Consider the following 576,716-nt stretch of genomic DNA (forward strand, 5'->3'; position numbering starts at 1 on the left):
ATTATAACTTTCGTGAGACACTAAATTAATTATTATGATATCGGCTTACTCACGTCGCTGTTTGACGAGGAACTCGACTAGTTTCAAGTCATGCTAGAGGCTCATTCATGAGCAGCATGGCGCGATACACGATTGTGGCGCTGCTACTACCAGTACCAAGAGTTAGTAATTAGCTCTTAGCTAGTGGTATTAACTGGTATTCTTTAGGTGATCCACAAATTGTTGTTCCAAGATTGGGTGTGAAGTATAACTACAATATAAGAGAATCCTGGTGTAGGCAATGTTTTACACTAAAAATACACTACAATACTTTTCCCATCCAAAGATTTCCCTTACAAAATCTGTATATCAGAGTATCAACGCAACAGTGATAAATTAAATAGAAAAAAAACCTTAATGCAACCATAAACAGAACGGAACATAAAACAGCCACCTGCCCCAAACCATTAGGAAGGCGACGCCATTAAAAATGGATTTGTTCTTATATCTGTCGTTTCGGCGGGAAATCGGAATGTTTTCAATTACCAATAAATCGGGCTGTTCTCTCATTCCCTCTGTCTCCATTGGCCTATATTCTGTGGTCGCTCGACAATTATTTCAATTAACTGAGCCTCTGTTGTGGTTATGAATTTAAATAGGTTGTTTATTTGTTCATTTATTTTTGTACTAGCTGTGCTGGCAAACTTCGTACCGCCTCAAACATTTTTTTCTCATTCTCACACATTGGACTTCAACAAATAATTCAAAACCAAAGCTCGATTGTTTTTGAGTAAACCTCGACTGTTTTCGAGTAAAAATCGATTGTTTTTGAATAATTCTCGATGGTTTTCAACGCGACGTGAGGCTTTTAGGTTCAAATGTTCGACTTTTTACAGCGCCAGCTGACGGTAAGAAATTACCCACACATGTATATTATGATATATATATTGTATATGATGATTATGTCGATGTGTAGCCTGCTAACTGCAAGTGTTGTTGAGTGTACAGAATTAACACTTCTACAGTTTTATTATATGCATAGATGGCGCCGTAATCTTATAAAGCTTGTGCTGTGACCTGATTAAAACCACAATTGGAATTAACCAAGATTTAAAACACTATTCGTTTAAAACCTTGGTCAGATAGACTTACTTTTGTGTGGTATAGCTATTCGTTAGCTACATAATTATAGACTTTACTTTTAATGTATTTAGTTACATAATTCAATGGTAACCGTTCGACGCTTTTCAAAGCCAATCTAAAACAAATGGATTTTTATTAATACCACTGTCGCCCGGTATTTTATCAGGAACATCTTTATGGGAGAAATTTCCGTGAGAATTCTAATTAAATTTCTTGAAAGCAAGTCCCCGAGAATGGGACCCGAGGTGCCTAAACTGCTGTGCTACGTTGTAAGGAAAGAGCGGCGGAGACTTAATAAAAGGCCCGCGTCTTTTGCAGAGATTTACACATTGGTTATTAAATTAATTTTTATACAAATATTCTTTTTTATGTTATAAGCCAGTAAATGATCTGACGGATCACCTGATTGCCGCCACCTATGCACACCCGAAACACCAGAGGCGTTACAAATGCGTTGCTGGCCTTGTGTGGGTTAGGAATTTAAGGGTTTCGGGAAATCCGGGATTGGGTAGGAGCGTAATTGGACCTCCGGTAACCTCATTAACACAACGCAAGCGTGGTTTCACGTCGATTTTTTGTGAGGCTGTGGTATCACTGCAGTCGAGTCCATGGCATTCCTTCACTTACATATGTTGTAGTTGAAGCTTAGAAGGTTAATCATAATCATCGTCCGTTGAAATGCGTTCTCACCTAAATAAAGGCTCTCTCTAGAAAAGGTTTGGTATAATCAAGCAACCAGGGGATCACATTCACAGTCCAATCAAAAAGACATAGGTACCTTTAATTAGGTACACACGCCGGTCATAGTTTTAGGACCACCTGGATTCATACTAAACAGTTAATAAGTATAAGTTTTTAAACTGACATGGTCACTAACACTGGTACTTGAACCGGGATATTTACCATGTTTTTCTATTTCTAGGAGTAGTTAATAAGTAGTTAAGTCTTACCGTTTATAACTTGGACTACAAAGTCGTTGTGTCTAATTTGTTGAGCGCACGATTTACGGAAGTCCACCTGCGAGGTAGCGGCAGTCTGCGGTAGCGGTCCACTTAATTTGACAGTATTCATTCCTTAAGATCTTTCTTGTATACAAGCCATATTTATGAGCAAGCTTACAATCCTATTTCTATGATGCTAGTTTATTAGGTATTAGAGTTTATATTATATTCATTTCAATTAAGTATAAAGGTTATATCATTTATTTATACTTTAGGGGTTGGTTCATATCTGACATAAAATACGTCGAGCGTATCATCGGTTGAGTGTGAACGGACAATTGTTTTCCTATATATTTGTCTGTTCTGGCGTTATGCGACCGATAATTCGCGACGCATGTTCCGTTAGATATGAACCGACCCTAATACACCAGACAAAACAAAATCATTCGTCAAGTAAATACTTGAAGCTCAACATGAACTCAACCTAGATAAGCGCGACTGTCGAGCATAAGGTTTTGGATAATATGATTCCCGAATTCGGAAAGGGATTTCTTTAGATTTGTTCCTGGAAATGGATTCAGAAATTGTCTTTTGAAACATGCGGTTTACCAAGTTCTACTGATAGATCCGTCTTTGTAGACCCCTTCATAAATAAGTCTAGAGTACCTACGTATAAGTATACAAACAGACTTATACGAAACAATCTTTAATTTCTCCTCTGGCAACTCTAAGAACCGCTAATGCACCAGCAGGTACTTACTGTAAAAGCAGTAATTACCGCTCGACCTTTCCCCGGCTGCCGATGACAGTAAACTTTTAGAGCCACTAAAAATAATGGCCGGCCAAGTGAATCGATACCTGTCTACCTACTGCAAGACTCATCTTTCTACAAATCTTTCTACGACTTACGAGAAACCGACAGAAATAGTTGCTCATTTCTAAACTTTTCAATATCAGTATTGTTATTTTTTCTTTCAATACTGATTTTTTAACATAATAGTATTAATGCGATTTATTGATAGACACTTCATTCGTATTTATTAGGATCAGGTTTTTTTATGGTATAAGCCAGTAAACGAGCATACGGATCACCTGATGGTAAGCAATCGCCGCTGCCCATGGACATCCGAAGTACCAGAGGCGTTATAAGTGCGTTGCGGGTCTTTTAGGGTTGAATGCATGACTCTCCCACACTTACTGGTCAATAATGAGGTAAATGACACTCCTTAGGGTAAGTCTTTGGACAAAACCATGATCGAAAACTACTAAAATTATTCGAAAACACACAAATAAATACACTGAAATAATTTATTATAGATTTTATTAAAGTAAAATAACAAAAGGAAATTGCTGCCTGCAGAAGCCTCATCCGTTGTGATTCCACTGGTTGAGATAAATAAGTTTCTTCGCGCAAAACTTGATTTAGTGCGGAGAGCTACCAGACTCGAGACTCGGCCAGTCGCTCCGCAGTTAACTCGATTCCGTTTTATTGCACATTTACTGCTGCCTCGGTTACTTGTACCTTTTATAATGTTAGAGTAATAATCTCTACGGATACTTCAGTTGTAGATACTTATGTAGTTCGTTTATGTTTAGGTGTTGTAAATATGTTTCATATAAAAAAATCTGTTGAAAATGTATACTGCACTTATTTATCTAGACGAAGATTTGAGCCTTAATGCAAGAATTAGACTATGTAAAAACAAACAAAAAAAATACAAGAATAACTTCACATTTAATTGCTAATAAAAATTAATAAACTTATTTCAAAACACATCATTGCATGCATCACCTAACTACATTAAAAAAACCATTAAATAATGACTTCGTTACGACATTAATTAATTTAAAGAAAATTACCTTTGCGTAGTTTAATAAGAAAGAGCTCTTTTGAAGTTTATTTCTTTTTAATATTTAAATAAAGCCAAAAGCCTGATACTCAATACACACAAACAATCCTAATCACCTGACGCATGACGGAATGTCAGTCGACTAGCGACGTCATTAGTGTCATTGCGACATCACACGTAAAAGGGAAATCCGTAAACCATAATAATTTGTGCGAAACAGTTGTTTAAACTCCATAAAGTAATAAAATACGGTAATAAAAACCTAAAAAAATGGCTTCAATACCACTAATGTATGCTCAGGAAGATTGTGAGTTAGGTGGAAAGGAATCCATCGAGGTAAAGTAGAGTTATTTATCTTTTTTATAATGTGAATTGTCGTTCCGAATGTTTGTCCTTCGACATAGTAGGCTAAAATGTTAAACAAGTCACTTGTATAAACACGTTTGTGTCTAGAATATACCTATTCATTTGCTAATTCTTTTATTCCTTTTGAAGCGTAAATATTTTTCCTGTAGTTGGCTTAATAAAAATATTCGTCTCGCTAAACTCGTTGATTGTTTTAAGATAGTACAATGCTAAGGCCATTGATAAGATAAAGCCTTAAATACGAACATAATAAGTTCCTCCATTAAGTTACCATTCGTTGTGAAAGTTTGTATGTGCCACATTCATTAATATACTTCATATAAAGAGCTAATGCTTTACATTAGCATATTGATCTGAACCTCCATTTTGTGTGGTCAGCTGGTATTTACCTACAATAAACAAATCAAGACTTCCATAAGGTAATACTTATTTCAACATTTGTCATAGGATCTAATAGACAAAAATGTTTTAGATAAAATAGTGAAATTGTTTACTTTTCTGATATTAATTAATTTTTATTGATTTAAACAATTTATTCTACAACTACATATTTAAGTTAATCAGTGATTTTTAGTGTAGAATATGCATTAGATATCATAAAATTATTTTGTTTAAACCTATTAACTAATTGATTGACTTTATATTTTTTACAGGATGATTTCGCCTACCGCAACAATGTGGCTAACGCAGATAAAGAAATCCGTCTGGGTTTTGTCCGCAAAGTGTATGGTCTACTCTCCGTGCAACTGTTGGCTACGGTTGCCATTGCTGGAACATTCCATCTTGTTGAGCCTGTCAAACTCTTCATACACCAAAAGTAAGGCCTTTTCCATAAGTACAGATTTAACTGTTTTATTCTAATAATGAATAACACTTTTTTTCATACTTTTAACTGCATCACATACCATAAGTGGCGTAGCATGTCTTGGCCCCATATAAAAATTTGTTAAGGGGCCCCTGTTTTTTCTTTGGGATTGATTATTTGAATTTGTAAAACAAAAAATTGGGATTTTTTTTTTATTTGTTTACGCATGTTGGGGGGACGTATAATTGATACGGTAGATACGGCGCCAGCTACCACGTAATGTTAATATATTTTAATCCCAAAAAAAATTGCACTGATCATAAAAGTCTCCATAATAAGTATTTCAATCAAATGCAATAATTAGCTACAGTAAGTAATGATCATAATTGAAAGAGTTAAAATTTAATCTAATTTCTAGGTATTTCGTGACAATATAAATGCGTCATCGCTAAAAATAAATATATAAAAAGTGCTGATATCGAGGAATAACTTCATCAAAAATATTTTTATATGCTTTTGCTTCTTTTACCATATTTCTGTCTTTGTCTAGTTGTCTAAATGACATTTAAAGTGTATGAGGAAAAACATTATATCCTTGAATTCGAAATGAAATATCGTCACTACTTACTCATTTTTCCCCTTTTGATGTTGACTAATAGTAACATTTCCAAACTAACAGGTACTTATATGTATACCCTTTTATGTTAATACCTTTTTAAGTTATTGACGCAATACGTTTTATATTTAACATTAACAATCAAATCCATACCTACTTTATCTTAACTTATAAATAAAATTGAAGAGTTTGGTCATTTAAATTTGATACCTTCGAAAATTACTTGTCCGATTTGAAACATTCTTTTTATATTGGATAGCACATTTATGTAGAAAGGTTATAGGCTAATAAAACATCACGCTACAATCAAAAGCAGCCGAGCAGAGCGGATAAAATTGCGCGGAATTGGCTAATCGTAGATAGTTTTGGTCATGTGAAAACAGCAATATTATAGAATTTAGATGGCAAAGGTTGCTTAAGATGTGCTTAGGAACCCAAACTGAAATAGACAATTTAATGTAAATATGATTTAGCCCAGCCCCAATTATAGTTTTCTGTCCTCAATATCCGTTTTCGAGGCAATACTAGCTAACAGTATCTCGTATATTAGGCAGAAAGCGGGTTGGTGACCAAACGTAAACTTACTAACCCTAAAAAAAAAATCTCTTTATAATCCAGAACATTTTAATGGTTTCTTTTTATAATACAATCTGTTTGTTCCAGTGACTGGATGGTGATAATAGCGTTTATACTGAGCATGGTCACGCTATTCGCACTCATCGCCAAAAGAAGGGACTCGCCCGCTAACCTCTACCTGCTAGCAGCTTTTGTAAGTATACTATTTTACTTAACTTTCCAAATACAAAGATACAAGTTAGAGTGAGAAGTGCAATAGACATCTGAGTTTGGCTTGTGGGTTTACTGGTGTTACAGGAAAGAGACAGAACATTTTCTGAACAGTTCATCATAATCAGAGTGATTAACAATTTAATATATTCGTCTGGGTATGCCCCAAATAGTCGCGACTCAGCCCCTAAGAGAGGAGCAGCAGTTCTTATACTTCCAATACTTTATGAATGCCTCCTGATACTGCATTATCCTCAAGTTTACTTATCCAGCGTGAGGATTAGCAAATTAGAGGATTATCATAATCATACCTTTAAGAAAATAAAGTTTTATGAGTACAGTAAAATGGGGTGAATAGAATTCAAAGGGTATAGACACAGGAATGCTCTTCTGCATCTATGGAACCCCGTTCCGGAGTCTGTAATTTCCAGGACATTATGACCCAAAGAAACTGATTATCCAATTTAATTTGGTCATATTTATAACACATCCACCGTAGGCCGCATCCCTCTGTACTTGTTAGAGGTAAACCTTTGCAAAGCAGTGCTCAATTGTTCATATTCCGGATGATAACGACCTAACTATAACATATTTCCTTCCAGACGGTGGTACAAGCGTACTCAGTGGGCGTGGTGGTGTCGTACTACAACACGGCCGTGGTCCTGCAAGCCCTGACTCTCACCTTCGCAGTGGTCTTCTCTCTCACGGTCTTCACACTCAACACTAAGACTGACTTCTCTTTCATCGGTTATGGGTGAGTTTTCTAATAATTACATGCATTTTTAATGGTATGGGGTCAACTGATGGTAAGCAATCGGCGCCGGCCATAGACTCCCGAAACATTAAAGTTTTAAGTTGCCTGCTTGGCAACGCGGACGCAATATTTAATTATTGGTCGCAAGTGCGACTCGGGACAAGAGATCTCGGCTTCGATTCCCGGGTTGGGCAAAGGAGTACTGGGCTTTTATTCGCTTTTTAAAAAAAACTCAGTATCTAGCACGGAGTCTGAAATTGTGCCCAGTAAATAGCAATAGGCTCACCTCCCTATTACATGCCGTAATGTGCACCTCTGCCTACCCATTCGGATAAAAAGGCGTGTCGTTGCACAAGGTAAATACAAGATATCTAACCATGCTTATATTTTTCAGTTTATTCGCGGGTCTCTCGGTGCTCATCATAGGCGGTATCCTGCAACTGTTCATCCAGAGCTCAGGGTTCGAAATCGCCCTGTCCTTCGTCGGCGCCATCTTGTTCAGCCTCTTCCTCATCTTCGACACGCAGATGATGATGACCACCTTGTCCCCTGAGGAGTACATCCTCGCCACCATCAACCTGTACCTCGACATCATCAATCTCTTCCTCTACATACTCCGAATCCTTAACGAGTTGAACAGGAATTAAATTCCAATACCTCCGTAGCATTTTCTTTTATATATTTAGAGCATTTTATTGCACGTTGTATTCTTGATGTCTTGTGAACGGCTGTGAATATAAAATTTATATATTTTTTATTTGTTTTCTATTAATTTGCAGTATTTTAATTTAGTTTTCTGGCTTTACTTATCTACCAGGGTGGTCGGAATTTATAATTCACTGGCTTAGAAATAAAATAATAGTCTCTGGACTTGTTACATGTAAAATTATGACGACGGTAATAAGTCAACAAAGACATCGGAACGATGCAATAATAATCTTAAAACTTACAGTATTAAATACTGACGAAATATATACTTTTTACCATAAATATTTATTTGGTTGGTTAAACTCGTGTGCTACGTTAAAAAAATGTTAATTATTGTCTATGTCTTGTGATAGTAAATGTAGGTGTGTGGACACGGCACTAATTTTGACTTTATCGACATCTAACATCGTGGAGCACAACTGTTGAAACATAAATTATATTATTATTAAAATTGATTTTAATTATGTATTCCATTTCTTTTATTTTGTTATCGATTCCTTTATGATTATACAGTAGAAGCTCTTTATTCGCGGGGATACTCTCTCTCATCTGATCCAGGTCCAGAGAAGTCATTAAATGATCGTATATCCTCAAAAAAAAAAAGATAACTGAGATGCAGGATTTATTTTATCAAGTTACACAGGTAACTATTTGTTTGATTAAAAAAAAATATGCCGCGAATACAGAAACCGTGAATATGGATATACGTTATATATTATATCCGTTCCGTATTATATACTTTCCTAGATGACGAAATCAGGAAGCAAATTGTAGATAAAAAAATATTTAATTGAACTTTCTGATCGTACAGATTGATGAATTACATAATATTGTCATCAAGTTTAGGTCACACTAGGTTTAGGCAGAAGTTACAATCTAGACGTAGTTGTAATGAGGCTATTTTATTTTTTTATCCTTCTACTGACGCGTTGACAAAGGATAGCGAATGTATTTTTTAGGTACATGCACGCACCGATATTTCGATTCGATCCGCGAATAAAGAAATCTTGACCGCGAATATAGGAATTGGGTCGCATTTTTTCAATCCGCGAATAATGAAAACGCGAATGAAGGAAGCGCGAATAAGGAGCTTCTACTGTAGTTTTAAGGTGATTGAGAAAATCCGGAACTACGGATAAGCTAAGGCGTTACCGGGACTCAGACTAACCTTCCTGTTCCTTCTCCTGCTTTTCGAAACCTTCGCTGGGAACGGTGTGGTTTTTAGTCAATTTAGAGTACTTATATACACTCTCTCTTTTCATCCAAGGCGAGAGAACAAATCGAATGATTCTGCCTCCTTCAAAGAAAAAAAAAGATAATTGAGATGCAGAATTATCTTTTTCAAGTAACACAGGTTACTATTTTTATTTGATTAACAAACGCCCGTCTTATAAGAATTTCAGATTGCTTTCGTCTGATATCTGTGACTCGTGATACAAGAAGTACAAAATATCATAAAAATGAAACAAATATCAATATTTTGCGAAATGCAACAATATATTTTACAGGAAACATTATTCATACATCACATAACTTTTAAAGTTTCACAAAATATTTACATTGGAACCGAGTGTGACAAGATGTACATACTTATCTCAAGGAGAATGAACAATGACTATACAGTGTACACTTGTACAGGGTATAACAGAAACAATGGTTTCTTAATAAATGTACAAACGACAGATTTGAACCATGACCCATTTCCATTATAAATTGTTATGAAACGTCCAGTTTCAAAGCTACGTGGCAACGAGCGATACAGTCATTAGATTTGCACCCTTAGTAGTTGTTTGCGTAGTTTGCTTTACGTTTAACGAAATCGAAACGAAAGCACATTCGGTGCGTTCCGATTGGCCGGCTCGAATTAACCAACCAATCAGGGCGCCATCCACGCGCTCTCGGTTCGATCTTGTTAAACGAAAAACAAACTCGTACTAAAGCCTCTGAACACACTTATTACATCGCCTCAATTTCTGTAAGAAAATTAGCTCATGGCGGGCCATCATTCCAATTTGTCGATTGTACAAGCAAATCATTATAATAAATAAATCAGTGCATAGTTAATTGCATAGTCGAAATTAGGCCAAGTATATTATAGGTTACTTGTAAAACGCGGCAAATAGAGACAGTTTGCAAATACGAATTATATTGACTTATATTTTATACAGCTCTTACAGTGATGAATTTAGAAATACATTATAAATCGACCAATAACAATAAATGATACCTATGTAATCATATTTATTGCCTTTTATTTATTTGGAGAAATTTAAATCAATGCTTTATACAATTTCTCTCTATTCACCTCTTTTTCTCTACTTTCTTATAATAATGACTTCATATCAGAGTAAAAAAGTTTAAATATAATTATAATAATGACAAGTATCATATGGTATCGCAAACAATAAATGTGATTAAAATGTTGTTCGGATATTAAATTAAAATATTAAGGTCACATCGTGACTTGCTGCTTTATACATCAGAACTTGAGATTGGGACGACTTGCTTAGATAATGTTAAAGATTTTATTGTAAGAACAGTTTTGATCTGTAAAGAATTAATCGGTTGTCTAGCGAGCGAATCAATCGCACGGATAAATATTGCGACATATTCCGCAGAATCAACAATTCGAAAACCTAACTACCTATTTATTTGAATGAATCCGAAAATTACTTTAAAGCCTGAATCATTGAACTGGTTCTGGCACAGAGATAAACCAGTACCCTTAGTACGAGTTTGCTTTACGTTGAACGAAAACGAATGGAAACGGCGTTCGGCGGTCTGATTGGCCGGTACGAGTCAATCAACTTATCAGTGCGCCTAACGCGCTCTTGTTTCGATCTCGTTAAACGTAAAACAAAGTTGTATTAAGCCCCTCTGAGATATTAGACGAATTTTCGATAATACGTGCAGCTGGATCACCTGATGATAAGCAATCAGCACCGCCCATGGACTCTCACAACATCAAAGGCAAATGCGTTACTTGCATTTTGGGGAAGAGATTGAACCTTTTAAAGGCAGAGGTGTGATACTCCAATAGGATCGACGTTTCACAACCTTCTTACACACCATATTCTTGATTAAACAACATATTTTGCTCGTTAAAAAGTTAGTAATGATAATGAACCACTGCTAGACTTCAATCACAGAATTTTATATCATCAGTAATCACTCAATTCATCTGCAGCTGAACTAAAGGAATTTAGGCCACCAACAACATTGAAAGATTTTAAATACAATCAATAGGTGGGTCACAAATGTGATTAGTTCATAGTACTTGCATCATAGTAAGTTAAATCTTACCGACAATTTGAGATGGGCAATGTCTAAGTACAATCATCATTTTCCATAGTTCCTACAGGTATATCAACATCATTCACTGCTGGTTCAGTCTCTTTATTGGCCGAATGTATTTCTAAATGGAGTTTCATATTGTCCGAGTCTTCATCAACTTTGCTTTTAACATCTAATATTACACAACTTTCACTATGATTGATATTTTTATCACTGTCTACATTGACATCACTTGCGTCGTTCACATGACCTACTATTTCACTTAGCTCAGATTCTCTTAAGTCTTCAACTTGACTTTTTGGTTCACTATCTTCTTGTATTTTTTCATTAGATACTTCTGTATTGCTATCCAAGTCCTTCATTTCAACATCTTCATTTATTGCTTCTGGTTGTTCTTCTGTGTCCTGTTCATTTTGTCCTTCTGTTAATTTGTCCTGTCCTTCTGTTAATTTGTCCTGTCCTACTTCTGTATTTTCTAGTGAGGTGTCTATTGTGTTGTTTTGTTCTTGTGAGTTCTCTTGGCTTTCTGTGGATAATGGTGGGTCTACTTCAGCTTCTAGTTCATCTATCGTCTCTGCGTCATCAAAGTCTTTCAATATGTCTTCTACTGCTGGTCTAAAATGTTTAGAATTATAACCATTAATATCAAATTGTTCATATTTGAGGTTTCTTATGTTGATGATGTTTGGCCACTAACTTGTTTGGTGGAAAGCGATAATGTTGCTGACAATGGAGTATTCTACTATTAGTTGTTAAAATATACAAGCAAATTAACTTTCTTAATCTGGAATTTCGACTAATTCTCCTTCTACAATAAATGTTTCAATACAAAAATCCACTAAAACTCACCTTTTAACATCTTCTAAAGTTTTAAGCTTCTGTACAGAGTTGGAGACGGTAGCTTTACACCGCTTGCGATGGCGAGTAAGCAGTGGGAACGAGTCGAACTTCCTCGAGCAGGCGTAACATGCGTACTTATTGTGGCAGGTCTCATGTACCATCAGATCTGTAGAAGTTGAGAAACCTGCAACATAAAAAATAAAATAAGTAGAAATTCTTCAAGAAATATTTTAATATTATAAATGGAATGGAAGTGTGTTTGTTTGTTTATTACTTTAGTAAAAAAGGGTAATTTTTCATGGGATATTCACGAGCACGAAACAGCGAGACAAGGCCAGTGATACAAAATAAATTGTGCAGTGGATAACAATATAGATGATGAATAGACAATATTGAAACTAACCTGTATGACAAATGCCACATCTGTATTTATCAAACCGTTTCTTCTCCGGCGAGACACTGCCATCCGATTTCCTTTTCACAGACTTGTAGGAATGATGGGCTATCACGTGCGCCTGGAACAAAATACGAATGATTTTATACATTTTTTACATTAGAATCTAGTAAAATTCTCATTAGAATGAATCAACTGTGGAGGCGCCATGCTTCGGCACGAATGGGCCAGCTCGAACGGAGTGATACTACGGCCTCACAGAAAACCGACGCTTTCGTTGTGTGAGTGAAGTTACCGGAGGCCCACGCACAATACGGTTTATTCAAAAAAAAACTTCAGTACCAAACTTAGAGGTTTCAAAAACAATTAAAAATCAATATAAATCTATATTTGTTCTATCACTAAACACACCTTTGTAAATAAATAAATGTTCCTTACCTTAAGTCCACTGACACTGTGGAATGGCTTGGCGCAGAGCATGCACTCGAGCGGCAAGTCCGGCGGCAGCTCAAACTCTTGCTCGCCTTCACTAGCCGGCTCCTGTTTCACTGGCATTTCTATAAACTGGTAACAAAGTTAAAGTCAAAATATATATTACAATTAAACTATAATTAGGTGTTTTTGTAATGTCAATTAAATAATGAATTAATTAAAATAATAATTATAGTTATGTTGTCTTCCAGTGGTCAAGGTTTCTCGAACAAAAGTAAAACATAAGAAAGAAAATAAAGTAATCAATAAAATCAGGCATTATTTTGTGAAAATCTACACTCAAAATATGTATGTAATACAAGCGAAATAAACACGAATGCATGGATTTCCGCAAAGTAACGCCTAACTCTATTTTATAGATTTATAGATGTTAGATACTTACTTGAGTTGATTCCTGTGCTAATTGTGTTCCATTAATAAGTTCCCTGTTCTCAGAATTTAAAGGATCTAGTGATATTGTGCCTAAAACAAAATAGTTTAAATAATGAGATTTCATTCCTCGTGAATTCAAACAAATTGCGCCTATTGCAAGTGTATCATTTATTATAAACAAATAGTGGATGTTTGACAACTGATTTGTTTAGGCCTACCCTAGTTATAACCATTATATGGTGGCTAGACACAACTGTAAAGTAATCAAAACAAGAGCCACTCTCATTGGTTGATTTATTCAAGCCGGCAAATTGGAGAACCGATTGTGCTCTCGTTTCCGTTTATAAATGTAAAGCAAACACATACCATTGTAGAAACCTATTTTGAAATGACAAAAACATTTGTGAGATAAGACTTTATGATTTCTTAATTTCTTAGTGGAAAGCATTAATATTAAATTAAGGTAACTACCTAGATATAGTTAGTGAAACCACAAACTTACCATTTATAGTGATATTCAGAGGCGGAGGTTCCACAAACTCTTCGGGTTCAATTTTAATATCCAAATTGGCTAGTTCAGTCTCAACGTACGGGTTCTCTGGTCCGTTAGCAGGATACTCATCATCGGTAACAACTTCCTGCTTTATTTCAACATTCATTGGATCGGTATATACAGAACCATTGAGGTTTTTATCTACTTGAATGGGCTTTGGCCAAACCCTTTCCATGTCTATCTCAGCTGTGAACCGCATTCTGAGTACCAGGTCACAGTTCCTCACTGCGGAGGCAAATGTTGCTGCATCCCGTAACTTCTGATAACACGGTTCACATAGGACTTTTGTGTGTCTGTCTGTCTGTGATACCTGTAATATAGTTTATGATTAGTCTATAAGTTGTTGTCGCATATTTATATCCTATTCTTATAACACTTTATTTGGTTTGTTCAAAACATACAAATTAGACACAATAGAAATTTTAAACTTGTATAAAATCATTTAATTATCTTATTAAGTTTACTTGACAAACTATAACTTAAAGATACCCACTAATCAAAGTTTTAATTAATAGAAAGTTTTTAAACCTTAAAATCTTATATACTCAACGACAAAATAACATTTACTCCACGTACTAACCTCAATGTTGGCTAATTTTGCCAAATCCTCAGCTATGGTGGGCTCCATACCCTTCCAGGGCAGAGCCCACGGCTGGAATATGTTGCAAACACTTTGTTTATCATTTAACTTCTTCAAGCAAGCCCGACATTCCTGTAACACTTTCTCTTCTTTCTCCTCCGGTGGATCTTCGTCGCTTGCATTATTATTCATTATCTGCCTAACATAGCACAAATAAACAAATTAGTTTTCACTTCACACAATAAAAATGTAAACAACAAAGTAATGAGATCGCGTGAGCCCTAATTGTCAATTTTTAATGACAGTTCTGACGTATAGTTTTTGCCATTGCAATAGATTACAAAAAATCACACATCCAAGTATTATTCCGGGTATTTTCTTCACTATTCCTTATTAATTACGTCACAAATGTTTATTGGTAATCTTCAACTAGAATCACTTACGTTTTTTCCATCCGATGACTCAATAAAATATATTTCTTGCCTAAAATACGGATTAAACATAAAACCAACACTCGGCTCTTCACGAAAGAGAACTGCTTTTCCTCCCAAGTCTATATTGCCTATGGTGGAATGGTCGTGTCATGAACGATGACAGATGACAGTAGTGTTATGTCAATAATGTGAACTATGGAGGCTCATCTGTGTTGCAAGACTAAATAATACCATCAGTTGTATTTCAAGGCAGAGATTCCTGCTCAATAAAAAATAGCGCCAATTTAAAAAAATCTGGATTTTTATCGTTGGCTACACAGCTCAAACATACATTGTAGTTTTCACAAAGTACTTGTTGAAATGATATCCGTTTTAATAATTATATTACATATCAGGGTGAACAGCTCTTAATTTTGAAATTAGCGCTATTTTCTATGGACAGCTCTCGTCACAGGCCAGACTATGCGACATACGATAAAATTAGTATGTCGGAGCGTGTCGTGGCGCGCCAGGAGCATATCTTTTAAGCTTTCCTGTAATTCTGATAATGTAATATAATGTAACTCTAGCCATATGTATATGTTGTACACTAATACTTACTTTTGAAAATTACTTTTCTTAACTGAGCTCGGGACATACTTCTTCACACAGTTACTTTTTAAATCTGTGTCTTTTTTAGGTAGATTACGGGAGGGCACTGCATTGTGTTTCAATACACGCTCAGAATTTTCTGAAACAACTCTGAACATTAGGCATAGTGCTATTTTACGCATATATGGGATGAAAAATTTAGGTACAATATAACATACTTGACTGAATAAAATCCAGCTTGGTGAAGTGTTGACTGCACGCAACCAAGGTTTTGACATAAGAGTACCTAACGTTGAAAGCTTCGGCCCATTCATTTCTCACGGCTGGGTTATTGGGGCAGAGATGTAAAGATATTTCACTAGATACTTCTCCATTACACTGAGGTACTGTACATTTTGACCGTTTCGCCCTGAAAATTAATTACACATTAGTATGAAAATTGTATTGAGTTCCGTTTTAAAAAAAATGTTTTTTTCTATTGGTATTTTATAAATACAGTAGAACTCCAATTATCCGAACTCCGACTATCCGAATCGCCGATTATCCGAATCACAAAAATTGTCCAAAAAAAGTCTAAGTGCGCTATTATTCCCCCCCCCCGCCCGCGAAGCTAGTGTTTGCGCGTCAAGACTTGTCTTAACTTGCCGTTGTGCCTACACTGACTTCCCCCCGCAATTTAATTCAATAAAAAAATAGTGCAATATCAAAACGCAGCTTTTATTCTCTTCAATGCCATTTTTTTTTTTTATCCGATTATCCAAATATTTGATTATCCGAATGGGTCTCGGTCCCCATTAATTCGGATAATTGGAGTTCTACTGTATTAAATATCTTTTGTACTCACAAGAAAGCTTTTTTGTTCTTTAACCTCTGCGATTTGTCTCGAAACGATGTGTTTCCTTCTTGAGATTCATTCTCTGGTTGGACTGGTTGTGGCGTGTTTTCAACTACATCCTTTGTTTCTTCCTTTACCTTCATTTCTTCTTTCACCTTCGTTTCAGTTCCTAAAAATTAATTTTAGTCATAAAGTATGATGTAACAACTCACAACTGCTTTACTCATAATGTAAGTTGTGGAAATATATATGAAATAATAAGACCAACAAATTTTATAAGTTTTTATTGAAACAACATATAAACTGTGTATAAATAACAATTAACAACTTCTAGATAATTTATCACATAACAGTAATTGTAACATATTCATAACGGATTTATGCCATAAGCTTTCTACAAATTGCACAAACAATGTTGACTACATTTTCCTACATCATGTATTTATAGTTTCAATTTTAAATTATATTGGAATACTAAGATTAGAGACAGACAAAACAAAAAAATACAATTTATACAGTTAGAATTACAATAAAAATCACTATTGGCTAGTGTGATACTAATCAGACAAATCAATCTCTTCAGTGAATCACTTTAAAGTATCTACTCAAAACATTGTATTGTACTCTTACCAAGATCCACTTCAGACACAAGAGATTTACGGTTACTACTACAGTCACTATTTTGCGAACAAGGCATTGGTACAGCTTTTCCAATCAACTTGCATCTCTCAAACCCTTCCTTAAAGTCATTCGGTTGAAAATGCATCATGCAGATATATCTGTTCCTTAGTAACTGCTTCGGTAACGATTTTAGGATTGCATTCCCTGGAAATAAATTTAATTCAGAATTATTCGTCAATTACAAGATTTATTAAGGCAAAACCATGGCAAAACTCACAACAAAACCTAACATAAAATGAGCATATACATAAGTTTTATGGCACACAAACCATGTATTTATTACAATATATGAATTAAAACTTACCTGAATTTAGAATCCACTTTTGTAATCGATCTGGATCATCCACCGACGCTGGCCATGATGGTGATGATGGTATGGCATACCATCATCACTAGTGTTTGGCACATATAATAGTTACACTTCCGCTTTCGCGGCATTTTATAAGTAAACACCAAGAACGATATTCACTGATTAAACGTTATTTAAGTCACAAATGCACGGAATTTCAGTTTGGCCATGTTATATCAACTATTATTTAGATAAACAAATCTAATATAAATAAACAAACTGATATGGGATGACAATGACAATCATTTGACAAGTGACATAACACCCATGACACAAAATACAGATATTGCCATACGTATTATTACCCTGTTATTCATTCATTTTCGTGGCCATGGCGCATTTTTTATTCTACTTGTTATTTTTTGTGTTATGGTGTAAAGCAATTTAAATAAAATAATTAAGCAGTATTCATTATTATAATAGATCATAACAAAAAAACCGGTCTGAATTTTAGATAAGACCTAACTCAATCTATTAATACTCTGTGGTAGAGAGTCTAGCTTACGGTCTCCCGGTTTGCTGCAGGGTCGCTGCGATCGAGGGCATGAATCACGCATGTGTGTTTATTCCCCCTCTTTCTTCATTCCCACGAAGTGCCAAAATACAACGAAATCATGTCATAATATCATTTATCCTCTTTTACTCGACTGTATTATGAATGTTCGGATTTATCTAAATATGACGGGAGAAAAGAAAAATTTTGCCCTCAGCGTCAAACCGTGATAAAGTGGAAATGAGTCTTATTTGGCCCCATTTTTAATTTCATGCATTTGATATCATCACTCAATCAATCATGAAAGTATATTTTATACATTTCTAGCCGCTTTGGTTATAAAAACTATTAAATTGCATGAATTTAAACACAATAAAGATCAACTAAACATACAATAGATATATCTAGATATTATTAAGAAGTTGCTGTAAATAGGGTAACAAGCTTGAACAGGAATAACGACTTCGATATTTACATGACAATGAAAAGGATTTCTCACCAGGCGTAACTAAGAAAAGAACGATCCGTATTGAACGTAACATAAAAGCGTATTGTAAAATACGTTTTTTTTTTCATTGGGCCCTAACCTTGATCTCTCAAAAACATTGGTATTAGTATTCGGCAATGTGTCCTAATATCATTATTTATAGTGGGACACATTGTAAAAAATGTAAGAATAATATTAACATTTATGATGATGCCTTTACAAACTGTAAGACCTAAATTTAAAATCGTTTAACTCACTTGCAATGTCAGGCTCAGTTTTGCACTTAATTCTTCTTCTGAGTCTCTTATTACTTTTATGTTGAAAAACTGATGGAACAGCTGTTTTCTTCAAACATCTGTGGTAAGGTGGCGCCCCTAGAAATTAATAAATTGACATTAAGACTGATGCCCTAAATTCCTGATTACATTGTAACAAGTCTGATTTGGAATTCATAAACGTCATAATATTTGGAAATGAAATCAGTTCTTACCTGTGGTTGAACATACTTCAACATAATCACTCGGCTTAAAATGTTCAGCACATAACCTTGAATGTTTCGAAGCTATGAAGTTGTCTTTTCCCGTAGCTGTCTCCCACAATTTTCGTAACTTAGGGTCTTTAGGGAACGAATGTGACCCCATGTTACGGCATCCTGCCGCTGAACATCGAGGCATGATTAACAAACAAGTATTTTTCAAAGAATGTAATAATTTTTTACTTTTCGGGCTCAAGCGTATACAACGCTACCAAGCGGCAGAAACACAACTTGACAGACGGGCCACATAAAAATAAGAAGTCGTTTGATGGACACATAGAGGGCAGCACTAAATGGAGAGAATAAAGCACCTTATGTCCGACTACGAGGCTATAAAAAAGGGAAATTGTGATATTTTTTTCAATTTTATTGTGGAACTCCATTATCTCTTATTGACATCATCAAGAAGTAGTTTTTTTCTCTCAATCGTCCCTATTGTTTGTCTATTACATGGTGTCAAACTGTATGATCTGTCAATGTCAATATAACGAAAATGTGCATGAGCATGTGCACCACATTGTTTTGAAGTTGTGGCCAGCGGGTTGGGGTTGTGTTGTGTGTGATCTTACAAGTTATAACTAAATATAATGGAAGAAACTACACCTACAGTCAGTTTAATATCATGTATGCACTTTGTGCGTCGCGGAGTGGCGAAAGCAGTGCCGGAAAAAGTAAAATATTTTTTAGTCAGAAGTTTTTATCAGTTCGTGGTCTTTTAAGCAAGGTTTTAAGTTTTACGTATTTTATTCCAGATAGAATTAACGGAGAAAGAATTGGAGAAAATTATCAAACAAACAGCTGATGATTTGAGGTATGTATTGTTCTTTGAATCTTCATAATTATAATAGTATGAAGCTATGTGTAAAGATTTAATGTTGTGAAATCATTTGTAATATTTACTCAGTTCTTATTCGCAGTGCCGTGTTTGTATAACATGTCGTATTCTAACCTATTAATTGTTAAGAACCTGTAGTAAAGTTTATAGTTTTAAGTTTACTTAAATCAAGTATACTGCTTTTCAACCTTTTTAAACAAATTCTTGCAGGATAGCTGAAGCTGGTGATGATGAGAGTGATGAAGAAGGAGAAGCAAGCGCTGCCCCGAGAGACCCTCCAGCAGATCCTAATGACGAGTTCAACTTTGAAAAGTATGACGAGGAAGATAATAGTGAGTATCTGTCATCAAATTCTTTTTTAATGTGTTTCTTAACATGGCAATTTTAAATGCATCTCTGCACATAAATTATCATAGGATATAAAACATTATGGTATAGTTATGTGAAGTATTATATAAAGCTCTTTAATTAAATTTAATGTTATTTTTCCCTTGTTCCAGTTAACCCAGTCGGTATTGGTACCGTAGCTACATTACCAAATTTGGGTGACTTAAGTGAAGGGGTACAGATTAGGGTAAGTTGTCATACAATGGTCTCTAGTAAGTCTTTCCTTACCTTGGTTAAAAGCCAATTGTATGGGGCAAGCTTATAGCCATATATTTGTTGATATAATTTCAGACTCCTGTACCCTTAGTATATGTTTGCGTTACTCTTAAAGTAACATAATTTGTTCTTGTTATTTACAGACAGAAGGGCCAGACAGTGATGAAGAGGATGACATCATCAAACCGAATGATAATCTCCTTTTAGTCGGACATGTTGAGAGCGACGCCAGCGTCTTAGAAGTATACAGTGAGTACTTACATAGATAAGTTAATAAATACATTCTTTTATCAGAAAATAATCTTTCAAATAACAAATGTATGTATATTTTTATTTCCATATAATATCTTTTAATAATAATATTCTGCATGAACTGGTACTTAAGTCGATGGAGTATAAAAAAAGTTCATAGTTTTCACAACGAAGACGTGAGCGTCGACGCCCGACGTACAGTTCCATTTCCTTATATTAGTAGTTATTGGTACCTACATGCACATATTCATACGGTTCGTTCAAGCCTTAAAAGTGAGATTTAGGAACTTTTACTGCTGTACCATAAAAAAAAAATCGTAATAATAAAAAGTTGTTACCGAAAGTATATTATAAAGGTACCGAAAGTATATTATAAAGGATGGAACGGCTGACATTTGTCGGGCATGTCATCGCCCAGGGGAATCCATTCGACATATAATTTCGGGTTGTTCTCATTTAGCTAACGGAGAGTACTTGCACAGACACAATCTTGTAGCCAGGATTATTCATCAACAACTTGCTTTAAAATACAAACTTGTTGAATCTGAAGTGCCGTATTATAAGTATCTGCCTGACCCAGTTCTTGAAAATGGAGATGTCACACTGTATTGGGATCGAACTATCATCACAGACAGGACAATTGTTGCTAACAAACCTGACATTGTGGTGATAGATCGATCATGCCGTCGCACAATGATAATTGATATAACAATCCCACATGACGAGAATCTTGTGAAAGCTGAAAAAGATAAAGCCAGTAAATATCTTGATTTAGCTCATGAGGTTGTCGACATGTGGGATGTAGATTCAGCAATCATTGTGCCGATAGTCGTATCTGCCAATGGCCTTATAGCCAAAAGCCTCGACCAACACCTGAGTAGGCTAACGTTAGATGGTTGGATCAAGAGCCTGATGCAGAAGGCGGTACTTCTGGACACGGCGCGTATTGTCCGGAAATTCCTCTCTCTTGAGCCCTGACCACCGGTAGCTTGGATTTATCCCGTTACTGGTGGGCTACTGCTTTTTATATTTTTAAATGTTTTATTTTTTCTTTTTAATTTAATATTTAAAAATGTAATAAACAAGTAAAAGAAATAAATGAAAAAAAAAAAACTTGTTATACTTTTCAGTTTACAACAAGGAAGAGGATTCATTCTACGTGCACCATGATATCATTCTCCCGTGGTTCCCGCTGTGTATTGAGTGGCTCAGCCATGACCCCTCGGATCCCAATCCTGGTAAGTCTGTTAAATTATATAATTAATTCCTAATTAAGTATAGTTTAATTTAGTAATGATATTTGTGTTCAGCAAACGGACAATCAGTCATAATTTATTTGACTTGTTGGTCTTATACGTCTTCAAAACGGAGCGGGTGCGCGTGGCAAATACGTTGTCTCGAGCGTAACAAGTATTGTTGAGACTTTGCAACGAATTCCCTGTGCAGCCGTGGCGTGTCCGCTGTGCTCCTATAATGGTTATCGTTGCGCGCCCGCTCCGCTTTGAAGAAGCTCGCAATCTGCAAATATGATGGGGCCCTAATAATGTTCAGAAACATGTTGTCAAGTATATGATGGAAACTAAAGTATTACGTCAAGAGCTGCGGACTATCTAACGGGTTCTATGTAATATCTCCGTATCTCCACGGCCCTACCACATTGAATAAATAAGTGAGTTTATTTATATATGTATGTTTGTATTCTAGGCAACCTCTGTGCCCTCGGTGGTATGGACCCGGTTATCCAAGTGTGGGACTTGGACATCGAGAACTGTCTGGAGCCAGCCTTCAAGTTGGGTAAAAAACCTAATAAAAAGAAGAAAACTAAACGGGTCGGACACAAGGATGCTGTTCTAGATCTATCGTGGAACAGGAACTTTACGTGAGTATAAAAAGATATGTGATTGCTCTAATTTTTGTGCTGATATCATCATGGTTTCAAAATCAGCTATCACTGTATTATAAAATTTACCATAGCTTGTTTCTCAATGCGGCTAAAGAATTTAAATGTAAGTGTACCTAAAACTCATCTGAAGCTGAAGGTGCATGTTTTCAAAAAACAAGATTAATTTTAATTATCAGTACATTTATGTCCTGTGGGCTTGCTTCTGAAGTAGTCATGTTAATAACTTATCAATAGTACCTTCATAACAGTTCTCATTATTGTTGTATTTCCAGACACGTGCTAGCGAGTGGATCAGCTGACAACACAGTGTTATTATGGGACCTGGATCAAGGCACGCCACACACCAAAATCGACTGCTTCCAGGATAAGGTACTTAATTTTTATTGCTATCAAATACTTTTAAAAATATAATAATGGTATGTTTACAAACATACAATTTCACATTACACTCAGACCTCGAACAACAACTTGTAAATCACGCAGAGTTGTTCTGTGCGGGAATCGAACCCATGACACGTTGCCTGTACTTTACCTCCGCTTGGTTTGGATGTATCCACATACACTTATACTTTTATCCACATCCAAATACTCAGTATTGAATTATTCATAAATTTTTAATACCTATTTTTCTCAAATAATAATGAAATTAACATTATATAACATTAAATTAAAGGGTGAATAATAATCTATACTATATATATATATATATATATTTATATTATAAAGTTGAAGAGTTTGTTTGTTTCTTTGTTTGAACGCGCTAATCTTCGGAACTACTGGTCCGATTTAAATAATTATTTTGAGTTGGATAGTGCATTTACTGAGGAAGGCTATAAAACATCACGCTACGACCAAAAGGAGCCAAGCAGAGAGGGTGAAACCGCGCGGACGTACGTGTAGTAAATAATAAGTTTGGTATAGGGAAAACGAGAGACCTATGTTCAGCAATGTCACATGACTCATAACTGATATTATGATGATATATTCGCAGGTACAATCCCTAGCATTCCACCCCCTGGAAGCGCAGACGTTGGTGAGTGGTTCGTGCGACGGGTTCGCTCGCGTGTCGGACTGCCGCGCGCCCGACGCGCACCGCGCATGGAACCTCGGGCCCGAGATAGAGCGGGTCGTCTGGAACTCACAGAACCCATTCTGTTTTGCTGTAAGTACATTTTTATAAAATGCGAAATGCTCTTTACGTGTAGTCAGTTTCAGTTTCTGAAACGCAGTTTTCTGTGCCTTACGGGGCAAAATTACTGTTAGTTAATCTCTCTAAAACTTGAGAACGGCTGGACTGATTTGGCAAATTTTGGTCCTGAATTATTTGTGGAAGTCCAGGGATAGTTTAAAAGGTGAGAAAATAATGTTTGAGGCGGTAGGAAATTTGCCGGGTCACCTTGCACTCAATTTTTTTTTAAACCCCGACGCAAAAAGAGGGGTGTTATAAGTTTGACGTGTCTGTCTGTCTGTCTGTCTGTCTGTCTGTCTGTCTGTCTGTCTGTCTGTCTGTCTGTCTGTCTGTCTGTCTGTCTGTCTGTCTGTCTGTGGCATCATAACTCCCGAACGGATGCAGTGATTTCAATTTAGTTTTTTTCGTATGAAAGGGGACTTATGTGCGAGTGTTGTTAGACATGTTTGATGAAAATCGGTTGAGCCGTTTTAAAGTTATGGGCGGTGAAAGTAACGTAAGCGGGAGATTAACCGAAGGTCTGTAAATATACTGGGATGGGGTCTCAAATTAAACCGCACTGAAAGAATATATTGAAAGATATATTTTTTTCGTATAAACAAAAATAAATAAAAAATAAAAAATTAAATAACAAAAATATAAAATTTTTAATTTAACGTTTTATTATAAACAAAAAATCTGGCACCAATGTAATCTTTAGCCTACTTATAGAAACAAAAACTAGTAATTAATAAGTAAAAAAAAAAATTAAAGCGAACAAGCTTGACCTTAGATGTAATCTTTACCTTAACAAGAATCGAAATTATAGTAAGTATATGTAATATACTAAGCCTAACTTAACCTAACCTACCTATAAAAAGTATAAAATAAAAAATTAAATTAAAAATTTAAAAAACCCCCGACACTAAAACTTAATTTCCCTTTAAAAAGTAAAAAATAATAAAAGAAACTTAATCTTAAAGTACCTAAGAATGTACTAATAATTCTAAAAAAAAATACGTCTCGTTGGGGGACCGCATGAATACGGACTTCACACCGCCGCCCGCGCCGCTATATTTCTATTTTCTTTTTTACTTTAATGTTAACACCAAGCATGTGATACTTATGAAAAAATCGTAGATAAGTAAGAAATAATTAGGTGCGGTCCCCCAACGCGACGTATTTTTTTTTAGAATTATTAGTACATTCTTAGGTACTTTAAGATTAAGTTTCTTTTATTATTTTTTACTTTTTAAAGGGAAATTAAGTTTTAGTGTCGGGGGTTTTTTAAATTTTTAATTTAATTTTGCGACCCTCAATCGATTTCGAAACATCAACGATTCATTTGTATTGTAGCAACATACCTTTCATTCTTCAACTTGACACATTGCAGAAATTAAAACACGTTGTATTCTAATTAATATTTGTTATCCAACAGATGAGTAACAACCAAGGCAAGGTAGCGTACGTGGACTGCCGGAACGACGCGCCGCTGTGGACGGTCGACGCGCACGAGAAGGAGGTCACCGGACTCATACTCAGCGACCGAGTGCCCGGCCTCATGGTCACCGTCAGCACCGACGAGAAACTCAAGACTTGGGACATTTCTGGGTAAGATTATTAATTATATTTCTTTTTTTTTTAATACTTGTTTGTCTCCGCTTCTACTCTTCCAGCGGTTATCCTACTCTCATCCTGCACATGGACAGAGACCAAGCAGTTGTCTCCATTTACCTACCTGAATCGTTTATACTGTGATCTCCGATTCCGTTTGTCATGAGATTATGGTGTGTTGTTATACATAGTCCATCAATGAAGGGTCCGTGTCACAGGTTGCTGACTGATTACCGTAGTGTATAAGTTAGTGTAGTAGTAGTGTAGTAGTAGTTAGTGTATAAGCGGTCCTAGGGCTAATTTTATAGAATAATTTTATAGAATAATATTTCGTTTAGTAAACTGAATGATTTTTTCTACAGCAACGTCCCGTAAGTGATAAAGATAGAATTCGAGGGGTGTATAGATATTGGGAAATTGTTCTAGTATATATTTGCCCCTTCAATTCCACTTTCCCCCTTTAACAGTTATTGTATCGACTTTCTTAAGGGGGAATATCATCCCTCTCTGGGTGAGATGAGAGAGTGTCAGTTTCTTACTGTCTAAAAACTACCCCGTTCCTACACGGAAACCTGTAAAGCATTCCGCGGCTTCGGATTATTGTATTAACTTGTATAATAATAAAATATAATTTATTTCAGTGGATCACCGCAACAAGTAAGCGAGCGCACATGTCGCGTGGGCCAGGCCCTGTGCGCCGCGCTGTGTCCGGACGCGGCGTACAGCGTCGCCGTCGGGGGCGACAACAAACAGAACTACATCGAACTTGTTGACCTCTCCATTAGTGAACAATGTGAGTATAATGTACTTTATATTGACTAGGTTATAGCCTCGGCTATGCCTACATGACTGGTTGAATGGATAGTGTAAAGTCACAAACATAAAACTCAATCAATTGTTAAATATCTCGTTTAGACCAATTTGCGTTGCTATTTGAACTTACCAATACTAGTAACTTCCAATCAACTCATAGTACCCTTACGTTCTTCTATTTTCTTATAGTTCGAAATGAAATTATTGAAATGACAATGATGTTGATACCTCCATTATTTTGATCCAACCCAAATATTATCTAATAGTATTTTAATAGGATTTCTTGCGTAGTAATCTAGTTCTATTAGTTAATCGACCAAACGCCGACCCAGTACCAATAAAAAAGGTGCGAAATGTTGTATAATAATATTAATTTGTTACAGTTGAAAGTCGGTTCGCATCGCGACCCCTGCTCATACCACCCACTGCGCCCAGTGAAGCTGCTATGGAGACATAGAAATGTATATATTTATATAAATAAATAAACTATAAAATGTTATTTTTGGAGTTTTTATTGTGTACCACCTTTGTTCATAGAGCACTACACCTCTTCTCTGGGATGTCGTCAGCGCTGAAGGTCTAAACACACGCCGTAGTGCTCTCTGGTAAACCTATACCCTTTGAACTGCGATCTCCAACTTGATTGCCAAGCACTAGTAAAGAAAGTCCATCAATTTTGTTATGAGTAAAGTGTAGATAGGTTACCTAAATAACGTTCCATTTTCAATAACTGTACATTAATGCACATATGAATACGTTGACAGTGCAATGCAACTCTGAGGTAAAATTATGCTAAATAGCTACATTTTACGCTACATAGCTACATACCTCTTTCTAAGCACTTATAACGTATTAACACTTTTTTAACTTATAATATCATCAGAATTGGACTTTCATGGGTATGTATAATGCGCATGGAGTAGATTAAATTTAGAATTCAACCATAGTCGTCCAACTGCAGGGCAAAGGCCTCCCATACCCTCCCTTCCACTCCTCTCTGTTTAAAGAGAAGATGCACGATAAAAACATTCACAACAAAAACAAAAAAAGTTATTCTCCCATTCCCAAAGAGAAATTAGAAAAAGAAAATAGTGACGGTCTGTGTTGCTATCAAAGGTATTTTATTTACAATATATAATTATAAACATAAAATTTGAATGTATGTCCGTCCCATCACCCGTATAACAACACATACCGTGGCATCGGCGATCCCCTACAATTTGGAGCGAGCATCACTGAAAAGAAATCACCACATGTAACTAAAATACAGGAAAAATTAAATAAAACAATATTATAACAACTGAGATTATGTATTTGCAACATATTCTAGAATAATCCTAGATAAAAAATCGTAAAAGCAATGAATATAATATGTAATGTAACTAAAAGCACGTAATACTGCGATTCTGGTTTTGATTTTAAAAGCTAGTAGTGGCCCAAATGTTAACATAATAATATATCTAACAAGATTTGCACTTCATATTAAAACATTGTATATTAAAAAATCCATAATTTTCAAAATAATTTCCAAATTTTTAATCACAGCCAAATAAATTGGTAATGACATTTAGAAAAAATGCGTCTTATAAAAATATGTCTTTCGTGTGGCAACACACGTTTTTTATTATTGCTGCAGTTTTAAATTCGGAAAATTTTGCTTATAGAATTGCCAGTGTTGCGATTGAGAAAACTCTGTATCTGGCAACTCTGAAATTTGAGCAATAATTTGGTAGGTACCCAATAATAAATGTATTTTCAACAGCGAATAAAATTATTTCCTTATTTTATTATTTAAATTACTAGTAACAAAAAATGCATGATCGATCGTTATTTGAAAAAAAAAACAAAACTATAAAATAATGAAATGCAAAATTAAATAACATATTTTGTATTAAAAGTATAATTTTTTTGTATAATTTGTTCTAGTCTATGCTCTGGTTTGATGTACTCGTAATAATGAATCTATGCCTATTCGTTGTATACATACAAATAAAGTAAATAAGGCAGTTACCTATATACTTTATTGTTTTACCTATGTAAGCATTTTTATGAGTTCTATTAGCCTATTAGGAGTTCCACGGAAGGCTACGTTCACAGGCCATATTATCCAACTTGCGGCAAATTTTTTTTTTCAATAAATATGTTTTATACGTCGTTTAAAATCACCTGATAGTTTTTGTAATAAATAAGAACTATCGAAGCGAAGTACGACTTGAAACTTCTTACTAAAAATTGTTTAACAATACAAAACCGATTTCAAGTGTGTTTAGTTCTTTCGAGCTTTGATATCGAAATGGTGTCTTAAAGAATGTGTGAACATGGACTTAACGTTTACGGTCGTATGCTCAAATGGTCACTTTGAATATATCTTGTATTCTCATGAATTACTGTAGCGACCTTTAAATATTGTTTGAGTAATCGGCTGTTATTAAAAACCTACGCCATTGGTTCCTCTTGCGTTCATTTCCGAATTTAAATTCTTGAAAATCATTTCAATAACGCGCTCTTTCAAGCACAATATGATCTGTAAATATATTTTATTTTTAATTAATTATATTTTATACGTTTATGTATGTGTTTTATATATAAAAATATAAAGTTCAAAATTGTATGTGTAGATAAATATTACAATATAATATAAATACATAATTAATTGAATATTTCTTCCACAAGATGTAACCAACAATTTGGTTTTAATTATACCTAATGCGCTCTAAGAAGGTGCGGCTGACAGATGCCAGTATGACGTTGACGTCTCTCTTTAGGGATGGACATTAGAAAAATCTTTTTTTATCGCTATCGATACTCGCAGCATACATTTAATTCTCTTGAATTTTTTTATTAAATGTGTGTGTTATTTAGTTGTGCAGTCTAACTACGTGTATATACTTGTCAAAATAAATATTTTATGACCGAGCCCTGAGGTGTTTCAGAGTTTCAGTTTTACAGAACCGTGAAGAAAACAAGGATATATTAGTTTGTATATGTTAGATTAAGTACCACCACGCATTATCAATGGCGCCGGAAATGTCTAGAAAAATGCCTACTACATATTTCTGCTTAGATAATGTCACTGTGGTTTGGGCAGAGAGAGCCGCGTCTACAGTGGATTTACCCACATAATTAAAGGTTTTTTAAGAATGATAATTGAACGACGCACGATTTTCGTTTTTTATTCTAAAAAAACATCGACTACCTATCCATCGTAGCCGTACATCCCATCACTAAACACGACTATGGCTTTACGTTATACGCATAACACTTTACTTTATTTTTCATTTCATTAGATTTTAATTGAATACTAGAACATTCCGGTTGGTTTTAATTTAATTAACTACGCATCCGAATGATTTAACATAATACGAATGTGATACAGCTAAAATATTAAGGCATAATTTTTAAATCGCAGCAACTTTCAAGAGTGATACGAAACGTTACTGAATCTGTCAGCCGCACCTTCTTAGAGCGCATTAGGTATAAAATTGACACGTGTGCGTACAACAATAAGGTTTAAAATAATCTCAATTCACAAGTAATGTCACGTGGAAGAGTAGTCGATAAGCGATACTTGAATCTCATACAAATCCATTCCCTTTCTTCACTTCTAAGGCTCCGTACAATATTACCATTCGTCAAATACACGCTGCGTTAACGCGACTGTCACGCAACAGCAACGCATATTTTCTACGTACTATGCACCACCATTTAATAAACCAATAATATCTTTCCGTTTGCCTTTCCTGAATTCATTTTATAAATTCTTTGATATAGAATATATAATGTAATCCTTTATATATAAATTAATATAAATATTAATTGTACTCTAAATATAAAATAATATAGTTTAGGGACGTCCAATATTCACGTGAGACTCAATTGGGGGAGGGGGGTTCGACAAAATATCCCGTCCCCCCTTTGGGGGCTTTATAAAATATCACGTGTATTTATTTTTTCGTCAAATGCGGGATATTTAAACCTTAAAACAGGGTGTAGTGTGAGTTTATCCATACCCAATTTAGATGAAATTTTTTAGATACTTGTATTACCTACAAAATGATAACCCACCATATTTTCAGCATTAAAAAAGATGGATGTTGGTTGGGGGTGCGGGGAATAATCTAAAATCTCACCACATATCATGAAGGGGGAAAGGGGATTAAAAAATCGTTAAAAACCCCTCACGTGATTAACGGACGGCCCCTTTAAATATGTTAAACTTTATAACAAATACTTGTATATTTGAGTTGGTATTCACAAACAACATTTATTATTTTGTCTTGGTAAGACTGGTTATTTTTATCGGTCTCTAGACCTTACCTTGAAGTTTGTGAATACGGCTGTAAAAACGTACGTTTTAACAATAAATTACTTATCAACGTGAATTATTTATATACGCTATAGCTGTGCAAATTGTCTAATTAAATATAAACTTTCGATTAATGATCTTAAACTCTTTGTGGTAAGGTTGAGAATTGTGTGAGCGGGTGTATCTTTAAATAAATGGTGTAGTTCTTGATTTTGACGTTAGAGGCGCTGGTGTGTATTAAAGTCTCTTGACTTATTGACAATACAAGTCTAAAGGGTTAATAGTTCGGATTGACTTATGAGGAGTTTGCTATCACATACGAGGAGCAATTACAGATTCGTGTGCTATTACCGAAAACCCGATATTACTTTGCTCCGTTTAGGATACGAAGCTGAATCCCCTTGTCTTGTCACATTTAAATAAGTGAATGTAGCGTGGTATAAAACATGTTATAACAATGTTTTAGTTTGAACAACCAATCACCAACGCTCACAAAACCTTGAACCTTCACGTATGGTACGCACTTATAATAATAATTGAGTAAATTGACAAAATATAACATTCAAGCAAAATTTAACTTTCTTTTCATAATATGTAAGGTTCTTTTCTTAAAATCTTAATATCCTATAATTATGAGGTCTATAAAATAAAATAAACAAAAATTATCCTTACTGATACGTTTATAAAATACGATTATAAAATTGATTTTCATATACAAACACATTGACACTGATCTCTACCGAGACCAGCTACAATACAAAAAAATTAAATTACAAAAACAGACCTTACTGCATTTAAATAAGGTTTAAATTAAGTTTTTGACTGCCAATAGAAAACTGTTGAAGGCAAATCCTCCGCTAAAGTCGGTCACCGGTGACCACCACGGCGTTCAATGTGTTAATAACTGTCACTTAGATAAGTTTCTTTGTCAAATTACTCAATTATACATATAAGGCGTACCATAAATGAGATATAAGAAATAAATGAATTACTCGTCAGCTGGGAATTTGGTGATGGCGTCATGCATGGCTCTGGCCATGTACTGGACATTGGATGGGTTCAACCCACATACGTTAATACGGCCAGACTTCAACAGATATATGTGGTACTCTTGAATCAGGTATTCCACCTGTCTTTGAGTCAAACCAGTGTAGGAGAAGAGACCGATCTGTTTGACAATGTGGTCCCAATTGCCTGGTGTGCCGAGTCTGGAAAAAAAAGGAAATTAATAAATGTTTGATGTTGTTTACCTGGTGTTGTTTGTTGGTGACATTTATGAGCTCCAATGTGGCTTGAAACTAGTTGAGAAATGGCGAAGAGTTTACGAATGGCATATATTCTTATTAACCAACTTCAAAGAAAAAGAGATTGTCAATTTGATCTGTATATATTTATTTACATATTATTATTTTTGAGAGAGACTGCCTCGTTGGTCGAGTGGTCGCAAGTGCGATTGCCGAACAAGGGGTCTCGGGTTCGATTCCCGGGTCGGGCAAAGTATTACTGGACTTTTTTCGGATTTTCGAAAATTTCTCAGTAGTAGCATGGAGTCTAGAATTGTGTCCAGTATATGGCAATAGGCTCACCCCCTATTACATGGGACTTATAACAAAAATGGTGAAAAGTGGGTGTACATTGTATAGCGGCGTTACGTGCCGTAATGTACACCTCTGCCTACCCCTTCGGGGGTAAAAGACGTGAATTGTGTGTGTGTGATATTATTATTTTTGTGCGCGATCTTGCGATTGGCTGAACCGACTTTGATGCGGATTTCAGCATAGAATTTTTCAGACTTAGGAGAAGGTTTGAGGATGACTTTACCTGTCTTAAAAAATATGGAAGCGGTAAAGAAAATTTAAGGCGGTTGCCGTTTTTTTATTAAACTTATTTTAATGAATAAATAAAGGACTTACTTGATAAGTTCGGCCCTCAAAGCTTCCCTCATTTCCGTCACCCTAGACGACATAGCTTTGATGTGGTCCTTCCTGTAAAAAATTAGAATTCTTATAATATAGACGCAGATAAAGTACTGCATTTAAATTGAACCAAAAATCGTTTCTAACTGATGCTTATGGTGACGACGTTTTCCATGACCGTTTTGCCCTTACATGTAAAACTGTGCATGTAAACCCTAGCGTGTATGAGGGAAAACTGTGCATTTGTCAGTACAATATAACTCAGTTATATTGTACTGACAAATGCACACAATGCCAGTTCAGTTTTGCATGTAGGAGCAAACCTGTCGTGCAAAATCGAACGTTTATGGCCCCATTACATTCATAGAAATACATAGATTGCGAGTTAAATAAAAGATTGAAAACAATGACAGTTTCTAGTATGGAAAAGTTGGACAAATATTTAAAATGATGTGTAGGCGTTGTTGTTTTTATCGGGGCTCCGGCTCGACAGGCAGAAGTAGGAACAGGGTAGTTTTTAGTCAGTAAGAGTCTGACACTCCCTCTCGCCTCGCCCAAGGCGGGAGAAGTCTATGGATGATTTTCCCCCTCAAAAAAAGGCGTAATTGTTTGTCGTTGGATAAATGAGCCCTTGAATAGTTAACGAGTGCGTAGGAGTATGTAGAGTACTGACCACTCGTCGAAGAGCTGCTTGTTGGCGAGTACGTTGGTAACGACGCGCGCGCCGTGCGCCGGCGGGTTGGAGTACATGCCGCGCACGATCCACGTCAGCTGCGACTTCAGCGCCTGCACCACCGACGCGTCCGACACCACGATGGCCAGGTTGCCCACTCGCTCGTCTGGGGAATAATAATAATAAAGTAGTATGGTCTTAGAAGATATTCATTATTAACAATCGACAAATAAAAAACACAAAGAGCCGACGTTCGCTACCAGCATGGTACGGCAAATTGTGACGCGGTGTGGTCGTAGCATTGTGCAGTGTTCCGTGGCATTCTGCTAAACTCCCAGCCACACCACAAAATAAAATTAATTGAAATAAAAGTCTTCAAAATTGATTAGTAATAATCCTTTGCCATGTCATTTCGTACCGTGTCACCAGTAAGCACCAGCCTTAACAAACAAAGGTCGCTGTTTGATATATTTGTCTGTCTCACCTACCATGAAATGGTGTGTAATGGCCGTAACCTAATAAAAGTCACATTTTTCATTTTAACATAAATAGTTTTAAACGATAGCTGCAGGATACGTACTGTATAACCCGAAGTTCTTAGCGTAGGACTGTGCGCAGATGAGCTCGAACCCTCTCTGGACGAAGTAGCGCACGGCCCAGGCGTCCTGGTCTAGGTCGCCTGATGCGAAGCCCTGGTATGCGCTGTCGAAGAATGGGAACAACTTGCGCTCCTGGGGAAAGAGGATATTTTACGATTAGATTGGATTAAAATTAATGTATATGAGACAAGGCTATGTATAGTTTTGAATAAGACTAAAGAGTATTTTAGATTAATCAAAATTTGTACAGAGTATTTTTCAGATTAAAGTCATTTAAAAATCGAATCTTTCGTCATGCAAGCAGTGAAAATGTCGTTTACGATTTTTCTCATTAAACACATTCCCTTACTTCTTCAACAACTAAAAAAACCTAAAAGCCCAAAGACGGATTAACACTTGAAAACTTTGTCTTTACAAAAACCAACACATTCCCTTAATTTATCAAAAACTAAAAAAGAATCCAAAAGCCCAGAGACGTATTAAAGTTAGAGGGCGCCAGACAAGCACCTTTTATATTCTTTTGGCGTCGCTGCCACTTTTTAGGCAGTTGGGGCACGCGTGTGCGCGTTACGGCGCCCGTCTGTAACCTGGCGCCCTAGGCACTTGCCTTAGGGATAATAGCGGCTCTGTACACTAATACACCCTTTTTATATGTAGGATAGCGTTTGGCCACCATCTCGCCTGGTGGTAAGCGACGATGTTGGACGACGATGGAGCACGCCTACCTATGACCTGTTCACTCGGGACTTAAAGACTTACCTCCATGACATCGGCAATTTTCTCCCACTGTTCATGACTAGGGTCGCAGCCAGTGGGGTTGTGGGCGCACGCGTGGAGTAAGATCACTGAGTTCTCAGGGGCGTTGCGAAGATCTTCGATGAGGCCGTCGAAATCAATCGCTCGGGCCTTCGCGTCCCAGTAGCGGTAGGTGCGGGGATTCGTGAAACCAGAGTTTACGAATACGAGGTGGTGGTTTTCTGTAAAAGAGAAAGTATGGTATAGACTTGTTGTAGGTAATAAATACATATGTATTCGCATTGTTCAGTCATCGTTCAATCATCAGATAAGTATGTTTTTTTTTTTCGGAAAACTGCAATAATACTTTCTCGTACCTATCGAGATCCACCCTTATTCAGAAGTGGTACCTCTTAACCTAAATACTACAAGTATTTTTGAAACTAAATAAATTGCCTATTCTCTCCTGGGTCACCTTCTATTTGTTCCCAATTTTTATGCCCATTTTCGTAAATAAAATCTGTCCTCTAAAAACATATCGCAGCACTTCAGCACAAACATCCACCAATTAGTACAATCATTGATATCTTAATTAAGCAACCACTTACTCTATGTATTATCTCACGCACTTTACTTTTATCTCTAGATAAAGTAAGCCGAATCTATTGAACACTTCAGTTAAGTGTTTAAATACTACGACATACCCTAATTAGAATAAATTGCAGTTTTCCAAATGTCACTATGTCAAGAGGCAGACTCTCAGTTTTCAAAAGTTATAAGTACCATATGAAAGTGAATCTATTTCAGTAAATAATATTCAAAATCAAGGCTATGTCACGACCATTGGCCGTACTATTCCTAGGCAAATGCGTAGGGCGCCACGTTATTGTGGGACGCGCGCTACTGCTCCTAGAATAGGCGACGGCGCCAAAATCAAATCAGGGGTGCCTGTCACGTGCTTGCATGGGCCGCTCTTTAGGTTTGGTAAGCCTCTGTCACCAGAGGTTAGCCAAATGCCTAGAGCGCCAGCTTACGGGGCGCAGCGAAACTTGCGTGCCCAACTGTTCATAGTGGTGAAGGCGCCAGAAGAAATTAGGGGCGCCTATGAGGTGCTTGTATAGGGCGCCCTTTAGATTTAATCCGTCCTTGTCACCAGACGTTTAAAATGACTAGTTAATAACATATCACTAAGCGCATCTTTAGAATTCAAATCATGATAATTCAATTCAATTCGTTTAATTCAATATAATACAAACTCAATTAGCCATTTGTGCAACTCCGGATATGAATCTCCATTTATTTAAAAAAATTGTGTTAATCTAATGCTAAATTGGTAAATAATGTATTTTAAGGATTAAGTTATTTGTTATTATCTACCATGCGTGTGGCGGATGATAAAACTTTTGAATTTCAATATCTTTATGTTGCTATGATATGATATATTGATAAAAAGATACGATTTCACTGCTTGGCTGGTCGCAAGAGTAAAGTAATATTGGGATTTTAACTGTGACAGTTCTTATTAATGACTAACGACCCACTCCAGCTTCGCATGGGTACAATGGTGATATATTATGCATGTATTATACATAGAAACCTTCCTCTTGAATCACTCTATCTATTAAAAAACCCCGCATCAAAATCCGTTGCGTAGTTTTAAAGATTTAAGCATACAAAGTGAAATAGTGACAGAAAAAGCGACTTTGTTTTGTACTATGTAATGATTTGTACGGAATTAGGAATGGAAGTCAGTACATACCCCAGGTAGGCACGGAGTAGTAGAAGTTGGTGTAGTTGAGTTGCTTGTTCAGCAGCTCAGCGCCGACGCGCAGACTACCTGTACCAGACAGGGTCTGGACTCCGAACGCCTGGAACCAACACATGGGTATTTTATAGACAAACAACTTTAAGAAAAAGACTTTTATTTCTGTTAATAGAAGAACTTATGACCATTTTCGTCAATCACCCTTAAACAGTTATTTAACTAAAAGTCACTTAGCGTGACGTAGCACCTAAACTAACCCCTTACTTGTACTTTTAGATGTCGCTTAGAGGTGTGTGAAAATAAAAATGTCATTAAACGTAAACTAACTTAACTTATGGGTTGTTTAAAATTTAGGAGGATGTAGGGATAACTTGAAATTGAGAATAGGTTGGTCAAAACGGGCATTATTTTAATAATCCTTATTGCTTGAAAATGTGTCGATTTTGGTTTTATCATATGTACGTAGTAGTTATATGAGCTAATTATAAAAGCTTCAGCATGCTATTAAACAACATATGCTTGACGACACATGTGCGCCCATAGCCCATAATACAATTAAAACTACATTTTATAAATATACCTACCCATTACGCAAAACTGTAATATAATTGTGCAATATACAAATTCCAGAATAGAATTAATTGAAGCCAACGTACCCGGATGTCATAATTTGTCGCTAACCAACTAACGAGCCTAACAATCGTATTGTTGCATCAGATAAAGTACTAAACTTTTCTATTTTACTATCGAGGCAAAGTTGCATCATATTAAATGTAATGGCGACATTCGCAATACTAAATTATTTAATAAACACTTCCAGACTTGAATAATTTGTCAGGCACAGGAATGGGGGCTATTTCCTACATTAATGTTAATGTCCGTCAGGTAGATTAAAATTATATTTCTATCAGAATTAAATATTTTCGAGGTAATGTTGATTTTAAATATCGTGTAACATCACAATTTACTACATATTATAGGGAGTGGTGTCGCAACGCCCCATTCTTCAGGAGTTTATCCATTTAAAAATACGTATCTATATTTTTCTTGAATCAAACTGTCGAACTATTAATTTTTTTTTATTTTTTGTACATTGTCATCAAACCCATTGACGTCATCGTCCGTCAGTTAGGTTTGAGTGCGACTGCTTGACCAACGAAGCAAGGAAAGAAGATACTTGGTACACTCAAGTACAAGTACCATGACATTTGTATCTATTAAACAAGAGCTATATACTTACACGTCCTGCAGCGAGGGCGGGGCTATCTTCTCCCAGCAGCATGGCGGTAGACGCCGCGGAGAACTGTTCCATACCTGCAACAACGTATATAGTTTTACTTCTAGAACAGCGATTCATTAAAACAACATTATCTTACTTAATTTTATAAATGTGAAAGTGTTTCTGGTTGTTTATTCTTCTTTTACGGCAATACGGAGTAATGCTTGATGTGTTTTCAAGGAATGGGGGGTGACATAGGATATAAAAAATCACGCTACGATTAATAGACGCCGCAGCGGATGAAACCGCGCGGAAGTAATTAATTTTTATTAATATTCCTACACAAACACAGTTGGACATAATGCCGTAGGCATTTCTTCGAGTTTGCTTTGGTCGGTATAGTCATATAGAAAAGGAACATGTCAGGTGCAATAGCTATATCAGGGTTCGTTTCCCAAGATGATAGCGAAATTATAATCTATGTACTAATAATATTATAATAGTCCCAGAAGTGAAGACCTAAAGTGTACCAATAAATAATAGACTTACGTAAAAGGGGCATGCCCATTATATAGTCAATAATAATATTTACTACGTCTGACGGGCTACACATTATGTAAACAAACATGACGTCAAGTAATATGATGAAACTGTAATAAGTTACAACTCTTGTCAGTAGTCTGGAAGGAACGTAAGAAAGAGACAAACAACAATAATATCGATTTGTAAGTGGACCATTTATTTCATCATTGGCTAGGCTCTTGCTTAAAGCGCTAGGTTACAGAGGTGCCGAGAGACGCGCGTGCCAATCAGCTATAGAGGAGCGACCCGCGGCGCCTTAAAATATTAGAGGCGCCTATGACGTGCTTGTCTAGTGCGCTCTCTAGGTTTAATCCGCCTCTGCCTTCGACACTTGACATATGTCCATTTTATTCCCCAGAAGAAAAAGTCAAGCACATATTAAATGCAATGTCTCCTTTTAGTTAGACTAAAATGGTACTTTTAAATCCCCAAGAGATTGGTCAATATTATCATTGTGTTTATTAATAGTTATTTAAATTTATGGTATCTTATTTATCAGTCACGTGAATGAACTGGTTTTAACAGCATAAATGTCTTATAATTAGCATGGCATACCTACAGTTTCTTTTTTATTATGCTTATATTTCTCTTTAATTAAGATGAAGCCTACTTGGTCGAACAGAAACAAGTGCGATTGCCGAACAAGGTGTATCGGTTCTCAGATTGGGTCACGCATTATTTGTTTGTTAGTCTAGAGGCCTATAATTATTAAATTAGACTCACAAAAAACCAGCAGAAAGAAGTTACATACATATTTGGAACTCTTCAGAAAGAGAAGTGTTAGATAGTGTGTACGTTAGAATTATTAAAATAATGTTTCTATCCGAATAATAACATCGATTATATCATTTTGCACGCTATAATATGATAAGGAGTGCGCACGGTTATAAAGAGCACGTAACACGTATCTGTAATTTCGTTGTTTATGACGATAAATAGAACATTATCACTTATGTACAGTTTTACTGATAAACGCAGTAACTACTTGATGTATTCAAATATACCGAATTAAACATCGAAATGCTTCCTCATTCAAACATTGATCCAACTTATTAAGTTTGAATATTTTTTGAGTACATTTTGTAGTCAGAGGCGGATTAAATCTAGAGAGTGCCCTAGGCAAGCACATCATAGGCGGATCTATTTATTTTTGTGGCGCCGCCCCTCTATGGGCACTGGGCAGATGGACCTGGCGCCCTAGACGCATACCAAGATACGGCTCTGCCTATACTGCTAAATTTTAAAAAACATTAAAATTTTGGAAGAATTGCTCAAAAAGAAACAGCTCTTTTCGCCATTTATCGATCGAGAGAAACAATTAAACATACCACAGTTGATTATTCTGAAATAATCGGTTTCATAATCACTCACATAACTTGATTAATGCATAATTGCTAACAGTTTTATTACTTTGTTACTTATTTATGTCATTTTATAGGTTTTGAAAGATGTTTTGTGTGGATTGAAATACAATATATTATAACTAATGCTTGAACGTTTTTTTTATGGTATAAGCCGGTAAACGAGCGCACAGATCACGTGATTGTAAGCAATCACCGCCGCCTATGGACACCCAAAACAATAAAGGCGATACAAGTGAGTTGCCGGCCTTTTGAGGGTTTCTACAACTTCAAAAAAGGAGGCAAACCTGAATTTGACCTTACTTTTTTTTAAATGTTCTAGTTTCATTGCAAGACGAAGGTCAAACCTTAACAAGAGAAACTCTGGTACTGATATTCAATTAAAAACTTATGTTGCAGTTATTCATCTTAACAAATAGCATGACGAAAATTGATTAAAATTTCTGGAGTGTATTACGAGTATGTTAATATATGCATACATATGTTGCCATATTAATTTGTTATTTGTTATAAGGCATAAACACCTGATTGATAAGAAGTTAAATAACAGTTTAAAGTGTTGCGATACTGTTTGACTGAAAAACTAGCCATTTCATATTAGTGTTATGCATTATTTAACATGTTTATGGTCAAAGTTGTTTAGTAGCTATTGAACTTTATTTATTTGATTCATCTGTCTATCTGATAAATGAATATTCTATTTGCTATATTACAATATTATTAATTCAGTACCCTTAGTATGAGTTTGTTTTACGACAAACAACAACGAAACGAGAACGCGTTCGGCGCTTTGATTGGCCGCCGTGAATGAAGCGCTGAACACACTCTTGTTTTGATTTGGTTAAACGAAAAATAAACTAGTACCAAGCCCCCTGTACTATAGTAGGCAAGTCTACTGTCATACTTTAATGGTTGTTTTCATAGCGTATGATACATAAACACTGATGATTTCAAAATATATCTCTTAGCCTTTGCAACTAGAGGTCAAAGAAGCCAAATAAACTATCTTTAGAATTTATTATTTTTGATAGGTACACAATTTTTATAACAACATTTATACATTTAATCAGTAATAATAAAAATTATAGATTATTATCACAGATACCGAAAATGAGTTGCAAATTATTCGTTGTCACTGATCAAAAAATATCTAACATATAATATCAGATAATTTAAAATAGTATTTCCCCGCTGTTGGACCAAGAAACACAAAAATAGTCTATAAAATAAAATAAAAAAAAACATAAAAACAACTTATAAGACAGAGTTATATTAATATTACTAACTAATTTTAATACATAAGTAACCATTTTTATGAGTGAACAAGAAAATCAGAGTGTAGGACCACATGATAAGAGTGATAGTAAAAGTTGTCCTTTAACAAGAAAATATTGGAAAGTTAGGAACCCCTGATTAAAAGATTAAAGCCTAATCTATCAAAACAGATCCTGTAAATACATTTATCAAAAAAACTGAAGAAATAAAGGTACTGGTAGAAAGTTGAGTTAATTTAGTATGCTGTTTAGATATATCTGACTGACTGTCTAACTGATTGATATCAGTGGTACAAGGTTTTAAAATATTGAAATGTAAAGACTTGTTACATACCAAGAACAGGGAGGTATTCGTGCAGGAGTGTCTCATCATTAGCCATCTGTTTCTCCATCTTCCTGACCACCGGTAGAACCCATGGCTGGCCCTTCTCATCTCGGTATGCTGCAATAAAAACAAATATTATAACTTCTTCTTAACAGAAGAATACTAAAAAATATTACAAATACACAACAATTAAAAAACAAAAACATTAGAAATAAACTGAAGCTTTTAATTATTATTGTTTACCATACAATATTCAAATAATAAGATAAAGTTTACTCTTACAAAAGTTCACTAAATTAATATTGAAGTAAAACAAAAATGATAAAATAATAGAAGACTTTTAAACTTATCTACCTACGTACAAAATTACGTTTAATAAATAAACTGGAGAATTTAGTGTTTACAATACCAAAAGTATGCATTTAAAATTATATAATTAAGGTTAAAGGAGACATATTGCTGGAACTGCTGGAAAACCAAAAACATAAGTTTTTCGTGACCGAGAATTTGTAAAATAGAAACAAAACTCACCGCCAATGCTCAAATTGATTTTAGACTGGTGCGGGTCTTCCATAAACATACGATTTAATTGGAAAACCTCGATCGGAGGACCTTGTTGGACAGTTTGGAAGCGGGAACCCATTTTAATTTATTTTTCCAACCTATTAGACTGAAACTCACGCACAAAATGCGTTGTTTGTGACTCGCGTTGTGCTATACAATGAATACGTTAAAGATAATACAATCGGTTTTACTGAATCGCTAATAATTCGAATAGCAAGGGGCCGGTTTAATCTTTTTCCCTATTGACCTTTATCAATGACAGAAATGTCAATGTCATTTTTTTGTTTATGACGTTGACATTAATTCTCGCGTTTTGTTATTACGATGCAAAGTAGTCAAACCAAAACAACGTACAACCAGCCCACTGCTTGGTCATGCTCAGTCATATGGTGATATTTTATAGCCTACCTCGATAAATACAATATCCAACACATAAAGAGTAATTCAAATCGGACCAGTAGTTCCGGAGATTAGCGCATTCAAACAAACAAACTTTTCAGCTTAATATATTAGTACTAGCTACTTCCGCGCGGTTTCACCCGCTCTGCTCGGTTCCTATTAATCGTAGCGTGATGTTTTATAGCCTATAACTCCTCGATAAATGCGCTATTCAACAAAAAAGAATTATTTAAATCGGACCAGTAGTTCCTAAGATTAGCGCGTTCAAACAAACAAACTCTTCAGCTTTATAATATTAGTATAGATATAGGCTCTATAGTCTATATTATAAAGTAGGTATAGAAGGCGTTACTCTTGCATGCAAAATAAAACAAACTTTCAATATAATTTATTTTAATCAAGGAATTAAATAATGAATTCAGTCAAAGACAAGTATATTCGGTGTATACCGGGTTTTTCAATTTACAAGCACGTGGATCACCCGATCTCACAACGTAATATACACTTTTGAATTCTCTATTCTCACCTCCCATTTCTATATATTTTAGAACACCATATGTAGCCATTCCTGCTCCAAGCAATGACATGAAATGTGCGGCCATAACTTCTGGTATCTCCCACCATCCTCGTTGGAATAATCCAACTAATCCCTTATTAAATTTAACCACGTGACCAATTGGTTGTGCTGCTTGATTCATTTTCTATGGAATGGCGTTTTATAAATTATATTAGCAATGATAGTGATAGCTGTGTAAAATTAATTAACACAGTGGGAAACTGACGAAGCAATAACAAATTTATCAAGATAAAAGTAATTTGACGTAGAATAAATTTAAAAAATGTTGTTTATATTATGCCAGTACGTACAGTACAGTACAGTAATACTTATTATACTCTTTCAGTACGCCTGTGACTCCGCTGGTGTTGCGTGTGTCCATGGGCGGCGCTGATCGTTGCAATAGTACCATCTTACCACTGTTCTCTTTGATGTGGTGTCCGTATGGTTTTGCCCATAGTTGTACTATGACTTCTTACATACGTTTGTGCACCTTACACACAAATCATAATGTAACGTAACGTTGTGTAGGCTACACTCCTTAATTTTTAACTTTACAGCCTACATAATTATGTTTTGCGATCTTTCAGTTTTTCAAGTGTAGATCACTATAAATACTAGTCAAAGATTATACAATTGGTAAATTATAACATAATTTTCATAAGGAACAACAACAACAACAAGATTTTTTAACAGAACAGAATTTTTGTCACTGGTATCAAATATCCAAGGGTGGTATCCTCCAGTCTAGAGTCTCTGCAACACTTTTCTAGTGAAACGTCAGTGTCACTGTCACGCTTGACACTTCTGTCTGAATCTGAGGTTCCATCGAAATTACGAAGAGCTGTTGATAGAATTTTATTCGTAAATTACATAAAATTTACGATAAATTACAATGGCTTCAGCATCGAGACGTAGCCTGGGTCAATTAATCCAACAAGGATGGCACGAAATCCCTGAAGTTTTGGCTACGACGGGTTTGGCGCTCGTTGGTATTGGCATGGCCACAGTAGGATGTTATAATTATGTGAAAATGGACGGAGACAACAGGAGGTATAAGAGCACCTACGTTGTAATGAGGCCCGATGACCCTAAAGCCAAACTAATTCGCAAAGAATAACTCTAGTTCGTGTAAGTCAGATTCTGTAAATGTGAAATATTAGCTTCAATTTATTATGTAATAAAGATCAGTGTTATTATGTTGTTGTTTATTTCTTGTTGTTTTTCCTTGAAACGTTATGTGGTGGAGGTTTAGTACACTGTTTAGGACACAGGAGACCCCTAATAACACTTACTAACTGCTTAATGTTCGAACTGGATAAATTATTATTGATATAACCAAATAATGTTTTACTTACTCATGAAGATAGAATGTAGAGTAAAATTATATATGTAGAAACTAGAAATATATATGTAGACACTAAATCAAATCAATAACCACTAACACAGTGAGAATACAGAAACAATGTGAATGTGTGAGTTATTAAAGTCAAGTAGGTACTAAATGAAAAAGAAAATTAAAAAAGTTAACTTTAATCAACATAAAACCATTTAACAAATTTGTTCAGACATGAGACTTGTAGACATTACATTGAGATAAACAACATTTAATTTTATTTGAGACATTAACACATATGTATGCGACAACATATTTTCTATTGTATCTCTAATACTGGCAGACAAAAAGTTATTTGAATATTTGTACAGTTTATGCTATATGTGAATTCTTTTTTTTTAAGTAATATAACAACTTATGATAGTTGGAAGTATCGAAACAGTACTGAATCCTTAGGACGAGTTTGTTTAACATTAACGAAAATTAAACAAGAGTGTGTTCAGGGCTCTGATTAGCCGACTTAAATGAACCAACAAATCAATCACAGCGCCAAACACACTCTCATTTCAATCTCGTTAAATGTAAAACAAGCTTGTACTATGGGTACAAAACAAAGAATAAAATATTCCCTTCATCCAACCTGAATATTTAGTGAAATTGTTGGAAGAATTTATTTTAGAACAAGAAGGAACATCAATTATTAATAATCATTCATCATCAATTACACATTAGGTTATAACAATAGTTTCATTTCATACATACATAAATCCACACCTGTTTCCCATGGGGGGTAGGCAGAGACAATGGAACACCAATTGCTACAAAATATGGCAGTTATTGGTCAACTAAAATGTAAGTAAATAAAGTGATTAGTCAAATGTAGATTACATACATAATTTGGCAGTAGATAAAATTTACAGAGATATAATTTATACTACACATGGCATGATATAAAGATCCTTAAACATTATGATATTATCATATTTAATAGGATTAAAGGACATAATTTCAAAAGGATATTTGGTATAATTTAGTTTCCAACACAATTATAGTAACAATTGAGATAGAAATGTGGAAAAATTAGGCCATGGTTTCATAGTATCTTTATGAGTAAAACTACACTATACATTTAAAACCTTCCTTTTAGGACTAATATTATAATTATTTGGAATACATAATTACGTTATGACGATTTTACATGGAAGTCCTTACCTATATTCACAACAATTTCTTTTGAACCTATAATAGTTGTAGTGTTTTGTTCAATGACTAGTAAAAAAAAATAGTTTTGAACTCTCAACTGGCATTATTTGTGACAGTATACATACACTCGGGAACAAGAATCAGAGTCACTGGTCTGTATTATTTTTTAAATATTTTCTGATTAAGTATTTTATTAATTGGTAACATAAGTCATATAAAAGGCAACTTAATTACCTTTAGTATTTGGTTTTAAAACACATAATATTTTTAGTCAAAGAGGATATAAGTTTTTAAACTGACATGGTCACTAACAATATCATTAGAACTTGAAACAGGATATCGGAAACTCACAGAATGAATAAACATGGTAAACATTTCGTTATAACCACTCTAACGTCCATGGATAGCACGGTATCCAAAAAAAGGAGCGTCATACGTCCATGGATACTATAGTATCCAAAGCGACTAGTTCTGTTTAACTCCCTCTAGTTTAAAATACGGTCTTGTTTGGTGAGTTTTGACTGATTATCTATACAGCTGAATAAATTGTTCGACGAAAAAATAAGACATGGCGTTGTAATATGCTTTGACAAACAAAATATAAATTTTTAAAGTTAGTTGACTCGTTTTTGAAGTGTTTTTGTGAGTTCCAACAATTATGTCGTAAATACTACAGTTTTGTTTAATTTATCTTGCAAGTGTTATACATCAAAATAAACTAGAAGATTTGTGCTTTACGATGATGTATAAATATCACAGTTTTAGCTGATAAATCTAGTCTAATTTTAACTTCAAACGATTGTTTCGAAAAAAATGGCCGGTCGTATGGTGTTGGCCACTTTTAGTTTTGTTTATACATATTTTACATACTTTGCATTACAATAGTATATAAAATATCAAAATAAATTTCGTAATAAGCAAAATAATACATTTTTCAAAGAGAAATATACTAAATTCATTGAAGATTCCATAATAATGTCAATGTGTTCCTCAGGTTTTTTGATGTGTAAAATTACGAGTAGTGTTTTCTTTCGATTTAATTACAATACTTAGAGTTAACCGAATATAATCATATATACATCAAAAGAAAGGGTAATGAGTCTAGTTTGTTGTAAAAATATTTTATTGATAATGTATATGCAATAGTTGTGCCGTATATTCTAAAAAGGTAGAAATAATTCTGTTTTTTTTTCTGTGTTTCATGTTTAACCCGTTTTATTGTATTTTAAAGATTAACTAAAGATTTAAAAAAATCGTTAAGATTGTAGAGTATTTTTCTATCTTTTTTTTGGTATTCTTTTCTTTATTCTAGGCATTACGGTTCAGTAGCTATATAGGTTTTTTGTTACGACGAACTTGCGAGTCGCGCGCGGTTCGGATGCCGTGCGCGGCTGGACGTTAGAGAGATAAACGGTCGCGCGGGCCGGACGTTAGAGTGGTTAAGTTAAAGAGGGTTCTTTAAAATGAGAAAAAGAAAAAACAGGCTATTGGCTCCATTACTTTGCTCCCAATTGTGTATCCCTTAGATCTGCGCTCTGTCACTACAAGTAATACAAGTTTAATTTTAAACTGGAATGATTACTAGCTCTATCATCAGAAGTTAGAAAACCTTATTTTATTACATTACATGTTATATATGGATTATGAACCAACTTATTATGAAATGTACCATTTAATACTATGTATTTAAACTTATGTTAGACACTATAGTTCACTGGCCACAAACTACCACTACTATCACTTTTATATCGTATCACGCAAGTAGCGTCCAGTCTCACTAGATACGCCTAAACATTTAATTTTATTTTGCATTTAAAAGTACTTAATGTGTAGATCTAATAATGTATCAATGTATGTCCTTCACTTACACTTTCATAGGCACAGTTAGTGACAATTTAGGAAATATTTCGATGAAAAAAATAACTGGAGAAATGTGACCCTGACTTTTATCATTTTATTACATTTTCTTGTGAAAAGAAAATTTTAGTATAAAATTCAAAAGCCAATACTATTTATTCATTTCTGTACTTTAATAACGTCTAATACATACGCAACCTCACGCCTGTCTCCCATTGGGGTAGGCAGAGACAATGGAGCACCAATTGTTACGATTCTTACATACCTCTTTCGCTTCATCAACAGTCATCCGTCAATGCCTAATATTGGCGAATTTATTTCTCTCAAACTCAACCTAATATATTTTATCAGTTAAACCAATCTAAAAGCTTTGATTATAAAATAAACGAATATATTGAGTTTCATATTCCCATATTGTCACTCACTTACTATAAAATATCTAAACTGCAACAACCACTGGTAATCGAGGCTTGTTTTTCACAATTTTTCAGCAGTCTTTCTATATGCAATTAAAACAGTATGTACGAATGTCTGTATGTTTATCACAAATCACTGCACTACGGTACAAAAGAGATCCGATGGTCCATCAAGTCACATTATCTGAACAAGAAGGCCATCACAGAACGCCGATGCTATTTCTCTTTTTTCTTTTTACTCGTCGACGCTTTGGATGTAGACGCCTTGCCTTTGCTTGTCGTTGGTTTTTCTGTATCCTTGCTTTTCTTTTTCTGTGAAAAATTAAAATGAATGTTTTAATCATATTAATTGCCTATAAGTGGCCACTGCTGACCATAGGCCTCTTCTCCCACGCAGAAGGTTGGAACATTAATCACCACGCATGCTCAATGCGGGTTGGCGATTTTAAGCTTATAATTAGAAATTGGTCCTGGTCCTGACCTGAACTACCTGGTCTTAACCAGGTTACCTCTGACTTAGAAAGTCAAACATGGAGATAATGTTAAACTAAGGGGCCTTTGTTCAGCATTATGTCATGACCAAATAAGTTGTACGGAACCAAAATAGAATGGCAGTAGCGCCGATTACCGCGCTACTACTCGGCGAACGCCACGTTCAGTGTATGCTCATGAATATGAGCATACACTGAACAAGCATGGCTTGAAACTAGTCGAGTTCCTCGTCAAACAGTTACGTGATTAAGCCGATAACATAATAATTAACTTAGTATGCCTCACGAAAGTTTTAAGAAAAATATATTATAGATATGTTGTAGAATAAAGTTACCTTAATTAATGCATCATTTTCAGGGTCACTGTCATTGTTTTCCTCCTCCTCCTCTTGGTCGTCGTCTCCGAAGTCATCGTCAGCTTTGGCTCTGCCTTTCTTGACGGCGCCCGGCGCGTACGGCAGAGCGGTGGCTTTCTTGTTGTAAGATCGAGTCATCGCCGCTTTCACCTGATTGAAGAATAATTTAGAATAAAGAAAATAAATATTTATTATAACTTTATATCTTGACTTTTACAAATCAAATCATTTATTTGCATAAAACATGGTAGGTATCAAGATGTTAAAATAAAATATGTGTACTGTGTTGTACACATATTTTATTGTTTCGCCATGACACACGACGTGCAAAAATAAAGTACAGAAAATTCATATCAATTCCAAACCAATCCAATTAAAAACATAAAAAAAACAGTTTACAGCCTCTTTGTTTCATTTGTTTTTTATAAGTGTGATTCAATTTCAAAACTCAATAACGAAAGCCTACTTAATAATAAAATGTCTATAGGTATGTACATGCATAACTTCGAAACTTCTTGACCAAAATAGATGAACTTATTTACCCAACTACCTATTCATTCAAAGGAGAATTAATTGTCGTGCTAATTATATTATAGTTAAAATAGGACAGAGTATTTATAAAAAAAAAAACACCCGACAGTTTCACCGGGTACATTAGAAAACAGGCCCTTACCCTTGGTTCCACCAAGTCAGCAGGATTCGTCTGTCCTGGCCAGAGAGACAGTTCTACTAAAGAGTCCAGATCTTCCCTCAACAGATGGTAAGACTCCAGTACTTCCAAGGACTTGTCAACGCCATCCAACTTGTCCTTTACCAAAGGACTGAGGATCGCGTTACGAAGATGCGTACTGTAGTCCAGGTAGATAGACGATTTCGAACCAGATGTACTGTGGAATAGAGTTGGGTTTAGATTGTGGTTGCGAGCGTAGTTATTATAAAAGAGTGACCAATAAAATTCTTGAGTAGGTATCTAGTTTTGAAGTATTGAAATTGAAAAAATGTTTTTTTTAAAGGTCACTTTTTAGGCTATTATATGGTATACATTTTATGATTATCGCTTTAAGAGGAAGAACATTTTGCTTTCGTGCGGAAAGTGTATGTATCTTTCGATGTATAAAAACTGAAGAAGTACCTTTAATATCTATAGTTGTGATCTGATGTGAAATAATAACAAGCGAGTATTAAGAACGAAATATTAATGGCGTGTACTCCATTAAATTAATATTCCAATCAAAGCTTCACATACCTGAGTCGAGTATGCGCGTGAATCTCCTGACAGAGGCGTTTCATCTTGGTACCGCGGGAGTTCTTCCCGAGCCAGCCAGGGAACTGGATCTGGCCGGTCATGTGGCCAGACATGCGGTTACCTGGGATCACTGAACTGTACATCGCCTGGGAATAAGAAACGTTAAAGTACAGGTATAAAACAATAATTTATGAAAAAATATAGGATGGTACTATAATCCCAAGAATGGATTTTAGTAAGTTTCCTTTCAACCTAAAACGTTCGGATTTCACTATGACAAGTACAATGGGAGACCGATCCGCCTGATCACCAACAAGTTAATGTCTGCACCTGATATGAGCCACTGTCTAGCCCCGCCCCATTGACTTCGAATTATTTCCCACTGTACATAATTATGAATATCTGTAATTCGGCGGAATATTGCCATTTTGTCTGTTAAGATTCCAAGCTCCAAAAAGGTTTTGATTATAAATATTTAATAAAATATATGATAATTATCAGCTAAATGACGTATATTTCATAAAGATCATTATGCATTTATGGAAAAACCTGTAATGAATGTTTGTTTACCTGCATTGGCAATAGACTCCACGCCTGATTGCGGCGTATCCGCGCGTCTACCAGATCGCCCAAACTAATACTGTCCGCTGCCTCGCTTATCCTTTGCAGTACTTCATTTCTGAATCAAATAACCAACATTTTAATGTTAAGACATCAATTATGCAATCAGGTAAGGTGAAAGGAAAATGTCTAAAACCACCAAAATAAATTTAGGGATTAAGTTCCTTTAAATTCATATTTATATTCTCAAGTGGAAGCCGGCACTACTGGGCCGAGCTCGACCGGAGTGATACCACTGCCTCACAGAAACATGTTGTATCGTCGTGCGAATGAGGCCTAATCACCCGCCTGAATCGCCAGTAACGCACTTATAACTTCTTTGGTGTTGTGAGAATCGATGAGCGCTTATCATCAGGTGATCTAGGGCCTTAGTACGAGTTTAAACGAAAATGCAACGAAAGCGCGTTTGGCGCTTTGATTGGCCGGCTCGAATGAACCAACCAACCAACGATCTCATTGAACGAAAGCAAACTCGTATTAAGGGTACTGTACGTATGCTCGTTCGCTGTCCTATCTCATAAATAGGACTTACTTGGGACAGTGTGGGGCGACGTGTAGATAGTTCTCCTGCACGAAGAGTGGCGCGAGGCTGTAGTCGTAGAAGAACAGGTCGCTCTTGTCGTTGATGCTCATCGTCTTGTGGTCTTCCGCTGAAAACACCTTGCGGATCGCCTCGAATGGACCCTGAGGAGACGGATTAAGATGGATTATTTTAGTTTTTAAACTGACATGGTCACTAACACTAACATTAGAACTTAGATAGGATATTTACCATGTTTATCCATTTTATAATGGATAAACATGAAAAAAATATCCTATCTATCCTATCTATATATATCCTATTTATAGTTTCCGATATTCCACTGCACTGTTGCAAGCGCCATGATCAAGGACGATCATTTCAGTTTTAATGTTAGTGGATTTTTTAAATTTCAAGATCGATCAACTAGTCGCTGACCGGTTGGAAGCGTTGAGCGATTTTTACGAGCGAGTATTACGTTTAATTTTGTACGCATGTAAGTCTCCATTACCATACAAATTTAAGCTTGAAGAAATATAATATGTAGTTTATTATTTTTGTAGGTATTATAAATGCGTGTCGGGCTATGTAGCTCATGACTATGAGCCCCGAACGTGGCTTGAAATTGGTCAAAGCCGTAATGCATAATCATACAACTTCAAGAAAAATCCTTATACTTTAAGTCAGGGTTTCTCAAACTATGGGTCGCGACCCATTGGTGGGTCGCAAGCGAATTTTTAGTGGGCCTTGTCTGTAGAAAGACACACTAACCAACAGTTCTGTATATTATTTTTCATATTGGTAACGGTTTATTTCCCTGAAGGTGGGTCTTAAGTTTAGGAACTACATTTAGATGTGTCGTAGTCTAGACAACTTTGGGAACCACTGGTTTAAGTTAAAGAGTTACTCACCAGCTTAATATCCTTCTTGGTGGTCTGAGCATCCTTCCTGAGACTGTCCGGATCAGCTCGACTGGGGTCTATAGCCCACATGGACAACAAGTTCAGGGTCTGTCTGACATCTTGGTTGGCGGACACTATCAACTGGCTGAGCACGTCAGGCGGGATCTTTATACCTTCTTTGAAGCATATTGAGAGCATCGCTGACTGTGAAAATGAAGAGAAATATTATGTTGATGATATAAGGAGCTGAATATTGCTGAATGTTAGATTAGTTACAAATGTAACTAATCTAACATCTAATCTAACTAATCTAAAGTGTGGGAGAGCCATGCTTCGGCACGAATGGGCCGGCTCGACCGGAGTGATGCCACGGCCTCACAGAAAACCGACGTGAAACAAAGCTTGCGTTGTGTTTCGTTGTGTGAGTGAGGTTACCGGAGGCCCAATTCCCCCCTTCCCAATCCCCGATTCCCGAACAACAACCCTTAAATTCCTAAACCCCAAAAAGCCGGCAACGCACTTTTAACGCCTCTGGTGTTTCAAGTGTCCATGAGCGGCGGCGATTGCTTACCATCAGGTAATACGTCTGCTCGATAACCGGCGTGTTTCATAAAAATAAAAATCGCGACTGCAAGGGCTCTAGATTACGAGTCCTAAATCAAACCAATTTTTATTTGAATTTCGAGCTCTAGTAGCTCAGAGCTTTTTACATGAGACGTATCTTACCCCTTATGATACTTATTTAAACATAGTACATACCTTAATCTGGTCGACTCTTGGCCTATTGAACCTCAGATCGTAGCAGTAGTTGACCAGAGACCTCATCTTCTGACTCTGTCTGTCATTACACATGCATATTATTGGCACCGACGACGATTTTATTAGACCTATTAATTCTTGGAGACCGCCTGCAAAGAAATGTTTAGGAATAAAGTGACATGGTAATTGCAACTTAGTGATAGTACTGTTAAGAATTAAGTTTGAATAACAAAAATAGCAATATTTGTTTAGTTGAAAATGACTTCACGGTTGGCAAAGGCAATCAGCTGCTGTATAAGGTAAGCGTCCACAGGTCCGTTTCGCACGTATTTTAGTTTGTCTTGTATAGAAACTCATACAACTGCGTCCACTGATCCGCATCGTACGCACCGCATCATCAGCAATGCCTACATGCGATGCGTGCTTATGACGTCATACGGAATGCGTACGATGCGGACCTTTGGACGTTTGCCTGTATAAGGTATTGCATAAAGGATTAGAAGTAAATAATATAACATGAAAGTTTATTCAAAAGTTTGTTATTTTATTATATTACTTTTACTTGTTTATTCGAGCCGGCCAATTAGAGCGCCAAATGCGCTCTCGTTTCGAAGGGTACTAAAATACATTCATTGAATCATGTACATACCTCTATCCTCATTGCCGGCCATGCCGTCGACTTCATCCATGACCAGCACGTGTTTCTTAGTCACTGCTTGTTTACCAGTCACACCTAAATACAGGATTTTTATATGACAATCATTCCTCAAATATTTCCACAATAAACAACATCAATCGACGAACATGTATGTAGATAGTGAGAAACATAAAATTTATGGAAACCTAGACCTAATAATACTTAATATCACATATATAGTTCGTAAAATCTGTAGGCTGAAGTGGCATTGGGTAGGCCATATCACTCAAAGGATTGGAAGACGAAGCGTGGGCAACCTTTTTCCGCCGGTAAACGAGCAGACGTATCACCTGATGGGTAATCAGGGATTGGGAAGATTGGGAAGGGGGAAATCTGTTGGGCCTCCGGTAACCTCACTCACACAACCTCTAAGTAGATGGACCGCTGACATTGCCAGAGTCGCGGGGAGCCATTGGAAGCAAATGGCTGGCTATCATTCAGCGTGGAGGACTAAGTGGGGAGCCTTTTGTCCAGCAGTGGACGTCTTCCGGCTGATGATGATGATGATGATGAGGCAGAATATGTACTAACCATTAGCAAACCCAGATAGTGAATTAGTAGTGAGCAGCTGTCCGATCTGTTCCTTGATGAGGGTCTTGTTCCTCGTGTCCGACGCATTAAACTCCACCATGTCGAAACCGAGCTCCTTGCACACTAACGCCACCGATGTTGTTTTACCTGTATAACACAAAATAAAATTATCTTTATAATAACTAGCTATTATAACTATAATCCAACACAAAAAGAATGTTTCAAATCGGACCAATAGTTCCAGAGATTAGCGCGTTTAAATAAACAAACAAACTCTTCAGCTTTATATATTAGTTGTAGATTGCCAGCGACTTCACATATACCTAAACCTGCCTCTGGAGTCTTAGTATATTATCTATCCGTGAAAACCATTCCAAATTCCTAAAGGTAATTTTTGCATTAACAAAAAAAAAAAAAATATAGTAGCTGAAGGTAACACCATCAGTGTCAATAATACTTCTTTGTAGAAGTATTTTGCATCGGGATGTCATGACTAGACTAACGTCGCGTGCCCTTTAGCTAGATAGAGCGACGACATCTGCAAAGTGGCTCGCTGAAGCAAAAAGGTGATTGAATTTAGAGTTACGCCTTCAAAAATAAATGTACAGTAAGTACTATTTATTCCGAAAATGCTAATATTAATAATTGTGTAATTACTTACCGACGCCCGGCGGACCAGACAGTAACGCCGCCTTGTAATAACCTCCGTCATCATTCTTAGCCCAGGGACTGGGCTTCGGTAGCTTAGCCTTTCTGTTCACATACCATTTCGTCAACCAATTCATTAACCTGAAAACAACCTCATTTTAGACACGATAGAGACTAATATTGATTAGCCATATCTACATAGGAACACACTACATCTGTTGAGTGTTGACAATTCGATTTTAACCCTTAACTACTTATAAATAAGAGTCATACGTACTTTTTAACATTGCTAGCATCACCGTGTTGTCCAATAATTTGTTTTATATTCTGTGGCTTGTATTTTTCCACCCACATATTCGAATTCTCTGCTATGGGAGTCACTTCCTTTTTTACATCTGTGAAAGGGACAACAACTTATATAATGTATGTAAAAAAAAAACAATCAACGAAATATATGTATGTGGATAACTCCCAAAATGTATGTACGAGCATAACTCCTCAACTATTCCATCAAATTGGATAATTCCTTTATGAAGTGTTCGTTTATTATTAGGACAAGAAATGTATGATAGAAAATACTACAAATTCTCCAGAAAAAATAAGAAACCTGAGTAAACCTAAGTAAGTAAAAACATCTCACATTTTTTACTAGAAACTACAGAGTAAACGTTTTTAGTCGTAGTGACCACACTACGACTAAAAAAGTTTACTAGTTAATCGAGGACGGCTATATATTATAAAACATTTTCAGATTAAATGGACAGATCGATGAATCCACCACAAAAATAATGATTCAATTCGAACCAGTACTTCCGGAGATTAGCGCGTTCTATCTGTATACTATATTAGTATCTAATCTAATAAAAAATACCTAAGTGAGAGCTTAAAGTCTGATAGTGACGCGAATGCGACTGTGGACAAGTTTCGACTTGTAACTCACAAGTAGTAACAAAACAAGAGTATTATTATTGATTGGAGGGTCCCGAAACAATGCACGGGCACGTCGCGGCGTGGCGTCGTGTAGAAACATGTTGGAGAGACACTTCGAAAATAATATCTTATTAACATTATAAATAATATAAATAAGAACGTTTGAGTATGTTACTCAATTTCTTTAAAACGACTGAGGGGAATGTGATGAAATTTCGAAAAGTGGTAGATTGTGATTTGGAACATATAGGCTTCTTTTTATAACACGGGAATGCGGACAGAAGCTAATTAGATACAGAAGCTAAATAGAATATAATTTTCATCACAAAAAAAAAGAACCACGAATAAACATGTTCAACCATGAAAACATAAGTCTTTTTTTACGATGCGACGCCGCGTCGCAGTGTTTTGACCTCGCCCTTAGACTATGTTAATATCTATTAACATTTTTAAGTAGGTACTTACTATTTACTTGATTCTTGATTGTACTTGTAGAGCTAGAGCTTGCTTCAACTTTTTCTTCCTTGATTTTCTTTGGACTAGATTTGTCACGATGTTTACTATCACTACTTTTATCCCTGACTTTTGAATCTGACTTACTTCTCTCCGGACTTTTTAATTTGTCCTCTTTTTTATCTTTCGGACTTTTAGATTTTGGTTTACTAGGAGACTTTTCTTGTTTGATTTCTTTTTTAATTTCTGGTTTACTAGTCTTGTTATCCTGTGATCGTTCTACAATCATTTTCAGGAATTGATCTTCGTTTATAATTTTAATTCCTAGTTCTTGAGCCTTTGCCATTTTCGCTGGGCCAGCGTCCTCGCCTGCAATCACGTGTGTAACCTGTGCAAGGAGAAAGTCATTATAAGTTAGACAACATTTACAAATATACAAATGGAGTGGTTTAAAGTTTGGTGTCTTACGCCCGAATACTTAAATGCTACTCAATTTTAAGTTGTACTTAAATATCGTGCTATCTCTGTTTTGACTGCATCAACATAGAAATAGTTTTGAATGCGTCTTAAAATTGATTGGCGTTTGAGTATTTGAACAGTAGTAACGTATCGATAAATTAATGGATGCTGTTTCCCACCCTTCGTTAGATGATCCAGGTGCTCGATACATCGTAATCTGGTTACGATGTATCGAGCTCGGAATTACATTATGTAATTCAATACAAAACCACACAAAAGTATTATTTGAACTTCTGATGTGTGAAACAAATAATTTTATCAAATAATACTGACTTTTTTAGAGACTCCAGACTTGACACTTCCTCCATACTTTGTAATGGCTGCAGCTACTTCATCCTTCTCAAACGAGTCCAGCACCCCAGTCAACAAGAATGCACAATCCTTCAAACAATCTGGTTTTCCCTGAAATAGTAATAAACTCACATTAGTTGTTAATCTCACTGGTTATTTAGAATACAAATTAGAATGTTTCTTCTGTCAAAGAAGTCTTATTAGATTAATTTTTATTCTGTAAGTAGTGAATCAATAAATGAATTACCTATATTATAGCTTATGACACAGGGCTTAGTACAAGTTTGTTTAACATTTAACGAGATCAAAACGAGAGCGCGTTCGGCGCTCTGATTGGTTGGATCATTCGCGCCGGCTATTTTAAACGTAAAGCAAACTCGTACTAATGCTCGTTTCAATCTCGTTATTCTTTAAGTAGCGACGCGTGGTCTAGACACTTTAATACTTACACAATTCTAGTTAGTTAGTTAGCTTATATGTAAAACAAACTGGTAATAAGGGTACAGATAGATAATTGTTTCTATAATGTCCGAATACTCAAACGCTACTCAATTTTAAGACACTCTCAAAACGAGTTATGTCCCTATCAATTCTTTATAAAATGACAGAGATGGTACGATATTTAAGTACAACTTAAAATTGAGTAACATTTCAGTATTCGGGCGTAAGTCAGTTATTTTAGTTGATATTTCATTAGACTGACGGTAAGTTACCTCAGGGATTTCTTTAGCTCCTAAATTCTTTGGTCCAGATCTGTTCAAATAGTTTTTATATAAAGCGGCTGAGTACCTTCGCCTTTCATGTCTTTCTTCATCTGTTAGAGCTGAAATTAGAAAAAATAGTAGTAAAGGTAAATGGGACTTATGTTACAACATAAATTGAGAAAAGTGGGTGTACATTGTACATTGGCATACATGCCATAAGTTTGCCTAAAGCATACCGCTTCGCGGATTAAAGGCGTAACGATATATAAAAAAAAAAGTAGTAACGGTATGTAAATCAAACAGATAAAATTTAGGAATAAAAATTAATATTGATCATGAAAGTTGTGGGTAAAACTATAATAGATAAAGGTAGGCGATGAAAAATAACATATTAAAATGTAAGTGTGGTATATAAAGTTTACCTGATTCATTCAAACTCTTATTCATCTTCTTTTTCTTACCAGCATCCATACTTTCATCCATAGCGGAAGAATCTCCATCATATTTATGTTTACTCTCTTTCTCTTGTTCATCCACCTTTTTCTTCTTACTGCCATGATCACTAGTATCATCATCTATAAACTCGGCAAACTTCCTCTTACTATTTTCAATTTTAGATTTTTTAGATTCTCCATCATTTGAGTGTGATGTAGATTGATTTGGTTTCTTGTCTTCCTTTGTATGTTTTTTGGCTTTATTGTCGTCAGTTTTGTGTCTACTTTCTTTGCTTTCATCCGATTTGTGCTTACTTTCTTTGCCTTCATCTGATTTATGCTTACTTTCTTTGCTTTCGTCTGATTTATGTTTACTGTCTTTGCTTTCGTCCGATTTATGCTTCCTTTCTTTGCCTTCGTCTGATTTGTTCTTAGTTTCTTTGCCTTCGTCCAATTTATGCTTACTCTCTTGGCTTTCGTCAGGTTTTCCTTTGTCACCCTTGCTTGACTTATGTTCATCTTTCTTTGGTTCTGCAGGGCTTTTGTGTTTCTTTTCATGTGATGATTTACTTTCTTTATGTGATTCTTCTGTTGATTTCGATGGTGTCACCTTGTCATTGTTAGATTTTGGTTTCTCATCATTAGGGACTTCATCATTATTTTTTCCTTCCAACTCCGCATTGTCAATTTCAAGTAAACTTTTTTCAAATTCTTCATCAGAATGGATGCCTAGTTCAGTTTTTTTCTTTTTCTTAACTAAGGGCTCTGTGCGCTTAATAGGATCTTTTCCAAACATGTCAATCACTTTGACCTCCTTGAGTGCAGGTTTGGGTGATTTACCTTTATTCTTACTTGATGTTTGACCTGCTTTTTCAGAACTAGCCTCATTATTATTCTTTTTTTTAGACGAAAATATCTCTTCGTCAGAATCATCGTCTATCACACGCCTTTTCTTTGATTCTTTCTTCTATAGAAACAAAAATTTGTCAATTAATTAGTTATATGTTTTAAGTTAACACAAGGTTTTGCACTTTACTGTTTTTAACCTATATTATACTTACTTTATTTTTAACTATTTGTACATCCGGAGACTCTGGAATAACATCGTCATCATCATCAACAGTGACGGCAGGTTTCGCCGGCTTTTTAACTTGAAAAAACGATCTTATATCCTGAAAACGGTGCCTTATTAGAAGTGCATTTGTTATCGTAATGCGATAAATATTATCGAAATGGAAAAGTATGTTTGATTTTTAAACTTATTAGATAATTTTATATGATACTGAGAACTGTAAACAACACATTATGTATTTTAAGATACCCAATTGTTTGCCATACAAGGTTTCTAATACATAATATAGTAGTTTAATTGTTAGAACTAAAATAGATAATCTACAAATACATACGACTGGCCATTGTAATGTTAAAATATACAAGAAATACAATGTGAGATATTAAAAATATGTCAAATATGAAGCGCAATATTTCACCAATATGGAAATTATATATTATTAATGTATTTGTACTCACTCTGGACATGTTGAACTAATTATAATGGAATTAAGATAAAGACACTGTTATCATGATTTGCCGAAAATATCAGACAATTTTTGCGCGAAGTATACGAGATTTGTAAGAAAATTTAACGAACGAACACTTCGCCGCGAAATGCACCGTTTGTCAATCAGATTCAACAACTGACATTGACGTAAGCCTACGGAGTTGCCAACTGGAAAAAACTCATAAGTGAAAACTCATAAATACAGTATTGTACATTCATTTCTAGACACACGGCAGTGTGTCCGCCAAGTTCGAGCAAAAAACCGACACACCGGCCGTGGGTTATATTACACGAACCATTTCGGGCCAAGTTCGACCCACCTATAACTCAAAATCTATTTTATTTACGCATATGAAATTTCTAGTATCTGTCGAGATCTACTTACTTATCTAAAATACAAAATTTCATTAATGTACCTATTGTAGGTCTTGAGATATTGACGTCAGAAAATGGCTATTTTTACTATACACTCACTGACTGACTCACTCATCAAAAACTAGACCACTTCCAATGGTCGTATTGATGAAATTTGCATGGAGGTAGGTCCTTTTAGGTCAAGGTAAAGGAAAAAATCTGAAAATGGCCAAGTGTGAGTCGGTTTTAAAAATAATGAAGGTGTAAATTCATACCCCTAAGGAACTAAAACAAAAAAATTATCTATATCTTCCAATGGTCGTACCGACCTAAAATTCGTTACGAAGGTTTGTATTTAGTCAAAGTAAAGTAAAATAAGAAAAAAAGAAAATAAACCTTACAAAAATAAATGAAATCCCACCCAAAACATAAATGTGAAAGGCTGCCAAGTTCGATAATATTGGAATGCTTCGCCTATAAAAGAAGTGAGATCTAAATCTACCAAGTTCCATACACAGACCTCGTTAAAAATGATATAACTTGGCAAGTTTTAATAGAAAACTTGGTTATACTTGACTCAGTGCGTTTAGTAGGTTTATAACAAAGTGTGTGAAAACTTGCCAACGTTATATCATTTTTAACTGAGGACTGTGTATGGAACTTGGTACTTATTTAGATCTCACTTCTTTTATAGGCGAAGCATTCCAATATTATCGAACTTGGCAGCCTCACATTTATGTTTTGGGTGGGATATAGAAATTCTACCTGTGATTATACTGTACTTTTTACTTGAACTGTGCTTTATTGGTAGAGTTTGACGCGCCATGTTTGATTTATTGGTCAGGCAAAGTATTATTGCGTGTTTTCAGTTTTTATTTTATTATAGTAGGGAATATGTAACATACGCAGTCTGGAATTCTTCCTGCTCCTCGGTAAATAGCAACATAACGTTTTAATATAACAAACTCCGAGGGACCTAGTGGCCTCTTTAGATACCCTCATAATAATGTTACTGGTACAAACAGAGTCTTACAAATTATTATGAACATGTGCACTGTGTACGGGTGCTCCTTTTTGGATATAGGTAATTGGGTTACGAAATATAGAAAATGACGAAAATAAAAGACAATGGACCTGTTACAATATAATCTTATTAAAACCTCATATACATCTTAAATATCCAACAGTCTTATATAATAATACTAACTAAACATCCTATTAAATAAATACCTATCAACGTAAATTATGTCACAAGGAATTGCTACCGCCGGGGCGGAGGTGCTGTGAAAGAGTTTCCATCCAACTCTGTTCCAGTGGTGGACTGCATCATATCTCTGCGAGAGTGCCTAGATATAACGTGCCGGGCCCACGCTAAATCTCGGGAACTTCTCGATCTTGCACTTCGAGACTTAGAACTAGTTGAACTAACAGTTTTCCCAGAGGTGCTACTGCTGGTTGCAGACCAGCCAGTGTCACTTAGCAGTTTCTCTGGACAGTAGGTAACATCCGAACGTGTTAACGTACTAGTGGAATACATCGGTGCTGCAGACTTTTTATCCGTTGCGTTTGATTTTTCAATCGTCAACTGTGCAACAGACGTTTCTAGTTTAGGTGGACTTTTTGGTCTATCATCTGTATTCTTGGTCACATCAGCGATTGCCAAACGTTTGTCTTCAAGATGTTCTTCCTCACTTCCCATTTTGGATGGCGATGACCGTGGCTCTTCAGTTTCTTCATTGTCACTCATTATTACGGCCATGAGTTTCTCTGTATTCTCATTTAAATCGTACACTTTCTGTGTACGCAAAGATCCTACAGAAGACGATTTGCTCCTGGCAGTCAAACGTTTCGTGCGTTTTTTCTCACTAAAATAGATAGCGCTTTGACGTGGTAGCACGGATGGGAAGTTACTCTCTACATTTGTATACGCAATATCTTTTGGAACCCATTTTTTAGATTTTGATTTGCAGCCACACGCGTTCGGCTCTCCAAACAAGTAATTATACAAAATTTGTAAAAGGCATATTGTCAATGCAGTCAAAAATACCAATAAAATATATAGTTTAGGGGTCCAGTCTGCGTTTACATAGATGTATGACTGTGTGAGTGTTTTCCATGGGTTCCAGTGAGTTACACCTGCATCTTGGTATTCAAAAAGATTACGTCTTGACAAACCTTTTCCGTAGTTTTGTACAGCGGCTGCTATTCTAAGAACCCCGCCGTATGCCGCGTACAACTTCTCGTCCACTAGATGTGGTGCCACGTCCCGCTTCATCCAGTGCCAGAGCTCACTATTCAAATTAACAAAGTCAGAGTGCCGACAGTTTGCTGGTGAGCTGTGTAGTATACACCTCGACGCAGTCGTATAGTATTTCAAAAGAATATTCTCCGAAGTGGGAGACGTCAAGCTGACCAGTCCATCGGATCTGAAAGGTAGGGCGATAGCTGATGGTTGATTATCGTCATCCAACTTGGGAGCTGGTAAATGAATACAATTATTTGAGTCTCTTCTCGTTACCAAACAGGAACAAGGGTCTAAGAGTTTCCCAGATCCGATAAGAATTTTAGCCACGGTCAGATTCGACCACTGGGGTACTCGTTCGGGCCGTCGCCAGCCCAAGCCCTGGGTATTCATCTTAACTTTGATGTTATCATAAAAATCGTGAATTTCCCGAGCATTTTTGTAAGGGATGTAGCCGGCGTAGTAACTGAATCTGACAGTGGGTAGGATTTCACTCTTGAGATGTGCACCGATAGTGTCAGATAAAGCTTCTTTCAGTATTGAGGCAGTTTTATAATCCCCTTCATTTTGCACCGTGTGCAGTGCAGTTCTGAAGTACTTCAGAAGACGTTTGATGTATTGACTGTCGACCCTGTCCGGGCTCAGCTGTGGTGGGATCAGCTCTTCGAAATGTTGCCGTGCCTTCAGCTTGGCTATATCATCTTGGGTCCAACAGTTTGATCGAGTTCTTCCAGTACTAAACAATGCAGTCCCCGCATTTTTATTGCTAACGTAAGCTATGTTACAAAATATAACAACCATAAGAAATAACATTGAATTTAAAATGTGTTAATAAAAATCTTCATGTTCATTAGTGCAAGTTAATGATGTCAGTATTATGTCAAAATTGACATCACGCAAAGAAAAGGTGAAATCAGTCATGGCCGAGCCCTGTGGTTGGCTTTTTCTTATTAAAACTTCTTTGCGAAACATCTGGTTGTTTTCGTCGCACCATAAAGCCAAAACCACACTTATGGAATAATGTCTCACGACATATTGTATCCACACAGGCGACTTATATCCACATATTTAAAAAAATATTAATGACGATAGATTCAGAGCCTTTGAGTCAAATACATAGTAAAAGGAACTGAATAACTTGTGACGACCAAAGCCAGCCATCCAACGTCTCTGGGGACACGTGTCGCTGAACATTTATTGTCCGCTAGTGTATGTTGACCTTAGTATCTTTCTATACTATCTTTATTTGAATCAGTCGATTGTAAACACTGATTTAGAAGGATATATCACAATAACAAACACTCAATTTGTCATATAAAATATTTAATTTTCAGAACAATATTCCTATGATTAACATACTGCTATAGCGCACCAACGCTTAACAATACTTACATCTATACAATAATATATCTTTAACCAATAAATACTATATATAATTATCACATTTAACACAATTTGTACCTTGTTCGAAAGTATGTGATAAAGAGAACCATTAGCGAAAAAATATTATGTAATGGACTACGATACTGGCTGGATACAAGCCGACCCATTTTTTAGTAGCGCCTAAAATAACATAAGATTTCAAATAATTAGCAGCCAAAACGAAAATAAACGGATAAAATTTAAAATCTAAAACAATACTGCCTATATAATTTTTGTCTTGTAAAGACGAGATCCAATTAGGGTTTCAGCGCTAATAAGTATAAGGTAGAATTATTTTCATAATTTACTAGATTCTGCAAAGCCAGTTTGTGATAACTGATTCAAAAAAAGCACAGATAAAAATATTTTCCCGCCAATGGAAACGTCAAATAAATAACTATGGTCTATGGAATTGCGACTATACTTTTATCTAGCTCATAAACATTATTCAATCACAGCGTTCTTATTGAAAACGAAATAGTATAAAGAAATATTTTATAACAAAAATAAATTATATTATTTAAACAAAATTATAAATCAGAAACAAAAACGTTGATAAAAAGTTTTTTTCAAGAAATTTAAAAGAAAGTAATATTCTATAGTCGAAATTAAAATATGGTTAATTTGTGAGTCGAGTTTAAATTGACCAATATTAATTTTTATTTTGATATAAAAACTAATATTTTGTGATAAGGTAGTCGTTTAATAAGAGAGAACGCGACTCAAATAATAACGCTTTAAATTCACCCTTGTCCACATAGAAATAAGAACACTTTTACGGCTGAAATTAATAACTGATATTAACCCAAAATCTCTGCATCAATTCTGGTTTTAGACAGAAATTCTATAGATCTAGGGGGTTTACTTTTGAATCCAATGGGGGCTAATCCAATTTTTGCTCAACAGATGGCGCTATTATAAACTTCTTGTTCTTTGTTCAATAAGGAATTAGCTAGTGTCACACCATTGAATGTTCAATATTTAACAGCTGCAGTGATTGGACAACTAAACCTCTTGTTATATAATATGCGCCATTTGGTGGGCAAAAAATGGTAGCCCCGTCGACCAACATTTATTGAGATTATATTGGATTGAATCGAAATTGATATTTACTAAAGATTACTTGTCAAGAAATCGATTTTAAAAGATTTTAGATTGACTTATCAGTTTTTAAGTTTATACCTATATGAAAGAACATACGTACACAACTTCTGAATCAGTTTTCTTGTTAAATTACCTAGCGTTATATTGTCATATAGAGTCTAATATTATTATATACTGTCTGTCTGTCCATCTATTTGTATTATTATTATATATTTTTGTGTTTACACAGCCCTGGGTGTAATTGGAACTATTCTAAAACTAAAGTCAACACAAAATTTTACAGTTGGTATATTTGTGCATTTAGCTACGGAACATGGTGAAGTCACCTTTATTTGTTTGCAGTTTAAGTTGATTTTTCATTGACGACTATAACAATGTTATGTACCTAGCTATAAATCCATGGTAAAGTCGTATTTATTTGTCTACAATTGAAGTAAATTTTTAATTGACATGTTTTATTAGTTTTACACCATTTATAAGGAATTTTATTGCACAGGTTCCCAACTACGAGTAATGAGAGCTACCTCTTCTAATAATCGTGATTGTGTTAAAGAAAAACACACTTTATGTTGTTTAAAATAAACCATAAAATGCTGTATCAAATCGAGACATAAGAACCAACTGTAAAATTAATTTGACCTGTCTTTACCTTACCTTAGTAAATTAGTAATACATATGACTTACGAGTATAGTATATAATTAATATATAAACTATTTCCTTACATAATCACTTGTTATATAATAATCCAATACTTAATTGATCCTATCTAACCTATTAGTAGTGTCCAGTGAAATATTATTACATAGATAGCAGCCACGATACGGATAAAACAAAAGTTTAAAAACATTTATTTTTCATAGAAAGTCGAATACTTTTTTTGCTCGATCGATGAATGAAACTCAAGACCCTTACGTTAGATACGAACAGCGTGTTATTCAGATTTTTCTACATACATACATATAATATGAATTAGAAATATGTAATTGGACGTTATCTATAGAATAATATATCAATAGCTAATCAAAAATTGGTACAATCGAAAAAGACAGAAGTAACCACTATTCTAGATGTAAATAAGATTCAGTTTTCCGTGCATTAGAAAGAGAAACTTGCTGACTATAACTAGAAAGGTGATTAATTGTTGAAGATTTCTTTTATTTAAGTAAGGATATTAGAATTGATTAACCGTGTATCGTGATTAAAGTTATTTTCTTAAAAAAATACGATAAAAAATATTTTATACATACATAAAACGAATAAAAAATGGTTGATTATAATAACAATAGAAAAATAAACAAAAATACATAATATTAAACCTTTTGGAGAACGAGAAACAAAAAAGAATTGTAGTGTCATTTTGTTTGTGGTGGCTAAAGGTAAGCGTCTACAGACCCGCATCGTACGCATCGCACGCAACGGATTTTAGTTAGTACTTGTATAGAAACTCATACAACTGCGTCCACTGATCCGCATCGTACGGACTGCATCATCGGTAATGCTTACATGCGATGCGTGCTGATGACGTCATATCAATGCGTACGATGCGGGCCTGTGGACGCTTACCTTAAAAAGTGAGTGTTTAATTTGATATAGTCTATAATCTACGGCCTTAGTCTAACAAGGTAACGACAGAATCTCTAGAATATGAGAGAGTATATTCAATAGCTTACAGTAATAACGAATACTAGAATTATAATCATAGATTGGTTAGACCATAGATTGTGATAAGTGAGTAAGATGGTTGGACATACCCATCATACATATACAAGTAATTTTTTTTTTTATATTACACAGTTTTATTAAGTTGTCTTTCACCAATATAGTTAGTTAAATAATCATGGAATTTGATTATATTTTATGGTCACCAAAATTCAGAGTGTTTTAAAAAACAGAGCAAAGTTCCCTAAAAAAAGGAGGATCCTCAACCTCAAGTGGTCGTGTCTGGCGGGTTTTATGTCCAACTGTTGTTCGTTGGGATTTTTTATCCATGTTTATTTGCATGTAAACTTTATAAATAGGATTGTTTATCGATCATTTATGTGCGACGGCTGTCATCTGTCACTTATCATGACATGACGCCGACGACACATTATGTCGCCACAATATTGTATCAAAAAAAAAGATATTACTAAATTTAAACAAATGGGGCAAGCTAAACAAAACCGTTTAGTAATAAAAATAAAAACGTAAGATTTAGACACATTGATTTAAAACATCGTATGACGTCACTTTTACTTTTCTACCCACACGGTCTAACCAAAAAACCTAACATTATAAATAATTACCATATGTGCAACAAGACCTTATGATAAACGTGAATCACATTGTAATATGAACCTAGACTACTTACTAATAAAGATCATTTTCTTATGTTTTTGTACTGGCGGTCGCTCCACTTTCTATGCATGTGTTTGACTATGTAGAGGGGTAGGCAGGACACTAGGGTTATTACAATTACTTTCCACCAGAACTCCCAGTGCCGAATGAAGTCGCCGTCTGTTGAAGAATGTATAACCATTATAAAACCAATTAATCATATTATTATGAGGATCAATTAGGGGGAGGGGGGGGGGGCAAAATACCTCACGTGATTAATGGACAGTCCGGTTGTTAGTTACCAGAAAACTGATTCAATACGTTAAATGCGATTGAGGACAATATATAACTTCATTGGAGAAAGATATACCTTCTTTTAATTTTTATATTTATTTAGCAACTAATTTAACTAAATTGTTAATTTCTAAATTAAATTTTAAAAACTTTGACGATTTGCTTAATTTTGAAACTTACAAACTCGTATAGTTTTTAAATGAACAGTTTGAGACAAAGAAGTATGATTATGAAATTCAAATTTTTCGATAAAAAGAAAAAGTAATAAGCCAACAACACGTTCCCAAATTACTGCTATGATAACCGTCAACATTAAGACATTATTGGCAAAATAAAAACTTAAAAAAAAGAAAAAGGGGACCCATAAAAACTTCAAACGTACATACAAGACAAACTGAGATTATCCTTTTTTTTAAGCCGGTTAACAAAACTAAAGAAACAAATCACTTACCGAAATACGTAGTAAATATAAGCAGCGTGGCAATATACATGAGCAGACTGACCAGCTCAGCCCCCACCATGAGCCAGTGCCACGTGACCACGGTCAGCGCCACCATGATCAGCTCAGTCAGGATCAGCGCCGTGTAGCTGATCTCCACTATATGGATCAATTGGTCCTCGAATAATACTAGAGCGCCGTACATTATTACTCCTCCTGTAGATTTGGGAGAAAAGGGATTTGGTATATTATACATTTACAATAGGTAACTATGCATTGTATCATAAATCTTCTAAGACATATTAAATGAATTCTTTTTACATTTCTCTCACATACCTGTTTGACGAGGTAGCTCGACCAATTTCAAGCCAGACTGGGAGCTCATAATTAGTTGACTGAGCAACTCGCTGTGCCATTCGTCACATAATGCTACTCAAGATTATAAGCTCTGCGTGTGGCTTGAACCTAGTCGAGTTACCTCGTAAACATAGTTAATTAATGTAGAAAAGAAACAATTCTGTTCAATTCTATATTTTCTTTAGATGATGAATGAATGATGATAAATGGAAATGACTTTATAGTCCTGTGATTGTAATGTAATTTCCATTCATCTGATCCTATAAGGATAAATCTAATAAATAGAAGTACCTTGATAAATAGATATGCCAGTCCATATGTAGAAGGACTTGTAAGACAGCTGCCGTCCTTTGGAGAGTTGCTTGTACAGTTGCGGGTATCTAAGCGCCGTTATACTCGGTATGTCTTTGTCAAGTACCTGAGGAAGTTACATTAAGTTACAGTAGGTTGACAAGCAGTCTTCTTTATATTAAAACGTTTTTTAGGTTATTTATTAGTACTTTACTTGATGATAGGTCTTGAATGATTGTCCAGAGACTATGTATGGTGACTGGTAATTAGTGAACGATATTTAAACACGTGATTGTACTCATGATTACAAACAACTTTCCCAAAGAAACTTTTTTTGTATCTAGTTTTATTTTTATCACAATAACAAAACAACAGAATTGAGTACAGGTACATACTCATACTAATACTCACCAACGAAAACACAGGAAGCATAGTGAAGACCGTTCCGTAGCCAACCATTAGGAATCCAGGGTATAGAGACACAGAGGAGAAGTAGAACACGACTGAGAATACCGCCTGAAAAAAATAACCATTTTTTTCTTATAAAATGACACGACTTTTATTCTCTCCGTAGACTACCTTAAGTAGTTATAAGTGCTGCTTCCGCGCTTGAGGTCTTGGGTTTCATTCGGGACAGGAATATTATAAGTATGTTGTGTAGTTTTTTCTTTTGATAATAAGAGTTTGGAATGACTGTCCGGTGTATGTAGGCTCATTCTCTAACATAACTGGAAATAGCAGTTGTTACACACCTAAATTTCACTCACAAGCAAGTGGTGTTTCTGGACGGTTATCTGGGCAATAATTGCACTATGGTCAAGCCAGCCCATTCCGTAAAATTTTCCCTTGCCATATATTTACTCATACACAACATGAACCAAGTGTTAGTATATGTACATAATTACTAGCTGCTTCCGCGCGGTTTCACCCGCTCTGCTCGGCTCCTATTGACCATAGCGTGATGTTATATAGCCTATAACCTTCCTCGATAAATGCGCTATCCAACACAAAAAGAATTATCCAAATCGGACCAGTAGTTCCGGAGATTAGCGCGTTCAAACAAACAAACAAACAAACAAACTCTTCAGCTTTATAATATTAATAAGTATATAAGTATAGATACACAACATGAACCAAGTGTTGGTATATGTAATTATGTACCTGCATAGTGGACACAATGAGCCCCCGGTGCACGATGAAGAGCGAGAGTGCGGCGGAGCGCATGGCGGAGCGCCGGCCGTGCACTAGTAACAGCCGCGCCAGGCACGAGAACTGCCGGATACTCACGTCGCCCGCCAGCGACGCCGCGCGACCCTCTGCGCCCTCTATACCCACTCCTGGGGAACGTACACACGAGTAGATTTAGTAACAACGGTAGATTTAATCCACTAATACGTAAGCTATGTTTTTTTAAATGATAAATGATATTTATTTCTGTAATTATTCACGTTAATATTTCAAATAGCTATATAGATGAGGCCAGCATTTCCTATCCGACTACTCTGAGAAGAAATGCCGAAACAAACTCATATTCTCTTTTAAAGTCCAGTCAATGAAATAGAGGATGATGTAAGAGAACCGTGCAAGTTGATTCCGTAGTGGTCTTTTGAGGAAAGAACCACAACAGTATGAGCGGACCTGTTCAGATGGCAGTACGCATGTGTCAGTTTACATTCAGCTCAGCTAACTTTTGTTCTCCAAACCACATGCATACTTTATTTCAAGGAAACCGTGGAATAGATAAAACGTAACGAGGTATTTAATTAATAAACTTATTATCGCATAATATATAATAGAAGTTAAGATGTTACATTGATGACATAAAACTAATTTTAGAAGGACTGGAAGTATTAATTAATGAATATAAGTATACTGACCGATATCGGCCTCCTGTATCATGGCGACGTCGTTCCCCCCGTCCCCCACGGCGGCCACGACGTGTCGCCGCGCCCGCAGTAGGCGCGCCACCCGCGCCTTCTGCGTGGGGGAACATCGCGCCACCACCACTCCCCCGCAACCACATAGCACTTCCACGAATTCCTCTTCGTACGATTGTAGACATACCTGATGAATTCATGCTCAAAGTTAGCTAAGAAGCTAAGTCACTCTAAAGTTGTATAAATGTTTTTCTATATAAATATTTTTCTCTGTGTCGTGTATGCGATAATGCACACCCAGACCCAAAGCAAACAATTTGTGAATCATAGAAAAACTTTCGGTGAAGGAGTCACAGTCGCCCCATCCCGTGTTGCACAGCAACCACGCTAACCATGCAAGTTTTGTTTAAAAATAGACCTAGAAGTCAATCAAGAACATTTTCATGAATCCAAAAACATTACCACTCTACAGTAGTAGCTCCTCTAGTGTTGCATACATTCGTAAGCAGCACTGACTGCCCTCAATTATCTGCTCCCCTTCCCTCCTTTTTCTATAAAAAAAATCTTACCTCAAGCGTCTCTCCTTCAATAATAAGGTCCACAGTATCTCCCGCGGCCCGTAGCGCCTGTAACAACGCGTGTGCGTCCCCCCTCCCCCTACAGGTGCGTGCGGAGTGCCACGTCACCCCTCCCCCCAGTTGTAGGGAGCGAGCGATACACAGCGCTGTCTCTAACTTGTCGCCTGTTAACATCCAGATCTGGAAGGGAGAAAAGGGTTTTATTGTGTGGGTGGTAGAGTTGGTTTTTATTTGGTAAGGTCGTTAACTTACCTGAGTACAGTGAGATTGATAGTGGCTGTGGATTAATATTATTTCGTTTGTGACAAATTATAATATTAATATTGACAGTATCTAATACATATTCTACCTTAACCTCAACTGTAATCTAAAGGAAGACCTTTCATTTTTTCCAGGTGGGGGTTAGGTATGGAAAACCCATTTAAGAGGAAGGTTTTTGTTCAATTGTGGACATATTCAAGCTGTTTATAATAGAGATTGTATTATATTACCTTGATCCCAGCAGCTCTGAGCATGGCGAGCGTCCTGGGCACGTCGTCAGCCAGTCTGTCCTCCACGCCAGTGAGGGCGAGTAGCGTCATGCCTCGTTGTATCTTGCCCAGTACCGATGACGTGTGCTCGCTGCGGTTCGCGTTCAAACGAGCCTCTTTGTACTCGCTCTGGTGACGTAATATTGAATCTATATATTAATACGTGATGCAAAATCTTTGGACCGCTTTTTACGAAAATTGCGCGGACGTAGGAGCATAAAATTTGGTACACTTATAGTTTATGTGTAGGAGAAGTGCAGGACGCTAATATTTTTTAAAAATAATGCTTATAAAGTACATTAAATTAATAAATAAAACATTACACACACATGCATAGTATCTGATCGTATTTGACAAAACGTCAAAATCGATAGACATTGCGATGATATTGACCTCATATGAATAGAGTTTTATAAAAGAGTTTGTTTGAGTTTGAGTTAAATAAAAATTATCCTTGAACGTATGTTAAGTGATATTGTAAATTAAATCGTATATGGTTGAATTTCAACCACTAGGCGACCACTAGTGTGTATAATTGTATAATTTATGATCGAGTAAAATTCATTTTTCATCCCGACTCTTACCACTGATGTTTGTGAGAGACGAGTAAGGGATTGATTAGATTGCACAAATTTCTGATAACTTTACGAAAACAAAATATTATGTATTTAACTTTATAAAGCGATTTTTTTTTCTTTTATTAGGTATTTTTATTCAAAAGACAATTAGTAGTATTATGGTCTCTATTCTAAAGGAAATAAGGGACAAAATTAAACATCAGGCAACTCTCACCTCAAACTGCAGGTACTCCTCCTTGGTAAGAGTCCGTTTCGCCATGACGAGGGTCCGGAGTCCGTCGGCGGCCAACTTCTTGCACTCGGAGCTCAGCCACTGCGAGTCCAGCAACTTGGATAATGCTACGTCTGCACCCTTCACGTAGTATGTTATTTCGCCCGTGTTTTCTTCCTACGAACAATTGTATAGAAAATAGGTATGATGATGGGGTATGAAAATTCATTTAGTTTGAAATCTATTTAGTCCGTCAGTTAGGTAATGAAAAAATATTAGACGCGTATTTTTTTATTTTGTCATAACAATACTTACATAAAATGAATTAAAGGGGGAGCAAATACGTCATTTCTACGTATAAAATGTACCTAGAAGTGACGTCACGCGATATTTTAAAGCGATATGTCATCGAACGTATTTGGTTTCGTAAGATAATGAAAAATACGTGTCTAATATTTTAAAACAATCTACAAGACAGACATTAAAATAAAAATAAAATTGTCATCTACCCCATTGAACCTGGAACATCATGACTAACGTACCTGCACAATGATGCCCATCATCTTGCTCTCGCTGGTGAAAGGGAAGATCTGCAGAATTGTGTACTGAATGATCTCATTAGCGGCGCGCAGTTTCAAGGAGATATTGTGTATGTCGCGACGGTATAAAGACACACCCATCTGTAATTATTAATCAAACATGTCAGTATGGAAATATAATCAACCTGTATACACTTTCATTTCTGGACAATTGTCTCGTTTTGTATGGAAAAGAAATCAGCATTGATTTAAAGTTCTCACTCATGTCATTTACTTTGACGGAAGATGGGCTTTCATTATGACATAATAGAATGTTAAATGACATTTTATTAGACGGGCGAGATGATTTAATGTTATTGATAGGCCATGACGGTCCACAGCTGGACTATGGGCCCCCTCTATCTAAAGAAATGCCTTAACCCGTTGTATGTCAGCAGAACGCAGATCTACGTAAGACAATGTGTTATCTATTGTGTCTCATAAACCGACAGACAAGTAAAGTAGCTCTTGGCTGGCGGATTGGAAATTACAGTCAGTAGATTCGAATGATGAGAAATACATTTGTGTTATGATACGTACCATATCAGTCCACTTGACCAGCGCCACCTCGTCGGGGCTGGAAGCCTGGTAGTCGCACAGCTGTTGTTGGGGGACCGCGCCCCCACAACTCTCCGACATCACAGAGCTGCCCATGTCTGGAATACATTAAAGTAGTCACGGCTTATGAATAAAATACATTTTATGTTCGGCTTTTATGTAAAACCCTTGAGTTGATAAACATTATCGGCCGTTACCTTTAGTGCTGTTCAGCGCTCTCATTCATTGGTTTATTCGAACCGACCAATCGGAGCAGCGACCGCGATCTCGTTTCTAATACTTTATACGTAAAGCAGACTCATTCTAAGACTACCGATTTCATAGGGTCCATTTATTCGATATTAACAAATATTCGATATTCACGAGGAACAGCCACGTTTCGGCACGAATAGACCGATTCGACGGGGGGTAATACCACGGTCTTAAAAAACGCTTGAATAGTGTTTGTCTTATAAGTGAGCTTACCGGACACCCCAAAAGCTGGCAACGTATTTATCACTCCTCTACTGTTGTCGATATTATTGGGCAGCGCTGCTTGCTTAAGATTAGCTGAATCGTCTGGTCGTATACCGACTTATATCATAAAAATGCATTCAATGGTGAAGACCTAAACATTGTGTACCTATGTGATCTGTAACACAGGTTTCACCTACAACAGACTGGTGTCTCAAGTTTATTGTATCCTATTTGTTTGCTCTATGTTGTTAAGTGATAGTGAAAGAAATAAACGAATATATAATTTTATATTATTACTAGCTACTTCCGCGCGGTTTCACCTGCTCTGCTTGGCTCCTATAGGTCATAGCGTGATATTTTATAGCCTATAGCCTTCCTCGATAAATGCACTATTCAACACAAAAAGAATTATTCAAATCGGACCAGTAGTTCCGGAGATTAGCGCGTTCAAACAAACAAACAAACAAACAAACAAACAATCAAACAAACAAACTTTTCAGCTTTATAATATTAGTATAGATATAGATATTAGTATAGATTATTCAATTTACATACCTGATTGAGCCTCATCAGCCTGCGTATCACTAGGCACATCGTAGACGGGCGTGACGTTATGGCACAACGCTATAGCGAGCACAGTCTCCCACACCTGCTTGGGGGACGCGGCCAGTCCGTCCCCTATTATGGACGTCGTGGGGGACGTGGGGAGGGAGGGGGCGTCGTTTGTCACGTACTGTGTTAGGAGGGCTTCCACCTGTTGGAGGAAAGACGTTGTTAGTCATATTTAGAGTAAACCAAGTTTTATTGTAACTTTCGTGAGACATACTAAATTAATTATTATGTTATCGGCTTACTCATGTATTTGTTTGACGAGGAACTCGACTAGTTTCAAGCCATGCTAGAGGCTCATATTCATGAGCAGCATTCCGCGACACACGAATGTGGCCGCACACAGCGCGACACATGAATATGAGCTTTTAGCATGGCTTGAAACTAGTGTAGTTCCTCGTCATACAAATACGCGAGTAAGCCGATAACATAATGATTAATTTAGTAAACCAAGTTATTTGGTACTAAAATATAGACAAAACTCACCTCATAAAAGTTATTCTTATCAAAGAGCGCATTGCCCAAATGTAGTTTCTGGAAGACCATTTCATTCTTGGTGAGGGTCCCTGTTTTGTCAGCCAACACGTATTGGATCCTGCCTAGTTCTTCAGGTATGGTGGTGGATCTCATTACGGTGCCTTCTATCTTCTTGTCTCGTTGTATCGTCCAGGAGTAGAACGCTTTGCCCATGTCCAGGTTTACTCTTAAGCTGTGGGGGTGATATTGATTTTATTTAAAATGTATTTAAGTGACAACTGTTAATGTTGATTATTGCGTATGGATTCCACGTTAAAGCATTAAGTGCCGAAAGAAAACTGTTAAAGGAAAATCCTCGGCTAAGCGTTTGTCACGTAATCCCTTAAGGTATTAAGGGAATTAGTAAGATCTATAAAGGCAAGGCTTTGCCAAGAGATTTTGCTAGTATCATTTTCATTCAGATTTGTAGATATTGTAGTTAGTCATTGGACAAACAGGACCGATAGTCCTCATTGATTAAAAAACATTCATTTGGAAGTAGAACAAGAAGACCAAAACAATGTCACTGTAAAATTAACCTTATCATACAAAACATAAAGTCTACTTTCGCCTAAACCTTAAAAAAATAGAAAAATAGGTACTCGTACTTACCTAATAGGTATAATATAGGAGAAAAGCAGAACGAATCTGAAGAGGAACCCGTACCAGGGTCCAGCGAATCCCTTGAGAATGATGAGCAGCATTGATATGACTATAGTAGCCACGAACAGGAGCTTTGTAAGGTCGTTCACCTGCAGGTCTAAACGACCAACCTTGGACCGTGGGGTAGCGTTGTTCATTACACTGCGAGTTTCACTACCTGTGGGAGAGGGGGGGGGATATGTGTTGTTAGATATAGATAGATGAGTTACTTCTTTATATTCTATGGTTTGTTTCTCTAATTATCGAGGACGTTACTCGATTAAATTCGAGCTACAACAAGAGCACATAATCACGAGCAGCATGTGTGAGCGGCATCGCGCAGTCGTGTACAAACAACGTAGATGAATGACACGTAACCATCTTCATATATAAGTATGTTCTCTTTTAACTCTTATGCCTTTAATTATAAGATTGACAATTAATTAACGGTAAGACCACCCTCTATTCACACAATATACACTTCATTAAGTATCTTAGTACACACAAAATAAGGTTCAAAATCATACCAGTATAAATGACAAGACCAGTAGCCTGTCCAGAGGCGACGACACAGCCACTCCACAGAGTGTTCTCAATGTGTAAAGAATCGGTTTCTCCTTCATCCAGCCTCGTGCAGGTTCCGATGAAGGAATGGATGTCTTTCTCTGGTTTCTCAACGAAGATCTGAGCGTTAATGTCGAGTAGATGAGCGTCTGTTGGCAGTTTTTGTGTTGAACGTAGTGGTATTCTGGAACAAAGTAGTATTGTATGATTTAAAATGTTTTTATTGCGTACTAAATAGTCTTTTAATCACTATCAGTCTTGGTGGCAAGAGATAATGTAATTTTGGGTTATTAGTTAACAATAAAACTTGTGAACTTATTCATCCTTTACAAAGAATCTGTAGGACCAGACAAGAAGTGGGACGTCGATTGTAGAAAGATTTGTTATAATCATTACGCTTTGCAGGGACCTTTTTTAATGGGACATGCCCACCTCAACCTACCAAAGCCGGTGCAACTCTTGTAAGCCAGGATCTACAGTAGATACAATTATGAAAACAGCGGAACACTGAAGTTCGGCGCGCAACGTAATAAATCAGAAGAAATAATAATTATAGAAGAAAAAAAGCAGGCTGCAGGTTGCTTGTAAATAATAGTTAGATCGCACAAACTAGATTTGGCTTTGTCCGTCGGTGGTTGGTTGCAGTCTCAAGACCACCAGGTGCAAGAGTGACGGAGCTATGTAGGTTGTATAGCTCCGTCCCTCTCGCACTGCTCAGTGATGGACCATTCTGACACAATTGTAATAGCAGACTAAGGCCCCAGGTTGCTTGCACTTTTACCTTGGTCAGAAATGGCATTCACGAAAGGTAAAAATACTACGTAATTTCCTTACTTAATCATAATTATTTATGATGATACATAATTAATTGTGTGTGAACATTTGTATCAGCAGTTTGCAGAGTGCAGTGAGGAAGCTGTCTCGAGTCTCGAGTCACGAGGTGCGTGAGTAATGCCAATGACACGAGGGAGATAAGAGCGGTTTATTGAAAGATTACGTTTATTTGTAGAATTTTAATATTCAATGCATGTTTGTGAACAGTTGTATGTACCAACTTGCTAGACTGTCCCGTTTCTCAAGTACTCGTATATTTAGGTCGGGTATTTAAAGAAACTTAATACAAGAAATTTAGGTTTTTAACAGTGAGTGAAGTTTCCGTAGGCCCAATTCTGATGCTTCGGGTGTCCATGGGTGGCGGCGATTGATTCCCGATCCGTCTGCTTGTTCACCGGTTTATATCATAAAAACCTCTGCCTAACGTATTCGGGAATAAAAGGCGTAAAGTTATTTGTTGATAGGTACACTTGGACATGTTTATCTTTAGAATTATATTATAACAACGTGTTTTAATACGGTTTGATAATAATCCATTTAAACAGCTGTGTATCTGTATGTTTATTTATTCTATTGTCCCACATTCACAGCTTAACCTCTGTCGTTGTGTAAATAATTGGATAAGGTCTGGTAAATATGGCAATTAGTTCGAAATAAATGGTAAAACGAGCAAATAGAACTGATTTTTATTGTACTGTCAATTAAGTCTTTGACTGCCAAACTGTTGAAGGCAAATCCTCCGCTAACGTCGGCCACCGGTGACCACCGCGGCGTTCAATGTGTTAAATACATACATAACCTCACGCCTGTCTTCCATAGGGGTAGGCAGAGACAATGGAACGCCAATTGTTACGATTCTTACACACATCTTTTTGTGTTTTTTTTGTGGACCAGATGGTATACCAGCGATTGTTCTTAAGGTTTGTGCGCCCGAGTTGTCCCCTGTATTGACTCGCTTGTATCGCCTCTCATTTAGGACTGGTATAGTGCCCAAGTCCTGGAAGCTTGCCAACGTGCAACCCGTGCCCAAAAAGGGCAGTCGTGCCGATCCCACCAACTATCGGCCGATTTCGATAACCTCCATACTCTGCAAGATTATGGAGCGTGTGTTGAACTCGCGCCTCATGGCATATCTGGAAGGTAACGATCTCCTCAGTGACCGACAATACGGATTTCGCGGCAATCGGTCTACTGGGGACCTACTAGTTTATGTCACCCATTTATGGGGCGAGGCCCTCGAGAAGAATGGGGAAGCGATCGCCGTCTCCTTGGACGTCTCGAAGGCCTTCGACAGGGTATGGCACGATAGCCTTTTGAGTAAGCTTCCAGCGTACGGCATTTCTCCTAGTCTGACTAACTGGGTAAAAGACTTCCTGAGTGATCGATCTCTCCGAGTTGTGGTCGATGGATGCTCATCAGAGCCCATGACGACTAATGCCGGAGTTCCTCAGGGGTCTGTTCTCTCTGCAACTCTATTTCTGCTGCACATTAACGATCTGCTAGTGCCCGGTATCTATGGGTATGCAGATGATAGCACAGTTGTAGAGAGATATCTGCCAGGTGCTCGGGCTAGTAAGGAGTTAATCCAGTCTGAGAGAGAGGCAATGGTAGAGCGTACGAATGTCTCACTTCAGGCAGTGTCCAAATGGGGCGAAGCCAATCTGGTGGGATTCAACGCCGCCAAAACACAAGCGTGTCTATTCACTGCTAAAAGGAGCCCATTCACCTTGGCTCCTACTTTTCGAGATGTATCCCTGGAGTGCACCGACCGCCTTCAGCTCTTGGGAGTTGAAATCTCCTCAGATCTTAACTTCGGGCGGTTCATCGAGTCCAAGGCCAGGGTGGCTGCTAAGAAACTCGGCATCCTTGCTAAGGTCCGGCGGTACTTCACACCGGGACAGCTTTTAATGCTATACAAAGCACAGGTCCGATCTTGTATGGAGTATTGCGGCCACATATGGGCAGGTGCTGCAAAGTGTCACCTGGCAACTTTGGACTCGGTGGAAAGGCGTGCGAAAAGGCTAACTGGTGATCCAGATTTGGTTAAGTCCAACCTTCAAAGCCTTGAGCACCGGCGTAGAGTGTCCAGCCTTTCGGTGTTTTACAGGTTGCTTTTCGGAGAGTGTGCGCAGGAATTACACGACCTAATTCCACCATCCCATTTCTTTCATCGGACAAGCCGTCGTACGGCGGGTATCCATCCCTACGTTGTCGAAACTTTTACGGTTCGGACTAAGCGTTTTGCTTCGTCGTTTATTCCGCGTACATCGAGGGACTGGAACAATCTGCCTGCTGCGGTTTTTCCATCGGACTACAATGTGGGTGTCTTCAAGTCTAGAGTGAATAGGCTCTTAAGAAACTAGTGCGCCTCACCATCAACGATTACATCACTACTTACCATCAGGTGGGATGTAGTCAAGCATTAGTAAAAACATCTTTCGCTTTATCAACAGTCATCAGTCTGCTGTTAATTCCATTGTATAAATATTCAGCTCAATCTAAACAGCTATTTAATTTCATTAAGTTTATCGACCTGCGCTACGGCTAATATCCGTATCGCCTGCGACTACTTGCTTGTTTTTATTCATTCAATGCTTGCACTAATAGTACCTACTATGATATTACGTCGGTACTTCTGCATTCCATGAATGATTGATAAAATTTATATCTTAATAAAATTGATATCAGTGTCTTTCTTGACTGAATTTCGATATCAATTTTGAGTGTGTCTACTAAGCGTTGTGGATGCCAGTAAGACTAGTAACCACGAGGGTATTAGATGTAAATTAACGATTTTTTAAATTTGGGATTAGGGATAGTAAATCTGGTGCAGGGGGCTTACTACCATCTTTACGAAAACATTCTTATTATAAGGAAGTTTTACTTCAAGCATACAGTATTATTACTTTGATTCGTACGCTGATCGTCAATTCGCAATGAAAATGTATTCCTGCTAAGTGATGTGAAAGAACGAATGAAATATAAAAGTTTGTCTATTCCCTGCTCCAACCTTAGAAAGAGACAACGCTATATAAATGGTCGTAAATTGTATAGCACTGTCTCACACATATTTTTGTTCCGAAACTTAAGTTTAAGTTCAAATGTTTAATTAAAACACGATTTAGATGGATGTTTTTGTGAAATAAATATTTAATGTAGGTGTTTTTGTTTGAATCTACAAAAATTGTGAATTATTTAATTGTCAAAAATATAAAATTCAAGCTTATAAATAAAATGAAATATTTACATACATCATGCTTCGGAATCTATTTGGAGATTCGGACCACTGAATTGTCGCGCTGCGCTGTCAAACTGACGTTGTTTAGTAGTGGGATATTTGAAACTTTGTTGCTTGTGATTTAATTAAATTTTACAAATTAAATAATAAAGATGGAAACAAGGTAAGTCTGAAGTATATGTAAATCAATTTCTTTAAACACAAATATCCTATATGTATACGTAAAGTAAGAAATGTTTCACAGTAATGATATTGTCCCTATTCGATGACGCGGTTTGAAACAATTTTAAGTGGTTGTTTTTTTTTGTTGTAATCCTTATCTACTTTCAGCGGACGTGCTCGTCGAGTTTCGGGGCGTCAGCTCGACATTCTCTGGGAGTTTTTAATACATAATAAAGACATCGCTTCGGCATATAATAGATCTCTGCATGCGAAAGAATACTCCCGGAGAAAATGGACTGAGATAGCGGCTACATTAAATGCAGAGGGTGATGGAGCGCATAAGGACTGGAAAGGCTGGTCTAAGGTAACTATGAGGTTTTATTCAGAAAATGTGTCAAAAAAAATAGTGTAAAATTAAGATATTAAGTATGTATGTAGTAACTTATTATTAAGTTGTACATAGTAAGTACATAATTATGATGATATTATTTTCAGTATTGGGTGGACTATAAGGCCAAAATTAAAAGCAAAGTTGCAGCCTTACGTTCATCCCAAACTAGGACTGGAGGTGGACCATCCACAGAAAGGTGCCTGACTGACATAGAGAAAAGATTTCTTCAAATTCTTGGAGAGGATTTTGGTCACGGCATCTCAGGTGTTCGTGTGGAACCATTTCTAGAGGTAAAAATTATTGTAACTGATGTTATAGCTATTACTACATATTAATAACTCATCTAATTATTCTAATTATTTCTTTGTAGCCTCTGGAGAGCGATGAAGCTACTGAAACTGTCGACAGTCAGGATTCCCCAGCCTCCCAATCCATTTTAACCATGACCATACCTTCATTACAAATACATCCCCTTGTTCAAGATTCACCAGTTGCCCCAGATCCACCTTCTATTGAAATACTTCCGACTCTCACACTATCACGACTGCCACACCCTGACACACCTCCACTTCCACCTCCACATCCTGACACACCACCTCCACATCCTGACACACCACTTCCACATCCTGACACACCAGCAGCAGCAGCACGCTCTCCACGGCGCCGTCGCCTAAGACGCGAAGCGCCGATGTCACAAGCGACCGCCAGACGCGCTATTGTCCGCGCGGTAGAGCGCCATACAAACGCATTAGAGCAGCTAGTACAAATAGGGCTTAGGGTAGAAAGGTAAATAATAAATTCATAATTATAAACAACATAAATTTATAATTATAAACAACAAATCACAAAGAATGGATCTTTTACTTTCATTCATAATATAATATTTTTATTGACAGTTGAATATTAAAAAATAAACCACTTTTGGCATGGCATACACACATACAGCAGTCATTTAGAACATTGAAAATACCAAATATAAAAATGAATTTCATTATTTAGGAATACAATAATAATATAATATTTATCCACTACATCTATACATATAATAAAATATTAGAATATATTACACTTATATTTATAACCATATATATTTTTTTAGGATCTTGGGTGACGCGTTTCCCAGAGCCGTTGGACGAGAGAACTTCGCGTAATATGGCCCAGCTGCAAAGCTAGATTATTACCGCGTGGCTGTTCTCTCCCATCATGTTCCTGCTGTTGCGATTGGTTCTCTTGAACCATATCTTCATTGCTTAGTTGTGGCACAGGTACATTAGCACTATTGCAAATGTTGTGTAATATAACACAAGCATTTACTATACGCCCTGCTACATCTGGTGCATAGTGCAGTACTCTGTGAACAAGTAAGCAACGAAAACGTGCCTTGAGAAGCCCAATCGTACGTTCCACTATATTTCTTGCATGAACATGCAAATCAGTGTAAAATGCTTCGGGTGTGCCAGGTGCAGCATCCAATATAGGTGTCATCATTGTCTTCCTTAGCGGGTATCCAGAATCACCTAATAAAAATTAATAGTTTAATAGTAGTAGTCAATGCTATAATATTATCATATAAGATGCTTAGTATAAATTTTGTAATAAATATTGTGTAAAATAAGAGTTGGTATATAAGTTTTTTAAACTGTTATGGTCACTAACATTAGAACTTATAATGACACAAAAACAAATACAAAACATTCAAAATACATGGTAAATATCCTATTATAAGTTCTAAGATAAGAGTTACCTACTAACTCTGTCATGTAACATTTAATTTTGCCAAAGATTTTATAGAAAAGCAGGATGATAAAATTATACACACCAAGAAACCAAATATTTTCTCTGTTGCTTAGTTCTTCTAAGTGTGCTTTTAGTGGATGACTAGCCCATATAAAGGAATCATGAGTTGCACCACCATGACTTGCATCTACACTCAATATTTGCATGTCTGCATCACAAACCTGAAAATGATTTATTAACATTAGTCATAAGTTTATTGTACATAGTCCTAGAACTAGTAAATAAAAAGTAATATGATTAAAGTGCCTTTATTTATTTACTATTATTCTGCCAAATAAACTATCTATATTAGTTTCTTTGTGTGCATATGCAACAGCATTATTTACTTAAATGTATTAAATGTCTACTTACTATTTGGACATTCAAAGAATGATACTGCTTGCGGCAATAATAGCGCTCCTCATGAATAATGGGACGTATTATTGCAACTTGAGTGCAATCTATACATCCCAAGACACCTGGGATTTTAAACTTCTTGTAAAACCTGTAAAAAATAGTGTATATTTATTTACTAACTACACATTTTCACATTAATTTAGGCATCTAAACTATGGATGATTTCTAGAGTTAATAATATTGGGTACATACTCGGTTTTAATCCTATTGCGTTCTTCAGTGGTTCTAGGAAATTTTATAAACTTCTGTCTCATTTGGGTTGTGTTCAGACAGGCAGTAACCTGAGCAATAACTTTAGAGACAGTTTGTTGAGCCACAAAATGTCCCTCACTACTGCCTGTAGGGCGTTGGTATGATCCTGTGGCATAAAATGCTAATGCAATCAATACCTGGAAAAAAGTATATTTAAACATGAGTCAAGGTACCTATTGACTTTGAGCAGTAACTGTAACTGTTGACCATAAGACTGAACCATAAAACATACCTTTGTTTCAACTGATAAGTCTGTGGATTTTTTTGGAGTTTTCATCAAAGGCCTCAAATCATCACACAGATTATATGTCAGTTGTTTTGTGAGACGGTACCTTTTAACAAACTCCGTATCGTCCAAATCAAAAGGATTACATTCAGCACGTAGCTCCATACGACGCCGCTTTCTTAAAATATTAGATTCCGTATTGTCGGATTCTAAAAATTCGAACAATGCGTATTCCATTTTCTTTCTTGTGTGTGGAGAAAGAACTAGTTCACTTTAGTCAAATGTTGACGTTATAATATGCACGCACGACACTTAAGGTGTGTCGTCGTCGAACTGCACTTAAATAATGGGTCTTGAGCAGTGCCGGTGTAAGGGCCACCGATACCCCGGGCGAAAATATTGTGGCACCCACTTGACTCAAGTGGACACAAACCCTCAAAAAATCCATCTAAGATAAATCTCAATAAAATATATGCATATGCACAGAGCGTAGAGCATAGTTCTGAGGGTTTGCACCAGGAGAGGCAAGAAACTCCAACTTCAGACCTTGGCGCTACCCAGAATTTGTCGCCCTGGGCCATCACCCCATCACGCCTGGTCTTGAGCCTTTTTTCCATGACAAAATCAAACAATAGCCTTTAATGTATCCCGGACTCGTACTTTCCTTACTTTTTATGTTATAAATTTGGTTTTTTGTACAATATAATTCTTACACAGTTTTATTTACGTCGATAGCGATTAACTTTTTTAAGACTGCTAGAATTGACATATAAGCAATAATGTTTAGTGTCAAAAGCAGCTTGGTGGTACGAACTGAATGAACTATATTGAATGACGTCACCAAAACTGCTATTCCAACAGTCTTATTTGTATGATAGTTATAAGCTTACTTTAAGGACATCGTAGTATGAAAAATGAAAGTAAGCTTAAAATAGTATTGCTATAAGAGATGGTAGTAAGGCCCCAGACGTCAAGATACACGATTTTCAATTCTATTACAAGACTAAAAGGCTGAATTTTTAATAAAGAGCAGACTTTGTCTCATATATGTGGAGTTTAGTTTCAATTCTATTATAAAACTAATAAAGCTGAATTTTAATCAAAGGTGTGTACTTTCCTTCAAAATGGGAGAATGATTTCAAAATGTAGTAAATAGAACACTAGGTCTAAATTTAATTAGTCAGGTCATTACCCCGATAAATTATTAACACATTCGTGTGGTTACCAAGACGACGCTATGATAATAAAGATAAGAAGTTTGTGTTCAAATTAATTTGTTTTGTTTGTTGATAAGTATAAACAAAGTTGTGTTAGTTACAGCGTTTATTTATAACTGTTTAAAACGGTCGGCCCCATTATCACGATCGATCTTACATTTATTGGATTCGTGTTTGCCCCGATTAGACTACCGAATATAGATTTCGAAAAAGTTTTTAAAGTTATTAGAGACGAAATTTAGTTTGTTGTTGATATTTTTTAGAGACGAAACTAAGATAATTTTCTTGGTAGGTTATTTTATGTCACATATACAACCAAATCAGCTGCTAATAAATTTTAAGGGTACTTAAAATTTACCCATTTTATCCTAATTATTTGTAAATAAGGATCAGAGTATTAAATCGCTTACCATTAAACACTTTAACCCTGTAAGTTTTTTTATATACCTACATTTTTTATGGAGTAGGGGACAAACGAGCAGAAGGGTCACCTGATGGTAAGCGATGAACGCCACCTATGGACACCCGCAACACTAGAGGAGTCACAGGTGCGTTGCCGGCCTTTTAAAAAGGAATACGCTATTTTCTTGAAGGTTTGAAGGTTTTAACTTTAACTCACCTCAACTTCCAATCGATCTCTCCGTCCAATTGATCAGTTCTTATGAACACAGTGCCCATAGTTTCGTTAGTCCTCAGCAGGATCATGTCGGCAGGCACCCTCTGTCCTTTGTGGAGCATCACTATGTCTCCCACTCGAAGTTCAGAGGACGCCACTTGTTCCGTGATGAAGGGCCGGTAATCTGAAGCGGAGTTGTCTAGAACTATTCGTTCGTAGCGCTGTCTGTTTACTTCTCTGTCTCGTCTGAAAGGTTTTTTATGTGTATTAGGAATAAGAAACTTATTCTAATTGAGGCTTTCGGTTTAGGTAAATCCTCAACACGGTATTTAGAATGCCATTTTTTGAGGAGGCGAGTATTATTCAATGACTGTTCCCGCATTGGTTGACGCGAGAGGGGTGTCAGACTTTTAATGACTAAAGGGCACCCTGTTTCTTTCTACTCCTGCTTCGAGTCTGTGTCTCACATATAAACACAAAGAAATTCTATGTTTGATAGAAATCTTTGGTTGATACAATCAAATCAACAAGGCTAAATTGGAACATACCATAATGACACTTGCCTGGCGCTTTGGGAATTGTAGTACCTATGAGGAGTAAGGCAACGCCTTTTTCAAATATTAACCGATTTCTTATTCGATCGGATTCTGACCCGATTCACCTCGATCTCTCCTATCGTATTTCATGAAACAGCTTTAATGTTTGAGCTAACTATTAAGTACTAATTAGATTTTGTTAGGCTGATTAGGAACTATTACACAAGTGTTAAGTGATTACGACTATAAGAAATGATGTTAGGAATAAAACTTCTTTGACAAAGAAGAATGGATTTTATGATAGAGAATTTAAAATTCAATTTTCCAACTCACCGGTATCTTCGGAAATCATCAACAGCTTCCCTGAAGAGTGTGACGGCTAAGACGAAGCATAGAGGCCCCCAGTATGTATAAAGATAGCCAATTCGGATGCTAGGTATGAACTGACTGACGGCCATCACCAAGAAGTACAGGTTGAGGAAGAAACGGAACTGCTCGAACAGCACCAGAGGTAGGAATGTGAGGATGTTGTATTTCTGGAAGAAAGTGGTATTGTTAGATAAAGATTCTGGCTACTATGTGTAAATGTTACTGGTAATCTGTGAAATTCTGTATTTAGTACCTACAAAAATTAAAACGATTCACATTATGCTTTGGAATGACTGTACTGCAGGGTTTAAACTTTGAGATTTGGTAACTATCGTCCCATTCGTTTCGAATGACCGAAAAAAATTGGAACCGTGCGGAATTTTGCCTTCAGAAATCATAGAATGGACTCCAGTTTTCTACAATATTTTTTTATAAAAGACAGACAATTAGCACGATATTTAAGTACGACTTAAAATTAAGTAGCATTACAGTATTCTGGCGTAAGCTTGAGATAAATAACCATATGCCAAGTTATCGGCTATGACAATTCATCTACATCTATCTCTCAGCATTTAATACAGTTTACGACTAACAAATACAATACAATAATAGTTGGAGATCACAGACAAGCTATGCGTTATTCTGATTGGATAATACCGCCGAGCGAATACAATGGTCGGTCATTGTGGCAAGGGCGAGTCGGGCAGACGTTGGCGAATTATTTCTAATGACGTAACGCCGGCAGATACTGATTGTAGAACGATAGAAAGATGTGTTGTTTTGTAAAGATGTATGAAGGACCCTGTTTTATTACAGTGAGATAATTTAACATCTGTTATTTTAAAGAGAGATATAATCTTTGTTTTACATCTTCGTAGTAACTCTGAATTATACATGTCATGTATAATTAATTGTTTCCCCAACCCAGGTATTCACTTCCAACATCTTGACCAATGAGGCAGGTCAAAATGTATAACATTTTTTAACGTTGCCCCACTCTAGGATTTTCTCTTGTGTCATGGGTACGTGCGTGGTTATGCGTTTACAAACATATAAGTCACATGAACATAACAAGCAGACCCGAAACATTTGTAGATGACAAAAAGAGTTACTCCGTGTGGGAATCGAATCCCTTACACGTTACGCAGTTACTCAGCCAGATTAAGTCGTCCTCACGCCCTCAGTGCATAATAATTGTCCATTCACATACCAGAATTAGCAATAAAAAATGGTTTTGATAGCAAAATTCCGCACATAATCTAATAGTTCTAATAGTATTATACTATAATATACGCGAACATAGTAAATTGATATGTCTGTATTTAGTATTACGATAACCATGTTTATGTAATAGACGACTCATTGTTACTGCCATTTATTTAAATATACGAGTAAAACTGCTCATTGTAAATTGTGATGAATGATATCTTTGTTAGATTGTTAGTTGACTCACCATTTGTGATAAAAAAACTATAAATTGTATAATTTAAATAAAGTTATTAATGATACAAGTGCGTTGCCGTCCTTTTGGAGATTAGGAATTTAAGGGTTGTTAGGAAATCGGGGATTGAGAAGGGAGGTAATTGGGCCACAGCGCATACGTTGTTTCACGTCAGTTTTCTACGAGGCCGGGCGAGCCTAAAATGGAGAGATTAATGATAAAAATAAATAATTGAAAGAGACAGCTTTTCATTACGAAAAAATAAGTTTTTTAAATGTCGAGATGAATTTAATGTAAATATAACTATTTCACATTTAGATTTAAAGTGTAATACTAAACTCTAAATAAAAACTCTTTGCAGTTTCATAACATAACAAAAACACAGTGCAAAACTTTTACTGTAAGTGACCTCCTTGTTCACTCTCAGTTCAATGCAGTCACTTTCTAATGGAAAGATCTTTGCTGTAGTCAATAACTATTGTATATTATAATATTGTATATTGTATGCTATTATAATAGGCAAAACTATTACTTATTATCATTGAATAAAGATGTTAGTTGACTGATTCATGGTAATAAAATTGTTAATTGTAATAAAATTAACTATTTAATGAACATGATCCTTGGTATTATGTTAAAGAATGTTTTTGTCTCTTTCTTTCACATCTTAATGTAGGATTTTTGCCAATCCGCATTAAGTGTGATGATTAATGCTCAAACCTTCTGTGTGAGAAGAGGCTCTGCTCAGCAGTGGCCATTAATAGGCTGTTGATGATAGTTAGGGGGACAAGACATTGGTATGGGGTATTATTTTATGGTACGGCTTTTACATCAGGAGATAGTTAGGGGGACAAGACAGTGACATAGCTACTATTTTAACTTTGTTTACAAAAAATAACCCTGATAACTAGCTAGTATTTTGTATTTTTTATGAAGGTAAATAATAGATTTCTCTATATCAGAAACTCTACTATACTCTTTGTGAATACCAATAAATTATATTACAGGTTTTTCTTACATAAAAAAAAACAATATTTATCACCTTATCTACCAGGCTATGTTTATCATAATAAATAAATAAATTGCTCATAGTTAACAACGTCAGACAGTTATAATAATTTACTATTATTGACCTAAATGTCTAGTTATTGTTTGTAAATCATCTAAAGACTTTTATCTGACCTTATTTGAACTTTGTACCAATTAGGTAGTTATCCTTTGAAACTAACCACTATAACTGATCCTTATTCACAAAATTTCCTTATTAGAATAACATATAGAGGTGTAAATTACCATAACATACTATAAATGTCAGGAAACTAAAACCAAACTGTCTTAAATTAGAACTGTGCATTGATTAGAACAAAAATGCGTCATTGTGGATTCTCCATCTAATATGATAAACAGCTAATTAGTTTGCATTAGATTAATAAACCTCTGTTTAAGCATTCGTAATGAGAATATTTACTAGTTGGCGCAATGTTTAGAAAATGCGTCTATGGTATTTCTATGGTGTTCAATAGTGTATGTACACCGTCACTGACCTGATTGCACACATAGTTCGGCGGAAATTCTTCATCAGGCAGCTGCCCCAAATAAATAGCTCTCGAACTCAACTTCTTCTTACGGAACCTCCAAAATTGTAACCTAAAATCATCAATTATAACGTGATTTTCATCCAATTATTAAGCCAAACAAAGAGCATTAATGAAAAAAACATTTACCTTGACCATAAGGATTTCTTTTTAGGTCTCGTCAGCAACGGTGTGGTCTCCATTTTCACAACAGATTATAAAATAACTTGAATTATGTCTCTTCACATTATATTCTAACTATATGGAATTATGAATAATTAATTAAACTTGTTTTTGTAAGGCACAATAAAAATAATTGCCTCGGACAAGTATACAAACACAAACCTTCGCTGTGACAGCAAAGCATGAACTGTCATTAGTTACGTCAATGTCATTGTCAAATATAGAGATGTTCCTTTACTTTACGGTTAATTGTTGAAAAAACCGATTATTTTTCTGTTTCTATTTTCTTTATGCACATGTAGCGAAGTTTTATGATTTTTGTTAACTTATATTTCATTACAAAGTAATTCAAAACAATGTACCTTTTGCGGCAACAGAAAAATATTATTAAAATGTATTTTTACTACCAAATGGTATATTTCTAGAACTAGACTACAACACTGGATAGGTAAATAAATATGGCGACGTAATAGTGTCGACCGTCGGGGTGTGTTTAAAGTTTTCAGCTTCTGTTTATTCACTAAAAACTATAAACAGTCAAATTTATTAATCAAAAGATTATTGTAGTGTCCTATCAGTGTTCTAGAGTGCGAAGTAATGTGTGTGTAAGTTATGACCAAATAGATCAATGACTTGGATGGTGGTGTACGGTGGTTGACATGTAGGGGAGTCGGGGCTTCGCTGCGTCGCGGTCGGTTCTCTCTTTCATCTGCGCTTGTTAGAAAGTAAGACAAGATGTGTTTATAGTAATGTTTATTTGTACGTAGTTAGTAAAATTGCGGGCTCTCGTTAATTATTCCACGATTCTTGAGTTTAGTGCGAAATTTTGTAATACCAAGTTGATAGTAATTAAGTTTGCACGGGTTCTTATTAGATTGTGATGCGCCGCGATCGTCGGAGGCAGTGCGTCTGTTGTCTCTGTCGCGGCGGCCGGGCACACCTCCGTTGACCTATTTTCTGGTTATTGCATTCATCTAACTATTTATGTCTTGGGGTGTAAAGTGGGCCGCCGGTTTTGCATCGCGTATGCAATAATTCATTTCGGCCCTTGTCAGCCACTGGTACAGCATGTAAATCCTGTTTAATTTGCATTTAAATAATGTATTAAATTGTTTAAAGTGTAGAAAGTGATGAGACATTAAAATAAGTAGATAAGTGTGCAAAGAGTATGGGAACTGATTGAGATGTTTTATTGGCACAGATTTTGAACCAAGAGGACAGTAGTGAAAAGTGTGTAGTGTAGTAAGGATGGCATGGTATGTGCCGGCCAGGGGTTTGGGTTTGACAGAGGGGGACAACACTGCAATATGATGGACTCGGACCTGCCACCTGGTAGTTGCAACTCAACTGGACATCTGTCCACAATCGGATATCATACTCTGCCAGGTGAGTGAACAGAATATTTAACACTAGATTTAATTTTATGTAAATTTAAAATATTAGTTATTTTTAAAAGAATCTATCATGAGGAACCTCTTCATTCAATATTTAATTTTATTTTGAACTTTATTCCTTTTGGCATTTTGGCATTCTTTAATTAAATTTTAAAACTATCTATTCCTTAATAAAATTTCCCATTCAGCAAACTTGTAATTATAGCTAAAATATTCCTAGTTGAACATACCAATTCATGCAAATAATGATTCACATTATTAGTACAATTTACCTAACTAGTTATTTGTAAGTGAAATTTTTCCAGTGAGTTATATTGTAACTATGTGTGATATTACACTGTCAACAGCAAGACAGACAGTTCTTACATTAATAGTTTGTATTCTGATAAGTCTCTGATAAGATAGCAGATCTTAACTTTGTATGATTTTCTGACACCTAGTGTGATAGGTTTATAAATATTGTGATAATTATTTATCTGTGGCAATTAATTGCTATGCCAGATTTTTTTTTGTAATTTTTTATCAGCCTCGATTTGTTTGTGGCCAGTTTTAAATACATTTGCCTCTGTATCTTTTTTTTTATTTCATTTAAGTTCTGTTTCTTATTGTAAAAGGTTTATTTCATAATTAACTATTGTAATTTTCAATTAACTAATTCAGAAAGTAAGGGGCAGTTTATAATACTGCTATTCTCTTATTCATTTTTCCCACATATCTATTTATAGCAGCTCTCATAAAACATCAGTTTTTTTACTAAACAGCTTCTACCATGATTATCAAAAAGTTTACATATGGTTTGCCCTCTTGTTACAGTTATAATCTTTTGAAACTTTGTCCATAATGGCCCATAAATATTGTTGCTACTGATAAAACTTCAAGACATTCTGTTATCTCTTCTTTCATAACCATTTAATTCATTGACAGTTTTAATTTAAAGTTCCTAATGTGGTTTTAAATTGATGAACATATAATTGTACACAGAAATGTGTATGCTCACATACAAATAATTTATATCCTATAAGTGTTGTACAAAATGGCATATGTAAATAATTACTGTTGTTTTATTTAAAAACATATTATGGTGTATTTAATTTAAGTATTTATTTGACATAAATAAATATAGATACTTAAATACTGTTTTAGGTACACCTAAAATGAAATCTCATTCAAGTTTTAATCCCTTATTGTGAAGATTGAGGAATTTTTGGTCAAATCAGGTAACTCCTACCTACCTCCTACATGTCTCAGCTCTAAGGAAAAATCTAATTGGATTCCAATTTATGGTTACAAAACTATCTTATGATAACTATCTTAATATAACATTTGAGCACATTTTATTTATGTAATATGTGTGCAACAAATAAATAAATAAATCAATGTAGTTAGTTGATTGAGCTGTACAATAATTATTGTGTAATGTACTTATTAAATATAATAATTAATAAGTTATAATTAATTACTGCTTATATAGTGTACAGGAAGGAAGAACCTAATAATATTTCAAAACAATTTGCTTAGGTAGTCATTTACAATATTGCTAATGAGCATGGCATACCAACTTAAATTACAGAGATGAGATGTTATGTTGAATTAAATAATTGTGCTTGTACTGATATTCGTAAGCGCAACTGCCGAGCTTGAGCTATCGAGACCAATTTCCTAGACAAACAAATCGCATAGTGCACGAAATAGGTACCAATTTTTTGGCAAATGTTTTAAAATTTTCTTTATGGTGTAAGCCAGTAAACGGGTAGACGGATCACCTGATGGTAAACAATTTCCGCCACCCATGGACCCATGGATAACTTCCACAATAAACCTTAAATTCTTTACGCCCAAAAGGACGGCAACGCACTTGTAACGCCTCTGGTGTTTCGGGTGTGCATGCGCGGCGGCGATTGCTTACCATCATGTGATTCATCTATTCGTCTGTTCGTCGACAATTTGAAATTAATTTGATTTTTCTTCGCGTTCGGAATACCAACATAGTTATATGAAAATGATGTCAAAGTTCTTCGTTGGCGTCTGTGACTTCGATAATTCCGCAATGAACCACAAAATAAATATTATTATGAATAATAATGAATTAAAAATTACCTATGGCATAAGTAGTGATTACTTAGTGATATCATCTTCAACAAACAAAACAGGTACCTACTTTAGAAGTTTGACCACACAAATAACATGTTTTCATGAAAACATTAGTTAGCACATTGGTGTTTAGTGGTTTTTCGTTGTAAGTCCCATAGTGAGTAACATGATGCGAAGTTATTGGTAAAATTCTAGAACAGCTGATCTGAATTAAAAAAAAAAAATAGGTACTTGGTCTAGGTGCTTAGGTAAACCTACATTTAGATATCCCAAATCCCACTGACATGGTCACTTGTAATATCATTAGAACTTAAAACGGGATATTTGCCATTTTTATTAGTTTTTGTGAGTTTCCGATATTTCGGCACTGTTACAAGCGCCATGATCACGGATGAACTGGAACTCACAATAACTAATAACAAGGTAATAATCCCATTTAAGTTCTTATGATGGTAACTATGAAGTTTGAATAGACAGTTAATGTGTAAAAACTCAAATTGTGTACAATGTTTTACATTTCTCGTTTAAAATGGCACTTCAGGTTATGACTCGCACTTTAAGTATGTTTATCATGTAGAACTATTCAATATTGAGTGGCAATTTGCATAGCAGACTCTTGAGAATGTTTCTACCTCAATACGTGGCTATACATTCGTACCTAGTTATGATACAAATAAATAGTTATGTACCTACTATCTATGTACGATGTACCTACTATGTATAGGTATTTGATTTCGAATAGATCCATAATTTTACGGTCTCAACACTACTAGTAACTATATTATTTGGCGAAGATTTTATGAACACATACCGCTTTATACCTAATGTCTAATGAGCATTAGCTAACTTGTAAGTCATTCAATATAATCTGTTGGTTACGGGACAGGACAAAAAACTACTTAAGCGACGTAATTTTGTATTGACCCAATGACTAGGATGATCTCATTGCTGTGTGCTCCTTAATTAACTAAATGTTGTCATAGCAAAAACATTCTAATAAACATTAGACCTAAGAACCAATTTTAAACTAACCTATTGAATGAATACTTATTAATATCACCTAATAAAGTTCAATGTTTAATTAAATCCCCCACAATCATGTATAAATAACGACAATTTGCCAACTTATTGCTCTTGCATAGATTACCGTCATAAACATAAGAATTTACGACAAATAAAATAGTACCATGGCCGGCGAAGGCGTGATTCGTGTTTTAGCGTAACATTTTACTATTAACAACGCTGCCTTATCAACTAGAACGTTAATAAAGTACACAATCTTTTAACGTTAGTAAAACCCCGATCTAGTTTTCTACATCCGCGTTTTATTACCGAGTTCTTCCTATCTTCGTATCGCGGATCTCATTTTAAAGAAAGTCAACGAACTGATCTCTCCGTTTCTTGGATAAAGTTCAAATTCCGTGAACTAAGTTAAATCATTTTGACCGTCGTTTTGAACGTGGTCCAGTGCCTTTTATAACGTTCTTTGTACCGTACAAGAAGGATACACTTGATACGAGTGTGGTTAGTACTCGCGTATGCTTTCAGAGTTTTCAAAAGGATATTACGACTATACATTGTATATCTCCATCTCCCCAGTCGAGAACGTTGAACTTACGATACAACAGTCAGTATTTAATACAATGAATGTTGCTAAATGCTTGTCTAATTCAATTTCTGTAGACAATACCGTTCTTGTTCAATGTCAAATAGATGAAACATCGCTAGTATTGTTACGTACTACACTGCTACATATTTAGTTACTATTTACAAAGTTAATTTAATTTGAAATTGCGATGGTTTAGTCCATACATTGGGTAAACGTAATATTTTTGGTGGCGAACGGCAAAGATTGATCGAAGAAAAGGGTTTGAAAGAAGTGGGTATAGATAACGGGTGATAGGAGTAAAGAAAAAGGTGCATTGACTATAAATAAATTGAGGACGAAAAGGTCCTACCTAAACTATCGTAAACAAAATAAAACGGAGATATTCTTCAGAACAATATAAAGTTTGTCGTTTGTCCATCTCCTGGAGAACTGATAAAGTATTTTCTGTTATTTCCTTCAAAAAACATATACCCGTTTATTTAACAAATCATGTATCCACCCGGTCTGAAGGATAGTCATCTGGTTACTCTTAAATTCATCCTATGAAAAAAGTATTTGAATTAGTTATTGGAAGCTGTAGAATTGAATAGTTATGATAATAAGAAGATTTGAGTTTCCCATTCTTTCATAGTATAGAAGTTTTTCTAAAAATAATGTTCTAGTAAGTGCAGTTTAAATTTATGTTTCTTCTGTTTTAACGTGCAATTTTGTCCAGGACGCATGCACCACTCCGCCAGCACACCGGCGGGGGTGGACGGCGCCGGCGGTGGCTCCCGTACGCCCCCCGCCACCCCCAAGAAGGGCGGCAAGATGCTCGCCGTCAGGGTACAGATGTTGGACGACTCCATATCCATGTTCCAGATTCAGGTAAGATTAGAGCCTAATAATCATGGCTTCTAAATGGGCCATATAAATACACGGTCGGTAACACTGTACACTCAACCGTGCAATATTGCATCCATTTCAGGTTAGACTCTGGTCTTTTAACCACACCGTTTTAGTACGCCCGGTACGGTACGGTAGTTGTAGCACGGCCTATAGCCCCAGGCATAACATGATCCGTTTTAAAGAATGTAGTTAAAGAATAAGCATTGTTTTGATCGATTCTTTTTTGTTGAAAGATATTGTAAAGGTGTATTATTGAATTATCCGATATGAAATCTATTTTATACCCCGAAGTTTAAAGCAAAATAGCGTTTTTATTCAACCTCGTTCATTATTAGAATCAAAACCAATAAATGTAGTGTAAACTGCAAATTAATTTTTATTGCTGTAATTTCATTTCGTAATATTACGGAACGAGAAAATATCTTCTAAAGCAAAGCTTGGACGTTATTGGTCATAGCGGTATTTGATACTCGCGGCATGCCGGCGCTTTTGAACGCCTAGATTAATGTACAAAGCCCTTTCTCGCTTTTAGTAAAAGCCTGGCTGCAAACCACAGAGGAGGGGCTTAACCTGCCACGCCGTGGCAGAAATATTTTGCCCGGAAAAATATGTAAATTGTGAAACTATCATGCTTTTTGACCCGTTGCTTGCTATTGTATACCTTTAAAACTGACCGTAACTGTTTTTAATAAGGAACAAAGAATAAAATCACAAAACCCTTCAAACTCATTAAAATGAGATTAAGATCAAAAGTCAGCATTTTTTAATAAGATTGTAAAGACGAAAATCCGCAACAGCTGTCAATCAGAATGGACACCCCAATTAAAAATGGATAGTCCTTAAAGCAAAACACAAGTAGCAACCATTGCATGATAAAGCTACTTCCATAGCTACACAATAACCCCGCAACAGATTTTATTGAATACCCTTACGCTCCAAAAATAAGGGCAAAAATTAGACCCTTTTATTCGCAATTTTATTTTTAGATGATGAGATTGCTTGTTGAGGAGACCCGTTGGTAATGAAATTTTTATCAGCCGGCCTGTAGGTGATTAAGCGGAACTTCCTCTTGATTACTTGCTTCGGCGATGAGTTATTAATACTCTGCGTAATGAGACGACATGTCACATGAATTTTTGATGGCATTACAACCTTGCAGCCTTGTAACGTGTGGTGGTTTAGTTTAGTAGCATTTGCGGAAATATTAATAGTCGATATCAGCTATTAGCAACATAGAATGTGGACTTACAAATATCGGTTAGCAATACATTGTAACAATACACAATAGAAACAGGAATCCGACAAATTACGTGTAGTGGATGGGGAACATGAACTATTGTACAAACACTGTAACTACTACTAGTATAATTTCAAGAAAAAGGTCAGAAGAAAATTGGAAACATTAATGGAACTCAATATCGATAAATTCAATAACGTAAAGTGACGTCCTAACGGTGCACTCAGGATATAAAAACGAAAATGTGAAAGAAAAACTAATTACGCAAGTCCTGTGACCTCTATTACCAAGTCATTAGTGTACTAACAATTCAATATTACTGTATAAACGATGTCAACCCATTAAATAACGTTTGGGAAAGCCATTAGGCGAACCATTAACGTATTGAGAATATTTTCGTATGACTGAGCGTGGCTCTGCAAATTCAGCCAATAAACCGACCATTTGTTTAATGAGCGGTGCGAAGTGCTCACATCCCTGTTGGTTTGGTAATTATTCGGTCGCGCGAAATGATGTGCTGATGCATAATACAGGTGTGAGAATATTCTCTGTACGTTGTCCTGCTAATTTTTGTTGGCAACTATTTTGAATTTGAAATGAGCTTTCCTTGTACGGCGTGGCCTCTGTCAAGCCTTCGTGCATAATGTGACCACAGCCCGCAAACCCTGCCTTTCCGCTATCTCCCAAAGGACATGCTACGTAGAATTTATAGTTAACTGTTTGTGCTATTCAGTTCATGTTTTAGTGTAATATATTGTCGTTGTTTCTAAGTAAAACTCTCTTTAATTATATTATAATTTAGTTACATTGTAATTTACTTTAAAAACTTTGTAATTTATTAACTGCAAAATTGCGATTAGACATAAATGCCGTCTGTTGTCATCCAAGTACCTATGTAGTACTGAATAAACACATCCATTAGAATGCAGTTGACATTTGGACGTGTTTGTAACAAAATAACTCGAATATTCCGGTGTGCGACAACCGCTAATGACGTTTATTACCGGCAATCAGTGCGTGGCCGACATATTGTCATGAGTAATTTGCTATGAAACAACTATTCATCATCAGTATTGGTCTCCCCGCAGACAGATATAATGAATGCCACTAGTAATTGTACCGCACTGTAAACGAGTATTGTGCACACATTTTGTGCCACTTGATTTATAACATTCGTCCCTGTTTCCATTATTTCTCCAACTACAAATCCCTTTATAATGTCACCAAGTTTTTCTATATTATGTAGAGCATTAATTACGTCCTAGCCGCCTATTCACGTGATGTAATTAATCCGTTAGTCGTCTATTACGACGCCTATCTCCTGATATTATCTCTTAATTGCCAATTACGACACCCATGAGAAGCGATGAGGTTGATTTATTTACTTAGTCTAAACATAATTTTGTAGGTACTGTACGAAGTAAGCGGTTGTTTCAATAGATAGCGTGAAAGATAACAGATGGTCAAAGTTTCTTTGTTTTGGCAGCGAATTTCGTAACAAAATGCTTATTTATCGCCATTATTAAAATGTTTCGGTCATCGATTTGATACGGTCGACTGAGTATTATCAATAAAGATCTCGATTTTGCAGTATTGCCCGTCTGATGCAGCAATTTTTATCGGATGGGTCGGTTGCTTCCCATTCCTCCGGCTACCTCAAATGTCCCCGACGATTTGGAGGAATGGGGTCCCTAGTTACGAAAGCTAGGATTACGTTTAGTGCGGAATGGTATTTACTGAGAGCATGCCTAATACCCTGTATATACGATTTGTGGATAGTTCGGCCGAATGTATCCCGAATTCCGACCTCTCGCTAATCAGAAGTTATGGTTGAGCTTTGAAACTAGGAACACGTAGCAACACCTTGTAATGGCACTAACTAACACATTGAGATACTATGCAGATATAGAATAATAGACGAGGAAATATTGCTTGTCTAGTTGGATATTATAATCATAATGCATCACACGATTAGTTACGGCTACACCATAATAATTCTAATGATGCTTTGTTCATGGACATTGGACAATGATATTATAGATCAAACGTACTAGACTAGTACCTACATGTAGCAACATAGTTTATTAAAAATACATGATCAACGTTGAATTTAATCTTTGGATTAATTAATATAGCTTTCCATCCATTCTGAATTTATCCGATTACGATACCAATGTATCGTACAGATTGAAATATTAAAGTAACCAAATAAATTTTAGATGAATATGTGAGAACCGCTGGACAAGTGGTCGCAAGTGAGCTCGAATAACAGTCTGCCATTCCAGCAAATTTTGGCCAGAAATGATATTTATTGAATTTGACGACATTTGTTATTATTACTTTTATTGCTACAATTCACAACAACTCTGTACTGTTTTGTACAAAAAATAACTATAAAAGTAAATCAATCAAGCAACAATGCACACAAATAACAAAACGATTCACTTCATCAGGCGAACTATTCACACGAATCTGTTCTGAAACAATCGGCTTGGACGCGGCTCGATGCCATTTTTCAATTATCTAGTGTAGGCCACTCCAACTTTGGCTCCCGCCATTCGATCGTTATTCCTCCACTCACCGAGTTTGACGACTCTTATCCTCGAATTTTTAGCAGCATTCGAGATGTGGCTGCCTCTGACGCAGAATTTATCTTGAATTACAAACATTCCAAGATTTTTCATTCGTTCTCGAATTGGATCTGTAGCTTTGCTAGAGTTTGTTTATCCATTTTGTCGGGCTCTTTCAGTATGTATATTTTTCTGTATGGTAATATGACTAAATAGTTTGTTTCATCACAAAATTTTAGCAACTCAACTCGAAAACAATTTGTTATCTTCTAGGTCATTGACTGTTCTTAGAGAATGTCTTTCATTGCACATGCGGGGCACATCATTAATAGGTACAAAATAAAAAAAGCTTAGAAGATAACGAATTTTCTGAAAAACTTGCATAGAAAAAAGTTTGTTGACCCAAGACTTTAAGATCAAAGTATTTGCACAGATCCCAGGGTTAATCAAGATTAGGTGTCAATGCCTTTTTCCAATTATTTTCTAAAAAAATGCACGCTGTCAAAATTTTCTTTTGAGATAACTTAGAAAATAAAATTTTTCAAGAGTGAAAAGTTTGTTCACTTAGAAGGTTGAATGTACTTTATTTATTTAAAAGCCAGCCCAGTAGACTGAGAAAAATCTTTTTTGGAGAAAACTGCACTTTGATAAATGAATCGCATCACGGGGGGATTACAGCGGTTCAAAGGGCCGTTATTGATTTGTGCAAAGTAATATTTTCTTCGACAAATAGAATCGCTTTTGAGCTTAAATGTTCTAAGTAGTTGGAGCCCGAGGGCTTCGTTCTTATGGTGTTCAGTTATTATGGGTCCCCAATATTACTTCGTTCTTTTGTAAAGGCATTTTGTTTTGAAAGCACCATGATTTGTCTGTATAAATAAAAGAGACGTAAGTTGTTTATGGAGACTCTTCCAAGTTTGTCTAGCTTTAGTTGTTTTATTCCATGTAAGTAGAATGTGCTCGTACAAATACTTTGGTCAGCTTATTAAATTAGCTTTATATCTACGACCCAGGTGCGGTTTCAGCACAAGACTATTTCTCCAGGGAGCCAGTTTTCTACATTACGTAAGCTTACTTAGACATTCGGTGCACCATCGGCTTTGCTGCTTGAAGTACTTTTAAAATATTGCAAGTAGCGTGCCGTTACAGTCCTTTTATGTATGAAATTTTTACGAAATTAAACGAAGGCGAAAAAAGTCCCAAATTAGCACATCTCAGATCCGCTCACGCATTTCCTTCTCACCAATCGGAGACTAAGTGCATTGTTGCGTTTTAGCTAATTCAATTAACGTTTGCAATCCTAATTACTTATTATTTCTTGCCACATTACTTGGAAGTCTATTAGTAACTGACATCGTGAAAAAGTGGTTTTTAAAAGGCTATCAATATTTTCCGCTTTTTGCACTCGCTTTAGTAATTATGTTTGTTTATCGGACGTTGAAGTTTTATTTCAGTTTATTGCAACTGACTGATAAGTATCCTATATCGAACTTCCAAGTTTAATTGAAACTTACTTATGGTCGTGATTTGTGATGCCAAAAGTAAATTTCTGCAGCATCCCTCATTCTCTTTACAAATTAGATCATTTCTTCACCCTTAGAAGTGAATTCACTTCGACCTGCCTGTATTATATGAAAATTTATACCGTCATCCACAAACTGGGTGTCGGTATACACACAGCTAATTAATTATCATGAATGCGGAGCAGTTCTGACATAACTTTCAGATGCAAAACAAACCGTGTCTAATGACAGCGCAATAATTAACAACAGTTTGCATTATTTATGTTGAATGATGTCACGTCTCTTAGAGGTCACCGTTTAAATGGTCGGAAACCCGCTAATTGATGATGAAGGGCCAACGCTAATTACCAGTCAGGCCACTAAACATCACCCTTGATGACCTGTCACACCGCTTTGGATTAGCATTCACGATACATTAGGCACGGTCTAGCTAATTCTACACTCTGTCACCCAAGCATAGGCGTTGTGCGTCACAGGCTAAGTCGAACTGCCTAATGTAGTTAGGGATGTGTCCATGGTTAGCACGTCTGATTTGGTGCTTCCGACTGATTACAATTTGTAATATTCACTGCAATAATATGCATGCCTACTCTAATATACGTTAATATTAATTCCGATAGGAAGAGCTGTGTAGATTGAGCGTAGTAGCGTGGTATTGGAGTGGCTTATATGTCTATGTCCACTACTGGAAGGATCCGAGTTAGTGATGGTAATTTGGTTTGGATATTGGAGTTGTTTGCAATCGGTTGCATAGTAGGCACATTACGCTTTCAATCGTCTTCTATCGTTAAGATTTTGTTTTCTGTGTTAACATGATGTGTGTTTGAAAAAAACCTATAAATGCACAAAATATTTTGTGATTTTACATTATTTGGTTGCTCTTTATATCAAAGAACTCACTTTTTGATATATTTCCTCACGAAGGTCGCTCAATGATTATTTGATTTGAGTATGATACATGTTTGCTTAGTCTTGTTTGTTTGTACTCTGGGTATAGTATAGTCGTGTATAGGGTAGTGTGTGACGTACAGATGATGATTGTTTAGGAGATCACATCTGAAAATGTCAAAAGTATGTGAAAAGCTAGTCTACATTCTAACATAATCCGTATTTGCAATTTCAGATACATACTAATATGGAATATGGGTTTGCTTTCAAACTAATATGGGAACTAAAAAGGAATTGAGATATACGCTTTGTATCCTTTAAGCATTGAACGCCTAAGTATTAAGTAATGAAATTGCCCTGATATTGAAGTTAAATAGACATTAATGTGTACTGAATTTACTCAACACTTGGATACGACGTTCAGTGGCTAAGATAATGGTTTAACGACGCTTTCATTGTCACATGACATCCTTTGTGCGTCACTTGCGTCATGTCACGCTATTGGAGTCCACCCTAGCATATGGGTGCGTATTGTAGTGTGTGTCGGTGAACTCGGAAGTTCCATCCTAATCTAAGGCTTAGGTCACACACTGCAGTTTTTTTGCCGAGGGTGACTCTGAACGAAAATCGCTCGATGCGAGACACTACGGTTATAAAGAACGTAACAAAAACCTCATCGGTTTAATTGTAGTGTGGCCTGCCCCTAACGGAGATGATACTGCAGTATTGGAAGTTGGGGCTCTGTACACATCATAATCTATTGGTCTAATTGAAGCTTCCATTGATTAGTATTCTGTGTGCGTGAGCTTAGTTCGTTAATTACTCGATTTCGGATTGTTTTCTGATCCCAATGTTTTGTTTGGATAGTTTCGCTTGTGTTTTTCGACTATTATTAAAGGTTATCTGGCGATAGTGTATTTGGTGATTATTATTGCAATGAGGATATAAGATACTGAATATTTTATCAAGGGTTATAACTATGACATAACGTTGAGCGTATTTATCATGGCAATTTACATCAAAATCGATATGTAATCTGATTAGTATGAATTTAAACCCTAACCATATTAGTTTAAGGTTTAAGTTAAAGCTTATTGGCCACGTTGTGTCCCAGGACGTCGACCCACCTCGGCCACTACTGCGAGAGTGTCGAGTGGCCCATTTATGAAATGTGTATGCACCAGGCTTATTGCAGAGTAAGCGAATTGCAGTAACACTCGAGTGATTTTAATCGTCTGGAAAATTCTGGCTTATTGCCACCATGAGAAGTGGCAACGAATTTTAAACAGTTTTATCGTATTGTGCCGGAACTGTTAGGCCGTATTTTTACTAGGCCTTAATATTTTGTTCAATAGTAGGGAGTAAAAACGTTTTGGTTAGTTTAGTTCTAAAATTTTATAAGTTCCAAAAATGCTATGCGTTTTGTTCAGATTACCAAAATATGTGTTAAAGTAAAGTTTAAGAACCAATCAATCAAAAAATTATTCACGGTTTGGCACTCATTTACAGAAAACGTAAGAATTTTTGCTAACGCACTATTTCAATTATAAACCCATATCGGTGCTTAACATTAAAATATTCATTTACAAAACAAAAGACAAGCGAGTTAGAGACAAAAGGATTCCAAAATGGCGTCCAGTCCAAATCCTCGGGATGTTGCCCGCCGGCATAAACATTAGTGTTTACTACACAACCGCTCAAAATATTAGCATGGCCGTGCCATTCGCATCTAGGTCTTACTAAAGTATATATTTACAAGGGACGGTTACACCCCGAACGATACCGCCCTCTAATTTATATGTAAGCACTAAAGCGTAAGGACCTTTCACGACATTTTTATTCATAGCAACTAAATGTACTTTACGATAATCTATAAATGTATGAGTATGTTTGCGCAAACAAGAAAACACACGGAGATCTCCATTGATATTGATTATTTCTTCAGCAAGTTCTTAGGAATAAATGAAATGGATAGCTGCGAAAATATATTTATTGGTGTATGAGAAAATATCATTTTGCATTTCAAAGTAGCGAATCGCCTGTATTTGGCAACGTGAACCATTGCTCATCTTTAGAGGCGACACCTGTGTGACATCACGGTTGCCTCGCGTAGGTAGCAAGTAGTAGCTATTTATTTGTACTTACATAACCGCTACACAATAGTGTATGTTCACGATGACTGTACAATCTTTATTTAGAGGCAATTCCAACTCTATCATGGATAGGTTTGCCCTCAAAATGATTGAATTTATTTCTATCTTTTCCATATTTGCGTAACGGTGTGGGAAATGGTAACATTCAATATATAGTTATATCAGCTGTTTATGTTCCCGCGCCATTCGTAATCTTTGAATGTGGGGATAACGATAGGATGCTTGAAAGGACTGCAGCTTAGAGGTTCGAGTATGATCAACTTCGAAGGGAAGTGGTTCCAAATGGGACGGCTGAATTTTAGTATGAATACGTTTATTTATATCCCGTGCGGATCAAAAGGTCAAGAAAAATATGAGTAATTTTCGTGTTTCAGAACATATTTTATGAAATACAGAGAGGTCTTGGCTATATTCTGATGTACAACTTCTCAGAATTGTTAAAGAAGTACCTTTGCAATGTCACGTCAATAGTTATTATGATAATACCTACTTCAGAATAAGTCATCGCGTGCAGTGATACAATGCAACCGATATACGCAGTGACGAAGGTAAAGCAATTTGTGCCACTATACAAGCGAGTGTTTTCTTCACAACCCCATTACAATATTAATATCCTGTTTGAAGACCTAGTAAGACTAAAGACTCATGGTAGAAGAGATATATTTTTGATGCATACGAGAGACTGCCAAGCTTCGTGACGGGACAGACTAGAATTTTAATGCGCGGTTTTGCGGCATCCTTTGCTTATTTAAGCTGCAGAATTCTGTCTTCTACAAGTCTAAAATATTGTCCTAGAGCCAGCATAAAACCTTAAAAACTTTAAAGTACTTTATTCTAAAGTCTGTTTCTTTTTTATTTTAAGATCCAAAATATATTATCAGTCTCGAAATTCAATAGCAGATTAGATAGTCAGTTCGAATTCAAACCTTATTGAAAAAAGTATTCATGCTAAAATTAGTTTCGACAACACGTCCTCTTTATTTAACAGAATATTAAAAAGTAAAACTCAATTTAAATATTCATTATGTCGAATTAAATGCTCCATATTCACGTTGGCCTGCCCTTAAATACCTATCGGGATTCCAGTCAGGTACCGGATCGTTGTAAAAGACAGCAAGCGTTTATATACAAAGTTAGAATTTTACAGGGCATGCCCCGTTTGAGGCGGCACGAACTGTATTATGTAGACGAGACGGGTCGTCGCCAACTCGTGTGCATCGTTCACGATTCTTTACAATGTACACAACCCTGCGAAACACAGATCAAATATTGAAAACAAAATAAAATATGTACACAAACTTGTTTCGGATATTCACAATACTATATTATTCATCGCTGTTGTTTCAGTCTGTTGAACAGTAATTGACTCATTTAGGGCAGAGTTATCCGCTACGTTTTACGTATTAAGAATTCAAGACCATTTTGTTCAAGTGTTTTCAAAACCTTGAAAGAAAAATGCTTGTGACATAACATGTTCGCCATTAAGTCATTGATTCTATAGGTACTTCCTATTCTACTGAGCTCCCGTTTTGTCGCTGACAGCCAAACACTTGGGTCGATCGTCAGCCCATGCTCTTAGCTGCGGCTTTGAACGTAAGTGGTTATCTCCTCCCTTTATGGCCACGTTATGCCCCTATGTCACAGTATTCATATCGAAAAAAAAAAAACAGTGAAACGATGTAAATTTTAGGGTTCATTGGCTTCATAAGTTTGACTTTCGTTGAAAGGGCAAATGCAAGGATTTTTCTTTAAACATTAATGTGTTGCATTTCAATTCAAATTGAAGTTGTTTTGTATTACGCATGACCTAAACGTTAAATGGAGGTAGGAATATCTAAAACATCATATCTGTTTTCGACAGGAAAATTGTAATATCGCATTATTTTGCTCCGTCTCTCTGATATTGTTTTCTGGTTACACAATTCGGGTTACGTGTTCCAGGCGAGACGTTTTATGTTCTAGTCCGTTTGGATATTGATAGTTGGATGTGCAGACAGACGTACGGAGAGAATATCTTTCTTATACATACCTATGTACGTATTTTAGTTTTTATTTTACGTATAACGCTACAAATCGGTATACTTCGTAAGTTCTAAACTAATGTTTCAAGTGTCGATGTTCGTCGTGTCTGCTTCGACTAGAAAACTTCGTTTTGAAAATCTGTCTACTTTTAAATCGAACTGGAACATTGGAAATATTGGGAAATTTCTCCCATAAACTTATATCAAATTCAACTTTCCAAACGCGAACGAAATGTTACAAAAGTATTTCGGTTCGAAGAAAAGTTTGTCAAGTCTAAGTATAGTATACATTTTTACTTTTGATGGTTTACTGGCATTTAAAATCGGATATAAGATAATTCCAATTGGCAATGCTGAATATCCGTCTGTACAATAAAAATTGAAGGATTGATGTGTAGGTAGTATATTATGCTTAGCAATAGAACAAAATCTCATCCTATTGGTGATTAATACTAATCAGTGTTAGTAATCCTTAAGAAGAAACGAAACGTGCCTAACTTAATAATATAGAGTCCCAAATATGAAACTAAATATTGTAGTCACGCTAAAGCCAAGATGTAATTAATATAAACTGTCAGCTGTCATCAAGGCTTAGTTCGGGTTAAGGGACATTTGTTTGTTCATCCTCATTGTTATATCGTATCTTACTTGACCCTACCACGGCATATGTATCTAATAACATAACTATTAATCTTCTTGCCATGCTTGATAAAAAAACGTGCAGCGGTCGTCGTGTTTAATCTATGTTTGTGTCAACCCTTATCTGTGGACCGGTTGGCTTTACGCCAGAAATTTATCGTGGAGCCCCTGAGCCAGGCAGTTTTGATTGCCTCAATGAGTCTATTGTTCTCTTGCCGTCTCCGCTTCAGGCAATTTAGTGCAGCATTAGGAGGGCAACGAATTTATGCTAATTTCTCCAAATTGTAATTTAGATACAAATTGTTTCACCTCGGCTTGGTTTATAATTAAATGTAAAATCATTATCAACAGTATAATTCACGTTGCCGGGTGATCATATTTTTCGTGGGCGAGAAAATGTAGGTGACCTAAATACATTGAGGTATAGAGGCTGTTGCTTCGGCAATAATCAACGCCATGGCTGCTGGTGATTAATTGTTCCGCCAATTAGCGGCCCATTACGCCGGTTCGGCTAATCAGGCTTTCAAATTGCTGCGACGGTCAGGGGAAAGAATATGAAAATAATAAAACGATTAGCCTGGCTTTTTCGTAATGAAATCTTCCTGTTTTATTGAAATTAATGGTTTTATAGTTACATGCGCGCCAGAAATAACTCGCTGTAAGAATTAAAACGAACTGTTTGCGTAACGCAAACTCTGGCCTTTTCAACGTAATAACCAAACAGAGTCCCTCTTTTCATTGCATAGGGAGGTGTATTCTATGTATAATAAAAATTGGCAAAAATATCATTCCCCTTCCACCAAAGATGAGATGTTTTTCGTGTGATATTCCGGAACGTGGTCGTGAAAGTGTCGCACCTTGACACGGGTCCCGGATTTCTTTACACACTTGACACGCTACGATGCTGCTCATGCTTTATTCTTTTGAATGACTTTAATATATGGGCTATGTTATTTTCTCACCTGAACTTGCCGACCTAAGGTCACTTCCGTGCTCCGTGCTCTCTGTTTCCAATTTGAAAAGTTATATTACAAAAGTATGGAAGTGAGCGAGTGACGTAGCTTGGCACCAACTTTGATAAAAAATTCTAACGCAGTGAATTTATGTAACCCTGATTGGATTCGGGATAGTAAGTACAACTTCGGAAACTCAGAGCATTGTTTTGTAGGTGTATACCTATTTCTCTTGATGTTACGTAGCTAATTGTAAAACAGAAAATCACAGAACCTAGTTAACGTTAACGATATTTATAAAGTATATTGTGGACAGTATAAAATAATAATATTATTTTCTTCTCTACTAAACTTCAACGAATGAGCTTTATAACTCAAGGAATAAGGTATCAATTTCAACAGTGTCCTTTGACGTCATAGCCAGAGCCTTACCAGTCCGTAAATAAACAGAAACGAAAATAAAACGGGTTGCCCTAATTGTTTACTTTAAGACTAGGGCGCGTTTTTATGGGCATGATATACAGAGAACTGCAACGTGAACAGTTTGTTAATTATACGCCTTTGATTACGTTGCGGATGTTTTACTTCTAAGAAAACGTATTTATGAAACTGGAGAACAGTATTCGAAAAACTTACATTATTCGCTGATGTTAAACTAGACTATAAATGTCTAGCCATAAAAACATTTATGTATGTGCTTGCATGAGAGCAATAACGATAACGATGAGATATAGTACTTTCATAATGAATTCAAAAGTTGATATGAGCGCTTGTGTGATCACATCATGAAATATTGGAGTATGTATGTTGGCCAAACGTTTGCCAAGTACTACCATCATGCCAAGACAAACGATCGCTTTGGATTGAGCTGAACTAAGTTGTCATCGACTTGAAGTATTAAATACTTCCACATTGGTAAAGTTCTTTGACGAATTTAATTGTGCCATAAATGATCCTAAATTCCCTTTCGCATTGGATTTCCTCATTTTTATGATGTCCACAAACTATGTTGAAAGGTTTGGCACTTTCTTTTATAAGTTTATTGCGATATCGACAACTGGCGGAAAGTTTGCGGTGATTTTGGTCAGTGGCTTAATGTGTTGCCTTCTATTTTGGTTTGTTTCTATTTCAGTACTAATGTTTGCTGCTACGCTGATTTTAGTATATTGCTACACTGATTATAATATTTGGTATGGTTATCTAAAGTGTTACTGGTTAAAGATTACGACATTTGCTCGGCCAAAATTAATTTCTTACGAACCTTTTTTGGGTTTTTATCGTATAAGCCGGTAAACGAGCAGACGGATGACCTGATAGTAAGCAGTCGTCGTCTACCATGGACACCTGAAACACTAGAGCCGGCCTTTTAGAGTTTTGGTATTTCAGGGTTGTTGGGGAATCGGGGATTGGGTAGGGCATAATTGGGTCCGAATTGTTACAGAGATAGTAAGTGGAAGACTTCAGCAATACTTTTATAATGCCAATGAAATACTAAGCGCATTGTGGACATTACCCCTATTTAAAGTGTTCTTGCTAGTCTAGTGCGTACACGATATATGTGAAACTAGAAACAAATTCAAGCTAGCAGCCAAAACAAAACTTGTTCAGTACAATATCCCAGTGTATTACGAAAAAGCTTGTTCCATATAGCTAAAGAAATATGGCCTGCAGTATCTGTCTAGGAAAGTAGATCGTACATTCTGGTCATGTATACTGACATAAAAGTTTCAATTCTTTGGTAGGCACGTCTCTGACCCAACATACACATTCTATCCTGAATTATAGGAAATAGAATTCGAGGTAAAAAAAGGTATTTTGGCTTTATTCTTGCACCAATAAGAAATTGTGTGAGATTTCTTTTGGTAATATCTCTTGTATGTTTCCTAGGTTTTTGGTCAGTTTTTGGAAGTTACTTTTTCTTATAAACTTACCTTAGCTTTAATAATTACATAGAATAACCTATGTGTTACTAATCGATAAACATTAGCGGCTACTCTGATCTTGTATTGAACTGCTATTATAAACAGTAATTGAGTTTGATATAATAACTGCCTAGAGTTTAATTCGAACTTCAGATTGCAAATCTAATGTCGATTTGAATTCCAGATAATTATTAATCTGTTATTATGATACATGGAAATTCTTGCTTTATGCACTGTGACTTCTACGTAAATACCGTTGGAAATTACTAGAAAAAAACCAAATGTTTGATGGTCAATGTTTTCGTTTAAAATTAAAAAAGTGACGTAACTCATCTACAAACTAATCAAATCAATCCATATACGGATAAGTCGGCACATACGATACGATGATGACGTGCTCCTAATTTGTAGTTCGCGATTTCATTAGTCATGCTGTTAAACAATCTTGACCAAAACAGTAGAGTCCAATGTTTTGTTGTCTTCCTACGCTACTAAACGTATAGTTCAACTAATAATGGACATGGCCTGATGACTTTAATGTTTAGCGAGGTGTCTATTTTTAGATGTATTGTCCGTTACACTTCAGAGTTGATGAGGTTGCTTTAAAAGTAAAGGAGTGATGATTAATGGGTAGTGTAAAGTTATGAATTGTTGAGGCCTAGTTGTTTAAACGGGCATAAGTTTTCTTTTTGATCTTGTTTCAGAATGTTTTTAGTTGTTCTGGCGTTGTAAAAGTAATTTATTTAGGTCCATCCTTACCATTGTTTACACGTTATTTCTAGATATAGGTAAATCTCACTTTAGCATGCAACATGTGCTCAATACCAGGTGCTAATCAGTTTTAGCAGTCACCTTTTGCATCATGCATAAGGTAGTCTATTTTATTGTAGACCATACGACACTACATTGTAGTCAAAATGCATACTAAATTGTTCTAGCACTTAAAACGAGTACTGTCGTGCCGTTTTGGGGCTGTTCACGGTCATTACTTCCTTCCGCACAACTAAATAAGATTATGTTATAGAGATTTATTAGGCCAAACAATAGTTATTATGCCAGTCTCGTTGCGCCCAACTAATGTATCGTTGCCATATTATGGGGGTAAACGGTGGAGAGATTTAGGAAAGTTAATCCGAAAGTTAATATGGTGCCATTACTTCTGTTGCTGTTTTGATTAGACAGTGATTTGCTTTTCTTTTTCAACCCGTCTTCCTCGAGTTGTGTTCATAGATGTTAATAGACTTTTAGAAAAAGTATATTGGCTATCGAACAACGCAGTGACATGGAAAAGAAAAACGAGTAGCATTGAAACTACTTGATCAATGCCATTTTTATTGTCCCCAAAGACGATATAAAAACATTTGTCGAAGATACAAGCTATAATTCTTCTCGAACTTTCCTCGAGAAAAACCCTTCGTGCATTATCTTAATGGTGTTATTACAAATACCTTACGGTAATGCGATCTCCACCGTCTTAGGTCATAATTCTGCAATACAATATTTATATTTCATTTCATTCCTGACGTTGTCGTCCTTACTCAAGTGTCTTACATCTAAAATTCTGTTTCGAGCGGCTCCATTACGCTGATCTTCCTGTGGATTATAAGTAATTAAGGCGTGGCATGAGCTTCAAGGAAAACGAAATCGTTTTTGTTGGAATGTATTTCGAATAAAACAGGTCACTTGGCAAATATGTTACATGCCTATCTGATCCCGTAAACCTGATAAATTTATGCTACAGTAATTCTCTACTTTTACAAACGTTCTACCTCCTATACATTTCTCTTCGGATGACTCGTAGATATCGCCCAAGGCGTTATTAAGTCCGCCTTTGCACAAAGTTAATACCCGCCCAACTTCTCCATTTCTGGAATCGGCTTACAATAATTTTATAACTTCGATATTGGCTTCGGGTGACTTAAAGTTTCTAGTTCTTTAGTTGTCGCAGTTTTTTTATTTATTAATTTAATTTGAATCTTTAACTTTCGAATAGAAATAGCTAGCAAGGTAGATGGGTACTCTAAACTTTTAATAATATTGTCATCAATTTATCGTGTCCAAATACTATAGAAATCAGAACAAACTGCCGCTGCGTATTTGATGACAACCCACATCCTTTAAATGATAAATCTCAATAATGGGCACGTTGGGATGATGAGTGATCCAATGTCAGCGTATCACCCATACTGGCCATACACAACTATTAATAACGTGGTACTCCCCTCGCACACGGACCGATGCCCCAGCTCGTTAACGGAGTCATGCCCGAGGTCGCCGGTTTGATACCTATAAAGGAGATTATTCTATGAATTGTCTACAAAGTTGTATAGTTGCAGATTACCTTTAGGATCAGGCTGGAGGTAATCTGTTTAAGAATTAATCCTGCGGATTTAATCGACACGAATCATACTACTGTTAGTATTTCAGTGCCGTGAATGAATAAACCGACAATGTCTTTTATATTGTACTGGCTTGTGCCAGTGACTTCGCCCGCGTTGCCTTGCGATAAAGAATGGATAAAGACGCGAGCGGATAGGGCTATCGCTCCAGTCAGCTCATCCCTGTCTGTATACCAAATATCATCAATATCCGTTAAGTAGTTTCAGCGTGATTTACGAATAAACATCCAAACAAACCAATTTATAATATTAGTGTGATGCTGTAAAAACATTATCCTCTTGAAAATCGGTTTTACAGTACGTGTAAATATTAAATTAACTAAATTCGGAGTGAAGTGTCGATAATAAGTAAGTCATTAGTTATTCCTAACAAAATTACCTTTTTGCATTAGTTATGTTGTGCTTGTGTGGAGGGCTTTATTACGTAAAGGTGGGGACGCCCACGCGGCTTCCAGCTTCCCTACCATCGTTTGTATTAGGAAATGTACTACGTTTTCCCATGTTGTCCTTGAGTAAAATCCGCTTTTATTGTCAAGGGTCACCATGACCTTTTCTCAAACATTTTGTAGAACCGTTTGGTGGAAAATTTACATTTCTCTTCAATGCTAAAACATAGTCCACAATCCATTCTGTAAATGTTGTTAGCACTAGATATAAAGAACAAACTCCAAAGCATTATCTGGAATTAGGTCTCAGTTTTAAAAGCATTCTTGGAATAAGTAAAGAAACGAATAGTTCAGTATCTCTGTAGGATTTTTTCGATAAACTTTGTCTCGGTTTTTCGTGGAAAACGAAACCCTCCGCGAGTTCCTTCCATTTAATTGATTTATTTGAGGGAACTTGGTCACTGAGCTGATATTAACAGTCATATGGACGAACTGATTTAATGTCTGATGGATGACACAGATTCCAGGAAGGAAAATGGTAATAAAATAGCCACAGATCTATATTTAAGAAAAAGGTCGCCGTTTTTCGATGACACTGAACGATTAGATAGGCTAAATGATCCACGAGAATAAAATTGCAGACGTTTTAATTTTTTCGACAAAATGAACAGAAATTCAAGTAAATGTTGAACATAATCTCGCAAGCTCACTCGTGATGGAGCACTCAAGTCTCATTTACGAAATGTCAGAGTAATAACAAAGACGTCTGATTATTTTAACTTGCTTACTGTTTAACTTGGGCTACGGTTGTTTGTCAACACAGGGTAACTTTATACATCAAGTTTAAGTTACGAGCTGAGGAATACGAAACGCGATAGGCGTATAACGTTACGAATATTGATTTACCCGTTTATGGTGTAGTCACTGATGTTATTATTTCGAACCGGTAATGTGTTTGGAGAATGTTGGGGCATGATTTACGAGATGTAGTGTGTTGAACTCTATTAGAAAAGATCGAAGTAAGACGATATATCAAAGGTCCCTTCAGTAGTGGAATAGCTCCAATAGCTCCATATGTTACTGCTAAGTTCAGTACTATTATTGTTCATACATACCTGTTAAGATCAGAAAGAAAAAGTGAAAATAAACTAGGAATGCCCAGCACAAAGAGCCACGTTCCGTTTGAACTACTACACGTGGAACAGACGTCTGTTTATGTTTTCTTATGTTCATTCAAAAGAATAACAATATTTGTGCTGGATTGGTTTGTTTATCAACATGTTACTAGATATGGGTACTTCTCCACTTCTATCCTTCCTCTATTTGTTTACTCGCCTTTGTGTCTAGAATTTTTACTGTGATTTGTATTCATCAGTTTTTCAACATTCCTGATTAAATTAGGTTCTTAGTAAGCAACTTGAATAGTAATCACAATAAATATACGAGATTACATCTCCATCCCCCTTGGGAACAACAAAACCTGCATTCAACCCTCGATGTCTCAAAAGGTTTCTTAAAATGGTCCCTTAACTTGAAAACAAGTTGCAGGAAAAAGGGTTATTCCCTCACTTGGCATTGATGACGCAAAGCCTGAAAGCCATTTTCCCCCGTTTATTTTCGAATATGTTCCGTGGCAAACCGTACAAGCGGAAAAGGAAGCCGCAATAAAAAAAGACGGAATTTCTGAATACTTCAACCTACGCGAACTTCGTTCGGTTACACTGTTTTTTTAGGGAATCTGCGTGTAAAGTTTTTATGTAGCCTTTAATTTTGTGAATGGTTTCGTATTACTTACTCGTCTACCAAAGCTTCAGCAACAACAGTTTCAAGTTTTTCGCTTCATCTTTATAGAATTTTGTTAAGTAATTTATTTTGTTCTGTATAAAGTCCATATTTTAGATTGTAGGTTCTCATTTTCGACTGTTGTACGTAAAGTAGCATATGCCCCGACATTCATCGTATGTAATATACAGAAGTGTAAATAAATAAATAAAAATATATGCCATTATTTTATATGACAGGTTCTTCACACGTCTTCTAAACTTGACTCAAGATTTGCTATAAACCGCAGCTCTCCTTGAAACCTAAAATGGCCTGAACGCCAATAAATACGCACCTAGGTACTACACTAATTGTATCTTGTAACTGTAAGACCTTTTATATGTCAGGCTTCAGAGTTAGACAGTTACACGTGATTGATGTCCTTCCGATCATTATCATTAACCTCTTTGGGTTGGCGTCCGTTTTCATTCCTCCGAGGAAAGATGGTTCCAGAACTTTCCCAAGTTAAAAAAGTGTGGAAGGAAATTCAGAATACGTGAAACTTTTTAAAGATTAATTACGTGCTGTTCTTTGTGAAAAGATTAGCTTTATATTTACGTGAACATTCTTTTTTTTTCTGCTAACCGAAATTATTTTGCTAAATAACGTTGGAGTTGTTACCAAATACTTGTTTTCTGTATGAGAAGCAGTATTTGCAATATAGGGAGACAAACTAAACAGTGTTATTATAACAAACCTCAATGTGGAATATCTGTGGAATGCGGCATTTCATCTATTTTGGTAACACAGGCATGTTTCATCTTCGGTTCATATGAAGTTGTTTTTATGAGCTTGTAGCAGGAATCCATGAATGTACCAACTTACGTCTCGACATCCGTGACATTAATAATTGATGTACGAAACGCCCTGTCTTTGGAAGGGTTTTACTCACCATTTTTGTTCTCTTACACTAAGATTTTCTCCTGTAAAACGAATGTTTAAGAACATTCACGAACATATCACAATCGGGCTAAAAACTAAGTTCTGTCGCAGAATTTTACTACTATATGGATAGACTATATGGGTGTTTCTTTTAAAAAACTAACTTTTATTTAACAAATCATTATTCTCCCACGTTATTAAGGATCGTGGTGGCTTATTTATCATCCTTATTTTTATTTTATTGGATTGTTTGAGAGCAGTGTCACAGCTAATTTATTGAAACTAAATTTTGTGTTTTAATCGGCAGAATTGTTAACTTTTGGGTGAGGATAATGACGCTGTTAACTGTTTGTGATTTTTCTTGAACGTAATGTAACGTAACTATACGTTACGCATCATCTCAACCACTGCACCAAAGCAACAGTGCTTTATTAATTTAACTTGATGCGAAAAATGGCAAACTTGACGTCATACACTGGCATTTAGTTCCAAACTGATTAGCTTATACTGATCCTTAGCATACAAAGGTCAAGTTTCTTTAAAGTCTTCTTTCTGTTCTCTGATCTGTTTTTAAACTCCTGTTTTATTTGTTACAGTCGAAGGCACTAGGCAGAGTGCTGTTTGACCAGGTATGTCGGCAGCTACACCTGCTGGAGGCAGACTACTTTGGCTTGGAGTACCTCGACGCCAACGGTACGAAGGTATGGGTACGTTATCATCTTTTTTATTATTTTCTTTTACATTTTTTTTTTAATTGACCTGGAATGATGTTTTAATGATTTTATGGTATCTGTGACTGTTGAGCTTGGGATTGTTGGTTCGGTTTTCAAAATGAAGTGTTGAAATCATGTTATAGTTGTTTCTACACTAAGTTAGATCATTCAAAAGCACCAGCTACTGAACCCAATTGATCTCATCAACCAAACGGAATAATAAAACAAAAAACAAACAGCAGCTGCAACAGACTAAATTGATTGATTGAACATCAAGTTCCTGTATACATTACGTACATGCTCATACAACATTTCCTTAGATGTCACATAAATATCATCTTGAAAGTGACACCGCTTATTTTCAATTGAACTTCCAACCGCTAGAGATTAGACTTGACATTGAGTGACATAGCACACTCAAGTTTGAACTCTTCCTCACTCGAATTACATGTTTAAATCATGTAGCAGAATTACATTTTAGAGGACTCTTTTAGAGTAATGCAAGGCAACCGGTAATTGCGAGGATTTATGGAGTGAACGAGAGTGCATGTGTCGTTTGTCCCTGGGGACTAAGTTTGATATGCTTTTAAAAGGTCATTCGTAGTCTTATAGTCCTTAAGGACTTGGATAAAAAGTTAAATGTAAAGTAAAATACGTAAAAATATTAACAACAGCATCATATTTATAAAGAACTAAAGGGTCTTCGGGATTCTTACAACAATACGCAAACGGAACTGAACTTAATTGGCATCGCAAAACAGAGAGAAGTTACTCCTTTACTTCTTTGCAAAAGCAATAGGTTGTCAATAAAGTTGAGATTCCTTTGTCGTCTTAACATTAGCTATACTGATCTAGTTAGGTTACTATATTGGCGTTCCAGTTACGCTGTGCACTGAACCGTTAGTACTCTGGAAACCCTACTCGTATGACAATTGAGTGCAGCGTTAATTGGATAGCGCAAATTGTGATGCCTCTGTTGTGAACGAAGTAGGGATATGGATGTGATTTGTTGAGATTTTTTGAGGTTTCTGATATTAAACCTAATTAATAACTGCAGAGGGTTGACTATTCAGTCTTGCTTTAAACATAACAACTCTGAATACTTTAATCTAACGGTTCTGTGACTTTTGAAATGCTTGTATTTCGGTGATTATAATAATGAAAATGTGTCCGTTTGGGCTCCGATTTCACCCGACGTGATCCGAAGGGGTGTGATTACAGAAGACTTATAATAAACCCCGTTTTCGCAAGTTATTTATTGGTAGGGCGCGAGATAATTTTCCATTCCCCGAGCAGTTTCAAGCTTCGTGCTAGTGATTTCAGTTTCCACAAATTTAGCGACTCGTGCTTCGATGCATTTCGAAAGAATGAAAGGTAATGATAAGATAAAAAATAATGTAAATTATACACTAATGAAATGTAGTTTTTACAAATAAAATTCCTAAACAAAACATTTTACTTGGCAACATAAGATAGTTGCTATTGTATTGTAGGATGATTCGACTACACAAGCACTGAATATAACAGTTGCGTGAATATAATACAAATAATAAAAAGTACACAATGTAAGAGACTGCGCTGGCTTCCACAGTTGTTGTGCGACAACAATGCATTGTAAATAATATTTATATACTACATGTATTGTACTGTAAGGATTGTAAATACTAGTGGCTACATTGTCTAAATGTGTTACTAAGTGCACCTACTATTGAGAAGTATGCTATATTGTTAAACTTCTTCGCATCTGAGGATCAGATGTGCTATGTTACGTTGTTGTGGATGCGTTTGGCTTCAACCCCTCGTATTTGTTGTTTGTGTCTCGTATTTGATGTTTTTTATATGAAATGATGAATAGATGGATGTGTGCTACGGATGGTTTTCCTACTATCGATACATCGCATATTTGAGCTGCGCATCGTCCTCGCACTGCTACATAGCTTAGTGGAAAGGGTCACATCGTTTCACAGGTTAGCTATTACATCTACGTAGCACAGTTAGATAGCACATCTCTGGTAAAAAATAACCTTTAAAGTCGTTTGCCAAACGTTACTTCAAACTCCCTCCTTAAAGGGAACTCTTTGTTAAGTAGTGGATGTATACAGGTCGATGGGATTATGTTTCTTATATTATTTAACGTATACGTCAAGTCTATTCGTTTGCTGCACGAGGATAGTTAAGCGTACGCTGATACAATATAGTTATTAAGCTAATGTGGTTTATGACACAACCACAGAGTTCATAATAATATGTATGGCTTGTTTGCGGTCAGTATTGTGGATTCTATACATGTACGTACCTGTATGTATATGTAGACCAATTGTTTTGCTTACCACAATGTTTCCTACCTGCCGCCCTAGGGACTGCATCGCTGCTCTCTGCTCGTAACTAGTTTCCCAGTAACTCCGTAGTTATGAGTTGTATGTGTTCGTATAATTACATAAGTGCACTTTATGAGACTGTGGTGTTGTTGTTTATTGTGAAATGCAGGCAACAACCTCTTTTGACCATTTGTGTAATAGGAAACGAATCTTTTGTTGTGCCTTTCTCGTTAAAGAGAAACTACAAATTAGTGAATTAATTATTACGTTATCGGCTTAATCATGTAACTGTTTGACGAGGAACTCGACTAGTTTCAAGCCATGCTAGAGGCTCATATTCACGAGCAACATTCGACACACGCCGTGTCGTGTGTGTAAGCGATAATATAATTAATTTAGTATGTTTCACTAAAGTTATAATAAAAATTTGTGCAATATACTTGGCTCAATACAAATTTAACTAAAGCCTTTGCTCTCAACGCGTAATCCCTTGCTCTGCAGTTGCATTTATGACCTCTAAACGAACGATCACGCATGTAACTGCGTATTAATTCAACATTTATCGTTTCGCAGTACTGGCTGGACTCGGAAAAGCCGATGTGTCGGCAAGTAGGCCTTTCGATGCTGGAGCCGACTTTACGATTCTGCGTGAAGTTCTACACGTCAGACCCTGCTAGGTTGGAGGAAGAGTTCACGCGGTACCTGTTCTGTCTCCAAGTGAAGAAAGACCTGGCGACAGGGTGCATACAGTGCAATGAGAACACTGCGGCGCTTATGGCCAGTTATATTGTTCAAGGTAAGGGAATTGTGTGTTTAACTGTCGCACTCTGAGCATTTAATGCTTACTTAATTCTTTAGTAAGTATCGAAAATAATTGCTAAGGACTACGTTAAGTAAGCGTTAAATGACTCTGAGTACGGCGGTAAATGTTGTATGTTGGGTTTCGGGTTTTTATTCATACCATAGAAATATGTCGTTTTATCGTGTTATTTAGTATTTGTTTCGGTATAAAAGGTGTATTGTAAAGTTAGTCGATAGTAAAGGAAATTTCAGGCTGTTCTAATAAGTGTATGTTTATCTTTGTTTGCTTTGTACACTAGGTGTTAACCCAAAAGACTCGTATTAGTAACAATTAACGGAATTTCCTTCACGTTTTATTCGATGTCTTCCCCAGACAATTTAACGATATTATATGATGAGCATCATTGAATGCAATTTATTTGTTTAATGATTCATCCTTTTGCGAGAAAAGCGCTTACGTATTAATTTAGTGATCAATCTTTAACAAACTAACGAATAACAAATTTACCTTTACTTTTGAATATTTAAAACGTAATTTTAGCAAATTATCGTCGTCTCTAAAGTATGTGTAAACACACTACATACAATATGTGTGGCCTTAAAACTTGTATTGAGCTTACAAAGTTTGCCAGGCAGGCGCAGCTTCAATTACGTTGTTTGACCTAAATCATCAACAATTCCATATTAATAACGAAGCAGCCTGCTACTACATTAACGTCCAGTTTATATTCGTGACATAGTACTGGTACATATACATATGTACTTAGTATACCTAGTCTAGATGGTAGATAGATAAACTAAAGTTTTGGTGGTTGGGAAAGGATCCTAGACTGATTTTTTTCTTTTTGTTTATTGCCGGATTTGGCAATAAGTAGTCTAGTACGAACACTAATAGGGTTCAAAATAAAACAACTGTTGTGCTCTGATCTGCTGGTTCGAAAAATACGATATATTTTGTAGTCTATTATCACTAACAAACTGTAACGGAACCATTTCGATCCTAACGCCATCTATCGAGCTAAGGGTAACACTTTAAAACAAATTGATTGCTATGGTTTTTTAATCTATATATATAAAACTCTTCCGTTACTGAGTGACTGACTGACTGACTGACAGACAACGCACAGTCGAAACTACTGGTCGTAGACAGCTGAAATTTGGAATGTAGGTTCCTTGGGATATGTAGGGGAGCACTAAGAAAGGATTTTTGGAAATTCAACCCCCAAGGGGGGAAAAGGGGTAAAACCGTTTCTATGAAAAATCTTATTCCTTGGGTTTATAAACTTGAAACTTGGCATGAATACGTACATAGGCAAGTAAATATGTTTGACATTATAAGTTTTTTCAAACTACCCTCCAATCGTGATTTAGGGGTGCGATTGGGTGACTGATTTATTAACGCACAGCCGAAACCGCTCGGTATAGGAGTCTGAAATTTTGAACAGAGGTTCCTTTAGTAACATAAGTGAGCACTAAGAAGGGATTTTTGAAATGTCAACCCCCAAGGGGGAAACGGGATAAACTGAGCCGGGGCTGCGGGAAAGTTCTAACGAGATACCGTGGCCCCGGAACGCAAAGGGCAACTGAAGGAACGAGGTGGGTTTTAGTCAGTAAAAGTCTGACACTCCCTTCCGTTCCACCCAGAGCGGGAGAGGTCATTTGATGATTTCCCATCCTTAAAAAAAAAGACTTTGTATGACAACTTTCAGTCGTCTCTTTAACATACATAATAACATACATAATTATGTACAATACATGCATAACATTAATAACATCACGCCTTTAAATCCCTGAGTAACACAGGCTATATTTAATTCCAGTTGTAACAAGATTTCAGCCTGTGGAAGAAAAAGCCCTGTCGAGATCATTAAAAAACGCTATATATAACCGAATTACACGTGGGCGAAGCCGCGGGCGGAAAGCTAGTTTACATATAAAATAAGTTGGTTAAAATTTTAATCATACTGTAACCTTAGCAACGTACGAATGTACTGTAGATTATATCCAATACATTTTCGACTATATCACAAAATAATAAAGTTGTAAATCTACTTGAATGATGAAAGTCGATTCCTGGCTGCTTACTAAGTATTTTTTCACGAAGGTCCGCATTAATTAGCTGTCGAGACTAATACATTTACTTACTATATTAGTTTATTGATTGATTGGGCGTCTCACATTTAAGATAGACATAATTCTGATATAGAAATAAAATATGTTTATATTTACAGCGGAATGTGGCGATTTCGTGCCAGAAGACTATCCGGACCACACCTACCTCAGCGGGTATAAGTTCTTCCCTGGGCAAGACTCGGAATCCGAGAGGCGGATCATGGAAAACCATAAAAAGCATATGTAGGTGACACGTTTATTCATTTATTTATCATTTTATACACTCACATGTTACACGTTAACATAAAGGACAACAGATAATATAGTTGATGTACATATAACAGTCTGGGTGTCATGTGTATGTGAACTTGTATGTTTGTAAACGCACCAATGACACATGAGAAAAGCCTAGTGTGGGGGTAAAGTTTTCAAAAAGAAAAAAAAATATAACACTTATATAATTTACGTAAGAGGTACTACATATTCCAATTGGAATTTCTTCCTGTACGCCAGTGGTAGGAAAAGTAATTAAGTCATACGACATAGTGTGTAATAAAAATAAACAACAGGCAATTTACATAGAAAGGAGACTAACACTAAACAGATTAAAAAATAACTGATGCATATCACTTAGATTAAGATTAGATTTCAACCATTTCATCTAATTGCAGGATATCACTTTTTTACCAAAAATAGAATAAATAAATATACTACATATCTATAAGAAATTAAATATTATATTGTAATGTAATGTAAAAATAAAGTAGATTCAACGTTTGTTTCGTATTTTAGCCGCGTACTACGTTTACTTACAGATTTCAAATCAATAACTTATCACAGAACACACAGGTTAATTATTTCACCTTGACATTAACATTCAAATAAATCTATACAACTTTCCAGACGTTTTTCTGTTCGACCGAAAATAGTTAGCTATTCTCTTAATACGTTGAAACTCAACTTTGTAACTAGCAACAATAGTTGTGTAAACAAAAACAAAAGTCGGTTGTTACGGATACAGCCTTTCTAGTCAAGTTCAGTATCGATAAATTAAATAATCGCTATCATTTTAAAAAGTGAATAAATATTTGTATTTATGTATGGAGATTTTTATGGTCATCGATACGTCGTGTGACGCTTGCATAGTTTATTGCCAAGTGAGTGAGGTTACCGGAGGCCTAATTCCTTCCCTTCCTAATCTTCCCATCCCCAATACCCCAAATCACCAATCCCAAAGGGCCGGCAACGCACTTGTAACTCCTCTGATGTTGCGGGTGTTCGTGGGCTGCGCTTGATTGCCTACCATCAGGTGATCCGACTGCTTGTTTAACGCTCTATAAAACAACCGTGGTCAATGAATGAATTCCATTCATTTCTATATTAATAACGATTATCGATACTGAACTTGGCTAAAGACAGTCTCTAGAAGCTATAACTCCGATAATTGTACCAATCAAGGCAGGCGTAGTGATTGTTTTGTTTTGTGTCTTGCAGAGGCCAGAGTCCCGCCGAAGCCGACCTAAACTTGTTAGAAACGGCGCGGAGATGCGAACTTTATGGTGAGTGATAAGTTTACTTTGTTGTTGCTCACGTTTTTCTATTTAGTATTTGTTCTGTACCCTTAGTTCGAGTTCGGTACTCTGATTGGCCGGTTCAAATCAACCAAACAATCAGAGCGCAAGTGCGCATTGTTGCGATTAGTACGTAGTCGTAGGGTACTGGATGCTTTATAGCAATGTTTGTCGTATAGACTACATAAGAATAAATTAGCTACCCCTAGTCTTCCGGTGGTTATCATAACTGTCGACTAAGGGGCTATACATATGACGGATCGCGTTGCAGAGCTTTCTTATAAACCTGAACCTTTTAAACTGCGATCTTCCAACCGCTTTGCTAAGCGTGAAGACAAAATTCTTGTGTAGAGGAGACATTTAGTCCAGCAGTGGACTATCACGGTCTGTTGATGTGTTATTATTTCTCGGCAGAAGTATCATAAGTATATGAGGCATTTTTAATAATATATTTTTTCTAATAATGTTTTTCAATTGTTACAGGTATAAAAATGCACCCGGCGAAGGATCACGAAGGAGTTCCCCTGAACCTCGCCGTGGCACACTTGGGTATAATAGTGTTCCAGAACTACACGAAGATCAACACGTTCAGCTGGGCCAAGATTAGGAAGATATCGTTCAAGAGGAAAAAGTTCCTTATCAAACTGCATCCTGAAGGATACGTTAGTGTGAGTATCTGATAAGATTATGCTTTTAATTCTATTTTCTTTTTGTTATTGGAATGTGGATAGATAATTTCAGCTGTTTTGTAAGTCAATGGAAACGATAGTTTTTATTTCTGAAGAAAAACTGCCTATATTTTTTAGAGGAAAAGGTTAGGTAGTGTGGGATTCTTACCTCACTAAAACCACCCGGATGACCACCTTCAGCATTTGTAAGGGGCACCAGTTCTCTAATAGACCTTACTGCGGAACCCTCACGTTTGCAACGCCTAATAGGGCAGATCTCTAGAAAGGCCTACGTCTCCCTAGTCAGCAGTGGATGTCTTGTGGTTATTGAGGATGATTCTTTACTTAAGGCTTTCTTTAGCCTTAGGTTAATTTTTTTATACCACGACTGGCAAGAACGGTCCACCTGATGGTAAGTTGTTACCGTGGCCTATGAACGCTTGCAACACTTGAGGCATTACATGCGCCTTGCAGACCATTTAAGAAACCTAGGTTAAAGCTGTTGACAAAATAATAGTACTTGTTCGGCCTTTATCTCAAAAACAATTATTTATTTTTTGCCAGGGTTACTACCGCGACGTAGTGGAGTTCTTCTTTGACGGTCGCAACGAGTGCAAGAACTTTTGGAAGAAGTGTGTCGAGAACCATGGATTCTTCCGCTGCTCCAGTGTGCAGCGGCAACCCAGGCAGAAGACCAGGGTCATCTCTAGAGGATCCTCGTTTAGGTGAGTCCTTGAAGAAGTTATAGAGAAATTAGTAACTTTGGGGTAGTGTAGACACACCCTATATTTATTGTCTAGAATGTGTAAAACTGCTAAAGTCCTCTATTGGGGTAAAATAAATAATAATATATAATGTTTTCCTACTATTGACACAGGTATAGCGGTAAAACCCAGAAACAAATCGTTGAGTACGTGCGGGATAACTATGTGAAGCGTCAAACATTCCAAAGGTAAGACTATAATAATCATTATAATACTGTTATACATAAGCTTAGCTATTATGCCAATATGTACTCTATATACTCTATGTAGAATCTAAATTTGACACGAGGTAAAATTGACATTAAAGCTGAATAGTCAATTCTGCGCCGTGTAAACATTGCATGTATAAAATAATACATAAGCTTAAGCCGCTATAGTTGATATAAATAGCTTTCTTACTGTAACTTGTCTTTAATGCAGCTAGGCGTAGCTAGACAACGCTTATAGATGTACTATAGTGTGGTACAATACCCAACGAACCAGCATAGGTAGGTCGTACGCGTAACTTAAGTTAATACTAAGTGTACGAAAGGTGAGTGGTTAGCATGGGCTGGGAGACACTAGCTTTTGGTTTTGTCTTGTGGGCGTTTGTGTGACAAGAGAAGCGAGTCGTAACGAACAGATGCATGATGTAACAAGTCCCTCGAACAATCGAATTGGTTAGCGCGAGGCTTCGATAGTTTTGTATGAATCGATGGTGATTAGCATATATTCGAGCATGCGCTGTATCCGTTGAAATTTCCGCTTCTTCCAAATAAACGAGTACGGTGTAGTGGCGAGTGCGTTGCGTTGCGACGGCACTGACAATCGGTCGGAGGATGGTGTTGTCGTATTCGTATCTCGTAGGGTCTGTCTCGGATGGGTCTGCGCTCTCATTACATTCGCGTCGCGGTCTCACTTCTGAACTTATCGGTACTAGATATAAGAGAAACACTAGAACTTAGTTGGTCACGCTTGCTTGACGCACGAGGACCGCAGGCCTGTCGCGGCGCGACGCGTATCGTAAAGGCACAGATTACATACTGTACGGGTGCTTGACTTCCTATATTTTAATTTTTTGCGCATACACCATACTTGAGTGGGTATTTATGGGTTAAAATGCAGTCTACTATTTACTGACGCACAATGTGTACCAATTTATGTCGATTCAGATTAAGAGTAGTAGTTGACGGCAGTCAGTGATGTCAACAGTTTACACCTCACACAAATGAGGCACTTCTCTTAGGGATACGTGATTACCGAGCGCTTGAAACTGAATACAGGAAGTCGAGTATTACGTACGTTGGAAATATCTGTGCGCTTTTCTCAGTCGCGTTAAGAAGCCAATCTGCCCCACTAGACAAATGGCACAAATGTTAGTCGAATAAAATATTATTGAAAAGTCAACGTACTGACATAAGCTTGCGACAATATCAATGTCAATGTCATACATCAAGATCGAAGCGTGGTTTTGACACAGTCAATGGTTGACTTAATATGTCAAGGTCAGGCTTACCACAAACTATGTCGATGTCAATCCCGTACATTGACTTTTCTATTTAATTTTTTTCGACTAGCTGTTATGGTATTATCTAGTGGGGCTATAAGTATAGAGCGGATAAATCGGGCGTTAGAGCAGAAGTAGGGGGGATGAAGAAGTGCACAGATATTTCCGGGTAGTATGTGCTCGGTGCGGGGCCACACACAAACCAAAAGCTGGTGCCAGCGGTCACCATCCTCTGCCCGACTGTCGCAGGTCGGGCTCGTTCCGCGCGTCGCGCTCCGTGGGCGGCTCGCGCGGCAACGTGGCGCCGCCGCCCGCGCCGCTCAACCAGAGCCTCTCCGCGCACCCGCTGCTGCCGCTGCCGCCCGGCTCCGACGGTACGTACACTCCGCCTCTCCCGCCGACTTATTACTCCCCTGTCTTAACTCAATTCTGCACCAGTTTGCTCATTTAATGTTCCATTTTACAATTAAATGTTGACTGTCCCCCATCGACGTCCCGCTCGTTAGTTCGTCACGTGGATCCCCACTCAGTCGAGCAGTGTAAGTAAGCGTGGTGATGTTTGCAGCGATTTCCCTGGAGTGGGACAAGCAACCTCACTACCTGGAGGCTTCTCTGATGATGAAGGGCTACAGTGCGGAGGAAGCGCGCGCGGCGGCGCAGCGGGCGCGCCGGCCCGTGGCCGGGACTCGCCCGCCGCTCGCAGCTACCGCGTATGTCACCACGAGGGACAAGGTAAACTACACCACATACACACTGACATACATACACACCGACACACTGATATACTGCTTTAGTGTACCATTGATATTACAACTAGTGGATAGTACTCTGAATTTATTCAAGTCATCTTTAGACACACACATCTTTTACAAAAACGAATGTAATTCTTAACTTAGACGAGTAGTTTTGTTGCCATAACATGGAATGTCCTTCTACTATTATAGCCTTTTTCTGGATAACTAAATAACTGCTGTAAGACTGGCTGGAGAATGGCGGACGAAATCATTGTTTGTGCACCGCTTTTAATGACGCTTAGTCTGTCAAAATGACAAAAATACTTCCCCTTGACGATACGAAGAGAAAAGAAAAGAAATGACTAATTGCTGAAGCACAAGATGTTTAGAAGTAGATAGTATATAAAATGATATAAAAATAAGGCTTTTCTTTGGAAACTATAGTTATTGTCATTTACCCGTTGCTATTTGAAGCAATGAATAAAAAAGTGATTTCCCAACTGTTTCTATGAGAAAAGGACCTTATTATTATACCATGAAAGTACATAATTATATCTCCATTAGTACTAGTACACAGCCGAAATGAAAATCTTATATCTCCGAAGCTTTGTTTCAACTTCACATAGATTTGTATTTGTTTCTTTCAGCTTTCAAAACTGTACTGCAATCAAATCGTAAGGGCCCAATATAAATTGGCTTGTATTATACTCGTATTACAATGTTTCTAAACTCGCTGGATCATATCTAACTGTTCTTCGTCATTATATCTAGGTCTGGTTTGGTTACATTCAAATAACGATCTTATTTATTAGCTGTTAAGTCTGAAATCGATATCTGTGTTTGAATATACCCTTGTGAACTTTTTAGGGATAAAGACAAACGTAAGGAATATTCGTGTTCACATATATGTGTATTCAGTACTTAATTATCTGGTTTGAAAAGTTCATATTGATTATGTAACCAAATTAGACGAAGGCATGGTTCAGAAGTCATGGGTCTTTTCTTTATTCATATTCTACTGATCAAACTGTATGCAAGTCACATTTTACTCATGTATTATATTTTTAAATTTTCAGTCTTATGATTTTTAGTAGCCATAACAGACCGAGTTAGCAAACAAAATAATTTAGTCATTTAATGATAATATGTTTGCGTAAAGTAATACAAAGTTTCTACCGCTGACTCGATGCTGATACGCGCTAATATTAACTTTAACATGGATATGGTCTCAATTTAAACTTTTTTGTACCATTTCTTATTGTTGTGGGTGAAGGGAATTGACTGCAACCGTTAAAGCACACATCCTGCCATCTCGCACATTTTCCGTAACGCACTTACGGCACGGGGTCCATCTGTATGTAACCAGGCGACTTAGGTTGCCAGTCACTTGAATAACCGGCTCATATCGTTCCACAGGCTCCCGAGCTAGTGACCCATGCCGAGGTCAATCATCATCCTACGGAGGATTCGCCTCTGCCTCATCGGACGACGACACCATTGGTTAGTACAGCTTTTTATTAATGATTTTGTTACAGCGAAAATTCAAAATATAATTCGTATTGTTGTGCATTGGTCAGGTTTCTCCGGAGAGTACATGGAGCCAGGCGAGTTTGGGGCGTGCGAGTGGGGTCGGCCGCGCGCCCACTCCGCCGCCGCGTGCGCGCCCAGGTCAGAGCCCCCCCGCCTCGCCCCCCTCCCCGCTCACCGCGCGACTTGCACCGCTCCCCGCCGCCGAGCCCCCCTCTAGCGGTTACCCGGACTTCGTGCTCGCGAAGCATTCCTCGAGCTTTAAGAAGTCGTCCGAGCGGCTCGAGTACGAGCTGTCGCAGAGCAACATCTACTCGGCGTGCCCGTCCACGCGCTCGAGCCGCTCGGGCGGGTCGCTGCACGTGGACGACGAGGACGAGGACGACGCGGCCGGCCGCGCGCGCGTCACGTGGCGCCGCAGCGCGTCGTGCCGCAACCTGCGCGACTACAGCTTCGACTCGGCCGGCCGCGCCAAGCGCCGCCGCGACGCGCGCTCGCTGCTGGCCGACCTGGACGCGCTGGCGCGCCTGGACTCGCCCGTGACGCGCTACGACGAGGCCCGCACGCGCGCCTTCGTGTTCGGCGAGCGCGGCTCCGCGGAGTCGGCCGCCATGTTGTTGGGCCGCGCCTATTCCTCTTCGTTTCCAGGTGCCATCGGCGAGCCGCGCCTCGACATGCCGTTCGCGCGCACGGGGTCGCAAGACGACTTGTCGCATGATAGTTACGAAGTTATCGAGCGCTCCGACGACGAGTCGGAGACGCGCCGCTACGCGCGCATCCAGGCGGTGGGGCGCCGCAGCGTGGTACACACGCGCTCGTGCTCGTTGGACTCAGGTAACGACCTCCCCTCCGACGACGACCGCTCGTTGTCGCACCTCTCGGAGAGCGACGACCACGAGGGAGCCCCCGACGAAGTCGTCTGCCACTACCGTAGTAGCAATGACATCCCACTCGATCCGTTCCTTGTGGATGACCCGCGAGTCCTGCCTCGGGAAAAGCTCTCAGTACGTTCTGATGGCAATTTCTACAAAGAAATTAAACGAGCGCTTGGCTCGCGAACGTCTAGCCAAGAGTCGAAGAGTGATATTTACGATTCCAAAATATCTAAAAGTAGCGCCGAATCGAGCAAAAAGTCGCGGGACAGCGTTTATCACACGGACAGTAAGAAATCTAGGGAGACTCTTAAAAGCAAAAGCTCTGATAGGTCAGGATCTCGAACTTCTAGTCAAGACTCAAAGTCAGATTATTACGATTGTAAAAAGAATTTGTATGAACCTGATGAAATTAGTATGAGGCGACGTAGTATTACTAGTATACAGAACGCTTACATAGACCCATTCGAACCCATATCTCCATCGTCTAGTCCAGATTCCACAAAAGATTTCTTTGATACCCAAGCGACTTTCATAAGTATGGAAAAGCCGGAGTATCGGGAGAAAACGCTATTCGACAAGTCTCATGAAGACTTGATCGCCAATCTAGCTAATTCTCCTAATTATTATCTGTCTACTCCGTACTCCACTTTTCCAAGCAATAGTAAACACGTTAAAGAGCCTAGCCCAATGCATTCTGCTAGCTTACAACATGTAGAATTAGATCAATATTCTGGTCAGTTCGAATCAGATTCGAGTCCTCCTAAAAAGATAGATGAGTTGTCCACTGAGGAAGAAGATATCCACCCTCAAACCACGCACATTTGGCCTGAAAAGATTGTTGGTCTTGATACAGAAATTGATACTAGAGCTGCTAAAATACACAGCTATCAGCGCCGTCGTTCCTCTGATACTGTTTTCAGTTTCGATAAAGAAAAAATAGAATCTTTAACGAGATCAATCAGTAAAGAGAACGCTGCGACACATCTCGTAAAAGAGTCGTCGAATGAATCTGATGTGAATGTGAGAGTGTTGCCGGCAATGGACAGCATCGAATATGCAAAAAATAAAGCCAAACAAGCCGCTATCCAGTCAGGAACGGTTTCCATTTTGCAGTCAGAATTCGATAAGCGTGGCGGCAAGGTTCACACTCATATTGTCAGAAAAGAGAATTTGAAGGAAGAATTAATGGCAAAGACTCACTTTGACGAATATAACCCTAAATTAATTTTGGAAACAAGCTCTAGTAGCCGGTTGGCTGATAATACGGTTCCTTATACTCACCCAACTGTTGAACGCACTAAGAGTGATCCAAATAGTTTGGCGAATAGACCTCGCTTTAGCAGCGTCAATTCTCGCAGACATGTCTTAATGCACCAAAAATCCATTGACTTAACACCAGCGGAGTCTAGTGACGAGGATTATATATTCCGGCAAATACCAAGTGCTCCACCAATCGCAACCAAGCGTTCGCACTTTGAATTACCATCACGGTTGCCCGAACATATACGTCCTCCCTTTGACTTGCCTAAAAACTATTTCAAAGAGTTTGATGCGTTTAAAGCTGGATTTAAGGATAACAAGAAAGTGGTCGATGATGGTTACGACATCCCATACGTGTTGCATAAACGACATGTAATGAATGGCACTGCGCCATCTCCTCACGAAGATCAACGGCCTCCACCGGATATAGTTATGCTTCCGCCTCAAAACGGTCGTCACGTTGTCAGTGCACACCCTAGGTGTAAGTATCACGACCATCCCAAATCGCCACGTTCGCCTAAATCTCCAAAATCGCCGAAATCACCGAAATCTCCCAAATCTCCCAAGTCACCGAAATCACCGAAATCGCCTAAGTCTCCAAAGTCACCACGAAATAGTATACAAGTGGAGCACACTTCCAAGTTCCTGGAAGTTGAAAATCGTGACTTCTTATTCACTCAAAATATTGATCTTTCTAAGGTAGACCCAGTGACGTTAGAAGTGGATAAGAGTGGCCAATTACAACATTTGCCGAGTCCTAAGAGGGACATTACCAAAAACTTGGATCCTGTTCTGCTCGAGACACTTAACTCTAAGCTCAGTCAGATAGAGAGTGATTCAGCAACGAGCTCTAAGACTGACAGCATTAGACAGGAGCCTATGTATCCTTGTGATATAAAGTTTACTATCAACGGCCGCAACGTCTCGCAACCGCCTATTTGTAAGGATCCAAAGCCTTTGACAGCAGCTGAAAAATTACGAGCAGATATTAAATCAAAGTCGGAAAAGCTACCACCGAAACGTGGTCAAAAGGCCCGAGGTACCGGGAAGAAAGGACCAGGAAGTAAGATAAAAGGGAAAAGCAATAATAAAATCAGAATCACTTCGTTTTCATCTGATGATGAAAGTGTCGATTCTGACGATGTATTTGGTACGACTGAGGCTGCCCCTAAACTCGAATTCTCACCACCACAATCTCGCAAAGATTTGGAACCTATTCTACAATTAGAATATGACAAAATTACTTCTGGAGCTTGGCACAGAGGTCAGACCATGAGCTCAACGGAGATTGAAGGTTCGCCTCCTCAATGCAGGAAATTGGCAGAGTTGGAAGCGAAATATAACCCTCAGGTTCTTGATAGCATGAGTGGTAACGCTACAGAATTACGTAGGATTTCCGAACGCTCTATTTCGATTCCGAGCTCAGAAGATGATGTTGCTATAAAATTTACAGAGGTGAAACAGTCGAGTAAGGAGAGCTCACCGTGGGAGTACAATGAAAATATTCCATCGCCCATATTAGAAAGTACTGAATTTCTCAAATCGGATGATGAACACTTAGCTGACATGGAAATTCAGAAAGTGACAGGAATTCAGTCCGATGATAATAAACCTGACCTTAAAGAAGACAAAAAAGATTCTAATAAGTTAGATGTGAAGAAAAGTCTAAGAGATGAATTGATATCACCGATGCTACGTAAACCTGGTGGGACTCCAATATTGTTTGCTCATGCTCGTTTAAATCTGTCTGAAGGGTCGGTATTTTCTCTTCAGCGACAAAAAGCGACACAAGATTCACCAACAGCGAGCCGCAGAGCTAAAAGTTTGGACACACCGGTTATTCAGTTACACAGACTGCCGCCAATGAATGCGTTCTCATCAAAAGATGATACGGTTGAAGACATAAATGAAGAAGGGGAAATACTGGAGGAAAAACCTTTAATTGATGATAAAGGGAAACAGATAGCTGTCAAGAAGGATACTATAGATAAAATCGAAGAGGTTGAGGAAGATCAACCTGCAGAACATGAAGAACTTAAGTCTGTTGTTATCGATAACGAAGAATTGCAGTTGTTAGAGGACTTAGTTGAACAACGACGCCCACGCTCGTTCAAACGCAGATACGATTTGTCGAAAATAAAGTCTCAAGCAGCACGCTCCCCGATAAGCAGATCGCCACTGTCGCGTTCACCGATTTCAAAGTCTCCATCACGATCGCCCACCTCGTCCTTGAATTCACCTAGAGGCAGTATCAGGAAGTTGTCAGACTTGAGTGAGGATCAAATAGTTCCAGATATTGAGAGAATTAAACGTAAGGAGAAAAAGAAGTTAACACTGAAGCCGAAACCTGATGAGAAACAGAAGATAAGTAATAAACTAAACAAAGGAGGCTCTCTAGACACGAATGCTACTAAAGTGAAAGCGCTACAAACACAAAAATCTTTGCCGTCTTCTCTAAAAGAACGTCCAGATTTCTTAACTGTACCACCACTTGATATGGCTCGAGCAAAGAGCCAGGAATTAGAACAAACGGCTAAGAAAATAGCTAAGGAAAAATCTAAGTCTTTAGAGAAGATGGATATTAAACGAGGTAATAGCAAAGAAAGAACCAAGTCTCAAGAAGACAGTGATACAGAAATCGCTAAACGTAAAGAGAAACAGCAGATGTTGTTTGAAGCTGCCTTGAAACAAACTAAGACTTTGATTAGTCCAGTCAAAGACACCATGCCGCCATTCCCACCGCCAGAAGACAAGATCGTTGTCAAAACCGAGGGCGACAAAATAATCATTGAGACTAAGATCAACAGCAAGGCCGAAGATCATGTATTTATAGCTAAATCACCGAAGAAATTAGATAACAAATTAACCGGGAAAATAAGTCGTAGTTTTGAAGATCAGAAATCTATGAAAACACCGAGCAAAATGAATAAGAGCATGGATGATAAATCTAGTCCATCTTTAGAAGACAAGTTTGACGATCTTGCTGCTTTACAGAAGTCTCCGAAGACATTGTCTAAAAAACAGGAAATAAAGCAACAGATTGAAGGCAAAGTTGTGTACCAAAAAATAAGTCCTGGAGCTAAGTCTAAGAGTTTGGACAGAAAGGTGGAAGCTCATTTGGATTCTCAAGCGAAATCCAAGAGTTTAGATCGGAATTACGTAACACCTGCATCAATGTTGCCAGAGAATGAAAAGCATTTCAAGCAAGAAGTCGTGAAAGTAGACGTTCACCCGACAGTTGTAGAAGAACCAGAAGTATTGCCAAAAGAGGTGGAAGTGAAAGAGATGAAAGAAACATCACCATCTAACAGTTATAAAGAAAAGACAGAAGACGATTCTTCAATGGAATGGATGACGAGCTCGCAACACACGATCATTGAGAACGACACACAAACAGTTATCATGGAACGTCGCAAGATGGATATTTATAACAAACAGAGGCAGACTGAATTACAAGAAAGTAGAAGTAATCAAGATGTTCATTCATTAGTAACTGCAGAGCGTAAAGCAGAAGTTACGCGTTTGACTAGCGAAGAAGAATCTCTTACAGAAGTTAGCGATTTGAAGGTATCTGATGAGAGTCACATGCTTGGCATATCTTTACCGTACATTGATGCTGATAGTTCGTCAGACCAAGATCAGAAGAAAGCTAAACTTCCTCGCGGTATGAGTGATGATTCTGGATCTTGGATTACAGTCGACTACGAAGAAACGACTTTAGATACAGAGTTACCTCTTTCTGATGCTAGTAGTAAAACTCGTGGCAAAAGGACCTTAGATCCACAAGGTACGTTTGACGAATCGTCAGCTAGCTTGATGGAGTTCTTAAAACAGGAATCCATGTCACAAGTTATGTCAGACAGTGAAACAGAACGAGGTGGTAAGATGGGTCGCGAGCCACCCAAAACTATAGACTTGTCAATGAAATGGAAAAATAAGAATAAGATAATCGTGACACCTCCACAAGAAAACAGTCCTACAATTGAGAATATACCATTTATTGATTCCAGTACTTCTAAATCAAACAAATCTGAAGGTGAACACACCGGTAGTTCTGGCAGTGATAAGTCTCCTACAGAACTGAAACCTGATCAACGAACATTGTTGACAGCAAAGTCGAGACGTAGCGAATTATTGAAGTTAAGTGCAGAACGTTCTCGAAGTTCCGAGTCTACTTCTTGGACCAGCATTGAGAAAGACGTCAGTCCATCAAGTCATATTAAGGGCAGCTCTATTGACGATGAGTCTAGTGTCAGCTGTTCCATAGCAAGGCCTCTGGGAATCTCGCAAGATATTGAGAAGCTGAACAAAAAAGATAGAGAGTGTTTGGAAGAGCTAAAACAGGCGATGGAATATGGAGAGGAACATTTGTTGTCCCAACATACGCTATCCAGCGACCACTCCAAATCTAATTCTAAATCGCCTTCACCAATTCCGGAAATTACTCGTATTGAGAGTCCTAGGAGTCCATCAAAGTACGGTACAAGAAAGTCACCTACTCCGACTTTAGAAAAACAAGGTCAAGTGGACTCTCAGAAAGCACCTACAGACTCTGATTCAAGCTCAGAAAGTATTGACAGAACTGTTGAACAGCTGTCACGTCCAAATATTAAAAAGAGTGGACTCGATAAAATAGGCAAAGCTGTAATAGAAGAATCCGAATCTAGCCAATCCGCTGCTTCTAAAACTTCTGATGCAGCTAAAGAGTTACAAAAGACTGTTAAGAAGACCAAAATCGCCATTACTATTTCACAAGAAGACCAAAACACAACTATTGATTTTGATGACGATGGAAATGTTATAACATCGTCGTTCGAAAGAGGAGATATCATGAAAAAGAGAGCTCTTAAAGACCACGATCAAAAGAGTTCATCTAAATCGAGCGTTGATACCACGACAACCACTACTCCTTCAAAGGGATCACTCAGTGTCGATGACTCCTCGTCTAGAAGAAAGGGCCGTCTTCTTGATGACCAGAAAAGTTCTTCTAAATCTAGCATGGATTCTCGAGGTTCTCTTAGTGTTGAATCACGTGGGTCATTTGAAACAACGGAATCAACTTCTGGGTCTCTCGGTGAAGCTTATCGTCGAGGTGAAGAACTGAAACCCACGTGGAGACCCTTCTTTGGTGCTTCGGGCAGTGAAAATAGCACAAGCATTGAAGAAGCTTGGATTCCTCAAGATCATGAGGGATATGAGAATTTGGCTATTAATAAGGATGTTTTCGAGTATAACAATCAAAGGATGTTAGATGACTTCCAAACGTTCTCTAAAAATCCACCTCTGTCTGCTAATACATCCAAAGATTCTACCGATGCTGACTTTACAGATGATTTAAACGATTTCCCAGTCAATTTCTTGTATCCTGCTACTTCGTCTAGTAATACTTCTGATGTCGTTATAGGCTATGGACAGACATTTGGTCGTACTTTGTCCCGCATATCAGAACGCAGCACGGCGTCTGAAAAAACTAGTGCGGATGAAGATTCTACCAAGGCTTGTTCTCGATCGGAAAGTATAAACGAAGAATCTCTTAATTCTAGTGATCACCAGGCTAGCCTTAGCTCAGATCCGCCTAGCAATGCAAATGTTGCCTACATATCTGACGCAGACAGGCGTACGTCGGCAGAGATGCCTGACATACCGATAGATCAAACTAAAATAAGCGAAATGTACGAATCGAAGCGAGATGTTGAGAAAGCCAGTCGGGCTTTTGACGCGTTGGAATCAAAGAGGTCCAATGGTAGTCCGTGTAAGCCGGGATCGCTTACTCCTAGGGCACCATCAAAAGCTTCTTCTGCCAGTGAGAGCCAAGAGTCCGAAGATTGGCCTTTGCCAGAGTTGCCACCACAAGCAGCTAGCAGACCGGCTCACTTGGACGAAGTTGGCAGAAAAGAATCAAGTGACTTTGACCAGTGGCCTTCTCTCCCGTCAAGCTTATTAGAGACACCTATTATAGAGAAAGTTCACATCTACTACATGAGTAACGAGCCAGAACAGCCGACCAAAGTCACATTACAATCGGAGAGTTCAAAAGATCAGTTAGCGGGATCAGACGATGATAGCGATACTTTGAATAATGACGAAGATTTGGAAAAAGATATTCCCGAGTCAAAATCAGAGAAATCTACAGAAATAAGTGAAGATATTTCGCCTAAAAACATCAAACCAATTCCTTACGAACAGTCAGGGTATATGGTAGAACCTTTAGAAAAGAATGATGAATATACTTGTCACAAAAGCGTGGTGCCTAAGTACGATAAATCGTGTCTTAGCGGAACAATTAGTAAGGCAACTTGTCTTATGGGCGATGTGGGATCTTGTTGTTCACGCGCTGAACATAAATCTTTCAACATAAAAAGCAATTTGGAAGAAAAAGTTATAATAAGCCAACCACAGAAGTCGCCTACTAATCACAGTCCGATCTTCGAAGACGATCACTTGTATGCTGATGATGTTTTCGGTGGAGACAGTAAATCTCTATCTCCAGACTTCGATAAAGGATTTTCTCAGTTGGGCACACAAAAATATTCGTTCGGTTCGAATAATTCTGATACGTCTATCGATGATCTCTTGTCACAGACTAATGCTGAAGACACTGTCCGCGCTGTGACGAAATTAAGTACTGGAAGTGCTGGTACTTGTAAGAGGTGTAGTCATAGTAGCCATTCAGAAGAAGAAACCAGTTCATTTGGAACCGACTTAGATGGTACGGTTAAAATAGGACTGCCTCAAAAGAAATGCACGCACAGCTCGCATTCGGAGGACACTTCCATCTGTCTTAGTATTTCTGAATGGTCTACTGGTACTAACACAGTTCGTCAGTATGCAAATCTATCGGCTTCTGAAAGTATTTCAGCCGTTTCAGTGCCTAAGAGCGACAAGTCTGATAAAGCTTCTAAAGTTTACTCGTCTTCGCATGGGAGTAAGAAAAGCGAACAGAAATTGAAACTGGGTTCTCAGGCAGAGATGAGTTCAAAAAGCAGCAGTTTAGATAAAAGCTCTGACAACATTAAATACGATAAACTATGTAGTTCAGACACAACTATCTCTAGAAAAGGTATGGACAGTAGCTCTGGTACCAAGAGTGACAGTACTCTGACGCTAGCTCAGTCAATATCAGACTGGTCTGCTAGTACTAGTCACACACTTGTGGCTACAGCTCGAGATGATCAAGCTGATGCAGACAATACAAAATCTGATGACACCATTGTCAGAGATCCTGGCAATGCTGAAGAAAAACCTGATACAGAAATAATAATAACCAAAGTATTGTCTCCTACAAAGGAGATCGAAGAAGCTAAAGAACCAGTACTAAGACTGACTGCATCATATGGTAAAACTGATAAATCATCTTCAATAAGCTACAGCGATAAATCTGACAAATCTAGCTCCAGTTCTCTCAGTAGTCTGCAGAAACATGCCAATGGAGTCATGAGATTTGATCACCGACAAGGTTTTCCTGTGCATGATGAAACGCACGAGCGCTACCCAAAGGTACCGTCAAAAAGCATGAGCTACGAGGAACAGACGCATAGGTATTCGAAGCCTACAACAAGATGCCAGAGTGAAGATAGTGGCTTCAAACCTTACTTTGTAAGTGAACAGCCTGAGCTTGACATAGATATGCCGTCTCAACTGTACAGCCAAGAAGAAAAACATAGCGAACGTTACCAGAGTCAAGAGTTCTCTAACATAATTCGTGAAGAAGGGACCAGCAGTAAATTCATACGGTCAGACTACAAACCGTTGGCTAAACATGCGAGTTATGATGATAAGACATTGTCAAAGAATCAGATTAAGGAATACAAAACGTCTCAACAATATCGTAGTAAGCCCAAGAGCTGGTCGTTCCATGAACATTATCTTGCTTCCTCTGAACTACCGATCATCGCAGTCCCTGAAATACCTTCCGTGCACAGGGAACTTTCAGAGAAGAGATCCGCTGAACGGTCAGGGAAAACTCCTTTGTCTCGCTGCTCGCCTTATTACTCTAGCAGTCTGAGCTCAGAATCTCCCCCTATCCAGCCATTAAAAGCGCCTGTCAAAAAGTCACTTCTCGTTCGCAATATTTCTTTGAAGAGTCCTCCAAGTGGCAACGACACGGATAGCTCTCTGGACGTGATACGTGATCCACGGGAGCGAATGAAGACTTTCCGCCGCAAGAAGCAAGTCACAAGTGCACGTAAGAGGCAAGAAAGGATACAAGATGTGTTAGAGGAAGATTCTACCAAGAGTCAATATTCCTCAGAGAGCGACATGCTTGGCGGAAAGTATTTGGCCGTGGAAGAGTCTCTACGTCGCATGGAGAGCTCGGAGTGCTCTGACAGCTATGTGCCTGAAGTAGAATCTGGTTCCTCAGAAATGTCTAAAGGGGATTCTAAGCATTACGACGTTCAGGAAGCCAGTTACTCTGAGGATGAGGGTCAAGACGAATACGAAAAGTATAAGAGTGCTAATTATGAAGCACAACAATTTCCAATAAATATTGCTCCGATGCAATTCCAAGGCTTTGGATCTTCGGCCGACGAAGATGAAATGGGATTCCCGCGATTTGATAGACTTGGTCGTTTGCGGCACCCATATCTTGATTCTCAGGAGCCTCCTTATGTATCAGAGGACAGTCCTCCTAGAGTTTCGTACTCTAACAAGAGTAGTCGCCAATCCTCGTTGAAGAAATCAAAGTCTACGACAGTCTACCGCCAGGCTGATGATCCATCTATGGGGGAGCCATCTGGTCAACATCAGCAAATGGTGTTCTACGATGAACAAAGTGACCGAGATGACTCTGACGACTACGCTTACCCAATTGATACTATAAAACGCGCTCCCAAAATGGCAAAATCTGGCAGTTACCTATTTGAGCGCGGGGAGTCGGTAGCCTACTCCGACACGGAGCTGCCTCATGATAAGGACGAATATGAGGAGTACAGAGGCAGCCCGTATCCGGAACATTACGAAGAAGTCGTAATGTTCCAGACGCAGGAATGTTACCCGCAGTACGAGCATGATCTCGACGAGAGTAGGGATACCAACCAGGAACATTACGCTCGAGATCTCGACCAACGTTTCAGTCTGAATAATGTAGAGAGGTTCTATTCTAGTCACTACGTCGACTCACAAGCTTCTAGCGACAGTCCTGAGCAAAAGTTCGACGTCTCCACGTTGCCCCCGCCTCTTTGCTCTGATGACGAAAATGACTAAACTAAATCGTAGTTTGCAGTGTAATTTCGTATTATATTTAGTTTGGTCGTTGTCACCCCTCGCCTCGTCGGCTGAACGTTCTCTCTTTGGAATGCGAGCGTGCCGGCCGGTTAGCGTTTCGAAATTTAAATTCAAATTAATGCAATTATTGTTATTAGGGTACTCATTATATTGAATATTTACATTGTCACTTTGAATATTTAGCAAAATAATGAATTAAAAATATCTAGTGCCGATTCCTGGATAGCGCGACCCTTTTGACTATCGTGTGAACGCGAACTCATACCTATAGCTTGTTAAGTATTTAGGTGTAGTTATATGTGTATTGATCTAAACTATACATTTTCAGACGTCTCACTTACGGAATCTGATGAATATAACGTAAACTTGAATATGTAACTGTCCCCTATACGCGTGACTATAGTTTGTTTAGTCCCTAGAGCTAAAGCTTCGAGGAAATGCAATACAGGTATAAGAACGTAGTGCCAACGTCTTCTAGTCGTATATTTTAGTCTTTTCAACCTTTATAAAAGTTATATTCGTTGATAAAAATATCCTGAAAATAGTATTATTGTAAAGGCTGTGATTTACTTTGTGTGGTGATGAGATCCAAGATCTGAGTTCTGTACTCTTAGTACGAGTTTGCTTTACGTTTGACGAGATCGAAACCAGAGCGCATTCGGCTCTGTGATTGGTTGGTTCATTCGCGCCGGCCAATTAGCTCCGAACGTACTTTCTTCGTTTTATTTTCGTTCAACGAAAAGCAAACTCGTACTAAGGGTGCTGTTTAGGCGTTTACTGCTCAAACGATCAAAGTATTATTTATTGCACTTAGCACGTTATTTAGTTGTATAGTTGTTTTATCTTTGTCCATGACACTACACTAGTTGTTACAACACGGGATCTGCATTCGTGCCAAATATGCTCAATTTTTTCCAACACTTTTTTATTATGCATAATTTTATTGTGAACTTTTTTAATAATGAATTTTGGGAATATTAAAAAGTTATAGTTGAAATAAATATGTGGCTATGAAAACGTGTCGTGTGTATTGTTAGCGCTGTTTTATTGACTATCATCGAAGTTAGTGACTGCGTTTTTTTTTAATTTAAATAATTTATATAGAGATGTTTAGTCCTCATCGACTATGACACTCATAGTTATCGAAGTAATAATAAATAAAAATTCTAACCACTACATTAATAAATAGAAAATCTTTTCAAAAATTTAACTTAATAGACTCGAACAAATATCATTTCGTAATTAATTTCTATTGCTAAACCATACTAAAGGAATTTCATTGATGGAAATGAAAGGAAAAGTTATTTGGCCATGTATTCCTAAGACTTCCTCTATATTGTTCCTGTAAAAACAATTCAATATATTGATAGTGATTTCTTATATTTTAAAGCTCACAGCTTAAGCAAGTTCAATATTATTTTTTTAACCCAAATTATTATCTTTAATTGTGCAATTATTATTCCCTCATATTAAGACAAACGCGCAATTCAATTAATTTTTAAATTAAATTAGCAATACAAAATTCTCCTGTTTTGCCAAACTGAATGCTATCCCCTACAGAGAACCTAGTGCGGGTTTGTTTTACGTTAACGCGAACGACATTTTTATGGCGCAAATGTAGTAAGAGGACTTATAGTCCAATCACTGCAGCTGTCAAATATTGAACATCCAATAGTGTGACACAGGCTAATTCCCTATTGGCGGAATAACGAAAGGTTCACACTAACGCCATCTAGTGGATAAAAATCAGCAGCTGCCATTGGACGATTAAACTTTGTAACATTTCGATCACGTTAAGGTACAAATAACTCGCACTTAGTACTTACCCAGTTTACTCATAATATAATTAGATAGGAATAAATTATGATCGAAAAAAATAGACGAATTGTGTGTCAGTGTAGTTGTGAGATTTTCTTTTGAGAATGTAGAGTTAGTTAAGGCTGTCGTGTAAAGTGGACTACGTATAATGATGATTATATATTATATTATTATTACTATATCATAGTAACTCATCTCTTGTCAGGTTCCATATTGAATGTGGTAGATTTGTTTTATATATCGACGTACAAATTATCTTCTTTGTTAATAATGTGCGGGTGTTGAAATTAAGAAGGTTTGTAAGACTCATGTGAACCCTAAAAATAATCCTATAGTATAATTGAAGTGTCGATGGTATTCTATGCTGTCTTTGATACAATAGGCATTGTGTTATAGTGTGCGCGGAACTAGGCCCCTCCGTAAGTGGCGAACAGGGGTAAGGGTCGGTTTGCCTACTGCTTGCAACGCGTATGAGATTAGACGGTAATTAATGACCAATCTTGAGATATCGTGAATAACAATTGTTCAATTATTGAAACAAAACACAAATTAACTTTTAGAAGTTTATCGCGTACAGTAATCTTGTTTGTGAGCACTATATAAGCGCGGAAATCTTCAATATCATGAATAACATGTCTTTTGCCAAGCGGACTTAATTTCAATACCCTGTCTATTTTGTTGTTTCGTAGTAAAATATTTTACATAAATAATGCTGATGTTTTAAACAAATATATTTTACGTTATACACTGGGGAAGCCAGTGTATTGTAGAAAGTATTATATTTATTTGCAAAATATACCTATACTTATGAAGATTTTAGCTATATCGAACCCTTTTCAGTGTTTACAATGTGTTTCACCAACTTTACTGATACGCGAGTAATGTTATAGGGAGTAATGTTGGAGCTTTTTCGAATATTTTTATTATTGAACGATTTTATTTGACTCAATGACTGAAATTTCAAGTATGGACATGATAGAGAAATGTAGCGTACAATTGAATTAGTTGCGTATCAGTAAAGAGGTTATATTCAAACTATTATCCTATAAACCCTGTGCTACATAGTGTTCAATTATAATTGAATTAAAAGATTAAATGGTCGTGTGTGCACGAAGCAATTTTAGTCTACTAGCGTAAAGAGGTCGCACGGACCTCCCTAGTTAGCGCAATAACTGTACGTTACGGTATAAAAATCTTAGCGTTTAAGTATTTCGACTTTTCGATTAAAATTGTACAATCCGAATAGACTGTAATGTTACAATTCCATTAAATTGTTTAAGTTTGGGCGGACGCTTCGAATGAGTATTGTCAACGATTAATGAGCATTGATTTGAGACGGACTACATAACACCACACGAAAATTCAAGTTCTAAAATGATGCACATAACACTAGCATTTAAAAAAATATTGTCATTGCAGATTATTTTAAATCGTATTCTACTTTTGGTCTGATTTAAATTTTCATGGCTAAAAGTTACTCATTCTTAGTATGTTGATGGGGGTACGTGCGCACACAAATTGTCACGCGTGTTGGCATTACAATCATTCAGTGTTTAGTGTTCTAAGGATTAAGTACTCTTGGTAGGACGTGTGAAACATCCACATCTAATATCGAATGAAGTAAAACTCAAGTAGTAAATGCGAACAGGGGTAAAGATTTTGATAGGTGTGTCGAAAGTCTAAGGTTGCGATCGACCATGCGGGTTACCGGGACTCCTGGACTAGTAACGGTGGTTGTATGTAGAATATCAATAATTATTATCATTTCAATGTCTCGTCCCACTGTTATATTAATTTTAAAAGTACTTATAAGTTCCCGTTAATTCTCACTAGCAAATGTTCTATCCTTTAAAAATCCCGTTCACAGTACAATTCGAAGCGTAAGCAAAATTAAGTCATGTAATTAAAAAATATTGTTTCGATTATTGAAACGTTACTTCGTTTTTGAATTTATATGTGAGTGTGAGTGTACTGTGTCCTGCAATACACAGCACTGCCCCGCCTCGACGGGGATAGTTAAACAATAAATAAAAATAAAATTACAAATATCCTTTTTTATTGTTATCTATGTGGCGTCTGTTCCATTTTCGTTTTTATACCTTTGTTGTAAGCTGCCAGGATTTTTTATGTAAGTTTTTAATATTGTAAAGTGGGTATTCTGTGATTGGTGGGATATTGTATGTTAACATTTTTTTAAGCAAATCAAGTATATCTTTATGAGGTTTTAATGGTTAACGGTATGACAAATTTTCCCACACGCCATGGAATACTCTAATAGTCATATTTGTTAATTGAGTTTCGACAAATGTAATGATATTCATGTTATATTATTAGAATTGCATAAAAGTGTAATTTATTTGGTACATGACCGTGAAACGCTATTTTATTTTTTGTGCTTTTGTCGAAGCTCAATGGCCTAGACCTTGTTTATTTATTTTTTTATTATATAAGTATGGTTTGTTTTTGATTTTGTTTGTTTCAGTTATACCTAATTATTGTTTCTTTTTATGTTAATTGTAATTTTTCCAGGGTTTTTCTTTTGTTCACAGATTTGCTTTTTCCTTGCATGCTATACTCCCATTATTGTTTAAGATATTTTTTATTTGAATTTTACATATTTTTTATACATAATTAATTTTGCCCCCTTTACTTTTTAAATTGAATGATTGATATTTTATGTTCTCTCTTTAGATACAAAATGTGAAACAGAATCAGAATGGAAGGTGTCTTTGAGTAGTATGGTGTAAAGTCAACAGTAGAACATTACATAGCCTATTATTATAATATTGGGCATTTGAAATAACTATCTTGCTTTAACAATTACTACAAAAATCGAACAGCTGTTAACGAAAACATAAAACTTAACTACACCTTCTATTCTGACGTCACAATTCAAATATTAAACCTTTTTTCACCTCAACAGACGAAACATCGCCCGAGGAGGATAACACGGTGTCTTCAGCTAGTCTGTGTATGTCTCCAACATCAGTTACTGACCATAGTATAACGGGTGTGCCGATATTCGCGTCGACGCCGCTCGTGGCCAAACAGTTGACGAACGGACACGATGTAGTCGATAACAAGAGGATTAGTGAAAATAATAACGATACTGTCAATGGGAATGTTAATGGTGAGGTTTTTTAGTTACCTGTTTGTGTATTTTAAGGCTTTTCTTCTTCTTCTTGCTACCTATTTTTGCAATGGGTAATATCTTACTCATGGATGGATTCCAGCAAATCCATCCATCTCGATCAATATATTTTTATTTTGATTGAGTTTCTATTTAAAAATTGATAGATCGAAAAAGTTTGAACTAAGATCGGTTATTACTTTATCCTAACGATGATCTATTATATTGCAAAATATAGCAATGTGAAATAAACCGCCGTACTCAGAGTCATTTAATGGTTACTTAACCTAGTCCTTAGCAATTGTTTTCGGAACAAAATCGTTACCAAGGAATAGTTTAAGTTATCATTAAATGTCTCTGAGTGCGGAGTTAAAGTAATTATTATCATTTGTAATGTGGTATTAATTGTGGTATTGCTTAATATTGATAAATAAATATATTATAGCGATTCATTGTTTTATTGTCCGCAGTGACTATAGTTTCGGAGTCCGTGAACAGTATGGACGTGCTCAGCGGCGGAGAGAGTGACGCCGGGGATACTCTTTCGAGGCGGAATAATAATAGGTAAGTTTATTTATATTTCACCGACTGCCTCGTTGGTCGAGTAGTCGCAAGTGCGACTGCCGGACAAGGGGTCTCGGGTTCGATTCCCGGGTCGGGCAAAGTATTACTGGGCTTTTTTCGGTTTTTCGAAAATTTCTCAATAGTAGCACGGAGTCTGGAATTGTGCCCAATATATGGCAATAGGCTCATGTAATAGGGGTTATCCCCTATTGCAAATATTATTATTATAGGTCATTATTATAGGACATTATTATAGGTAAATTAATTGGGTATTCTTCAAAACACTCTTAAGTTTATTGTAGCACTCAATGGATTCTAAGCTCATTGTTTTTGATATCATAATTGGGCTATAATATGAGTAATCATTATTATAATATGACGGGAATTTTCGTCTCATATTGTCACCATTTTTTAAATAGAACTTTCACTATCCATAATAACAATCCAATCCATTCAATCCTAGTCCATTTATAGAGTCAATGAATATTGTTTTCTTTAATAATGTTATGTTTTTACGATGGAGTTTCTTGCTCGTTCTTCTCCATTCGAAGCTACACTTTGGAACGAGCACTTAGCTTCACTGACAGACAGACTGACGGACAATTCAATTTGACGTTTCAAAAGTGCCTTATTTAGGATTAATTGAAATAAATGCTTTGACTTTGCCATCGCAGTATATCGTCCGGCATGTTGGGCACGCTGCGCGAGGTGGGCGACGCGCCCAGGAAGCGCAACAACGACATCACGTACTTCGTGGCCAAGGAGCTACTCATGACCGAGAGGACTTACAAGAGGGACCTCGAACTTGTTACTGTTGTAAGTGTTGTTATTTGTCTCGTACAATTTTTTTCACACACATTTTTTTTTACTATTCATTCTGCTCTGATTATCTTTATTTTACTTTCATACACTACCGGCAAAAAGTTTGGAAGCAGCAGTAATTTTCGATCTAAAGTATTGCAAATTGATAAAATCTATATTAATTGATGTCGTAATACAATAAAATATAATTTTAAATCATTTTACTGTAATATAAATAATCATGGTGTCCAAACCTGAAACATTTACGTAAAAATCACAAAAACGCAATTTTTGCTGTTACTTTGTTCAATTTGCAGAGTACCCTCAAACTGACTTTTTAATGTTACAGTTTATAATGTTCGACAGTATGTATTGAGAACTGTGTTAAGAATACAGATTAATTAAATTTTGTGCAATTAAATAAGAGTTTTGCTTCTTTGACTTCGTATTTTTAAAAATACTAATAATTTTAATATTTTGAGTCTAAGATGGGAAAAGGAAAACAGTTAACAGTTGAAACACGATCGGCTATTATTGTTCTAAATAATGAAGGTTATTCTGAAAGAGATATTGCGAAAAACCTCGATATATTGAGTAAGGGTGTTCATTCTACACTTGTGACACTTCGGGAAACCGGCAGTTTGTTCGATACAGGGACAGACGAATCGAAATATTATTTTTTGGGTCTAATAGAATACTCCTTGTCCGCCGCAGATCCCATGAAAGAGTATCTGAAGACTGTTTAGTATCATCGGTAAATCACGGCGGTAGTAATGTTTTAGTCTGGGGTTGTTTTGCTGGAACTGCTTTCGGAGATCTTGTTAAAATAGACGGAATCATGAGGAAGGAGCAATATTTGCAAATATTAAAGAATCATGCTTTGCCTTCATGATTACGTATTGTTGGTGAATCATTTGTGTTTCAACAAAATAATGATCCTAAACACTCAGCAAGAATATGCAAAACCTTTTTAGAAGAACAGGAATCGAGCTGTGTCCTTGAATTGATGGTATGGCCCCCACAATCACTAGACTTATCGCCTATTGAAAAATTATGGAATGAATAAGATCGAAAAGCCAGAGAACGTTTACCACAGAGCACTAGGGAACTCTGACAATATCTACAGCAAGCTTGGAAAGAAATTAGCGCTGATTACTAGAATAAATGACTGAAGAGAATGCCTAGAATCTGCCAAGCTGTTATAAAGGCATATAGATGAAAATCAATTATAAATTAATTTTGTGCTTAATACATAATTTTTGTTTTCTATTTTATAGTTTAATTGTTGTCTTAATTAAATACCTAACAATTTTTAATTAAATAATACTGTAACTCATGTTATTTCTAAAATAATTAACATTAAAGAAGTGCTTCCAAACTTTTTGTCGGTAGTGTATATTCATTGATGATTGAGAGCACTTATTACATGTTTTGGACAGTTATAAGCTTAGTTTTTAGTTATAGAGGTTTTTATAACAGCTCATTAAAATATTCAGTGACTTCTGAAAACCATATATTATTATTTATTTATTATCATCAGCCATGATTGTCCCACTGCAGGGCAAAGGTCTCCCTATCCTCCTAATTGAGACCTTATCGAAACATAATGATGAAAAAATATTTAGGGTTTTACTTAGATCAGCAGATAGTAATTTAAGTCCTTGGGCATATTTTGTATGGGGTGTTTTAATGAATTTTACAATAAAGTCAAAGAGGCATTAAATAATAGAATATAACATCTATACTAATATTATAAAGCTGCAGAGTTTGTTTGTTTGATTGTTTGTTTGTTTGTTTGAACGCGCTAATCTTTGAAACTACTGGTCCGAATTGAATAATTCTTCTGGTGTTGGATAGCGCATTTATCAAGGAAGGCTATAGGCTATAAAACATCACGCTATGACTAATAGGAGCCGAGCAGAGCGGGTGAAACCGCGCGGAGGTAGCTAGTGTTTAATAAACTCTTTAACAAATGAATGATACGTAAGGTTTATTATAAAAGTAAAACCTTTTACTTATGTATAGAAATGGAGTAGCAGTGTGTCGGAGCTGGCGGCGGGCGGCGCGGAGGCGGGCGCGGCCCTGGCGCGCGCCTGTCTCGCACTCGAGCCGCTCGCGCTCAGCAACGGGAAGCTACTCGCAAGGCTCGACCGACTGTTGGCTAGTGCGCCGCGACCTGACGCTAATGGTGATCACTCTTGTTTATTAGATTAAAGAAAAGTATATAGTTAGTATCTAAATACTAACTATATACTTTTCTTTAACTCCTAAAAGAATGCGGCCATTATTCGAGGGCCACCACCCTTAACCGTCGCCATTTATACGTTTATTATTTAAAATAATATATTCTTAAACAAATAGTGTTTTATGGGGTCCATTCTTGTTTTTTTTTAGTATAAAATAAATAATTCTGAATATTTTCTTCACAGATACCGAGGAGCCTGAGTATAAGAAAATCGGCGATGTCTTATACGAACATTTATTAAGTACAATGGACGTAAGTGTTCGAGCATACTTACTTTTTAATAAACTTGTGCAATCATAATGATAATCCATTGCGTAAAAAATATGCCAATTTTAAGTATTTAAAACCATCTTTATTACTTTATATGAACGTTTGCGCTAGATTTTAAATTATCCATAATAATCTTAACAATTTATCTTAGTTTGCGCAAAACATCCTTCATAACTCTCCGTTGCGCAAACTAATTTGCGCAACGCTTATGATCTATGTTAAATACTAATTATGTTCTTTGGTGTGTTTAGGCGTACCTATGGTACAGTTCCCGCGCGGGTTCCCTGGTGGGTGTGGTGGAGAGTGTCCGGCGGCGAGGGAACGACGCGGGCCGCGCCGCCGCGCTGTTCGACTCCAAGGCGCCGCTGCCGCTGGCCGCGCTGCTGCTGCGACCGCTGCATAGGGCGCTGCATTACCATCGACTTGCTGATGGTATGTAGTTACAGACAGACTGACAGACTATTTATTTCTATCTTTGTTGACGTTTCAAAAGTGCAATACATGTATGTATGTATGTGTATCGGTTTGTTTTGCTGATTATTGAAATATATCAGTTATAAAATTGTTTGTTTATTGCGTGGCCGTGTGAAGGTGGGATAAGTAAGGATAAGTGGACGGGTTTGTGTATTAGTTTTATTTATTCGTTGAATTGTGTATCCGTGATTATGAAATTTGTTACAGTGCTGAATTATTGGAAAGAAACGTTTTGAATGTCTTGTATTTAGTATTATTGAGCGTCATTAATCATGTTAGTGTAAAAAATACGCTATGTTTCATTAGTAATTGGATAAATTATTTTTATAAATAAGTTATTTTGTCTATTCCAGAGCTATACAACAGCTGCCCGGGCCCGGGCGCGGCGGGCGCGCTGGAGCTGAGCGCGCGCGTGGCGGGCGCGGCCAGGCTACAGCTGCAGCACGGGGAGAACCACGCCGCGCTCTGTCAGCTGCAGCGGGACATCGCCGGTAAGGACACCTTTATTTATTACTAGCTACTTCCGCGCGGTTTCACCCGCTCTGCTTAGTTCCTATTGGTCGTAGCGTGATGTTTTATAGCCTATAGCCTTCCTCGATAAATGCACTATTCAACACAAAAAGAATTATTCAAATCGGACCAGTAGTTCCGGAGATTAGCGCGTTCAAACAAACAAACAAACAAACTCTTCAGCTTTATAATATTATATTAGTATAGATTGTTGCCCCACATTAGGATTTTCTTCTGTGTCATGAGTCATGAGTGCGTTTACAAACATACAATTTAACATGCACATGATACCCAGACCCGAAACAACATTTTGTGGATCACACAAAGAGTTGCTCCGTGCGGGAATCGAACCCGCTTCATGTTGCACGGCAGCCAGTTGCCCAGCCACCGCGCCAACCGTGCAGTCTATATATACCTTACTTTCATCGTCATCTTCAGACGTAACACTTTCATTATTTAATAAATGTATGTTTGTATGTCACTTGTGGTTTAAATGCACACACAATACGGGAGAAAATCTTAGTGTGGGGCAACTATAAAAAAAAAAAAAAAAAAAAAACGAAAGAAAGTTAGTATGTCTTCTTCAGAAAAAGTTCGCCACAATCTACACGGTCGTGGCTTAGGGGTCGCATTGGTATTTGAAATATTAGTGCTTGCCGAAAATCTTTACATACCTATTTTTAGAACTAAGGAGTAGAAAATCATCTTCATATTTCAAAAGTATGTCTAAAATGTTTTAATATTGTTACAGGTTACGACAAGTTATTGGTGGCGGAGCGTGAATTTATACGAATGGGTTGCGTGTACAAGCATTCTTCTAGAGGATTACAACAAAGGATGCTGTTCTTGGTGAGTTTGTTTATATTTCGCGTTGACACTTCAATATTTTCCTTTAAAAAGTATGTTTCATCTGGTCAACATTATTTCCCAAATTCTTAGCAGTTTCGGTCCCATTTAAAAGTCGGACAAGTTTATTAGCTGTCCTCTAAGTAGTAAAATAATTCAGTGATATGCATACAATCTTAAATTTACCCGACGTGTGATAATACATTCAGCCCAAATTACATGAATTGGTTTAACATAGTTATGTACACATTAAAGGCATTACTTACATTGTTGTGATCGAAAGTAATAAAATAACTATTGATTTACTTCCAGTTCAGCGACGTATTAGTGGTGACATCAAAGGCAGGCAGTACACAGTTCCGCGCGCACTCCGCTCTGCCACTGCATGCCCTCGAACTCAAATCTTCTGAACTACCACATTCGTTTTCGCTAACCGGTAAGGATTATTTACTTCTTTAAATCATGATCAACCTATACGTGGTTGCTGTGGTTGAGCATTAATCGCCACGCTTGCTCAATGCGGGTTGGCATTCACAAACTTATAATTAGAAATTATCAGCCCAGGTTTCCTCGCGATCCTTCACCGTTTGTAAGTTGTGTCTAAATAATCTTACAAAGTACTTTAACTTACTTGGAAAAAGTCACATTGGTACTTGCCGTTCCCTATTTTAATATTCATAATTGTTTTGCCCTTACAGGTGAAGACATAAACCTACTTCTGAGTGCGACGAACGACAGTGAATACACAGGCTGGTACAACGCTCTGTTGAACGCGATAGAGAACGCGCGCGACAAGTTCACTGACGTCGACACTGAACTCACGCCGTATGAACAAGAGACTGGTAGGTTTCTTTACATCTCATTTTTTTTATTTGATACTTAACAGATTGACTATGATTAGAACATGTTACACAATGTCTGGATAGCCGCTATGTATTAGATAACTTTGAACTAAGAACGTAATTTGTATGCACTATTTATCACGTAAGTTTATCGGGCACTTATATAAAGGTGATGAAATACTCGCTTAGTGATATAGTCTTTAGTATCAGGAGAACCAACAGTTTATTTGCTGGCCCATAAAAATAATGCTTGGTTTACTTAGTAGAAGAATTTGTCTTTAACCGTATTCTGTATAAATGTAGATATTCAAGGAGTTTCAAATATATTTTCTTGGGCATTTGAATTCTATATTGCAGTTTACACTATTGTTATAACAAAAAACTGAAAGAAGTTTCAGTTAGCACTTTTTTAATTCGAGATATATTTGTGTTGTACAGAGTCCCCCAGCTCGGCGAGTACGGCGGGCGGCGGGCTGGCCCACGTGTGTTGGCACCGGTTCACGTCGCTCGATACTGTACATCTACATCTCGCCATGCGGGTAAGATACTGCTTTTATTCTCACACACTTACCGTTGCATTTGGTTTTCCAATCAATCATGGAACCTTTAGTTTTGTTTAGATCGAAATCGACAACCTCTCTTTGAGTCTAAGCCTCCAAAAGGAAGCTTAAACTGATGTACACTTTTAAAAGAACTTTTTATTATGATCATAATCAATTCTTGAAGTGTACTTTATGATCCTCATCATGTTTGTACGAAATTAATTTGCGCATTTATTGCGCTTATCTAGACCTCAAAACTAGGAAATCAAGATGATAAAATTGTCGATGTGGTAATTAAAAAAGTTACTGTAGTACTTACTATTTTAAATCTAGACGCAACTATCCGGCTACTTACTGCGCAAGTTCAAGAAGTCCCCGGGCTGGCAGAAGCTGTGGGTGGTGTTCGCTATATCCACGCTGTTCTTCTACAAGTCCTGGCAGGATGAGACACCGCTCGCGTCGCTACCCTTGTTGGGGTAAGTTTCATTAAGCTATACCGTTTTATTATCACTTTTAAGAAAAGGTAATTGAGTTTTTCACAACCAGAAAGTATGGTATGTAGATTGGATTTAAATTTTGTACGGTTATCTTTTAGTGAACACAGAGGAAATTTCCCTAAAAAAGGAGGATCCCCTGACTAGGCAAGGTGATCGTGCCTGGCGGGCTTTCTGTCCAACTTTTGTTCGTTGGGATATTCTATTCATGTTTATTCGCTTTTTTGTTTATAGATACAGCGTGGGCGCGCCGGCATCAGAAGACAACATCGACAAGGACTTCGTGTTCAAACTGCAGTTCAAGAACCACGTGTACTTCTTCCGGGCAGACAGCCAGTACACATTTAACAGGTAACATATTTATCTACAAAAATTTTGTGAGACATACTAATTAATTATTATGTTATCGGCCTACTTCCGTAACTGTTTGATGAAGAACTCGATTACGACACGATAAACACACGACGCGGCGATTGTCGCGCTGCTACGTGTCGTGAAATGCTGCTCATGAATATGAGCCTCTAGCATGGCTTGAAACTAATCGAGTTCCTCGTCAAACTGTTACGCGAGTATCCGATAGCATAATAATTATTTCCTAAATATTTACGAATAAAAAAAAAAACATGAAAACGTGAAACTACAACTTACGATATATTTCCAGATGGACGGAGGTTCTACAAACAGCGACGATGCGACCCGAACATAATTAACAATAAATATAATAAATTAGATAAATTAATAATACTAAAGTGTAATGAAATCACGAATCGATACATTGGTGCCATATGTATGGCCACAAATATTTTTATATGAACTTTTAGAAGTGAATCTTGCCTGTATTTATTGTGTGAGTCGCTTTAGTATTAGACCAAGACTGACGGATCAAAGACGTTAATGCATTGTAGTCATAATATTAGGTGGCTAATGTTATATTCATGTGAAAGACCGTACATAGTAAGGTCTAAATAAATAAGCGAATAGACTAATTCGGTTTGCTAGATATTAGAACGTTTTAGTAATTCTCATACTTTGTGACTAATCTCATACTTTTGAGATGCGCAACAGTTTGCGCTAATTTTTGCGCACTTTGCGCAAGTTCTTTCACAATCGTGCCTTTTAATCACAAATGTTAATATATCCTCTCGGATCATATTTAAATGTAATATTTATTTAATATTTTGTGATATTCATACATTGATTTTTGCAAGACCCGTCACACATTAGCTTGTAAGTTGAAACTTGATTGTAAAGGAAAGTCTTGATATTTTAGATAGAGAAGGATTGTGAAATAATTATGGCTTAAAAGGAAATGATTGTAAAATAAATAGGAAATGATGGTTTAAATAGTACACTATAATATTAAGAAAATAAACTAATTATAAAAAATGAACCTTTCAAAGTATATAGGCCTATTCTATCATCGTTAAAACGACTTTAATATAATATATTATGCAATAAATAATTATTTAATACATCGAGCGTAGAGGGTCCAAAACTAGAGCTTTGTAAGTAAAGAAAAGTACTTTTTTTATATTACTATGTAAAATCATTTCCAAAATGTTTGTCGGCTGTGTAGTTATAGGAGAATATAAGATATTAATGAGTTCACTTTTAAGGTCAGTGCTTGACTATAAGCAATAAAACATCACAGGTATAATAGTAGTTTGTTAGTGTGTATGTGAGTGTTGCATGTATGTGCCGTCGCCAGTACATGATGCTGCTATTTTTAACTTTATCCGTCAAATAATAAGGTTGAAAATTCTATTGACTATAAGCTAAAGCCGGGGATATACTAAGGGGTAATTGTCTCAGGATATTTATGCCCGTAAGTGTGTCCCCGGTTTTATGTGCTGGTGTCTGCACTTGTGAATTGTATAATAAGAGCGATTGATGTCATTGTCAAACGTAGTAAACGGTACAAATGATACAATGAATGAACGAACTGTACGATTTAAACGAATGAGAAGCGAATGAAACGAATGATACAAATCTGTATTGAAATCTCATTGTTCTCCCGTTTTTTGAAACATTTTTGTTAATATTTTTTGGAATTCCAAAGTGTTGTATGTAAATTACATTAGGATGTTAATCGATTCATATTTCGAGTGCTATTTACGTGTGAATATTCCCAAAGCTTTTTATTTATAGATGTATTTATTAAGCAAACAGTTTATGAAATTATATAATATATTTTTGAATAAATTCACTTTTGAATCATGTTTCCTACATAATAAAATTATTTAGAGCAGACGCGTATTCAAAATTTTATATATTAGTGGAATAAATAAATAAATCATCAAAGTTCATTCGACGTTTTATTTCATATGTCATAGAGTCCATTTTAAAATATTTGTTCGAAATTACTTACATTTAGTTTGGCTTTGGCAACATCGAAGTTTCTAGACAGTAAATCTACTAATACACGTAGTCAGATCTTAAAATGTAAAAATACGTTAAAATGTCTACTTAGTAAGCTTTACTAAAATGCTGTTGAGATCATGCAGATTCTTTGGCATTGTCTGTTCTACTGTAAAACGGTGGCACATTCAATCCTATACATATTCGAATTAAAGTAAAATGCTGTTCAATATCCTTACAAACAAAATCTAGAAAGCAGTCATAACTGATGGACTCTCGCCTTACAATCGGAAAAAGTATTCCAGAAAATTCTACAATAAATATGTTGTAAGGCGTCCCGCCTCCTTGAAACTCCTTGCACAAATCTCCGAGCCAATCGGTTTGGTCCCAGTCTTCGAGTCCAATAGTTCTGACCGTCTATACAAAAACTATCTTACAATATTTACATGAAACGCTTAGCGCTCATAAAACAACTCTCATAATAAAATAGGTATACAATACATTTTGTGCTTTACGCAATAAATAATAAAGTCTATTACAGATTATAATGTCACGAGTAAAACGTATAGATTAACAATAAATAATGTCATTTGTAGTATAAATATAAGTATTAAATAAATAGTATCTAAAGGGTTATGTACAAAAACGGGTAATTCTAATACTTATCTACAAATAGATGCAACTTTAAAAAAACAATCTGAATTTTTCAAATGTTTTGCGCATAATTTGTGACAGCCTCTAGCCAGCTCTCATTGTACGGTATAGCTGCGTATCAGTCATGTAAGGTGCAATCTTAATGAACAGTTCATAACATAATTATTAGAAGGAAGACTATAAACTTCATCGACCATTTTCAAAGATCCATTGATAGTACAGTAGGCTGCGTGACGTCACCGCGTCTGCGCACGGTACTCATGATTAAAAGTCCCACTGTGACTCGAAACTAGTAGAGCTTTTCTCCAATAATTAACGCGAGTAAACCGCGATTTTAAGTTAATCTATTGACAGTTCAAATTATGGCCGTTGATAGGACATTTTAACAAAAAGGAACCTTAATAAATTCTGTTGAAAATCTAACAGAATAAAACATGTTGGCTGCATTAAGCCTCAAGATTAAGAGTCATCACAATATAGTTACATCCTAGTCGAGACAGCGTCTCCGTTCTCCTTGCTTTCCCCATCTAGTTGCTCTTTGCTGCGTTTCTCCTTGTTTCTGCTCTTGAATATGGAGGCGTTGGTGATAGACCTGATGCGGAAGGAGCCAGGCGTGCCGTTGCCGATGGACGCGCCTGATCCCTCGTGCGGTTGTTCTCGAATGTTCGGCGATCTATCCCTCGGTCTGGTTCTCGATGAGAAGCTTGCTGCTTTTAGTCGAGCTCCTGTAAGAAGGAAAGTGGTAAGTAAGATTGTAATGTTATTAAAATGTATTCATTAAGGACACATGTTTTGGCTGCGAAAGTCTAAGGTCATTTCCACTCTGTTCTTTAATCAGCATATATGCCTTTACAGGGGGTGCAACATTGACAGTTCCAGAAAACTGTCAATGTGGGTCAAATTTTGAATTATAACATTAAGGCTTTGACCGCCAACAAATATCTGTTGAAGCCAAATCCTCCACTAGAGCCGGTCATTTTTGCCCCCCATAGCGTTTAATGTGTTAAAATGGAATTTAAATTTAAGTTTCTTGTAAAACCACGTACCTAATCCCAGTTTAGTCTGTTTGTCCCGCGGCGGCAGTGAGTGCGGCGTGTGTGCGTCGTGCGGCGCGTGCGGGTGCGCGGCGCCCGTGGGCGTGTGCGGCGCCGACAGCGACGCGGGCGCGGCGACCGACATGTCCACGCGACGCACCACCAGGCTGCTCGAGTGGGGCCGGATCGCGCCCAGCTCTAGCTCGTTGCCGGTTCTGCGGAGAAGGTGAGAGAAATCGTGAAAATGGATGTTGCTATATAAAATGACGATTTGGTTCCTAATATTTCAAGCATCTTATTACTGTTTATTAAGGATACGGAAATAGTTTTAAAGACTTTAGGACCGCTACTTTAACAATAAGTCTTTTCTGGTAAAGGTATGTGTATATCATATAGTGTAAAATGTTAATAGATAGATACTCACGATCTGGCGTGTCGCGTCCGTGCCCGCCGTAGCTCCGACCGTCTGCCTGATCCTCCGGGCGCAGTGTCTGCCCGACTTGTGCGTACACTACCGCCGCGTTTAGCTGTAATCAAAGTGGAAATAGTTAATTAGAAGATTAGAAGAATTTGATATTGTTTCTCCTGACCTTTTCTCAACCAGTTTTTGGATCAGTACAGTCTTTGCTAAATGTAGCTAAATGTCAATATTTGCCAGGAATTTAAAGTATATTGCTACATGCATACATGCAGATCAGATCACGGGCTAGAACTTCTGATGCCTTCGACAAAACTGTTCTAATTAAAGGAACCGCACGATGAAATCTTGTATCCTACACGAGACCCTTCGTAAACTTCCGACATCGATTTGGAAAAAGGAAAAGTAATGATTCTACTTACACATGGCAGCAGTATCAAGTGGATGCGTGTATATCCTCTTCCTAGCCTGCAGCATGGTATACACGAGTGCTGCCAGCGAGCGCGGCGGCGCGGGCGCGGCGGGGGCGGGGCGCGGCGGGCCGGGCGCGCCGCGGGTCCGCGTCACCCACCACGTCTCCATGCGACCCTTGCCCTTTACCTCCACTGCTCCACGACGCTCCAGGGCGTAGCCGCGGAGTTCTAATAGCTGAAAATCAAAATAAGTCAAATAAGTACGAAATCGGACCAATGAGGATTTTTGCAGTGTTGGAGGTGCTTGTACGCCCTAAGGTGTGTTAAAGGAAATATAGAAAGTTTTTTAATACAATGATACTGATGATGTTATCATCATAACATCATCAGTATCATTGTAGTATCATCATACTGATAATGATACTAATGATGACTTGACATCAAAATGATCAAATGTGTCTTCAATAATCATGACACGCAAAATTAAATGGTTTACTGGTCCTTAATTTCTTATAGTGCTAAAGAGTACTTTGTCATGTGTATGTCGCAGATGGAAACGATTAAAATGACTATTTATTCCGCTTACCTGCTTAGTATATTTGGTAACTTGTATCTTGTCCATGGCGCCTGTGGTCTCCATCCTCGACGCCTCATTGACGGTGTTGCCCCAGATGTCATATACCGGCTTCCGAGCGCCTATCACTCCGCCCACCAGGGGACCGCAACTTATGCCTGGTATAAAATAACAGCCCATTAGTATTTTGTCATTCTATAGGATATTTGATACTTTGACAAACACTTTAACAGTAGAGCAACAGTTTTGAAGTAAAAAGAACTTCAAGATATTAGTTAGACTACTAAATAAAGAATAACACAAGTATGTTTGATACTTGATTCCTCCTAATCCTTTCCATCATCGAACCACAAGACAATCGGCGAGGCGTCACCGCTTCATGGTGGATATCCCACCCACTCGCACGAAGCGCTTCGCTTAAAGCTTCCTTGTGTGAATTGCTATGGAGTGGAACTCCTTGCCGGAGTCTGTGTTTCCAGAAGAGTATAACCTGGGTGTCTTCAAAGCCCGGGTGAATAGGTTGCTTATGGGCAGACGTGCTCCATCGTAGGCCGCATCGTCACTTACCATCAGGCGAGATAGCGGCCAAAAGTCTCGCCCATTTAACATAAAAAAAATGTTTGTCTCACCAACTCTTAGCCGGAACTTGTAGAAGCTGTGTTTGCTGATGTCTTCTAGAGCTTCCCTTAGAGCGAAAGCATAGTCGACCAGCGCACACAGGTGTTCACAGTTGTCCTCACCGGTCTACAAAGGAGAAGAAATATAATATTTTTTAGATGCTACTCCTAAAATACCTACCTACTACCTCTACAATAAAATCTTTCTTCAGTATGGACAAGATATTAAATACATTATTATTTATTACATTCAATGTTAAAACAGTTAAAGGAAAGTCAACCTTACCTTATTATGATTAGGGTTGAGTCCAGAAGCAGCCATGTACGTAGCTGCGATAGTCTTGATCTTCTCAATACTTTTGAAACGTTGCTGCATCAGTAACTTGTCAAAGTCGACTGAAAATAATAAGGAATCTCGTTAGGCATACGTAAAGGCTATGCAATGTCAGCAGAGACGACCAATATATTTGTATAACTATAAATTATATTAAAATAAAATCAAGAAAGGAAATATGGAGTTTCTGAGAAAAAAGCTAAGTAAAAAGAGTTACAAGTTAGGTAATTATGTATGTCAGTATAAGAAATATCTCATATCGCACCCTTGCAATGAAAGTGACCGAACCCAAAAACTGCAAGTTGTGAGAAATGAGCCAGAAAGTCTCAGAAAATTATAGTATTGAATACATTTTCGTATCTCTTACGTATTCCATGACATACCTACGATTGATTTTTACTAGATTTATGGATTAGTTCTTTGATTGTAGAGTATATTTTATAACGCCAGTTTATGATAAAATCGAAGGCTACAGAAATTTTGAGTTAAGTCACTTTCATTCTAAGGGTGCGACATAGAAGTCATTGGCACAATGAGGTTGCTATAAAGTTAATCTGCAAATTCTGAAGTAGGAATAGAAATGTGTTCGGTTGGTACATTACAAATGATCTCGTTGAGCACCCGCATGCACTCCACCGCCTTCTCCTCAGAATAGAACTCGTCAAAGTTGGGGATGCCAGCGAACATGACCCCCACTTCATCGCGCCACTGGGAGTATAGCTCCTGGAAATGTTTAGAAGTAACAAATAAGCACCCTATGGAGCTAAAACAAGTCGAAATATTCTCTCGAAGCTTTGGAACGAGCTTAAAAAGGAAATCATGAAGGTTGTCGGTTCCGTAGCTTTTTATGGAGTAAGAGAAAGATTTTTTTAGGTAATATTTAAACGACCTTTAGATATTTTTTTAACAAGTCGTTGCCTCACACTAGGATTTTCTTTTGGGTCATGGGTGCGTTTAAAACACCCAATATCACATACACACGGCACCCAGATCCGGAACAACTATCTGTGGATCACACAAAGAGTTGTACAGTGCGAGAATCGAACCGACTACATCTTGCAATAAAAAAATTGGTATGTGAAAGTTCTACCGCAAAACCCAAAAATATCTGTCTTCGTCACTTGACACTGGCAATATAGTCATTGTCAGAGATTCAGTTGCCATTTAAGAAAAAATATACAACTCCCAAAAGTCGATTACTAATTAAATGCAACTTACATCAGGACACCAATCTCTACTCAAGAAGTGTACAACGACGTGGTCCGGCAGGATATGTTTCAGGAGATGTCTGTTGGTCTTCTGTGTGTCCTCCATCTCGTCCAGGTCGGTCTCCGCCTGCAGCTTCCAGATGAAGTCCAGGCGTGACGTCACCTCTACCAGCCGCCCGTGGTATATCACCACTACGAGGAACACTGCCATCAAGATCAGCATTTGCACGTAGGCTGGTAATGTTCTGAAAGAAGAAAAATAAACGATGCAGACCTTATCAAGAATTTTGTCTGCCTCAAGTTTTTGTTAAAGAGGACAATTTATTATCCATGCAGTATCGTAGTAGTTTCATCATCAGGATTGACTGCACCAAAAATGTAAGGGTGGATTTTTGTTGCAGAATCATTCCATTTTTTCCTGAATCGGTCATGTTGTAATAATCAAATACGCATCTATGTGTTTGAAAATTTCCATCTTTAAGAATTTTGACAAATGTAAATCAGACAGAGTGTGGGAAAGCCACGCTTCGGCACGAATGGGCCCGTTCGACCGGAGTGATCGGCTTCGCAGAAAACCGACTTGAAACAATGCGTTGTGTTTCGTTGTGCGAGGAAGGTTACCGGAGGACCAATTACCCCTATTCCCAACCCCTGATTTTCCAACAACCTTCAAACTCCTATCCCACAAAAGGTCGGCAACGTACTTGTAACGTCTCTAATATTTCGGGTATCCATGGACGGCGGCGATTGCTTACCATCAGGTAATCCGTCTGCTCTTTTACCGGTTTATACCATAAAAAAGACCCTAAGCCAAAAACCTGCAAATTTGGAACTACAGGTAAAAAATAAATAAAATACTCACGTGTGCGTACTTTGATTATAGTTCTTATAGTTGTAGAACCGGAGCAGGAGGATGCAGTACATCAATACGTTCACAGTGGCCAGCAGCGTCTTGATCAGGTAGTACAGCTTCAGCACCGACGTCAGCGCCACCAGGCACAGCACCCACGTGAACACCACGTACTCCGGTCGGTAGCACTCGTCTGTGGAGAATATCATTATTTGCTGACTGACAAGACACTATCTTCTATATTACAATCGATTAATTTCTGCTAATCAAGGATTATTGTATAATTCTGTGTCTTTGTTCTTCTTTAATTGTGCATTATCTTAGGTCAAGAATAGTTTGATATTTAATTTAATAAATTAAGTTAATAATATAATATAATTTAATACTATTAAGTTTCGTAAAGAGTTCTCTTTTGCGGATGTGTTATTTAAGATAAGCGTCTACAGGCCCGCATCGCACGCATCGTACGTATTCCGTATGACGTCATCAGTACGCATCGCATGTAGGCATTGCTGATGATGCGGTGCGTACGATGCGGATTAGTGGACGCAGTTGTATGAGTTTCTATACAAGACAAACTAAAATCCGTTGCGTGCGGTGCGTACGATGCGGATCAGTGAACGCAGTTGTATGAGTTTCTGTACAAGACAAACTAAAATCCGTTGCGTGCGGTGCGTACGATGCGGGCCTCTGGACGTGTACCTTTAGATGAAAGTTTTGAATATGGATGAAGAAAATCATCTGAATTCTGACCTGGATCATTCAGCTCGGAGGCAATGATGTCAGTTATGTTGCACGATACATTCGAGGATGTTGCGTTGATTACTGACTCGGGAACAAATGATGGTGGGCACACGTACAGTTTTATTGTGCTGTAAGAAATAAACATCTATTATGGAGCAACGTTGGTTTGATTCGATTTATCTTTTAAGGAAACGTAGATTTCAGCCATCGACGTCTTGCGTTTTATAAGACAAGGAAAGACGTCGGTGGCTCCAACCAATTTGAATTTAAGTTGGATTATAATTAAGGATATTGTTTAATGAATTGTTACCGTATTAAGTTGAGGGATGTAGAGTCAGGCATAAAAGTCGCTTCTTTTCATAATATTTTGGCCTATGTTAAGACATTTTATCAAACACCGATTTCTATACTGAATTATTGGCGGAGAAAGTACCTGGACAAAGACATGGCAGTGATGAAGCAGCATATGTGGATATTCTTGATAGTCCGCGTGGAGCTGAGGTAGGCCGAGACCTTGGAGAGACGAGGCAGGACGCCAGGGAACTCTTCCAGCATCACCAGCACGAAGGAGAGGGTGAAGGGAACCGTCATGGCCGCTAGAATTATCACCAGGTAGTGACAGCTGGAAGTAAATTAAATTCAAAATTAATTGCTAAGCTATCTAGGACGTGACTAAGCACATATGCAACTATTATTTTAGGAATCTGTGCAATTTTTTTTCTTTTGGTTTCGTTTCTGATTAGAAGTATGGGCATCATTAATTGAAGGATTATTTTAAGATTCTCCAAATAGGTACATGCGCCACGCGATATGATTATAAGAAACTTTAACTAATTAAAGTTGATAAAACAAATGTGTGCTTTAAATAAATTTCTGGAAAATAGAGTGAAATGGCAGAAAGTTTGAGAGTTCTTTTTTAATCACTTAGTACGAAACGAGAGTGCGTTCGGCGCTCTGATTGGTTGGTTCATTCGCGCCGGTCAATCAGAACGCCGAACGCGCTCTCGTTGCGTTTACGTTCAACGTAAACCAAACATCATACTAAGGCTATAGAAAGGGTGCAAAATATGTCAGAGTTCTTTTTAAAGGTATCTTTATTACCCCCAAAATCACTCTAATAACAAATAGAAACTCAGGAACGTGTACGAGTTATTTTTAAATTAATCTTTATGAGCCCATGACAATCACTCGGATAACAAATAAAAACTCACTTGTAATGCACCAAACTCTGCACAGCGACTATGAACAGCCACAACACCAGACAGCACATGACGTTAGACTTGAATGTCTTTTCGTCCACCTGACCGAACTTCTCCTCCAATGACGGACGCCTGAACTTGAGCGACCAGCCGTGCATGTTGCTCACACGCATGCGACGGTTCGACTTCACTTCTATAGAGTGGTTTATTATGTCGTCTTCCTGAAAGTAAGTCAGTACTACCAATTTGTATGTATTTCTTGGTATGGGTATGTATAGGACTGCTTCGTTGGTCGAATGGTCGTGAGTGCGATTGCCGAGGCAGGGGCCTTGGGTATTAAGTGTCTTTTTTCGTTTCGAAAATTTCTCAGTAATGGCGCAAAGTATGGTGTTGTGTCCAGTATATGACAATAGGCTTACCCCTATTACCATGGGACTTATAACACAGATGTTAATAAGTGGTTGTACATTGTACAGTGGCATTACATGCCTTAATGTGCAGGTGCACCTCTACCTACTCCTTTGGGGATAAAAGGCGTGACGTACTTAAGTCGTAAAAACATGTTCCTTACACTTACAGAAACAAATTTAAAACTTTTGGGCACTTAACATCGGTGTGCTGCGTTTTAGCGTTATTAAAAGAAATCTCATCAACATTATGTGATTTGAGCGTATTTAGTTGATAAACCTATACACCCAATCATATTTCCTTCATTTGGAAATCGACGTTGGCAATCATAAGCAATTCATTCAACTCATTTCGTCACCAATATTCTTAATTTCCTTTCGTAAATTGAGAGAAATAGGGATTTGACTACGTTATGTAAGTAGGATATTACTTTATATTCCGAGTGTCTAATGCGAGTTGGTTTTACGTTAAAGTGATCGACACGAGTATGTCGTTCGGCGTTGTGTACCCTTAAAGTAATCAAAACGACAGCTTATTCGGTACTCTGATTGGTTGGTTTATTCGAGCCAGCCAATCACAGCACCTCGCGTTTCGATTACTTTAAAAACAAACTCGTACTAAGGTTACTCATTGGCTAACTCCAGGTTAACCAATCAATCAGAGCTAAATGTGGTAACGTTTCGAAAAAAGGTTTATATCTTACTTCGACATCAGCGAGTGGAGGCACGTCATCAATTTCCGGATCTTGTTTATTATCGTCATGGTTCCTGTTGAAGGCTCTCGCCACTCTAGCTGCACTGCTCACGTAATACTGGAAAGAAAGGCTTTTTAATAGTTTCAATGTCACACTTTATTAGTATTCTGTAGTGGATGAAGTTTTTTATTTAGTGGCCACTAGGGAATGGGGTTAATGGAGTGAAACTACTTACAATTGATAGGAATTAAGAAAGTTATGAGGATGAAGTAGGTACCTACTTTTGTCACAGATAGGAACAATAATTGTCACAATTAATGCCAAAAGTATATAAAGCGTTCACGTATATATAAGATTAATCAAAAGTTGTGAGATCTTTATATTTGATGATTTCTTAATTTATTAGAACTTGCAACGGGATATTTACCATGTTTATTAATTTCTTTGCGTTTCCGATATTTCGGCAATGTTGCAAGCGCCATGATCATGAATGTACTGATCATTTCACAGTACATCCGAAATGAATAAACATGGTAAATATCCCGTTGCAAGTTCTAATGAGTTAGTAACCATGTCAGTTTATGCACTCATATTTATATAACCTATATTATTACTTAAAATTATACGAATCATAATAAGTTTCAGATAGTCTATCTTACATTTTGGAAGGGCATTTCAGGAGTCCAGTCAGCTGTCATCTCTTCATCGATGGAGCTGCTCGGCCGTCGCGGTGTGGACTCCCAGTTGGTCTGAGGTTGTTGTGGTACACTGCGAATGGGATGGGATTTAGAAAGTTTCATTTAATTTCCTTCACAATTACCAGCTTTTTCTTTGAGAAAGCGACATACATACTGAGAGATCTACAAGCGTAACTAATAAATCTAACCCTGAATAAAGCCAATTTCATAGAAATTATCTTAGAACTAAAGCATATATTTTTTTATTGATTTAGCAAGAGTAAGAAGTCTTTCAATTTAACAAATCATGCGTCGGAGTTTTGTAGTGTGTGTGACACCTCGCCCCTATAAATAGAGTAAGATATGCCCGATTACTCAAACGCTATTCGCGTAGGCCTTAAGAGCCTTAAGACGCTCTCAATTGTAGTTCTGTCACTATCAATTCTTTATAAAATGACAGAGATAGCACGATATTTAAGTAGAACTTAAAATTGAGTAGTGTTTGAGTATTCGGACGTTAGTCGTATAAGTTAGTTAATTAAAGGTAAGATCACACGTCTCCTTACTTCGCTCCCGAAGCCTCTTTACTGCAGTTTCATTCATTTAGGTACACAATATAGCTTACCTAGTCCTAGACCGATGCCGCATCCGCCTAGGCTGCTCTGTGCTCTTAATGAGGTAGGTGACAGGGTTGTGTTCCCGCAGGTACGGGTCCCGACTGCCGCCGTCGCCTGGCTCCACCTCGAACGCGCCGTTCAGGCACTCCAGGGTAGACGATGATATGTGTACGCGGCTGTTGAAGTTCAATATTGAACATAAATATTATAATCAGATGTCCAAAATTTAAGAAATAGTAACATTTTTTATGGATTAGGCCAGCAAACGATCAAATCGATCATGTTGAACAATCGGTGCCACCGTATATAAACCCGAAATGCTAGAGGAGCTAGTTAGCTAGTAACTTCATCTAATGCAGTGTCATCGCCCAATCCTCCTTCCTTAATCCATAAGGACTTGAGGATTGGGGAGATGGGAAACATACTGCAAGCGTTATTTCTGCGAGGTATTGGTATCACTTCAATCGAGCGGGTCCATTCGCACCGTAGCATGACTCTTCCACATTTGAAGTACCAAGGTTATAAGCTTTTTTGAGTATCTGTGTGTAAATATTTTAAAAGGATAAGTTCTTACCCCGGCAGGCCGCCACTCTCCATGTGGTTAGCTAAGGTGACGTCATGTGACCACAAGTCAAACTGCCACTTCAGTAACCCCAGCACTCCACACAGGACTTTACCGCTGTGGATCCCGATGCGCATGTCCAAGTCCACCTAAAGAAAGAGTTAGTTTGATTTTGGATTCTATAATTAACATCTTAAAGATGAAATTGCTTAGTATTTTTTGATTGTCAAAGTAATCACAGCCCGTGACAAAACATTGTTGTACTAAAGACGGGAAGAAGTTGGTCTTCATTTTAAATACTAGTGCTAGCTCAGTCTCACCAAGCTGGTTTAAGTTGGTGTCCAGTCAGACGTATCCACCCCATATAGGGGCGGTTATCAGCGGTAACGATTATAAATCAGGTTTTCAGTACCGAACAAATAAGAAAAACACAAAAAATCTCGATATTGGGAAATGAATACCATAGCAATGATCTACATTACTGAGTATCTTTCTAACCTGTGCATTATACCGAACGTCGCGGATAGCTCGTATCATGTGCAGTCCCATGTTGACGCAGCAGTGGGCGTGGTCCTCGCGTCTGTCCGGCAGCCCACTCACACAGAAGTAGCAGTCGCCTAGCAGCTTTATACGGAGGCAGTGGTTCTCCTGAACAAGAGAGGGAAGTAATTATTGAAACTATTTAACGTCACACCTTTTATCCTCAAAGGGATAGACATAGGTGCACATTACGGCACATAATGCCGCTATATAATGATCACCCACATTTTACCACTTGCGTTATTTGTCCCATGTAATATGGGGTGAGCTTATTGCCATATGGGTACAGTTCTAGATTCCGTTGTAGTACTGTGAATTTTTTGAAAAAAGCCCATCAATACTTTGCCCGACCCAGAAATCGAATGTGAGTCCTTGTCCGGCAGTCGTCGAATTAGGTAGGCAAGATTCTTAACAATTCAATCCAAATAAATAAGTAAAAACCTCACCGATGCCAACCTGTCGAAGCGTGCGAACAGTTCATTTAGTAGTTTCACCAATTCCTGCGCACTGCATTTACTCGATAGTTCTAAAAACAAACAAAATTATCTACATATCACATGCCTTTAAGTGTGGGAGAGCCATGCTTCGGCACGAATGGACCGGTTCGACCGGAGTGATACCACGGCATCACAGAAAACCGACGTGAAACAACGCTTGCGTTGTGTTTCGTTGTGTGAGTGAAGTTACCGGAGGCCCAATTCCTCCCTTCCTAATCTTCCCAATCCCCGATTTCCCAACAACCCTTAAATTCTTTAACCCCAAAAGGCCGGCAACGCACTTGTAACGCCTCTGGTGTTTTAAGTGTCCATAGACAACGGCGATTGCTTACCATCAGGTGATACGTCTGCTCGTTCACGTTAGGTGTTCCATGTAAAAAAACCTATAGCTCCCACACTGTTGCTAACTGTTCTGTGGACTCTACGACACTAGACTTAGAATCCATTCTTGCTTACCAGTAAATCCCTTGATGTCAGCGTACAATATGGACACGTCATGATGCTGCTGTATGTAAAGGTTATTGAACTGCTGCTCTTGGAACTCCCCCTTCACCTTGTTCACGTGGCCGTAGATCTCCTTCGCCAGGAAGTCCGGTATTACTGTTTAAAAGTACAAAACAATGTAATCTCTTTGCTTTAGTGTTTAAGGACTAGAATTAAATATCAGAATTTGTTGACATATTGTCTCAGTCATTTCTGCAATCAGCCTGTTTCTGGATACACCTGGATAGAGGTTTTCCCAATCTTTTCGGTTCCCGATTTCCCAAGGACCCTTAAATGTCTAACCCCTAAAAAGCCGGCAACACACTTGTATCATCTCTGGTGTTTTGGGTGTCCATGGGCGGCGGCGATTGCTTACCACCAGGGGATCAGTCTGCTCAAATGTGCAGCGTTTTATATGGTATAGGCCGGTATTTGCCGGCCTTTCCGGTATATTATTTCATATCTACGATTCATAATTATACACCAATAACAATAAAGTCTTCGCACTTTACTTAAAACACAACTGCGGTGTGCAGATCTAAATTAAAATGGCTCCTCACCACTCTGAAACAGTTTCCACTGCCGGTCACTCTCCCTCTTCGTCCTCTCTCTCGTCACCATCGACCTCCTGGTCTCCAGGAACGCTTTCCTCTGTCCCCAGTCTGCCAGGGACTTGGCATACATACCAGCGAAGTTGACAGCTATGTATAACAGTGCGTTACCGATAATAAGGCGGAGACTGCACGTGTACGACTGTGGAGGTAAATGTTTCATGATATCATCATGGTGGATGCTAGGAAAATGGTAATAATAATTATGTGTCTCCTGAATAGGATAGCGTTAGATGGTTGGGTCAAGGGCCTGATGCAGTAAGCAGTACTTCTGGACACGGCGCATATTCTGTGGAAATTCCCCTCTCTTGAGTCCTGTCGGTAGCTTAGATTTCTCCCGTTACTGGTGGGCTACTGCTTTTTATATTTTTAAATGTCTTTTTCATAATGAAATATTTAAAAATGTATTGTACAAGTATGGTAAATAAATAAATGTAATAATAATTATGTGTCTTAAGAAAATAGTGAGCTATCTTTATAGGTAAAATATTTGGCTAGTCAGGACTCATGTTGTTGTGTATTGTGTCACAGTTTTAAGGTACGCGTCCACAGGCCCGCATCGTACGCATCGCACGCAACGGATTTTAGTTTGTCTTGTATAGAAACTCATACAACTGCGTCCACTGATCCGCATCATCGGCAATGCCTACATGCGATGCGTACTGATGACGTCATACGGAATGCGTACGATGCGGGCCTGTGGACGCTTACCTTTAATCTCCCGAAACAAACTTTTGTGTAATCGACAAATCGTTTTAACAAGTCTGACTGTGAATTATTTTATAATTTGAAATACTTTAAATATTTTTTAAAATTTGGTGGTATACAATAATGAATGCTCACCGTTTTCTTTATGTGAATATGCTAGACTACATAGAATATTTTCAAAGGACAATATTTCAAAGATCCTAGGATGAAACGTATGCTAATTTGTTCAGAAAAGTTCTAGTCTAGCTCGCTTCAAAGATTTAATGAAGAAAATGAGCCTAAATCTATCTACTTCTAATAAGGTAATCAATAATTCTACATAGGTCCAGAAAAATCTTGGTATTTTAAAATTGCTTTTCTAAGAGAATGTAAAAGAATTACTCGAAAATACTAAGGCTCCGAAAAAGCGTAATTTATAAGAAGCTTCGTGAGAGTGATATTACTTCTACTCGTAATACTAATAAATTACGTAATTAAAAGCCTCTAGCAGCCATACTCAGAGATATTAAATTGTTACTTAAACTATTCCTTAGTAACATTTTTTTTATCGAAAACAGTTGCTAAGGACTGGGTTAAGTAACCATTAAATTACTCTGAGTACGGCGGTTAAACTCTAAAAGCAGTTTATAATAGATCATGTGATTATGAAGCTGAAAAACTCACACACTTATCAGAAAACTGTAAGAACGAAATAGATATTAATGTATTTTTATTGTTGACTTGTTCATATCTCTATATCACATTTGGTATTGTATATGAAACACACTCCATGGAAATTCTATTGCCAAATTTTAGGCTAAATTAACTAAAACAAATGTGATCGATCTAGGATTCGAACCCAAAACTTCAGCATTGCAACTTTCGCAGTTGCGGCTGCGAATAAATACGTTATATTAAAGACACTTACCGCCGTGCTCAGAGTCATTTAATGTTTACTTAAACCAGTCTTTAGCAATTGTTTTCGATACAAAGTCGTTACTAAGGAATAGTTTTAAGTAACCATTAAATAACATTGAGTGCGGCATTTAGAATTTCTAAAATTTTTATTTAATTCAGGTTTGTATTTCTAGCTACACATATATAATTTTGCCTTTTTTATTACTTAACATGTAACTTACATTAATACTGCAATTAACAGCTTTCCTAGTATCATCCATGCGTTCCTTGATGACCAGCGATGTCGCGAGGATATGTGACAGGAAGGACAGGGTCCCAATGACTATGCACCAGATCAGAGAGAGAGGCAGCATGGCGTACGGTACAAACACTATGAACAGCATGTACCATACTTGGTTCTCCGAGTCTTGGAAACCGATGCCTTGCCCACTTATACCTGAATGAAAGTAACTTAAGTATTATAAAGAAAATATAAACATCACACAGAATTCCTCAATATAATAACATAGTGAATAAAAGGAGAGACTAACGGAAGTCGGTTTAAAATATATAAATAACTTTTTTTATAATATCTATCGTGAGAAGTACTATAATTTAGTATGAGGAAAGCTCTACTAGTTTCAAGTCTTCATCATGGGCAGCGTACGCATCTAGAGCTTTTGTCAATATGTGTACGTGAGTAAACCGTTCGTTTTAGTTAGTATATTATATAAGTAGGTATCGTACTTGATATTTTTCCAAAAAAAACATGTTTCATGTTACTAAAACTACTTGAATATTTGGGATTAACCGAAGAAATTACTCATGAGCATGAGCATACAATAACAATAACTATATCAACAAAACCCGAGCAAAAGCAAGTCAATTACCAATATCTGTTACCTTGAGCGATGAGTAGTATCCAGGTGGCTGCGGCCGCCCAGTGCAGGTAGTTGTTGGCGAAGCAGCGCCACCAGCCCAGCAGGCACACCCCCACGTTCAGCCAGGAGAAAGCCACCGTCCACGCGATCTGGTACGGGCTCGGTGATGCTACTGAAGGAGAAACGGAGGTGCTTATAATATAGATAGACAATGGTTATGATGAATGATATTTTTATGTTTTTTGTAAAAAAACTGCTAAAATATCCGGGGTTGTTGACTAAAACTTGTTTACTCGTTGATTGAATGTACTAACAAACTTAATAAACTATTGACTTATAGTTAAGATTATTTTTCAGATATTAAATAATGGTAAGTTCCCTAGCTGTGGAAAACGTAACAGGTTACCGGGGCTCTAGCTCAAAGGAGAGGTAGGAACGGGGTGGTTTTTAGACGGTAAGAGTCTGACACTCTCTCTCGCTCCTCACCTAAGGTGGGAGAAGTCATTGGCTCATTTTCCCCCCTTAAAAAAGGAATGTTTAGTTACATAAGGTGTACAATAAAGCATGTAGACATACCTACATGCTTCTATCTATCTATTTAAATAAATTTTAGACCCAAAGTTTTAGACATGAGCGAATTAAATTAGCACTACATTAATTGAAGAGCTGAAAACACATTTGAGATTAATGAAATGTTGCAAATAATTACATTGTATTCAAATTGAATTGTAATTTAATGTAAAGTATTAGTGACTCACCTTCTAAGTTTGTGACTGTGTATATTATTGCTAGACAAATCTGAAAATTGAATAATGCATTAGGAGAAAATTAAATTATAATAACGATTTTATTGTTCTGCTTTGAAAGGGGTTTTCTTAGAATATAAAGGGGGTAGGTAGAATCAGTTCTTATAGTAAAGACGCTGTTGATACGTTTTAAATAATAATTTTTATGAACGTTTTTTTTTGTAAACATTGCCCCACTTTGATTTTTCCTTTGTCGTGGCAACTCTTTGTGTGATCCACAAAATGATGTTTCGGGTCTAGGTGTCATGTGCACGTGAACTTGTATGTTTGTAAATGCGCCCACGATACAGAAGACAAGGCAATCCTAGTGTGGGGCAACGTTATAATTAAATATAATAAAAAAGTACAATTGCAAGTTTTTTGCTCACCTTAAGAGCTAAATCGACAACGTTCACCATAATAAGTGACTTCTGTCGCTGCCTCCGCGAATATCTTTGGTACGATAACTCTACTGCTTTATTCTGCAACAAAATTTAACCATATGAAAACCAAGCAGAATTTTGACCGGAGCTGCGGACTACCTAGCGGGTTTACCGGGGCTCCAGCTCAAAAAGCAGGAGAAGGAACGGGGTGGTTTTTAGCTAGTAAGCTTCTGACACTCCCTCTCGTCTCATTCAAGGCGGGAGAAGTCATTGGAAGGTTGTCCTTTCTGTTCTGCTTTTTTGAGGGGTCAAAAAAGCAGAATTTTGAAGTAAAACTATTGTGCTTACCTTAAAACTATTTGTGATTGAGGGACAGTAGATCCCGCGGTAGTAGCGAGGTGCTCTGAGCATGCCTTCTGTTTCCACTGCGAACATAACAAGTTAACACATCACATATGTACGTAAAGAAACATAATTGTAGTTAGACAACAAACATATACGTAAACGTGCACTTTGAGTGTGGGAGTGACGTCACGGACGCCAAGTTAGCCTATGCTTGTTGCTATTGTTTACTATCAAATAAATTAAAAAACGTATACAATAAGAAGAAGTGTATTATGAAAAGTTAAAGCTTAACCTAGTACATCACATAAAACGTTATTAGTGTTCTAGTGCAGTGTATTATATAAAAAACTTAAAACTATTTACAACTAAACTTAAAACTATTTTATATCTACCCTAAACATAAAAATATAAACATTTATCGGTGCACATTCTCCTAAACAAACTGCTGAAGTGATACCAAAGTGCGCATAATACTCTGTTTACCCCAGTGTCGATACATGGTGTTAGTCAACCGTAAGACTCCCATCTAACCATAACCGCACACAAAGTTGTGAAAAGCGCCATCTTTCGATACTCCACGGAATTTGTATCGATTGCTTCCTGCATTAAGACACATTAACATCATGCCTGCATCTAAGTGTGGTGGTTGCGAGAAATACATGTCGCCGATAGATGCCGCTACATGCAGCAAGTGCGGTCGCTTACACCATCGAGCTTGCGTCGGTCTGCCTGCACAGGGTTGTATTGCGCCAGCTTGGTGTTGTCCGGATTGCCGGAGGAACCAGGTTAGGGACAATGGGGCGGAGACGCCCGTTAGAGGTATGGGAAATTCTGTCCTTCCAAAGCAGCAGAGCCCTGAGGAGTTGATGGACACCAGCCAGTTAAATTGTACCACGCTGGATGCCACTATAAACTTCTCCCCGGACTTGGCTGATGAGCTTCGGCTGTTCAAGGAGGAACTTCGTGCAGAGTTTCGCCTCATGCACAAGGAATTCCTTAAATTGCGAACAGAAATGGCGCAGCTGAAAGACGCCCTAAATACCTCATGTGAGCGTATGGACACGATTGAGGCGCGAGTAGAAGCTCTCGAGATAAAACACGAGCAGAAAATCTTGCCGACACACAACGACCACGTCGATAACACTATCGCTGAATTGAAGTGCCAGCTTAACGAGCGTGATCAGGAGTTGTTGCTCAACGATATTGAGATCACAGGTATCCCCGAGTGTAAAGACGAGAGCACCCTTCACCTCGTAAAAGTTATAGGTGTAAAACTCGGCATCGCATTAGACGAGAGGGACCTCGTCCATGCCGAGCGAGTGGGAGCTACGCACCGCAACCGGGTTGCTGCCTCGGATACCACTAATCCTGCTGACCCCGCTACGCAACGGCCGCGGAGTATATCGGTGCGCCTGGCAAGGCGCGCAACCCGCGACTCGCTACTGCGTGCGGCCCGAGTGCGCCGTGGCCTGAGTACAGATGCACTTGATATGCCTGGGCCGCCGCACCGTGTTTACATCAACGAACGCCTCACGCGGGCCAATCGCCAGCTATTCTATCGCGCCCGCCAGGCAGGGAGCTTGCATAACTGGAAGCACGTGTGGACAAGGGACGGAAAAATTTTAGCTCGTAAGGATGATGGTTTGAGGGTGGAACGTATTAGACGTGAAGAAGATGTTGCCAAAATTTTTGGCTAAAGAACAGTTTGCGGCTTAAAGTGTGCTCAACTCATACAACAATTCCTACTGTCTTTTTATTATTGTTATATTTGTCTTCGTGTTTATTTGTATTACTCAATTCTATTCGTCTTTTGCATTCTTGTCTTTCAAGCTTGTCTTACCGCTTAATAACTATTGAGAACGAATGGTGCGCATTTCCTGCACTAACGAATGGGAGTCCTCTTGGTTGTGTTGTTATACACCTGATTTTGTTTTGCTCTCAGCAACACTGGTCTGGATTTGGATTTGTGAGCAGGGAATATTACTGGTGCATCTATAGCTTACACGCATCACACACACACAAAAATGCAGTTATGGTTTCCTACCCATCATTATACATTAAACAAACTTACTTATATAACTATATACTTCTTATTTATATGAAAACTATTTACCCTTTTACTACAATAAGTAACACAAATGATTTTAAACTCACAAATGAAATGATTTTCAAATTCATAATATTTACATTATTCGTAATTTCCTATTTTTACAATTTTATTTTACTCAAATTCGCATATTATTATTATTTATTCGTTTTAATTTTATTCCTAAGGAAATATTATTTATTTAAATTTATTGTTATTTACAGCACCCGTTTACAATTGTTACGTAGGATTAAGGTTTATATTATCATTTTGTTGGTCCCTATTGACTGTAAAGGCGTTGATCTATTTTGTCGGCATCGGAGTTTTGTTTTTGCAATTATAAAACATTATATTATGTATGCCCGATAAATATTTAAAAATTGGTTTGTTAAACGTGGGTTCCCTCGGTACGAAGCACGATGATTTTGTAGCATCAGTGGTAAGTCACTCATTTGATATAGTCGCAGTCAATGAGACCTGGTTACGGCCGGGGGAGGAGGGTCGCGCGCCCACCGTGCCGGGCTACCGTCTGCGTCACACGCCGCGACCTTTGACTGTGCGTGGAGGTCGTGGCGGTGGTGTGGGTTTTTACCTCAAGCGCGGTCTGACTGTGCGCGCCTGTTCTACACCAACTGACCCTAGATACGAGTCTATCGAACAAATGTGGATTACCCTTTCTTTGAATGGAGTCAAACTCGCTATAGGCACAGCGTATCGTCCCCCTCGCTCCGGTCTGGACCTCTTCCTAGATGCCATTACCGACACCATCAGTTCACTAGCTAAATGTGACCACTACGTACTACTTGGCGATTTTAATGTTGATATGTTGAACACTGGTTGCCAAGCTCGGAGAGTATGTCAATTTTTAAATAGTCTGAGCCTTAAGCAATTAGTTGACACCCCCACCCATTTCACGGATCATAGTCAAACGCTGATCGACCTTGTTTGCACTAACATCAACAACACATCTGTCTGTGTTGAACCGTTCGGTGTAATACATGGTCACTCACTAGTGATATGCAAACTTAACATAAAACGTATTAAGTACAAACCTCACACGGTGGCCTACAGACCAATTAAAAAAATAAATAGGGAATTTTTTTATGACGATCTGGCGCATTTAGACTGGCAAATTGTTCGTGATTTGCCAAATGTAAATGACATGGTTGACGCACTGAACCGGAATATTGTGTCTGTCTTCGATAAGCATGCCCCAGTCAAGACTTGCTTGATTAAAGATCACTCATGGCCATGGATAACAGATACAATAAAGTACATGATGCGTTTGCGTAATGAGGCCCTCGCCAAGTATCGTACAACAAAGTCGGAATCAAAGAAGGTATATTATAAACAATTAAAATCACTTGTGTCCAGTTCCTTATTTTATGAAAAAGTTGCATATTTTAAATTAAACATAAATAACAAAATTAACGAACCTAAAACATTATGGAAAAATTTGAAAAGTACCGTATTACCACCTAAACCATTTAATGACCTTCCAAGTCACTTTAGAGACCCCGATCAAATAAATTCTAATTTTTTGAATGTTCCTGGTAATCCAAATTCTAACGTAACCGTATGTACCTTTTTTGAATCTCACCGCTTTAGTGATGCGAGTTTCTCACTGCATCCGGTGACTACCGATCAAGTTTTGCGATCATTTGTTCAATTGAAATCGAATGCAGAAGGTTGTGACGGGATAACACTTGACATGCTTACATTGACATTTCCACATACAATAGAAGTCATCACAGATATTATTAATGCGTCGATTGTCTCTGCAACGTTCCCAGACATCTGGAAAATTGCAAGTGTTAGACCCCTCCCAAAAATAGCCAACCCTACTGAACTCAAAGATCTCAGGCCCATAAGCATATTACCATGTTTATCCAAAATTGCTGAAAAAGCAATCTGTCAGCAGTTGTCGCGGTATTTGGAGGAAAACAATATACTTCCGGAGCTGCAGTCAGGATTCCGCAAGCAACGTGGTACTTCGACCGCTTTGCTGGATGTGACGGATAACATCTTGTCTGCGCAGGACAGGGGCATGTGCACAATTCTGGTTTTGCTAGATTTTTCACGTGCTTTTGACTGCATAAATATTGAGTTGCTTCTCTGTAAGCTTAAGTATTACGGATGTGACGACAATGCTATAAAATGGTTTCGGAGCTATCTGAGCAATCGGCAGCAACGTGTTGAGGTACGACTGAGCAATGGGTCAACCTTGACCTCATCACTAACCCCCGTCAATAGAGGAGTTCCGCAGGGCTCAATACTGGGCCCCCTGATCTTCATTTTATATTGTGCTGACATCATAAACTCGCTAAAACGATGTAGGTATCACATTTATGCTGATGATGTGCAAGTTTATATCTCGTTTGATCCTAGTGAACATCTAAACGCTCTGAGAGACCTGAACGAAGATCTTAACAGGATAGCAAATTGGGCAGAGGACAACGGCTTGGTACTTAACCCTACTAAAACTAAATACATGTTATTTGGAACAAAATGTCAAATAAGTGTCTTGCCGTCAACATTAAACGTTGTCCTGATGGGTGAGTCGGTTGACCGAGTTAATGAAGCACGTAATTTGGGTCTGACCATGGATGCAGAGTTGAGGTATGAGGCGCATGTGGCGGGGTCGGTGCGCACGTGTTTCTACCGGCTTAAGGTCCTTTATAAAATAAGGCCTTATTTGTCGGAGGAACTGCGTGTGCGGCTGGTTGAGTCACTTGTGCTTTCTAATCTTAGCTATGCTGATACAGTTTATGGTCCACGATTGCTAGCACGAACGGAACGCCTGATCCAGAGAGTGCAAAACGCCTGCGCCAGATTCTGCTTCAAAATACCACCAAGAAGTCACGTCACTCCCTTTATCAACCAACACTCCATCCTTAAGATGAAATCACGCCGCAAGTTGCACTTGGCTTGCCTACTCTTCGGAGTTATAAAGTACAAAGAACCGTCCTACTTGTACAATAAACTCAGCTGGATTGGTAGTAACAGACAACGCTCAGTAAGACAATGCTCACAGCAACTTTCCACGGAACCGCACAGTACTGCGGCCTTCAGAGGCAGTTTTAGGTACGCAGCTACTAAATGTTGGAACAATATTCCCCCGCCAATAAGAAATATCAAAACTCTTGGTACTTTTAGAATACACCTTCGAAAATTCCTAATTGATTCACAAAAAGAACTTGGTATGACGATCTCAAACACGTCCATAATATAGGGATAACAGGTACCTGCCGTGATGGTGGTTTCATCGCCGAATTCCGGTTCACTTGTAGTCGGGGTCTGAAAGGAAAAAAAAATATATGTAAGTGGTGTAACAACACATTGTTAATCACCCTAAATAGTTGATATTTAAACATAACACACACAGAACACAAAACACTTTTCATTAACACTTACCTTATTTCACCACACACAGCACTAATTACGCCTAGATAATATTCACTGTTCGGTCTGCTCGACGTCCGTACGTCATCGCAGGGATCCAGCAGAATACCAGCGTCAGGTATCATACCTGACACATGCTGAGCTGGACTCCCATTCGGTGCAAACTGAGAGACACACTGAACCGCGCCGTTAATTTTTTATTTTTTTCTCCTTTTCCTTTGTGTTGCTCCTACCGTACTGTAAATTGTATTGTGTACCCACTTATTTTTTATTATATATTTTTTTTGTGTCTGTCAATTTCTTTGTGTCTGTTAATGTTTGTACTGAATAAATGTTTTATCTATCTATCTCATATATAGGTAATTTACAGGTTAGCGCTTAGCGTTCATCCAAACATCATTTAAGTGACCCAAGTTGCATCGCTTTAGGAACAAGACACTAATGAACCATTATCAGTAAATAAACTATTAACTATCAATATCTAAAAGCTACTATGTTATCTACAAAATCATACATGTAAACATCAATTTACAAACTCCTCGTAGCAAGTCTACGGCGTAGCAGTTTCGTAGCCGCGTAGACTGCTACGGATAACAATGTTTGGTGTAGCGGCACAATTAGTTCTGTCCACGACTCGAATCCGATTAGTCTCAAACAATTGCGGGTCCCGTAAAGTTTAATAACACAATTATTATGAAGTTTGAAGCTAGGGAGTTAGTTCTTGTACTTGTTATGGGAATCAAATTAGCCTGTTATAGTTCTGTGATTGTTGTTCAACAGATTTTCATTTAGATAGTGGACTGGAATCTTAAACTTTAAGTTCTAGTTCTTTTTGCTAAAATAGCGGGTAGACCTAATTCTTCCCGATATTTTAGAATAGAACTTAATGTTCTAACATAAACTTCATTTAAGAAAAAGAATTCGTTTTTCGTTTCGTGACATGCATGGGGCTTGTCAAGATCTGAGTGATTGATTCTTTGGGCCCAAAAACTAACTTTTTTTAAATAACACTCAAGTAGCGCACAAACTTTAAATTATTATTATATAATACCCACATACTACCATTGTCAATCCAAAAAGAATACTAGTAGATCCAAAAGGAAACTAGTAGCTTAATTTATATCAGGTTTAGACTTAAACAAAAATAAAGTGAATTGAAAGAGAAAAAGAGAGAAAGACCCAGTAATAAATAAAAGGTCACTCACCCGGGTCCTCCTGGAATGGATTAATGCTGTGCGTGGAAGCTCCGTCATCGCTGATACGGCGCTGTCACAGATAATGGATTATTGAATATTTCGTATTATTATGAACAACACAACACGAGCTACAACTAGGGGTTATAATAAAACAACGTAATTTAGTTTTAACACGTGTTATGTTCATTAGTTATAATCACAACTTTGTATTAGTCACTATCTGCAGTATTTTTTTAATTTTCTTTAGCATGCGGTCGTAGTTCCAAAATATTTACTAGTCTTCCGATAACGCTGGCGCGGGCGCCTCGCTGCTAACAGCTGATCATGCAAAGGCACGCGTGTGCGAAATTTTGTTGTTTTGTTATTGTGATAAAAATAAAACAAATGTGTTTACAAAAAAAAAATCCTTGAATAATTTATATAATTTATTTAGGAAAGTTATTTGTAATCATGAGTACAATCAAATTTAAAGATTTATTTTTTTCTCTTCTAAGCACAAAACCCTAAATTAAGATATATTAATAGAGGTTGAATTATACAGAAAGTACATAACACAGGTAGGAGTATACCTGGTCATCAGGAGCGGAGCAGCTAGCCCCATCGCCCGGCAGCCGCTCCCCCTCAGGCCCCGGTGTGCTGGACAGCTCGGCAGGCCGCACATGGTCCACGCAGCTTAGGCACTGGAACAACATTACTTTTATAGGTTTTTTGAACAAAAATAAAGATTAATTATTATGTTATCGGCTTATTCACGTAGTGTTTTGACGAGGAACTCAACTAGTCTATATATACAATCGCCGCGTCGTGTGTCGCGAAATGCTGTTCATGAATATGAGCCTCTAGCATGGCTTGAAACTAGTCGAGTTCCTCGTCAAAACAGTACGTAAGCCGATAACATAATAATTAATTTGGTATGTCTCACGTAAGTTACAATAAAAAATAAAGATTACGTCTGCGCACGCTGCTCATGATAAAAGTCCCTCTATGACTCGAAAATAGCAGAGTTTTGCTCCTTTAATGTACGTGAGTAAACGGTGATTTTAAGTTGATTTAGTATGTCTCACGATAGTTATAATAACAATAAAGATGTTTAGCAACGTGTATCATAGTGTGGCGCATCGTTTTTTTTTAAGAAAAGTAGAGTATGCTGACTTTAACGTAATATATGCAAAAGTCATCTTACCGAGTCAACGAAACCAGTTCATATATTATTTGTTATTTACAAAATCTCGAGACACTTATATTTTTTGCCGAGGTATACTCGTAAACAATCTTCACCTGTTTTTGTAGAATTTTCGTCATATTATTGTATACAATACGTTTATAGACATAAGAAATGTATTATTATAAGTGTTATCTGCCACTAAGCTGTCGTAATACCACCTTTGTACCTTAAGTCTTATATTTAGTTATTGTGTATTTGTATTATATGTCTGGTGTCGTGCCCACGTGTGATAAGGGACATCAGGGTAGTATTTTTATTTTTTATGAAATAGGGGGCATAGGGCCACACGGGTCACCTTTTTAGTTCCCTTCATCTTTTCGAAACGAGTCTTTCTGTAAGATTTTTTACACATAATGTCAAAAAACTTAAGTGGAATTTAGCTGCCTCAAAGAGCCATCAGACCACCATAGATAGGCTCCAGTATGGCTGAAGCTGCGAATCCGGAGCTGCGGACTACCTAGCGGGTTTACCAGGAGGCTCGAAAACCTGGAGTAGGAACGGGGTGGTTTTTAGTCAGTAAGAGTCTGACACTCCCTCTCCCCTCGATCAAAACAGGAGAAGTGATTGGAAAAAATAAATAGTAACTTTTAGTTGAGAAATGGTTGCTGAAGGTGGTGGTGGCCAAGAGTCTACTACGCACGCAGAACAATCGTAACATACGTAAATAAAACACAGCAAACTATCATATCGACTTATAGACAAATGCGTAGTTCATACCAATTGTCCACCCGTCAAAACAACGTCGCGATGACTTCAAACGCTCCCACTAATGGCTTCCATGTGTAAACGCATTAGTGTTGTCGAAGGCTTATCACCCACCTGATACATTGTTATCTAAGTAACGTAGGTACTGCGATTTTTATGGTATACACCCCCCCCCCCACTAATAAATGAAATGTGCGGGGGAATTTTTATGAGTCATATTTTTTGTGGTATAGCTTCAGATGGTGACATGGCATGTAATATGGAAATGCCTTAGACGTGCTTACCTCCAATTTCGTACGTAAGGCCATGCACGGATTGAAGGTTATGTTAAGCGAAACATAGTCTTCATTCTTTGTGTGTTATTGGTTTTTCAGATTCTTTTTATTAAAGTGATATCTTATACTTTCTATTTTGACATTCGTACATTGACATGTAAATTGTTCCGTTGACTACATAGATCTATGCAACATCACGCCTTTTATTCTCGAAGGGCTGTGTTAAGTCTCATGTAATAGGGGGTGAGCCTATTGCCATATACACAATTCCAGACTCCGTGATACTACTGAGAAATTTTCGAAAAACTGAAAAATGCCCAGTAATACTTTGCCCGACGCGGGAATCGTACCCGAGACATCGAACAATTATGACCAACGAGGTAATCTAGAATAGCAGTCTGGAAAAAGGAGCAACTATCTGTAAAAGCTACAACAGCAATCTTATTCAAATATTTAAAAAAAGGAAAGAACTGTTTTTGCAATCAAAATCAGAAATATTAATACTAAAAATCTATCCAGAATTTCAGATCGGAATAATACTTTCCGTTCCCAAAGTGAAGTGAAAATTTCCTTTTAGCTTTAAGCTGACCGGAGCATCCTGCTCTGAATATTTATCCCCAATCCGCCGAAGATTGGTTTCATGTTTGTCGAAGAGTCAGCGCCGCCGGCGAAAATTTCGTTTCACCTGAATTTCTTTAACATAAAGTATACAAACCACGTTATTGGAAATAAACATAAGGAATGATTATGAAAATTTTGGCAAACATTTCTGTTTTTGCGTTTTTTTCTTAGAATTCTTCGGTCGTGGAATCTTAACTTGAGTTTGATGTGTGGTTTCATATTTGTAATGGATGAATTTTTATAGTCTTTATTTATTTATTAATGCTTGTAAGAAATATTGAGATATAATTGAATACCTACTTCAAAGCCTCAATACTCAGAGTCATTTAATGGTTACTCAACCCAGATGTTGTTCCGAAAACAATTCCTAAGGATATAATTGGTTTTCGGAAGAAAATTTTAAGTTAGTAAGGAATAGTTTAAGTTATCCTCAAATGTCTCTGGAGAAAAAAATAATATCAATATAATAAAACATTTGCGAAAATAACGGCTCTAACGGAGATAGATATTTAGTTTTAGACAGTTTTAATTCATCATCTTTTGCCCGAACGGAGTTTAATCGCGCTATGGTTTCGTTACATTCATTTGGTTGGGTATGCGCTAGAGCGATAGAGCCCTTTATTTGACTTTTTATGACATAGATAAAGTAGGATGTATCATAAAGCCTACTATTAAACATGTTTGTATGAAAACATAATAGCTTTACATCATATTATGTATTTGAATACTGAGGTTCAAAGGACCAGAAATTTAAAAAACAGACAGTACCTAACGCACGTGTTAGTCTTCACAGAATCTTTGAGCTACGAAATTAATAATCGAATATAAACAGAAGGAACCAATGATTTCCAAAATTGGGTAAACATTAAACATTTCATGTGAAATGAATTCAAAACACGATGACGTAATTAGATCACACTCTTTGAACACTTGGTCCTTTGGGTCTACGTAATCATAATTTGAATTTGCCAATCAAATATGTAAACTAAGTGCTAGGCAGTAGGTCTCAACTTTACTTGTCATAAACAGTCGGCTCACATGCGAACTTCTAACTAGTTTTTACTTGGGAGTCTGATTTGAAGTTAGTTGGTGTGCATTCAAATGTATATGAGACCCATGTTTGTTGACATTTAAAATTGTCTTTTATGGAAGATACTTTATTTTTTACGCTAGTAACAAGCTATTGTTGATTTGATAATTTTATTTTAGTGTTACTGAGTTCTAAAAAGGAAATGTTTAGTTTTTATTAAATGTTTTCTTAGGAACATTTGAAATAAGTACCTAAGTAAACAAGACTTTTTAACCGTCGCCGTTATTTGCTCGGTTGATCACACATTGACACATAATTGTGTTCTGACCTATGAAAATCTTTACGACGTAGTATCATCTCTTTAATATAAAAAGCAGACTTAATTGGTTCGTAAACTTGACCGAGCATAATTATGGTTCAAGGGTAGCTTTTTTGGGCGGTCCTAAGGGGAGTTTCTAAGTGAATAATGGTCCTAAGGCGCCGACAAAGCCTCTTATTAGCCTTATGAGACACGAGCACTCAGCTGGTTTTACGCAATTAATGTATTATGATATCTTTCGTGTTTATATTTCGTTGTTTCATCAGAAGTGAGGTTGTAAGGTGTGAAGGTAAACATTCAATAAAATGATATACCCATTGTTACCAAAAAGATAATAGAGATTATCACACATGGGCTATGTTTAGTTTCGAGTGCTCGATAAAGTTAGATAGTGTGGCTACTTTTTGAAAGGGGGAGTCCGGACGAGAGATATAATGCTCCGAGATTAAGTTGTTTGTGCCTACTGTAATAACGTAGCTTAAATATAAGTATAATCGAGTAAATAACTTAAATAATGTGGGATTTAATCCTTTGTGTTGAATGAAGTCGATGACGCTAAATTCTACAGAACTATGATCTGAACCAAAGATTTCTTTGAAATAACGACTGGCATTTAAGAGAAAACATTAATGCCTATGTACGCATTCGTTCACTCTATTTGTCATGTAATAAAATTTATCAATAATAACATGATGTGTTTATAGTGGCTACTTACTGTAGGTATGATAGTAGAGAATTACTTAAATCACTTAATAAATTACGAGCTATGGAGCAAAGTCTAGACATTGAAACGAAAATTAGCATTAAGAAAAGGGTTCCTAATATTTCACAGAATGAAACTTTGCGAGGACTACATAATTCAAGGAAAAAGTACTTGAGAATTGAGTTAAATTTAATTAACATCTCAAATAAATTTCATTTTGAGATATAAAAGAAAGTAGTCGTTTTGTTTTACAAAAACTTTTATTAAGAATAATTCGTTTTAAAGAAGGACGAATAAGAACTGTCTCCAAGAAAAAGTCTTGCAAATGTAGTAGTAATGTGAATAAAATGCGGCTCACTTAAAAACCTCTTGGATAAAAACTAAGTAATCATAACTTCCAATATTGTATCTTTAAAAGCCATTAAATCTAATACAGCGCTCAGACGTCGCCGACGTTTATAAAAATATTCGCCTAGATTTAATAACAAAGCCCAAAAGTCTTCGCGTTCATCTTAAAAAGGAATAATAATAAATAAAATTATTCAGGACCATTTTTGGTCCTTCGAGACGGATCGATTTGTGCTGTGAATAAAATAATAAAGTTACATCCACAAATTTATTGAAATAGACTGTAAATATGAGTATAGAATAAAAAGATGATTTTGATTTTAGGCTATAAAGTTATAGGTAGAATTGCAGATATGTTTATGATTGGGTTACAGTCATTAGAGATGTGATTTTACGTCATTATCTTTTTTTATTATTAGCCATCGTCATAATAAGTACCTATAGAATTAATATACAGGGATGTCCCAAGACTGAACGATATAATTTAACTTAGTGGTAGGCCTTCTTGTGAACAGCTCTGGAAAGAACTAGATAAATAATATCCTTTTTTGAAAAAGTTACAGTAGAAAAACCTCGTATCACTTTCTCGTTATGAGACAGCCCTCGTCACATTTTTAACTACCGTGGCCACAATTTTTTATATACATGATATAAAAGATGTTCCAAATGTATCAGTCACGGCTTTCACGGGAGGTAGTGTTGTTTGTAGATTACAATAGTAAATATAAATTATTGATGATGAATATTTTTATCAGAATGGTCAGAATAGAATAAGTATTTCGAACACCTTATATAGGTATAGGGAGGTATGTCATTAGCAACAAACATTTCTGTACATAATAAGTTTCCTTTACATTGAAATGTAAAAGTTGGACAGAATGTAAAAGCATTCAATTTCTGTCAAGCAAATTCAACAAAGAATTGTTCGTAACAAAATAATTGGTTCTAAGGGAGTATTTTTAGTATTTGCAAACCCCCTCAAACTCAAGTCTTTTGATACGAATAATTCCGAATAGCTCCGATCGATCTCGAGTCGACTTTATAGAATCCAATTGATTGACGAATGAGTTCGGCTATAAACTTTTTATTTATACCTTTTTATCTCCGCGTTCTAATTTTGGAAGGATAAACATGGCTTCTTAAATGTAACGAACGATTTCCCGTAATTGCTGATTACAGAGGCATTAGTAAGTTAAAAGGATTTTTTGATGTTCGTTTTTCTTTTTATTATTTTTTAAATTTTAATGGCCGTGTTTGAGGATTTGTCTTCTATCTGACTGCACGGTTGGTGCGGTGTTCAATACTTGCTCGGTACCACTCTTTTTATGATGCACAAATTTTTGTTTTGGGTTTTGGGTTTGAATGTTGCATGCATTTATGCAATGCATTTGTATGTGAATGTGTTTATAAACGCACCCGCAACGCTTTTTAAAATGCTTTTTTAAACTTTTGGGATTCATAATTAAGCGGTCATGTCATCATCAATGTACGTCTTCTAGTCAACACACATGTATCACTACTATGTAAGAAGTTCTAAATACATACCAATAATACATTAACGGCAAGGAATCTATTTCCGTAGCGCATTAGTAGCGGTGCTGCTACAATATAGCTTGATGACTATTTAATGCCTCGACCGAGGCCGTGGCGACAGCTGCACTGTTTAAATTGTTCAATAAATCATCGCTTACAATGACTACAATGCACTTTAGACTTTGGTAAATACGTATTAAGGTTTTCTTTTAATATTGTTTCCAAAAAAATACAATATTTAGAAAGATTGCCTTATGGGAGGTGTTAACATTATTGTCGACCTTTAACAAACTGTTATCAAACCTTAAGAAGAATGGAAAGTGTTCAGTAATTTATTGGATACAACATAACACGCTATTTAAGTGCTTCGTCGGTACTATTGCAGTAAACAGCACACAGGGAGTCAGGAAGTCTACTGCTAATCTTAATTCTAAATTCTACTGTGTAAAGGATGTAACAAGGATAAATTATAATTTTAAGAAAAATAAGTGCTATAATTTTATTATAAGATTTTTTCATGAGAAATACCAATAATATTTATTATGCTATCGGCTACTGACAGCAGCAGCATCAGTAGCAGCGAGACAGTTGCGTCGTGTGTCTCGGAATGCTGTTTATTCGTATGAGCCTCTAGCATGGCTTGAAAATAGTCGAGTTGCTTATCAAATAGTTACGTGAGTAAGCCGATAACATACTAATTAATAAGGTCTATATTTCACTCGGATGCCCTAGCGTTGGCTGGTTGTGCTGCCATGGTGTTCAGCCCCTATGAAAAATAGTCTGTAAGAATATGCAAATCATATCAATGAAAAAAACAACTTGGTTGAAAGAATTAGTCTTGAAAATAACTCCTTACATGAACACGAACAAAGATAGCTTTTTACACACCTCTCTACTCAATCTTTTGGGAGCAAACAAGCATGATAAATTATCTACTATCGGCCATAACTAAAATGGCAGACAAACAACGCATATTTTTATAGTGGAATCAATATCAATAAAAAACATGACTCTGTCAAGGTTAAATTCCCATACACCATGGAGTATAGAGGTGAGGAGAACTGTCTCTCTCTTGTATATGTATGTTTGTATGTAGTGTTTTAAGAAAAAGAAAAGACAGTCACAATAGAGAGAGCGCTAAAAAGGAGTATTTCTATTTTTCCTTTTATGTTCGCTTTGAGAACTTCTTGGGAATACGTGTTTGCTGTAATTGGTGAGTATACTCTTAGTATAGTCTTAAAAATAAGAATTAACTAAACACAAAAAGTACTTGTTTACTTAGTCTCTGTTTCTAGAGTTTCAATCGCATCACTGTCATCAGGTAAACGTTTGTTAGAACACTTACTTAGCGCCTGTTTCACCACCAGCATATATACCCGATAAACTTGTACGATAGTAAGTTCATACAAATTACGTTCTTAATTCAAAATCGGCTATCCAGACATTGTGAAACAGGCCCTTAAAATATTACATACATACATACATATCGTCACGCCTTTAATCCCCGAAGGGGTAGGCAGAGGTGCACATTATGACACGTAATGCCACTGTGTACACCCACTTTTCACAATTTATGTTGTAAGTCCCATGTAATAGGTGGTGAGCCTATTGCCATATACCGGGCACATTTCCAGACTCCGTGCTACTACTGAGAAATTTTCGAAAAACCGAAAAAAGCCCAGTAATACTTCGCCCGACCCGGGAATCGAACCCGAGACCCCTTGCCCGGCAGTCGCACTTGCAACCACTCGGCCAACGAGGCAGTCCTTAAAATATTAATTGAAGGTAAATAATAATTAATTAATAAAAATATCTTCAAACAATAGCAAAGCGTATATTATACGTATATTATAACTGTTCTAACTACAATAAAAACAGTTCAATATACACTTTTCCCAGTTCGCGTCCCATACAAGATGGTTCTCCGTAGCTCCATAATCCATTCCTATAACGACGTTCCCCTTCGTGCAAACAATACGTAGAAAGAACAAAAGCTATGTGTTATTAGTTTTGTGAAAACGTAGCTACATACAAACCTACATACATACTTACTTACATATATGTAACCTGTGGAAGGAAGGGAGCAGAACGCAAACGACATACGTACGAGTATAACATACTGTCATATTTCAAGCGACTACTTCATATTAAGAATGTGTTTGTTGATAGTTTGTTATGATTTTACTAGAAAACTACTAAGTTGATTTGGATTAGATTGGGTGCAGATCAAGTATAGATCAAGATTTTAAATAATGTACTGTAATAAGTACTTTTTAAGTTCGTGTCTTCATCTTCGGCCACATCTTCGCTTCACCGTCCTGGCAGTAAGCGGGTTGGTGGCCAAATGCAGACTTATCAACGTTAAAAAAAAAATGGTTCAATTTCCATTAGTAAAATGTATCAATTAAACATTTTAAAAAGATCAAATTGGAATGGATACTTGGTTTAATATTTGTTGTAAAAACAAGCGATATTAGGACAATTCCAAGAAAGATTAAGAAATCATCAAGCGCTAGGTAATAGGTTTGTTCTGTATTACAAAAAGGCTAATAAAATATAACTATATAGAAAATATGACTTTCTGTCCCTCTATCCCTTCGATACTAACCGTGATTTATGTAAGAATACCAGAAGGTCGCGATTAAAATGCAGAATACTTGACATCGGGTAAAATATCGGTCAATGCTTACATCATCTATTTCATCGAAGGTTTTATATTAAGGCCGATATGGGCCCGTTATTGAGCTTCGAGCATTTGATTGGTTCAACCAGGCTCCGAATAATACTTCAGCATTGAGTATTCAGGTCTATAAGACCCAATTTGAGCAAGCAAGTCTTACTTGAAATCCGATTGCCCGTTATTTTTAGATTAGGACGTAATTTTTTTGGTATTTTAAGATCTTTTTTCTTTTATTAATATTCCTTTTTTAGTACTGATTGGTTACGGTATTGATTTACTTAAAGAAAGAACGAAGATGTGTCTAAATATTTCTTTTCAACATGACTTTTTTTTCAAGATCTAAAATGATTGTACGTTTTTATGAACAATCTAACCACAACCTATAAGTTAATTTCGGAGTTTCTTCCCAGTCTGATAGGTAACTTAAGTGGAGTGTATATAAGTTACATTGGAAAATAGATCCGCTTGATTATTTAAAAAATTATATGGCTTGAACCCAGCAACATGGTGCATTTTGAAACAATGATTTTGTGCCTCAAGATAGGACGGTGAACAGTGATAAAGACTAACTTTCTTGACTACACAGGCGTACCAGCAATTGAAAAGTTAATACATAAATAATTGTCCATTTGTTTACACACTATATAAGAAAAAACTTACTCATAGAGTCCCAGTTTGCGGCAAAGATAACGCGAATCGAGGACGCTTTACTGTTATTTATAGGCGCTTGGAAGCAAACATGTCTAAATGGGTATAGATTTATAATAATATACCACTATTATTACAATATTTACGTAATGGAAGGAAAAATTTTCGGTTAAAAAAACAAATTCTTTCCCATATTAATAGATATGTTTATTTACTAGGTTTTTTGGTAAACGCAAAAGTTAGTACAACAAACATTCATCATGTTTGTTGTTTTTCTCATAAATAGTTTTTTTTGTGGTATAATTTGGTAAACGAGCAGACGGATCACCTGATGGTAAGCAATTGCCGCTGCACATGAGACACTCGAAACAGCAGAGGCGTTACAAGTGCGTTGCCGGCCGATTGGGGTTAGGAATTTAAGGATTGTTGGGGAATCGAGCATCGTGCAGACAGGGAAGGGGAGTTAATTGGGTCTCCGGTAACCTCAGTCACACACAAGGCAAGCGTTGTTTCATGAAAGCAGAAGCATGGCTCTCCCACACAGTGATGAAATTTATAAATATGTATAAGTTCAATTATGTAATGATGTCTGGAGACCCAGGTGCTTTTAATGAGCTAAGAATCCGTATCGCATGCGTCTTTTGTTTTATTCTGCCCTAAAAAATTAGGCAACTTTTGAAGGCCACTAACTACACCATTATATGTATAAAAAAGTACATAGATACCGGTCTATGAGTTTAATATTCGTGTTAAAATATAATTTACCATCGTAGTGTAATCTATCTCCTATGGGAGAACTATTATGCTACCTAGGTAAACTTTGTAACTAGCTCACGCAAAAAGTAGGCACGCATTAGACTATTTCTTTTTTAGAACGAACCCTTCTGACACGTTTCAATATTTTTTATAAGCATAATGAAAGCGTTTGTCAACATTGTCATCGTCATCATCATTGACATCGTCAACAATCATCATCGACCAGAAGAACCCCACTAACTAAATGTGAAAGTTACTTTCTTTAGATGTTTCCATATCTATACGTTAATCACGCTGAAACTACTGAACGGATTTTGATGAAATTTGGTATACAGACAAGGTATGAGCTGACTGGGGTTTTACGCCGCTGGCAGAAGTTAGTTTTACTATATTTTAAGAAGATGTAACATAACAACCTGCTATGCTACATATGAAAATAATATTTGCAAATACTTGGACAGATAAGAAGATTACTTAGCAATATAGGACAATAATATAATAATAATAAAAATATAGGTAAACAAAATTATTACAAACATTAGTCGTTACTCATAATATAATCGGTTTTTGTGAGGAACGTGAATGGATGAGCTCATTACGTTTATCGCTGTAGCTCCTAAAATGGTAAGGAAAACTTGGTTACTAGGGACTCGGTACGTCCCAGTAGTATGTAACTACGTGACTGACGTCTACCGAATACTTACAATCTATTGTCACGCATCACGCATGTTTTTCCCGTATAGCTATTGGTCAGACACAGATTATTTGGACTAGCCATCCTGTTGTTAGTTTTTGAATAATCGCCATATTTGAGTAGAAGTGACGTTTCGAGCTAAGTCTTTCGATATCGTATCTAGATAGGAATTATTATTATTAACTACGATTTTAAAGAGATGTGAAACCAAGGATTTCGTGCAATCGTCCGAATAATAGCCGGAAGGATAAATTGTATGCAACAACTGATTATGTTCAGTGTTTGGCATTTCAAACTATAAAAGGAAATAAACGTAGGTTTGTCAAAATGTAATTAAAAGAAAATTATTTGTGTCATAAGTTAACTAACGATTTTATAAACTACAAAATCAACAACCAAACTTTGTATTACACAAATCTTTGCACTATTTCAAGGTAAAGGCTAATCACTGATATCGATATAACAAGAAATCGATACATAGCTGGGAGACCCGTTCAGCAACTATTCACTCACTCATGCTAATCAGTAGGGACCCGATACACTTGACCTATTTGTACTAAGTTGTCAACAACCCCAGAGGTAGCTACACCTACTGTCTACCTATAATCACAGACAATCGCAGATGTTTTGACGAAGCTTACGAAACGTCATTAGCTATTAAAAAAATCTTTGTCTTTCAGAATCTGATTCAGTTTTCGTCAAATGAATTTTTTTATACAGTTTTTATCACTCCAAATGTTTTTATTGAAAAATGGAATGTTCGAATAATACCTAATTCTCAGAAAAAAATGGCATGTGATAAAAAAAAAAAACAGGCGGTATATACCTTTCGATATTTTGCTGTTAAATGTCAGTGATTTTGCATATGGCCTTTCATGTAATAGCTACACCTATTTAAAAACGCAACATTACTCTTAAGCTTTTGTGCCGCCAAGGGTTAGGTATTCAAAGTTTGTCACTGGTACTCATGGTTGGTGCTTAACGCCAAAACATTTAACTGATATTTAAATAGTAGTTAAGATAGCAATCAATATGCACGAACTATGTTGTCTTTTTAACTACCATTATTATTTTGACCTACAAGTATAGGAATAAAACCCTTGTTAATGTCTAATAAAAGGCTAAATTAGAAATTGTACGTAAGTTGTATAAGCTAAAGGACTTCAGAATGCGGTTATAAAACTGTGACCATTGGCATTCGACACCGTGGCTTACATCTCGTTAGTATTCTTTGTACCGTTACATAACCAAAGGTCTATTAAAAGTCAAAAGTTGTGACGTTCGGACATAGCTGATGACGTCACTAATCCTCTCTTGCCCAGCAAAGAATAGAGATTTGTTTAGCGAATCCCTTTAATGGCCGTAATCGTTGGCGATGGTAATCCGATTAAAACTTTGTTTGTTTATTCAAAAACGATTCTTGTAAATTCAATGAACAATTTCGGAAAGGTAGGCTGTAATTAGGTTGGGAATAATTTAGGTGTTTCGCCGATTTTGTTTGTTGTTTCGACGGCAGATTGATTTAGACGTAAAGCTGTAGGGATTAATTTATTTTTTGGAAAGATAATCTTATTTAGAAGGCCTTCTCTAGAGTTAAGTCGGTTAAATTGTGTTCAATACGAGTAACGTGCAGTAAGTTTAACGTAGGTAGTTGACTCGTCTACATGCGTGACGAGTCAATATCGTAATAGGAAAGGATCTGGACTAAAAAAACGATAACAATTTATTGCCAACTTCTTAGATATTACCATGTATCTCCACCTGTTAACACACATGGGTAAACATGTTTTTACTTTGGCCCCGTAGCAATATGGTCACTCCGGAGCTGCGGACTACCTAGCGGGTTTACCGGGGCCCGACTCGAAAAGCAGGAGTAGGAACGGGATGGTTTTTAGTCAGTAAGAGTCTGACACTCCCTCTCGCCTCGCCCAAGGCGGGAGAAGTCATTGGATCATTTTAATCTTCTGATTCATTTCGATCCAAGACATTCATGTCCCTGGGACGCGCCGGACTTCAATGTTCCGGTGTTTTCATGGTTGTATCTACTGTAGATCCTGGTTTACAGGAGTTGCAGCGGCAGGGGAGGTTGTGGCGGGCTTGTTCCATTAATAGAAGTCATTGGATGATTTTTCCCCCTTAAAAAAGCAATATGGTCACGTATACAAAGAGTATAGAAATGTCGCTAGTGCAGACTCAGGCGATCCCTTATTAAGTCGCCCAGCAAATAGAACGCGCCGTGTTGACCCTTCGTTTAATAAACCAGGCCACACCACCGACTATAATAGACCACGGGATTATCAACTCTATTCGTCATACATAGGACTTAGATTTAGATGAAGTTATTTAAGTTGTTGTTGTGCATGCATCAAGAATCATTATTGTGTAATGATAGGATAATGCATTGAGTAAATTGTTCTTTACACTTATCATACACGTAGGAAAAAATCCTAGATGAATCCATTTTTAGGGTTCCGTAGCCAAATGGCAAAAACGGAACCCTTATAGATTCGTCATGTCTGTCTGTCCGTCCGTCCGTATGTCACAGCCATTTATTTCCGAAACTGTTGGGCCTATATAGTTTTAAGAAAAAAGAAAATAAACTAGATTTATTATACAGGGTGTAAGCGGAACGCTTGGGGAATTCGAGTGTGTGAAGAAATCTATTCAATACATTAGCGATAAATATGATGCCCTCGAAGAAAGTACAAAGGCAATCAACAAACGTGTTCAGATTATAGAACAAAACATCCAATCAAATGAACCACGGATTGCCGACCTGGAAGCGAAACTGGAATCCATGGAACAAAGAGCTCGTAACTGCAATCTTGAAATAAGTAACTTACCTGAAAAACGCGGAGAAAATTTAATGACTATCATTGAAAACATCGCTACCGTTCTAAAACAACCTATATCTCCCCGTGATGTGATCACCATCCACCGTGTACCCCAGTCCAACCCAAATAACTCACGGCCGAAGAACGTTATAGTAAAACTTTCCAGTCAAATTATTCGGGATAACTTCATCTCAGCTGCACGCCTCAACAAAGGAATTACATCTGAGCAAATAAAAATACAAGGTCCCTCACAGAAAATATATTTGAATGAACACTTAACACTGCTGAATAAAAAGTTATTTCGTCAAGTCAGAGACATCGCCAAGGAAATTGGTTACAAGTTTGTCTGGATCAAACACGGAGTTATACTTGCCAGGGCCGATGTCAACGCCGCTGCCATCGCCATTCGCTCGGAAAAGGATATTTCGAAACTTACTCGTCAAGTACCGGGAAATTAAATACTTGGTACTGTTAATTATTTCTTACTTTGCCACAAATATCATATGTAGTGTAAAACGTGCTATAATTGGTGTTATTTGTAAAATGATAAGCGTGCGACCTCTGGATCATGCATTACTCTGTGGGTTGACGGAGCTTGCGAATGCTTATATTTTCGTTTTTACTTCCACCGTCATGTGTACTTTTGTTATAAGATATTTTAATGACTATTTATTCGCTTTAAAGTTGAAATTAATCGTTGTACATTCATATAAATGTGATGTTAAGGTGATTGGCAAGACGAATTACATGTTGTGTAGTGCTTTTGATTATAGTATAGTATCAGAAATCGGTATGTACCTCAATTGTGGTCGCTGCGGATTAGGTAAATTATTATGTCAGACGGTGAGTCACTTGTTTTCTCTTCTACCAGTAACATTTATTTACATTTTTATTCAGAATAATGACCAGTAAAATCTCGATATATTATCAAAACTGCCGAGGGTTAAGAACCAAACTAAATACTTTGTACAATAATATTCTGGCGGACTCCCACGATATCATTATTTTATCGGAGACCTGGTTAGTACCCGATATTGACGATGCCGAATTCATTGACTCAAGATATATTGTTTATCGTTGTGATAGAAACCGTGTGTTGAGCGGTAAGTCTGACGGTGGGGGCGTTTTGATAGCCGTTCGCCGCGGTCTAAACGCAACGCGTTGCGAACTAATGACGACGCTTTGTCAGGACGATTGTTATCACACGATGCCTCATAATATAGACTACGTTCTTTTAAAATTTTATTCTAAGACTGTGAATATGTACCATACTGTATGCGGCATATACATTCCACCAAACCAAACGCTAAGTACCTACCAATCGTTATTTTATTTGCTTGAAAAGGAAATGTCTAGCATTACTATAAGTAATATTTATATTTTTGGAGATTTTAACCTACCACACATCGAATGGGTTGCGTATAACTCACCTGCTCTTATGCCCTGCATACACAATAACAATAGCCCATTGGAAATCCTACTTCTTAATTTTTTATCGACATTAAATTGTAAACAATATAATAATACAAAAAATCAGTTAAACCGCACGTTAGATTTATTAATTTCTAATGATGTTTGTGCATGTGAGCCCGCACCAACTCCCATAATACCTGTGGACGTATTTCATCCGCCTTTTATGACAATTATCTCCTTTGAATTAATGCAGGCACCCATGGCTCGATGCTCGGCGCCGAGGTATCGTTTTATTGAGGCTAACTACACTGCTATTAATAATGAGATAAACGAAATTGACTGGCTGTCAGTTTTAGATAATTCATCTTTAGACTCTGCTACTCAATGTTTTTATGAAACTATTTACAAAATTATTAAATCTCATGTACCAATGCGGCCGGTTAAATGTAGCGAATATCCGATTTGGTTCTCTCGTCCCTTGATACACATTTTTAAAAACAAAGAAAAGGCCTGGTGTAAGTGGAAAAAATATAAAAATTGTATGGATTACGAGCAATTTTCTTTATATCGCAGGAGATTTAAGCTGCTTTCTGCTGATTGTTTTAATAGGTATCTGCACGCTGTTGAAAGCAATATACAGAAAGATGTAAAACAATTTTGGTCATTTATTAAAAGCCATAAAAGGAATACAGGTATACCAAACACTATGTCTTATAACAATGAGGAGTGCAGCGGGCCGGTGGACGTTTGCAAATTATTTTCAAAGTTTTTTAGCTCTGTTTATGAACCTACATCCAATAATAGTAGTGATTCAATTACACCGTCAGACAGCCAAGTACTTATAACGGATCTGACATTCTCTAGGGATACGATAGTTAAATCTCTCAAATCGCTAGATGTAACCAAAAGTTGCGGGCCCGACGGTATTCCTCCTTTCTTTTTGAAATACTCTGCTGAGTCAATAGGTGTGCCGTTACTTAATTTATTTAACCGAAGCCTTAAAGAGGGCATTGTTCCTCAGGCATGGAAAGTTGCTCATATAACGCCGGTATTTAAAAGTGGCACCAAAAACGACGTTACTAACTATCGTCCAATATCGTTGCTGCCCACCTTGTCAAAAGTTTTGGAGCGGCTAGTCCATAACGCAATCTATCCTATCTTACATAATATTATCATACCAGAACAGCATGGTTTTGTTCTTGGACGGTCCACTGTAAGCAACTTAGTCTTGTACTCAAATATTTTATTCGAAAATATAGACAATCAATTGCAGGTTGATTCAATTTATGCAAGGCTTTTGACAAGGTGGACCACACTATGCTTTTGCAAAAAATCGAATTTAACGGTATTCGTGGGAGTCTGCTTCGCTGGTTTGCATCGTACGTTAGAAATAGAAGTCAGAGGGTTGTAGTACAGGGGTTTTCCTCTGACGTGGTCAGCGTGACATCTGGTGTGCCGCAGGGCTCTATTTTGGGACCACTGCTTTTCGTATTATTCGTAAATGACATAAATACATGCTTTAAAAATTGCAATTTTCTGTTGTATGCCGACGACCTTAAAGTTTTTCGTAAAATAAGTTCTACTGATGACTGTGTAAAATTGCAGGAGGACCTGGATCGATTCTCGGCATACTGTGTAGCAAATAAATTGCAACTAAGTCTCCCCAAATGTAAATCTATCTCTTTCACAAAAAAAATTAATGTCGTTCATTTTACATATTCACTTTGTCAGACTCCTTTAGAAAGGGTTTCCTTAATTAAAGACTTGGGTGTACTCTTTGACTCAAAATTGCACTTTGATGCTCATGTTGATCACATCACAACTAAAGGTTATCAACTTTACGGTTTTATAAAGCGGACCTGCAACTTGTTCAAAAAGCCCTCGACATTTTTGCTACTATACAAGTCACTAATTAGATCTCAACTTGAATATGCCACATGTGTCTGGAATCCACTCTATGATAAATACAGTGACCAACTAGAATCAGTACAACGTAAATGTCTTCGTTATGTTAACTATATAATCTTTAGAAAACGGTCTTCGTATCATACCCTTCTGGAAAAGTTCTCATTGTCAACTCTTAAATTAAGGAGATTGTATCTTGACCAATCATTCTTATATAAAATATGTCGAAATCAAATAGATTGCACTAACCTTATAAATCAAATTTATATTCGTATACCGAGTCGTTCCCAACGTATTCGTAATACTTATGCTCACAGCCTATTTGCTCTCAAGCCATGCAGGACTAATGCGGGCAAGCGAGCTCCTTTACGGCGTATTATGAAAAGCTATAACGACAATTTCTCTGATATCGACTTATTTGTCTTGTCACTTGCAAAATTTAAGAGATGTATCCAAGAAAAAAACATTCAAAGTTCCTCTCAACAATGTGAATAATGTCAATGTATCATTAAACTTTGGCTTACCTATGTTTAATTTAACTTACCACTAAGTACAGTAATTTTAAATCATACCTAAATATTCACCATAATAAGCCCACATTTTGATTTTAATGTAGATTTGTAACCAACATTTTTCGCTATTCTATCTAAGTAAAATTTATCTAAATACTTAACTTTTAACCCAAAAATAATGAATGTTCACTAAAATTAAAACAGAATTGTAATATTAAGTAATAATAATAACCAATTTGTACTCTGGTGTTCGGGGGGTTGACGTTCGACGGGTTGTGGTTTGAGCGAAATTTTACTAAAAAGATATTGCTGCTGGTCATAGCTTGGCGGACGTTGACTTTTCGGGCAACCAAGCTTCAGCCTTAGTCTGCCTGTACCTTTTTTATTATATTTTGTACTGCATTATTTTGTGGATAACGGTGCTGGTTGTGTTATTACCTAAATAATATGTAAAGTGTTTTATATTTAAGCTGTATAACGCAATTGTTTGTTGTCCTAAATAAATAAAAATAAAATAAAACGCTCCCAAACGTCGCAAACAGGTGATGGTAAAAAACGTGTATTATTTAAAAAAAAAAAGAATTCAATGTTTATTTTAAGTAATAATAGTTGTAATCTAATGCTGAATTTTAATATAGCATGAATAATACAAACACAAAAACGATTAAAATTATAAAAACAAACAATTTGTGGCGTTTTTCGGGAGCGTTCCGCTTACACCCTGTATTATATTCTTAAACTTTTCACAGAGTCGAGTCTAGACTTCTGTTCAATGTTTGAAGAGATAACAAAGGAGGCTTATCTAGCAAAAGAGGCTATCGCTATATCGGTCTTGTATTGGTACCACAGATATAAAACTTCGTGATTGAAAGATCTTTACATCGAACTAAGGGCCACTATATTATTAGATATATTAGACAGAAGCATTAACACACAACAACACGAACTTGTTTGAACGTTGTTAAAATAAACTTAGTCTATATATAAAACTGCAAACATTACTCAGTGCACCAAATAAATAAGGTGGCGTCGTCAAGTCTGCTCTGTCTGTCTGTCTCGCACACAAACTTTTGTTTAAACACTTTTAAAAGCATGACTTAGTTTATTTTATCGTAGTTCTGTTACGTAATTTATTTGTTTAAACAAGATTGTTTCGTTTGAATTAAAGTTTTCGGTGTAGATAATTTGATGTGAACGAATGGCTGTTTGAGTGAATAATGAGATGTTTGTTTATTTTGGCAATTAATTTTAGATAATTTTGATTCATTAGCTCTGTCTGCTATTTACTGCTGTACTGGAGAGTCATTTAATAGCTACTTAATTAATTGTTAGCAACTTTTTTTTTTAAACAAAACCGTTACTAAGGAATAGTTTAAGTAATCATTCAATGTCTCTGAGAATGTTTTTTATCTTCTGCGGAACTTCTTCTGCGGTTGGGAACCTCTAGTATAAAGAGTTTAAATATTAAATTTCTGCTTTTAAAAGCTTAAAAATTATGTTTGACACTTCTGGGGTTTGCTTTACATTTAACGTAATCGAAACGAAAGCGCGTTCGGCACTCTGATTGGTGGTTACATTAGAGCCGGCCAATCAGACGGTAGGCTCGTCTGAATCCTTCTATAAGTGAAAACTACGCCTTTCATCCACTTTCAATGCAAGACAAACAAGTTTTTATGATCCCCACTTACTATAGAACACTTATATGAGCAATCTAGCGTAACAAGAAAAGTTACATAAGTACGAGTATCCAATAAATAAAATCGGTTAAGTGTCACTCAGTCTCTTAATATAATGAAATGTGTTACGAGCGAGTTCTTTATGTGATGACATCTGGTTGCTTAGTAGAGGCTTACTAAAATAGGGTAAATATGCGAGTAAATATGAGCAAACGAAACAGTAGATTTCGTATTTGTTTACGATATTAGCCGATATACTCGTACTAACTTACGAGTCACCTGATGAGATGTCACCCCTAAAAAATAGCTGACAAGGCAGGTAGGTACTCTAAGCAACAACCGCCCTGAAAATGTTATACAATAATGTAATACCCTATGTATGTAATGTAATATCCTAAATGTAATACTCTAAAAATGTTAGACAATAAAACCCGGTTATTTCTAGTATATCTGAGATCGAAACGAATGTGCGTTCGGCGCTCTGATTGGTTGATTAATTCACGCTGGCTACATATTGTAGTTATTATTGGAAACTTTTGTGAACAAAAATGAACAAATGAAATATAAATAAATAGGTTTAGATTTGAAATTAAAAATAAAAAGTTATTTCAAATAATTGTATTAGTAAATTAATAAAACCTACAAACGCTTGTGGTCGAAGATTAAACGAAACTTCGTATTCGAGAACCAGAGAAGACCTACAGAACCTAACATGTAGGTAACAGGGTACAGAACCCTAAACATGGCAATCAAAGTCACAGACAAAATACTCATAACTTTGGATTTACTTCTACAATGTTGCAAAGTGACCAGTCACTATACACGGTTACATATTAAGATATACAAAACCAGTGTATCTTGGTCTCGCTTTATATGAGCTTTACGTACATTGGACGGTTAGTTTATACTGGTTTTCATAGCTTCATGTGGAGCCAAGTGTACTATGCCATGGTTTAACTTTGATACAGTGTGCACCTTCCATTATTTCACTGCATACAAAGGGCGCTAGCAGAAGTTGTGTGACTGTCTTTACAAATGGCTTGCCTGGCCGTTTCTAAGCTTTTGTTCTAAGCTACATTGTGATGAGTTCATACTATTTCAAGGGAGTGGTTGAAATGCTACTCAATTTTAAGTTGTGCTTAAATATCCTGCTATCTCTGTCATTTAATAAAGAATTTGTAGTTTTTTTATGGAATAGGTAGCAAACGACTTGCCGGCCTTGTAAAAAGAAGTATGCTCTTTTCTTGAAGGTAGTGACAGAACTACTCTTGAGAGCGTCTTAAAATTAAGTGGTGTTTGAGTATTTGACCATAAGTTTGCTCAGTTATGTCAGTTAAAAGAAGATTTTAATTTAGTGTTCTTATTATTTGTTGTCTTTAACAACTAGTTGCAGCAGCGTGTACGGGTGTATGGGTGTCTATCAATGCAGTAAACGCCGCGTTTGCTGCTCATGATTATAGGTCCCGTGTCTGGCTCGAAACTAGTCTAATCTAAGTTGATAAAAATATTATATGTAATTTTATTACTCGATGAAGTTTGTACTCACGTTGCCAGTGGTCCACGTATGGTGATGGTCTTCCTCCTCGCCCACTCCTGAAGGAAGCTCCACCATGGTTTCCAACCAATTGTGACCTGCAAAGCAAAGCAAATTTATGTTAAGATAAGATATTAAAAAATTATGAGTGATTAATTAAGAAATCTTATTTAAATTTCAATAATACTTTGCGTGTTGCTTTTTTGGCGGTTGCAGGAGTGTCTGACGAGCAAACGGCTTCAGTTTCGTTTGCGAGGTCGGATAAAGCACCAATGTATTATAGTAAGTAATATGGAGATTGCTATACCTATATTGGTCCATAGATTAGTCTGTTGAAGCTCATGTTCTATTACGTCCGATGCGTAATGTATCTGGTTAAAATGGTTTTACATTTTAATATACACATTGTACACTTTTGCTTAATCTTTCGGGCCATAAAAGGCGTGATACTCCAGTTAACTAATGAGATTAGTGTTCGAAATATAAAGTCTAAAGCCTTTTCATTAAGTTGCAAACTTTTGAGACCTGAACGTCTACGTCAACGATTTGAAACCAAGTGTCACTTGACAGATTGACCGGTTTTCGCAAACACTTTACAAGTTTAGATGAAAGCATGCCATTGAAACATGAAGCGAAGACATTGTGTTGAATGTGATCAGACTAGGTATATCATAGTTGTTTGGCTTGTGTGTTGGGCAAAGATCAAGCGTGATTTTTGATTAAGATATTCTTGAATTCAAGGTATATGTTCAGCAGTGGACGTCTCGTGGCTGATATGATGATGATGATTAAAAATACAACAAAAGTGTTATGGTTAGGCTTCGATGCATGGCAATTCAATAGCATATCAATCATAATAAATACACATAATCAATTTAAACCAAAAATGTTTCTTTTTAAGACCATAAAAGAAAATTAATACCGTAACTAAAACGTAGTTAATTAAATAACCCATTTTTCAAAAAAAACACTTTGAAGTGAGTGTCGTAAGGTGGATATTTAAATAAAACGCTCATAGTATGTTCGGTCTTTCATATTGAATTTTGTAATTTAATTAAAATTAAATTATAGTGATGTTGCCTCAGAATTTAATTAGTGTTATACCTCTAGTCAAATAAAGTATCTCATTAATTTAGTTGTCAAATATTGTAGGTACTTGAGGTGGCTACATTTAATTATACATTTTAAAACATAATAATTGTCATGCTTCAAGTATATTAAAAGGAGAAATATTAGATCTATTTAGTTTATGCAAGATTAGGGTCGGTTCATGTCTGACGTAAAATACGTCGAGCGTATCAACGGTTGTACTAACGTATCATCATACGCGTGTCAAGTCAAGGTCAAGTTCTTTTCTATGCATTTGTCGACCGATGATACCCGAAGCATGTTCCGTCAGATATGAACCAACCTTTAGGGATACAGGGCTAAGTAAGGGTGTACATGTAATACCTTATTTTCACCACGGTGTCCTAAAAGGCCCGTGTTACAGAAATGAGTCTTTTGACAAACAATGAGTAGAACTTCATAATTCCACGTGCTTAAGACAAGTGATTTTCAAAAGACTGAATATATCCTAATACCTAATATGGACTCGAGAGTCGAACTCGACGCCGCTATCGTTGTTATTGCTATTTTTTATAGAAATTATTTACCATTTTAACAAAGAGTAACCAATATATTATATTTCCCTTTCAACTGTCAAAAATAACCTATAAATACATGATCTATTCCAGTGACCTTCAAGTTCTTCAGACGATCAGCAATCAGGTTCATTCTGGCTCTCTGATCACTCATACATATGCATACTGAGAAGGCGTGGGTCGGTCGCCATACTATGTAGTTAGCTCCATTCACACTTCAACCATAATAGTGATGGGAAAGCAACACATATCCCGGACTACTGACTACTGCATACCTTCCTTTAAGGGTAAAAAAAGAATGGTGTGGGATAGTATATGTGATGATATATGACAATCTATGGGACCAACCGTATTTTTGCTTACCAGATGGCGCCAGTGTGAGCCTCTCGTGCTTCGTCCAATACAGATGAACGAAAACGACGAAACGGGAGCACGTACGGCACTCTGATTGGTTGGTTCATTCTCACCGGCCAATCAGAGCGACCGCGGCTTAGTTTCGATTACTTTAAACGAAAGCAAACTCGTACTGAGGGTACTGTTCTAAATGCAAAAACCGTATTTTTGCTCACCAAATGGCGTCAGTTTGAGCTTCTCGTTCTTCGTCCAATAAGGAATTAGCTAATGTCGCACCATTTGACGTTCAATATTTAACAGCTGCTGTGATTGGACAATAAAAATCTTTCTACATTTATTGAGCAATAACCATGATAGTCCCTATTAGGTTAGTGTTGTTTTTTGTGAATTCACTTTGACAGTCCTTGATAATCCACTGTTGGACTATTGACCAACGTTGTAAAAGGGGTTTGTTGTCATCTCCATGATAGTAAGCGAGTTGGTTGAGATCACAGTTTAAAGGGTTTAATTCGGTTTCGCGGTTTCTATAAAAAGAGACACCAACAGGCAGTTTAAAAGTAAAAAAATGGCAACGTGGAAAAATAATAAGTATTTTTTGGAAATATTTTTTTTAATGGAGTATGGAATTTAATGGAGCTAATGATCATTTTGTCTAGAACAATTTTTGGTAATTTCCAACCATGTTATCTGGTTCCTTAACGATATTTTTGTGACCCCCGAAGGTTACTAAATTACACGTCATTTTATTAAGTTGAAGTGGTATTTAGATACCTCTTTTAGCCTGAGGAAATCCAGTAGAACCATCTTAGAGGTTCCTTCATTTAATCCCTTAGACGAAGATAGATAGGTGCTGTGTCGATTTAAGAAAACACTTTTATATCTCAAAAAAGAAATCTCTACTGAGATTATGGACGTAGTTTAAAAAAATGGATAATAATTTTATGGAATGGACTTTATTCACCTAAAATTAGGGCATATAATTCAGTATTTAAGTTAGACAAATAGCACAGTTGTATAAACTCGAGACGTGTTCCAGGGTAACCTCAAACATGTTTATTTATGAAACCAAGCCCAGTTCGGTTAGAGACGGCACGGTCAAGCATAAATAAGCCTTAGTTTGGATTAAGTTGTCTTACCAACAAGGAGTGACGTGATTTTAGCATCGTATACACCTATTTCCTTATTTATGTTCCGTGTTCTAAGTAAAAACATTGCATAGAACACAATTTCCTTAGTTTAAGCTTCGTCTGAGGACAAAATTGTCTTCGTAAATAACAGCACTGCAGTGAAGACATAGACGGAATATTTTAAACGCTGTTCTAGTGCTGTGCAAATTTGCCTATTCCCGGGGCGCCCCGTTTTGTGTAATTTAAGCGCCTTCAAGACGTAAAGTCCCTTTGCTTGTGGGGTTTTACAAACACGTAGCTCTACGTATGTAAATACCTCGTACTTTGAGTGACTTGGCTTGTGGTCCGCGAACTTTATTTTTAACGTATAGTCAAAGACAAAATTATTTATTTCGAATAGTAGTTTCAATAGTAGTGTCAAAGCAATTATTACAATATAAAAAAAAAAACAAAACGTGTGTCTGTCGGCCAGTCTTCTAGTGAAGCTCGTTTCAAAGTATATATTCCTATGGAGAAGAACGAGCAAGAAACTCCACAGGTTACACTTTTTCAATCAGATTCACAATACAATTCTTGGTTACACTGTTTTATTGGATATATTTGGGATAATAAAGGATATTTTTGAAATAAACTTAAATATAAATTTAGTTATCAACTGAATTATTTTATTATGCATTCAACCAGCGTTATTACATCACCAAATAAGCCTAAAAGTAAAGGTTCATCTAATTTTATTATGATGTCAAAAAACCCGGGAATTACACAGTAAAAGTGCTCACACATCACTATTATCGACGTTCCAGAGCAGCACAGATATGCATCAAGATTACACAGATAAGATATACGTAGTCCACGCGAACAAAATGTATATGCAAATATATTCACTTGTTATTTATAATCTGATGACGCAAAACAAATATGGAGCTCGCAAATACATAATGTTGTTTTATCGGATGTGTGCGACCTTCGAATTGTGTCCTACATTCTTAAAAGCACATCCACGCGTGGGAATACACGAGCTCATGTAATAGGGGGTGAGCCTATTGCCATATATTGGGCAAAATCCCAGACTCCGTGCTACTACTGAGAAATTTTTCGAAAATCCTAAAAAAGCCCAGTAATACTTTGCCCGGTGGTATACTTTGTGCCTTGTGCCTTAAGGCTTAAGTCATCCTGTCTCCTGCATTAAATTCACCGAGGGAAGTGGAAACTATCGTTTTTTTTTCTTCTCCTCTAATAACATCTTCTGATTTGTTTCGTTGCGGGATCCAAGACAGTCATTCATTTCCCTGGGACGCGCCGGACTTCAGTGTTCCGGTGTTTTCATGTTTGTATCTACTGTAGATCCTGGCTTACAGGAGTTGCAGCGGTATGGGAGGTTGTGGCGGCCTTGTCCCATTAAAAAAAAAAAATACTTTGCCCGACCCCGGAATCGAACCCGAGGCCCCTTTTCCGGAAATCGCATTTGCGACCACTCGACAAACGAGACAGACAGTATTAATTATTATTAATATCAACTAACTGTTATTCAAACAATAAAAATGATTAAAATACTTAAATAATTTATCGTAAGGTAGAAATTAATTACCAACGAATATTATGAGTGATGACACTAAAGGCTGTATGTCATAATACCTTGCGCCATAATCGTATCCATTAATCTTTATGAATGTGACAGAAACGTCAAGCTAGTCTATGAGCTTTCATCAAAATGGCGCCTTCGTTTTCTATTCTATTTTCAAACTGTATCTTGTCTATGTTATCTACAATTTCAATTTATATTTTTTTTTTTATGGAATAAGCCGAAACCAGATCAGACGGATCACCGTATGATAAGCAATCGCCGTTGCCTATGGACACTTGAAACACCAGAGGTGTTACAAGCGCGTTGCTGGCCTTTTGGGGGTTAGGAATTTAAGGGTTGTTGGGGAATTGGGGATTGGGAAGATTTGAAAGGGGGGTAATATTTAGATAGTCATAATGTTTATGTTCATTTTTCTAAACTGTTTACAATTTGAGACAGCATATTCTAGGAAATACATTGTAAGGCCCGAAAATTGCCGAAAATGGTTTACCTTTTGTGTGGTTTTCGTTTACTAAATATCGGGTATACCTTCGTGTAAAATAAAATTATATGAACCTTAATTAGTTTTGCTTCATTTAATTTAATTAATTTGGCCACCTCGTTGCCTAAGGGATGGAGTAATTTGTAAAGTAGGTACTTCTTACTTCGATTAAGTTTTTATTTTAATAAGAGTTCATATATTATGGTTGATTATTATAAAGGATTTCGTTTCTTTATTTGCTTTGTTTATAATTTACTTACATAACATTTTTTATCTATGAACTATCTGGATTTTCTTGATTTTTTTCCTTGCGATAACAAGAAGAAGAAATTAGAGAGGAAATTCAATCAACGGGTACTTAAAGTGTAGTTTAATGATTTTTTATTAATCCTCTGATTTTTTTCAGTACCGTACTTTACTAAATTTTTATTTATCGAACAATAGAAAACAATTTCGAGAACAAGTTCTTCAAACTTCCATCTTTATTTATGAGCTGTCAAGTTTCTGTTAAAGTTGTGCTTCTAGGCCAGTGCAGATAGGTTTTGAAATAAAAGAAATTTATAGTAGAATGAAACCTATTGGAAATGGAAGAAAATATGCTAAAACCCGAAAAAAAAAAATTCCACTCCAACCGAGTTCGGGAAGTGGGGGGGAGGGAGGTTTTAAGAGTAAAAATCGGTTTATCGCAATTTTCGGCGAAACTACAAGTCCTATGAAAAAAAGTTAAATGGCAAAGTTGTAGGTAATAAAAAGATCTACAACTTTTGTATTTACACTTTTTTATATCACCCCAAAATTTTGTGGAAAATTAAAAATACTACGATTTCGGTTTTTTATTCCTATCTTTGACAAAAATATTTTTTTAACGAAATTTTGTGAAAACATGTCTTTATATGTACCAAACACACTGTAATTTTTTGGAATTAAAAACAATATTATTTTACTAGATATTGATTAAATACCGAAAAATTATCCTAATTTTCAAACGAAAATTCACGCGTCAAAATATCAGTTTTTTTACAAAATTCGGTGAGCCTTTTATTCGTTGAAATCTCTACTTTTCGATAGTGTAAAAAATAACCGTTACTATGAAAAATGTTTTGAAAAAACAAGTGATAGTGAACGGTGGCTGAAAATCGTCGCGCGATTCCCGACGCCCGGAGTGTCTCCGGAGGAGCGAGCGAGACTGGGATGACGTCTCCTCCTTCTGCGAAGCAGTCATGCTAGCAAAGAAGGAGGCGGGACACGTGAAAGAACGAACCTCCTCACCCCCCAGCCTTCGTGGCAGACACTCGCGTCGGGGATCGCGCAAAGAACTCTGGCCTCCGTAAGTACGGGTCTGTAGACGGCGAGCAAGGGTAGCTTGCCGCCCGAACAGAACTAGACCCGTGCATGCGGCGCGTCGCGTTCCGCGCGCGCCTCAAAGAGCCATCAGACCACCTCAGATGGTGTCTGGTATGGCTGATGCCTGATCCGGATCTGCGGTCTACCTAGCGGGTTTACCGGGGTTCCGGCTCGAAAAGCAGGACTAGGAACAGGGTGGTTTTTAGTCAGTAAGAGTCTGACACTCCCTCTCGCCTCACCTAAGGCGAGAGAGGTCATTGGATTGGATTGAATGATTTTGCCACCTTAAAAAATAAAAAAGGTTTATAAATTATCTTCAAATAGCAACAAATAAGTATCTACGTATTTAATTAAAACAAAATTCTACAACTTTCTTATAACATTGTAGATGTCTTATCACATATAAACATTATTAACTTATTTGATTGTTAATCATAGTAGAATGTTTTATTTTATATTTTTTTTTAAATTGTCAATGTACCATTAAATCTTACGCTACATGAGTTAATTGTAATAAATAGCTCAAAATTGTGCATAATGATGAAAAAAATTTTTTTCGATTCGAGTTTTTTTAGTTTATTGCGTTTTTTGAGAACATTTTCCATGGTAACGTAATTTTTTTTAAATTATCGAAAAGTAGAGATTTCAACGAACAAACAGCCCACAGAATTTTATAAAAAAGCTGATATTTTGACGCGTGAATTTTCGATTGAAAATTAGGCAAATTTTTCGGTATTTATTTAATATCTGGAGAAAAAATATTTGTTTCTATTCCAAAAAAATTACAGTGTGTTTGGTACATATAAAGGCACGTTTTCACAAAATTTCGTACAATAAAAAATATTTTTGTCAAAGATAAGAATAAAAAACCAAAATCGTAGTTTTTTGAATTTTACACAAAATTTTGAGGTAATATAAAAAAAGTGTAAATACAAAAGTTGTACATCTTTTTATTACCTACAACTTTGCCATTTAACTTTTTTTCATAGGACTTGTAGTTTCGCCGAAAATTGCGATAAACCGATTTTTACTCTTAAAACCTCCCTCCCCCCCACTTCCCGAACTCGGATGGAGTGGAATTTTTATTTTTTTCTTGTTTTAGCATATTTTCTTCCATTTCCAATAGGTTTCATTCTACTATAAATTTCTTTTACTTTTTACCTTTATTAGAGGTATCTGCACTGGCCTATTACGTCGTCAAACGGAAACTCTTCAACGAATCGGGTTTAGACTGAAATGATTTATTAATAGCTTTTAAATTATGCAATATAGAGTAGAGTGTAGATTAAATTTTTAATCAAATTGATTAACTATGTAAGCTTTTTTATACCATGTGAGACAAACTAAATTAACTAATTTATTTACGTACATTAAAGGAGAAAAGCTATACTACTTTTGAGTCACAGAGGGACTCTTCATCATGAGCAGCGTGCGCGGACTTTATGCAAACTTATTTAATTTGAGTTAAAACTATAAAGCGTGTAGCTTTCTGAATATCTAAGTAAGTAATCTAATAATAAGACCAAACCTACATTAACACAGGACAGAAAAGTGGCAATATGTCACCGACAATAATACGCGAAGCCACTTCAAGTAATTAACTCAGAACTTTCTAGAAGTATCTCAGAAACTATTCGCTGCTGTCACTTAGAAACTAAAGTTAGTCCACGAAAACAAATTCCGAAGAGTGCGTCGCTCTTTAGGTGACTAGCATAGTCAGTCCAAACTTTGTTATCAGTGTGATCGAATAGACAATTATTTTATATGGATACTAATTGTAATTTCTAATATGACAGATATAAGTATAGATAACTGTTTAAATATCAAAATGTTGAATTTAATACCATAATTTTATTTTACTTTGATTGCCTCGTTGGCGTCGTCTCGGGTTCGATTCCCGGGTCCAGAAAAGTATTACTAGGCATTTTCGGTTGTTCGAAAAATTTTCAGTGGTAGCACGGAGTCCGAATAATATATTAAGATCTCGATGTATACCATATACTCAGAAAAAAAATTACTATTCTATTCTGTTCTATCGTCCCCACTCCCATTTGTGATCATAGAGTAGGGAAATAGGCAGAGTGCTGACTGGCAGCTTTCCATTGTCGAACGTATAATGGCTGTTATTTTTTCAGTCTGTGGTGTAAGGGTTCGCGCCATTTTCATTTTAGAATATGATGGATGGATATTTTTATTGTCTGATGATAGGTATTGTGTTTGCGTAATGTATGATTTTGTAGCACACTATGATATGAGAGACAAGTTTTGTTGAGTTTAGTGGCGGAATTTGTCCATTTTTACAAAAGAAGTATACAAAATGTTTTAGTATGAATAAAAATGAAAACAGACGACCTAATAAAGGTTGTAGCGAGCAGCAAGGTCGTTTTCAACTTTTAACAGACCGGTGTGTACGTCTTCAGGGAAGGCTTATATTATGCATGATTGTGGACGTCTTGTGAATAATAAATTTATATTATCATTCATCAATATTAACCAAAATATTGGTTTACGGTATAAGCCAGTAAACAGGCAGACAGATCACCTGATGGTAAGCAATCACCGCCGCCCATGAACAACTGAAACACCAGATGCGTTACAAATGCATTGTCGGCCTTTTGGGGTTAGGAATTTATTTTGGGTTTTTGGGGATGAGGGGTAATTGGGCCCCGGGCTCACTTATTTTGTTTCACGTTGGTTTTCTGTGAGGCCGTGGTATCACTCCGGTCGAGCCGGCCCATTCGTGCCAAAGCATAGTTCTCCCACACTTTAAAATACGTCAATGTAGACGAACCCTTAAATACCTACAGTCACCCATAAATCGGGAAACGGTGACCAAAATAATATTGGCACAGTTACTATGATATATTTACGATCACAGTGTTTGTCTGTTTATCCAATAAAACGCGGTACGCAGCGATCACGCTGCGGGCCGTCGTAAAGAAACATTATCGGCGTGCAATAAACTTTTATACATCACTTCTAGGTAACTTGTTTTAGAATTTATTTTTATATGTGGTCGTCGAATACTAAAAACTATTGTAAAGTATTTTTATGGAGATGTATTAATTAATTGTTATTTAATTAGCTCTGTATAAATAGGTGTCGTATAAAGTAAATAGGTAATTGTGATTATTACATTTATAGGTACATACGTATAAATTACAGTCTACATAGACTGCAATGGTATAAATGACTAATTTTTATTTTAATGTCCGTCTTGTAGATAATTTTTATACATTACACACGTATTTTTTATTTTCTTATATAAACAAATACTTTTTAAGATATTATATTGATTTAAAAAATCGCTTGACATCAATTCTATGTACGTTTAATACGTAGAAATGACGTATTTGCTCCCACTCCTAAACTTTGATATGTTTTATCTAAGTATTGTTATCTTATAAGACAAAATAAAAAAATACGTGTCTAACATTTTTTTCATTACCCAAATAGGTTTTTAATTTCCACACCCTGTCATCATCCCTATTTCATGAAGAAGAATTCTATGTCAATAAGTTGAAACTATTTATATTACTTACTCACAATTAACTAGACTAGGTTAACAAGACCAGAATTAATAAATAATACATAGTAATAATAAAGCCATTAATCATAGTGATATAATTACATATATCAAGTAGCAACAGGCGGTCAATTAATTGTTAATTGACAATTAAAACGCGTGACGTCATCAAGTTGGACATAGTTTTGGTATTGTTGTAATAAGCATTGTGTGGTTACAATTTTGGTGTAGTAAGTATTTTGTATATAGTTGGGTAACATTGTTAATTTCTTTTCGTATCGTATCGTCACGGCTTTTATCCCCGATGAGATAGTCAGAGGTGCATTTTATAACAGGTAATAGCACTATACAATGTACACCCATTTTTCAGCAATTGTGTTATAATTTTTAAAAAGTCCAGTAATACTTTGTTCTACTCGACTAACGAGGCAGACTAATTAATAAGTTAATTTGTTATATTTTCAACAAAGTAGAGTGTGAACTACCGAATCTCACACAAACTCATAAACATTCATAAAATTACTAAGATTATAATACCAAGCCTAGGTATAATTTATTGTATACCTACATATTATGTACACAAATACATATTACGTATAATAAAGTGTTATCTACATTATGTGAGAGGAAACGTGACCTGAAGTAATAATGTAACAAAGGTCAATAGCCTTTTAAGTACAAGTATATAGAAATGTAAACAAGATATGCTCAGGAGTTGATGACGAACGCATCATTCTATAGGTCAGATGGGGTTCAGTAGGGCTGCACGATCCGGAGCTGCGGACAACATAACAGGGGCCTTAGTCTGCTATTACAATTGGAAGGAGCTATACAACCTACATATGTAGCTCCATCCCTCTTGCACTGCTCAATGATCGACCATTCTGACACAATTGTAATAGCAGACTAAGGCCCCAGGTTACCGGGGCTCCGGCTTAAAGCAAGAGAAGGAACGGGGTGGTTTTTAGTCGGTAAGAGTGACACTCCCTCTCGCCTCGCTCAAGGCAGGAGAATTCATTGGATGATTTTCTTCCCTGAAATAAAAGCGTTCTATACGTACATATTGGTACAGGTAAATTCCAGTTGATCGATAATTTAGAAGTAATTTCCTCTATTCATTATTGTGTAGAATCTAAAGTTCGATCATTAGGTTGGTCAAAGTACGTACTATTGAGTATTTTTGGTTTTCAGAATACCTCTTATTAACAAGAAGTCTGGATTTTTTTTTTATAAAGGATGTGAGTCTATTGCCATATACTGGGCACAATTTCAGACTCTGTCCTATACTACTGAGAGATATTCGAAAACAGAAAAAACCCGGTAATACTTTGCCCGACCGGGGAATCGAACAACAAGACCCCATGGCCGGCAGTCGCACTTGTAGAGTATGAATAACTAAATTGGGAAAATATGAATAATACGGAAAAATTCAAATAAGTTGTGGCAAAAATCCAAATATTTGTAGACACAATCGCAAAGGAAAACATTGACAAATCAACACCAAAGTATTTGACTTTGAATTCCTCACTTATTGTTGATGACAACATCCCATAAATTCTCTTGTCCGATCCTAAATCAACCAAAACGGTCCTGCACACAAGGCCGCCCTCTATTCGGCTGACATTCTCAATTCGGCAAGGGAACAAATATTTGCGGAGCCTAGTTTGTGCCCGACCTGCATGTTCCTGCATGAAAATGGTGTTTGTGCTTGTTGTGCCGGCTCGATACATTACCATATGACAGAGTGCCCCTTCGCATCATTTGGTTGCCTAGGATAGGGTTAGGAGTCAGTATTTGTATATTCAGATAGATCTGTTTGTTTAAAGCTATATGTATACAGCTAGAGAGACAGGCCTTGTTAGATATAGCCACCTATATGCAACTAGGGACAGGCTTTGTTATTTATAATTTGGCTAGCATGGGTTTTGCCAACCAAAAGATAATTATAACATATATTATACTAGCTTCTGCCAGCGGCTTCGCCCGTGTTTCCGTGGGACAAAAAGTAACCTATCACCCAAGTCATACCCTGTCTACATACAAAATTTCATCAAAATCCATTCAGTAGTTTCAGCGTGATTGACGGACAAACATCCAAAGAAATAAACTTTTACGTTTATAATATTAGTATGATTAGGTGTAGAACATTAACTTTTTCTCTCCAGTTACATAAATTACAAGATATTAAACAAACTTAGGTATCTGTCTTAGTTCTTACTATTGAACTATTACGTACTTCGCTTTACCTTGTTCAAACAAAAGTTTAAAACAATAATTAACATTAACAGCTCCTATTTACCGATCGATTACAATACTAAATGTAACTAGCATTTGGGGAGTACCCTTAACTGGGTAATGCAATCATTTACAAGCATAGTGGGGTAATAAAAAAAGCTATTATGGCAATAAAATTGATCAGTAGGTAAACACATTACGGCGTTTCAGAGATAAATGTCGACCATTTATTTGTACGTGCGTTGTCCAAATAGTAATTAGTGCAAGTCTTTTTGTCCGTCTCGCCGCCATATTGGATTCCTCGCGCACCTTGAATGATGGGGCAAAAGTCAATTTGATCGAACGATGTTATTACGGACAAGTAAATAGTACGAGTAGGTGGAAATTGATTTATATTGTATGAGTAGGTACTAGCGATGTCGCCGGCTTCTATAGAATGGATAGACACGATAACAAACAGAATAAATATTATTAGAATGAAATATTATTACGCTGTTGCATAGTTTTGGTCATCATAGGATTTTCATTTTAGGAAACAGAGAATAGTTTCCAAAGAAAAGGAGGACCCTCGAAGTGATCGTGTCTGGTGACCCGAAAGCCCGCTTTCTTCCCAACCCTTATTCGTTAGAATTTTCTATACATGTGCTTTAGTCGCATGTAAAGTTCAAATGTGCGTGTACGCACACACACATTAGAACACGGACTTATGACGTCATCCGTTGATTTGCTCGTCGATCTTATATGTGCGACTTCTGTCCCCTGTCACTTGTCATGTGTCTGCACAACATACCTACATTGCATTGTTTTGTCAAATCTAATAATACGAGTATGTTAGTATTTTACATGAAGTATCCTTATACACCATCTAGGATACCCACTAGCTAGGGGCTTACCATCGCGAATTGCAGAAAAGTTCTTTTATAAATTCAAGATATTTGAACTAATTTGACAAAGAAGCACTTATTCAAAGACATCTAGACTAAGTAAATGTATTAAGACTACCTGGTCTTTTATCTTATCCTCACCAAGTGTCACCATAAACAATTTCAACCCTTATCATTTAACCAATAAAGTCGAGAATCCTTCAAACATCATTTTGGGGTAAGTTGTTGTGCCGATGCTTTTTATCAACAGGAGTATGCACTTACCTTGTTTCCGATTGTCTGGAGATGGCATGATGGGCGGCAGCGCCCCCTCACTTCAGATCTGGGAGAGAAAGAAAGAAAATGTTTTATTGATAGCATAACGCAGCACCTTTTAGTTTTGTTTGTTAACGGAACAACGAGGAAAGCGGGATGAATGTAGAAATATGTGTAAGAATGTCAGCAGTAAGTAACTGCCACCATTTAAAGTGGGAGTACAGTAGCTCTTTCACTATATTTTGCGAAATTCAGAATCAGATAGGCCAGAAAATAATTGAATGTTTTGTTCTCATTTTAAAATAGAGCACATTGAATTTACAGTACCTATTATTTTTGTTGGATATGTTATTATAAGGTCCATCTAAATAAAGGATGAGTCATGAGTCCAATATCTTACTCTCTAGACACATTCAGAACACATTGCAATTACAACTTGCTAAATCTAAAAATCCCAATTACACTTTACTCAACTTACAAAACAAACCCTACAACAGTCGCACTTGGGACCATTTGACCAATGAGGCATTCAGGCTATGTTACATTACTATCATCCGCTTCATTTAACCATTCGCGTCACTGGCCTGTAGCTAAATAACTGAGTCTATGCGGCCGCGGCCAGTGTGAGGCTGGCGTGTGACGTCACAATGTATTAAACAATGGACATGTCCGTCTGTCCGTCCGTCCGTATGTCAGCGCCGTGTGGAAATTTAATTCAATCGGTTTTTGACGCCTACTACCTATAGCTAACTATTTATAATACTATATTATGAAATATTAAGTTTATTTTATGTCGGCAACTTAAGTAATTTAATACTTTATTTGGTTTTTCTGTACTCTTTACCTATGCGTCTGTATTTATGCGTCTCACGAACTAATTCCATATTTAATTTAAAATTCCGTATTACGTGCTTTTACTGAGCGACATATCTTTGATAATCGTTGATCTTAATGGTGCTTTGTCCAACACGCAAAAGTAATTCAAGAAATTGAGGAAAATAAATAAAACTATATCATACTGCATAAACACAATGTCATAAAGATCTAACTTGCATACAAACTTCTTAAATACACAACCAACCATCACAATGATAATCAACAACGCACTCGTAACCCCCCTAGTGTTGCGGGTGTCCATGGGTGGCGCTGATCGCTTACCATCAGGTGATCCGTCTGCTCGTTTGCCCAAAAAAATACCAAAAATAGACTTTCCCAATAATATTCGAAACTTATCAAAGCGTAATTCTCAAACAAACAAACAAGCGAAGTAATTACCATAATATTTTAATTCCCATAGTCTTAGCGAAGTTTGAACAAGGACTAAAAGTTTTGAGCCTCTAACTAGTTTAAAATGATCGCGTACAATCGGAACAGATTTAACTTGTTACAGAGTTGCGAACTCACACTGAGGGAGTGAGATAGTGTGAGTTCGAGACACGTTACTTTAGTGTTTACGAACTTCAAAGTTCGTGAGTTCGTGGGTACAAACTATTTAAGTTGGAGCGATGCGAGCGATTATTGCTTAGTGTAGGGTCGTTAGGACCGCAGTGTAGCGGCTGCGGGTTGAATAGTTGTGTCAAGTGGGTAATGGGTTAATACTTGAAAAAGTTTTTCAAGTGTGGATAAATAGGATAGGATAACATTAGCGTTTCATTTGCGTATTTATCATGGCTTAGTATGAGTTTGTTTTACGGTTAAAGTGATCGAAACGAGAACGTGTTTGGTACAGATAGACTGCGTTCGGCACTTCAATTGGCCGGCTCCAATGTAACCACCAATCATCTCGGTATACGTAAAACAAACTCATACTGAATTTTTTTCAAAACCTGAAATAAAAAGGTAACTTTTTGAGTCTCGTGCAGATAAGATGTTTAAAAAAAGGCAAACAACAGTCACTGTTTACTTCTCACTTTCTTTTGCGGGGAAAATCATTTATTGACATCTCCCGCTTTGAGTGAGGCAAGAGGGAGTATCAGGCTCTTACTGACTAAAAACCACCCCGTTCCTACTTCTGTTTCGAGCCGGAGCCCCGGTAACCCAAATGCAAGCTGCGGACTACCTAGCTAGTCCGCAGCTTGCATTTGTATAATACTTAATCCTGATCAAACCTCCTCCTCCTATAACAGAACACTTAATCTTACAACATTAGGCAATCATCTACTATTAGTTTAGCAACATAGTTGAAACTGAAACAATAGCTACTAGAGGAGTACACATAGTTAGTCTAATACTAGAAGTTTTGAACTACAAGTTACAGTAACCGTGGTTAATTAAAATACAGTTTGTAACGAGACTAGTTAACATTGTGCATTGTTGTGTCGTGTGCAGATTGTGTACATTTTGTCGTGTTATATTATTTTAATTAAGTGTGGGAGAGCCATGCTTCGGTACGAATCGGCCTCGACTGGAGTAATACCATGGCCTCACAGAAAACCGACGTGAAACAACGCTTGCGTTGTGTGAGGTTACCGGAGACCTAATTACCCCTCTCCACAATCCTTTCAAACCCCCGATTCCCCAACAACTCTTAAATTCCTAACCCTTAAAAGGTTGACAACGCACTTGTACTTTCACAATTACAATATTAGCGTGATTTTAATAGTACATTTTAAAATTAATAGTAAATTTTCATCAGATTGTTACAAACTTAAAACTAGTATTACAATAAGTTCTCAACTTTAAGCCGAAGCTTCGCAATGAAGTTTTAAAAGCAAAGTTTCTTTCGCATTGTCGTTGTAAATCTTGCTCGAGTGGACTAATTTACTGCATAGACCCTTTTAGCGTCATAACTGTAATTATTACTGGCGCCACTACTCGACCACTCTCCCAGGAGATGCATTCATCTTGCTGTTAAACCTACTACGACAGTTTTAGTTTTTAAGTTTTAATAGAGTAGAGCCTTTACACCACCGGACTGCTACGATCAGCCTATGGCGACAGACTACCGGGGTTCTGGCTCCAAAAAGGAGTAGGAATGGGGTGGTTTTAGTTAACAAGAGTTTGACACTCTCTTCCGCCTCACCCAAGGAGGGAGAACTCATTGGATGATTTTCATTGTGTTTATTATTTGTTACCGTCTCGTTGAGCTAGTGCTATCAATGATGAGCTGTTTTAGTTTAATTTCGGGGTCGAATAAAGTATTAAAGTGGTTAAAAGTACCACCAACATTTCCCACTATATATGTGTACATTTGAAAAAAAATAGAAAGAAAAAAATATTTAAATGTGCGAATGTAAGTTTGTTTGTTAGATACGTTTTCTACTCAGCCAGTATTCCGAAAATTGCATTAGGTATACATAGTTAATATGTACGAATAATAACATAGGTTAACTTTTCAATGCGCGCAAAGCCACATGTAAAAGCTATTTACCTATTTCAGACGTGAAGTAAAGTGCAAGTATCGTTTACAACGATCGTACTCCAATTACTCGCAATTAAAACGTATCGCCCCTTGTCTAGACAACCCTTCTATGTACTCTTTTATTTATTTATCATTTTAAGTGTGAACTTTTGAATGGTTTTACCACTAGTGTAATAGTTAGATATTTTTCAATAAATTAAGTGATAATTATCACTTAAAAATGTACAGCAAACAATTTAGATACAATAAACTTGAAACTGGTGATTAAATTAATCTGAACCAAGTATATAAGTGAACGCCAGTTTTGAAATTAAAGGGTTATTGATATCTTGTTTACATATAAGAACTATCGTGAAAAATCACGCTTTACCTACTTTAACTAGTAGAGCTTTTCTCTGTACGTGATTAAACCGTGATTTTTAGTTATTTTAATTTATATCTGACGAAAATGTACCGGTTTGTTGTAAATAAAAATTAAATGTTCTCTATTTTCGCCGAACACAGTCTTAGATCCCATTCAACTATTAGAATATTCAAGTAGGTAGGTTACAAAGCTTTTGCTCGTCTGACTTTTGCAGCCACTCGGCTAATGAAACAGAGAAAAGACTTTATATTTGATTTTCAAAATGTGGCAATAACTTCCAGACAAGACCACATTCATATTATTCCACAATCTCTAATTACTCGTCCTTAATTAAATGTCCCGTCTACTTGTCTAGACGAGTAATACGAGTATATATATACGTATATTATATACATACATATGTATAAGGTATTGTATTATAATCCCACACTTGTAAGTCTACTCTCTGCTATACAGTTTCGCTACTTCGAACACAATGTAATAGCTATTTTAATATAATATTTAAACGGTTCATTTTCATATACCAGTCCGTCTAACTACAGTTTCTTTTTAATATTTTTAAGGGGGAAAAATCATCCTATGACTTCTACCGCCTTGGGCGAGGCAAGAGGGAGTGTTAGACTCTTACTGACTAAAAACCACCCGGTTCCTACTTCTGCCCTTTGCGCCGAAGCTCCGGTAAACCCGCTAGGTATTCCGCAGCTCCGAATCAGGCATCAGTCCCACTGCGCCCCATGTGTGGTGGTCTTATGGTTCTTTGAAGAGCGCGCGGAACGCGACACGCCGCACGCACGCGTGTCTAACTACACTTAGGAGCAAAGAAACGGAGCCACTAGCGTCTTTGATAATTTTAAAGAACCCTCTATATAACTATAAAATAATAATTTGCTTTAATAAAATATTCTTAATAAACCGTTACCAAGTAATTAAATACTTGTAACAGAAAATATTTATCAAGAAATGAAAAAGGAAAAACGCTTGTCGTACAAAATGTAACGTCAAGTTATATTGGGTTAAACTGACGTTACAGATACAACCAATTAGGTATTTCACAAAACAAGACAAACACCCAGAATGTAAGTATCTACCGTGATTCGTTTTTCCCCAGTTATTTAATGGGGGGCAAGTACAATGATCCTATTCCGGGCACGAATTTTTGCTACCTATTACTCGTACAGAATATCCTCGTAAGGAAAACTACTGCTATTATTATAAAAAGTATAAAAAAAATACATTTACAAGTACTACCTACACAAAGCAATAATACAATTCGTGATGTTATTGTGTTAAAGTTTAAATATTTTATGTAAATTCAAAAGGCGACCAGAGTATCAATTAACGTATTACCTGTGGTATTGCTTCATGAATGACTTTATTATAATAAATAAATAAATTGTAGGTACCTACGTATTAAAGGAAAACATCACGAGAAAACATAGAATTATAATTTCAAATTGTAAGTTTCATAACTTTGAAATCCCCCAATCCACATTGAGCGAGCATAGCGATTTTCATATTCCTTCATTCTCCGTCATGTGTGTACATACGATTATAAAATCGACTATTGCTCTTTAACGACTTGGAGATTGAAATCTAACCATCTTGATTCATAATCGCTTAGATAAAATTTAAACCAAAAACTCATCGACAAAATTCTATTCCTTTTTTCTTAAAAAAAAACGTTGCCCCACAAATGGAATTTCTCCTGTGTCGTGGGTATGTCTACAAACATATAAGTCCACATACACATGACGGCATGACACCCAATCCCGAAAACAACAATTTGTGGATCCCACAAAGAGTTGCTCCGTGCAGGAATAGATCCCGCTACACGTTGCGCGGCAGCCGGTTGCCCAGCCTCCGCACCAACCGTGCAGTAGTAATGTAAGTTAACTACAAAAATGGAGGCCACCATATTGTTTTTGGATGACATTACAAAATATTTTATTTATGTAAAAAAGTTAACCCAGTTTCATTGACGTTATTGCGTCATTGGCCGCACACTGTAAACAATACGTGACATTCTATACGTCGCACATATTTTAGATACATAATGTTATTATGTAAGACAATGTTTATTCAACAAATAGTATGCACTGCACATTGTTTTATTTATTCAATTTTTGTACTTATGTCTACAATTTTAAGCCGTGAATAAATTTTATCATTATACAATGTGATAGGGGTGAGACTTCTAACCCGTTAAGGCTAAATACTACATCTAATTTTATCGATGAAAGTCGGGGGTCGAAGGGGTCGAATCCCCTCCCCCTAAAAATTATGGCTATTTTAATGTTTTTTTTCCTTTTTTTGATATCATAGGTTGTATGCGTCGTAGAAACAAAAAAATTACGACAAACGGTCGCTAACAACCTTGGCTAACTTACTCATTACTTTTTTTATATGTTTGATAATGTTTTGGTGAGAAAAAAAATCATTTGTGAATTATTTTTACCCAAAAAAAACACTATTTTTCAATACTTTCAATTGCCCCCATATTATTTTTTTTGTCGATAAAATTAGATGTAATACTCAGCCTTAACGGGTTAGAAGTCCCACCCCTATCACATTGTATATAAATGGTGAAAAATGGGTGTACATTGTATAGCGGCATTACGTGCTATAATGTTTACCTCTGCCTACCCCTTCGGGCATAAAAGGCGTGACGTTGCATACATGCGTTCATTTTATGAAGGTTAATATTTTTTTCGAAAATTTCTTAGTAGGTAGGTACAGGTATGGTTTATGGCAATAAGCTGACCTATTATAATGATGGGATACGAGGTTTACCTCCTTTTTCAGCTTCATTACCTGTTTACTTTAAAAATAAAAACAACATTATATTGTTTCTCTTTCTGGAAATCAAGTGACGAATATGAATTGTTCCTCACCACCTGTGTAATAGTAGTACGTGACTTTAGCACATGCTTGCAATATTGTGAAATCTTTATGCAATTTTTTTTGCAGGTAATATAATGAATGTACTGTACCTACATACATCAGTCTGTATCTGACAATGTATGTCTCTGACAATATGGTAGATGACTAATGCTTCATTATAATATCAGTCTTGTAGAGTATTTTAAAATAATAGATAGGTATTTTTTATTTTCTTATGGAAACAAATAGTTTCGAAGATATATCGATATGAAATATCGTGTGCGTGACGTCATGTCTAGGTACATTTTATACGTAGAAATGGCTAAAAGGATCAGGATAAAATTTAGAACAGGAGTATGGTCTTACTTTTTATCCTTTTTTTTTGAAGTGGGAATATCATCTAATGACTTCTCTCGCCTTGGGCGAGGCGAGAGGGAGTGTCAGACTCTTACTGACTTAAAACCACCCCGTTCCTACTCCTGCTTTTCGAACCGGAGCCCCGGTAAACCCGCTAGGTACTCCGCAGCTCCGGATCTACGGGATCACTAGCAGAAACTAATATAATATTCACATAGTAACTGGCGTATGTAATATTATACCTACGCATTATAGCGACGCGCTACCTGGTTCAATATCCAAACTAACTCGCTGAAAACAAACAGATTTTAGTCATAAAAACAAAAAAAAAGTTTATTCATTTCGATGCACTCTTTTGGAAGTGCACGTACAAATATTTCGATGTTGTTCGTTTTTATTTTTATATCTTTTTAAGGCCAGCGTGGCTATATACGAGTAGTACAGTTTTATAAAAATAATTTTATTTGGAACTGGTATATCCTAAAATTGCTTGTCACAACTAAGAGACGTGTACCAGCACTGTGACTAGTGATTGAAGGAAGTTCAGTAGCATATCTAATATTTTGGTGATCTAACTGCAATTCCCAAGCCTCATGGCAAACGTTTGTATTATGTATTATTTCTTTTATTAAGATGTATTTCCGCTAAAACTTGAGTGAGCAACAACATAGCGTGGCCAATAGCGTTAACAAAGACTATGAATAAAGAAACTTTTGTTTACAAAATTTCTTTAATAAATAAATAAATATTAAATTAAAATAATATAAAACGTAATTCCTAAATAGATCTACGTTACATCCCCCCTTGAGGGAGTTAAGGAAACAGTACGGTAAGTAAGTTGTCAGGATTTTTTATCCATGTTTATTCGTATGTAAACTTCATATGTGCGATGTCGGATTTATTACGTCATCCATTGATTTATTCGATAATCCTCTATATGCGACGTCTTTCACTTGTCATTTGTCATGTCATGTGTCGCCATACCTGCTCTTCAAAGAATTCTCAATCTAAAACCTTTCTATAATATCCTGGTCAGTAATATAGCCCTAGCAACACATCTCTCCCTTATTGTATCAAAATTCGTTATAATTTAATCAAAGTCGCTCATGTGTGTGAATTACCTACAAATAGGATTTGTGGTTTATCCCGAAACGGACATCGAGATCTTTCGAATGGACAGAGAAAGCAAATCGGTGAAAATAAGTTTCCATGTGAGCGAACGAAAAGTACTGTAAGGTTGGTGTTTGGGAGAAGCGGAGCGGTGAGCGGGTTTGAAAGAAGTGATGATCTTATGAATAAGTTATATTTTATTTTCGAAGATTCAGGTCTATTTCGGGATGCAATGCGGAGCAAATGAGGAAACGTCTGATTCTTGAGATTGAATAGGTACCTTTAATTCAATTGATCAGGATGAAATTTGGAACAGAGGTAGATTATGGTCTGGAGGTTACTATTATCCCACAGGAACGTGTACGAATAAAGCTCTTACTTTAAACATTTTAGTACCTAACCTGATACATATGTGAGTCGCTACCTCCGCCGCTCAGAACATACCCTTATGGGGACTGAATATATTGTGCCACTTAATATTCGCAGATATTTCTCCACAATAATTTATTGATATTGAAGATATCCTTTGGCTTTTCCAGAAAAATTGGGTATGGCAATCCTATGGCCTCGATTGAGTTGCCATAAAAAATATCGTTGTATTTGATACGTCACAAGTCATATTTGCTGTTTAAGTTGAAAATGTTTTATTCATAAACATCATCTGTCAAGAAACTGTTTATGTGAAGTGACAGTTGACTCGTCAATGTTTGAATTTCGAAAGGATTGTCACTGTCACAATTTGTTTTAAATTACGAATTTAAATCAAATTTAGAAGACAATATTGTTTCTTTTTATTATTAGTTGTCAAATAAAAATTGTTTGCGGCTTTATTACTGGTTTTCAATAAATATTTTAAAGTATGTAACGGCCTACCATTTACACGCAAACTGGTTACATTAACATTCTAAAACTATATAATTCCTTTATAAAAAGCTAATACTCTGCTAAAATGTATAATGTTTACAAAAACTTTAAATATGACTACTAGTATCCGTACCTACGTCTTGTTAATAAAATCATTAAAGTCTTAATTGACTGTTTGGAATTCCGTAACTAAAAACAAAACCTGATATTGAACTTCAAATTCTATAATTATTATAATCAAAGAACCAGTTATAGATCTCCAAACTACAATCATATTCAAACATGTACAAAAACCCCTACTATTTACATTATTCTCTAATTCTAGATGTAATACTCACCGATCGCTTCGAATAACGTAGATATCAAATAACAAACTTGAACCAATAAAGATATACATTAAACACAATATACACAATTAATACAGACGATATACAATACATATATCGTATAACACGATACGCGAGCCCACTTAGGTTCAATTAAATTAATTATAGACAAAAGTCGACATGATAGTTGGTAATTATTAGAGACAATGGTATGGGAGTCGCGATAGGGCGACAATTAGTCGGTGAGTCTGCGGGAGACGGCGACCACCCATTTAGCGATTAGTCGCGCGACGGGAGACTAGACGTCGTGGCTGCTACTTCACTTGTGTAGTAAAGATGTAGAATTGAGGAATTTCTTAGACTATTAAGAACAGTATTTGAGTATTTAGTTATAATAATATTTAGTTATAATCTCTCACATTATCCTCTATTTCATTGTCTGGACTTTAAGAGAGACTATGTGACCTCTGAGTTTCATTCGGCATTTCTTCTTAGAGTATGATAGGATAGGAAATGCCAATATTTGAAATATTGACGTGTAAAAGTGTTATTTTATAACCTACTTACAGAAATAAATATCATTCATCATTTATCATTAATCATCATCATTAATATTAGAAGTGGAAATGAGAAAGTTTAATACAAAATAAGAATGAAGTTTGGTCAATAATTTTAAGTGTGGCAGAGCCATGCTTCTGTCCCAATGGGCCGGCTCGACTGGAGTGATACCACGACTTCACAGAAAACCGACGTAAAACAATGCTTGTGTTGTGTTTCGTTGTTTAGTTATCGGAGGCCCTATTATAACGTTCAAAAATCCCGGTCTATATGACATAAAACGAAAAAAATAACTTTGACTTTGACATACGAGTACTTCAAAACTCAAAGGAACCCTTAACAATACTTGTTCGACTGTCGCACTGGCAACCACTCAGCCAACGACACAGTTTTCAATTTCATTCCTTCATAATCACCTACAAAGTATAATTTTAAGATCTCAATAATTATAATTATTTAAGCATTTTTAAACTAAGATAAACTATAATAATATAAAATTTTATAATTATTAAGACTGAATTTTTATATCTTTAAAATTGCTGTGCCCAAACTAGGTCCATAATTGTTACTTTGACCTTTAAGAACATCTATGTACATACATTGTGGAAAGTAAAAAAATTAATATGAATATGAATAAATATTGTATGAGGAGTATAGTTGGAGTCCGCACCACGCATCCTGCCAGCGTCTTACAGATGTTCAAGGAAATCGCGCCATTTCCCTTTGTTGGCCCAGAAAGAATTGCAGACATAATGGAGATCGGAGCTGTTTTACACCCACATGTATATTTTATGCATAAATGGGGAAACCTCTTATGACGTAATTTAAACCATATATTTGTTATCATGTTGAATGACAATATAAAAAAAAATGAGCGAATTAGGCCTAGTAGTTAGGCTAAAAAGTGCATTATTCTCTTTGAGCTAACTCTCTTTGAACACTCTTGACAAATACAGCATTATAACAGCCGCGCCGCATGTCCGTAACATAAGCACAGACCACCTATAACATTACAGCTCTTCTGTGGTCAAGAAACAAAGCAGATCTCCACAATTTTATACTTGATTAATATCATTACTTATTTTGTTTGAATTTTTTTTTGTTTCGATTTCGTTGAAATATTTAGGTGTATTATGCTTTTGTGGACAAGACGTAATATTTGTAGTTTCATTTAAGTTATATGAGTGATCGCCATACTTTATATATTTGAATTTCATAGTACTGGTAGCTTACATAAAAATATAATTTATTTGAAGTAAATGTTATGCTATATGTCTTACATGTTAATGTTTCTGTCCTTCGTAACAAATTACTAAGAAGTAAGAAAACAAAGTGATAGATACTGATATTCTAGACATTATATAAAGTATGATTTATTTGCTTGTTTGTTTGTTTGTAATTTTTATGTGAATAATTTATGTAGCTATCATAAATTACTCATAGATCGCGCGATTGTCAGTACTTTCCCCATTTGTGATGACCAACGAATTCAAGACACCATACTTAGCAGTCTTGACTTCTGTCGCTTAATTATCAAGGTATTATATTATGTTTAAATATTTAATACTATACACTGTGGAATGTTCAAACAGTATTATCTTTAGACATTCCTTTGTTCTGCGGCAAATAGATATTCGATCAAATTATAATATAATTTAAGGCTTAAGGCTCTGTTTTTAGAGATATTACAATTATTATAATATATGTACATAGGTGAATAAGAAGAATTCAGTTGAGAGAGAGAGAGTAAAATAATAATAATTCGTGAAACAAAGTTTGCGTTGTGTTTCGTTGCATAAGTGAGGATGCCGAAGGCCTAATTATCTTCCCCAACCTCCCAAATTCCCGAATTGAACCCGAGACCCTTACCCGGCAGTCTTACTTGCAACCACTCGGCCAACGAGGCAGTATTAGTATTCAGGCATCTCACGAAAAAAAAACAACATTATTGTCAGAATACCAATGAAAAAAGAGGTCGGTAAAAAAAGTTCCAATTCGTATTTTCTAATATGGCCGCCGAATCTTTTGATGTCCGTTGATTTTGGAACTCGGACGATTCCCATCGGACTTCAACCCTGGGATTAGACGCAATCCTGTATCGGGATTCGGGATTAACAAGATCTTTGATTCGGGCCCAATATTGAACTATCAGTTTGTTTTCCAATTGCGAAAAGCTTTGCCTATTATTGCTTGTAATTGGAATTTGTTGTACATTTTCCTTATCTTTTGATTTTGTGATTTCTATCTAATTCAGGGGTTGTTGGGAAACCCAAAAATATATTGGTCCTTACTTCAAATGATTTAATTGGTCTCTGTCTATTGCTAAGGAAAGACATAAAAGTCTTCAGAAATATAATATCTATAATAAAACAAGTTACAAATAGAAGTATAATGTTTATCGTATCGTATCGTCACGCCTTTTATCCCTGAAGGGGTAGGCAGAGGTGCACAATACGGTATGTAATTGATATATGCACGGAATATAGAAAACTAGATTTATGTATTTATTTATTCATTGCACATTGCAATGCCACTGCTTACCCACTTTTCACCATATATCTTATAAGTCCTATGGTATAGGGGGTGAGCCTATTGCCATATTCTGAGCACATTTCAAGACTCCCTGCTACTACTGAGAAGTTATCGAAAACCCCTTATTTAAACTTTTATTTAATTTATTTATTATAAATTTTAAACAAAAAATTACAGAATAAATATTTACACAATGCTTAATTACTTAACATAACTAATTATCACAAAAACTTGACGGCCCAATCCAATATAAAGTCACAATTTAACCTAAATCACCTAAACAACTTCAACACAATCTTTATACACCCCTAAAGCTTAAACCAACCTCGATCTAACACATCTAGGGCACGTATACAAAGTAATAACTCGATTCGCCGCATCTAAGAGAAATTTTTCACAAGAATTAGTCTCGAGTTCACATTCTCCACTCTTGGGACCGCAAATTCACATATTGTAATCCATTTTGCATCACATTTCCTTTCCTCCGTGCGTTTCTTGAATAAACCAATCTCCTTCGATATTTGCTTTATGTTATAAAGTGGTGTGTGTTTATATAAGCGTAGGGTTCACTGTGTCTTTAGGTTATAGAGGGCGCTTGAGTAGAATTATAGTACAATAATATAGGAAGTTATAGAATGATAATTAAACTTAAAGGTGTTTTTATTGTTTAAGTCGGTAAACGAGCAGACAAGTCATCTTATGTAAGAAATCGCCATCACCACACACTTGAAACACCAGAGACGTTACAAATGCGTTGCCGGCCTTCTGGGGGTTAGGAATTTAAGGGTTGTTGGGGAATTAGGGTAAGGAAGATTCGGAAGGTGTAATAACAAATTTAACCTAACTCACACAACGCCAGCGTTGTTTCACGCCAGTTTTCTGTAAGGCCCGTGGTATCACTCCGGTCGAGCTAGCCCATTCGTGCCGGCTCATAGAAAAAAAAAAAAAACGTGTCTTATATCTTTAATTACCTAACCGACGGACTAAATAGATTTTTAATTTTCATACCCCGTCATGATCCCTATTCTAAATCAAATGACGTACTATACCCAGTGACGTAAAGCAGTAATATCAGCGCAACATTGTTCGTGCTCGCTTTTAGAACTTTTTAAGCCAAATGGCAGTTTCGAAAGATAATTCTGGTCAAATTGCCATCCTTTACAAAGTCAGAACTCACATCTGCGTATAAGACTCGTGTGCCCACACCTTAAATGTGGCTTACGAAAGTTAACGCGCATTACTTTCGCCTTCACACGCTTTTATCGTGTTAAAAGGATGTCACTTAATTTCGTTTGACGCAATTTACATGTACTGTGAGTGTCAAGAGCGTAGGTACAATATATTTTGCGTAACGTTACACCTTTTATACCACGGAGGAGTAAGTACATATACCTTTTTTAATAGTGAAATGATTTACTTGCACATTTATTTACACAAATCACGATTGATTAATAGACTAAGAATATTCTAAGATTATCCTAATAACAAAAATCACGATTTACTCACGTAAATAATTGGAGAAAAGCTCTACTAGTTTCGAGCCATATAGGGACTCTTCATCATGAGCAGCGTGCGCAGACGCGGCGACGTCACTCAGTTTACTGGCTAGACAATGCGGTGGCGCTGGCGGCATTCCGCGCCCATCGCGCCATTATAAAAATATAACCCAAATATTAAGTTGCACAACCCGGGAACCGAATCTAAGAACCTCTTGCTTGGCAGTCATATGTGCGATGACCCGAACAAATTGGCAGTCCATAATTACATTTTTGTATATTTTTACTGAAATAATAGTGCGCAGCAATGATTGAATTTTGTAAGAGTTCATTAATATTCTTTGTTCGAGGTAAATCCTTAGCTTTGTATTATTGTAGTATTACAATATGTGGACAAAAAGTTATATTTTCAGTAACGAATTTAATTTAAAAAAGATTAAAAAGGACAATAGTATTTTACCTGATATTCTATAGAAATAAGAAACCGTATATTTTACGAGAATCAGTATATAGTTACAATAATATTATTATTTTATTATTTTATTTTACACTTTATGTACATTGTACAAAGGAGGACTTAATGCCAATTTGGCATTCTCTACCAGTCAACCTTGGGGTGATGCAGAGAGACAACAGCAGGTGTAACAGCAGGCATATATTGAAATATTAAAAGATAAATAAATTATAATTATATTTATAACGATCATGTTATATATACAATAAATATTACAATATATACATACATACATATATACTTACATACATACATACATACATACATACATACATACATACATACATACATACATACATACATACATACATACATACATACATACATACATACATGTACTATGTGTGTGTTGAGTCTGTCAGCCTCTTCCATATATGCTCACGAAGCCTAAATTTGAAGGACAGTCGACTGGTCGCCGTCCTGACATCCGTAGGCAGCGCATTCCACAGCAAAATGGATTGTATGAAGAAAGAAGAGTGAAGGAAGTCAGTACGATGAGTTGGACATTGTAAAAGAAGATTATTAGAGGAGCGGAGATACTTGCTGTGGTTTGCGCTTATATACTGGAAATAAGAGGATAGATATGTAGGAGAATTAGGGGAGTTTAGTAGGGAGAATAAAGTGGTTAACGCCCGTTGTTCCCTGCGCTGGCGTATGGGCAACCACTTTAATTGCAATCGAAATGCAGAGACATGGTCGTATTTACGCAGATTGAAGACGAATCGAATGCAGTTATTCAGAAGGCGGTCAAGTTTGTTGAGTAGGTCTGCATTCAGGTCGTAAAAACACACATCAGCATAATCAAAAATGGGGAAAACCAAGGACTGGACAAGCATTATCTTGGTGGAGGACGGAAGAAAGTTCCTTAAGCGATACAGAGACCGCAGCGTTCCAGTAACCCGTTGGCATATACTGGTGACGTGAACACGCCAGGTCAAGTTGCTATCAACGTACAAGCCAAGGTTCTTCACATCACTGCTGAACGGAATGATCGCACCGTTGAACAGAACCGGCGGTATAGCTGCAACGTCAACCCTGCTCAGGGTATGAGAGCCTCCCACCACGATTGCCTGACATAATATTACATATTTAAGTAAGTATAATTTTTCTCTCCCTCTCTTTCTCTACGTATAGAATATGTATTCAGATTTATATATTTACATATGTTGGTATAGAATATACGTGGACTATACAATGTATAAAATGTATTTTATATGCAATCTTTTTATGTTTCAACTGTTAAAGTTCAGCTAGGACTGCCTCGTTGGTCGAGTGGTCGCAAATGCGATTGCTGGACCGGTCTTGGGTTTGATTCCTCGATTGAGCAAAGTATTACTGGGCTATTTTCGGCTTTTCGAAAATTTCTCAGTAGTATTACGGAGTCTGAAATTGTGCTCAGTAATAGGCTCATTCCCTATTACATGGGACTTATAACACAAATGGTGTAAAGTAAGTGTACATTGTACAGTGGCATTAAGTGCCATAATGTACAAGTGCAACTCTGCCTACCCCTTCGGGAATAAAAGACGTGACATTGCGTTGCGTTAAAGTTCAGCTGATACTTTATTCTACAAAACTAGTTTATGTATCATATCCTAGGACATGAAAGTCGCTGGTAAACCTGTTACCACTTCAATTAAAGATAAAAGGCCAATATTGGAGGCCAGCTCGTGGTCACAGCCGCTGGCAGCGGCTTAAAAAGTAAAAAATGAACACCTTTTATAGGTGGTATTGTTTACACGAAATTTGATTCTAGTACTTTGATGGAAGGTCAGTTTTTCATTATAGACAGTTTGTATCTTTAAAATATAACATCACGCCAAACTTTTAAGTACTTCAACCTTTAACTTTTAGTTTTAGTATGATGATGATCTTAAGTGATAGGAACAATAAGACACAGTAACACTTATCAAAAAGCCGGCAACGCATTTACAACTACTCTTTTTTAAGTGGTTAAAATCATCCCGTATCTTTTTCCGCCTTGGGCGAGGCGAGAGTGTCAGACTCTTACTGACTTAAACCACCCCGTTTCTACTCCTGCTTTAATCTGCTAGGCAGTCCATACCTCCAGATTTACAACTCATTGTAACGCTGATCAAACGATAATATTACAAATGTGTAAGGTTGTTTATTTGAATGATTGTCTGTCAATCACGCTGAAACTACGAAACGGATTTGTATACAAACAGGTTATGAGCTGACTAGGGTGATAAGATATTTTTATTCTACGGAAACGCGGCAGAAGCGAATCTTTAACATTAGCTTTCATATCACAAAATTACAGAATAGTGGTTTGTTACAACAAAACTAATGCCTTTGTCCGTTAAGTTCACTACTAAACTACACTAAAGTTAAAAAGCTAGCAAATAACTTGTCCAGTGTTACTTCTTTACTTAAACAACGTGTATGGGTAATTCTTCGAAATTTGATTCTTCGACTGATTCATATGGCCAAAATTTAATTCCACTTTAAGATCTGTAACACGTGTTCATATGAAAATAGATATACCAAATAACGCATAATAGAATGAGGGACTCGTTTTTAAAAAATAGTTTTCGAGATATCGACGTTCAAATATTTTCTGCCCAGATGAATCAGAAATTGTTACAGATGAATCTGTTGAACAATTGAAAATTGTATGTAAATGAGCTCTGTATTTATTTTAATTTCACATTCTTTTAATTTCTTTTTAGAATACCATTTTCAAGTACTTTCGCACAGAGAAATCACGAGCATTCATCATCACGCTTGCTCAGGGCGGATTAGCAATTTCAGACTCATATTAATTACATTCCTCAAAAAAAAAGTTTTTAAATTATAGCTATAACCTTTATAGCTAAGTTAATTTAAAAATAAGACCAGTAAAAACATGGACAACGCAACTTTTATGATTCATATGCGGTTTTGACCATACGAATCAGGCACAGATGAATCAGGATTTTGCTTACAATCATGCATAACTCATCGTATATACAGACTTCATTCTTGTCATTTTTTTACACGAATGTATAACCAAAAAGCTTCACACGAAACATAGATTAAAGTTTTAAAACTATAAAGTAAATTTTATAAAATAGGCATTATAATCAGGATGCTATGTAAACCAAACACAGATGAATCAGATATTTACCTTAGTAACACCTGGATCTAAGCCAACCAGCCGCACGTCCGCCTCCTAGCTTGTTCGTTGCACGCCTGGCTTCCCTCCGCACAGGAAGCCAGACTCTCATTATTAATACCCGACCAAGTATGGTCATTCGCAGCTTACGCCATATTAATCAGTATTATACGCCGGACACTTCTTATTTATTTATTTATAATCATACTAACATAGTTATAACGAATGCATATTTATTTTTGAAGAGGACAACTCATCTCCTTTCGATGTAATTATAATTTATATTGAAGTATCAAAAGGAAAATGCGAAATCGACTACTTTGTTCCGGAAAATGGCAAACGGACACGCCATATGAATCAGAAGAACAAGCTTTAAAAAAATATATTTTGTACCTAGACTGGAATTATTTAAAAAATATTATTTGTCCTAGTAACTGATATAGCTAAACTATACTAAAAAAAATATTACATGCCTTTTTGTTAGTTGGTTTCAAAAATATTCTCATAGACATCGAAAATTTTGTCTCTGAAGAACTACCCGTATGTTATTACAAAAGTCCATACAATGTACAAAGTTGTATTAGTTAGTTGAATTGTCCAGTGACGTCACGCTCAGGTCAGTGACTGGACACCGGTTTACTATATCTGTGTACTGTGTATATCATGTATATAGCTGTAGTTCGAACAAGAATGTAATTTATTTAATTTTATTTATTTACTTACAGATACACCTATGACTTATTCATTACCAAATGTAGTCAAATACACATACAATTTGTTCACCAATTTGCTGTGAATTTGTCACTTATATTAGTATAGTTGCCATTCACAGTTCATATCAGTTAACATTATAATCTAAACAAAACATAAAAAAAGCAATGAGATAATAAAATATGAAAAAACTACATAGAATTTAAATAAAGTCAAGAATACATTGAAATTAGAAGCTAGGTGATCGTTTATCCACTGCTGAACATAGGCCTGCCTCAATCATATGAATATCTGCTCGATTGAAAAATCGGAGAAGTGTTGCATAACCAAGCTATCACTTAATTATAGCATCAATTGAACTAAAAAATTTACCTATCCTCAAAATTTGATATTTTTCAATAATCTCCATCTCACTAAGTAAACATTACCTAATACTGAATTCCAGAATTCAGTACAAATACAGATGTAAATTGCTTATTGCCGGTTTCTGAGGAATTTATTTATACGAGTATTTACGAAAACATTCAGATTGACAAATATGTACATATAATCAGCGACCGTCATATGTTTTTGATGTGCGACATATTAAATCGGACTTAAACTGTCGTCAACTTTTTGATATTCGCATTTTGTAAGTACAGTAATTATAACGACTAGAGTACATTAGTTAATAATGATTATAAATATTTATAAACTAAGTAATTAATAATTTGGTAAACGAGCAGAATCACCTGATGTCAAGCAATCGCCGGCGCCCATGGACACCCGAAACACTAGAGGCGTTACACTTGCGTAGCCGGCCTATTGGAGATGGGTAGTCAACCTATAGTTGGTACAAAATATCTCAATTTAATTTCGGCAGTTACAACTCAGGCCAACCGCACATACTCACACTCGCACTCGTTCACAACCCTACGTCAATGTAGGTTTGACATTGGTCGGTACGTGTGTGTCCGCCGAGTAGAACATCAGTCAGTGTCTCAACCATTCGTAGCTGAAAACAAAGCAAGATGGAGGGGAACGTGACAACCAATGTCAAAGAGACATTGGCTATGTAGCTATGCTACGAAGACGTAATAGGTAAACTTTGAAACTATGTAACCGTTTCCACCGATGTTAAGCTATATAGCTGTGCGAATAAGATGTGCTATGAAGATACGCCGCCGCAAGTAGCTAGGAAGATGTGCAGCTCGAGTATGCGATGTATCGATGGTAGGGAAGTCATCCATAGCACGTATCTTTCTATTTAAAAAACATAGCTTATCTGAGTCCATTTCCTCCATTGCTAAACTATGTGTACCAATCAATATGATTGGTGGAAGCCAAACGCATCCAAATCAACGTAGCATAGCACATCTCTGGTAAAAAAGCATCCTTAGTGGAAATTTAGAGTCATTGAAAATTTAAGGGCTAAGTAAAAAGCTAACTTAAAGGAAAAAATACAAACTGCTATTTAAATCATAAGTGTCATAATATTAAGTTACACAAGCACTAGCGAACACCTTACATAATGACAACGATTATGACAGACAAACACACATTGTAACAATTATTGTAACAAGTTAAGGACAATCCATTACAATTTCCTTTCATTACGAGTGCGTAGGTAAAGTGATGAAGATATTAAACTAATGACTCCAGTCGTTACCTCCGCGCCGCCATGACACTTTCTTCTAAATGTCAGGAGACTGACAGGCGTCGTATCGGTGACACTAATTCGTTGTTTCTTATTATTATAATGGTCTTGTACTATTGTCTCGTTGGTAGAAGAGTTAGAATAATAGATGTTCAGATGAGGATTCACGTGTTGTATCTTCAGATTAGTAATTATTGTCATTGGGATTTTACTTTTTGGTGCTTTTAATATAAATGTGACTTTTACCAGAATTCAAAGAAATGTGTGGCTCATTTTTTTTAATTCTTATTAATACTTGTCTAACAATACAACCTGTAAATCACTTTCAATTTCTATGTAATATTTTCTCCACTAATATTTTTTTTATTCAAAAGTCTGAGCTTCAACTGTCACGCTAGCTAAAAATAGTACATAAGCCCAAAGCAAATCCTTAATACTTATTATAGTCTATTTTTCAGGACAACAAAAGAAGAAAATATATCACTAACGAAATAAATAAAAATACTCCGTACGATAGTCAATGCTTTCTCTTACACTACGCAGCGTAGTCACGTAGACCCGCTACGAGGTTCGTAGCATATCACGTAGCTAGTGCTACGAACCTTTTTTGGCTGGCTGGCTACAATAGGATTTCTAAGTCAATTCATTTAGCACTAACTTCGGCCAACGGCTTTTCTTGTGTAACCTAATATGTGTAAAAATCCTTCACAATGATTTAAAACATCACTCGTTCAAAAGGAAATTTGTTTCTAAAATAAGCCCCAGTGGTACCGTCTGATTCGCAGTCTTTATTTCATTCCTAACTCATCATAAATGGGATAAAAAACATCCAAGCCTTTCCTCAAGCCTATAAAACTATGAATTACATTGAACATAAAAGGGGCGTCAACAAGAAGATGATAGAAGGTTCACGAGAAATGATAACACAGTTTATAACGTCAGTGTGGGAGAGCTACATATGCTTCGGCTCGAATGGGTCGGCTCGATCGGAGTGATACCACGGTCTCACAGAAAACTGACGTGAAACAACGCTTGTGTTGTGCGTGTGTGTGTTAAACACACCACAAACTACACTTGAGAGCAAAGAAACTGAGCCACTAGCGCTATTCCTTTTTTTCATTTCTTAATAAATATTTTCTGGTTCAGGTATTTTATTAGTTGGAAACAAATATCATATGAAAGATAATTACATTACCTTTAAAATGAGAGTATTTTGTTGTAAACCGAATATTTTTTTACGCTAGTGGCTCCGTTTTTTTTTTTTTTGCTTTCAAGTAGGTATAGTATGGATCTCTCAATTATTACAAATTTTCGTAAAAGCAAGACTTCTGTGTTCATCTGTATCATAGCGACTATGAAATGTAAAATAATATAGACAAGCACTTTACGATATGGGCGTATAGTCTCAGAACACATTACACAACGCATCACATGTTTTTATACTGCTCCAAAATTATTCCTCGTGATAAATACTATCTTTAACATTTGTTTCAGACTAACTTCTTTGTATCCGCGGTTTTGCTTACGGTACCAAGATAAAACGTAGCAAATGCATTCTAAAATCTGTATGTGGGTTATATTCAAATACATATTAAGTATATCCATTAGTGGAAAGTAACAAAAATTGCATTTCATTCCCATTCATAATATTAGTAGGATGTGGGGAATAAAATATTGAACTCTTTTTTACCCGACTGCGCCAGAAGGAGGGTTATGTTTTTCGAGAGTATGTATGTATGTATGTATGTATGTATGTATGTATGTATAATTGTTTGGCACGCCCTGCAGCCTGAACGGCTTGATGGATTTTGGCTTGAGAGGTGTCGTTAGATTCGTATTTACTGTGAGAGTGACACTGAATATATCAAAGTATTAAAAAAACAAAATGGCGGATTTTTGGCGCCAAATTAGAATATTTCTTACTCTCTAGCCTAAACGGCTTGATGGATTTTGACTTGAGAGGTGTCGTTAGATTTATATTTACTGTGAGAGTGACAATGGATATATCAAAATAATAAAAAAATAAAATGGCGGACTTTTGGCGCCAAATTCGAATATTTCTCACTCTCTAGACTGAACGACTCGATGGATTTCCGCTTGATAGGGGTCGTTTGATTCGTATTTACTGTGAGAGTGACACTAGATTATATCAAAATATAAAAATAATAAAACTAAAAGACCATAAAATAAAAAAGGTAATTTAAAAAACTAAAAAACCCGACTGCGTTTCTTTATAATATTTAAATGAAAAATCCCTAAAACAAGAAAGTCATCGTAAAATTGAAGCAGTCGGGACCCATTCTAAATATGAAGACTTAGTGAGGGCACATACTTACGGCTGGCTTTTTAGAATGGGTCCCGACTGCTTCAATTTTACGATGACTTTCTTGTTTTAGGGATTTTTTTCATTTAAATATTATAAAGAAACGCAGTCAGGTTTTTTAGTTTTTTAAATTACCTTTTTTATTTAATTAATTATTATGTTATTGACTTTCGTAACTGTTTCACGAGGAACTCGACGGAATGCTGCTTATGAATATGAGCCTCTAGCATGAGTATATAGGCAAGTTACTTGTCAATGTGCGTTATTTCGATAACATGACAATTAATTTAGTATGTGCTGTTTAAAAATCAATTTAAAAAAGACTCGAAATATCCACAAGGTGTATAGTTTTATTTTTAGTAGACTGTGAAGAGTATATGCTATGTCACTAAACCGACATTCAGCCAAATCTAGTTTAGACACAATGCCAAACCAAAACCCTAGTTGAAAAAAGGGCAGAATTTACACAAGCTAAAGTCTGAATCTGAGTGATTAAATTATTCAATCCTGTCACGCGTCAGAACGACTTAACGAATGTAGAATTTGAGAATAATACTTGAATTTCAAAGTCTAGAATTATTATTATATCTTTTAGAAAACATATACGAGTAGGTAGTCATCGTGTGATAGATTTGGTTCTGTTTTCACAGAGAATGATTTATTATTTTAAATTACCAGTTCTCTGTTTATCTGTTCTCACAGAATACCCATCTGTTAATGTCAAAAAATATATATAAATCTGAAAACAAAAAAAACGTGGCCTATCAGTACACAGACACCTATTTAATTTTATTAAATTACTGCCTCACACATTAACAAAGGTTTACACACGTAATAAATAACACCTTGTATAGTCACCAGCAAATCAACCTACTTCAATGTATCAAATTACTTAATTTGATTTTCAACGTTAACACTTTAGAAATAGAATAGCAAATCCATTGTCGGATTAGGGTAGTATCACGTGCTGGTTGTCTACACAAATAAAATGTACGTACCATCTAGTTACGAAGTAAAAGGAGCACTTAAGGCAAGTGTAGACGTTCGAACATGTCTAATGGGTCGCGTGACGTCACGGTGTACCGCCCGTGAGTACCAGCATTAGGAATGTTGTTTTAGTTCCACATTGACGTGGTGACAAGACTTTGTTATGTTATGCATATCGTTTTATAAGATGTGTTGAAGATTTGTGTTGAATAATAGGTTTAGTTGACTATGCCTTTTCGGTTTCTTTTTTAGATCTTAACCATACTGAGATTTTTTCATGTTCAGATTCAGAATACTGATGGAATGCGGCGGTGTATTCTGTAACTTTTCTGGGGTTGTAGATGTTCATGTGGGGCACCGATTGCTTACCATCAGGTGATTTGTTCGTCCATCCCATACAACAAAAAGGTACTATGGCAAGCACGCAGTCCTATCGTAAGAAGTTCAGGAAGTTATACTCGTAGGTTAAACAAAGCGTTATCAAGATCCATTTTTCAGGGATAAGTTTTTCCATTGATATGATGCCACTACTATCAAAACTAAAAGTTAATTGCAAAAAGCATGGCTTGAAACTACTCAAGATCCTCGTCAAATATAATAGTTACGTAAGTAAACCGAACAACCTAATAATTTTGTATATCTCAGTAATGTAAAAATAAAAATACCTACTATGATAATGACTTGAGATAATAATACGTAAGGATTCACCTGTCTACCCCTTCTAGGAATAAAAGATATAAGTTTCTCGGTCCAAAATGTTTGCAAATGTTACCCCTTTCAGTCAGGCTTCAAGCTTCACAATTGATAAGGGCCTCAATTAGTTTAAATGTACGTTTCGTGTTGTTTTTTCAGGTTTTTTGGTCTTACCAAGAAAGAAAAAAAATTCAAAACGACATCCCGTTTCGTTGAGTTCCCAGTGGAATTTTAAAAACTTTTTTATTTGTTTTACGCTGTCGTATTTTACAAGAGAATTTTGTAAAGTTTTGTGAAATGTGTTGTGTATTTTTGTCTTTGTTTACCTAATCAGTGGTTTCCGAATAATTTTTATACCTTGGTCTGGGCCTGGCGCTTCTCGGAGCTGCAGACTACCTCGCAGGTTTACCAAGGCTCCGGGTCGAAAGCTAAGAATGGGGTGGTTCTTAATCAGTAAGAGTCTGACACTCCCTCTCGCGTCGCTGAAGGTGAAAGAACTCATTGGATGATTTCCCCCTCAAAAATAAAGGCGTGGGGCTTATCCTAGTTTACACTATGGACCTAGCTTCACTGAGAGACAGACTGACGGACAATTCAATTTGACGTTTCAAAAGTGCCTAATTACGGATTGAATAATAAAATAAATGCTTTGACTTTGACTTTGGGCATCACAGCTAAAACCAGATATATTATAGAATTGTCACATTAACAATCAACACAGCTGCGATTCTAAAAAAAGAAGAGAAAGATAATATTGTAGTGTCACAATTATAATAGAACCTGAATTTAATAAAATATGGCATCTTATAATACGACAGTGACAAAATTTAATAAAAAGAAAAAGCGGAGACAATACGCCCGTCGCTTTATCCTCACGCCCAAAATAGCCAGAATATAATTGGTGACAAGAAGTAAATACTTGAACCGCAATGTTTACGGGTCTAAAACGACAAAGTCCAACAAAATTAGCCGTTCTATCCACCGTTTCTCATTATTTCATTATCTTTTGATCAACCCTTCCCGCGCCCGTGTCAAAAAGACCAGTTAATACCCCGGCTCGAGGCATTATTCCAAAAACAATTTATTTTATACCAACCCATTTGAACAAAAGGGTTAATTATTTTTGTTCGTCAAGTTTTTTGTGTAAATTTTCGTTTATGATTGGTTAGCTGAGTTGGGGGTGTGCTAAATGGTATTAACATAATTGTACACCTTTTAATCCTCGATGAAGTTGGTAGAAGTTCTTATAATAAATATGTAACACTAGAGTTACTAGTTATGAAAGGATTTTAATGTTAGAAAGGTCTCTATTACCTTAACTCCAGACTTAATATTACGGACAATTTACTTCTTAAGAGTATTCATTTATGTTATAGTGTTAAATAAATATTACTATATAAATCTACATAAAATAAAAACTTAAATAAGTAATTAATAAATATGTACTACTTACTATATCTTAAAAGTAAATAAAAATAAAAACCCTCTATTACGCGCCCAAGATCTCGTCCGCATCACTGTCAATTGGGAACTATTCAAGAGTACTTCGTTTGACTTGGAAATCGAACCCAAGATGCCTCTACTTTAGTCACACTTTATGATCCCCATCATGTCAGTCACAAGAACGACTAAAGACATGTAAGCCACAGTAACTTCTAGGTTTGGTTGAAAGCGCTTAGTCAAAAGTACATATAAGATGCAATCAGTGTCACCGTGTGCCAAATGACGCTACAGGAAAGTTTGTTTAAAATTGTCAAGTCATTCCTCTAACATTTAGTCATACTGCACTTAGAATGCACACACCTGTTCATGTTATGCAATATTACGTCATAGGTGGACAAGATAATCTTCACACTAGTCACGTTAAAGAGTTCCCTCGATTGTCTGTCAGCTACATCATCAGGTCGACTCCAGACCCTTAATAAATTGTGGCGTTTATAAATCTTTATTGAAAAACATAATAAGTAGACACATTACTCCCTCCTATAATTTTCGTAAGTTCCCCTCAGTTTCCCTAGGATTCCATCAATCAGATCCTGACTTATTGGAAATGGGTTTCTCACGGGAGGAATTTGAAAAATCGGACTACAAATGGCGGAATAATTGGTGAACAAATAAAAAAAAAAACAAACAAATATCCGGACTGACACAGATAAAACCACAATACATAACGAGTATATATTTAAATAACATACACAGCAAATATGTACCGATATACTACCAACCTCTATCTTCATGATCCATACTATTCTCAATGGACTCCCTAACCTAATACAACCCTTAAATCCAATTAGTTTTCTACTGTAATACTACTCCGACCTATATGTTGGAAACCCAATATTATTTAATCTTTAATCTCCGTTAAGCCTGGATGGACATACAAAAAAATATCCTCGCAGTTCTGCTTGCCTGGTACCCGGCGATAGGAGACGGGATTAGAACCTGTTAACCGGTTAAGTCTGAACTGAACTAGTTCAAGAGAATTACTTGCAGTTTTAGTGAAAAATGGTTGAGTGTTACTGTTAAGTCAGATTATTCCTTGAGGTAGGTGGTAAATAAACAGTAAATACGTATAAATGGATAAATGTGTGAGTAAAAAGTTTTATTATCTTTATTTGGTCGAAAAGTTCCACCACCTCTTGACTGGAAAATTCCACTGTTTTTATTTACATAAGAAAGTTCACCATAATCTCCATCAGGCCGTGGCATCTTTCCGGTCGAGCCAGCCCATTCGTGCCGAAGCTCCCTCACTTAAATGTAGTAAGAGCCATCAGACCACCACAGATGGGGCCTAGTAGGGCTGATGTCCAATCCAGAGCTGCGGACTACCTAGCGGGTTTACCGTGGCTCCGGCTCGAAAAGCAGGAGAAGGAACGGGATGGTTTTTAGTCAGTAAGAGTCTGACACTCCCTCTCGCCTCGCCCAAGGCGGGAGAAGCCATTGGATGATTTTCCCCCCTCAAAAAAAAAATGTAGTCAAATAATTAACTTATATGACGCTCGCAACAACAGCATGTGGTGACAAAATATTCTACGAAAAAACAATATAATTCCTATGCACTATTAGTCTAGTTTAAAAACAAAACACTCCAGTGAAGCCAGTTCAATAACCCGGTACACTATTGCCGTATCGAAACAAGGCGTTGTATTCACTTAACCTATTTATAAGTTACCGAGATGACAGCTACGGTACCACGGCTACAAGCTTCTTTTGTTTCTTTTTTTTTGTTTACAAACTGCTATGTTCAATTGTTCAGTTAGCCGGTTGTTAGGTTATTATGAATTTTCTATATTTTTTTATTAGTATATGCTTTTCTAGTAACCATTTTTTTTTTCTCTTTGTAGTAACTGAAGTAAAGGTTGATCTTTATTGTCAAATTCATAAATATGTAGGTATCTTTAGTTTCTGTCACCGGCTCTGCCCGCGTTCGCCTGGCCACACCACCACATTCTACCCCTGTTCCAAATTTCATCTCGATTTCTCCAGCCGTTTTGCCGTGATGGAGTAACAAACAAATAAACATATAAATTGTAGTAGGATATGTGTAAGTATATTAAAGTAATCATTGAAGATTTACTTTCAAAAGATCACTGTATTTACTTGCAGAATTATTTTTTATACTACATTAAAAACATAATAATATTTTCTCTAAACCTGGAATCTGTTGGCTATAACCAGCTATTCAGCTAACAAAGAAATTGTTTTTATAACATTTGCAAAGTCATAAAAATCTCATCACCTGTCAATATCATTCACATAATGTCAAGGTTACACAGTTCAAAGGCTCTCTTATTAAGCTCTGCCATTCGCGAATATTTTTCACATTAAGTATAGAGATTTATCAAAATCCGTCAATGCGAGGACATTGCGAATTGATATCGTATCAGCAGGGATCGATAAATGATGATGTAGGTAGGAATTGTTACAAATATTTCTGTAGGTACTAGTTAGTAGCTGCCTACCCCAGCGTCATTTATTTCCTGGGGCTGGGGACTGCCTAGCGGGTTACCGGGGCTCCGGCTCGAAGAGCAGGAGTAGGAATGGGTTGGTTTTTAGTCAGTAAAAGTCTGACAGTCCCTCTTGTCCGTCCAAGGCAAGAGAATTGGATGATTTTCCCCCCTTAAAATAGCGTCATATATTTATTCATTAAATCAAACGCAACGTCACGCCATTATCTACGAAGGGGTAGGCAGAGGTGCCGCAATACATTGTACATTCACTTTTCACCATTTGTGAATAAGATTCATTCTTATTTGTGTAACAAATTCGTTGGCCTGTCCTTATCATGGCCTTCAGAACTCGGTTGGTTTAGTGAGATAATCGTTTAATAATATTAAGTAGAATACAACAAATCTTACCTATTCAGTTATGCAGTTTAGGTATGCCTATTAACTGGAATGAAAACGTATTTTGTTGAAAAATGCACCTTATAAACATACCCATACAGTAGACAACTTCATAAATAAAAACAAAAAGGACTCCTGTCTCCTAAAGTTTGTAACTTTAGTGCGATTAGCGCTCACAGACATTTCATCCGTTCCGCCAAGCCAGTTTGAACCTTAACACTAAGTAGGAGCAGCTATTTTCATTAAACGAAAACTTTTAATGAAATTCGTACCTTCTGTGTAGAAAGAAGCCTTTGACGTGTAATAAATAAATTAAATTAAACAATTAATTCGCACGTAGATAATGATTTAGGGTGACGGCTTGTCACGTTCACAGTATATGTAGCTATATCACATAGGTAGTCTTTCCAGTTAACACGCGAATCTGTACCATGTCCTCATTGATTTAAAGACCATAATTGGTTTTGAACGCCAGGGTCTGGTTACGTCAATCTTTATGAAGATAAAAAATGGGACGACGTCACCATCGCATCATCAGGCCGGATTGTCCTTAAAGAGGTGGACTAAATCAAGTATTTTACGTCAGTTGAATTATTATAGTCTTTTTTTAATCTGATATCGATCATTGATAGTTCGACTCATATGAAGCGCTTGGCTTCAAGTTTCCTTGTGCGAACCGCTAAGGAGTGTTTTTTTTTGCCAGAGTCTGTGTTTTAAAGGATATCTGTGTTTTCCTGGCTGTTTTCAAGGCCTTAGTGCATATGTTGCTTATGGGTTGGCGTGCTTCATCGTAGGCCGCATCATAGCTTACTACTAGGCGAAATTGTGGCCAAATGTCGACCCATTTCAAACAAAAATAAAAGTTTGGCACATATAGTAATTAATCCCACCTTATTTGTAGGGGAAAAACCATTCAATAACTTCTCCCGCCTTGGGTGACACGAGAGGGAGTATCAGACTCTTATTAACTAAAAACCACCCCGTTCCTTCTCCTGCTTTGAGCTGGAATCCCCGTAACATTTTATGTTGTCCGCAGCTCCATTAGTCTCACCCTTAAGTCTGCATTATTATCACAAAAAAAGTTAAACAAATAAATTACGAACATGGAACTTTAGACAAACTTTTATAACACAAAATATTCCAAGGTCAAAATGAAGTCAGTATAACACGACAACATTAAACAAAAACTGGTTAGACGACGCTCAAACCGTTATCCGTCCGTGAATGGCGACAAGTTTATCTAAAAAGCAGCTTAAGCGATACCAATTAGTTGTTAGCTGGTAGCAACACCCGATGTGATTGACACTGGCGTCGGGCGTGTCCTAATTATTGTTGTAAGGTTATACATAGTCTATTGTTTTCTATTTAACATTGGGATAATAGGATTTGTCGGGTTTATAAATGTCTTTGTTGACAAAGGAGTGTCGTTATTACAATTTGTGTTTGAAGTAAGTGAAATGCGTCATCAATCATCATAGTCCAATTTGGAGAGTATAGAAACTTCATGATAGTTCAAGTTAGTCTTAAGATTTTAATACACATAATTTTCAAATTTTCGGAAAAAGTTAACTTTTTTGCAACAAGCTACTTAATTACATAATATTAAACTAAGTTATAATTAAGTGTGGGAGAGCCATGCTTCGGCACGAATGGGCCGGCTCGACCGGAGTGATACCATCATCGGCATCACTGAAAACCGAAGTGAAACAACGCTTGTATTATGTTTCGTTGTTTGAGTGAGGTTACCGGAGGCCCTTGCCCATCTTCTCAATTCCCGATTTCCTAACCCCCATAAGGCCGGCAACGCACTTGTAACGCCTCTGTTGTTTCGGGTGACCATGAGCAACGGCGATTGCTTACCATCAGCCGATACGTCCGGTCATTTGTCGGCTTGTACTATAAAAAAAATGCGGATAAGTTTTTCTGACGATGACTTTCCTAATACTTACTCTTAATCGTCCCATTAAAAGGGGAAAAAGGTCTACGCTACTTCCATTTCACTATGCTTTGTGAAACCCTGTTTTCGTTATAAAAATAGCCTTAACATTACTCACTTCATTGTTAAAACATTTAGACCAATTCCCGTGAACTAATTTATTTAAATAGAACCAACAATAGAACAACAATGAATTAATTCTGATTACCGATGATGCATTAAAATTGCAGTATTAAAAATTATGTGATTCAACTAAGTATACATAGCCTACGAGTATGTATACTATCAAGGAAATATATAACACCTTTGAATCGTAAACGCAGGGTCTCCCCGAGCGATTGTCACTTCATGAATAAACGTACGTCGGTTATAATTATAATAATATAATATGACTCATAAATCGTGATTCGTTATCTATACATATAATAAAATCGTAGAAAAGTGCTGTCTATACATTGAAAATAAAAATAAAAAAAATAGCAGGGGTTATTGTTATGTCGATGTCGAACCCAAAAATGTAATTAACTTTTTTTTTGTCTGTTTGTCTGTTTGTCTGTTTGTCTGTTTGTCTGTTCGTCTGTGCGCGCTAATCTCAGAAACGGCTGATCCGAGTTGGATGCGGTTTTCACGAATATATTGTGGGATGCTTAAATTTACATTTAGTGTTTGTTTCATGTCAATCGGTTCATAAATAAAAAAGTTATGTCAAATTAAAGAATCACGTCGAACACTATTCTATGCTTATACCATTAATCTCCGCAACTATTTGACGGATTTGGTTGAAATTTGGTACAGATATAGTTTAGAACCTTAGAAAGGACATAGATATATTTTTATTTCAAAAATCAAAAAATAAAAATAAGAAATAAATTATTTATAAATAATTCTATGTCGATCGTTACACGACTTCGGTTCATGTTATTGTTTTAATTCATCGAAAAAAAGTAAATAAATAGTAAAAAGGTATGAAAAAAATAATATCAATATAATAAAACATTTAGTACAAAGAAAATGCTCTAACGGAGTATAGATAATTCTATGTCGATCCTTACACGACTTCGGTTCATGTTATTGTTTTAATTCATCGAAAAAAAGTAAATAAATAGTAAAAAGGTATGAAAAAAATAATATCAATATAATTAAACTTTTAGTACAAAGAAAATGCCCGAACGGAATATAAATAAATAATCCAAGTTGTCTTTATCCTCGATAGATGGCGTTGGGATCGAAATAGATCGCGCTATGGTTTCGTTACATTCATTTGGTTGGGTATCGGCCGAGCGCTTCGGTACTATCGTAGAAAAAGTGTATTATCAGTCGTATGATTATTTGTCTGTAGTGGTCCTGCTGTTTCGTATATTCTAAATTGGTTTCGTTGTATTTGTCAATTAATAAGTTTATTTGTTGGGTTTTCCTGGTTTTTTGGTTAAACTATTTAACGTAGGTTTAGTTTGATATCGATTATTAGTAGTTACTGTAGTAAGATTTTTTAATAAAATTGTTAGTCTAATTTATAAATTAATTAGATTAGATTTAAGTCGTTTCTTTTAAATTATTTAGTTTAAGCTTGGTTATTATAGCATAGAGGATAGGTTGTAATATAGTTTCTTTTTTAATTGTTATAAATTCGTAGCTTTCTTTAGTTTTAAGTTAGTTTAAGTCCGTTTTTAAACTATTTTTTCAATGCCCTAAGTGAGTATACATCTATTAAATTCAAACGCAGAGCTCATTATGTTGATTTTTGAAGAGTTCCCTGGAATATCTTCCACATCTCATTTTTGAAGAGATCCCGCGAGATCGGGAACTATGTGGTTAAAACCAAAAATTTGCCGGAAGTCACTATTCCACGCGAACGAAGTCGCGGGCAAAAGCTATGTTACAAATAAATTAACACGTAAAAAATCTAAATAACACATAGAAATATTTTTTTATTCCTTCCTGCAACTATTTAAAATATGATAGAAGCCAGTACGTGATCGTATAGAGATTAGTTATTTTTTGAGATTTAGCTGGAGAGTCTCAGAATTTAGTTGACAAATGGCAACATATGGATATGGGTTATTTAAAATCAGAACAGCAAATAGGTCGTTACGTAGGTCACTTGGTTCGAGCCCTTTTTTATTTTTGAGGGGGCAAATCATGACTTTTCCGGCTATGGGTGAGGCGAGAGGGAGTGTGACTCTTTCCACCGCCTCGTTCCTACTCCGAGCCCCGCTAAACCCGCTAGTCCGCAGCTCCAGATCAGGCAGCAGCCCTACTGGGTCCCATCTGTGGTGGTAGTAAATAGGTACAACACTGCCTCTCAGTTCTAGGAACAAAAAATACTACAACGACATAAATTATTCAAACAAACAGTCTCCTCATTTTTATTCTGTAGTAGTATGTAGTGCAGATTAATGCACTAGCACTATACATAGATACATATGTATAACTAATTACGTGTCATTAAAATAGTTGTTAGACAATAATAACAAGCATGATTGCTACCGTCGAACATTAGTACTGTCATTAACATAATACGTTACATTACAACACGCTCCTCGTTCCATAAAAAGGTGGGTAGCATTTTCGCTAGTTTGCCAGTTATGCTATAAGTCCAATTTCAATCCCGAGCCAGCCGGAGACACCACCGGAAATGCGGACTGCCTAGCGGTTTACCGGGGTTCGGACTCGAAAAGCAGGAGTAGGAACGGGGTGGATTTTAGTCAATGAGAGAGTCTGATACTCTTCGTCTCACCCAACGCGAGAGAAGTCATTGAATGATTTCCCCCCCTAAAAAAGCGTTAAGATACTAGGTATTACCAGCCTCGACATTTTTTAATGGTATAACCCGGTAAACGAACAAACGGATCACCTGATGGTAAGAAATCGTTGCCGCTCATGGACACAAGAAACACCAGAGACGTTAGAAGTGCGTTGCCAGCCTTTTGGCGGGTTAGGAATTTAAGAATCACGGCATGACTGCAGCACAGCGTTTTTTGCTTTGGAAACAATACGAAAATTCTGTAAGTGCACTAACAGTCTTTTTGTCTTAATGATATGAATTATATCAAACGACATAAAATTTTAAGTTCAAATTCCCATGACCAGTTTATAGATAGTGTAGCATACTTCACCATTCCATATATTTTGTGAGAGGTAGGAAACAATTTCGGTACCTAGCGCAGTTTAATAATTATCTTGCTCTACCTGGTACATTACCTATTAATTAGTGTAACTTATATTAAATATTCCATCTATTTATACCCAAAATCCATTTGTATGAAATATACCTTTATGTCAACCTAATTAAACTAGACTAGATATGTGTCATATTGAAATTACCGGTACCAAATATCGAATTCCTATTAGCAATTAACTGTCCTGTTCAAAGGGAAACTACCTATTTATTAGTGGTATGGATATTCAATGGTATGGATAGGGTGCTACATTTTATACCTAAACTTTATTATACCGCAAAAATACAACTAAAATATCCTATCTAAATATGATACATGAACACGTATGCCAATTGCGAAGAGTGGAGATTATGACATGCCCTCTTATTTAGAGCAAACCCGTATTCCAGCTGAGGCCTGTCACGGGCTGTTAAGGAATAAAAAAGAAAGGAAGAGAAATATCACAATATCTTAAAGAAAAGAAACATTTTAAGTATGAATAAAACTGTAAGAAAAAGATTGATGGTCAAGGAAAATGAAAGTAAAAATGTTTGCGAGGATAAAAACCCGTTACTTGAACAGAACTCGGTTTTGCAAATAGTAAAATCCAAGAAATACGTCTGTTGAATAATTGAAACAAAAAATGACGCTTGTTGATTCGTTGCATGTCATAAAATCGCCTCGTTAAGGTCGAATACGGCTTCGTCATTGGTCATTACACAGTTTAAATACCCATGTTTATTCCGTTAAAGTATGCGGAATGCGAATGTGATTGGCTATTTTTGCACATGACGTCACTGAACGATTTACGATTCCCATTTTAAATGCACATGACATTAATGTTTTGAAAAGAAATGGGAAATAGTTTTATGATGTAACATGAAACTAGACAAGTAGACATTAAATTAAAATCATTATGATTAATGTCAAATTGTGAGCAGATTTACTACGAGACACTACAATATTTAGTTACTCATAATAATATTACCTACAATTCAATCTTATAAGTGTTTATTATTATAAGTAATTTGATCCATAGGTGCAGTTTCTCACACAAACTCACCAACTCATTCAAATATGGAAACAAGTAAACATTGCCACTCATAAGCTATATAACAATAAATATTCGCCTCTTGGTATATTTAAAAAAATAAATAAACATGTAACAGCATCCTTTAAAATTATGTTGACTTGACTGCAATCGCTAAGCCAAGCACGTGTCTACTAAGAGTAGGGATTAAAGCCAACGAACCTTATTTATTGAGTAGTGGACATAATCCAGTATATTGTTTTCCTCATATTTGACATACATTGAGAAACAATTGTGTGGGAAAACAAAACAATAAATGTGGGAGAACCATGCTCCGGCACGAATGGGCCGTATCGACCTGATACCACGGCCTCACAGAAAATCGACGTGAAACAACGCTTGCGTTGTGTTTCGTTGTGTGGGTGGTTACCGGAGGCCCATTTACCACATTCCCAATCTTCTCAATCCAATTCCGCAACAACCCTTAAATTCCTAACCTCCAAAAGACAAGCAACGCACTTGTAATGCCTCTGGTGATTCGGGTGTTCATGGGCGACGCCGTTTACTTACCATTAGGTGATCCATCTGCTCGTTTACCACAAAAAAACTTTTAAAATTTATCAGATACAGGAAAACTGCAAACCAGGTAACATTAGGTAGACACTACATGTGTCGCATTCCAACGTGCCAATGAGTTTATTAGCTCTAAAGTGACGAATATATAGGGAAACCCTTTGGGGAGTTCCATGACGTTTGTTCTCTCTCCACTGAACCGAACTGTACCTAGTTAACAATGGTTCATTAGGTGTGTTTACCTAATTATATTATGCAGTAATAGTGGTAAAGGTTCGTTTAAATTAGAACCTTATTTACATAAATTATAGCAGGTTTTAATCCTCGAACAATGTAACCATTTTTATTGGTCATAATATTCTGAGTTTCATGTAATAGGGATGACTTAATTAAGGTACCTACTCAAGGAAAATTCCTAATTAAGTGGTATACTGATGACCAAAGGTCTCTTCTCGCACGGAGAAAGATTGAGCATTAATCACCACGCAATGCTCAATGTAGGTTGGCGATTACAAATATATAATTTGACTTTAAGTACAAATTTCCTTACAATGTTTTCCTTAACCGTTTGTCAGTAATGGGTATGTGCATGTACTGCATGTGATGTAGGAGATCTTAGAAAGTGCATATAATTAGGAAAAAGTCACATTGGTACTTGTAGTTGGTAGGTTTCGAACCCGCACTCTCATACATGAGAAACGGGCGTCTTAAGCCTTCGGGCCACTACGACATTACCGGACCACCGTGACTGTACCTATTTACCTATGTATCTACTCGTAATAGTGATATACTGTCTCTACCTACCCATCCAGGGCATAACGAGCCTCTTGTTACATTATTCTAATGATACAACACATACACATGATGAAATATTTCTTCAATCAAACTGATTGTATTGGCTTATCAAACATTTATATACCGACCTACAACTATAACTTATCTTACAATAATGACATCTTCATTCATATATTTCATTAAATAATTACTTATCGATTTCCAAGTTGTTTCATTTATTTTAATAACGTTTTAAGATTATAAATGTTTAAGTTTGTTTGTTTGTTTGTTTATCCGTCAATCACGCTGAAACTGCTGAACGGATTTTGTTGAAATTTGGTATACAGACAGGGTATGAACTGACGAGTGATGCGATACTTTTTATCCCACGGGAACGCAGGCAAAGCCGCTGGTAGAAGACGACGAAGTTGAAAACGACATGTTTATGAATCTTTGTATGTATATTTAACTTTCTATATGCGCAAAATGCCTGTGTTTTTGTCTTTCTTTCACCACGTAAGAGAAGCTGTTGTCAATGTCAATAACTGGTTACATATATACAAGGTAAAAGGCAAAAGAATACCATCCTGGAAAATAATTTAGAAATAATGAAGAGTATAGTTCGACAATCCAAGCAATATATACCTATCTATAATATAAAAATAAGTCGGGTTTTCCTTTCTGACGCTATAACTCCAGAACGCACGAACCGATTTCCACGGTTTTGCATTCGTTGGAAAGGTCTCGGGCTCCGTGAGGTTTATAGAAAGAAAATTTAGGAATCAATTAAGAGAAAAGCAGAGAAAACCATTGGTGGCGAAACGGAGTTAGCCGGGTTTGCTAGTATTCTATGATTTTTTAATGATATTTTAACTTTTTGCGTTATGCATACTCTATCACACCTAGATATTTCTGTTAAATTATTTAGAAAAATACTTAACTTACTTACTAAAAATTTTTGAGATTGATAGACTTATTTGCGGTAACAATTAATTTTATCAAGGAAAAGCCCTATTATTAATTTATTATTATTAATAATCATTTATTTTTCTTCCACAAAGGTGACTTAAAACTATGTTTACAAAATATATTATGTATTCAGTATATAGATTATACAATTAAGTATATTATCTTATGTTGAGTATATTATGCTCAAACCTTCTCAATGTGAGAAGAGGCTTTGGTCAGCAGTGGCCACTAATAGGCTGATAATGATGATGATGATAATATTATATTATTGTATATATTTTATTCTGAATGGAGGATATTTATATATAAATATAACATTTTTGTCATAACAAGAGATCAGAAACGCTCAATACGTATTAAAAATCACTATTGTTCAAGTAAATCATTTTCCTTAAAAATATTGTTGCAAAATAAAAACAATAAACATATTGTTTTCCTTTTATTTATAATATGTAGTTTACAATAGGCAATTATTATGGGAGGAAATTACTGAAATTTCTCAGTAGGTTATAGGACACGGATTTTGCAAATTTGACCGGTATTTGGTAATAGGCTCGACCTCTACTAGGTACCTATTATATCTAATGGCAAATGTAATATGTGAAATAAATAAGTAACTGATGAATGAGTTCTTTTCTTCTCCTCTAATAACATCTTCTGATTTGTTTCGTTGCGGGATCCAAGACAGTCATTCATTTCCCTGGGACGCGCCGGACTTCAGTGTTCCGGTGTTTTCATGTTTGTATCTACTGTAGATCCTGGCTTACAGGAGTTGCAGCGGTATGGGAGGTTGTGGCGGGCTTGTCCCAATAAAAAAAAAAAAAAAAAAAAAGTAACGGATGAAAAGTTTGTGTTACATTGTGTACTTATGTATTAGTCACTACATCTGCGAAATTTGACAGGAACGCTTTCTAAAGGTGTGGCGTTATGTATAGAATGCAGAAATAATTACGTATATAATAATAATAATACATTTTTGTGTTTCTTATTAATTAATTAAGATATATATTTTAAGTTTAAAGTTGTAAATATTTGAGTTAACTTAAATATAAATTATAGTTTCTCTTACGTACATAAGTAGGTACATATTGAACATAATACGTATATATATTCGTTTTAAATTGTTATCCATAACAATTAATTTTATTATACATACATTACATATCTGTAATGTTTTAACTTCCTACTTCTACATTAAATTGATCTCAGAATTTTTCCTGTTCGATAAACATAAAATTTTAATTGATTCCTGCATATCAATCAATTAATAATATTTTTTTATTCGACAATTAGACAAAATAGTATCACAATAAAAAAATACACTTACCTAAGCTCCACATTTAAAATGCATTCCAAAAAAACTTTGTGCCAAACAATTCTTTTTTTTTCAAAAACAAAAACAAAACAATAAACGCTATTATTTTTTAAGTTTTAAATCACTATTCAAAATAAGAACATCACTGCCGTTTGAAAAGAGAACAACCACAGACACGTGAACACTGTTTTTTTTCGTAAACTTTCCGAATTTATGCGAACGATAGCGGTATGGCGCGCGCGTGCAACATGGCCGGCGACTGGAGAAACACTGACGAACTATTATCCGCTCTTTGTAAACCGCTAGAGCTTACATCCTGATAACAGGTAACAGTATATTGTAAAATATAAAAGAATTTGTTCTCCTTTGCGTCAATAATTAAAAAAAAAAAAAACAGTTTTTTATTGCAGTTTTTTTTTTGAGGAGAAAAATCATCTAATGATTTCCGTCTTGGGTGAGGCGAGACCCCTCTCGCTCGTATCAGAGTCTTACTGACTAAAAAGCAACTTGTTTCTACTCCTGTTTTTCGAGCCGGAGGCTCGATAAACACGCTAGGTATACCGCCAATTTTATTATAGTAGGTCTTTTTTTAAGGGGGGGGGTAAATCATCCAATGACTCCTCCCGCATTGGGTAAGGTGAGAGGCAGTGTCAGACCCCTATTAACTAAAAACCACCCCGTTGCTTCTCCTGTTTTTTGAGCCGGAGCCCCGGTAACCACGCTAGGTAGTCCGCAGCTCTGATTTTATTATAGTAGGTCTAAGTTCCTAATCTGCCATTCGGAAACTGACATAATATTAGTTATTAGTCACACAGATTATCATTAAGTCTATAGGCAATTATTTTATTTCTTATTAGATTGGATTCGTGATTAATGTCCTAGGTATTGTACTTTGTTATTCGGATTTTCCGCTGGTAATTAATTCAAGGATTTATTGAGATGGATATTATTTTCATAAGATGTTTTAGGTATTATCGGTGTGTATTTTCCAAGACTACAAAACTTTATTGGTCGAAAGTTAATATTTGTAAAGTATGGTAAAAGGTTTATAAAAAAAAATCGGATGCATTTTATTTTAGTAATTACCATAATATGGTTAGTATTGTTTTAATATTCAGGTAAGAAAATAAAGATTGATTCGGTACAAATTCCGTAAGAAAAGCATATAATTTATTATAACAGTATCTACAGGACTGATGTTTTTGCCGCAAACCAAATAATTTGCTGACAACACATCTCTAGTATATCTGGCAATAATGCGTGTTCCTAACAAATGTATGTAAATTAAAAACATATGCAGCACTTAATACTATATTTAAGAAGGACCAATATTTTTTTCGGTAGATAGGAAAAAAGAATAAAAAAAGTAATATTAGCGTTTCTCTCTCGTTCTTCTCCATTCGAAGCTAAATCATCTAGCTTCACTGACGGACAGACTGACGGACAATTCAATTTGACGTTTCAAAAGTCACTAAGGGTTAATAGATTCATAAATACTTTGACTTTGACTTCGACTTTTACACATACTGCATACCTTCTAAAAACACTCAGCTTTCTTCGTCCCTTGGACAAAAACCCTAGCAGTCTTTATAATATTATTCAGTATAAAACACGTATTACACACCGTCCAAGAGTTTCAACTAAAAAGAATAACATTAGAATGTATCTCATGTCTTCAACGACAATTCAATAAATGCGCAGACATTTTATATTTACACAGATAACTAATATAAAGTGATTTTCGAACGTGAACCTTATAATTCTTCATCGTGGTTTGAAATGAGTTTTAAATGGACTTTTACGGTCAGCACCCTTAGTATGAGTTTGCTTTACGTTTAAAGTAATCGAAAAGAGAGCACATTCGGTGCTCTGATTGGCCGGCTCGAATAAATCAACCAATGGGTACTATATCATTAACTTATCTGTCAATAGAATGACTAAATAGATTTTTAACAGCTCCTAACAAAATATATAAAATTTTTGTCTTTATCATAACTATTAAGTGCAGTTTTATTACTTTCGGTACCGTAAAATCGAGTTTGTTTGACCCTAAGAGGTAATTTTGACCCAAAGTTTTAGATCAATGAAAAAGTAATATAATCTTTGCTCTACATTCCTATTGGTTATAGGATAAAAGTTATCCCTGTGGGTCAAAATAACCGAAACTTACCCGGCATTGCAGTAGATTTGCATAATAAAATTTTTACGTAGTTAAAATATTCTTCTGTTGATTATAAGGATTTTCATTCCTGGAAAGGATATTAAAAACTCATACATTTTTCTCAAAAAATATATTCACAATAAACTATTTTGAATTCTGTGACAACATTTATTATTGTCACAAGAATTACAAATCGTAAGAGATTTAGGAATTCCGTGATTCTTGACCCTCCCACGTTTTTCCGGAATCATGACATAGTAACAAGTGCATTTGTATGAGGACAAATACCTAATTCTGAATCATATTATATTTGTTTTGCCTACCTCACTTCAACAGTCATAACACGATGCAGTCGGGTGTTTGTTCAAAAAACTTTAACTTTTATTTACCAAATCATTATTCTCCCGCGTTATTAAAACATTGAACGCCGTGGTGGTCACCGGTGACCGACGTTAGCGGAGGATTTGCCTTCAACAGTTTCCTATTGGCAGTCAAAGACTTAAGCATCGTGGTAGCTTATTATCATCCTTATTTTTATTGGATTGGTTGAGAGCAGTGTCACAGCTTAATTTATTGAAACCAAATTTTGTGTTTTAATCAGTAGAATTGTTAACTTTTGGTTGGATTTGGATAACAACACCGTAAACATTCTACGATTTTTTTTTGGAGAATCACCTATTCGGTCGATTTTTACAAAACCCGGTGAAAGAGTAGCGCAACAATACTGTAGCAAACGCATTACTAAGACAAATTCTGACTTTCTGCACAGTTCGCTAGCCCAATTGAGTGTGTCTGTCGACGAATACATAAGTCTGAACTACTATTATTATGTTTCTTACGTATGAACTCTTTTTCTATTATTACATTTAAATGTTGGCACAATGTACAACAAAAACACTGGAAGAATTCGTTTTTTCCGCTGTTCGTTTTATATTTGGAAATATGAATTTAGAACTCGAAGTTGGTTTGCATTAACATATGAACGTATATTTTTCAGTGAACTGAAAAGAAAAATAAGATACAATATTTATTTTGTACATTTGGTGTGTCATGTGTGGGAGAGCCATGCTTCGGCACAAATGGGCCGACTCAACCGGAGTGACACCACGGCCTAATAGAAAACCGACGTGAAACAACTTGCATTGTGTTCTTTTTTTGTGTGAGTGAGCTTACCGGAGGCCCAATTACGCCCCTTACCCAATCTTCCCATATTTTCCGATTCCCCAAAAACTCTTAACCCAAAAGGCCGGCAACGCACTTGTAACGCCTCTGGTGTTTCAGGTGTTCATGGGCGCTGGCGATTGCTTACAATCAGGTGATCCGTCAGGTCATTTAAAATCTCTTGATATTTCGCAGAAATTTTGAAAATGAGAACTAATGCTTGACATACGTATGTATATAATTTCCGGCCACAGAAACCGAACTTTGGCCATCAAACTCGGTGCACTACCAACCGCAACAACTAAAACTGCTCTAGACTTAACCGCAACGCATTTAAACTGAAGGTCGTGTCGTATAATTGGCAGGTACAATGTATAAACATCGGTGCATTATATGTTTCATAGCGTCACGACTTTTATTCTTTGCAAAGATAGGTAACGATTGACCCTCATTAGGTCGAAGTCCATGTCATAAGCAAAAATTCACAGGTTTATGTTATTAGGTACGTACTATTTACTTTTTTATTATTATTGTTGATGGGTCGACGTTTGGCCGCTATCTCGTTTGTGGTAAGTATATCGTCTGCCAACTTGCTATTCCGAATACCACGGTTTTTAGCTTCAGCATTATGTTTTGTAGTCTATTTAGACTTCCTCTATAAATAGGCTAAACCTACCTAGGTAAGGAGAAAGACATCTCCGGGGTTGTCTGTCTATTAAGAAGACCCGGTGCCTCTTTTTGATGCAGATGGTCACCGGGGAGGTTTTAGTGAGGAAAAAATCCCACACTCCCTAGCTTTTTCCCTAAAGAGCTAGGCGAATAGAAGATTTTCTCCCGTCAATAAAAAAAAAATAGGTATGCTCGGAGAAAGACATAGGCTAATTTAGACAAAGGCGCAGGTAAATTTTAGTACTACATACTTACCTAATAGCAGGGTTCAAACCTTGACCGCTAGACTGGCCAGCCGTGACCCTGAACGTAAGGTTTATTGCAGATTATAAGGATTAGCAAAGGTTTTCTCTCACTGACCGTTTACTCACGTATTTAGCTTTCGTTGCAAATACCTTTGAAGTTCTTTACGACCCCCAATTTAGTTAAAACACAAGGTTTAGGTTTTGTGAATAAAATAATGAACTTAATACTGTATAGCTAGTCAAGGTGTAAAATACATATGTAGTTACTGCCGTATTCAGAGACATTTAATGATTACCGTACTTAAACTATTCCTTAGTAACGAGTTTTTTTTTATGCCGGTATATTTATAATTTGCCAGCCGTATAACCCGGTAAACGAGCAGACGGATCACCTCATGGTAAGCAATCGCTGCAGTCAATGGAAACCTGAAATAGGCTTTCGGTAATCTCACTCACACAACGAAACACAACGCAAGAGTTGTTTCACGTCGGTTTTCTGTGAGGCCGTGATAAATGTGAAATAGGTAATATAAAACTTCCTACTTACCCAGTTATCCCACAGAACATAAATAAGCCAAAGTTAGATAATTAATTTAAGTTATAACGATAAATAAAATCTATTTACGAGGAAAACTTTCACCTTATACACCAACACACGTGGCCTTGGTTAGAGGTGCGCGCTGGCCCTTGAAACTAGATAAATATCGATAAAAGAGCCATTATCGACGTATCTATCGAGTTGGCACACGTGACTCTAATGGGTCAACAGTTCGACATCATGTTCAGGCATTCACACTGCATTAGCTGATGCATAATTAGATGTAATTAGAAAATGCATGCGAACTAGAGCAAATGGTGAATACCTATGGAGTTTCTTACTCGTTCTTAACTATGAGATTGGTCGCTTTGTAACGAGATATTGCTTTTACGAAATATAATAAAAGAAAGATTTACTGTTGCTTTTTTATGCTTTAAAATGAATAATGTTTTGATTTTAACTTGCAAATAAGTTCTAGGTATCTAGTTAAATCGTGCGTTATCGGTAAAATAGGCAGTTCAAGTATATCAGAGACTCGCTCTTGCAACAGCCAGTCTCTAATATACTTGAAGCATTGCAACTATCTCCAATCGCCTTGAGGAATCGTGATGTTTAGGGAACAGAGAATAAAGTTCCCTAAGATCGGTAAAGGAGGATCCTCCGACCAGGCGAAGTGATAATGCCGTTGGGATTTTCTATCAATGTTTATTCGCATGTAAACTTCAGATGTGCTATATAGAATTTGTGTCGTCGATCGTCTATGTGCGTCATCTGACTTCTGTCATTTGTCATTTGTCGCGGAAACTTCAATGTGTCACCACTATTTTTATGCTTTATTTGAGATAGAATTAGGAAAATAATATTAGAAAATACACCATTCCGAATTAATAGTCAAAATATTGTTTGCCTAACAATAGCTAACATGGCAGTGGTTCGTTCTCAGAACAATTAAAGTGCGGTTAGCACAAACGAGTGAGAAATCAACAAACATTTTTAATTATGTTTTGAAGCGAAATTTCGTAAACAAATAAACCTCACATCATGAGAATTACAGCTGACTTTAATTCTCATGATGTCAATGACCTGTTTATATGAATTACGAGTAATATGAATTTTAATTCTAAATATTTATACAATAATTTAGGTATCTTATTACGGACTAATCTATAGGTAGTGTTCGCAAGTAGGTACAACTACCAAACAATGTGTCTTAGGTTCGATTTCCAAGTCGAACAAAGTATTTTATTATTTTTTCTTTCTTTTACTTAATATAACGGAGTCTTAAACTATGACTGGTATATGACAATATGATTGATGCACATGATTGATGATGATGACTGAAATTATTTTTACTCTCATAACCATCAAATAGTAGGTTATACTGCATATTATATTTTACACTTCTGCCTGCCCTTTGGAGGCAAAAAAGATTATGAACAGAGTTCCGATGGTAAGCATGTTTTTTATCAAACGATACATTATCAGATAAGTACAGAACATTCCAGTAGCGGGATTGATTTCCCATTTAGACTATTGGTGGCCCGAATTGTTACAAAAATAGTTCAATTGTTTACCCATTTAGACTTAGAATTGTTAAAAAAAAGTTCAAATCGTAGGCGTATCATACACTTCTACTGACCCCTGCAGCTAAAATAAGGATGATAGTATCGCCCAACAGAAATGTCAAGGATCCTCCCACGCGCAGTTTTCCGGGATCTGCCCATCACCGGTTTTTAAAGCTCGATGACCATAAATTGGGAAAAAATTATATGTTAAAATATTATTTTTTATAGATACCTACAGTAGGTATGTATAATAATTTTGTAGCTCTTTTCAGCGAAGTCTTCCACGTTTCTGGGGTAAAAAACTAAAGTTATCATCATCCACGTTTCATGGGGTAGAAAGTAGCCTATATGTTATTCCAGACTATTATAAATCTACCCGGTGCTGCGCACTATCAAGCGGGTTACCGGGGTTCCTGCTCGAAGAGCAGGATTAGGAATAAGGTTGTTTTTAGTCAATAAGAATCTGGTACTCTCTCTCTCTCGCCTCAATCAAGTCGGGAGAAATACATGGACGCTTTCGACCCCTCAAAAAAATGTGTAAAATTTTATAGAAATTGTTCAGTATTTTAGAAGCGAGTGCCTTAACCTCCGGGCCACAACGACATTTCTTCCTACTACATCATAAAATAGTACGCGCAATATTCTCAGATTCTCACTACACTCAACAAAGTACCACGGTACTTAGTGGTACTCAGAGGTACTTAGAGTGCAGGCTGGCAGCTTAGTCAACTCAGACATACGGGGCGCGTGGCACTCTCAAAGGAAGTGATTAAAGCCTACTTGAGCGTCACAATTGTGAGCCGCGGATGAAATGGAAACATAGTTGCAAGGACGGTACTGCGTATTCCCATTATTAGGATTTTTATAATCCCCGATGGGGTGATGTGGTAGCCAGAGGTAAACATATTATATATAGCTTTTGCCCGCGACTTCGTTCGCGTGGAATAGTGACTTCCGGCAAATTTTTGGTTTTAACCACATAGTTCCCGATCTCGCGGGATCTCTTCAAAAATGAGATGTGGAAGATATTCCAGGGAACTCTTCAAAAATCAACATAATGAGCTCTGCGTTTGGATTTAATAGATGTATACTCACTTAGGGCATTGAAAAAATAGTTTAAAAACGGACTTAAACTAACTTAAAACTAAAGAAAGCTACGAATTACGAATTTATAACAATTAAAAAACCGGCCAAGTGCGAGACGGACTCGCTCATGAAGGGTTCCGTAACAGCAAGTAGATGACATAATATAAAAGTTGTAAAATAACTTGGTTTTACATAGTGTTTGTATGAACGACAAAGTTATATTTGCGGTTTTTGAAAATGTTTTATTTCTTAAAAACTAATAATGATATCTCGTTCAAACCAATTTTCGTTGTTAGTTTCTATTGAAATCTACAGCATATATTTTGTTCAGTTTTCTCACTCTCTTATTTTAAAAGTTAGAGGGGGGGGAACACATTTTTCCACTTTGGAAGCGTCTAACTTTCAAACGATTGATTTTGACGAAAAGTGGTTTTAGGAACCTTAATGTCTTTTTTTAAGACCTATCCATAGACACCCATCACGGATATGTAAGCTGAAAAAAAAAATTTTTTGAATCAGTTCCATGTATGGAGTGCCCCCCTTTAATTTTTAAATTTATTAATTTTTATTCTAAATTCTAATAGCGGTTACCGAAATACACCATCTTACTAAGTTTCAACTATGTAGGCCCAACAGTTTCGGAAATAAATGGCTGTGACATACGGACGGACGGACGGACAGACAGACATGACGAATCTATAAGGGTTCCGTTTTTTGCCATTTGGCTACGGAACCCTAAAAAAGAAACTATATTACAACCTATCCTCTATGCTATAATAACCAAGCTTAAACTAAATAATTTAAAAGAAACGACTTAAATCTAATCTAATTAATTTATAAATTAGACGTACAATTTTATTAAAAAAACTAACTACAGTAACTACTAATAATCGATATCAAACTAAACCTACGTTAAATAGTTTAACCAAAAAACCAGGAAAACCCAACAAATAAACTTATTAATTGACAAATACAACGAAACCAATTTAGAATATACGAAACAGCAGGACCACTACAGACCAATAATCATACGACTGATAATACACTTTTTCTACGATAGTACCGAAGCGCTCGGCCGATACCCAACCAAATGAATGTAACGAAACCATAGCGCGATCTATTTCGATCCCAACGCCATCTATCGAGGATAAAGACAACTTGGATTATTTATTTATACTCCGTTCGGGCATTTTCTTTGTACTAAAAGTTTAATTATATTGATATTATTTTTTTCATACCTTTTTACTATTATATTTTCGATGAATTAAAACAATAACATGAACCGAAGTCGTGTAACGATCGACATAGAATTATTTATAAATAATTTATTTCTTATTTTTATTTTTTGAAATAAAAATATATCTATGTCCTTTCTAAGGTTCTAAACTATATCTGTACCAAATTTCAACCAAATCCGTCAAATAGTTGCGGAGATTAATGGTATAAGCATAGAATGTTCGACGTGATTCTTTAATTTGACATAACTTTTTTATTTATGAACCGATTGACATGAAACAAACACTAAATGTAAATTTAAGCATCCCACAATATATTCGTGAAAACCGCATCCAACTCGGATCAGCCGTTTCTGAGATTAGCGCGCACAGACGAACAGACAAACAGACAAACAGACAAACAGACAAACAGACAAAAAAAAAGTTAATTACATTTTTGGGTTCGACATCGACATAACAATAACCCCTGCTATTTTTTTTATTTTTATTTTCAATGTACAGACAGCACTTTTCTACGATTTTATTATATGTATAGATATCCACTTTTCACCAGAGGCACTAACTTTTCACTTTATTTTTATAATTATCGTGAGACACACTAATTTTCGGTTACTAGAAATCACGGTTTACTCACGTAGGTATTATTAATGGAGAAAAGCTCTACTAGTTTCGAGTCACAGAGGACTCTTTATTATGAGCAGCGTTCGCAGACGATGACGTAGGCTGCGCTCCTTGCTCATTATTCGATTCGATCATCATTAGTCGATTTTTACTTAATTAACTTTTCACTTTGTAAGAATTAGCTAATACAAAACCGATAAACTCCAATTTTATTACACTTTGCCCGATCCAAAAATCGAAATCAGAACCTTTGTTCGGCAGCTGGGCTTATGACCACCCGACTAGACTCCCCAATCGATGTTGTTCACTAGATGAGCAATAAAAACTAAAACGGGTACGTTCAAATTTACATCCCGTACATTTCCCGCCCATAAACGCATACAAAGTAAAGCGCGTGCAATAACTGCAGCATATTTAACGTCAGGTTAATGCACAGAGCATCGTAATTATACTTCAATTTATAACCACCCCTGTTCTGTCCGTGGGTATATAATATCGTTACTGAGCAGAAGCGCTTTCTGATAAACTTTTTAAACTGCTTTAGAGAACAGAGAGTAAAGTTCCTTAAGAAAAGGAAGATTCGCCGATAAGGCGAGGTGATCGTGGCTGGCGGATTATCCCGCATACAACGATTTTTCGTATAATTCATAAGTGTACCGGATTTTTGTGTCATGTTTTTTTTTTTTTGATAAGCCCGCCACAGCCTCCCCTCGCACTGCAACTCCTGTAAACCAGGATCTACAGTACTTATCACGGACATGAATGACCGTCTCGAAATAAAGATGTTATTCATATTCATATATATTAGATTTATATATCACATATTCATATTCATTATTAGATGTGTGTAACGTGAAATTAGCATTTACAAAATCACAGTATAAAAATAAATAAATGAAAGCTCTGTAAAACCCAAAAAACTCCAATAACGCATTTTCCGTACGAATGAATCATAACGTAATTTCACGTTCGAGTATCGTTATCCTGCGTAGTTGAACAAGTTCCGAACAAGTAAACAGCTCGATCAATGTTTAATCTCTATATGTAATAGTTTAATCTTGTTTACCGTCAGTTTGTTTGCTACCGCTTGAAAAACATCTTTGTTTGTCTACATATTTTAAATCTTTGCTGAAATATTATTAGTTAGATGTTGTGCGACGTTTTTATCTTTTATTATTATGTATTAATATCGTCACGCCTTTTATCTTCTGAGGGGTAGGTACAACTGTGCTGTGGACAATGTTACAGGTTACCGGAGCTCCGGCTCAAATCGGGAGTTGGAATGGGATGGTTTTTAGTCAGTAAGAGTCTGACACTCCCTCTCGCCTCGTCCAAGGCGGGAGAAGACATTGGATGATTTTTCTGATTGATAACTAATTTCTAATTATAAGTTTGAAGTCGCCAACCCGCATTGAGCAAGCGTGGTGATTAGTACTCAAACCTTATCCGTATTAGAAGAGGTTGGTCATCAGTGACCACTTATAGGCTGTTGATGTAATGTGATGTGACAGAACGTCACCTCCTATGATCGTTACCACCACTCGTTAGCTGATACATGCATCATGATGATGTTGATACTCCAGGAAAAAGGATTATCACGGTTCCGTGCAGGCTTAGCTGGTCACAACAGAATCAATTTACCTGTAACAAAAAACATGCCATCCATTACTGATCTCTGACTTCAATACAATTATATTTTTCAATTATTTCCCCACAACCAATTTAATTGTTTGCAAATCCCTATCTCTGGCTGTTTCCAAATTGGAGATCGCCATAAAGTCTAAAATTCGAATTGTGTTTTACATTTAAAGCATAACATGGTTATTGTTTTTTTTTTTTTTTTGAGGGGGGAACATCATCCAATGACCTCTCCCGCCTTGGCCTCGCCTCTTACTGACTAAAAACCACCCCGTTCCTACTCCTGCTTTTCGAGCCGGAGCCCCGGTAAACCGCAGGTAGTCCGCAGCTCTGGATAACATGGCTGTCGAGAGGAGATTCTTACCTACATATAAGGCTTATTTTACTCATGACAATGTACCTTTATATAAATAATGAACTAATAAAAAATAAATAACCCAAAGGGTGGTAGGATACTCAATTTGTAACACTTTTTTCGACAGTAACTCGAAGCTCCTTCATACATCATGATTTTACTAGAATTTTCCAGAAACAAAAAGGCTTATAATACTTTTCCTGATTTAGGAATTCAGCCCTTAAAACCTCAAACATAAAAACTAAGTCGAGAGAGCAAGCAGTAAAACATTTCAACGCTAATTCTGAGTAATAAACAAATTGGTACTAAGTAACATAATAAACTTTTGCTTAAACTAACACACACTGTGACTACAACGCATATAATACTCCCACACACACACGAATGCCCTAAAACCTTTTACCTAGCGTCGAAACTTTCATCAAATATGTTTAATTAAAAGAAATAGTCTTATACGAGGTAGGCAGTAAAATAACTACTGCTAATAAAACAGGGGTGCAAATAAACTCAGAGTTGGTATTATATCAAGAATTTTAGAGTACGCATTATGTACCTAGGCCTCGTTGTTGGTAGGTAAGTCTTAAGTCTACCATAATCTCATTCGCAGCTTAAAAAGGGTCAGGTTTATCAGAGAACACTGCTGTCTTTCTTTAAGCCCTACTGGGTCCCATCTGTGGTGGCCTAATGGGTCTTTGAATCGCGCGTGCGGAACGCCACGCGCCCTACGCACTTTGAATGAACTTCTAATTCAGGGTCGCCGTCCGCAGACCCGCACTTACGGTGGCCGGAGATCGTCGCGCGATCCTCGACCCCAGAGCGCTGCTGCCCGATCGCCTTCTCTGGAAACCAATCTCAGAAAACACCAAACCCACTGGAAGACTAGGCATGTATGATGACTAGGGGTACAAATGAAACTATCCTATTCTCATCATAACACAGAAATCTGTTTTAAACACAAATCAAAGCAAAAATAAAAATGATACAACAAAATCAACGTTGCGGTCACTCAGCTGGCATTGTTCCGCCATATTGTTTATTGAAGTGAATAATTAAAAGCTTCGTTCACTAGCAGAATGAACGATCATGTGACGAGCCCTACTCGAATACTGAATCGTGTTTGCCTTACGTACAGAGTTAATGAGAGCGGCTGCAAATATTTACGGAGCGAGGTTTCGTACGCGGATTTCAGATGTAGTATTTTATGCCTAGTGGCCTACGGGGTACAGGAGTTAAATACAATGTTTCTCTACATTTTGTATGTAGACTCGCCCTAGTTAAAGTTAGTTAAATACACCGTTCTAACTACTGGTCCAGCTGCGAAATACGGCTATTGCTGCAAAAAGGCGTCCATCTCTAAAAAAAAAAGTTTAGTCTGATCCGAGTTCGTAAAGATTCGCAACACAAGAAATAGTACTATGACATTTAATATCACTATAGTATTTTTTTCCTCATGGACTTCCTACGTCGTGAGGACTATGGGAGGGGCGTGCCATCCATCCGTGCAAACCATCGGGGTGTTCCTCCACTGCCTGTGACCGTGACCGTGAACCGGGCTACCTTTAGCTTCGAGCTACCGCTACGTTTGTAGCAGGTCCTGCCATGTTAGCGGCCTCGGGAGGCTGCTTCCCTACTTCGGGTGGCGCGCGTGAAACACTACGCTAACGCCGACCCTCGCTATTATCACTACAGTCCACTACACTACTAACCTCCAACATGACTTATTTAACTTTATTTTATGCCTATGAAATGAGCATTAAATAAAACTGATTTATTTTGAAAATAAAACTAGGTATCCGAAGTTGTGCTCAAACTATTTCTTTTCACCTGCAAATTCATCCCGTATTAGCAGAACTTTATACTTTATGTACAAACGAAAAAACAATTTATGAAAAAAGTAAGTTCAAAATACATTTTTAAAACTTTTGCAATTTTGAAATTTCTCTGTTTAAAAAGTACTTTTCGTAGTTCTTTTTTAAGTTTTTGTTAAATAAAAGTGAAAATGAATTTTAAATTAAACTTCGTTCCGAAATGTATTACTTAAAAGCATTTTCAATTCACTTTTAAGTTTAATAATAAATATTTATTAAAGATTAAAACATTGACCATCACTACTCTTCTTCTTCGTGAGAGTCTTCTAAAATCTTTAACCCTGCCTATCAAGCATGGAGATTACGTCTAATTAAGAGGGCATTGTTTACGTGAGGAGAGGCCTATCTATAGAGTAACTGTGAACAGAACTGTTGATGTTCATGTTTGAATAAACATTATATTCACTAGTAGTATACATTTTTTGACAATGTGATAGACTAGAAATGGTTGCAATAAGTCAAACACTCACTTATATGTAGTGACTGCACGGTTGCCGCAATGGTCAGGTGACCGGCTGCTCTGTAACTTGTCAAGGTTTCGATTTGGCACCAAACCGTCAATTAATAATGGCATTTTCTGGGTAAAATGACCATTAATTGTAATATTAGCCCGGACTGCCCAGAGTCAGGAAGTTCACCGGGTTTTACCCCGTGCCTCGGAAAGCACCGAAAGCCGTTGGTCTTGCACATGACCTCTCTCCCGTCCCATCGGGCTTAAAGAGTGAGAGAACAGAGAGTGCACCTGTGTTTGCGCACACACTTGTACACTATAATATCTCCTGGGCTAGTCTAGTTAGACAGACTGACCACCGTGATTGAAATCAATTAGTATCAATTTATACCTATGTAGATCTAAATCTATTTATTATTCAATTGAGTATGTCTCACGATAGTTATTATAAAAATATTCGTATATTTGTTTGACGTAAACAAAAATTTGTCACTGAATAAATATGCGGAAAAATAGTGCAGTGTTTAATTAATGTGGACTTTACTCTTTTGGTGACGTCAATAATGTTGATTCAGTATTATAATTTTTGGTCTTGTATTCCTGCGGTTGCTATGGAACTTTTTGCCATTATTGGTACGGCCGAGTGGTCTCAGTTTCAATTTCTAGGTTGAGGGAAATATTGCTGGGATTTTCGAAAATTTCTCAGTAGTAGCACAGAGTCTGGAAATGTGCTCGATATATGGCAATAGGCTCACCGCCTATTACTTAAACCTGCATGAGACTTACAACATAAATTGTGAAAAGTGGGTGCATATTGTTCAGTGCATTGGTGCCATAACGAGCATTACACGCCATAATGTACACCTGGCTCTCCCACCTTTTTGGAGACATAAAGAGCGTGACGATATCAAACACGCGAACTAGATTTTGATTCCGTGCCATATCGATTCGGGGCTTAAAACTCAAGGCGCAATGCCTTTGTTGCCTATAAATCCCTTCTAACATATTAAGGTTTTTTAAAAACAACCTCATAAAGTTTTAAAATAAAGTTTAAAATTCAATAAACTAATGTATAAACAAATAAATATTTATATTATTCTAGTAAGTAATAAGACTTAGAGCTCGGTATTGGAGTCTCATCGTTTATTTAGTGATATAAAAATAGCAGTACAAATATTTGTTCGCTCGCGTCGAAGTAAAGTGATATTCAATATGAGTGAACTACATAGTACATAGTACATCCATGACGCACCTTTGTAGTGAAACCATTCGAAGATTGCTGGCTTGTGTTGCTAGCTATATTTTTATTCTTATGCCTCATAACTTAAGGTATCCTTTGATTAAATTACGATGGTTTGATAAATTACGTATACGTATACTTTTTTGTTTTTTGTTCGTAAAAGTAATCCAAAATAATAAGGTAAATAGACAAATTTTTGTCTTGTAGATTATTTTAAAACATTGGACACGTTTTTTGTTTTATATTTTCTTACGGAAACAAATACTTTCGAAGATATATTGATTTGAAATACCGTGTGACGTCAATTCTAGGTACGTTTTATACGTAAAAAGTCACTCACTCCTAAACTTTAATTCGTTTTATCTAAGTATTGTTACCCTAAAAATATGAAAAAATAAAACTAATACGTGTGTACTAAATAGACTTTTAAAATTCATACCCTGTCACCATCTCCCTATCCGCTCATCTAAATCGCGCCCAAAACGACGTCAAAATCTCTATAACTACCGACAAACTCCGTAAAGTACTAAAAAGTACAACACAGAACGACTTGAACCGTCTTTCAGTACATTTGCGTACAAGGTGTGGTATTCGCTTAATTTCCCTTGAGCACTATGAATACACCGGCGTTCATGTATCTCCTATTTGCGAGCTTTCAAGAAATTACCTTTTTATACGCTTCATTGATTTTAAATACGTTGGTGATGGATTAACAACAGTGATACTATGTTTCTTTACATGTATATGTATAGAATGTTTCTCTGTTCGTATCTTATTAGCCATTTGGTTAGTAATATGATTGCAATTGTGGCACCGACTTCTAAATTAGCAGTGCGACACAGGCAGTATAAAAAGAGTTATTTTTGGTTTTTAGTTTAGAGTTTTTAGATTTTAGAGATCGGGCTTTTTTAATGGTATGAGCCGGTATATGAGCAGACGGATCACTTGATGGTAAGCAATCGCCGCCGCCTATGGACACCCGAAACACCAGATGCGATACAAAAGCGTTGCTGTCCTTTTGGGTGTTAGCAATTTAAGGTTTGTTGGAGAATCGGGGATTGGGATTGAGCCTCCAGTAACCGCACTCACACATGCAAGCGTTGTTTCACGTCGGATTTCTGTGAGGCCGTGGTATCATTCCGGTCGAGCCGGCCCATTCGTGCCGAAGCATGGCTCTCCCACACATAAATCCTATCTACATTTTGACACACAAACCAATGTGTGACGATCACGTTCCAATATAATTACAATATTGTTTGTGATTTTCATAATATTTATAATTATTCTCATCATGGCTGCATGTTCATTAAACCCGTTTAATTAACAATTTAAATATGGCGGAACGGACCGCAGTTGCTATTTTGTGGTGGTCAGAGGTATTTTATTTTGATTCATGGACGAATTTTGTTTAAATAGTTATTCTATTGATAACGGTACCGAGAGCAGTACCTCACTGCTGATTTTTGAAGCTAAAATTCTAGTTTATTTTAATTAAGCATTAATTATTATTTTATCGGCTTACTCACGTAACTGTTTGGTGAGGAACTCGACTAGTTTCAAGCCACGCTAGAGGCTCATACAGTCGACATTGTCGCGCTACCATTGATTGTTAGTATGTCGACAATCGCCGCGTCGTGTGTCACATCTACATAGTAAGAATAACTACCGCACTCAGAGACATTTAACGATTACTTAAACTATTTCCTTAGTAACGATTTTGTTCTGAAAACAATTGTTAAGGACTGGGGTAAGTAACTATTAAATGACTCTGAGTACGGCGGTTAGGTCAACATTAGGAGTACCGATCACGATTGCTAACAACAGTTCGTATAAATCACAGAGGTCGTTACCCTTACTTCCAATCACGATAATTTTGTTGTTTCACCACAGAATCGGTGATAAATATTGTCTCAATATCTGGATAATAAATTAGTTAATATACAGCGTGTGCTAACAAACAACATGTCGTACTTTCAAACTATTGAGCGTCATGTTTTTATAATTTTCCGGAAGGGTATGTGAAGTGTACATTTTTAATGTAGCACCCTGTTTTTCATACTATTGAGTAAGCTTATTGTCATTACCGGTCACAATATTCTAGATTACTATTTATAATTAATTAATTAAAAACTTTGTCCCACACTAGGATTTTCTGTCCGTGAATGCATTTACAAACACACAAATTCACATACACATGACACCCAGACTCTAAACAACAATTTGTGGATCACACAAAGAGTTGCTCCGGAAGAATCCTCTGACGTAAACCTTTACAAGTTTCGCTGCAGCCGGTTGCCCAGCCACCACCAGCGAACTTTTGTTGTATGTGCTCTACCTACCCTATGTAGGGATATAAAATAAATGTAAGAGTAAAAAGTGTGACCTTATATTACTAGACACATCATTAACTACTATTGAATCGACCAAATAAAACAAATACATAAAAATCTAAGCACAACAACAAACGATTACTACCAAAACACTTCCTCATTAACTTAATATTAATCATCCCGCGTCCGCCACAGATAACAGAAATGCTACAGATTATACCAACACGTCGTGACGTCATTAGGCCACGTGGTACATACTATTGCAATGTAAATACCTGGTGTATCGTAATTTTGATATGGTTTTATAAAAAGGTTGTTTTTAAAATAAATAATGGGGGTAAGAAAAAAGTAATAGTGTTAAGAAAATTCTGAAATTCTCATAAATATGAGGCAGGTCATTGACATGACATAACTCTACTAAGTATTATACATAGAAAAGTGCAGCTGAGATCCATGGGTCATATATATAAAAATCTATGCTAAAATAGTCGAACGAAAAAAATGGGGCGAAAAAAAATTAATCCCAAATATCTGATAACAAACCTTTTTTAAAAAGAATCAAAGACATGTATTTGTAAAACGTGTACTAAAAGAATTACTATGTACTCTTATCTAAGACATAGTATTTATAAGGATTTCTATGAATCCTTTTACAAGGTGACAGATTAAAATTGTTTGAACACAAGTGTGGCGCAGCTGTTAATGTTATTAGTTTTTTCGTAGAACTTTAAATATTGTAGACTAATAACTATTATGTTCATATTTGAGATTAGATTCTTTGTGATGTAATTTTTACTAAGAAATATAAATTATACCATGTATTTATATTGAATTACTTGCAATCAACAAGGCAACCAAGCTTAACATGTAACGTCACGCCTCTTATCCCCGAACCAGTGGACAGAGGTGCACATTATGACACGAATTCCGCTATACAATGTACATCCACTTTTCACCATTTGTGTTATAAGTGCCATCTAATAGGGGATGAGCCTATTGCTATATACTGGACACAATTCCAAACTCCGAAGAAACAGAGATTTTTTTAAAAACCGAAAAAACCCTGTAAGAAACGACTTTTTACGCTAATATTTATTATCCATATATATCCCAAGCTTAAAATTCCAATTAATATTAGGCGCTAACTTAAATGGTGGTACCTACCAACTTCATAAATAGTTACTCCACCAGGTACCATGAAAAAAATATTAAAATTCTACGTAGTCTGTAACTTGAGGAGGTAGGCACAAAGTAGGTACCCTCTCAGTTAATGAAGGTAGCACTCCCTAGACTCCCTACGGTACTATGAAGCAGATACCGAGTTACCTACGAGTATGTGAAAATGAGACCACGTTTATATTTTACAAGCACATTTTACAATATTAGGTTTTAACATTTGCATATTGTTGATAGTATGTTAGACTAAAGAATTGTTATATTTTTAGCTAGGTTCTTAGGTAAAATTTTTTGAATGCGTATATCCCTTCATGTGTAAGAAACACAGGCCAGTTCGAACGGTGAACATAGGCTACAAATCGATTCAGCCAACCGCGAGATAATCGTGCAAAAACATACATACATACAGATCAAACCGAGAAGAACCAAAATATATTTTTAGAAGTTGTTTAAAAAAGAAACCAGGTATGGTATTTTTTGAGGCTTCTCCCGAAGCCATTGGATGATTCTCCCCAAAGGCGGGAGCCTTTGGCGAAACGAATGGGAATGTCAGACTCTTACTGACTAATAACCAGCCCGATCCTACTCCAGCTTTTCGAATCGAAGCCCTGGTAACCCGCTAGGCAGTCCGCAGCTCCGGACCAATAAAGGCACCTATAGCTACAATATTTTCTCCAATCAAAATAATAGTTAAACAAAACAGTGTTCAGCTAACTTTTAATGAAAACAACGTCGTTTACCGATCGAGTTAAACAATAACTTTTAGATTGCATAACTTTCTCAAACTTCGTTTGTGGCTGAATGGATTGACTATATTTATTATTCGGGACAAATGACTATCAAGGATATCGATTCGATATACTTTTAGAAGTGAAAGAGGCAGGTAGAGTTATATTTTCCGGAGCTATGGATTGCCTAGCGAGTTTACCGAGGCTCCGGCTCGAAAAGCATGAGTTGGAACGGGTTGGTGGAGATGTTTAGATGATTTTCCCCCCTTAAAAAATATGTTCTAACTATCTCTAGAGGACTTTACGTACCTAATGTTTCAGTGTCATTACTGTTACTTATCAAAAAGATAAATAATTAAATTTGTAAAAAACTGCTTATTCATGTAACTGTTTGATGAAATTATTCGACTAATTTCGAGCTACATCAGGAGCTCATTATCATGAGATCAGCATACTTACGCGACCAAGGCTCGGAACCGGTTTAAAAAATACCGGTTAATACCGGTTTATATCGGTTTTCCTCCGAACTTTTCTTAAGAACGTGAACATTAAAGAACTTTATTTTAACCTAAATTAACCGGTTTATTCGACGAGGGGCATGTCGGTACACGCGTTGAAATATTATTATTGAAATAAGCTGAACAGCGCGCGGCGTTTCTTTGATGTGCGTCGTATTAACCGGTTTTTATTGCTCTAAACCGGTTAATCCGAAAAAACCTTTATGAAAATACTGTTCCAAATACCGGTTTAAAAAAACCGGTTTCGCGAACGAAACCCAATGTAAAGGTTTTGCGTACAAGTACATAATAACGGTTTGAAAATTTAACCGGTATCCGAGCCTTGTACGCGACAACCGCGTGAACGACACACAATGTGAACTAAATTATTACTTAATGCTTTTTTATTAGTCTCACAGTGTCAACATTATTACCTGTCATGCCTTTTATTATTATTTGAGAGTTCAATTTAAACTTAAAAGTCTAAGAAAAGAGAAATATTCAAAAATGCTACGAAGAAATAAATGTTCACTAAAAATGCCTTAATATACATTTCGTACAACGTTCTACTTGGTTGAGCAAACTTTATTGCATATATTCTGGTCCCGTGTAAAGTAACAGCACATTATTTTAAAATTTCACTTTACACTGACTCCGTACGTTGGCGCCAACATTGGTGCCAATGTCACTGGTCAAAGCAGTCTATAGAAAAAATCAACTCAAGCATCAGGGCCAATACTATTTTCAAGCTTAGATGTCTAAAATTTTTGGGCTCACTAGATGCCTAATATAAATCTGGGTGTCTTCAAAGCCCGCGAATAGGTAGTTGGCCCGGCCGTATGGGCAGACGTGCTCCATCGAAAGCCGCATCAAACGTAAAAAATATTTAGATTTTCCTTGTGTTTCAAACCATTGGAAAGTCAATTTCCTACAGTTATAATTATAGAAAAAATAAGATCTCAAGATAAAAGAGCGTTAAGTATCCAATGACTTTTCTCGCCTTGGGCGGGACGAGAGGGAGTGTTAGACTCTTACTGACTAAAAACCACCCCGTTCCTACTCCTGCTTTTAACGCACCAACATGTCGACTTGGTATCGCAAAACCACAGTTTCGTTTTTCAAACTTCATTTTTTAAAAAGCTTTTTAATCTTTCTCACACTCGAATTTCGAACACACATTATGGATCGTAAAAAGGTTGAATATAGATAATGTAAAATCTTAAAAGCAAAGCGGTGAACCGTGAGAGATTAGCATAAAACCAGCCAGCTACGATGAGTGGGAAATGAGGTTTTAAAATAAATATGCTAACTATAAAGTAAAAACTAAGGTAGACATTTAATGCTTACCGAACGCTTCCTAAAATAAAATTATTGAAACTCAGAAAAAAAAAAGGGGATTTGTTAGATATTCTAGCTAGTGCTGTGACACGAGCCATCGCGCTCGAGCTACGGCAATTTAGCTGAGCACTGTCCTTTTTGCGCCGTGTTTATTTATTTATTTTTGTAATTATTTTCTTGTTTTGCCTCCAATATCTTAAAACGGTGCAAATAACCAATTTTACTATCATTTTTTTTTTATTTCTTTCAGACAAATCGTTGCTAAGCAACAGCTACGCTACCAAAACATCATAAATGTTATCAAGTTAGTAGCTTAACTACCGAAAAGTACCATCAATAAATACCCACTCTACCTAACCCTTAAAAACCGGCAATTTAATCTTCTTATCTAATTTGATCGAGCCGCTTCATATCGGTAACGCCACACCGCCGCCGTTGTATTAACGAAAAAAGTATCATCGTCATGTCACGAAGGTTTCAAGACATCCATCATAATAATTCACACTTCGCTGCTCAAAGGGCGACGACTTTTTACGAATCTGCAAGTAACACCCAGAATGGAAAAACTATATGCAAATCAACCGTCATATTAGACGCTTTAAATAAATTCAATGTAAATGTCGCACCCTTTGAATGAAAGTGACTTAACTCAAAATTTCTGTAACATTCGATTTTATCATAAACTGGCGTTATAAAATATACTCTACAACCAAAGAACTAATCCATAAAAATAGTAAAAATCAATCGTATGTCATAGAATACGGAAGAGATATACTAAAATGTATTCAGTATTAATTATTATGTTATCGGCTTACTCACGTAACTGTTTGACGACAAACTCGACTAGTTTCAAGCCAACTTAGAGGCTACTGCCAGTAGCAGCGCGACAATCGCCGCGTCGTGTGTCGCGGAATGCTGCTCATGAATATAAGCCTCTAAGATGGCTTGAAACTAGTCAAGTTCCTCGTCATACAGTTACGTGAGTAAGCCGATAACATAATAATTAATTTAGTATGTCTCACGAAAGTTATAATAAAATTATGTATTCAATACTATAATTTTCTGAGCCTTCTGCCTCTTTTCTCACAGCAGTTTTTGGATTCGATCACTTTCATTCTAAGGGTGCGATGTGTCCCGTCAACGGATTTTTTGTTGGCAAAAATTTTCGTTGGACCCAGACGAGACGCGATGTAAAAACTTTGAAATTTTGTACCGAATATTGGTCCGACAATGACATCGTGGGGACATGTGCCGACTTTACGAAGTTTAAAAACAATAAAACGTTTTGTTTTTTTTTTATTGGTCCACAGTTTTCGGAGAATATTCTTTGGTATTTGTATTTTACAGCGCGCCAGCGTTTTAGCTATCCTGAATTGATTTTTGCTAGATATATTTTCAATTTTATTGTTTTGTGGTCAAAGCTTTATTTTCTTCTTTTTTAAAAACGTTACCCCACTAGGTTTGTCTCCTGAGTCGTGGGTGCGTACACAAACATACAATTCCTCATACACATGGCACCCAGACCCGAAACAACAATTTGTGGATAACACAAAGAATTGCTCCGAGTGGGACTCGAGCCCGCTACCCGTTCCACGGCAGCCAGTTGCCCAGCCACCGCGTGAACTGTGCAGTCGACATGTAGTGCAGTTTATAAAGTAAGGTAAGAGTAAATTGGTGGTGTATGTAGGTAAACTAAACCTTTTGTAATTAGCTTAAGGTCGTACCTAAGCTTTAACTAGATTCGATAGGTATCTTCCTCCCACAATCCGCACACGGGGCCAATGACCTCCTTTTAATACTTAGTCATATTAAGTTCATATATCTCTTCTATAGATATACATACATAAAGTAAAACTGTGGGCTAATCATTCATCACTGTCGCTATCCTGTCACATTTTATAACTTAGGTATTAATGCTACAAGATCACACACTTTTTACTATCTGTTCCTTAAATACTTAACTAAGATTAGGTCTTTCTATTCCAGAGTTCATCACACTTTATACCTTAAAGAACTAGATGAAAAAAATCAACACAACATCTTATATTTTATAGGATTCCAGCAAAAATATAGCGCGCATATCATCTACGTCTATGGACATCCGTAACCACAGAAGCTCTCCAAATAAGTTCCCTTTTAAAAAAAACTAACCGTTTTGTTCTATAAGATTTTATCGGTACGAAAATTCGGGAGCTGCGGACTACCTAGCGGGTTTACCGGGGCTCGAAAAGCAGGAGTAGGAACGGGGTGGTTTTTATTAATCAGTAAGAGTCTGACACTGACGCCCAAAGCGGGAGATGCCATTAGATGATTTTCCCCTCTAAAAAAATAAATCGGTATAAAAATACCGTAGATGAAACAAAAAGGTTCGCGAAAGACTCGTTTTGGACAAAGAACATACACAACAAAACAAAAGACAACTCAACGCTGACGTAAGCTAAAAACAATCGCGTAATATTCACTTAATATTCAGACGTCGAATAAAAATACCAAGGAGGATAAATGCCCATGAAATAAGCTATAACCCACAGCATAAGTACCAACATTATGTTCCCGGAAATCTATTGGCCGTAGCTATGACGAGGCTTACTGGCGATGCCATTTTTAATCTGATAAAGAGGTACCACTTACTGGTATTACTTTGGCGATATAACCATTTTTATAATCTTTGTGTGTGTTGGCTTGCTTCGATAGTTTTAAGAAAGTAGTTGTGTCTGTTGTGTTTATGTAGTATATTCGAATTTAAGTTGAAGATCTATGGCAGTATGACAGTTAGCTTGAGTACTGCTTGTGATTTATTATTTAAGGAATTAGCGTTAATTAATAATTATTACTTTAGTGTTATCCGGAGCCGCAGATTACCTAGCGGGTTTACCGGGGCGCCGGCTCGGAAACAGTAGGAACGGGGTTTTTAATCAGTAAGAGTTTGACACTCTCTCTCATCTCGCCCAAGGCGAAAGAAGTCGTCGGATGATTTTCCGAAATCAAAAATAAATTAAGGGCAATAAAATATCGAATGGATAAGTATACCGAAAGATGACAAACTACTAATTTTAACTTCAGGCTATAAATTATGAAACCATCTATTCAATAACACTTTATTCTGTCTCTTTCATAAGAACTAGCAATAACATAATAGATAATACAAATTCACAACTAACACTTATGTTGCAATCTACCAAGCAGTTTTCCACTACGCTAGCCATTCCTAAGTTCAACAGCAAATAAATACGAGAATACATGAAGTAGGTACTTACATTGTATACAACGTTAGCAATATATTATATATAGCTCACAAACCCACAATATTCCTGCTTTGGAACAAAAGGAACTGCTATTAAAGGACGAACAGTTAAAGCTTTGAGAAAACCCGAGAAATGCAATAAGTAACGAATTGATTCACTAGAGTTGTTCTCGTCCGTTCAATAGGTATAGTATGTGTATGTAATAAGGCTCTTTGACTTCTGTCTTTGTCCACAGTTTTAAAAGGACAGAGTGTGGGTAGAGGTAATCTTGATCGTTCGAGTAAAACTGTGACCAGTCCCCGTGGAATGGCCAGCAGCATCCACAAAATTTTCAATTTCTGTGATCCCCTAGTCACCTGCCAAGCGTGGGAATAATGCCCAAAACGTTTTTTATGGTATTAAGCTGGTAAACGAGCAGATGTTGATGATAAGCAATCGCCATTGGATCGGAATCGGGGATTGCCAAGATTAGAATGGGGAGTAATTGAGACTCCGGTAACCTCACTCACACAACGAAACACAACGCGTTGTTTCACGTCAGTTTTCTGTGAGGCCGTGGTATCATTCCGGTCGAGCCGGCACATTCGTGTCGAAGTATATGTCTACCACTATCTATCAGTAGATTTGGCTACGTAATATAGAATTTTAACAGCATTTTGTATCGAATTTCAAATTCTATCTCTAGTCTAGCCTCATCTAGCAACACATACATACATTATTGAGACTGGTCCTAAACGACCTTTTTTCCTAAAGCATTCCGTTAGTCACAAGTCTAGTATCACAAACAAGAGTACATTTTGCGTAAAAACAATTTACAGTATGGTAGTACTAAGTCAGTGGAGTATATTGCGCTCAGACCCGGCGCTGCCCTCTTTCGCTTCGAAGCTTCGAGCGATTAAGAATGTTTCATATTAAAATTGTGAGAGAAAAGAACTCCTTGAATAAACTTCTTGTACACAGTTTAATCTGGAATTGTTTGTAGTAATGAAGATATTTATAATACTGGTGTTAAATTACATTTTACATTAAAACAGCGTTTCTCAGCCTTTTTCAGTGCACGGAACCGTAAGAAATCAATCACAGTTTTCACCGGCAATTTCCCCTCAATAAAATTAGCGCACATTCGCCGTGCTAAGTAAGCGTGGCGATTAGGAAAAATTAAGTATTTCACTCATTAAATGCAAAAAGGACGCAATCCCAAATATCATTGTTTTACAAGAGAATAAAATCAAAATTTGGAAAACCAAACCAATGTATTTTTTTCTTTTTATATAGAATAGATTAATAATAGTATTAGTAATCATTGGATATTGTCAGGCCTCCATACATATACCCCCCGACCTCCAAAGATTCGCGTAGCACAGGTTGCTGAAACAACCTGTGAACCTTGGCACGCTGCATTAACCAGATTTGACACGTAAACATTAACGATCACATTTTACAAATTATGTTTGTCACGAATCCCATGAAGGTAATACGGGACGTGTTTATTACAACTCATAAACCATAACATGGAATTATGAACTCAATATTATAAGTATAGATACTTCCGCGCGATTTCACCCGCTCTGCTCAGCGCCTATTGTGTGTACCGTGATGTTTTAAAGCCTATTTCCTTTTTTAATAAATGTTTTCAACACAAAAATAATTATTCAATTCTGACAAGAACTTACGGAGATTAGCGTGTTTCAAGAAACATGTTCTTTAGTTTTATATAAAAAGTAAAAGATTTAAGTACTCAAAAGTTTTAAATAGACAAGTCGGAAAAAGACTGGAATTCATCTTGAATGACCTTGCTTACTTAATTTTCCATTCAATTTAATGCTTGATTAATGAGTCACCCAAAGTAAAGTAAAATATTTTTAATCGTAATACTCTTGGCAGACTGGTCGTGGTCATCATATTGGCGCCACTCCTCGCGCACTGCAGCTCCTCGTGCGTTGGTAAATTGGACCATTGAGTGCAGTTTTAATTTGTTCTGTCCATCGCATCGGGGACCTGCCACGAGCTCTTGTTCCTTCAACCTTACCTTACACTACAAGCCACTCTATATAATCATCTCACTCACAGAAATGAAGCCAATAAATTATACTATACAAGTATACATTAACATGGGACTACATGGTTTTTTTTAAGGGGGGAAAATCATCCAGTGACTTATCTCGCCTTAGGCGAGGCGAGAGGGAGTGTCAAACTCTTACTAACTAAAAACCACCCCATTCATACTCCTGCTTTTCGAGCTGGAGCCCCGGTAAACCCGCTAGGTAGTCCGCAACTCCGGGACTACATACATACATACTTACAACATATATTGTGAAAAGTGGGTGTACATTGTACATTACGTGCCATAATGTGCACCTCTGGCTACCCCGTCGGGGTTTGAAGTCGTGACGATACACAAGTACAAATATACACCAATGTATTTTACTAAGTAGGTACTAATTTACTATTAACCACGAGCAAGAAAGGTATGTTTTCTATCGGTATTATGGAAACAAAGCGATTTATTGTCCATTGTAGTCATGTGCGGAAGAAACAAAATGTTCAACACTGTGTTTGAATCGATGTATGCAGACTGCGCATGTTAGTTAGTTACCAAGCGCTATACTTATGATTCCAGGTATAAAAATAGACTCATAATTCCTGGGGGTGGTATTAAGTCAGTAAGAGCAGACTCTTACTGCCAAAGGAACTATCAGATCAGAACCCTCCCTCCCGTCTCACCCAGGTCGAGAGGAATCATTTCATGATTTTCCATCCTTACAGAATAAAGGTAGGTCCATAGCCCATGGCCATAAGGCACCTAGCCAATGACAAAATCCTGAAAAAAACAGCCCGTTAGTTATCGTCCCATTATACCTAAAAATGACCCAAAATATTGGACTTCCCCTAAAATATTTCCCAATAACATCCTAAATACTAGACTTACAAGTTAACTAGAAACATGATGTAATTAGAGTCCATTACTATTACGAACGGAACGTTAACTAATGTTGCTCCATTCGTTTCATTGTTCCTACGTAATTGAGGCGCGATGCTTATCGCCCATGTAATGGACGGCCGATGATTGTATAAACGTTCCTTTCTTTTAGGACGTACACATGTGTAGGTACTTTTACTACATCGTGTATTGTTCTAGGTAATGCTAGAACATTATGCTAGAATTTCTTGATATAGGGAATCATGTGAAATATCGGCTTTATGTTGCTGGGCTATTAAAGTTCCCTAGTAATATAGGTGATACAGAGGAAAGTAAAGGAAACCAAATAATAAGGTAGATGACCTATGCACTGGACTGATCAAATCAAATCGGCTACGGGCCTGTGTCAGACTACGCCAGACAGTCCACAAACTGGGAGAGATAGTGGGAGATCGTGAAGAAAGCAGCTGCCACCTTCAATACAAATATGGCCGCCTCAACTTGACCACGACCAGAGAGACAGAGAGAATTCTGATTAACAAGCAATACCAGTACCATTAATTGAAATAAATATTACAATATCCGTTTATTTCATCTGACTAGCTTCATGGCCTTACAACAATAAAAATGATTGCTGAACAAGTCAGCACGGGTTTTAAGTCTGGAAAAACATTGTAGTAACTATCGACAGAAATGAGAAAGTACCTAACCTAATGAAAAAATAAGTAACTTCCTTCAACTCTAGGGAAAATTAGAGGTATGATAGTCAAGAAACCGTTTCTCAGAGACCCACGCAGTGGCGTCGTAAGTACAATGTAGAGTATACATAGTAGGGAGGGGGGAGTCGGGAGCACTCACAATTAGCATATAAACTGGTCGTTTGTAACCCTAATCGTAGGCGGCTGAACCTCCAGCGTGTAGTTCACGCTGCTCTAGGCATCTACTCAACTTTACAATTACAATTATGTGGGAGGTTTTTACGATGCAGACGTGAACGTGAGAGCGCCATGCTTCACCATGGATGGGCCGGTACGCATATAGGTAGTAATGCCACAACAATGATTGCGTTGTATTTTGCCGGCTGAGTAAAGTCAAATCATTTATTTTAATGAAACGCTAAATAGGTACTTTTGCAATGTCAACAAATAAAGAAATAAATAATAGTCTGTCTCTATCCGTCAGTGAAGCTAGGTGCTCATTCTAAAGTGAAGTTTCGAATGGAGAAGAACGAAACAGAAACTCCATTCGTTACTCTTTAAAAAAATACATATGTATGTTTACAATTTCTCTAATACATTTTTCCAATCAATGGTAGAACTTACTAAGTTAATATACCTTAGATCTAAGAGGAGGCTACTGAAAACCTAATATTCTCTCATCCCCAATCACCAAGACCTCAAAACGCCAGTACCTCCTCATACATAAATAAAAAGGATTCTTCATTCTCTTGAAACATCTTAAATGATTCATTATTATATACCATTTAATAGAAGGTAGTTATGTGGGCAGTGGTACAATAAAAATGGACATAAAAATTACTTAGCATCATGATAGCATACAGCGATGACATCACACGTCAATTGAGTTAGCGCTGAATTTGATTTGACCTTCACTTGTTATGAATGGAGTAGCCAGTAGTAGTGTTGTAGCAATTAGCAGATGAAGTGTAACAATTAGTAATGAACGTTACGCCAATTGTTATAAAGTTATTTGTTAAATAACTGCTTTGAACGACTGCTGTTTAGTGAGTTTGCTTGTTGTGAAATTAATATTGTGGCACATTGGCTCATTGTATCAGATTTTTTTGTTGTGCAACTTACAAGAGTTCCTTTTAAATATATCGCTAGATATAAAGCTGATGTTCTTCACCACACACACACACACACACAACGTCAAGCCTTGAAGCTGACTACCCCTGAAGGGGTAGGTAGAGATGCACATTACAGCACATAGTGCTGCTATACAATGTACACCCATATTTCACCATGTGTGTTATAAGTACCATGTAATAGGAGGCTCTTTCCCTCTGTTTACAAATTTCAAGAAAAATAAAAATTTTATGTTTAGAGTAGAATCTCTAAACATAAGGTTGAGATAAACATAAGACTGGCTGAAAAGTTTTAAGTTTGGCTAAAGTTTCAAGTTGTCAAGTTTTATGTTATTAGCAGCATCACGATTTTAGTAATTGAAACGTAAACACTGTCATGTCTCTAGTTCAGCTTTAAACTTTTTTAGATATACAATGACATTGTGTATGAAAATTAATGATGAATCTTACAAAGGCAAATGAAAGGAGTTTTGATGCAGTAAAGACGTTAAAGCTAACAATATATATAGGTATATCTTATACCTATAAGTTCAACGGATATTATGTAAACTGAATTTATGTATAAATAGAAAAAAAGGTGTAACCTGTACGGTGTAACCTGTAATATCTTCGAGAGAAGTAGCTCAGAAGAATATTATTGAGAGTATTGGGAGAGAACCGATCAGACTGATTCCATGAATTCCCTTAGAAAAAGATCATTTTAATCTCGAATATAAACTTGTTATTTGTAAAATCTCTATTTAAAAGACTGTGCTTCGAATACTAATTTCATTAAAAAAATATCTTGACTTTTCACTCAATTAGCTACATTGCATTAAAGTGCAGACAAGAATCCAACATAAGTTTCTATGAAAGTAGAGTCAATACATTAATAAATTATCCGACTCACAGGGGAATGCACCCCGAGTAATTAAAGGCAAAATGGCTACCTTAATGGGTGTCCACCACAGCAGGGACCTGCTAGAATAACAAGACCTCCTTCCCCATTTAAAACCTACACAAAGACAGGTCAATTAAAACTGGTTATATTCTATCCGAAGCACCAATGTAACTAGAGCTCTGTCTAGTATAATTGCTGTTTTGTTTAAGGGCTTTAGATATGCTGGAAAGTAAAGCCATTTTAAAGGTATCAATGCAGTCGTCAGTCTTAATCAGGACTGTAATGGGTCTGGATAATATTGTACGTTTAAGTGAACAAATGGAGGAAATGGGTGTTTAAAGACAATCACTTAATGGAATGGGTCACATTCCTAATACTAATAATTTAATTATAGAAATACTTGGCCTACGTATTTGCTTCTGAGAATTATGAATTGTAAGGCAGATTTACTTTAAGGATCGTAATTGTAGATAGCTCTAAGCCAAAAGTACTAAAATTGGACATTCTAATTAAGCCGAAATAGTGTCAACTCGTTTGAGAGCAACTTAATCAAATGTTAGAGCCATGCTTACTAACTAAAAACCACCCCGTTCCTACTCCTGTTTTTCTTGCTGGAACCCTATTAAACCCGCTAGGTAGTCTGCAGCTCCGTATCAGGCATCAGTCCTACTGGGCCACATTTCTGGTGGTCTGATGGCTCTTTAAAGTGTGCGCGAAACGCGCCATACACACGAGAAATAGTTCCAACCCTAAAGTACTAAAATTGGCAGTGATTGCTTACCATTAGGCGATCCAATCCGCTAGTATCAACTATGCTTTAGCCAAAAAAAAGTGTTCTTGCTGCATTTGATGATATTACCTATTATTTTGGGATTCATTTAAAAACAAAATTAATCTATAGAACTCCACGTAAGTACCTAATATTTTTCATTGAAAAAAATAGCGAAGAAAGGTTGCCACTAAATCAAGCCAAAGTTCGGCCACCGACGAGATAGATACCCTCCATAACCTTTAATCAATCTGACTGTTTCTCCAAAAAGTTTTTATCCAAGAGTGAGAAAGGTCTCATTTGCTCTAACGTAGAGGTATTTGGGCCAGATCCATTCTTATAAGTTAGTATAACTTTGTTTAAAAAAAGGGAAACCGGCTTAATTTTACTTTACCGGTCTCCATTCTTCGCGTTTTTTTTAACAGTGCACTTTATTTATAAGTCATTATACATATATATCTTATTTATAAGTCATTATACATAAGGTGCACTGTTAAAAATTGGAGCATTATTTGATAAATGAACGGCACAAAGAAACCAAATTAAATCAAGTCAAAATTGTAGTTGATAACTCCGATTAATTTTCGCTACGTAAGGATAATTTTCTTCAAAAGAAATCTTGAGAATAGAAGCGATCTCATCAACTTCAGTGCTTTTAAAAATAAGTGTAATATTTGTAATATAAGATCAATAATCTAATTACATCAAACTCCAAACTTTCTGAACTCCTCTTAAGATTAGTTTTCATTTTAACTAAAAGCAATATCAATTTAATTCGAATAGAGATTTAAAAATAAAAAAGTTAAAGACGAAAGAAAAAAGAAGAAGTTAATAGAAGATTTTTCTAGAACAGAAGACATATGCATGGATGAACATGTTTCCCTTTTCATGTTACAATATTCGTTTTATATCTGGACAGGCAGATACCCGCGGCTTCGTTTGTGTGAATTACGGACTTTGTGATTAATAAAAGAAATACCTAAATTACTTCTTAGTACGTCAGCTACCTGTCAATAAAAGTTCCGTCATAATTGATCCAGCCATTTCAGAGATTAGCCAGAACAAACACACAGAATTAAAATTGTAAAAAATATTATTTTGGTGTATGTATATTCGTATGCATGAAGTAAAAAGTGGTTACATCAATATTACAAACAGTCCCTCCAATTTTATTTATTTGTCTAGAAGTCTAGATAAAATAGTGCTGTGAGCCTTCAGCATTCTTACTTACTTTTCAATACTAAACCCAAAAACTAAATTAACTACCTAAATTATCTCAAAAGATACAAACAATACCCCTTTCTATTTCAAAGGAGTAATCCAGTTTACAAATAAAACAGTAAAAGTGATGTTCCACGATCTGAAATAATCAGAACAAGCGATTCTCATGTAAATAGTCATCCCATAATCTTTCGTTACGACTGAAACAGAAGCAACGGCCGATTTAACTCGGAACAACTCGAAATAACTCGGTATAACTCGGTAAAACTCGGTATATAGACCGATCACTTGTTTTATGAATGACTGGACACAATTCGGAAGGAAAAATAAGCAGACTGTGTGATTTAGGGTTATGAGTTCAGAAGTGTACATTTATACCGAGTATACATTGTCTGTTTCTGACTGAAATTGACCAGTGTTACGTATTTCTAAGTACTGCAATTTGAACTTTATTTTTGGTGTAATAAAGTCGAAGAATTTAAGAACTTATGATAGCTGAATGTTGCAACGTTACGCCTCTTATCCGCGAAGAGGTAAGCAGAGGTGCACATTACGGCACGTAATGCTGCTATACAATGTACATCCACTTTTCACCATTAGGGTGGGGTAAGCCTATTGCCATATACTGAGCACAATTCTGGACTCCATGCTACTACTGAGAAATTGCTACAACTGAGAAATTTTCTAAAAACCGAAAAGAACCCAGTAATAGGTACATTGCCCGACCCAGGAATAGAAACCAAAACCCCTTGTCCGACAGTCGCACTTGCGGCCACTCGACCAACGAGGCAGTCTAAGCGTAAATGCTTAAGTAAATACTAACTCTAAATTGATATTGCCAAAAAGGGCCAAATTAAAAGTAGCTATGACCAACGAGCATGCATGAAAAGACTGATTACTGTTGATGGAAGCGAAAGAAGTGTGTAAAAATCGTAGCAAATGGCGTTCCATTGTCTCTGCCTACCCCAATGGGACACAGGCGTGAGGTTGTGTATGTGTGTGTAAATTGATATTGAAGTACCTACTTATTCATATTTCCTTATTTCATTTCTTTATTCTTCGAATAGCCAAAAGGAGATCAACACTAGATAAAGAGCTGAGCTATTAGCGTACTGATTGAAAAAATACGGAAACTACTTCTACTAGTATCGTAATTAACTGCTAAGTGCTAAAACAATACAAAAAGTGCATTGCGTGTAATTCATGCAAATCAATCAAAATGTTAATTACAGTGGTTCTCTTTAGAATGTATTATGTATGCAAATGTAGTATTCTTTGTTGACATGACAACATTATCATCATCAATAGCTACTCATCAAATCTAGTCTGTTCTAGACTATCCGGAGCTCCGGACTACCTAGCGGGTTTACCGGGGCTCCGGCTCGAAATTTAGGAGTAGGAACGGGAGTGTCTATTTATGAATGAATGTATATTCTAAATATTTATTTATAAAATATATTTTTTTACAATTGATGTCTGTCTCTCTGTCTCTGAAATGGCTGGACCGTTTTTGACGGGACTTTTATTGGCAGGTAAGTGAAAGACTCGGCTGATGAATCCAACACGGGAATCGAACCCGTGACATTTTGCACAGCAGCCCGGTCACTCAACCACTGCGCCAAACAGATACCATAAAGAGCTTAGTACCTATTTCACCAATTCTAGATCAATCGAATTCGGTACAAGAGAAATACTTAAATGAACATTGACCTCGCATAGTATAAATACCTCGTATACAGAGAGCTCAAGTTACACTGGTCGTGTAGTTCGATACCAGAACATACTAGAGTAAAAGACAAGGGGAAGTATTCTCTTATTGGTTTAATTAAACAATGTCCAATCGGACACGAACATATTAGATTCCTCTACACGAGCGAGGATTTCTATTTATTCCTTTTTGTTTTACCTAGATATATGTAGTAGAACGTAGATATTATGTAGTTACTACATTTTTATGATTAGTTTATAATATGTACTGGTAAGAGTGTTAGTGGTGTTGCGGGTGTCCATGGACGGCCCATTGCCTACCATCAGGTAACCTATCTGCTCGTTTGGAAATCCCATAAAAATACGATGTTAAGCATTCATGTAAGCCATCAGACCACCACAGATGGGGCCCAGTAGGGCTGCCTGATCCGGAGCTGCGGCTTAACAAGCAGGAGTAGGAACGGGGTGGTTTTTAGTCAGTAAGAGTCTGACACTCCCTCTCGCCATTGGATGAATTTCCCTACTCAAAAAAAAAGCATTCATGTAAAAATTCTACTTACTACTAGAAATTCATAATAATATCTTGAGGGCTCATACCAACAAAACGATACATCGATTTGTCCAAAAATAAGTTCAAGTATCGAAAAATCAATTCCTTTATAAGAACACTTGTCTTATTTCTGATTCAAATCTTATTTTATTTTTTGCTTCCTCTTAAAAAGAGCAAAATAATGATTTAGGTAATTCTTATAATATCTCTAGTGGGCTTTTCTAACAGTTGTTTGTCTGTATATTTTTAATTATTTATATTATGTTGTTTATGTGACCTACTATATCATACATGTACATATGTAATATATAATGTTTTTGATCGAAGTTTTCCTCTTTTAAATAATTCATCACGTCAGTTATTGTTATTCCTCAAAAGTGTAGGTATATAGAAATGCATACATTTTATTTTTATCAACTTCTTGTCATATTTACTTACTCTATATTATATACAGCATTACCTAATATACTACACTAGCCACGCTTCCGCCCGAATGGACCAGCATTGTGTGAGTAAGGTTACCAGAGGCCCAATTACCCCATCTTCCTATTCCCAATTCCCCAACCTTCTCAATTCCCGATTCCCCAACAACCCTTAAATTCCTAATCCCCAAAAGGCCGACGCGCTGTGGGCGGCAGCGGCTGATTACCATCAGGTGATCAATCTGCTCGTTTACCGGCTTATACCTTAAAAAATCTCTTCAGCTTTATACGTGTGGTATATGAGGAGTATGTGAAGGTGAAGACCAACTGGACCTTGAAGGTCGTAAGGTTGGAACCACGTCAAAATTCTAACTTTAAGTCGTTTGTAGTGCGAGTTCCAACTCAATACTTCGATAAGTTCTTCAAGCAGAATTTTGGCCGAAGGGTGTCATATACCAACGTTTTCGAGGCAGGCTACGTGACACCGAGCAGCGTTATACGACGCCACGCACCGTCACATCGTGTGACCACAATTAATATGATGATTATGTATTTATAGTATTTTATATTTTAGTATAGTATTATAGTATTAATACGGGCCTTCGTTGCCTGATGTAAATTAATAAATAACATACCTAAATAAAAATAAAATATACAGCAGATTTCTTGGTCCTCTAATGATATACCTACAAGCTACATAGATACACACATTAATTTATACATATGCCATACACATCATAACTAGGTAGGTAACTAGAACCATTTACCAAGGTATCCAAGCATTCTCATTAAATAGTAGTTTTCAAACTCAACGACTATTTAATTATACTATGTTACCTATATAATAATCAATCAACGTAAATAATACAGTGACCTTTGTATTTAAGAACGTTAACCATTATCGTTTGCCTAATCGAATGACCTTTAGATCCAAAAAACAAAACCTACATCTAGAATAAATTCTTCTCAAATTTCCACCTTGACCTTTTAACACACTTTTTAGTAGTGTACTCAACCGGAGTGATACCACGGCTTCACAGAAAACCTACGTGAAACAACGCTCGCGTTGTGTTTCATTGTGTGAATGAGAGGCCCAATTAACTTCCCAATTTTCACAATACCCGATTCCCCAACAACTTTTTTGATTCCTAATCCCCAAAAAGCGCAAACGCATCATGGTCTCTGGTGTTTTGGATGTCCAGTAGCGGCTATTAATCCACAAATTGTTGTTTCGGGTCTGAGTGCCATGTGTATGTGAACTTGTATGCTTTTAAACGTTCCCACGACATGAAAACTAGTTGTGGATGTCTAAACGTCTTTTTAAATGCAATATGTACTTATACGTATAAGATGCTGGTAAAAAACATAGTTTACTTATAAGATTGTTTCGAAAAAAAAAACAAAAATCTATTACAACTTAAATCTTATTTGATACGGTTACTCTCCGCGGCTCGGCGGTAACTTCATTAATATTAATACCTCACTTGACGCTGATAAATGTCGGTATAGCCATCGTCTGGTTCTATTTTCAAATTCCTTTTTTTTATTTCTTAATGTCACCTTGCATTATCGTAATGAGATAGCCAAGCTGGTAGGTTCGGAGCTGCGGACCATTGCGGGTTTATCGGGACTCCGGGTCGAAAAGCAGGAGTAGGAACAAGGTGATTTTTCGTCAGTACGAGTCTGACATATTATTCACTCATCATCGCATGATTTTCGCCCCTAATAGTGAATACGAAAGACTGAAAGGATGATACTTTCCTTCAAAGAGCAGCGAATTGAACAGCTTTGGACGTCTTTTTTGTCACTTGTATTAGAACTCGAAACGGAATATTTACGATGTTTTTCTATTTCTATGAGTTTCTAGAGTTCTAATTCTAGTGTTAGTGACCATGTGACTTTAAAACGTCTTTTTGTCGAAAATAAGTTCAAAAGCAAGCACTAATATAGACCTGGGGCCTTAGTCTGCTTTTTTTTTTCAGGGGGAAAATCATCCAATGAACGGAGCTATACAACCTTCATAGCTCCGTCCCTCTCGCACTGCTCAGTGATCGACCATTCTGACACAATTGTAATAGCAGACTAAGGCCCCAGGTAGCACTATAACTATATTTTTATTATACGTCTTTCATTTTTGTTGTTTACATTTTCGTGTGAAGAAATAAATAAACAAAACCCCGACTGAGAAACTATGAAATACCATTCACATATTCAATTCTTAAACTTCCTTGACTATAAAATGATCAAAGATATTCCCATACAGTAGTGTCGGATAAAAATTTTGAGTCATAGGAAGTTTACAGCGCGCTCGCAAATATGTGATAAAGTCACATAAAATGAACAGTAATATTACATCCTGTCCCGTATAGTGACGTCGGTGCAATCTTTAGGACACCTGCACACTGTATTACGACAGAAGAAACTAGTTTAACATTGGAAATAGTACCTTTTGTAGTCTATAAGAAACAAGATTTAAATTAAAAAATATAGTGTATTTTATGCGACAGGGTGTAAATGGAAGCCCCCCAAACGCCGCAAACAAATTACGGTATAAAAGGAGTTTTATTTTTAAAAAATAAGGAATTCAATATTTATTTTATGTAATAGTATTTATTATAAACTGCTTTAAGCTGATGTTGCATCAATAACACGAAAACAAAAACGATTAAAATTATAAAACAATTTGTAGCATTTTTCGGGAGCGTTCCGTTTACACCGTGTTCTTAAAAAAACCAACATTAATCTCATGTTTCGGGGCACAATTTTAAGCTCCATCGAAACCTTTAAACTATCGTCTACATACATAATCTTTAACTAAATAAACCTCAGTAGAAAACAGGTCAAAAGGCTAAATCGGATTTCCTCTGTTTATACTCGATACAACCTTGTTTGTTAGAAATGTGCAGCGGTAGAGAGGATCAATGTCTCTAGTTGGGTAAAAATATTGTAAGTGATTGCGAAACAATTATTATTTATTCGATAACGGTTTTCTCATGTAAATTATTAAACTATTTTAGGATAATTTTAATAGTTTTTTAATGTTAGTGCTACTTTATATTTTAGGATAATTTTTAATAGTTTTTTAATGCTAGTGCTACTTAAGCTACCACACTTAACACAAGTTTTCTATACAAATGTATATTAATTTGAAACGAGCACCTAGCTTGACTTTAATTGAAATACATTGTAACAACTTTTCCGGTGGCAGTGTACCACAAGGTTTACGTTTGTCGTCACTCCATATCCGTGACTCCACACAAATATCGTATACCAGTTATTTTGTACGCCCCCATATTTTCCTTCCTCTCCGATTCTACACTAGTATTGTCCATAGTCCACAATCTCATACGTCAATACTACAAATAAAATAATAACTATTCTATATATACATATATTTATATATTACAATAATTTTCCTTGAATTACACAAATTCTTTGTTTGTAAATAAGGTAAAATTTACAAATGATACTTAATCATTTAATGTTTGAAAGGGGACATCCCTTCTTGTTTGTGTTCCTCTACATACTTTAAGGAAAGTAGCTGATCTATGGATTATAATTGTGGGAGAACCATGCTTCGGCAAGAATGGGCCGGCTCGACCGGAGTGATACCACGGCCTCACCGAAAACCGACGTGAAACAACGCTTGCGTCGTTGTGTGAGTGGGGTTACTGGAGGCCCGATTCCCCCCATCCCAATCTTTCCAATCCCCGATTCTCCTACAACACTTAAATTTCTAACCCCCAAAATGCCGACAACGCACTTGTAACGCCTCTGGTGTTTCAAGTGTCCATGGGCGGCGGCGATTGCTTACCATCAGGTGATACGTCTGTATTTACATATACTTACGTATATACAATGCAGAACTTACCACTAGGCATCTCCTGCTAATCATAACTCCAAAGACTTGGAGAACATACACTTTTAACAGTATTACACTAAATTCAAATTGAAATTCTTTATTTGCATTCTTTACAGACTATGGGTGAGCTAACAAATTAGTTGCGTAGATAGAACAAAAAACATCTACCTAGAAATAAACTAAATATTTTTAGGCAAATCACCGAACAAATCTAGATCAGCCAATCAGAGAGACCTAAAACACAAACTTCCCACTTATCATTGACCTGTATACGCGAATAATACCCTAAATAAAAGCCCAATAAAATGTACTGACGCAAATCAAATGCATTCTCTAACAGAACAATTTGGCAAGTTGTTCCATGCTAACAAACAATACAGTATTATCATATATCATCTCTTATCGCACTGATAATGAAACTGCTCTGAAAGCTTTAGTCAGTAAGTATATACCTAGCTACTCAGATAAGAGACACGTATGAAACCAATTTGATACATATTTATGTGGTAAAACATGTCCTGTTAACAGCACTATGTTTTCGTTGTTTAGGTGAATGAAAGGGTGAGAGTAAAACATTTTTTAAATACAATAAACGAGGAATACAGTAGAGCTGCGAACGATCTAGTGGATATACCAGGGATTCCGGTCGAAAAGCAGGAGTAGGGTTTTTGGTCACTAAGAGCAAACTAATGAACTGGCAAGAGACCTACTCAAGACGGATGGCAACATCACACATCACAGGCTGAAGCGTTGGCAGATATTTTAATTGGATGAAAGATACTAACTCAGACAGTTGCCAAAGCAGAAGATGTATTCAATGGAATGCCTCAACAAATGTCTATTATTCTCCACAAATCGTCAGATATGGTTTACAGCCAGATTATAGAAGAAAAGATTCGGAACAATTCAATTTATGTCTCATTTAAACACGTACTAATTCGAAACTAATTAAATCTAATCACCTCTTTAACATATATTTTATAGGTACCTATTGAACAGTAATATGAAATAACAAATTAATTTGTTTCAAGTAGTTGTTGCGAAACCTTTTTCTACACACGAGCAGAACGGAACATCTAACGTAATGCAATGCGTAAGCGATTAGCACCGCCTAGCTATCAACAATAGCAACTCACGTTCTAGAATCAGTGCCCATAACTTCTAATTTTTAAGAGAGCTAGAAAGTCAAAGACATTTCTGAGAATCAGCCACCACAAGCCTCGAATAAATTCTAAGATAGTAGTGGGGTCCCAGTAACTCTATCCACATTTGAGCCCCACATTTTCAAGCGAGTGAACAGGCGCCCTCTAACGACATTACCTCCCGCCACTAACTCGATAGGAAGCGAGACCTAGCACGATTTGCCTTGTTAACTCAACGGAACTACCTTTACGTACAAACTGAAATACGTTAACTTTAAACATATACGAGAAAGGATAGGCGAATTGATTGTGTCTATGTCATTAAACAGAACGCCTGGATACGCTTTCAACGTGTTGGTCCAATGATCCCATTTACGACTAGAATATCAAGTCGTATATGGCATTTAATACTTGAGATTTTCCTGGGTCAATTGAAAAAATCAGCTCCTATGTCTGGTAGGAAGAGTCCTTTATTGGGGGAGGCCTTTGTTCAAGAGTGGACGTCTTTCGGTTAATAATGATCAGTCTTTTTTTTGAGGGAGGGAAATCATCCAATGACTTCTCTCGCCTTAGGTGAGGCGAGAGGGAGTGTCAGACTCTATCCGACTAAAAACCACCCCGTTCCTACTCCTGCTTTTCGAACCGGAGCACCGGTAAACCCGCTGGAATTGTACCTGATACCAATAAGCTCACCTCCTATTGGCTTCTATTACTTAAGACCTGTCAACGAAAAGTGGGGTCATATTGAATTATGTATCCTCCTGACTCCTGCCTTTACTTTCAGCAAATAAAAGGCTAAAGTACATCGTTACCCGTACTTCTACTAGTACTGAGAATTCAGAATTTGATTCGTCCTTTCACCACAAACCAATGAGTATTTTCCCTGAATTTTGTCCTAAAACAAGCACCAAACTTAGCTCTACCTACTGCTCATAATCAAAAGTGGTGATAAAGGTCTTTGACCTATTCCTTTAACAAAAAGGTTAATGTTAAGTTAGAACCGGCTATCACTTATTATTTTAAACACATCTCAGCTTTAGGGTTATTTAAAAGACTTCGAATTCTAAATTCTATTTTAGTGTTGAGTATGTTTGCATACATACTGCCATGGGGGTAGACAGAGACAATGAAACGCCAATTGCTATGAGAATTGAGTATGTTTGTTAAGAATAATTTACGTTATTATCATACGTTTGCAAAAATATCGGTGGTAGCATAAAATTAAATCGAATTTAATAAAATCGTACACGTGCTATAAGTTTTTAAACTGACATGGTCACTAACACTATAATTAGAACTTATGACGGGATATTTACCATGTTTATTGAATTTGGTGAGTTTCTGATATTTCGGCACTGTTGCAAGCGCCATGATCACGGATTATATCGCTTAATCCATTGCTACCTCATAAATCAGAGGGGCATCTGTATTCTCTATATCCAAAATTTTTCATGAAAATTATGGACCGTGATAACAATTCGGTCAAGGAGGCTGCACAATTAATGTACCCGTCGTTATCCATCCTACGTCAATGTCAACATAGATAAACACTGGAAAACTGGACATACGTAAATGGGGATTTATATTATATTTATTTAATGATAACATTGAGTCATTATAATGTTATACATTACATAACGTCACACTTTTTTGATCCGCGAAGAAGTACGTAGAAATGCACGTTTTTAATGTACACCCACTATTTACCAGTCATTTTCCGTGTCCCATGCAATATAGAGTTAGTATGTCGTCCTACTCCAGTTTCTCCTAAAAATCCTATTAGATTTTTCGGACTTTTTTCGGTTTTCGAAAATTTCTCAGTAGTAGCACGGAGTCTGGAACTGTGCCCGGTATATGGCTCACCCCCTATTAAATGGGACTTATAACATAAATGGTGAAATGTCAGTGTACATTGTATAGCGGCATTACGAGCTGTAATGTGCACCTCTGCCTGCCTATTTGAGGATAAAAGGCGGTACGATACATACTAGACCTTTAAACCCAACCTGAGACTCTTTCTTGGCACTTGCGACCATTCCACAAACGAAGAAGTTGACAAGAAATTAAAAAACGCATTTACAATATACAGACAACTAGCACATAAAAGTTCTCCAATCTGTAATTCCAATTCAACCTTAATAACTTTACTATAAAGCTGATAATATTTTAAACAAATTTTGACACTACAATCCCCTCGCACACAGCAGTTGCGACAACCACCTTAAAAAGCAACGTCCATTAATCACAGCATTCACAACGCTACCCTAAATTTTTGAACGTCTAAAAACTTAGTTCTAACTTTGAAATGTTCCCAAACTAAGTTCCAAGTTGCAAATATCTTACAATTTAACAATCAAGAAGGTTTTATAGCCGAACCCTTGGGAAAAGTGTAGGTTTTTGTTACGTAGGTCATTTGGTTCGAGCCCCTTTTTTATTTGAGGGGGGAAATCATGACTTCTCCTGCTTTGGGTGAGGCGAGAGGGAGTGTCAGACTCTTACTGACTAAAAACTACCCCGTTCCTTCTGCTTTGAACCGGAGCTAACTTGTTACGTTGTCCGCAGCTTCGGATGAGCTGAGATGTGAGTTGAGATGAGAGATGGTTTGGTCCAGAGAAATGAAGTTATCACGAGATTATAAGCGACTTTTATGAAAATTCACAAAATGCGCGATTCAGTAAGTGAAGTAGTGAATTTAAAATTCGATTTATCACGACACAATAAGAAAACGATTACTACGTTAACCTTAATTTTCCAAAAGGAACCCTCCAAATTTTCGTTCAAAAAAACTCATATAAAATCTCCAACATGCTAAAAGGTAGTTCTTATCTAACGCCAACACACGTTATTTCACCAATAACAAATCCGATAAGCCTTTGGAACACACTGAAACATCCATAATAAACGTGCAAACTCACCTTTTTTAATAATCCCAACTTCAGTGTCACTCGTACATATAAAAATCATTGTTTTCAAAACTAAATTCACAAAACCACTTCACTGTAAAAAGTTTCGACACAACGTGATTTGCGCGCTAAAAAAATATGCCGCGCGACCGTTCACCTCGAGTACAGATTTGCTACTAGCTACTAAACGTATCTTTGTGTATTTTTTTTTTTTTATATGGAAAAGTGCGTTGTTTGTTTTATCTACGCTTTCGGAAGATTAGAGGACTTTATAGGTAGAATATGATAATTTAGTATGTGTACAGGAAAAATAAGGGACTATACGGTTCGTGCGGTGGCTGGGCAACTGGCTGCCGCGCAACGGGTAGTTCGATTCCCGCACGGAGCAACTCTTTGTATGATCCACAAATTGTTGTTTCGGGTCTGGATGTCATGTGTATGTGAACTTGTGTCTTTGTAAACGCACCCACGACACAGGAGAAAATCATAGTATGGGGCAACGTTTAAATAAAACAATCTGTATTCTGTTAAGGAGAAAAAAATTCGGAATTTGAATCCGAAAATAAAGGCCACTGAAATACCTAGGTATCTTTGTGATCAGTGACACATCTGTGATGCCTCTACTGTTACTGCTTACCATCACGCGCTTCTTAAACCTTGTTGCGACGATGGTACACAATCAAAATTATATATTTTGAAAGACTTACGCCCGAATACTGAAATGCTACTCAATTTTAAGTTGTACTAAATATCGTGCTATCTCTGTCATTTTATAAAGAATTGATAGGGACAGAACTAGATTTGAGAGCGTCTTAAAATTGAGTATTCGAACATTAGCTCGATAAGTATTGTTTCTACTTTTAAGGCTACAAATAAAAGCTTTAACTAACTTAATGTAACAAATGTATTCAACGGTTCAACCACCTATGTGGGATGCACATAATTACTGTTAGGTACCTATTTAGTTCTAATCTCATTCTTCTTATATTTAATTTTGCTTCTTCGTTCTTGAAATACTGTTTTTCTTTTTTATTTGTTATTGTCATTTTTTAATGTATCCCATAAACGAAGACTGTTCTGATTCTTGAAGTTCTTTTTGTTGTAATTTAAATAAAATACTTCTATCGATGAACGTACTTTAATAGCTTTATTACAATGCACGGTTACAAGTCTTCTACATACCTAGTAACGAAAGGTAGTAGTCATATTTTTCAAACAAGTAAGCAGTGTCACAACCTTTACACAATAGACACAGTAGTGCCAACCATGTAATTATATAGATAATCAGGGGCCTTAGTCTGCTATTACAATTGTGTCAGAATGGTCGATCATTGAGCAGTGCAAGAGGGATGGAGTTATACAACCTACATAGCTCCATCCCTCTTGCACTGCTCAGTGATCGATCATTCTCTTAATAAGACTTGTTTTCTTAAAATTCATGCATATTTCTTTTAGTTTTAAGTTATCACTAATTATCGAAATTGTTGGTTAAGTTATAATTGGCGATAAACCCAAAACTGATTTATATGTATTTACTGTACGTACAGAAGCTATTGGTATACATTTAATAAGTAAATCATTAATTTAAAGAGGTCAGCATTTATCACTCAAGGAAAGAAATACAAACCTAAGTAAGATGTTTCCTCTAACTTCAATTGAAACCTCACTAGTTACCTAAGTGAGGTTCATAATTTTTAATTTCAAACAAATTAAGGAAGGAAGTCCTCACTTTCTGACTCATTAAAATAAATAACAATTAGTAGACTCTAGCTTAATGACAATGTTTAATGTTCATCATGGAAGCACGTAAAACTTCACTAAAGTCAAAATTCTTTAACAGAATTCTTTCCTTATCGCTCTTGGAATAGAATTGAAAATCTAAAAAGAAATTTAGAGGGTAGCCTGATCTGCTGTTGACGATAAATGGTATATTATATCCCGAAATTTTTGTTTCCTTGTAACTAATTATGTTAATTGCAGACGCATTTCGGAATTGTTTTGTTTAATATCTTGTTCAGCGCTTACGTCGGAGTCGAGAATACAAGGACTATTAGCAGTATTTCTCTTTTCTGTGATTAAGTACAGATGGTAAGCACTACATATATTTTATTTAGCCTATAACGTAGCCTTCACATTAACATCCACTACTGACCAAAGCCTCTCACGGAGAAGGTTTGAGCATTAATCACCACGCTTGCTAAATGAGGGTTGGCGATTTCAGATTTATGATTAGAAAGCCCAGTTTTCTTCAAATGTCCTTCGTAGGGGGGAATTCATCGAATGACTTCTCCTGCCTTGGGCGAGGCGAGAGGGAGTGTAAGACTCTTACTGACTAAAAACCACCCCGTTCCTACTCCTGCTTTTGGAACCGGAGCCCCGGTAAACCCGCTAGGTATGTCCGCAGGTCCCCGTTAAAGAATTAAACACGTAATTTCACATAATCACCTGTCAACACTACGCTAAAAGGAGGAAACTATAGGCAATAACAATGATAGTATGCCATTTATATAATTTTATTGTATAATTACTCATGGATATGTTGGAATTATTATTACAGTTTTGAGGTAAAGTTCAGTGCAGTCTCGTCCACCAGACGGGATGAACGAGTTAGTGAAACCGCGTTTTAATTCGTTATAAATAAATGTAATATAGAATATATAAATAGTATAATAGAAGTGTAATGTTTATTGTAATATATATATACAACTTTGCCTGCGTCGACATATGTATACTGGAGCTGATATATTTAGAAATAAAAATTTAGTTTGTGCTAACCAAAACTATAATAATTGTACCAGATTTCATCAGAAACCGTGCAGCGATTTCAGAGTGATTGATAAATAAATATGCATTCGCTTTCGTAATATAAAGATTTAAATGAATTTTGTATTATTATAAGTATGTGGTAAAATATAGAATTTTCTACCATCTCTTGGGACATTCCGTTGCAGTGATTAAGAAGTTTCAGTGAGAATGAAGTGAGTATTATAATATACCTTAACAAGCATTAACAGTCCATAGTGAATATAAATGTGTTTTCCCACCAGAGATGTGCTATATAGCTATGCTACAAATATGTAACTATGCTGTGAAACTATATGACCGTTTTTACTGGTACTAAACTATGTAGCTGTGTGAGTAAAATGTGCTTTGAACTTGCGCCACCGCAAAGTAGCTGTGCAAGGAAGATGCGCAGCTCGAATATGCTATGTGTCAATAATAGAGAAGCCATCCATAGCATACATTCATAGCACGCATCCATAGCACGAATCCATATCAGGCATCCATAGCATGCATCTTTCCATACAAAAAATCGTAATAGCTACCAATGAATATGATTAGTGGAAGCCAAACGCGTCCAGAGCAACGTCCTATAGCACATCTCTGGTGGAAAAGCACCCTACACCTCTTTATATCAGAGAGTTTGCCAAAATCTTAGCGCTTGACAGTTGAAGATCGTATTTTATAATATTTAGATTCATCATAAACGGTATTTAGTAGTACTAATTATAAGATAGAATAATATATTTTATAATGATTTCTAATAGGATAATGTTATATTATGTAGTATTAAATGCTAAATACAATAGGGTAGATTATTAGTTTAAATCATTAGACACGTAATTTATTTTCTTACGGAAATAAATACTTTCGAAGATATATCTATTTGAAATATCGCGTGATGTCACTTATACGTAGAAGTGACGTATTTTCTCCCACTTCTAAACTTTGATTCGTTTTATCTTTGTTTAAATATGTGTCTTATATTTTTCCATTATCTAACTAACGGAGTAATTAGATTTTAAATTTTCATACCCTTCATCATTCCCTTCAAAAATAGTCATTTTAGTCACAAAGAAAATACAATATATATGTTTTTTTTTTTCTCTTTAAGTAACATATATACATGATATATTAGTTTTCTCTATATATGTATATATAGCATGGCGATTTTAAAATAGCCAACAATGTGATGGTTTAAAATAATGAGGATACTTTGTTATTTAATACATAAATAGTATAATCATATAAATATACATATGTTACATATATTTCCACATTACATAACAAAACATTTATGAATATGTTTTATAGTTATACTAGCGACCCGTTCCTGCTTCGCATGGGTGCAATGGTGATATATTATTCATGTATTATACATAAAAACCTTCCTCGTAAATCACTCTTATACGAATACTCAAACGCTACTCAATTTTAAGTTAAATTTCGTGCTATCGCTGTCACTTTATAAACATTTGGTAGAGACAGAACTAGTTTTGACAGCGTCTTATAATTGAGTAGCGTTTGAGTATTTGGACATCTATCTAGATGTCCGAATAGATATTAAAAACCGCATAAAATCTGTTGCGTATAGTTTTTAAGATTTAAGTATACAAATGGACAGGGAAAGCGACTTTGTTTTATACGATGTAATGATAAAAGTCAATTATTTTATATCTTTATATACTCAACCCATCTACTTGCACAGTTAGGATAGGATTGCACAGTTAGGACTTGCAGGATTTAGCATATATGGTCGTAACCATATAGGCTAAATTCATTCAATAGGTCAAAACCGCGAGTTCTACCTAAAGTATTTTAACACAACTACACATTTGACAGCGACGTTCTTTGGTAAACAATCATGTACCCTTAATATAAGTTTGCTTTACGTTTAAAGTATTACGACAGAGCACTCGGTACTCTAATTGGCTGGTTCAAATAAACCAACCAATCAGACCGCTGAACGCGCTCTCTTTTCTGTTATTTTAAACGTAAAACAAACTCGTATTTATTGTACAAAATTGTACGTATGAATGATTATAATTATAATATTCATTCATTTCGTATAGAATTACTCAACTATCACTTTTAATGGTAATAGGTACCTTTATGTAAAATGTGTTTAACTGAATACTCGAGTCAATTTATTAGTGGAAATAATTAATTTTTGACTCATCATCCATATTAGTACATGGAATTCCTAACATAACTCGTGAAAGGTTAAATTTACCTGTTACATAAATAGGTGTACAGGTAAATGTTATCTTATGTACCTATATACAATAGTATTTATATGGATAATCATATAAATCACTGCCTCGTTGGTAGAGTGATTGTAACAAAAAAATAAAAAAAAAACAGCCGGGCAAGAGTTCTCGGGTTCGATTCCCGGGTCGAGCACAGTAATGTTGGTTTTTATTTTCTCAGAGTCTGGATGCCAAGTATATGGCATATACATGCTCGCCCCCTATTACATGGGGCCTATAATACAAATAGTGCAAAGTGGTTGTACATTGTACAGAGGCATTACGTGCCGTATTCTACTCTGCCTACCCCTTCGGGGATAAAAGACGTAATGATACACATATATAAACCATTTAGGAAAATGAATTATGGTTCTATGTCCTTTGGATCAGGTATAGTTATCGGCTTACTCACGTAACTGTTTGACGAGGAACTCGACTAGTTTAAGCCATGCTAGAGGCTCATATTCATGAGCAGTATTCTGCGACACACGACGCGGCGATTGTCGCGCTGCTACTGGCCTAATAATTAATTTAGTATATCTCACGAAAGTTACAATAAAATGCATAGTTTTATTTGTTTTCAATACTAGGTAAAACATATATTACAATTACTATTATTATTCATACATGTGGAACGTGTGACTACACTTGTTTACCAACTTTCTAGTGGTAATTTCCCGACTAGGTCTTCTTAACCACAATTTGTCCTCCACAACCCAAGAGAAGTGATGAGCTATATCCTTGAGCTTAAACAAGAATTGAGTTTCGCGGGACATACTAAAAATATACTAAAATAATTATTTTACGGTTTTCCCACGTAACCGTACACTTAGTATGAGTTTTCTTTACATTTAAAGAGTCTCGCGGAACATACCAAAAATATACTAAATCACCACCACCCATGGACACCCAACATCAGAGGAATCACAAGTGCGTTGCTCGCCTTATAAAAAGGAATACGCTCTTTTCTTGAATTCGTCGTATTTTTGAACTGTGAGAGAGACTAGAGATTATGGCGACCTCCACTTATAAAGGTGCTCCACTCTGCAACCGTAGACTCTCGCGGATTGTTAATGAACATAACAGTTTAGCGAGATAACTCGACTAGTTTCAAGCCACACCAGGGACTCATGGCTCATAGTAATGATTTATGATCAATTATGTGATATTTAATATAGGCGTGACGTTGTGTGTGTGTGTGTGTGTGTTTGTAGATTTGCTCGAAAATAATGTGATGATTAATGTTTATTTTTTTGTAGGTTGCAGTGTGAACACAATATGGAGGAAGCCACACCATCTGAGATTGGAGATGACAAACACGTGCATCTTTCAAATGGCAATGTAAGTTCAGATTTTGACGCTAATTTCGATATGTTGGTAGGATTATCGGTTCAATAAATTCGTTATTACAAAGATACGATAGGCTAGTTTCCTACTAGCCAAATTCAATATTTTTTCGAAATGTCAAAAACGATATCTTCTATGAAATACTGCGTTATGTTATGGCTTCATTCTAGAAAATTTGCTAGATTATTTTGAAAATCAGTTAGTTTAAAAACTTAAACTAATAAACCATTAGCATACTATCATTTGATTCGGAGCTGCGGTCTACCTAGTGGGTTTACCTTAGCTCCGGCTCGAAAAGCAAGAGTAGGAACGGGGTATTAGTCAGTAAGAGTCTTACACTCCCTCTCACCTCGCCCAAGGTGGGAGAAGTAATTGGATGATTTTCCCCCCTAAAAAAAAGTTATAAGTAGGTTGAAAAATATATTTTATTAAATAAACATGGAAAATATCCCGTCTTAAGTTCTAATGTTAGTGTTAATGACCATGTCAGTTTAAAACCTAAACCATTAACATAATAATTATTTTAACCACCATACTGAGATTTAATAACGTGTATAGGTAACATTATTCTCATTACTATACAAAATTATCCCTGTAGCAACCAAACCAGTTTAGATATAACTAATAATCATTTATACCATTATAAATTTAAAGAGAAGGACGATATAAATATAGAAATTAATTATAAATTACAACTATTCATGGAAATCGAACTTAGTAAACAATTCGCACTAATATTATATATGTGGAAGTTTATTTGTACGTCAATCACGCTGAAACTAATAAACAAATTTTGATAAAATTTAGTTTACCGACAGGGTATGAGTTGACTTGGGTGATAAGATACTTCTTATCTGACGAGAACGCTGCATAGTATTTTAGAATCCCTTGGGGAAAGACATTTTTAGCTTATAGCGTATATCGATGTAGTTAGTCCTAATAACACAAATTGCAAAAGGAACCCCATGTCAATTATTTTTAGATAATTTAAATTATTATATTTAAAAAATTATTTTTAATAAAAATATTCGTTAATAATAATTGACCACAAAACACATTTTATGTAATACCATGTATTTACTTGTGCATGTTTCCCGTTCCTAATGGGGATACCCGAAATTCCTACAAATTCGGGATTTCCCTCAGCTTTACTTACCTATATCCTTCCCCTAGCTAAACAAATAAAATAACAAATAACTTAACTGCCTGCACAGTTGGCGCGATGACCAGGCAACTAGCTGCCTTGCAACGTGTACCGGGTTTGGTTTCCGAACGCAACAACTCTTTGTGTGATCCGCAAATTGTTGTTTTGTGTCATGTGTAAGCGAAATCGTAGGTTTGCAAACGCACCCATGACACAGGACAAAATCTAGTGGGGCCAAAGTTAAAAAAAAACTTAGGTATTTTCACAATTATAATAAAATAGTTGGCCTCTTCTAATAGATTATTGACACTTTATCCTAATGAGTGTTAATTCATGAATAACCGCCGTACTCAGAGTCACTTAATGATCACTCAATCCAATCCTTAGCAATTGTTTTCGAAATAAATTCATTACTAAAGAACAGTTTAGGTAATCATCAGCTGTCTCTGAGTATGGCAGTAAGTATGGTCATGAGTCACATACCTTAATTTATAATTAAATGTCATTCCCGCGAAAATTACGTGAAACCCAACTGTGAATAATGTAAAATAATGCGGTTATTCCTATCTACCTACCTATTATATAATTATAGTGTAATTAACAAAGAAAAACTACAATTTACCACAAATTATATAAAATATTTATTTTACATAGTATTCAGGTTTTGTAAAGTACGAGTATGATTCATAATTACACAGAATAATTTACGCGTCTTTAAAATTGTTGCTTGTACATACATATGTATAATATTGTGAGTTTCATTCTAAATTTATTTTATAGTGTATTTTTTATGGTATAAGCCGGTAAACGAGCAGATGGATCACCTGATGATAAGCAATCGCCGCCGCCCATGGACACCCTAAACACCAGAGCCGCTACAAGTGCGTTGCCGGCCTTTTGGGGGTTAGGAATTTTAAGAGTTCAGGGGAAATCGGTGTTTGGGAAGATTGGAGAGGGAGATAATTCGGCCTACGGTAACCTTACTCACACATCGAAACACAACGCAAGCGTTGTTTGACATCGGTTTTCTGTGAGGCCTCACTCCGGCCAAGCCGGCCCATTCGTGCCGAAGCATGGCTCTCCCACACTTAGATTGGAGAGGGGAGTAATTGGGCCTCTGATAACTTCACTCACGCAACGAAACACAACGCAAGCGTTTTTTTAATTATTTTGAAATGTGATTCGAACCAATTGATAGACAAGTATTGTTTCACGTAATGTTTTGACGAGGAAGTCGACTAGTTCAAGCCATGCTAGACTCATATTCATGAGCAGCATTCCGCGACACACGACGCGGCGATTGTCGCACTGCTCGTCAAAACATGACGTGAGTAAGCCGATAACATAATAATTAATTTAGTATGTCTCACGAAAGTTACAATAAAATCAAATATTGTGTCTTATACTTAACTAGCAACCCGTCCCAGCTTCGCATGGATGCAATGGTGATATGTTATGCATGTATTACACATATAAACCTTCCTCTTAATTGAGTCCATCTATTAAAAAAAAAACAAAATCCGTTCCGTAGTTTTAAAGATTTTAGCATACAAAGGGACATAGGGACAGAGAAAGCGACTTTGTTTTATACTATGTAGTGATGTTTGTTTTAATATTCCAGCATAGCCTGCGATCTAGAAGCTTATCTACATCCAGTGACGTAAACTTAGAAGGCGATGAGTGTAAGTAATAAAGACAATACATACATTTTTAATTAAAAAAATAGGGGCCAAAGGTACGCTTTAGACTCGATGTTGTAGCACGTAGAGTTGCTACGCCGTAGCAATGCTACGTCGTTCAAGACTGTCATTTTATCTTGATCGGGATTGATCATGTTTTTTTACCAAACATAAGGAAATTGAGTAAAACGTAGAAAAAGTTCGAAATCGAGCAGACGTATTACCTGATGGTAAGCAATCGCCGCCGCCCATGGACACTTGAAACACCAGAGGCTTTACAAGTGCGTTACCGGCTTTTTGGGAGTTAGGAATTTAAAGGTTGTTGTTCGGGAATGGGAATGGGGAAGATTGAGAAGGGGGGAATTGGGCCTCCGGTAACCTCACTCACACAACGAAACACAACGCAACTTGCGTTGTTTCAAGTCGGTTTTCTGTGAGGCCGTGGTATTACTCCGGTCGAGCCGGCTCATTCGTGCCGAAGCATGGCTCTCCCACACTTAATTTGATAATATTTCGATTCTAAAAGTCAGGTCAGGAAAGATCCATGTTAATTAGTTAATTACGTATAACTGTAGTATTATAAAAAGTATGATAATGATGAGTTATTGATTTAATTATTAATTTAACTTTTTTATTTTATTTATTTATTTTGACATTAACTTTGATTAATTTTTGTTGATATTTCAGCTCATTCGAATGAGATGCCCGCACCACTTTACTACAAAGGCATTTACTGTCCAACAATCATAAACACTTTTAAGGTGAGATTTATCAATTATATAGTACTTATTTTTCATACAGTAGAGACATTCGGTGATAAGAAAATATAGAATAGCTAACGTAACGTACGTTAAATCTATTTTTTTTAAAGGAAGGATTGTTAAGTTATCTGTAAAATGTCAAATTGTAAGATTTCATAAGATATTTTAAATTCGTTTAAGATGAGAACGAGTCTGAAACTTCATCATTATCAGTCAAAAACCCTCCCTATGTAATCTTTACAAGGTTTTTTTCCCTGTAATTCAACTAATGCCTTTTATTTTTCAGACGCGCAGTATAGAACTTTCCTATCAAAGGTACTCTCGAAAACAGCGACAGAAATCAGTCATTCAAGTCAATCTCGTTGACTTGGCACTAAAAGTAAGTTAACTAATGATTCATTATTTATACTATATTATGACTAACTTTATTAATTATTTTCCATTTCCTACCCACAGGTGGCGCTAATAGGCATCTATACAATAACTGATAGAGACGGTGAGTTTCGAGTTTATAAATTCCAACAGGAAATAATAAATATCGCCATGGTTTATCCACTAGTTTGTATATTTTGACGTCAATTGCATTGATCAAGCATATCGAGCATATCACTTTGAATGTTACGAATTGATAATTACAGAATAGCCTCGCTGATCTGGTACTATAACTTAACAGTTTTTTTTTATAACAACTAAATTATCTCAGCTCACACGGAAAAGGTTTGAGCATTAATCACCACGCTTACTTAATCCAAGTTGGCAATTTCAAACTTAAAATAAGAAATACAATTATAAGCCTAGGTTTCCTCTCGCTGTTTCCTTCACCGCTTGTCAGTGGTGTTTAAATAATCTTAGAAAGTAACTACATATAACTCGGAAAAAGTCACATTGGTACTTGCCATTGGTAAGTTTCGACCCCGCACTCTCATACGTAAGAAGCAGGCGTCTTAAACCTTTGGGCCACCACGACTGGACTGGACTTCAAAATAACACAACCTTTATAATAACAGAATTGAGAGCTGGTTTAACTTCTCGTATATAAGACAACAATAGCATATTGTCTCACGATAAGGGTAAGATAATAGGTCGCGGCATTTAAGCTGAGTACTGGCCTTTTTGCACCTTGAATTTTATGTTTTTTTTTGTCATATTTATTTTTATATTATAAATCAGATATGGCTCAGATGACTAAACAGCTAAATGTCCATGACAGATCGCCGGGTTAAGCGGGATACAAAAAAAAAATGTTTATTTTTTTAAATGGTGCAAATAAACTGTTCTTCTTTCTTTTCTTACACAGATGTATAATATAAATAAAGTACACATATATTATGTTACAGAGGCCTGGCCTAGTATAACACAAGGAACATGGACGGCCATGTTCATGTGTGTCAATTTGCTGGTGTGCTCCATCAGTTTGTGGACAAACTTCGCCAACAACCACCTTCACTGGGCTGCCGCCGCTACATGGATGTTACTTCTCATTCAAGGTATACTCCTTGCTTACATTGACGGCATTTTCAAATGGGAAATCATTATTGCGAGTCTCGCCAATGGAGAATGTTAATATTACGTAAATTAAAAAAATACCTACACATTCTTATATTTAAATAGCTTAAAAACATTATTAAGTGATAACCTACTACTAAGTTATAAGTATTAAAAAATAAAATATATGAGACGTTGTACTATGACGTCACAGTACAACGTTAATTTTGTATGAGAAATTCAAGTCATCAAAACTTTAGACGCTTTTAATTTGGTCAGTTTTGATTGTACGACTAAGTATACAGTTCAATTCGTTATATCGAGGGCTTCATAATTACACACATGTCTAAAAACGTTAACATTCTCCTTTATTCCTCAGATCAAACGATAAATCTTGTGTTTACTATACAAATGCGAGTAGACATGTACCTAAAACTATTTTATATATTTCCAGCTTTATGTAAACAAGGGATCGGCTTCCACGAATCTCAGAACCAAGTTTGGTACATGCTCTTTGTAATATTTGTACCATACGCCATGTTCCCACTGTCTCTGTGCTGGTGCATCACCTTCGGTATGCTGTCCATTGCAGCACAATTCATACGGACCCTACTGGATATCAACAGGCGCTTAAAATCTGAAACTACTGCTGTCAACTGTTTTGGTAATGTAAGTAGACATACCGTATAGGGAAACCTCTTATGACTTAATTTAAACTGCATATTTGTTATCATTTTGGCTGGCGGCATACGTAAAAGTAGGCCCAGTAGATAAGTCAAAAAGTGCATTTTTATTTTTGAGTTAAGTTGAACACTCATCGCAAATACGACATTGTAACAGCCGCGCTGCATGTCCGTAACATTCCTAGGCACCCTATAAAATTATAGCTCTTCTGTAATCAAGGAATAAGGAGCTGTTTACACAGAATTTAATACAAGATTAATATTAATTAATTATTTATTTAATTTCAATATTTTTAATTGTCGGTTTTCAAGTGGCTTCAGCCGTATTTTTAAGATAAAAATAACCTCATGTGTTAATATTACAAATAGTAATTATTACTAATGTTTCTGGTTATTTCTTTTCAGGACTTTAACTGCGCTCTTCGAATGATGGCCAGTAATTTGGCTCTGTACTTGGCAGTGAACCTAGCGGGTTTGTACGCCAAGTCCTTGATGGACTGGGGACAGAGGAAGGTCTTTCTGGAGACACGAAAATCTATGATCGCATACGAGAAGACTAAGAAAGAAAGTGACAGACAACTCAAGCTTTTCCGGAGCGGTTGGTGTTCAGTTATTTTTAGAGGTTAAAGGTCATATTGAGTTGTCTCGCGTGTGACTTTAGCATAGGTTCGATTCAAAGCAAAGAATTACGAAAATTCTGATTGACTGCCTCGTTGGTCGAGTGGTTGCAAGTGCGTCTGCCGGACAAGGGGTCTCGGGTTCGATTCCCAGATCGGGCAAAGTATTACTGGGCTTTTTTCGGTTTTTCGAAAATTTCTCAGTAGTAGCACGGAGTCTGGAATTGTGCCCGGTATATGGCAATAGGCTCACAACCTATTAACTGGGACTTACACAGTGGCCATTACATGCCATAATGTGCACATCTGCCTATCTCTTCGGGGATTAAAGGCGTGACGATATGTATGTATGTGTGTTGTAACTGATTTCTTTTCTCTTTTCGCAGTAATACCAGACTTCATGGCGGAAAAAATAATAAGCATCTGTACTAAAGGTGAGATAGAGTTTGATGAGGAGCAGCTGAGCAAGCTGGTGAGCGTGACGCCCGTCCACCAGGACGTGTCCATACTGTTCGCTGACATCAAGGGATTCACTGGTCAGTCTCCATTTTGCTTTTTTTCTCTTTATTTATTTTTAGGGAATTTTTCACGCACGTTTATGCCAATCCCATTATACTAATACATAATCTGACTAAAATGTAACGTAGCAAACATAAATATTTTAGACTATTTTGCATTTATGATAATAGGTACTAGTCCTCTACTTAGAGACTTGTAAAAAAGGTGATGATATAGCATCACTCCTTTTAATTCCCGAATGGATAGATAGAAGTGCACGTATACAATTTTATACCCACTGTCCACCACTTAAAATAAGTTCCATGTAAGCATGCTTTTCCACCAGAGATGTGCTATGCTACGTTGCCTTGGATGCGTATGTATCCACCAATCATATTCATTGGTACACATAGCATAGCACTGGTGGAAACGGACTCAACTAAGATATTATGTTTTTAATATGAAAAAGATGTGCAATGGTTGTGTTCTATGAATGTGTGATGTGGATGTGTGCTATAGCTTCCCCATTATTAATATATCGTATAGTCGAGCTGCGCATCTTTCTCGCACCGCTATCCGTGGAAACGGTCACATAGTGTCACAGCTTAGCTATAAATATCCTCGCAGCATAGCTACATACCACATCCCTGGTGGAAAAGTACCCCAGTTGAGGTTCAGCCTTCTACCAACCACGAGTGATAATTTCAGACAACGTGCTCTAATTGAAAAAAAAATCGTAAATTATACTAATTGTTTTTTTTTTTGTATTGTTTTAGAACTATCCAGTAAATGCAGTCCAGAAGATTTGGTGGATACGCTGTATGCACTATTCGCTGGCTTTGACAAGTTAGCATCGGTAAGACATTGATCCTTATCGTAAGTTAAACGTTAGACGTGACGTGTAACGACGAATAATCTACGTATGAGTTTGTTATGAAATAGCTATCTTTCTCACTGTCTGTACGCTTCGTCAATGAAAATAATTGCTATCAATTGTTTTCACTGACGATACGATGCATCGTGCGTATTTGTGAACCACTTTATACAGAGTAGGTACAGTCAATGTTTATTTAACTTCTTTATGTTATCAAATTGAATGAACCGGACCGGGGTACGAAATTTCTTCACTATTGTAACCTTTAAACACAACACTACCTCCCGCCGTAAGTGCGGGCCTGCGTACGGTGAGCAAGGGTAGCTCGCCGCCCGACCAGAGCCAGACACGTGCGCGCGGCGCGTCGCGTTCCGCGTGCGCCTCAAAGAGCTATAAGACCACCACAGATGAAGCCCAGTAGGGCTGATGCCTGATCCGGAGCTGCGGACTACTTAGCGGGTTTACCGGAGCTCCGGCTCGACAAGCAGGAGAAGGAACGGGGTGGTTTTTAGTCAGTAAGAGTCTGACACTCCCTCTCGCTTTGCCCTGGCGAGAGAAGTCATTGGATGATTGTAGTCTCCTCAAAAAAAAAATTCCCATTAAAACCGTGGCAGATAATTTTAGATCACCTTACATTATGATAAATATATTCCCAGGAGAACAACTGTCTCCGCATAAAGCTACTGGGTGACTGCTACTACTGTGTGAGTGGAGTGCCGGAGCGGCGTGAGGACCACGCCCAGTGCTGTGTGAACATGGGGCTCAGCATGATACGCGCCATCCGAGAAGTACGGGAGACTATGAAGGATACCATGGAAGGAGTAAGTTATCAACATCTAAGAAAGATTAGAAACACTTTATTCATACGCATTTTAGAAGGAAAGAAAGAAACTATGCTTATTTGGCACAGACAGGAGGCTACAAATATTTTAAGTTATAAAAAAAAAACAAAAGTTAAAACAAGAAATTTAATTATTTGCGCCTCACAGACGGATTTTTTTAAAGAAACAATACGCAATCATGTTTGTAGTAGATTTCAAATCTGCATCTGGATGTTTGCATCGTAGTACTAACTAGCGGGTTTACCAGGGCTCCGGCTCGACAAGCAGGATGGTTTTACCAGGGTGGTTTTTAGTCAGTCATTGTATGATATCCTCCCTTAAAAAAAGAGGTGTTATAAATGCGGTGCCGAGGTTTTGGGGGGACGAGGTTAACCCCCTTTCAGCAAACTCACTCGTATTTGACTATTGTTTTATCTTTACAAGGAACTGGACATGCGCATCGGGATCCACAGCGGTAAAGTGCTTTGTGGAGTATTGGGCCTTATAAAGTGGCAGTTTGACTTGTGGTCCCGTGACGTCACCCTCGCGCAACACATGGAGAGTGGAGGATTGCCTGGGTAAATATTGCTTACCTTCACCATCCAGCACTGTGAGCTATTTCGAGTTTCCATGAAGAAGAAGTAAACCTTCATCAAATATTTAAAATAACGACAAATGACAACATGTCATTTTTAACCTGTGAAGACAATCACTTTGATCATTTTATCTGATCAACTAACTCGTCAAAGCAAATATAAAACATGTCTGTCTGACGCATGTTGGTCAGTCCTCTAGTGAAGCTATTTGCTCGTTCCAAATTGTAGATTTCTATGGAGAAGAACGAGCAAGAGACTTCATAGGTTACTCTTTTTCAAGAATGAGCATCAACTTCACTAATAGACTGATGAACAGATGATTCCATTTTTAACCTTAATAATTTCTTCAGTACAGTCAAATGTACCTTTTAAAGGTTCAATATAATCATTATTTTTGACTGTTCAATGTAAATGTTCCAGACGCGTGCACATTTCAGCGGCTACTCTGGAATGCCTAAACGGAGCATTCGAGGTGGAACCAGGATACGGTGGAACTCGAGACGCCTACCTGAAGGAACACCATCCGAACACCTACTTCATCAAGGTTCCGGAACCAGATCCAGAACCTATACAATACCCGAAAATTACACATAGAAACAGGTAACAACTAACTTTTATAATGGACTAACTCTTACCAGTGGCTTCGATCCGATTATATTATTTCAGACTACAATCTATATGCGTTATATTTCCATTTTGGTATTTTTTGCGTGGGGTTTAATAATATGCTTACACGCCTTCACATTTGTAATATTAATATAATAGGATGATATATCTTCTTTCTCCAGTCTGCCGCCTACCTCACAGTTATCTTGGGAACTGCCTCCGGGCCGCCGACCCAGCAGCCTCGCAGAGGAATGGACTCCGAAGTTGCCCTTCGAAGATGTAATGTTATTTATTATATTCTTTTCATACATACTGTATAAAAAATGCACGACGTCATATCTTTTGGCATACCAGAAGTCACAGAAGACTACATCATTTTTTTTTTTTTTTTACATTTAATGTGTCGACGTTTGGCCGCTATCTCACCTGATGGTAAGTGATGATGCGGCCTACGGTGGAGCACGCCTGCCCATAAGCAACCTATTCACTCGGGCCTTGAAGACACCCAAGTTATACCCATCAGGAAACACAGACTCCGGCAAGGAGTTCCACTCCCTAGCAGTTCGCACAAGGAAGCTTGAAGCGAAGCGCTTCGTGCGAGTGGGTGGGATATCTACCATGAAGCGGTGACGCCTCGCCGATTGTCTTGTGGTTCGATGATGAAAAGGACTAGGGGGAATCAAGTTGTGCAATTCCCCCGCACACTCTCCGAAATGTACCCGGTAAAAAACGGAAAGGCTTGCGACCTTGCGCCTGTGTTCAAGGCTTTGAAGCCGGGCCTCCACAAGCGCATCATCGTTGATGAGCTTCTTGGCACGCCTTTCAATGTGTTCGAGCGCATCCAGCTGGTATTTGGCCGAGCCGTCCCAAAGGTGAGAACAGTATTCCATACATGACCGAACCTGCGCTTGGTACAGGCTCAGCAGTTGTTTCGGTGTGAAGTACCGTCTCACCTTCGAGAGGATACCCAACTTCCTACCAGCCAGATGCGCCTTATGACTGCTATATAAGAGCCGAAGTTAAGCGTTGGCGATAGAGTTACGCCCAGAAGCTCAAGATGATCCGCTACCGGAACGGACACATTTCGGAAAGTCGGAGCCAGCGGAAATTGACTCAGTTTGGCAGAGAATAGACACGTCTGGATTTTGGTAGCGTTGAACTTGACCAAGTTGGCGTCTCCCCAATCGGAGACCGCCTTCAAGGACGAGTTCAATCGTTCGACCATGAATTCTCTTAGAGACCGGATCTGTGTTCCGCTAGTCCGCGCATCGGACACATACCTTTCAACAACTGTGCTGTCATCTGCATACCCAAAGATACCGGGCTTAAGCAGGTCGTTGATGTGCAGCAAAAAGAGCGTTGCTGAAAGTACTGACCCCTGAGGGACTCCGGCGTTGATGCCAAATTCAATCATAATGTGCTTCTGTTGAAAATCAAGGATAGGCCTGTTTCTCCCCATAATATGTCAGTTTTACAGGGTGTTTTTTTTTCCTTTTTTGCAGTGTTATGATGCTAATACAAGCTACGAAGACCTCGCCCAAGACGTGCCGCCTATATCAGATGTTGAGGTAAAATGTATTGGTTTACACACCTACACCGTTGATTATCCCGCTAATCTATAAATTGTTAGATCTAATGTCTTCTACGTTTCTATTAAAACAATTAACTTGTCCAATCCGAAACCTAATTTTCAATCATATCATGAGCTCTTGATAATTCACTGAATAGGGGGTCCGTAGCTGCGGACAAAGTAAAATGTTACCGGGGCTCCGGCTCCGGCACCTTTCTTTATTAAAAGAGTAACGATGGAGTTTCTTGCTAGTTTGAAACGAGCATCTAGCTTCATTGACAGACTGACTGCCTGACAAAACAATTTTACGTTTCAAAAGTGCCTAATTTAGGATTAATTGAAATAAATGCTTTGACTTTGACTTTTCAATCGTATTACATTTTCAATATTCTACAGGAAAGTGACATAATAAATCACTTGTTTGAAAGCAACCCCATGCAACGCATGCGTTTGCAATTTATGTACGGGTGGTCTTTGCGGTTCAACCGGCCTACCATCGAGGCTCAGTTCGGAAGACTGGACGAGGAGACCTTCAAGTCCAACATCATGTGCTGTTTCGTACTCTGGCTCTTCGTTGTAGCTGTACAGATTCTTGTTTACTATAAGTAAGTATAAGTGAGTCACTGTGTACCTATAAAATAGTGTATGTAGCTTTATACTATGTAGTGAAGTACAGTATAGGTATATTGTACTTCACTACATAGTATAAAACGAAGTCGCTTTCTATGTCCCTTTATACGTTTAAATCTTTAAAACTACGTAACGGATTTGATGCGGTTTTTTTTTATAGATAGAGTGATTCAAGAGGAAGGTTTATATATATATAATACATGCATAATATATCACCATTGCACCCATGCGAAGCTGGGGCGTGTCGCTAGTATACAATTATAAGTTTGTCCTTTTTGTGTTTATGTGATGTACAATAAAATATATAATAATTAATAAGTAAATAGGCGTAAGTAAGTATACTTAAGTAAGTTTTTTATGGGTATAAACCGATAAACGAGTAGATGGATGATGGTAAGCAATCGGCGCCGCCCATGGACTCCTGCAACACTAGAGGCGTTATTAGTGCATTGCCAGCTTTTTATGGGTTAGTGAGGGTTGTTGGTTTTCGGGGATTGGGGAGATTGGAGAGAGGGGTATTGGGCCTCTACGGAAACCTCACTCATACAACGAAACACAACGGATTTGAGAGGAGCCTTCTCCAATTGGGTCAGGCGAAATTTCTAGAAGTATAAAAAACTAGCACTTTTTCACACTAAAGAGCCAATGTTGATGACGAATCCAATTTAAGTAGCAATCATTTAGATTTTTCCCTTTTAACTGCGCACTTATTATCTTTTAAATGACTAATACTAACTGGATTTTGTGTTACAAGTAATATTAAAATAAAAATCATTAATTATCCCAGCGGCCTAATGTGACTTACGAAAAGAATAAAAATAATTATCCTTGTTTACAGCTGTCCAACTCTCATAGTGGTGTTGGCGGTGATGACGGTCCCCCTAACGCTCTCCTTTGCTCTGGTGATGCTTGAGGAGTTCACCTGCGTGCCCATGGTGCTGTACCGGCTCTCCGTACATTTCAACAAGATGCGCACCTTCAAGATTGTTCACATCTGCTGTTTTATCACTGTTATGACTATAACCAGGTATTTCAAATCTAATGTCTTTGAAACTCGAAAAAGTAGGCAGATATTTTTATAATAACTACCGTGAGACATACTAAATTAACTAAAAAAAATCACGGTTTATCCACGTACATTAATGGAGAAAAGCTCCAAAGCTGCTCATTATGAAGAGTCCCTCTGTGACTCGAAATTAGTAGAGCTTTTCTCCATTAATGTACGGTACGTGAGTAAACCGTGATTTTTTAGTTAAGGTAGGCAGGTGCACATTTGCAGGTTCTGTACTATTCACACAGATTTTCATTCGGAATTATTCCTTTTTTCTATAGAAAATTTTAATATTAAGAGTATAAAACGGTTTGTTTTGAAGTGATTTTGAGTTTTACTAAGGAATAGTTTAAGTAATCATCAAATGTTTCTGAGTGTGGCAGTAACATGTAGTTTTATTTTCCTTACAGTACGGTGAAACTGTACACATGCCCATTGCTGTACCTCCCCGAGCATCAAGACACGAACATTGCAATGAATGTAACCTGTGCACCAGACAATCAAACAAATACAGTCAAAGATCCAGGTTAGTACCATAACTTTACTTTTTACAATACAACCCTTAAATTCCTAACCCCCTAAAAGGCCGGTAACGCACTTGTAACTTGTTGTGTTTCGGGTATTCATGGGCGGCGGCGGTTTCCTACCTTCAGGTGATCTGTCTGCTCGTTAACCAGCTTATACCATTAAAGAAAAAAAGGTAATTTAAAAAACTAAAAAACCCGACTGCGTTTCTTTGTAACATGAAAATGAAAAAACCCTAAAACAAGAATACAAGAAAAATTTAAGCAGTCGGGACCCATTCTAAATATTATGAAGACTTAGTGAGGGCATATAGGTACGGTTGGCTTTCTAGAATGGGTCCCGACTGCTTCAATTTTTCTTGTATTCTTGTTTTAGGGTTTTTTCATTTTTATGTTACAAAAAATCGCAGTCGGGTTTTTTAGTTTTTTAAATTACCTTTTTTATTTTATTTTCTTTTAGTTTTATTATTTATTATATTTTGATATATCTAGTGTCACTCTCACAGTAAATACGAATCAAACGACCCCTATCAAGCTGAAATCCATCGAGTCGTTCAGGCTAGAGAGTGGGCAATATTCGAATTTGGCGCCAAAAATCCGCCATTTTGTTTTTTTAAACATTTTGATATATCCAGTGTCACTCTCACAGTAAATACGAATCCAACGACACCTCTCAAGTCAAAATCCATCAAGCCGTTTAGGCTGTAGAGCGTGCCAAACAATTATACATACATACATACATACATACTCTCGAAAAACATAACCCTCCTTCTGGCGCAGTCGGGTAAAAAAAACTTCGATCATATATAAAAACAACAAAGTGTGTTAAGACAAGAGACCGCACGGTTGGTGCAGTAGCTGAGGAACTGCCTGCGGTACAACATGGGTTTGATCCGAGCACAGAAGAATTTCCGTATCATCCACAACTTATTGTCATGTATTAAATAGTCGTATAAACACGATACAGAACTCACTCCTTGTCCAGTAATTTGGTTTTAAATTTTCGTTACAAATAGTAATTTCTTACTATCTTTAGAAATTTTCGATTCATTATCTACGCTTAAATAGGACAGGAAATACCAAACAAGGCTACATAGGACTTTTATAAATATCTATAGCTTATGACGTGCTCCATCGTAGGCCGCATCATCATTTACCATCAGGCGAGAAAGCGGCCAAACATAGACCCATCAAAAGTAAAAAAAATCTAAATGCAATGTAAGTTAATGATTTGAATTGACTTAATGTTACATTTTTGCTAGTCGAGTGTTACCGGCCGGAGTACGTGGTGTTCACGTGGGTGCTGTGTCTGGTGGCGCTGACCTCGGTGCTGAAGCTGTACTTCATCATCAAGACCATCCTAGCCATCGTCAACGTGGTCATGTACTGCATCATACTGGTCGGCTACTACAAATATTATCAGACTAGGAATGCGTGAGTATTAAAGTTAATTAATTGTATTTGGTTCTATTATAGTAATTTTGTTTTTTGGTTCTATCGAATGGAACACATTCTATGAACCAAAGGCAAAAGCACATAGGCCAGGTTTGAATTTATTATGTCAACCTCACGCCTTATATATCCGAAGGGATAGGCAGAGGTGCACATTACGGCACGTAATGCCCCTATACAATGTATACCCACTTTTCACCATTTGTGTTTATAAGTCCCATTTAATAGGAGGTAAGCCTATTGCCATTATACTGGGCACAATTCCAGACTCCGTGCAACTACCGAGAAATGTTCGAAAGACCGAAAAAAGCCCAGTAATACTTTAGCCGACCCGAACCGGAGACCTTATTCGGCAGTCAAACTTGCGACCACTCGACCAACGAGGCAGTCAGCAGCAATTTATTATCTATCCCTTCACATCTTCCAGGTTGCTCCCTGCACAGATGCTGGTCCTGATGGTAGGTTTCCTGATTGTGGTGGTGATACACGCTCGGCTGCTGGAAGTGATCTCGCGACTAGACTTCCTCTGGAAACTGCAAGCTAAGACTGATCTCGACGAGGTGAAGTGGACACAACGGTCTAACAAGAATTTGCTAAAGTACATCCTGCCCGACCATGCAGTGAAACATTTCCTTAGTAAAGATTGGCAACAAAATCCGGACGTAAGTTTAAGTTTGATATATTTTAATAGAGAACAATCACTACATTATGGATTTTGATTCGGTTTTTTTAGTAGATAGAGTCATTCAAGAGGAAGCTTTTTATAATAATACATGCATAATGCACGCATGCGAAGCTGGGGCGTGTCGCTAGTAAACAATTAAGCACATATTAAAATGAATAGAGGGTGCACTTTATTCGCCATTTTACGACGATGATGCTAATGGTATGTTGGACAATACACCTCATGCAATCCCAGACTCTTTAGTACGAAAGTTCAAGTGTGGAAGAGCCATGCTTCGGCACGAATGGGCCGGCTCGACCGGAGTGGTACAACAGCCTCACAGAGAACTGACGTGAAACAACGGTATGTTACTTTATATGAGTGAGGTTACTGGAAGCCCAATTACCCGCCTTTCCAATCCCCGATTCCTCAACAACCTTTAAATTACTAACCCCCAAAAGGCCAGCAACACACTTGCAACACCTTTGGTTTTTTAAGTGTCCTTGAGATGCGGCGATTGCTTTCCATCAGGTAATCCGTGACCTTGTTTACCAGTTTATACCATAAAATTAAATGTAACGTTTTCTATAATTTCTTTCAGAAACTATACTCACATATGCACCCGGAGGTGGGTGTGATGTTCGCGAGCATTGCCAACTTCGACGAATTTTATTCAGACAAAAATGCCTTGAAATGCATGCGAATACTTAACGAAATTATATGTATGTATATCGTATAATATCTTACATCCATACATTACTAGCATTAATTAATTGATTCTAATTCAGAGAATAATTAAAATGACAGTTCTTTAGCGTTAACAAAATCTACAATAATTCTTTAATGGCAAGCATCCACTGATCCGCATCGTACGGACCGCATCATCGGCAATGCCTACATGCGATGCGTACGATGCGGGTCTATGGACGCTTACCTTAAAGAGGCTTTTTTAAACTTTACAGTTGTTTTCGACAAATTAAAACTCCAAAATCGATACAAGTGCGTAGAAAAAATAAAGACTGTAGGCGCAATTTACATGGCTGCTTCAGGGCTCCAAACTGACCCAAAGGTAAGGATCCATTTACCTCTTTTACCTCCATTTATATCTTTACTTAACCGTTCATTAGCGTCACTTATGCAAAGAAAATTGGCCGTGTCTGTTATATTGGTGTGCTGATACATATTTTTTTAATGGTAATTTTAAGACGCTCTCAAAACTAGTTCTGTCCCTATCAATTATTTATAAAATGACAGAGATAGCACGATATTTAAGTACAACTTAAAATTGAGTAGCATTTCAGTATTCGGGCGTAGGAGTTTCTCCTGTGTCGTGAGTGCGTTTACAAACGTAAAAGTTTACATACACATGACACCCAGACCCGGAACAACAATTTAGGGATCACACAAAGAGTTGTTCGATGCGAGAATGGAGCCCGCGACACGTTGCCGATTTTTAGTCAGTAAGAGTCTGACACTCCCTATCGTCTTGCCCTGGATCACACAAAAAGTTGTTCGGTACGGGAATGGAGCTCTCGACACTTTGCCAGCCAACCAGTTGCCTAATCACCGCGCCAACCGTGCAGTCAACTATAAAGATGCTTAATATTTTTTTCTTTTTTGCTAGAAAGGAGAGAATCAAGGACATGAACACTTGTACACACTTGTGGACTTTGCTCTCGCGCTCAAGGAGACTGTCAAGAGTATCAGCTATTACGAATTCCGACTACGGATTGGTAAGTCCATTTATAATGATCCTAAGAAAAAATGCTACATCAAGCTCATGCTCACAAAATACTCTAAATATTGCTATAGCACACATTACTTATTACGTCTACCATCCAGAAGAATCATTCAATACAGTCCAATGAAATCTTGAAATACAATATTTCTATTTAAATTAAATACAGGGCTTTAACAAGTATATTATTAGGTCTAATTCAGCTTATCCGGAGCTGGGGACTACCTAGCGGGTTACCGGAGCTCCGGCTTCAAAAGCAGAAGTAGGACCGGGAACGTTTTTAGTCAGTAAGAGTGTGACACTCCTTCTCGCCTTGTTCAAGGCGGCAGAAGCCAAAGGATGATTTCCCCTCCTTAAAAAAAGGTCAAAACGATCTTCGTATGTTGCAGGAATAAGCTACGGTCCCCTTGTGGGTGCAGTGATTGGTGCAACCAAACCGGTGTACGACATCTGGGGCAACACCGTCAACGAGGCTTCAAGGATGGAGAGTACTGGGGAGATTGACAAGATACAAGTTACTAAGGACACTAAAGAGGTGGGTAGACACCAATGTTAAATAAATAAAAAACCTAAATCGATTTTGTTTTTTAATATCGAACCTTAATAGAAATTGATTAGAGTTCATTATCGAACGTGTTATCATGTAATATATAACATTTTATGGATTAGTACGACTATATTTGTATGTATGAAGCAAATAGGTTCCCTGTGGACCTATGGAAGCCATGTATCACCAAGCGCAGAGTAAAGAGAACCACCTAAAAGGTCGAAGGACGACCTTATAAAGTTTTGTTTAAACGATCTAGGAATCTTTGGGGAGACCCATGTTTTACATAGAACGTCTTGTGTCTGATATAAACATAATGATGATGAAAACTACTATGTTACGCTTGACATCGATAAATTCTCCAATCAACTCACGGTTTAGCAAAAAATTTCTGCGGTTAGTCAACCGATTTTTTTTGATGATTACTTTCGAGCACATATAAAGTAAAATATTCTTTCACATTTACAATATCATTATATCGTCACGCCTTTTTATCTTCGAAGGGCTAGGCAGAGGTGCACATTATGGCACGTAATGCCACTGTACATTGTACACCCACTTTTCACAATTCATATTGTAAGTCCCATGTAGAAGTAGAGAAGAGAATAGGTGGTGAGCCTATTGCCATATACCGGGCACATTTCCAGACTCCATGCGACTACTGAGAATTTTTCGAAAAAGCCTTATTTTAACCTCTCACATTTTACAAATACCTACCTAATTTTGTCCCAAAGATATTGAGCGGATACTACGTGCTTGAGAGTTGCGGCATGAAGTCTGTGAAGGGCAAAGGGATGATGGAGACCTGGTTTGTGGTGAAGAAGACTAGAGAGAAGTATGAAGACGAGATGAATGCATTGAATCTGGACCAGAAACCGACCACCCCGCCTCGGTCCCTCGCCGCACTTGTGTACTCCATACTGCAATCACGAAGACGCATCAATACACATCCACTTGATGCATCTTCTATGCGTGAGTATCATTATCATCTTAATTATATTTGTCAAACATTTTGTTTTTTTATTATTTTGTCTTCTCATTCTTTCATATAGTTCATGAGGACCAATCCTTAATTGTAAGCTATTAAACAGTTTACAATACCTTGGCTAAATAATAATACACATGATCTAATAAACTATAGGCTATCTAATAAACGTCGTCTTGCTCTTGCCTTAGCCCTTATTAACATAATATCTAGTTCTTATTAATATGTATAATGTATAAAATTAAATATTATTATCATAGAGAACCTATATTCATATATAACATGTAATTTTACAGCTAAAAAGAGTGAAGGTGTCCGTAAAAACCGCGCGGTGACGGCGCCGTGTAGCTCGAACCAAATCGGCAACTTGTGGCGGCCAAGACCGCGGACTGCAAAAACGTAAGTTTGTGTATTTTTTGCCAAAATAGTACAACATTTTAATAGTAGAATAGTACATTATTTTAAGGAATATTTTGTAATAGTTTCTACTTTAAGTTGCATTGGCAATTTAATATTATTGAAAAAAATATTTGTTAACAAAAATATAACGATGCGAAATAAACACAATGCCTTCTTCGATTCGCTTATGGAAAAATATGATAAACTGTTGCTATTGCAGGTTCAGCAATGAACTGGAACTCGATAATGGAACGCGCTTACGGAGACAGAGACCAGCGAACCCTCGGATATCAATCCACCCTGTGGCCCCATCAAGCAGTTCCACCAACGCGCCTGATGGAGATAGACAGTCTACGTGCATGACACCCGTTGAAGGTAACTGAGAAAATTTCATACATTTCTTTCTTTCTTTATATGGAACACACCGTAAACGAGCAGACGTATCAGCTGATGGTAAGCAATCGCCGCCGCACATGGTCACTTGAAACACCAGAGGCGTTGCCGGCCTTGTGGACGTAAAGAATTAAAGGGTTGTTAGGAAATCGGGGATCGTCGGTTTTCGGTGATAACTGTAAACGACGATTCGTCTGCTCATAGGTATCACCCCGGTCGATCCGGCCCATTCGTGCCGAAGCATGGCTCTCCCACACTTAAAAGATGACATTTCCTATTTCCAATCTAATCTTATCTTAATATTTTCAACGTCTGATATACTGCCATTAAGGCTCACCTTCCCCCAACTGTGGCTTTGGACTACCTCACGGCTACCACGGTTCTATCGTGAAACAGGAGCAGGCATGGGGTAGTTTTTAGTCAATGAGAATCACTCTCGCTCTAGCCTCACCTAATACGGTAGAAGCGATGATTTAATATCCCTCAAAGAAAACAAATGCAGCGTACCTTTACGGGTTTACCGGGGCTCCGACTAGGAAAGCAGGAGAAGGAACGGGGTGGTTTTCAGTCAGTAAGAGTCTGACACTCCCTCCCGCCTCACCCAGGGCGGAAGAAGTCATTGGATGATTTACTCCCAGGAAAAAAGCGTACCTTTTCACATAATATGATATACTTTTATTACCTTTTTACAGAAGTAACTCGCCGAAGTTTAAGGACCCAGAGTAGCTTCGATGGGTCAATCGGATCAGCGCGTATGAGGTCCATTACCAACGCTTTCCTCTTCAAGAACCGAGTGAAAAACATCAAGAGTGACAAAGTTAAATTATGTATCGAAGAAAGTGGAGATTAAGATGTCTATACTTATATTGTAAAGTTGAAGAGTTTGTTTGTTTGTCTGTTAGAACGCTCTAATCCTCTGAGCTGCTCGTTTGAATTGAATTTTTAGTTTAATAAGGTTTCTGACCGTATTATTAATTAGTAATTTACCTTTTTATATTAGTCATAGAATTAATAGCACTTTCATTTTTGATCTCGCACTATTTTTATTCTTTAAAATATATTGAGTAAGTAAATAATAAGTTTGTATAGCTAAAGAGCGTTTTAAAAATATTTTAAAAGATTTATTTTTAATAAATATAAAACACTCTGTAGCTGATATTAGTTCATTAGTATTATATAACATATGTAATTAAAAATCTGTACTACGTATTTATAAGCAAAGCCTAAATAAAAAACTGAAATCGATCTTGTTTTTCAATTTCGAACCTAAATAGAAACAAATTAGAGTACATAATCGAACGTGATATCGTGTAATAATAACATTTTATGGATTGTTAATTAATATCCGTTGCAAATAAGTCACAACACCAGTTAGTATAACACTAACCTAGCTAAGGATTGCTAGTGTTAAAAAATTACATTAATTTTATGTTATTCTATTTTCCGGGCATTTTGTTTAAGAACTTAGTATTATTTGGTAAAATTTTTCATAGAGTGTAGTGAAATTTATTTATTAATACTACAAAATACTACGATCATTACAGGATCATCTAATTCAATAGTGTATTGTCATTTTTTAACCTTAGACTAAATTAAGTAACAAAAATTCTCGCTTCACAGTAACACTTACAACTAAACATATACTAAATAGTTACGTATTTTATTTTTTAAATTATCTTACCCTTATCGTGAGACAATGTGTTTTCTATATTCTTGTCTTATATACGAGAAGTTAAACCAGTTCTAAATTCAGTTACTATAAAGGTTGTGTTATTTGGAAGTCCAATCCAGTCGTGTCCCGGTGGTTTAAGACGCCCACTTCTCATACATGAAAGTGCGGGTTCGAACCCTTCCAACGGTAAGTACCAATGTGACTTTCTCCGAGTTATATGTACTTTCTAAGATGATATAGACATCAGTGACAAACGGTAACGAAAAAATTCTAATAATTTCAAATTATAAGTTTGTAATCGCCAATCCACATTGAACAAGCGCGGTGATTAATGCTCAATCTTCTCCGTGTGAGAAGAGGCCTTTGGTCAGCTGTGGCCACTTATAGGCTTATGATGTTTCTTCAAAATAGCACTATTTTGAATCCTAACAACAATTTACAAACTGAGGCTTTCAATTCCCACCATTTTAACAATGAAAATAATGTTTGAGGAAGTAACTTTATTGAATTTTTTTACATTATTATAAAAAAATACGTGTTTTAAAATAATATAAAATTGATTTTTCATTGACTTTCCGTTAAACACTTACTTAGATCGATCCAGCTGTTTTGGATTCAGTGCCGATTTTTTCAATCATCAGATACAGTATAGTATTCATAGAATAAAATTGACCTCAGACAGGCTGCTAAGAATTCAAAATTATTCCTTCAATAAACTTATCTGGCGTTAGCAAAATATTTGGCCCTAAGAAAAGTTATCAAATTCTAGGGCTAAAAATCCAAATATCGAAACTTCTTCTAAAAATGAATCTTAAGATCAAAACAATAAGGATCTTAATTAATTAAATTAAGTCATTATTCAAAAAATCCAAGAGGTTACATTATAAATAAGCTTTATCCTCATACTCATAATTTGTTGTTTTGTACAATTTCATTTACATTACAAAACCATTACTTGTTTCGTACTATTAATTATTGTCTCTGTAGCACTATTAATATAAACTACATATAGTGTGGTCTTGTTTAATAACCTAACTATTATTACTTGTTTCCTTTCCTTAATACTTACTGTTTTAAACAGATATAGGTAGGTACTGTACAATTTGTGTTTTAGTCAAATAGCCAAAGCGTATTTATTGTTAAATTTATATACATTTGAATTTGTGTTCGCTTGTCATTTCTCCCTTTTATAATTTTCAAGATATTTTTTTATATTCTCAGTTCTCCTAAAATCATACCTATTTAGTTTTAAGAGTACGGTATTAAATACGTGTTTCTTTAGACATCGAAACTGCTTCTTTTCTTTCATTATTTTTTATAAGTACATAAGTATCTTATAATTGCAACATTTTTCCTTAATAGTGCGTTAGAAGAACATTGGTCGTCAGAAATGCCTCAACTTCGGTACTACAGAGGTTTATATTGTCCAGCAATTACAAGCAAATTCGAGGTAAGTTTCATTTTTGATATGCTTATTCAATCTTTATATGAATATTACGAAACAATGTTTAAGTATTTTTAATAATAATCAGTAGCTATGTTATTTTGATACCTATTGATGTTCTGAAATCTAAATGCATCGTCACGCCTTTTATAGCCGAAGAGGTAGAGAGAGGTGCACATAACGGCACGTAATGCCTCTGCACAATCTACACTCGCTTTTCACCATTTGTGTTATAAGTCCCATGTAATAGAGGGTGAGCCTATTGCCATATACCGGGCACAATTCCAGCCTCCGTTATACTACTGAATTTTTTTCGAAAACCCAAAAAAAGCACTTTGTCCGACCCGGATATCGAACCCGAGACCCCTTGTCCGGCAGTGGCACTTGCAACCACTCGACCAACGAGGCAGTCTTACATAAATCTAAATCTAAACTAAATATTGATTTAGAAAGATGCAGTGGAACTCCTGTACCAGAGATATTCCCGAAGACAAAGGCAGAAGCCCCTTATCGTGGTCAACCTCGTTGACTTGGCGCTAAAAGTAAGTAAAAATTTCACCAAATGAAGTCATGGACTCTTTTGTATACAAGAATGCAAAAGTGCCCATGACTCCTTTTGCAAGCCTAATAAGGCTTTATTGGAACACCATTGTGATAACAATGGTGTTCCAATATATAAGGTGTTCTAAAAGTATCTGCCACGGCTTTAATGGGACATAGTGTTGTGTTTGAAGATTACAATAGTGAAGAAATTTCGTTAATTCAATTTGAGAAATAAAAAGTTATATAAACATTATATTATTAACTCTACTCTTTTTTTAAAAAAGTAAAGGTTGTTAATGGAGGGATTTTGTATTACAGATCGGACTGGTGCTCATATATGCCGTAACAGCCGACGGTGGTAAGAATTTGATTACCAACTACTTATCTATTAGCAAAAAAAAACATTAAAAATCGAGTTCACAATTCAAATTATTATCAAGGTCCCTGGTCTACCCGGAAAACCAACCCAAGCGAGACATAATAAACAAAACCTTCAAACTCTTCTTTTTACTGTTCTGATAACGCTTTTATCCTTTTTTCTGCATATCTCCTGATACTAACGCTAAAGTTATCTCCTGACTGATGCTACAGATTGCTATTATTTGTAGATTGTAAAATGTCTACCTACTATCCGAATTTAGTTCCTTTACACATGATGACCTTACGATGTTAGATATTTTTCTTATAAATAAGCAATAAACTTTAAAAATGTGTATTTTGACAGGTTGGCCTCCGAGTCCCCAACAAATCGTATGGACGCTTACTTTCGTGTTTTTAAACATGTTTGTTTGTCTGCTGTGCGTGTGGCGCACTCTAGCGCATAACCACCTGCACTGGGTGGCAGCCGCGACTTGGATACTGCTCATAGTTCAAGGTATGCCACTTGAAATATTTTTTATTTATGAATTGTGGGGAACGTCTCATGGTTGTGGTATCATCTGATGTTAAGCGATCAATGCCACCCATGGACACCCGCAACACCAGAAGAGTTACAGGCACGTTTCTGACCTTTTAAAAAGGAATATGCTCTTTTCTTGAAGGTCCTTTATTCATCTATTCCTTGTCTCATGGATTGCTTCTTAAAATGCGGAAACAAATTCTTCTGCACTAAAGTGGGTGGGTTGGTAAAAGCAATTGTTTTAATCTAAACATTTTTATGGTTATAAATTGTCGATGGATCTTTTCCACAGCTTTATTAGATCTTGATTAGATTCAACATCTATCCTTAGCTTTTGTCGTCGAGGCAAGTTTCAATAATTCATTCCAAAATTGAGACATCAGGAAATGAACCACTCAAAGCAAATAGTCAACGATTACATTCTTACTTTACACCTCTCTGTTTTTACAGGTCTAAGCAAGCAAGGTATTGGCTTCGACGAGACCCAATACCAAGTATGGTACATGCTGTTGGTAGGGTTCGTGCCATACGCCATATTTCCACTCTCACTAAGCTGGTGTATCGCCCTCGGAGCCCTCACCTTCCTGTCCCACTTAATGGCTACCATTGTCAACATACATGAGAATATTAAGCCGACTGGAATTACTTTTAACACAAATGTAAGTTTTTTATGGAATAAGCCGATAAACGAGCTGACGGATCACCTGATAGTAAGCAATCGCTGCCGCCCTTGGGTATTTCAAACACCAGAGTACATGTACGTTGCTGGCGTTTTGGGTAGTAAGTTATAATTAGAACCAAAAATAGAAGCATTAAGGAATTTGAGTTAGAATATTAGGTATTTTATTGCTCAACAAACAAGGAAGATTTGAAAATAATTCCGTAACAAACAGTCTGTGGTGTTCCGAGAACAAAATTTTGTATTATTTCCTCATTTATTTTTACTTATGTTATTGGGTAACACATTCGTGATAACGGGTCCCAAATGTCCTCATTCGGTTTAAGAAAAGTTCCTAATATAAAAATCTTCTACTCTGAACGTACCGGTCTACCGATAGCATGGATAGTGATTGCAAATAGTATGTTGAATAAATCAGTAGGTAAACAGCGGTCTGTGTACCTCCTAATTAAGGCAACATTTTTCTGGGTCCTATTCTTATTCTTAAGCAATATGAATCACCACTAAACTGTCACTTAACTAAAAGGCGCTTAGTGTCCCACACAAACCACATTCTTGTACGGGTAGGAGTCACTTATTATAACAAACACTCCCTCCCGCCTCACCCAAGGTGGCAGAAGTCTTTGGATGAAATAAAGAAGAAAAAATGATGTCACTTATAAATTGGTGAAAACAAAAAATACGTTAAGTGTCTACCTACCTATATCTTAGCTTAAAGGTTTGTATAAGATGTAAAAATGGACATTAATATTTTTGCTCACAGCATAGATACGGCTGCGCCATTCGTCTGCTAGCAGGCAATGCGCTACTCCACGCTGCCGTTAACTTCGCAGGCTTGTATACCAAGTCTTTCGTGGACTGTGAACAGAGAAAAATATTCTCGGAGACTTGCAAGTCAAAGGCGGCATACGAAAAGACCAGAAAGGAGAGCGACCGACTATGGAATCTCATACAAAGCGGTGAGATTTTATTAGAAAACCAAGCTAGCCAGAATTTTCTTTATCGTAGATGGACTAAATAAAATCATGTATAGACTGCAGATTTCATTATAGAAACATTTGCGCTGCACTTACTCTGTAAATTATTTTAAAAAACCAATAAAATCACCTCCTTTTTCTATATATTTATTTAAAACTAAAATTTCAATTCTGAGTCCCGACCGTTAGTCGTCACGAATTAATTTCTATGTGTTAATAACTTTATTGCAGTAATACCAGGGTCTTTGGCGCAAAAAATCAGCACACACTTGTGTAGGCGGGCTGGAGACGTCCAGGAGATACTGGACATTGTAACGTACAAAAGTCTTGAAGTATCTCTTATGTTTGCAGACATCAAGGGATTCACAGGTAAGCATAATGCGAGAGAAGCTTAGAGACTTTCACTCGCAAATGTCTATAGATACTAGAGTGAAATTCTTCACGGCTTTCGATTTATCATCATCATGTCAGCCACAAGACTTCCACTACTGGGGCCTTAGTCTGCTATTAAAATTGTATCAGAATGGTCGACCATTGTTTGGTGCGGGAGGGACGGAGCTATGTAAGTTGTATATCCCTTCCCTCTTGCACTGCTCAGTGATCGACCATTCTGACACGATTGTAATAGCAGACTATGGCCCCTGGTCGTATCGTAAGCCTCGCTTTACCTAATAACTATTAAACCTATCAAACATAAGTTCAGATAGAAAATCTACTAATTGAATCTTTATAAAATATAATATGGGTACACATGTCTTACATTTACAGAACTTTCGAGCAAGTGCAGCGCTCAAGAATTGGTGGAATTACTCAACGACTTATTCGCTCGCTTCGATAAACTAGCTTCAGTAAGATATATTCTGATCATTCTATCTTACCAGAGGATAAATAAACTTTCCTACAATAAATACCACCATATATAAATACACTTAACTTGATAAATATGTAGTTGGCTCAAAAGAAACAGATTAGAAGAATGAAAAATTTATTATTATATTTTTCGGCTTACTCACGTAACTATTAGACGAGGAACTCGACTAGAGTCAAGCTATACTAGAGGCTCATATTCAAGAGCATTATTCCACGAATTCCGCAACCCAAGATGCGGTGACGGTCGCGATCCTACTCATAACAAAAACATTATAATTAATTTAATTTGTTTCATGAAAGTTATAATATAAAGAATGAAACCTGTGCAGTCAACTATTAAAATAAACTAACTAGGAAACATCCGCAAAATTTGAAAAATGGATATTATTAAAGTTACTTGCTTAGTAGGTAAGATACCTAAATATTTTCACAAGGATATAACACGGAGTTGATAAAATAGAGGCAAACAGGGTAATTATAATTAATATATATTCTCTTCTATTTCTTCTTCTTATTTTCATTTCTATGTTATATGCACAGGAGAACCACTGCCTCCGTATAAAACTACTAGGAGACTGCTACTTCTGTGTGAGTGGATTACTGGATCAACGAGAAGATCACGCGCACTGCTGCGTCAACATGGGACTGCACATGATCAGGGTCATCCGCGAAGTAAGAAGAGAGAAGAAACATTTGGCGGTGAATACTCGTATTGTCCTTTTACACATTTTGTCCTCTCACATCACATCTACAGCCTATAAGTTCTCAACTGCCCACTGCTACGCAAAGGCCTCTATCACACGAAAAAGGTTTGAGCAATAATCACCACGCTTGCTCAATGCCCGTTGGCGATTTCAGATTTATATTTAGAAAATATAAGCCCGGATTTCCTCACGATGTTGTCCTTCACCGTTTGTCAGTGGTGTCTAAATACCTCCAGGTCACCACAACGCATTTTGTCCTTTATCCTACTTTAATAAGATTATTCTCTTCTATTCAACTATCAAACAATTCTATTTGGATAAACCTTCCCAAATCTAATCCACGTAGGTTCTACCCATCGTTCATAAATAATAGAGGGTTTTTAACTTTAAAATAACAAATATATTTTATTTTTGTTTATATATATTTTTTTTAAATGGGCTTATATTAAAGAAAACAAAAATATACACACACTAGGATTTTCTCCTGTGTCGTGGGTGCGTTTACAAACATACAAGTTCACATGCACATGACATTCAGACCCGAAACAACATTTTGTGGATCACACAAAGAGTTGCTTCGTGCGGAAATCGAACCCTCTACACGTTGCGCGGCAGCTGTTACCCAGCTATAGCGCCAACCGTGGAGTCAATATTATTTCAGGTCTCCAAAAATTCTCGTTGTAATATAAATAAATGTTTTTGTATCTGCAGGTGGACTTAAACATGCGCATCGGGATCCACAGCGGTACAGTGCTGTGCGGGGTGTTTGGCCAGTTGAAATGGCAGCTCGACTTGTGGTCCCGGGACGTCACCATCGCTAACCGCATTGAGAGCAGTGGACTGCCCGGGTAAGCCTTGGTCCTAATGTAAATACACTGACCAATGAGGTAACCAACAAGACGTTATGGCTGATTTATACAGGGTCAGTAACTTACTACAAATTGGAGGCAAGTCAGTGCTGACCCAAAAAAAAACCCTGTGTAAACTGATTTGAAGTCAGTACAGTGGCTTGAAGTCAGCGCTGACTTGAATATTTGGACACGAATATTTTAAAGTCAGTTGGCGCCCCCCGCCAACTGACTTGTCTACTAACCCCGTGTAAATCAGCCATTAACGAGCTTAACAGTCGCCAACAAAATTGAGCCATTCATTTTTGTGATTCATTTTGGCTATGATCGCGTCGAGATGCTCATTTATACTGTGTTCAATAAAAATTACACCTTTTTTTTTGAGGGGTAAAATCATTCAATGACTTCTCCCGCCTTGGGTGAGGCGAGAGGGAGTGTCAGACTCTTACTGCCTAAACACCACGCTTTCCTTCTCCTGCTTTGAGCCGGAGGCCGCTAACCTGTTACGTTGTCCGCAGCTCCGGATCTTACGTTATGCTCGATAAAAAGAAATCATAACAAATGCCAAACTGCAACTAATTGCCAAAATCATCACTAGCGACATCTAGTCTAAACGTCAAGCATTTAAGAAATATTTTGTTTTATTTCACAGTCGTGTGCACATTTCTTCTTCTACATACGAATGCCTTGACGGGGCTTTTGTGGTGGAGCCTGGAGAGGGGGGCACGAGGGATGCCTACCTCCAAGAGTTCCATCCCGTTACTTACTTCATTGATAGCACGGAAATACCTTACGTAAAAAGATCAAGCACAAGGTAAACCAAATATTAAAATATCTACTTTCTAATTTCCACTATTATTAAAATAAGAAATTACCTATATGCATACCTCAGTTAGTATATGGGGTGACTGTTAATTAGTGACCGATATTTAAACACGTGATTGTGGTCATGATTACAAGTAACTTTCCCAAAGAAACTTTTTTTGTATACTCATTAGTTTTATTTTTATCACAATAACAAAACAACAAAATTTCATTAGCATGCGCGCGTAAAGTTTCAAAATACCTACTAGTCTTCCAATAACGCGGGCGCCCCGCTGCTAATAGCTGATCATCATCATCAGCTGATCAAGATCGCGCATGCGAAATTTTGTTGTTTTGACTGTTCAACTTCCAAATGAACTTACAGTAATAATTTATCATCATCAGAGATTCAAGTGAATGGGTTAAAGTAGACCAAACACAGTTGTCCGCTGTACCCATACCACCAAGTATGGGTACAGCGGAAGGTATTGCACGACCCGAGCGCCACTCAGCTACGGAAAAAGATTGGAAGCCTGAAATGCCATTTGAAAACGTAAGTTACTTTTACTCTCTTATACATAACTAGCAAACCCGGCGAACTCCGTTTCGCCGCCAATGATTTTCCCTGTTTTCCTGCATTTTTCTTGATTTTTTCCTGAAATTTCTTTGCTATAAACCTCACGCAGCCCGAGACCTTTCCAACGAATGCAGAACCGTGGAAATCGGTTCGTGCGATCTGGAGTTATAGCGTCAGGAAGGAAAACACGACTTATTTTTATATTATAGATATACTAACTACTTCCGCGCGGTTTCACCCGCTCTGCTCGACTCCTATAGCGCGATGTTTTATATCCTATAGCCTTCCTCGATAAATGGACTATCCAACACAAAAAGAATTATTCAAATCGGACCAGTTGTTCCGGAGATTAACGCTTTCAAACAAACTCTTCAGCTTTAAAATATTAGTAAGTATAGATAGAAAATTTCTATCTATACTAATATAGATATAATTAGAATTTATTTCTAATACAAATAAATTTGCATTTTGCTCTTTATGCTAATAGTATATGAAAATTGAACACTCTTTACAAATACGGCATTGCAACAGTGCCGCATGTTCGTATCTTTTTTAGATAACCTACAAACACAAAATATATTTGTTATGTCAAATGGTTTTAATGAGCTCTATTCTACAAATCAAGCCTCGTAATGATATGGTCATCAAGATTAAAAGAGGTGTACCAAATATAACATCGATCTGTCATTACGACGGGACTTAAAATTCTAATTATTTTTGACCCAAACAAACAAGCGGGAAAGCTAATTAAAACCGTTTAAAAAACAGAAGAACATTTATTAATTTATTTTTAATATAGAATGTTTCAATGGAAATATACATAATAAACTACTTATTACATTTTTGTTACAGTATTACTATGTTAAAAGTGAGGACGTTCACGACGCACCACTCAACATTGAAATTGAGGTAAACTAAGCTTTTTATGGTATAAGCTTTAAACAGAGAGGAGTGGAAGGAGGGTAGGGAGGCCTCTTAAAAATTGAACTAGAAATTTGAACCAGACTTATACTATGTTCAGGATGAAGATATGATCCGCCGCTTAATCGACGCTTGTGCGAAGTATATGCACACCTGGTCACTCCGGTTCAAGGAACACGCAATGGAATCCAGCTTCAGAAACCTGGACCGCGAGACTTTCAAGTCAAACGTCTTGAGCTGCATGGTCCAATGGCTGTTTATGGTAGCAGTACAGACTCTTGCGCACTATAAGTAAGTGTTGAATTAGTTTATTTTATTTGATTGACCTACGACGTAGGCCATACTCATTGCCATTTTGCATAATTCTAAACTCTTTGCTACTACTGAAAATTCCTTGCTTTTTTTTAACCGTTTCCCCACACTGGGATTGACTGTGTCATGGGTGCGTTTACTAACATACAAATTCAAATACACATGACATCCAGACCCGAAACAACTATTAGTGGATCACACAGAGTTGCTCTGTACGGGAAACGAAACCGCTAAATATTACATGGCTGCCCAGTTACCGCACCAACCCTGCAATCTTTTTACTTCACGACCAACTCTTCTGGCTGTATTACCAAATCGATAATATTTTCACAGCTGTACAAACCTGGTGATAGTATTGACAGTGATGACGGTTCCCCTAGCACTCTGCTTCACCCTGGTGATGATGCAAGAGTTCCCTCGAAGCCATCGCCAGCTGTTCAAGTTCTCCGTTATGATTAACAAGACTCGCATTCTGAGGGTCATGCACATCTGCTTCATAATCTTTGTCATGACATTGTCGAGGTAAGTGAAACGTATTTAGAACTTTGGTTTCTATTGTGACACGTAAAATAGTAGCTTTGTTTAGCTTCACTAGAGGACTGACCGACAGACAGACGTTATTAATATTATTATATTTGCTTTGACATTCAAAAGTGCCTTTCTGGTCTAATTGAAATAAATAATTTTGACTTTTGACTTTTTTTGACTTTTTGCGAGTTCTAATAGATAGGTACACGCTCCAAAGTGCAACTCTTATTTAGTAGAATACGCAGTGGGTAGCGTGGCTTGGCAGGGTAGAAACATACAAAAATTAGTTTGGGAGCTCCCTTTTTTTCTTTTCTTTTTTTTTTGAGGGGAAAATTCATTTAGTCTCTTTTCCTGCCCTGTCTCTCAAGCCTCAAAAACGGCACTTATCGCTGCTATGACAGCGAGCCCATATTTGGGCCTTATAATGACGTTAATTTTTTTCCTTGGGAGGCCTTTGTTCAGCAGTGATCTTTCGGCTGATGATGATGATGATGAATTTTCTCTAAAGTTTCTGCCAACTTTTGAACGCATGCTTCACGTGAAAATAAAGGAATTGATTATTTGAACTTTTGTAAATTTGAAACGAAATAAAGATTGGGAAGATTTTACTTTTTGCTTACGCACGTTAGATGGGCCCGTAGCCTGGGCCCCGTATAATTGGTACGACAAATACGGAGCTAGGGAAAGCCCCAGAGAATAAGCAACATTCAGTGGTTACTCTAATCCAATCAATGCAATTTACCACATTGGTCGTAGAAATGTAAGATGGTTAATCACAATCGTAGGTACTAAGACAATTGTATTCCTATACCTATTCCTTTGCAGCACTGTTAAGCTATACATCTGTCCATCAGCTCCACACAATGTCTCAACAAACACTTCGAATGTTCTGATGTCGCATATTACAAATACCACGGTGACTGATGCCATTGACTCAGGTAACACTACCCTTTTTTTACGAAGATTTTCTCCATTAAGGTTTTTTTAACCAGATATGTGCTATGTAGGTATGCTTCGAAGATGTAATAACTAAGCTGTGAAACTATGTGACCGTTTCCATGTAATAACTAAGCTGTGAAACTATGTGACCGTTTCCACTGATACTAAGCTATGTAGCTGTGCGAGTAAGATGTGCTATGAAGATGCGCTACCGCGAAGTGGCTGTGCGAGGAAGGTGCGCAGCTTGAGTATGCGATGTATCGATAGTACGAAAGCCGTCCATAGCATATATCCATTCCATCAGTGCTAAGCCTATGTGTACAAATGAATATGATTGGTAGACGCCAAACGCATCCACGCAACGTAGCATAGCGCATAGCACATCTCAGGTGGAAAAGCACTCTTACATGTCGTAGGGTGCGATCCGTGCGATTGAATACTAATACATTCACATCACCTATTACTTCATTAATTTAGTCCACAACCAGTACATCCATTTGTAGATCACGAATACGGAAACTTATCAAAATTCCGTACAGTCTACAGAAACGGTTTTTGTTCTGTAGTTGCAATAATAAAGGGGCTCGGTAATGAATTCTGTGACATCGTCTCCAGGTGTATGTGATAACCCGGAGTACGTGGTGTACACGTGGGTGCTGTGCCTGGTGGCGCTGACATCGGTCCTCAGGCTGTACTTCCTCATCAAGACGCTAATGGCCACCATCGCTGTCATTATTTACTGCGCCCTGTTTATTCAATACTATCTGTATTATCAGAGCAAAGAAATGTAAGTCTTCATTTTTTTTATCTTTGACTAGCTACGTCCGCACGGTTTCACCCGCTCTGTTTGGCTCCTATTGGTCATAGCGTGATGTTATATAGCCTATAGCCTTCCTCGATAAATGTGCTATCCAACACAAAAAGAATTATTCAAATCAGACCAGTAGTTCCTGAGATTAGCGCGTTCAAACAAACAAACAAACAAACAAACAATCAAACAAACAAAGTCTTTAGCTTTATAATATAGATATAGATAGAAGATAGAAGAAGATAGATTATAATATGTATAGATAGATAAGTCTACGTTTGGCCATCAACCCGCTTATTGCAAGGACGGCAAAGCTAAGATGTGGCCGAAGATGGAGCACACAGACTTAGAGAGTACCTACTTACTCTGACCTTGAAAAGACTCGGGCTGTATTTCTCAGGAAAAATAGAAGATTGATGTTTTAAAAACAATTGTGACACACTCCTCTTAATGTTTAAAACAGCAGTTAAGTACCTTACACTACGAGAAACGTTAAGCCGTAGCTATTTAACTATTTATAAATACCTACCAAAGGATTTTATGTGCCGGTACCGGTGGCATATTTAATTAATTATTTTATCTTCTTGTCATTCAGAACCATGCAAACGCTAAATTACGAACAATTGCACCAAAAACTGGTCTAGTTCCAAAAACAACGCAACACAACACAACGTCACGCCTTTTATCCCCGAAAGGGTTGGCAGAGGTGCACGGCACGTAATGCCGCTATACAATTTACACCCAATTTTCACCATTTGTGTTATAAGTCCCATGTAATAGGGGGTGAGCCTATTGCCATATAGTGGACGCAATCCCAGACTCCGGGCTACACTTCGAAATTTTCAAAAAAATGAAAAATCTCCAACTGTACTTTGCCCGACCCGGGAATCGAACCCGAGACCCCTAATATGGTAGTCGCACTTGCGACCACTTGACCAACGAGGCGGTCATAATTTTTTCCTAAAAATTAATATAGCATTAATCTTTCAGGCTATTGTTACCTGCTCAGATGTTAGTTCTAATGTGGGGCATATGCTTCTTAGTGATGGTAATAACCCACACACGATTGATGGAAGTAACAGCACGGCTCGATTTTCTTTGGAAGCGCCAATTGGCAGTCGACCTGTCCCGCATGGAGTCAGTTCAGCGCATGAACAAACAGCTACTCGCACATATACTGCCCGATCATGTGATTGATCACTTTGTTAGTAAGGACTGGCGACCTGATGTAAGTTTCATTAATTTATTTCTTTTAAAAGAAAATAACTTTTTTTATTTATGTTGTTAAGCCTTTTATCCCCGAAGGGAGAGCACATTGTGACAAATTTTACCCTGTATCCTACCCTAGATGACTAATGTTTATTTTAATGTCTGTCATGTACCTACATTCAGTCAGGACGTCAAGGACTTGGGCTTAATTATTGACAGCACATTGAGCTGGCGTGCACAAGTTGCTAGTGTTTGCCAGAAAGTTACTGGGTCATTGAGGGCGCTGTATCGTTTGAAGAATTTCCTTCCATCCTCCGTAAAGGCACTGCTGGTGCAGAGCTTGATTTTCCCTATTATTGATTACGCTGATGTCTGTTACTACGACCTGAATGCAGATCTGCTCAATAAACTAGACCGACTTCTAAATAACTGCATTCGATTTGTTTTCAACTTACGTAAATATGATCATGTTTCTGCACATAGACTGCAACTAAAGTGGCTGCCCATACGCTTGCGCAGGCAGCAGAGGGCATTAACCACTTTATTCTCTTACCTTATCTCTCCTTCTTCACCTAATTATCTTGCTTCTTACTTCCAATATTCTTGCGCCAACCACACTAAATTTCTTCGTTCGTCTCAAAGTAGACACCTTCAGTGTGTCTCTCATCGCACTGACTTCCTTCACTCTTCTTTTTTCATTCAAGCTGTTCTTCTGTGGAATGCGCTCCCCAAGGAGATCAGAGTGGCAAAAAATCGCAGTTCCTTTAAATTTAAAGTCCGCGAGCATATAATGAAAGATTGGCAGACTCAAGACAATTGAGGAAATTGAGGAAACTTATTTCTCCATTATGTGTATGTATATGTATGTAATGTGTATTACATGTATTGTATGTATTGTATGTATTATATATGTATATATATGTATTGCATATTGTATTGTATTCTTATATTATTATGTATTGTACATTGTATTTTTATATGTATTCTTTTGTGCCTGTGTTTTGGCTTCGCATCGATCCGCTTCATTTCTCTGCACTACCCTATGGTTGACTGTAAGAGAATGCCTTAAGGCATTAAGTCCGCCATTCACTGGATTTGTGATGAAGAAATAAATAAATAAATAAATAAATATTTTAAAACATTAGACGCATTTTTTTATTTTCTTACGGAAACAAATACTTTCGATGATATATCGATTTGAAATATCGAGTGACGTCACTTCTAGGTACATTTTATACCTACGTACAAATGACGACCTTATATCTTATATGAATAAATAAAAAAATAGATACGTGTCTAATATTAATTATCATGTTATCGGCTTACTCATGTAACGTTTTGACGAAGAACTCGACTAGTTTCAAGCCATGCTAGAGGCTCATATTCATGAGCAGCATTCCGCGACACACGACGCGGCGATTGTCGCGCTGCTACTGGCGACTCGAGTTTCGCGGCGCGACATGTCTAATAGTTTTTTATTGCCTAACTGACGGACTAAACAGATTTTGATTTTCATACCCCGTCCCCGTCACCATCGCTATTATTGTTTGTTTCAGAATCTCTACTCCCAATACCACGAGGAAGTGGGCGTGCTGTTTGCGAGTGTGGCCAACTTCGACACGTACTGTAGAGACAGGAGGGCTCTCGACTGTCTGCGCACACTCAACACTATCATACGTTCGTAATACTTCACAGTCACACTAACAAATTAAAAACTTTACTAAACATAGTCTAATAACCCAATGAACGTGGTTAAAGTGTATTTAATATTAGATGATAATGAAGTCTAAAAAGAGTGATACCATATTGTGTGAGTGAGGTTACCGTAGCCCCAATTCCCCCCTTCCCAATCTTCCCAATCCCCGATTCCCCAACAACCCTTAAATTCTTAACCCGCAAAAGGCCGGCAACGCACTTGTAACGCCTCTGGTGATTCAAGTGTCCATGGGCGACGGCGATTGCTTACCATCAGGTGATCCGTCTGCTCGTTTACCGGCTTATTCCATAAAAAGGTCTGTTGTGTCATTGCAACAATATTTAATTTTAAAAATAATTTAGGTATCTACTTCGTTTGATATTAAATTTACAGTTTCATTCGACCAATTGCTGACAAAACCAGAATTTAGTCGCATCGAGAAGATAAAGACGATCAGCGCTACATATATGGCAGCCTCGGGTCTAGATGCTAAACGCAAAGTAAGTCTTTATTTATAGGCATACCGTATGGGAAACCTCTTATGACTTAATTTAATCCACATATTTGATATCATCTTGGCTATAAGTCCAGTAAGTAAGCCAAAAAGTGATTTTTTCTCTTTGAGCTAATTTGAAACTACAAATACAGCATTGCAAACAGCAGCGCCACATGTCCATAACATTCCTAGACAACCTATAACATTACAGCTCTTGTGTTTCATTTCTATCAATGTTAAATTTACTGTGATTATCTAATTATGTAGTTGGTTATGTAGTTAAGTAAGGTGACATAGGTACTTAAGTTCAAAATACTTATTCAACCGCCTACTAGCGTATTTACTTATGTACTTAAATAATCTTTTTTTTTTATTGTTACAGTCCGGAAAAAACAACCACAAGCACTTACACGAGTTGGTTGACTATGCTTTCGCGCTCAAACTAGCTTTGGCTGATATTCCAGTTCACAGTTTTGAACTGAGAGCAGGTGAGAGAAACAATATCTTTCCACTCCTCAACTAACGGAGAGTAATGTAATATAACCATTTTTTACATCACTGAATCTTCAAAAAACCCTATTGGGGTCGAATCAACCCCAATTAAGCATCGCGGGCTGCCATACTATCTATATAATAGATACCGTACTCATTTCATTTTTTATACGACCACACACTAGGGTGGAGTGAAACATAGCAAAAAAAAATTTTTTTCTCTTTTCTTTTGTCCTGTATTATTAATTGGTGACCATATGTAAAAGCTTTGTTTATGCAAAAAATCAAAGCTCTACGACATTATCTTCAGGTGGCGCATCGAGGAAATAGTTTCTAAAAAAAACATATTTTTACTTATAAGACCACCCACAAAAAAGAGTTGTGCTTATATGCTATGCTTACAAATTTACTGTTTTTAACTTCAACTAAGTGTTATCTCGTATGCAAATACAGTATTATCTTATAAAACTTTAATATATAGTTGTAAAATAGTGCCAAAGTTAAGTAAATTTTATTAAAAAATGCCTAAAACGGGTAAATATTTGCGATGTCCTTTACTTGGCGATCCAATCAAATTAAATGATAATTTATGTTACTTACATATTGTGACGTGATAAAACACTACTTATAGATAAAAAACTATATGTTAGAGTTGAATTATGGAAAGGATCCTTAGAAGAAATATGTGAAATTATTGCTTTTAACCAAGTATTGTATTGAGAACCTGATTGAAAAAGACCTATGGAGTTTCTTGCTCGTTCTTCTCCATACGAATGTACACTTTGGAACGAGCAAATAGAGCAACTAGAGGACTGACCGACAGACAGACATTTTGTTTTCTTTATATTGTAATATTTGCTTTGGCGTTCAAAAGTGGCTTCCCGGTCTATTTGTAATAAATAATTTTGACTTTGACTTTCGATAGTAAAGCGATATAGAAATAAGGCATCTATCTCTACAATTATCCATCAACAAGTCGTGTCTAGGTTGTCTATTTTGTACTTTCCAAAGTACAAATATGTGAAATGTTACGTAATGACGCCAAAAAGCAGATATTCTACAAATATTTTTTTATATCGCACCACGTAAATATTTATCCCGAGAAGTATGCAAATGTGTGACTAAAGCACCTGCTGCTGAAGAAAATTTCTTAAAAGGTCAACGAAATGAGCGCAAAATGTACATTGGTTCTGTAGATAAGATGACAACTCAATCTATGCGATGTCATGAAATTAAGAAGCGATAATATGATGAGTTTGCTGCAAAATATATCGGGTCTACAAACAGATGCCGAAGCCTTTGCTATACGTTTGACACACCTTTCTACTGCTTGAGTGTGGTAAGGATACTTCTCAATTTCAAACAATTTACCTCCAGGTGCAATCATTGTAGTGATTTCCGAGTCGCTGTATTTCATTGTTATAGGAGGTTCTGTTATCTTTTTTTCGCCAATTCTATCAAATCATAATAATTAGTCAAGTCTACTCAAGCAGTAGAAATGTGTGTCAAACGTATAACGGAGGCTTCGGCATCTGTTTGTGGACCCAATGATAGAAACGGTTTCATCCGTAATAAAAAAAAATCCAGGGAAGTAATACCTATTTTTGACACTAAATCTCAGTATTTTTGCCAAAATGATGAAACTGAAACCTCTGATACTGGACATCAAAATTTTATTTTTATGGTAATTTCATATAGTATTTTGTTATTCTAGTGGTTTAAAGTTTAAATTCATTTAAATATATGGTAATATAGTTAGAAATAAATATTTGCTTGTAACTCTACTTTTGTTATTTTTTTAAAATTTCATACCTAATGCGCCACCTCAAGATATTGAGTTAGAAAGCTGTAATTTTGCATGAACATTTCTATTACTATGGGTCAATGTTTGAAAACACAGGAAACTTCAAATTAAGAAAAAAATTTTTTCGCTTCACCCTACCACACACACACGCACAAGTCCAGACCTTTATCCCCGAAGGGGTAGGCAGAGATACCATACAGAGTACGCCCACTTTTCACCATTTGTATTATTAGTCCCACGTAATAGGGGGTGATTGCTATTACCATATACTGGGCACAATTCCAGACTAGCAGACGTGCTACTACTGAGAGTTGAGAGAGAAAGCCCAGTAATACTTTGCCCGACTCAGGAATCGAACCCGAAACCCCTTGTCCGGCAGTCGCACTTGGGACCACTAGACCAACGAGGCAGTCATACGACCACATGTCATATAATAGCAATTAATGTTTTAGGTATAAGTTGCGGGCCCCTGGTGGGCGGAGTGATAGGCGCTCGGAAGCCGATGTACGACATCTGGGGCAACACCGTCAATGAGGCTTCGAGGATGGAGAGTACCGGGGAAGCTGGGAAGGTACAAGTCACCGCCCACACCCGTGAGGTAAACTGACTTTTTTTATGAAACACCGCCGGTAAACATAAGCAATCGCCGCCGCCCATGGCCACTTGAAACACTTGAGGCGTTACCAGTGCGTTGCCGGCTTTTTAGGGGTTAGGGATTTAAGGGTTGTTGTTCGGGAATCGGGGATTGGGAAGATTGGAAAGGGGGAAATTGGGCCTCCGGTAACCTGACTCACACAACGAAACACAACGCATGAGTTGTTTCACGTCGGTTTTCTGTGAGGCCGTGATATCACTCCGGTCGAGCCGGCCCATTCGTGCCGAAGCATGGTTCTCCCACACTTGACTTATTTGTTACATACATTAATGTTTTACTGTATAATTTGACTGTATTGGACTGTGAATTTTTGAAATGGGATATCGTCTGCTGCATATAGTGTCGGTACGATAGACAAATTGATGTAATGCGAACATTATAACATAGAAATTTAATGTAAGATTAAATTAGACATTAAGTGTGGGAGAGCCATGCTTCGGCACGAATGGGCCGGCTCGACCGGAGTGATATCACGGCCTCACAGAAAACCGACGCTTGTGTTGTGTTTCGTTGTGTGAGTAAGGTTACCGGAGGCCCAATTCCCCCCCTTCCCAACCTTCTCATTCCTCGTGTCCCCAACAACCCTTAAATTCCTAACCCCCAAAAGGCCGGCAGCGCACTTGTAACACCTCTATTGTGTCAAGTGTCTATGGGCGGCGGCGATTGCTTACATCAGGTGATCCGATTGCTCCTTTACCGGCTTAATCCATAAAAAAGGAAATAGTACTCACAATGCAGTACCATATACATATTTTTTGACAAAAGCCATATACAATGTGATAGGGGCGAGACTTCTAACCCGTTAAGGCTGAATACATCTAATTTTATCGACAAAAGTCAGGGGTCGAAGGGGTCGAATCCCCTCCCCCTAAAAATTATGGCTATTTTAATATTTTTTTTACTTTTTTTGATCTCAAAGGTTATATGCGTCGTAGAAACAAAAAAAAACGACAAACGGTAGCTAATAACCTTGGTTAACTAATTCATTACTTTTTTCATATGTTTGATAATGTTTTGGTGAGAAAAAAAATCATTTGTGAATTATTTTTACCGAAAAAATCACTATTTTTCAATATTTTCAATTAGGGGTTCAACCCCCCATATTATTTTTTTTGTCGATAAAATTAGATGAAGTACTCAGCCTTAACGGGTTAGAAGTCCCACCCCTATCACATTGTAGATAGTTTTTTGACATTAAAAGCCATATATAGGTATACATAACCCCATGTGTCCTGACCAGCTCATCGACCTACTCCAGTAGTATGTCAAAAGTTGTTCTCTTGTGTTTCATGTCTTCAGCTCCTGAGAACTGACTACGTGCTGAAATGCCGCGGCGACGTACATGTCAAAGGAAAGGGAATTATGGAGACCTGGTGGGTTACGGCCCCCGCGAATATTTATGATACCGATGATGAGAATATATACCAGAATGTAGCAATCTTTAACGAACGGAATCACGAATGGGATCCACGAATAGTAATTATTTTATACTTATACGAAACGCATATTATTTAGAAAAAAAAAGTACTTTTAATATTACGTCAAATATTTGCATTGCCATTGCATTTATCAATAACTTTGATAAATAAGGGTCTCAGCACACATATGGGATCGGAAAGGGATCGTCACCGTATCGCCTCGAGCCGTTCAGAATGGTTTGTATTAAACTCCCTACTGCAACGCACACTAATCGGAATAATAACGTAAACGCCTCGCCTCGGAACAGGCTCCGAACTTGAATTCCCGCGCTTACGGCTCATCGTCCCCACGCTTACGTTTCTCCGTCCCCGCGCTTACGTCTCTCCGTACCGACTAACTATCGTATTAGTCTAGTCGGTGTCGCCTAGCCGTAGCCGAGTTGACGTACAGGCGCTGCTGATACGCTTTCGTTACGTGCATACGGTAGGTTGACGCCTGGTTGACAGCGAGGCGAAAGGCGTTACGGTTACGATCCCTTTCCGATCCCATATGTGTGCTGAGACCTTAAGTGTATACCGTCTGAGTGTTGTGCATAAATATAAAAATAAATAAATATGTAACACAGCAGTGGGATTTAATGAGGGCTTATTATGTGCAATACAAATGAAAATGTTATATTAATATTTCAGGTAACATCCTTTGACCTGCCGAAGTCGTATAAACTGAATATAATGAAGAATATAATATTTAAACGCGCTATGGGCAGCCCTGACGTCGATGACCGTGTTGAATGTTCCACGTTAGTCGACACAGACCAGGAAGAGGAACCTGAATGCTCGCTACATCCGTTGGCTGAGCTCTTGTTCTCTTTGCAACAAACTAGAATGCAGATCAATGAGCACCCGATTTACTCGTAAGTATACGTGTAGTATGTACCTACGCACATTGTCCGTAAATACAGCATATATCTGTACCATTTGCATAATTTTGAGCGTCCGAAACGAGAGAGCGTTCGGTGCTCTGATTGGCCGGCTCGGATAAACCAACCAATCGGATTACTTTAAACATAAAGCAAACTCGTATTAAGGGTACTGGAGTAAGTAATTACAGTTCACTGGACCCGTAACTGTCCTAAAATAACGACCAATCAAGGAGCAACATCTCTACAATTTTGAAAACTCTGTGATCTCTAAATCTGAAGAAGGTAGCATTTGTTTAGAAATGGATATATTTACTCCGGCTTATAATGATAATAGGCACTTTCCCTTATATTATTACATAGATACGTAAGTATATGTACCCAATATTATACTCATTTATCGCTTAATAGGTGGGCACTGAGACATGCGGTACCAAAAGTTGTTCTTATTGCTTATAACATTACCGGAAAAACCAAGTTGACTAAAACTATACTTCGTAAAATAAAACAAATATACTTATATATGTATATACAAGTAAATACTATTTACATTTACAGGTCAGAAGGAGCATTGGACGATAAAGACGTAGAGCCAAAGTCTGCACAAACGAACGATGCGTCTTCAGCAGAATCGAATGTAAGGGCAAGTTCCTTTTGATTTTCAACTAGTGAACAATCTTTAGGCCTATTGTACACACTCGGTTTTACATCGTAAAAATCATAACGGCAAAACCCGGACGTGTACAAGAGGCCTGAGGAATTTTTAGCGGTCTCACCCTAATCGCTTCGGCAGACTAGACCCCTCTTTGAGTGGATAGAGAAACGCCAATTTCGGCCTCAATTTCTGACGTGAACTAAAAAGCACCTCTTGCTTCTACGAAGCAGTTATACAGACTAAAGAGGCGGAGCATGTAAGGAAAGGAACCTCGTCAACCTTAGCTGCCGCTGAAGACGCTCCGGGTGTCGGGGACCACTGACCACTCTTCTGAACCAGACCCGAGCGTCCGCAGCATACTCAAAAAGCCATCATATCACCACAGATGGGGCCCACGAGTGTCGATGCTCTGTTGGGAATGCAAGTGAGGTCGTCATATAGGAACTGCCCAAGTTTGAAGCGGGAGTTGAAACGGTGTGGTTTTTGGTCACGGAGAATGTGACATTCCCTTCAGCCTCACCCAGATCGGCAGTCATGTGTTGGTGAAGCCATAAAATAATGTTTTTTTTTTCAGGTTTCAATCACCATGACATTTGTGCATCTCTGACTAAGTAATCTATAAAGACACAATATTATAAAACATTCATTCACTGTTTCAGATCGAACTGGGAACTATAAGCAATGCGAGCCGCGGTGCGCAGACGTCGCGACCATCGTCCAGTGCAACCAGGGCTGGTAGTACGACTTCGGAGACCATTCCAATAATTCCACCCGTTCGACCCAAAGACAAAACTACGGAACCACGACCCTCCCTACTTTCCCGGTTCAGGAAATTACTTAGGTTCAAATAACCTCGCAGTATAATACTTTGCACCACTTCTTTTCGCACCACAAAATGGTTAATTGTAAGGATAGGTCTTGATATTATTAAATCTATTAATTCACCGATAATGTGCAATAGTATACAGGGTCAATTTTAAATAAAAATTACAAATAAGTAATCGCTTTCCCACGGCTCAACGATTTGCCTTCGATAAAACTGTCTAAATATATAATTATAGTATTAAGGGGAAATTGTACGGAGGCGTAAAGAACTTAACGGGTTGATCTGGCTCTGGCTCAAAGAGCAGGAATAAGAATGGAGTGATTTTTAGTCAATGAAGAGTCTGACACTCCTCTCGCCTCACCCAAGGCGGGAGAAGTCATTGGAGCCTTCAAAAAAAGGGTGAAAAATGTTGCATTACTGTATTCAATTAAAATATTAGATACTTATAGCTATTCTTTATGAAATGTAATAAAATCATGAATGTTAAGTTAAAATTAGGAAATATATAAGGATACTTAGACAATTAAATTACAGCAAGCGATTACATAGTTGTTATACCCTTTACTAATACATTCAACCGGATCTTAGAATCAGTGTCGACCACAAGTTGTGAAGATAATTGATAATATAGGTACAATGTGTACGTTTTTTTTTTTTTTTTAAATAAAACACAAATAAACTTTCCATATATAATCGATATAAACATTATAAATAGAAGCGTCTCACATTCAGCATAACAACTTGCACACGATGACCGACCACAGATTATTCAGTAAACGACCAATTGACTTCATTAGATACCAAGTGTGTCAGTAATATAACAAATTATATTACTTTGAACCTTACAACATTAAGACAAAGTTGAAAATGTATTAAATAATTTTGGTATATCTTTATGAGCTGATGTCTAGGAAGTCAAGAAATCGCATAGTACAATCTGTTCTCACTAACACTACGGTAACTACTTGTGACATAGACAATGAAACTAGAGAGTTTATAATGACAACTGTTATCGAACAAAAATGTTGAAAGTACATTGCCGATTTGAGTTCTACACGTATTATAATAGGGATGCTTTTAGAAATGTGTGACAAAAATGAATTTAACTTGTAATTAGACTTAAAACATGTATTGTTTTTAGTCTTATTCACGATATTTTACACCATGACATGGTAGTTTCTTTAAACTCAAATCTGTGTATATACTCTCTTTGAAAATTATAATTCGCAATTTATCAACCTATAATAAATTTTCTAAAAATTAAATGGCTCTAATAAATCAAATAATGAATTATTTATTCGATGGCGAGTCAAACATCCCTACTATATTATCCTCAAACACCACAAACACCTACACACAAATACTTTCCAGTTTAATTCCCAAAATACTCCCTTCAGTTCAAAAACAACAAGTTTTTACCAAAATATTTCTTCTGTATTTTCAATAGACTTCGTAAATATGACAGAACAATTAACATTGAACCTTATAAACATTCGAAAACGGTTGGAAATTGCACTAATTGCTTGACTACGCGAACTACACTTAGCTAATATATTGTGCGCATTCTTAACAATCAATGAGTACTATATTTTTTTTTCACTCACCAGATTGCATGTTGTCTGTTTGTCCAATACAACATTTCTTACTGGCATTCAATTCCTCACAACTACATTGAATGGACAAACAGGCTTTACTACATTAACGCCATCTAGTAATCATTGAGCGAAAAAAACTATAACTCTCATTGCGCATGGGCAAGTTAAAGCTCAAAGTGTAGATACACAAATTCATTCAACATAAAATCTGCAAAAAAAACTATAATTCATGAATATTATTCATTTTGATCTAATTTCCACTGTTTAAAAGACTTACAATATAATCACTTATGTGACTAGGTATGAAAAACAGCCAAAACCAGGACTTCCTCCTTAGTATTATAAAACATTATAATATATGTATAGTAAAATTAGGACTCAGAAGCACCGTGAACAAAATTACGTAAATACAATCACCAAACGTTGTGGCGAGGGAATTTTACACGATTCATGATATAATTTTACTGTATTACCCACATTCATTAAATGACCAAAGCACAGACCAAAGTATAATAAACATTGTTTAGTTTGAGAGGCTATTATTTTTTCATAAAATTCCCTTACCTACTAACTTTCCTATAATGGAGCACATATAAGAGTATACACAATATAATAAATTGTAATGGAAATAACTTTGTATTATTAAAATAATGTTTAATTAACTGAAGAATAAAATCATGCCTGTATCGTAAAAAAAATGTACTCAACTCATTTTAATAATTATTATTATAATATTAAAATTTAAGGCAAAAATATAACATTATAGACAAGGCTTATATCATAAAGGATGTTATGGTAAATTATTAATAGTATTTGAGTATAACAGCTTCAGAAAATATGTTTTATTATAAATATGTAAGAACAAATATAAATTCATTCTGATAAACATATAGGATTGTAGAAGGAGCTTAAAAAGTTTCTGTCACGACTTTAATGGGGAGTAGTGTTATGTTTGAAGATTACAATAGTAAATATAAACTATTGTTTACCTATGAGTAATTATTTTTCATGCAAACATATCTACGTATGAATTTGTTATGAAAGAGCTATCTCTTTCACTGTGTCTGTCGCTTCGTCAATGAAAACAATTGCTATCAATTGCAAGTCAGTGTTTATTTAACTTCTTTATGTTCTCAAATTGAATTAAATGGTCCGGTGTACGAAATTTCCTCACTATTGTAATCTTCAAACACAACGATACCTCCCATTAAAGCCGTGGCATATAATTTTAGAACATCTTATATAGGACAGATTGTTTTATCAAGCAAATAAATGTAATAACATTTTAACGTTTATAATATTAAAACGCTTCAAAAACTCCCGCCATTTACTTTCTAAGCATTTCTTGCCAACTATACGCTTCACAAATTCTAGAATTTTCTACATTTCACTACTGAACACTTGAATCAGGCGAGTTTTTAACACTTACAGCTTAGGACGACACACAGACATAATTATATAAATATCTTATATAATATGATTATATCAAAATGTATACAATGAAAAAACCGAAGCTAAATATTGTCTATTTGGCTAATGTGGAATCGGAAGCCGAAAATGGATGTCTTGATGTAGGACAAAATAATATAGCCATTTATAATATAACAACTCAAGTCAGTCGCAGAGTAAACGGTACCCTGAGTATAAGTTGGCTTTACGTTAAACGAAAACGAAACAAACGCGTTCGGTGCATTGATTGGCCGGTGCGAATGAACTAACCAATAAAAACGCCTAAAGCGTAAAGCAAACTCATACTAAGGGTACGGTTCGAGAAATCAACATGATTCTGGCTCGCAAATATGTACAAGAAACGGGGACTACCGTTATTTTGCTCAATGGATGGTGCTAGTTTGGAACTATAGAATACAGTATTAGCTACACCAATGGACGTACAATTTTTTACAGCTACAGTGATTGGATAAACTGACTTCTTGCTAGATAAAAAAACAGTAGCCCCCATTTGACCATCGTGACGTTACGACTATCCCCGTAGTAGGTGGTAGGCTGGACATACACAATGTAACAAGTCACTTATCGCCAATTGTGTTGCGAGTCCCCTGAAGTACGCAATTTGATTAATTAATAAAAGCGACTACCTCCACAAATACAACTTTCAGAGTAGGTAATGAAACGAACTCTCAAAAACTATATCATTTCAGTTAGTTTTTCTACCGAGTCGAAGAATGTTCGCTCTACACCCAGATTATGTTTAAAAACATAATTATTATCGAAACGAGTATCATCAACATTTGAATATCGAAAAGCAATCGATAAACACTCGAGAATCGAGTTTATGGACTTTATTACTAAACAAATAGAGTCTACATTTGAAATGTAGAGTAAAATAACCTTTGGTTACATTCACAAAGATAATAAATATTTGAAGAAAATGCTCAATGAGATTCGATTTTAGTCTTGAAGTGTACAAGATAACATATGAAATTAATATAAGCGCATTTTTAATATAAACATGTAATATAACATACAAAATAATATAGATATTACCTATACTTTGATATAGAAAGCTTTTCATAAATAGACAACAGACAATAACAAGCGATAGAACTTACCAGAGGGCTTAGTGCGAGTTTTATTTCTGTTTAACGATTGGTTGGTTCCTTAAAGCCGACCAATCGGAGCGCCGAACGCCCTCCAAACATATTTGTAAGCTGCTCCTAGTTATGAGCCACGGTCGTGGCTTGAAACTAGTCGAGCTCCTTCGATAAATTTCGTGAGGAAGCAGTACATTCAATTTTGATTATAATGTGATATTTTTTTTAATTACATAAATATCGCCTATTACAAGCCCCATAATGATAAGTCCATGGGACTTTTAAAGACCAGCAGTTTGTTCAAATACAATTTTTACTGCGTAAATCCTACAGAACACTTCATTAGTTTCTTTCTCTCTCTTTCATATGAAATGAATGTTTTCTGATATACTGATATGTGAACTAAACCTGTTTTCGCTTAAGTACATTTTTAATATCGAAGATATTTTAACAATTGTGTTTCACACCGCCGTACTCAGAGTAATTTAATGGTTACTTAACCCAGTCCTTAGTGATTTTTTTTAGGACAAAATCGTTACTAAGGAATAGTTTAAGTAATCATTAAATGTCTCCGAGTACAGCAGCTAGTGTTATTGTCTTTTTAAGTTTTTGTTTTATATAAAAATGATAGATTTTTCATCATAAATAAATGGTTTATAATAAAATGTTTCCCTTTCACCATTAATCTCCTCATACCATCGCAATATTACGGATGACTAAACAATTGGAGTGCTAATACGCATTATTAGGTAAACCTTACCAAAAGGTAGACTTAAAGATTGTTTAACCACTTTTTAGCAATCCAAATTCAATTTACATACCATTCATTAGCTAACGCGTGGTCAAAATAACAGCTCAATTATTCCTTCACGATTGTACAAAACTTTAAAACAACCTTTTATTCCCTAGACTGCAACAAAGCAGTAACCCTTAGTATGAGTTTGCTTTACGTTTAAAGTAATCGAAATGAGAGTGCATTCGGTGCTCTGATTGGCCGGCTCGAATAAACCAACCAATCAGAGCGCCGATCGCGGTTTGGTTTCGACTACATTAACCGTAAAGCTAAATCGTACTAAGGGTACATATAGGTCAAATCACACAACTTACTGTAAACATACTTAAGTTTCATTTAATTATTTATTTTTTATGAATTTTATTTAACAAGCAAAATCAAGCATGTTAATCTCAGATCACGTCGTTCCCTTTAAATCTAATTACTTTGAAAGGGACTAGACTGGACAGCATCATTTCACTGTTATTATAAATTTCAAATTAATTGCTATTTACTAACCGATTTTTGTGTATTTCACAACATCGCTCACACGCAAAGCTTACATTTTGATACAAAATGGACATTAATGTGTTTGTTTTATGGTTGGTTTATATCTGACGTAAAATACGTCGAGCGTATCATCAGTTGCACTAACGTATCATTAGGCGAGTGTGAACGTTCAATTGTTTTTCTATACATTTGTCTGTTCTGGCGTTACGCGACCGATGATACGCGACGCATGTTCCGTCTGAATATGAACCGACCTAAGCTTGTATTTTTACTAAGACGGCTGAATTTTTTTAGATTAAGTACCAATAAAGTATTATTAGTGACTCAAGTAATATATATGTCTAGTTTTATATCATTAAGTTTTGTGATTGAACTGTAAACTTCGTGTCTAATGTCATCTTCTTTACACTTTATGCTCAAAACATTCAGCCGCCTTAATATTATTACACAATATAACGTCTTCTTATTCTCGCGGTATTTCGTTGCCCACATTGGCCCTTCATAAAAGAAGACTGGATTAAAAAAATGGAAGTACCATCAATTGTTTGACAAACATTCTAGCGGTATATTGTAACTACATTTGTATCACGAAACAATAACAATACTTATATGTTAACATAGAAAACAGTATCTTTGGACACACGTACATACAACTTATAATGCGGAGAACACATTACCGTGGCGTGGCGCTTAAGAAACATATCAGTTTCATACATATACTATGGTTAGTGATACTACTATGTGGCGTGAGTTGTCAAATGCTTGCAAGTTGATTTGGAGCCACGACACGCCACGCCACGCCACGTAAATGTATTTCCCCTTTAGTTCAACGACCCAATAAGATACATTTCTCATTAAACCCATACGTACTTTTTAATGGCGTTCTTTTCTAAGGCACTAGACGTGCGCAGGCGGCGGTTGGTCGTCGATTTCGCCGACAACATGTTTCCCAATATCCCTGATGTTCTGATGATCACCATGGGCCGCTAAATCGAAGTCTGACCCTGACATGGAAGCTATGTGGTTCCAATTTGAATCTGTCGTATCTCCTATAATTTATTAAAATTGTGTCAATTATTTGGTAAAAAAAAATATATTAGAAAAGTACTTAAAAAAACATGCTTCTGATATGTGTTGTTTGTGAATTTTCAATTTAATAGATTTTTAATGAATGCGGGCGTTGCTCAAATGTGTAGCATCATGTATTTAAAATAAGCGTGTTTATTTTCATTGTGATAAAATCACGTGATTACAAACTTTAACTCTCAAAACATTATTATGAAGCCTATACATGTGATAGCCTATATTATGTGACATTATGAATGACTAAATATCACATTAAAATCTATGGAAACTATACATTAGTTTCCATAAGAAGAAGTTTGTTTATTTATTTTTACAACCCAATCAAATGTACTATCATTTGCAGATAGGTATTTTAATATAAACTAATATTACTAAATTGGAGGAAGATCTCAAAATTACTTTGATTCTTGTCGAATAACTTTTTATAACAAAGTCATTAAAAATAAACATGCATTCCCAATAACTTTAACCATAGAAGTATGAAGCCATAACCATTTGAATCTAACGTTAGAAAACCAAACTTGGAGACACCAGTTAAAAATATTTTACTCTTGCGAAAAATGGAAGTCCAGTCCTCCAATACCCCCCCAAAAGGCCGGCAACGCACTTGTAACTTTTTGTGCTCCGGTATTGCTGGTGCATAGACGGCACCAATAGGGTAGATGACTAATTTTTATTTTAATGTTCGTCTTGTAGATTATTTTAAAACATTAGACACGTATTTTTTTACGGAAACAAATTCTTTCGGAGGTATATTGATTTTTCAAATCGAGTGACGTCACTTCTACATACGTACGTTTTATACGTAGAAATGACGTATTTGCTCCCACTCTTAAACTTTGATTCGTTTTATCTAAGTATTGTTATGTTATATGACAAAATAAAAAAACGTGTCTAATATTTTTTCCATTATTCGTTTTATCTAAGTATTGTTATCTTAACAAAGTAAAAAATACGTGGCTAATATTTTTGCATTATTCGTTTTATCTAAATATTGTTCTCTTATATGACAAAGTAAAAAATACGTGTATAATATTATTTCATTATTCGTTTTATCTAGGTATTGTTATTTTATATGACAAAATTAAAAAAATACGTGTCAAATATTTTTTCATTACCTAACTGACGGACTAAATATATTTTTAATTTTCATACCCCGTCATCATCCCTATTGCTTACTGTCAGATGATGCCCTCAGCTCGTTTGCCGGCCTATCCCATAAAAAAGGTGTCAATCATGAACTTTAATGTGAAACTGTGAGATCAATTTTAAATTTAACCAAACTCTACAAGCTGAAGCGGCCTAAGTACGTAAAGCTTAAACCAAATAAGCTTGGATTTCAAATGGTGGTCAAACGGCGACCGGTGTTAGAACTAACTACGTGGCGTTATTGTGTAAGCCAATCAGTGTTTGTTCGTGTATTAAAGTGCATTGGAATTTATAGCTTTAAAATAAACTACAAGGATGGAATATAATGATTTCACATCAACGGCCTATGAAGTGGCCACTGCTGACCAAAGTCCTCTCCTCACATGGAGAAGATTTCAGCGTTAATCACCACGCTTGCTCGTGTCAACGTAATGATTTATAAGAAAATATTATCTTTAAAAACCATTATTTTCTTCCAATTAAGATGTAGACCTCACTGTCGTACTCAGAAACATTGAATGATTACTTTGAATTATTTCTTAACAACGATTTTGTTCCGAAAACAATTACTAAGGACTAGCTTAAGTAACCATTAAATGACTCTGAGTACGACGATTAGGCTCAACATCTTAAACAAATCGGTTTAGTTCTACGATTTTAATAAAGTGTCAAAAGAATGTCATTTAAGACAATGCCGAATAAAATTCAACCCTATCAATAAAGAAACAAAGTCTACTTTTCCTCATCTGTCAAAAAAAACTTACTTACATTAACTATTTATTCAATTCCAATGCACTTTAAAAATGAATTAGTAGTTGAACTATGTTCTTAATAACAATTCCTTGTACCAAACATGCTGTTAAGTCGTACAGTAAAATATTCACTCACACAGCACCGCACAGTATCGGCAGACCTGCTTTCTTCGCTAAATGCTTACATTTACTCATATTATAAACTTATAACTAACTTAGTATTAAGCGAGCATCAGTTGAAACGTGTTGGAAGGAACTTCAATTGATTTTACGATGTATGTTTATGGTTTTAGGGGTGATATTGGTTTGTACTGTTTTTGTGGTAATGACATTTATCATGCTGATATTTTTAAGGTGTAATAATGGAGGTTGGTTGTATAATGCCCCTCTAAATGATAGTATCCTATGACTTTCGTTTTCATATACATTTCAATGACACTTTAAAAAATCCCCCCTTTATTACTATGAAATATTTTATCAGCTTCATTCAAATGATTTAAAAAAAACATTCCGGCAAAACATTTAATGAAACGCAATAATAAAATTAATCGAAATACTACGGTTTACCCACGAGAACTATTCTAAAAGAAGCTCTAATAGCGTCGTCATCGCACTTCACCCATTTCCCACGTATATGACTCCCGATGTGACTTGAAACTGGTAGAGCTTATCTCCGATAGTTCACGCCAATAAGCCGTATATTTCAATTAATTTAATGATAATTCACCCACATTCTAAAGCCATGCTACAGTACAATTGAAGTTCCCAGCAACACGAAATAAGACTGCATTGAGCGTGTATGATACAGTTGATAGCTATCACACCTATCACACTGTGATAAGCGATCTAAGGGGACACTTTGTACCCCTCAAAATAGAAGATACTCTGGCATTTAATTTAATATTTTTATCATAAATACAACATACATAAAATTAGTGTAAGATGTTAACGATATTGCTGTTTTATTAAATATTATGTTACAATGCTAGTCTAATCAGTACTTACAGCACAAAGTCTAAGTCAAAGTCAAAATTATTTCTTTCAAATAAACTTGAAGAACAATGTTAAACGAAAAAGCAAATTAAAAAAAAATGTCTCTGTCGGTCAGTCCTCTAGTGAAGCTATTTCCTCATTCCAAAGTGTAGATTCCTATGGAGAAGAACGAGCAAAAAACTCCATAGGTTACACTGTTTCAATACAATAAAAATGTATTTACTTCCTTATTTTAACAAGAGATTGCGCTGCTACTGTTTAAGTTATAACACAAATGTTGATTATACTAGAACCTATTAAAAAGTTCTATTGAAAATTTCATTTCATGGAAGATCGCAATTTCTGCTAATTCTAATTCATAATGTATTGTATCAAATATATTTCTGCAATATCAACACCCATACACTAGTTTATTACGCTGAACTTTGTAAATATAAACAACAATAATTATTATTCTTATTAAGCAGAAAGCCGGGACAATATCAAGCAGGTATTGGACGTAGCTTCGACCGTTAACCAATTCTACACACTACATGAAATTCACCAAATGTATTTTTTACAATACAAGTCTTATTATGAGACAGGTATAGGTCAAAAATCGACCTTATGTAACGCGTAATAGAACTTAAAGATAAATATCAATCAGTCTATAGATACTCGTATATAATACATAAGACATGTATAGGTCAAAAAGCAACTTTATGCATCGCATAATAGAACTCAAATTGCAATATCAATCAGTTTTCATATATCGAATTTATGTAAATTATACACGTCTTATTATGAGACATGTATAGGTCCAAAAACAACTTTATGTAACGCATAATAGAACTCGAATTTCAAACACAACCACTCAAATGTTATTTGGCACACTAGGTGGAGGTTTTTGGTTCCCAAAAGGAGAATTGACGTTTACTATAATAGTGACGTCATAGTATAGTAGTATCAAACACACAAAACACAGTCTTCATACGGATGTAGTTCATTGGCTAGGAAATGTAAGAAAATATGTTATAAAATTATCTATTAATTAATCTTAAAATATTTGGCTAAAATGGACTAGAATTTAGATATAACGGTATTAAATACCATAATAGGAACTTTTGCATAGCAATAAGAAAACCCCAATAGGGGTTGATAATTTAATCAACTCCATTAAACTAATAACTGTAAATACTTATACGACTATCTTCTCTACAATTCCTTACCGTCAAAATTAATCGATCTACATATTTTCCGACACAAATTCAACTAGAACCAACATAAAAAAACGAGACCGATTAACATGACTACAACGGAATTCTCTTACTTCTATCATAAAAAACACCAATGAAATACATCCGCGGTTAGTAAAAAAAAGAAAAGTAATGTTGCGAAGCGGTTGCGTGCGTACCGTACGTAACTATACGGGCGTAGAGTGGGCGGCACCTTGGTCTCGCACGGACCGCGCGCGGGTCTCCTCCAGAATGAACGAGTTGATCACGTACGCCTCGCGCCTTATTCGGTCTCTCAGTTCGCCTGACATGTCCGGGATAGCCCAACGGACTATTATCATCACTAGCGCCACCACGTTCTGTGGAAAAAGTCACAGTATGATGGTAAAGAGAAAAACAATAAGTTGTGGCAATGTTCTTAGAGTGAATGAGTGAGGTTACCGAAAGCCCAATTTCCCCCTTCCCAATCCCAGCTTCCCCAACTACCCTTAAATTCCTAACCCCCAAAAGGCCGGCAACGCACTTGTAACGCCTGGTGTTTCAAGTGTGCATAGCAGCGGCGATTGCATACCATCAGGTGATCCATCTGCTCGTTTTCTTATTATGGCTTATTATGGCAATCCTAAAAATAAAGAAAGTATGACTAAACATGTCTGGGATTTTCGTACATTAGGTACAACCAAATAAAAAGAGTAAAATCAAGTAGTTCTGGGGAAAAAGGAACTCTAAGAAAATAATTGAGCGTTAAAATTGTATTTTTTTCTAAATAAATCTGCTAGTTACCTCGAAAACGACGACGAAGGCGAGTCTAGCGCCCATGATGTGCCAGTACCAGTTGCTGTGCTCATAGCTATCGCCCTCCTTGTAGTACCAGTAGCCGGGGAAACTACAATATTAAAAGAAAGACAGTATTAACAAAAATACTCGACGGATTTTAAGCCACAAAAAAGTAATCTCAATAATGTCTATTTTAACCGCCGGCTCAAAAAAAGGGGTGTTGCAAGTTGTCGGTCTGTCTGTGGCATCATAGCTCTCGAACGGTTTAGTTCAGGTTTCTGTTTATTTTAATACAATAATAAAACGAAGCAGCAATTAACTTATTACGCGTTAAAGTCGTATTTAAAGAAGAAACTTAGAATGCCATGTTTATATGCATTCCTCTAAGTGACTTCTCGCATAACTTGGCAGAGGCGAAAATAGTCAAACTCTGTGATTGACTAAAATGGACCCTATTTCCTTCTACAGCTTTTCGAGCCGTAGCACACGGTAAAATGTGTACCAGGTCGTCCAGAGCTACGGAGCAAACATCACCCTTACAACTAAACAAAATAAAGTCCAAACTCACCTGCACATAGTTTCATTATACGTGGTCTTGATGGGCGGATGTTCTAGCACGCTGATGTTGAAGTCTGCGAGCGTATTGTTCACGTACTGGTTCATAGATCCGTTCGTGAACTGATACACGAGACGCGGTATGAAATCCGACGTGAACGCTATTATGAAACCCTGAGAAAATTGGGACAAAATTAGTCGTAGTTTTTGTCATTGGTGTTACATTGTTCTTAAATAGTTGAAGCAATCACAAGACCAATAACCAAGAATTGTATTGTGAACCTGATTGAAAAAAGTAACCTATAGAGTTTCTTGCTCGTTCTCCATTAGAAGCTACACTTTGGAACGAGCAAATAGCTTCACTAGACTAATTTCCACGCTTGGCTTTCTGTTTGGCGATTGCCGTTAAGACATTGAATATTTAAATGGATCAGGCTTACAATTCTAAAGTGTGGTAGAGTCTACTACTATTACTCAAAATAACTACAAATTTCCATAATCTTACTATCACTATAATAACTCACTGAATATGTACGTAAGATTCGTAGCAATTGACGTGCCCTTGCCTCTGCATACCCCATGGGGAACAAGCGTGAAGTTATGTATGTGTGAATTTTTTTTAATACATATATAACTTAATTAATTACTATGTTATCGGCTTACTCGCATTGCGCGACAATCGCCGCGTCGTGTGTCGCGGAATGCTATAATATATGAGCCTCTAGCATGGCTTGAAACTAGTCGAGTTCCTCGTCAAACAATTACGTGAGTAAGCCGATAACATAATTATTAATTTAGTATGTCTCACGAAAGTTACAATAAGATCATATAAAACTTACATTAGTTATGATACTGAGTTTCCCAATAGAGTCGAGGATGCGGTACCAGACGCCGATGTCGTTGACGCGCTGCGGCACGGGGCGGCGGTAGCACGTGAGGAACTTCTTGGCGTCCAGCCTCATTTCTAGCACGTTGTTGATCAGCGCGAACAGCGGCGCCAGCGGGAACGCCGCCACGAATATTGTCACGAAACCGTATTGCAGGACTGTGGGGAAAACATACATTTATTGTAGAACAAAGGACTTTTTTTAAGCGGGGAAAATCATCCAATGATTTCTCTCCAGCCTCCAGCCCAGAGAGGGCCTTTAAAAGAGTCCTTGAAAACTGTCGTACTCAGAGACAGAATAATTACTTAAACTATTCATTACAAAAGAGTTTGTTCCGAAAACGTGGCTACGGACTGGATTAAGTAATAACAGAGCGTGTAAAACCCTCTCTTAACATAGGATCACATCATAGAGTGCTGGATAATAAAATTAGCTAACTAAGCTAAGCTTTAAGTTCAGGTATCTACATATTCTACATGACATGAGAGTTGCGTTGAGTTGAGTTGCTATAATTAGCTGAGACCACTCTCAAGAGTGTCAGAGTGATCCTAGAGAAGTGACTCAGGGATTGAATAGTTTCATAGGTTCGTAGATTATTCAGTAATTAATTGAAATGAAAACCATTGTTCAAATGAAATAAGTTTTGAAAGTATTTCACTCACCCATTTCCAAATACTCAGGGAACAAGCCCATGTTACCGAAGTCGACCAGTTTGAAGTCCTTCACCCATTGCAAAGGACTCTTTATTCTGTAATAAATACAAACAATACAATTACAACTGAGTTAAATATAAATTATAATCAATTATTTTGTACAACTAACGGGCGTAACTGTTTAACCAGGTAACTCGACTAGTTTCAAGCCACGCCAGGGGCTCATAGTCATGAACAGCATTGTACGCAATTTCCGTCGCGACGAGCATCGCGTTGACGCAATTCGAACCCCAAAATTACTCTCTAAAGTGATTTTCTCTACCTCTTTTGATTTCGAAGAAAAAAATAATATCAATGAATGTTCTTACACACTTTAATTCGACCTAGTTAACACGTCCACTCAAACAATATTTTCACTGAACTTAAAACAGTTTAAACCATTTTAATACCAACCCCAAATAACAGAACAAAAAAAAATATGTAAATCGGTTAAAACTTAAACCATAATATAAAGCTGAAGAATTTGTTTGTTTGAATTTGATCACTGGTTTTACTCGTCCTATTTGAAACTAGTTTGGTTATAATTGGGGTCGGTCTCGACTTATCAAACTGCAAAAAAAAAGTAAAGTACAAATTTCTTGGAGACTCACTGTCGTTTCCTCCCAATAGTCCTGATGATGTACCACCACTTGAGTAAGTACGGCATCAGCATCTCCACGATGGTGTTAATGAACTGCTTGCCCACCATTATGATCGCCAGCTGGATCGATAGCTCTAGTAGACAACCGCCTGGGGCACACTGCAATCACAATAATTAGGTGTAAAATGGATAATCGACCTTATTGCTTAGAAAATAAGGGATTATTTTACTATATTATATGTCTATTATATATTTATTCATGTATTTTTGTTTCATTGCATGTATATTATCTTCATACTGAATAGTTTCATACCTCAGAGTTGTAACTTGTAACAACCTGAATGGATAATTTCAAATCCCATCTAAACTGATGGGAATCTATACTAAAACATAACATACTAGTTTAAACTCCGTACTGTGTACTGAAAATGTCAAAACTTCAATAGCACTATACCTTGAAGTGCTAAAGAGGCTCAACTAACACTACTATTCACTCAGCTCACAAAAGTTAACCGATCGTATAAAAAAATAGTATTTATTATACAAAAATTTAATGCAATATTGTAAAAACCCCTTACCTCTTCTTGTCTATGTCCAAACAACCGCACGTAATCTCCCGGTCGACCGATAAGCTTGCCTTTAAAGAACGCTATATAAAATATAGACGCATAATAGTTCACAAACTGCAGTAAATATATCTTCAGAGTTAAAGAGTCATCGAATTCTGTCTGTGTGCGCAAGAGTTCCTTTTCTGTTAACCATTCTGCTAAGTACTGGTAGACCTGGTAAAAAAATATTGTGTTGATTAGGATATGAGAATTAAAATAGTGGACAATTTATTTAAGTTATAGTTGTCATTGCAAAGGCACAAGTAACGTTTAAATTAATAATAATTTGTGAAATATAAGTTTCGAATTGGCGCTCAAATGGGACTCAGTATGAAAACATTTTGAACACAATTTTTAGACTTATGAAACTGCAGTCATAAATTCATACATACAACTAAAAAATCTATAAACAGTTACGAGGAATAGACGCGATATAGCATCTCAAAAAGAGCATTTCCCATCATTAAAATATATTGGCGCCCAAATGGGACCAATACCAATAACAAAAAATAATCAACTATACTTACATAATTGAACAAGCAAATGAAGCACAAATTGATGCAGGCAGCCGTCGCAGTCGTAAACATTATAGGGTTGTACGTAGTTAGAGCATTTCCATTCCGCAATATTGTGGCGCCCAAAAGGGACATGCGATATAGGACCACCCCTAGTACCGTGGCTAGAGCCATTAGGACCAGTAGCGCGACTACACTGAACGACATTAGGGTTGCTGGGAGACGCATGCGCCAGAATGGTACCATTGGTTCCCTTTCTCCTGTTACCACGTTTAACTGAAAATATGACAAGTTAGCTGTAAGTAACAAATACATTCGTAACTTTAGAATTATGAGACGGTTCGGTGAGAGTGATACACAGAAAACTGGCGTGAAGCAACGCTTGTGTTGTGTCACCGCGTGAATGAGGTTACGAAAGACCCAACTACCCTATACCCCACCCGCAAAGATCAGCAACAGACTTTTTAAGCCCCTTTAGAGTCGAGTGTCCAATGTCCATGGGCGGCGCCTTGCTTACCATCAGCTAACTCATCTGTACATTTGCCGGCGTCATCATCACCATCACTTCACACACATACACAGGGGAGGCTTATGTCCAATGCTGAACATAAGCCTCCCCCAATGACTTCCAGATAGGCCAGTTAGAAGCGACCTGCAGTAATTGGCGGCCTATCCCATAAACAAGTTCCAACTCCCATAAACAAGTTCTTGCACGGTTCTCCGACATCTCTAATTGATTTTGTCTGGACTTTAAAAGAGACTATGACCTCTGAGTTTGTTTCGGCATTTCTTCTCAGAGTAGTCGGATAGGAAATGCCGGCCTCATCTAGCTATTTGAAATATTGACGTGTAAAAGTGTTATTTTATAATCTATTTACAGAAATAAATATCATTTATCATTTATCAACCATACCTGTGTTCTCTTAACATGTGCCAGTCGTGCGAGATACTGCGGCCGCGGATGTTCCTCGTACACGTCGAAACCGGTGAGGTCCCAGCGATGTGTCATCTCGGCGGAATATCGCTTCCAGAGCTCCAAGAAACAGGCTCCTGAACAATTAAAAGGTGGTTTAGTATGACAGTTGTGAAGGACTGAAGATAAAAGACTGACATTTAGCTGAATCTGTGGCGACACTCTGACAAGTGACAGATGACAGATAAGTCGCACATAGACTATCGACGAGCAAATCAACGGATGACGTCATAAATATCCTGCATCGCACATATGAAGTTTACATGCGAATTAACACGGATAGAAAATCCCAACGAACAACAGTTGGGCAGAAAGCCCGCCAGCCACGATCACCTCGCCTGGTCGGCGGATCCTCCTTTTCTTAGGGAACTTTACTCTCTGTTCCCTAAACGATACTCAAGTGGAGATTTCTTTTACAAATTGATGCGAACACATCAACGTTGATCGTTTAAGAATACTAAGACTTAGAGCCGACCTCGAAGTCATTCTTTGCCTAGTAGGGCAATAATTTTATAAATTAAAGAGAATAATTGTTTCGATACCAAAACTAAAATTGGTAAAAAACAATTGACTTGTGCGACAATCATCTAGAGCTAATCTTAAAACAAGATTATAATCAAAAATCTTACGGCGGGAAATCATTAGTGGAATTTCCGATTTAAAAGTCATAGTTAGAATAAAATAAATTGAATAACTCACCCCAAAAGCTCATGAATATAGCGAAGAACACGGTGGTGGGGTTATCAAAGAGGTAGGTGATCCGAGACTGTACGCACGTCGCCTTCAGGTCCCAGTAGTCGCAGAAATAATCGCACTGCGGACACATCTTCACTGACGAGTTGTAGTTGCACACGTCTTCACTGGAACGAGAAGTAATATCGTTCTTTATTTTATTGCGATACTACCATACGGTGTATTTTCCATAATTCATTATGATGATGATTATAAATGTGAAAGTTTATGAGGACGTATAAATGTATATGCATATATTGGTTACTCTTTGACACAATAACTACTAAACAAACAGATCTCGATGTTTGAGACAGAGGGTAAATTATTAATTAATCTCGAATAACACAGAGACTATTTTTACTTTTTACTCTTGTACCGCACGCAAAGCCAATAGTAGAAGCTAGTATAAAAGTACAGCATATTTATTATGACTGCAAGGTTGGTGCGGTGGCTGGGCAACTGGCTGCCGTGGAACGTGTAGCGGGTTCGATTCCCGCACGGAGCAATTCTTTGTGTGATCCACAAATTGTTGTTTCGGGTCTGGGTGTGATGTGTATGTCAAATTGTATGTTTGTAAACGCACCCACGACACAGAAGAAAATGCAAATTTTTTTAAAAAATAATTAAACACTAAGCATTTTCACACTTAACTCTAATAATAATAGTGCATTGTGAGTTATAGCCTAATTTGTCAAGAGTAAATGTGTCAAACGAAAGGATTTAGTATCTGCCCATAAAACTATTCAAGTTTTCAGAAAACTAAACTTTAATACAGTAGCATTAAGAACTAATATCATTTGACTCACCTAGGTGTATTATCGTAAACAGTAGCAGCGGAGTAGATGACGCATATCAAGCCTACTATAGAAGCCGGTATGAGCATGTGCGTGTAGAAACCGAGCCAAGCGAAGTATAAACCTGAAACAAGACAAATACACAATCAATAGTATTAAGGAATTCGAACCGATTAACTAACGACAATGTATAATAAAATCGCTATATTTCACTGCAATATAACAGGCTGCGATTAGCACTAACAATGCTGAAAACCATAAAGTCGATAGTAATTTGATTGATTCAATATTTCAAGGCGAAAGAAAATCGATCAGCAATCGTTCATTACATTTTAATCGTTGTTAACAAAATATGTTTTAATCGTGTGGGTAAGGTTACTGGAGGCTCAATCCCTCTCCCCCAATTATACCCGCAACGGTGTTAGAATTGGGGGATATTATGGGCGGCGCAGATTGGTTACCATCTGGTGTTTGTATGCTCAGTTCGCACCTTAAATCCGAAGCCGGGGACTTAACGAGGTTACCGGGCTGCGGCTCAAAGCAGGAGTACGAAAGGAGTGGTTTTTAGTCAGCAAGATCCTAACACTCCTTCTCACTCTCACCTCACCCAAGGCGGGAGCAGACATTGTAAAATTTGCCACACTCAAAAACAAATCCTAACTCATTTATTTATTTATTTATTGGTTTGTCTACAATTGTTACACATACATTTACATTAGGTATACAAGCACAGATGTTAATAAATAGCCTTCGTGTACAATATTACTTGACAAACACAACATTCTAATTCAATGACATTAAAATATTAATAAATACCACGTACCTATTTTAACTCCAAAATAATCCTTGACGTAGTCTAGAGGTTGGTACTTGATACATTTGGAGACGGCGGCCCACTCTGTATACAAGAGGTAGCGCATGGACCCGGGAGTTTTGAGATCACCCTGTAACAACAACATTCTACAATATCTTTATGTATTTGATAAAGCACCTCTGTTACGTTCTTTTTTTGTAATCGGTGCATTATCTTACTATGGTAAATTGTCGAATGTATGTGTTTTTGAGATAAAAAGGAATGATACAATATTCAACATGTTGCAGCAGACCGTTGCCTAACACATTTGTCTATCTATACACAGAACCACTCCCACACACACGTTGTATGCCGTTGAGCAAGATTGCAAAACATGCGCAACTTTGCGCATCACTTATCGCGCGTCTATTGTTGCCTAAGAATAAACTCAACACAAGTCTTCACTCAAGAAAGTCCTACATATACACGGTGTAACAAAAGGGGGGTATACATATCAAGTGCACGGTTTCTAGATAACATAACAAACGATACGAGAAGGGTCTTTTAAACTCATGTTTTCATGGAACTAGGCGACCAGATTAACAGAAGAAACGTTTCGTAATATTAGCGAATGACCCCTGTAGTGTTGTGACACGTTTGTATGATTTTAAAAGCAAGAATCATGCGACACCAAGCATTTGGTACCAATATTTTTTTTTTGTCGTATTTTAAGCTGAAACTTTGTGTAGAGATTCTATTCAACCTGTATTCTTCAGTGCTTCTTGATGTATATGGGTATTTTGTTACACGTTGTATATTTTTAAACATAAAATGTAACTCACATCGTGTAGTGGGTAGGCAGCGCTATAAGTACAATTAGATATCAGTCTTGTGATGCCAAAGGCGAAGTCATCATTATCAGCCATTGAGAACTTCTTCCTGTCTAGAATGAACTGGACGATGCGGGAACGAATGGAAGGCGTCCAGAAGCATTCAGCTGTCGTGTCGAATCTGGAATTAATATATAAAAGATTCATTATCTATACTAATACTAATATTATAAAGCTGAAGTATTTGTTTGATTGTTTGTTTGAACGCGCTAATCTCTGGAACTACTGATCCGATTTGAATATTTCTTTTTGTGTTGAATAGTGCATTTATCGAGGAAGGCTATAAGCTATAAAACATCACGCTATGACCAATAGCAGCCAAGCAGAGCGGGTGAAACCGCGCGGAAGTAGCTAGTTAATTATATCAGTCACAATACGTCTACAGGTAAACATAAGCCTACCGTAATGATTTTTAGATCGCGTGTTTGGAAACGACTTTAGGATAAATAGGGGACACTGTATAATCTACGAACTATTTTATTGTCACACCTCTACTATTTCTAAATTGTAATACAGAAATAGAAAACCCCAATGATACTTCACTACATGAGAATTAAACTCAACAAAATTCGGCAGTGAAACACAATTTTTTAAATAGAAATTGGTGTTAGTAGGTGTCAACTTATTACTATCCACAAAACAGTCACTCAAATTATTTGCCATATGTAGATGCGACAAAACTAACTCATTTAAGTATATGTATTTAAAGTGAAGTAGTGCTGAACACTTATTGAAATTGTATTCGTTGCAATTGTATATAATAGGACGTAATGGCACTGCGAGGCGTCTCAACTATTGTGGGTCGACTAGTGAATAGTGATTCATAAAGCACATGTATGTGTGTGTGTGTGTGACTAAAGATTTCACATCGCAGTACAACCTCTGTGCTGAAAACCTCCTTTTTTAAGTCTGTGACATAGTAATATGCTTTTGAAAAATGAACAAATTAGTGCGACCTAAATTTTCTAAATTTTCGTTCAATTTATCTACGTAACATGGGTAAACCAAATACCAATACAGGGTTTTAAGATTAATATTAAATAGGAAAACATGAAGGATGTATGTAAAAAATCACACATTTCGTACATATCTGTAACAAATGTTAGTTTTGTCTGATTATTTTGAATTTGGTCATAAAACTTAGTCCTTAAATCTCTTTGTATAAGATTAGCAAGTATGAATAACTCAAAAAAAATCAACGTTATCATGTTATCTTTATTTGTAATGTAACCTCTTTATAGGCATATAAAGAGGTTACGCTGTACATTTGAATGTGTAAGAGGTTTTCTTCGAAACTCATTGACGTTTTTCTATTTTTGTGTGAATGATATTATAATATGGGCTAGTAATAAATGCTGTTTTGTGTCCCTATCTTAATATAAAGTCCGAAGTTGCGGACTACCTAACGGGTTTACCGGAGCTCCGGTTCGAAAAGCAGGAGTAGGAACGGGGTGGTTTTTAGTCAGTAAGAGTCTGACACTCCCTCCCGCCTCACCCAAGGCGGGAGAACTCATTGGATGATTTTCCCACCACAAAAAAAATAATAAAAAAATCGTAATATAAAGTAATAATAATACTTACAAATATTCCTTGTCCTTCGAATAAATGGCGGTGAGTCGGTGTTTCCTCTCGGGGAACATGTCAGTATCGACGCGTATCTTCGACATGAACCGGTCCCAGCACGCGTCCACTTGTTCCACCAAACTATTCGTCTTCTCATGCACGTCTTTCAAAGCTGTGAACTAATACGCCAAGCATGGAAACTTAGTACCTTATTGTTAGACTTTCAAACTTATTACAAAGGAATAAGGTTGGAAATCTATATTTGGTACTCTGATTTAAATACCCTTTATAAATCCAACCTTCTCATCTTGTAATAAGGTTGTAAATCTTTGTGTGAGTTAGCTTTAGAAGCTTATTTTATTTATTCCTTATTGATTTTGTATAATTTTATTTTTTTATATCAATTACTTATTTTGTTTTAAATGCATTGAAATTATCAAGTATTGTATATTAAAATTATTGTATATTATAGTCCGTAAATTAGATTTGAAGTGTAATACAATTTTGGGATACATAAAGTTATTAGTGTATTCATTTTTGTCAAGCAATGATTAGCTGGCAGTAGCACATTTATTTTTAATATGAATTTTCCTATTATCATTTTTTTTATAAATGAACAGCATTAGGTACATTAAAATCTTAAGAATAAATAAATAGATGTAGTGCGTCATCTCACTACAGTGTTTTTTTTTTTATTAATTAGAAATGTATACTAAGTACAAACGACAAAAATATCGGATGTTACTGCATGAAAACGTGTTACATGAATCTATGTATGTATTGCATAATTTGCATTTATCTAGTAAGTCCAATACCACAATGATTCTTACCGATTAGTGTCAAAATCAAAGTATTAACGACTATTGGCTCTAAAACGTTTGCCGATTGTACTTTGTAGAAATGACACAGCTCAAGAGTAGCATGTTATTTACATTTTTGAATGAAACTATATCGTGTTTGTGTATAATTATAAAATTAGAACAAATATTTTAACAATAAGTGCCAATTAGTAAGAAATTGTTAATTTTGAGTGAAACAAAGATTTACCAAACACCTCTAAAGGGCTTAGAGCGAGGTTTTTTTTTTTCAAATTCGAAACATTCGTTTTCCGCTTATAAACACCCTCTGATTGGTTGGTAAATTGGAGATGGCCAATTAGAGGGCTAAACGTGGTAAGGTTACGATCAGGTTAACGTAAAAAAAACTCGAACTGCGCCCTCAGTTAGCCATACTATTACATCATTCGTTCATCAAAAACTATTGCTATCTCTGTCACACTATTAGAATAAAATTAAGAACATTCTAGAATGTCTTTTTTCGCTTCGTATGTAAGATAGCAGTAATTTTCGGTTAATACACAAACAACTAGCACCTGATATTGGAAATGTTTAGTTCTGAAACTAATTACATTATGTTTAACCTTATTTCCTTTGAAACATTAAATTATTGGTAGCAACACTACCTTTTAAAAAGGCCAGAACTAAGGTTTTATATCATAATAATGATAAGACGAACACAAAATAAATTAATACAGTACATATTTACAAAAGGAAACAACAACAGTTTTTCATTTTACAATTTAAGTTAGAACTACAAAAAATATCCACCACCAATTTTTCCTAAACTTACTGCCGTACTCAGAGTAATATAATGGTTACTTAACCCAGTCCTTAGCAACTGTTGTCAATATAAAATCGTTACTAAGGAATAGTTTAAGTAATCATTAAATGTCTCCGAGTACGGTAGTTAGCTCTGAACCTGTCAATGTTTGTATTTGCATTTTACACATAAATAAGAAAAATAATACGGTACGGTATTTATCACAATATTAATATGGACTTTTTTAAATAAAATTACGCATAAAATGAATTATGCAAAATGTAACTTTACCCTATACTCTTAAAATTACTTTTACATTGAGCATTGAGATGAAATTTTGCCTTTTTTTAATTAATTTAATTCAAGTAACACCTATATTAAGATTTTACAAAAAAAGTTTTTTTTTAAAGTCATCTATTCCGTAGGTCAAAATTTTTTTTCTTAAATCTTCAATCTGTAGCTTAGAACAACAAAACTTAAGCGACGACTATAAAACCGCGTACACATCGTCGGAACATACGAACATGACATACAAAAACATACGAGCCCAGCCAAGCGCCAAGTTAGCAAAGCCATGCTCATACCTGATGCATACCTTAGACATATACAATGCTGCCTGCACTATCGCATTCGCCTGACCAGACTTCTTTATCTTACTGCAATCCTATAACACATTACGTGATGCAGTTATAACACCGTGCGTGCAGTGTACACTGTGCCTTAGTTAGTACACAACAAGGACTGATGTATGTGATTTGGAACTTTATTTTGTTGTGTTATGGTTCAATTTCTATTGCAGGTTGATGTTCAGCTTTTTCAGCTTTTTTTTATTATATTTTTTAAGAAAATAATTTTGATACTTGTCTAAACTATTATTTCTAGGCGATTTGTAAAACATTCATCATGATTAAGTGTGTCTAGGACAATAAACTATACACGACATATTAGTGCTGTGCCAACAACATCAACAAACATCTAATATCGACATCCGATACAACACAACTAATGCATTTGTTAACATTCTTATACTAGTGTCGCTCTATACGTAACTAAACACACGATGAAACTAAATAACATAGTCAAGTTATTAAAAAACCCATTGGATCTGAAAAAAAATTGTATTAGGTCTAACCTTACTGATCAACTTTGTTCCTCAACAGTTATAGGAAAGCTAATATATTTTTAAAGGCTATATTGTCACGACATTGAGGCAAGGCGACAGCGAGAGCGAAATCTTGCCAAACAGAGCGACTTCGCTCTGATGGAAAGCACACGGCTTTAGACAATCTTCAAGTGACGGTAAACCAAGTTTAAAGATTCCCATCACGCATTGTGTAGCAAATAAAAGACGACATGTTAAAACATGTTCGGATTGCAAGCTAGACCTATAAATCGTGGCCATATTTCTTTACTTCAACATTATAAAGAGAGCCTGTTATAGAGCCAACTTCCAGATGTTTCGTTCTTAGGCCAAAAATGTCCTTGATCATAACAACATATTTCGCTGACGGGCCGAGGCTCAAGTTGCTCACTTATACAGAGCAAATATCAAAAAGTGAATATCAGCCGCGTATTGAACAGCTCCAAAGCAAACTGCTCTCTAGCTAGCTGTGAACGCAAAGCATCGCGCCCAACTTACAAAATACTCCCACAGTACCGAATGTGGACCAAAACGTGCGGTGAACTTGTCGATCAAGAGTTGCCCGCAGTCACTGTCGCTCCACTTCAACCAGACCACAGCCTAACAAACGTTCAAAGGAAACTATTGTACGTACTGTTTTGATATATGTCTGAGCGTAATTCGATTTTCTGGAGACGTGCGTAAAGTCCGTAGACTGGCAGATATTTTTTTTTTATATTATAATATTTGCTTTGACTTTCAAAACTGCCTTCCCGGTCTATTTGAAATAAATAATTTTGTCTTTGACTTAGTTCAAAAGATCAGCTTTTAGAGCAACTCTTATTTGTATGTTTGCTTACTGAATACGTTGCATAATAAGTTTCATAACAACAATACACAAGCAGAATTTGTCGTAGACAACTAGAATACATTACAAGACAATAAGAAGACATACTCGTACGTATAGCCAAAGTTCTTTGCTTTAACAACAACGCCAGTTTCGAAGGCCACATCTCAAAATCGAATTACGTTCAGACACAAATTGAAGAACAACATCAACAAGTAAGGTATCTTTGTCTTCTACCTGAAGCGAAGCCCTTGTCTAGAACCATATAAAGCCATAACACGAGTCCTGCGCCTAAGAGATCATTAGTAGTTTAGTTTAGAAGTAGTACTAAATAATAATTACCTTCATCGGCATCCTAAGCTTGAGAATCTCACTGTAGTCTCTCAACACTGACACGGGAGCGTGGATCTGGAAGAAAATACATGGAAAGATCAAGAAGATTTGTTTTTAGGTGGGATAATCATCCAATGACTTCTCACGCCTTCATCACATACGGTTTTTATCCCACGGGAACGCGTGGAAAACCGTGGGCTAGTAGGTAAATAAATACACACAGACATGAAAGATATAATTCGGTATTATTAACCACATAAATTAGTTATCAATTAATTAATCGATTGTCCTATTATACGCGTCACTAATGTGCCGGCAAAGTGGTAACTTCATAAATTAATAATAATAGGAACATTATATGTAATATGCCACTGCTTCGACTCTCCCTGCGGGTATCGTGAAAGCTGATTAAGGAACATCATATTTCGATAACTGTTTCTTAAACCAAACTAACTCTTTAACCATGGATAAAAGAAAGAGACTGGATTGGCCTTGTGGGCGGGCCACGCGTGCCGAGGGTGCGAGCCGGCGTACTGCGCGCTGTCATAACGCTCAAATGTCCATACTTACCGGCTAGCAATCGCTGTCATGTTTTGACAGCGTACGTATCTCCGCAAAAATATTATATTATGCCGTCTTGCGCTATTATAACGTGTCGGAAAAGAAACCAGGTGTGTAGCATAGCACGAGAAGGAATTTCTTTTCACCGGTAAGTCCAAAAACATAAAAATACGTGTGATATTTGTAATTATAACATTAGTATTATGAAATTTATAGACAAAAACGATATAATCGCAAGCAGACTAATAGTAATACATTGCTTGCGATAGATGAGTACAATCTTGCACTACGTGAGCAATCGCGCAATGTATGACGTCCATTGCGAGAGTCCCGAGTACCGAAACAAAAGTTCATTTCCACAAAATCTATGACATCGATAGTGTTGGGCAAATTTGTAATCAATGTCGATTGTTACTATGATACAGTCTATTATAATCAATAGCACACTTTATAATTTAAATAATAAGTATTATTTATTACGACTAATTAGTAATATAGATTTTGAGTGAGTTTTATGTTTTTATTTTTTTAAAGAATGTGACATATGATTTATTTTAATATTATGTTTTAGGTTTCCAACAGATCCAGGTGTAACAAAATTGTGGATTGACACAACTGGTAGAATTATTTTTTTTTTTTCAAGTTCCACCACACAGATTAGAAACTGCGTATATTTTTATCTCCACCATATTTATACAGACATTGGTCTTAAAAACTAAGCTTATATAATAATTAATAGTATAATAAATTATGTAGCAAGTTACACGACCAGGTTTAAAACAATTGAAAAGACAAGTGGTGGGATTCAGGAACCCAAACTAGGAAAACCTGTACTATGGGCTCCTGGATTCCTACTAAATGTAGCATATTTCGTTCGCAACATTTCGATGTTGATAATTACATAATAACAAAGTCAGGGAAAAGAAACTTAAAATTAGGCGTTTATCCGCACAATATCGCAATGTGTAATTCAGTAAGTAAACTGATTTTATTTTAGAAAATTTTAAATTAGTCTCTTTAAATCAGTCTTTTTGTCTAAAAATGGCGATATTTAAAATATCATCTTTCGTAAATTTAAAAAATGAAATAATATAACCATGTTATTTCAATGTGTTCTGTACTTTATACAGATTATTGTAAATGTGAGAGCCCTGTAATTAGCTAAATTAGACTAGTAGAATGCATTTGTGTCAGCTTAGAGTTGTCATGCTCACTCAAAGGTCTCACTGGCGGTGGCACGGGCATTGGATCGTTCGATTCCCTGCAACATGGTTGAGTTGGGCGGTGCTGGTGTACGTGTCATGTTGGTGAACGAGCGCTGTCAACTGGGACTGGTCAGCTCCAGACTGTATTAATTTTGTTGTTCTTAAGGTTTTTTTCTATCGCTTTGACTGAATATTAGTTTTACATTGTTCTCACATAGTTCAAGCAATCGACTTGCAAAGAAAAGCATATGTTATCAAGAATTGTATTGTGAATCTAATTGAAAAAGATCGAACGAACAGATCTTCGATCTTCTCCATAGGAATCTACACTTTGGAACGAGCAAATAGCTTCACTAGAGGGCTGACCGACAGACAGATGTTATTAATATTATTATATTTGCTTTGACGTTCAAAAGTGCCTATGATTTATTTATTTTTTACTGATTTTTAACTTATTGAGTAATAAAATTGGTTTTAAAATTCAGTTATGTATTTTTTATTTATTTTACTTTTATTACTTAGTTTCTATTTCGCATGAATACAATTTCACAATATTCAACAATACTTGTAAAACAAAAACAAGATTACTTAAATTTTATCGATATCAACAATCGACCTTTGTCTCGCCCTAGCATACATGAGTTTTTATGCGTGTTAGAGTGTACGTCAAATGCAGTCATTGCGTTTGTGTGACAACCAATAGCAAATTCGAGATTTAAATGTGTGTTATTTATTTGTGGGGGTAATCCGCTCAGACATTGGTCTCTTGCTTGTAGTGAAATTAAAGGGTGGGAGAAACGGCGACACGCGTTCTGATACAAATCAGGAACTATTTCATTTCTACTCTCTTTATATGTTCTGTGTCTTTAACAACTTAAACAATAATTACTTACTCCCGCACTCAGAGACATTTAATGATTACTTAAAGTTTAAGTTACTTACTGCCGTACTTAGAATCATTTAATTGTTACTTAACCCAGTCCTTAGCAATTGTTTTCGGAACAAAATCGTTAATAAAGAATAGTTTAAGTTATCATTAAATGTCCCTGACTGCGGCAGTAAGTTACTAACGATTTTGTATCGAAAACAATTGCTAAGGACTGGGTAAAGTAACCATTAAGTGACTCTGAGTACGGCATTTAGTCGTTACGTCATCTCTGCAAGACGGGTACGGTTTATCAGTAGTGACACATTGCAGTCTGGAGCAAAAAGCGACGATGTCTCCATATGCGTAGATACATACAGCTTACTGTGTAGTGCATGAATCATAGTGCAAAAATTAAAGTCTAAATTATTTGTTCTAGTCATTAAAGTTTTAAATTGAATGTACCTACTAGTTACGGATTCAGTATTTGCGAGTTGCGAATCCATTTGAAATTTAATTTAATACTTATTTCAATTTACTAAACAACTGAAACTATCGGTTAACAAAATAAACAAAACGTTTCGTTCAAAATAAATAGGAATTACATATGGAACACTTACATCATGTATTTGATTTAGAATAATATTATAAATGCGAAAGTTTTTATGTTTGTTTGTTTATCTTTCACGTCTAAACAGTTGAAAGGATGGAGATGAAATTTGGAACAGGGGTAGATTATTTTATCCGGGAACGGGTACGTGGACGAATTCGCCGGCTGAAGCTAGTAACTAGTGACTAGACTAGAGACTAGAGAAGACTATTGCAAGTAAAAGATATTCCGTTAGCAACTTACCTTAACAAAATTCAGTCCATACAAGTTTTCAGGTGCCTCTCGTTCGAGTTGTAGACCTTCGAGCTCGAGGTTTTGCTCGAAAATCTCCCTCTCCCTGTAGGCCTCTGGCGTAGAAGCATCCTCTTTAAATGCCTCCCATACTAGCACATAGTCTATGGACCGCACACCGTCGTTGAACGTGAGGGAGGGATTATTTAGGATACCTCCCATCACTATCCTGTATATTGGAAAAACCGTTTTGAAAATGTATTGTGTAATAAAATAGTGGAGCATAACTTCTACTATGAACGTCTTCCGAATGGTTGCTGCATGCAGATTTTCTCCAAAGTAGAACTAAAATCATATCTTGCATTTGGCAATATCGGCAATATGGACACGAAATGACAAACTTCATTTGTACAAGACAGCGTTTAGGAGGAGGTCTGAACAATTAAGTAATTACAGTTTACATGCTCAACTTTAATAATCGTTTCAGTATTCCATTTTTTCATTTAACTGGGGTTTGAGCATTGCTTAACTTTAAGTAGATCTTAAATAGTTAACTGACGTTTGAGCATACCAAACTAGAATTTAACGGCGTGCTCAATGATTTGAGCAGCCGTTAAATATTTGAGAGACGATTGAGTATTCGGGCATTAGGTACACATTATTTTCCGTAAACGCCACCATGGGGATTTTGATTTCGGCCATTAGTATACTAATTAATAATTATATTTAAGACACGTCTGAGGCAGTAGACCCTTACAATTCATGTTTAACAACGATATGTTTATTAAATAATTTGCAAATCACTATTTATTAATAAACCTTACGTAAACCATTTCTGGTCGTCGATGAGTAACAGTAGCCTCTGCCATTTTAATAAGGAGTTTCCTTCCTCGACGTGTAAACCACGTGTTTTTAAACCAAGTGAACATGACAAACAGACAGTTTTTAATCACATGATTGTCAGTCACATTAAGTAGAGAACTGATACAAACTAAATTCATTATCAAACCTGACGGAGGTCAAGTAAAAAGCCCTTGAAAAAATTAACACACATGCCAAACGTTATTTGTTAGCCAAACCCATGCCGTTATTCCACACCACACAAGACAATATAATGGCAGTAATGTAGATATAAAAATACAAAGATATGATAATAATGTAATGTATGAAACATTGCCAAACGAAGGACAAGTTCGGCGAACAAATCGTTTGATCAAATGTTTGATCAAATTACTCACGAGCAATGGTTGGCTGGAGGTTTGCCATTGCCATTTGGACCAAGGGTTATGGCTGGATCGCCACATGTAAAGTCTTCAGCTGGACGCGTTGAAGCTTCGCTACCATTGTCCCTGAAAGTAATCTGCACTTGGGGACACAATGCAATGCCAATAAGGCGTTAGGCAACTATGTATTTACTATAAAGAATATTAATACAGGACTAAATTAGCGGCAAAATCTATCCTATCTTCCTATTTTCTTAGGTTTCAATTCAATAAAGTACATATCTATATCAATGATTAGTAGAATTGCGAATCAATTGGTCAATTGTGAGTAGCGAGACAAAGCTGCGGTTATGACGTCACTCTATTAGAATTGTAAAATGCCCGACAGGACATTGATTGGAGAAACATATGCCGTGTGACATCAATGATCACTCATTTATTTACTTTTGCACTTTAGCATCTAGTGTTTGTACAGTGATCATTCGCGACTGTAGCTAAATAACCCGTAATATGAACTTGATTGCAAAATATTGAACATCTACTATTCTGGTTTGACTGCTAATGCAAAACATGTATGTATTACTAACGGAAATCATCGATTCTACACTATAATGCTTAAATTTAATATACACGAGTGCAACGACCTCATTCCAATAACTTTCTGTTCGTTGTTCATCATTTTTATCGCTTCTTCGTATGTTTACGACTTTGATCTTTAAACTGCATTAAATTCTATTATGATATAAAATAAAATAAACTGCGACGTCTCCATCTCTGTGTTTATTAAGACTAATGTAAGGATAAGGCAAATAAGGAAAACAAAAGAATGACAAAATGTCGGACACGGGCCGTTATCGATCACGTTTCCCTGAAACGACTTAGGAATATCGTCCAAGCTGTCGACTTCGGAAAACCGATTTATTCAATCTACGTGCCGCAATCGTAAACAAATGTCGACCTTATAAACATTGCCATAAGGTAATATTTACAAAATAAGATAAATATAGACGAATGTTTATTAATAGATTTTTTACCATCACCTATAAATTTATAAGCGGCCAGTTTCATAAAAAGAACATGCTTGAATTTCAATGTTCGCGCGCCATTTTGAAAATCATGTCATGCAAAGGCGCGAAAAAGCGCAATATCGTGCGTCTGAAGAGAAAAAAAGTAGATCGAACAGATAAAAAAAACCTTACCATCACTTATAAATAATTATAGCCTATCAATTTATATTTTGTCATATAAGACTTTGACCTCTATTTAATATTTTCACACGACACAAAACCACAGGAGCATGACGTAAGCATTGAACACACAGACCAAGTTAACGCATAGATCTTTCACAATAATACATACCTACCTAGGTATTTTAAGCCAAAGTCAAGGTGACAATAAAGCATCAAATCATAAACGTGAATAAATAAAATAAAACCTAGACTATAAAATAGGGTCGATGTAACTATAAATTAGCCGTAAAGAACCAACAATACGATTTCAAACAAAACAACGCAGTTTTTTGCAATTAAGATAACAGGAAAACCGTTACTATTTTCGCCATTAAGTCAAATTACACCAGTTACAGTTTAGTTCAATAATTAATTAGTGTGAATGTTATTAATATAAAACATTTAGTAACTGTGATAAAAACAATGTACTATTCACTATCGCTTTTACCTAGTGTGTGTATTATTTATTAGGTATTTGTGAGTAAAATTATTATACCTTTAAATTAAATTAAAACATTAAAAACCTGTTTCATAATAGGTATCTTTTGAAACAATCTGCCCAAAACACGTCAAATTATCCGTCAGTTAGTATTAACAGAAAGTTAACCAGACTCTAACTACCGTATTCAGAGTCATTTAAGGATTACTTAAACTATTCCTTAGTAAAGATTTTGTTCCGAAAACAATTGCTAAGGACTGGTTTGAGTAACCATTAAATGACTCTGAGTAGATACGGCGGTAAACAAAACATATTGTACCGACAAATATGTATGTGAATTTTGTGAATTTATCCTTTAATAACTAGGTAAACCTCTTCGTTAAGCCTTTGGAAACAGAACAGAAAATATATTGGAAAATTCAACTCGCTTTTAAAATTATTTTATGAAAGCCAACTATTATAATAATCGAACGGAAACATGCATCTATCTATGTAAACAAGCCGGCAAATAGCTTTATCAATGAGTTTATAAATAAATACATTATTTAATGAAACAAATACCTATTTTGTTCAGTAAAACTAGACATTAGTATCGATTGTGGAATAAAGAGAACCGAAATAATGAAAGAAGCGTCAAAATTTACAGGATTGGTAAACCTTTGGGAATAAAATTACCTGAAAGTATGTTAATTAAAACATTATCATTATGTGACGTCAATCCCCAGAGGAAAATTGACATAGAAAATGGATTACATCACACATATTTTTTGCGTAAAATGCTATAGAGCTACAGCTATTGATACTAATGGGACCTACGTACTGTCGCGTCGCTGTGGTATTGATCTAGCGAACGAAAGTAATAAAGCCTACCTCTTAACAACTTACATCAGTAGCAGTATGAGTTACATAACACACATTAAATATGAACTGTCTTTCAGTAGAAAGGCTAAACGAATCGGTTTCCCTAATGTACATTTGTTTTTAGTCACAACAAATACAGAATACCTGCCAAAATTGTCGGTGACTCATTTAAACGTCAGCGCGAAGTTCATTTGCATTGTGAGGCTACACTCACCGGTCGGTGTTCATGTCCTGCGACAGATTGTCCGGGTACGAACCGAGCACCGACATCGCCTGAAGCTCCCCGTTCTCTTGGGCCTCCCTCTCCGCCTGCCCCAAACAGTAAGCGAATCAGTCACCGTCTTCCACACCACGTTCCTTAATTCTCATGCTAAAAATCTTTACAAATTCACACATAAGACTCATTGTTGAATCACAACACACGTCAATGGTTCAACAACACTAGATTCGGCGCAGATAAAAAATAATTAGAACAATTTGTGATAACACCCGCATATTTTAAATTCTTAACACTTCTCATTAGTTCATTTTGGGCGTTAGCAAACGTACACTAGTTAGCAGTATCCTTCAATAAACCGTCTCATTATCGGTGTTGTTCACAAAAACTGCATAAACTCTCAAATTACAGACACGTAGCCACTGACCTTGCTTCGTTCACTATACAACGCTGACTTGAGTTTGAATCATCTGTTTGGCCAGCGATCTTATAAGTTTAGTTTGAGATACGAGCTATCTATCAAGAATCATCACATGTTTGGCTTTACACTGTTAGTAAATATAATTACGTTCCTCTGCTATACACTACATTATTGTTTGAATAAAAATAACGTAACTCGTGTATTGACGACTGTTTAGGAAACTGTTCAAAGGTATATTGAGGGTAAATGTTGGTAATCGGCACGCTAATGTATAAGGGGCAGTGCACACTGCGGTTTTTAGCCAAAGCGACACGACACGCACGACGCGACTGGCAAGAAAACTTTGCTGGCGATGCATTCCCTACACCTTACATAACATTGGGACTGTGGCCAAATATTTACTGCAAAACTTAAGGTCAATGTCAAAAGAAAAGGAAAAGTAACAACTCACATACCTAACTAAAATATTATGTATACAGTGCTTTCGTATTGTTTGCTGTAACGCATGTTACTTACGACACGGACGCAAATCATACACGTCGCGTCGGTAAGCAATTGTTAACCCGCTACTAAAATTATAAACAATAAACGTTTGTCTCACGGAAGTTACAATAAAAATCTCGTTTATTGAAATGTTTGACTCGAAGTGCTTAACACGTGTGTCCGGCGTTGTGGCCTATACCCCATTCATTCCCACGCAAATCGTCAGAGACAAGTAACTATTTATCGGTCGCCGTCGTCAATGTACAGACTCTTTGCTTGTTCAAGTTATATCAAGCTGAAATTATGATGATGAACCACTCTTTGTATTATCGAAGACGTTAATAGGAACCCTTATCGTGTTATTTACGTATGTAGCTGGCTAAAAAGTAATTTAATCTTGTTTTTCTTCAGTGAGGAGAAGGGTAACGCTTTTCGCCAATTCTGTTTTTAATTTCGTTTACATAAGGAAGAGATTGGTGACTGGACCACTCAATATGAAGCATTTATGTGCCTGTAATCCACCCATACTTCGCCCAACAACGAATCCAATTCAGAACAAATTGATAGTATAGTTAATTCAGTTTTGGACAAACATTAAAACCGATAAAGAAAGTACAAGTATCGTAATAACTACTTAACTGATAATGATAACATTGTATATTAAGTGAACTTGTCAACATTTATCAAGGAGCTACTTGTATTATGTAATAATCTCAAGTGGATATTACTTATCTATTATATACAAAAAAGGCGGCCTTGCCTTCTTGACTCTATAACTCCAGAATTCACGAACCGATTTCCACGGTTTTGCATTCGTTGGAAAGGTCTCGGGCTCCGTGAGGTTTGTAGCAAAGAAAATTCAGGAAAAATTGCAGGAAAACAGGGAAAATCATTAGTGGCAAAACGAAGTTCGCCGGGTTTGCTAGTCTCGGTAATAATTTTCGGATAATAGTTAATCGCGTGTACTCGTATGGCAATGAGTACTAAGCCTTATTTTAAAGTAACGAGGTAAAATAGCACTTATCTTTATTAGCTAACCACCATGGCGATTAGCGTGGCGAATTTAACGAAGGTAAAAAAATGTAGGCATCTGCATAGTTAATATTTTTTTCCAATTAGTTTAACAAGGATTTGTCTATACTGCGGCCAAACTCGGGTTACCAGTGCCGAACTTAAGAGTCACGAGACTACGTAAGTATTGGAAGAAATAAAATCACCTTTTCAGGCAGAACATCTCCCTAGAGATTAAAAACAAATTAGAACAAAAGTCTTCACTTCCTAATTAATATTTCTGTATTTCTGAGATGATACGACAGCTACTCTCACAAGTAACTACGTGTCAGAAAAACGCGCGTAAACGCGCGCCATCACTCGAATTGGATTTTAGCATATGAATGATGAAAGTGATGATTTATTTGCTTATACTTTGAGTGGACCTCTTGTTTTTATTGATTTGTTTTAAGTTTTTCGTACCTAACATTGACCTAAAAGGAAATTAATGCAGAAAAGCAGGTCATCAGTTCTATAAACGGTAAGTTGCATAAGTGAGGAAAAGTATTTATTGATTCTATACATCTGTATAATAATTAATAGGTAACTATTGTTTTTCAATATTTGAATTGTTGAAAATATTCACATTTAGAATTATTACCTCATCTTATTAATAATGTTGATAATATAATACATACTATTTTCGACTTTATTATTTATTTATTTAATTTATTTATTAAATAGCTTTTTAATTCATTTTTAAGAATATTAATAGTTACCCATATTGTAAAACGGAAATAATGGGTGTATCATCCTAGTTACAAAACGAATAAGCTAATTATTTTTAATTATTAACTGAAATTAAGATAGTTAATGACTAAACATTGGATTGAACTACTTTTAACTATTATAAACCAAAAATATTTATTAAATAGCTTTTTCATTCATTTTTAAGAATAAAAAATCCTTATAGTGTAAAACGGAAATAATGGGTGTATCATCCTAGTTACAAAACGAATAAGCTAATTATTTTTAATTATTAACTGAAATTAAGATAGTTAATGATTTAATTTTTTTAACAAAAAAAAAAAACATTGGATTGAACTACATTTAACTATTATAAGTGTTCACAGCTTGTGGACCAACACACAGTAAAAAACATGTTTATTTTCAGTTGAGGAAAATTGTAATAAAAACAGATTTTCATGACCTTCACTAAATTGAATATGCATAGTTATTGGTAATCCCAAAAATTTGAGTCATTCTTCTTTAGTATTTTTAGCTTAGCAACTTTAATATATGCAAGTTATCTGGTTTTTCTTACTAATTTTTTCCTAAACAGTTTACCATTTACCATCAATAACACCTTTACCATTTTCCAATACAGTCATTTAGTCAAAACATATGTAGTTATAGCAATTGATATTGCCTTTAGTCAAAGCTTATTGAATTCTATTACCTACCAACATAATAATAATTACTTTTACTAATAACATAATGTCAATGAAGTACCAATACCTCCTAACTGACAATTTAGACATCAAACTAATATTAGCATAGATTGAATTTACTCCTATCTAAAATTTCTTTACCAAATACCAATAAGCTTCTAGAGTTGTATAAAAATATCTTACTAAGTGACAAAATATTTTATGTGTAAACTTTTTCTTCCAGTTACAAATTTATTTCTCAACACTTAGGGAGTTATTGGTACTTCATCAATGATAAATCAACAAGTGAGTTAAAGTAGACATAAGAAAAATCTATTATTATTCTTATTGGCACCCTGTAGCTTTAGTGGCTATTAACTTAGTAGGACATCTCTCTACAGAAGAACTGCCAAATACAGATACAAAAATGAAAAGCATTTCAGCTTGCAAACCTCTTTTACAAAAATGGAGGGAAATAATCATGTCTGTTTTTTTTTTCTGTAAATTCAGCAAATAGCTGTCTACAGGTGAGTCTAACACAAAAAAAAATTGGTATCAATTATCACTGGCAACAAAAAAATGTACTTGCATTTGATAATTACAAATAAGTATTTATGGCCTTATCAAACTGCTATGAATTAACAATAAAGTGATAGATAGCCTTCAAGGCAACTTGTAAGTATTTTCTCTTTATTTGGAAATTCATTTTTTTCCTGTATCTTTAACATTATGCTATCTGTTCTGATTAGAATTTAGATAAAATACTCCAATAACAATTTACAGAAGCCAGATTGTTAGTCCATACAATTTTGATTATGATCTTTACATACCTATATTTTAATACTATAATGAAAGCCAAGTTCAACTTCATTTTCACCTTGAAAAAGTTAATTGCTTATGGTCATGAAAGCAAAGTCTGGTTTCGTTTAAAAACCGATATATTTAATAATCCTAGAAACTAGACAATCCCACAAATTAGTAAGAGATATTTACAGTACATTTTAAAGCTTACTTTGTCAGACCATGACAACCATTTAAACAGCCAAACCAATTTAAAAAAAAAGTACCTCGTGAAATGCTCCAGCTCCAGCTCCATCTTGGAATAGTTGTTGGAACGCAAGCTCATTTCTTTGTGCATCAGTCAAGAAGGACTCAGTCTCTCCAGCGTCAGATCTCTTGTGGTGCAGTTTCACACCGCCCGTGTATAAAGGAGTCGCTATCTTCGGCGTAAACACATTTTCTTCCTGTTTAAGTAGAGGTTTTGGCACATCCTCTTCGAGAGATGGATCTCCGTCAGACATCACATAAAATAACCCGCGAAATAATCTCACACCACTTTTACAGTTTCACACAGTTCATATCCAAATTGATCTTCCTTCCGACAATGTATTAGTCATATACGGAACTATGAGGGACAGATTTATCTGCTTTTTACGAGAACTTGGAAGTAAAAACTAATTTACTGAATAAAAAATAAACTTAAATAAGTTCTCACAGGTTCCTACGATGTATATATTCACTTTTATAAATAAACCACGTAGTGTCGGAACTCGGAAGACGGTCAAAGCCCGAGATTATTTTCGAGACAACGACGGAAAAGAAAGATTTTCTATCCGAAATAATCATCTGTCTGAATGGGTCGGGTTGTTCAGATTGTCAGAATGACATAATGACAGTACAAATTCTTAAAAAATCTTATGAGAATACTTTAACCGAAAGTGAGATAGCCATATCTGCAATACTATTTAGTGAAAGAGACAAATGGTTTGTAATGCTCAAAATTACGTGACACATGTCATTATGTCAGTGCCATTGTCAATATCTGTCAATGCGATCAAAAATATCGATATTTTTGAAATTTTGATTTTATAATAATTGTTATTTTATTTACTTTATCACACGACGATATTTTTTTTATTATTGATTTGTTATTTTATTCACATTACCATAATCTCTTCTATATTCTACACTTTTCATGATACATGCTTTTTAGGTATGTTAAAATAGACCTTATAATTTAAAAATTAAATATTGAGTGTTTAATGAAATTAAAGAATATACCATAAGATTTAAGACAATAAATTATGAATTAAATAAAAACTATTTTATTTATATTTTTTGCATATTACATAGGGCCACACAGCACTTTAAATATGGCAATAAAGGATGCCACGCCGCTCATGATCTGTCAATTTGCGTCGCCGAAAAACGAAAACGGATAGGTTGCCGGCGAATTATTTCTTGATATTATTTAAAAATATTATTCATAAGGATTATTTATGTAACATAATAAAAACAAGGAATATATCACTAACACAAAATGACGGTGGAGGTGCAACCTAAGACGAAGCTCCCGCAGCTTTCGTCTGACAAACAACTAACATTTATAAAATTAGCTGTTTTATCAATGGCAGCAATATTATGTGAGTATTTATAAAAGTTAATTAGCATTTAGACTTGTATTAGAACTTTACTAGACCATGTCATATCGTTTAAACACGAAATAGATCGATTTTTGTTATGACTTACGTGGTCCTATTGTGATAAGCAATGGCGATAAAATCTAGCGATTTTAGGAAAACATTGAATGCCGCTTAGTTTGGCGTCAACAAATATTACGTGATAGTTGTTACACACCATTTAGACTATGTCGAGTATCTTATTGGGATCATAATTTGGTTAAAAGATCCTACATAGAGAAACCGCGGTGCCGACCCGGCATCGTACTCAAAAACCAATCCTATGAAACTGTAGGACGTACCTATCATACACGTTGCAATCAGTTTGATCGATAAAATACTTTATTCAAATTTGCATGTCGGTATTTCCAAAATCTACGTGATAGAGCTGTTGTCAAGTTTTAACCGTATTCATTAATGTTTGATTTCTTTTTTCAGCTTTCGGGACACGTTTATTCTCCGTATTACGTTTCGAGAGTGTGATCCACGAGTTTGACCCTTATTTCAACTACAGAACAACTAGATATCTAACCGAGGAAGGGTTCTACAACTTCCACAATTGGTTTGACGATAGAGCATGGTACCCACTCGGACGTATCATTGGTGGTAAGTTGTTTACAGTAATAAAAGAATTTTATAACCAATGCGTTGAATAATATTATGCCAATATGGCTCTTATAGGCTGGCTATTAGACTATACATTTAAACTTTGTTGATATGATGTTTAGTGGATGGCTATTAATATTATTGCAAACTATAAATTTTAACATGGATATTATAATAAGTATCACACAATACCTCATCGTAAGCTGATGAAAGCCATTTTTTTTTCACTTTGCCTATAAAAAATATGCATACTGCATGCATAAAATAATTATTATGCTATCAACTTACTCACATAACTATTTGACGAGGAACTCAACTAGTTTTAAGCCATGCTAGAGTCTCATATTCATGAGCAGCATTCCACGACACACTACTCGGCGATTGCCACATTGCTGCCTTTAGCATGGCTTGAATATAAGCTGAAAGCATAATAATTAATTAAGTCTCATCTCATGAAAGTTTTAATTTAAATTGTTGTCTCCAGGCACCATCTACCCGGGTCTGATGGTTACATCAGCCACTTTATACAACATGATGCAGTTCCTGAACATAACCATAGACATACGGAATGTGTGCGTATTCCTCGCTCCATTCTTCTCATCACTCACCACTATTGTCACATACCTCCTGACTAAGGAGTTGAAGGTTAGCAATTTTATATTATTTTTTTATGTTACTCTACACTTAAGGCTTCGTTCTGTGTTTACAAACATCCAAATTCACATACACACCAACTTATAGATCACACATATTATTGTTCTGGGTGGGGACTGAACCCACGAACTGTTGCGCAGCAGCCTGTTATCCAGCCACGTATCTTTTTTCCTATAAAGCCATAGTGTGAATTAGGCCTTACAATTATTTTTCTATTTGTTTAAAGACATGTACAAAGATGCATATTGTTGTAGATAGCACACTCACCTTTCTCAGTTATGTTTTTACTATAGTTTTCCTGCCATTTACGAACAAACAAGATACTATATGAGTTACATATTGTGGCTGATTAACTACATATTTAACAGTAGTAACATTTGCACTATGTCCTTCATAAACAGAGTCTTCCATTACCTGGTGATGGAAGACTCCAACATAAAGAAGTTGTATAGTTCTTATTCCAATATTACTAAGAGGCAAAATCCCAAAACTAAAATATAAACTCTTATTTCGACAGGATGAAGGTGCTGGTCTCGTGGCAGCAGCCATGATTGCCATAGTGCCGGGATACATCAGTCGTTCAGTCGCAGGAAGTTATGATAACGAAGGCATTGCCATTTTCTGCATGCTGCTCACATACTACTTCTGGATCAAAGCGGTTAACACTGGTACTATACTCTGGGCCACCATGACTGCTCTCGCTTATTTCTACATGGTAAGTAACTATTTTGATAATTTACACCAAAATTGTCATACAATAAGCTATTAAGTACGGAGTTTTGATAAGAAAATAATTGAATAAATTAGTTATAGTAGTATGTTTACTTTAAGTCGATTGCTATGCATATAATTTTAAATGATTATATGGATAATTTAATTTAAAATCAGTTGTACAAATCTGTAAATCTATTGTTTAGATTATGTTAAGCAATAAAACAATATTACCTCGGTTGTTTGATAAGCTGGCCGTTTGATTGGGTTTTTATTACACTTTGTTGTGAAAGATTTCTATGTGTATTACATAAATATCTAAGAGCCAATCAAAGAGCATTCAGATGACAGTTTCACACCAATTAGTTTATAAATTAACTTTTTGGTTTTTGCTCTGTCGTACACAATAGCTATTCTTATCTTGGAATATCAGATTTTTTTTTCAATTACATATTTATTTGACTTGACTTATATTATTGTATGTCACCTAGATCGGGCAGAAGGGATTCCATAGAGGTCTGCCATCTTGATTTTGATATAATAAGCATCATTCCGCCATCTCGATCGGCCTCGATCTTGCTATAATAAGCATCATTTTAGACTGAAGGATTTCAAACCAAAATCTTTAAATCAGAGTAATTTTTTTTTAATTTTAGCTTTATTCAATTTCTTGTCTTGATTAAGCAAGTGTTGTGATTCATTACTGTAACTTATTTACACTACATATAATATCTTACCCTATAATAAACTCATTTCAATTTCGAACTAGAAAATCTGGACCCCCATCCTAAACAAGACGTGTTTTCCAACAGGTATCATCATGGGGTGGCTACGTGTTCCTAATCAACTTGATCCCTCTGCACGTGCTGGCTCTGATGCTGCTGGGCCGCTTCTCAGCGCGAGTGTACGTGGCATACAGCACCCTGTACTGTGTAGGAACCATCCTGTCCATGCAGATCTCTTTCGTCGGTTTCCAACCTGTACAGAGCTCTGAACATATGCTGGTGAGTTTAAAATATAAATGGTTCATTCATTTTATACTAGTGTTACCTTATATTCTGGTGATAAAACAAGCATTTGTGGTGATGTGTGATGCTTATGAATAAAATTGTGAATAATGATTAGAATCCAAATGAAAAAGAAATTAATTGCTACCATAATAATGCTACAAGAATCAGTGTCTAGGAGATTGACATTGCTCAACCTATCACCTGTTTAGTTGTTACACAAAGTAGCTCTTTGTCTCATCCAAAATCTATAAACGCAAGAGAAAAAATCCTAATATGAAGTAAAAGGTTTTTTCTTGATGAAAACAAGAAATCAAGGAATTGCTGATTTGTATTACGTACCGATCTTAAATTCTATAATTCCACAGGCATTAGGTACGTTCGGTCTCTGCCAGTTGTACGCGTTCACCCAATACTTGCGCGAGCACCTATCCCCGGCCAACTTCGAGCTGCTCTTCAAAGCATTGCTTACCACCTTACTGGCCACTTTGGGAACTGCCCTGGTCGCCCTTACACTTACTGGTAAGATATTTATATTAGTGTTTGTTAATCTATTCTAATGTAATCTATTTTAATGTATGTATGTATAAATGAAGTTACAAGAGATTACTTTCAAAGATACTCTCAGTCAGTTATATGTTATAAGGAACTGGGATATAATATTTCCGTTTCTATTACTTTTCTTTGTGTTTAGAGCCCTTTCTACAATATATTTTCGTTGCAGGTAAAATCTCGCCATGGACCGGACGTTTCTATTCTCTCTTGGACCCGTCCTACGCTAAGAATCACATTCCTATCATTGGTAAGTACTTACAAAGCAATAGATTATTGTTTGAAGTTGACAACTACAAGACAACAAACAAAATTGCACTTTATCACTATACACATAACATTCGTTTTACAATAACGTAGGTCTTGCCAAACAAAATTAGACTTTACCGACACAAACATGCCAGCCAAAATTATACTCTATCACTATACTTGTAACTTTCATTTTCCAGCATCGGTATCTGAGCATCAGCCCACGTCCTGGTCATCATTCTACTTCGACCTTCAAGTCCTGGTGTTCCTGTTCCCCGCTGGCCTGTACTTCTGCTTCAGTAAGCTGACTGATGCGAATATCTTCATCATTCTGTACGGAGTCCTCAGCATTTACTTCGCGGTATGTTGGTACTTATTTTTAAGGTGGTAAGGGTGATTTTAGATAAGCAAGTATGAGGTTAATGGTTTGACTATAGACCCCAGAGAAGGCTGTTTCTTTTCATTTTGTCGTAAGAGCAGTCATGTTACAGTTTTGAATGAAAATAAGTCTGGCTTAAAATCTAATGAAAATAAAATGCTCTAATATGTTCGAATAGATAAATATTATTATTAATATGAAACGTTTTTAAATTAAAATCAAAATATCTTAACAATTGGGTACTATCCTCGGTCAAAAATAAATTATTACAACTTTTCAATACAATAAAATATTAAAAAATAATCACACTCTCATTCATAAATTTGATGAACTATTTAATTTTCGATTTTTTCTAGCTAAATTTCTAGAAATAAGTCTGCTATTTGACGTCAAAAACTTATGACGTCATAATGCACTATTTCATACAAAGATCATAGAAAATATCGTTTTTGACGTTTCGAAAAAAGTATTGAATTTGACTAGTAGGAAAGTAGCCTATTATTCTCTTAATTTTCGACAGTAAAATGATGACACAATCAAGCGTTGAGCGCGTCGAGACACGTAGAGTTCACTCCGTAGACTCCGCCCATGATTTTTACACTTTGATCGCTGATATCTCTCTCTCAATCTCTTACTCCACTCCCGTTATCTCTTTCTCTAACTCTCTTCTTGTTATACAGGGTGTGATGGTGCGTTTGATGTTGGTGTTGGCCCCGGTCATGTGCATAGTGTCAGGAGTTGCGGCGTCCAGTCTGCTCAGTCTACATGTAAAGGATATTGAGCCAAAAGTTGAGAAACATGAGAAGAAGAAGAAGCATGAAAATAATTTAGTTTTTAGATCTGAGGTACGTATTTTGTGAATATAGTATAGATAAAAACTAAAGAATTTGTGGTTAAAAAAGTAGTGTATGGTATTTTGTGATTTTTTGTGATACTAAAGAATTTGTACAAGTAGTGTAAAAATTTTACGAAAATCCGTGAGCAGCGTCTGATAGACCCGAAGCTTACGATTTCTAGCCGCTAAACGTTACGTTTAATGTAATCGAAAAGAGAACGTTAGGCACTCTGATTGGGCGGCGGAGTAAAACAAACTATTAAGCAACATATTAAGGCTGCAGTGGATATGAAATCTCGACACCTGCAAAATATATAACACACAATATACTACGCAGGTGGGAGCTCTATTCGTATGCGTGCTGGGCTGCCTACTGATATCGTACGTGTTCCACTGCACGTGGGTGACGTCGGAGGCGTACTCGTCGCCCTCCATCGTCCTGTCGGCGCGCGCGCACGACGGCGCACGGATCATCTTCGACGACTTCCGCGAGGCATACACCTGGCTCAAGATGAACACTCCTGAAGTAAGTTGTGCTTATTTCTTATTTGTTTTGTTTGAGTACCAACCGACAGTGAAAGACTGTAACATTATTTCTACAATGACTATCGTGTGACATGCTAAATTAACTAAAAATACTTGTTCACTCTCGTAAATACTGAGGAAAGACTACTCTACTAGTTTTGAATCACGAAGGGACTCTTCCTCATAAGATGCGTGTGCGGACGCAGCGACGTCAGCCAGTAGCCAGTAGGAAATCTCTCTGTAACACGAAACTAGTAGAGATTTTCTCAGTATATTCACGTGATTAATCTGTTATTTTTAGTTGACTGTAACATTATATTAATGGTTACTTTATTGTGAAGGTTTTTAAATTGGGTACTATCCTCGATCAAAAATAAATTATTACAACTTTTCAATACAATAAAATATTAAAAAATAATCACTCTCATTCATAAATTTGATGAACTATTTAATTTTCGATTTTTTCTAGCTAAATTTCTAGAAATAAGTCTGCTATTTGACGTCAAAAACTTATGACGTCATAACGCACTATTTCATACAAAGTTCATAGAAAATATCGTTTTTGACGTTTCGAAAAAAGTATTGAATTTGACTAGTAGGAAAGTAGCCTATTGTAATTAAAGTTGATCGCGCGTTTGTAACTGCTACTATAAAGAACACAACTCTAACACCAGTACTTACAACTCTCTAAAAAACATTAAAAATAACACCCATTTTTTAACTCTAGGACTCAAAAGTAATGTCATGGTGGGACTACGGGTATCAGATAACGGCGATGGCGAATCGGACGGTGATAGTGGACAATAACACGTGGAACAATACGCATATATCGCGCGTCGGACAGGCCATGGCCTCCACTGAAGACAAGGCCTATGAGATTATGAGGGAACTCGATGTTGATTACGTGCTTGTTATATTTGGAGGACTGGTTGGGTACTCGTCTGATGGTAAGTTTTTGTGAAATGTAGTAATATTAAGTCTTTGACTGCCAATAGAAAACTGTTGAAGGCAAATACTCCGCTAACGTCGGTCACCGGTGACCACCACGGCGTTTAATGTGTTAATTATACAGTACACAGGCTTATTCACGTAACTGTTTGACTAGATAATTCGACTAGCCACTGTACAATGTACACCCACTTTTTATAATTTATGGTATAAGTCCCATTTAATAGGTGGTGAGCCTTTTTTTTTTTTTGATGGGGGAAAACCATCCAATGACTTTTCACGCCCTGGGCGAGGCGAGAGGGAGCGTCAGACTCTTACTGCCATCCGGGCTTCTTTGTTGAAGGTGGTGAGCCTATTGCCATATACTGGGCACATTTCCAGACTCCGTGCTACTACTGAGAAATTTTCGATACACCCAGAAATTTTCGAAAAAAGCCCAGTACTACCTCAACCCGGGAATAGAGCTCGCCACACACCGCTCAGCCAACGAGGCAATAATTTTTACCATAATGTTTTCTTAATGTAACCAATATCGACAGACATCAACAAGTTCCTGTGGATGGTCCGTATCGGCGGCAGTACGGACCGCGGCGCGCACATCCGCGAGGCAGACTACTACACTCCCTCCGGAGAGTTCCGGGTCGACGCCGACGGATCACAGACCCTGCTCAACTGCCTCATGTACAAGATGAGCTACTACAAGTTCGGGCTTGTCTACACTGAAGGAGGTATGTTGTTAATTTTGTTTTGTACTTTAATTAAGATTTACGAGGTAACTCGATTAGTTTCAATCAAAGTAGGGAATCATAGTCATGAGCAGTGTTTCTAGTCTTAGTAAAAAAGTAAGACTTTGGTCTTGCTGGAATCTATTATAATTTCATGACTCTTTTTAATCAAAAATTTAAAAACTTGGTAAAGGTTTTGTTGTGGTCTGACTGATGGACACTTTTACTTTGACCTTAGAAGCCTTGCGTGTTATAATCAAATGAATGCAATGGCTCTCGAACAAAAATAACGTAATACAATTGCTTATTTTCCCCCATTTAAAACCTTTTCTTTTCCTTAGGTCGGCCGCCCGGTTTCGACCGCGTCCGCGGCGCTGAGATTGGAAACAAGGACTTTAATTTAGACGTACTAGAGGAGGCGTATACCACTGAACATTGGCTTGTTCGCATCTACAAGGTGAAGCCACTTCCCAACCGTGGTGTCTGAGCGTCACACCGCCCCGGTCGGTAAATACTTAACCAATATACATTGGTGTAACTGATTACATTGCTCGATGATTGTGGACCATTTGTAATAGTACAATGTGGTTGCTATTGATGATAGTTGTATAAAAAATGCATTTTACCTCTCAAGAAGTCAATGAAATATAGTCATAACTACCCTGTGTGTAAACTAAACTATTATCTTTTTAACCGACTTCAAAAAAAGGAGGAGGTTCTCAATTCGACCGTATTTTTATAATAACTAGCGTTAGACGTACTAAATTAAGTCTTTGACTGCCAATAGAAAACTGTTAAAGGCAGTCCTCCTAACGTCGGACACCGGTGACCACCACGACGTTCAATGTGTTAACTAAGTATCATGGTTAATGAAGAAAAGCTCTACAAGTCCCTCTGTGACTTGAAACTAGAAGAGCTTTTTTCTATTTATCTCGAGAGGTCATAGAAGTCTCTTATAACACAATGCAACTTAATATTATACTTAGTAGAAATTCTTTTACCAAACTGTTCCAAATAGTCCACAACCAAGTAATATTTACCGGCCACCGCGCACGGAAGACTCAATACGAATGTAAGAATAAGAAAAAGTGATAAAATTGAATATATTTATATATGCTTACAAACAATTTGGTTCAATTGATATTTTTGAGTGCGTATCAACGCGATTGTTGCAGAACTTTGAGATTATACTGGTAATCACACGAAAATAATACTTATTGCTACGTAATAGAGTTGATGTAGTCTGTTACCATTTATAGCATACTCAGATTCTTCATACAATTGCTTTGTTCTGTGTTCAAATTAATTATTCTTTGTCGTGACAGTCTAGTGTAGACGTAATTACAGGGCCTTAAATCTCGTAATTCCGTGGCAAAAAAGATTGTGAGCTCTCTCATTCTCACTTTAAACAGAGATAAACATGCGTTTTAACACAATCAAACCACACTAGCCAGTTAAAAATAAACCTTATTCCTCAAAAATAGAGTTTATTTTTGCTAGCACTATCGACACTAGACTGCCGCGGCTTGAGATCGCAGACATTAGAATTAGCAACGTTTTTATAATTTTTATAATAATATACTAAGCACTATGGAAATGGAAGTTGATGAAAGTTAAGCGTGCTAGACACGTTATATACCTGTTGAACGTGCAATCTTTGATGGATGTAATCACTTATAATAAGTTACTAATGATTGGGCCAAATCATTGTTGGAAATATGGACTTAAACCCCTTTTTATACAAAAACCTATCTTATTACTACACCGTGTAGTTATGTATTCCAAGATTTAACATCTTGTCTGCCGGTATATAAGACACTAGAAAACATCGTGTCTCGCGTAGATGTACACACCACGAGTTACACGTAAAATGGTGATGCATGCAAAAATATTAATTAATTGTTGGAATATTGATATAAAGGGATGAAGTACCATATTGGGTTATTTAAAACTAATTCTATAAAAAAAACTAATGAAATTGCTATTACTAAATGAAACAATATTTTTAGTATACACACTGACTTCCTCAGTAACTTAAGTTTTTTTTTATATTAATTGCTGTTTTAATTAGTAATAACAATAAGCCATAGATATAGAGAAACTTCATACTTCCTTATTTCCTATATTTAAGGCTGAAAATATGTATATAGACTTATTATATAATATGATTGTCTATGTTCAAATAATACCATTTTATATTAGATAATTTGTTCAATTAATTTTTTTTCTAAATCTATGAATTAAATTCTACATGATCCGATAGATTTGTTGATGACACCTAATTTTAGTAAGCTGTATAGTCACCGCTAGAGTCTTGCTCTTGATCAAAAACCTAGGTGTCAAAATAGATACTAGATGAAAAAACATCTAGGTTTATTGCGGAAGGAGGGAACTGTGGATTCTTTTACTATTAGTTCCTTGCATTTTTAGCATAACTTATGTTCCACTCTTCCGCGATATACTATCAGACATTAACAACGATTTTATTCAAGACATGTTTCATGAATGCAAAATTTAGGCAATGCACTTTAGTCTTTACTTTTTTTACATCTAGATTATATAGGTAATAAAAAAATAAGAGGTTATTAAACCGTAATCAATAGTTAGCAATAGAGTAGAATTGTTCTTAATTTGTGTAATGCCCGTTATCACCGACATTTCATTAAATTTGGTTTTGATTTTACCAACCATAAATGATACCTAAAGATATAGGTTAAGGGTTTGTTTGGTGCTCCCTCAATCTAAGTAACTCTTAGTCAAGGGGTAGTTGGTGGAAACGGACATTAATCCAATTTCTTTTTATTAATAATAGCCTTAAAAGTTATAGAAATGCGCACAAGTATGATCCAACATGTTTTTGTAGTCAATACTGTCACTTGCCTGATCTATTTGAATGAGTTATGGTAAATAAGATGTTGTATAAATTCCTCTTTTTTATTTTTATTTTAATTAAAGTTTATTGATGAAATATTTTGTTGTATTCTTTATCACTGACCCTTAGTACGAGATAGATTTATGTCGAACGAAAATGAAACGAGAGCAAGTCCGGCGCTTTGATTGGCCGGTGCGAATGAACAACCAATGAGCGCCAAACTTGCTCTCCCTTTGATCTCGTTAAACGTAAAACTAACTCGTATCCTAGCCTTCTGGTACTTTGAGATCAATGTGTCTAAAAAACCATGATTATCATTATTTTATAAATTAACTATAGCTGCTATTAGCGTCGGCAACAGCAGAGGAAGCAGAGCACTATCGGCCTTTTGGGACTTGAAAATAAAATGAAACAAGAGATATTTCACAAACATTAAATATATTTATTACATAACAAGGTACTGGTACATGTGTATTATCATTCCATTTCTCCTTCATCGCTGTGCTCCGAGCATTCTTCTGGTCGGAATGTATCGTCGTTGTTGTAATCCTGCCTATGTCTGTTTGGCCGGAACCGCTTCTGACGACGTTTCGGCATCTCCACTGGACGGCCTCCGAACTGTATGCAAACAGGTATATGTTAGAAACAAATACTCTTTACAACTGCCATATTGGTCAAGTAACTACAAAATGTTAGACTATTTGTCAAGGGTTTTTGGGTCACTTTTTAGATAATCATCATGATTTGACTGCACGATTAAAGCAGTGGCTGGGTGAGCTGCTAGACGTGTCTCAAGTTCAACCATTTAAATAATCTACAAACTTCAAACTTCTTACAAAATTAACCCTAGTATTTTATGGAATCTAGCAAATGATGGCACTAATAGCATAACTGGGTTTTTTTTTTTTTTAACGTTTCCCCACATTATGATTTTCTCCTGTGTCGTGGGTGCGTTTACAATCATACAATTTCACATGCACTTGACACCCAGACCCGAAACAACAATTTGTGAATCACACAAAGAGTTGCTCCGTGCGGGAATCGAACCCGCTCCACGTTGCACGGCAGCCAGTTGCCCAGCCACCGCGCAAACCGTGCAGTCAATTAGGATAATTTGGATTATTACAATTAGGATAATGGTCTTACCTGCTCAACCAGCTTGTAAGGTCCTACGCCATCGATAAATGTTTCTCTAAACGCCTTGTGCAGAGGTTTTCTTTTAAATGGCGCACACTGTTGTCTTAGTACTTCTGATGCACCCTCGGGGAGATCTACAAATGTGTAAGCAGAAAATTAGGTAAGATTTTGCGACACACTAGGTTTGAAATAATGTTAAAGGGTGTCACACACTATTGCTTGGGACTTGTGGTACATTATAAAAACAATTAATTAAATACAAGAGCACATCACATATCATCGGCCTATTAGTGGCCACTGCTGACTAAAGGGCTGTTCTGATAAGAACAAGGTTTCCCACTTCGACATATTACAAGTGAAATAGCTGGAAAGCTTTGAAAATACATTAAAAAATCTTTTTAACTTACCAATCTCCTTGAATGCAAACTGTTTGGGCCTGATGTCATAGACCCTGTAATCCAACATGAGTACTATGTCAAAAGGCTCGGCATCCTCGTCCATGTCACTCTGTGCTACAAATGAGATCTCCATGTGAGAGCCGTCTAGAATCTTGAACAGTTCTCCTTCTATGTTCAACATTTTCTAAAAAAGAAAATGTATAAATATGAAACTTTTTGTACTACATTGTTAAACCATGTTTATTATTATGCAGGACTCAATTAATATGACTAAAGTATATAAGTAAAATATATAAGGAGCTTTTAAAGTATCTGCCATGACTTTAATTTAATATTCAAAATCATCACTACCACCCATTAAGTCAGTAACTGATAATTTTAGAACACCTTATATATATTTGAGTTTTAGATGATAATAAAGTTACATTTTCTAGTCATTTAAGTTATTTTTGGTGCAGCATTTTTCTTACCTTTAAAGCTTCAAATTGCTCCAATCTATTGTAGTATGCAACCAAGGCTTTCCTAATAGCTCCTAGACACTCCGGCAGCATTATGTTGTCAAAGTCCTGCATCACAGCCTCTAAATTGAATCCCAGTGGTAACGAGGACTTGGAGACTTCATTTGCACCTAAAAAATTAAATGCATTAATTTGTGATTTCACTAATTAGTACTTGCATAAAATTTATTTCATAATTTTAAGAAAGTGTAATATTTCCTATATGTGTTAATGTATTATCAAAGTCTTTGAACAAAATTCTGTAAACATAAAGTTTAGGATTTATTTACTGGGCAATAAGCTTGCGGTTGGCAAATGTAAAATAAAAAAATAATCATTTCCTGCCTTGAGTGAGGCTAGAAGGAGTGTCAGACTTTTACTGACAAAAAATTACCCCATTATTTCTTTTGCTTTGAGTCGGAGCCCTGGTAACCTGTTACATTTACTGCAATTATTTACCCTACATACCATTTTTCAGTTCAATCCTCAATCCATGTTTGACCTGATGCTGTGTGTCATGCTGCATGTGGTAGACAATGCAACAATGGTCTTGTAACACATAGGACTGCACCTCTATGCCAGACAGCACTGACATTAGTTCCAAATCCATCTTCAGCCGGTCCACAGCATTTGAAAGTACTATTTTCTGGAATTTGCAGATATGGTGGTACTTACTAAACTTTGTTACTATTTAAATATATGAAAGGATAGTCACAGAATGCCTGCTGTATTAGAAATTGATAGGGTATGATAAGAATAAATATCATTCTTTGTTTATTTCCAAATAATTACCAATTTTCCTTTAAATTCGTAACCCCTAAACACCTCTGATGTTTCGGGTGTCCCTGGGCGGCGGCGATTGCTTACTGTCAGGTGTTCGGTATACTTATTTACTGGCTTATACCATAAAAAACTATCACAACATTTAAAATTATAAGGGAAATATTAGATTTCTTTCCTTTAACTAAAATGAGAATATAGTAGTACTCTTATGGTTAATTTTTTTATATTAGCCTACTCTCATGGTTTATTTACTATAATCAAATTAATGCAGTTACTATGACAAGTTACCTGTGGCCTAACAAAAGGTTCAGCCTTTTTCTTTGGAGGTGAAGCTTTTCGTCTATAACTATTTCGTTGCAATTGGAACAATTCATCTTGTTTCTCTTTCAACTGTAGTTCCAGACGCTGTATCTCTTCCTGTAGTTCGTCACAATCTTCTGGTACCTTTGAAGCTGGAATTTAAATTGTTTATTTTAGTTTTTGACTCAATAAACCAGCCTTTACCAACAGCTTTACAAGCAAGTTTTTTTTGTCTTTTCTATTCAATTGTATGTAAGTGTGGTGGTTAGAAAATTACCACTTTAATACCAACTATGTGTGCAAAAATTACAAGTTTAGTTGAGAGTTGAGTTACTTTACCGAAGTAAATTTATTAGAATAATACCGCAGATTCAACGAAACTTGTGCTTATTTTTACTCTACTATAATAATTGATTTAACTGATGAAAAACTACTATAAAATTACTTTAAAAGCTGCTGATCAAAGAGGAATGTTTCTTAGGAACTTTTTCTAAACAATGTTTTTACCTCCTTTCCGAAACAACTTTGTTATTTTTAGTTGCTTAGTATGTGTCATTTTTATCGTTATAACTTTTTATGATACGTGTATCTTGAATTTAAAAAACTAAATAATCCCACTATCAACAACAAACAACACAACGGAAATATTTTGAAACTTTGACATTTCATTTTCTGATGTTGGCTAGCATGATTGACCGAATGAGTGAACGATATCTTTAACCCTTAAATCGTCAACAGATATTTTAATAGAATATTCTCTATGGTATCTCTGAAGAAACTGCATATATTTTATGAATTTGATTAGAAAAAATATATTAATTATTTTAATCATGTAGGTTATGCAGCATCAGATCGCTATATTATTCTACAATTTTTGAACTTACTAGACGGCGCTAGTGCGGCATAATGTCTTGTATGTACTTCTTACCTAGCACAAACTTAAGAACCCTTCTGTGGTTTCACAATGTTATGGTTAGCAAGCGTTCCGTTATTTAGTTATCATTGTTGTGGTCACTAATTTTAACAGCTTACATGATATATTATTAAAATAGGAAGAGGATGATCAAAGAAAGGAAAAAAGGTAGGAAGGGATGATGGACAGATTGCGAGGTATATAAGAAAAAGAGCCTCTTACCAAATTATACTTTTGCTCTTATATACCGAAAGAGTAAAAAACTCAGTAGTACTTTTTGAAAATAATAAAAATAGGTGTAAATTCGCCCCTCAATAACTTGGTCTGGTTAATGATTGTAGCCAGAATAATTAACATTATTTTCTATACACTTTGTACAAACGATTCACCATAAAGAATATCAGTTTAAATATGTAGGAAATATGAATAAAAACAATAATAAAATTTAAAAAATTGCTTATATTTATTTGGTAATTTACATTTTTAATTTTAATTCAATCTTAAAACAATAAGCTGTCATTTATTCTAGGTATAAAATTAATATACCTACAGTAAAATTCATAAAAACCTTGATATGAAAAATTCAGTTAAATGCGGGCATAATTATTTTTTGCTGCATAATGCATGAAAAACAGTAATTTCAAAACTTTTCATTTCTCATCTTAATACATATTTACTCACTTCTGAGCAATTCGTCATTGCTGTATACAATAGTCAAACGTCTCGTCAGCCGGAGAGCCAAAAGACCAAGTTCCGGGCAAATACAAGACAAATATTCGCCCAACATTGGCCCAAATATTTGGACACATGAATATGTGAAACATAAATTCATGTAACAAATGTCAATATTTTAAAATGTCGATAATCCAATTGATTTCAAATCCTCTGTGGTTAGTCGGCCCTCATCCCATTTTACTTTTAACCTGAAACAAAAAAGGTTGCATTTTAGTATAATAGTAGTATGTGTGAGACGTAAATCTCAGGAATGACTGGGCCAATTTAGATTGTTTTCCTGATCATTATAAGGCTTATAAGCAAAATAATACTATGGACTGCACGGTTGGCGCGGTGGCTAGGCAACCGGGTGCCACGCAACGTGTAATGGGTTTGATTCCTGGACGGAGCAACTCTTTTTGTGATTCACAAATTGTTGTTTTGGGTCTGTGTGTCATGTGCATGGAAATTGTATGTTTGTAAACGCACACACGACACAGGAAAAAATCCTAGTGTAGCAATGTTTAAAAGAAAAGAAAAGAAAAGAGATTCACTAGGGCATCTAGGGATAGAAAATACATCAATTAATTTAACAGAAAAATAGATATTGTAAAATGGGCTTCAACCTCCTTACCTTTCCTCGTTATGTTTGACGGACCATAAAGCGGGCATATATTTAGGTTTCATGTTCTTCAAGAAGTGCTCGCGCCACTCTTGTTCCAATTGGAGCAAACTAGTGTGTTTAAAATAGTAATCTACTACTTTAATACCGTGTGATTCATAGTCTGTATTCTCTCTTCTGAAAGGGAAAAAAAATTAATAATAATACTGCGCTATGCTATACAAATACTAACATTAGAACTTAAGACGGGATATTTACCATGTTTATTACGAATAAACTGATCGTGATCATGGCGGTTGCAACTGTGCCGAAATATCGTAAACCCGGAACATAAATTTAATAAACATGGTAAATATCCCGTCTTAAGTTCTAATGTTAATGTTAGTGACCATGTCAGTTTAAAAACTTAATAAATATAAAACAAATAATAAGTTACACAGGATGTATTGTTGATAACTCGTAATAACTGGTAAACTGTGTTAGCTTTCATTTATTTTTCTGATTCATTTTTTGTAGCAAAGCTTAATTTTATTTGTACAAATAAAAACAATAAACTAAAATTACATAGCGAGACACCCAACACGGCGGAGGTCATGCAATGATGCTCACTGCCGACTAAATACTCAAGAACCCCAAGTGTGATTTGAAATTAATTGAGTCACCTCCCCAATGTAACTTAATGTGTAAGAAATACTTACACGACTGGTATACTACAGGCTTCCTTCAGTAGTTCCAGTGTGATCTCTTCCTGGTCAGGATAGTGCTGCAGCAGGGTGTCTTCCAACTCCTTGCGTCGGACCTCCGGCAGCTTGTCGTTCGCATGGTACAGGGCGCGAGCTGCTGACCTAACTTTCCTGTTGATAATAGTTAATGAATCATTGTAAAATAATTTTGAGGTATTTATTGCATTTTGGAGAGTATTTTGCGTTGTTGTGGACGGAAATGGGTTGATAAATCTATTTATATGTATATTCCATCACGCCTTTTAATCCACAAACAGTGTAGTCAATTTTTAAATGTATTCAGTCCTATCAAGTCCTATGTTACCTACATAGCAAACATAATTATTCACTAATGTTCTAGTATTCGGATGTTTAATTACTTATAGAGATATATCCATTAATTTTGAAATAACCGTTTCGGGGAAACAAAAATCAACTAATAACCAGGAGGCCTACTCTTGAATCAAATTCGAATTGATCAATATTAATATTGCGAAATTTCGTAGCGAGTTGCGCCCATTGCATCGGTATTGCGTGGATATTGAATGAACTAAATGGTATTGAGTTTGGCTTACAATGCAATGCAATTTTAAAAACTACGATTTTGGTTGCATACTTTTAAAGTTGAATAATAATTGAGATTTCATTAAATTGACTTTACATTCACATTTAGATTCTTTCAAGAGTAATAACAAAGTATAAACTTACTTAGCAGCCATGTCTTCAATGAATCTGTCCTTGGAACTGGACGGTAGAGGCGCATTGCATTTCTCTGCTAGACTGACGCGCATATGCTGGTCACGGATATTACTCATTTGATGGCATTCAGCGCACAATAGTACCACGTCGTGAGAAGAATGCTCCTTCATGATTTCTGTAATAAAAATATACGTGTAAGATTTTGTCGCCTTTTTTACACATATATAGGGTTTATGGATAGATTTAGAGAGGAGGGCAAAGGTAATTGAGAGTGGGGCATTGGAGTATGTCTAATTCTTTGCATTATTTATGCTAGCATAAGGACTAATGTCGTACCATTTACAAGGAATTTCACTCATCATTGAATAATGAACCTGGGTTTTCTTTAACACGTTAATCAGTCATTTGTCTCCAACGGTTTTCTGTCGCAGACCATTTCTGTTAAGAAACGCTTCCATTTCTGTGCATGATTCATGATTGGTAAGTTATTAACAGATCGAAAAGGGATTTAAAGTGGTTTAAACCAAAACGCATGGTTTAGATTCTATTTTATAACGCGATATACGGTTAAAAATACAACAAATAAACTAAATAATTGCGACTAAATACTGTATTTTCCAGCACCTGTGTACATTATGGATGCAATAAATACTTAAATACTTGAAAAATAGACTGGACTCACCAGGAAACAGTTTCCTATACTCTCTGGGCACGACGTTCTTACGGATGCAGTGATTAGTGCTGGCACAAACGACACATTTGTTCTCCTTCTCCAACTGGTAGTAGCGTCCGACGTCGCCGACCGCTCGGCCGGCGGGCTCGAACTTTAGGCGCACTGTGAGAGGATCCTCCTTGATCAGATCTGCCAGGCCTTTGTTCACAAACCTGGGAAAGATGTACAATATGAAGAAATGATATTGAGATGTCATTGTCGGACTGAGGTAAGGGGTTTATGTTTGGTGACGCCCTAGGCCAAGTAGAGATGCCCGAGAATAAGTTACCGGGGCTCCGGCTTACTGCAGAAGAAGGAACAGGGTGGTTTTTAGTCACTAAGAGTCTGACACTCCCTCCCACCTCACCTAAGGCGGAAAAAGTCATCGGATGATAATACCCCTCAACAAAAAGCCAAGTAGAGAGTGAGTAACCATGGAGCTACTCATTCTTCCTAGATATTTATATTTTGCTTGTTTCATTATTATTTTTACTTTAAAAAGTTATTGTTACTTAAGCAAGTGTGTCAAAAACTTCACTCACTATGGAAGCTTTGGCATGGTCACCAACCGAAATAGAGTTGTATATCTAGTATTTATAAGTCATCAATTCAATAAAACATAGACTTACCACATTCCCTTCCTATTGTCACAGATACATAACAGTTCACCATCAGGAGCTTGTAGGTAGCCATTGTTGTACAAAGGTCGCGTGCGTTTTGTGAGTTTATATCTCTTTGTGGGTTCCTTAATCTTTGGGTCCTTTTCTTTTGCGCTGTTAAAAGATAAAAAAGGTTAACACTGGCTGTAAGTATTTTTAAAGAAACGTAATCCTAAATTAGGCTATTCTCATGCGTCTTACTTGGAAACATAATTTTGGAGAATATGTAGAAAATTAAGATAGACCGAGACACGCCATTTGGCACGCTGTTGAGTATTTTCAATAAACGAAAAACTCTTTGCTAATCCGGGAATGGAATCCACCGAGGTAAATCAGTCAGTACATGTGGTATTTCACAAGAAATTTTAAGATGGTAATAGGGAAGTACCTGAGGCCCAATGAGTAATGAGAGCAAATCTATAGTTGTTAGTGGGCTCAATACCTAGTACCTACTATAAATACACACATGATGATTCTTAGGGACGTTATACAACTTACTCTGTTATTGCACAATTATTATTACCAAACAGGAAAATAGCATACAACGGAATTTAAATACTCTTATGTAGAGTAGGTACTGAATACCGAATGACGCAATGTTTATGTATAAGTAAATAAAGCCACATGTTTAAAACTCTGATGGGTGTGGCGTAATTACTAGTTGTCTGGTTTAACTCCCTGATTGGGTAAAGTAATATTGGATATGTTAAGTTTTTAATATTCTCAGGATTAGCGGAATATTGGGATTATGTAGGATTTATTAAAATAGATGCCATTATTAGAACATAAGAAACTGGAGAAAAGTCTTACAAACAAAATACAAAGAAAATGTTCAATAATACTCACTGATCCTTCAATTTGATAGTATGTTTAGTTTTATATCCGACATCAGCATACTTGGAGCAATAGTCATATAGACGGGTCCATACACTTGCAGTGTTGTAGCCAAGCTCCCAGTAACTTGAATAGTTCTCTTCAAGCTTTTCTAGTAACAAAGCGAAGATCTTAATAGCTACGTGAGCGTCGATCGCTGCGTACTTCTTTTGTCTTTCTGATAACTCCTCAGCTTCCCAATCACTGCATCGGACCTGGAAGAGATAATTTATGTATTTAAGAGGGAGGGCAAATGAGCGGACATTTAAGTGATGGTGAGGATCACAACTGCAGTAATTATCAGTGGAGTTACAAGGGTGTTGTAAGTCTTCTCAAGTCTACTGCTTGATGCTGTAAGCCTTATCAAGTTTCCTGCTGGAGTACAGTGTTTTATATTTATACTTGCTATAATCTCCATACTTGGCAAGCGGGTTGGATATCGCAGTTTAAACTGTTTAGGGTAATCAGAAAACGCGGCTGCCCAGTTTCTGTTAAAGTTGCAGTACCTTTGTCGGCTCTTGCTACTCGAGACAAGAGGTGTTGAGACAAATGTAATTATTCTTCTCTGCCGACATCCCGACATCCCGACACAACACACATACCACCATGTCCTTTTTTAGGGGGGAAATCATCGAATGGCTTCTCCCTCCTTGAGCGAGGCAAGAGGGAGTGTCAGACTCTAACAGTCTAAACTAACTAAAAACCACCCCATTCCTTCTCCTGCTTTAAGCCGGAGTACCGATAACCTGTTACGTAGTCCGCAGCTCCGTATCGGGCATCAGTCCTACTACTACTAACATACCAAGTTCGGTAAGGTATAAAATGAATATTTCAATCATGACTTACCCTCCAACTCTTGTCCAAAGTGGCTCGCAGGAGAACGGAGCTTAACGAGGCCAGGCCTCCGGGTTCATAGCCACAGTACTCCGCTAGATGTCTAATATCTAAGGAAGACCTCAGTTCCACAGCGTAATCGTTATGCAAGTATTTGCTGTCATCTTTGGGTCCCACACCTACTTTATAAATGCTCTCATCTTCTAGTAGTTCCTGTAACAAAATATTGTTAATTTATTAAGTACCTATGTAATCTATACTAATATTATAAAGCTGAAGAGTTTGTTTGTTTGTTTGTTTGTTTGTTTGAACGCGCTAATCTCCGGAACTACTGGTCCGATTTGAATAATTCTTTTTGTGTTGGATAGTCCATTTATCGAGGAAGGCTATAGGCTATAAAACATCACGCTATAACTATTAGGAGCGAATAAATAAAGGAAAATGTGGACAAAGCGGGGGAAATTATTAATTCTTGAGGGCTTCCGTTGCGTGCGCTGCGAAAATGGTTCAAGATACGAAAATTATATGTATGAAAGAATTGTTCCTCTTAAAATGATCTAAAAAAAAGTCCGCGACAGTATATCTCTATCTTTTAGGATTAACTTACTAGAATCGTTTCTATGGTAATCAAACTGGGCCGAAATTAATGCATTATTTGTTTAGAGTTGTATTAACGAAAAAATATTAATCTTTAGCGAAATAAATGTGTTGTTCATTAAGAGTATTTAATTGTGAACAAAATTGTCTTTGACATCACTAAACTTCAATAAACATCTTAGAAGATATTACAATTTTAAAATAACTCCGATATAAAATTCACCCGCGCCGCATGATGTGCGAAACATGACGCTGCCAGGAGGAGAGGCATTGTTTGCGAACGACGCGGAGCCTGGTGTAACTATATGTACTCAAAAAAAAATATAGTCTTACTAACGAAGTAAAACATTTTTTGATCATTGCCCATCGAAAGCGTTTGTTTAGAATAGCAAAAAAGCGGTTTACCACACGCCCACATTTTATTGTGGCTGTCTATCAAAGTACAACCAGATTCTACTTATAGTGCAATAATATCGGCTGAAACATTTGACAAACAACCGCACCTTGGCCTGAACTAGAGACGGACGTGAGAGGTTACCGACCGTCGCCATTCACATCCCTAAGGGCATGGCGATGCTCAGCACATGCAGGGCACACCGCCACTGTATGCTCCACCATATCTTCCGGGCGGTCCTCGCAATGACGACACCCAGACGAAACGCCTGGGTGTTTCCTCCTGCCGAATTCGAAACAGGTACCAACCGAAACTTCCGTGTCCGGTAAGTACCTGCGTCAGGCGGTAGGTAAGGACGCCGTGACGCCTCTCAAGCCACTCTTCAAAGAGGGGACTTACCACTGCTATAACGCGTATGTAGCGAGCCCATCTAAAAAGTACCCTAGGAATTTTATTTCTGAAACACAAACCGGGGTGGCGGTTACCCAACCTATAGGCGCAGGTTTCCGGAAAACAGTGGAAACACATATAGTATAGAAATGAGTGTGGATTGTTCCTTATAATTATAATCCAGTGCTATCACGAATTTTCAATGCACAAATTAACCGTGGGTTCCAGCTATAATTTATGAAGTTGAGAAAGTTGTTTGCAAAAATAAATGTAATGCCTAAAATAACTATTCCACGCGGACGAAGTCGCGGGCACAGCTAGTGTATTATACAGAGATTGAGTGCCTGCTGACTGTCTCGTTGGTCGAGTTGGCGCAAATGCTATTACCTGGCAAGAGGTCTCAGGTTCAATTGCCGCGTCAGGCAAGGTATTTCTAACCGTTTTTCAGTTTAACGAAAAATTTTCAGTAGTAGTACGGAGTCTAGAATTGTGCCCAGTATATGGCAATAAGCCCACCCCGTACTTAACACAAAAGCCTTAATGTGCATATCTGCTTACCAAGAGGTACGAAGGCCTGACGATTTAAGAATGAGTACCTTCTGAGTGATTTTGCTGAGAAGAATGTCTCGGGTAAGTAACTTGGCTCACTCAACTCAACCTCTAACATCAATTGGTAGTTTAATGATATTCCGTAATAACTTGAACTATTACAAAGAAACTAATAGAATTTTAGTGAATTTCCTATAGTTAACGACGAAAAATTTTAATAAGTCACGTAACAAACGTTTAATGAATAGGTGACTAAGATTATTTCTCATTTCTTAAATACTTTCTAGAAACTATTTCCAAATATTGTAAACATTTTAAATGACGCATCATGTCTCAATGTCCTGAATTTGTAATGACGTCACATTTACAGTACATGATGCAATGTTACCAAGGGACGCGTTAGGCGCCACTGGTTTAAAGACACGTGTGCCTTAAAAAAATATTGTTAGTCAACAGATATTATCAATAAAACGCTTTTATTGACCGCGTTAATTGTTTCGATTATGATAACGTAAATATTTCGAGTAGTAATATCTAAATATAGATATCGGTTACACGAATTTTTATATCTATAAATCCATAAATATTTTTTTTTATTTATTTATAAATGACTTCATTAAATGCGTTTCTATGTGCAAAATTCGTAGCATTTTTTTCTTTTGTTTTTGCCCCACGCTGGGAGTTTTACCCTGTGTCGTGGGAGGGTTTACAAACATACAACTTCACATACACATCATTACACATGACACCCAGACCCGAAACAACAATTTGTGGATCACACATAGAGTTGCTCCCAGCGGGAATCGAACCCGCTATACGGTGTGCGGCAGCCGGCCCAACCGTGCAGTCACAGCTTAATTGATCTCGTAGATTCCATTTTTTTATAGTGTTGTTTTCATTCTAAATAGAATTCTTCCGAAAAAAAAATCAAGTCCAATTATTTTTTACCAGAGCGAAGTGAAGCCGTGGTAGTAATAATAGATGAACAGATAAAAGAAAGTTATCAAGAAATTAAAAAATGTTTATGATAACGGTAATTCCCGTACGTTAGGTATGCGGCAAAATGACAATGCCAGAATCTCTATAGAGCTTTGCCCCACCAAAAAATATAGTGTACAGGCATGCCAAATATAGTATTCTATTGCTGCTCTATTAGTGATAACTAAAAACATGATTAAAAGTCTTTAGAGCTTGCGGTTTCTATATAAATCTAAGAACAAAATATTACATTTAGGTTAGGTTCATTGCAGTTATAATGGTAGAAATAATTAAATTAAGTGCTTTATATTATTACAATGCTATCATACGGTGTTTAGCTATGAAAGGAAGGAATGTCATCACCAATATCACCTTTAGTAATCCTACTTTTAATTCATAATCATAACGAAACAACAATGTAAACAGAACTGACAGAGCGAATGTCAAATAATGACTTTTTGAACATAACTGACACACGCACGCCAATGACGTTTCGTTACATCTAATCACTAACGTTCAAACACGAAATAATAATTAAAATATGCATTCATTATAATATATATTATAAAAAAAAAATAATTAAGTAATAATATAATATAATAAGTATGTATTAAAACCAAATTCATATTAAAATCCGTATACATTACATTAATAAATCTTTTTTTTTATTGAATGACTCGTTTTGTTCCTTGTGCAAGCGTACTCAGAAACGCAGATGGTCGCGATAAATACAGGAAATAGGCCTTGGGTTTTTAAAATTCTTTTTATTTCCTAATTTTTATCCGCAACTTTATCAGAATAATAATTAAGTAACTAAGGGTCTTATTTTCATTGCATAATTTTGATTAATTTACATTTCTTGTACATTGATGAAATTAAGTGGGGCAGGATCTGGCATTGTCATTTAAAGGGCAGAAAGATAGGACATTGTAGCATGACCCAAGCACACAATAATTCAACCACAAAATATATAAGTATTATTTAACCTTACGCGACTTTGTTATGAAGTCTATTATTACAACAATGTCAACAAATATTATTAGTACTAGTTTTTTGTATAACGTGATTATTACTGTGGTTGTAACCGTTGTGGCTTGGGTTGTAGTACCCACATTTTTTTTTAAATTCGTAAAGGAAAAATATTTTTGTTTTGAAAATATTTTTTTGGGTTTTTTAAGTTTTTTATTTTTTTTAAATGAGAAAATGTGAAAGTGAGGTGAATCTGTCCACCCTATCCAGGGCTAAAATAGCATCGTGTGCCATCAGTATCTAATGGTCCATTTGGTGTTTCTGAGAGATAATGTGAAGAGCATACATTCAATTTTGAGCAAAGTTTACATAGAGTTTTTTCCACACAGTGACCATTGACAACACCAAGTTAGTAATAAAACAAAAAAAAAATAACTTACTTTTAAAGACAAAGGGACTGTCTTCAATGTATTTAACCTGAACAGGCCACAGTAGCCATCAAGGGAAGACAGCTGAACTAACGCAACGGGTTGACGCTTTCCATTATTTGTGACCCATTCACAGTCAAAGCCTAAAGCACGATGTTTCTGACATCTCCTAAAAAAATATTAAAAATAAATAAAAATATTAACTGATTAAATTTACGAGTAAATATGTAAGTTATGACATAGGACAAATGGAAAAACCTATTCTTATATTTTAATTTACATATATTCATTGTTTATTTTGATTTTTTTAATGGTGCAAATAAATTGATTTTCTTTCTTTCATCCACATTATTAAACTTGATTTTATTATTTAAAAAAAAAATCTTTGAAAACTATATTGCCGAATTATTTTAAAATTGACAAATTAAAAAATAAACAACAACATGCTATAACTTTGTTTATAAAACAAGTAAAATGTAAGAATAACTTTTACTATAAAGTAATAGGTATGTTTGTTTTGAAACATTATAGTAAACAAATTAATCAAAGACTGAATTTGTTTATAAACAGTCATTTCACAACTGTAAATAGGTATATAAAGGTCTGTAGTTAACATGAAAAAGAAAACCTAAGTTGTTCTTACTTTTTCAACTCAGCAACAACAGCGTCACAAGATTCTTCAGTAGTCACGATTTTAACAGTCAAGTAATTAAATACATCGTTAGCGTTGCGCACCCTTCCTCGCCGTTTATAGGCTAGGTAGGAAACAGTACAACCCACAGCCAGTGCCGCGGTCGCAGCGCACAACTTGTAACTCGACGGAATTTCCATTTTACTACCGCAAATAAAAATAAACACTTTTATCACGAAACGTATAAATATAGTAATAACCTCTACAGACAATGTTTATTTGATAACAAAAGTTGTGAACGAGATTATTTATTACGAATATTTATCTTAAGACTGACGTGTTGCACTGACACTACCGTTTTATATCTATACCGTATTTTTCCCTATTACACTCAAGTTGGGTGATATTGCCTCAGGCCCTACGTAATGTAATCATTATGACACAATACAATAATAAAATTAAATGCCATGCCAGGCATATCTAATGCCAAGCCATATGTTTGAGTTTTTTTTTTTATATGTGACGTTGACACCGGGGATTTTGACGTTTTGATAATAATTTTCTCTTTGGTCTGCCTTAAAAGTTACCACAATTAAAGAAAGTAACAAATACAACGCCAAGATTATAAAGGTAAAATTACGTAATTCTGAGTTGTCTGAATGATATTAACGGAATTAATTATTAGATTAAAATTGCCCGCATATTTTTCAAAGATTAGATTGGTGTTAAACCTTAGAGTTAAATTATAAATTTTTATCATCTGGCAATATCTATTGGATGTCTTTGTGGTTTGTGGTCAAAAACTTGAAATTGTCAATGTCAAATAAAACAATCATGTCATCTTAAAAATAAGCCGAAAGTTGAGGTTTATGGTGTAATAAGCGTGATAACTTGTGTACAAAATTGTGAAAATTAACGATGGCACGTGATAGGAGCCCTGAACGTAGGCGCTCGCGGTCACGAGAAAGACGTGACAAAGACCGGCACGAAGACCGCGATCGAGAGTCTCATCGAGACAAATCCAAGCGTCGGGAACGATCTCGCAGCCCTAGGAAGGAACGAGAAAGGTCACGAAGCCCCTCGAGGAAAGATAGAGATAGATCTCGGAGTCCTGGACGAAAAGATAAGGACCGATCTCGTAGTCCTGCACGGAAAGAGAAAGACAACGATCGGGCTCGAAGTCCTACTCGGAAAGATAAAGACAGCGACCGAACTCGAAGCCCTGCACGAAAAGATAAAGATCGGTCCCGTAGTCCATCCCGAAAAGAAAAGGACAGATCGCGGAGCCCTAGCCGACGAGATCGTGAACGAGGTCGTTCACGTAGCCCAAAGAAACGTGATGGCAAAGAAAAGGAATCAGAGAGCAGGAGGAAATATGATGAAAAGGAAAAGTCAAAGAGCAAAAAAGATGAAGATGTTAAAGTGGAGGAGGATGAGCCTCAAGAATCTAAAGATGTGGAAATGAAACCAGTAAAGAAAGAGCCACTGTCTCTTGAGGAACTACTTGCCAAAAAGAAAGCAGAAGAGGAAGCTCGCAGCAAACCAGTTTTCTTGACAAAAGAACAAAGGGCTGCTCTAGCTTTAGAGAGACGGCAAAAGCAAGTGGACGCTATCAGAGCTAACACTGACAGGCCTTCTATAACTACAATAGATCTTACAGGCCCATCTAAAAGAGAGGAAGAAATGAAAAAATATAGAGATGAAAGAGAAGCTATGAGGGAAAAGGAAAGAGAAAGAAGGGATGAGAGAGAAAGGGAAAGAGAAAGGAAATATGAGGAAAGGAAATCTATGAATGATCGCAGAGAAGACAAGAAGGAAAAAAATGAAGAAGTTTCAAAAACAAAAGATAAGGAACGTGAAGAGGAGGCCATTAAGGCTCGTTACCTAGGTATTGTAAAGAAAAAACGCAGAGTAAGGAGATTGAATGACCGTAAATTTGTATTTGATTGGGATGCATCTGAAGACACGTCAAATGATTACAATGCCCTTTATAAAGAAAGACATCAAGTCCAGTTCTTTGGCCGTGGCCACATTGCTGGTATAGATATAAAATCACAGAAGAAAGATTACAGCAAGTTCTATGGTAATCTGTTGGAAAAACGTAGGACAGAACTGGAAAAAGAACAAGAGAAGTTACGTCTTAAGAAAGTTAAAAAGAAGGAAGATAAGCAAAAGTGGGATGATCGTCATTGGTCTGAAAAAGATCAAGATGAAATGACAGAAAGGGATTGGCGTATTTTCAGAGAAGATTATAACATAACCATCAAAGGAGGCAAGATTCCAAACCCTATCAGAAATTGGAAGGAAGCTGGCTTCCATCCAGATATTATGGAAATTATAGGCAAAGTCGGCTATAAAAGCCCAACACCCATTCAAAGACAGGCTATTCCTATTGGTTTACAAAACAGAGATATCATTGGTGTTGCAGAAACTGGTTCGGGTAAAACACTGGCCTTCCTTATACCTCTACTTACGTGGATTCAATCACTCCCGAAAAATGAACGTTTGGAAGATGCTGATCAAGGGCCATACGCTATTATTTTAGCTCCAACGCGTGAGTTGGCGCAACAGATTGAGGAAGAGACAAATAAATTTGGAATTCCGTTGGGTATTACTTCTGTCGTTGTAGTGGGAGGTCTGTCAAGAGAGGAACAAGGTTTCAAACTCAGGTTGGGATGTGAAATAGTTATTGCGACACCTGGTCGTCTTATTGATGTTCTTGAAAACAGATACTTGGTACTAAACCGTTGCACATATGTGGTCCTCGACGAAGCTGATCGTATGATTGACATGGGTTTCGAACCTGATGTACAAAAGATTCTAGAATACATGCCAGTTTCTAACATCAAACCGGATTCAGATGCTGCTGAAGATGCGTCAGTCTTGTTAGCTAACTACAATTCTAAAAAGAAATTCAGACAAACCGTGATGTTTACAGCTACTATGCCTCCCGCAGTGGAGCGTTTAGCGAGGAGCTATTTACGTAGACCCGCTATAGTATACATTGGTTCTGTTGGCAAACCTGTAGACCGAACGGAACAAGTCGTCTACATGATCGGCGAGAACGAGAAACGTAGAAAGCTGACGGAGATATTACAAAGAGGAGTCGAACCTCCGATTATTATTTTCGTCAACCAGAAAAAGGGAGCAGATGTCTTGGCTAAAGGTTTGGAGAAGTTGGGTTTCAATGCATGTACATTGCATGGTGGTAAAGGACAAGAGCAACGAGACTTTGCACTCGCCAGTCTTAAGAATGGTTCGAAAGACATTCTGGTGGCTACCGATGTCGCTGGTCGTGGTATTGACATCAAGGACGTCAGTATGGTTATCAACTACGACATGGCGAAGACTATTGAAGATTACACGCATCGTATCGGTCGTACTGGTCGTGCGGGCAAGACTGGTAAAGCTATATCATTCGTCACAAAAGAAGATTCGGCGTTGTTCTACGATCTTAAGCAAGTGTTACTTGCGAGTTCTGTGTCCACTTGCCCGCCTGAGCTGATGAACCATCCCGAGGCTCAACACAAGCCTGGCACGGTAGTCACGAAGAAGAGGCGAGAGGAAATGATATTTGCATAAGAAGTAAGTAATTCTAATGTAATTCAACATATTTGTGTAATGTGTTACTATACAATAAAAATAAGAATTAAAAATATAATTTGTTTTAATAATTACATGTTGATTGCATTACACTTTAACTAGCAAACAATAAATAAATTTTATATTTCACTATAACGGATTTTGTAGTCGACATTTTGTCTTCATGGTGCTGAAATAGAAAAAATTGAAAATTAAAATTTTATTGTAAGTAGGTAATTTATAAGAAAATACAGATAACAGAAAATTGCATAGAAAACATCTTTCCTTTTATACCCCGATGGTCGAGGTAAACACCTAGCAGTTATGGTACCTGTGCATAAACTAAGTACTTTGTTCAACCTAAGTAATTTCAATTGATGAGCCAGGTAATATTACACATACAAATAAATAGCACCAAGTATACCAACCTGGAACTGAATGCTCATCTACTTCATCTTTTGTTATGTAATCTGAAAACAAATAATAATAATTAGCAATACCGAAAGAAAACTGAATAAACACCCACATGCTTTGAATGCAAAAAAAAAAACAAAAATAAAAATTATAATATGAAAATTATGTCAAGCATTCGTTTATTTAATAAAAGAGCTTAATATGTATCTATTATGCTGTTAATTACAACTAAAATAAGAAATATTTTGCTTCAAAAAGAAAAGCAAAGAAACCTCAGGATGCAAAATACTAGGATAAAGTAAATTGAATCAAAGTGAGATTAAAAACAATAAAATGAAAACCAAACCACACCAAACGATTAGAAAATATAAGCAAGCATTAGAATTAAAACTAGTGTTGCCTTGTGTCCCTAGAACTCTTAGAATCATATTATGAAAAACGTTGTAGCTGTGCGCCGCATTGTGTGACGAAAGTGAGCCCCTAGCGTGGCTTGAAACTAGTCGAGTTACCTCGTAAAATGTGACCAAGCCGTTAAATATTAATAAATTAATTATTATCATTATATTGTCTAAAGAGAGTAAATGGTACTATCGAGAACAGGCCATTTGAAAAAAATTATTGCTTAAAATGTTTTGCCTCTAGGTTTGGCAGTGACATGCATGTTAAATTATTGTGTGTTTGTAAACGCACACACACCTCGACAGAACACCTACTACAATAAGGGAATCATTGTTTTAAAAGACGACAAAAGTTTTCTGGCAACACTAGTTAAACTCGTGAACATAAATGAAGCACTTCATGCACCATTCCGAAACCACTCCCATGAATACCTATTCTTTTTTTTCGTCAGGTTTTGTTTCCTCTTTAGCAGGCGGAGGCATTACCGCCTGCTTCACTGATGATGCCAGAGAGACTGTCATATCCAGGAACTCAGAAAAGTCTTTGGGGAAAGACAGCTCGGGGAAGGTCACCTCCAGTTGAGGATCACCGGGTTTCACTGATGAATTGTTTTAGAATTTTGATTATTTCATTTCACATTGTTGAAAAGTTACTCCAAAAAGTATTTGTTAAGATTGGCAAGAGAGCCTTATATTGTAGTTACTTTACTGACTAGTCTGTCTGATTATTTATTATAATTAATTAAATATTAAATAAGTTACTTTACCTCCATACAAGAAGTTGTATGCAATGTTGACATATTGTTTAGCTAGGGCCGAATTGCTCTTCATAATGTCTTTTGTTTCTTCAGGGAAGCACACATATCCCATTGCTGTAGTGGTAGCACTGGCATAAAATACCCGCTGGAATAACAAAGTAATAATAAATGAACAGCTGATTTTTTTCTTTCTTGAATGGCAACATCGAGAGAGAAGGACTGTCTTCACAGAAAAAGGTATGAGTTGTCTCAAACTGTTAGGAAAAGATAAGAATAATAATAGAAATATCCAACATACCCTGATAATCCCGCCTCTGAGACCGAATATGAAACCAGTGAGACCTCCCATTGCCACAGCACCATATCGGACCTGCTTGTTGTCTTCTTCTCGAAGATATTTAAATATCCCTGAAATATTTGTTGAAATAAATTTGAATTACCAGTCAAACATTTTGGTTCTAACAAGTTTCTAACCGCCATACTAAGACTCATTTAATGATAACTTTACCTGTCCTTACCAATTGTTTGAGATACAAAATCATTATTAAGGAATAGCTTAAGTAATCATTAAAAGACTCTCTAGTGCAGTACTAATCAGTAAGTAATACATAATATAATCTGACTGACAGTGAATGTACACAAAAATTCACTTACATCCAGTTTTGTCCTGCAACTCAGTGTACTGATCTTGTATTGAGTGTTTGGCGCGGTCTGTGTGGTCCACAATAATCTGCACCTGCTCACGCACCACACGGACGGGGGCCAACAGCATAGACCTCACATAACCAACCTCATCGCTTTTACCCTTTGACTTGAGCTTTCTAGAATTTAAAAAAGTTTACATAGATTATTTATTTATGTTCCTATGCACTTGGATTTGTTTATCTTGAATTATCAGTATTTTGTTGACAAGTAGATAATTTACTAAAGATACGGATGAGTATAGGTTTTTAATGTCATTCAGCTATTTTGGGAAGGAAAATTATCTATGAACAATCAAAGAACATTCAATAAAAGTCTAAGTATTGATTTTTATTTATAGATTTGCATTTTTCAAGGAAAACCAATGAAAATAGTTTATTATAAGCATAGGTAGGTATGCTTTGGGAGGGTTTAATAACCTTTTACCTTATACTCATTTGAAGTTATATTTCAAAAATTGAGAGAACTTGCAATATTGATCTGTAATATAAATAAAAACATACTCAACATAATCAGCATGTGGAGTCTCGTAAATCGGCAGGTCGGAGGGCTTCATTAGAGGGGGCTTCTGAGGATTTGGTGGGTCATCCTTAATGGGAGTAGCAGCACCAACCACCGGTATCAGAGTAGCCACTCCAACAGAACCTAACACTACTTTTCGTAGCATCTATTCAAACATCAAAATTAACACTTTAGTCCAAAAATTCTTCATCAAACGATGTAAAATGGAATAGATATAAGAGATTACGAGAAATTTACCTCTAAAGAGATGTTTCACAGCAAAAATTACATAAATGTTGTATGTAACAAAATCTCGATTTATCAGCTGGTTGGTGACAGCTGAAAATAGTATTGCTAGTTTTGGTTTTCGCAATGTATTGTAAATGTAGATTGGCAATATTTTTGCAAACTGCACTATTGCGCTTTGGTAGGCTTTGATTTTTTCACACCTTTATAAATAAATTCATTTATGATTTTAATTCTGATTAATAATTGTTTCTGCCACCACTGTTGTTTGAAGTTCCTACTATTACAACACACTGATGTTACTTCATATTATGATAATTTGTCATGAATAAAGTTTAAGTTATAGTAATATTTTAAAATTAAAATAACTATTTTATTAATCAACTAAAAGTTTAATATTTATTTCGGTTGGCATCATTTCTATTGTTTTGTAATTTTGTTTTATCAGTTGACAGTTGTCATTGTCACGTCAAAGTTGTCATGGCCTCGACATGTCACGATTTCCTTTCGTCTTTCTTTTGAGATTAACTGTGATTTTAGTGCACGCTCTTTTACTGTAAAGTAAATTAGAAGCTATATGAAAATTGGTTAAATTAAATTTTTTATAAGAACTAAACGTTAAATTCGTGTGTTTGAATAGGCGTGTAACTGCAGTTCAGTGTAATTCGAAAATATAAATTGAGGTGATTATGAGTACCGTTTTCGAGTATCTGAATCAATAATTCTTGTGTGAAGTTAATACGTTTTGTGTTGTTAAGTAAAAATGTCGGAGGTCCTATCAGGTCGTGTGTCTAAGCATAGGAGGGACCGTCGCGTTAAGAATAGCACAGGTACGAGAGGGCCGCATGCTGGGGCCGCGCTTGATCGACCACTTTGATTACCGCTTGGAGATTTTCATTTTGAGTAGTGTTCTGCTTGTTTGAGACATTACGACTGGCTAGACCTTCATACGCCTATTCATGCTATCACTATTCAGGTCCACTTCATAGTATCTCTTAGCTCCAGTTATTAATTATAGAAGTTGTCAACTTTCATTTAATCAATTTCAAGCAGACAAATTGTTTTCATGGTATTCTCATCATCTTCTACTGTTGGCTAGACCCATGTGAGAGTTTCTTGAATAGTGGGATATTTTTTATTTCACTACCTACAATTAAATATCCAATAGGAATTTTAATGTACCAGCACTACAGTAAAAAATAATAATTTCCTGTCTTTGGATCTTTATAATAATAACTCCATAGTATAAATGACAATATTTTTTTTGCCAACATAATAAAAAAAGCAATAAAGAATTTAAATTGTAATCAGATGTAGGTCAGAGACTAGAGTGGTTCCAAACAACCCATTGTTGTAACAATGCTGCTTTAAAATGACAAAGGCCACTTAGCATACAGCCTAAACAAATTGAATAGTTTTATGTAACAGGAGACTAACATTTGCTATCAAATAGAAAATTGGTTTGCCTTAACAGTAGTTACCTGAAAATGCATACTAACAATCAACTTGTATCAATCCAGGACTGTGAGGTGCATGATGTGTGTAGAGTGACAATCTCTTAGATCAACTTGGGAAGCGACTTCTTAGCAGCCACCGAAGATTATTGGGATGAAATGGTACATAACTGTTGCATTTTACTTATATCTATGTTTCCTTTGTTTCCAAAAACAATTACATTTTGGGTCTTTTACTTTTCATGTACATATTTTTTGAAACACTTTGGTTAATGCATGTTTTATTATTCCTCCATTTGAACAGTTTGGTTGCATGTTTGGTAGCTTTAAATTATTTTTAAGGATAATAGACAGCATTGTCTGTTTATCTCATTGTTATTAAAGTAAGTATATAATTAAAATAAAGATCTAATCAGACTATGCTGCGTCTATCTACATAAACATAGCTTTTATCTTTTGATTATATTCTTTAGCTAAACGAGTTTACACATTTATGTAACTTGGAAGGTAGTTATACACCTACACACACATATATAATTATGTATTGACATCAAACAGTTTGTCAAATCTAAGTAGTTTTTACCGCAGATACTTTATAATGGCACTGAGTCATCACACTTAAAGCTATTAAAGATTAACTTCTGCTATAAAAACAACCAGTTTGTTTTAAAATCTCGACTCTAAAGAGTTTTTATTGTGTGATGTAGTCTAAATATAAATTGTAAGTAGGTAGATGGTTGCGTCACTACACCATTGACGATTGAAAGGACATGAATACTGCTTTGAAATCAGGTCTCATGATTAGCATAACAATGGAACTTCTTTGAACAATTATTGAAGATATAACTAAGCATAGATAGTTATAGATAAAACCACATTTTAAACCAGTAGCTGAGCTGTTTTTAGTTAATACAGAATGCAGAAGCATGAGTCTATATCATCTTATACTTATACTAAGTTGAGATGAAATAAGTACCTAGTTTTGTACCAAACAGAAATGTAGTGCAAAAATATGTTATTTTAACAAGCTGGCCTTGTTTTGCATGGCCACCTCACAAAACCTTAGTAAATTATGCATTAAAACTTTCCTTATAACTACAGCAGTCTGGTTTGATTATTGGCACAATATTATTTTTAAGTGTTGCATTTAGAGAGACTGAAACATTCGGCGATATTTTTTTTTATCACGCGTTTTTTGATACGGATGACCACTTTAACCTATTTTCAAGTTTCCCCTGTTAACAAGTGGTTAAAAATAACTTTTAACACTTGAAGTGTAACACGAATAATACACAAATACATAGCCACTATTATTTGTTTATCATTAGGAAATTTCCCACCAAAATTCCCAAATCTTTACGAAGATGGATCGGCACGATTGTTGATGAATTCCATGCGTTAAGTCTCTATCTCAGTATTTAAAAATATATTGTAAGAAAAATTTGGCATCAAAACTATTACGGTAATTAGCAACAGTCTGTTTCGGCGTGCAACACATTAAAATTTTGAATGTCGTCATTCTAGAAGGCACTTTCAACAGCCAAATAACGCCAACAGCTGCGTTGTTATGGAAAGAGCATTCGTATGTCTCCGTAATTGAGATTAACAACCTATTTACGTCATTAGTCGGTAGTCCTAAAGTATTTTCCTTGTGCCTTATCTTATCTAATTAGATAGTAGGAATAGTATTGCTCCACATATTGATAACCTTTATAATCCCTCGCTGGCTAAATACAGTTAGTAACTTTCTGTTACGCGTTTTATCCCTTTATTAGCGCAAATATTTATGGTCCCGTAATCGACCCTGACACCAGCCGATAATATTTAATTACGTTCAGCGGTATTAAAAATCGATCGGACACGAACGAGCCCAGCTGTTCAAAGGCCCCTTAAAAAGCGACTTTATGGAAATAACAACAACGTTGCTTGTTTATTCAACGATAATAATGATGATAAGTGGGAATGTCCAGTCGCAAAAAGAAAAATTTAATTGACATGTCAGACAAACCGACTGGCCGTTAAAGTGTTTTATTATTGCTATTCATGTACCTATGTAAATACAATATGATCGCATAATATCGTGTTGAATTGAAGATACGCGGCACGTCGTGTGAAACCTTTCTTATCAGTCATGCGTGGCGTGACTTTGTTAAGTCTTTGACATCATAGAGCGTCAAGAATGTCTCTTAACATTTCAGGGTCTATTTAAACGTTAAACAATGCAACCCTTAAACTTTTAATGAAGTTACCAGCGATAAAATGTTTTAATTTAAATGTTTTCAGTACTGAGAATGATGGCAATCATGCAGGAAGGGAATAGTGAGGTACCGAAGGAATTTCTGGAGACGGGACGGACGGGGCGAAGGAACGCGATGCCGGATATACTTCACCCACAGAACGCTGAAGCTAGCACTGCAGACTTGCCCTCCAGATTGCAGCAGCTTACTGCAGCCGGTAAGCTTAGCACATAGCACATAATCTGTATATCCCATTAACCCATTTCTCCTTCCATTAAGCTTTCGAAAAAGGTACCATTTCAACATCAAACCCTTTTTTATTTACTTGCGTATCCATAACAATTACCAACGATTATTTTACGCTATTGTTAGTAATCCATTTTCAGTTGCCCAGCTATCGTTCCTTTTCATCTACAAGGGTCAATACCTAAATATGAAAGCTAAAGGTCGTCGGTTTAACACGATATCTTTAATCGTTTTTGAGGTATTAGTGTTCTAGTTAAAAGACAGAAATACTTTATATCAGAAATGAGGAATATCTGCGGAAGGTCTGATAGACTTTTTACTACACCATATTGCCATACTAGTATAATTCTAATTTATATTCGGTCAAGTTGGTTGGAGTATTCTTGTTTACATCCATTTCCAATTAAGAGGATTACAGTATGTCAATACCCATAGTAACCGTTAAATTCTTATTCTGGGTGCGGCTATTAGTCGTATTGGTTCTATTCGCAATGTATTTACGTTTACCGTAAGATTATAATGGCCACTATCACCGTTTATTACCCTTATAAGCCTAAAATAATTATCAGTATATACTCGTATTTATCTTACGATAAAATTTATTACTGCTGCGCCAACATAATTGGATTGTAACTGTTCATATAAATGTTTCAATGCGGTTGTATACAATATAAATTGATCTTTTAGTAAAACTTCCAGGTTGTATAAGTTTGTAAATCGACTCGTTTTTATCTGTTGTGTTAATGGAGGCGAACGGAAATGTGTTGAAGCATTGTTTTTGCATAACATCCGTTCTGTAGCTTTCATTTCTCGTTCGTGACGTGCTGTCGACGTCAAACGTCTGCGTTTGCAGCAGACACCATTTTTTCTGAATTTAGGTGTTAAAATACACATATAAATAGTTGAGTTACGTATGAAAAGCGTCAGCGTCCACATGACTCCGGAATTACCGCAGTAAACTAATACAATTTTGGGCACCTAGCCAGAAATCACAAACCACGTAATGTAATTGCTTACATACATTTGTAATCTAAATCGGCTTTAGATCTTTTGCACAAATTCCCATGTAATTTGTGGTAACCGTACCTACATTCTTGGTACGAGTGGCTGTCGGTAACACATTGGTTCTGAGATTGACGTATTTTGTTGTTAGCCTGCGTCATTAACTCGTAATTAAAAGACGTGCACCAAATACGTCCGTACTTTTACCGTTGTTTATTTTCAAATGTTCTCTTCTACTCTTACCTTCAGAGTTATAGAACTAAGGGCAATGGCAAAAGCACCCTTAAGTGTTTTTCACCAGAAATGTGCTATGTAGCTATACTACGAAGATGCAATAGCAAAGCCATGAAACTATATGTTTCCACTGAAAACATAGCTTAGTTGAGTCTGTTTCCACCAGTGCTAGGCTATGTGTACCAATGACTTTTCGAAGCCAAACGCACCCACTGCAACATAGCATAGCACATATCTGATGGAAAATCACCCTAAGGACACAGTCTATGGCTTAATATCAATATTGATTAAGCAATAATCATTAACGCTTTTGTCAGCTTATAAATAGTTTGTTTAAGTTCTTTCATCAGAATGGTCAACAATATCAACCTGACTTATGTCCCTTTGCTTCTAAACATCTCGATAACGAGTAAAATCGATTGTGGTTCTTGGTAAAGGTAGGATAGCTAGGTAGCTAGTTAGGTACTTAGGTGTTTTCTACCGAGTAACCTCAATTCTATCCAATATTAATAATGTTGTGCGCTTTGGCGTGGTCGATAGTTCTAATTAAAAAAAAGTATCTAGCTTCATAAAATAGTAGAAAAGGATCGTTTCGATGTTACATAGTTGTAAAATGTTATCAAAACAATTTGTAACACAATACGTGTTCAGATGTTATTTTAGTCATAACTGGATTAAATGTTGCAGGTCTAATAAATAATAATTATTCTCAACTATATTCTGGTAGCTAAATAACTTTTCGTCTATAATTTTGCGATAATTCTGGATATGACAGAAACCAATCCATAGAAACAGAAAACAACATGGAAATCGGACTAGCCGTTTTCAGTTCTCGCTGTGACTTTGTTGTAAACAATTCGTTTCAACGTGACTGCAACTCGATTTAATATGCGATAGTTTTAGATATTGTTTACGATATATTAGCTTATCACAATCCACCTGTCACTGCAGTAATTGAGGGCCAGGAGTGACGTAGATCGGCTCGTAATGCGTCGATAAGCACAGGTTATCGCACTATGACGTTGGAACTAATATTATATCTTGAATTATGATGAATTGATGACACAAAATATAAAATTATCGCCACTATAATTATAAGATAATCAATCATTGTTTCCATGGGAATTTGTTAGGAGAAATAAATAACTATACTTAATAATAGCTTGTGGGAAATGACCACTAGTTTTATCTGAAGAATTAAGTGATTATAATTTGTTTAGGAGATTTGCATCGATTTGATCTAAATCCCTTTGCGTCTAAGCGTCTATCCGAGGAGACGATCCACGTGTAAAGTTCACGTGGATTCACACACACGTTACGATAACCTAACAGTCTACTGACCTAAATGATTACTATTATCACTGCGGGGTTGTATGATAGCAATCAACCAATCAGAGATTCAACATCCAATACTGTTATGGAAAGTCTGTAGATATGTACTGAATAATGAAATGATCGCAAAGTTTATGTAGACAGACGACTGAATGTTGTGGGAACGCTCGACCTTCTCATAATATTGAATGTGGCGATGTGAAACCACTGTGATGTGGCCGTTCTTTGGTGTGCATTGCGGACCATGTACTCGATTTAATATGAAAACATCTAGTGTTTTCAAAAATGCACAATGATATAATTTACGTCTTGTACGGTAGGTACTTAATTATTGAATTTTTCTAGCATATTTTTGAGGAATAAATAAGTATGCTATTTGATTCAAAAGTTTGATGACCTCATATTTGGCGATTTTGATAAAAATTCATAGAAGAGTATCGTTTTTGACATTTCTGTAAAAGTATTGAATTTTACTAGTTGGAAACTAGGGATTACTAGACCTTATCTACAGTCGAAAAGTAGATCTCACATTTACAATAGTTTGAGTATGTACATTTATCTACTCTTTCGGCTAATAACAAGTTTAGTACTGCGTTATTGTATTACCGTTAAAGGACGATAAATTCCCCTTCAATAACTGGCCATTCTATTCGCGTTCTATTGTACTCGAACCGCGTAAAGTGGACGCTGATTGCAAGGCCGATGGGTATTTCTTTGAAAACTATAATTCGTGTACTAGGTATAATAGTATAATAGTGTTACCGGAATTGTAGGATTGATATGGGTAGTTTGTATGTTATACGGAAGGTGAAATAATAGGGTTCGTGATGAAGGAGAACCCTTCTCATCATGTGTATCCTTTGTTGCATTTCTCCGGTTTCAGTACGAATCCAATCCCCATATACATACCTATATGGCTATATACAATAAGTTATAATAATGAATATGATGGACAGTTGCATTGTTCCGTAAATTCATTATGATTCGTTAATATTCTCGGCCACAACACTCATAACATAATATTACTGGCGAAGTAGGTATAAATCTACTTCTGCCAAGCTTTTCTAGGAATATCAGCCGTGTCAAGATGTTACACAATTCTGCCTAACTCTTGTTGGAAAATGTAGTGCAATATTACGTCAAAAGGATTCGCATCGAGATCGGAATCTTATTGCTCACAGGCAAGTAGGGCAGATTATTGCGATTGAAATGCTAAAGGTGATGAAATACGGCTGCTGTTGCAATAAGGCTACAAGAGATTGAATTATATGCAATTGCATATTATATTAGCACTAGAATTTGTACTAGAATATGATGGGCCTTTTTAAACCGATGACGTGATTCATAAATATTTGCTGCACATTTTGGTACAATGGTATAAGTACAGGAAACCAAGCGATAACAAACAGAGTTTGAAGATACGAAAAGTTAGTACTTTTGCAATGTGAAACTTGTGTCAATGGTGCCAGGGAATTTAGTTTTGCTTTGGAAAACCTTTATTATGCGTATTTTAGCAGATCAAACACTTATTACTTACTTCAGGCCTTTTGGTGCATATTTTAGCGCTTCGATACTGAATATAAGCCGAACTCTAGTTATTTTGCAGCCAATAAAATTGTATACGTTCGTATTTCATTGGAAAACGATAATAACAGAGAAGCCGTGATCGTATCGATCTTACATGTTACTCTACAAGGGTAACCTATAACTGATTGCTTTGTTCGTCGAGTGCTTTCGTGCCTGTAAAAAAAAGCACCGCATATACTAATCCTTGTAACAATGAGTAAAAACTAAAATTGTAATTAGATAAAACGTGGGTGTTCTATTATTTCTTAGGTACATCTCCGCCAACACTACCTTTTTAGGGTCTATGAGAAATGTGATGCGATATTATTTTGATGCTACCAACGAAAGAGTTTACTCATTATAATGTTTCCAAAAGATCAGCTGACCTACATTTACGTAATTCATATTTCATCAAGGAAATTCACAAACGATCTTTACAGGCTTTTGCGTAGAATTTGCCCTGATGATTCAATAAGGGAATTTGCCACCCCCTCACAATCTAATTTGCTGCCCCTCTTTTAAATATACAAGACCGAAATTCGGGGAATGTCTTAAGATGTAGTCGTTATTTTCTGGAATATACAAACATGATTAGATCGTTATCATAGAAATATTTCACGATAGTCCCTAGCCGAGACAAAATTAAATATTCTCAACTTTGATTCAATAATAATTGATCGCTACGTTGGTCAAATGAATGTAACCTTGTACATACCTATGCAATGTTAAAGGTCTCAATTTCTTTCCTGGCTTGAGCATTAGAATATTGAGATATATTTTAAGTCCTAAGTTAATCTCGTTAAGACCTAAGTACGTATAGATTTATATTGTTTCGCGTAAAGGTACTTTTTGCTTTTCTTCTAAGTACCTAGTACCTATTACCTATTTTGTATTCTGTAGAACTTGAATTTATCATACTTACTTTGTATTGTGATAAATTTTATTGTTCTTATGTTTCAATATTGCAATATTAAAATGCCAATATTCTTATTGGGTTTCTATTTGACTTCTGTAATATGAAAGGTACTACCTTTACTACCCTATACGTTACGTAATATGGGATCGATGTCACTATCACTTTCAGTGTCGTAACTATAAGAAGAACGTAAGACCGTTCAGTTGTTGATCCGGTTTACAAAAATAAACAACTTTTATTTATAATTTTACTAGCTGATCCGGCAAACTTCGTACCGCCACCTTTTAAACCTTCCCTGGACTTCCACAAATCATTCAAGACCAAAATTAGCCAAACCGGTCCAGCCAATCTCGAGTTTTAGCGAGACTAACGAACAGCAATTGATTTTTATATATAGAGATTAAGATTATTATAACTTTCGTGAGACATACTTAATTAATTATTATGTTATCGGCTTACTCACTTAACTGTTTGACGTGGAACTCGAATAGTTTCAAGCCATGCTAAAGCTCATATTCATGTGCAGCATTCCTCGACACACGACGACGCGGCCATTGTCGCGCTGCTACTAATGAATATGAGTCTAGCATGGCTTGAAACTAGTCGAGTTCTTTGTCAAACTGTTACGTGAGTAACCCGATAACATAATAGTTAATTAAGTATGTCTCACGAAAGTTATAATAAAATACCTTTACATAAATATTAGCGCTTAATACTCTAGACCGATTTCAGAACAGCATAGTTCACGCTTCGTAAATATTCTGTAATTTGCCCTATGAAACATGAACTACTTTGAAACATGCGAAGCTCATATAAAATTGAGCTGTTAATAAAATGTAAGTAACACTATTATATGGCGGGCGTTTGCACCTTGAAGTGAGTCGAAGTGAGCTAAAGATTTTAATCTCCATAATATCATCTTAGAAGATCTAAGGAGTCTCAACTACTCTCAACAAAGCAATGGGAGTTAAGGAGAACAAAGTCGCTTTCTCTGTCCCTATGTCCCTTTGTATGCTTAAATCTTTAAAACTACGCAACGGATTTTAATGCGGTTTTTTTAATACATAGAGTGATTCAAGAGGAAGCTTTATATGTATAATACGTGCATAATATATCACCATTGCACCCATACGAAGTTGAGACGGGTCGCTAGTTAATAATATTTAAAGTTTTTTAGCTACAAAATACTCCACATTAATTATTGATAGTCACAAACAGTGCACGATGTCACGAACCGAATGCAGTTGTGTATTATGTCATCTAGTCGATAAAAGTCATTCAGTTGAAGGCCAGTACTTATTTCAAGGGTACCTACATAAGAGTCCTTGCGAACTAGTGTTTCGTAACCGATCTTACGTCACTAGCACGTTTATTGCTAAATTATTCTGCCAGCTACATAGTTCCGACCGTTACGTAACGTGTCAAGTGTTTCGTTCCGTATATTATGAATATAGTTTGTTAAATAACACCAGAGGGCTTAGTTCGAATTTCTTTTACGTTAAACGTAAACTGTCTGATTGGCCGATGCGAGTGAACCAACCAATTAAAACGCCAACGCTCTCGTTTCGATCACGTTAAACGTAAAGCAAAGTCGTACTAAGGGTGCGCTATGGATAATATAAGAATAACTTTAAAGCACCTGTCTTACGTGTCTCTTATTTATTTCAGACGCAGAAACCCAATCAAGTTCGTCAGCTACGCCGTCTGCAGACCCAAAAACACCCACTAAAAAGGACGACACGCCCAGTTGAACTGCTTACCATACTCTCAGTCCCCAAGGACTACACAGGACTTGCCCAAAGCTAAAGTAATCTCAATCAGGTAAATAGTATTACTAAGCACTGAGTAACGTAGCCCCACCTTATAGGGATGGTATGGTGTACAAATGTAGCTCTTATATCTAGATCGACAAGATAGAAATTGCATAATTTTAAGTATATAGGATTTGTGTACACGGGCGCTTTGTCGAATTTATTTTTTGTGAAATTATTAGTTTTTTCTATTAAGTATCTGAATTGGCGTAAAACGTCGTGTAAACATGTTTGTTTGTAACTAAGTCGAAACAAAATCAGGATGATTTTCTATGTAAACTTTGTTTATTTTATGTTATGTATTAAATGTTTTAATTTAAGTAAACAAAGCTGTGTTGTAGTAAATGGGAGTGATTTGTATAAAAGTGATTGATATTTAAGAGTGTCGTGTAAAGATTGGAATTAGACAATACTGATATATTAGTAGGGAATGAAGTAAGTGATTATTGATAAACAGTAATTAGGCCGATTGGTTTGAAAGGTAGCATATGCTTCTCTACCAAAGAAACAGGAGACATGTAGAACCGCTCAGTTTCAAATCAACACAAATTTAGCAATCGATACGTAGTTGTGTAAAGGACGCACAATGACATGGCGCTGTTGGTCAATATGTTTTTATATTCAGTGTCCTAAAATGGCGCGATAGTAGTAAGTATGCGAACTTTAGTTGTGAATGCGTGACGTTCTCAACAGATAGCTTTAACTGTACTTAGCATTTACTTGGCACAGTCAAAGTAAGTTTTTGGAGCTGAAACATGTTCATATCTTTTATATCAGACGTTTCTTAGGCCAAATTCATATCTATTAATGTTTACCGCTCAACTCAGAACTTCGACCTGTAATAAGTTTGAAAAGTTTCGTACAAGATCGAAGCAAATTGGGCGAAACTACGTGACGGAAATCGGAAACATTAATAAATATATTTTCATATCATAAATGCTGAATGCAAAAAAAAAGTAAATGTTATTTTTTAATACGCTCGAATCATATCGATTGAATGAAATCAAGACAAATCATGTTATGTGGCTATATTATGTGCTTTAAAGCAATCTTTAGTTATTAATGAAACTGGCATGTTGTTTTGTAATAAACCACAGCCTAATCGTATAAAATAGACTTAATCGATCATATCGATGTTCAACACAAATAATGACTTAGCAATGACGACTTCTACATAAAAAGTAATGTGATTATAATGCATAAAAACTTATCATTATGACTTTGCAATGACGTGACGCGGGGATTATAAAAACTGAAAGCTTTTTTTAATAACGTTTTTCCATATTAGGTTGCAATTTTAGTGTGCATTAAACATTATCTGATTGCACCTTGACAATGCGACTATTAAAATGATCGATTCACCTCTCGACTGTGCGGAAATCAATAAATTATAATTACACATTGTTGTCTCAGCTAAGTGTCGGCAGCACATATTATATCTGTTTTACTAATGTACGCTAATTTATTTGTATAGTTATGTTTCTTACTATGATGGTTTATCATAAATCGTGCAGCTGTTTCATAGATTTAGGTCACTAAGTACGCTTAAATTGTAACTAATTTATTTATTAGTAATTATTTGAAGAGTACAATTTTGTTTTAAAGTCTCTACACATGTAATGAATACTGTATATAAGGTGCTGTATCATTTATATTTATTTGTTATGTTTACAATATTATGTAAAGCTTGTTTAGTATTTTCCCCTTTAATGTTGTGTGTATTGAACAAAAGTTTGCACTCTCAGCGAAGACGTAATATCCAAAATGTGTAATAATAAAACATTTCGTAAATATGTTTAGCTTTGACTGAGTTCGAAACATCTGAAGCAGTTCATTAATCGAAATTAACATTAACGTTACGTTTTATTAAAAGTCCAGACGAACTTGATACGTTTAAAAAAACTAGCTTCAATTGAAATGTGCACATTTTAATGGACTTTGACTCAGTAAATTGTTTCGAATTGATCTAATGATGAAATAGCATGTTCTGTGGGTTCAAACTAGTGCAATGTGATGTTTGTGAAGGATGCTTGGTGTTTCCTAATGATCTATTCTATAGTACCTATTACACTACATTCGCTACGCCAAAGTCATCAAGTCAATTACTTTGACTACACTATTTCGAGGCTGTACAACTTAATGGTAGCTATCTCTAATATTTATATGTAAAACCTGTAGTCTAGTTTATACCTAGATACTAGTTGGTGTTAAATTCGCTATTCATCATCCATTTTATCTTTCTACATTACTGTGTTCTTTTCTTACAATGACTTTGTAATGTTTTATCATTGATTCACGCACAAATTATTTTCTTTTAATAAGTGTGTAATAATTTTAAGTATGCAGTGTAATTTACTTGCCGAATTAGGTTATTTATGAATTAATTTCAACTTTTATTGTAAAGGTAAAAGTTCGAATCTCACAGAAGTATTGTTTAAACAGTTTGGTCTGTAGCGTAAGAGGAATATGATTTTGATCTTGTTTTCATCATGAATTCTACTTACTTACATATCCATAAGCATTTTACGAAAAGTAAATTAAGCACTCGCTGTGAACTCTATGCCTTTATGTGTATAGCTAAAGTGTACAAAATGTTTACTATGTAGATTAGTGGTACTCAACTCGTGTTTTAAAAGACATCTTCGATTTTTTTTTAATTGTCCTAGCGGATTGCAGCTGTCAAATCTTCACAAATGTTGAGTATCGCTGGATTAGATGGTAGTAATGTATTTTATCAAACTTACATCTTTTTGATGCAAGGTGATTGGAGACGCCACGAATACTCAAGAAACTTTCTTGGAGAGGTTTTGTTGTTCAGATAGCTAATTGGGCATTATCGGTTATCGGTCTACAGTACATAATTACTCTCAGATACTTTACCCCATATCATTCAGCCCATCGAGTGGAAAATTAGAAGTGGAATTTTTATTTTCAACAAATAATAACAAGTCGTGACTATCGGTCATTGACCCGCTCACATTAAGAGCTGTTTCAATATTTACCATGCTCCTATCACACTAATCTTTTAGCCGTTCGTTCATAATACGGCGTAAATTAACTAAATACCCACTCGAAGTTTACGCAAACTGGAAGGAAATTGCCTAAAAATACAAATGTTTTTTTTTTATTTCATAATCCGCCATTTTGAATTGTCGTTGGTGTCTCCCATCTTGTAAAGTTATTCTAATGCTGGCGCCATATTTGACATAGTAAGATTTTGGAAAGTGAACTTTGTATTTATATGTATAAAGTTCAATATTAGGTATTTACTATCGTATACGTCAAGTATAGTGCCAGCATTAAGCGCAAACAACGCATCTCTTTACTAAACTGCCTTATAATCTTCCTCGTCTTATACACATCGAATTTCAATGTTTTTGAGGCCTATTCGGTGTTTCGGTGTTAAAATTAAAAAAAAATAGATTGGTGTGTGTATTCCACGTTACTATGTTTTGCCTCGAAAAATTTCTAACTGTCACACTCAGAGACCTTTAATGATTACTTAAACTATTCCTTAGTAGGTAACCATTAAATGACTCTGAGTACGGCGGTAAGACTTAAATGTTGTCTTTTATGTAATTTTCTCTTCTCGACTTTGATCACAAAATCACTGGCATCTCTTCATTTAACTATCATTATTTTTATCACTTGAAAAGTAAATGCTTTACCATAATTATTGTAAACGGAACGCTCCCGAAAAACGCTACAAAAATCTTGATTTTGTTTTCCTGTTATTTATGCACCGTCAGCCTAAAGCAATTGATTACAACTATTATTACCTAGAATAAACTTCGAATTCCTTAAATTGTTAAAAATAACGTCGGGTTTTACCATCGGCGGCGTGCGGGAGCTTTCTTTTTACACCCTGTATAGAATAGAATCAGGCGTTACTTTGCAGAAATCTATGCTACACTAATAATAGAATCAATTTTTAAGTTTTTATTCCGCTTGTTATATTATTATACCATATTTTATCTAAAATATCTGTGTTTGTCAATTACATATGTCTATTTCGTATCTAAAAGTGTGCACTTTTTAATGATATAACAATAAAAAAACATGTTATCATTAGTCATCTAATAGTAAATTATTATTTAATATTTACGCACAAACTTGTGATGACAAAATAAAACAATGCTTTGTGTTTCTCCTGAATATAATGCGGGTAAATTAACTACAAACAACCAACATTTCCAAAACTACCCTCATTTTCATTGTAGTCTTTTAGTATGTCAATTACTACAGTAGAACATTAATTTTATCTACGAGATTACTTCAGCGTAATCGTAATGTAAGATCCACAAGCGTTCACAGGCCTGCATCGTACGTATCGTACGCCTTCCAATTGACGTCATCAGTACGTATGCATATGCATGTCAGTAAAGTACGCATTGCGGATGATGCGGTCCGTACGATGCGGATCAGTGGACGCTTACCTTTATACGCGTTTGTAATGAAATACCATCATATTATATTCGAAATTCAAATATAAGTAAAAAGAAACTACTGAAGCTACCTAGTCTATGACTTTGTATTAATGTACTACGTAATCCCTGTGACCTGCCTATCTATGTTAAAGTGATAAGGTCTAAAGTATTTATTAATGTATTTCGTTTAGATCTCTGATTGATATCGTAACATTGTGATCGTCAACGTAGCTATAGCTTTGTTTACTATATGGGCTGTAAATAGTACACGTTTACTGTAGTATTTATTTACGTATTTATACATACGATTATTTTAATAACTAATACGTAGAAATCACGCCATCGAATACTAGACCTTGTATTGAAATCAGACTTACAAAATGTATCCACTCTCCTTAAGCACATGTAATGAATTTTTATCTTTATATCTCTTGAATACTATTTAATCTCTTATAACTGCTATAAGAATAGTAATGGTTGCAGCTAGTGTTGTGCTAAATCGATTAATCCTTTATGCCAAGACATAATTCAGTCTTAATCGATTAGCCCAACACTAGTATTTGTGTAATAGTTGTGTTACTGGTGAAAAAATAAATGTGTGTGTTTGAACCTGTATTGGTACTGTACGTTAAAAGACAAAAATAGACATTGTTTGCACTGACTTTGGGCTGACATACCATTGACGAAAATGATTTCACAGATGTACTTTGTGTCTTGGTATTATTTAAAATTCTTTGCATGCTAGGATTTTCCTATACTGAAGACAGCGCCAATAATAAGTTTAGTAAAGTACTATAATATGTCAAGAGTACATTTCTAACTGGTACTGTGTTGTTTTCTATGCAAAGCAAAATAAAATATGACAGTACCTTTTTATAAAAAAGGCATTTGAAGTATATCTGAGAAGTCATTGGCTTCTTGTTTTACTTTGTCGGCCCAAACAGAAATAAGCTATGTAATAATACCCAATATATAGTTTGTATACATTTACATATATTGTGTAGTAATTTACCAGGATGTTTAATTCACTGTATGTTATATGTAATGGTGCAATTTGAATCCGTAAGATCAACATAGTTATCGGGAAAATAGAATTAATGAATTTGTATCGTTTTGTATCTAGTTTGCTGATTAGCAAACCAAGATAAAAATAAAAAATTAAAATGATGTTGTTAATTTCATTTCATTTCTGTACTATTTAAACTCAAACCCTTTGACAAATAACAAAACTGAAATTTTAAAACACATACAAATAGTACTTACCCCATTTACTAATTACTCGGGTCTCCACTGGAAGAATCATTCAAATGTGAGGCTGTAACTAATACACATACATAATTAATATTTTTAAATCGAAATGTAAATGATTCAAATTACTGTATAAAATTTTGAAAATACGCGGGACGGCCATACTGTCATGCGTCATCAATCGTTTTTCGGTATAGTTTTCTAACATTAAATAGTTTGAAGGGTTATCTCTTTTTCACTGTTGCATATTGATAATAATTAATAATATTAAATTATCTTTATTAGTTAGATATTCACAATTAGTTTTTTCCTATAGCTGATGACCTTATTGCGGATAATATTGCCATAACAAATAAAAAACTAAAATTGTCGTGACAATGACAGGTAAGTAAGGTTGCCAAAAACTAAAATAAAACTTATAACCCCTTTGTATAAATTCATGCTTACTCGACGTAAATCAACTATTCAATCAGTTATAATGAACAAATTGAATTACTTTTGTTTCTATTTAATTTTATAATTAGTGGATTTTGATACTTTTTTTATATATTTAGTGTTGTTTTTTTTTTTACTATAAATGGTATTGCAAAAATGCTGGCAACTTTATTAAGTCAGAATTTATTCACGTACGGATGTCGACAGAGAAAGTGAATTGGAAGTTTACGATTTTCGAGTTTATTAAGTTTAAACAGTGAAATGAGTATTTCTGTATTGTGAGAAATGCTCTTATTTTCGTCTAAAGATTTTAGTGTGTGCCGGTTAAGTGCATCTTATTTGGCTATAAAATGTTTGAAAGTCGGGGCGACTGACACATCGGTACTCGCATGTTTAAAGTAATTTTTAGGTGTGTTTTGTTGAATTAGTGTACAGGATGCCGAGGGGAGAGAACAGGCCGAGCATCCTGTTATCTCGGGAAGAGAATGACCAGGTGTTCAGTTTGATTGGACCAAAATGCCAGGTGAGTAAGCTATGAATTCTCATTAGTGATCCGCGTGATTCAGAATGCCCTTAGATTACGTATCTCTGCCCATATCAGTGGATTATCTCTCGATATCTTTACGTTATTATTGTGAGTTCCGAAAATTATATGTATGACAAAGGTGTTTATCAGAAATTGAGTCTATCAATGATGAAAATAATCCACTTGGCTACTTGTTGGGTCTATTTTGAGATTTATTTGTATTGGTCTTGTGAAATTTCGGTTGTGAAATCACTAGAGTACCATACTTTATAAATGCTGATATTTAAACTTATATTTGAGTTACTATTACTAAACACAAGTTGAAAACTTAACTTTTTTGAGTAAACCATAAACAAGGTGACACTAAGTAAAAACCTTATATCTAATATAAATCTTATATCTCTGGCATAGTACTTGAAACTTAGTTTTAAGGCCTACAAAACTCCTTCAACAATAATTTAGTTTAAAATAACTGTTAAAGTGCTCATAATAAAATTGTTATCTTTAGATTACGCCATAGTAGGACGGACACTCACAAAACAATTGTTTTCCTACAATATACTATGATAACAATGTAATATTTCCCACAAAAATACAATTTCAAGGATTTTTAGTTAAGCGAGTAATTTTGAGTGCTTACAGTACAGTGTGATATTATTATGAATGAAAGAGATAATTAAATATTTTGTTTTCTCTTTCACTTTAATTAGGTATCACACTGTTTTTATTTCTTACTTGTTTTAAATTTACTCTAAAATTATATTTTTTTTTTACAAAAACCTCTCATTAGGTCTTAGTAACAAATTATCCGTAATAGCAACAAAAAAATTGCAGATAAAAAATATCCGTAACATAGCGAGAAGCCACGAAAAAAAAAAAAACAATACAAGCAGAGTCATGGGTAGAACACTAGTCTTGCATAATATGAAAGTAGCAGTCAATTATAAATGAAGTAATAGATTTGCATAACATACATAATCACTACATTTGTGTTCACTACAAAAGTAGATCAATCTAATATTGCTGAATATTAAGTAGTCTCATTATGTATGTTAAATATGATCTACTTCTTCCGTTTCATATTCTTTGAGGTCACAAGTTACTGTTTCACCTTTCTCTGGTTAAACTTCCTGGTTGGGCAATGAACTTTGGAGCTGCGGACTACCTAGCGGGTTACAGAATAGTACTAACTGGGTTTTATTAGACAGTAAGAATCTGTCACTCCCGCTCACCTCACCGAAAGCATGAAATGCCAATGGATGACTTTTCCTCAAAAAAAAATAATAATCTAAAAATTGGCAAAGAAATAAGGTTTTTTTTAACTTGTGTTGTACATAACTATCTATGGTCGGTGTTATTTATTTTTTATCACCTTTATCTCATATTCCGGCAGTCAAGAGGTTAAATATTACTTTAAACTTTGATGCCTATGAATGGGTCCCGTGTTTTTGTTGTGTTTACAAATGTACCTAGTAATTTTTTTTTTTGGCCAACCTTAGTGTTGTGATGTTTATAAACATATTTTATTTGCCTTAGTGACAATCCTAAACTATAAGTTTAATTATATGGTTGGCACTGTTGCTGGGCGACTATGCTAGCTTCCATTCCCATAAGAGAATGTTATTCATACCCAGAAGCCTTCCTGTTCCACAAATTCTTTTTTTTAATGTTATCTGCTTGTAAACACCCACAATGTGAGAGAAAATACTAGAGTGGGGCAACATTTATTTTTAAAAAACCAAAAGGCAGACATTACCATTAAGTATTATTCAACTATGCAAATACCTATGCTATTCTTAAAAAACCCGTATTTTATCTAGGTCTTATTGACTTTGATGAGGAAATTAAATTCGCCTTTCATCTTACGTAACTAATGGACGACGTCATTCATTATTTTTGCGAATATTGATAAAAACTTGTTTTATCGCCAATATTAATCGACTTTAAAACTGTGTAATATAGGCCGTATATCGGCAGAACATAATATTACGACTTTTTCCTTGTGACTGTAATCTAGTGGTGCACAATACACGTTCCTTAAAAGTAACATCCTCTTTCGTGCCTGTTAAGCATGGCCAATCCTCTTAAGTAGACCTGTCACAGGCTATTGATGATGAAAAAACTAAGTAATTATCTATTACTGGTGTTTTATTTCGGGAAACACTTTTTTCAAGGGGTAGGGGGAGAAATCATCCAATGATTAAAAAACTTACTGACTAAAAATCATCCCTCCTGCTTTTGTTCCTACTCCTGCTTTTCGAACCGGACCCACGGTAAACCCACTAGGTAGTCTGCAGCTCCGGACGGAACCTGAGACCCTTTACTCGGAAGTTTCGTTTACTGCTTTCAACCAATAAAGCACATAGGTTACACAATATGTTACTATATTAGAGATGATCAGAATAATTTCCATAAATTAATATTCATTAGTCATTTCATCTTATATCATCAACTAGTTCCACCTCGCGGGCTTACTCGTGTGTTCGATTCACGTGTTTAAAAGTGTCACAAATCGATTATGTTTTTAGATGACATGATATCAATATCGTGTAAAATACAAAAAATCATCAAGTTTTATTATAACTTTCGTGAGACATAGTGAATTAATTATTATGTTATCGGCTTACTCACGTAACTGTTTGACGAGGATCTTGACTAGTTTTAGGCGATTGTCGAGGAATACTGTACATAAATATGAACTTCTAGGATGGCTTGAAACTAGTCGAGTTCCTCGTCAAACAGTCACGTGAGTAAGCGATAACAAAATAATTAATTCATCAAGTGTTTTTGTTTGTTTTAGGTAGTTAGGTAAGCCGAATATCTATCTGTCAGATGTGTAGTCCTTAAATCGGCTGAAACTTAGTGTAGCTATCTTTCGTTGAAATAGGTATTTCTCTTGTGGCGAGCTAAGATTGTAATCACTTTGTTGCAACTTGAAAGACCACAATATTATGGTAACAAACAACTGTAATTTCTCTCCATAAAACATTTATAGGGCGAAAGTTTATCTAGGCGCCCGCGCCGTATAAATGGTTCTGCCAGTTAGAAAGCATGCTTGATTGGTCCGTCTTTCGTAACGTTGCAAGGATTTATAGTCACTAAAGAAAGTGACTTGCACGGCCCAAGTTCTGTAATTTTTACTACACTACATGTAGATCGAGGAAACTGTATTAAAATCTTTTTGGTAGTTTTTAAGTGAAGAAAGAAGTTTAGTCTTTTATATTTTGTTCGTTCGCGATCTCCATTTGCTAAAGCAAATAATAGTATAGGTATATTCCATTTATTCTAGTTTACGGTCTGCATACCAATGACATCGAAATCCATTCAGCATTTCTTGCGTAATATAGTTAACAAACTAGCTTCTACAAGAGGCTTCGCCTGCGTTTCTATGGGATATAAATTATCCTATCAACCAAGTCAGCTCATACCCTGTCTGTATATCAAATTTCATCAAAATCCGTTCAGTAGTTTCAGCGTGATTGACGGACAAACATCCAAACAAACAAATAAACTTTCACATTTACAATATTAGTGTGATAACAAACATTTACATAAACGTTCGCTTTTATGGTATAAATTAGTAGGATAGATACATATCAAATCTATGTACTTATAAATAGAGAAAAATACCCCATAACGTTACCTCATATAATGGATTCTACATTTTACCTGCTGTCTGCTATCAAGCAGGTAAAGTTTCTAGATAATGGATAATAAATATGTGGTTCTATGTGTAGTTAAGTTATCCAATATTAGTACATGAAAGTAATGGAAATTACTTATTATCAATAGTTATATCTTGTAAGTTTCTCACATTCCATTTAGATTTTTATCTTACACGAGTCACCAAAGTTATACTTATCACATTGTAAAAGAGCGATCGATGTTTATAATCAAGATCCTTTGATTTATCATGAGATGAGATTGTCTGAATGCAGCTTTCACGGTATCTTATAACTAATTGTGGAATTGAAAATCCTCAATCCATATTACTTTTCCTGGATGATTTTTCAGAAGGCTTGCTTTTGGATCCAACCATATCGACGTACCCAGTTAAAAATATATAAATTGTTCTTCCCATGTTGTTATCACAAGACTTCCGGAATAACATTTATTATCAAGCCTTTGTGTATTATCTATGTACGACCTCGGAATTCACGAGATTGAATTAATCCTGCACTTCACTTCTGCGTATCGTAGTTATACGAAGTTTACGAATTGGCACTACTTATCAATATTTATCACAATGAAGAATGATCTGAAATATTTCACGATATGTTTATCTGGTGTATTTTTATTTTTCTGTATTTCAAATATTGTTTTACCTAAAACGTAATAGTTAGTTGTTTCAAAGTTATCAATCAGATCGACACATGCAAAAAGTAATGTATCAGGCGTATAATTCCTTTACAGTCCTTTACATTAAAAAGAATATGAAATCAATTCGTATTGTACGAATCGTCATATGAACCAAGTTCTATTACTCGTTTAGTTATTTTCCTGTGCCATGAGTTATAGACTCCATTACCTGTATCGTCCTGACAGGAAACAGTTGACGGCAAACCTGTTAGTGCCCGCATGTGCATTGTGCATTGCAAGTATTGTATCCAGGTTCGAGATCGAGACAAGCTGTCAACAGCTTCCGTGGTAGACGTCCATACAGAATTTTTAATCTATAGTAAAAAGTAATTTAATAATATTTTTTCATAATACCTGTGCGATGTAGGTAGGTACTTAGTAGATACAGTAAAATGTTCTGTATTGGATCTTCGCGTGTATTCCTGGGGCCTTAGTCTGCTATTACAATTGTGTCAGAATGGTCGATCATTGAGCAGTGCGAGAGGGACGGAGCTATACAACCTACATAGCTCCATCCCTCTTGCACTGATCAGTGATCGATTATTCTGACGCAATTGTAATAGCAGACTAAGGCCCCTGGTATACATTTCGTATATTTAGTCCGCTTCAAAAGATCACAGATAATGACAAAAACGCGAAATGCCCTCGTAAAATTATAAAATAATAATGTAGAGGCGCGATAAATCTATAATATAAAAATGAATAACTAAAAGTTTTGCTAAGCGCAAATCTCGCGAACAGCTGAACCAATTTCAATAATTATATATTCAAAGTCAAAGTCAAAGCATTTATTTCAATTAATCTTAATAAGGCACTTTTGAAACGTCAAATTGAATTGTCCGTCAGTCTGTCTGTCAGTGAAGCTAGGCGCTCGTTCCAAAGTGTTGTTATTAGTATGTTGTTGTTAGTATTGTTGGTGTTAAGAAAAGAATACTTGGGCTGTATAATAGGTACTGGTATATTTATACAACGGATTATAAAAATATATGAGAAAAATATGAGGAAAAGAAAACAAAAGAATAATTTTTATGCGCGCGTCGCGCGCATGTGATGCTTGTACAGCTGCTCGGGCGAAAGTGGCGAGTCGCGATCTTCCCTTTGATGCCGTCACTTTTTCGGGGCTCCGGCTCAAAGCAGGAGAAGGAACGGGGTGGTTTTTAGTCAGTAAGAGTCTGACACTCCCTCCCGCCTCACCCAAGGCGGGAGAAGTCATTGGATGATTTTCCCCCCAAAAAAAAAAAAAAAAAAAAAAAAGCCAGCAAACAAAAAGTATTTATACGTAAGGTTTTATGTTCGTTCAGACGTTTCCGAACAGTTGGGTTTGTTTAAAAATTAATATCGATAAAAATTAAGCCCGAAACAGAGTTCACCGGCTCCCCTAGTAAATTAATAAATAATAAAACATACTAGCTATACGATGCTATACTTGTCTATGGATAGTGTGTCAGTTAATTAATAAGTCGTTTTGTCGTGATTGAGCCAGTTATCATTATTAGATATTAATTAGTGTAACTATTGTATTTTGTATGTATTTATTAATGTAAACAACATGACAAAGTTTCCGCATTACTTGCCCTTATCTTTGCGAATTATATTATTATTTATGTTAACTGGCAATGACTAATTAACTAGTCAAGGGGTAAGGGGTCAAATGCACAATACAACTGTTAAAACAATTCTGACTTCGAGGGTCGCGCAAATAAAAATTATATTCCGCTTAACGCAGTTTCAGCCCTAAGATATTTATGCATAACTAAAACGGTTTACGTACATTAATGGAGTAAAGCTCTACTAGTTTCGAGTCACAGAGGGACTATTCATCATGAGCAGCGCGCCCAGACAAAATGTGATTTTTTAGTTAATCTAGTATGTTTTACGATAGTTATTATAAAAACTGTAACAGTGTAAGTAAACTCAATAAAGTAGTTTAACCGCCGCACTCAGAGTCATTTAATGGTTACTTAACCCAGTCCTTAGCGATTGTTTTTGATACAAAATCGTTACTAAGGAATAGCTTAAGTAACCATTAATGTCTCTGGGTGTGGTAGTAAGTATTGAAAACTAGTCCTGTCCTAACATTACTTAAAGATATGATGATGAAGAACTAGTTCACACTAAGATAAATAAAATTCACGGAGGTAGAATTTCGCAGTGCCTGTTCCCCATAACTTCGCTCCTAATTTGCCCGTCTGACCTCTGCAACTCTGAGGGCACACATGCTATTGCAAACACTTACATACCTCGTCTATTGTCTACACTTCTCATGTGCAGTTGAGCAAAAAACAATACAATGTCACGTCTTAAACATTATAATTGTGTGATTAATTAACAAAAAATTCAAGTAATGTTCTTAAGTTTGTTAAGTAGGTCATTGTTGTGATTACGTATTGCGTATTGCTGTTTAAATGATATTAAACACTGTATACGGTTTGGGTGTTACTAGGGGAGGTATGCTTAATGCCATCTGATTATCTCCTTGTACATACTGAGTAGGTATTAGAGAGGATCCCTTAAAAATTTTACATATTTTCCGAAGCCTACTGTGATTTTTCAATTCGTTTTCAATTGTCTTAGGATTAGGGTGCTAGGGTACTTTTCCACCGAAATGTGCTTTGCTACGTTACTGTGTGTGTACATAGTATAGCACTGGTGGAAACGCACTCAGCTAAGTTATGTTTTTTATATGAAAAGATGCGTGCTATGAATGACTTCTCTATTATCAATACATCGCATACTCGAGCTGAGTATCTTCCTCGCACAGCTACTTTGCGGCAGCGCATCTTCATAACACAGCTACATAGCTTAGTATCAGTGGAACGGATCACATAGTTTCACAGTTTAGCATGGTAACATAGCACATCTCTGGTAGAAAGGCACCCTTAGACTAGCACAGGTTACTAAATATTTTCTACTCAAAGACATAACTGTATTACTGTAACCCTACAAGACAGAAATTGTTTGCCGGAGTCTGTGTTTCCTGATGGACATAACCTAGGTAACTTCAAAGCACGCGTGAATAGGTTGCTTATGGGCAGACGTGCTCCATCGTAGACCGCATCATCACTTACCATCAGGCGAGATAGCGGCCAAACGTCGACCCAACAAAAGAAAAAAAAAAGTTGCCATATACCTAATAGATACTGGTTCAACAATTTATGTTTGTTTGAAAACTATAATAGGTAAAATCAGTTCCCAAAATGTTCAATCTGCAAACAGCGTTCAAAGTTTCATTTTGCACGTCTCAGTATTACTTCAAATTACGTGTTCCGAAATCACAGTGAGAATGGGAACATTAAGATCACCACATCACTATGATGTACGACATTGGAATTTGGCAAATGTAATTGTGGCAAGACGTGTGTACACTGTAGATTAGGCTGATGTTATACCGGCGACTTTCTTTCATAGGTAGCCAGAACCAGAACTTTTTTACAGTGATACTTGGTTTACCTATGAGATCTGAGTTGAGTTATCGTGATTGTAATTTGTAAAAGTAACTGATTTAGGGTGTTTTTCCAACAGAGATGCGCTATGCTATATTGCTGTGGATGCGGTTGGCTTCGACCAATCATATGATTTAGTACTTAGTACACATAGCTTAGCACTGACGAAACGGATTCATCTAAACTATGTTTTTTATATGAAAAGATGCGTGGTATACATTGCAAATTCGAGCTGCGCATATTCCCAGCACATTTTACTCGTACAGCTACATAGCTTAGTATCTAGTTATAGTTGTGAAACTATGTGAGCTATTACATCTTCGTAGCATAGCTACATAGTACTTCTCTGGTGGAAAAGCATCCGTTCACTAAATCCAAAATCAAAAAATGTCAAAAATGAATCAAAATATTGTGGATTGTGGTGGCAAACCACCAACAAACAACAAATCCTGCCCATTGGCAAACCAATGGGCAGGATTTGTTGTTTGCCAATCCAGACATGACTCATGCATCAGACACAATCATGACAGGGATGTTGAAACATTGTTCACCATTCCTGTCAGAACAGAACAGAGAATTTTCTGTGTCTCTCATAGTTGTTTATTTTTATTAAAATAAAAAAAATGCATTCGCATGCCTTAACTCAATAAGCCACGCTATCGTTAGCTTACTTTGTTCATCCATTAGATTATTGTACCATAAATATTAATCAGATTTTCTACAACAACGGGCACTTGGGTTATCACTTAATCATGGGTCACTACTCTACATGTGTCATAGTCTTATAAAGGTCAGCTATTCACAGATTTCACTCGAGCGTCCGCTAATGGCGCTTACGCATAATCACACACAATGATGCGTCATGCAAGGGCGCGGACACTGATAGGCGTGATAATTAATAATATTATTTAATCGAAGCTACGTATTTCTATTTAAATAGTACCTACTTAAACTAACGTATGACCTTTTGCTATTCAATTGTATCTATTCTGATAAGTTCATAAGTTCTTATGCACTGACTACGATATGCAATGACTAATTTTATTAGTTTATCAATCAAACAATAATATTAGACTTAGGATGCTTTTCTACCAGACGTGTGCTTATGCTACGTATGCTATGCTACCCTGTGTATGAGTTTGGTTTCCACCAATCATATTCATTGGTGCACATAGCTTAGCACTGGTGGAAACGGACTTGGCTAAGCTATGTTTTTTTTTATATGGAAAAATGCTATAGATGGTAGATGGATAGTAGGGGACTATCAATACATCGTATACTCGAGCTGCGCATCTTCGCAAGGCTATATAGGCTAATATCGGTGAACACGGTCACATTGTTTCACAGCTTAGCTATTATATCTACGTAGCAAAGCTATATGCACATCTCTGGTGGAAAAACATCCTTATTCATGAATCAAACAATAATATTAGACTTATTACGACGGAGATTTTGTACTGTATTTTGTAACGACGACAAAATGTTTCTACGGACGCAACCTCACCAATCTCCTAGGCTATTCTGTAATAATTACTGCGAAATGTTAATAGGTTTTTCGTCAATATATTGCCGAATGGCTCTTGAGCATATCAATCTTAATTCTTAAGTACTTTATTGACAAAAACAATATCTCCACAGAGTCTGGCGACAGCAGTGGTTCAGCTGTTTACCACAGAAGACCCATCACATTCGAAATGGAAGAAGAAGGACACAGGCGTGCTTTGTCTGATCAAGGACAATGGGAAGAGGTCGTATTTCTTCAGGATATACTGCCTATACCGAAAAGCAATGATTTGGGAGCAAGAAGTCTACCTTCAGATCGAGTACAAGAACCCAAGACCGTTCTTACACACATTCGAGGCGGAGGTAAGTGTCGATGTGTTTCATTTTTTAATTTACAAATGGGGAATGGGGAACTAGACTATTAGAAGAGATCGACCAATGAAAATATGAACAACGGTTGTGAAAGGATTGTATGATAGAATGAAGTCTGAAAGGGTCTAAATCATTTGGTCAAATATAAATAACTTGGGATGGGAGATATGTGCTGGAAGAAGATGTAGAGCATCGTGTATATCTTCCATGGAACAGAGACTAAAGTTCCCTAAGAAAAGAAGGATCCTCCGACCAGGCGAGGTGATCATGCCTGGCGGGCTTTCGGCCCAACTGATGTTCGTTGGATTTTCTATCCATTTTTATTGGCATGTAAACTTCATATTACATGTAGGCTTAAGTCATCCTGTCTCCTGCATTAAATTCACCGAGGGAAGTGGAAACTATCGTTTTCTTTTCTTCTCCTCTAATAACATCTTCTGATTTGTTTCGTTGCGGGATCCAAGACAGTTATTCATTTCCCTGGGACGCGCCGGACTTCAGTGTTCCGGTGTTTTCATGTTTGTATCTACTGTAGATCCTGGCTTACAGGAGTTGCAGCGGTATGGGAGGTGAGGCGGGCTTGTCCCATTAAAAAAAAAATACATGTAGGATTTTTATGACGTCGTCAGTTGATTTGCTCGTCGATAGTCTATGTGCGACTTCTGTCATCTGTCACTTGTTGTGTGTCGCCACATTCTTATCCTGTATTTGTTATATTGCTATCATCTCCGGACAACACAATGCTTCAAATCCTCTTACCTTTGTTAAAACTTATTTAGACACTTTTATCATGGCACTTTGTGAATCATAAATGTCATATTAATGTCTTTAATAATATTATTCATTCAAAATAATCGCTCTCTGATTAACATGCGACTTATTGATATAAAGAGGTCACAATATAATGATTTGTACAGAAAATTATTTATTTGAAAAGCGATTAGAGTGATTAGCAATCACTTAATTGTCGTTAGTCATTGCTTTATCAAATCCAGAAACCAAATCGTGAAAATTCACGTGTACTATATTGATTTTTGTTTATTATAAGTGCAAAACTTAATGTGTTTTGTATTTATCGTATCATATCTCATGTCTTTAATAGCAGGAAAAGTGACGACCGATAAAATCGATATTTCATTACTTATGTATCAGAAAAACTTTTGCTATTTGGTTTATCCCTCAGTTAAATATTCAGTAGATTAGCGATGGACTAGTAGAACAGAATCGATCAAATATTGAAGCTTTTCCGTATCAAAAATGCCCACTAGCATTCTCACGTCTATGCAAATTAATATGACCCTTATTCATTAGGCTAATAAAATACATTTTGCGATGGTAAAACTAGGTAGTTTATGTAATTATTTAACTCTAATGTACTTACTTACAATGCAATTGGCTCTAGTGCATTAAGATTGTAACACTAGACTTACAAGCAGCCTGTTAGACAAGGTTATTTGCAATTGATTTGTACTTTTGATTGAGAAGTTAATAACAGCGCAAATATTAATGAGATCTTAAGATTTTTATCTATGGCATTCTAATAAAGTGTCTTTTAATTTCAATGTTAGTTCTAATCCCCACAATGAAAGCTGTACTCGTATTCAATGGTAAAGAGAGTGCTGAATTTAATAGTGGATGTTTGGAAAGAAAAAGAACGACCAAAAAAGAGACCAAAGAGAGAGAGAGTTTTTTTAAGGAAGGAAAATCATCTAGGTAATGACTTATCTCGCCTTGGGCGAGGCGAGAGGGAGTATCAGACTCTTATTGACTAAAAACCATCCCGTTCCTACTCCTGCTTTTCAAGCCGGAGCCCCTGTAAACCCGCTAGGTAGTCATCTCCGGAAAAGAGAGACAGTAGCGTCTAAAAAAGGAAACAAGAAGAAGACATTTTGAATCGCATATAATTTAATATAGGAAGAAGAAATTTCAATTAGGTATACTACAGTACCTGATCTATGAACAAAACTAAAAACCACATAGTTGTAGTGTACTAATCTGTCAAAGGGAACGCGACACCGACATAACTCTGTAACACTATACGAATGCATTTAACACGTACGCGTAACAAACTAATTTACTATTAACACATATTATACAGCATCATTGTTTTTCCTTGTCCCCTATTGCTTTTTGGTACATCTAAACTACCCATTCACGTAATGTTCCTGTTATTTAAAGATACTATGTAATGTATTTCCGTGTACCGGCGTCGTGTCGTGTCGTGTGTTTTCCAAAAAGTCAATCGTAATTCTTGCAATGTTCTATGTATCAACATTATGTACGTCATCTCATTGTTTGTGTGAGGTAATGACCTATACAGATGGCTCTATTAATGTGTATTATAATAAACATTGAATCAGTTTACGTATTGTCACTGTCACTGTTGATGGTCGGGTCTAGCCGCAATGGTGACTGTCGGGATGTCCCTGGTGTCGTACATTGCATAATTAGCTATGTACCAACTATCCATCCATGTAACCTATGAAGTTTCTTTCTCGTTCTTCTCCATAGGAATCTACACTTTAGTAAGAGCTTATAGCTTCACTAGAGGACTGACCGACAGACAGATATTTTGTTTGTTTTTTTTTTTATTGCTTTTTTATTAAAGTGCTTTTCTGGTCTATTTAAAATAATTTTGGCTTTGACTTTATCATTCTTCTTCGGCTATGCAAACGCATAACACACCATTATAGTTATGGAATAACAGGAGGCGGGAACCAATATAATTTGAACAGCAGATCTACCTTTTACAATCTGTTCTTTTTCATTGAATTTTCGACTTTATATCAAAACAATGAAAGGTTGTTGTTCTGCATTTTATAAGTTACAATTTACCCTTCTCATATCACCTACTAGACGTGTTACTACTCAGTCTTTACACCTAAAATACCTATGTTATCGATCTTAGATAAATCTGTAACGTCTGCACTAAATTCCTTTGTAGATACAGATCTGAAAGACAAAAGACTTACTTTTAGTGAACACTAGCTACTTCCGCGCGGTTTCACCCGCTCTGCTCGGCTCCTATTTTATCATAGCGTGATGTTTTATAGCCTATAGCCTTCCTCGATAAATGCACTATCCAACATAATAAGAATTATTCAATTCGGACCAGTAGTTTCGGAGATTAGCGCGTTCAAACAAACAAACAAACTCTTCAGCTTTATAATATTAGTATAGAATAGATGTACTGAAATATCAACGAATATCGAGTTGTTATCAATGTTATTTTAGTATGTAAAGAGATAAGTATTGTCCTGCATGTCTGTCGTTGTAGAGCCGTTTATGGTCGGTAAAAGGATAATGTACACTAACATAAATATAACAGGCAAACCGTTATGGACACAGATTTATATTAAGAGTGATGACGTCATCTGTTAAATAGTACATTTATAATTGTTTGTAACCTTTTTACGAAATATATTATGATGCACTATCGTTGAAATATGATGACTGCCTCGTTGGTCGAGTTGACAAGGGATCTTGGATTCGATTCCCAGGTCGGGCAAAGTATTACTAGTTTTTTTTCTGTTTTTATTTTAGAAAATTTATCAGTAGTAAAATGATCAGATCAGATCGTGATGAATGATCAGTCCACAGAGTCCACTGCTATAAGAAGGTTTTGTTATAATCCCCAGGTTTGGCAGGCAGGTTGAATATCGCAGTTTAAAAGGTTCAGATTTAGCAGAGAGGGCTACTGCTTGCTTACTTGTCTCTATTAAATGTGCAGTCCCTTAATCAACTCTTACGATACTAGGGATGAGTACATCATAATCAGCAGCCTGTTCTTTTTTTTTATGAAACCAGCCGGTAATCGAGCAGACGTATTACCTGATGGTAAGCAATCGCCGCCGCCCATGGACACTTGAAACACCAGAGGCGTTACAAGTGCGTTGCTGGCTTTTTGGGAGTTAGGAATTTAAGGGTTGTTGTTCGGGAATCGGGGATGGGGAATTGTTCTCGTCCACTGCTGGACATAGGCCTCTCCAATGGCACGCCACTGAGCTCTAAGAGATGAGTACGGGGTCGTGATAATTGTTTGTCTTCACAAATGACTTATGAGTATGTTTTTCTTTTATTCCAGGAATATATGGCCGCATTCAACTTTGCAAACGAGAATGAAGCGAACATCCTTAGAAATATACTCCTTGAGAAAATTGAACTCAGGAAGATCAGACGAGAAGGTTTGTATCTTTAATGGCGCGTTTACATTAGGTTGGTCGTAGGTCGGTCGTAGGTCGGTCATCGAAGGCGGCGGCCGCATTCAGTTTTACAGAAACCGAATTAATACGGCCAAACGAATACCTGTTTATATAAGTTGGTGACCGAATACGGCCTGCAGCCGAATACGGTCTAACCGACTAATGTAAATGCGCCATAACTTACTAAAGAACAATATCTAGTATTCTTCTTAATTTGTTGGTATTCAAAACTAAGCTAATAAAAGAGTTAAAAGACAGTAACTAATATAAATAGATAGATGAATCATTAATACAAACATCATCAGCCAGAATACTTATACTTATGAATAAACTGCCTCTTGTGGTTTGCCATAATAACCACTTAGTAGACGGTATGGGAATCACAGTAAAGTCAGGAAAACTCTTGAGTATGCTGTGGCTCGTCTCTTGACAGTAGTCATGGTTTATGAAGCATTAAGTAGATAAGGTGATTGGTACACATTTTATATTCCTAGCTTCTGTCAAAGGTTTCGCTTGCGGCGGTTCCTAATAAAATTAGCTTATGTTATCCAGATTTGCTAAGTAGTTTTTGCGCGAAAAACTAACAAACAAACTTTGACATTCGTAATTAAGTTGGATTAAATATATTTTTTTACATATATCTGGCAAATACCGTATGTATTTATTATCTCAGTCATGTTGTTTACCGGTTACAAACAATGACATTAGCACCACAATGCCTTAGTCGTGGCCCTGCGGAAGGATACACCGTAGACCTATTCTCGCCAGGAACTTGAGTGGCGGCAATAATGCGGCGATTGTCGTAAATAATGACTTCACATTATCTGTTTATATCTGTCGTTACTGCTATTTACAAATACATCTCGTAAACAAGCTTTGTCATGATGGCTCTGAATAATTCCTTCACTATGTCATCAGATGTACCGGCTTCCGTTTCTTGGCCTCTGTAATTTTGATTGGTGAAATTCTTTTGAAATGATTTTTAGTTCAGAATTCAGTTAATTTTAATGTTTGAAGTACTATGTAATTGCAAAGTACATGGTGATCAAAAGAAAGAAATACCATGACATCACGTTTAGGACATACTCTGTAGACTTCTTTGTCACTACTTTGTCCAAAATAATTGTTCATCTTATCAGGCACGGCAATATGGTAAATTGAAAGAATTTTTTACGTTTCTATTGAGAAGAAAGCAAAAATTTTGGTATCAAATATTATTGGTATAAACAAAATTTTCGAAAGGTAATTTTTATTCTCTAGGCAAGGTACTTTCAAATTTCAAAGTACATCCCCGCGTATGACGTTTGTCATTTGGACGCAACTAATGTGCAGGCAGACGACTGAACCGAAACTGCAGAGCGATTTCTTACACATACTAGAGTCTCGAGCCTCTATGACGATAGGGATAAAAATGAAAAGAGAGCTCCCTGAAAAGAGAACTTTCCATTTATCATTAGAACTAAAAACGGTATATTCGTTTTTGTGGAGTTTCCAATATTACGGCACTGTTGTAAGCGCCATGGCGCCTGATCATGCCATGCGCCATGATCACGGTCAACAGTGCTGAAATATCGAAAACTCAGAAAAACTACTAAACATTAATATCCCGTTTTAAGTTCTAATGATATAAATGACCATGTCAGTTTAAATACTTATAACTTTCCATTTGTTGAAGATTTTGGTAATAAGATCCAGTATTCAATAAAATTGTTCATAATCTATAATATAGACGTGACTTTGTTGACAGAACGTCGGCAACGGTCGATGGTATCAGCGCGCAGCAGCACCGCCAGTTCAGTGCCGTCGCGGCAGAATGGCACGCTGCCGCCGCCGCCGCCGGAGCCCGAGCCGGCGCCTGCGCCCCCCACCCCGGCGCCCGCACCTCACATGCAGCCCCCGCAGCCAATGCCGCAGATGCAGCCCATACCCGCCAAGACTAATCACAGCTTAGGAAGTTAGTAACATACCATATTTTAACATGTTTTTATGAGATAGGATTGCAAGCAAGCAGATGGTTGGCACTTTGATTGCATTTGTCAGAAACACTTTTTTATGGAATAATCCGGTAAATGAGCAGACGGATCACTTAATGGTAAGCAATCGCCGCCGCCCATGGACACCCGAAACACCAAAGGCGTTACAAATGCGTTGCCGGCCTTTTGGTGGTTAGGAAGTTAAGGGTTGTTAAGAAATCGGGGATGGGAGGTAATTAGGCCTCCGGTGTTTCTCCGGTTTCCTCATTCATGCAACGACAGACAACGTAAGCATTGTTTCATTTCGGTTTTCTGTGAGGCCGTGGTATCTGGTACCACTAGTAAATCCAAACTAAGTAAGTAACATCCCCCAAAGTAAAAAAAAATCAAACAAACAAAGCAAAGTTTCAAAAGATGACATATAAATAAGTATTAAAATAACAATTTCAGGTTACACTTTGAAAAGTAATAAGAAACAGAAGGGGCGGAAACTGACGAAGGCTGACATCGGAGTGCCGCAGAACTTCAAACACATATCACACGTCGGCTGGGATGCTAATAAAGGTACAAACTAACTAAATTAACCACTTGTATGTCGGTATATAAGACACAATAGAAAACACATTGTGTCTCGCGTAGATCTGCGTTCCGACAACGGGTTAGTAACATTTCCTAACCGAAAGTCTCTAGGTCGATGTATATAGGGGGTAAACGAAATGCTCCCAAATGTTGTAAAACAGGTGATGGTGAATAACTAGATTTATTTAAAAAAATATATAGAATTCAATGTTTATTTTAAGTAATAATACTTGCAATCAACTGCTTAAGGCTAATGTTGCATGAATAACACGAAAATAAAAACTATTAAAATTATAAAAACAAAAAAATTTAAGCGTTTTTCGGGAGCGTTCCGCTTAAACGCTGTATTTTAACAAAACCTTGGTAAAATCAATAAATGTCTATATTTTTGACTGGAAATTCAAATTCACAGCAATAAAAAGCTACACTACTATACTATCTATATAAAAATTGATTCTGAACTAAAAATGTTTAGGGTTTGACCTGGACAATGCGCCGAATGCCGACGAGCTACGTTCGTTCTTCACGAAGGCCGGGGTGTCAGAGACCCAGCTACAGGACCAAGAGACCAGAGAGTTTATATACGACTTCATCGAGATGCACGGAGGTCTGCCAGCCGTCAAACAAGAACTCGATAATGTTAAGAGTGAGTATTGAATAAGCATACATTGCAAACTGATTACTATTATTTTAATTTCTACAGAGAAATTTAAGTACTTTACTAATGGCATTATACAGCAGAGTTAGTTGAGTGTTCGCAAACGTCATTGGCAAACTTACGGGGTTACCGGCTCAAACCAGGAGAGGAACAGGTGGTTGTTAATCAGTGATCTGGAGTCTGACATTCACTTTCAACTAACTCACCCAAGGCAGGATAAGCCATTGGATGATTTTCCGCCTCAAAAATCACCATTTAGTCTTCATTTATTAAACTCATTATTTATTTATTTATTCCTTTTCCATATAGATTACATTATAATATGCTAAGCCCCACAATACCGTTGTAATGGTTTGACTGTGGGGTCGCTGAGTCTCTATGTTAATATGTTAAACATTTCTACAAATTAAAAGTGTCTAAGTAATATAATTTTTTCATGGTCTGGTAAAGTCTAGTACATGGCTAAGAGAGCAAAATTGCAACTTTTGAAATAAGTGTTGATTTGGAATGTTTGTGTCCCCTTAGCCCCCCGCGGCGCGCTGCCCCCGGCGCCGAGTATGTCGGCCCCGCCGCCGCCCGCGCCGCCCGTGCCCACGCGCAGCCCCGCCCCGCCACACCCGCCCGCGCCACGTAACTATCTTACTTTTATATTTCTATTAATTTGCTTGAAAATCTAATATTTGTTGTCAAATAAAATGTCATTGTGACTTCAGTGTGGTATTGTATTAAAATGTATGAAAGTTATTAGATGTTTACTGATGTTAGTTATGGTATAGTTGGGGACGAACATCAACATACAATAAAGTAAAGATCATACTAATCTTATTAATATTATAAAATCTGTCGTTATAATACTATGATGAAATTATCTAACTCGTATTACTTTATTTGTTTATATTCAATTAGATCCAATTAGAAATATAATGTAAACCTTGTATCCCCAGCATCCCGCGCGCCCCCGCCGCCGCCGGCCCGAGTCCTCCCGCCCCCACTGGCACACCGCACCGCGCCCCCGCGCCCCGCGCAACGTAAGTACTTTGTTTGATACCACTTCTATTTCATTCAAGGTTGACGTTCCACGAACGAGGGAATCACATCGGTTATATTGCCGCGCTATTAAACGCATGTTTAAAGCACAACGATTCGTCGCAGATAGATGCTTGTTCGTGAATACAGCGCCTCAGGAACTTGCCATTCACACATTATTAAAATAATTTGTTATAACATACACAGCGGTGATATCGTCGGGTCCCCCGTCAGTGCCCCCACCGCCCCCACCGGGGTCGGCTCCCCCGCCACCGCCGCCGCCAATATCGGGCGCGGCGCCCCCAGGGCCCCCACCCCCTCCGCCACCGCCGGCGCCCCCCAGCCCCCCGCCGGCGCCCCCGATGGCGCCCGCCATGCCGACAGAGAGCGCTGCCCCCACTCCCGCGGCCGCAGATCCCAGAGCTGCGCTCATGGAGAGCATTCGAAGTGGAACCAAGACGCTCAAGGTAAACAAATATGTTTCTTGTTTAGTAGTAATAAAAATTGTAACTTATATGAAGTACTAGCTACTTCCGCGCGGTTTCACCCGCTCTGCTCGGCTCCTATTGGCCATAGCGTGATGCTTTATAGCCTATAGCCTTCCTCGATAAATGCACTATCTAACACAAAAAGAATTATCGAATTCGGACCAGTAGTTCCTGAGATTAGCGCGTTCAAACAAACAAACTCTTCAGCTTTATAATATTAGGATAGATAATAATCATACGATATGACTCGATCAACTAAGTAATTTTATATAATTAAATCTTTTTGCTACTAATAACAACAATATTTAATTTGCTATGTAAATCCTATTGCAGCGCGTCGAGCCCGTGGCTAAGCCAGTTGTTGTGGACGATAGCAGAAGTAACCTGCTCAGCGAGATCCGGCAGGGAGTGGAACTTAAATCCGTAAGTCTTACTTCAAATCTTTGTATTATAATATGGATCATTAACTATACCTACAAAATTGTACGCCGCTTCATTATAATGTTTCATTCTCCTAATTGGTTGACAGCATTCTATAAAATAAAGGCTATGAAAATTTGTCCGCCTTCTGTTATTTAAATTCTGTACATGACATCGAATAACGCTATTTACAATATTGTTTTATGTACAGAATTGGGTAGTATCCTCGGTCAAAGATAAATAATTACAATTTTTCAATACAATAAAATATTCAAAAATAATCACACTCTCATTCATCAATTGGGTAGTATCCTCGGTCAAAAATAAATTATTACAACTTTTCAATACAATAAAATATTAAAAAATAATCACACTCTCATTCATAAATTTGATGAACTATTTAATTTTCTATTTTTTCTAGCTAAATTTCTAGAAATAAGTCTGCTATTTGACGTCATAAACTTATGACGTCATAACGCACTATTTCATACAAAGTTCATAGAAAATATCGTTTTTGACGTTCCGAAAAAGTATTGAATTTGACTAGTAGGAAACTAGCCTATTATAGAAGAGTTAATAATAGCTAGCTGTAGAAGTATTAGAAGTTGTACAAGAAGTAGGGCTTCCAATCTCGATATACCGAGATCTCGGTATTGCGGGATCCCGCATCCTTTTCCACTCCCGCGTGATGCGGGATTATGGGTGCGGGATCCGCGAGATTTGCGGGACTGAAAAAAGCGTGCATGCGTGTGCATGCATGCGTGTTCTGATCATGATCTTACATTGCAACAGGAGTTAAGTTAACTATATCGTCTGCATGTAATGTACTTTGCCCGTCACCATCTCGAGCTAATACACTTGAGTCCATTATAAAAAACTCTCTATGAATCTGGGGGGTCAATGGGAAAATATCTTACATTTACATATAAAGCCTTAAAAGGAATAAGCCTTTAAAAAAACCGCTGACAAGTGTGGAAGCCGAAAGGGCATTTTCTGCTGCTGGCTATATTGCTTCTAAAATACGCAGCAGTTTGGCAGATGACAGTTTAGATTATGTTGTGTTTCCTTCGCAAAAATGTTCAATTGCTAGCTTTAGCTGACAAACTAAATAAATAAACCAACTTTAATTTTCAGTCGAAATTTGTTTTTTTAGTTGATATTTTATTTTTTTGGAGTATTATATGAAGAAGATAGATTTCATGTTTATTCAGTATTTGTTGCTGTATTTGTGAAGAATAAACAGTGTAATTTGATTGATCTCATACTTATAATAATATTTAAATAAATGCAGAGTTAGTTGATTAATTAATAGTTTTATTTGCCTTATTTATATATGAATATTTTCAATATGCGGGATCCCGCAAATACCGAGATCCCGCGGGATTTAAAATTTGTAGTCCCGCAAATACCGAGATTGAATTCAGGCTGCGGGATTGGAAGCCCTAACAAGAAGTATATGTGTACGTGGTACGCCTGCAGGTGTCCCGGTCGGGCAGCAACAGCGGCAGCGAGCGTCGCGGCGCGCGGCCGGCGTGCGGGCTGGCCGAGGCGCTGCAGCGCGCGCTGGAGGAGCGCTCGCGGGCCATACACTCCTCCGACTCCGACATGTCCGACGCCACCACCAGCGACGGAGAGTGGGACGACTGAACCACTCCCCACCACACACGTCTCTACATACCATGTTCATGCCAGAAACTAGATATCTCTACGTTTCTACGCTACAAAAATCATGTAGATCACTCATCATGACTTTTACTGAGATGCTAGAATTTATTATGTTCAATTTTATTGCCGACAAATACTTGTTGAAGGCTAGTCCTTTGCTAACGTCGGTCATTCTGGCCCTTCTAAGCGTCCAATGTGTTTGTAAACTCAAGAGATAGATATTCATTGTTCTATTATAGTTTTTGGTATCGAAAGTCTATTACGACCGATTGTCAATCTGCCAATTTCTTTTAGTGCCACTCCGATTGGCATTAAGTTCACTTCGGCCAAGTTTTAAAAACACAATCAAGCCCAAAATTAACTGCCAAAGGAAATTTGTCAAGTTTTGGATAAATATTTAACGTTTCAATTACGCAAATTATGCAAATATTGAGAAAAAAAATCCATGTATTTTTATTTTATGTAACTGATGAAAATGTGTCGCTATAACTATCAGTGATAGACAAAAACGCGCCAAATCGTATTTTTTTTAATATCCAGATTATAAGCACGTCACGTTTTTAATTCATTTAGTATCTATCTTTTTGTTATACGCGATAAACAATAACGAAGTTGCAATATTTGTTGTGCTATTCCTTTCCATATTTCGTCCTATAATTACTTGTAGAATAAAATTATCTTAGAAATCCCTCCAATAAAACACGTGCCTATTAATTTGTGTAAAAGGTGTATGGCAAAAATATGATCAAAATGAGAATGGTCCACTAATGTGGGCTTTGAAACGTAAAGCCGGGAAAGTGATGAAAAAAATACGTCAAAACAAATATGTACAATCAACGATGGAAGTCGCAGTGTCGATCTTTTTTCACACCAGTCTTCAAAGTATACTCTGTTCTTAAAGGTAAGCGTCCGCAGGTCCGCATCGTACGCATTCCGTATGACGTCATCAGCACGCATCGCATTTAGGCATTGCTGATGATGCGGTGCGTACGATGCGGATCAGTGGACGCAGTTGTATGAGTTTCTGTACAAGATAAACTAAAAGCCGTTGTGCGATGTGTACGATGCGGGCCTGTGGACACTTTCCTTAATAAACCTCTTAAAATTTAAACAGCAAGTACAAACTTGCTTTAAATAATACACTTTTATCGTTGATTGTACATTTCACTACTTGTAGGTAGTTCCACGGACAGGTTATTTCAAAACATTATGCATGTGCGTTAGTTTTATCCTAGTCAAGGAATATGTTTATATTTAACTTCATTTGCAATGATGTCGCACTTATTATTAGACACTAAATTACAATATTATTATTATAAGTATTCAGCTAACAACAGTAAGAATAAGGTTTACTTTTAATCATTTACTTGTATAACTACAAGTCCTTCACCATTTCAATTGCAACAAAGGAATAACTAAGAAATAACAATAACATTGAAGCAATAGTATTGTTACAATCTGTATTTTAATGATAACTTCGCATACTTAAATCAGTTGTAAGTACAGGGTATTTCAACAAGAACTTTGTTTTTTAAAACAAAATAAAATAAAGAATTTGGTGGAAAATGAATAAAATTTTTATTGTATTAAAAAGAGAAAAGTTTGGCAATTATGAATGAAAAATAATATCTGGCAAATGTCCACCAGGACCACGCTGACAGATGTTGATTCTTTCATCAAAATTTTTAATCACTTTCCTAACAATCACACCTCCAGACCACATAGCACACCACACAGTGACACGTTGAGCATGCAAAGGCTCCTCAATAATTGCTTTAGGATATTCAGAAGCCCAAATGCGGCAATCTTGCTTATTGACAAATGAAAATGTGCTTCGTCTGAAAAAATGATTTTTTGAGATAAACCACCAGGTTGTTCTGAGCAAATCTACAGCGATTTGAATGGTCGGTCAGCTTCAATTCCTGCACCAGTTAAATCTTGTAAGACATCAAAGCCAAATCCTTTCGCAAAATTCGCCATGTTGTGCTTTTGGATAACCCCAATTGTTGAGAACGCCGTGAAATTGATAACTTTTGATCTTCTTCAACACTGTGGCTCACGGCAGCGATGTTTTCTGTTGAACGACACGTGTTGGTGTTGGTACATTTTGAACCGAGCCTGTCGACTCAAATTTCGAGACCAAAATTCTTGATAGCGATCTCAGAAGGACGATTATGTTGCCCAAAAATATCACGAATTTTACGAAATGTAACTTTAACAGAACGACCATTTTTATAGTGAATTTGAATTATTTTAATGCAATTTTTGAGCGAAATTGAATTCATTGTAGTAATTGCCAAAGCGCCTACTACGAATACCGCCAAAAATTAAATGCGAAAAACTGCCACAGTCTTGGTGTTGCTCTAATTAAAAACAAAGTTCTTGTTGAAAAACCCTTTATATTTATTATGTTTAGTTATAACGAGTATTATGTTTAAAAGAATGACGGGAATGTTACGTGTTATACTATCGAGCAATACATGATGGTTGAGTGTCTTAAGGGTCATAATATCAGTTTAAATTAAGCGTTTTTTCTTTATCTTGTTATTATATTCTTGATTAAAGTAAATTAGTCGTTTTTTAAATCTTTTTTTCTTATAAAAATGTGTGCCAGAGTAGCTAGACGACTGAGCTATTACTGATAAAGGATTAAAACGATTGAAACGTTCTTTGTCAGTTTTACTCGGCCCTAGTTGTATGAATTTACTTCAGTTCAAATGTGATATTGGAATAATTGTGCTCAGCAATATTTTTCTCTTTGTATCGAGTCAAGCATTTATGCATAGGTGTTCTAAGTGCATTGGAGGCAATGTTTCTTAATTCGAGGTGGTCATGGATTGAATTATGTTTGAGAGAGAAGGCTTCCAAAGCTGTTAATACTTCAGCTAAATTTCTCATAACTGAGATGTTGGGTAAATATAATCACTGTCGCCCTCCCTCGAATTAAGAAAGCCTTCCAATGTGTTTCTTTATTAGTGTCATGTGAATATTTTTATAATTTAAGTAATTAATTACTTTTTGTAATAAATAATACAAGTTATTAATATTTTTATTGATTAATATTTTAAATGTTATGTTTGTGAAGCCGTAGAAAGAATACGTTTGTATATTGCTTTAAATGTTCTATTTAAAATACTAACACGTATCAACAAGTATATAAAGCATATGTCGCCTTATTACATTAACAATTATACAATCAAAGGCTGACGTACTCTTTCGACGAGATCACTTATATATTTTATATATACTATTGATGTAAAATGTGTATATAAATTGTAGTAGGTAAATTCTAATAGACTAAAGTGCTGATTATGACTGAAAGGAAATCAACCGTGATTCTAAATTAACAAATTTTGAAGTGTGTGCTACTGGTCTATTTGAGATGGATTACTAGTTGCAAAATAGCAATAATAACTTCTTAGTAAAGTTCAAAATGCAATGTCCTAGTGACATGGAACAATATCAAAGCACATACTTCATTGTAGGTAGATAATAGAAAATAATATGACGTTAGCATCCATACTTTCTCTGAATGCTTTCAACTGCTCACATTGAATTGTCGATTTTACTCGTATCAATATTAGATATATTTTCGCATGAGTCAGTTTTATTCGTCGCATTATAATTAATATACAACTAACAAGCAATGTAAATTCAAAAAGTAATCCACCTGTCGTTTCGTGTTTATTTTATTCCATAAGTTTATTAAGTGAAATAATTATTTTTAATAATGGTGTATAAAAAAGAGTAAAGTTTTATTTTCTTGCAAGTCGTACTTGTTACTTTTAATTTTTTATGACTAGATAATTATTTAGGTTATAAGTTAGATAGATTCAGATGACTTATGAAAGTGATTCATTCAGTTCAGTTTTTAGAAAGAGAAAGTAAATGTTGGTTGTGTTTCAGTTTCATTATAATATGTTGTTTGCAGTTACTCCAAAGATGTACTCGTTCGTATCAGCATAATCAAGTTCATAATATAACTTACCGTGTAACTGTGAATGTTGCTTCCGAATCCAAAACTACTAGAAATTGTATTGAATGGAGTTTAAACTAGCATAAGGGGTATGACTATGTTCTTAATAAATAACGATAGATATTTTTATAACTATCAAACGTTTACGATGTATGTAATGTACCTGTAACACTGGAAACTTGTGGATGGCTGGTTAGCTGAGGTAATCGGAATGTCATACAGTCCAGCTCACTGTGAACTGCGGACTGTAAGCAGAGTGTATTGTATGTACCATGTAGCTACCAGATGTAGCATATTTGCTCGTTAATAAATTATTACCCTATAAAGCATGTACCACAGAACTAATTACTAATGTTCTACTAACTAATATCAGTTAGCTTTGTTAATCAGCTGTTCATATATGAAGTATGTTGACTAAATAAACATTATTAAAATTTCAAATGATCATTTTATTTCGTCCATCATAAACAATCCACGTTTGACACAGAAAAATAATGGAGAAAAATTTTTTCACAATTAAAAATAAAATAAAAAAAGTAACCAGAAATAAAAGTAACCTCTTTATAACATACAGTTGGAATAAACATTTTAATCTTATAATTAACTGATCATAGATGTTGTTGACTGAACTTAGCAATACTCTTAAATCTACGATTACCATCTAATGTATACAATACATCCACTCCTTTGGCTAATTTGAAAACTTTGAAAAATACACTATTTCTTACTAGCATTGTATTTCAATAAAAAAAAGTTTTATTTAACAAAACAATAGTAAGTAAACATTATTGCATTTACCTATCTCTGCTAATAATCTACCAGAGCTAAATTCCTAGCTGCTAACAGTATTTGGGCAAGTTATAAAATCACTGAACTTTATAATCTGTCATGATTTCCTACACTCCTTGTATCTAATAAGTTATACTATCCTGGTACTAACATGCCTTTTACATACAAACTTGAAACATTTATGTAATTATGTACAGACTGCTAATTTAACTTAGGAAACAACAAATACTCTATTTACAACTTAGTCAAATGATTTTGAACCCTATTCCATAAGCCAAAGCCTTTGGAAACAAATATATAATTGCGCTACAATTTCGTGGATGCAATAGAATTCAAAATTGCTTGGCTTAACTGTTAATAAAAGGTTTGTTAATGTTATTTAAAATGGAGTATAAAGTATATTGTTTTAAGAACTATAGTAACGCGAATATAAGTAATGAGACTCATGGAAATCTAGTCTAGTGTGCTCAGTAGACTTATGTACATTGTTGTACAAAATCACAAATAATATAGTCATAATATTGTTTTGAAGAAAATAACATCTTAGATGGCACTAAACATAAAGTAATCTTTTTAATGTAATAGACTCATATTTTTATTCTATTCAGTAAAATAATGACACTATACTCAAACTAATAGGCTTCGACTAATCGAAATAAATGTAAATGGACACAAATAATACCCATTATTAATACCATAAAATTTAAAGAAAAAAAGAAGATAAATGCATAATTGGTTCTCTCAATAATGATGAGTTTTATAATAAATGTCGACTTTAATACGTACTTATACTTCAACTGTCATTATTCCACATTTCAAACTGTAATTTTACTGAATTGAATAAAAAGTATGGAGTATATATTTATGTATTTCAACTTTCATTACTACCGACTACACAAAATAGCAACTTCACCAATTCTAGTTATAAATAGATTTAAATGCCCAATTTTTAGGAAATATACACTCATCAAGACCTATAAACAGCAACTCTCAAATACAGAAAATGTACTATCAAACACGCTGAATTTTAGGATATATTAATATTTTACCCAACTTCATGATTATAATAACGCCTACTAAATTACCTATTCTCAAATGACATAATATATTTTTGCTCATTCGCCACTGAGAATTACAAATAGGTACTAGATAAAGTAGGAAAATGTTGATAGTACTTGTGCCCTCTCTCGGACCTTATTCTATGTTGACTCAAGACCACACCTACAAAGCTATTCATTACCACTCCAGGCGTTTTCAAGTTTAGAAGTTTTATATCACATGCGATGAAATAATGCCATTGCTAGGATTCTGAGCTAAGACTACTTTTTCCCAGTACAAACTATACAAAATGTGATCAATACCTCTACCATGAATTTGATGCAAGAGCACTTGTCGATAGTCGCTAGCGACAACGTAATTTTTTTGTATGGAAAATTTTACTTCCATAAGTGACCGGTAGAGGCGTTGTTAAATTTGACACATCATCGCTAGCGACTATCGACAAATACTATTGCTTCAAACTCATGGTAGAGGTACTGACCCTTACGATATACAATTTTTAAATTGAAAACGACCATGGAGTGCACACAAACCTACATTAAAGTATTATTCACAACGAATTTCACAAAAATATAATCAACATTTCATTGTTGATTCAAAAACAATTATTTTTTATAGATTTACTGACTCTTACCAACTTACAGATCTTCTACAATCACCTAAAACATAATTTCCTGATAAATTTTACTGTAGAGAGAATTTACTTTTCAATAAATCTGATAATAGTTCAAGTCTTGATCTGTTCATATTATGTATGTATAGTTTAACAAAATGATAACTAGTTAAAAAAATAAAATAAAGAATGACTTCAGAACTGTTAAACAGGCGCTACTTGTGTTTGTAGCTCACTCACTTTTCAATCGCTTTTTCCCTGCAAACTTCTATATTTTTTTCTTTGCTCACTCTTAATCTCTTTCTCTCTCTATAAAGCTAAAAGTAGCGCCTTTTGTATGTTTATAATTATTAAGAAAATTAATATTGTATAACCTACCCATAATGTAGGTTGTACAACAACTATTGTTAGGAAGAACATTTGTGACCTAAAAAAATCTAATAGAAATCATATAACTTGCTTAATTTTCGTACAAACTAAAATCACAATTCACCATCACTCATACGAACTAACATAATATCCACCACAGCCGCTCAAATCTCTTAGACCGGACATTTTAGTAGTGTAAGCAATTTTAGATTGCACACAAGATGAAGCAGACAAATCATCGCAATAGCAACCACATTCACAGTTTGTGACAAAGAAAAGGAAGTATCTATATAGATGATTTTTGGCAGCACAAACAATTTTTTGCTCACGGCCATTTAAATACAACTTTAAAACAGTTTCATACACATCATTAATTCTATGCACCATTCACTCACCATTTATTTCAGTCTAAATAATAATTTATACTATTTAAGTATTCGATAAATGCCTGTGGTTGCAACTCGCGCACCAATTTAATACAGCGAATATTTGCTAATACAATATTGTTGCATTTTCTTGGTCATACATTGATAATACTATAAATTAATATTACCTATTAGTTATTAACTTTAATCCTCGATGGGGTAGGTAGTAGTGGAGCTATCTGTAGAATACCTACGTACGTAATTTTACTTGATCAAATTATTTTTTGTGTACAAACCCCTGTCATTGAAAGTACTAGACATTAGTAACCGGTCCCATCTAATCCTCATCTAAAACAACAATGACTGGAATCAGAGTGTCATCGACACTTACTCCGTCATCGTCCGATAGATTGACCACATTAGCATTAGTATCGTCCGCGCTATCGACGCTGTCCATTGTCTCTGCCTCCTTGTTGTACAGCGATAGAACATCCGATATTATAGGCGACTGGATCATTGGGATGTTCTTACTTTCCTGACTTTCTTCTTCCTCTCCCAGCGACTGTAGATTGACGTCATCTTCTTCGTCATCCGTATGACCGTAGTACTTCTCATCATCCTTCTCATCCTTAGGAACATATGTATTTATCAGCTGAGTCAAGTTAGCGTCACACGTAAACACTTTAGACGGGTCTATGTCCTCCTTATTGCATTCATGTGCAGATATAACCTTGTACGACGTAAAGTATTTGAGACACCCTTGGCACTGGTTCAGCAAGTGCGCGCGGTAATGATTGTGCAAGTTCGGGAAATCTTCCCCACAGACCACGCATTTCTCCGGCTTCACTACAGTCCTGTAGTGCAGCTTCTTCATAGTCTTGTGAACTAGTTTCATGTGTCTCATGAACGGTCCATATTTAACAAACTTCTCGCCACATTTTCGACACTTGATCGGTTTCTTATTATATTTTCTACTTCGATGAGAGAAAGCGTGTATATTGAATGCGTCCATAGTTTTAAACTTGAGTGGACAGAACCTACAAGATATAGAACCTGATCCTTTGTGTATCTGATCGTGCAATCGTTTAGTACTTTTCTTGGTAATAGGTTTAAAGCAGAATTTGCATTCTTCATACTGGAATGTGTCTTTGTTACCAACGTATTCAGTGCCTTCGTCATCACTTTCAATGGCGCATAAATGGTTATCGAAATCCCCTCTCGAGTAGAAATATTCATTGCATTTCTTGCACCTATTTTCTTCATGGTAAGCCAAATGTTTGTGCAGGTTATAGAATCTCTTGTTGCAGATGTGACAGGTTTCTTCGATGGACTCCTTGGGTTCTATCACCCAGTCCTTATCGTCGCCGTGTACTTCTTTCATGTGGTTTATCATTTCCTTGAACGCTACGAATGTCTCGTCACAGTGTTCGCATTTGGTTGGATTGTCCACATTAAGCTGATAGAGATGGTGGTTCTTATGTTTCCGGTACATCACCATGGTGCTGAACTTCCTCGGGCAGTATATACAGCCGTAGTATCCAACAGTTCGATGGTATATCTTGTGAGTGCTTAGAGCGTACTCATTTTCGAAAACTCTAAAGCAATAATCACACACGATTTCTTGCTTGCCTGCAGACATTTCCCTCTTTACCACAATCCCGTGCTGCGTGCGCAAGTGACAGTCTAACTTCACTTGTACGTGGAATGCTTTGTAACAAATGTGACATTTTACTTTCTTTGGGTAAACCTCAGTATCACCTAAAAGCTTTTTCTTTTCACACGAGAACGTCAGATGTCCCTCCAAGAATCGGAGAGAGCTGAAGTAATCAAAGCAATAGTTACATCTTAGCGAGTTATGGTAGTCAATGTGCCGCTCGTAGTTTCCTTTACTAGCGAGGACTTTCATACATATGGAGCACTGGAGGTCTTTGAGCGGCCCTGTCAAAGGCTGCTCAGTGCGGTCCGCGATCCAATTCTCTATGATATTGTGCACGTCCCGCAAGTGGTGGTGGAGCCCGTAGCCCTTCACGAACGTCTCGTCACAGTGCGGACACTTGAGCGGGTTGTCTAAATGTTTCTGCGCCAAGTGGCTCTTTATGTGGAGATGGTGATTTCTAAGCGATATGGTTTTCTTACCACAGAACTTACATTTAAAGAATTCTGGCTTTCTCAGGTGAGCTTCCTCGTGAGATTGCAATCGTCGTTCATCTAAGAACACTTTGGCGCACAATTTGCAAGAGTAATAAAGTGGTGACGGAGCGTCGGGGTCAGGCTTGATCATTTTACTCTCAGGGTGCGTCCGCCTCAAGTGGCGGATAAGTTTGACCAAGTCTGGATAATACCGCGTACATATTGGACATTTCACTTTGTCCTTTCTGATTCTTTCTATTCGTTTCTTGTGCGATTGGTGATCAAAGTTATGTCCTTTCACGTGTTTTTGGAAGTAACCTTCATGCGTGTAGCCTTTTCCGCAGATAGTACATTTAAAAGGACCGTTATCATCTTCGTAGTGCGCTCGGATGTGTAGGTCCAACCTCCTTTTGTTTGTAAACTTCACTTTGCAGATACTGCACTCGTGTCGAGCGCCATACAGGAACGTTTTGGAAGTGTGCCAGATCAAATGATGTTTGAGAGAGATCTCGGAGTCGCACACTTTGCCGCAGTGGTGACAGGTGTGGGAACCATCGAACACGTTTTTGTCCACGGTGCTAGGTAAGACGTCGCCGACGATGGTGTTCTGGGCGCTGTCACCTTTCTTGTAGTGTATGGCCATGTGGGAGAGGTATACTTTCCTGAACTGGAAGACTCGCTCGCAGATGGAACACTGGTAGTCCTTGTTCTGGAATCGCATCTGCTTGTGGTAAGTCATGTGCGCCTGCGCGGCCCGCAGGTGCTTGCTGCGGCGCCCGCAGATGTTGCACGTCAGGTGCTTCGGGTCCAGGTTCGTGTCGTGGTAGTGCTCGCGCATGTGGATCTTGTAGTGGCACTGGAACCTGAATGACTGGAACAAAAATATTGTGAATGAGATTATTTGTTTATAATGTATAACGGACTATTGACTAACTCCAGTGCGACTTCGCCCGCTCTGCTCGACTTCTATTTATCGCATGGTCATGTTTTATAGTCCCTTTCTCAACAAGTGGACAACACAAAAATATTTTTTTAATTTCGACAATCCAAAATAACACTAGAAAACGTCGTCTTACCTCGTTACAAACGACGCACTCGTACTTCTTCTGAATATTGTTGCCGACACTCGAGTGCCAGTTGACGTGCCTCTTCAACGATATCAGTGTGGGCATCTTCTTAGCACATATAGGACACGTAAAGCCACTAAGGTCAACCAGCGGCTTGTTCTCAGCGCCCGGAACCTCACCAAAGTCGTTGTGACTCTGGATCCAGTCCAGGGGTTCCGCTTTTGCCACAACGACTTCACAAAAATCCGACGGATTTACCGGCTCTTTCTCTATAGGCTGCTGCTTTAGTCTGTGTATTAGTTTTATATGATTGCCCAGAGCTGAACAACTCTTGAAAGTATCCTCGCATTCGGCGCACGTGTACAAGTTACGAGGCTTCATGTTCTTTGAAATGTGGGTTCGGTTGTGCGCGTTGATATCGCCGACTTTCATGTCGAGGTCGCAAATGAGGCATCGAACGGAGCAGTCTTTGAGGTAGATGTTGGCGCGCTTATGGCCCGAGCTCATGTTGTGTTTCGTTCTCTTGTGATGTAGGAGCAGTCGTCGATACGAGAACTGTTTCTCGCAGATATCACATGTATTGTCGTCTTCTTCTTGACTAGATTCTGACTCAGTTTGACGGTAGGCTGTCTCACTCAAGAGACTCGTGGACGCCTTTTCAGGTACTTCTATCTTCACCTCCACTGGTACTTCAGAATGACATCGCGCTTCATGAGACGCCAGTGATTTCTTGTATTTGAACTCTTTATCACACATCGAACATTTAAGCGAGTTAGTAGGATTAGGAGTATGCGTCTGGCTGTGTAGTGAATGAACAGACATAGAATCTTCTATCGTGCTTGCCCTGAAAAAAAAAAAAAAAACGAAAAGGTTGTTTATTTATTTTACCAGTTCAATTGTAAAATAAATTCACATTTAATAAATGAAAAATAAAATCGTACCTCGATTCATTGTCGGCGCCATCATTCTCATCGATATGCGACATATGCGCCGCTAAATGCTGGATCAACATCTCTTGTGAAGGTAGCTTCTTGGAACACATCCTGCACTCATGACACTCCTGAGTTTCTGGCTCCACCGAAGTCTTCGCGTGCGACATTCTGGGTTCAAAGTGCATGTTCTTTATATGTTGGAAATACGAGGTCTTCCTCGTCGCCACTTTCTTACAAACAGGACATTCGTAGGGCTTGGTATCGTCCTTCTTAGAACATGAATTGAAATGTGCAGAATGAACATAATAATCATCGAATAGTTGGCTGCAGTAAAGACATGGAACAGCGACTTTTTCCCTTGGCTTCTCTTCCCTTTTCAAAAGTGCAGCATGGACTACCTTCATATGTTTTGCCAAGTTGTCAGTTGTCTTGAACTTGGCAGAACACATTTCGCAGACAATGTTCCGATTAGTCATACCGTCGATTGGTTGTAAGGACACCAGTAACTCTTTCTGCGGAGATTTAGATCGACTCACCGGCTTCTCACAGATGTCTACGTGACGCTTCAACATGATCTTTAACTTGAAGGTCTTTCCACATTTATCACAGTTCAGTTTGTCCTCTACATCAGCTGCATCTTGTGTCTCTACCGGTATATTAACGACAGCATTCTGGCCCAAACTGGCTTCTTTCCTTTCGTGTATTCTCTTATGATTTATGAGACTCCTAGCAGACGGAAATTGTTTGGAACAATAATCACACTTAAAACTATTTTTTTGTGAGGAATCGTCGGAATCTGTTTCGGGTAAATACGAGGCGCTGTTGTCATCGTAATCTGAATCTAATTGTGAAGCATTGCCAGACTGTTTTCTTCTTCTCTTTTGGGTTCTCCTTAGTTCATCAACACGTTTGGAGCTACCCGGTCGGTAGTCACTGGACGCGCCGCCAATGGAACCATTGTCGATACTGTCCACACTACGTTTCCTGTTTCTTATAGTGGGAGTTACTTTTTCTTCAATGGAAGACGGAGGTTTGGTCAGGTTGGAAGTGTCAGTGTGATTTGAGAAGGCAGAATCACTGCTCTGTCTGTTTGGTGGAGGGGGACTGATGCTAAATCCTAGAAATGTACTGGCAATCAATATTTGGAGCTAAAATAGTCATAATTGACTTCGATTAAGTATTTTGATCAAGTTTTACCTGGTGGTGGGACATAGTTGCGGCGTAACTCCTGATCAGATCTTTCACACTGCTGTTTGAAGATATATGCACTGCTTAGTTTCTGTATGCACTCCGAACATACTTTGTCAGGGAGCCCATCCCCTTCATAAATCTGCAACAAAGCATTTTCCATGTTAGATCAACTATCAAATTAATTATAGATATAAACTACTAACTAGAATAAATGAGTAAAAAATATTTTGAGAAAATCCTAGTGTCGGGAAACCTTTTTTTTTAAAGCAGTTTGCACATGTCTGCCTCAACCTCAACTCAATTGGGCACAGAAGTGTGTATCTGCATGTTAAGAGTATCACTTTAATTGTTTATTATTAATTAAATTATCAGCCTCTGTAGCCAAACAGAAATTTCTGTTTGACTCTGCTCTATCTAATTAGCACCAGACTTTCTAAAGCTTGAAATTTTCACAGACTTCATTGTGAGTATGGAGGGATGTATGCTGGATTCCAACCATTGCAGTGTTTCTCTTACCAGATATATCAGCTATAGTAATTTACAGCTAACTATTTTATTATTTTAAACAGTAGCAGCAGCAGCAAAGGACATATATAGTACAAGTAATATTCAATAAATAATTTAGAGATTTTAAGGTTTGTTTGTTTATAATGAATTACTTGAAAACCCATGGCAAGGCTTGAAATACTTTTCCTTACTTTGTTTGAACCAAAACAGCAATTAATTTCTATATATGCTCTGTAATTGGAAACTTAAAAACAGCACAATTTCATACATTTGTAATATGAGATGTTGATAGTGCACTTTTAGACTAAAGTTAGGTAAGAAATGAAGTGAAGAAAGAGAGTTAATGTGCCGATATTCCGATCGTATTATCCAGTGTCAACGGATCTAGTTTTAGGACTCACTTTCACCCGGGCGCATTCCATTGCCATCTCCGCAAGCTGTAAAGCATTGTCGACTGTGAAGATGGAGTAAAAGTCGCCAAGCTTGAGGCAGAGCCTGCATTTTCCAAGCTTGAGAGCCATATTGATTTGCTCTCAAGAAACTTCATGTCATTATCACATTACATCTGCAAAATAAACCACATATGTCAGGTATAAAGACACAAGCCAGTATTTGTGATAGCAGCAAAATTGACGACTTTTACTTATGATATCACTGTTTTCTTTAAAAGTAATATAAAACACACTTTAGCCGGCATACACCTCACGAAAATTTACACCGACCGATACCGATATCACACACACAGGCATTCAAATTTCAATGACAGAATACATACACAGTACACACACAAAGGATAATTCTTCTGCCACAGCTAACGTTTAGTTGTCAAATCACCAAAATTGCCAATATTTGAATCTTTTTCGTACTTTGAGCACAATTTCTTTTTTAAATGCTATACTTGTTTTTCACTATAAACAACGGAATAATTACCTATTGCATTAATTTCATTAAATTAAACTTTGTTTTTTATAACAAAGATAAAATTTGAGAACTTAGAATAACCATGCTTTTGACAGAAATAGAAACTGACACTAACCGTACCATCTAAATGGGCAGATTACGCTGTAGTAGACATGACTGCTACGCTCCAGAAACAGAGCCTTACTCCTGATTCCTTGATAATATTTTATTTACTTATCCCAAGCTTAAACTTGGGACCTTTTATCATTTATAACCATAAACAATACGTCAAGCAATAAAAAGATATATCTGTCAATCAAATATGAAATTGACAAACAAAACAAACATCTGTCACTGTCAATTCCTGCAGCAGCTGTTTCAATGTTATGATTTCATTTTTATACGGAATCTAATATTTTGTTTATAATTAGCTCAATAATGCAAGACAATTCTGGATGATCGATTATTTTTTTTTAAAGAAGTCGATTGAATGTGTTAAAATGGAGCTTTACGTAACAGGCTCTAATATTTTTAATCAATGGCTCTGTGACGACTTAGTGATAAATGAATTTCAGATTTTTTCACCTTCCAAACATAAATTAGAAACTGGTGGAAGCCGAACAAATATCCTGCAGATTAACTGGTCGTATAACATTTTTGAAATAAACGATACACTTCACATATCAGGAGCTTGGGATGGAAAAGAAAATCAGTTTACTAAAGTGCCATTACCAAGTGAATGTGTTAAATCCAAAGACCTATGTGTTACAGGCAATGATTATAGAATAATTTTAGTTGATAAGAAAATGAGTGCTATAAGGGTGCTAGATATAGAGAAAAAAGAAGTTAAGGAACTAAATTTTCATATTGAAGAACCAATAGAAGCTGGTACAAAGAAAAAGAAGTTAGTTGATACCATTTCCAAAGCTGTACTATCAAGTGATTCATGCTTATACTTGACGCAAGGAGGACATGTGTATAGTGGGATCTTACCAAGTTATGTGGACACAAGGCATTGTATAGGAACAGTAATAGATGTCCAGTGTGGCTATGAACATTTCATGCTATTGACTGAAGAAGGCAGGGTTTACACTTGGGGTAATGGCAGGTAATAAACCACACAGCGTTATCTCTTAAACCATTAACTTACTGTAATTGTAAAAAAACATTGAAACTTTATGTTACAAACTTCTTTTTCCTTTCAGGAGGTTACAGTTAGGACATGGTGACATATGTAAGCAGTCTAGAAATACCCACAGAAGTAGAAGCACTGGCTGGTATAAAAATAATCAAAATTAGTGCTGGTGGCTGGCATTCCCTAGCACTCAGCGAGTTTGGTGATGTCTATGCTTGGGGCTTGAATGACACTGGCCAGCAAGGCATCAAACATTTAAATGAAGAACATAATGAAAGCTTTTCTGTTCCCACACTAGTCAATCTTTTTGATGAACAAGGCATAGAGATTACAAGAAATGTAAAAGATATTGCTTGTGGATCTAAACATTCAGCCCTACTTTTAGATGATAACACAATATGGACGGCTGGCTGTAACAAATATGGTCAGTTGGGAATATCAGAGCAAAAATATCCTTCTTCAAACTACTTTAGAAATGTATTTCAATGTGATAAGGAAAATAGAAATTATTCACTAATTTGTGGACCATGGAATACTGTGATATGTTGTACATTTGTAAAAAAAAAACATAAATGATATTTAAAATACTGGCTATTTGTTTTATGTGATTGGATAACCAATTAATACTTATTATTATATTTGTAGTATTATGCACATTATGGCATGTAATGCCACTGCATAAAATACACCCACTATACACAATTTGTGTTATAAGTCCCATGAAATAAGGGTAGGGTAGGCCTATTGGCATTTACCGGGCACTATTCTCTGTGCTACTAGTGAGAAAATTTCGATAAATCGAAATAAGCCCAGCAATACTTTGCTTGACACAGGAGTCAAACCCGAGACCCCTTGCCCGGTCGCGTAATGCAACCAATCGACCAATGAGGCGGAGTGCCTCATGCCGTGGTGTGAATATAATATTGTTGATGTACCTTTTTAAGTAAATAAACATTATGGCACTCAAAATCAACAGATCCTTATCTATGATCATCTCATCTTTATCTGTCAACGTCAAATTGACAATTGAATACGAATACCTACGATCTCGACTATTCTCTCAATTTATCAAATCAACGAATGAAACGCTTTATTTTGCTTTTCTTGTTTTATTTTGACAATGTGAAACCAGTGCAAATATAATTATTTGAGCACATTATATCACGCAACACATTATATTAACGTAATGCAGAGAAAAGCTGCACATTATTGAGCAGTTACACTCGATGTAAGTGCACATATATATTCAAAGATACTTTTGTAAGCTAGAGTGAGGAGCTTTTACGCAGTATATTTATTTTGTCTGCGGAAATATAACATTAACAGAATCATGAACCAACAAGGCTTAGAGGATATAGAAATGGCTAGACAAATGACGACAAACGGGTGCTACAATAAAGCCTTTGATTTGTACATTATGGCTTTCGAGAAGAATGTAGCAATTAAATCAGCTTATGAAAGTGAATTCCGTATGGTGATGACTCAATTGAACGAAGTTCTGATGACGGCCAACAAAATGGAAGATGTATTCATCAACTACACGCGCGCTCTAATGACGTACCCCAACAGCATTATTATATTAAATGACATGGGCAAATTCCTCTTCAAATGTGGTTTCTACGAAAAAGCTTGGGAGCATTTTGAGGAGGCACTAAATTTAGATTACACATTTGTCAATGCAGAAAAAAATTTTAATTCCCTCAAAAATCTTCTTGTTGAGCGCTGGCACTTTAGGATGCTTAATGACAAGGTTCGAAACGAAGCTTACCGTGCTGCAATACATGAGACAGTTATACCTAGAGTTGATACTATTCTGGACCTGGGAACAGGCACTGGCCTGTTGACAGTGTATGCATCTGAATGCTCCCCGAGGATCACAACTGCTTGTGACGGTTCTAAAGTAATGAGTGACTTGGCAACTGCAATCACCCAAGAAAATGGGTGTGAACACTGTATCATTGTCAATAAGCTGTCAACAGAGATGCAGTTACATGAGGCAGGCGGCAAGAGAACTCTGTTGCTCACAGAGGTATTTGATGCAGGATTATTTGGGGAACATGTTCTTCAATCTCTAATCCATGCTTGGGAAAACATGCTGACAGATAATGCCAGGGTCATCCCCAGCAAGGCAGAGTTCTTTATAATTGGTGCCAAATGTGATTTCCTGCATAAAAGATATCAGCTGTGTTCACCAATCAAAGAGATTCTGAATGTTCAAAATATGAATGTGCATGTCTTAACCTTTGATGAGACATATGATTGTGAAGATGTACATTTTTATGGAGATGATATCAAGTACATGACTGAGGCCAAGTCTCTGGTGTGTGTGGACTTCAACAACTGCCAGGAGTTGAAGAACCTAATAGAGATGGACCATTGCGAGGTTGAGATGGTAGTGCAAGAAACTGGTGAGATCAATACTGTGATTGGCTTTTTTAATTTATATTTGACAGATAATGTTACTATAACAACAGACCCCAGATCTGACCGGAGAGCTAATGCATGGCAACAAGCCATCTTTTATGATAAAATTCCTGTGCAGGTGGTGGAAAATGATATTGTCCCAATGTACTTTTCTCTAAATGGTGGCAAGTTGACTATGTACAAAGATGATACTATTATCAGGATTTCCCCAGAAACAATCAGATTCTTAAATGACATTGAATATGTAAATGCAATAGCTGCATGTATCGGTACTACCTGCATTTATCTTGGCCAGATGGCAGAAATGTCTCAAATAACTGTAGTTGATTTGTCTCCGTTTCCTGTGTTTGGCCTGCATCTGTTGATGAGGGGCGCAAAGTCACTGACTTGCTGTGCTAAAACTGACAGTGATAAAGAATTTTTCGAAATAGTTTTTGAATGTAATAATGTCCCTTTGTCAAACATAACTATTTTGATAGGCGATGAGTGGACACAAGAAGGCTTCAAGGATGAAAAGTACCATGCTATATTTTGTAATATTTTTGAAGTTTGTGGAGAAATTGACTTGCGCTTGAAAGCAATGGCTGAGCACTTGAAACAACACCATCTTATTCAGGAAGGGCTTTTCTTGCCGGCCAGCATTAAGCTGATGGGACAAATAGTCAAGAGTAACTGGCTGGATATAAACAACAAATTGTATGATGAGAATGTCAGCAATTACAAGATATCCAAGCACTTAAACCCATACCAAGTCACACAGAATTTTTGCATTGACTTCAGTCATTTGGAGTACACTCCATTATCAGATGTCTGTGTGTTTGGAACAAGTGATAGTACAGAAGGTGTGGAAGTAATTGATGTCCCAATAATAAAAGATGGATTAGCCAATGCTGTATTGTGCTGGTATATAATAGAACTAGTACAAGATTTGAGAGAAGTGACAACTAATAGGAAAAATTGTTTTATTGATGGAATTGTATTTATCACTGATCCGAAAATTCGGGTCTATCGTGGACAATCCACTCCAGTACTGAGGAGCGTCGACTCTGACGGCGCATTTAAATTGACAATGCATTTAGAGGAGTAGAAAAGACTCAGAAACTGTTTTTGACCTATCATTATGTGTAGTTATAAAATATCGGAATGATCTCAAGAATTTAATTATTTTTTAAGAGTTTTATCTTCTTTAGAAGAATGTCTAGTCTTTATTGATTAATTATTATAAATTCTAACTGTCTATTTATAATATTTGTATTTGAGTTAAAAAACAAGTGATAAGTGGGATTATTGGAGCTTATCTTTTAGATAGCTACTAAGTAAAAATATGGACTAAGAAAGACAATAGGCTATGGAGAGCTGAGATGCTCAGGGCCAAGTTAACTTGTGCATGTCACATGCATGTAGTTGGGTAGATTAATAGTAGACTGCCCTTCCTTCAGAACTGATCTGTCACTACAAATGGAAGGGCATGGGTGATAAAATCTTATAAGTAATTGAATTGTTGCTGAAATGGAATATCAAATAAAGACACGGGAATCAATGCGATATTTTTTACTTTGGGACTAGAAACAAAGCAAATGTGGGTTGGAAAATATAAAGAGACAGGTTTCTGTCTAGTTCTATAATTAAGAGCAGAGTTACAATGAAATAAATCTATAATAATACAATAACACTTTCGAGAACCATTTGGATTCATTAGATAAACACTCCACTACATAGATTCTCATATATTATTAAATGTTACGTACGATCGATGTTAGATGTAATCAATAAACCATGTCATAATAACCGTAATCAATAAATTAGTTCTTATAACAGTTTAAGAAAATAATTAATCTTTAGTCTTAGTAAAAACAGTTACAGTAACCCATGTTCGCATTTCCGATGACGTAGATATTGCATATTTTAGTGCAAAATGTTTTTAAATGAATTGTTAATGTTATTAACGTAGTAATAATGAAAAAAATAGGTAATATCTATTTGTACAGTCGTTTTAACATAACTCTTGAGCAGTATAGACAAGATTTTTGTGCCAAATAGGTTGCTCCTCAGTCGTTATTTCGTAGACATAGGGTGCCGTCCATTATTTGTATGAAACTGCTTTTTTTATATAATTTTTTGACAAAGTCGCATAAGACATGAACTTGTATGTTTGTAAACGCACCCACTACACAGGAGAAAATCCTAGTGTGGGGAAACTTTATAAAACCCTCTAGACATCACAGGTTTTTCGATTCGGTAAAGTTCTTTAGGTAAGTACCCACCATTTTAAAATTCACCAAATTGACAATACTGCTCTTGAGTCTTGGGGTACCTACTCATACAGGATAAGTACCTATTTAGTATATTTAAATTCAATTTACTGCTTATAGTACTACAATAGAGCGACAACAATGAATTACTATGCTATTATTCTCATTTTATTATTGCATTTATATGTGCTGAAACACTACTGAACAAGCTTAGAAAAACTAATACGGTTCCTTGCTTTGCGAATCAGATAAAGCCAGTTTTAACTTAGTTATTAGAATCCGTCAAGGATCGAATTTGGCCAATTGCTGCGAAACGACGAATTAGTAAAACGGCCTGTCTGTCGCTCACCGCTTCAGTATTTATGTAGAAATATTACTACAACACTATAATAAGATGTTAATGTAGCAAAATGTACCTACCCATTAATAATTATTGTATTCACTGTATTTTGTTATTCGTTTATAAAGGATTATTGTATGATTATTTTAGTACTTAGGTAAATAAAGTACTAAATGTGCATCTCTTTTTTTATTTTCTACTTAACAATCTAAATACCTATTGTGGGGAGTTGTCTCACCACTAATTTAACCGATTCCGTGCGGAAGTCTTTTTAGCAATCTTTAGTGCCTGGCGTCAAACAAAAATTCTGTGATGCCTCTGAGGCACCAAGCGCCAGAAAGTTTGATGATTCCCCTGGGGAATCATCCGCCATGAATTGTCACTTTTAGCTTGTTTTCGTGTTTCTACTTGCTAAAATAATCATTTGACATTGTTTATCTAACGTAGGTAGTCAGTAAATTCGTTCAGTGCGTTTTAAACGCATTGAACGAATTTACGATCTGTGTGTTTTTATGGAAATGGAAGGTAAGTGACTAATTTATATTAGGGGTCGTAAACCTTTTTGCATTATTTCATGGATTTATTTATTCAAGTGTTGTAAAGAATTTATACACGTACCACTTGAGTTTGTCGCGAGGTGATATTTATTTATTATTATTTATAATACAGTGTTTTGTAGGGAAACAATTTTAACTTCACTATTTTGATGATAAAATGGTTTCTCTACAAAATACTGGATTACTGTAGAACATTTAACTGAATGGGAAGTCCGATTCTAATGAATCAAAAATATTGTACTCGTAGGTACCTATAAACATTTACATGACTTTTAAAATGATGAAATTTAAAATCACGGAGTCCAAGTGCACAAGCGAATGTCGTCGAAAATATAAGCAGTAAGATCACGTCACGTCTGTTTACTAAGGGCAGCAAGACAGAAGTGCGGGGCCCCGCCGCCCCGGCCGGGGTGAAATAGTTATGCACCGCACAGTTAGTATGAAAAACTAGCGGGACAAAATTATTTTGTACCAATACCAGAGCAAAACAGCTTGTCTTGATTCTTTGGCGTTAGAAGGATCATTTAAGACATGTTCTAAATTGACTTTTGTCCGTCTAGTTTATCAAAATATTATACTGTGCGCCGGCGCAAACAATTATGAACGGCGTAGTTTTAAACAATAATCAACCGTATACGCAAGGAAATACGGTACTTCGTAGGCGAAGGGCCGGCGAACAGCGCACTCTTTGTACGTTTTTAGGCAACAATGAACCTTATGACAAAAGCATTTGATTTTTGAGAAACATTCCAGAAAGTGGGCTGTTAGAATTAGGCGCTTTGCACATGGAGCAACTTAAGTTGAGGAAACTATCAACATTTTAAAAGTTTCTTGTAAAAAGTTGATAGTTGCTATAACGTTTACGTTTGCCGCAATTTTATGGCAATCTGTGAGCAACTTTCATAACCGAGTTGCTAAATCTACGCAGCGATCAGCGTTCAATGTGACAATGGATATCGAAGAAGCAGCACTTGCTTTCATTTTATTACGTCGTCGCCGTCGACGGCAACTTTAAAAACCGGTATAATATTTAACAGTTGCTAGTTGCGGCAATTAGGAACTATCTTAGTCACGATTACAGCAACTGAAAACTGTTGACGATTACCGGAACTCGAAACTCGAGTTGCTATGTGTGCGCGGTTCAATTGAAATATATGTAAACAGCTAGTTGTCAGTTGCTCCATGTGCAAAGCGCCTTATAATCAATAATAAAATGTGTCGGCAACTTGGTTTACAACCCCTGATGTCAGCTAATTTGCGAAATTACTTAAAACGAACACTGTGGGCATGATAAGGGTGACAAATAAAGACACTTTTATTTAGGGGGCTCTTTTGACGAATGTCGTTTAAGCCGAGTTTTGTATCCTCTCGGGCACCATACGCCATACGCAATAGATTTACATGGTGCCTGTGCGGCATCATCCGCACGGAAACGGTTAACTACTGTTGCGAGTGTATCGGTTACTGTAGCGTCGCGGACAAAGCAAAATAAGTATAAAGGAAGTCGTGGATTCGATTCCCGCACTGAACAAATCTGTGTGATCCATAACTGGGTGTCGGAAAAGTGCAACCTCAAATATTGATAACAAATAAAACGACTTTTCTTTAGTTATTAGACAGTACATAATATTATGTAGTTACTACTAAACTAAGTACCTAATTGGTACTACCCTCTGCAGTTATGAAGGTTAATGTTGAATTTTATAGTACATATGGTAATAGCAAAAATGAATGAAACAGCAGATATAATTCATGTGGCATTTATTACAAGCACAAAATGTAGAACAAGCCGGCCGCCATATGGGTGTCCAGACCCGGCGGCGTTGACCGTTCCCACACGTGGTTGCAGCCACGGGCTCGACGGAGAGGCTTTGACATCCCGAACAGTTCCTACACGCCTATCGGTCGTGTACGGGTAGTCTCGGCCTCACGAACAGGCTTAGTCAAAGAGACCGAAGCCCATGTCGTCGTCGCTCTCCGATTCTTCCTTCTCCTCCTTCTTCTCCTCAACAGCAGCAGCGGCCGGGGCGGCAGCTGCGGCAGCAGGAGCGGCGGCGGCAGCGAACTTGCTGGGGTCCTGGGACAAACACAGACACAATAAATAAAACATTCATTTACAATGATTCCAATACTTGCTAAAACATTAATAAAAAATATGTTTCTGCAAATTGCCAGTGCAACATTCTTTTGAAAACATTACACTAGGATAATTTTGAAGAGTTTTATGTTGTCTGAAAGCGAAGCCATAGAACTAATATAAAGTCCTCTGGTATTAGAACAGACAATGATAGATATTGAATTTGTATTCTTTATAAATAACTAACTTTTCTATTATGTGTGTCATGAATTATTTACCTTGATGAACTCCTTGATGGTCTGAGCCTCCTTGAACTCAACCTCGGTGACAGCGGCGATGGCGAGCAAGTTCTTGAATCCGTTGACAATGGAGTGAGGAGCAGAGGCCACAGTTGGGTAACCAATGGCCAAAGACAGCGCAGCTACATTAGCAACACCAGCCATGAACTTCTCGCGAAGATCTTCAGGCTTGATGTCCAAGATAGCTGGCGCGAAGATGGTGCCGGAATCGTAGACCTTTACGAAAAAGTTACGTGAGTAATTACTAATTACGATTAATATTTATTTTAAATACAAAAAAGAAAAAATATTTTGGTGCTAAGTGTCTGCTGTAAACTTTAGACTAAATTAATAAAATTAAGATAGTCTTAAGATCAACACAGCAAATACTTTCCCAAAGATAAATTATCAGAATGCATAAATATGTGCAGACTGTACTCAACACTTTGGATTATTGAATCAATAAATCTTAAGGTTGTGATGAGGTAAAAGTATTATTTACAATATAAAAAGACTCTCAAATGCTCTAAAAAGTAAATATACTGACCTGCTTGACAACAAGACCGTACGAGAAGGGAGAGATGTTCAACATGTTGAGGAGGGTGGCTTCGGAAGCACCGACCTTGTCGCCGGGCTTCAGGATGTGAACATCGTTGATGATTTCAATGGTACCTGTAAAAATTTACAAACCGATTAGGCCACTGAAAATTACTAAATGATAATAGGTCAATTATTCTATTTAATATTCAAGAAATATGTTACAATTTTTTCTTTCCAACTGTCTTAAGATTGTTTTTGTATCCTCAAAATGCCGGTGCAAAGCATATTGATCAAAATCTCACACCAGGATAAATTTGAAGAATTTAATTTTGTCTGAAAGCGAAGCCATAGAGCTAATATAAAGTTCTATGGTATTAGAACAGACATGATCATGAATAATTAGAATATGATTGCTTACCCTTGGAAATCTTGGTGGGGATGGAGAGAGCCTGGAAGAAAGAGGTCTTCTCAGGACCCAGACCGGTATTGTGGGCAGGGATGACGACGGACAGAGGGGCGATGGCACCAGGACGAGCAGGGGCACGCACTTTGTTCTCCAGCAGCTTGTCACGGACATCAACAAGGTCTCCGCGGGTGAACACGAAGCCAACATTGCCCTTGATGTGCGGCAACAGTTTCTCAAGAGCTGGGTTGGTTTCCAAGTGGTCCTTGATGGCTTTGCGCATCATGGTGTTCTTGCCCATAAGGACGATGCTGTGACCACGCAGCGAGATACGGATCTGCTGCATTTGGGTCGAGCCTACGTTGTCTGCACCCACGATGAAACATTTTGGGTACTCGTCTAAGAGTTGCTGGATAAAGAAAATGCAATATTAGTAAAACATGTTCAGTGGGTCGTTTTAGGGGAGGATTTAATTAGGTCCAAGTTGAGATAGCAGTCACATTGCCAGTCAGTCATCTTTAGTGTAAGATAGTTATTGCTACGGATTTGTAGGCATGTTCAGCTGTTATTGCCTGCGAGATTTGGCCACAATGCTTGGACATACGACAAGCTGACGAATGTCGTGAGCCGAGCCATCATAAACATGGTAAATATCGTAAGTTCTAAGACACTAACACAGAAAGTTAAACTCAAAAAGATCTCTGCTCTTTAATCCCAATGTTTAAGACAACTAGTTTCACTATATAGGTTAGCATGAAAAGTTCAATATGGTAAATTGAGGTTAGGAAAGTTAAAAGTTTATAAACTGGTAAAAACTTACGATGATTTTGGTGAAGTAGTTAGTCTTCCAGGTGGCCTTGTCCTCCCTACCCATCTTGGCGTGTGGTGTAGGGACTTCGTAGAAATTTAAGGACTATAAAAGAAAATCATACACAGTGGTTAAGATGCGTCATGTTACTAATATTTTTATGTAAAATATTCGTTGCACATATTCAATCATATTATTGTGCGACAAATTAGACCACATTAATAATATTGAACACATGATTGATGAAATAAATTAAGATTTATTTATTTAAAAACTCACCAAAAGCAAACGCACTTAATTCAGTGCGGGACAACAAATGATAGAGATAGAGTTGGGACTTCTCCTACATTAGTTTAGTTTGTTGCCATTTAAAGAAATCTCATCATGAATAGAAAATCGACTAAAACTCTACACTTTCGCTGATAATGATTTTTATTGATAAAATAATCTCTATTGATAAAATAACGCACTTATTTAACTTATTTCTACATATATTGTAAATTTAAATAAGTGCGTGAATTCACTTTGAATCAGCTAATTTTTAGGCAGTCATATTATGAATATGTACGACTTATGAGATGAGTTCCTATTCCTACTCCACATACTCTATATTTACAGAACATAACTGTATTAATACAATACCTATGTTTAGTGTTTAGTTCATATTTCGACATAGGTCAATTTTTAAAACAAAAGTAGCTTTATTAGAACAACGGATAACTTTTTTTTATTAAAAATTGAGATAAAATCGAATCTTATTTATTCATTCTCGACTAAATTGATATCGTTGACGATGCTACAACACTAAAGAAAACGGAGCTTGATGGAGACTTCAAAATAATCACGTCAAAATTTCTGAAATATGAAATGACATTACCTATTAACCAAAAATAAATCGCAAATCTACGGATTTATTCTGTTTATTCCGCAATTTGTAGTGTATTCGAATAAAATACAAGATGTCGTTTGTGTTTCGAAAGCCGAAAAAAATTCAACGTCGTATGTTTTGCGCTGATGATGATGAGGATGGGGAGCCTGAAGCACCGCCGCCGCCAGTCATTAGCCAAGAAAAAGAGAAGGAGAAGAAAGAAGTAAAATCTGTGAAGAGTACTCTATTGAGTTTCGCTGACGAAGGTAAAGTAACGACTTAAGTCAGGGTCAATAAGCTCAATAATAATAGTTCGATTTTCATGTAATTGGGTGATCGTTTGGTTTATTTACTTTTAAGTGATTTCATTAACATTTTTGCTGTACACTCATTGATGATGAAACTGAGATAGAGAATCTGTGTAAACACCCTCTGCCACATTTAGGGTATGTAGGAATTTATGTGGTTGGACACATTCTCGTATATATGTACACTTCCCCAAGACATAATTTTTTAAAATCAAAATGCAATGTTTGGTATGTTGCATCTGGTATCTTTATATAATGTTTGATATACTGCATCTGTTTAAACTACAAAGAAAAAGGCAATATCAAATTCTTGTAGAAAAAGTAAATAAAAATAGTATCATAATATTAGCTTCTGCTTATATTAACATCACCTGTGTTATGATAATAAAAGTAGCTTCTGTGTTATTTGACACTATATTCTTTTTCTAAGTTCCAAATTTCTTTCAGTGCTTAGTACGAGTTTGTTTTGTGTTAAACGAGATTGAAACAAGAGTGAGTTTGGTGCTTTAATTGGTTGGTTAATTCAAGCCGACCAATTAGAACACTGAATGCACTTTTTTTTTGTTTTCATTCAACATAAAGCAAACTCTCAGTACGAGTTTGCTTTATTGGGGTATTGATTTCCTCAGAAATTATTGCTTGAAAGAGTGATAAACATAAATGATGTGTCTATATTTTTCATTATTCTCACAAACTATGCCTAATTACAATATTGTAATAAATATTAGAAAGACAAACACTTTTATATTAATATAACATCTAAAATGTGTGAGATATCCACTCCTCTTAGTGGTTTTAATACAGGTAGGTGCTTAAAAATTTCATAAATTAATTTTTATTTACAGAGGAAGAAGGAGAAGTATTCAAAGTGAAGAAGTCATCTCAAAGCAAGAGACTGGCTAAGAAGAGAGAGAAAGAGAAACAGAAGAATGTGAGAACAGATGGTGATAGTAACAAATATGAGAGTAACATGCCGGAGGTAAGGTGGACTTTAGTGGGAATCACTCACACTTATTGGAGACGGTTTTTGTAAACTGCACTACAGCGACTACTCATTAATACATAGTACTCATTGTCAAAAACATTTTACTGCTCACCCTTTAATTGATGCCGCTGATAGCTGTCATGTGCATCTCTGCCTACCCTTTTAGGGATAAAAGGCGTGATGTTGCATCTTTATTAATGGCAGTATGGTAGGAATGTAACAGGGTTATAACTAGTAAGACAAAAAGTGTTCTCTTGTATCATTGTTTCATATAAAGTGGAGTATTGCTTTATTTATTTTTAGTAAATGTTAATAATTATACCATGACTTTATGTAGTGTAGGTCTATAATAAAAATTGTGTATGGTAAGTCACCAACAATGTACAAATAAAAAATTAAATAAAAATGTCTGATTTAAAACAACAATAATACTGTAAAACAAATATAAATCTAGGAAAAGAACAACCACACAGAGGAGAATAGTGAGAAACCGAAACCTGGGAAGAAGAAGGTGACGTTAGAGGGGCTGATACTGGCCGGACGGGAGGCGCTGGCGGCCGACGGCGCGGGGGACGTGTCGGACGACAGCGCGGCCGAGGAGGAGGCCGACGAGGACGAAAGGGGGTTCCATCGGTACCGCGCGGAGTCCGTGAGGGCTGCGCTGTTGGGGGCGCCCGGCCGCATTCCCGACGCCGCGCTCATCCACGCCGCACGCAAGACCAGACAGCAGGTATGAGAGGTGAGGGACTAGCGAAGGCCGGCCTGACTGCGGTTCATCGTCGTCTACTCCCGCATCGAATGATTGCTCCGCTCTTGATTGATGACTCGTCACGCTTGAAGGTTGAGTCGCCAAGTTGATGAGAGTATGTCTCTGAAGTACTTCGTCGATTATGTTGTGTAAAGCCGTTATTTTTCTTTCAAGGAAGTGCATAAGGTATTTGAATAACTTCTCAGAGTCTTCCAGCATGATTTCTTCAAGCACTTCCAAGTGCTCTTCTTTGTTGAATTCAATAAGATAGCAAATTGTATTTGCCACCATGGTCTTCTACCTGATTATGGTATCTATTTAATAGAATTTCATAATCTTCATTGTTTCTACTACTGTAAGTAAACTTTTATTTTATCAAATATAAAAAAAATTTCAACATACAAAACAATATTTTCTTGATAGTTTGATGCCTTTTCTTCCACAGGATATGTAGCTGTAATAATGTTACTTGTTTGTCTGCGCTGTGTGGCAAGACCTATAGTTGTCATAACTATTGCCTTGCTTTAATACTTTTTTTTTTAATTTACCACCGATTTTTTGTAGAATTGATTGACCTATATTTTCGTTTAAACTTTTATATTAAGTAAGTAATAATGGTCTTGTCACCAGCCAATGCTGAACCGAAATCCAATATTTCGTAATGATTTTAGGCTCGCGAATTAGGCGGAGACTATATTCCGGTGAAGCCATCAGAGGCGGGGCCTGGGTCCCGACTGGTCAGAGACGATGGCTCCGGTGATGATGAAGAGGAAGGCAGGATACTTGTCAGGGGGCTGGACCTGCCTAGTGATAAGCCCAAACGTAAGTAACTCATATTTTATATTGGATCAATATGTAGGATTTTTGTGGTGAAATTAAAAAAAAAAAAATGTTATTTGCGAAATTGATCATACTGCAGAAGTTTCTTTTTGAAACAATCTTTTCAATCATGTCAGTACATGTCCATAATGGCGCGTTTACATTAGGTCGGTCGTAGGTCGGTCACCGAAGGCGGCGGCCGCATTCGGTTTAACAGAAACCGAATTAATACGGCCAAACCGAATACGGCCAAACGAATACCTGTTTATATTAGTTGGTGACCGAATACGGCCTGCAGCCGAATACGGTCTAACCGACTAATGTAAATGCGCCATAAGTGTGTGTAAAATTAATGTTACATTTAACTATCCAATAGTATGCCCACTGCACCCTTTGGGGAAAAATACTTATAATAGGCTAACTTGTTCAATACCCCCAGGTGGCACGGCAGCGGTGTCCGAGGAGGAACTGGACAGCGAGGCCGAGGAGTGGGAGGAGCAACAGTTGCAGAAGGCCAGGCCCGTCATCGCGGATCTAACTGGTCTGATGACATTCTATACTAATTATTATGTTATCGGCTTACTCACGTACTGTTTTGACGAGGAACTCGACTAGTTTCAAGCCATGCTAGAGGCTTCATATTCATGAGCAGCATTCCGCGACACACGATGCGGCGATTGTCACGCTGCTACTGACGATTCGAGCTAGGCGCCCATCGCGCATACATTCTATGCTATTCAAGGCTACTCGACAAATGTAATGTCTACACTAATGTCCGACATTAATAACTGATTTCAATCTAAAATCTCTGGATTGATCCGAGTTTTTGATATAAGGACGGCAACACACTTGGAATTACTCTAGTTTGCGAGTGTCCATGGGTGCGACCGATTTTACCCATTACACCTTGGCAAGAACACCTATGTAATACGTACTGTTGACGCAAAATGTACTATAGCATTGATTTTTAGTTCCAGCTGTTACCGCATTAGTATGCTTAATACGAGTTTGCATTACGTTAAACGAAAACGAAACAAGATCACGTTCGCCGCTCTGATTGGCCGGCGCGAATGAACCAACCAATCAGAGCGCCAAACGCGCTCTAGTTTCGAAATCAAACTCGTACTAAGTCCTCAGTCTCTTGCTGAAGTGTATGTGATCCGTCTGTTCCTTTACCAACCTATGCCACATTTAATCCGAAGATTTTAGATTGAGATCGAATATTAATATCACTATGCTTCAAGTACCGTTGCTATGTGAAGCTGTTTTCTTCATGAAATATTTGTTAATCCTTCCTACTACTATTAATCCTTACTTCTATCGGTCGTTTCAACTTGAGTGTGTTCCGTAGCAGTTGTTCGAAATAATTTGAATTAAAGTTATGTTTATTTTGTTAAACTGAGAGAAATTATTCAGTGATTTGTGTTAATTGAAGCATAGGTATGCTGCTGCCCAGGATAAAAGCGTGAGTTTAAATGTGTGGTAAGAAAAACTAACCAGTGTTACGGTAAAGGATTGTTAACCTTCTAAACTCTGTGACGATGATTAATTCTGAACCTTATAGCAGCAGTAATAAACACTGCAATTGTTTATTGCAGGTGAGAGTGTTATGGACGTGAATCCGTTCTCGGTGGCTCTGCCGGCGCCCCAGATGTCTGCGCCGGAACACTTGCGCCCTCTGACGACGACGGGCACACAACCTCCGTCGACCGCCAATGAACTTGTAGATGCACTTAAGAAACGGTAAGATTGCTTAACTTACGTAATATATTTGGTTTTCGTAGCTTTCCTACCAGTTTTATTTATAATAAAAAAGGTATGCTTGGTCAAACACAATTTATAGGAAATTGTTTCGAACAGCTATTCATAAAAGTAGTACAAAGAACGAAATAAATAAAAAACAGAAACTTAAAGTTCAGGTTTTCACGCGATGTTTTCCTTCACCAAATTTAACGATGTTTAAATCAGCTTAGAAAGTACGTACAAGTTGAAAATTTTATAGTTCATAGTGGTACTTGCCATGTTCTGATCAACAACAGAATTTTTTAAGTGTTAGAGAGCCATGCTTTGGCACGAATGGATCTCACAGAAAACCGTCGTGAAACAACGCTTGTGTGAGTGAGGTTACCGGAGGCCCAATTAACCACCTTCCCAATCTTCCCAATCCCTGATTCCCCAACAACCCTTAAATTTCTAACCCCCAAAAGGCCGGCAACGCACTTGTAACGCCTCTGGTGCTTCAAGTGTCCATGGGCTGCGGCGATTGCTTACCGTCACGTGCTTATCCCATACAAAATATGCTTACATCTGAATAATTATAATTTTTTACAGGTTAGAAGAGCTTCAAGTAGAAAGAGACGTAACGTCGAACACGCAGAAGGAGCTGAAGGAGAGGTTGTTGACGTCGGCTCGCATACGGGAGAGTCGGGCGGCGCGCTGCGGGGAACTGGACGCCGCGTACAGGCGCGCGCAGGCCATCCGGGGGTACCTCACCGACCTCATCGAGTGCCTGGACGAGAAGGTACGTGATCACATCATAGGCGTAGCCAGGTTTTAATTTCGGGAGGGGTTCCAGAAAGTGAAGCCTTTAAATGTGGGACCAAAAAAAAAATAAAAAAAAAGGATTTCGGGGGGGGGGGGGAGGGGGTTTGAACCCCCAAACCTCCCCTGGCTATGCCTATGGATCACATAATTAGTTATATAGATACCTACTTAAAAATGTAATATTTTTATTTAAGTACTCTGACATGTGGGAAAGCCATACCTCGGCACAAACGGGCTTGTTCGACCGGAGTGATACCACGGCCTTATAGAAAATTGTCATGAAACAGTACTTGCGTTGTTTTGCTTTATGAAGGAGGTTACCGGATGCCCAGTCCTCTGACTTTATTCCATTTCTGTGTCTTTTAATTACTATTAATTATTACGCATGACTTATAAGTATATATTTTTAAATGTAGGTCCAAGCCGATCGTAAGATAAAAATAATGTAGGTTACAAAATAGTAGGTGTGGTAATAAAAGGTTGTATGTATGTTTGTCAGCTGCCGCAGTTGGAGGCGTTGGAGGCCCGGGCACTGGCGCTGCACAAGCGGCGCTGCGAGTTCCTCATCGAGAGACGGCGCGCCGACCTCCGCGACCAGGCGCAGGACGTACTGGCGCCGCCCGGTAATTGTTCTACACACTCATAAATCCACTATTTGTTTGTTCCATATTATTAATCTCCGGGCCTTTCAATCCGTTCAGAGTAACAAACACGTACGTCGATACATGTGTTGTTGATGTATGTATGTGTGTGGTTTCCGCAGGTCGCGCCACGAAGGCGGCGGAGAACGAGGAGAAGACGCGTCGCGCGGCGGAGCGCGAGGGCCGGCGGCGCGCGCGGCGCCTGCGCAGGGAGGCATGCGCCGCCGCCGCCGCCGCGCACATCCCCCACCGCGACGGGGACTCCTCCGACGACGACCTGCCCCCCGCCGAGCTGCACCACTACTCGCACGAACGAGGTACGTACACCATCGCTAGCACATCCCCCACCGCGACGGGGACTCCTCCGACGACGACCTGCCCCCCGCCGAGCTGCACCACTACTCGCACGAACGAGGTACGTACACCATCGCTAGCACATCCCCCACCGCGACGGGGACTCCTCCGACGACGACCTGCCCCCCGCCGAGCTGCACCACTACTCGCACGAACGAGGTACGTACACCATCGCTAGCACATCCCCCACCGCGACGGGGACTCCTCCGACGACGACCTGCCCCCCGCCGAGCTGCACCACTACTCGCACGAACGAGGTACGTACACCATCGCTAGCACATCCCCCACCGCGACGGGGACTCCTCCGACGACGACCTGCCCCCCGCCGAGCTGCACCACTACTCGCACGAACGAGGTACGTACACCATCGCTAGCACATCCCCCACCGCGACGGGGACTCCTCCGACGACGACCTGCCCCCCGCCGAGCTGCACCACTACTCGCACGAACGAGGTACGTACACCATCGCTAGCACATCCCCCACCGCGACGGGGACTCCTCCGACGACGACCTGCCCCCCGCCGAGCTGCACCACTACTCGCACGAACGAGGTACGTACACCATCGCTAGCACATCCCCCACCGCGACGGGGACTCCTCCGACGACGACCTGCCCCCCGCCGAGCTGCACCACTACTCGCACGAACGAGGTACGTACACCATCGCTAGCACATCCCCCACCGCGACGGGGACTCCTCCGACGACGACCTGCCCCCCGCCGAGCTGCACCACTACTCGCACGAACGAGGTACGTACACCATCGCTAGCACATCCCCCACCGCGACGGGGACTCCTCCGACGACGACCTGCCCCCCGCCGAGCTGCACCACTACTCGCACGAACGAGGTACGTACACCATCGCTAGCACATCCCCCACCGCGACGGGGACTCCTCCGACGACGACCTGCCCCCCGCCGAGCTGCACCACTACTCGCACGAACGAGGTACGTACACCATCGCTAGCACATCCCCCACCGCGACGGGGACTCCTCCGACGACGACCTGCCCCCCGCCGAGCTGCACCACTACTCGCACGAACGAGGTACGTACACCATCGCTAGCACATCCCCCACCGCGACGGGGACTCCTCCGACGACGACCTGCCCCCCGCCGAGCTGCACCACTACTCGCACGAACGAGGTACGTACACCATCGCTAGCACATCCCCCACCGCGACGGGGACTCCTCCGACGACGACCTGCCCCCCGCCGAGCTGCACCACTACTCGCACGAACGAGGTACGTACACCATCGCTAGCACATCCCCCACCGCGACGGGGACTCCTCCGACGACGACCTGCCCCCCGCCGAGCTGCACCACTACTCGCACGAACGAGGTACGTACACCATCGCTAGCACATCCCCCACCGCGACGGGGACTCCTCCGACGACGACCTGCCCCCCGCCGAGCTGCACCACTACTCGCACGAACGAGGTACGTACACCATCGCTAGCACATCCCCCACCGCGACGGGGACTCCTCCGACGACGACCTGCCCCCCGCCGAGCTGCACCACTACTCGCACGAACGAGGTACGTACACCATCGCTAGCACATCCCCCACCGCGACGGGGACTCCTCCGACGACGACCTGCCCCCCGCCGAGCTGCACCACTACTCGCACGAACGAGGTACGTACACCATCGCTAGCACATCCCCCACCGCGACGGGGACTCCTCCGACGACGACCTGCCCCCCGCCGAGCTGCACCACTACTCGCACGAACGAGGTACGTACACCATCGCTAGCACATCCCCCACCGCGACGGGGACTCCTCCGACGACGACCTGCCCCCCGCCGAGCTGCACCACTACTCGCACGAACGAGGTACGTACACCATCGCTAGCACATCCCCCACCGCGACGGGGACTCCTCCGACGACGACCTGCCCCCCGCCGAGCTGCACCACTACTCGCACGAACGAGGTACGTACACCATCGCTAGCACATCCCCCACCGCGACGGGGACTCCTCCGACGACGACCTGCCCCCCGCCGAGCTGCACCACTACTCGCACGAACGAGGTACGTACACCATCGCCAGCACTACTCGTTCCTGTACGCTCATGAAGACTAGCGCGCTAACAAACTTGATCGACCGCTGCAGCAGTGGATGTTCTGTAGTTGATAATGGGGTACTTGCTTTGCTGAAAACTAATTTTTGATCATTTCTTGTGATAAATTATTTAAAAGTAATAATCTTTCCATTAATTTTATTGTAGGTATATTATTGTTTTTTTTTTTTATGTTTTCTAGGTAAGTATATTTTTTTGAAATAAGTATTATGGTATAGCACAGTGTCGTACAAAACGGAATGTCCCCCCCAGAGTCGATCCGCGCGGCGAGCGGGACTGTGTTCAGCGACGCGCTGTGGGCGTGGCGCAGCGCGGCGGGGGTGGTGTCCCGGCTGGCGCGGTGGCGCGCGCGCAGCCCGCAGCTCTACGCCGACGCCTACGTCGCCGACTGCCTGCCCAAGCTCATCGCGCCCTACGTGCGACACGAGGTACTAGCCACCACTCACATCACGTTCAGGGGCCTTAGTCTGCTATTACAATTGTGTCAGAATGGTTGATCACTGAGCAGTGCAAGAGGGACGAAGCTATGTAGGTTGTATAGCTCCGTCCCTCTTGCACTGCTCAATGATCGACCATTCTGACACAATTGTAATAGCAGACTAAGGCCCCAGGACACTGGGCTACGAGTCAGTGCGGGAATCCTCTTGTACTATAATCACTATATGTCTATGAAATACTGTTCATTAATCTCACACCCATTTCTAATTAACAATAATTTCCCCAGAAAGGTATAAAACATAGTCTTTTATACCTTGCTGTTATATTTTCTATTTTATTATAAACTTATCCAGTGAATGGTAGATTCTAGATGAAGGCTCATAAAATACATATTGGGTGCTCTAAGAACAAACGCCGAAAATATTCCAAGATCCCAGTCTTTTAAAGTTCAGACAATTATGAAATTGTGTTGGAGAACCGTTTAGTCTGACACTGGTGTGACCTGATACCAATTTAATCTGAGAAACTAACCAAGCTATGTTTACTGTCCGTAGTTAATCCTCTGGAACCCGCTCGCAGACGAAGACAATGAGGACTACGAGAAGATGGATTGGTACAAGTGAGCAGATACATTTTTTTTTTTTTTTAAAAACGTTGCCCCACATTAGGATTTTCTCCTGTGTCGTGGGTGCGTTTACAAACATACAAGATCACATGCACATGATACCCAGACCCGAAACAACAATTTGTGGATCACACAAAGAGTTGCTCCGTGCGGGAATCGAACCCGCTACCCGTTGCGCGGCAGCCAGTTGCCCAGCCACCGCACCAACCGTGCAGTCAATTTGTCCTTACAACTAGCTTATTTTGGTTTGAAGTTGATCTACTAAATCCTGTGGGAATAACTTCATAGCATAAAACAAAGTCGGTTTCTGTGTCCCTATATCCCTTTGTATGCTTAAATCTTTAAAACTATGCAACGGATTGTGATGCGGTTTTGATTAATAGATAGAGTGATTTAAGGAAGGTTTATATATGTATAATACATGCATAATATATCACCATTGCAACCATGCGAAGCTGGGGCGGGTCGCTAGTGTCGGGATAAAAGTAACTTTAATTGAACTTAAAAAAAAAGTAACCTAAAATTGTTATTAGCAGCCCATGAGAGTTCATGGTTGAAGTTATGAACTTAACAGGATTTTACCAAAATATTCAGCAAGCGGGTTCTCATAAAAAGAAAACTTCGTGCGCAAGTTCAATTTAAATTTGATTGATTTTTAATTTGTTATTCGTTAATAAATATTTATCCAGATCTCTGATGATGTACGGCGTCCGGTCGGAGCGTTCCGGCCAGGACTCGTCGGAGTCGGCGTCGGACGGAGAGGTCGAGCCGGTCCCAGTAACGGAGGGCACGGTGAGGGAGGATCCTGACCTCATGCTGGTGCCCACCATCATCAGTAGGGTCGTGCTGCCCAAACTCACTGGTAACTAATTTTTTTCTATTTTTTTTTTAAACTTTGTATGTGGTGCTTTTATCACTCGAACCCGTTATATGGTACCGGCTGCCCAGCCACCGCGCCAACCGTGCAATTAAACCTATCAAGTATTATTAAAGCTGGACTTATTTTGATGAGTATTCGTGTGACCATCCCATAATTTGTCTCACCCAGGGTAAGAGAAGATTGACGATTTTCTTCCCTCAAAAAAGGCAATATTATTGCTTTGGTGTTATATGGTAGTTAAGTACTATTTAAAGCCAATAGTTTGAATAATTGTTTTTTTCTGCCAGAGTTAGTGTCGAGTGCGTGGGACCCGATGTGCGTGCGCGCGTGCGTGCGTCTACGCGCGTTGGTAATACGCGGCGCGCGCGTGCCCGGCGCCGCGCCCGCGCTGCAACGTCTGGCCGCCGCCATCCGCGCGCGTCTGCAGCAGGCACTCGCTGCAGACGTCTTCCTACCCACCTTACCACCAGCGTAATATACATTTCCTTTTTACAGTGGACCTCCGGTAATCCGACAATCATTATGCAGGGTAGTGTCGGACTATTGAATTTGTCGGATTATAGAGCACTGCCTAAAACCCCCTATAGTCCGGTTTTTTTTTTACAAAAGAGCACCTTGTAATCCAGCCAATTAAATATCCAATGATAAGATTCTATATGTTATATGACATATTTGAAGTACAAATCATATTTAACAATATTATCTTCTTTATATATATAATTCTTCTGTACGTGTGTATGTCACTGAACTCCTCTTAAACGACTAGACGGATTTTGATGAAACTTTTTGTGTGTGTTCAAGAGGATCTGAGAATGGTTTAGATTCACAATTTTGTCCGCTGGACAATGTTTTTTTAATTAATTTTCAACGGACAACGTCTGTCGGGTCCGCTAGTATTTAATAAATATTTAATAAGTATTTAATAAATACTAGCGGACCCGACAGACGTTGTCCTGTCTACACGTTAATTTGAAAATTTTATTCTTTTTTTAATAAGCTAAAACATTCTGGACCTTTTTGATGAAAATTATTATTCAAATGTTATGACAATATCTAACGTCATTAATATTTGACACTGCGATGGTAGCGCCGTCCGTCGGATCCGATGTAAAACATTCCAAAATCAACAACTACTAATAAATTAAAAATTAATTAAAAAAACATTGTCCAGCGGACAAAATTGTGAATCTAAACCATTCTCAGATCCTCTTGAACACACACAAAAAATTTCATCAAAATCCGTCTAGTTGTTTAAGAGGAGTTCAGTGACATACACACGTACAGAAGAATTATATATATAAAGATTATATTTATAGTATATCGAATTTAGTAAATAAAATAACAATAAAGAGCTTACGTTTTATTTATAAAATTAAGCATAAATGCACATACATGTTACACACCAAAATAATCAAAAAATATTAATCAAAATCATGTAATGACTTTATCAAATTATGAAGCTTGGAAATATTCATCAATATTTTTTTGTTTAAGATTTTCAAATACTTATCAAAGTCATGTCGGATTACAAGGGGCGCCGGATTAGACAGGGGCCGGATTATCGGGGGTCCACTGTATTTGTTACTGATATTACCGATATTAATAAATAAAAAAGTAGTAAGGTTGACTAGTAACGAGTTCCATAAATACACCTTACAAAAAAACTGGATTCAATACAGAAACGATAGCCATTGCTTGGCTACTATGCCAACTAAATGATTTCATAAGATTTGGTATCATTAAACATATACGGCCTTACTTATAAACGATCACTAAAGTTAAGACACAGTTAAACTACGTATTAAAAAATATTTTAACTCATAAACGATGATTAACGCTAATTAATGTCTTAGCGACTGCTTAAATAGCTGTCAACTTAATCAGTGACGAACCCTTGTTTAAAGACCTTAATTACCAAAATGGCGTCCGAAATTCGTAAAAGTCACAGCTGTGGTATATGTCAACAATAACACTACATGCAAACTTCGCATTGAATTGTGTTCTGTTTGCTGGGCTTTGTTCCGCTACTTAGGAAAGTGAAGTGGATAAATATTAAAAAATGGATATATTTGACGACGATAATGAATTACGCACATACCGTGACGAGATAGAAGAAATAAGAAATTTCAGGAATATTGGTTCAAGAAGGAGAGTAAAAATATATAATTCAAGATCGAACCCAATGGAGGAATTGAGTGAAAGCGACTTCAAGCATCGCTACAGATTCAGTAAAGAAAATATGGTAAAAATTATAAATATCTTAAGAAACGACTTGTCCATGGATAGCCGGGGCGGCAGTATACCTGTGGAGTTGCAAGTAATGGCAGCTATAAGATACTGGGGCCGCCATGAGATTCAAGAAGACTGTGCGGAAATTCATGGCATGAGCCAACAGACTTTATCAAGAACTGCTAAAAGAGTTGCTATTGCATTGGCTTCGAAAAGTTCCATTTATATTAAAATGCCTTCAAATTTAAGAGAAGAGACTGAAACTATTCGGAAATTTGAAGCAATTTGTGGGTTTCCCCATATTACCGGTGCAATAGATTGCACCCATATTAAAATAAGAAAAGTTGGAGGAGATGTTGGTCAGTACTATATAAACCGTAAAGGACACTATTCTATAAATACTCAAATGGTGTGTAATGCAGATTTGAAGATCTGTGATATAGTTTGCCACTGGAGGGGTAGTACTCATGATGCAAGAATATGGCGTGAGAGTTCCATTAAAAGGAGATTTGAAGAACGAGAATTTAAAGGAAAACTTATAGGCGATGGTGGATACCCTTGTACCCCATATTTACTGACTCCAGTACTGAGACCCCGCAACGAAGCAGAACGGCGGTACAACTATAGCCACATTCGCACCAGGAACGTAATTGAGAGATGTTTTGGTGTACTTAAGGCAAGGTTTCGGATACTTTTGGAAATAATGAGAGGGTCTTTCAATACGATTAAAACGACAATTGTTGCATGTGCAGTATTGCACAATTTAGCAATTGAATTTGATGACACTTTAAGTTATGAAACCCCTTACACAGACAGTGATGAAGACACTGAGGCCATTGAACAGGATTCTAATAATTTGACACACATAACCAGAAACATTTTTATTGAGAATTTCTTTTAAAATACAAATACATAGGTTTATTTAAACATTTTTTAATTTTTTTTCCCAATATTTCTGTTCTAGATCCAAAATTGCCATTCTTTTGTTATGCAATTCATCCTCCCTTTTTTCTTTATTTTCTTTGCACTTCTTTGTGAGTAGAAATAACTGTTCCTCATAATTATCAGCAATCTGAAAAAGAAACAATAAGATGTATACAGGGTTTCCCTTAAGTCGCCGTCCAACGGGCACTAGATGATCAGCAAGGTTCCAACTGTTATCAGAAAAATTTTAAAAAATTCTAAGTCCTACAGTTTTTAAATTACAGTGATCTATGTGTTATCCACGAAAAAGTACACCCTGTGCCAGTCTTTCGAATCTTGTTGCTATAAATCTTAATTTTTTCGGCTGCAGTCTTCCTTACATTATCCTGAATAGTGCTCCAGTAATATGGAATCATAAATTCTTAGCCAACTGCTTTAGATTGGAAAACATTGTTAGTTTTAGAGGAACCAAAGACTCTGAATAAAAATTTCACCTTACTTTAAGTGACTGTACTGAATAAATTATGTATGGCGCTAGTAATGGCAAATTTCACCAAAGTTGGCGCATTTAATAAGGATTATAAAATGGTATAGCACTTTGCAAATTATTTCTTAAATTCGACACAAAAAAGATTTTTCAACAAAACTCCGTTTCGATGAATTTATTTGAACTTACTAATATTTCTTCTAGTGTACTCAAATCATACGTTACAACCTCGTATGCACTAAACAACACTTTGCACGCGATTTGTTATCATCGTGTTGAAAATCAGCGAGGATCTCTTGTCAAACAACATTGTCTGTCTACTCATGATTTCGCTTACAGCTTTCGTCGGCAATATCACTAGACTTACTAGACGAACTGATGTTGTGTATCATGTTTCTCTAAATAATATTGAATGATTGCAATATGATGTTCATAGTGCATCAAACACATTATCAAATGTGTAGTAAAATCAAAAGGAACGGACGCGGCACATTTATGTACACAGCATATCGACGCGGTAGTGGTATGGTGTACATGATCCTTTAAGCACAATTACTCGTCATATCCTCCGATTAAGTTACGTGTTCATGCCTTGTGATCAAATGCGGGATGAAGCATCAAATATTCTTTAGTTTGTCGAGAAAGAGTTATTTGCACCGTTACAAGGAATTGCAGGTAAAACAAAAAATAATCAACACGGCGCAAAAAAGCCAGTGCTCAGCTAAAATGCCGTAGCCCTAGTACGATGGCTCGAGATGCACAACACCAGTTCGTCTAGCGATAATATTGCCGACGAATGCTGCAAGCGAAATCACGGGTAAACAGACAATGTTGTTTGACAAGAGATCCTCGCTGATTTTCAACATGATGATAACAAATAGCGTGCAAAGTGCTGTCTAGTGCATACGAGGTTATAACGTATGATTTGAGTACACTAGAAGAATTTTTAGTAAGATCAAATAAATTCATCGAAACGGAGTTTCGTTGAAAAACCTTTCTTTGTGTCGAATTTAAGAAATAATGTGCAAAGTGCTATACCATTTTATAATCCTTATTAAATGCGGCAACTTTGGTGAAATTTGCCACTACTAGCGCCATACATAATTTATTCAGTACAGTCAGTTTTGTCATTTATGAAAAAAATCATGCAACCATCAGGCATAACCATAAGTACTGTGATTAAGATGTTACCTTGTTATTTTGTTTAGGTTTGTGTTTAGGCTTATATAATTCCCTTTTTATTGTGTGTTTCTCTACTTTTGTTGCTGCTAGTGGTGTTGATAAAATTGGATTTTCTTCCACATCAGGAGTATTAGATAACTGAAAAAGGAGAGCATATTAATGAATATTTTATTATAATGATTTCATTCAGTTGATAGTTGGATTACAGTACCTGAGTTGATTTCTCAGAATCTGCAATAATTGCTATTTCTGTGGTGGCTAACCCAGATTCTGACATCATCTTTTCAGTTGCTGTTGACTGTGACTGCAATAGACAATTATTTTAATGTATAAATAAATAAATCATACTATGCGACAATATGAAATCAAACTATACATGCATACCTGTTTTATTGTTTCAATATATATGCTATCACTATCAAAAACATTACTGTCAATCACAAACTCATTAGGCAATGACTGAATTAGTTCGAGATCTTCTTGTGGCGGACTTGGTGGTGGAGGTCCTCCACCGGTCATCTGCCTGGCCCGCCGATACTCCGACTCTCTAGTTTTAACTAGGCCTTTTGTATTACGCCACTGGGTGACAATTTGTGTCATATCCCTGGGCTTTTTATTAAGGCTATTAAAACTGAAAAAGGTTAACATTTATAAACATGAGTGCTTTCCACTTTGATAGTAGAGATAATGAAAGAAATGAAAGAATTAAAATAAAACAATGCTACCTAGACAATATTTCTTGCCAAGCAGCTTTTTTCTTTGCATTGGTATTTGTAGTAGTGTCTTTTTTTTCTATAATATCAATTTTCTCCATTATAAGTTGTCTTAAGATTCTCTGCAAGAAAATAACAAAGTTCAGAGTTAGTACAATTTGGATAGGTATTTTGGTGCAAGAAGATAGATACAGTACAAGTAACAATAAATGTAATATGACAATAACCTTTTCTTCTTCATCCCAGTTTGAAGGTCGGGCCCTTTTCTTAGCGGATTTCAATTCCATTATATCACTAACACAACAAAAACACCACACCGCTGTATATTTATACAACACCAAAAAATTTGAAATTACCACTCTTTTGACAATATTTGACATAATTTAGAATTTTGACGTTATGATTTTTTAATTTCTCTTTGGATAACAGGAATTTTACCATCACAATTTAGCTTTACGTTTGGTATTGGCAGCGTATAAAATAAAAACGTTATTTAACCATTGCTTAGTTAAGTGACGTGTAAACAGTGTTTATAAGTAAGAAATAGTTAATTGATAATTAAGGAGTTAATGAGTTATTAGTTAATTAGTTGCTTAGCTGTTGATTAGTGGATTTTTATAAGTAAGGCCGATATAATTTAGTATAACAACAGAAGGAAGGGAATTGTTTTTCGTTGAATTAGAGTAGACTCTAATTCAACGAAAAACAATTTATTGCGAAATTTCGCGAACAAAAATGAACGAATGAAATGAAGAAAAATAAATAAGTTTTGATTTGAAATTAAAAATAAAACGTGTATTTTAAGTAATTTTATAAGTAAATCAATAAACGCTACCGCCGAAGATTAAACGAAACTTCGCATTCGAGAACCGGAGTAGACTTAGAGTTTTTCTACTCATCATTTTAGTGAGGAAATTTCAATGTTGTTTTATATTGACTGCAGAATATTGGAGGGGTCTGGCGCGTTGTTCTGGCGGCGCTGCCTGGGCGCGGGCGTGCGCCTGCTGCGCGCCGCGCTGTGCCTGGCCGCGCCGCCCGCGCTGCTGCGCGCCGACCCGCTCGTACTCGCGCTCATTGGTAACACTATATCTTCATTCTACATATTATTATCTATACTAATATTATAAAGCTGAAGAGTTTGTTTGTTTGATTGTTTGTTTGTCTGAACACGCTAATCTCCGGAACTACTGGTCCGATTTGAATAATTCTTTTTGTGTTGAATAGTGCATTTATCGAGGAAGGTTATAGGCTATAAAACATCACGCTATGACCAATAGGAGCCGAGCAGAGCGGGTGAAACCGCGCGGAAGTAGCTAGTAATACTATAAAATTAATTGCTTTCTACTTGTACGACTTACACTCGACATAATTATGAAATTGCATCAAATACATGCGTAATTGGTTTTTTTACACATTATATCGACTCGTGTACCTAAGTAGTGTGTTAGAATCTATGTTGATACTGACATGACACCACTAACGTTTCGAGCAAACATACCGAAGTATGCTCATTTACGCGTGCCCGGATTTTTTGAGTGCACGTGCAAGCGCGTGTGCATCTTATGCGCTTAATAAGATATGCTAGTCTGAAACTTAGCCCGTAACTTTTGTTTGCCGGTATATAAGACACAATAGAAAACACGTCGTGTCTCGCGTAGATCTTACAGTACTCTCAACGGGTCTTGGCAGGTCTGAACTACGTGCAGAAGGCTGCGCAATAAGTGTAAAGGGGCAATTGTATTTAGAAATGGACGATCTCTAGCCTAGATCGCCGTCCCCCGCACCTCGCCTCATGCCACCATTTGGTTCTAAAAAATACTTATTGCGCAGCCTTCTGCACGTAGTTCAGACCTGCCAAGATCCGTTGAGAGTACTTTGTACATGCATACGGCATGCCACCGCTTGACGGTGAAATTGAAAATTTGAAATCCATGGTTAGAGTGTAACATGAGCTGCGGACAACGTAAAAGGTTACCGGGGCTCCGGCTCAAAGCAGGAGAAGGAACGGGGTGGTTTTTAGTCAGTAAGAGTCTGACACTCCCTCCCGCTTCACCCAAGGCGGGAGAAGTCATTGGATGATTTTCCCCCCTCAAAAAAATAAATAAAAATGGTTAGAGTGTAACATAGTGGTCCCCCTCTAGAGACGCTGTGCACGGGCGCGGGCGCGGGCGGCGGCCCGCAGATGTCCCGCGCGGCGGCGGCGCTGTCGGCCACGCTGCCGCGCGCGCCGCACCCGCTGCGCACGCGCGCGCTGCGCCGCCTCGCACAGCTCGCCGCGCTCGCGCTGCAGCGCCTCGACACCGACAACCCCTTGCATCTGTGAGTCATTCGTTATTATTCACTATTCATTTCGCAACCCATTTCTTCTTACTAGGTAACGGTAAAATGGGGTGAATAGAAATTCAGGGAGTTAATAGAAAAAAAAAATATTAGGATTATTAGTTTTCATGTTTTTGGTTTTAATAGAGCATTTTTGGTTTTAATAATGAATTAATAAAAAATATTAAAATGGTGTAAACAGTTCTAAATTACGTGAAAACACAACAAAATGTTGTTCCTGTTCACCCCTGATTTGTTTCTATTCACCCCGTTTTACGGTACTCTGTAAAATACTTAGCATAGTTACGAATGTCATCTGCGGCGCACATGGTATAGCAGCCGCCCGATTCCCCATGTTAGAATATTTTGTTTTTGTATTCGTTTACTCACATTAAAACTCATCTAATTTACACACAAACCTCACCGTGTTTACAGGAAAGCGATAGAACAAGCGAGAGCAGTAATCGCAGAAGCACGCGCGGTTGAATGACACAAAGATAGTTCCACCGCAGCCCACACTCGGTAGCAGGCAACCTGACATTACGTGGCTTCGTCTTAGTAACACTATCCACAATCAATTTTAAATGAAAGTCTAACACTAGAAATTAATAACCAGTCTTAATTCAAAATCCATCTAAATTTTTTACAGAAAGTCTTATAAAAAATTGGCCTTAAACCAAATAGCCCAGTCAAAATAGACGAAATTAAGTCGCTACCTAGATATAATTCGCATAGAGCTGAAAATTACCATACATGTTAACTACATCATTATAAACAAAATGTCAAAAATCCCCATTGATCTCACTTTTACTAAAAGAAATATTCAAGGCTTTTCATTCTCGAAAACAGTAAGTTCAAAATATGTTAAGTTTATGTCTATGTTGACCGGGCTAAAAGATATTGGATTGAGATTGGTTTTTAATTTCAACCGTGATACCAAAAGGTTATTTATTAATTCAGTGACAAGACAAGTAATTGCAGCAATAAAGTGAACATGGTGCTAACCAATAAAGTAATGGAAAATTTTGGTAATCAATAAATAAAAAACATAATATTCAAGTATTACATATAGAATACATAGAAGACCTCTTTAAAATAATCTAGATCCCTTATCTAATATAATCTGTGAGTCAGATATGTCAATTTATTACAATAAAATAAGTCTTAATGTGATTCTGTCACTTTCCACTTTTCATCCTGCTATTATCCCACCATGCATCAAAAATGCCAAACTGATTTTTTATTTTCTCACGGTTTTTTTATTAACTTTCGATGCAAAAATGATTTTAGTTTTTGGACTTGTCACCGTTACTTACTAAGCTACTATTTACTTTTATCAAACAACATTATGTCCGAGATAAATTAAATAAATAATAAAAAATAAAATGGTATCAGGTCATCAAAAATATAACATTTAGGGACCGTCCATTAGTCACGTGAGGTTTTTAACAATTTTTTTACCCCCCCTCCCCCTTGGTGATATGTGGTGAGATTTAAGATTAACTTCCCGCCCCCACCCAACATCACGTGATTACACAAAATATGTGGGTTAACATTTTGTAGGTAAAACGAGTAACGGTAAAACGGGGTGAATAGAATTCGAGGGGTGAATAGATACAAAAGAGGGGTGAACGAATATAGGGAAAATGTTCTAACATCTATTCACCCCGTTCCTGTATCTAATCACCCTTCAAATACGGGGTGAATACACCCCGTTTTACGTTTCCTAAAAAATATCATCTAAATTGGTTTAAGTTTAGAAATGCATTATTATAATTACTAGTGGTCGCCTAGTGGTTGAAATTCAACCATATATGATTTAATTTACAATACCACTTAACATACGTTCAAGGATAATTTTTATTGAACTCAAACTCAAACAAACTCTTTTATAAAACTCTATTCATATGAGACGTCAATAATCATCGCAATGTCTATCGATTTTGACGTTTTGTCAAATACGATCAGATACTATGCATGTGTGTGTAATGTTTTATTTATTGATTTAATGTACTTTATACGCATTATTTTTGAAAAATATTAGCGTTCTGAACTTCTCCTACACATAAACTATAAGTGTACCAAATTTTATGTTCCTACGTCCGCGCAATTTTTGTAAAAAGCGGTCCAAAGTTTTTGCATCACGTATTAATATATAAATACTCTTTTATGGGGCAGTGGGAAAACCCACACTACACCCCGTTTTAAGGTTTAATCCCGCGTTTGGCGAAGATATTAGTACATGTGATGTTTAATCCCCCCCCCCCTTTCGCTCGTGATTTTCTATCGATCCCCTCTCTTAATTTAGTCTCACGTGATTAACGGACGTCCCCTTATGAGTATTATAGTTTCGTGTTACGTGGAGTGTCTAAACATGCCCTGGATAATTTAAGTCTTCAGTACTTTTGGAATATTAATAAAAATACATAAATGTAATATAAGATAGGAATAGTGATTGCTGTTGCAGCATGGTCATTGTGAATGATTTATTATAGATATTTATGTATACTTTGTATATAAGTAACTTAATTCATTTGTATGAGATTCTCAACAAGGATGGAAATAAATGATATTTGGTCCGCATATGGCTTTTATTGTAATAAGTTTATACTACTAAAATATACATTTTTATTACATTCATTTTTACCTACCAACTAAACTATATGAAACTAAGTAAAAATATACAATGTGATAGGGGTGAGACTTCTAACCCGTTAAGGCTGAGTTCTATATCTAATTTTATGGACAAAAGTCGGGGGTCGAATGGGTCGAATCCCCTCCCCCTAAAAATTATGGCTATTTTAATATTTTTTTTACTTTTTTGATATCAAAGGTTGTATGCGTCATAGAAACAAAAAAAAAAACGACAAACGGTAGCTGATAACCTTGGCTAACTAATTCATTACTTTTTTCATATGTTTGATAATGTTTTGGTGAGAAAAAAAAAATCATTTGTGAACTATTTTTACCGAAAAAATCACTATTTTTCAATATTTTCAATTAGGGGTTCAACCCCCCATATTATTTTTTTTGGGCGATAAAATTAGATGTAGTACTCAGCCTTAACGGGTTAGAAGTCCCAACCCTATCCCATTGTATAATGTTTACATAAATCTATGAGATCTTTTTCTAAATCGAGAGCACAACGCGCTTCATTGCATGGTGTACTAGCAAACCCGGCTAACTCTGTTTCGCTACTAAGAATTTTCACTGTTTACCTGCATTTCTCTTGAATTTTTCATAAATAATTTCTTGCTATATTACTCAAGGAGCCCAAAACCGTGGAAATCGGTTCGTGCGTTCTGGAGTTATTAATTATATTATTGTCCACTTGATAACAAAATTAAGGCAGACCCTCCCCCTATACTTATACTCTTTGCTGCGACCCCGCGAGCTAGATGTCAAGTAAGTACCATACAGAACTGGGTAGTTTCTGTGCTCTAGGCGTAGCCAGAGAATCCTTCTCAGTCTACGACTAGGATTTCCAGCGTAGACTGAAAAGTGAGAATTCTTTGTCAACGATTTTGGGCATTGGGGCCTGTCCATAGACAAAATTTAATGATTGTATCAGTGGCCGTCGCACTGTCAATGTCAATACTTCAGTAGTGTCAGTGTCATACTGGGCACAGCGAGCGGGCGCCTCTCAGTTCTCACAGCGTTGCACCTACTTAGTAAATTGTAATAACAAATAATTATTAATATTTAATTGCATTTTGCCGCCAAGTGCCACCGAATGCTTTCCACAAGCCACACAACGAACTTATGAATTGCTGAACTAAACTGAACTGCGGCTGGATACTGGCATTACAAGGATGGATACCTACTTCGACTGGAAGTTGGTTTATAAACAGCTAAGAAGAGAAATTACTCGATCGATGCCATTATTCGATTCTAACATTTCAAACCTACATTATCGAAGAGCGCCATGAAGACAAAACGACTGGTTGAAATACCTATAAAACCTCGTTATCAATAACGTGGTGAAGGTTAGACTTCACGAGGATGTAAAACAAAACAAGGACGCACTCAAGCATTTATTGCATATTGTGTAGTAGTTATATCAATGTTGTAACACAATTTGGTCTTTGTAGCATCGAAATGATTTTGTGGGTTTTGATGGTCTCTATCTCTACTGCGGGCCCTGGTCTACAGGGCTGAAGGTTTGCTAGACTATGGCAACCTTTTCTAGTTTGTTGTTGTATGTAGAAAAGATTTTTGTTACAGTGTCGTTTTGATTTTGATTGTAGTTTTGGGTCGATTTATTTCATTTCATATTATTTATAGATATATTTATGATGATAGAATTATTGTATATTCATAGTAGGTATTTTTAATTAAAATTAAATTTATCTAAAAATGTGGATGTCAAGCATCGGCTAGATTGGCATTGGTCAAGGCGAGGGTTGTTCGATTTCAGCAGTGGGCACTATGAAGTGTTAATGTTGTGTGTCCATACAAAAGGTCTCTGGTTGTCTTGTTGAGTTATACATATCTGATATACCTATATAATATATTAATTATGTTTATTTATTTATATTTTGAAATGTTTCTATTCAATCCTACCTTTCTTATTTTTACCTATTGCAAAAACTTTTGAGGTCAGTGTAAGTGTTGTCTTGAAAAATTTTGCCTCTGAACGATATTTCATGGGTTAGTCTTAGACTTTACTGCATGGAATTTAAGCCCCTTACCGCATGAGTTTTTATTTTTTTCTGCACAAAATATATTTGATAGTTCTTGACATGTGCTATTAAGTTAGTTCAAGCACTTTTCCAAAATCTGATTACTTTTCGAAATATGATAAAAAACTTATTTTTCCCATATATGGCATATTATGCAGTAAAAGCAACCAAAACCAATTGGACATAAATGGCATAGTATGCACTGCAGTAAAGACATCTTAAATCCATATCGATACCAGAAGTATCAATTAATGTAAGGGACAAAACAGTTTTTCAGTTATCATCATCAGCTGTCATTCCATCTTCATCGTCGTCAGTTTCAATGAGGGTATCTTTAACTGGAGATTTATTTGGCAGGTTCAAATATTCAGCATGAAATGTTTTTGGTATTATACCGGTGTCGCACAATTTTTTGAGGTCATTGTATTTTGGAATAGAAATTGGGAGCCTCTCTTTATATAGAAATGGCAAATTGTCTGTGTTCATTTGACTTATGGGATTGCTAGTACTTTCAGCGGCAGTTTCATTTTTGCTGTCTGAATTTTTGTAATTTTACCTCTAGCAGCACTTCTTTTTCCAGTCCCTTTACCCTTTCCTCTTACGTTAAAATTCTTTGGAAGTAATTCTTTGGAGAGCTCCACGTCATAAGTATCACCAGTCTCTAACATTGTTTATTTTACTTCAATTTTAGTCAAAGCATTTTTTTTAAATGTGCACACTCTTATGTTTTTCATACGTAGATTTTTATTTTTAAGAGTAGCTTGAGTGAATTCAGAATCCGCCAGATCCTGGAAGTTAATGAAATCTGTATGCTCTAAGACACTCACGTTATATGGTTGAGGCCGTTTTCTAGCACTCTCTATGAAACTTGGCCATTGCGAAGGTGCCCAAACAATTAGCTTTTTACTTCCCTCTCAATAACAGCATGCATGCTGTCAACTGGCATATATGTGTGTCCGGCTAGAAGGTAATTAATTGTGTCGGTGAACAGCAAAAGTGGAAAAATCCGTTAAAGATGTTTTTACACAATGACGTATTTTATTCTATACTATTAATGCAGGTTCTATTTACGTCTCTTTTGAGCAAGATAACCCCATATGGGTTAGAAAAGGATGCCTAATGTACAAACTTACCTTTTCTGTGGATAATTAAGGCGCAAAAAGCAGAAATTGATTGGATTTTACTAGGTTTGATTTAAACGCTTGGATATTACCAATTTTGGAAAAAATCTACAGTGGATATTACAATTTTTGATTTAATTTGTCATTATGAATCATTATCAGGGTTGTCACTAAGAATCTTAATAACAATAGTTTGAAATAAAAATTTCTCTAAAATTTAAATAAGTAGATTTTTGTGAAAATCAAACAAAATCATTCTTTGCAAATTTTTTGTGAAAATCAAACAAAATTAATAAATTAGATGAATTTTATTATTTATAAACATTCTATGAAAATCAAACAAAATCAATCACCTCTTCCATCTCTTGACCATGACAATTCTTAATTTCACCCTGGGGTAAATTATTGTCCCGTACTCACGCAGCTGAGGTATTTTATGCAAGGGGTCATTCTGAAGCTTACGTTGCTCACGATAAATAATCCAAGAGTTCGACACAGCAATGTCAATCATATGAAAAATAAACCTGATAGTCCACTTACGAGTTCGCGCCCGTATCGGGCAAACTGCTATCATTCTGTCTGCCAAATCGACGCCACCCATATTCGCATTATACATTTTGATGACTTCTGGACGTGGAACTTGGATATATCTTTTATTTATTTTATTCCAACGCTTACATGTATCAACATTTACGTTAGTTAAACAAAACTTGGAAATCTGGGAAATCTCAGCAACTTGTAGAGATTCCTTAGGAACATTGATGTTATCTGTAACAAAGCATTAAAACCATATTATAATTATCTATATTTAAATAAATTATTATGAACTTTTGTATAGATAGGTACAAATTCGAATTACAGGATTTTATAACTAAGGACATAATTACCATGTAACTTACCTTGATTTTCTTGAATTATGACATCGGAGTCATAAATGCTTTGCATACCGTCTGTGCTTAATGAAATCAAACACTTGATTTGCTCCTCTACGTTGTCTAGTGGAGGCGCCGTGTTGCGGCCACCTCCAATACGGTAGAGCTCCGAGCGTATTACAGCAGACTTTTTTCTTACCAAACGTTTGAGGCCCTCATCTTTAACTTTTAAAGTTTTTGTGGTTCTAAATGTGCCCCCAGATCGAGCATTAAATACCTTTTGGATGTCTTCCCACGCGGCTTCTTTCATCTTCCATGTGGAAGCATCACTTTGCTTATTTTCTAAAACAGATTTATGCTTCTGTATTGGAGACACCAAAATGTCTCTCTCGTGCAGAGAAAAGTTTGCACTCCTACCTCGCTTAACTTTTTCCATTCTGAGCACTAAATAATAGCCGGAGAATTCGGATAAATAAAAAACCTAAGCACAACAATAACAAACAATAGACGCACACGCAAGTCGCAAGTGACAGCTAAAGCGGCAACGACGACGTCTGACAAGTAACGGTGACGTAATATTGAACGAATGCAATGTACGATTTATGACGTCATTCACTTAACCAACTAGTAGTTACTCAGAGCTTTAATTTCGTTTGTGAAATTGACAAAAGTTACTCGTAAGTTTTACTTGCCAAGTAAAGTTAATCGACAAGTAACTACTCAACACTTTACTTGGAGATGGTGAAAGAGACCCTTAGTATAGTAAAACCTTAACTATAGAAACCACATGTAAAATTATAAGATTGTAAATGTTAATTGTAATGATCGTCAAGATCCGGCTCTAATCATACCACAAGATTTTCATAAAAAACGGATCTTGTTGAAGGCATACACTTGCATAGCTGTAATAATTCTCTTTTCTTTATTTCACTAATACCCCTGGGGTCAGTTTCTCTTGGTAATGAATGGAGCAGTTCATTGTTATCATTTTCAATTTCATTTAAAAGCTTTTGCACCTCCTTTCTCTTCAAGAAATGTATTTCTTTAAATTCTCCAATATAATCATTTTTTGCAAACATCGAAACATCCCCTTCTAAATTCAATCACTTTCAGATTTTGAATATTGAAGCCTTTGGGGAATGCTAGTTTAGAATCATTTGAAAAGACGATCATGTCTTTGTGAGTAAGTACAGCTACTTCTATATTTTACCGAGACGATTTTATGTTCTGAACAAAATCGTAAATTTCCCCGGTTTGTTTAATTTTTTTTGTGATAGCTGCATGCACAGTATCTGCTGCCATAAAGGTGTGACCACTTTCAAAATACTCCAGCGTTACTGTATCGATTTCTATCATTGATTAACCTTACTAAAGCCGAGAAAAGGACTTTGTTCTTGTTCTGTGAGCTGCAGTTGTCAAGAAAAAAGTAAACATGCTTTTGATCACGACAGTAATTTCTCAAAAAATAAACATAAGTTGTAGCCACATTATATGCTTTTCTGCCACTTTCACCCTCGTGCCAAAGAATACAAACTGCAGTCTTGTTTTTTCCTGGTGGGACAAAAGATTCATTAAAAAGCACGAGTTTACGCGAAAAATAATACTCTTTTGTAGTTAGTAATGGGGTGATTTTCAAGAAATCCCGAAAATAGGCTATCTTAAAATGACAAAAAATATTGACATTATTTGATAATTATTTTATGTGAATTTGATAGTACTACTAGAATTAAATTATGTAGTGGTCCCAAAAATTATCGCGTTTTATGAAAGTTCTGAGGACAGAAAAAAAAAACAAAGTGACAATTAAGGTGAGGGAATGATTATTGCAGACAAGTCATGAAGCTTTTTAAATGAAATTAGTTTTCTTTTAAAGAATTCTCGTAAAAGACATTTAGTTGAATAAACATTGCATGTTTTCATGGTCAAAAATCTAGTTAGATTACAGCAAAACAATACTTTATTTTCATGTAACTTCATGATCATCCGTTAAACATTTGCGTGGATTACACATTTGCATGTGTCACGGTCTTTTATGTTTGCCCAAGTCACCCAAAAAAGCCGAAATCTGCAGAAAGTTGTCAAGCTTATTTTATACTCAACTGTAGTCAGGAATTTATTGTGCAAATTTTTCATGGTATCGCACAGTAAACGTTTTTAAATTACCTGTCCTTTTGACTTTACAAAATCTTTCTTGCCTGGGCACATCCGAGAACTTTCGTCCTTTTCCAAAAAATCTTGAACATCCTTTTTTACCTTTATTAATTTAGCACTGACTTTCCTAGAAACGCTCTATTTGTAACAATCATGTTTGAAAAACTGTTTTGATAAGCTGAGTAGTTTATGTTTCTTCAAAAGATCGGGTTTTACTATTTCATAGTACTTTTTCTTTTTACTATGTTTCTTTAAGTACTGTACCTGCCTTTTAGCTGTTGAGTATTAACTTCTGATAAAAGAAGCTTCTTTTTCACAATTTAAGGAACTCGGACGTTCTTTAAGAGAGCTGATACTTTGGCTTCCGGTGAAGTTTGATTATTTTTGTTTTGTCTTTGACATCTCTTTCGATATCTCTCTTTTCTTCTTATTTCTTGTTTCAGTTTTTTCTGTAATCTGGATATTTTTGCATAAAGTAAAGATAAGCAATACTGGAGAGTGCAAATGGATTCGTTTTTTCAATAAAATGCTTGAACCATTCAGTGAACAAATTTGATTGAATCCAACCAGATGGAAGTACTTTACCAATCGATCCTGGTGGCGCACCTTTCATCGAAATATCCGTAAAGTTTTTTCATAATGGGTGGCACAAAGATACCCGAGGCACTCATGCAACAAACAATAGTACATAGTGACCCTGCCTCGCTCTGCAGCAGTCAAGGCTCCTATCTGCTTTTTCCCTTTTTTACCTACCACCTGTGGTACTTTAGACAGCACAATTGTCAACCCATTCTCATCTACATTAAACATCCTGTCGGAAGGATAATTTTCTAATTTCGGTTTTCAAAATATCAAAAATATCTTTGACTGCTTCACGGTTAAATCTTTGAGCATACGACGTCCCATTGGTCTTCGTAATGATAAACTGTCTCTATGTCGCTTCAAAAAGTGGTCTTCCCAAGCACGCCCTGCTACTTCATTTCTGAAGTTATTTTCGATGTTGTTTTTCAATGCCCATTGATAAGCTATTATTCGAACATCCATTCTAGTAAGCCCATAGTACCTAGACTCCATAAACAAAATATACTCTAATAACTTCTTTTCCAGGACAGATGGAAGTATAGGTTTTCTCCCAAGAGGCTTATGCACAAGTACCTCCAAAGATTCTTGAGAGTCCTTCACTAATCGTTTCAGTATAGATCTTGGTACAGAAAATATTTTTACAGCCTCTTTAAACTCCATGACCTTTGTCCTCACTGCTTCAATTAATTGTTTTTTTTCTTTTGTTCAGGATCCCATGTTTTCCTTTTCTTTGAAGATGGAGACAACACGCTTTGTCGAGGCATCTGAAAGGGGAAAATTAAAAATTAAGGAAGTGATATAACGGCATACATGTAATATGACCCCCGGGACCATAATAAATATGAGGGGGCCAAATTGCAAGATAGCAAGAATTTCTAAACAAACCATAACACAAATATTCATCAAATGTTTTTTATATTTACAGTGCCCTCCAAAAGTTAGTTGAAATGATCAATAATGTAGTAAATGTGAGGAAATTATAATAAAACCATATAAAATCGTGGCTTCAAGAATTATTTATTAAAATATAATCAATTTAGAATATTTCTGTCAGTAAGAGAATCATAACAAATTTTATAATTATAATTTATGTAGATTAACAATGAAATCACGTTACCAAAAGTTAGTTGAAATTGTTGAAAAAATATTTTAAGGCTTGTGTCTTTGCAAATATTTTAACTTTTAATATTTTGTATGACCGCCATTATTCTGTAGAACTGTTTTAAGTCGTCTAGGCATTGATTCTACAAGATTCTGTAATGTTTCGACCGGTATAATCGACCATGTTTCAAGAATTTTATTTTTAAACAAATTCCTGTTGCGTCTTATGGAAACAGGGATCCTGCGGTCTAATTCATCCCACAAATGTTCAATGGGGTTAAGGTCGGGTGACATCGAAGGCCATTCCAGTAAATCCACTTCGTTATCTTCAAAATATTGTTTAGTTATCCTTGCTGTATGCTTCGGATCGTTGTCTTGTTGGAACTTGAAAATCCGACCTAACCCCATAGTTTCAGCAGATTGTTTTAAATTGTCACTGAGAATATTACAATAGACCTGTGCTGTCATCTTGCCTTCAATTACTTGCAGTCGGCCCACACCATGCCAAGAAAAACACCCCCAAACCATCACACTCCCACCGCCGTGTTTCACAGTGGGCTGCAAGTATTTGTCGTCGTAAGAGTTATCATTGCTTGTGCGCCATACAGTTTGCCGACGGCGATTTCCAAATAGTTCGAACTTCGATTCATCGCTAAAGATTACTCTCTTCCAAAATTCTATTGGTTTATCCGAATACTTGCGGGCGAACTCCAACCTTCGTTTTTTATGGATCGATGTTAAAAGAGGTTTCTTTCTGGCAATGTGACCTCGTAAATTAGCATCATGCAGGCGTCGCCTGATAGTAGTTTCAGAAACCGAGGTCCCTGCTTCCCGTAACTGATCTTTGATCTCTCGTACCACAATCTTGGGATTAATTTTACACTGCCGCACTATTAGTCGATCATCAACAGAAGTAGTAGCCCTAGGACGCCCCGACCGTGGCCTATCTGCAAGACTTGGACATTCTAAACTTTTCTTTATTATTTTTCGGACACCTTCTGGACTAACTTTAAATAATTTTCCCACAGCACTAAAGTTTTTAATTTTTTCGTATTCACACACAATCTTTATTCTTTCTTCGACAGTTAATTTTCGCCTCGGAGCCATTATTAATTCAAAAACAGTCAAATCACCTTACAATATCTTATTATTAAATTTAAACTACGCACACTGCCTTAACAAAAATAATAAATGAATTTAAAACCGCGAGAGTATCGGATATCGTTTAAAGTTTGCTATTTCAACTGACTTTTGACGCGCTCAATTCCAGTAGTGCACACATAAACATAGATTTTGAAAGAAATCAAAATGAATTTCGGGGAATTCCCTACTGTACGTATTAGAATAGTGTATCCAAACATAAATAGTAAACAGTTCATTCATAGAAACTGCGTATTTTGGAAAATATATAACATCATTGATAAGGTGAACTAATTTCAACTAACTTTTGGAGGGCACTGTACCTTCAAAATCCTGTAGAATAACGTTTATCAAACACAGCGTACAAATGACCAAAGCTAAAACTCAAGTGAGTTTTAAGTTTAAGAGTTTATTTCCAGTAAAATTGAATAAAATGCAGAGCGATAATAAAGTTTGCCACTCGCGTGTATCGACAGTTTCGCAGAAAAAGAAAACGGAACGCCACCTCGCAGATTTATTCGGTTAAAATTAATAATGTCACATGAGCTCCGTAAAAATTCTAGATGGCGTGTTTCTAAACTATAAATATCTAGGGAGGCCAATAAACACGCAGGGACCACATTACCACATTTTTCTCTATATATTTTATAATAATTTTGCATGGTATCGACTAAATATCTGATCTGCACTTTTATTTTATTCTTCGTCCTGGTTTCACGTTTACCTGTTGTGCTTCTACTAATATCATCACGATTGTAAAACTTCTCCAAGTCCTCCAAAATACTTTTATTCAGAGGTCTGCTCTTGAAATTGGTTTTACTTGACCTTTAAGTCCCAACAAGTTTCGATCCGGTCTTGTGTTAATTTTTTCACCTACTTTTAGTGCTATACTTTTAATAACTCTTCTTTCTGGATTTTTCTTGCAGTCAGTGTATGCTTCACATATTGCGACTTCCTTGACTTCTTGCCGCGGCCGCGCCTTAAGCTTATCGTTTTCAGTCTGTAGTAAATGCATTTCCTTTTCGTCTTGTTTTTCGCTCTGTAGAGCTTCTTCCTTATATTGTTGAGAGCTGTTTTATATTTTTGTATATTGTTCAGAGCGATCGGTATAACTTTTACCTATTTTTTTCAATTTTAATTTAAACGAACGAGGAACTAATAATAAGATTCATTCTTTGACTTTTTTTTTGTATCACCTATTGTCCAAAGCCTCCGAATTTAGTTTTTCAGATCGGTTTATTTTTCGTGTTTCAGTCAAGACAAGTTCTTTTACATATTCTTTACGCTCTTTTGATACTGAAGCTAAAATGGCATCATTTGCTGAAGGCTCAAACTGCAAAAACTTCTTAAAGCGTTTCTTTAGGGTTTCTTGAATGACATCAAGCAGACAGATGCAGTATTTTAAATTTTCTGACCTAAGATCTTTGATCATATGTTGAATTCTTATTAGCCCTGATAATAGACAACCATAATAAACTACTCAAAACTAAATAGGGCCCACCATGTTTTTTTGCTCTAACTTAAAATTGAACCGAAAAATTCAGTTTTTATGAATGTACACACAACATTTTCTGAGCTTGCAGATCAATTTGACATGTCTTTGTCATATGCTAGTAAAATTTTCATGCAGTCTATTCCTGTTATTGTAAATGTATTACGTCCATTTGTCATTAAATCAAATAAAAGAGCAGTGAAGCAAAACTTGCCCATGGCATTTAGACATAAGTATTTTAATATCTACTGCATAATTGATTGTCTAGAAATTGAAATACAAAAACCATCCAAGTCTGTAGAGCAGGCTTTGTCATGGTCGGAATATAAAAAAGCAAACACTGCAAAATTTTTAATCAGTAGTACCCCTGACGGTATCATCAATTACATTTCACCTGGGTACGGTGGTAGAATTACCGATGTTCAATCAGTACAGGACTGCAGTTTTATAGATGGTTTAGAACAAGGTGTATCTATACTTGCAGACAGAGGTTTCAAACACATTGAAGAACTCTTACTGCAAAAAGGAATTAATTTAGTAAGACCCCCAAGTGTTCCATCTAATTCAAAATTATCAAAACAAGATGTATTGAAAACAAAACAGATTGCGAATTTAAGAATACACATCGAAAGAGTTATAAGGCGTTTGCGAGAATTCTCTATGTTAAAACCTCATTCTGTTGTTAATAGAAAACTGTTAAAATATTTAGATGAATGTGTTGTTATTGCATGTGCACTGATTAACATACATTAGGACAGTATAATAAAAAATACATGATTTGTCAAAATAAATTTCTTTTATTTGGTACTATTATAAAGTAATGGATAAACATTTTTTTTCCAAAACATTGTTAATTTATCCAACAATTCTTTCATATATTTATCATTATATTTTATGGGCACAATATTGATATGATGATTCTCTTCAAAATCCCATGATGCAACACAGAACAAACACTCACTTAGTTTGGTTATGTGCATCTGCAACTGCACTTGTGCATAATATTTTGCAGTGATTTCATTGTTAGAAACATATGTTTTGTAAGTTTTCTCAGTCGTTGGGCATTTAATTTCTACTACAGTGTCACCATTTAAAATCCCATCAGGTGAAGCAGCTAACATTGGATACTCTTGACATATGAACAGGCCACACTGAGAAATATTGCCCCGTTGCTTACTTATTTCTGTTTTTACTAAATATTCTAATTTTTGGCCTCGCTTCATGGCAACTGTTTCAGGCACTTTTGCACCTATCAATATTGAAATTAATGACCCTTCTGATGTTTTGCAGCGACTTACATCGAATGCTGTTGATGCTGTAATTCTTGCATATCGAAGCTCAAACCATGCTGAACTTTTATGTTGCTCTCGTGTTAGTCTTTCTATGTTCTTGACATTCTCTTCTGTAAAAACTGCATTTACACTATTTATAAATTTATCGCAGTCATTGTGCGCATTACATTTGTAACTTAAATAGTGCAACGAGAGCAACTGAACTATATCACATTCATAATCAGGTTGATGTTTTAAAATTTGGCAATTTTGTAATTTACGTTTTTTACTCTCTTCTAAAAAATCAAACAGTACACCTTCATCTTGTTGGGTAGACGAAGAGCTATTTCTGTCACCAATTTCTTTAATTTTCCGCCTTAATTTTACCCCAGGTAAAGAACTATTTCCGTCTTTCATCTCTTTTATTTTCATGAATTTCAGAGAACTGCCTACTTTTGAAAGTATTGATTTCTTCCAGTAACATTCAGTGGCAGTGCAAGAAGGCTCCTCACTTCTTCTATGTGTCCACATTAAAAATGCCACTGCATGTTTGCAATATCCTTGTGATGCAGGGCAGTCTTCACACTGTACAGTTTTGACTTCTCCTTGCTTTTCATCTATCACCATGGTCACAGAGTATGGTTGTTTGCGCACCTTGAATAAATAAAAAAATAAATAAATATCGTAGGGCAATCCACACAGCCCCAAGTTAAGCAATTTAATGCCTGTGTTATGGGTGCTGGACAACTGATATAAATACTTACAATGCACAAATTCTCCCTTTTTATTTGTACATAGCCAATGGCATCATCTCCATACGACTCTCTCGAAGATCTGAAAATAAAACATAACCTATAAATTTATTTGAAAACAAAAATTCTGCCATGAATTACGTATAGTCAAGTAAATATTCATATCGATTTTTACATCAATTATATTGGATTAAGTTTGTTTAATTGGTTACTTACACAGTAGTTTTAACATTCCGAAATTAGGCAGCGCAAAAGTCGTCGGGATTACTTATGAAGAAATTTTATAAACCCTGGTTCCATTGTAAGACCAAAACCAGAATAGTTAATTATAATAATTATGTACTCAATTCGCAGCAAACTCAGTAAAATGCTGTCACTGTTTACGTACGGCGGTAATGTTTAATAAAATGTGACGTCACTTGACGTACAATCATGGCCGCGCTGCGTTTTGGTCTCGTAATGCACAGATTCAAATATCACAAATTTAAATTTCAAAAATAAAATATTATAATTAATATTAATGCAACCAATTATTATACAGTGATTGTCTACTTAAAGCTATCATATCAAACTTGTTTCGTATTTTATTGTTACAACTGTCAAATAGCCAATTCTTTAACAGTCAGACCACCGTCAATTAGTTCACGAGTCGTATTAACCCGAGTATAGTGGCTCTCAATTCTAGGGACGGAGTTAACGTGATCACGAACCGATTGTGAGATTTCCGGGTTTACTTGATTATGATGAGCATGTTTGCCACGCTTGTCCTCAGGGATACCACCTGTGCTAGAACTATTTCGACCTTCAATATCCGTTCTTAATGTTCTCTCTAATATACCAAAAGTATTCATGAAAAATAGTTTGCACGTCTGCTTACTTTCGCCATTCACCGTGAAATGAAAAACACAATTTTGATTCCTGGTTTTGGCAGCTCCTTCTTTTACTCGGCAGTAAGGAACTTTCAATGTTGTTAAACAGGAGTTCAAAAAATCACGCTGTCTTTGTAGCGATCCCAAGCCCCAATAACATTCAAATATCTCCTGTTTGACTGCAACTGTTTTTCCAGTTCTACAAATGTATACCTTTCCAGAGTTTCGTTGGTGCTTTCGGTAATTTTTTATCCATGCAGATTCATTTCGAACTCTTTTTTTACCTTTTTTGGTAACAGTAGTATCGAATGATAACTCTAAATCTTGGCTGGTATTTAATACAGAATTTATGACAGAATCTTGAGCAGTCGATGTTGATGATGAACTACTAGTAGTATCGGACGAATTAGACGATGAAGTAGACGATGAAGAGCTTGACAATGAGCTAGATGACGTTGAATCAATACGTCTACGTTGGACCGATTTCTCTGGCTTATATTCGTCGCCACTATCATCTCGAGAAAAGTCTTTGGTTTCGTCGACTTGTTGCAAGGATTGATAACGGATCGGTGTTATTTACAGTATAAATATCATTTTCGGTCATTGTCAGTGCTATAACAAGTATACAATAATCTAAATTAAATAATTAATCCGAATACAACAACGCTGCAATCAGCAGACGAGTCACCTGATGGTAAGCGATTAGCGCCGCCCATGGACACCAGATCAACACCAGAGGAGTCACAGATGCGTTGCCATCAACGACACAATTCTACGATAAGTTATTGTAATCCTAAAATAATTGTCTTTTCTAACGTCCATGATTATGGGGATAATTTTGGTATAATTGAACAATCAAACTAGCTTACGATACGCGCCGTTCGCTTGAGATTATTCCAGTTGTCATTATCTGGCTACCTCTTTGTGCAGTTTTATTTGCGTGGATAGTAACTCCGTTCGAGCTGGTGTCGGGGTGGCGGCGGTGGTCGTTTGAGACAGTGTCAATAACACTTCAGTGTGTATTTCACGGCATTCATGATCTTCAAGCCATTTATCATGAAAGTAAAGTTTAAGAGCCTCCCATTGTTCAAGGATCCTTTCGACGACGGCTAATAAGGAGAGCCATCTAGTTTGGGCTGGTCGCAACATTTTATGTATTTTTGCATCACAAAACTCTTGGAAAGCTTTCAGTTGACTTTGCCGCTTACTGCTGGTTTTAAAGTGGTTATAGATGTTGCGTGTTAATTTTTCGCATTCGGATGGTAGTTCTATGCAACCCTCGCTCGAGCATAAGTGTAACGAATGACAAACGCACTTTATAATGGTTATTCCTAGACATAACTGCCTGAATCTTGATGAAACCGAATTGTTACAGCCCATCATTGTATTGCAACCATCAGATCCGAACCCAACTATATTATTTAGCGGCACACAATTTTCTTCGAATGATTTAATTAGCACTTCGAATAGGCGTTTTGCAATTGTAGTGTGATCTACATTCTCTTCGCCAAAAAGGTCAATGAGTTCCCAAAGTCGACTGACCACGCGCCCTATCTTCGGGTCATAATAACGAACAACCACACACATAGTTTTTGTAGATGCAACGTCGGTGCTTTCATCGATTAGTACAGATTTTTTTTGTGATTTTAAATCGGCTATTAAAGCTGCTTTTTCCGAATCACTTAAGACATTATTTATTATAACTTGCAGCTTAGTGTGTTTCATTTTCATATTTTTGGCAATGTTTGAATCAGGAAATGCATCAACTAGCAAATCCGATAGATGGTCCATACTTGAATGAGGTATCTTATGTTCAGCCATGAATGCTGCTAGTTTGAGCTCTGCATATTTTGCTTTTTCTTCTTCTGAATGTGATTTTGAAGTTTGCAACAATTTACAATTGGTTGTTGATATATAATAAATTTACTCGTTACCTTAATTTGATGCTTTGAACCTGCATTATGACGTTTAGCACACTTATATTAGCCTGGGTTTTTCGGGTATTCGCGAAGCCACGAGGAAAAGTCTTTATTTTTCAGCGAAATTTTTGTTTGTATGACTTATTTTTAGCGCGCTTACTACTGGAAGGTCCACCGCCACTGTCGTCACTTGAATTGTTACTGTCGGATAACATTTTTTATAAATATAGTCGCGACGCGATACAAGATCAGCTGTGAAAACTTTTGTGAAAAAATGGCAAACATAAATTAAAGTTGACAAAATGCAAAGGTATGGGTAAGTTCTACTGCAGTACTGTATTCAATAACTTCGTAATTTGGTCGCACAAGTTTCGTCTACTTGTCTATACATACAAGTTGATGGTACGGGGAATACCCCAGGAAATGACAACACTGATACACTGATACAGTGTTGTCATTTTTAAACATTGTTTCAAATAAAAATAAACTGTATGTTAGGTTGGGTACATCATTTTTAAGGCGCCACTCATAAAGACGAAATTACGGTAGAATTGAACATGTCTACGGTAGGTGGTAGATATGTTCAAATTACGGTAGGTTTACCGTAATTACGGCGTTGTTGTAGACACTGGTTTGAGAGTAAGCTTTCTTCCACCCTACACTCTGTTGGATCTCAGTCTTCATCTTGTTGATCCCCAAGCGCCTGTTTCTTGGTTGAGGAGGGCCCGCGAGTTTAAAGGTCGTTGATTACGGTTGGTGTTGTTTTGTTTAACAACAGCTGCTGTAGTGCCCAGATCTTGAGCAGACCTCTGGACTGCTTTAGCCTCCTTGATCCTTTCAGTGAGGCCTTCACCGAAGAGGAGTGCATCGGGGTTACCTTGTAAGGAGTCCTTCAATTCCTTGTTAATGACATTTGCAATTAGAGCTCTTCTGCTCTGAGTCTCACTATGCAGTAGATCACATAAGATCTTCGCAGCATCATTAAATCTTTTTACTCCCTCAACTTTATTATAAAACATAAAGCTCTCCAAACCGACGGCTGCTAGGGCAGCAGCTACATTTTTCTGTCTATACTCTAATTATATATCTTTTCTTTAAATGCTCCGATATGGCAGCTGACAACTCTGAATTCAATTTTGAGAGTACCATTGCAGGTATGTTATGAATAGAAGCTTATTCTTTTAGCAACAAAGCCTTGTCTTCTTTTTTCAGACCTTTACTTAGAATAGGTGTCCGGCGCTGCACAACCTCATTGTGAGCTGAAGGGCTATTTACAGGCTCCTCGTCCACAGCGCCCATGGCAGATATAATATCAGTGTCAATTTCCGTATGTCCAATCTCTTGCTGCTGTTCATTCACCTACGTCTTATTTGGTACTCATTTGATCGCTCGCGATCGACCAGTTGGCCACCCCTGATATATCGGGTCGACTTACTGTAGCTAGGTGCATCAACGATCCCACTGCTTCTCGATATGGAATGTTCTTTTCTGTTTCTCCTTCACCTTTTTCCAATTTAATATGTATTTCGACTGGAATGTTGTTGGGTTTACAATCATATAAATTGAATTTATTTAACAATATCTCAATGTAATTTGACTGATGTATAAAAATGTAGTCATCACATTTTTGTATTTCCATACCAACAAAGTTTTTGAGAGCACAAGTCTTAACTTCAAATATTGACTAAATCATCAATCAATTCCTTCAATGTTAATCTATTTTTTGAAAATATTAGTCCATCATCAACATACAAACACAAGTAACATTTTGCTCCATTAATAGTACCAACATAAACACACAGATCTGCTTTACTATTGCTTAATCCAAACTTTTTGAAAACAGCATCAAATTTGGAGTTCCAGCATCTAGGAGCCTGTTTTAAACCATATAAGGATGTATGAAGTTTACATATCTTACTAGCATCACAGCTTTAGCCCTCAGGTATGGTCATACAGATGGGGCCCAACAGGGCTGATGCCTGATCCGGAGCTGCGGACTACCTAGCGGGTTTACCGGGGCTCCGGCTCGAAAAGCAGGAGAAGGAACGGGGTGGTTTTTAGTCAGTAAGAGTCTGACACTCCCTCTCGCCTCGCCCAAGGCGAGAAAAGTCATTGGATGACTTTGCCCCCTCAAAAAAAAAAAAAAAAAAGGTATGGTCATATACAAAGAAAAGAAAGAAAGAAAGAAAAACAGTTTATTTGCACCATTTAAAAAAAAAACATAAAAATGATTTGATAAAAATGTACGTGGGCGGGGAGAAGTACTCGTCACTAAAGCTCGACGCGCCTGCACCTGTCGGTGACACCACTGCATCTGGTGGTGGTGCCGATGATGGCGGGGCGGAGCTGGGCGACGAGGTTGGAGATGGCATGCGTGTCTTTAGTGCAGCTGCAGCTCTTCATGACTAATATGTGATTATCGTGATTTTAATTTTTACCCAATGACATAAGATATCGATAATGATATAAGATACCGTGCACGAGTGCACCAGATTGACCACCAACAGGGAGCGATGACGGGACATCGTGAGGCGAGCAACATCTGCCACACAATCCACAGACACTACGTGTTGACCACGACCATTCTGTCAAGAGTGATACGAATGAGAAGAAGGAATAAGATGTCATGTCACTGTTATTCACTATTTTTGTAAAATTTTGTTTTATAAATTATCTCTCATGATTTTTAATTGTAAAAAGTTCTGAAATATATTGTTTATTTGTTAGATAGTGTAAAATACTTCAAAATCGTATAATTATTGGATTTAATAAAAATGAGTAAAATTTTTGTGATTTTGTCACATACGGTGTTGCGACAGCTTACTTAATTTAATATTTAAAAATGTAATAATCAAGTGAAATAAATAAATAAATGATCGTTAAAAAAACATGAAAGTCACGGTGCAATACCTATACTTATATATGTCTTCTTCAAGCTCACTATACAGGAAAGATGTTTTAAATCTATTATTAACAAAAAATACATAAAATGAACGTATTATATCTTATTTACACTAAAACCTCTTTCGTTATTCTTATATAATATAATTTGTAATATAGTTCCCAGAAAGACATCCTTTTTTGAAATATTCGATATTCCAGTGCGATTGGTTGATTCAATAGCAAATATGGCCGCTGTGTTGATCCAGGTTCTGTCGGCTCCCATCGCGTTGTAATGAGGTCCGTTGAAGATGGCGTTGGATCTCTGAAAGTTAAAATAATATATTGAAAGATACAATGCAATTTTCGACTGTAGTGATTGTAATATAGTGGAGAATGTCAGAACATTAAAACACATTAAGACTTTTCCGGAATGTCAAGAAGTCTCCGGTCCGATTGACCGGAGACTTCCAAAAGCAAAACGGATTAATCTTTCCGCTTGAAACGGAAAGCCGAGTTGTTTATTTATAGTTATAAGTGTCATTCCAGTTCCACAGTCTCTGGCCACATTAGATGCACCTTCATCATTTTTATCAGCGACCACGGCCGGCGTAGTGGTGGCGGTAGCAGTAGTAGCAGGTCCCCTTGGCGTCTTTGTTTTATCATTCTCCCCTATCCCCTAAAACCTGATGAGATAGAGGAATTCATCAAATACCTCTATGCATCAAAGTTTAGAAATATGTAGTTGGGCTTTGAATAAATTTGATAAAAAATTTGATTGGAAAAGCTCACATAGCTTTGTCAATCGTGTGGATTATGAGAAGTGGAATAATTAATCAAAAAGGCGAATCAAAAACAATCTCGACTACCCTAACCTAATAGCCAGGATGAAACATGGAGGAATTTCAAATCAAACATTATGAAGTACAAGATGAATATAGATTTGGTGATCCTGGATATCACTCGCTGGATATCGCCATGTAAGGATTGTATTGAGTAAAACACTCGACTGAATGAATACTGACTTTTTTATTAATAAGGATTGATATTTAAATACACAAGTAAGATATTAATTATTTATAAGAATAGGACTAAGTAAAAATAGACTAAAAAAATAAAGGGTATAAAATATTATGGTATTATTCATAATATTTAAAATAAAATGTTCCTATGAGAACACACAATAAACACAAAAAAAATAAAGGTTAATTTTTTTTTTGAACATTTTATTTTGTTAGTTATACTTATCTTGTAATCTTATTCAAATTAACCTTACTCTTACGTAGGTAGGTATTTTATACTTTTGTATGACTTAATTAACATTAATAAACGAATATGTAAAAAAAATATATAAAAAAAATGTTTTGTATGTTAATCATGTTTAATCATAAAAATAAAATAATACTAACATAATATTTTATTTAATCCTTCCGTGGAAGGTGTAGTGAAGAGACCTATATATAGTTCTAAGTTCGCATATATCAATGTATCTTACTCGTGTATTTAAATATCAATTCTTATTAATAAAAGCCAGCAGTCGAGTGTTTTACTCAATACAATCCTTACAATTGGGCCTTCGCAATTCGCATTCTTGGCGGCTCTGCGAAATCCCATGTACTTCGGCAACGCAGGCTCTGGTAATTGCTGGACCGTAGGGTATAATTAAGGGTATGTATGTTAGGGCGGCCGTACACGGACTGCTCGAGCGGTCGGCGTCGACTGCTTGAAGCTGTTGACGGCAACGGCAACAGCTTCAAGCAGCCGACGGCAGCGAATGAATGGCTATAGTTCATCGCGCAGTCGCGGCTTCAAGCAGTCGGTTATAAGGCCAGCCGTACTGCTTGAAGCCGCGACTGCGCGATGAACTATAGCCATTCATTCGCTGCCGTACACACGACTGCTCGAGCAGTCGCGACCGCTTCAAGCCGTCAACAGCTTCAAGCAGTCGACGCCGACCGCTCGAGCAGTCCGTGTACGGCCGCCCTAACTGCTTGAAGCAGTCCGTGTACGGCTGGCCTTAAATAAAAACTTGTAAAAAGAGTATCGTCTAATAGTTAATGTGGCCAGGAACTGTTACATAGGTTTAGTACAAATTGTTTACAGTATGTGTGTTTTGTGTGTGTTACTGATCTTTTTGTGTGTCGCGACGCACGTATGCGCGTGTGTATTTATATGTATAAAACTTATAATTATTAAATTTTCAATAATATTTACCCATATTTCGCGAAATTCGTCCACATTGTAGTCATAACATCAATCATCTTCTGGTCATCTTCATTGGGCACTCCACCCTCAAATATGTCCATCTCGAACAAATATCCTAAATCGTCACCGTGACACGCTCCGGGTGCAGTGAAATTTCCCAACACTTTATTTCTATTCCTACCACCCTCGTAGGCGAACAGGTATCTGTATACTTTATTTGCATTGGCCTCTAGATATCTGTTAATGGATCTCTCTGTCGGGTAGGCGAAGACGAAATCTGTTCCAAAATCGAAGATATCGTCTTGTGATTCCACGCTTAAAACCGTATCACCTGTGTAGAAATGTCGTACATTTTCCTCGTCGTAAACATCGTCAAAACCTTGTTTCAATTCTTCTGCAAACCTGTAATTCTCATAGTACTCTTTGTCAGTCTCTTTCGGATATATAAACATAACTTCCTTATTTGTGTGGCCGATCATAATATCCATCCCTTTAACTTGGGGTTGCAGGTTGACTGGGAAATCTGTTAAGTACGCATTGTCACCTTCTATTTCTACACATGGTTTAGTTAATGGATGTGCGTTAAAAATTCCTGTATCTACACTTGCTTGTATAGTGTCCATTGGTTCCTTGTCGACAAGATAATCTAGTGCTTCCTGCACATCATTACCAGAATATCCCAGTTTATTGGCTAAACTGACTGGTATATTATCATTACGTGTGGTTATAACCCACGTTGTCAACGCCGTACCACTTTGAATAATTGCTCTGTGAACTAAATCCTTAGTAGTTAACAATTGAAGGTCTAAGGTCATGGCTCCCGCTGACTGGCCAAAAGCTGTTATCTTGGAACTGTCTCCTCCAAACGCTTCAATGTTGTCTTTAACCCATTTCAACGCCAAGATCTGGTCCTTCAAACCTTGGTTGCTGTAGCCAGGTGCACTCACGCAGAGGAAGCCGTATGGTCCTAGTCTGTAGTTTATTGAGACTATGATGACGTCATTTCTAATAAGGAATTTAGGGGATAGATTTTCCATTGCTTTGCTACCTCGTATGAAGGATCCTCCATGAATGTAAACCATGACAGGTACCTTGTTGCTGAAGCTTGCGTTATTTGGTACGTAGATATTTAGTTGTAAGCATTGCATTGTGCCTAAAAGTGCACCAGCTCGGCTGGTCTGAGGACACGCGACGCTATCATCAAATGCTTTGTAAGTTTCATTGAATCCAGGATGAGGTAACGCCGCCTGAAAATGTTAAACGGTAATTTTATAGTTGCGTGTGTGATGTGAGAAGTTGTCAGCTAAGGTAAGTAGACATGTTGGGTGTACGCGACGATTAGTTCAAACTGACAAGTAAGTTTTTATTGTAAGTTTACGTTAACTACGATTTGTATGAGACGTCAAGAGAGTGCTTATAGACGCATTGCTATTGTTGCGCCATACAAATTGTAATTAATGCAATCCAATCTGGAAAGCCCTCGCAATGGGCACTGTACTATTTGAATTAAAATTTGAATTTTATAGGTTTTGAACCTTTTACAGGTACAATTTTATGTTCTGGCTGCCTTATTGGGCAAATGTAGTGTTCGCCATTATAAATGCTGGGCAAGCGGTCTCGGGTTCGATTCCCGGACCTTATAATGAAGTAGGTAGAATTGGGATATTTTGGTTTCTCGAAAATTTCTCAGAAGGTGTAGGTATTAAAATAACTATGAAAAACAATAGGTTAAAGCTGGTTGTTACATTTAATAATAGGTGCAGTGTGCATACTCAGTTAGGAATTAAAAGATGTGACGTTATGGTATATAATTAGACTTATCTGTTTATATTAAACATTTACTTTTCCATTCCAATACTATTTAGCTGAAAGAGTAGAAGCACGTCACATGAAGTAGAGTGAACAACATTATTTGATATGCAGCTATAATGTAGAAAGGAAAACAAAGATAGATCACTTCATTAAGAAGCATATTTACAATTTAGTATAGCAATAGTTGCTGTATTTATACTGAATCTTTATACACATAAAATTTGAGTGTCTGTTTGTTCTACATGCATAATACGAACACACATACGATACATACATAGGTATACCAAAATAACATTTATTACAATTGTTGTCTGCCTGTCGGTTTGTTCTGGCTAATCTCTGAAATGGCTGAAACGAATTAACCGCTGTACTGAGAAATTACTTAGGCTACTTTTATAAGACTCAAAGTCTGTAATCCCGTAGGGAAGCCGCAGCATCAGCTAGTAAGTAGTCATTTTCTCACCTGCTTACGAATTAAGTTGGCTGACTACAACATCCGTATGGCAACAGAAATTAATAAGACATACTGACGCCACACTATGTTGACTTAGGTACCATTCAAGCTAATTTTGCGGTCTCCATTGTTGATAATCATGATAATTTGTATTTGAACAATCCTAACGAGGAAATACCCGTGTTGTCGTTTTTATACAATATTTTTGCGTATGTATTCTATACATGGTTTGATTTGTTTTTTTTTTTCAATTTAACCAATGTTACAATATAAGTTACAAGTGTTGGTCAAGTTATAATTCTCAGTTTAAGAATAGGCTACTTTCCTACTAGTCAAATTCAATACTTTTTTCGAAACGTCAAAAACGATATTTTCTATGAACTTTGTATGAAATAGTGCGTTATGACGTCATAAGTTTTTGACGTCAAATAGCAGACTTATTTCTAGAAATTTAGCTAGAAAAAAATCGAAAATTAAATAGTTCATCAAATTTATGAATGAGAGTGTGATTATTTTTTAATATTTTATTGTATTGAAAAGTTGTAATAATTTATTTTTGACCGAGGATAGTACCCAATTAGATTTAATTTAATGATTTGACATTCCTTTTATTTGTATAAAAATTGCATATTCCCTTGCTGTGCCCGACAGGGTCCACAATAATTTGTAGCTAGCTCTCTAGCTTAAGTTACCATCTAAGCCACTCATTGTGGAATGTAGGGTAAACTTGCCCAATTCGTACCACTTAAGGAGAACCTCAAAAATTTTGGAAATGAACAATGATACACAGTTATTTATATTAAGTAATTATAATTTCACTAATGTTCTATTAGTATTTCAACAAAAAATAACATAAATCTTGTAAACTTCTGAGAAATAAACAATTTTCAAAAACTTAAAAAAAGTACGATTTAAGACCATTCATCTTAAATCGTACTAGTATATTCTTAAATCTTACTTTGAGATCCTATCATTGGTTTACAGTCTTAAAAATCACAATCTTAATAATCTTCTCCTCTTTTTCTTAATCTTAATGTACCTAAATTAATTCTTATTAATACAGCGGATGGTCTTTGCCAAATCCTGACAGCTATCGCAATAATAACATTGTGTTTTTTTAGTTGTTCCTGCACAAAGCTCATGTGCCCATACTTCACAATTACTGCATTTAATCATGTTTTCTTTTACGTCTTCTTGACATATTTTGCAATACCAACTATCATTTTCATCTTGTTCTTGTTTCTTTTTCTTGTTTCCTTTTTGAGGTGTTTTCGTTTTCTTTAAATTTAGCTTCTTTGATATGGTCTTCTTCTTGGTTTCTTCTATTTTTATTTCGAGCTAAAATGTTGATGATGTTCATGTTGCCCTAAAATAGTAACAAAAATAATTAGACACAATTAAATTAAAAAAAAAACTAAAAAATAATCAAGTAGTTAATATTCACTGTGAAATTAAAAATTGTTTTCCTAAATCGTACCGGTACGTTTTAAGAAGTTGCTGCGAGTACGAAATAGGCACAAGTATCAAATTAATTTCAAATGTGCCGTAAAAAAAACTGTCAACGAACAAGCCGGCTTTACTACGTGAAATATATTCACAAATATACGCATAAATATATAATAAACAGTTAAACAACTTATGAACGGTATACTTGGAAGACAGTTCTTGTGAAGTATGCGAAAAAATTACTCAAAAAGTAAGAAAAAACTTACCTGTTCAATATTTTAGTCGGGAGCAACATAACAGGTGTTTATTTGTCACATGGCAATATGGCCGACTATTATTGACATTTTATGCCACCAGAGGTGCTGGTAACTATTACCCGATGCGAGATATAGACGAGGTACGATTTAGGCGCAGGTACGAATTAAGTAAGTTTACCCTAATGAAGGATTTGAATTTTATTGAATAGATGACTAATTTTTATTTTAATGTCTGTCTTGTAGATTATTTGAAAACATTAGAAATGTATTTTTTTATGATAACAAATACTTTCGAAAATATATCGATTTGAAATATCGCGTGACGTCACTTCTAGGTACGTTTTATACGTAGAAATGACGTATTTGTTCCCACTTCTAAACCTTAATTCGTTTTATCTATGTATTGTTATCTAATATGATTAAACAAATACGTCTAATGTTTTCATTACCTGAAGGACTAACTAATTAGATTGTTAATTTTCATACCCTGTCATCATCCCTATTCAGCGTTCCACCTTTTACAATATCCATTAAAAAAATATAAAAAGACTTAGATACAAGATAAATGTTGTTTATCTTACACTGAAATAACAAAAACAAACTTTATCATTTACGTAGCTGTGTATGTATCTCATAGATGGAGAATAAGAAATAAGATATAGATTGACAGAGATCAACAGCCTGCCACATACAAACGAAACTTTTCGTGAGACACTAAATTAATAATTATGTTATCGGCTTACTCACGTAATTGTTTGACGAAGAACTCGACTAGTTTCAAGCTATGCTAGAGGCTCATATTCATGAGCAGCATTCCGTGACACACGACGCGGCAGTAGCAGCGCGGCAATCACCGCGTCGTGTGTCGCCTAGTCAAGTTCCTCGTCAAACAGTTACGTGAGTAAGCCGATAATATGCATCATAATTAAGATCCATGTAATATTTATCTCACGTAGTTTTTTATTAAGACGCCGCAAACGGGCTTTTTATTGATTCGATGTATTCTCTATCAATTACCATAAAATTCTAAAAAAAGTATCAACTAAAGAACCACTTGTATACGACTAAACTTCAAGTACATCAATTACGTGCAGAATAAAGATTATATCATCTTATTTGTTTTGTATTGTCAAGTGTCTGATGTACGTGGGGTCGGTATTATCGGTATTAGATATGATATAGATTTAATCTACGTAATCTTTGTTTTTCATCGGTGGATAGCGTAAACTAGAACAATAGCTTTTTTTGTTGAAGGGGAAAATCATCCAATGACTTCTACCGCCTTGGGCGAGGCGAGAGGGAGTGTCAGACTCTTACTGACAAAAAAACACCGTTCCTACTCCTGCTTTTCGAGCTGGAGCCCCGGTAAACCCGCTAGGTAGTCCGCAGCTCCGGCTCAAGCATCAGCCCTACTGGGCCCCATCTGTGGTGGTCTGGTGACTCTTTGAGGCGCACGCAGAACGCGACGCGCCGCACGGGTCTAGTTCTGGTCGGGCGGCGAGCTACCCTTGCTCGCCGACCGCAGGCCCGCACTTACGGCGGCAGAACAATGGCTAGAGATTCAGTCACGGAGTACCTATCTAACTGAAAATTGAGTAATTAAATCATGAAACTGTCTTTAACACGCAACACCTTCCGATTTCAATTGTGCAGTTTTAATTGTAAAGTTCGACTGTACAGTAAAATCGAAAGGAGTGTAGCCTGCGTTAGACTTATGTGCTTAGAATCTAAATCTTAGATTACCTAAGTTACTAGCTTTTTCTAGTTTAAAGGGAAAATGTAGGCAATCTATATCACTCTCTATCCTCCCATCGTTTAACGGGAATGAAAGACTTTCGCACTTATCCTATCCTATTAATGTTATATATGCGAAAGGTTTTAGGATCTATATATGTATATAAGTAGCTAACTCTTTCACGCAAAGGCTAACGAATGAAACTGAATATTATATTCAGGAATAGATTAATATGTAATATACTCTAGAAAAGCAGGCGAACCCGCTGGTAGTAGTTAGTATAAAATAACAATTGACGATAATATTTTACTAGCAACTCGTATAAAATAAAAAAAATACTACCAACTTTTTACCCGACTGCGCCAGAAGAAGGGTTATTCAAAGTATGTATGTATGTAGGTATGTATACCCATTCTAGAAAGCCTCACTAAGTCTTCATATTTAGAATGCGTCCCGACTGCTTCAATCGGGTACAATGACTTTCTTGTTTCAGGGTTTTTTCATTTTCATATTATAGAGAAACGCAGTCGGGTTTTTTAGTTTTTTAAATTACCTTTTTTATTCATTGTATTTTTAATTTTATTTTTTTATTAATACAAAGTCGAAAATTCTATATAAAATATTGACAGACTTTACAATTAACACATTGAATGCCGTAGTGGTCACCGGTGACCGAAGTTCGCGGAGGATTTGCCTTCAACAGTTTTCTGTTGGCAGTCAAAGACTTAAGAATTGTAAAAACTTACCCCAAATGGATCGCTTTCATCTACCAGAGCGTAAGGTATTCCCAGATACATAGAGTAACCATCTTCCGCCTGTAACCCTTTAATCGTTCCCTTTTTAGTAATCACAGTGGGGCCCGATTCTTTACCAAATAAACATTTTACTAACACCAGAAATAATATTAATTTGTACATTTTGTCGAGTACAGGCTATTTTAGTATTAAACGTGCTACTTCGCAAACACTTTGAGTGTGACTGATTCAATGTCATTAAGTACTGAAAAATATCTGTGTGTTAAAAAACATCCGTCATAAAAACGCCTGCAAAAAATGTTGCTTGAAGTTAGGAGCATTTACGCGGCGCGCGTGTCCATACAAACTCTCAAGTTTCAAGCCAATGGGAAAGACCTATTACCAATTTTAATAAAAAAATAATTATGAATTAACTTGGTATCTATCATACGCAACATCTAAATACTTCGTTAAAGTTGTTTTTGAAATATTTTCTTGAAAATGTTTATAATTAACTTTTTAGACCTTGTTACACTGTGTATCAAGTTTAATTAAAATCGGTTCAGTAGTTTACATGAATTTGATCTTCTTTGTATGAAAGGAACATAATCTTAAGATGTGACTTTCGATGACCTTTGTTATATATAAAGTATCCAAATAAAATTGTTATCTAAGCGATATGTACCTTGTAAAATTCGTTGATATTTTTTTTACATAACATGACATGTAACACTATCCACTCGACATCTATGACAAGGATTGGCCGCAAAAAGCTTTAAACAGAGAGGAGTGGAAGGAGGTCTTTGCCCTGTAGTGGCACAATCATGACTGAAATCTAAGTGTAATTTAGACAAACAAATAAAAAACCATTCAATATTTCCTTTGGCTTTATTTCTATAGTTGGAAATCAGTTTGATGGTCACCGACCACATTCAGCATACATACACAACAAATCAAGTTCACTTCGCGACCGGTCGCTCTTAAACATACAAATATATCACAAGTAAATAAAGCATTACATAATAGTCATCAGATACAAACAAGATATACATAGAACGAACTCAGAAGAAAAATATGCATTTATGTCAGAATTTAGGCAAGATAATTTTAACTTATTTAATATTTACATAACGTCGAATATACTAAACACAATTCCTAGAAAATAAATATAAAAGTGTAGGATAACTTTTAAAATCAATGAACTACAGATCCGATACGTTGTAAGAAGTATTTGTAACATTCTAGAATATTCCTCGTTCATTCTATGTATAGCTTGTTTGTGACTTAAAACTTTACAACGCTACATTGACGCAATAGTGTCGTGTTTAATTATAATCATGATTTATTTTACACGTGTACAAATATTATAACTTGAAATTAACTGCCATACTCAGAGTTATTTAATGGTTACTTAACCTAGTCCTTAGTAATTGTTTTTGGAACAAAATCGTTACTAAGGAATAGTTTAACTAATCATTAAATGTCTGCGTATAAAACGAGTATAAAGTCGGTAATTTTGAGTTTACTTGACGCATAAAGAAAGAGCAGAAACATATTCCTATATAGGTTTCGTTTATATATCTAAACCGATGCATGAATTTTGATAAAGTTAAGTAATATATAAAGAAAACAATATAAAATCGAGCGAAGACAACTAACCGCCGTACTCAGAGTCATTTAATGGTTACTTAACCTCGTCCTTAGCAATTATTTTCTGAAGGAAATCAGTACTAAAAAATAGTTTAAGTAATAATTAAATGACTCTGTCAGCTGTGTAATATATAAATAGATATTAAATTCATAAAATTCCCTTTAAACCGTTTTAAGTGGCGTAGACTAAACTGTAATTAATTTCGTCTTTCGTATAAAACTTGACGGCTCCACAGATTGGTCTGAACATTGGTCAATACCGCTCTATCTAAAGCAGAGGATCTAGTGCGAGTTCGTTTAACGCGTTGGACACGTTTATGACGTTCACCGTTCTGATTGGCTGCTTCAACGAACCAACCAATCAGAGGGCTAAACGTGGTAACGTTTCGTTCGCGTTAACGTAAAAACTTTACTGTATTTTAACCAACTGTAGGGACCGTACACTTAGTCATGTTGGTGCCAACATTTGGCCCAAAAACGTGTGGAGCCGTAACACACAACATTTTTCACGTCAAAGTAGAAATGTAAGCTCATAAGTGCTAGAATAGCATGCATTTTTGTCAATTTACGTCAATATAGGTTTAAAATGATCACATAATATAAAGTAAATAAGTATTAGTAGATGTTTAGTCACAATATTATGGCGTTAGCGAAGTCGCCGCTACATACTCCAACTGATCCTATATACAGGGTGATGCATTACCATTTATACAGTTTATTTTGTCCCTTTGGTGTCGAATTAAAATGATTATTATGTATTATATATTAGATTATATATTATAGGCTTTCCTTCTCAAGTTTGTTATATTTTAGATAAATAAAGGCACTTGCTGTCAATATATTTGACTTAATTTATTTTCTTATGACACAGGCTGCTAAAACGAACGAGAGAATATGCAAAAATCGATCTAATTGCAAAGATCATAGAAAGCAAAGTCAACTGACAAAACGTACATCATTTTAATTCGACACACAAAAGGTATCAGATTTAATAAAACTAAAGAGTAAATAAAATTCTACTAAATATATTCCGTAATCACTTAAAGATTTAACATTAACTTACTATTAAACATTTCTACATTAATTAATTTATATTTATTTATAATACAGAATAATTTGATAACATTGTATTGTGAGACTTGACTTGCAAGCGGCTCGACTCACAACCTACCGTGGAATTTAATAAAAAAATATTATAATTATCATTGAAACTATTGAAAAATCTTACGGGAAAAAAAGTTACTTTAATCTCTCCATGTTCGTTTATTCTTTATTCATTTCGTTGAGCAACATTCAACCTTCTATGGCTTACAATAAGACTGCATTTTGATTGTCCGTAACATTTCACAATACATTAAAATAAAATGAATTCAAAACAATAATTTTAGCTACCATTTTGAAATTAACATTGTTACAAACTGATTTGAAGACTATCTACAATGATTATTAATATATAAATAGATAAATAATAGTAGTTAACATAATTGAGGTTTTAGTCCATAGCAACAAGTCATCTCATTAAAAAGGTATTATATCACTTTCAGTGGTGTTGGATATTAAGTTTAATTTCTTTGAGATAAGGTGTAAAGTTGTATAATAGACTAATACAGTATATGAAATGAGCTTGAAAAAATTTTTGGTACAAAAAATAGTGTAATAATATGGACTGTTAGAGAAATACTCCAATTATAATTGCACCTTTATATTTCATCGTCCGCGCACTTGCCAAGTGTTCTAATACAGTTTTGCTCGACTTTAGTATGCAAAGATACTTAGAATCCAAACAGAACATCCAGTTATCACCTTTATTCTCTCCCAATTTAAGATTCACTTTTGCATGAACACATAAATCGCGATATGTTTCACTTTGGCCAAATTATAATAAGCACAAACACACCAACTTCATTTACAGCTAGGCTGACCAATTTTGAATTCTATTGCTGTCATAATAAGGCAAACGGTAGCCACAGAAAACATTTGGTTTTTACAACAAATATATCTCGATGGCAATTTCATCCTTGTGTATAGTTAATAGAATTTAAAGTCGATTGAAATAATTGCATTAGTACACAAATTTTTAGTTCATCACCATTTTACTCAAGTCGTCTGTATTCAGTCAATTTATTTACTGATCGAGACGTGTACGACTTATAGTACCTTCAAAAACGTTTTGTGAAATAAACATTTTTCAGTAACAAAGCTAGTTGACATAATTTTTCCAGTTTTAAATTAGTCTATTACTTAGAAACACACGCAACAACAGTAGGAGCTTGCCTTGACGTTACTAATCGGTATGAAATTTAAAAAAAATAGCCAACACATTTATTTAGTGTATTCATAGTTTTGTTCCAATCGTTTAAAGTTTATAATTTAGAAGAAAATTATTTTTTCTCACGAACTTTGGTTTAATACATCAAAAAGTCACATTTCAACGAAAGCAAGAGTTTTTAAAGACACAATGTCTAGTTTGAAGCGTTCCATATAAAAATATATATTGTAATTGAAATTCGAACATTTATACGCCTTGGTCGCACGCCCACTGAGTTCGATCTCATTTTAAATTCATTTATTCAATTGATTATAATTATTTCACATTTGCATTAAATCAATACTAAATAATTATTAATTATTTACGTCTCTAGTGTAGCTTCAAAGTATATTGAATTAGGGTTTGGGATAATCGATAATGTTCATTGAAAAAAAGTAATTATTTATCTATGCATTAATAAGATTCAGTTTCGTACACGCGGGCGGGCGACAGAGCTAATATAAGGAGCGTGCTCACTCGGTGCAAGAGTATCGACGGTCAGACAGTCAGACAGTCAGACAGTCGGACTATGAGAACAGTTGCTTCCATGACTCGCTCATAAGTCGAGATTGCGTGGAATCGATGACGACTGAGGAACCGCCGGAAGCGCTGCTACGCCTGCAAACAAAATTACTATTTAGCCATAACAGTTCTAGTTACGAAATATTAAGTATTTGTTAGAAGGTATACAATAAACATACATAAACATAAATAAACATACATAAATATGTGGATTAAAGGGTATGGGTATAGGAAAATAATAACCAGCCCAATTTTTACAATTAAAAATCTGTGGTTCAATATAATTATAAACTAATTTTTGACATAAACCATTGACAAATACCTATAGAGTGCTGTATGTAACTGTATAACAGTAAGCGTACACTGATCCGCATCGTACGTACGGTTCATTGGCAATGCCTACATGCTGCTATGCGCACCGATGACGTCATACGGAATGCCGATGCCAAAAATCCGAGTGAAAGTGTCATCGGCAATCCGAACGCTACCGAACAGTGGACACATTCAATCCGTTTGATGGGATCCTGTGGACGCTTACCATAACTCATTATACGTTCTTAGACGTCATACAGACATTTGTCAATTCAGTGTTCAATGTAAAAAATCGATTATTTATAAAATTAAATCAAATTTATTGCATTTATAGTGTAACCTTATCCACAGACTGGTAATTGTTTGATTGAGAAAAGTTATTAGTTTCGGCCGTTAGTGCATTGTGAATGAAGATACATGCGGTGTACTGACTACTGACCATAGGGAGCTGATGACGCAGATTGCCACGAAGATGATTAGAACCATAAGAAAGTAGGTAAAGCTAAAAACTAAAATGGAAAACAAACTATAACAACACTGTACAATACAGGAAATTAAAGCAAAAACAAGTTTAAGAGAATTTGTCGAAACCTCCAGCATACAATTTGAAGCCCTTCTGGGGTTTGTTTACAGTTTATAGTAAATAGCGATGCTTGGACCAACTCACATTCATTTTAAACCACTGTCTTTAATACAGGAGAACATCGATGGTAAGTTTTCAATTTATATCTCTTACGAATACGGGTGTGAATGGAAATAATGTCACAAAGTGAGTGGTGACGATCAAATAAACGATGGACAGGGAGAGGGGGGGGGGGGAAGGAAAGAAAGGGTGAGAGAAAGGGACCCCCCTTTTCCATAGGGAGAATCGAGTTTGTGAATGAATGGCCACAAGTAGCTTAACTTTGAAGAGAAAGGTGGAATATAATAGATGTATATAAACTATTTATGTTATATAATATATGGATTTAGTGCAACGTAAATGAAGATGGTGTGTACTGACCATAGGATGCCGATGACGCGGATTGCCACGAAGATGAGTATGACCAAAAGGACGTAAATATAGCTAACAACTAAAATGCAAAACAAGAAAAACAAATAATAAGCAATAATAACATGAGATGTCGACACTCTACGACAAATTTTTCTCTTGAAGATTTTTTTTGTACTTAAGTTTTTTATTTATATTTCTTATGCGAATGAAAGAATGAATGAATGAATGAATGATAGTCATTTAACAAAGCGACTGCGAAGAATGATATGAAAGAGAGTAATATGAAAGGAGTTTGTGGTAGAATGACGTCTGATAGGGGAGAATGGAAAAAGAAGACATATTGTGTCAAAAAGTAGTTTAGGACAAGTGTAGGAAGATTTAAATTACATTCAAAACTATAAGAGATTCATGGGTGGAGTGGACGTAAGCACGACTACTGAAGATTCCGTTCTCAGGTTGGGTAAAGCATTATTGGGCTATTTCGTGCATCTATACACAGCGTGCATGTGGTGGAAACAAAAGCATTTAATATAAGGAGAACGAGGGAATAGAAAAGTCAATTTGTGGCTAAGATTTAATATAAATTAAGAGTTTTGACATCTTTTATTGAATTTACTGACATTCATCAATTTCATAATGTCTTTTTATTCACTCGTTCTACTAGCGTGTAAATGTCGTTTGTCTAAGTCAGATGGGAGTCATAACATAACTGGCGAAAGCCGGCTGTAATAATTAGCATGCCCCTTAAGAGCGAGGCTTCATTTGTCCGTTGCGCTGCGTTACGTCGCGAAGCAACTCTGTAATGGCGCAATGTCATAAAAAAATATGGAACGCATCGCTGCGGACTGGACCAATCGGAGAGTCCATTTTTACTCTCACGCCCGAATACTCAAATACTACTCAATTTTAAGACGCTCCCAAAACTAGTTCTGTCCTTATCAATAAATTCCTTATAAAATGACAGAGATAGCACGATATTTAAGTGCAACATAAAATTGAGCAGCATTTCATTATTCGGACGTTAGTGACCTGTTCAGTAAACAAGCGTATATCAGTTACGAAGTAGTATAGAAATGAAACGTACCGATCTCCCCGGTGGACTCCGTGTTGATGGAGTGCGTGTCGGAGATGAGTAGCGTGGTGTCCCTGGCCCGGCTGGGCTGTACAGTGGGCTGTACGGTCGGCCGGGCGGTATGGGCGCTGTGAGAACGGGCGCGCCGGGCCCGCCGCCCGCGCCGCTCGCTGGCCACCGTCGTCACTGCTGGGACTGCAGGGGCCGCACTAGTACCCACTGGAGACACCGAAGGAAGCAACGCTTCTCTATCGCCAGTCTCCACTCTGACAATCAAACCAAATACATTTATAGAGGATGGTAGCAGCGCGACAATCGCCGCGTCGTGTGTCGCGGAATGCTGCTCATGAATATGAACCTGTAGCATGGCCTAAAACTAGTCGAGTTCCTCGTCAAACAGTTACGTGAGATAACACAATAATTAATTCAGAGTTCATTTATTTATTTAATCTTTCACGTACACAGTACTATAAAGTTGTGGTAAATAAGGCGAACTTAGTGCCACATGGCCTTCTCTATCAATAAATCTTGAGAGTTTAAATAGAAAGCCTGCGAAAATAAAGTTCATCAACACTACACGTGTGTGGCAGTTTATAATTGAACAAAACTTTCCTCTCAAAACTATTTCTTCAAATAGAACGAGTAGTTCCGGATATTAAATAAACTAAACAAGCAAACTTTTTAACTTTATATAAATAGTATAGTTGGAATTACTTACGTATCGTCATTAACGTTATTTGATTCGTCATTGTCTTCCGATTGTGAAGCCGCCTGCAATTAAAATTATTTTTAGAAGATTGTCATCAATAAATCTATACACAAGGTGTAGCATAATATGAATCACCAGTTGCGAATGATCGTAACTGCCATATAAATTTTCTTTATGACGTTTTATTTATTTAAGCTTTAAGCATAAGCTTAAGCTTTGTACTGACTATTATAATATAATATTGATAAATATACCTCAGCGTTGTTCCTCTGTTGGTTGTCCCGGCGCAGTCTCCGCATGAACTCAGTAGCGCGCACGAACGGGTTCACGCTCTGCTCCTCAAACGTACCGCCCTGGACATACACGTACAAAATATTGTTATATCATGTTAGCTGTACAATACAGTGTGTTTAAAGTGAGCGAGTTTGTGAATGAGTGAGTATGGGTGCGTGTCTGCGCACCGCTGAGTGTTATACACGTAAAACGGGGTGAATAGGGACAAAAGTAAAGAAAAAATGTGATTATGTTACTTTATTCTATATAAAGTAACATAATCACATTTTTTCTTCAAGTTTTAGAGGTTTCTTAGGAGGTCCGATTATCCCCCTTCCCAATCCCCGATTCTTTATTAACCTTTAAATTCCTCCAAAAGGCCAGCAACGCACCTATAACGCTTGTGGCGATTGCTTACCATCAGCAAACCCGATTCCGGCCTAAAACTTAAAAAAAAGAGGGGTGAATAAATACAATGAAGAATTTCCTTGTACCTCTCTTCTGTCCCTATTCACCTCTCGATCCCTATTCACCCCGTTTTACTTTGGTAATGTGAATGCTGTGTTACGTGTATGTGTTTGCTTAAATCTTACTTGAATACACTAATATTCAAGTAAGATTAATATAAGTGTATAAGAATGAGTGAGTGAATATTAGTATAGTCTAGTTTGACTGAGTGAGAATGAGTTCATTTATTAGTGAATGAGTAATGAAAAGCAAGAGTACGGTGAATAGTAATAGTGTGAGTAGTGAAATAAATGAGATGAGTATATTCCGAGTGTGAGTGAGTATGAGTAAATGTGAGTGTGAGTAAGTATGAATATGATTTAATGAGTGTATTCAAGTATATGTAGGTACCTGTGTGGCGGTGTTGTCGTTGAGTAGTGGTTCAGTGTCGGTATCGTCGGAGTCAGTATGCAGGCGGCGCCGCTCGCCGGCGGCGAAGACGCGTCGCTTGCAGACGGGACACACGCGCTTGTTCTGCGTCAGCCACGGGTCTATGCATACTGCGTGGTACGCTGGGAACATGCAAACAATTTATATAATACCTTCCAGTTAGAGACTGACTGACAATGTACTGGAGATTAAAAGCTGAGCATGTTTGTTTCTTGGGGAGTGTGAGGAAATACGGAGACAGTAGCTATTTACACTGCATTATATGGTTTTTAAGGAAGCCATATCTTTTGAAATGACGGGTCGATTTAGTACCTAAACAATGATTACTGCCTCTGTATTGACTGAGTGAGACTGAGACTATATATTATAGTACCTGGCAGGAATGCGGGTATTACCTGCATACTAAATAAATATGCATACTTAAGTGCTTTAACTTTCGAGAATAGATGACACACAATCACATTTTTCTTTAAGTTTTAGTGGCTTTTGAAGGCACCCCAATAACCCCCCATCCCAATCCTAGATTCCTCATCAACCTTTAAATTCCTAACCCCCAAAAGGCCAGCAACGCACCTATAACGCCTGTGGCGATTGCTTACCATCAGCAGACCCGATACCGGCCTAAAACTTAAAAAAAAAATGGATGGCAAACTTCACAGTAAGCAATTGCCTAAGGACACCCACAACACCACCAAAGTTATAAATGCGTGACGTTGTCTCACCATGTGCACAGGGCAGGACTCGAAGCCGCTCTCCCTCCTGGTAGTCATCGAGGCAGATGGCGCAAGTGTCGTACGGGTCTCCCTTGCTGAACTTGCACGTAGGTATCTTCTTCAGAGATCGGCTCGGGAGCCTGTGACGTCGGGCGCGGCGCCTGTCCTTTATACATTTCACTATCTGAAAGTGTTAAAGAAATACAGGTTAGTATATTATAAAATACATAAATTGTGTTATAATTTTATGTTATGATATATTTTTTTTTCTTTTAGAATTATGACATACACAACATTGAAAATTAGCACTTTCGCTAGTCAACCCATTTATTAACTTAACTGTTTTTCTACAAATTCCAAAATAGTTTTACCATCCCTCAATTTTTGTAATCAAACACATAAAGAATGAAGATCAAATCCACATACGAAACAATTTAACAACACATTTCGACTTTTTAAATGATGAAATGCATGCAATATTAAACCTTATTAACTAAATAATACGTACCATAAATATAAGTATTACAAGTAAGCAGAGCACCACGACGATCGCGAACGGCAGCAGCAGGTGTGTGTTGATGTTGAACGGGAGGTCGCCGTTTACCATTATATAGAAACTGAAACAATCATACTTTACTATCACTACAACATATTATATTTATTTATTTATTCTTAAAGAAGGCTTACGGACTAATCACAATAATTATAGGTAACATATTATAAAAACTTAAATTGCCAATAACAAGCCTCCACAGATAAATTCAACCTAGCAATTAATTAATTAATTTCAATTTAGCAAGAACTTGCAACGTGGAGGACTAAGGGGAAGGCCTTTATTCAGCAGTGGACGTCTCTCGGCTGATGATGATGATGATGAAGGACTTGCAACCGATCTAATTAAATCAAATCACTTCAATGCATCCATAGTGTACAGTGTGGTCTACAATTTCATCTAAATCCAGAATCTCTGGATTTAAACAGCTTTTTTTAACGTTGCCCCCTCCCCCCCTCTCTATTTGTCTTGTATCCTGGACTCACAGACCACATAAATAAACATTTTCACAAACCTACGCATCACACTTAGATCAGGAACAACAATTTGTAACTTCACACACACATTTGTAACTTAACACTTTCAATAGAACATGTCAAATGTCAATATTGTCAAGATTTTAGGGTTAACATCAGCAATGCATGCTCACACCTTACGATTTAACTGTACAGTTAAAACAGCAGTTAGATCGCAGGACCATACAGTCCGATTGCACATTTACTCTCTGTCTGCTTAACTGATACATTATTGACATTATAATGACAAACAACTAAATAAAATTACTACGCACGATAAGCTACCACTAACTTGAACCGACGCGAACCGAATGGGCCACACATGTGATGGGCATTACAAGTGCAAGCCATGCAAAGAAATGATGTACCCAATGTAAGGATTCCACAAGTATAGACAAAATTATGTGCGGTTAAAAATAACGTAACGCATGTGAACGGTTTATCGGTACCGCGAAATTTAAACGCTATCGGTGCATCGCTGATATTATACTATTTGAAATATTGGTTTTATTATGCGTATTGAATTAAAAGAAGATATTGAACATTTTTAAAGATATTACAGAAGATTTAAAAGACTATATTGAAAAATATAAGGATATAATTATATTAAATAAAGAGAATTTAAAGAAGTATTATCATAAAAAAGCTTATTAGATGCGGAAGACGGAAGAAAGGAAATTAAAAGCCAGGTAAGTTTAACTTTTAATGACTCCTTTGCTAGAAATTATTATATCATTATGAAGCAAACATAACAATGCAATATTTTCGAATACAATATAAGCCTAGAATAACGTTTACTCATTACAGCATACAGATGAATATTATATATTTACTAAGATGTTATCTATCAAAATTAAACAGTTTATCAATCAAAACATAACTAACTCACGAGATTAAGACAGCTGATATTTATTTTCTAAAAAGAAAGCTTCATTTAGTAGCTTGTTTTTCTAGATAAGCATTATTTAACACAGTCGACACTCGTTAATTCGGAATTCGAGTAACTCTTAAAATACTATTGATTTAATTAAAAAAATATAGAGATTTATTTAGGGACCTCGTGATAACTTCGAATTACCAAGAGCTTCGAATTATCGAAGGTTTGGATTATCGAGAGTCGACTGCATTTATTACTAGCAACTCTATTTTCAAATATTTGGTTGTAAAAATATTAATATCACAATCACTAAGTAGATCAAAAAACGTACCAATCAATCAAATAAATACAAAAGTATTTTTGTATCACTACCCAATACAACCTGTGCATGACGGTTTGATGGTGTCACTATTTTAACAGACTAAACACATAAAGTAATACTTACGCTTTTTTTATAGTTGCCAAAAGGTTTTAAATTGCACAGTACACGGAAAACATTGTGAAATGTTGTGCATTCAGGCTCTAACGCCCCACTGACACTACACATCTCATCTAACACACAACGTGCGCCAGCGCACAACAAACACATTTTAATAACACTATCGATATAATTGTTTCACATTATCACATAATTTTATGATTGAAGTAACTGAGGGACATGGTGACTCACCCGCTTGTATACAAATACTCGTCGCCCAGCAGTAAGCCAGCGAGGTCGCTCACGAATACCGACGGAATCTCTATTCCCTCCGGATTTTTAGCCGACATAGTCTCTGCGAACAAAATAATAAAGGTAAACAAATCATCTTCAAAAAACCATACCATTAAATGTCGGTGGCGAAAATCGGAACTAAAATAAATAGTATTGAATTTGACAGTTCGATATGCCACGTCCGCGACGCGCAGCGCCACCGAAATCACAAAATTCATTTTGTATAATGATTAAGTTTTTTCCATGTAATCGGGACTTTTTTGTATGAATAGTGAGATTCATCGTGTGGTGGCGATGATAGCATGTTGGACATCAGTAATTGTTCTTATTTACTCTAGCGTACAATGGGCTATTGGTTACTTTGTTTAGTAATGTTTTGTATTAAATTCTTCAATAGTATCTTATCGTTTAAGTGGGCACAGAAAGCGTTTTATATGGAACACAAGATTATAATGTTATTTTTATTGTAAACAGTAGAGTTTATTATTTTAATTGAAGATTACGAGCTACATTTGTATGACCAAGCAAAGGTGAGCTATACGCCCACCATCTCATAATTTTATTAGCTTTTTTTTACATTTAATGGGTCGACGTTTGGCCGCTATCTCAACTGATGATAAGTGATGATGCGGCCTACGATGGAGCACGTCTGTCCATAAGCAACCTATTCACTCAGGCTTTGAAGACACCCAGGTTAATAACCATCAGGAAACACAGACTCCGGCAAGGAGTTCTACTCTCACTCAGGTTAAGGAAAGACTAAAATGTATCTAATCGAAAGATAAGTCGGTGCAATAAATTGAAATATGGCAGAAATGCGTTTTTGAAGTATCCTTTTATCAACGTCATACGCTTTTTCAATTTATTAATCAGCACATGAAACATTTTCTGCCTCTTCCGAAGGAATATTATGAGATGTAACACTTATTATTTACCAGTTATAAATCCCATGTAATTTTGCAAACCTAGATCTTATTGCCATGCACTGCACATACACGATGCATGATTATATTTTCTATCATTATTCATTATTTTATGGAATCGGGGGCAAACGAGCAGACGGATCACCTGATGGTAAGTGGTCACCGCCACTCATGGACACCCGCAATACCAGAGGAGTCACAGGTACGTTGCCGGTCATTTAAAAAGGATTCCGCTCTTTTCTTGAAGTTACATTCTCATATTTTAAACTAATTCATACAACTGGGAATCCATTAGTGCTACTGACCTCAACAGTCGTGTAGACATTGCATTAATAAATGCTTACTTTGTATGTCCCTAACTAGCTTATTAGTGGAACAAATACCGATAGTGTAATTACACCGTTCTATTTTTACATTAACTACGGAAATTATTTTTATCTTAACGCTGGAACATTGGTGCATTTGAACTCATTGTACTTGTTGCACCGAGTTATTATACCTATTGTTTCTGATTACTGTTTTCATAGGACAAACTGGTAGCTTTTTGGATCACATTAACATGGATAAGGACTGTAAGATTTTTTGAGTTATGATAATTTTTTTGAAAGATGTTTATGGTGGCAAAGTAAACTTTAATTTTTACATTGTAATGTAACAAAATATGAGCATTTTAGGGAGTTTGGTAATATATAGAACTTAATAATATAAGTAGTATAAGACAGGTCCCTAATATTTAATTTATTTGCTCGGCGTGGTAAACAGTGTCCACTGTTCGCCAGTGTTGTTATTGAAGAGAGTGAGATTATTGCCACGTATTGAAAAAAAAAAGTAGTAGTATGGTAAAATTGTAATTCATCAATAATTAATCTCTTTTTCTGAAAGACATAAAGATTTCTTTAAAAATCCTTAATATTTAGATATCCATATAATAAATTGATGGCATTTTTTCATTACAACACACACAAATTAACCAGAAATGAGAAAACATTTCACTTACTAGGAACAAAAAAGTCGTGGAGATGGCCTGCATTGTGGAAATATTTTATTTACTATTAAAAAAGTAATGGACTAGAGGCTTATTGCGTCTGTATGCAAACAAGTTTATCACTACAATGCCGTTGTAGGGAGATAACTGTCTGAGGAAGCTGGAGGGATGCCCTCGAGAAAAAATGCGAATTTGAGCTTTATGGCAAAGAAATAGTGACTGATTTTCAATGGAGATGTGTTTATGTGGATGTTTCTTCGAGAAATGACATTGTATACAAGATATGTCTATATTATTAATGCTACTGTTATTCTACGGAGGCTGGCCACTCACCGAGATCACTGGAGTTGACATTGTGCACGATGGCGCAATCGTAGCCCGCCGCCTGCGCATTGCGCACCTTCACTTCAAAACTGCAGTTGTATCTGGAAGAGAGACAGATTAATTAATACAGAGATAGGAGCAGACGGATCACCAGGGGCCTTAGTCTGCTATTACAATTGTGTCAGTATGGTCGATCACTGAGCAGTGTGAGAGGGACGGAGCTATGTAGGTTGTATAGCTCCGTCCCTCTTGCAATCGGCGCCACCCATGGACACCCGCAATATCAGAGGAGTTACAACTGCCTTTTGGGGATTGAAGACACTTATTGCACGGACATCACTGATGCACTTTGATTTTGACTACAGATGGCGCGGTAGCCGGGCAACTGGCTGCCGTGCAACGTATAGCGGGTTCGATTCCCGCACGGAACAACTCGTTCCGGGTCTGGGTGTCATGTGTATGTGAAAATATATGTTTGTAAACGCACCCACGATACAAAGAATACGCTAATGTGTGGGCTTAATTAAAAAAAAAACCAATCTATAATTTGAAAACTTGTACTTTTAAGCAGGAAAATTTTGCACTGTATTGTTCAGAGCTATTCACGTTAGTACTAAACTAAATTTACTATATTGTCAGAATAGAGCAACACTTTTATTAACATTAAGCACTGTTCTGTATCACTAGTCACCACATATTGTGTTATCGTTCAGCGAGTGACGTCAGAGGGACAGCTTTTATGTGGAGCCAATACCAGGTTATTGATAATGCATCATTGGCCTCGTATTGCAAGATGTAGCTTTGTATTTATTATGAAAGAGTAGGCTAAGTGCTGGGGCCGTATTATGAACTCTTATTTCCAGTCAGTTTACGCCGTGAAATGAATTGCCCGGCTAATTCGTATTATGAACACAATTGCCAGCCAGTCAGTGGTCACGTGACAATACAAACCGATTTCTGCACGACTTTTGGCTGGCTGGCTGGCGTTTACACGTATTATGAACGCTATTTTGACGTTTCAATTCTCATGTTAGTTGTCAAATTACGACTTTCAAAACAATTCAATAAAAGCGTCTTACTTGCAGCTTAAACTGAATTGCTTAGTCTTGAAAAGTTTGTTTTAGGGTTTTTATTTAGTGTTGTTATCATAATGTGTGAGGAATAGGTAATATTAGATTTTTTGGCAAGTAGTGACGAGGAGCCGAGGCGCCAAATGGCCATACAGCGTAATACGCTAACAATGTGACCCATTCTCGATCGATGACCGTGAATTGGTTAAAAAGTATAGGCTTACCGAGGATTTAGTGCGAATCTTTGCGATGTGCTTAAGCCTCATGTCTGTGCAAAAAACATAAAAAAAAAACATCAAAAACATCAATTGCAAAAACATCCAGAAGATGTCAGCCAAAACTTCCCATCGACATCAACAGAAGAGGCTTTTATTGTCTGACGAAATCTGAATCTACAATGGAGAATATACCACCTCAGGCATAAATGTTCACGTGGGTGACGTGGCATTACCAAGGAAGAGGTGCACCGGCTACTCATAGAAATAAGAAAACAAAAATTGAAAATCGAAAATAAAAATTCAATAAGTACTTGTTGCAACCGAATAAAATTGCAAATAAAGGAGAAGGGGACTTTTGGGCCCAGCAGTTAACTAGTTGAAATGTATATTAAAAAAACCGTCATATTTTTCTAAGGGAAATCACAAAATATGGTACCTTGTTTCTATCTAGGAAGCGAGAAAACTTAAGTTATAATATAAAACTAAATAATCATTTATGTATAACGTACTCTGTGATTTAAACTTCTTACAACACTTCTGTCTGACATCAGTCAGTCACCGATTGACAGATGACACTCGTTCATTGTGTTTCGTTCTGAGTGCGCACGTATTTTCCATGTTTTATTGTTTAACCCCACGACCTAGGCTTTATAAAGGACTTTTGACGGACCTTGCATCTCTAAATTTCCTGACTCTCTATTTTGGACAACTGTTTAAGCCTTTAGGGAACAGCGAGTAAAGTTCCCTAAGAAAAGGAGGATCCTCCGACCAGGCGAGGTGATCGTGCCTGGCGGGCTTTCTGCCCTACTGTTGTTCGTTGGGATTTTCTATCCGTGTTAATTCGCACGCAAACTTCATATGTGCGATGCAGGATATTTGTGACGTCATCCATTGATTTGCTCGTCGATAGTCTATGTGCGACTTCTGTCATCTGTCATCTGTCACTTGTCAGTGTCGCCACATCACTCCCCCCCAAGACCGGAGGTCGATCCTGTTGAGACGGCTGTCGATGCTTGAGACGAGCGGTGCCAGAGCCAGTGTAGAATGTCCCTAGTTCCAGTGAGTCGGAACTGTGCCGCTGAATGCCCAGTGAGTCGGGTGAGCGGTGCAGGGTTATACTCCAGTGAGTCGGAGTAGTGAGGCTCGCAGTGTCCCACAGTGAGTCGGGGAATAGATACTGCGAGGGTAGGTGCGTAGTGGCTGGCGTCTGCGTTGACGGGAGGAAGGCGTCCTCAGACCGTGTGCAGAGAGTGCTGTGCCTAGACGCTGATGAGGCCGTAGGGAAGAACCAGGCTGCATATCTTCGATGTAGCGTGTGGTGGTCCCTGATGAGGCCGAGGATGCTGGTTGGCTGCGACTTGATTACCGCTCAGCGGAGAAGTGATGGGTGAGGGAGATGGCGATAAGGATGACGGTGCTGATCTGCTCCGTGAAGGTTGGTTTCAATCACGTCGGGGGTCACCACTTTAGGGAACAGCGAGTAAAGTTCCCTAAGAAAAGGAGGATCCTCCGACCAGGCGAGGTGATCGTGCCTGGCGGGCTTTCTGCCCTACTGTTGTTCGTTGGGATTTTCTATCCGTGTTAATTCGCACGCAAACTTCATATGTGCGATGCAGGATATTTGTGACGTCATCCATTGATTTGCTCGTCGATAGTCTATGTGCGACTTCTGTCATCTGTCATCTGTCACTTGTCAGTGTCGCCACAAGCCTATCAATCGGATATTGACGACATGGATCGCTGTGTAAATTGTACGATTGCGACTGGTCGCAGTAACTCTATTGGCAGAAGAGTCTTGGAAGATGAGGCGATTTTATCAGTTATTCGACAGTGGCGTGCATCTCAGCCTGTATAATATGGTATCTCAGTTGGGAAAGATACTAAAAACATATACGTACCCCGACCCCCTACACAATTCTAAGATGACATTCTCCTAATTATTGAAGATGAATAATACATATTTTATACTAATATTGGTGTTTTATTTATATATCCTCCTGTCCCTTTTTTAGTTTTTAAAAGGTTAGTGCCTACTGCTTCTAATGGCCTATGCACAGCACGTTTTTTAAACGCCGGTGCCGCGCATTTGTATCGAAAATAAGCTTAAGCTGCGTTCGAAAACTATATCTATATCACATAACGTACAAGTCCAATTTAAATTGTTATCCAAGCTCAATATTATTTGATTTATATTTCACTATGTTTTGTACGTATTGTTTTATGATATATTCTGTTTTGGAAATATATTATGTTATTTTTCAATACTAAAAGAAAACCGTAACTTACCGAAAATAAAAAATGTATACTTCCGAACGTCGCCGGCAAACATTACAAACCAGCCATAGACCAAGTGAACAATTCAGAAGGCGGCCTAATAAATGTATGTCATAATACGAAATTTAGCCAGGCAGTTTACGGGCGTGAAGTGAATTGCCTGGAACTTGCATGGATGTTTAAAAGTTCATAATACGGCCCCTGATTAAAATAACCTTCCTAATCCTAAACTTCTGGCTCAATTTTGATTTTTGACAGAAACTTCATCTTAATCTAAGTGATTTTGATTGAGATCAGATATAAAAATTGACAGTTAGTGCTTTCGCGATGTCACTAGTGCGGTTGTCCAGCTACAGTACACCTTCGGATAGACAGTGAGCTTTGTTCTTACTGATGGTAATATAAAAAACTATTTTGACTTTTATTAGAACACATTAAAGTTGAAAATCCTTTAAAGAACGGTGTATTGACGTATTTAACTTGTTTACTTTCCGAGAAACAAAGGAATAAAGACCTTATAGCTTACCTAGCAAGGAGTACTATCCATTTCCCTGTGAAGTTATCAACAGTCGGCGGGTTGGGGAGAGGGCCACAGCCGTCTGGAGGCTCGCCTGCGACCAGGAACCCGCGCAGACCGTCAGCTGGCAGGTCGTTGCCGAAACTAGCCGGCATGTCGCGGAACTCCTCCATTATCTGAAAGTAATTTATTCCTTTTGTAGTTAAAATACATTTGATCTACGAAAAGACACTCAGACGTGCACATCATTACAACTAGTTACATAGTATAAAACAAAAGTCGTTTTCCGCCATAGGCGTAGCCAGGGGGGGGGGGTTCAAACCCCCCCGAAATATGCGTACCTAGACATTACAGAGCGTTATTTTTCTAGTTAGCATAGTACATCCCAAAAAAACCGCATAAATATTCAGATATTTATGCGGTATTTTCCAGATGTATTAATTATAATTAACGCGTGCGAAGACGCGGGCAAAAGCTGTAGTAACGCTGAATATTCACCAGTATAACTGGTCACATCCATATGCAATAGGATGTGTAGTAACATAGTAAATGTGACATTTACCTATGTTGAGATAAAATTGATATTGAATTACAATGATAGTAGGTAAATTGTGTACAAATATTAAAACTGGCTCGAACAATGTGCAGTTGTTTGCAGTTGTATCAACAGATGAGTGCAAATATGTTTTAGTTGGTAATGAACAGTTTTACAGACACACTCAGCCTTGGTAATGTAACTGGGAAAATACCTACTTTAGAAATAAAGTCCACCAGCTTTTGTTTAGGGTTTTCTCATTAAAATAGATAGATGTAAATTTTTGCCTATTCTACCGTGCCTTTCTGCAAATTGTTTTCCATCTTTGTGCCAACAAAATTAGCTCAGCGAGTCATATGCTATTTACCGCCGCACTCAGAGTCATTTAATGGTACCTTAACCCAGTCCTTAGCAATTGTTTTCGGAACAAAATCGGAATAGTTTAAGTAATCATTAAAAGTCTCTGAGTACGGCAATAAGTAATATAAAATCAAGTAACACGTATTGAAGGATTTAAAGCAAATCATTGCATAAATAACTACATATAACTCATTATAATTGAGAATTACTTTATCCCAATCAAGTGATCTATAGCTTGATAAACCTGAGGTAGGTTCTAATTAACTAACTATCTACAATGTATAGGCATTATCGGAGTGGACCGTGTGAACTCCTCAACAATGTTAGTTAAGCTTAGTAAATAAACCTCAGTAGATTAAACTATTTTATCAATATGAAACGACTCCCTTATCAGATGACTAAGAAAAGGAAAAATACTAACAAAATGTTGCATTCCGACGAGGTACAGCACTTGCACTGCATTTATATTCATCGGCGGAAGACCAACCTCCATTTTGAAACCACAGCCAAAACACTTTAATTTTCAACTTATTTACATTCTATGACGAACGAAAAAGTTTTTATTCCGACGTGAAACACTTTTTTTTACATTATCCAGCAATGTTAATTATAGTTTTCAGCCAATACCACTTTTACATTGGGGCGAAGCACATGCGTTGTCCATGTACGTTAGTTGTTCAGCCACTGATAAAAACTAGTGTAAACTTGATATTTGTTCCGTTCAGTTTAATTAGCGATACTGCGGGAGGGATAAAATGGCGATATGGTGATAATTGTCCATAACACAGCATATTTTATCAATTAAAACATTGTATTGGCAAAAGTGTAATAATATATATCAATCAAAGATAACTATTACAAAAATTATTTAAAAGATTTATGCCTCCCGCTTTAAATGATATTCGCTACAAACCGAACGCAGTTATAAAATAATACTGGCATAACACCACACTACAGCTACACTGTAACAATGACACTGGCAGTCGTGTTCCAAGCCATAGACAAACGCAATTCAAATAAAAAAGCGAGAGCACGCAAGGAGGTTGGTAACTAGTAACTACTACTAAGAAGATCTAATGAAGACTAGTAGTTAATGCCAGCAGTCGGTTATTTAGTTATCGAATGGAAATATTCCGCACGTGAGATAAGATTAATAGCTGTCTGATTACAATATGTAACGTACTAATAACTGTTACCGCCACACTCAGTCGTTTAATGGTTACTTAAGGTACGTAAGTGTCCGCATCGTACTCATCACACGCATCGCACGCAACTGATTTTAGTTTGTCTTGTATAGAAACTCATACAACTGCGTCCACTGATCCGCATCGTAAGGACCGCATCATCAGCAATGCCTACATGCGATGCGTGCGATGTGGACGCTAACCTTTAACCCACTCTTTAGCATTTGTTATCGGAATAAAATCGTTACTAAGGAATAGTTTAATTAATCATTTAATGTCTCTGAGTACGGTAGTTAGTATTTTTTTAACTTATATTTTATGAACGTTGATTATTGGTATTAAATCTGGACATTGATGGCATCTGCAATGGTATTTCCAAAGTTGCATACATAAACTTGCCAAAGCGTACGTTTTGAATATTCTTGTCAGAAAATTATTTGGCAAGAAACTACTCCAGGTGCATAACTATTAATATCTTCACGTATTTATTCATATTTTAGAGTAAATATACATAACATTTAAGTATTTTAAATATAGATAGAACCAATCAGTGTCGACGTGTTTCAACATATATACGAAGAATGGATTTTCTCAAGGCAGTATTTTGGGTCTGAAACGGCTTGACCGACTTTGATGAATTTTTTGTGCTTATCCGGTATCTTTAAGAATCGGCCAACATCTATTTTTCATCCTCCTAAATGTTAGGGGTAGTACAACCTTAATTTTTTTAATTTTCCGCGGACGAAGTCGCGGGCAGAAGCTAGTATTTAATGTATAAAGCTGAAGAGTTTGTGAGTTTGAACACACTAATCTCCGGAACTACTGGTACGATATGGAATAATTATTTTTTTTGTTGGATAATATATTTATCAAGGATGGCTATAGGCTGAAACATCACTTTGCGATCAATAGGCACCGAGCAGAGCGGGTGAAACCGTGCGGAAGTAGCTAGTATAGTATACGAAATTATAATTTTCAAGTTTTTTATTATTTAAACATAATAACTAGACTTTCGCGGTGAAGCCCACCATAGCACAAGAAACGTTTCACGATGGAAATACGTGTGATTTATTTGTAAACAAAACAGCCAATACTATTCCGATCACAGATAAGATAAATTCAGAACATCAACGATACAATCAACCCAGTACCTAACATTATGGATTACTTTTATCATCGAATTTGTAAATGAAATACTATTTTTACTTCAATAATATCAGACGTACTATCATTTCCTTGTTAATATATTTTTTTATGTTATAATCAGGTAAACGAGCAGACGGATCACCTGATGGTAAGCAATCGCCGCCTATGGACACCCGAAACACCAGAGGTGTTATAAGTGCTTCGCCGGCTTTTTGGAGATTAGAAATTTAATTTATAAATGTGAATGTATGTCTATTTGTATGTTTTAATCCGTCAATTACGCTGAAACTACTAAACGGATTTTAATGAAATTTGGTATACAGAAGGGAATGATTTGGACGATAGGATACCTTTTATAGACACCACGAGAACGAGCGAAACCGCTGGCAAAAGGTACTAATGCAAATATATTTAATAAAATGAAGTCCAAAGACGTTCGTGTGTGTGTTCAAGCATTCAGCACGACCATTCAATATTATCAATAGTATAGTCATAGATAAGTTTAAATGGCATAATAACGACAATTAACATGATTATAAGTAATGAGATAATCACGATTGTCAATTTTGAATGTTTGCAAATAACGTGTATGTATAAAAGAATAGAGATATTATTTGACCTTGTTTTTTATCATTTGTTAATAATATTATCTAGATATGATTGTGTTTTAAGGACACTAAACCAGTATTGAAAGATAACTTGATTGAGCTGTCCCAAACGTTGTAACGTGCTCGCAAGTCGCGCTTAATTCCTACTTTTACAGTTTAGTCTCGGATGTGACACCACAACTCACGATTCCGCTCTTGGTTTTAGAAATGTCCAGGAAATGATCAGTCTGGATTTGGCAACCCTATTTGCATCTGGAGCGAATGCTCTACTTCTAGCGGTTTCTGTCCAGCGCGTCTCTTACAACCGTGTAAAATTTTGAGGACGAGTCCTTCACCTGATCGCTCCATCTCGTTGGGGAACGTCCGCGCGATCTCTTGCCTTTGGTGTTCCCAACCACAATCAGTTTTCCTAGGTTTTCACCACCTCTGCGTACTCCGTGGCCAAAGTACGAAAGAATACGTTCCTAGCTATTGGATTTGAGATTAAGGATAGGCGTATATAACAAAACATTCATGGAGTAACCAATGTCCCTAGAACCTTTGACACTGATTTTCTTATAGAAGAGCTATCGTGTTGGATATAAGGTCGAGAATTGCTGAAATAAAATGTCTTCGCTTTCAAGGGAGATTATGCCGTAGACGCATTTTAAACAATATATATTAAACACGACCCTGATCTAATAAAAACTGACGGCATACAACACCTACGTGTTCAAAAATAGGCCATGAATACGGGGGCTTGTTTAGTGTTTCATTACAGGCTATTCATATTAGGTTTAGCCTAAAATAAATATCTAGGTCATAGCATTAATAATACTGACGTAAGTTATTATACCGCTAATGTAATGTTTACACTTAAAACATGCTATTAGGCTAATTTTGAAGAGTCTGTTCATATTGTTAAACATATTATGGATGGCGTATTATAGATACTTCGTTGGTTAATAAGAATTTTCAACTCAAGCAACTATTATTTTTTAGGCCCCAGTACCAGTTTGCTTTATGTTTAACGAGACTGCGTTCGATGGTCTGATTGGTTGGTTAATAGGAGCCGGCCAATCAGAGCGCCGAACGTCTCGTTTCGATCTCTTTAAACACAAAACGTACTCGTACTAAGCCCTTAGGAATATTAACGAGTATTTCGAACTTGCAATCTCCTACTCTATAAATTGCGACTCGACTAACGTGCATACAAGACAAGGTACATTACACATAAGACAGCGTTTTAATTGCAAATTGCAAACCGTGGCAGATATAATTATGTAGTCACTTATAATTGAAAACATACGATTCATGCCAGTACACAACCATCGTCATGTAAACTCTTACGATACAAAGAAATAATTTGATTATGTACCAGCAGTTGCAGCATACTAAACGCAGCATAGTAGTGACGCACACTATCAAGTTACTATCAACTAGGTTACATTGGAAATGTGATTTTATTTCTATTCAATTAGGCGTAATTTACGATGGAACGAAATGTTTTCGGATATCATTACTGTTAGTGGTTAGGCGTAGTCGATATTGAAGGCTCTTGGATTCGTTTTAAATTGGCAATAGAGACATCTCTGTCTATTGTCAAGCATAGTTCGGGTATTTATAATAATAGTGCCTTAATAGCCATTCATCTAATAATTTACTATGAATGGTGTCTTAAAATGAAACCTTGCTTGACTGCACGGTTGGTGCACTGGCTGCCATGCAACGTGTAGCGGGTTCGATTCCCGCACGGAACAACTCTTTGTGTGATCCACAAATTGTTGTTTTTTCGGGTCTGGGTGTCATGTGCATGTGAAATTGTAGGTTTGTAAACGCACGACACAGGAAAATCCTAATGTGGGGTAATGTTTTTTATTTAAAAGAACCTTAAAGCCTTGAAACTACAAAAATACTATTCTATTGATCGTATTTTCAGTAAATAAATGAAATAGTATTCACAATGGATATGAGAAAGATGGCTAACAGCGGAAATCATTACCGAGGCAGATTTATGAAACGCTATCGAGAAAAATAAATTTTCCATTTTATAAATATATCGGTTTGAAGACGGAGTAGAAATCTGTTAATACGGCATCTAGAAAGGTGCTTTTATACAAGGCTTTTTTATGGAATAAGTCTGTAAACGAGCAGACGCATCGCCTGATGGTAAGGAAACGCCGCCGCCCATGGACACTTGAAACACCAGAGGCGTTACAAGTGCGTTGCCGGCCTTTTAGGGGTTAGGAATTCAAGGTTTGTTGGGGAATAAGGGATTGGGAAGGGGGGTAATTGGGATTCTTCCGGTAACCTCACTCACACAACAAAACACAACGCAAGTTGTCGGTTTTCTGTCGAGCCGGCCCGTTCGTGCCCAAGCATGACTCTCCGACACTTAATTTGCTACTATTGCATAGTCATATTAGATAAGTATAATACCAAACGTATTTGAATGAATGACCGGGACATAACTGCTATAAATGTTGCCGCTTCATAAAATATGAAAATAAAAATACGCTTTAGCTGTTTGAAGCAAACGTAGCGGTGCGGGGATGACTTAAGTTTAGTCACTGTCCAATGGGCTGGCTGGCAGCTATGGCCGACGCATATTGATCTTTAAACCCGCCACGTCACTGTACCATGCTCTCTACGGAGTAATTTATTACTTGACAATGTTATTTAAAAATAAAATAACGCCAATGAGAGACGATATGTCTGAGGGAAATGAGAGAGAGATTAGTTATGAATTAATGTCGGTACATGAAAGGAGTAGGAGAGATAGACAAGAAAAGACGGATCGATTGATATTGTCAAGAAGGAAAATCGAGTGTAGGGCTAAAGATGTGTGTGACTTGGACTAAACGACCGATAGCAGGAAGCATTACCTAATAAACGCGATCGACAATCTCGTATTACCAACAATCACAATTAATGTTGTTTCTCTAATTAACGAAGTATTGGTTTAAAGTTTTTGAAAGAAAAATCTCCTTAGCAAAGTGTCGGAAATTGAAACTTAAACTTAACAGCACTTTTTAATAAGGGGGGAAAATCATCCAATGACTTTTTCCGCCTTGGGCGAGCCGAGGGGTGTCAGAAATAACAGACTCTTACTGACAAAAAAAATCGAGCCGTAGCCTCGATAAACCCGCTAGGTAGTCCGCAGATTCGAAACTCAACAGCCCTAGGCACTGCACAGCCTCGTCTACGTAAGAGGGGTTCGCTATGATGACGCTATGATCGCAGTATCTTAGTAAGGTTAGGTTTATCAGAGAGGTTTCCCTTGTCCACATCACGAGTAACCCTACTGCTTTTTAAACATACTCATAGTATTTTATGAACACTAGCTACAGCAATAAACTAGCCACGTAGGTATAGTACCTACATTACAAACTAATAATTATTGCGTAACTGTCAGCAAAATGATTGCTAGTTATGTAGTTCGCATCGATATTATTGATCGCCCACCATCCTCCGTTGTAATTTCGTATCGATTGGCATAAATGTACCAAACTGGCAACAGGCTACTTTTATTTTCTACTTAGAAAAATAAGTATTAGGTACTTAGGAAAAGAGGTTCTCTTATTACATATATTAGCTAATCAAACAATATTGGCGTGATTATACAAGCTTTATATACCAGATCTTTATTGACTACGCAATCTATACTACATGCAGTACATGAATTGCAGTTACCATGCAGAAAATAGCTCCTAGCCAAAACAAAGCAAACTTCAACGTCCATTGACGCATTAGAAACAATTTTTATGGGTCTCTTGTTTGCATACCGATCGTTGTATGATGCACTGTAGCTACTTATGCCAGCGAAGATAAACAGCCGTGTGACGTGTGTTCGGCAAACCAATTTATTTGATGTGAATGAACTTATTTGGGGCCAAAATTTCGCGACAAGAACACAAGTTGATCAGAGTAAATTACACATTCATAAATGCACATTATTAACATGGAATTAAAGGTCATTTTATCGTGTACGTAATACGTAGGTACATATTCTTCGAACACATTGAGATATTTTTGTAAACTGGAAATAATATGGATATTTGAGTTGTATCAGTTTATAAAGAAGGCGACTGAGCTTACTTTAGTACCAAAAAATCAATTAGATGGTCCGTTTTTTAAGAAAGTTGGATAAGATTAATTCAAGCAAAAACAGATCGTAAACCATGATTTTTTAGGTTCCAAATTAAGAAGCAAGAATCTTAATATCAGTCCTAGAACAACTTCAATATTTGTTTACAATTATTACTACTAAGCCCAAAAGGACCGACATATTTATATTAAGTAACTACGCGTGATTCACTTACTAAGTGATTCAGACACGCACCGACCCAACCTTAGTACAATGTAATAAAAGATAAACACATAATAAAGTAGGCTAATGTGGCCTACAGCTGATGTGGACTATGGATATGTAAACTCTTTACATATGTGTGCAAAAAACAAGCGGCGTATTTATAGTACTTAGATCCGCTTTTCGCCGGTTACGTTATTAACTAGGGGGTGTTCAAACAGGCTCTACTTCTTTCTGTGTTGGTATAAAACTAGGATGGGCTTGTAAACAGGAATTCTGATGAACACATTAAATACACATAGTTTTAAAGGACTGCGAAAATACAAATACAAGGATACCTACTGTTTTTGTTTTAGTATGAGTAAGTATCCATTGATGACATTGTTAGCGATTCACCTTGTAAAGCGGAGTCCTAAATCAGGATTTTTCCAGACTAACTAATATTATTCAGTACGGTACGCAATGGTCAATGAACTGCGAAAAACATCCTTATTCCAGTTGTATTAGAGGTTGTATCAATGTCAAAATGTTACCATGAACGACGTGTCTGGACCTTGACTCAAAGGACTAAGAACTTATCGCTATTAAATTTTTAGTTGCTATTATATTGATATGCTATCTCTGTCACTTGTATGGTGTTGGAGTGAGAAAAAGAGTGTTTTAGTGTTTTTATCGACCATGTGTGACTGCGAATATATCATCAAAATGTTCGCGCACCGCTGCACGAGGACAATGGACTGAATAGATTGTGGCATTATTTTATTATAGGTTGTTAGTACCAGTAAATGGTAAGTATATTTCTGTATTACTTAAATTGGTCATTTTAAACCTCAATGGTTTTGTCTCGTTACATCCAGACTTATAGAAGAACTATATCTATACTAATATTATAAAGATGAAGAGTTTGTTTGAACGCGCTAATCTCAGGAACTACTGGTCCGATTTGAATAATTCTTTTTATGTTGGATAGCGCATTTATTGAAGGAAGGTTATAGGCTATAAATCATCACGCTACGATCAATAAGAACCGAGCAGAGCGGGTGAAACCGCGCAGAAGTAGCTAGTCATAAATAAGTGACAAATAAAAACATAACATGTGGAGGGATTCCCACGGAAACACATGAGGATTATTCAGATTACTACGTATGTAGCATCACGAACAGATGCATTTGTAATCCAGATACTATACGTATAACAGTGCTATGTATTTCCCCAAACACCCACTTTTCTATGGCTTGACTGATAAACACGAATTGAAAATTTCGGTACAAAGGACTTTGAGATGAGCACTAAAGAGTTAAGTCACTCATGGAGAAGATTTGTAAAGAACTGCGCGTAAACTTTTCATTCGCTTCGGTAGAGAAGAGAAGCATTGTAATTGGGTTACAATTGTACCTATAATAGTAACTTTACTAACATTTACATGTCTTTACATGCAAACAGTATCGATTGTGTACTCGTTTATGTCCAAAGATAAACAGATAACACCTGTATCGTAACCTTCGACACTTCACTGAGAGATTCGCGTTCGCGATAACCTAAACACTACGGGTGATGAAAGTGGTTGCCATTTTTGACGAGATTTGTTGATGCTGGCGATATTAACCGATTTTTTTAGGACTAATTTTATAGAGGAGCTCTACAAACTTTACAGATATATAGGTTATTGCTGCTGGCCGTAAGTCAGCTGAGACTTGAATGGATTTCGGCTCTCGAGAGCTTAGAGTGATCTTATGGCAAAAGTAGAAGCTGTTTTAATACTAGTCAATGAAAGAAAGTTTGTGTAATCCCATAGGACCAGGAGATATCTGTCCTAAAACTTGAAGCTCTAATCAATATAGGATAGGAAGTAATCACAAAGTCACGAGTTGATTTGTTTGTAAGTACATGCTAATCTCACCTCCTATCCTACGAGGAAAGAATCTATTGAATATCAAACGCGTACGACAGATCAGTCTTAATTCTGAGTAAACATTTCTTAACAGAAAACGCTCATTTTAGTCCAATGTATACAAAATTATAGGTAAAATATACCATCCACGTGCCAAACACGATTGGCAGGACCCCTGACATTGACCGAGAACAATTAATGAACAATTTATCAATGACCTATGGACACTAACTCATTCGCTTCCTGGTTGAAGGTGACACAAGAGGTTGGTAGATTTCATTGCACAATTCTTAACAATTATTTGGTGGCTCATTGATCTTAATTGACTTCTATGCAAGATGTGAACAGCTGATTATGATTCATGTGTTATGTTACTAGCTGGCAGTTTTTGTTTTGCAAATTATGAAGACGTGTTTTGTTCTTTGCAGAGCGAAAGAGACTGAGATACAATAGTTTTTGCCACAGTCTGTGTATCCCGTACGGTATAAGCTGGGTATCTGCAAGGCATGAGTGAATTGGTTGCTTATAGGCAGATGGCTTCATCGGAGGCCGCATCATCGCTTTCTCCGGGCAAGATAGTGGTATAAGGAATGAGACGAATGAAATAAGTTTAACGATAGTACATTCTACATAACGTCCATGTCTTATCATAGGTTTTTGACGGATAAACAAAACTTTTTCCACTTTTTAGAAAGATGATTTTAGGACTTTGAACAAATCGTACAAAGATACTTAAAGAGCAATGGATGGGGGTTGAAATTCTAGGAAAGAGTATGTGATTTACTGGTATACATTCTAGTAGAGTAGATACATTCATCTGTTTCTCGATAGTGCTGGGAGCCAAGTGTGGGCCATTCGTTACAATGATAGGGTAACTTCCTATGACTAACAACTACGTTTTCTATTTATCATAACACAGCTACTTCCGCGCGGTTTCACCCGCTCTGCTGGGCTACTTTTGATCGTAACGTAATATTTTATAGCATAAAAATTTCCTTGATAAATGGACCATTCAAAACAAAAAGGATTTTTAATCGGACAGACCCGTAGTTCCGGAGATTAGTGCGTTTAAACAAACAAACAAAGACTTCAGCTTTATATATTAATAAAGTATAAAGTATAGATAAGATACGATTTGTTGTTGTCTCAGTAAATACACATTTGTTACTATTTAGTCTCTTAGTACTGAGAGTAATTAGAGGCTTAATAGTATCCTTTTAAACGGTAAGTAAGATAAATTATCAATAGAGTTTGCCCTAAAAGCACCTACAATTTTATAGTTGCAATAATTATACTTAGTTTTTTTTCGTATTATTTCAAATCAATCAATTTTCTTGAGACATTACGATTCTATTTAGTTGTTCCCTGGATACAAAATATAAATCTCTATTTTAATAGGTTCTTGTTTTTCTTTAACTCATACATACACACATACATAACCTCACGTCATATATCCTTGGGGGTAGGCAGAGACAATGGAACGCCAATTGCTACGAATCTTATATACCTATTTCATACCTTTATTCTTCTTTCTTCAATAAATAATTGGTTTGGTGTTTAATTATGTATTTACAAAATTTAATATTTTCCAACATTGAACAAATAGGAATTGTTTATGAAGAAGGGGCAACGACATTTTGTCTGTTGTATTGTTGTTCGAAACAGAAGCTGAGACTGATAAAATTATTTAACTAAAATTAATTATTAATTATTTGAACAAATAGTCAAATAGTTAGTTAATTAAAAAACAGCATGACAACAATGGACAACCATTGATCGAGAAATGAGAGTGCCGAGCAAGGGGTTTAAGTTCGATTCGCGGATAGAATTTTTTTTTAGTTAATAACCAAAATTGTTGAGTAGTTAAGTGGATGCCTATTTCTACCAAGAATATTTTTAAAGAAAATTACTTGTGTTATTATTTTACTTCATTTGTAATTTTTATATATGTCCATAGGGTGCTAATTGTAAAGGATGTTAAAGTTCGCACGTGTTAACCTCTGTAATAAATTAATTAACACATCCTGTGTAACAGTAATTAAGACGCAAGTCATTAACATCGTATTTTCGCTGAGAAATTGTGAGCCAAGTGCGAATTATTGCAGCTGTTTAACATGTAGAGAATTTAGATAATTTATTTTATTTAGCTTACTAAAACTATACCCTAATCTTATTACACGAGGGTTTATTTTTCCAAAGATTTTAGATACAGTGAAAAATAATTTTCACAAATTAAGACTGTGTGTTCCCGAATCGGTTGACAAGCGGAACCACAAATTGTTGTTTCGGGTCTTAGTGTCATGTGTATGTGTGTATGTTTGTAAACGTCACGACCCACGAGAAAATCCTAGTACGTGTTTAAAAAAAGACCCAAATCTTCATGTAGCTTTCAGTTAATCGCATAATTATAAATTACTAACAAAAGAGTCATATAGTTATTAAAACATTTAACGTTATAAGTGAAACAGCTGTTTAGGCAATGATATAGCATATTTTTGTATTGTCGAATCTATAGATAACCAAATATTTAACTTCCACCTTATCTTTGGTGTTCAAATATATTGTTTACCATGATAACATTTAAATAACATGGCGGAATACTTTACAATTCTATGAAAAAAATATTGATCTTCTTAAAACGTAACTAAATACATAATGCTTTGTTCGCATTATGCTAATATTTAATAATATCAAGTAGCGAAGTACATAGTTCTCTTTGGCTTCTGCCAAAATCGAAGCAAGAGAGAGCTACTAAATACTCACCACTCGACTAAAATACTAGCGTAGTGCGAACAAGGCATTAGAATAGGTCTTGATTTTGGACAGGAAGCCAGTTATTTATTTTATTTACTAGTAAATACATTATATAGTTAAAGTTATGTAACTACCTATTTAAAAAAAGTACAATAATTTTAAACTAAATTATCAGATAAGATTGTATCTTCTCACACAATCTTAAAAATTCACGACATACATCCTTCCATCTCGCCGCGAACAAATCACACTTCGGTGCGGACGTCAAGAGAGCATTGATCATCGTTAATGCACGAACAAGTGGAGAATTTGTCATCAGTGTGTTATTCGACGAGTAACAACAATAACAAGTACCTAGTTTGGCGGCACTTCATTCATTTTCCGTTCACCACAAGACGCTGGATGCAAAGACTACACTTTATGGCTATAATTCTTCTATAAATTATGGAAAAGGGATTTGAACGACTAATCAATTACCAATCAAATGAGATATATACCTATGTGTCAGTTAAACTTCACACAGGATCAGTGTTAACGAAATTCTGATCAACATCTTGAATCAATGATCAAAGATCAAATATAAATAGGATATACTAAACTAACAAGAACGAAGATGCGGACAAAAACCAATTAAAATGCAATAAATCATAAAAAGTGACTGAATTGAAAACCTACACCCATATTTTTTCAAGTCTCCAATACAATATATTGAAAATTCTACTCACAACATGTGGAGTTTCCTGTGTGTACACGATGACATTGCCGAAGGTCTCCGTCAGCAGAGCCAAGTGCAGTGTGAGGGCTATGGTCAGCATTGTGTCTACGTTACGTGTGCTTCCACACTGGAACTACTGTTTCAAGTCTCAAGCGCTCCTACGCAGGTTCGTGTAGGCCGATGAGGTAGTTGCATGGTTTATACCTGAAACAAAACATATAGAAAAAGTTAATAAAGTCAAAAATAAATAAATAAGACTGATAAGGAATATCTCTATTGAGAGAGTTTGTTGGTCCATTAGCGACAAATAATGATCTTTGTTCCGGAGAGAATATTCATTCAAAGATGCAAGAAATTCCATAACGTAAAATGGGGTGAGTGAAAAGAGATACAGGAATAGAGTGCATAGATGTTAAAACATTTCCAACAGTTATTTTATTCACCACATTTTACTGTTACTTATTCTTTATTAATCTATTTCAGATAACATTATTGAATAAATCTAACACAAAATAAATAGTAAGTCAGAAACATATCTTAGATAATTGACAATACAACTTTCCTTCCCCAAAGAAGTAACTATGCAGGTATTGTTAAAAATGTTGGAATTGTTTATAATCCAAGTTATAGAATGGACCTTATTGTTTCTAGGATATATCAAGGACATGGAATAGCACTTTAACACATCATTCTATTGACACATTCACTAGCAATGTGGTTTATTGTTGACCAATGCTAGCTAAGATTTGTCTTCAACAGTTGCTCTGAGTATTTAACCTGCGGTATGCAGGAATGCAGATCTACATTATATCTTTTCTATTGTGTCTCATATACCAACAGAAATCAGTTTGAGTTTAAAGTATTAAAGCTAATTTCTAAGTAAGTTTTATTATAACTTACATAAGACTCACTATGGGAGTCTTAATTCTACAACATCTTTTATTCTCGGGCATAGGTGCACATTACAGCATGTTAAGCCACTGTACAATGTACACCCACTTTTCAGCAATTGCTTTATAAGTCCCATATAATCTTATTTCTACAAGACACTAAAAACAAACTCAGAAAGACATGTGACACTTCAAAGAATATAATGATTTTCTTCTAAAACCAGACATTTTACATAATCAGATGATAATACTTACAAACATCTTAAATGACTAGTCCTAGTCACAAGAAAGAAATACAATTTGCACTCACAAATTTTATTTATATTTATTATTTTAGATTTACTATTTATAATGAAAAACAAACACTTTAATTTACTGATAATGTACTATTCAAGTTTAAACTTTAAAAATATACTACACAAAGAGTATAATCCAGTGTGATGGACACACAAGTTTTATAGTAAGTAAACCTCTGTAGTTATTTGGTTTGATATTTATACCAAACCTATGTCAATCCATTAAATAATGATACATTATATTAATTTCAATAATTAGAGTACTTATAGTAATTAGAGCTTGTTTGGTAAATAAGTGATTAGCAAACACAAAACAAAATTAGCATGTTAAAAATAACATATCAAGCTAATGACTTGTCTGTTTTATTTAAAAACATAATTTACCTATTATTTGTTTAGAATTGTAATTAGTTTTCATATAATTTACTTAATAAGGAGATTTATTGCAAGGAGATAATGTTTTTATGGTATTAAAAGTAACAACATGCATGTTTATTAATAGCTAAGCATGGGAAGTAGTGACTACCTACTTTGTTTTAGGTTTATACTTTTTCATCACAAAGAGCTTGTGTTACATTTACTAGAACTATTATTGTTACATTACTGTGAAATCTATAAAAGTACAGTTTACAGTGAATTACACACACTATCAAAGCTTTATCTGCAGTTGTCAATTTGGTCACTATGTCAGGGATGTGTCAGCCAATAAAATAGGTAATTTAATAAAAATATTTACACTGTTGGAACTGGTTTGACAAGTACTCTGCCAACCAGACACGATTAACGACAAAATGATGCACAAAGGAAATGTTTTGCAGATGATAACGACACTGTTTCGTAATCAAAACATTGTTTCTTCAAAGAAAAAAACATTTCACTTCAAATGTTACACATTTTAGCCAACATTTTAATTTAATTATTAGTTGCGACAAGTGTCGGCCTTGGATCACGTGTTTATCGACAACAATAACTTCCTGCGATATCTACACACAAAATAGAATACAGAAAAATAACATGGATACACGCATAGTGTTCTAACTGTTTGTTCAACAAAACAATACTTACAAATTGCAAGATGAAAATATCTCCCCTGTTTTTGTCAGAATATAATACGTTTGTCAACAATACACTTTATCATAAGAATTTAGACGAAACTAAAGCGAAAAAATAATAATTACGACTAATACATTCCTTCTTCTCTGCAGGAAAATTAGCGAAACGTCAAAATCATGTCTGTTTTGAAACTATATAAAATATGTTACGATTCATACAACAAAGGTATCTTTTGAAAAACGTTGAATAGATTTTTTGCGAAAGTAATCATTAAATTGTGATTTAAAAATAAAGAAGCAACAAATATTGGATATCATAAAATACGTAGTGTAATTAATTTAGATTATACTTTTTTCTTAGCCTGCAAAGCATTGAAGTATAATACTACACTACCAAGTGAAATATTCTGATATTCGGAACGCACCATTAGGTCATCGTCGGTTTGACGTTTAATTTTTTTTTCTCCTTGGTTTGAATATGAGTCTTTCAATTTTTCTTATTTATCAGATGGTTTAGTTTTTCGTCGCTCCATAAGTAGAATTTCCAGTGGAACTAATTAAAAAGAAAAGAAAATAAAATCAAAATAATGCCAACATTTATATTTAGTTTTTTTCGAAGAAGAGCGCGGATGTCGTAACACTGCGTTGATGTCCTTGGCGTTGATTATATTTAATAACGCCTTACCAAACTTTTATAGCATCATTACATTTAGGCGTCAATTTAAATAAGTTTAGGCGTTTATATTAATACGCACTTATAAGTGTAAGTGCGTAATGCATAGGTTTTCTATTCACTTTATATAAGTAAGTATTTCTTTACATTCGGATTTTCTCTTGTGACGTGGGTACAATCGCATAATTTTACAATTTCTCGGGTATGATGAACATAGAAATAACTATAGTGGATCACAAAACCACAGTTTTAGAAATGTTTAACATACTAACATAGAGAATCAGCGACCCCACAGTCAAACCATTAAAACGGTTTTGTGCTTAGTATATAATAATGCTGTGTGAAAAGTAAATAACCAAGACAACTATTTCGTGGGAGATATAGGGGATGGTACCCGCGACAAAAAGTTATGCTGCAGCTGGTTGCCCAGCCACTCCTGTACCTTAATCGTTACATAACACAAACAAATGTATTCAAGATTTCAAATATCAGTATTGCTATGCATTTGACGACGTCATTCGTTATTTGTAAGAAATATTATAAACTAAGCTTCAGTGATCGTAAAGTAGGTACTCATTGGTGGAAACTTTATGGAATTGGTAGATACTTGCAACTCTGTCTATTTCATCCTAAAAAGGGCTTTTTATGTCTTTAAATTTTATTCATAAGGCATTTATTAATAACAAAATAAAAATATATAAAGATGACAGTGTTCCTAGTTATAGCAGATAATGTAAAACTACCACACGGCTAGTTTTATTTTTAAAAACATTCGAATTTAGAAACAGAACGGTAACACATAATTTTATTTTTAGAAAAAAAAAATAACAGATATAGATACGTTCAACAGCAATCGAAAACCAACTTTAGGATACCAGAATAAAGTCACATTTCAACTGTAATTATGAAGTCATGGTAATTGAAGTATGGTGGGAGGTAATGAGTTCAAAATAGAAATAACACCTTCTTCTAATTAACTCCTGACAAGCGTGATACGGAATTAATTGTTCTCCCAAGTAATTAGCTACTTAATTAAGTGATCACTTGTTTGTTAGAAACAAAAAACAAAGCGATGCAAATTGCCCTTTCCGCGAAGTATATTTTTAGCTTAGCGGATATGCGTAGGTACTGTACCATATCTATTTAAGTTTTTTAAAATGTCTATTGATACAAAAAAGTCTATGTTTTGGCAATGTAATAAAAAAGTCTTCCTATCGATTTCGATCCTGGTGGCCAGTCTGTCTAACTAGACTAGCCCACTATGCAGGAGATATTATAGTGTACAAGTGTGTATGCAAACACAGTTGCACTCTCTGTTCCCTCACTCTCGGAACCCAATGGGATGGCAGACCAACACTACCGGAGAGAGGTCAGGGCAGGACCAACGGCTTTACGTGCTTTCCGAGTCATGGTGGTGAATCATCGCAGAAGTTCCTGACTCCAAGCTAATAATGGCAATTTTACTCACAAAATATCATTGTTACTTTTGACCAGGTAATCCAACCTGCGACACGTTCTACAGCAGCCGGTCACCCAACAACTGCACCAACCTGCTGCACCCCAGTGTAGTAAATACTTATATAATTGAAAAATAGGGCTTACTCATACTCACGGTACAGGTATAGAGCTTTTCCCAAATGTTTCGAGTACATAGGTACTAGTACAACTTGCACAATTTATCTGACGGTTATGCTTACCCCCATTACATAACTGGTGAATAGCGTATTACAGTATAAATGTGTACCACAGCCTGCCCTTTCAGGGATTAAATATGCGTGACGTTATGACTTTTGTTACAGGTTGCCTATTGCAGTAGACTTTTTTGGCAAAATTCTTACTACATGTAGCAAAAATATACTACGTGCGTAGTATAAAAAGCAAATTACAGTGCGTAGAGTCCGCTGCCAATGCGTAGCGTAGTAGACGCGGCGTAGCATAGGCTACGCGTAGTAGACGCAGCGTAGCATAGGCTACGCATCGTAGACGTAGCGTAGTAAGTACTAGGTTACGCGTCTTATAGACGCATCGAACATAGCCTCTATTAAGAAATAATACTACATACGCAAGTAATAGATAAATACAATTCCAATTCATATCAGTCTTTATAGAATACTTACCTACCACAATACAATTATTTCGATACTTCATACTGCGCTACTACGTTAATGGTATGTATATGTAACCTACGATTAACGATACAATACAATATAACACACTTTAAAAAGTTTCACAATACAAATAGTCCTACCTACCTCCTACGTACTTGCTAATTTACACCGCATTACTTATGTACAACAATTAGCATTTTATTTTAGAGATGAATCATCCATTCATATGCAAATATTCGTTCGTTACTTGGCAAACTTACAATTTGTATGTACCCTGACACGGGACACGTAGACCGTACGCCGTCTATTGAAGCTTAAATCCAAATCAAAATAAACAGTGAAAGTAAGCAAGGAACGCGGACTTTGTTCCTCAGCGTACAATCGTTGCATAATGAATACTTAGGCCGACCTGTTAAGTGTGTACCTACTGCAATGAATATTTCAATTCTCAATCATTACCTCCGTAGCTTCCGAAACAACGCCGGCATCGCGCATCGCCCAGGAAATGCGAAAATATACAAGGAACAAGGTTGAACTGTAGTAAAATTTTCACGCGCCCTTGACTCTTGATTCGTCGATAAAACTTACTAGCTTTGACCTTATTGGCCAGCTGAGCCGACAATGCGGCATTGCGCTGAACTCTACGTGTAACCGAACTTTCTTCTGAAACTAAAAAGACGTGTTTATCCACACAACTGTGTGAGGTAGGTATTCCGTATCGGTGTGAAAACGTTCGAAAATAGACTTTAATGTGAGTCGGTAGAGCAGGTATTAATTTGGCTCGCGTTGTAAATACTACTGCAGTCATTCATGTGTTGTGCCATCTCACATCTGGCAGTACACATTCGTGGTACCATGGAGCGGTCGCGCCACTCCGGCTAAAATATTATTCCGAACTCGTTTGTTTATATTTTTTTTTTTACGCAAGTGACAGTTGTAGGAGCGAAGGAATTTAGTTTATACGTTACTCATGCTGTGATTTGGACTCAAAGACTGTGTTGTTCTATATTTAAATCGGCGTTTTCGACAATATGGTAAGTTGGCACTTGTTCCAATATTGTTTGTTTGTTTTATATGGATTTATCAATGAGAAAGTGGAATTAGGGAATATTTTTTTCGACCTGTAACATAAAACCTTCATATTTCCAATTTAGCGAAAAGAAAAACTATTTCCAGTGACCTCAAAACTAGATTTCAGTGCTGATTATTATTAATTTATTCGCTTGAATATGCGTATGTTATTGTAAGCGCTGCATAAGTGTATTTTGATAGTCAAAGCATCCGTTAGCAAGTATTACTTAACACTAATAAGTGCCCATTAAGCTAAACACATTGCCCCACTGGACAGGTACCATATAACATACATTTACCAAACGATATGACACGACAACATGAACTTTATTACCCAGCATTTAAATAAGCAATAAATAATAATTCATAAACATTAAATTAATATTAATTATTACATTTAAAAAATTAATTCTATCATGTTATTCAATAATTTATTACTCAATCAATGAATAAATTATTAAAATATGAATAATTCTTTTTTCAAATATCGTTGTTTCGCGAATGCAGTGTGCCAATGTTGTTGCAACTCTTTGATTAGGTTCAATAGACGAGTAACCTTCTTTATAAATATGAGTAGGTACTTTAAGTACCACTTACGCACTATTTACGTTGATTGCAAACTGAATATGGTGTGTGACGCGAAAAACAAAACAATGCAGGCTGGAGTTTACAGACAATGATAATACGTGTTACGTCAAATTGTATTAATCTGACATCGAGTTACATTGCTGCCTCTACTGTTATGGTTCTTGTGTTAACACTAAGGAATCCTTCAATGTATTACGAAACAATTTGTTAAAAAAATGTTTTTAATTTTCTCAGAACAAAAATCTCACTTTACCTATGTTTTACTATTTTTGTGTAGATTGGAAAAATGTTTACAAAGAAACAAATAGGTAGTAATTATCTATTTACATCGTGAATAACTCTAGCGTTTTTTACTACTTAACTTTTTAAAAATGAAGCAGAGAAATTCTAAACATGATTTTTTTAAAAGAGAACTAGTGGAGTTTCTTGATCGTTCTTCTCCATTCGTAGCTATACTTTGGAACGAGCACCTAGCACCTGACGGACAGACTGACAGACTATTTTTTATTTCCTTGTTTGTTGACATTTTAAAAGTCCTTAGGGTTTAATTGGAATTAATGATTTGACTTTGACTTTTATGCCTAAACAAAGGAGTGTAAGTGTTGTGTACACTCCTTTTTTATATAAAAAGTAATATTTATTCATTTAAATCTTAAGGTAAAGATAAAATTTGAATACAGAATTCTTAAAACTTTTACCTTACTGGCCAGCTACCGGCCAGTAACCTCAGATTCACTAAAAAAAATACATGCGATCCTTTTTAAATTAAGTACACAACTTGCGAACAAAGCAACAAAGAAGTCTGTTGTACCGAATTTTACAAAAAGAAATGAAATAAACTTATACATATTTATGTATTTACTTACTTATATTTACATAATATTGTAATTGTTTTCATATACGTTATTAATAATTATACATGTGTAGGTAGGAACTTGTTAATCCCTGCCACCGGTAAGGAAACAAAGTCAAAGCGTTTATTCCCTTCAAAACATAAATAGCTACTTTTGAAATGTCAACAAATAAATTATAGTCCATCAGTCTGTCCGTCAATGAAGCTAGGTGCTCGTTCCAAGGTGTAGCGTCAAATGGAGAAGAACGAGCAAAATAACTCCATTCGTTATTCAAGAGCAGTAGTAGATACTTTTTTAATTCGATATTCTTAATCAACCTCTTTATATCTGGCCAGAATCAGAAAGCAGGTTCATTTAGTGACCAGTATTAAACACAATTTTAACTATATAAAAGTTCACTACGAAAATAAGCCGGAAAGTCGACGGAACAAAATCTCAAATAAATTTAAATACATGATTTCAATCATAATCTTATTAATATCAATCACGAACATATCCATGAAAAACCTACAAATATACATAACTTAATATATTATAATGCTGTTTATATAACTTTGAAGTTCCAAGGTGCGTGCTGAACTTGCAGTAATCGCTTCCATTATGCTGCTATCTGATTACTTCAGTCGGCTTCTCCAAGGTCACTTCCAATGCTAACCTTTGTGCCCATAGGTCATAGTATACTTTGCTTTTTGGTAGGGTTTTTGTAAGTGAAAATGAATTGTGTTTTTTTGGTTATGTGCCTTAGTAAGTGATTATACTCATGCTTGAGGATGCCGGATCGAAATCTAGCAATGGTAAGTACCAATGTGACTTTTTCCGTGTTATATGTACTTTCTAAGATTATTTAGACCCCTGACAAACGATGAAGGAAAATATCGTGAGGAAACCTGGGCTTATAATTTCTAATAATTAATTATAAGTTTGAAATCGCTAACTCGCATTTGTTGAGCAAGAGTGGTGATTCATGTTCAAACCTTTTTCGTGTGAGAAGAGACATTTGGTTAGCAGTGGGCACTTATAGGATGTTGATAAGTGAAGTGAGTGTTTATGAATATGTAAGTTGAGGTTGAAAGAAAATCTGGTAAAAAATCAAAGGAAGAAGGAAATCTGATGATTTGAAATGTAGGTACCTATAGCTAAATCATGAATTCTATTTATTTCTACAAGTCAGGGAACTTTTTTTTTAATATTTTATTTTAAGGGCTTTTATTCTTAGAACATGCCAGCCAGTTGAGTCATAGGTCACTTTTAGTTCTACACATTTATCTGTTCTGGCGTTACGCGACCGATAATACTTTACGCATGTTCCCTCAGATATAAACAGACCCTTACATATTAATTTTTAAATTACTAGATGATGATTACGCACACAATATTATCTATACTAATATTATAAAGCTGAAGAGTTTGTTTGTTTGTTTGTTTGTTTGAACGCGCTAATCTCAGGAACTACTGGTCCGATTTAAATAATTATTTTTGTGTTGGATAGCGCATTTATCGAGGAAGTTATAGGCTATAAAACATTACGCTACAATTAATAGGAACCGAACAGAGCTGGTGAAACCGCGCGGAAGTAGCTAGTACATAATATTAATTCTTATAGATCTAAGTATTTCTAACGATTAGTCATTCATGATATAATAAAGCACCTAGATAAAATGATTAAGTATGTGGTTCACCTCCCAAGGAAGATGCGACGGCAATAAATTGCTAAAACTTGATGACATTGTGCCTGCATAAGTACCTACTATGAGCCACAGGGCTCAAAACATATAAATCTGCATGACCTAGAGATATCCTTCGTTCTCCAATCTTCACTATATCACTGTTCTAGTGGATTACTAAGTATGTAAATCCATGGTTAAGTGTGATTGTAAGATAAATAAATAAGCATAACAAAATGTTAATTGTGGTTTGGGTCGATTGGAAGAATGACTGGACTACAATTATCTTTTGTCCCTAACGGCCGAAAGTAATTACTAATCTTTAAAATCTCTAGATCAATCTAGGGTTTTGCTAGGTAGGGTTTAATAGAACTAATATTAAGGAATCGATTTTACTCCAAAAATTTTGGATTACTATCGGTAATGAATATTACGATAGAAGTTTACAAATAGACGTTTACGATCTTTTAAAAATTTACTTATGTATATCTTAAAATTCATATTCTAGTCACTAAAAACAAAAAAAAGCTGTACCTATATGTACCATAGTTGTATAGTATCTAATAATAATATACATAACTGTATCAGTGTTCGGCGACAAAGTAAATGGAACAAATACTTATATTTTTCATGGATTTTTGCTTAAGTTAAGAATATGTAAATATCCACGACAAAAGTAGTCCAGTCAATTACTTGTTCTGTTCAGTCCTTGTCAGTTTTATTTCAAAAATTGTACCGTAAAATATTACTAACATTTTAAAAACAATTACATTACATTATTTAGTCTTGCAAAGGTCATTTTATACTTTTTTCTTTTCGGTTTTCCCAGGATTATGACAAGAACCAATTGATTTCAATGTTTTCAATAAGCTAGCTTTAAATTTAAGTATACCTAAAAAATGTTGTAATTTAAAGACATATACAAAAGAAGAAAGGAAAATTATGATGATTAGACTACGTCTACTTTGGAACACGAAAGAAATAGATAACATTGAGTAACTTAGTACAACAGCCAATAGGCTTTTGGGTAATCTATCCATTACAACTGTCACAATCAGTTTGCGTGTGGGTAAACTAGTCATAATATATCATTGCCATCCTACATTGTCGTATAAACGATGGACCGTTTCCATGCTGGTAGCATTCAGTTATCATTACAGGCTAGATACTATACGGGTCTGATCAGACTAAAGACTTGTGCCCGATGTACTTGAATCAATTGCATCATTGGGTACTTGTACAGTAGTATTTGATAAAGTCTAAAAGAGATCTATATTAAATGTTTTGCTGTTTACTTGCCGACGTAACTGCTCGACGAGGTTACACGACTACTTTCAAGCCACGGTAGGAGCTCACAGAGTTGTACAACAAACGACACAATGTAGCGAGTGTTGTGCAGCCAACTGATCCATCGATGTACGAATGATTTTATTTTAGTTTCTACTCATCAAAATACCAAATCGATATAGAAATTTTGAACTGAAATTGGTCATTAATTTCGGTCATAAAAAATAGCTCTTCAAGCATGATCCAGCTGAGTCAAATTCTTGGTGGATATTTTTCACAATCTTCTTTTATTTTATCCGCAACAGGCAAAAGTTGCTCGTCTGCGCAGACGCCGCAGACCTTACTGTTTACTGTGACATTGGCATGTATTGTAACAACAATGTGCGCTCTATCTCTGTATTTACATAGTCCTGTAATGTTGAGATAAGCTAACCATGTTACAGTCCTCGTGTTGACCCACAGTACTTTGCAACTACATAAGAACATGAGTTATTTCCCGCAGCAGGACTAAAAGACCATATATTTAATAAAGACTAGGTAGCAGTCTTATATAAACTTAACTTTTCAGACTCTCACCCCCTATTACATGGGACATGGACATGGGACTTCTAATACAAATGGTGAAAAGTGGGTGAACATTGTATAGTAGCATTACGTGCCGTAATGTGCACCTCTGCCTACCCCTTCGGGAATAAAAGGCGTGACATTGCTTTTCAGATTTCAATCTACAACTTGTTTGAGAAGCGTGACGATGATACCAATAGTCCAGTCGTTAACGCTGTTACTGGCTAATATTGATAATCTAATTTAGCAGGATACTGCCATCACCTGTTCACATTGCCGATCTAATATTATACGATTCAATAACAATGAATCAACACGAGGGTCTGAAGTACCAGCTAATCACAAGTACCAATATAGCCACTACCGAGTCAATGGCCGTATTCCTCGAAGTAATTAGTGTACCAGCAGTCGTTTGATCGATACTACTGCAGTGTATCGAAGGGTATAGATACTAGTACTCAGACCTTTGTTGAGTTGCTTAGCTGACATAACCATTTTATACTTTTATGGGTAATAAACGCTGGTGTTTACAGCTTGTTATTAATTGAAGACATACGTCCACATTATGATAGTATTATAGAATGCAGTAATTAGGGTGATTTTCCATCAGAGATGTGCTATGTAGCTATGCTACGAAAATGTCAGCTAAGCTGTGAAACTTTGTGACCGTTTACACCAATACTAAGCAATGTAGCTGAGGGAGGTAGATGCGCAGCTCGAGTATGCGATTTATCTATAGTAGGGCAGCCATACATAGCACTTATCTATGGTAGGCAAACATAGCTTAGCTGAGTCCGTTTCCACCAGTGTTAAGCTATGAATATGATTGGTGGAAGCCAAACGCATCCACAGCAACGTAGCATAGCACATTTTACTTCATATCCACCTCTTGTCTTTAGACAAAACATGATTCGATAGACGTCACTTTAATATGCGCCATGCATCATATCAACTTGGTTGATAATTAATGACCAGACCAATAGATTTTGACATAATTATAGAGAGAGAATTTTGACATGGTCACTATAAAAAGTCTCTAAGAAGTATAATTATGTTGTAGCCAGACACTAGACAGGTTATTAAAATTAGCTGCAAATTATTCTTAGAGAAGCATGTGAGTATTAATTTGGTCATCGCAATTTCTGATCTCTTGTACCTTTAAGAACATTCTCACATAAAATTTATTATTTCACTCACGTGAACCTTTTTTACGTAACATGGGTCATTACCCCGTCTCAATGGTATTTTGACAAACTTAGCACGTGTACACAACTACACGTGTGGCTTTTGTGGGACAAAAGTGTGTAATAATTAACATATTATTATTATATACCTAACATACTACTAAATTTAACTAAGTTGTGAGAGAACTTTTAGCTGGTAACTGCCACGAACCGCGAGAAATGGAGACATCTCGTTTCGGAGGCTAAGAGCAAACAGAGTGATTGTGTCAAAGACAAAATAAAAGTCAAAGTATTTATTTCAATTAATCCTTTAATTAGGCACTTTTGAAACGTCAAATTGAATTGTCCGGCAATCAGTCTGTCAGTGAAGATAGGTGCTCGTTACAAAGTGTAGCTCGTTCGAAAGGTGTAAGTCATAATCTACTAGTAATACTCCTACCCGTCTGCCTAGAGTGGAAATTGTCACCCTTATAACTAAGAGGTCTATCGGACAGAGGTATTAGGGTTTCCGAGATTTTTCGGATATTCTCTGTACCACGGAGTTTGAAACTTAACATGGGTAGATCGAATAGCATAAATTGTCATTTATCACAGGACCTCACGTGTTTGTGACTATATTTCACTATCAACAGGTTTGACCAGTGGCTCAAGGTCTTAAGGATAATGTAGAGAGGTCAACCAGATCAATAAATACGTGGACAATAGGTATTTTTGTTTGAACAAACAAAATATTAGTACCTACAGTTTCCTTAGATTGAAGTCACATCAAACCCAAAGATACACTGTACTGGTCACGTACCAAAGGTAGACTGGCATTATTGAGGTGCTTTTCCACCAGAGAAGTGCTATGTAGTTATGCTACGACGATGTAATAGCTAAACTGTGGAACTACGTGACCGTTTCCACTGACATTAAGCTATTATGTTACTGTGCGAATAAGACGCGTAGTTCGAGTATAGTACGAGATGTATCTGTAGCAGGGAAGCCATCCATAGCACGCATCCATAGCACGCATCCATAGCATACATCTTTAACACGCATCCATAGCACGTATCTTTCCATATAAAAAACATAACTTAGCTGAGTCCGTTACCACCAGTGCTAAGCTATGTGTACCAATAAATATGATTGGTAGAAGCCAAACGCATCCACAGCAACGTAGAATAGCACATTTCTTGTGGAAAAGCATCCTTATGTCCGCGTCCACGTACACCTACATTATAGGTAGGTATGTATGTATGTGTGCATGAAACCTAAAATTATTAAATAAGGAAAACTAACAGCTGTATTCTATTATTATGTTATTTTCTTGATTTGTGAAGAACAAAAATAAATTGCAAATTGTCAATTATCGACCTAACGTAACTATAGAACTCATATAAAAGAGACTATACATCTTGCAATTATTGTGGACTGTTATTCTGTTAAGTACTGGCGTTAAACATAACCATGCCATTAGTTAAACAATGAATCGTTTTACATTTTAACATCTCCTTGAATAGCAACGTGTTACTCATACACAAACTGAATTCTACACTCCTGTGTCACTAGTTTCCTTGTAAACTGAGTTTGAATCGCGAATTTGTTTTTGCTTCTATAAGTTCCAATTATAACCAACCGAACGCCTAAGTAACTGTGACTGTCTCATTAGTCGAGTTGTCGCAAGTGTGACTGCCGAACAAGAGGGCTCGGGTTCAATTGCCGAATCGGGTAAAGTGAACTTTTATCGGGTTTTCGAAATCTCAGTAGTAGCACGGAGTCTGAAATTGTGGCGCCAGTATATGGCGATAGGCTACCTTTATTACATGGGGCTTATAACACAAACGGTGAAAAGTGGGGTGTACATTGTGTAGCGCCATTACGTGCCGTAATGTGCACCTCTTACCCTTTCGGGGATAAAAGGTATGACGTTGAACACCTAAGTTTGTGGCGCTAGGGCAACGACAATGGGATTCGGAAGCGGACAACCGGACACTGTTTAGCTATTCATTATGAATACAGGATAACATTGAACAGCGTAGTTCATGTCTCCTCATAAATTATTATCCTCACTGTGCCGGCAGCTACTAGGCCTTCCAAAATAAATATTTTTCTACATTTTTTTCCGATAATCCGAGTCAAGGCTTTGACTGGATCAAGTCGACAAGGCTGTTTAAATTGTTGTAAACAAAACTTTATTATCGTTTGTGTTCAGATATTTTATCTATATTGAATCCATGCCAATGATAAATCCTTCCCGCTTGTTACTCTCTATCTTGGAGATGGTCAAAACTTCAAAATATTAAAAATGAACTTCAGTCATCAGTGACTTCGGTTTGCTCCTTCCCAAACATCACAAGCATCACAATCGTAAAGTAATTCGTTAGTTAGAACTCTAACTACTAAGGTATTAAGAAGGTTAGTGGAATATGTTCGCAAGATTGCACAAAGTTTAAAAAAATATGTGAAGAATTAAACTTATTCAAATATCAACATCTTTTCCACCAAAGATATGCTAATTAGTTATGCTACAAAAATGTAATAGCTGAGTTGTGCAATTATATGACGGTTTCCACTGATACTAAGCTATGTAGCTGTGTGACGAAGATGCACAACTCGAGTATGCGATGTATGTAGTAGGGAAACCATCCCTAGCACGCATTCAATATAAAAAACATATCTTAATTGAATCCGCTTCCGTTACCAAGGAATATGCTTGGTGGAAGCCATACGAATCTACAGCAACGTAGCATAGCACATCTTTGGTGAAAAAGCACGCTAAGATCAACCTTGTCATGACTTTCAACGGCGCCAACACTTATAGATGTCCCATGACTCCTGTAAGATAATTTACAATCATTAGGTTACAATTAAAAATATCCAGTAGTTTAGCCATAACATTAGGTATCTATTACCCATTTTTAAACAAACACTCATTCATTTCGATTGTTACTTTTTAAATATTGACATTTCTAGTAGTGAGGTAGGTTAATAGTTTCACATAACATTACATAATGATTGATCTGAAACTGACGATGAAACTTTCTTTTTTGTCTCAATCCTCGTCATGTTAAAAGAGGTGTTCCTATATTATTTTGTAATTTAAGTACTTCTCTACTAGGTACCTTATTTACCCATCTGAGGGACTGAAACTAAAACTAAACTCCTTTCGTTGACGGAACGATCGTTATAAGTATGTTACCGGCCTTTTGGGGATTAGGAATTTAAAGGTTGTCGGGGAATCGGGGATTGGGAAGATTGGGAAGGCTCATATTCATGATCAGCATTCCGCGACACACGACGCGGTGGTTGTAGCAACAGCAGCGCGAATATGTGGTGTTTTTTTTACATTCCCTAATTAATTGAACGGATCCTTAGAATCAAACACAAATTCCTGTAGTTAGCTAATGTGCCATCCGATACACGTCTATTGTCCAATTTATCAAAATGGCGCACGAACAAACGAACAAACGGCACGCGATGTCACCAATTCAAAGTTCCGTGCAGTTTCCGCACTTTAAACTGAAGTAAATTAGGAGGGCATTTAATTTGCGACGGACAAACACAAGCTTGTAACTCCAAGGCTAGTAACTACAGTAATAAGTGTTTTGCTAGAGTTGAATTACATGTGTATAAACTATTACGACACACATCGGAGAGCCATAAGTGGTGAACCGGAGTGATAACACGCATCACAGCAAAACCGGCGTGAAACAACGCTTGCGAGGTCTTTCGTCGTGCGAGGGAGGTTACCGGAGATCCAATGGTGTTGGGGATGTCCAAGAGCAGGGCAGATTGCTTTTACCGTTAGGTGATATGTACCCTTAGTATGAGTTTGCTTTATTTTTAAAATAATCGAATTGAGAGCACGTTCGGTGCTCTGATTGGTTGGTTTATTCGAGCCGGCTAATCAGAGCGCCGTACTGATCAGCTAGGTCAGCTAATTAGTCTATAGCATAAATACACCGCAATGCAGGCATCAAACACTGGGTAGACCAACACAACAGTCTGTACATACAACTTCAATACCTTGATATTGCACCACTTGCCCATGGTCAGCCAGGTATCCGTGACGTCATTGTAGCCTTTGTAAAACTTTCAGTAAGGCCAACGTTCGATCCAGTACTACAGTACGTTGAAAAAAAAATATTTCTCGATTTCCCGCCCGATTATAAACACGAAGAGGTCGTGGTTTGTAGGTCGTTATGTTGGATGCATGTATTTAAATCATAGTTAGTAGGTAATTTATAATGTATGTTATTATGTATATCGCAGTCGTAAAAAGTGTATGGACCTACCCCAAAAATATTGTTTCTGAAAAATATGTCATCTTGATTCATTAAGAAAAAAAAAATTAGGAATGTATCCAAATGACGCACGTTTCATTAAAAACAATAATGAATGAAGTAGGTAGGTATCGATAAAATCTAAGAATTCCATTCATAATCTAGGTACCTAAATTCTAAAATTTAAATTTAGTTCTGTCAACTTGATTCATTAAGAAAAAAAAAAATAAGAAAGAACCAAAGTGACGCACGTCTCATTAAAAAAAAATGAATGAAGTAGTTGTGTCGATAAAATCTGAGAATTCCATTCATAATCTAGGGACATTCTAAAAATTAATTTTAACTCGGTCACCTTCATACAGTTGCAAAGATTAAATATTTTTAATGCGTGGTAAATGACCTAGGTCAATTCATTGAACTTTGGTATGCCTACTCGCAAGAAAAAGTTAGCGAAATGTTACCTGAACCAAATTTGTGAATACGGTTCTCACAAGTCTGTAATATTTTACATTTATTCAAGTCCTCATTTGAAGAGTTTGAATCGTCTTTGTCGAAAATAATACGCGCAAGACTAGTATGAGTTTGCTTTACATTTTATGTAATTGAAACGAAGGCGCGTTTGTCGCTCTGATTGGCCGGCTCGAATAAATCAACCAATCACAACGCCGAACGCGCTCTCGTTTCGTAACGTCGTTTATGTAAAACAAACTCATACTAGGGGTACTGATGGTCAGCAATAAGCGCCGCTTAGGGACACCCTCAATACCAGAGGAGTCACAACTTCACAAGTGCTTTGCCGGCCTTTGGTTTAAAGTATTCACGCTTACTGTCGCACTCAGAGACATTTAATGATTACTTAAACAATTCCTTAATAAAGATTTTGTTCCGAAATCAATCGCTAAGGACTAGGTTAAGTAAACATTAAATGACTCTTGAGCACGGCGGTTACTGGCTTAACCCCTTGTATATAAGCAGTAGAAAATACGTTGTGTCTCGCGTGGATCCATGTTTCGGCATACGACGGGTTAAAGAAGTGTTAAAAACTTGCTAAGCATCGTTTGTTGTACTTAACTGATCTCCAAAATGGAAATCCAATCAAAACAGTTTATGCAAGTTACCTTGTAGTTCAATGAACTAGGGCCATAGGGCAAGGTTCCACTCCACATTAAGTGTGCGTCGAGAATTTATGATTAATGATGGTATTTCAACACGTGGAATATTTCTATTTGTATTTACGACCTTAGAGTTGCAGGTACTATTTTATGAACACAAAAAAAGTAACGAGGAATGGTACATATGGGTGTACCGTATACTTCTAATGTTCGTTGAGTAATTTATTCAGTACACACATGGGATTTTTATTTAAGCTTCTTGTGCATAAAGTTGAGCGTAGTGGGTGGACTTACTCCAATAAGTATTCATATATTTGGGTGCTGCAAAAACTTCCTACTCATTCCTACTCATACCATTATTTTTAAGTTTTGAATATCTGAATCCGCATTAATTGGCAATGGAAACAGTGAGTCAATCGAAACGAAAATCACAAAGTTTAGATAAAAATTTATAAGTCAACACAAATAATATCTACATGATTGAGAAATACATCATTTCCAAAACAACGTCTCACGTTACGAAATCTTGTGCAAGCAATGCGGAATAGAATAATAAATTTAAAATTATTTAGTGAATTAGTGATACATTTGGCAGAGCTACAAATATCAGTACCTAATAAGTGGTCTTCAGCTCTTCCATATTTACTTATTTCATACACACTTCATTCATTACCTGTTGAATTTGTAATTCACACAGCATATTTAGACTGTTTCGCTTATACACGAGGAAATTCCAAGCTAAAATGTTCTTTATTGTCATTTCTTGGTATCATAGACATAGAGGGTCAATCTGTGTGCTCGTTAAGTACGCATTTGCCTTGAAGGACACTTGATTTTCGGTAAACACTCTAAATCTCATTTTTACAACTGTTCTGTGTACTATTGGTGGTGAGAGTCCCATAACTACGACTACGTCGTTGGTCGAGTGGTCGCCAGGGCCACTGCCAGGCAAGAGGTCTCGGGCTCGATTTTCGAGTCGGACAGATTATTGTTGGGTTGTTTTCGGTTTTTCGAAAATTTCTTAGTCCCACGGAAATGCGAGCGAAGCCGATGGCAGAAACTAGTTCTATAATATGCAACAAGAAAATACTATGTATTAACATATTGAACGCCGTGGTGGTCACCGGTGACCGACGTTAGCGGAGGATTTGCTTTCAACAGTTTTCTATTGGCAGTCAAAGACTTAAGGAAAATAGTATACAAACCTAAGAATATTTCCGTTGTTTAATTTAAAGAACTGTTTCACGTGTGATTTGCATTGTTCTCTCATCACTATTCCCATCATGTACTAAAATGGATGTTAACTTACACTGTGACTGTGACCTCTGAGGTTGTTTGTATGTCTAACGCAGGAAGTGTTTGTTTTTATTTCAAACTATTCCGGTGGCTTTGTCCATGTCTCTGGGGTTTTGAGGGGGTATAATAATTTAATGTCTTCTCCCGCCTGGGGCGAGGCGAAAGAGAGTGTCAGACTCTTACTGACTAAAAACTGCCTCATTCCTACTCCTGCTTTTCGATCCAGAGCCCTGCTAACCCGCTAGGCAGTCCGCAGCTCCAGGTCGGCATCAGCCCTACATGGCCCCATCTCTGGTGGTCTGATGGGTATTTGAGGCAGAGGCGGAACGCGAATGTGTTATTCCAGTAGATAATCTGTGACAATTTTCATTCAGATTCAATCGACAGTTTTTTTTTGTGAAAAAGTAATAAGCTATAATATTTGTAGTAAGTAAGATTATTATATTTCTTTGTACAAGAGTCAGTTTATTGGCTAATTACTTTAACATTACGACTGTGATCGGAATTCTGGTCAAGGAGAGGATTTACTAACATGGTACCAAATTGTTTGCAGATGACTTTAAATTGTTAGAAACTTATGAATATTGCCCAATGTGATCCTAAGGCTAGGCTCAGCTAAAATGGTATGGTTGCGAAGTTGTACCAATGATTTTTGTTGTAATACCTAATCCTTCTTTCTCCTTTTATGGAGTTTACTGATTAATGTCGATACGATATTTAGGTAGAACAGAGAACAACTGCCATATTTTGAATTGAATATCAAATTTTTTTTTGTTTTGAGAATTAGGTTAAATCTCCAATTTAGTTTTTAGGTTTCGTTAATGAATATTTATTTTCATGGTTAAAAAATTACGATATTTCATTAGTTCTATTAAATTTCTAAACATTTTTTAAGACACGGTTGGAAAAAAACTTATAAAGAAAATTATGTTTTTAGAAAAGTACGTTATTATTAAAAACAGTGAATTTACTTGGAAATAATTTGAAATACCAACATTTTAACGTTGTGACGACAAAACCTTTTTTATTTACTAAACAAATATTAGGCCTCATCAAACAGTAGATTGGAGTGTCCAAAACGAAGTTATTAAATATTTAAACGTCAGTCTTGGAGTGACACCTAAAATACTCTACAAACATGACTGGTAGCCCATTCGTATGCAGATCCTGGCGCCAAACAACGCGAGATTACGTCACTAATACATCAGTTTAAGAAAAAAATCACGTGCCGACATAAATAAATCGTGATTATGCGACCTAATCACGCGCACACCGATTATATCAATTTACTACATTGCAAGGATACTGCATTCAATATAAAATACTTCGTTTATTTTTCTAATTATCCCTTCAAGTGTAATTGGAGCATCAATCTATTTTAATCGGTTTATTTATTTACCGGGTTTTCGCGCCATTGCAGAGATGTGTGACGTCCGCCATGTTTGTTTTACAGATTATCTATGTTTTAATTGAAAGCAATTCTCTATGGTTGGATAGAAAAATACGGAAAAAACAAGAAAAAATAACAGTTTTAATTGATATTTTATTAAAAAGTACTTATTGACAGATCTAATTAAGTGTGTGACGCGAATGCTAACCATTTGATCATTAACTAGGTTATTAAGTAAGTAATCTCGAAGCATTTGGATAACAACATACAAACCATACATATGTATCTCTATATGCATAATTTCCCAAGTCATCTAGTAATTTACCATAGATTTTATAGTTACCATAATCGTAATCATTGAACGTGCGTGCAGGGTGACACTAAGGTCAGCCTATCAACAATGGCTAAGGGTGCCCCATGATTACCATAACATAATAACTATTGACGGTCCAAGACTATAATTTAGTATAATTGTGGGAGCAACTTGTTTGTATATCCTGAATATGAAGTGTGTGACTGTCTTGTGCCAGCGTTTGTGTCGGGTGATTATAGGTGTTTTTTTTTTGAGGGGGTAAATCATCCAATGACTTCTCTCGCCTTGGGCGAGGCGAGAGGGAGTGTCAGACTCTTACTGACTAAAATCCACCCGTTCCTACTCCTACTTTTCGAACCAGAGCCCCGGTAAACCCGCTAGGTAGTCCGCAGCTCCGGATAAGTCTGCAGCTCCGGATGGGTGATTATAGGTAGGTAGGTAAGTTAGTACGCTGGGTGGTTGGATCCAAAGTCCTGGTTATTGAAATTTTCTTTTAGACCGAGAGGTTTCGGGCTCCAATGTCTTAAGTTCCATTGAGTTTTTCGGATGTCCGAAAATGATTACATTCTGGAATTGTCATCAAGTGCAGCGACAGACTAACTCGCTATTAATATGAGTTCTTAGAAAAGTGGTTGTTAAGTTGTATATACTTATATTTCCATACTCGTATATGCAAGAATTCAAGAATAAAATATGAAGTTTTCTATACTGAAATTGTGCCTAATAAAGAAGATAGTTTAAAGCTTTACAAATTACTAATCCTCTATTTACGAATTGTATTGAATCTCAATTAGTGTCCAGTTGCCCAGAAGATGGCTTATTAACATAACCGACAGAATCTCCGTTATCATAACCGAGGAAAACTACATTTTCCACGCGTTAAGAGAAGTCGTTCGGTACTCAGTCACATACCTCCATATTATGGCTGAGAACCGTAAAATGTTTATAGTTTTAGCACGTGTAGCTAATTCTCTCGTAAAATATAATATTTCTTGTAATTAGCTTTGTTTTAACTCCGACCTTGTGAAGTAGTAATAGGACATCAATTTGTAATTGAGACTTAAAGATTGATTTTGCACTCGTACCAAAAGGAAGTGTATTTTGATGCATTTTTTTCATAGCGCTTCGCTTCAAACTTCCTTGTGCGAATTGCTAAGGAGTGGAATTTGCCGGAGTTTGTGTTTCCTGCTGGGTATAACCTGGGTGCCTTCAAGCCCGAATGAATAGGTTGCTCATAGGCAGACGTCCATCGTAGGCCATATCATCACTTACCATCAGGCGAGATAGCGGCCAAACGTAGACCCATTAAATATATTTAAAAAAAATGCGCAGAAAATATAATATTATGATGTGGTTTTGAAAATTATCGTAGTCTTATCAGACACAAAGAGAATCAGATATGTATTTATTATCATCAGCTGGAAAACGTCGAGGTACTGCTGAACAAAGGCCTTGTTCTCTTATGTATCACAATGTTTATGCTTGGGCGAATCGAGAGAGAGTGTCAAACTCTTACTGACTAAAAACCACCCCGTTTCTTCTCTTGCTTTGAGCCGCAGCCCCGGTAACCTGTTACG

The 576,716-nt window shown here is 36.6% G+C and overlaps 33 protein-coding genes, 1 long non-coding RNA gene and 1 other non-coding gene across 70 annotated transcripts in view; 16 read left to right on the forward strand and 19 right to left on the reverse strand.

The window, feature by feature from the left end:
- The first annotated feature begins 4,054 nt into the window (after positions 1 to 4,054).
- On the forward strand, positions 4,055 to 8,416 carry LOC118262834 (protein lifeguard 4). Its single transcript, XM_035574452.2, has 5 exons — positions 4,055 to 4,249; positions 4,933 to 5,096; positions 6,364 to 6,469; positions 7,089 to 7,240; positions 7,635 to 8,416. Exons 1-5 carry the CDS (start codon positions 4,184 to 4,186, stop codon positions 7,885 to 7,887), a joined length of 741 nt encoding a protein of 246 aa, XP_035430345.1. The 5' UTR covers positions 4,055 to 4,183; the 3' UTR covers positions 7,888 to 8,416.
- Positions 8,417 to 9,424: 1,008 nt separating this feature from the next.
- Positions 9,425 to 19,207, reverse strand: LOC118263187 (uncharacterized). Of its 2 annotated transcripts, none has more exons than XM_035575028.2 (12): positions 18,834 to 19,207; positions 18,601 to 18,717; positions 16,343 to 16,502; positions 15,717 to 15,907; positions 15,508 to 15,637; positions 14,474 to 14,672; positions 13,843 to 14,203; positions 13,351 to 13,430; positions 12,915 to 13,040; positions 12,486 to 12,597; positions 12,092 to 12,266; positions 9,425 to 11,857 (listed from the first exon to the last, which is right to left on the reverse strand). In XM_035575028.2, the coding sequence occupies exons 1-12, from the start codon at positions 19,015 to 19,017 to the stop codon at positions 11,275 to 11,277; spliced, it is 2,418 nt and encodes an 805-aa protein (XP_035430921.1). In that variant the 5' UTR covers positions 19,018 to 19,207; the 3' UTR covers positions 9,425 to 11,274. The 2 variants fall into 2 exon arrangements, with proteins under 2 accessions (XP_035430921.1, XP_035430922.1); XM_035575029.2 differs by lacking the exons at positions 18,601 to 18,717; positions 18,834 to 19,207 and adding exons at positions 16,964 to 17,158; positions 17,319 to 17,579.
- Positions 19,208 to 19,346: 139 nt separating this feature from the next.
- On the forward strand, positions 19,347 to 26,565 carry LOC118263188 (periodic tryptophan protein 1 homolog). Its single transcript, XM_035575030.2, has 12 exons — positions 19,347 to 19,549; positions 19,631 to 19,689; positions 19,924 to 20,045; positions 20,214 to 20,287; positions 20,460 to 20,565; positions 21,699 to 21,806; positions 22,273 to 22,447; positions 22,744 to 22,840; positions 23,463 to 23,633; positions 25,078 to 25,250; positions 25,895 to 26,046; positions 26,450 to 26,565. The coding sequence occupies exons 1-12, from the start codon at positions 19,466 to 19,468 to the stop codon at positions 26,521 to 26,523; spliced, it is 1,395 nt and encodes a 464-aa protein (XP_035430923.1). The 5' UTR covers positions 19,347 to 19,465; the 3' UTR covers positions 26,524 to 26,565.
- A 599-nt stretch (positions 26,566 to 27,164) lies between these two features.
- On the reverse strand, positions 27,165 to 41,645 carry LOC118263189 (aspartate aminotransferase, cytoplasmic). 2 transcript variants are annotated; one of them, XM_035575031.2, is made up of 10 exons: positions 41,353 to 41,645; positions 40,831 to 40,938; positions 37,301 to 37,374; positions 36,055 to 36,163; positions 34,320 to 34,537; positions 33,542 to 33,692; positions 32,962 to 33,127; positions 32,286 to 32,357; positions 31,365 to 31,580; positions 27,165 to 27,301 (listed from the first exon to the last, which is right to left on the reverse strand). In XM_035575031.2, the coding sequence occupies exons 1-10, from the start codon at positions 41,462 to 41,464 to the stop codon at positions 27,280 to 27,282; spliced, it is 1,248 nt and encodes a 415-aa protein (XP_035430924.1). In that variant the 5' UTR covers positions 41,465 to 41,645; the 3' UTR covers positions 27,165 to 27,279. The 2 variants fall into 2 exon arrangements, with proteins under 2 accessions (XP_035430924.1, XP_035430925.1); XM_035575032.2 differs by lacking the exon at positions 27,165 to 27,301 and adding an exon at positions 27,358 to 28,590.
- Positions 41,646 to 43,235: 1,590 nt separating this feature from the next.
- Positions 43,236 to 48,201, forward strand: LOC118262430 (uncharacterized). Its single transcript, XM_035573768.2, has 2 exons — positions 43,236 to 43,471; positions 48,002 to 48,201. Exon 1 carries the CDS (start codon positions 43,236 to 43,238, stop codon positions 43,458 to 43,460), a length of 225 nt encoding a protein of 74 aa, XP_035429661.1. The 3' UTR covers positions 43,461 to 43,471; positions 48,002 to 48,201.
- Positions 43,858 to 58,953, reverse strand: LOC118262427 (replication factor C subunit 1). Its single transcript, XM_035573764.2, has 18 exons — positions 58,785 to 58,953; positions 58,316 to 58,426; positions 57,243 to 58,221; positions 56,830 to 56,939; positions 56,099 to 56,227; positions 55,319 to 55,694; positions 54,201 to 54,318; positions 53,937 to 54,064; positions 53,276 to 53,422; positions 52,697 to 52,780; positions 52,048 to 52,196; positions 51,298 to 51,492; positions 50,399 to 50,550; positions 49,816 to 49,924; positions 49,246 to 49,391; positions 48,673 to 48,886; positions 47,979 to 48,149; positions 43,858 to 47,464 (listed from the first exon to the last, which is right to left on the reverse strand). Exons 1-18 carry the CDS (start codon positions 58,791 to 58,793, stop codon positions 47,369 to 47,371), a joined length of 3,423 nt encoding a protein of 1,140 aa, XP_035429657.1. The 5' UTR covers positions 58,794 to 58,953; the 3' UTR covers positions 43,858 to 47,368.
- A 1,347-nt stretch (positions 58,954 to 60,300) lies between these two features.
- Positions 60,301 to 62,353, reverse strand: LOC118262428 (uncharacterized). The gene has a single exon (XM_035573765.2). The coding sequence runs from the start codon at positions 62,222 to 62,224 to the stop codon at positions 60,431 to 60,433; it is 1,794 nt and encodes a 597-aa protein (XP_035429658.1). The 5' UTR covers positions 62,225 to 62,353; the 3' UTR covers positions 60,301 to 60,430.
- Positions 62,354 to 65,710: 3,357 nt separating this feature from the next.
- LOC118262769 (probable phospholipid-transporting ATPase IIB) lies at positions 65,711 to 88,755 on the reverse strand. Its single transcript, XM_035574364.2, has 19 exons — positions 88,532 to 88,755; positions 88,352 to 88,454; positions 85,331 to 85,533; positions 84,465 to 84,707; positions 75,296 to 75,516; positions 74,739 to 74,946; positions 74,097 to 74,319; positions 73,557 to 73,755; positions 72,528 to 72,643; positions 71,952 to 72,089; positions 71,413 to 71,586; positions 70,582 to 70,749; positions 70,082 to 70,270; positions 69,513 to 69,699; positions 68,797 to 68,972; positions 68,047 to 68,151; positions 67,636 to 67,762; positions 67,000 to 67,203; positions 65,711 to 66,434 (listed from the first exon to the last, which is right to left on the reverse strand). The coding sequence occupies exons 1-19, from the start codon at positions 88,582 to 88,584 to the stop codon at positions 66,298 to 66,300; spliced, it is 3,174 nt and encodes a 1,057-aa protein (XP_035430257.1). The 5' UTR covers positions 88,585 to 88,755; the 3' UTR covers positions 65,711 to 66,297.
- Positions 78,973 to 81,996, forward strand: LOC126911292 (myb-related transcription factor, partner of profilin-like). Its single transcript, XM_050697605.1, has 5 exons — positions 78,973 to 79,567; positions 79,735 to 79,930; positions 80,062 to 80,247; positions 80,328 to 80,743; positions 81,057 to 81,996. The coding sequence occupies exons 1-5, from the start codon at positions 79,557 to 79,559 to the stop codon at positions 81,106 to 81,108; spliced, it is 861 nt and encodes a 286-aa protein (XP_050553562.1). The 5' UTR covers positions 78,973 to 79,556; the 3' UTR covers positions 81,109 to 81,996.
- Positions 88,756 to 89,002: 247 nt separating the features above from the next.
- On the forward strand, positions 89,003 to 152,836 carry LOC118262939 (FERM, ARHGEF and pleckstrin domain-containing protein 1). 15 transcript variants are annotated; one of them, XM_035574644.2, is made up of 29 exons: positions 89,003 to 89,169; positions 89,684 to 89,950; positions 94,374 to 94,525; positions 114,537 to 114,641; positions 117,545 to 117,767; positions 120,004 to 120,127; positions 121,379 to 121,443; positions 121,939 to 122,123; positions 122,688 to 122,848; positions 123,001 to 123,075; positions 124,623 to 124,747; positions 124,939 to 125,105; positions 125,755 to 125,781; positions 126,524 to 126,607; positions 126,685 to 126,775; positions 142,736 to 142,942; positions 143,413 to 143,506; positions 144,181 to 144,322; positions 146,333 to 146,495; positions 146,737 to 146,804; positions 147,074 to 147,254; positions 147,650 to 147,787; positions 148,558 to 148,655; positions 148,965 to 149,088; positions 149,351 to 149,494; positions 149,933 to 150,033; positions 150,370 to 150,512; positions 150,765 to 150,881; positions 151,192 to 152,836. In XM_035574644.2, exons 2-29 carry the CDS (start codon positions 89,818 to 89,820, stop codon positions 151,238 to 151,240), a joined length of 3,486 nt encoding a protein of 1,161 aa, XP_035430537.1. In that variant the 5' UTR covers positions 89,003 to 89,169; positions 89,684 to 89,817; the 3' UTR covers positions 151,241 to 152,836. The 15 variants fall into 15 exon arrangements, with proteins under 15 accessions (XP_035430537.1, XP_035430529.1, XP_035430538.1 ...); XM_035574636.2 differs by having other exon boundaries at positions 89,004 to 89,169; positions 114,537 to 114,647; XM_050697598.1 differs by having other exon boundaries at positions 89,008 to 89,163; positions 114,537 to 114,647.
- Positions 152,833 to 291,974, reverse strand: LOC118262938 (adenylyl cyclase 78C). 4 transcript variants are annotated; one of them, XM_050697594.1, is made up of 31 exons: positions 291,824 to 291,974; positions 211,539 to 211,596; positions 198,108 to 198,193; positions 177,254 to 177,364; positions 176,694 to 176,754; positions 170,004 to 170,080; positions 169,662 to 169,754; positions 169,246 to 169,285; positions 168,510 to 168,659; positions 167,849 to 168,063; positions 165,972 to 166,164; positions 165,385 to 165,528; positions 164,878 to 164,957; positions 164,390 to 164,539; positions 163,904 to 164,040; positions 163,338 to 163,505; positions 162,695 to 162,803; positions 162,045 to 162,152; positions 160,946 to 161,154; positions 160,168 to 160,356; positions 159,744 to 159,862; positions 159,003 to 159,183; positions 158,151 to 158,385; positions 157,535 to 157,655; positions 156,885 to 156,994; positions 156,611 to 156,725; positions 155,994 to 156,139; positions 155,417 to 155,642; positions 155,001 to 155,103; positions 154,589 to 154,791; positions 152,833 to 154,267 (listed from the first exon to the last, which is right to left on the reverse strand). In XM_050697594.1, the coding sequence occupies exons 2-31, from the start codon at positions 211,564 to 211,566 to the stop codon at positions 154,023 to 154,025; spliced, it is 4,152 nt and encodes a 1,383-aa protein (XP_050553551.1). In that variant the 5' UTR covers positions 211,567 to 211,596; positions 291,824 to 291,974; the 3' UTR covers positions 152,833 to 154,022. The 4 variants fall into 4 exon arrangements, with proteins under 4 accessions (XP_050553551.1, XP_050553552.1, XP_035430528.1 ...); XM_050697595.1 differs by lacking the exon at positions 291,824 to 291,974 and adding an exon at positions 249,473 to 249,734 and having other exon boundaries at positions 168,510 to 168,656; XM_035574635.2 differs by lacking the exon at positions 291,824 to 291,974 and adding an exon at positions 249,473 to 249,734.
- On the forward strand, positions 170,130 to 175,317 carry LOC118281557 (uncharacterized). Its single transcript, XM_050697604.1, has one exon. It carries the CDS (start codon positions 170,624 to 170,626, stop codon positions 171,695 to 171,697), a length of 1,074 nt encoding a protein of 357 aa, XP_050553561.1. The 5' UTR covers positions 170,130 to 170,623; the 3' UTR covers positions 171,698 to 175,317.
- A 2,440-nt stretch (positions 291,975 to 294,414) lies between the features above and the next one.
- LOC118263023 (adenylyl cyclase 78C) lies at positions 294,415 to 319,150 on the forward strand. The gene is made up of 29 exons (XM_050697277.1): positions 294,415 to 294,789; positions 298,101 to 298,182; positions 300,954 to 301,014; positions 301,699 to 301,772; positions 302,059 to 302,151; positions 302,229 to 302,268; positions 303,110 to 303,259; positions 303,712 to 303,926; positions 304,346 to 304,538; positions 304,944 to 305,093; positions 305,832 to 305,911; positions 306,586 to 306,750; positions 307,195 to 307,328; positions 307,767 to 307,946; positions 308,135 to 308,231; positions 309,455 to 309,520; positions 309,919 to 310,127; positions 310,991 to 311,179; positions 311,614 to 311,729; positions 312,990 to 313,161; positions 313,607 to 313,841; positions 314,445 to 314,565; positions 314,806 to 314,912; positions 315,468 to 315,576; positions 315,971 to 316,116; positions 316,863 to 317,100; positions 317,410 to 317,512; positions 317,733 to 317,887; positions 318,598 to 319,150. The coding sequence occupies exons 1-29, from the start codon at positions 294,785 to 294,787 to the stop codon at positions 318,753 to 318,755; spliced, it is 3,843 nt and encodes a 1,280-aa protein (XP_050553234.1). The 5' UTR covers positions 294,415 to 294,784; the 3' UTR covers positions 318,756 to 319,150.
- Positions 319,151 to 319,283: 133 nt separating this feature from the next.
- Positions 319,284 to 342,883, forward strand: LOC118262207 (adenylyl cyclase 78C). 2 transcript variants are annotated; one of them, XM_035573381.2, is made up of 27 exons: positions 319,284 to 319,763; positions 320,940 to 321,027; positions 321,471 to 321,563; positions 321,883 to 321,922; positions 322,289 to 322,438; positions 322,913 to 323,121; positions 323,905 to 324,100; positions 324,350 to 324,487; positions 324,887 to 324,966; positions 325,529 to 325,687; positions 326,404 to 326,540; positions 327,193 to 327,354; positions 327,750 to 327,897; positions 328,774 to 328,830; positions 328,943 to 329,133; positions 329,488 to 329,676; positions 330,508 to 330,620; positions 331,237 to 331,408; positions 332,420 to 332,657; positions 334,195 to 334,315; positions 334,728 to 334,834; positions 335,213 to 335,318; positions 337,579 to 337,724; positions 339,081 to 339,257; positions 339,890 to 340,113; positions 340,678 to 340,756; positions 341,434 to 342,883. In XM_035573381.2, the coding sequence occupies exons 2-27, from the start codon at positions 320,968 to 320,970 to the stop codon at positions 341,623 to 341,625; spliced, it is 3,684 nt and encodes a 1,227-aa protein (XP_035429274.2). In that variant the 5' UTR covers positions 319,284 to 319,763; positions 320,940 to 320,967; the 3' UTR covers positions 341,626 to 342,883. The 2 variants fall into 2 exon arrangements, with proteins under 2 accessions (XP_035429274.2, XP_050553732.1); XM_050697775.1 differs by lacking the exon at positions 319,284 to 319,763 and adding an exon at positions 320,390 to 320,664.
- On the reverse strand, positions 342,276 to 378,923 carry LOC118262208 (anoctamin-1). Of its 8 annotated transcripts, none has more exons than XM_035573382.2 (21): positions 378,335 to 378,923; positions 373,941 to 374,035; positions 371,213 to 371,323; positions 369,987 to 370,203; positions 366,512 to 366,577; positions 364,798 to 364,866; positions 362,622 to 362,782; positions 360,993 to 361,161; positions 360,181 to 360,301; positions 359,370 to 359,481; positions 358,531 to 358,691; positions 357,772 to 357,908; positions 356,871 to 357,134; positions 356,314 to 356,517; positions 355,746 to 355,894; positions 355,105 to 355,190; positions 354,395 to 354,600; positions 353,569 to 353,729; positions 353,007 to 353,109; positions 352,438 to 352,582; positions 342,276 to 348,078 (listed from the first exon to the last, which is right to left on the reverse strand). In XM_035573382.2, the coding sequence occupies exons 1-21, from the start codon at positions 378,566 to 378,568 to the stop codon at positions 347,927 to 347,929; spliced, it is 3,123 nt and encodes a 1,040-aa protein (XP_035429275.2). In that variant the 5' UTR covers positions 378,569 to 378,923; the 3' UTR covers positions 342,276 to 347,926. The 8 variants fall into 8 exon arrangements, with proteins under 8 accessions (XP_035429275.2, XP_035429281.2, XP_035429277.2 ...); XM_035573388.2 differs by lacking the exon at positions 378,335 to 378,923 and adding an exon at positions 374,371 to 374,686; XM_035573385.2 differs by having other exon boundaries at positions 347,930 to 348,078; positions 352,403 to 352,582.
- A 504-nt stretch (positions 378,924 to 379,427) lies between these two features.
- On the forward strand, positions 379,428 to 389,887 carry LOC118262609 (dolichyl-diphosphooligosaccharide--protein glycosyltransferase subunit STT3A). Its single transcript, XM_035574120.2, has 13 exons — positions 379,428 to 379,690; positions 380,165 to 380,332; positions 380,817 to 380,977; positions 381,504 to 381,701; positions 382,510 to 382,701; positions 383,073 to 383,226; positions 383,429 to 383,506; positions 383,706 to 383,866; positions 384,565 to 384,729; positions 385,057 to 385,245; positions 385,972 to 386,191; positions 386,732 to 386,920; positions 387,259 to 389,887. The coding sequence occupies exons 1-13, from the start codon at positions 379,588 to 379,590 to the stop codon at positions 387,402 to 387,404; spliced, it is 2,124 nt and encodes a 707-aa protein (XP_035430013.2). The 5' UTR covers positions 379,428 to 379,587; the 3' UTR covers positions 387,405 to 389,887.
- Positions 389,888 to 390,210: 323 nt separating this feature from the next.
- Positions 390,211 to 393,574, reverse strand: LOC118262380 (uncharacterized). Its single transcript, XM_035573664.2, has 7 exons — positions 393,412 to 393,574; positions 392,893 to 393,056; positions 392,290 to 392,467; positions 391,795 to 391,952; positions 391,334 to 391,508; positions 390,936 to 391,060; positions 390,211 to 390,407 (listed from the first exon to the last, which is right to left on the reverse strand). The coding sequence occupies exons 1-7, from the start codon at positions 393,458 to 393,460 to the stop codon at positions 390,267 to 390,269; spliced, it is 990 nt and encodes a 329-aa protein (XP_035429557.2). The 5' UTR covers positions 393,461 to 393,574; the 3' UTR covers positions 390,211 to 390,266.
- A 682-nt stretch (positions 393,575 to 394,256) lies between these two features.
- Positions 394,257 to 405,102, reverse strand: LOC118262379 (exonuclease 3'-5' domain-containing protein 2). Its single transcript, XM_050697678.1, has 10 exons — positions 404,601 to 405,102; positions 403,970 to 404,126; positions 399,665 to 399,865; positions 398,792 to 399,033; positions 397,916 to 398,059; positions 397,257 to 397,459; positions 396,584 to 396,749; positions 395,852 to 396,007; positions 395,166 to 395,330; positions 394,257 to 394,740 (listed from the first exon to the last, which is right to left on the reverse strand). The coding sequence occupies exons 1-10, from the start codon at positions 404,786 to 404,788 to the stop codon at positions 394,668 to 394,670; spliced, it is 1,695 nt and encodes a 564-aa protein (XP_050553635.1). The 5' UTR covers positions 404,789 to 405,102; the 3' UTR covers positions 394,257 to 394,667.
- Positions 405,103 to 405,398: 296 nt separating this feature from the next.
- On the forward strand, positions 405,399 to 408,249 carry LOC118262377 (probable ATP-dependent RNA helicase DDX23). Its single transcript, XM_035573659.2, has one exon. It carries the CDS (start codon positions 405,507 to 405,509, stop codon positions 408,168 to 408,170), a length of 2,664 nt encoding a protein of 887 aa, XP_035429552.2. The 5' UTR covers positions 405,399 to 405,506; the 3' UTR covers positions 408,171 to 408,249.
- LOC118262378 (uncharacterized) lies at positions 408,238 to 411,358 on the reverse strand. Of its 2 annotated transcripts, none has more exons than XM_035573661.2 (7): positions 411,202 to 411,358; positions 410,946 to 411,109; positions 410,395 to 410,561; positions 410,039 to 410,148; positions 409,750 to 409,885; positions 408,599 to 408,640; positions 408,238 to 408,360 (listed from the first exon to the last, which is right to left on the reverse strand). In XM_035573661.2, the coding sequence occupies exons 2-7, from the start codon at positions 411,107 to 411,109 to the stop codon at positions 408,353 to 408,355; spliced, it is 627 nt and encodes a 208-aa protein (XP_035429554.1). In that variant the 5' UTR covers positions 411,202 to 411,358; the 3' UTR covers positions 408,238 to 408,352. The 2 variants fall into 2 exon arrangements, with proteins under 2 accessions (XP_035429554.1, XP_050553638.1); XM_050697681.1 differs by lacking the exon at positions 408,238 to 408,360 and adding an exon at positions 409,415 to 409,581 and having other exon boundaries at positions 408,594 to 408,640; positions 411,202 to 411,356.
- Positions 411,359 to 428,258: 16,900 nt separating this feature from the next.
- LOC118262439 (actin nucleation-promoting factor WASL) lies at positions 428,259 to 453,728 on the forward strand. The gene is made up of 11 exons (XM_035573779.2): positions 428,259 to 428,620; positions 438,064 to 438,291; positions 442,385 to 442,484; positions 444,250 to 444,456; positions 444,926 to 445,039; positions 445,530 to 445,700; positions 446,238 to 446,342; positions 446,657 to 446,740; positions 446,946 to 447,205; positions 447,560 to 447,649; positions 449,126 to 453,728. The coding sequence occupies exons 1-11, from the start codon at positions 428,534 to 428,536 to the stop codon at positions 449,291 to 449,293; spliced, it is 1,614 nt and encodes a 537-aa protein (XP_035429672.1). The 5' UTR covers positions 428,259 to 428,533; the 3' UTR covers positions 449,294 to 453,728.
- On the reverse strand, positions 453,716 to 463,098 carry LOC118262438 (zinc finger protein 91-like). 3 transcript variants are annotated; one of them, XM_035573777.2, is made up of 6 exons: positions 462,953 to 463,098; positions 462,711 to 462,874; positions 461,809 to 461,941; positions 460,621 to 461,728; positions 459,689 to 460,523; positions 453,716 to 459,483 (listed from the first exon to the last, which is right to left on the reverse strand). In XM_035573777.2, the coding sequence occupies exons 2-6, from the start codon at positions 462,828 to 462,830 to the stop codon at positions 456,820 to 456,822; spliced, it is 4,860 nt and encodes a 1,619-aa protein (XP_035429670.2). In that variant the 5' UTR covers positions 462,831 to 462,874; positions 462,953 to 463,098; the 3' UTR covers positions 453,716 to 456,819. The 3 variants fall into 3 exon arrangements, with proteins under 3 accessions (XP_035429670.2, XP_035429671.2, XP_050553636.1); XM_035573778.2 differs by having other exon boundaries at positions 462,995 to 463,068; XM_050697679.1 differs by having other exon boundaries at positions 462,711 to 463,056.
- Positions 463,099 to 463,544: 446 nt separating this feature from the next.
- LOC118262437 (probable E3 ubiquitin-protein ligase HERC4) lies at positions 463,545 to 464,931 on the forward strand. Its single transcript, XM_035573776.2, is given in 3 exon segments — positions 463,545 to 464,317; positions 464,415 to 464,442; positions 464,444 to 464,931. Coding segments are annotated over 3 exon segments (1,158 nt in total). The 5' UTR covers positions 463,545 to 463,664; the 3' UTR covers positions 464,921 to 464,931.
- A 422-nt stretch (positions 464,932 to 465,353) lies between these two features.
- On the forward strand, positions 465,354 to 469,540 carry LOC118262436 (protein arginine N-methyltransferase 9). Its single transcript, XM_035573774.2, has one exon. It carries the CDS (start codon positions 465,675 to 465,677, stop codon positions 467,853 to 467,855), a length of 2,181 nt encoding a protein of 726 aa, XP_035429667.2. The 5' UTR covers positions 465,354 to 465,674; the 3' UTR covers positions 467,856 to 469,540.
- Positions 469,541 to 471,661: 2,121 nt separating this feature from the next.
- Positions 471,662 to 474,444, reverse strand: LOC118262435 (60S acidic ribosomal protein P0). The gene is made up of 6 exons (XM_035573773.2): positions 474,303 to 474,444; positions 474,036 to 474,128; positions 473,231 to 473,624; positions 472,820 to 472,944; positions 472,273 to 472,509; positions 471,662 to 471,994 (listed from the first exon to the last, which is right to left on the reverse strand). Exons 2-6 carry the CDS (start codon positions 474,087 to 474,089, stop codon positions 471,857 to 471,859), a joined length of 948 nt encoding a protein of 315 aa, XP_035429666.1. The 5' UTR covers positions 474,090 to 474,128; positions 474,303 to 474,444; the 3' UTR covers positions 471,662 to 471,856.
- LOC118263211 (small nucleolar RNA psi28S-1192) lies at positions 473,066 to 473,202 on the reverse strand. Its single transcript, XR_004782574.2, has one exon. It is a non-coding gene; the product is annotated as a small nucleolar RNA psi28S-1192 (small nucleolar RNA).
- A 390-nt stretch (positions 474,445 to 474,834) lies between the features above and the next one.
- On the forward strand, positions 474,835 to 495,739 carry LOC118262638 (PAX3- and PAX7-binding protein 1). The gene is made up of 16 exons (XM_050697690.1): positions 474,835 to 475,157; positions 476,045 to 476,178; positions 476,639 to 476,914; positions 477,604 to 477,754; positions 478,191 to 478,292; positions 479,350 to 479,494; positions 480,083 to 480,272; positions 480,795 to 480,918; positions 481,059 to 481,253; positions 483,614 to 483,789; positions 484,354 to 484,418; positions 485,114 to 485,286; positions 485,592 to 485,775; positions 491,783 to 491,916; positions 492,981 to 493,158; positions 493,594 to 495,739. The coding sequence occupies exons 1-16, from the start codon at positions 474,983 to 474,985 to the stop codon at positions 493,646 to 493,648; spliced, it is 2,457 nt and encodes an 818-aa protein (XP_050553647.1). The 5' UTR covers positions 474,835 to 474,982; the 3' UTR covers positions 493,649 to 495,739.
- LOC118278037 (putative nuclease HARBI1) lies at positions 486,210 to 488,460 on the forward strand. Its single transcript, XM_050697698.1, has one exon. It carries the CDS (start codon positions 487,364 to 487,366, stop codon positions 488,432 to 488,434), a length of 1,071 nt encoding a protein of 356 aa, XP_050553655.1. The 5' UTR covers positions 486,210 to 487,363; the 3' UTR covers positions 488,435 to 488,460.
- Positions 488,456 to 491,726, reverse strand: LOC118264547 (uncharacterized). Of its 2 annotated transcripts, XM_050697699.1 has the most exons (6): positions 491,067 to 491,726; positions 490,852 to 490,961; positions 490,511 to 490,757; positions 490,338 to 490,430; positions 490,136 to 490,264; positions 488,456 to 488,605 (listed from the first exon to the last, which is right to left on the reverse strand). In XM_050697699.1, the coding sequence occupies exons 1-6, from the start codon at positions 491,217 to 491,219 to the stop codon at positions 488,456 to 488,458; spliced, it is 882 nt and encodes a 293-aa protein (XP_050553656.1). In that variant the 5' UTR covers positions 491,220 to 491,726. The 2 variants fall into 2 exon arrangements, with proteins under 2 accessions (XP_050553656.1, XP_050553657.1); XM_050697700.1 differs by lacking the exon at positions 491,067 to 491,726 and having other exon boundaries at positions 490,852 to 491,019.
- A 2,374-nt stretch (positions 495,740 to 498,113) lies between the features above and the next one.
- On the reverse strand, positions 498,114 to 500,269 carry LOC118271058 (myb/SANT-like DNA-binding domain-containing protein 4). The gene is made up of 3 exons (XM_050697358.1): positions 499,861 to 500,269; positions 499,640 to 499,729; positions 498,114 to 498,178 (listed from the first exon to the last, which is right to left on the reverse strand). The coding sequence occupies exons 1-3, from the start codon at positions 500,267 to 500,269 to the stop codon at positions 498,114 to 498,116; spliced, it is 564 nt and encodes a 187-aa protein (XP_050553315.1).
- Positions 500,270 to 507,083: 6,814 nt separating this feature from the next.
- On the reverse strand, positions 507,084 to 511,794 carry LOC126911269 (uncharacterized). Its single transcript, XM_050697359.1, has 4 exons — positions 511,714 to 511,794; positions 508,539 to 511,108; positions 508,335 to 508,404; positions 507,084 to 508,224 (listed from the first exon to the last, which is right to left on the reverse strand). The coding sequence occupies exons 1-2, from the start codon at positions 511,792 to 511,794 to the stop codon at positions 510,098 to 510,100; spliced, it is 1,092 nt and encodes a 363-aa protein (XP_050553316.1). The 3' UTR covers positions 507,084 to 508,224; positions 508,335 to 508,404; positions 508,539 to 510,097.
- A 1,494-nt stretch (positions 511,795 to 513,288) lies between these two features.
- Positions 513,289 to 523,374, reverse strand: LOC118262803 (bile salt-activated lipase). The gene is made up of 3 exons (XM_035574413.2): positions 522,646 to 523,374; positions 516,205 to 517,442; positions 513,289 to 514,315 (listed from the first exon to the last, which is right to left on the reverse strand). Exons 1-3 carry the CDS (start codon positions 522,814 to 522,816, stop codon positions 514,120 to 514,122), a joined length of 1,605 nt encoding a protein of 534 aa, XP_035430306.2. The 5' UTR covers positions 522,817 to 523,374; the 3' UTR covers positions 513,289 to 514,119.
- On the reverse strand, positions 518,773 to 522,639 carry LOC126911295 (uncharacterized). Its single transcript, XR_007705813.1, has 2 exons — positions 520,174 to 522,639; positions 518,773 to 519,827 (listed from the first exon to the last, which is right to left on the reverse strand). It is a non-coding gene; the product is annotated as an uncharacterized LOC126911295 (long non-coding RNA).
- A 128-nt stretch (positions 523,375 to 523,502) lies between the features above and the next one.
- On the reverse strand, positions 523,503 to 556,952 carry LOC118262350 (E3 ubiquitin-protein ligase RNF13). Of its 4 annotated transcripts, none has more exons than XM_035573610.2 (12): positions 556,784 to 556,952; positions 554,543 to 554,736; positions 541,061 to 541,227; positions 536,982 to 537,073; positions 534,699 to 534,801; positions 532,592 to 532,700; positions 532,093 to 532,267; positions 531,332 to 531,492; positions 530,455 to 530,553; positions 530,210 to 530,262; positions 529,504 to 529,757; positions 523,503 to 527,209 (listed from the first exon to the last, which is right to left on the reverse strand). In XM_035573610.2, exons 2-12 carry the CDS (start codon positions 554,630 to 554,632, stop codon positions 527,148 to 527,150), a joined length of 1,365 nt encoding a protein of 454 aa, XP_035429503.2. In that variant the 5' UTR covers positions 554,633 to 554,736; positions 556,784 to 556,952; the 3' UTR covers positions 523,503 to 527,147. The 4 variants fall into 4 exon arrangements, with proteins under 4 accessions (XP_035429503.2, XP_050553652.1, XP_035429504.2 ...); XM_050697695.1 differs by lacking the exon at positions 556,784 to 556,952 and adding an exon at positions 556,455 to 556,600; XM_035573611.2 differs by lacking the exons at positions 554,543 to 554,736; positions 556,784 to 556,952 and adding exons at positions 542,368 to 542,630; positions 542,860 to 543,023.
- Positions 556,953 to 560,376: 3,424 nt separating this feature from the next.
- The window catches only part of LOC118262624 (carcinine transporter-like), a 284,870-nt gene continuing 268,530 nt past the window's right edge, over positions 560,377 to 576,716 (forward strand). The window contains exon 1 of one of the 2 annotated variants that reach the window (XM_050697693.1): positions 560,377 to 560,585. In XM_050697693.1, coding sequence (XP_050553650.1) covers positions 560,583 to 560,585 — 3 coding nt within the window. In that variant the 5' untranslated portion in view covers positions 560,377 to 560,582. The remainder of the gene's footprint in view (positions 560,586 to 576,716) is intronic. The other variant, XM_035574143.2, reaches the window with a different exon arrangement.

This window comes from Spodoptera frugiperda, chromosome 12 (assembly GCF_023101765.2).
Source record: "Spodoptera frugiperda isolate SF20-4 chromosome 12, AGI-APGP_CSIRO_Sfru_2.0, whole genome shotgun sequence".
Lineage (NCBI taxonomy): Eukaryota > Metazoa > Arthropoda > Insecta > Lepidoptera > Noctuidae > Spodoptera > Spodoptera frugiperda.

Excerpts from the sequence above, each read along its gene's own strand:
- LOC118263188 (XM_035575030.2), top strand. The coding sequence starts at position 19,466 with ATGGAAGAAACTACACCTACAGTCAGTTTAATATCATGTATGCACTTT. Across the intron at positions 20,288-20,459 it reads GTGAAGGGGTACAGATTAGG|ACAGAAGGGCCAGACAGTGA; the intron begins GTAAGTTGTCAT and ends TGTTATTTACAG. Across the intron at positions 20,566-21,698 it reads CAGCGTCTTAGAAGTATACA|TTTACAACAAGGAAGAGGAT; the intron begins GTGAGTACTTAC and ends TATACTTTTCAG.
- LOC118262803 (XM_035574413.2), bottom strand. The coding sequence starts at position 522,816 with ATGTACAAATTAATATTATTTCTGGTGTTAGTAAAATGTTTATTTGGT. Across the intron at positions 517,443-522,645 it reads ATGAAAGCGATCCATTTGGG|GCGGCGTTACCTCATCCTGG; the intron begins GTAAGTTTTTAC and ends TAACATTTTCAG. Across the intron at positions 514,316-516,204 it reads ACGAATTTCGCGAAATATGG|AGATCCAACGCCATCTTCAA; the intron begins GTAAATATTATT and ends TTTAACTTTCAG.
- LOC118262430 (XM_035573768.2), top strand. The coding sequence starts at position 43,236 with ATGGCTTCAGCATCGAGACGTAGCCTGGGTCAATTAATCCAACAAGGA.
- LOC126911292 (XM_050697605.1), top strand. Across the intron at positions 79,931-80,061 it reads ACTGGAAAGGCTGGTCTAAG|TATTGGGTGGACTATAAGGC; the intron begins GTAACTATGAGG and ends TATTATTTTCAG. Across the intron at positions 80,744-81,056 it reads ATAGGGCTTAGGGTAGAAAG|GATCTTGGGTGACGCGTTTC; the intron begins GTAAATAATAAA and ends ATATTTTTTTAG.
- LOC118263023 (XM_050697277.1), top strand. Across the intron at positions 310,128-310,990 it reads CAGATTCTTGTTTACTATAA|CTGTCCAACTCTCATAGTGG; the intron begins GTAAGTATAAGT and ends CCTTGTTTACAG. Across the intron at positions 316,117-316,862 it reads TTACTAAGGACACTAAAGAG|ATATTGAGCGGATACTACGT; the intron begins GTGGGTAGACAC and ends TTTGTCCCAAAG.
- LOC118262207 (XM_035573381.2), top strand. The coding sequence starts at position 320,968 with ATGCCTCAACTTCGGTACTACAGAGGTTTATATTGTCCAGCAATTACA. Across the intron at positions 321,923-322,288 it reads TGCCGTAACAGCCGACGGTG|GTTGGCCTCCGAGTCCCCAA; the intron begins GTAAGAATTTGA and ends GTATTTTGACAG. Across the intron at positions 322,439-322,912 it reads GATACTGCTCATAGTTCAAG|GTCTAAGCAAGCAAGGTATT; the intron begins GTATGCCACTTG and ends CTGTTTTTACAG.
- LOC118262428 (XM_035573765.2), bottom strand. The coding sequence starts at position 62,224 with ATGTTATTTCTTATGGTTGTTATATTTTGTAACATAGCTTACGTTAGC.
- LOC118262769 (XM_035574364.2), bottom strand. The coding sequence starts at position 88,584 with ATGGAGACCACACCGTTGCTGACGAGACCTAAAAAGAAATCCTTATGG. Across the intron at positions 71,587-71,951 it reads TGATGGGCATCATTGTGCAG|GAAGAAAACACGGGCGAAAT; the intron begins GTACGTTAGTCA and ends AATTGTTCGTAG. Across the intron at positions 69,700-70,081 it reads TTGAAGGAGAGACGCTTGAG|GTATGTCTACAATCGTACGA; the intron begins GTAAGATTTTTT and ends TGAATTCATCAG.
- LOC118262438 (XM_035573777.2), bottom strand. The coding sequence starts at position 462,830 with ATGGCTCTCAAGCTTGGAAAATGCAGGCTCTGCCTCAAGCTTGGCGAC. Across the intron at positions 461,942-462,710 it reads TGGAATGCGCCCGGGTGAAA|ATTTATGAAGGGGATGGGCT; the intron begins GTGAGTCCTAAA and ends GCTTTGTTGCAG. Across the intron at positions 459,484-459,688 it reads AGTGCGTCGTTTGTAACGAG|TCATTCAGGTTCCAGTGCCA; the intron begins GTAAGACGACGT and ends TTTTTGTTCCAG.
- LOC118262378 (XM_050697681.1), bottom strand. The coding sequence starts at position 411,109 with ATGCTACGAAAAGTAGTGTTAGGTTCTGTTGGAGTGGCTACTCTGATA. Across the intron at positions 410,149-410,394 it reads GTTGCAGGACAAAACTGGAT|GGATATTTAAATATCTTCGA; the intron begins GTAAGTGAATTT and ends CAAATATTTCAG. Across the intron at positions 409,886-410,038 it reads TCAGAGGCGGGATTATCAGG|CGGGTATTTTATGCCAGTGC; the intron begins GTATGTTGGATA and ends TTGTTATTCCAG.
- LOC118262377 (XM_035573659.2), top strand. The coding sequence starts at position 405,507 with ATGGCACGTGATAGGAGCCCTGAACGTAGGCGCTCGCGGTCACGAGAA.
- LOC118262609 (XM_035574120.2), top strand. The coding sequence starts at position 379,588 with ATGACGGTGGAGGTGCAACCTAAGACGAAGCTCCCGCAGCTTTCGTCT. Across the intron at positions 382,702-383,072 it reads AGAGCTCTGAACATATGCTG|GCATTAGGTACGTTCGGTCT; the intron begins GTGAGTTTAAAA and ends ATAATTCCACAG. Across the intron at positions 383,507-383,705 it reads GAATCACATTCCTATCATTG|CATCGGTATCTGAGCATCAG; the intron begins GTAAGTACTTAC and ends TTCATTTTCCAG.
- LOC118262939 (XM_035574636.2), top strand. The coding sequence starts at position 89,818 with ATGGTATGTGCCGGCCAGGGGTTTGGGTTTGACAGAGGGGGACAACAC. Across the intron at positions 125,782-126,523 it reads AACTGTACTGCAATCAAATC|GCTCCCGAGCTAGTGACCCA; the intron begins GTAAGGGCCCAA and ends ATCGTTCCACAG. Across the intron at positions 147,788-148,557 it reads GCTGCAGCGGGACATCGCCG|GTTACGACAAGTTATTGGTG; the intron begins GTAAGGACACCT and ends ATATTGTTACAG.
- LOC118262380 (XM_035573664.2), bottom strand. The coding sequence starts at position 393,460 with ATGACACATACTAAGCAACTAAAAATAACAAAGTTGTTTCGGAAAGGA. Across the intron at positions 391,953-392,289 it reads GAGGATTGAACTGAAAAATG|GTGCAAATGAAGTCTCCAAG; the intron begins GTATGTAGGGTA and ends TTAATTTTTTAG. Across the intron at positions 390,408-390,935 it reads CTTACAAGCTGGTTGAGCAG|TTCGGAGGCCGTCCAGTGGA; the intron begins GTAAGACCATTA and ends GTTTGCATACAG.
- LOC118264547 (XM_050697699.1), bottom strand. The coding sequence starts at position 491,219 with ATGTCAAATATTGTCAAAAGAGTGGTAATTTCAAATTTTTTGGTGTTG. Across the intron at positions 490,962-491,066 it reads ACTGGGATGAAGAAGAAAAG|AGAATCTTAAGACAACTTAT; the intron begins GTTATTGTCATA and ends ATTTTCTTGCAG. Across the intron at positions 490,758-490,851 it reads TGGCAAGAAATATTGTCTAG|TTTTAATAGCCTTAATAAAA; the intron begins GTAGCATTGTTT and ends AACCTTTTTCAG.
- LOC118262350 (XM_035573610.2), bottom strand. The coding sequence starts at position 554,632 with ATGCTGACCATAGCCCTCACACTGCACTTGGCTCTGCTGACGGAGACC. Across the intron at positions 541,228-554,542 it reads CACAGGAAACTCCACATGTT|ATAATGGAGGAGTTCCGCGA; the intron begins GTGAGTAGAATT and ends AATTACTTTCAG. Across the intron at positions 531,493-532,092 it reads AGTCCTGCCCTGTGCACATG|CGTACCACGCAGTATGCATA; the intron begins GTGAGACAACGT and ends GCATGTTCCCAG.
- LOC118263187 (XM_035575028.2), bottom strand. The coding sequence starts at position 19,017 with ATGCCTCGATGTTCAGCGGCAGGATGCCGTAACATGGGGTCACATTCG. Across the intron at positions 18,718-18,833 it reads TGAAGTATGTTCAACCACAG|GGGCGCCACCTTACCACAGA; the intron begins GTAAGAACTGAT and ends ATTAATTTCTAG. Across the intron at positions 13,041-13,350 it reads TAGCACAGGAATCAACTCAA|TTTATAGAAATGCCAGTGAA; the intron begins GTAAGTATCTAA and ends CTTTGTTACCAG.
- LOC118271058 (XM_050697358.1), bottom strand. The coding sequence starts at position 500,269 with ATGGAAAAAGTTAAGCGAGGTAGGAGTGCAAACTTTTCTCTGCACGAG. Across the intron at positions 499,730-499,860 it reads CATAATTCAAGAAAATCAAG|ATAACATCAATGTTCCTAAG; the intron begins GTAAGTTACATG and ends GCTTTGTTACAG. Across the intron at positions 498,179-499,639 it reads TAACGTAAATGTTGATACAT|TTAAAGATACCCTCATTGAA; the intron begins GTAAGCGTTGGA and ends ATAAATCTCCAG.
- LOC118262834 (XM_035574452.2), top strand. The coding sequence starts at position 4,184 with ATGGCTTCAATACCACTAATGTATGCTCAGGAAGATTGTGAGTTAGGT. Across the intron at positions 5,097-6,363 it reads AAACTCTTCATACACCAAAA|TGACTGGATGGTGATAATAG; the intron begins GTAAGGCCTTTT and ends TGTTTGTTCCAG. Across the intron at positions 6,470-7,088 it reads TCTACCTGCTAGCAGCTTTT|ACGGTGGTACAAGCGTACTC; the intron begins GTAAGTATACTA and ends ATTTCCTTCCAG.
- LOC118278037 (XM_050697698.1), top strand. The coding sequence starts at position 487,364 with ATGGATATATTTGACGACGATAATGAATTACGCACATACCGTGACGAG.
- LOC118262436 (XM_035573774.2), top strand. The coding sequence starts at position 465,675 with ATGAACCAACAAGGCTTAGAGGATATAGAAATGGCTAGACAAATGACG.
- LOC118263189 (XM_035575031.2), bottom strand. The coding sequence starts at position 41,464 with ATGGGTTCCCGCTTCCAAACTGTCCAACAAGGTCCTCCGATCGAGGTT. Across the intron at positions 33,693-34,319 it reads AAATTGCCGATGTCATGGAG|GAGCGCAAGTTGTTCCCATT; the intron begins GTAAGTCTTTAA and ends CTCTTTCCCCAG. Across the intron at positions 33,128-33,541 it reads TAAGAACTTCGGGTTATACA|ACGAGCGAGTGGGCAACCTG; the intron begins GTACGTATCCTG and ends ATTATTCCCCAG.
- LOC118262439 (XM_035573779.2), top strand. The coding sequence starts at position 428,534 with ATGCCGAGGGGAGAGAACAGGCCGAGCATCCTGTTATCTCGGGAAGAG. Across the intron at positions 445,040-445,529 it reads CGGCTGGGATGCTAATAAAG|GGTTTGACCTGGACAATGCG; the intron begins GTACAAACTAAC and ends AAAAATGTTTAG. Across the intron at positions 446,741-446,945 it reads GCCCCCGCGCCCCGCGCAAC|CGGTGATATCGTCGGGTCCC; the intron begins GTAAGTACTTTG and ends TAACATACACAG.
- LOC126911269 (XM_050697359.1), bottom strand. The coding sequence starts at position 511,794 with ATGAAGACTGAGATCCAACAGAGTGTAGGGTGGAAGAAAGCTTACTCT. Across the intron at positions 511,109-511,713 it reads ACAACAACGCCGTAATTACG|TATATATCAACAACCAATTG; the intron begins GTAAACCTACCG and ends GAGTAAATTTAT.
- LOC118262638 (XM_050697690.1), top strand. The coding sequence starts at position 474,983 with ATGTCGTTTGTGTTTCGAAAGCCGAAAAAAATTCAACGTCGTATGTTT. Across the intron at positions 479,495-480,082 it reads GTAGATGCACTTAAGAAACG|GTTAGAAGAGCTTCAAGTAG; the intron begins GTAAGATTGCTT and ends AATTTTTTACAG. Across the intron at positions 480,919-481,058 it reads GGACGTACTGGCGCCGCCCG|GTCGCGCCACGAAGGCGGCG; the intron begins GTAATTGTTCTA and ends TGGTTTCCGCAG.
- LOC118262427 (XM_035573764.2), bottom strand. Across the intron at positions 50,551-51,297 it reads CCAAGAAGGATATTAAGCTG|GGTCCATTCGAGGCGATCCG; the intron begins GTGAGTAACTCT and ends CCGTCTCCTCAG. Across the intron at positions 48,887-49,245 it reads CACGCGCATACTCGACTCAG|TACATCTGGTTCGAAATCGT; the intron begins GTATGTGAAGCT and ends TCTATTCCACAG.
- LOC118262938 (XM_050697594.1), bottom strand. The coding sequence starts at position 211,566 with ATGCCATCTCCAGACAATCGGAAACAAG. Across the intron at positions 158,386-159,002 it reads TATAATCAAAGTACGCACAC|AACATTACCAGCCTACGTGC; the intron begins GTGAGTATTTTA and ends TTCTTCTTTCAG. Across the intron at positions 155,104-155,416 it reads ACTTGATACTGCTGCCATGT|CTAAACGCGGCGGTAGTGTA; the intron begins GTAAGTAGAATC and ends CTTTGATTACAG.
- LOC118262379 (XM_050697678.1), bottom strand. The coding sequence starts at position 404,788 with ATGGAAATTCCGTCGAGTTACAAGTTGTGCGCTGCGACCGCGGCACTG. Across the intron at positions 404,127-404,600 it reads GTTGTTGCTGAGTTGAAAAA|GAGATGTCAGAAACATCGTG; the intron begins GTAAGAACAACT and ends ATATTTTTTTAG. Across the intron at positions 397,460-397,915 it reads GACAATAGGAAGGGAATGTG|GTTTGTGAACAAAGGCCTGG; the intron begins GTAAGTCTATGT and ends CATCTTTCCCAG.
- LOC118262208 (XM_035573382.2), bottom strand. The coding sequence starts at position 378,568 with ATGTCTGACGGAGATCCATCTCTCGAAGAGGATGTGCCAAAACCTCTA. Across the intron at positions 371,324-373,940 it reads CAGGACATGAACACCGACCG|GGACAATGGTAGCGAAGCTT; the intron begins GTGAGTGTAGCC and ends GATTACTTTCAG. Across the intron at positions 364,867-366,511 it reads AGCTTAGGATGCCGATGAAG|GATTGCAGTAAGATAAAGAA; the intron begins GTAATTATTATT and ends AATGTGTTATAG.
- LOC118262435 (XM_035573773.2), bottom strand. The coding sequence starts at position 474,089 with ATGGGTAGGGAGGACAAGGCCACCTGGAAGACTAACTACTTCACCAAA. Across the intron at positions 472,945-473,230 it reads CCCCACCAAGATTTCCAAGG|GTACCATTGAAATCATCAAC; the intron begins GTAAGCAATCAT and ends AAATTTTTACAG. Across the intron at positions 472,510-472,819 it reads ACGGTCTTGTTGTCAAGCAG|GTCTACGATTCCGGCACCAT; the intron begins GTCAGTATATTT and ends TTTTTCGTAAAG.
- LOC118281557 (XM_050697604.1), top strand. The coding sequence starts at position 170,624 with ATGCCTGCATCTAAGTGTGGTGGTTGCGAGAAATACATGTCGCCGATA.